The sequence below is a fragment of the Schistocerca cancellata genome, chromosome 4, assembly GCF_023864275.1.
Source record: "Schistocerca cancellata isolate TAMUIC-IGC-003103 chromosome 4, iqSchCanc2.1, whole genome shotgun sequence".
In the NCBI taxonomy this organism is placed as follows: domain Eukaryota; kingdom Metazoa; phylum Arthropoda; class Insecta; order Orthoptera; family Acrididae; genus Schistocerca; species Schistocerca cancellata.
In genome coordinates, this window is record NC_064629.1 from 852,476,621 (window position 1) to 853,053,336 (window position 576,716).

Consider the following 576,716-nt stretch of genomic DNA (forward strand, 5'->3'; position numbering starts at 1 on the left):
CATCAAGTGCCATCGCTCTTTAGCGTTATAGTTTTGTGGGTTACATTACCCTCCCTGTCTTCTTTCATTTTAAAATGCATATCAGCTTTATGTGATTGAAACAAACGGAGTGATGAACCCTATCGCCATTCTACAGTTCGATACTATGAGTTGATAATATTTATGATTTTAAAACAACGATTAGTGACCCAGGGTTTTTGCTCTTTTATGGCTCCCTTACGTTCCTCAATAGTCGCATTCGGGAGGACGATGGTTCAATCCCGTCTCCGGCCATCCTGATTTAGGTTTTCCGTGATTTCCCTAAATCGCTTCAGGCAAATGCCGGGATGGTTCCTTTGAAAGGTCACGGCCGATTTCCTTCCCCATCCTTCCCTCACCCGAGCTAACGCTCCGTCTCTAATGACCTCGTTGTCGACGGGGCGTTAAATACTAATCTCCTCCTCCTCCTCAATAGTCTACGAACCCAAGAAAACATGTCAGCACACATAGCTGTGTCCAGTCAAGTATGTACATTGCGATGTGAACAGCAGGCTGCCTTCTGGTGGGGTGTATGAGCGTGGGTGTCCGTAGAAATTTATCCAGAGGGGGAGGGGGGGAATCTAAAATTGCCATTTTTTTTTCTAAATAATTTGGTCAGTTTTGAGACGTTTCAAGTCACGAGAAGTAAATTCAAAAGTTCAAATATCTCTAAGCACTACGGGACTTAACATCTGAGGTCATCAGTCCCCTAGACTTAGAACTACTTAAACCTAACTAATCTGAAGACATCACACACATCCACACCCGAGGCAGGATTCGAACCTGCGGCCGTAGCAGCAGCGCGGTTCCTGACTGAAGCGCCTAGGACCGCTCGGTCACAGCGGCCGGCTTAAATATAAAAGGTGACACAAAAAACTTACTCTATCGCAGAGAACTGATGGTTGGCCCAGGTTCCCGGAGGGGCAGGGAGGCAAGCGTATCCCATTGTAGACGCCCATGTGTACGATAGAAAGGGAGGTAGCTAAGAGGCTACACTAAAAAGTCAGCGTAATTTTAGACTCCCTTTCGGAGAAGGAACACAAACATACAAATAACAAAGGCTTCTTGAGATTAGTGAAAGCAACGAAGAAATTAATTCATTGAAGACATAGTAATACTAAAATGAACTGTTTCATTGTTAATTCTTGTAATTTGTTATATTGCGTTCAAGGAGTTGTAATTAGGCCTATTGCGTACAGTAGGCTGTACAGGTCAACACTCAAAGACTAGTTCGAATATGTGCTTCTCTTATTTCAGAAATACATTTCACGTGATTTATGTCTAAAAGGTGGTATTTGAAGGCGCTGCCTTAAAAGGTATTATGAATAGGCGTTAGCCACATTCCGCTACCCGCAACGTCTTATGGCGACGTTCACTGCAGCATTAGTATGCCAAGGCGGCGCATCATACATATTCTATTTCGCATCGCTTTGTGCTTCGTATTTGAGTCTCAGTGCTGAAAAGAATTTCAATGATCTTTCGGGACCACAGTCCGAACGAAGCCCAAGGTGCACAACAAGTGCGACATCTTCTTGCTGCTACATGTGGATCGCTGGTTCCCTTCCTGGACTTGTGTAAGTGATTTTTATTACAATTTCCTTATATACGTCAGTATTTCATTTGGAATACAAACGTACCTATATTCTGAAATCTGTTTAGGAAATGTCAACGAATCTGTTACAGTTAAGTACCAGTATATTGAACATAACAAAGGGCTGCATCAACTGTAGTCGAAGTTCTTCATGGTACTGCTATTTTAATCATGCGAAACACAAAATGTATTTCATATTTAAAATACTGCAATACCTCTAAAAATACTGAAATAAACTTACCGCACTATTTCTTTTCGTGAGATTTCCTACCGATGTAAGCTGCCAGAATTCTTCATGTGCTTGTAAGTTGTCCCCGATATTTACTCTGTTTAACATAAACTTTCAGCAGCTAGATACAGTAAATCAATCGTTGTTGAACTTTTCGTCAGTCAGGAAAGTGAATGCTACCACAGATACTACCGGTAGTTATTTAATCAGTGGTCAGATTTCACTCTGTTGGTAATTTCTTGAGTATCTTCCTGAGAATATGCACAGAACTTTATGTTAGTGCACCAAGTATATTTTACAGTGTACTAAAAAGACAGATTCATGCACACAGACATGTAGCAGCAAGTATAAACATCATCGATACTGAAAGGTAATAAGGGAATGGCGATAATCTGGTGTGTTTCTAGTTGCTTTATATCTTTACAAGATTAGTGGCAAACAGTAATCGTCACACTGTAGTGTACATTTCCTGTATAAATAAAATGTTGTCTATGCAAAAGCTGTCACATCTAGTCTCACAAGTTGCTGCTGGTCATGTCGATATGAGCTACTTATACAGTTCAATTTCATTTCGTTTCATTATTCACCTAGATACAACACAGTAATGTATTAACATCATTAAGTAAGTGAATTACAAAGATAAACCATAAAACAGAAACACAAAAGCTAATTTCACATATATGGAAATCCCTATTAAACAGGTTAGCCATAATACATAGTACTAAAACGCAACTTTTTTTCTCAAACTGTATGTTCATGATCTGAATTTTCACCATTAGCAGGATGTTAGTTCCTCCCATATTGGGAACTATTCAAAGAACGAAAAATATTAATGCTGTCAGGCAAAACAGCTACACATAATGTGTAGAGTAGCTTAATACGGTTTATGAATTCACAAATATATTTCGCTTCCTGGAAATTTCTAATGCCTGTCTCATAATGCTTATGCAGGACTGCACTGGAACCAAGATTCATATTACATTGTACATGTTTATTTTACTTAGGTTTGTTTCTGTCCAACAAAGCAGTTCAATTAATTTTCGAATTCATGTTGATTTCTCCTTTTGATCCATCTTCTTCATCCTAGTATATTTCCACTTTCTAAGAGTCCACATATTTGAATTTTGTGTCAGTTTTTCTGATAAATGTACAAACTGACAGGCAAAGTTGTCACTTGATAACTTGTTGAACAAACATATTTTTGTATTGCTGTACAACATGTCGGCCTAGTTAATGAAATGTCCTGGTATAATATCATCATAGAAGGCTTATCAAATTAGGGGCTGTGGAACTTGTGTGTGTGTGTGTGTGCATGTGTGTGTGTGTGTGTGTGTGTGTGTGTGTGTGTGTGTGTGTGTCTAAAGTACTTATCAACAACAGCCACCAACTACTTACAAATGTCTGTCTCATTTAGAGTTATCAGCACACATGATTACATTGGTCACGAACTATTGAAGGCACATTATTTACATACAGTGTGAGTACAAGTAGCCACAGAAATGATCCTTATGGTACACCATGCTTTACTAGTTTAGAAATCAGAGTAAACATTGGCATGTTTACTACTGACATTATGCTTTCCTACATGCACTGATCTCTGGCTTTAACACATTGTTTTACAGCATCAGCAACTTTATCGATTATTCCTTAGCAACAAAGTTTGTGGAATAGATGTATATGGCATATCATATGAGATACCTTAGATATAGCCAAACATTAACTACTAATTTTCCTGTATCCTCCTAATTTCTCTGCCATACTGGCTTCAGATTTGTTGTTACTGTGCTTGTGGTTTCCACTCTTTTGTGTAGAATCTATTGTTCCATTTTTGTTGCAGTTGTTATTTTAGCTATGATAGAAGAAATAATTTTAACAGAATAATTCCCAATATATTTCCAGCTACCACCTTTATTTATTTATAGATGTTACCGCACTCTCCTTAGGCAGTGAATAACAGGAATAGCCAATGCACTCGGCTACTGACAAGGATGATTTTTAATTATTCTAGCATATATATCATATATTTCCTCTGTGTGTACTCTTTTTACAACATTTTTTTATATTTCTGAGTCATTTGTTGCCAAGAAGAATATGCAGTTGTTGCACTGGGGACAGAGTTTGAGAAATACACTTTTAAACTACCAGTATCATGATTAATGATTTTATTTACTGCCTCAAGACAATGATGATTTCAAACAGTTATGACTTCCTTTTTACCTCTCAACAGTATTCCTTCGTTCTTCAATATTCTGTTTCCACATTCTTCCCAATTTGAGCCATTTCTGTTTGAATTTATATGGAACCACACTGTCTTATATAAATCAAAGTAACAGTTTCATTTCATTAAAAACTATTTAGTTTCTCTCATAAATCTGCTGTGCAGTCTCCTCTATTCCTTGTAATATAATCTTTAATTATTCATTACTTTATTAGAGAACTTTCACATAATATTTGAAGAGCCTTCCTTATTTTCAAGGCACATGATATGACTGATTTATTATTTCAACCTGTATGTATATTTTTTCATATGCATCGGCACACCTTTCTTGTGTAGTAGCTTAAACTGAGCACAAATATTTTCAACAGTATTTTCTAGCCTGCTTAAAACTGGCCAGTTTTCTTTCCCTTAATTTTCTAAAACTTTTTCCTGTCTTAATGAACTATGTAATGATTCTAGCATTTTAACAAATTGGTTATACAGATTTTTAAATCATAATTAGATTTATGACTTGTATATTGTATGTTGATATCTCAGGTTCTTTTGACAAGATTCTTGATGTTAGCAACAAATATCATGAATGAGTAATGCACAAATATGTGACCATAGATACATCCCATTCTTGAAGCAGTGGTAGTGGCCTGTAGGATGTCCATTTACTGACTTTATCCACCTCTTAAGCTGAGATAGCTAATGCATGATTATGCCTGTGTTTCTCTTGGACATAGCCAGTTCATATCCTGGTGGTGGAACTTGGAATGTCTTGGATTAACTCTAAGAGATGGTGAACCACCAGTTGCACCAAGTAAGCTGATGCAGTGATTTGCACACTGGACCCACATTTGAGAGGATGATGGCTTATATGTGGGCCCGACCATCAAGATTTAGGTTTACCATGATTTCCCTTTATCACTAAGGCAAATGCCAGAATGCTTCATTTTAAATGACACTGCTGATTTCCTTCCCCATTCCTGAAAAAATCCAAACTTGTGCTCCATTTCTAATGACCTCAATGTCGATGGGAAATTATACTCTAAACTTCCTTCCTCCCATCTGTCTGACAGGGATGTTAAGCTCAGTGTCCATCTGGCTACCGTTCAAGAAGGCTAGGCTGTGTGTTGACACTGAGTTTCACCCTTTCTCTCCCTTCACTCATTATCACACAACACAGAACTAACACCTCATTGCGTATGGATCCATTAGAAGTACCCTACATTCAACAGACACACCAGATTATTATTTATGAGGTGTTTATTTATCAACACAATAATGTTACACAGATGCTCAGTAAATTACAACAGTAGAATCAATACAAAAGGTATCATGTAGCATATGAGAATAGATATTCACATCTCCATATGTAATATTCAAAGCTTATACTTAGAAAGCTTATACTTCGAAAATTTAAAATGTGAAATGGATACATTGAACTTAAGATATAATGGGAATTAGTCAAGTGTGGCACCAGGACGAACAGTAGTTCTAGTAGAGTGAATACAGAGTTACAAATGCAGAATCAAATAGGGATAATCCAGGAGAAGGTCTAATAATGAATAAGAAAAACTGGTATTTGCGTAAGGTACTAAGAGCAGCATAGTGAAGTATTATTATAGCCAAGATAAACATGAAACTAACACTGACCACAGCACTAGACTACTAGTTGAGCAGATGATGAAGAGACTGAAACAAGATGTGATAAGATAAAAGAAATTATTGAGATAGTTAACAGAGACGAAAATTTAATTGTGATGGGAAACTTGGATTAGATAGTAGAAAATGGAAGAAAAGGAAAACTATTTGGAGAACATGAATGGGGGAAAGGAATTAAAGGTGAAGCTGCCTCATAGAATTTTGTACAGAGCATAATTCAGTCGCTGCTAATACTTGATTTAAGGATCATGAAAGATGTTTGTATATGTGGAAGAGACCTGGTTTCAGATATATTATACACTGCTGGAAAAAATGGCAACACTAAAATGTACTAAATGTACGGTAAAGAAATTTCGGGAATATATTTGTCTAGGTAATATACTTAAGTAACTAACATTGCAAGACCACAGGTCGCAAGATAAGCCATTGCAAATGTGAAATGCTGGTACATTAATAACCAGTGTAGCCGCCAGAATGTTGAATTTAAGCACACAAACGTGCATGCATTGTGTTGTACAGGTGCTGGATGTCAGTGTGTGAGATGGTGTTCCAGGGCTGTTGCAGTTGTTCACTCAACACAGGGACGGTTAATGCTGCTTTTGGATGATGCTGGACGTGTCGTCTAATGATGTCCCATATGCGATCGACTGGAGACAGATCTGGTGATCGAGCAGACCAAGGGTTACAACAGCAGTATGTGGGCGAGTGTTATCCTGTTGGAAAAACCCCACCACACGTCGAATCACCAGGCTTGCGTACAATTTTCCAGTCAGGGTGTGTGGGATAACCATGAGAGTGCTGCTGCTGTCATATTAAATCACACCCCAGATCATAACTCCAGGTGTAGGTCCAGTGTGTTTAGCACCCAGAGAGGTTGGTTGTAGGCTCTCAACTGGCCTCCTTCTACCCAGCACGTGGTCATCATTGGCACCGAGGCAGAACCAGTTTTGATCAAAAAACACAGCAGACCTGCACGCTGCCCTCCAATGAGCTCTCGCTTGACACCACTGGATTCACAAATGGTTAGCAGTCAGTGGCATGGAGGCTACAGGACGTCCGGATCGGGACTGTACTCAAAGTAACCAATTTCTAATACACTCCTGGAAATGGAAAAAAGAACACATTGACACTGGTGTGTCAGACCCTCCATACTTGCTCCGGACACTGCGAGAGGGCTGTACAAGCAATGATCACACGCACGGCACAGCGGACACACCAGGAACCGCGGTGTTGGCCGTCATCGAACCCATCGTTCTACCATTCCTAGACCGGCAAGGGAACTTGCTGTTCCAACAGGACAATGCACGTCCGCATGTATCCCGTGCCACCCAACGTGCTCTAGAAGGTGTAAGTCAACTACCCTGGCCAGCAAGATCTCCGGATCTGTCCCCCATTGAGCATGTTTGGGACTGGATGAAGCGTCATCTCACGCGGTCTGCACGTCCAGCACGAACGCTGGTCCAACTGAGGCGCCAGGTGGAAATGACATGGCAAGCCGTTCCACAGGACTACATCCAGCATCTCTACGATCGTCTCCCTGGGAGAATAGCAGCCTGCATTGCTGCAAAAGGTGGATATACACTGTACTAGTGCCGACATTGTGCATGCTCTGTTGCCTGTGTCTATGTGCCTGTGGTTCTGTCAGTGTGATCATGTGATGTATCTGACCCCAGGAATGTGTCAATACAGTTTCCCCTTCCGGGGCAATGAATTCACGGTGTTCTTATTTCAATTTCCAGGAGTGTAGTTCATTCTGTCACTGTGGTGTCAATTGGTACTCAAACTGTTGCTGCAGCTGCAGTACGATGCGCCAGAGCCATGCGGCGAACGCGATGGTCTTCCCTTTCGGTAGCGCTATGTGACCGTCTGGAGCCCAGTCTCCTTGCTACCGTACCGTCCCGTGACCACCGCTGCTAGCAGTCACGTATGTGGATACATTCCTACCAAGTCTTCCTGCAATTTCTAAGAAGGAACATCCTGCTCCTAGTAGCCCTAATACATGAACTCTTTCAAACTCAGTGAGGTGCTGACAGTGGCATCTTTGACCCCTTAGGGAATTCTTGACTAACTCCAATTCACCACGTCCAATCTCAAAAGTAACTAATGCTCACGATTAAGCAAACCTGATCTGCCTTCTGTTAGTAACGCTAGTAACACCACTCGTATGTGACTGGAGCAAAACTCGAATTGACACCATCTTTCAGATGTAGAAACAACCCTACCAACTTTCATTTATGTTGCTCAACTCATCTTTGATATTTTTTTCCATGAGTGTATATTGGTAAGACATATTTCGAGATCAGATTTAAACTGCAAAACATTTCCAGGGGCAGACGTGGAATCTGACGGCCATCATTTATTGGTAACGAAATGCAGTTTACACAGAGAAAAACTCCAGAAAATTAGAAAATGGATAAGTCGAAAGAACCGGACCATTTGAAAGTTTCAGAGGTAGCATTGTACAATGGCTGATTGAAACAGGTGAAAAGAAAACAACGGAAGTTTAATGGGTAACTTTGAGTGTTGTTAGTACTTTTTTTTAAAAGTAACAATTCATCCATAGAATAATTATTCCTCATGTAAAGCCGGATTAAATATGGTGTTGTTAATTTTGATATCTTGTGTATGGTACTTTTTATACATATTTCCAAACACCCATATTATTTATCAAAACAACTTTTTTACGCTATTCATTTGTATAACATCACTGGATCACTGGTCACTGCTCACACTACACCCACACAAACACACACCACACTACACTGCACTGCACACACACACACACACACACACACACACACACACACACACACACACACTGTCTCTCTCCCTCTCTCCCTCTCTTCCCCCCCCCCTTCCCCCTCTCTTCCCACTGTCTTTAGGATCCTGTAAATACTTTTGCCATTCTATTGAATTCTTCATGTTGACCTCTCTTTATCTGTCTGAAAATGCTTGCTCAACATCTCTCCACAATGAATTACAAGTTGAGCTCACAAATATGGAAAGAGGATAGAATTATCCATCACATATTGGGGGTATAGGATTATACAGTAAATTTCATTAAAGTATGACAGTTCACTGTAGAATGACAATTGTTTATTAGTAAATATAGTTAACTTTTTACCATTCTCTACTGTATGTTTCTGCACAGCATGTTGAGTTGCATGGGCAGTGTGTGGGCGAGCGTTATCCTCTTGGAACAACACATCACTGCCGGCCGGGTGGCCGAGCGGTTCTAGGCGCTACAGTCTGGAACCGCACGACCGCTACGGTCGCAGGTTCGAATTCTGCCTCGGGCATGGATGTGTGTGATGTCCTTAGGTTAATTAGGTTTAAGTAGTTCTAAATTCTAGGGGACTGATGACTTTAGAAGTTAAGTCCCATAGTGCTCAGAGCCATTTGAACCATTTGAACCAACACATCACTTCCCTTTTGCAAGAATGGAAAAATAACGGGTCTAACAACATTCTGCACGTACCGAGAGCTGTTTAGCGTCCCCTCCAGAAACATCAAAGGTGAACGAGAGTTATAGCTTATTACACCCCAGGCCATACGGTCTGGGCTGGGGCTAGTGTGCACTCTACGAGACAGCAGTCACCAGGTCTACATCGAGTGTGCAAACCAACTTCACTCCCATGCAGGCAGAATCTCCTTTCATCGCTGAAGACCACGGCATGCCATTTCATCTTCCATGTGATCCTTCGACAGCGCCAGTCGAGCAGTGAACGTTGATGTTGCGGCGTGAATGAAAGACAGGCTAGAGGTGTGTGTGTCCGTAGTTCCACTGCTAGTAACGGGTTCGCAACAGTTCGTGTTGCCACATCTGAGCTCACAGGCCCTCTTATGTGTGCTGCGATTTGCCACTGCTGCCCTTAAAATACACTCCTGGAAATGGAAAAAAGAATACATTGACACCGGTGTGTCAGACCCACCATGCTTGCTCCGGACACTGCGAGAGGGCTCTACAAGCAATGATCACACGCACGGCACAGCGGACACACCAGGAACCGCGGTGTTGGCCGTCGAATGGCGCTAGCTGCGCAGCATTTGTGCACCGCCGCCGTCAGTGTCAGCCAGTTTGCCGTGGCATACGGAGCTCCATCGCAGTCTTTAACACTGGTAGCATGCCGCGACAGCGTGGACGTGAACCGTATGTGCAGTTGACGGACTTTGAGCGAGGGCGTATAGTGGGCATGCGGGAGGCCGAGTGGACGTACCGCCGAATTGCTCAACACGTGGGGCGTGAGGTCTCCACAGTACATCGATGTTGTCGCCAGTGGTCGGCGGAAGGTGCACGTGCCCGTCGACCTGGGACCGGACCACAGCGACGCACGGATGCACGCCAAGACCGTATGATCCTACGCAGTGCCGTAGGGGACCGCACCGCCACTTCCCAGCAAATTAGGGACACTGTTGCTCCTGGGGTATCGGCGAGGACTATTCGCAACCGTCCCCATGAAGCTGGGCTACGGTCCCGCACACCGTTAGGCCGTCTTCCGCTCACGCCCCAACATCGTGCAGCCCGCCTCCAGTGGTGTCGCGACAGGCGTGAATGGAGGGACGAATGGAGACGTGTCGTCTTCAGCGATGAGAGTCGCTTCTGCCTTGGTGCCAATGATGGTCGTATGCGTGTTTGGCGCCGTGCAGGTGAGCGCCACAATCAGGACTGCATACGACCGAGGCACACAGGGCCAACATCCGGCATCATGGTGTGGGGGGCGATCTCCTACACTGGCCGTACACCACTGGTCATCGTCGAGGGGACACTGAATAGTGCACGGTACATCCAAACCGTCATCGAACCCATCGTTCTACCATTCCTAGACCGGCAAGGGAACTTGCTGTTCCAACAGGACAATGCACGTCCGCATATATCCCGTGCCATCCAACGTGCTCTAGAAGGTGTAAGTCAACTACCCTGGCCAGCAAGATCTCCGGATCTGTCCCCCATTGAGCATGTTTGGGACTGGATGAAGCGTCGTCTCACGCGGTCTGCACGTCCAGCACGAACGCTGGTCCAACTGAGGCGCCAGGTGGAAATGGCATGGCAAGCCGTTCCACAGGACTACATCCAGCATCTCTACGATCGTCTCCATGGGAGAATAGCAGCCTGCATTGCTGCGAAAGGTGGATATACACTGTACTAGTGCCGACATTGTGCATGCTCTGTTGCCTGTGTCTATGTGCCTGTGGTTCTGTCAGTGTGATCATGTGATGTATCTGACCCCAGGAATGTGTCAATAAAGTTTCCCCTTCCTGGGACAATGAATTCACGGTGTTCTTATTTCAATTTCCAGGAGTGTATAACGATCCTGGCGGGCGTCTGTGCTGCATGGATAACCAGAACCTCGTCTACAGGTGTGCGAATGTTCACGAGGCCACTGATAAAAGCATCACTGCACAACTGACGCAACACGTCCAACTTGTGTGACTATCCTCCTAAAGGACCATCCTGTGACTCGTAATGCCACAATTTGACACCTTTCAATCTCACTCACTTGGCTGTAGCAAGCACGAGTGCATCTTCATGGCGTGGTTGCCTGCTTGCTTCCCGCGCTTGCACCACACATAGCCTTCTGGCCTCGAGCATTCCCTATTAAAAGGTAGACACAGGTGGCGCCCTGGTAGCTATGCTACTACGCTATCTGTCGGTGGACGACATTGAAAGCGTAATCAGTACATCTGCTATCCCTAGGTGGCATACATCATTACCGGATCAAAATCGACGTCGTCTTTCCAGATGTACTAATTTTTTTCTAGCAGTGTATTTGGATTTTAGTTATCTCTTTAAATTCCATGAAAAATTTATTGTACAGTTTTATCCCCTCATGGAAAATGCTGCTTTGTGTTTTTTGTTTAATCTTGGTAACTGTCATGTTGACTGTTGTTACATGATAGTGAATGCAGCTGTTTGTGAGATAATTGCTGATGTTCTTTTTGATGTGCATAACAGACAGGCAGATGTACTGCGCAATTAGAATCACGAGCTGTTTTAAAAAAAAGTCTTTACAGTGTTACTGTTGTTAGTGGTGATTCTAAGGGCTCTTTCTACGTTTTGAAGTCTGTGTCCATCTTTTGTGTATCGGGCCCCAAAAAATGATTTTGTAGCTAACGATGGAATGCTTATAGGAAGATTATGTTATTTTTAGGCATCTTTTGTAACATAGTGATCATAGGGCTCTTAAGGGCATAACAAGCTAATGACATTTTCTTTGCTAGTGTATTTGCGTGTTCATTCCGCTTCAGGTATATACTCAATATTAATCCCTAAAAATTTGGGATTTGCTCCACAATTTATGACATTCTCATCCATGTTTAATTTTACAGGATTATTTTCCCTCTTTAAACAGAAATTCATGCTCTTTATTTTCGTTACGGTTCAGTGTAAGTTTATTGCACTACGACCAGTTATATACATCCTTTAGGATTACATTTTGCTTTCTCCAGTAGAAGTTCTGGCTTTATATATGAACACAATGTTGTTGTCAGGAAAAATAATGTTCCCCATGTCTAACATTGTCTGGAAAGTCACTGATTCATATAAATACAGTATTGGTCCTAAGAAATTACAATGAAGGACGCTGTAACGGTTTAGGCACGGTATCGGTTACTTCATTAAGTAATCCAGTCAGGTATCGAACCTTGCATCACATTTTACTGGGTACTGAAAGTTTCATTTGAAGTTTTCGCAATCTGTTTGCAGCGAATATGTTTGTAATTGGAATGTCAAACTTCGAAATACTGTTTAAAATACCCATAGTTATTCAAGGTCACAATATTCGTCGAATGTTCTTATATTTAGTAAAGAGTACAAAGTTTGTTGACAATTCATAATTACAACAACGTTTGGAATACACAATTATCCAAAACCAATATATTACGAAAAAATCTAAATAAGAATAGTACTCAGTCTAGTTTAACAACGACCGCTTAGTTTGTGAGAAACAAAAAAGCCGTCTTAGGTACTACAGTGTATCAAAGAAACATAAATTAATGATATATGTAATTTGCAAATATGCTCATTTGAAAAAAGTAAATACCTTTCCAAAAAATATAACCCACCAGGAAGCTTAGGAGACGGAGAATCCAGAATGCATTTCATTCCTTTCCAAACTTGCTGGACTGAAGTTTTGTTGAAATCTAGGACATTTAAACTGCTTCGTAATTCACAATTTAATTCACAACTTCAAAATGCATCTGATTCGTGCTAACACCAGAATTCTATTTAGATTTTTACACCGTTAATTTAGTAAACAACACTGAAAAACTCATGTTTTTAAGATAACTAACTTTAAAATGCGCATTTTTCGAGCGTGTTTTCAAAACAAGTTTCTGCTCAAATTACCAGTACTGTTACATGCAAACAGTATAAATCCCAATTCCATAAATAGCGCCCACTATAGAAATATGGAATTCGGCCCTGAAAATCATTATCGTCTGATACGTTTTTATCATAAATTTTGTGCTCTGTTAATTTCCAGCTAAGGAGGTCAAAATGTAATCGTTTGTTTGAAATTTGAGGTAGGCGGTAAGTCAGTCATATTTAGGCGCCGAGACACCGACTAGCACTTCAGTAGGTGTATTTTTTTATGTGCTCTTCTATGACATGTGTGACGGCATTACGTCACCCACTGTGCAATGTTTTGTTACTTTGAATTGGTGTTACTCTGTTTGCGAACAATTGGAAGTCATTAACTGAAACTAACGGCCACTTGTTTTATTTGTATTGAAAATTTCACAAGAACCTATGAAAACAAAATACCTAACGAAAATATTTATTCGGATGTACAGCGAAGAACAATTCTTTGAAAGCACCTTAATTTAATCACAAATTTGATTTATGTTGTGCTAATATTAGACAGTCAGAGAGAGAGAAAATCTCGGCATAATCACAGTTTTACTTACGGGCAGCATATAATTGTGAGTTTAAAAAATGGAGACGGCCTGGAATAAAAGGAAGTGTGACTTGTTGTGAAATGCCTTCTTGTTTTGTTGTCATGATTTAAGATAAAAGTACAACAAAACATGACGTCGTTTATCGTTTCGTGATTACGTAGCAGATAAATGTGCTATTGTGTAGGTTTTACTCGCTATTGCAAGTGAAGTTATCTTTGTGAAAATTTTCTAAATTTCTAAGGCTGCCATCAGGCTCACACAGTCGATATTTATGGTAAATATTTGATCTTTCTGGATTCGTTTCCTAGTTCGTAAGGAGTAGTACTACCACGAGTTACTACCATAAACAGCTTTATTTAAATCTACACGTTTCGATTTTTCATCAGCATCAGGCTTCTTCTTGTCAGTACATTTGTTGTTCTGTGCGCTTTGACATTTCGTCAAAGTTCTCGTATTGGCAAACAGTACTTGTGTCCTGTTTGGCGTTTCTATCAGGAACCAGCGTGTTTCAGTCATGATACAGCACTTCACTTCTTGTTGAAAGGCACAGTTAGTAATCCACAAGTTACCAATATCATAAATGCGAAAGCAGTTGCGCAGGCAAGGGCTACATCAAATTGCAGAGTACGAAACTGAAGACTTTAAAAAGATTTACACAAAAGTCTCTGAAAGCACATGCTTAGGATTTTCGGTTCACCCACAATAATTTTTGTCTTTTGATTGCAACTGGCGCAGCGAATCCGAAAGACATAAAAATGGTGACTGTGGATGAAAAATCAAAGATGTTCTCGCGGAATTTTTTGTAGATATATTTAAGATCTATGCTGAAGTATGACCTCAAATTATGTACTACATATTGATTAGGCAGCGTGTTGCTGCCGGCAAACTTTTTACTTTATGTTGCAGATTACCTTTTAGCGGCTGAACAAAATTACATCAAACATATGTCATGACAGTTCTGACTAGCCTTCAAATAAATATAAAAATCTGCATTAAAATCGATGCATTCGTGTCGGAAGTGTGATACCATAGACATACAAAGACTTAATAACACTTGACTTTGTACGACGGGGAAGCGGAGGGGGAAGGCGCACATCGCCAGCTGTGCTTGTCCGATACTTCCTCATCACAACAGTACCGGTACGTCAATACTACTGATACGCTAACGAAGCCGCGGGTAGAAGTTAATTGAATATATAAATAAATAGACACTACTACTAATTGGTGGAGAGCTTTCGGAAATGCTTACAGGTAGCACTCTCTTTGCGTAGCAGTGCACAGCTATGCCTTGAACAGACCTCATTAAGGCTCCCCACAACTCAGATGCAAAGTATCGAACATCTACAAAAACTGCTGTAGCAAAACTTTTGTGATAGAGAAGTGTTTGTTGAATCGTACGAAGACGATATCCCTTGTTTTGTAGCTTTAAAGGAAGAGCTATAAATTTGGCAACAAATGGACGAAAATAAGGAAAAGTCTCCCGTAGGGATGTATTAAAAAAAAGACAATGGTGCTGCCAAATATTAGAGACTTGTGTCAGTTGTACACATTTCCTGTAACAACCAGAGCTACGGAGATATGTTTCTCGACCTTGCGCCGTCTGAAGACGTATCTAATCAGCAGGATGACATACGATCGTTTAAATGGATTGACACTGAAGCATGTCCTCAAAGGTATTGCATCAACAATGAAAGCAGAGGAAGTGTTGGATGTCTACTGCAGGAAACACAAGAGGAAACTTTCATTGCATCACATTACTGTGATAAAATTATGCCTCTAATAAAATTAAATTTTTAATATGTGTATCATACATGATACTGACTGTAATAAAATTAATTTCTCATATGCACGGTGGACCATTTTAATCCAAACTGAGGTAGCCGCGCGGTGTAGTCGTGCGGCCTAAGGCGCCTTGCCACGGTTCGCGCGGCTCCCTCGTCGGAGGCTCGAATCCTCTCTCGGGCATGGGTGTGTGTGTTGTCCTTAGCGTAAGTTTGTTTCAGTTAGGTTAAGTAGTGTGTAAGCCTAGGGATCGTCGACCTCTGCAGTTTGGTCTCATAGGGACTTACCACAAATTTCCATAATGGGGAAAAAATCGGTATGGAGATGAAACACAGCAATATGTTTTCGATAAAAGTTGTAGGTGGCAAAGATGATCACACCCTGCTACCAGTGTCCATGACCTTGAACATGATTTACAAGGTGATTTGAAGGCTAAAGTTATTTTTTTTTAAATGGAGACCCTAATATTTCACTCAATATTTGAAAAGAGCTGCAAATTTTACGTATGAAATGATGCATTATTCAAGATGATGGCAACGTTCAGTTGAGAACAAATAATCAAATATATTTTCAGTGCCAGTAGAGATTAACTCGGAATATAGGAGGCATGCAGCAAAATATAATGTTAGATTCAGATTGGAAGGGGCATAAGTGGCCACATATCGTTACCAGTACCCATGATTTGTCGAATCATTCAAAGGTTGAGATTTGTTTCGTGGAAACTTATATTTGTGGCGTCGGATTTGGAAAGAGCAAGCAGTGATTTGAACTTTAAGTTTTAATTAACGTGTTTATTGGAAAAAATAATACATCACAGCGTATAAACGTTATTGTGGAATTTGCAAAACAGAACAAACATAAATAACAGTTAGCTCATTGATTTACAAGTCGTTGAATTAGCTCCCTCGCCTCTCATTCCTCGGGATGCTCCTTCCAATTTGTACCCAGCATTGTATTGTGCTGTATTCCTCCTCTATTCTAAGTTAATCCCTGCTAGAACTAAAAATATATTTGCTTTTTTGACCGCCATTGAGCTAGACATGACCTTGAATAATGTATCATTTTATACGTAAAATTTGTCGCTCTTTAAAAATCTTGAATCAAATAATAGTGTTCCCATTTCAAAAACTCACTTTAACCACTAAATAACATTGAAAAACATGTTCAGGGTCACAGCCATTGGTTGCAATGCGTCACCCTCTTTGCTACCCACAACTTTTATCAAAGCATTTTGCTGTATCTCATCTCTATCCCGAGCTAGTACCCGTTATGGATTAAAATGGTCCATCATATATATATATATATATATATATATATATATATATATATATATTTATTTATTTAAACGTCCCCTTAGAACAATTATACACGACTGTGCTGATAAACCTCTTACACTATTTGCTTTTCAAACAGCTGAGCAAAACTGAACGTACTCAAACATTCACTAAAGTGACACAATATTTTTAGCGCAACGCAATCTGACTATTCAAAGATCCCTGCAAAAGAATGGCCCTGAGTAACATTAAACTATACCTTTCAGAACCCACTTACCTCACAAAAATCTTTATTACTCGAACTACTGCAATACAGCGAGCGCCACTACTGCCAGCTAAATAAAAGATTCAAACTACGGAAGGCACTAACTACTGATAGGGGTAGTTAGCAAATAAAAGATATTAATAGAGAACAAACAATGTATTTACCTTAATAGTCGTAATATATATAGCAGTTCATGACAAATTTTTACAAATTTCAAAACTCCGCCATTTCTCTCCTCACATCCACCACTGCTGGCGGCTCACCTCTAACTGCGCAACGCTACGCGCTGTTCACATCCAGCTGCCGCTGCCCAACACTACAATGGCAGACAACAATGCAAACTAGCCACAGACTGCACACAGCACAGCCAGTGATTTTCATACAGAGCGCTACGTGGCATTACCAATATAAAAATCTAAACAGTCTACTTACAATATATATATATATATATATATATATATATATATATATATATATATATATATATATATATACTGACGACACAAGAGACCAACACCAAGAAGGAGCTGTGCGACATAAATGAAAGATGATTTCTGTTCCAGTTTCCGCGCCAGTCACATAAGAGTGGTTCTACTAGCGTTACTATGAGAATGCAAATTAGTTTTGCTTCAAATACACATTGTAGCAGTCGTGAGCGTTAGTTATCTTTGAGATTGGACGTGGTGAGTTGCAGGTAGTCAAGAACGCCTTTAAGGGGTGAAAGACGCTATTATCAATACGCCAATGAGTTTGCATGAGTTCATGTAATAGGACTACTAGGAGCAGGATGTTCCTTCTGTGATACTGCATAAAGACTTGTCACGAACGTAGCCACTGTACATGATTGCTGGCAGCGGTGGGCGCTACCGAAAGGGAAGACCATCGTGTTTGCCGTATGGCTCTGGCGCATCGTACTGCATCTGCAGCAGCAATTTAAGCAGCAGTTGGATCCACTGTGCCACAACGAACTGTTACAAATCAGTTACTTCAAGGTCAGACCCGATCCAGACGCCCTGTTGACTACATTCCACTGACCGCAAACAATTTGCGCCTTCAGTGGTGTCAAAAGGTAGCTCGTTGGAAGTTTGTTGTGTTTTCTAATGAAGGCTGGTTCTGTCTCGGTGCCAACGAGGACCTTGTGTTGGTTAGAAGGAGGCCAGTTGAGGGCCTGCAGTCAACCTGTCTGCGTGATGGACACACTACCTCTACACCTAGAGTTAGCGTCTGGGGTGCGATTTCGTGTGACAGCAGGAAGACTCTCGTGGTTATTTTACGCACTCTGACTGCAAGTATGTGCGTCAGTCTGGTGATTCGACCTGTTGTGCTGCCATTTGTGAACAGCCACGAGGAGGTGTTTTCCAACACGATAACACTCGCCCACATACCGCTGTGGGAATCCAGTAAGCAGAGTGCCGTCAGGTTGCCTTGGTCTGCTCGATCGCCAGATCTATGTCCAGTCGATCAAATGTGGGACGTCATCAGACGACACCTCCATCATTATCCAGAAACAGCTTTAAACGTCCCTGTATTGAGCGACCAAGTGCAACAGCCTGGAGCTCCAGCACCTGTACAACACAATGCATGCACGCGTGCATGCTTACATTCAACGTTCTGGCACACTTACACCGGTTACTGATGTACACAGCATGACACATTTGCAATGGTATATCTCTCACCTAAATTAACCACTGGTCTTGCAATGTGAATCACATACATTTGTTATCTACACAAATGTATTCCCGAAATTTCATTACTCCACGTCAATCATTTTTTGGTGCTGCGATTAGGCTCAAAAAGCCTATAAGAACGTGTTTACTCTTCTAACCCTTGTGACCCCTCCTCCCCCCCCCCCCCCAGAAAACAATCCCGTATCTGTCCCTGACGTAATGCTTGATAGTAACCATGGATTCAGCCGAGAACTGTGACATTCCATGACCTGTGTTAATGTACTTGGAACCTGATAAATTTTACACTAAAACTTTTGGTTTACCGGAAGCCTGTGCTACTCAACTCTTTGCACCATATTTCTGGGTATAATTGGAACCAGTGTTTGACAACTCACTCTTATTTCTAGTTATTGTAGATCTTTAGTATAATTTTATGGTCAGTGGGAACGAAGGTTTGCGGCAGGTCTAAAAATATAACTGTGACACGACCATCCTCGTCTAGTGCATCAAATGCAACTTTTGTAAACTCTTCTGTGACTTATTCTGTACTTCTACTATTATTATTAGTCTGTGTTTTACAACAGACTGTATTATTTTTGAGAATGATGACAGCAGAGAAATAGGATTGTCAGTTTTCATTAGCTGAAATACAGCTATTGGTTATTTAAAATTATTTGAAAAGTTACCTCAGCTGAAAGAGTCATATATAATATCACTTAATGGGGCTTATATACCGACATTCTGTTGTTTAAGTACACACATAGATTGGCATTTCATCTACATCTGCTGACTTCTTATTTTTTTAATTTTTGCATCGGTACTATTTTCCTCGCGCCATACTCTGTGGTCTGTAACGACAGCATTGTACTTACTACATAACGTTTTAATAGAATAACATTTGACTTTGAGGATTTTTGTTCTAATTTCTCTCCTATAGACAACCTCAAAAATATTCATTTACAAAATTTGTTAATTTCTGCGTATCATTTATCGATCTACCCCTGTCCATTTCCTGCAAGTTATTGTGGTTCTGTTGCTGTTTTCCTGATTCTTGTTTTACGACTTCCCAGACTTCTTTTCTTTTACTTTCAGCGTTAGCTATTGTTTCATCATTTGCTGACTTTTTAAACCCAAGCAACACCATCCTGTAAGCAGACCACAACAATAACCCTCAGCTGTACATCTTGTGATGTTTCTGGAGTATGATAACAACACATACGGAAATATATACTATGGCAAAAAATACATATCTTAATTTGTGTAGCAGGTTATTTATACTACGTTCATTCCATCTCAACTGAACATTCGATCACTGTCTACAAGCTTTGCATGTGAAGATTTATCGAAGTTTTGTCAATTTATCTAAATTTTAGACACTTGTACGTTATTGTTTACTGTATGGAACTTCACACTATTATTTTTAAATGAGTGTCAAGCTATCTTCTATTGCATGTTCTACTGTTAAGTTGGAAAAGTAAATTATGATGCTTCTAGTATTATCATATATCTTTATATCTTTTCAATTAAAATTAGTGGTAAAGAGCACAATAAATGAATTCAAGCAACGACCGATGTGATGTATTGATTGTATAGATGAAAAACCAACAACACACACAAAGGCTGTGGAGAATTACAGAGTTCCAACCAACAAAGCAATTATTCTAGCTCAGATGAGCAAGATACTGATACACCTTCTGGAGCTATGTAGTTTCCAAGGGATCCTCTTCAGAGATCTTATCAGTCTCCCGAAATGTGGCTATCCTGACCCCTCAAATGGGCACACATACCCTGAAGTTTACAGTACTTCCCTTCTGCGAGACCAGCCGCTGTGGTCGACCGGTTCTAGGCACTTCAGTCCGGAACCACGCGGCTGCTACAGTCGCAGGTTTCAATCCTGCCTCGGGCATGGATGTGTGTGATGTCCTTAGGTTGGTTAGGTTTAAGTAGTTCTAAGTCTAGGGGACTGATGACCTCAGATGTTAAGTCCCATAGTGCTTAGAGCCATTTGAACCTTCTGCGAGATGGAGTAGGAAGTAATGCTGGAGGCACCTGTTTATCTAGCCGGACTGACACTATAGGTAGGAACCTGTTGGCTCACGCGCTCTAGCATGAGATTGTCATCAGAATGGCTGCATTCAGAGGTGACCAGGTTTATCAGACCTTGAATGACCAGTGGTAGTGTGGGATGTCTGCCAGACTGAGGTTATTCTTCGATGTGCATCTGTATGTGCTCCAGAATACTCAGAGTTATATCAGTATCTGATGAAATTCCATAACAAGTTCGATTATTTGACTTTCGAACATTTGAAACAAACATTTTGGCTCCCTCTTCTTTTGAGAATGAAAGTGATGTAAGAGACTTCATTTTGTTTACAAAAAGTTCAAAACCAGTGAAAACAAATTGAACTTCATTATCTGAAACAATTCTTGTGGTAATACTTCTATAAGGAAAATTTTGCGTAACTTTTTGACAGTAACGTTGCAGTTTTAGATTGATAACACAAAAACTTCGGGTATCGCACCAATGATACCTAAATACATCAACGTTACATAGCTGCGCAGCCAACAGAAGAGCTAGTATGATACTGAAGAGTGTCCAAACACAAAGGCTCTGGAGAGTGAAGTTCGTCGTATAGAGTTCTTACCAAGAGAGCAACGAATAGAGCACAGATGAACAAGCTAACGTTGCACCCTCTGGAGCTATGTACTTTCCAAGGACACCTACTTATAGATATTATCTGTTTCCAGAAATATAGCCGCCCTAACACCTCAAATAGGCACCCATACCCTGAATTTTACAGGATTTCTCTTCTGCGAAATGGAGGAAGGAAGCGATACTGGAGGCACACGTTCACCTAGCTGGTCTGACATAGTAGGAGGGAACCCGTTGGCTCACTCACTCTAGCTTCAGGTTTCCATCAGCAGGGTTGCATTCAGAGATGAGATGGTTCATCAGACCTCCGATGGCCAGTGAAATCTAACACCCTCATCATCCCATAAACAGTTTGACGGGACATTTATTAACTCTAGTTGCAGTGGGCATATCTAGTGAGAGCTGCAAGTGTAACTCAAGACAGCAGAGTCAAGTAAGGTATGGGATGGCTGTCAACAATGGTAAAGATAATGAAGTTGATGATGCACATCGAGGGCACAAGAGTAGTGGCAAGGTCGGCGATATTAATGATGGAGGTGGCAGCATTTACGAGGATAATGGCACTGATTATGGTGGTAGTGATGGCAGATGTTGGATCTGGCCACAGAGAGTGCAGCCACTTCTGGTGGTGAGATAAAGTGTCTTATCTGATGGCCAATAAATAGAATAGCCTAGCTGTCCAACACTGAGATCCATCAAAAGTTCCAGCCCAGTAGTACCAGGTTGGAACTCATGATATGGTGGTGTTAATGGGACCAGGAGAGTCAGAAGCATCCACAGTTGATGATAGTGCAGGATGTCTGCCACACTGCTCTTATTCATCGATGTGCTTCTGTATGTGCTCCAGATTAAAGTCAGAGTTTTACCAGTATCTGATGAAATTCTGTAATAAGTTTGGTCATGTGAGCTATGCGCATTTGAACAAACCCTCTGGCTCCCTCTTCTTTTGAGAATGAAAGTGATGTAAGAGACACTACTTTGTTTACAAACCTTTCAAAACTGGTGAAAGAAAATTTGCAATCCATTAACCAAAATAAGTCATATGGTAATATTTCCATAGAGAAAATTTTGCTTAACTTTTTGACACTGATGTTAGGCTTTATATTGATGCCATAAATCTTAGGATATTGGATAGATGATGAGTAAATACATAAACGTTATTATGGGCCAGCATAGCCTGCTTATAGTCATCCTCACTGGTGTGCTGGTGTAGGCGATAAGGTCAAAAACTAACTGCAGAACTGAATGATTTTCAGTGTAAAGCTGAAACGAGTGTGTTATCTTTTAAATGCCTTCGATTACCTTGGAAAGTGTAAATGTCAGAGAGTTAGACTTTTGTCTGTGTTATTCCCAGAACACCTATTGCAAAAGTGAGGGAACCTGAGAACTTAGTAACTGTGACAATTACCTGGTGTGCCCATGTACTTATGATAACAACCTCTTTTATTGTTAATAGTTTATACTGTTCAGAAAAGAGGGCGTCTATGGCGATTTCATTTTGAATGTACTTCTATCCCTTTTGTATGATGCGAATGTTGTCAGTAATGGGCTGCATGGTGTGACTTCGACAACGGCTTGCACTATGAGTGGAAAGCATATACACTGAGGTGACAAAAGACTTGGGATAGCGATATGCACATATACAGGTGGCGGTAGTATTGCATACACAAGGTATAAAAGGACAGTGCGTTGGCGGAGCAGTCATTTCTACTTAGGTGATTTGTGTGAAAAGTTTTCCGACGTGTTTATCATCGCACAATGGGAATTAGCAGACTTTGAACGCGGAATAATAGTTGGAGCTAGATGCATGGGACATTCCATTTCGGAAATCGTTAGGGAATTCAATATTTCGAGATACACAGTGTCAAGAGTGTGCCGAGAAGTCCAAATTTTAGGCATTATCAAAATGGTTCGAATGGCTCTGAGCACTATGGGACTTAACATCTGAGGTCATCAGTTCCCTAGAACTTAGAACTACTTAAACCTAACTAACCTAGGGACATCACACACATCCATGCCTGAGGCAGGATTCGAACCTGCGACCGTAGCGGAAGCGCGGTTCCAGACTGAGGCGCCTAGAACCGCTAGGTCAACAACTGCCTGCTTAGGCATTATCCCTCACCACAGACAAGGCATTGGCCGACGGCCTTCACTTAACGATCGAGAGCGGTGCCGTTTGCGTACAGTTGTCACTGCTAACAGATAAACAACACTACGTGAAATAATCGCAGAAATCATTGTATGTTGTATGACGAACGTATCCGTTAGGACAATGAGGAGAAATTTGGCGTTAATAGGCTATGGCAGCAGACGACCGATGCGAGTTCCTTTGCTAACAGCACGACGTCGCCTGCAGCGTCTCTCCTGGGCTCCTGACCATATCGGTTGGACCGCAGACAACTAGAAAACCGTGGCCTCGTTAGATGAGTCCAGATTTCAGTTGGTAAGAGCTGGTAGTATGGTTCGAGTGTGGCGTAGATCCCACAAAGCCATTGACCCAAGTTGTCCTCAAGGCACTGTGAGAGCTGGTGGTGGCTCCACTCATGGACTTCATGTTCCCAAACAACGATGAAATTTTTTATGGATGACAGTGCCCCAATAGCAAGCGCACTCGCTATAGTAAAAATTAAACGCTTATACACATACCGTATACGTATAGACAAGATAGCGACGAATGAGTGACGCGCGTTGGTTTGGCTCTCAAGTTTACCATAATTTTGGAGCTGTTATTAAACAGTCACGCCGTTTTATACACTACTGGCCATTAAAATTGCTACACCAAGAAGAAATGCAGATGATAAACGGGTATTCATTGGACAAATATATTATACTAGAACTGACATGTGATTACATTTTCACGCAGTTTGGGTGCATAGATACTGAGAACTCAGTACCCAGAACAACCACCTCTGGCCGTAATAACGGGCTTGATACACCTGGGCATTGAGTCAAACACAGCTTGGATGGCGTGAACAGGTACAGCTGCCCATGCAGCTTCAACACGATACTACAGTTCATCAAGAGTAGTGACTGGCGTATTGTGACGAGCCACTTGCTCGGCCACCATTGACCAGACGTTTTCAATTGGTGAGAGATCTGGAGAATGTGATGGCCAGGGCAGCAGACAAACATTTTCTGTATCCAGAAATGCCCGTACTGGACCTGCAACATGCGGTCGTGCATTATCCTGCTGAAATGTAGGGTTTCGCATGGATCGAATGAAGGGTAGAGCCACGGGTCGTAACATATCTGAAATGTAACGTCCACTGTTCAAAGTGCTGTCAATGCGAACAAGAGGTGACCGAGACGTGTAACCAATGGCACCCAGTACCATCACGCTGGGTGATACGCCAGTATGGCGATGACGAATACATACTTCCAATGTTCGTTCACCGCGGTGTCGCCAAACACGGATGCGGGCATCATCATGCTTCAAACAGAACCTGGATTCATCCGAAAAAATGACGTTTTGCCATTCGTGCACCCAGGTTCGTTGTTGAGTACACCATCGCAGGCGCTCCTGTCTGTGATGCAGCGTCAAGAGTAACCGCAGCCATGGTCTCCGAGCTGATTGTCCATGCTGCTGCAAACGTCGTCGAGCTGTTCGTGCAGATGGTCGTTGTCTTGCAAACGTCCCCATCTGTTGACTCAGGGATCGAGACGTCACTGCACGGTCCGTTACAGTCATGCGGATAAGATGCTTGTCATCTCAGCTGCCAGTGATACGAGGCCGTTGGGATCCAGCACGGCGTTCCGTATTACCCTCCTGAGTCCACCGATTCCATATTCTGCTAACACTCATTGGATCTCGACCAACGCGAGCAGCAATGTCGCGATACGATAAACCGCAATCGCAATAGGCTACAATCCGACCTTTATCAAATTCGGAAACGTGATGGTACGCATTTCTCCTCTTTACACGAGGCATCACAACAACGTTTTACCAGGCAACGCCGGTCAACTGCTGTTTGTGTATGAGAAATCGTTTGGAAACTTTCCTCATGTCAGCACGTTGTAGGTGTCGCCACCGGCGCAAATCTTGTGTGAATGCTCTGAAAAGCTAATCATTTGCATATCACAGCATCTTGTTCCTGACGGTTAAATTTTGCGTATGTAGCACGTCATCTTCGTGGTGTAGCAGTTTTAATGGCCAGTAGTGTAGATTTATTTCCGTAAGGATGAAAATGATACTTGGATCTTGACACACAATATTAGAGTGGCAGACTGTACAAAAATCACGAACATGAATAACATTTGCTGTTGGTTTGCTAACAATACACTCCTCTGTTCCTAATTTGACTACAGAAAACGTGCTGTGGACGCTACTGTGAGTGGAGGACCGTTAAAACTAACGTGGAATTTACCTAACTCAGAAAGGTGATTGACCACACATAGAAAAGACGTGCATGCAAACAGAGAAGCGCTGACTGCGGCTACTGCACGTGGCAACAAGGCAGCAAGTGGTGGTAATGTAGCTTCGAACTCTCTGTTTGACACGGTATCAAAACCACAGACCGACAGGTGTATACTGACGATTCGAAACTGCAAGAGTTGTCAGCTACGCATCGTCCCGTCTGCTGTACTCCGGGAAGGAACACGATTAATTTGCGGTCACGTGAAAAGTTAATTTTCGTCCGGGTGTCCGGAATAGCACAACTCTGCGCGAGTCTCTCCGTGGATACGAAAGAGATAAAGCGACTTTACTCTTCGACCATTCAGAAGTAAGTCCCTTGACCTCTCTCTTTTGCACTGCAACACGAAAACTGCCAATCCTCGTATAGCAATGAAACCGACACCAATCATGACCTCGAAACAGGCGCTCTCTGCACCCACCACAACAACAGAAAAACCCCTTGCACCAATCTCAAAGCGTCCGGCCAAACCTAAAAGGCTACTTTGAACGCGGCAGACGTACACAGTACGCCCACCAATCACAGGCGCTGCCAAGTCAGCGCGCGGGACAACTCATGCATGGGGTGCAATGACCGGACATGTAAATTTGCTGGTGTACATGCGGTGCCTCTACGGTGGGCGTTTGTGAATGCCGGAGCCCAGCATTCTGCCATATGGTCACAAAACAAGTTTTCTAGCAACGCAGAGAGCGAGCAGAGGAGCGATTTGGCCGGCGCAACCTGGATGCAGCTTAAAAGATTGACTGTGAGGCCCTATACAGCTTTCACGTGTTGTCCTCGCTTCCTTCCGGGAAGATCGCCAGCTTGCCACACTGACGCAACCCCTTGCCACCCTGCCTCGACCGAATGCAGCCCCCGATTACAGCGGGCGAAAGGTAATATTAAAAAAAGATATCCATCGCCCCACTGATGAAATTCCCCAGACATGCAGATACTGTCGGCTCAATCGCCGATTCGTGCCTCGTATTCCATAACAGAAATAAAATGACCCATGTAAATTATGTCATATTCGCATTTTAGATTATTAAGAAAAAAAAGCAAATGAATGGGAAAGGACATGATGGACCTTATAACGAGAGTTTAGGGGCCAGAAGTGCCTGTCACCTTTCAATTTTCCTTAGAACAGTTTCCTGTTATTATCATTTGTTCACTTATGTATACATTTAGTACTAATTGTAGACTTTCTGTTCAATGTTCATACTTTCCATACCTATATAGTTCCTTATTTCACTCTTACTTCATTATTCTGACAGGGGCTTTGATTCAGACGATTAATTTACTGTCTAGTTATCATTTTATACTTTCGTAGCATAATCTTAGATATACTGCTTCTCTGCTGGTCTTACTGTTTTCTTTTTTACACTATTATTTGATTCCTGTTTCAGTATAATCTTGTTTTCTGTTGTTCTTACTGTTTCCTTCCACATTATTATTTTCAGTATGATTACGCTTTTATTAAATTATCTCATAGTTTTATACACAGCTCACTTTGTCGCTGTGTTTTATCAATCACTGGAAAACTCAAGCAGCTTCGGTTTTCACTTACTGTGTCGGGAAAGTGTACCTACATCTACATCTACATTTATACTCCGCAAGCTACCCAACGGTGTGTGGCGGAGGGCACTTTACGTGCCACTGTCATTACCTCCCTTTTCTGTTCCAGTCGCGTATGGTTCGCGGGAAGAACGACTCCCGGAAAGCCTCCGTGCGCGCTCGAACCTCTCTAATTTTACATTCGTGATCTCCTCGGGAGGTATAAGTAGGGGGAAGCAATATATTCGATACCTCATCCAGAAACGCACCCTCTCGAAACCTGGACAGCAAGCTACACCGCGATGCAGAGCGCCTCTCTTGCAGAGTCTGCCACTTGAGTTTGTTAAACATCTCCGTAACGCTATCACGGTTACCAAATAACCCTGTGACGAAACGCGCCGCTCTTCTTTGGATCTTCTCTATCTCCTCCGTCAACCCGATCTGTTACGGATCCCACACTGATGAGCAATACTCAAGTATAGGTCGAACGAGTGTTTTGTAAGCCACCTCCCTTGTTGATGGACTACATTTTCTAAGGACTCTCCCAATGCATCTCAACCTGGTACCCGCCTTACCAACAATTAATTTTATATGATCATTCCACTTCTAATCGTTCCGCACGCATACTCCCAGATATTTTACAGAAGTAACTGCTACCAGTGTTTGTTCCGCTATCATATAATCATACAATAAGGGATCCTTCTTTCTATGTATTCGCAATACATTACATTTGTCTATGTTAAGGGTCAGTAGCCACTCCCTGCATCAAGTGCCTATCCGCTGCAGATCTTCCTGCATTTCGCTACAATTTTCTAATGCTGCAACTTCTCTGTATACTACAGCATCATCCGCGAAAAGCCGCATGGAACTTCCGACACTGTCTACTAGGTCATTTATATATGTTGTGAAAAGCAATGGTCCCATAACACTCCCATGTGGCTCGCCAGAGGTTACTTTAACGTTTGTAGACGTCTCTCCATTGAGAACAACATGCTGTGTTCTGTTTGCTAAAAACTCTTCTACCCAGCCACAGAGCTGGTCTGATATTCCGTAGGCTCGTACTTTGTTTATCAGGCGACAGTGCGGAACTGTATCGAACGCCTTCCGGAAGTCAAGGAAAATAGCATATACCTGGGAGCCTGTATCTAATATTTTCTGGGTCTCATGAACAAATAAAGCGAGTTGGGTGTCACACGATCGCTGTTTCCGGAATCCATGTTGATTCCTACAGAGTAGATTCTGGGTTTCCAGAAACGACATGATACGCGAGCAAAAAACATGTTGTAAATTTCTACAACAGATCGACGTCAGAGTTATAGGTCTATAGTTTTGCGCATCTGCTTAACGACCCTTCTTGAAGACTGGAACTACCTGTGCTCTTTTCCAATCATTTGGAACCTTCCGTTCCTCTAGATACTTACGGTACACGTCTGTTAGAAGGGGGGCAAGTTCTTTCGCGTACTCTGTGTAGAATCGAATTGGTATCCCGTCAGGTCCAGTGGACTTTCCTCTGTTGAGTGATTCCAGTTGCTTTTCTATTCCTTGGACACTTGATTCGATGTCAGCCATTTTTTTCGTTTGTGCGAGGATTTAGAGAAGGAACTGTAGTGCGGTCTTCCTCTGTGAAACAGCTTTGGAAAAGGGTGTTTAGTATTTCAGCTTTACGCGTGTCATCATCATCCCGGAGTGTCTGGATATGCTGTTTCGAGCCACTTTCTGATTTAACGTAAGACCAGAACCTGGGTTCTGGGTCATGCCTTTCAGGGGTACAGCTGGCCGTTCTACCTGCCAGATTATAGCGGAAATGACTCGTGACAGCTCCACCCTGCAGCTCACGCAAATGTTCAGTCCTTGCCTGCCCACCTTACTCAGATCTGCTGCATATTTCAGTAGCTCAGTTTTCGTGTCATACTCCTGTCCGAGACATGGCTGAAGCTGAATATCTCTTCCACTTCTGTATGTCTTGATGGTTACATTTTTCTGAGACGTGAGAGATGTAATTGAAGAGGGGACGGTGTGTCAACATATATACGCGCAAATTTGTTCCCCAAAGTCGTGCTCATGTCCAAGACCGAAGACAAACAGCACGAATACATGTCCATTGAAATTAAACCTTTCAGCAGAAAGTGTCTCACCTGTGTAGTATACAATCCACCCCTCTAGCTTTAAATCTGTACTCTCGAGTAGTGAATCTTTATATGAACACATAGTTGTAGCCAGAGAAATGAATAAAAATTTTCTAAACAATATTTCTTCTGTAGCAAAATTCACATGCGTGCATTCCACTTGGGCCTACTCACCATACAGCTCACTCTCATATGTTTGTCGGTGTTTTCATAAGCATATCTCAAAATAGAGTAATTCGCGCAGGTAAGATCTCTCCACCTGGCTTGTCCACCCATGACGTAACATTCATAACATACTCGTTTCGATTCCCAAAGAACAAACAAGGGTGAGTTCTAGAGATTTTCAACGCATAAACATGTCTGAACTTAACAGGTGATGCCTACGATATTTTTTGCGGACAATGGCAAGAAATAACTTCGGCATAAATAATGAAATATTTAATTTTACCGAGAGCCTTAATAATTTATACGATAAACACGCTCATCTAAAAACATTAAGAGTAAGAAGAAAAACCTTCACCATGGCTTACAGACATCTGAATCACCTTATGTGTGTCAGAGACGCAATACACAGGACATTCAAACGGCACCCGACCTTTGATAAGCATCTCAGCTACAAGCAACTACGCAACCGAATTATTCAATCTGTGAGCAATGCAAAACTTAGGTATTTCCACTCGCCATCCCGTGGTAAAATCTACGAGGTCTAGGAATAGGCAAACCTAAATCTGCAGCTGAACCAATGGTTCCTGTTGAGGATGTAAATGATTATTTCACAACTCCAATATCTATACCTGAAGAGCCCATAAGGCCACAAACCATCGACTCCCATAAAGTATCAGTGGTTGGAAGAAACGAAATTTATTTTCTGCAACCCATAAGCCCTAACACGGTCAGGAAGCCCGTTGTGCTTACTCGTTCGGCAGCCGCAGTATATAATAATACAACAGTACAAATGATAAATATTCTCGTCGAGCCTCTACGGCCCAAAATGACTGACAATCAGCATAAAATTGGCTTGGCTCTGAGCACTATGGGACTTAACATCTATGGTCATCAGTCCCCTAGAACTCAGAACTACTTAAACCTAACTAACCTAAGGACAGCACACAACACCCAGCCATCACGAGGCAGAGAAAAATCCCTGACCCCGCCGGGAATCGAACCCGGGCGTGGGAAGCGAGAACGCTACCACACGACCACGAGATGCGTGCTCAGCATAAAATTCATAAAACAGTTACCCAAGAGGAAGTCTTCCAAATGACCTTCCGACTACAGGCCCGTTTTCATTCTACCTGCATTATCCTTGGCTTTAGAATACATAGTCTACGAACGTCTTACCAATTATTTAACATCAGATAATCTTTTACATGCATGTAAGTCGGGTTCCTGGCAAAATCGCAGAACGACGACAGCTCTTGTAAAAGTGACTGACGAACTGAAACAAGCTGTGGACAAATAACATGTGACTATTATGTGCTTTTTGGATTTCGGCAAAGCTTTTGGCGCTTTTGACATTATATTCTACTTGCTAAACTCATGTTTCAAAATTTGTCGTCAAGTGCTGTACAATGTTTTCTCTTATACCTTACATCCCACCAACAGTGTGTAATGATTAGAACCAAAAGGTCACAACGGATTGATGTAGTATCAGGGAGTAGCATAGCTGGGCCAGCTCGTGGACAGAGACACTGATGACGTCATGGATAATGTAATCGATGAGTCGTGGGATTCACCCACTGCCCCCCTCCCCTCCCCAGTCTGACAAAGGCCTATTGCCCTATGTATAAAACGGTAAAACGGGAATTCAAATTTTGGTGTGAAATTAAAAAATACCCCAATTGCGTTTGTGTGTTTCCTATGGAAGTAAGGTTGTGGTCCTAAGAATGTAATGCTGGGAAATTCAGAATTATGCATCATCATGTTGGGTGACTTGGATTAGTGAGATAGGCTCTGCAACATCACAATCCAGTTCAGACCTGTTGGGCTATTTGCAGCAGTGTAGAATTCTGGTATACTGCCCCACAACTGGAGTACTGACACTGGCTCTGTGACATCACAGTCCTGCTCTGACCTGTTGGGCTATTTTTAGCACTGTGGTATTCTGACCTATTGGCCCAGACTTGAGATACTAGAATGGGTTCTATGATGTCACAATCCAAGTTTCAGAATACTGGCACTACGACGTCTGTTTCCTTGCCAACTGTTCACACAGAGGTGTATTGTCACTGCTTCTCATAACTCTAAGTTTGAGTCTCTCTACAAGTGCCTTTATTTAAACGAACACCAGGAGCGACAGACCTTCTGGGTACACCACCTCTTGACTTATTTCCCTAAGTTAAAGTTCAAACTGTACACCATACAGAGGAAGCACTTTCATCTTTATTTAAACAAATGCCTTTATAGGGGTAGCTCCCTTTCCACAGTCAAGAAGTCCTCCACTCCGCACCACTAACACTCCCAGAAGGTAGGCAGAACTGTCAACCACTGGGCTCACTAAGACATAAGAGTCTGGCTGCTGACAGTTAGCACACCGTCTGTCAGTGACAGCTCCACTCAGAGAGGTACACCTTACACATATTACCAATTCGATAACCTAACGGCAAATGAAATATAGAAGGTCCGATTTCAAACGCTATGGTAGACACTTATGTGATGGCTCTAAAGCCAAAAAGGATTCTAAGAAGCTAAGCTTGTAAAATTTGCCAAAAAAAGAATTTGTATGTTGAATGGATGGTGGCTATTTACCATCAGTAACATACTCAACATGATAGAGCCATTCTTTTTCTCCATTACTGATATTTCATACCCCCTCACCCTATATGAATGGGTGAGGGAGGTGGGGGGAGGATGTCATCGGTTCAGTCAACCTGTTCTTCAGCCAACTGACAAGAAAATTTAAATCAGATGAAATAATAATAAACAGAAAGGAGAGATATTAACAATGAATTTAAAACTTTTTAAAGGTGGAAATAAAACAGAAGTTTTTATATATGAGATATGACTTCTTTCATTTTTAGTTAAAAAAAGTTGTAATAATAGGTAAAAAAAGGACATTTAAAAAATCTTGATGCAGAACACTGATGTTAAAAAGAAGCATTTTACTGAAACTAAGGCTGTTGAAGGGGGTAGGTTGATCGTTGAGGAGGGTGGAAGGTAAATGTTGTATGGATGTAGGACTGGTGTGTATGTATAAGTCGGGTAGGAGTGGCTTTTGGGATACAAGAGGGGTTCTACATCTACATCCATACTCCGCAAGCCACCTGACGGTGTGTGGCGGAGGGTGAGGCTAAAATTTGAGGAGGAAAAGCAGTTAGGGATAGAAGCGTGCAAGGGGAAAAGGGGGTGAAGAAAGTATGGAGAGGGGAAGGATAGGGAGCCTGGATGAGATGGAATAGGTGAAGAGGGTGTTAAGTTGATAGGAGGGGTGAATATCAGGATGCAGTTCATGATCTGGGAGGGGAGAAGGTTGAAGTTCCTTTGGAAGAGTGTGTGGAGTGTGCATAGGTGTAGGTCTAGTGGAATGTGTTGGTAGAGGCACAGCAACTCACTGGGGTCGGAAAGTAGAGGGGGGACTACAGAATTATTGGAGTCGAGTTTGTGGATGATGTAGGTTGTTCAGAGGTGTTCAGAGTGAGAGAGAAGAGGTGCTATAGTGATGAGTTGGTAAAGGATCCACGTGGTGGAAGGTTGTCGAAAGCAGAAGGCAAAGTGGACTGCATGCATTCAAGGATTTGGGTGGACTTATAGAACTTACGCATTTGCAAAGTAAGGGATGGGTTGGATCAAGGTTTTGTAAATGTGGAAGATAGTGGAGGTATGCAATACCCAAGTTCGGCCAGTTAGTAGTTTGAGTCTATTGTGGACCTTTTGTTGGATGGTTAATACACTCCTGGAAATTGAAATAAGAACACCGTGAATTCATTGTCCCAGGAAGGGGAAACTTTATTGACACATTCCTGGGGTCAGATACATCACATGATCACACTGACAGAACCACAGGCGCATAGACACAGGCAACAGAGTATGCACAATGTCGGCACTAGTACAGTGTATATCCACCTTTCGCAGCAATGCAGGCTGCTATTCTCCCATGGAGACGATCGTAGAGATGCTGGATGTAGTCCTGTGGAACGGCTTGCCATGCCATTTCCACCTGGCGCCTCAGTTGGACCAGCGTTCGTGCTAGACGTGCAGACCGCGTGAGACGACGCTTCATCCAGTCCCAAACATGCTCAATGGGGGACAGATCCGGAGATCTTGCTGGCCAGGGTAGTTGACTTACACCTTCTAGAGCACGTTGGGCGGCACGGGATACATGCGGACGTGCATTGTCCTGTTGGAACAGCAAGTTCCCTTGCCGGTCTAGGAATGGTAGAACGATGGGTTCGATGACGGTTTGGATGTACCGTGCACTATTCAGTGTCCCCTCGACGATCACCAGTGGTGTACGGCCAGTGTAGGAGATCGCTCCCCACACCATGATGCCTGTGTGCCTCGGTCGTATGCAGTCCTGATTGTGGCGCTCACCTGCACGGCGCCAAACACGCATACGACCATCATTGGCACCAAGGCAGAAGCGACTCTCATCGCTGAAGACGACACGTCTCCATTCGTCCCTCCATTCACGCCTGTCGCGACACCACTGGAGGCGAGCTGCACGATGTTGGGGCGTGAGCGGAAGACGGCCTAACGGTGTGCGGGACTGTAGCCCAGCTTCATGGAGACGGTTGCGAATGGTCCTCGCCGATACCCCAGGAGCAATAGTGTCCCTAATTTGCTGGGAAGTGGCGGTGCGGTCCCCTACGGCACTGCGTAGGATCCTACGGTCTTGGCGTGCATCCGTGCGTCGCTGCGGTCCGGTCCCAGGTTGACGGGCATGTGTACCTTCCGCCGACCACTGGCGACAACATCGATGTACTGTGGAGACCTCACGCCCCACGTGTTGAGCAATTCGGCGGTACGTCCACCCGGCCTCCCGCATGCCCACTATACGCCCTCGCTCAAAGTCCGTCAACTGCACATACGGTTCACGTCCACGCTGTCGCGGCATGCTACCAGTGTTAAAGACTGCGATGGAGCTCCGTATGCCACGGCAAACTGGCTGACACTGACGGCGGCGGTGCACAAATGCTGCGCAGCTAGCGCCATTCGACGGCCAACAGCGCGGTTCCTGGTGTGTCCGCTGTGCCGTGCGTGTGATCATTGCTTGTACAGCCCTCTCGCAGTGTCCGGAGCAAGTATGGTGGGTCTGACACACCGGTGTCAATGTGTTCTTTTTTCCATTTCCAGGAGTGTAGATAAGGGTTACACATTAGCTGCCAGTCATTGATTAGTCCAAGATTTTAGTGTGTTAATTAACTGCGTATTACAGTTGTAAATGGTGAGGTAGAAGTCATGGAGATGTAAGGTGTGGGTGGGGTGTCCTAAAATTATTACCTGAGTTTTGGAAGGGTTGGTCTTCAAGAGCCATTGGGGTTACACCAGGAGGTAAACTGATTGAGGTAGGTTCGGAGGGTTCATTGAGATTTCTGGAGTGTAGAATAAAGGGCGAGGAAAGCAGAATCATCAGCACACTGAAGGACTGGTGGAGGTGGTTTGAGCATATCAACGGTGTAAAGGAGAGGAGAGAGAACAGCTCATTGAGGCACACCTGCAGTGGACTGGAACATATGGGAACTGGCTTTGTTAACTGTGACAAAGAATGAGTGATTAGAGTGAAAAGATGCAGTAAGGGAACGTAATTAATTGAAAATGCGTAGGTCTCGAGTTTGAAGAGAAGACTACAATGCCGTACACAGTTATAGGCTGTTTCCAGGTCGAGGAAGACGAGGAAGACAGGTGTTGAGATGATGGTACAAGAGATGGATGAGGTGCAGGAGCTGGTCATTAGAGGAGAAGTTGGTGCAGAAGCCACACTGGTTAAAGTGAAGGAGGCAGTGTTGATTCAGGTGTCGATGGATATCTTGGGAGAGAATAGATTTGAAGACCTTGCTGAATACTGAGATGAGGGAGTTAGGGTAGTAGGAGGAGGGATCAGTAGGGAGCTTATGCAGTTTGAGGAAAAGTAGGATTTTGGAGGTTTTCCACAGTTCAGGATAGTGGAGAGGATAGAGGTATAAAGGGTTGCGAAGCTGGCTAAAAGAGAAAGGGGTTAAGGTGTCGATAGGTTATGTGGTCATGACCAGAGGATGTGTGGCATTTTCTGTGAAGTACTTGTTTTATGTCATATGCTGTAATTGGGTTGTTTAATTCCATTAGAGGTATGTTGTCCAAGTACTGGTAGCAGGGACTTAGGGGTGGGACAGTGGTATTTGTGCATACATGGATGGTAGGGAAGAGGGAGTAATCAAAATGAGGGTCGTCCGAGATTGAGAAGATTTCAGAGAGATAGGATGTAAAGCGGCCAGTTTTGCCCTGGTTGTCAGGTAATGGATGGTTGTAGTGAAGGAGCAGGTAATGAGGGATGGAATGGTTGTAGTGAGTCAGTGGAATGCTCTCCAGCACTTGGAAGAATTAATGGTGATTGTAGTGTTGAGTCTGGTGCATGTCTGACGCCACTCTCAGAGTTTTTTAGCATTGTGTAAATTTCTGATGTGTCTCTGTATTTGCCAGTGGCATGTAAGTGTATCCTGGACTGCAGTCCTTAGGAAGCCTGATATAAGCGACAACACGCTCAGAGAAGGAGTGGGGCTTGTGGGAGGAGAGTAGGATTATGTGGATATCTACATCTACATACATACTCCGCAATCCAACATACGGTGCGTGGCGGAAGGTACCTCGTACCACAACTAGCATCTTCTCTCCCTGTTCCGCTCCCATACAAAACGAGGGAAAAATAACTGCCTATATGCCTCTGTACGAGCCCTAATCTTTCTTATCTTATCTTTGTGGTCTATTCTGCGAAATGTAAGTTGGCGGCAGTAAAATTGTACTGCAGTCAGCCTCAAATTCTGGTTCTCCAAATTTCCTCAGTAGTGATTCACGAAAAGAACGCCTCCTTTCCTCTAGAGACTCCCACCCGAGTTCCTGAACCATTTCCGTAATACTCGCGTGATGATCAAACCTACCAGTAACAAATCTAGCAGCCCGGCCCTGAATTGCTTCTATGTCCTCCCTCAATCCGACCTGATAGGGATCCCAAACGCTCGAGCAATACTCAAGAATAGGTCGTATTAGTGTTTTATAAGCGGTCTCCTTTGCAGATGAACCACATCTTCCCAAAATTCTACCAATGAACCGAAGACGACTATCCGCCTTCCCCACAACTTCCATTACATGTTTTTCCCACTTCATATCGCTCTGCAACGCCCAAATATTTAATCGACGTGACTGTATCAAGCGCTACACTACTAATGGAATATTCAAACATTACAGGATTCTTTTTCCTATTCATCTGCATTAATTTACATTTATCTATATTTAGAGTTAGCTGCCATTATGTACACCAATCATAAATACTGTCTAAGTCATCTTGTATCCTTCTACAGTCGCTCTACGACGACACCTTCCCGTACGCCATGGCATCATCAGCAAACAGCCGCATATTGCTATCCATCCTATCCAAAAGATCATTTATGCAGATAGAAAACAGCAGTGGACCTACCACACTTCCCTGGGGCACTCCAGATGATACCCTCACCTCCGATGAACACTCACCATCGAGGACAACATACTGGGTTCTATTATTTAAGAAGTCTTCGAGCCACTCACATACTTGGGAACCAATCCTATATGCTCGTACCTTAGTTAGGAGTCTGCAGTGGGACACCGAGTCAAACGCTTTCCGTAAGTCAAGGAATATGGCATCCGTCTGATACCCTTCATCCATGGTTCGCAAGATATCATGTGAAAAAAGGGCGAGTTGCGTTTCGCAGGAGCGATGCTTTCTAAAGCCATGCTGATGCGTGGGCAGCAGCTTCTCTGTCTCAAGGAAATTCATTATACTCTAACTGAGAATATTTTCGAGAATCCTGCAACAAACCGATGTTAAGGATATTGGTCTGTAATTTTGAGGATCCGTCCTTCTACCCTTCTTATATACAGGCATCACCTGCGCTTTTTTCCAGTCGCTCGGGACTTGACGTTGGGCAAGAGATTCGCGATAAATACAAGCTAAGTAAGGAGTCAATGCAGTACAGTACTCCCTGTAAAACCGAAATGGACTCCCATCAGGACCTGGCGATTTATTTATTTTCAACTCATTCAGCTGCTTCACAACCCCAAGGATGTCTATCACTATGTCCTCCATACGAGAATCTGTACGAGACTCAAACAGCGGTATGTTTGTACGATCCTCCTGCGTGAAAGATTTCTCAAATGCTAAATTTAAAACTTCAGCTTTCGTTTTGCTGTCTTCCGTTGCCAGGCCACACTGATCAGTGAGTGACTGGATGAAAGCCTTCGACCCGCTTACCGATTTTACGAGCGATTCTAGGCGCTACAGTCTGGAACCGCGCGACCGCTACGGTCGCAGGTTCGAGTCCCGCCTCGGGTATGGATGTGTGTGATGTCCTTAGGTTAGTTAGGTTTAAGTAGTTCTAAGTTCTATGGGACTGATGACCTCAGAAGATAAGTCCCATAGTGCTCAGAGCCATTTGACCCATTTTGAACCTCTTTTACGTAAGACGAGAATTTCCTTGGGTTTTCAGCAAGATCTTTTGCTAAGGTATGACGGTGGTAGTGGTTGAATGCTTCGCGTATCGCTCTTTTTTGCAGCAGCACAAATCTCTACTAACTTTTGCCTGTCCTCATTCTCCCGATCTTTCTTGTACCGCAAGTGCAACTGCCTTTGCTTCCTGAGCATTCTCCGAATTTCGCTGTTAAACCACGGTGGGTCTTTTCCGTCCGTAACCCACTTTTTCGGCACATACTTCTCCAATGCGTGATTTAAAATGTGTTTAAAATTTTCCCATAATTCTTCCACGTCCATCGTACCGGAAGTAAATGAAGTCGATCCATTTACTAACCGGGATGCTAACAACAGCTTATCTGCTCTTTCTAGTAAGAATGCTCTCCTAGCCTTCTTGACCGACTTTTTAACTTTTGTAACCATAGTCGTAATGACAACATTATGCTCACTAATCCCTGTCTCAACACTGACACCGTCGATGAGGTCTGGTCTGTTCGTGGCTACCAGACCTAAAATATTTCCATTACACATTGACTGTCGATTTAGCTGCTCAAGACAGTTTTCGGATAATGTGTTCAAAAGTAATTCACACGACGGCTTGTCTTTACCACATGTAATGAATCCATAGACATCCCAGTCTATACTAGGTAGGTTGAAGTCTTGGTAGGGATGTGGGTATTATAGCATCCAACAATGTCTGCTGATATCTGCTGCAGGAAGATAATGGCATAGGGGACTTCTTCAGATTTCTGGAAGGTGATGGTGCGGCTTTCAGTGTGGGTACCTAATGGATTCCCAGTAGGCATTCCAGTTGACATGGAAGTAATCATGGACAGCATTTGGAGGAGGCTGGGATGGGGTACATGGGGATGAGGTAGTGTGTAGAAGATGGTGAGGAGAACAGGTAGGTGCTTGCTTCTAATTGGATCGAGGATATCTGCAATGAGGCATCCAAGGAGGATGGAGGATGCTAGGATGACATCTGGGGTGGTAGTGCTTCCAGGATGGGTATGGTGTGGGGTGGGGACATTGTGACCTTGGAGGGAGTCTGTAAATTGATGCCACCAATTGAGTTCTGCAGATGATCTACTATGGATGTTGACGTCAGTGACAATAATATTGGTGGAAAAGGTATGGTGTATGTGCCTGAAAAAATCTCTGTTGAGGGGATGATTAGGTCATGTACTGTACTGCATTAGGTAGCAGAGGTGACAATCAGGATTTTGTAGAAGAATCTAAGGATAAGGTGCTCAGTGGGATTATCAAGCAAGAGTTGTGGTGACCAATTGCAATTCCACCTCAGGCCAGGGGAAGGGGATTATCTGTCTGGTAGAGAATATAGGGAGAGATTCGGATGGTGTGACAGGTTTGAAGGAACATTAAGGTACAGACATCGTATTGGGACAGAGTGTGCATTAAGAGGGGCTTGTTTTTTGGTAGGAAGAGGATGCTTTGGTATAGGACGCTATATTGCTGTCAAGCCCTGATGAGAGCCTGGAGGGTGGGTGAGTGAGTGAAGAAGCTTAAATGAGAGTGCCGAGATGGGTAAAGAAGAAGTGGATTTGGTTTCGGGAGTAGGTTGCTTGGGAATTGAGGTGGAAGACTGAGTGGGCAGTGAGGCATATTTGTTGTAGTACATGGAGTTGTTGGAAGCGGTGAATATTTTTGAGGATGATGGTGAAGAATTTGGTGATGTCTTCGTCAGTAGGAGTTTGGTGGAGGGAGTTATTGGCATGGATAAGATAACCAGTAGGATCGAAGTGTTCCGTTAATTCCAATTTGACGGTTGGGAGTTTAGCTTTGCACTTAGTGAAGTAGGTATGGTGGGAATCATTTCAGGTGTTGCAGGTGGGAGGGGAAGTGAGGTTGGGACATTGTTGAAGAAAGTGGGAGTCATCACAGCGAGAACAGGTGAGAAGATTTTAACAGTCAGGAATGAGGAGGTCATTGTAAATGAGGCTTTTTGGCAATGGTAGGACTGTTGAAAGATTTGGAAGGTTCAATTTGATGCCAGCTGTTACACATCAGGGCTCCCTCACTAAGGAGGTGATTAGAGGTGGGGGCAGACTCTCTGAAGACTTGCACGAAGAAGGTGGAATCTGCGTTTTTGTAGATACAACTGACTGTGTCGATCTCTAAAGCAAGATAGGAACTGAGTTCAGAGACCACCTCCTCTGCCCTGATATCAGGGCCAATCTTTGTCATCACAGCAGTGAATCTGGGAAGGGGGGGGGGAGGCTGGTGTCGCTTGGATGTACTGGTAATGCTGAAAGAAGTGAGGGAGACATGAGGGTCAAAGGTAATATGAAGGATTTTGAGGAGGAAATCGAAGTGGAAGTTGGGATTCGTGGATTTGATGAGGACAGAATCTTTGTGGGGATGATTTGAGCGATGAGAAATTGATGAATTTGGGGTCAGTATGGGGAAGAATGAAAGTGGAAACAGCCATAGGAGAAGGTGCAGGGGAGGGAGCAGTGTCCATGTGTTTGCTAGGATCGAGAGTTGTTTGTAGTTTTTTGATTATAGTACTAGTAGTGGGGTCTGCATTAGGGCGCTTCTGTGGTTTTTTGTCGTTGTGGGATGGGATTGGGATTGATGATATGGGGACATGTCGCTGAGCAGATCCTTCCATTGGGCAGGAGTTGTTACAGCGGCTTGTTGACTGTATGGTAGCCTCAGGGGTTGCCATGGCAGCACGATGAGATGTCATTTCTGCAGGTGCTGCAGGGGAGGTGAAGAAGGTCACAGAATATGGGGATGAGACTGTGAGAGGAGGAGGGTGGACATAGGACAGTTGCTGAGAGGAAGCGCTCCATGTAGTGGTAATGGGAGTAGAGGAAGAGGTGGTGTCAATGATGGAGGTGGCACAAGTGTCCATTGTGGGTCAAGGAAACAGGAAACAGAAAGTAGATGATAATTGCTGGTGGTAGAGCGCCACTGGGATGTTGGGAGATGATGGCAGCGACGTCCTGTGTGATGTGCTGATGACAACAGATCAGGATGGTTGCAGTGGCATCAAAGAAGGAGGTGGTGGTGGCAATGTTGGTGACAGTGACAGCAACATAGATGAGGTGGGGAGACAATTGTAGTGACACCAGCTGTGACAATGGGAAGATGACTGAATTGTTAGCAGCTGCAGTGAAGATGAAGTGATAGTAGGCAACGGTGGCGACAGCAACAGCGACGATGATGGTAGTGTGCAGTAAGACAAAGGCGGCCACAATAGAATGATGATACACAAGGAGATGATAATGAACACCCACATGCACACACAGAAGAAAGTCTCAATGACACAAGAAAACAACACAGACACACAGATATGGATGTGGAGCATAGGAGAGTGGCGCCTAGCAGTCTACACAACAACAACAGTAGCAATAACTGAAATAGTGCTAGACATTTCCTTTCACTTAGTGCTGATGGGCACAGAGTCATCTTTTCTTTCTTTACTGTGATTTCATTCCCCTGCTCCACATGGGCAGGGGAAGGCTGGCAGTGCCACAACCTGCCACTCTTCAGCCGAGTGGCATTACAAAAAAGAAAAAGAGGATATTTACACATAAAAAAGGGCGGAAACAGGGGGATATAAACGAAGAATAAAAACTGCCAGGAGGGACATGCTGAGGGACAGGAGGCCTGAGAGGAGGGAAAAAGAGGGGAGAGGAAGGTGCAGTGGGGGTGGGGGCTGGAGGGGGTGGGAGGAAAAGAACAAAGATGGGTCAGGGGTGCACCAAGAGGCAGCAGACCGCTGGGGCAGGAGATGGAAGGCAAGTCAGGAGGGAGCACAGAGACACAGTAGGTGGAACAGGAAAGGGAGGGGAGTGTAAGAGGGTGGAAAACAGCTCAGAGGAAGGGAAGAGGAGAGGGAGGGAGTTCTGAGGAGTAGGAGGGGGAAGGTGGGGTTAGACTTGGTAGGAGGGGTAGAGATCAGGGCGAAGCCCATCATGCGGGAGGGGTAGGTGCTGGAAGTCGCATTGGGAAAGGAGGTGCAGTGTGTGGAGATGGAGGGGGGGGGGGCACAACGGTAAAGGTGTTGTAACAGACTGGGGGTAGAGAGGACAGAAGACACCAGGGGGGTTGGGGAGCTCAAGTCGGCAGACGGAAACAGGGGGATATAAACGAAGAATAAAAACTGCCAGGAGGGACATGCTGAGGGACAGGAGGCCTGAGAGGAGGGAAAAAGAGGAGAGAGGAAGGTGCAGTGGGGGTGGGGGCTGGAGGGGGTGGGAGGAAAAGAACAAAGATGGGTCAGGGGTGCACCAAGAGGCAGTAGACCGCTGGGGCAGGAGATGGAAGGCAAGTCAGGACGGAGCACAGAGAAACAGTAGGTGGAACAGGAAAGGGAGGGGAGTGTAAGAGGGTGGAAAACAGCTCAGAGGAAGGGAAGAGGAGAGGGAGGGAGTTCTGAGGAGTAGGAGGGGGAAGGTGGGGTTAGACTTGGTAGGAGGGGTAGAGATCAGGGCGAAGCCCATCATGCGGGAGGGGTAGGTGCTGGAAGTCGCATTGGGAAAGGAGGTGCAGTGTGTGGAGATGGAGGGGGGGGGTCACAACGGTAAAGGTGTTGTAACAGACTGGGGGTAGAGAGGACAGAAGACACCAGGGGGGTTGGGGAGCTCAAGTCGACAGACGATGTACAGGGTACAGATGTGTTCGAGGAAAAGGAGAAGATGTGGGAAGGAGATGGGGTCATAGAGGATCTGCATAGTGGACCGAAGGCAGATATGGAGGGTGAGGCGGAAGGTATGGCGTTCAAGGATTTGGAGGGCCTTATAAAATTTGGGAGGAGCAGAAATTCAAGTGGCACTGCCATAACAAAGGATGGCGCAGATCAAGGATCTGTAGGTGTGAAGGATGGTGGAAGGATGCAGTCCCCATGTCTGGATGGACAGGAGTTTCAGGAGTAGGAGTCGATTGTGGGCTTTCTGTTGGATTGTAAGGAGATGGGGAGTCCAGGTGAGGTGATGGTCGGAGGTGAGGCCCAGGTATTTAAAGGTAGGAGTGAGGTGGATAGGATGACCATAAATGGTGAGGTAATACCGTGGAGCCGGAAGGAGAAGGGGGTATGACCTATGAAGATTGCCTGGGCTTTGGAAGGGTTGATGCGAAGGAGCCACTGGTTGCACCAGGCGGTGGACTGGTCGAGGTGGTTTGAAGGGTACACTGGGAACGTTTAAGGGTAGGATAAAGGGCTGGGAAGACAGTGTCATCAGAAAATTGGAGGAGATGAACAGGCAGGGGAGGTTTGGGCATATCGGCTGTATACAGGTGATAGAGGTGAGGGGAAAGACAGAGCCTTTGGGCATGCCGGCATTGGGATAGAAAGTACAGGAGCTGGTATTGTGTATAATGATATAGGAGGTATGATGGGAGAGGAAGGCAGCAACGAGATGGACGAAATTGAAGGGGAGAGCATAGGTCTGGATTTTAAAGAGGATCTCACGATGCCAGACACAGTCGTACGTATTCTGGAGGTCTAGAGAGAAACAAAGATAGCAGAGCAACAGAAGTTAAGTGGGAGGGAAAGGAAATTGGCAAGGTTGAGGAGCTGATCGTCAGTTGAGAAGGAGGGTCAGAAGCCACACAGGGTAAGGGGAAGGAGATTGTGCTGGTTAATGTGATGATGAATATGGCGGGAGAGGATGGACTCGAAGACCTTACTAAACACGGAGGTGAGGCAGGGGTTTGGGAGAGGTGTCAGAAGGGGTTTGTTGGGTTTAGGGAACAGAAGGACATGGGAAATCTTCCTCAGGTCAGGGTAAAAGCTTGTGGAGAGAAGGATGTTGTACAGGGTACCAAGGGCACCCAGGAAGGAGGGGGGGGCGGATTCCTTGAGGGGGCAGTAGGTGACACCGTCGTGACTATGGGTGCTGTTGCGATTGGATCGGAGGACGAGTTTAATGTCATGCACGGTGATAGGAGTGTTTATGTCTGAGGGGGGGGGGGGGTAACTGATCTAAGTACGGAAAACTAGGAGTGACTGTCGTGAAAGAGGTATTAGTGTGTTCAGTGACAGTGGGGAAGAGATAGTAATCAAAATGAGTATCCTCAGGAATGTAGAAGACCTTGAAGAGGCGGGAATCAAATGGTTAGCTTTACTGATGTTGTCAGGGAAGGGGCAGTTATCGTGGAGAGGAGGGTTATGCAGGATGAGAGACCAGTACTTGGAGGAGTTGACAGGGAGGACAGTCTGGCTTTGTCCTGTTCTTGCTAGTTTTTGCTATGTTAAGGATTCGCCTTGTGAGGCTGTTCTTTTTCATCCTGCTGATGTGTCCATAAAATTTCATACTTCTCGTTGTAAAGGTGCCCATTATTATTTCTATCTCTACATAGATCTGTCTTGTTAGCCTCTTTATCCTATTTCCCTCACGAAATACTGGCCCATATATTTTCCTCGGAATTTTTCCTTCTTGTTTTTCAATCTCTCTAATTTTGGTATGACCAAGAATCACTTTAGTTTCTGTAACCATTGCGTTGTAATGCTTTAGTTTTGCATTGACAGAAATAGATGTTTTATTGTAGTGATTCCAAGCGAGCTTATGTGCTTTCTGTAAGTCGGAAATTCTTTCTTGATTGGCTGTGGAGTTCAGTTCTGATGGTTGGATTAGGTCTCCTAGATATCTGAAGTGCGCGTCTCATGCCACTTTTCTGTTCTGAGTTGTAATGGGGAGATTATATGCATGCTTGCTTTCGATCTATTGAATCTTGTAGGAGATTTGTAGGCTAGTATTCTGTGAAGTATTCTGTGAGATTTCGTGAAGCTTCTCCAGAGCAAGTTTGGCTTCTTCTCTACTGTTGGTCAGAATGGCAAGATCGTCCGAGAAAAGCCAGATACTTCACATTGATTCTCTGCTATTGTTTAAACCTGAGTTGAATTCCCTATGTTTCCTTTTCCCATGTCCTCACAACTTTTCCCTGGACCACGTTAAATAGAAGGGGGAGAGGCCATCTCTTTGGCGAACACCATTATGAATATGAAATATTTCTGACGTTAGTGCCATAAATTTAACTTCGGAGGTTGTAACTGTTAATGTCTGTTGGATAACTGATCTTGTTTTCGTGTCAATCTAAAATTCCTCGAAAGTTTGGAATAAAGTTTGCTTATCTACTGAATCATGGCTGACAGTGTAAATTGCGAGTGTGTAATCTCTACAAATACAAACGCAAATTGAGCGAAAAATGTACGACATATGTAAAAAGCAGTGATTACTGCAATCGTAAATGCATTTTGCGTACCGGTACCTTGATGTGATAATTCAATGGATAGTATTACTATATGTCAGAACCTGTTCTGTTAGTTCGAAGTTATAGTAGAAATTTAAAATGTATTATGCAAAGTATCATTAGGGTTGATGCACACAACCAAAGGTCTGTATCGCTAGTCGGAAGCTCATTTTCGAAAATGTCTTATGCCCTTTCTGGCGTCAGATTAACAACATGTATTATATAAAAATTAATGGTGTGGAACCCAGCCCACGCTATTTGGCCACGAGGCCCAGAAGGTCATAGATTGGCCTACACAAGTGCAGTACTGCTCTATTGATTTTACTTCAACATAGTTTTGGAGAAGTTCTGTTAGCTCAATGTTCTAACCATTTGCTTGACAGCCTTTGTTTGTGTGTGTGTGTGTGTGTGTGTGTGAGAGAGAGAGAGAGAGAGAGAGAGAGAGAGAGAGAGACAAAAATCAAATGCTCCAAGCACTATGGGACTTAATATCTGAGGTCATCAGTCCTCTAGACTTAGAACTACTTAAACCTAACTAACCTAAGGACATCACACACATCCATGGCTGAGGCAGGATTCGAACCTGCGACCGTAGCATCAGCGCGGTTCTGGACTAAAGTGCCTAGAGCCGCTCGGCCAAAAGAAGGATATTGTTGTGTTTACAACGTTAGTGAAGGGTACTGTTTAAGTTCGGACAAAAAATGCCGAGATTTCCAGAGAACTGGAAGGTGTGTCAACAGCTAAACATGTAAACATCATGTACTTGAGAGATGTAACGGCAAGCATGTAAAATTGCGTGAAACATAACCTTTCACAGTTAGAGTTAGTCGTTGTTCTATGGCGTCGTAAAGTACCGGAGAAGTAGACGAATGATTGAGATTTTGTGGAAACAACGATAAGCCGTTATATCACTAGCATCAGTATTTGTCATAAATTGTGTGGAACTCTCAGTCTCCCAGTTGTCGGTACTGGATTCATTATTTCAAGGCGAAATTCATTGTTTTAGGTACAATATTCGTTGTAAAGCACAAGACTACATCTGGAAGGCGCCTTTCTCTTCTTGTGTAACACAGAATCGACGCTGTAATATATACCGATATGCTATTCAACAGCCGTTCCCATTTTCCAAGGACTGTCAGTAAATATGAAATATTTTCTGATTACTGTAGAATCGATATCGCTTTGCTCACGGTATTTCGCCGTCTGACTAAGAAATTCAGAGAAAAAAGTCTGATGTCATTCATTATACACCGCATAAAACACATCAGTCCATGTAGTAACGATACTTCAGCGGCGTCCTTACATGAAATCTGTATCATTCTCGTACATGTCTCAGCTGTGAATTCTGTAAAATTTAGCATTAATGTTTCGCGAAATAAAAGTCCACATGCTATTCTTAATTCATACTTAACTGGAAGAATGCAGAAAGTTGAAATAAGTGGTTCATGTAATGTTAAAACAACAGCTGATTCCTCAAACTGGCAAACTGGGGGGGGGGGGGGCGGGGGGGGGGGGCTATGAAGTACGGGATCCCACAGGGTTCGGTCTTAGGTCCTGTTCTGTTCTTGATATACACTCCTGGAAATTGAAATAAGAACACCGTGAATTCATTGTCCCAGGAAGCAGGAAGGGGAAACTATATTGACACATTCCTGGGGTCAGATACATCACATGATCACACTGACAGAACCACAGGCACATAGACACAGGCAACAGAGCATGCACAATGTCGGCACTAGTACAGTGTATATCCACCTTTCGCAGCAATGCAGGCTGCTATTCTCCCATGGAGACGATCGTAGAGATGCTGGATGTAGTCCTGTGGAACGGCTTGCCATGCCATTTCCACCTGGTGCCTCAGTTGGACCAGCGTTCGTGCTGGACGTGCAGACCGCGTGAGACGACGCTTCATCCAGTCCCAAACATGCTCAATGTGGGACAGATCCGGAGATCTTGCTGGCCAGGGTAGTTGACTTACACCTTCTAGAGCACGTTGGGTGGCACGGGATACATGCGGACGTGCATTGTCCTGTTGGAACAGCAAGTTCCCTTGCCGGTCTAGGAATGGTAGAACGATGGGTTCGATGACGGTTTGGATGTACTGTGCACTATTCAGTGTCCCCTCGACGATCACCAGTGGTGTACGGCCAGTGTAGGAGATCGCTCCCCACACCAAGATGACGGGTGTTGGCCCTGTGTGCCTCGGTCGTATGCAGTCCTGATTGTGGCGCTCACCTTCACGGCGCCAAACACGCATACGACCATCATTGGCACCAAGGCAGAAGCGACTCTCATCGCTGAAGACGACACGTCTCCATTCGTCCCTCCATTCACGCCTGTCGCGACACCACTGGAGGCGGGCTGCACGATGTTGGGGCATGAGCGGAAGACGACCTAACAGTGTGCGGGACCGTAGCCCAGCTTCATGGAGACGGTTGCGAATGGTCCTCGCCGATACCCCAGGAGCAACAGTGTCCCTAATTTGCTGGGAAGTGGCGGTGCGGTCCCCTACGGCACTGCGTAGGATCCTACGGTCTTGGCGTGCATCCGTGCGTCGCTGCGGTCTGGTCCCAGGTCGACAGGCACGTGCACCTTCCGCCGACCACTGGCGACAACATCGATGTACTGTGGAGACCTCACGCCCCACGCGTTGAGCAATTCGGCGGTATGTCCACCCGGCCTCCCGCATGCCCACTATACGCCCTCGCTCAAAGTCCGTCAACTGCACATACGGTTCACGTCCATGCTGTCGCGGCATGCTACCAGTGTTAAAGACTGCGATGGAGCTCCGTATGCCACGGCAAACTGGCTGACACTGATGGCGGTGGTGCACAAATGCTGCGCAGCTAGCGCCATTCGACGGCGAACACCGCGGTTCCTGGTGTGTCCGCTGTGCCGTGCGTGTGATCATTGCTTGTACAGCCCTCTCGCAGTGTCCGGAGCAAGTATGGTGGGTCTGACACACCGGCGTCAATGTGTTCTTTTTTCCATTTCCAGGAGTGTACATTAATGACTTACCATTCCACATTGATGAAGATGCAAAATTAGTTCTTTTTGCTGATGATACAAGTATAGTAATAACATCTAAAAACCAAGAACTAAGTGATGTAATTGTAAATGATGCTTTTCACAAAATTATTAAGTGGTTCTCAGGAAACGGACTCTCTTTTAATTTTGATAAAGCACAGTATATACAGTTCCGTACAGTAAATGGTACAACTCCAGTAATAAATACATACTTCGAACATAAGTCTGTAGCTAAGGTAGAATTTTCAAAATTTTTAGGTGTGTCCATTGATGAGAGGTTAAACTGGAAGCAACACATTGATGGTCTGCTGAAACGTCTGAGTTCAGCTACGTATGCTATTAGGGTTATTGCAAATTTTGGTGATAAGAATCTCAGTAAATTAGCTTACTATGCCTACGTTCATTCACTGCCTTCGTATGGCATCATATTCTGGGGTAATTCATCATTGAGTAGAAAAGTATTCATTGCTCAAAAACGTGTAATCAGAATAATTGCTGGAGCCCACCCATGGTCATCCTGCAGACATCTATTTAAGGATCTAGGGATCCTCACAGTAACCTCACAGTATATATATTCACTTATGAAATTTGTTGTTAATAATCCAACCCGGTTCAAAAGTAATAGCAGTGTGGATAGCTATAACACCAGGAGAAACGATTATCTTCACTTTGCAAGGTTAAATCTGACTTTGGCACAGAAAGGGGTAAATTATGCTGCCACAAAAGTCTTTGGTCACCTACCAAACAGCATCAAAAGCCTGACAGATAGCTAACTAACCTTTAAAAATAAATTAAAAGAATTTCTAGATGACAACGCCTTCTACTCATTGGCTGAATTTTTAGATATAAATTAAGGGGGAAAAAACCACTTAAACATTAGTGTCATGCAATATTTTGTGTAATGTAATATCTTGTACAGACATCTTTTATTAACCTGACACGTTCCACATCATTATGAAGTGTCTTATTCATGATCTATGGAACAATTATTAATCTAATCTAATCTGAATTGCCTTGTAATCGGTGGAATCGATGTGCTACATTCTCGCATTGTCATGTCCGAACTGATATAAAATTAGGATCGTGCATATTTGTCAAACAACCCTGAAAATTTTACATATGCATCTGTCATATAAATCCTTCAAAAATAGTACATGTCATCAAACATAAGTGCAAACCATTATGATCACGGAAACCTGGCAAAGTTCTCAGATTTCGTGAAGTACAGCTCTTATTGTAAAATAATATGCATTACAGGATGGATTCTAAATTTTGCATGACAAATCCGAAATGTGTTAAAGCCATCAGCAACACAGCAACATTCTGTTCTTGTGTAGCACCAAATCGCCGCTGCAGTAGTACACACTGAGGTGACAAATGTCATGGGGTATCTTCATATATTGTGTCGGACTTCCTTTTGCCCAGCTTGGTGCAACAACTTGACATGGCGTGGATTCGACAGGTTGTCACGAGCATGCAGGTACACACATACCACACAACTCACAGATGCTCTGCTATGTTGTACTGGCTGAACACACATCTGGGATTGCATTGCGGTAGGTGTACTAGGGTGGAGTGTGGGTTGTGTTTGATGTGGTGGGTAGGGGAGAGAGATATGGGAGACAGGATGAGAGGTTCAGGATGGGTACCTGGCAGCTTGGAAGGTGGCAGTAGGTTTGCTGGTTAGGAATGTGGGAGTTTGGTGTGGCAAGTGCATGGGCCAGGTACGTGAAACACAGGGACTAGAGCTGGTCAGAGTGTCATTCAGGATGAACAGTGAAGCTGGTGCAGAGATGTGGATTGGGAGGGGATGACAGGAAAGAGGAAGGGGAAACGGTTGGGTAGAGGATGTAGGTTAGTGAACTTTGAGGCCAGGAGGGTTCAGGAGTGCCAGATATGTTGCAAGGATACCTCCCATCTGCATACTTCAGAAAAGATAGTGGCAGAGGGAAGTATCCAAATGGTCTGAGTTGTGAGACAGCCATTGAACTCAAGTATGTTGTGCTCAGCTGCATGTTGTACAACTGAATGGACAATTTTCTTCCTGGCCACAGTTTCATGGACTGGAGTAGGAAGTACTGGGTGGTTGGATTGGACAGGTCTTCCACAGGGATGTGATCCCTGTGGCAAGGGTGTGGGAGTAGGAGTGCCATAGGAATGGACGAGGATGTAGTGTAGGTTGCATGGATGACAGATACCACTATAGGAGAGATGCGAAGTAACTTGGGCCAGGTATGTGACACACAGGTACCAGAGCTGGTCGGAGTGTCATTCAGGATGAACAGTGAAGCTGATGCAGAGACGTGGATTGGGAGAGGATTACAGGAAAGAGGAAGTGAAAACGGTTAGGTCCAGTATACTGTGCCTCATTTCCAGGCAGGTTGTACGGGTGACAGAATACCACTTTAGGACGGGTGGGAAGGAACTTGGCTAGGACATCCCCCATTTCCAGCCATGATGATGGATAATCAAAGCCCTAATGAAGGATATGGTTCAACTGTTCCAGTCCTTGTTGGTGCTGGGTAATGAGATAGCGAAGGTGCTCCTGTGTAGCTGGTTCTTGGGTGTAGTGAGAGGATTAGAAGTGTGTGAGGATATGGCATGGAAAATCTGCTTGTGGACTAGGTTTGGAGTAGTACCTGTCTCTGAAGGCCCTTGTGAGACCTTCAGCTCACAGGGCAATGGAGTCTGCAGCCATCCACTGGTGGCTGGGTTGTATGGGAGTGATTTTTTGGTGCACAACAGGTGACAGCTGTTGAAATGTAGGTACTGTTGGCAGTTACTGGGTTTAATATGGACAGAGATACAGATGGAGTCATCAGAGAGGTGATGGCACAGTAGGACCAGGTGAGAGACAATATGGCAGACAAGATGTTGAGGTTTCGGAGGAATGAGGATGATGAAGATGTCATCAGTGAACCTGAAACAGACAAGGGGTTTAGGGTTTTTGGAAGCTAGGAAGGTTTCCTCTAGAAGGCCCATAAAATGGTTGGGATAGGAAGACGCTTTACAGCTGTTCATGATGGTGTCGCAGGAATCTGAAGGATGTTGCAGGAGGTAGTGTTCGAAAGCAACTAGGCCATGGGCATGAGGGATGTTCATGTATGGGGAGATGGCATCAACAGTGATGAGTAGAAATCCAGGAGGTAAAGGGGTGGGCATGATGGAGAGTCTATGAATGAAGTTAGTAACTTTGATATGAGATGCTGGGTTTCGGATAACTCGTTGGAGATATTGGTCAACCAGAATAGAAATTCTTTTTGTAGGGGCTCAGTAACCACCTACAATGCAGCATCCAAAGCTGTGGGTTTTGTGCAGCATGTAGAGAGCGGAGGTGCACGGTATCATTGAAGTGAGGAGGAAGATGGTATCACAGGATAGGCTCTGGGATGGGTGTAAGGATTTCAGTAGGGATTGGACACTATGTTGTACTTCTGGGATAGGATCACTATGACAGATATGTAGGTGGAGAAGTCAGAGAGTTGGCAGAGATCCTGGGTACAGTATAGAGTGTGACCTGGTAAAGATTGCGTCGGCATCGAGACACACCAATGTTGAGTTTGTATCTGTCCTGAGACGCCATGACCGGCCTCATTTGAACTCTTCTGTTGGGAGAGTTAATTTGGAGTTGGAACGGCTGCTTGGGTCGGGTGTGGGGGCTCATATTGGTGTGGTTCCTGTTGATTCTCTCAGTAGGTGGGGCTATACCAGGCATGGCCTACATCTCAACAGGAAAGGGAAGGGGAAACTGGCTGGGGTAATAGCAGGAAATTTAAGGGGGGAGGCACTGCCATGAATGGTAAAATACCAGTGGTTACAGGTGTTGGAGCAGCACCTTTTTTAGGATAGGTAAGACAGAAAGATGTCAAGTTCTACGGGAGGTCAGGATTGAAACAAATCTTCAGTTTAGGAAAGAAATTAAACAGCACAATTCTAGCACATTGGATCACCAATCACAGCTGTCAATTATAAATTTTCACCAATCACCAGAAATTTTATCTCCACCAAGTTGTATCTCAGTCCTAGGTAATTGCATTGTTGAATTAAAGTCACCCAACCCAGTTGACATAATCTGCCTCTCTGAACACCATGTGACCACTGGTATAGCAGCTAGGCCTAAGCACAATGAGAAACTCAGACAGGAGAGTACTGCAAATGTTAGAATAAGGAAAGGTTCTCATAGAAGTATAATTAAAAATAATATAAGTATATTTCATCAAAATATTGGGAGTTTAAAGAATAAAATAGATGAGCTTCTGGTTTGTTTAGAAGATTTAGAAGCTGAGGATGAAATAGATATACTATGCCTGTCTGAGCATCACATTGTTACTGATGTGGATAAGGTAAATGTAGGTGGATATAAGCTCTCTGCACATGTAATGAGAGAAAATATGGAGAAAGGAGGAGTTGCCATATATGTCAAAAGTTATCATCGTTCAAGAAGTATAGAAACAAAAAAGTTTTGTGTAGAGAAACATATAGAAGCATGTGCCTGTGAGCTTAAATTAAATAAAGGCACATTTATAATTGTAACTGTATATAGGTCCCCATCAGGAAATTTTCATCTATTTCTGAAAAATTTGGACTCATTGTTGTGCTATCTGTCAGACAGGGGGAAGCAAATTATTATTTGTGGGGACTTCAATGTAGATTCTCTGAAAGAGGGTAATAGGAAAAATGACCTTGAAGTATTACTCGGTTCTTTCAATTTGACACCCGTTATTGATTTTCCTACTCGGGTGGTAAAGGATAGCAGCTCACTGATAGATAACTTCTTTATAGACCAAGATAAGTTTAACCAGATAAATGCTCAGCCTGTTGAGAATGGTCTTTCTGATCATGGTGCACAGCTAATTACAATATATGACATAGCTCCATTCAGCAATACTAAACAGTCCTCCAAAGTAGTACGTTCAGTCAACGATTTAACAATTGCAAATTTCAAGGAAAGCCTACAGCAGTTAGACTGGGATGAGGTGTACCATGAACCTGATGCCAATTTAAAATATAATTTATTTCATGACATTTTTGTAAATGCATTTGAAAACTGCTTCCCCAAGAAAATAGTTAAATATACTCGTAAGAAACCTTGTAACAAACCATGGCTTACTAAGGGTATAAAAATATCTTGTAACCTGAAAACCTGACAGCAAGAAAGAGTAGTGACCCAAAAACTATCAAACATTATAAAAACTACTGTGTTATATTAAGAAAAGTTATTAAAAAATCCAGAAGTATGTGTATCATGTCTGAAATCAGCAACTCTGATAATAAAATTAAAACAATTTGGAATATTATTAAAAGAGAAACAGGTCAACCAAGAGCACAGGAAGACAGTATTAGCATCAAATTGAATGAAAACTTTACGAACAAAAAGTCAGAAGTTGAAAATATTTTTAATAATCATTTTCTAAATGTTGTGGATATAGTAGGATCCAGGTGTTCACTAGAAGATGCTAGGCTGTTAATGGAAGAGGCCATACCTATGCAATTTGATACAATTGAAATCTCACACACTTCTCCCTCTGAAATTAGCAAAATAATAAACTTGCTTAAAAGCAAAAACTCACATGGAATTGACGGCATTTCCAGCAAAATACTAAAAGCTTGTTCTCAACAGATAAGTAAGATTCTCAGCCACCTGTGTAATAGCTCTCTGGAACAGGGCATTTTCCCTGATAGACTGAAATATGCTATTGTTATACCTTTGCATAAAAAAGGGGATAGATCTGATGTCAACAATTACCGTCCAATCTCCCTTCTAACAGCTTTATCCAAAATTTTTGAGAAAGTAATGTATTCAAGAGTAGCTTCACATATCTGTAACAATGAAGTACTAACAAAATGTCAGTTTGGTTTCCAGAAAGATTTTTCAACAGAAAATGCCATATATGCTTTCACCAATCAAATTTTGAATGATCTGAATAACCGAACACCACCCATTGGGATTTTTTGTGATCTCTCAAAGGCTTTTGATTGTGTAAATCATGAAATTCTGCTAGACAAGCTCAAGTATTGTGGCATGAGTGGGACAGTGCACAAATGGTTTAATTCGTACCTAACTGGAAGAGTGCAGAAAGTTGAAATAAGTAGTTCTCATAATATGCAAAGATCAGCACATTCCTCAAACTGGGGAACTATCAAGAATGGGGTTCCACAAGGGTCAGTCTTGGGTCCTTTGTTGTTCTTAATATATATTAATGACTTGCCATTCTTTATTCATGAAGAGGCAAAGTTAGTTCTCTTTGCTGATGATACAAGTATAGTAATCACACCTGACAAGCAAGACTTAACTGATGAAATTGTCAATACTGTCTTTCAGAAAATTACTAAGTGGTTCCTTGTAAATGGACTCTCACTGAATTTTGATAAGACACAGTACATACAGTTCCGTACAGTGAATGGTATGACGCCATTAATAAATATAGACCTTAATCAGAAGCATATAGCTAAGGTAGAATATTCAAAATTTTTAGGTGTGTCCATTGATGAGAGATTAAATTGGAAGAAACACATTGTTGATCTGCTGAAACGTTTGAGTTCAGCTACTTATGCAATAAGGGTCATTGCAAATTTTGGTGATAAACATCTTAGTAAATTAGCTTACTACGCCTATTTTCACTCGTTGCTTTCATATGGCATCATATTTTGGGGTAATTCATCACTGAGGAATAAAGTATTTATTGCACAAAAGCGTGTAATCAGAATAATAGCTGGAGTCCACCCAAGATCATCCTGCAGACATTTATTTAAGGATCTAGGGATATTCACAGTGGCTTCTCAGTATATATACTCTCTTATGAAATTTGTTGTTAACAATCAAACCCAATTCAAAAGTAATAGCAGTGTGCATAGCTACAATACTAGGAGAAAGGATGATCTTCACTATTCAAGATTAAATCTAACTTTGGCACAGAAAGGGGTGAATTATACTGGCACTAAAGTCTTTGGTCACTTACCAAATAGTATCAAAAGCCTGACAGATAACCAACAAGTATTTAAGAAGAAATTAAAAGAGTTTCTGAATGACAACTCCTTCTACTCCATAGAGGAATTTTTAGATATAAATTAAAAAACAAAAAAAAAATATTAATAAAAACTAAAAAAAATTAAAAATAAAAATAAAAGAACACAAAAAATGAAAAAGTTGTTATATTAACTTAAGTATGTTGTTAAATTAATTTAATTATGTCATGTATTGGAAAATTTGACTCGTTCCACATCATTACGAAATATCGTATTCATGATCCATGGAACTAGTATTAATCTAATCTAATCTAATCTAATCTAATCTGTCAGTAGTCACTGATTCATGACAGTGGTGTCTGCAGGAAGGATGATTAGGTCAGGATATGATTTGAGGTTGCTGATGACTGTCCATTCTTCATTTCACTCATTTTTGATGAATATCTGTTTTAAGTTGCTACATTGTCACAGAAGATCAATCCATGAGGTAACAAGCATAAACAAAATGACACTAGTGTTCAAGCCAGTCCAATAGGAGCTAATTCTAAGTGCACATTATGCTTGGACTTCTTGATTACTGCCTATGTGGTGACTCTATCAAGCAGCTGTAAACCACATGAACAATGGTGTATATTTTGGTATCATCAGGTCATTTGTAATTGATACTGCGCAGCATGAGTCATTGGGAGATTAGTAATTTAGTGGCTTGCTGTGAACTTGTTGGAGGTATCTGAGTTGTTGCTGATGTGGGTGTGACTGAGCATGTTTATATCATTAGTAAGTATTAAAAATTGTGAACTATCCATTAAAGTGATGTTCGAGGGAGTAATTTCATATATGTTTTCCAATTTTGAAATTAAAAAAAAAAGATCTGTGCTGTCTCATTTTCATAATAACAAAAATGCATTCTGTTTTTCAGATACAAAAAAATTGGACTGTTAGTTGTTTTTCATCATATTTTTTTATGGGTTGGCGATGTGCACTAGAAATTCATGAACTGACCATAACAAGTGATATGGAAATGTAATGGATAGTAATGAAAAACATTTAACAGTTGACTTCTGAAACTAGCAAGTTTTATAACGCTCCAGGGTAAGTTATTCGCATATTTCATAGAACACTGCACATACTGACCACTTATATGAGTGACTTTGGTTGTAGGGCAGACTGGAACACAGTGGGTCATGGGGCATAGTGAAAAATTGTTAATATAAAATATAGGACTGCTAGGATGCCATCATAGTTTTGCAAATTTATCCTATACTCTCTCAGCATTGTGAAAACTTGATGAATTGTGGCATGTATGTTTTACCATTCTCCTCTGTAAATTTTGCCATCTCTTCTTCATTTTGTAGAAACCAAATATTGAAAACGTAAGTAGTTATCATAGGTATTGTCTCTTCATACCATATAAAGTACAGAATTATAACATCTGTGTATGACAGAATAAATATATTTAATTGTATTGATGGGGTACGGGGCAGAGTGAACAATGTTTCCTGGGCAGTGTCAGCATATATGCGGAAAACAGAGATGGTTTGCTAAAGAGAAATAAAAACTACTCTTGGTCTAACACCTGCTGAAGAAATGGAGAAAACTGAGCAGTGTAATTCAAGATGGTGTGAAAGTTCTGGCCACTGTAAAATGACGTAAAATCCCTAGACAGACTCTAAAAAGGTTAGTTATCTTGGCAATATGATGTTAAAAAAGGTGCAGTAGTTGGAAGTGTACCAGAAAATACTGATAATGATACAAATATGGCAGATATAACAGACAACAACACCATAAGCACTATCCAGCTGTAAGCCTCCTGGTGACTAGTACCTCTTTAAACAGTTCAAGACACTTGATATCACCAAAGGAAACACAACCTTTTTGAAAAGCATTCACTTGTAAGACAGCAGCCCAGCATGGAAGAAAAAGAGGAAGGACAAGAATTCTTACTTATATCCTGGAAAAGTAGGAGCTTCTAGAGTGTGGAAATGGGAAGAAAAAAAATTGGCCAAACTATCAAAATCAAGCAACCAATAACTCCATTTGTAAAAATGTCAGAAGGCAACTTCAGCCAGATAGCAGCTAATACAGCTCTGCTATTCTTCAGATGAATGACAGTCATGATAATTCAAGTCTTCATAACTTGGGAGAATTCAGCATAGAAGTTGAGCTCAAAGAGAATGACTATGTTATTGAGAAAGTGTCAGCCTAAAGAAAAGAAATTCCATTTCACCATTTCATAGCACATATCAATTCAATTAAAAAAAATTAAAGGACTTCAACTATGACTTATCTCCAGAAGTTGTTGTAAATTTGAGTGACATATTTTGCTTGCTGCAGATGCAGAATCACATAAAATTAGCTTCACAGATGTCATTTGTAGACTACCAAAGATTTCCACAGTCGACTGCACAAAACAAACTTTAGCAATGTCACTTCTTATTGACATGGGTACTTTACGGTATTCAGTGATTTTATTATGTATCAGGTTAACATATCACACAATGTTTACTAAGAAAAATAAATGTGTACAGTCTGTCTTCTGTTGTTATTTTTTAACTCACTGTGCCCCATGCCTGTGCCCACTGTGCAGCATGATGGGGGTAAAGTGGACATTTCCACATCATTTTGCTGTCAAATATTCTGTATGTAAAAGTTTTATTAGAACAAACATATAACGTGAGATAGAAACTAGATGGCATAGGCTTCCTACATGACATGAAATAATCCATAAGAATTATCTAATTTTACCAGAGAATATTCTAAAACAGAAAATGTGACATCCATGCTTCAGTCTGCCCTAATTATATTAAGTAACCTTGTATTTGAATTATTAACTGCAGTTGACACATATATACAGTTCTGTACAGATCTACAAAACAAAAATGACACCTATTTTAAAAAAAACAGTTTCTGTTGTCTATCAGCAATTTTTATTCACTGGTGAAACAGTTAAGTACTTAAATTGTGAATAGTGTGAGGGAATATGGAATAGTTGTAGGTAAACAACTAGAATTCTCTCAGATACATATTTATTCACACTTAGCTTCTACACAGATACAAGTCCAGGGGCTAACTGCCGTTAGTGTCCAACATCCTGCCCAAAGCCCCTTCCTCAAAGAAAGCACACTTACGCACTGAACAAACATCGATATTTTATGGCGCTCTATGCCACATAGCCACCCCCCCCCCCCCTGCACAGTATGGAGTACGTCCCTGTGAATGGGGGGGTGAGAAGTTAGGAAGGTAACGTACAGTTCTTCTGCGTCAGGCAGAAGCGGTCGACTGGTAGGAGACTGGGGGGTGAAACCAGATACGTCGACGGCGAAGTCAGCAAGTGACGCCGGCAGCTGAAGATGACGTCCCATCCTGGAGTGGAGGCGTAGCACTTCGTCAGCCAGCAGGTGGAGAATCACCTTGCCAGAAGGCCTAACAAAGGCACGCAAATTGCCACACACAGCACTTCTGCTCAACTTAAAGTGGCACACCACACGAGATTCTGCACTTCCTCCCTCAACATTGTCACACGCGAGTACCACACACACCGTATCGCCATCTACGACAACAGATAATTTATGTATGTCATCAGGGTGTACATGTGTTCTTGGGTGGCACCTGTACGAGTAATGGTAGGGAGGCAGGGAGGTGTGGGAAAGCCATGGCAGGGGGAAGCATCTGCTAAGAGGGGGGTGGCAGGTGCACTGGACTGCGCAGGAGACAACCTCGGGCGATCAGCTGACAGACGAGGGAGCGTGACCGAAGGCAACGAGGAGCCAGCGTGGCTTGAACGGCGTGACAAAGAGCTGTCACACGAAGATGGTAACACAGTGGTAGAATCCGAGTGGTTGGCAGTTCGACTGCGAGAGCTGTGAGGAGTGAAGCCCTGAAAAGATTGGCCACTCGAATTAGATAAACGCGGAGAAGGAGCAGTGCTCGGCAGAGAAGCACGCTGTGGAGAATCAATACCCGAATGCATGGTATGGGAAGATGGATGGCCGCTCGAAGCAGGAGTGGGAGAAATAGGGTCAGAATCAGGGAGGTTCACCTGAGGCTCAATGAAAGCTGGTTTCACTCGGTTGAGTGAGACTGTGGTTACAGAGTCTTTTATGAGGAGATCCATGTTATTCTCAGAGCGTTTAACGACCTTGTAAGGACCTTTGTAGGGCGACTGAAGCGGGGCTTTGACTGAGTCATCTCTGAGAAACACGTACTCACAAGAGTCTAGCATGCGTGGTACGTACACGCGCGGAGGTGTATGAGCAGCCGGAGGTGGCGGCTGAATTTTGCTGCAGTGCAAGGGCACCCGCTCGGAAATGAAGGGAGTTCAGAGGGCCGTGGAAGTGGGGTGGGAGTGACTAATTCTCCAGGCAAAACCAGAGGTTGGCCATACACAAACTCAGCTACGGAACCCTTGAGGTCTTCCTTGAAAGTCGCACGAAGGCCAAGAAGCACAAAGGGCAGTGTCTCTGTCCATAGTGAGTCATGGCAACGCAGGGCAGACTTTAAGGTGCAATGCCATCGCTCAACAAGCCCATTGCTTTGGGGGTGGTATGCATAAGTATGAATTTTGACAATACTACACATTTTACATATGTCAGAGAAAACTGAAGACTCGAATTGTCGCCCCTGGTCAGTGGTGAGGTAAAAAGGTGAGCCAAGTCTAGAGATCCACGAATCTAAGAATGCTTGACTTACTGTCTTAGAGGTAATGTTCAGAATAGGCACAGCCTCAGCCCACTGAGTCATCCTGTCAAAAGCTGTAAACAAGTAACGGAAACCCTCGGAGGGGGGTAAAGGGCCTACGAGGTCGACATGAACATGGTGAAACCGGCCTGGCGGTTGGGCAAAACAGCCAAGGCGTGCGGAAGTGTGCCTGGAAACTTTGTTCTGTTGACACAACATGCATGCCCTTACCCAAGACTGACAGTCGCGGCGCATGTCTCTCCAGACAAACCGTTCAGCTACCAGACGGGTGGAAGCTTTGACACCGGGGTGTGCTAATGTGTGTAGTTTGTCAAAGACCTGGCATTGAAGGGGCTTAGGAATGAATGGCCGCAACATACCAGTCGATTCATCACACCACACTAAGTCAGATATGCCAGGGAAAGTAGAGCGTACCGGTTGGAGAGAGGAGCTGTGGTCCGAAATTAACTGCATGGTATCGGGGTCTGCCGATTGCAACCGAGGTAGGTCCGTTAGGTCAGTTAAGGTTGTGACAGCACCAACACGTGAGAGAAAAATCAGCAACCACACTGTCCGCTCCTCGGATGTAGCGAATGTCATTTGTAAATTGCAAGATGTAATCGATGTGACGAAAGCGTCGTGGGAGCGGATCAGCCGCAGGATTTTTTATGGCAGGAACCAACGGCTTGTGATCAGTGAGCACATAGAAATCTCGTCCCTCAACATCAGTTCTGAAGTGTCTTATGGCCTCGTAAACTGCAAGTAATTCTCTGTCGAATGCTGAGTATTTCTTCTGCGTGTTGTTTAGCTGCTTTGAGAAAAACTGCAGGGGGGTCGTAACATCGTTGTATGTCTGACTCAGTACTGTGCCGATAGCATTGTCACTAGCGTCAGTAGTGATAAACATTGTGGCGTCCGCACGTGGGTCAGCAATACTGACAGCGGAGGCCAACAGCTGTTTGAGTTCGTTAAATGCCTTGTCCATGTCTGGTGTCCATGGTACCTGGCAGGTGCCAGAAGTTTGTGGGCCAGTGAGAGCATCTGTGAGAGGAGCCTGCACTGCAGAAGCGGCTGGCAAATGTTTTTGGTAATAATTAACTGTTCTGATGAACCTGCGTAATTCCCTATAGGTCTGAGGGCGTAGCATCTTGAGAACAGGCTTGATCTTGTCCTGCAGTGGTGTCAGACCATCCGATGACACAACATAACTTAGGAATGTGACGGATGACTGGTGCAATTGAGTCTTTTTATTGTTCAGTTCAATACCAGTGGCTGCTAAAATATCTGTCACGACTTGAACATGCTCCTCACTCTGTTCCAAAGTAGAAGCAAAAACCAATATGTCGTCCATGTATACGAAACAAAAGTCTAGATGAGATAAAGTTTGATTGATGAAACGCTGCCACGTTTGGGGTGCGTTTTTCAACCCAAACGGCATAAATTTGTATTGGAACAGCCCAAAGGGAGTGGTTATGGCAGTCTTTTCAATATCCTCCGGAGCCATAGGAATCTGATGAAATGCGTGCTTACAGTCCAAAACAGAGAAGTACTTTGCACCTGCGAGCACATGATTGAAGTCTGCAATGTGTGGGACCGGATATTTATCAATGATAGCGCGGGCATTTAAACGCCTATAGTCTCTGACCATACGCCAAGTACCGTCTTTCTTTTGGTCAAACAGAATAGGACTAGCCCAGCAACTGGAAGAAGGTTCAATTGTTCCCATTTGTAATAGATCATCCAATTGTTCTTTTGCAATTTTCATAAATTCCGGCTTGAGGCGGTGTGGGCGTTGCGATATGGGTGGCCCATCGGTTAGACGTAACCGATGAACTGTGCCATTAGTGACCACTGCAATATGTGGCGCGGCACAACAGTCAGATGTCCGTGAAGCGGAACAGGCAGTCGCGGACGGGCAAAGCTGTGGCTCTGAGGGCACGGAAGTACAGGTGTGCCAACCGCTCGTAGGCTGCGTAAAGGCCGCACGCGTGTTAACATGGGCGAGGTTGGTACACTGGTTCTTGGTAGCGGGCCATGCCGCTACGAGCGCTGTAGGCACGAGTGGGCGTGGCCGAACAGCAGATGGCCGTAGTTCATTGCCACGAGCTTGGCAAGTTAATTGTCCATTCGGAACACAAGGAGCATGAGCACTCGGGCATACACTATCATTACAAAAGGGGGTGCTGACACAGTTTACAGAGTTCACAACATTGTCGTTAACGTGCGCGGGCACGGGAACACCAGATTGGCACGGACTGACCTTGTCTGTAGCTGACGAGTCGTCTGCTTGTTGTGCCGCGAGGCGTTGTTGTGTGGAGGCCAACTCGTGGTGTATGTTGCGGAGATGCAGCAGCATTTCCGTACATTCCATCCACAACTTTGAAGACTTGGCACACTCCACTAGCCACTTGTTTGTCCAAGATTGCAGCTCCAGGGATAGGTTTACACACTTCTTAGCACAACACACATGTTTGGTGTTAGCCGAACTGTCACTCGGCGGAGTGAAAGGAATATGTTTGTTAAGGGAGGGGTAAAACACAGTATTTTGCACAAAATCTAGTGACACACTCGACGCCACGAACTGGATTGAATTGTGTGTTCGACACAGGAGTAGGAATGTTCTGACCAACACTCTGTGGAGAACACATGGGAAGGTCTAGGCTAACAAAGCCAGAGTCCACGACCGTTGGCGGTTGGAAGAAACTGATGGCACTCGATGAATTCCACTGTATGTTGTGGCTGAAGGATTCCGAAGATTCTTGCGTCATGTCCACTATGACGGCAGGAGTGCTGGAGAGACGTTGCTGAAATCCGGGCGGCGGTGAGTGCTGAAAGGCCATTGTCTGGAGCTGAACAAAGGCCCTCGCGATCGCGGAGAAACCCGACGCGGTAGGCGCGTAAATAACCTTCGGGCAGTAACTCGGATGCGTATTACACAAAAAACGGGGTCACCAGTGAGGGAATATGGAATAGTTGTAGGTAAACAACTATAATTCTCTCAGATACAGATTTATTCACACTTATCTTCTACACAGATACAAGTCCGGAGGCTAACTGCCGTTAGCATCCAACATCCTGCCCAAAGCCCCCTCCTCAAAGATAGCACACTTACGCACTGAACAAATATCGATATTTTATGGCGCTCTATGCCACAAGTGGAAATTATTATTATTGCTAGCGCTATAGTTGTCAGTGCTTCTCTCAGTTAGTAAACTGCAAACAACAAGCTTTCTATGAAACAAAATTTACTATAACTTTGTTGCTTGGATAAATTAGTGTTTAGAAGTTAGCTATACATTGCATAAATACCCTACGAGATGTCACGCTCATCTAGCTGCACTTTAATAATTCTGTTTGTCTTGACCATTGTATTAATTCACTTTACTATCCCTTATGCATTTTGGCATTACACCATTTTCAAAGCTTCTACAAAAAATTGGTATCAATGAGAGACATTTGATAACAACCAAAATAATATGTAGACCATGAAAAATGAATAAAATTTAACAGTCACCTAAAACATAACAACGTTACGAATAACAAAAAGCAGAATGAATCCATCCAATATAGGCACAGTATGTCGTCAACTTATTGTCATGACATGTAAGTGTAGCCTTATAAAACTGCGATACGAAAGCCTTAAGCAAAACAGACCACCAGGTGGCACTTCGTGAATGGCGGTGGTGACTTATCACATTTCACCTGGGTGAATTTTTGATGTTCACAAAATGCAAATTACAGTTATACAGCTGCCAAAATTTAGTATGTCATAACCAACATGCATGAAGTGCCATCTCACAGCGTGTTTTGCTTGAGGTATTATCTACATTAGAAGATACAGTGTTATTCACAAACACATGAAGACATGAAATACAAAATTTGCAGATATTTTGTGTACATAGATTACAGCAGTGCAATAAGTCTTTTACGACATACTGATACCTGCATTTGAAATGTTTCACTGTTGAAAACCTTAATTAACAAGTGATAAGTTTTTGGAATTGATCACAGTCCTCAGTTTGAGGCCTGGTGGTGATCAAACTAAAGACACAGATGATTTTGCAATGACTTGAATATGGATTTTCATCCTCCATTACTGGGTGGAGAACTCTAGGACTCTTCTTCATAAGACATAGGAAGTGCCCACTAACAATATCTGTATGGTACTACTACTATGACCAACTCAGGTAGGGGAATCTAGATTGATACAAATAAAATGGCAAAAGGATCTGTAGACCACTTTTCCTGTCAGATTCTTTCCAGTAATTTACAGTAAAATCACCACAAATTAATAACCCCTTCCTTCTGTCTGACAGAGAGCACAATAATTCATCAAAATTTTTCATGAAAATTTCTGTCAACCAGTGGAGACCTGTATACTGTAACAATCAAAAATGTTACTTTTCCCACTAGCAACTCATAAGTGGACACTTCCACATCCTGATCTATGCAGAATTTACTTAGTTCTACATTTCTGTTTTTATATCCCTTTTTTATGAATGTGACTACTCCTACTTTATTCAGGCTGGATACTTCAATATGCAGCTTACTTATAATCTCTATACCTATGGTTATATGGTGTTAAGACAGAAAAATCACATAAATTTCTTTCCTACTACTAAGGCCAGTAAATAAATTGATGACTCTGCCCCCTAATATTCTGATGAAACAAGTTGATTTCACTTTCCCCTCTATTATAATTTTTTTAATGCTGTCTCTTGAATTCTGAATTTGACCTAATGCAGGTGTCTCACTTGACCTCAGTAACTGCAGGAATTTTCCTTTGTGTACTGATGGCCTCCCTTATGTTTTCTGCTAGTAGATCTCCTAATTTCTCCTTACATTTCCTATTCAAGTGTAGGCCATGAGACGTATTTCCCCATCTTCCAATAGCAACTAGTGGAACAGAACCAGTATGATATTTTGCATCCATCTGAAGAAACCCTGTCAGATTTACTTCCTTTACAGCAGAGTTAATCCATGGCCATTCATGATGCCACAGAACCTCCACAGAACCCAAATTTGTGAGCTTGGTAGCTGCTCCTATTTTGTACATATCACCCATAATGCCATAATTTTTTATTTTTAGCCAGTCTGTTTCCAGTTCACCCTATTATCAAAACCTAACCTTTTTTGTTAAAATCCTTGCACATTTGTTCTAGGTTTTCAGATACCTGGCTAAAGGCATCAACTTAGTTTCATAAAACTTGTGACCTGGTACTCCGCACATAATTTTTCCTGTAGCTGCTGGCGTACACCATTCCATGTCTGCTGCCTAGCAGGAGAGCTCTTCTTTCCCTGCTCTGATTTTCATCCAACTTATTATTATGTTTCTGTTTTGCTGCTCCTTACATTTCTTTACATCTGTATGAGGCTCTGCCTGCTCTGATTCTGATAGCAAATTAAATCTACTGCTGAAATTAATTTCAAATTTGCTAATTAACTTTGCCTCTGTTCACCCATTACTTGCCACCTTTTCTCAGCACCCCTTCTCTCTTTTCCCTTTTAGGTGTCAAAATTCAAATTTTGCATTTACAAATGAAAAAGAAATTTATGTTATTCTGTTTGTATAATTCTCGTGCATAATATTAGACCTAGATTTATGATTGTAAGAGCAATAAGAAAAATACACTTTTTAACAGTTTTTACCTTATTTCACATGACGCTAACTCTTACATTAACATAATTACATTTACGTTATATTTATAAGAATAAGAAATATGTAAAGCAGCTTCAAATTTGTAATTTATGTATTTATTTATGTCAGCAGAATTTAAATTTTGGTACATCCATGTGTCTAGTACTGTATTTCCTATCAGTCAGGTGTAGGGGAAATTATTTAATTCTGTTTTAAATGCTGTAAAATTTCACTTGCAGAAAATGAATGCTTGATGATATTTTGCATGTTTAATTTATAGCAAGTATTTTCAGTGAAAAAGCCCTGATGGGATCCCGATTTTGGCAGAACTAGACTTTCTTTTTTATAGATACTTTCACATGTTTTACAGTACAATTTATTCTGCAACTTTCAATAATGGTTTTAGTTTTCACATTCAGCAATTTTCATTTTATAGAGGGGCTAACAACAGTACAGGCATGGAAAAATTTCTTGTTAAAGTGATTATTATAAAAATTATATAAGTGTCATATTTTTCATATTGTGGCTAAAATACTGTTAACGCTATGTAAATTTTATATTAAAATAGTCGTTTTTTTGTACTAGGAAATGGTGCAAGTGCATCAATTACACTAAATTAGTTGTGTGTTTGTGAGGTGAATTAAAAACAATTTTCTGCATTATGTTAAGAAATTCATTAATCAAAATGGGTATTATCAGTTCCTGTTGTAACTGAATCATGCTGTTGTTTGCTTTCCTGAAATCATTTTTATCTTATCCCATAACAATTTACTCTCATTCTTAAAATTATTCATCTTGAATACAGTACAAAATTATTTGATAATCCAGAATCAGGTTTCACTTTGCAGTGGAGTGTGCACTGGTTTGAAATTTCCTTGTACGTTAAATAGATTTATTCTAGCAGGAAGTTTCAGATCAGTGCACACTCTACTGCAGAGTGAAAATTCACTCTGAAAATAGTCCATCAGGCTGTGGCTAAGCCATATCTCCACTATATCCTTTCCTCCAGGAGTGCTAGTCCTGAAAGGTATGCAGGAGTACCGTAGAAGGTTGGGAGGTAGGAGAGGATGTTAAGGTGGAAGTGAAGATGTAAGTGTGGGTTTTGGGTCATGATGGATAGTTCATTTGGTAGATCACTTGCCTGTGAAAGGCTAAGGTCCCACTTTTAAGTCCCCATCTGGCATACACTTTTACCCTGGCATTCCTTAAATGTTCTCAGCATATACATATTGTTTGACTTTTATAAGCACAGATTAAAAGGATGAGTAGAGGACAATGATACAAGCAAATAATTCTAATAAGCAATGGTCTGGAAGCCAATGGTTTCCTTGGTGTGATGCATTATGGTTCAAATGGCTCTGAGCACTATGGGACTTAACATCTGTGGTCATCAGTCCCCTAGAACTTAGAACTACTTAAACCTAACTAACCTAAGGACATCACACACATCCATGCCCGAGGCAGGATTTGAACCTGCGACCGTAGCAGTCACACGATTCCAGACTGAAGTGCCGAGAACTGGTCGGCCACCATGACCAGCGTGATGCATTATGACTGAGTACATGAACACCTTATACCAGAATCAGTGATGGTCCAAACTGCAGATATACACTTGAGGAAAATAAAGTACAAGTGTTCCACATGGTCACTGCTCATTGGAGGACACCCTTCAGCATGTCTCCTCATCGATGCCATTACACATTAAAAAACCACAAGCATGTTCTGAATCCCCGATGTTATTCAATTTGTGCATTGAGCCAGCAGTAAAGGAAACAAAAGAAAAATTCAGAGTAGGAATTAAAATCCATGGAGAAGAAAAAACTTTGGGGTTTGCCGATGACATTGTAATTCTGTCAGAGACAGCAAAGGACCTGGAAGAGCAGCTGAACGAAATGGACAGTGTGTTGAAAGGGGGATATAAGATGAACACCAACAAAAGCTAAAACGAGGATAATGGAATGTAGTCAAATTAAATCGGGTGATGCTGAGGGAATTAGATTAGGAAATGAGACGCTTAAAGTAGTAAATGAGTTTTTCTATTTGGGGAGCAAATTAACTGATGGTCGAAGTAGAGAGGATATAAAATGTAGACTGGCAATGGCAAGGAAAGCGTTTCTGAAGAAGAGAAATTTGTTAACATCAAGTATAGATTTAAGTGTCAGGAAGTCGTTTCTGAAAGTATTTGTATGGAGTGTAGCCATGTATGGAAGTGAAACATGGACGGTAAATAGTTTAGACAAGAAGAGAATAGAAGCTTTCGAAATGTGGTGCCGTGCCACAGAAGAATGCTGAAGATTAGATGGGTAGATCACATAACTAATGAGGAGGTATTGAATAGAATTGGGGCGAAGAGAAATTTGTGGCACAACTTGACTAGAAGAAGGGATCACTTCGTAGGACATATTCTGAGACATCAAGGGATCACCAATTTAGTATTGGAGGGCAGCATGGAGGTTAAAGATCGTAGAGGGAGACCAAGAGATGAATACACTAAACAGATTGAGAAGGATGTAGATTGCAGTAGGTACTGGGAGATGAAGAAACTTGCACAGGATAGAGTAGCATGGAGAGCTGCATCAAACCAGTCTCTGGACTGAAGACCACAACAGCAACAAGGTACCACTCTGTAATTCATGACTTACTTGCAGCATTTTGAAATAGATGTAGCAGTAGGTATAAACAGGGCTGTAACATCAAGTGCTGTGTCAGTTCCATTAGTCTGCATTAATTAGCTGATCAGTTAAAATATTTAAGAATAGCCTGTTTGCAGGGAAGGACAGCAATCATTTTGGAACTATTTAATATTTGCAAAGTTAATGATTGTGTTGGTCCTTATTCTGATATGATCCTTCTCTGAAAATAGAATGAGCTCAAATGTGTTTACTTTGTCCTGAATACATAAATAGGTCTGTTTCTCTTCATAACATGGCATGTTGTAGTACTGGCCTCAGTATCAAAGAAACTGTGCAATTAATTGAGAAATCATCATTTTTAAATTCATTTAAAAAACTAATTGTACAGTTAGTAGATTTTGCTTCACAAAAAAGACAGAAATTTTGCTATTGAGTTAGGAAACAAGAAATAATGGGGAAGAACTAAGCAAAACAAAGGAAGTAAATAAATCTAGTTTCATATTATCTTTACAGTTTTTGCCTCCAACTGACATGATTTCTGTTTTCTCTCCTTTTCCTTTTGGTTTACCTTCTGATATTTACAAATTTTAAGATACAAGTAATACTTGTTTAGACTGTAGCTCAGATGGGCATCTCATGTCCAAATATCCTTATAATATTCTATTTTTCTCTTAAAATTGGCTATGAGTACAAACTTTTACAATGAAACATATCTAATTTAAGAATAGACATAACTTCCCCTCCCAAGATCTAATTTAATGTTATGTCTTTTCTTTTGCCATCTATTACATTCTGATTATCTGTTTTCTTAATGGTACATAGCCACATGTAATATCAGACATTGCTGTAGAATTATGCCACTGTTCCTCCTTGCTTTCATGAGAACTATTCTTTATAAAATAGTTAACTTCTACTCTGAGGCCAATGACATTACATGTTTTTACACTTTAGACATAATGACCATTATAGATATCATGATCGATTATATATAAATATTCTCAGGCAATGTAATATAATCTAATGATGAGTTTGAGATCTCAACTAATAGCACACTAAAGACATCAACTTCACAACTGTTGGTGTATTTTCCAACATGCCTTTCACTAAATATAATAATTACAAAATTATTAGCTCAAGAAGAGAATTCATGTATTTTATAGGCTAATTAGACTAACTGACCTGAGCAGTAAGTGGTTGGTAACAAATGTTAAAGGAATGGATTTATTAATGCCATATGTTTGTTTAAAGCTTTGCCAAGTCTTTTTGCTTTTGTTCCAGGCAATGAGTTATGCAGTCACTGTTATATTTACAGTGTTGGTTCTAAATTGCTTGGGCTATATCTCAACAGAAGAGACTTCACTTATGAGATCAAAATCTACAGGTACTCATTACAAGCTGCATACATTGCATTCTCTGGCCAGCCAGTACCTGAAACATGCTTCAAAATTCAGCACAACTGTAGACTTTACTGTCCCACTTTTCTCATTTAAGTTTCCTCTTGGTGATCAAAACAGTAGTACAGCTATCATTCAGCAAAATTTGATTGGGCAATTGATTTATTTTTTTATTACTGCAATTTCATTTATTGCATCAATTTCTGTACCCTATGTTATTAACAAAGTGAAACAAAATGAAGATACACCAAAATTACAACTAGAAATAGATTACTGTAATAAAAAGTATCATAACCACTATCTGTGGCAATTATTATGTGAAATCAATGAAAATGTGGTAAAGCACAACAGAATTCCAACAGCATGGCCAGAAACCTAAACACAAACAGAGTACACTTTCAGAATCTAACTGTGCTGATTTTGAATTTGTGGTACTTTAATGAAAAAGGAGGTTACTGATGATTTATAGCTGCATTTCTGAAATAATGAAATGAACCAGTTCTTGAATAGTATATCTGTGGCTTTGACATTGGAATTGGTGACCCCTTTTAAAAATTGTACATATTGTATTGTATCAGTAAAATAATTGCCTTAAAACATGCAGTAAATTTGTTTGCAACCTGTTTTCAAGTGCATGTATACTAAAGCCACAGAAAAAAACCTGTATGTATAAATTAAGAAATTACCCTGTATATTCTCGAATTATTTGCTACAGATATGACTGACATGTTAAAGTGCTCTGAACGATGTTCTATCATGGGAAAAAGAATTGGTTTTAATTGAGAAATAGCTGACTCTATTATTTTCAATTGTTTATAAAGGGGACACTTAAATTTTAATGATATCATCATAAATAAAAATTGTGGGCATTTCTAAGAAAACTTTGACTATTTACAGTCAGTAAGTTTTCTTTTATGAAGTTAAAACATTCCAGGAATGCAAGAAGAAAATTTCTCAACCCGGCACAGACATGGCTCTGATATCAATTAAAATTTCTTTATGTTATTTTGTTACATGTTGCTCAATATTTTAAATCTGTGGTAAAGATTTTTACTATAGTGCTTTAAGTAGTTGAGTTGTGTGTGATTAAACATGTATACTGTTATGTCTTTAAAACAAATTTCATTTTTGGAAAGTGTATCACAAAAGTAAATTCATCCAGAATTGGTGAAAATTTAGGAGGCTGGTTCTTAATTTTCAACAGTTGAGAAATGAGGAGCTGAATCTGAATGTAGTCTACTTCTCCTGAGGATTGTCAATTACAGATACATGAAATAGTTCATGTCATAGACATTACAGAATAGATATTACAGAAGGAAGAATGTGGCAGGTTTTACTTGATAAATTATCCACATTACATAAGATACGGGCTGCATTTGTAGAATGCTGACAAAAAGAAATTGGGAAAGTGAATTTTTTAGTGACTGGGTTCGTCCCCTAATTTGTTATCATGGATGGATATAGATCCTCCTCTACTTCATGTGAAAAGTGAAGTAGTATCAATTGCATCATGAACTAAAAACACGCAAAATGAAAACTATGCAGCAAACATTTACAGACATAGTTTTCTAGATTACAAAAGAGATTCCTTTCATTGAACACCCTAAAAATTATAAAACAAACACTGGCAGACAATATAAAAGTATTCTGAGTCAACAGTAAGTAAATATGTAAGAAGAGTCCTATACTGAAATAGAAGGAAAAAATGTTTAATGAAAGTCATTTTTGTATATCACCATGAGATTCTAATAAGCAAATTTTTATTAGCTTTTAGTTTCTATCTGTTTGATCATCATCTGGTAAAATAAAAGTATAAAACATGAAACAAATCTGAAAATCTCACAAATGGTCTCAGAAAATAAACAAAACAAGATTTACAAACACAATACCTACTGTGGCCTGCAAAGTAATCACCATCAGCTACAACACATTTCTGGCATTGGTTGTAAAGCTGTTTGAAACTGTCAACAAATGGCATCTTGCAGAATTGCTCGAAGCATCATGGTCACGTTCTGTTAGACTGTTCACTAACACTTTCTTTATCCTCTATATTTGATGCCAGTAGACTTCTGTTTGCTTCTCTACCTTAAACTAGCCCTGAAACCCTTATGCTCTTGTGCAATGTCTCTAAAGCATAAACCTTTCAGGGCTAATTTTAGTCGGGAAAACAAAAAGAAGTCTGCTGGTGCCAAATGGAGAATAAGGAGAGTGTTGAAAAATAGTTACCTTCCATGGGTGACATAGGTAAGCATGCAGATAGCTAACAATTGGTAAACCGAGCAAGGTGGCGCAGTGGTTAGCACACTGGACTCTCATTCGGGAGGACGACGGTTCAATCCCGCGTCTGGCCATCCTGATTTAGGTTTTCCGTGATTTCCCTAAATCGCTCCAGGCAAATGCTGGGATGGTTCCTTTCAAAGGGCACGGCCGACTTCCTTCCCTGTCCTTCCCTAATCCGATGAGACCGATGACCTCGCTGTGTGGTCTCCTTCCCCAAACCAACCAACCAACCTAACAATTGGTAACAAAAAATGAAATGAGCGTGTGACATTGATGGCTGGGAGCGCCATTTGGGAAAGTTTGGCAGTTGGGTGCAATTTGAGGTGACACCACACTGAGTGCCTTGCGCATCGGTGGTGATGAAGACACCACAATACCCAGTCCACAAGCAGAGAAAATCTCCAATCTGGCCAGGAATCAAACCTGAGCCCACTGCATGATAGGCAAGCCATTACCACTCAGCTAAGTGGGCAGACACATTTGGTAACAGTTTCCAACGATATTAAAACTGATGTCAGAAGTGTGTTGTAGCTAATGGTGATTACTTTGAAGGTCAGTAAAGGTATTTTGTTTGAAACTCTTGTTTCCTTTATTTTCTGAGATCATTAGTTGTTCACTTTGGACATTCCTTGCATATTTTAAAAAATTATGTTTCAGTAGAGCATTATTCCTGCCCACAGAGGTGTTTTGGCAATGGGAAGCTTGAGGAAATTGTAGTATTGGTTGTTGGAAGAGCCAGATAAGATATTATCCCACTTTCACTTATATCTGCAACAATAGAAATAGAGGGCTAGAGCTTGTTTTCATTCTAATGAAAAGGCTCTGGCAGCTTGAAATTTACATGTTGCAAACTTTTCAGAATTTTATATATCCTTTGTATGTAACACCAACAATAGCGTGAAGAGAACTTGAACCGATGTTGATGATAATGTTAATCACTTAAAGAAAAACATTAAACTATAATTTGACTTTCACTCGGCTTATAGCTTAAGTTTTCCTACAAAAGTGAAAATCATAGCAGCAGAATCTGTCATTTACATATACATTAAATTCATTGGCAAACATTTTTCTGTAGTTGAGTTCATGTTAAGAGAGAAATGCTGGTTTTATTTAAATTTATGAAAAATATTGTTTTGATGAAACAAAAATAATTTTCAGTGATAATGTATAAATCATTTCCCATAATATGATTTTATGTAATTGCTTGTGGTGATGTGACATACAAAATTATGGTATGATGACTATTAACAAAATAGATTTGGTGAAGCCAATGATAACTTCTTGAGTATTCTGCCCACCTATTGTACTTCATTACTGTTTATGTAAGTTAAAAGTATAACCTTACATAGAGAACTGATATATACAGCATAATAACAGTTATAGACAGGATTAATTGTATCATAACTATAAAGTGAGCAAATTGGTGCTGTGGTGGAAAGATGGTGATTCAAATACTCGTTACACCATCCTCATTTAGCTTTTTTGGTCATTTCATGATCTAAAAAGTACACATGATACAAAAATATATTATGTGAAAGAAGATGTATCATCCTTCACAACTTACTTATCAGATGTTGCAAAAGCTAATCAGTGCAGCAAAACACTTCCAGTTTCTCAGCAACACTCACTGCTGCATGGAACAGAAGAATGTCAGAGTTACGGGTGTCTTTGCTAGGAACTGTTAACTTTAAAATGTTATATCTTGAAACATACGGATCTGATTTTAATGAGTTTTTTTTGTTTAAGTTACAGGCACATATATTGCTAGTGTAAGTCACACGTTACAGAGTTTTCCAATTGCAAGTAGAAACATTCTTACCATTTTTCTAAACAGACTTTTTCTCAGCCCAGGATAAACATATAGCAGAAATCTTGGATTAGATTTGAAGTTCTCTTTTGTGGTTATCAAAAAGTGCAAACCATTGTGACTGTACAGTGTGATACTGATTTTATAAAGAATATTATCAAAGAGTAGTTCTATGCATACTGAAACATGCAATTAGCCAACAGTGGCTGAAGCCTGCAGTGGTCGTATGGTTGAGAGAGCCATCTGCCAGCCATGTGCACAATAGTCTCACCCCTTTAGCCAGTCGGGGAGGCTGTATGCTTGGCTCTATCAACCACATAAGGGTTAATATATTAATACAAGCCCTGAATAGTATTTCTAAACCTTCAAGGAAAATACTCATTTTTGGCAATTTAAAAATCAACACAGTGAATACATGCAGAATCTGAGACAAATTCTTGATATTCCATACAGTTATAGAATATCACTAAAAACTTACTGTCACAAAAATAATCAATTTTTCAGCATCAATTATAGATCATGTAAGTGGTATCAGGTAGGGCATCTGGACACCAACTGTCACTAACATCTGTGAAAACCCATTAAAAAATGCAAAATCCGTAGAGAAATGGGAACAGCCAGAGTAGAAGAAGAACAAGCATCATTGACCATATGAAGACAAATTTGCACCTTTGCACCTACGTGTAAGATGCATGATGCATTCTATACAGACAGAGCAAGTGAATACTTGTACTGTGTCACCAGAGGTATCTCTGCCTCTGCCCCACACCACAACACCCAGCTATTTTCTCTTCTGACAGCTTTAAATGTTGGGGTATGTGCCGTAGGTGGGACTGGAATACACTGCTCCCACTTTTGACACTCTTTTTAAAAAACTGTATAAAGGGAACATTGGAACAGAACTGTTACATTCTGTTAACATAATATTTGTTTGATTCGCTTTATATCAGCCTTAATGAACACACTAATGGGAAAAGAGTCAGCACTATAAGTAAACAAAAAAATCATCATTAACTTATCAACACACACTGGACAGTGCAGGCTACAGATAGAAATACGAAATTGTCTCTATTGGCTGGCACATCACCCCACAAGCCACCTTTTTACATGCACAGCACTTGCAACTGAAATAGAAGAAGACAACTATGATGTTGTAGATAACCTTGATCATTCAGATTAGTCCAGTCAGATTCTAAAATTAAACAAAACCTGCAGAAAATACAACTAAAATACACAACCACAGCTAGGTTTCCTACAACTTAGAAAATTTTGAATTTACCAAACTGTTGATGAAAACTGAGATGCTGTGTGCTTAAGTAACTAGTTTCAATTGTGAGTTTTCCAACTCTTTCCCACTGCTTTGATTTGAATGTGAAGAACTACTTCTAAATGTGTTATTTACATTAAATCACAAAACGAAAACAACTGGCTGGTGGAAGGGTTATGAAATCCTCACAGTTTGAGTATTCCTGCATGTCTAAACTGCTACAACATGTCCAGTGTAATAGCAAAATAGTAGGATTACAGGAGTTGCAGAAAACAAAATTGGAGGCAAAAAAAGTTAACACAAAGATTAGGCACAATGAAGTCACAATGCACACTAAAACAAAGCTATCAAATTTTGTAAAACAATACTTCAGCAACACAGCAACTAAGCTATAACAGATGTTTAAGGAAACACAACTCATTGAAACATCAGACTACATACTGATGTGAATATTACTGTATCCACTACTGTGGAGACTGTCAAAAATGTCATGCATAACCTAAAAAATAAAACCTTTATAGTATTAGATGAAGAGTCAATGTGCTTTTTGAAGAACTGTATAGAACATATAAAATATTGCTGAAACCACCTCATAAAAGAATATTTAACCACAAGTTGCTTCCCAAAGTTAATATAACATTCAAAAGTTCTGCCTGCTCCTAACAGAGGTGACCTAGAAAATATGAATACTACACACTAGAATGTAAAGTTTACAATGGAAAAAGAACAAGAAAATACACTAAACAGTCTAGACATAACTATATGCAGAAACCCAACAACAGCAGACACAGTGATAAATGCAACCTCGAATCACCCGCAGGGTCACAAACAAGCTGCAGTCAGATACACACTCAATAAGATTCCCTAAACACTTCTGATTACCACAAAGAGCAAATGGCATACAATGACCTACCACAAGAAATTCACATACAAAATAGGTAATTTTTTTTTTATAGGCCATAAACATTATATCCAGAACAAATAGCTCAATACATAAACACATCCCTGAAATAAGATCAAATTGAAACAGATACCAACAATCTGGCATCTGCTAGCTCAAATACAGTATGAATGATTCAATATTAACAGTTCACCTTAAACAGGAATACCACTGAACAAGCACTAGAGAAAAACTTATGAATATCAAAAAAATCAGTAAAGACAGATATCTCCTTCCTTTCCAAGGAAACTTCCATATATACAAAGCATTATCACAGAATAAACAGTTACTCAATAACTAAATAAATAATGTAAACCAGACAATGTATAAAATAATTTAAAAAATCACATAACGGAAAAAACTTTTCCTTTCCCATCTTTCACTCCTTTCCACCTCCCACCCCCGCCACCCCCCCCCCCTCTCATTTCATTACATCTCTTGCTCCTCACCATTTTTCTCCAGCTCACTCTCCATCCCACTTCTTTGCACTCACTGTTCATTCATTTTTGTCCCCTCCCTCTCCCCCACATACTCACCATTTAGATTTTAATTCCATCACTCTTCCTTCATTACTCTTACATGTTAAATATATACATTGGAGGATAATTAAATGGAATAACATTTCATGACTTCCTTGCAGATAGAAATCAACAAACACATTACTCTTAATGGAACAAAGTCAACAGATATATAGGTAATTTTGGGAAGTTGCTGAGGAAGTGTGATAGGACCATTACTGTTTACATTGTATATAAATGCATTGGAAGCTCTTTCAGATCATTCACTGATGATATGGCTGTCTATAAGAAGGTAGCAACGACAGAAGATGGCAACAATTTGTCAACGGGACTACAGAGGATTGAGGAATGGTGCAGGGACAGGCAGTGAATACGTAAATAAATGTAACATATTGCAAATACATAGGAAAAGAAATCCACTACTCTACAACTACACTATTGATGATAAATTGCTGGTAACAGTAACTACTGCAGAATATCTAGAAGTATCTATCCAGAGTGACAGTAAGTCGAAGAGCTGTTTGTTTCATCACGGGATCATTTAGTCCAGTGGGAGACACTATAAGAGAGTTGTTAAGCATCACAGGAAGAGTTACTATTGAAATTTCGAGAGAATACTTTCTAGGAAGTCAGGCAACTTACTACTTCCTCCCACATACTTCTTGCTAAATGATCACAACGAGAAATTAGAGGTAATATAGAGGCTTAGAGACAATCATTATTCCCACGCACCATTTGCGAATGGAACAGGAAAGGGGGAACCAATTAGTGGTACCAGAAGTACCCTCCGCCACACACTGCCAGGTGGCTTGAGGAGTACTGATGGAGACACAGATGTAGAACACATATATGGTAACCGCAGGAAAAAAAAGAGTTTCCAGAATGAGATTTTCACTATGCAGCGGAGTGTGCACTGATATGAAACTTCCTGGCAGATTAAAACTGTGTGCCAGACCGAGACTTGAACTTGGGACCTTTGGAAAGTAGGAGACAAGATACTGGCAGAAGTAAAGTTGCGAGGATGGGGCGTAAGTTGTGCTTGGGTAGCTCAGTTGGTAGAGCACTTGCCCGCAAAAGGCAAAGGTCCCGAGTTCGAGTCTCGGTCTGGCACACAGTTTTAATCTGCCAGGAAGTTTCGAAAAAAGAGTTGTAGATCAAAGAAAAACTAATGGCAAAGTTGGTAACATTATACAAAACACACAATAAGCATTTATCCCAAAAGATACTAATTACCAGTAGGTAGTGGGGCTACATTGTGTTGTGTTTTACGTTAAAAAATGAATAGTTCTGCAAGGCGATGTGGGACTATGTGAGAATCAATACTGCCAAACAGAGGAATAGCCCAAAAATGTGCAAGCAGATGGCATTTGCTGATGTGAGTGGAAAACTAGGCATGAAATACCATCAGAAAAAATCAACATCTTGTAAAGCAAACTGTTTTCCAACTCAGGAAGGAAACCAAATTGTAAATATATTTAATTACGGACTGCTAATTATTTTTAAGTTGCAAAGGAAATGCACCGTATACAGCAACAAAACACAGTGCTCATACAAGCGTCTGCCAACAGCAAAATGTGTCAAAGGCTTTTGGAAGACTATTCAATGCTTCATAACAACAAATTGCCTCCAATGAGCGTGATGTGACAACTGTTTAAATTATATTCCTTTGAGTAGTTGCGCGCGGGCTCTTGTGCATGCGTAGTTGAGTCGCGTATGTGTAGTACCTTCTCCCGCTTCTTGTTAGAGAAGTGTGGCTTGGCGCCACTACCTAATGTTCGGAAATATAGTAAATCCGGGCCTGATGCACAGAGCAGTCTGAGTTGTGGTTGGGAGGTGGGTCGTCTCCACGTGACCTGTGTTTAAGTTCAGTGATTTTGTTGTTTCCTCTTCGTTTATTGCTGTCACATTAAATGATAAAACAGATTTTTGTGACCGGGAGATATCAAATGAATTAAAATACGTTCGCATAATTACAGATGGCTAAAATATGTCATTAGTTTTAGATTTTATTTCCACCTTTCTGACAGTCAAGCATCAATCGCCTTGCGGAACAATGAAGTTATCTTTGTCGATTTGCTAAAGAGATTTGGCTTTTATTAATCTTTTCTGCTGAGGCAGTCAGTTTATTTGAAACAAACTGTTTAATTTCACACTGTTGGCTGGTGTCAACTGTTCGCTGATTTCAAGTGCACATGTGACATTATGCCATAATAAAGAACCAAACATGAGATAATACAATACTGGTACTCCAAGAAAATTTACATCCAAATCTGGACATACGAATGTGCACTTTAAGCCGAATTATGCATTTTAGTATGGTTCACGAAATTCGAATGCTCTTGAAGTATTCTTTGATGTCTTATTTCTTTTATGACATGATGTAAGATCTTTTAATGTTTTACACGTACGAACATATGGCCTTCCTGCGTCATCGTGCGGTGATGACTGTTATCTGGCACTCTCTTGCAACTGTTGAAACGAACCTATTAATAACAGGTAGCGGGAAAATATTGCGAACAGTGGTTTGAAAAGCGTCACATACATTAAAAGCAAATTTTCTGTTACGCAAGGTGAACTATGTGCGAGAATGTGTGATGAATTTCTTAAATAACGAAGCGCTTGACTCTCATTTAAAAATCAACTCTTTGAGGACGGCCATTTAGAAGAATTTCGACCTCAGAAGATCACACATTTACGTCATTATTAAAAATTTTACTGGCACATTTGTTTGATGTATCTTAAAGTGTATCACATGCAGAAAAGGTCAACATTACATGTGGAAGCTTAGCTTCTCCTCCAGCTTATTAATCTTGGAGACCAATATTATATGTGAATCCTATGTATATTAATTTAAATCATTAACTTCTCTTATTTGTGTTTTCACGCTGCTTAAGAGTGATCTTGCTATTGGCTGACTACATCACGTGTTCTATACTGACATCACCTGGCGAGATCACGTGTCATGAGTGATGAGTGGCTTACAAAAGTGCATCGCAATCTCGATTTCAATGCTTCGGAAAGTAACATGCGGTATTTGGTGGAATTTAATTTATACCTTCGTAATACGATAATATGCAGCGTACATATTGCTGCACATCAAAGGTGTTTCAAAACGTGTTTTCTCCCCCCTGAGTTTCGTTTTCTAAAGTGGCGGGAAATTCTACGTCGGTATATAAAGGATTCATGAGTATTCAAAGGATTGATGAGTTTTACAGTGCCAAGGTACAGTATATGGTCACTTAACATGGAAAAAGTGTATTGTTGCCCAGGAGAAAGTGTATTTTTAACCGGGAAATACGGGAATTTTTTTTTTCCTTGTCCACGTCGACACCCTGCTCTGTGGATAGTGTGGCAGCAATACCACAGAAATGTGTGCCTGGCCTAACTACAGTTACAGCCAGCACAAAGCATGCAACACATGGCATCTACTGATGAGAAGATTTACCTATAGGCCAAAATTCAGATAATGGTGTGGCACACTTGAGAGCAAAGGGAACAAAGCAGTGCAAGCTGGATAACCGTATTGTGCAGATGCATATTCCGAAGGCTGAGTCTGCAAGCAGCAGCCCACATGGATTGAGCTTACCGTGAGCTCCCCACCAATGTATATGGAAATTCTTCTGCACTGTATGTTTGCTATGCTCCCATTTCATCATATCCATAAAGTACACAGCGTCCCACAGGTTGCGAAGAAAGTTCGCTTCATTCTGAACACACATCCATTGTTCTTCTGCGATTACATGATTGGATGACTCTCTCTTATCACTGAGGAGCGTATATCATTTGGTGTTCCAGCAGATCTACTGTGCAGACACCATTTAGCACAACTGCCAGTTAACGGACATTACAAACAGACATCATTTGTCCTCTTCTTTGAACATAATATGTAAGTGCAGCTGTAAAGCTGGCTCACTGGATGAGTGACATGTAAGTGATGGTATCCACATGTTCCTGCTTCAAACGGAACTAGGATACAAGCAGCATATCACTTCTAAGAACCTTCTATTCAGCAGACAGCTTGATTCCAAATAGAAGTAAGTCAGCTGTACTTCAGACATCCATCAGTGTTTTCTGGAAACACTGTGCAGGACCCACCTAAATGGCTGAAAGGATTTGACTGAGCCATGTAATACAACAGATGGGATGACATGGCACATTTAGCAAATGAGATAGTTTGAGAACAATAGCTGGGACAAATTTCAGGCTGGTGGTAATCAACAAGCAGAAGAACAACTGAAGAACAGGTGCCAACATCATGGTAAAACAACAGTCATATAACAGAATGAATTGGCGCTGTGCAGTATTCTGAATCTGAATATAGCAGAAACAGACAAAATGTCACATTTAATGAAAGGATTCACAGAAGACATGAACCAAGCTTTTCAGGTACAGGATGTCACAATAACAAAAGAGTTCATCAAGTGGTGTGAGCACATTGCACAAAAAAGAAGGAAAAAAGAAAAAGAGAGAGAGAGAGAGAGTTGGAGTTTTGGAGTTGGATGAAAGACATATGATCAGCTATGGCAGTTGTGGAAGATCACCATGACCTCACTTCTTTCATGTGCCATGTTGTATGAGAGGAGATGCAGAAATATATGACAGCCAGAACTGTCACACCAATTTAACAAGTGACAGCAGCCATGAACATTAATCTTACACATCATGAGGTAACAGAGAATGTTGAAGAGTTGTATTGATCTTTAGCACTGTTCTCCATCACCAGTTGAACTCACCATGAAGGGTGGACTCATACTTACACTGCTGTCATCAAACAACAACCCAGCATCTGGCCAATGTGGGTTTATTTATTTATTTAGCATCCAATGGATCACACATGTGATACAGGATTTGTCATTTGATTACACATAAGACATAACAACACATACACTTAATAAATGGACAAACGTATACAAACAGCAAAACAAATTACATACACATAGAACATAAGTAGTGTACAAGAACTTATTACACAAAAACAAAAGTACATGCTCATGATAAACAATTATAGATCATGAACTACGCCTTATACACAAAATGTATTACGCATATTTAACAGATTTTTCATAAGTACCATAATTATGAAATTGAAAACATAATTAAATCAGTTTAAATTTTTAAAAAAAATAAGTACAGGTTTCAATCCACAGTCTGAGACAGGTATTCATTTACACTGTAGTAGCATTTTTCCATCAAGTATTTTTTTTTACTTCACACTTGAAATTATTTTTGTCTTTCAATTCTTTAATTTGAGATGGAAGTGCATTTAAAAGCTTTATTCCTAAGTGGCTAACATGTTTCTGACTTCTAGTTTTCACTATGTAGGGAATGTGGAAGTCTTTACAATGCCTTGTATTGTGATCATGGTAGCTTGAGTTGGTTTGGAGATCGCAGTTATTTTTACTGATCATTTCCAGGCATTTAAAAATATATATTGATGGTATTGTCAGTATCTTAAGTTGTCTGAATAAGGGTCTTCAGTGAGTTTGTGGTGGGCTGTGTGTCATGATACGAATAGCTCTTTTTAGCATAATAAAAATGTCATTTAGTCTTGACCTGGTTTTTACCCAAAAACTTATGCCATAACTTGCAACTGATTGGAAATAACTAAAGTACACTCCTCTAATATATTCCTTGCTACATACCTTGGATATTATTCTTAAGGCAAAACATGCTGAGCTAAGTTTCTGAGTGAGATATACACTACAATCTACTCCTCCACCAAGTAAAACAGCCTGCAAAAGAACAGACATTTGGACTACAGAGGACAACATGCCAGTCTGTTTTCATTGTGGATATCCTGGACACATTGTGTGCTGGTGCAGAGAAAGAAGGTGAGTGTTTGATAACTATTATGCTGCTAGGTGTTAACCATCACAACAGTACTACTCACACCAAACAGCTACAGATGATTATAGTCAATCTGCAGGTTGATGTTCATCACGGTACCCTGGATGAGGTACCAACATGCAATGGCCATTCCCCATTGCTGTAGAGAGGTACTAGCCACTCACCTAACTGATAAATTTGTGAAAAATAAGTGGTTAGCACAGATGAAAATCATCCATGAACAACAGATATCAAGATGTTGCACGTATGCAGACTGAAGGGAAAAATGAAAATTTGTACTAAGGCCAGGGTTGGAACCATGGTCTCCCACTTAGGAGGCAGATGCACTAACCACTAAACCATCCTGGCACAGTGGCTTTGTACAACTGCACTGACTGTCCTAGCAGGCCTCCCTCCTCAATCCAAATTCGCATTCATGCCTCCGCCCACTGGCGTTCCCCCTAAACTTGAACAGCATTGCAGAGGCTCTGCAAGTCTATTGGAAAAGCAGCTCAGCATTCAACAAAATGGGGGATCCTGCCTGAAATACATACATAGGTGCTTTCATCAGATGAAATTTACATGGTTCCAGAGACATTTTCAGGTCTCAAGTATTTATGACATACATATGTAGACCGTAGCGAAGAATGAAAGTTTGTAGCAAGGTTGGGATTTGAACCCTGATCTCCAGCTCATTATGCAAATGTGCTAACCACTGAGCCAACCTGGCACAGTGGCTCTGCACAACTGTACAGATTACTGTAACACACCTCTGTCCTCAAGATGACAGGAAGCCTAATTGTCTTTATCATTGTGGCCAACTAGTCTGGACACTGATCAACTCAGGGCCTTCTTTTTGTGTAATTACAAATTCTTACTGTCACACGCTAAAGAAGACTGCGTTCCATAACACAAAAGTGATTATGCTAAAAGTCATATGTGGGAAATGTGTTCACCAGACAGGAACATATTTTGCAAGAGTAACTGTCAATGACAGAACACAGCTATTTGAATTTGTCATTTTATTCTAGGATGGGACTTCTTGCAGGCCTCACAAGCAATCACAGACTCTGGAAGATCAGACCTCCTGACTGACAAAACTACTCCAACAAGCCCACATAACCAAGATCACTCTGGGCAGTTATATGCTGCGGAACAGGTTTATTATCCAACCATCATCAGTGAGAGAAGTTTCAGACATCAATCAAAATGCACAGTTAAACTGTGAAGTTTTTTTTTATCACAAACAGCTATGTAGGGTCTGAGGTGTGGGGTTGATCTGTTATTCTGTGCAACAGATTAATCTGAGATGTACCCTTTACCCTGTGGCTCCTGCAAGATGCAATTTCCACCCCCACACTACTACAGAAGTCAGACAGATGCTCCTAACGTTCTAAAGAGAAATGCCTGAAATACTTTCAGCAATAAATATCTTCTGGAGTCGTCCGCTGTAAGGAAATGACACAAAAATTCACAAAATTTCTTACATAACTAGTGAGATACTTGGGTACTGGAGTAGTGCTATTTAATGTAAGAAAAACATGACACAAAAACAAGGACCCTGTCTACCTGCCAAAAATCCTCTGGACGAAAACACACGGACGAAATCTAAGTCATCATTGCATTAAGTAACATTTTTGCTGAAAAGAGAGAAGGTCCAGCATTGCTGAAAACTATAGAAGCCTTCAATAATGAGGAACTGACAAAAGGAAGATTCCAGTCAACAGAAAAAAACATTGTACAAGAGGAACTATTATCTCATGGTGCAAAAATGATTGCTCATCATCTCATCCAGTCTTCCTTAATTATTTCCATGACACACCAATATCTGGTCATCTGGGATTTGTGAAGACCCTAGACTGAATCAGACATAGGTATCACTGGCCAAGTCTCTACCAAACTGTTAGACACTATGTCAGGCACTGTAAGGAACGCCAATGATGGAAGCACATGCCACAATTACCTCTGAGACAACAAGCCCCAGTCCTACCTGCAGCAGCACCATTCCACCAAACTGGAATCAAACCCTTAGGGACGATATGAAATGGGAATCGATGGATAATAGTCTGTACTACCCAACCCACTATGATATCACCAGAACTGTGCAATTTCAGAAGCTCTGGAAATTGCAAAGTTCCTTGTTCCAGACATTATTCTGAAGCACAGAACATCCCTTGTGATCAGAACTAATCGTGGAAAAGTTTCCCAGTCAAGACTAGTATCAAAGGTAGTTTCATGTTGTGACATCACCCACAGTATTGCGCCTGCCTGCTGTCCACAGGCAAACAGCCTCACAGATGGCTTTAATAAGATGTTGGTAGATATGCTCTCAAAGTACTTTGATGTCAAACAGAGAGAATGGGATACAATACTGAATGTCGGGACATTCGTATACAACACAGTGAAGCAAGACGCTACAGGCTTCACAAAGTTCTATGAAGTAATGAAGTCAAAACAGAAATGGATACACTGTTCTCATTGCAACTGGATGATACTCAAGATGACTATGTGAAACACCTCATCACTAGGACTAATAAAGTAAGGCAAATGACTTACATAGGGACCCTGCATGCCCAGGAGAATGACCAAGAGTACTACAAAGGAAAGTTTTGGCTAGTGAGATACCGTCTGGGAGGATTGGTACAGATTTTTATACCTATGTGGAATGTGGTACAACTGGGAAATATTAATAAACTGCTGCTTTGAGTCCATTGTATCCCTCATCACATATGAAGTCAAGGATTATGAACCTTGATCAAGAGGACTAAAGCGACCTGCCAGGTTTGCCGAGACCGCTAATGCGCTGCTTCCTGGACTCGAGTAGGTGCACCGGCCCCGGATCGGATCTGCCCGCCAGATTAAAGACGAGGGCCGGTGTGCCGGCCAGCCTGGATGTGGTTTTTAGGCGGTTTTCCACATCCCTCTAGGTGAATACCAGGCTGGTCCCCACGTCCCAACTCAGTTACACGACTCACAGACATTTGAAACACATCTGCACTTTTCCATGATTTACACTGGATGCAGACAGATGGGGTACTCTGATTCCGTCAAGGTGGGTATGTGGTGGCAGCAGAAAGGGCATCTGGCCACCCCTTCACAATAACATGCCAAATCCGATTTAACCACGCCAACCCCGCACAGCACACTGGACAAAGGCGCAAGCGATAGCGATAGCCATCAAGAGGACTAAAGCGAAGAGATGTCGTTCATATCCTCCATATGAAGCCCTACTACAGCCCAGATATGCAGATTGATGGCGGGAGGTTCAAAGAAACTGAAAACCAATTTTATGACCACAATACTTCAACAGGAGTGTCTACCTTAGATGCCCATCATAATGAAGATGATGTAACAACATGACCAGAATGAGAGGATTCACCAGTGCCGCCATACAGAGAACAATTGAAAAGATCTAGAGCCAAGGTACTGTAGTCGGTTACAATCAAGACTTCTGAAATAACAGCTTCCTGTCTCTCCAGGAGAGGGATTAATACCACTAGCTCTGTTCGGGCTGTACATAGATGTCAGTAATAAATGTGCTTCCAATTCTAAGTGTTGTACTTCACTGATGACTATGCCTTCAGATCTGGGCTTGGTTGTGGTCGTAGTGTGACAGCTGGCCACGGTGGTCTAGCGGTTCTAGGCGCACAGTCCGGACCGCGCGACTGGTACGGTCGCAGGTTCGAATCCTGCCTCGGGCATGGATGTGTGTGATGTCCTTAGGTTAGTTAGGTTTAAGTAGTTCTAAGTTCTAGGGGACTGATGACCACAGATGTTAAGTCCCATAGTGCTCAGAGCCATTGTTGTAGTGTGACAACAGACTATTTTTTTAGAAGCATTCTTAATGGAGATTGTGTAACAAACATCTTCCTTGTCTTGACGAAAGGCACTGACACAGCAGATCACAATATACTGCTAATATAATAACAATAATATTTTATTGAACATCGAATGATTAGTTGGAGCCTCTACAAATTGCAAAGAAATAAGATGTGTACATGTCATGTGACTGGGGCCTCTCATCGGGTAGACCGTATCCTCCAATTCTGCAGGGCATGTACTAAAACTGCAGACAACATGTCTCCATAATTCTGTCTATAGCAGTAAATAATATAATAGACTCAGGCACCTTTCCAGACAGACAAAAAATAGTCTAAGTAACACTGTTCTTTAAAAAGGGCGACCAATACAAAATTGATAACTACAGAATAATCTCCGTACTTCCTGTTTTATCCAAAATAGATGAAAAAGTAATACACAATTTACGACAGCATAATGAAAAGTAATGCCTCCGAATTTGTTAAGTGAAAATTCATAAAATTGTTTAAATAAAACGTTCTTCATACTTTATGTCTGCATACTCATTTCCCAAAATGGTCACCCTGTCGACAAATGCATTTCTCTCAACGAAAGGCCAGGTTGCTGATACCAATACTGTAGAATGTTTTACTTTGTTGATGGAGTCACAACCTCACCTCTGCTTGCTCTGCTTCAGTACTATCAACGTTGTTAAAGTTGGAAATAAAAATTGTGAAGTTCGTCATATCAGTGATGCTTTATATCTTTGGCATGTAAGACAAGTTGAATGTGTTCTGTGTAAAAGCTGTGTTTTTCATCTCAGTCTTTTATATGTTGGTGTTCGAGTATGAAATGAAACTGTTAGCTAGTCGGAAATAAATAATCTTTTCAGGTTATGGGTCCAGACTATGCATGAAAAGCCGTGAAGTGTTTTTCTCTTGCTCGTGACTTTATAACAAATAACATGAATTTGCCCGTTATTTTTGTGTATCTTCAACGGAAATGGCAGTCAGTGTTGGTGACTGTAAAATACATGTGAACAAGCCCTATGCACCAGAAGACGATGCTGTTGGGAGCATATGCACTGGAAGGCATCGTCACAGTGTCCTGAAGCAGGAGGAGATGCGACCGCGGGAAAAAGGGCGGTACATCATCAGTGCATGAAAGACGATGCAAAAGCAGCTAGTTTATTAGCAAGTGTACTAGGGAAGTCGGTAGCCGAACTTGTTTTAACATGCACTCATGCATGTGAAATTTGGGACAAATTACGTGCGCGGTTCTAGCGTAGCAGTACGCAACGACTGCACATGTTGATAGAGTCATTTTATCGTATTCAACGTGACGACAAAGAGGGTATTAGCACTCACGTTGAGAAACTGCAGAAACTCTGAGTGGACTTGAACGACGAACTGCAGAAGCACGAAGAAAATGTTTTGTCTCAAAGAATCTTAAATGGCCGAATTTTATCCACGCTAGGCAAAGAATACGACAACTTTAAAGGCTTATGGGACACAATTCCGTCTGAAAATCTGAGTGTGAATCTTGTGATTAAAAAATTGTGCACTATTGACTTCTGTGATCAAAGTAAAGTTGATGCAGTTGCATTTGTTGTACGCAGTAGTCGTAAGAAGAAAATTCAGCGAATTAAATGCAACGATAGTGAAAAATCGAAAAAGAATTTGGGACATGCAAAACGAAAATTTCCATGTCATAAATGTGGGTAGGTAGGACATTGGGCAGCAGAGTGTTTAGTGAAAAAGTCAGATAACATTTGCATCAATCAGTCTGAAAAGAATTTTTGGCACACTTTTTGGTGCCTCAGTCAAAAACAGTTTTGAAGTCGACAGTTGGTATTGCGATAGTGGTGCCACAAACCACATCACTGCAAATAAACAATATTTTGTGTCTTTTACAAAATTTGCTGTTCCTGAATAAATTTCAATTGGAAAAAGAGTTGTAAGCACGTTGGCTCATGGACAGGCAACTGAAAATTCAGTTTCATAATTCCACAAAGAATACTGAACTGAGAGAAGTGCTTTATGTTCCTGAAGCAAGTACTCGCTTGTTCTCTGTAAAATCAGCTGCTCGAAAAGGTTTCTGCACAAGACTTGATGACAAAAGTGTCCGCATTGAAGACAAAGTGACTGGTGAAACAATGATGACTGGCCATGTCAATCATGATCTGTATGTTCTTCCACTACGAATGTTTAAACAATTCCAACCAGTTCAAGTGAACTTAGTGACATCGTCAGATACACTGCAAATTTATCACGAGAGATTTGGCCACCAACACAAACAACATGTGAAAAGTGTTTTGAAGAGATCAACATCAATGTGGAAGGGTGCAAAAAAGAATTTTGTGATGGGTGTGCAGTTGGTAAAATGCATAGATTGCCATTCAGGACTCGAATGAATTGACCAGTGGTTACTGGTGAACAAATCAATGCTGATGTAAATGGATCTATGACTATAGAATCTCTTGTAAAAGCTCGTTTCTGTGTGTGTTTTAAAGATGACTTTAGCAAATTTCAAAATATTTTCTTCCTGAAGCAGAAGAGTGAAGTCAGCACTGTCTTGGAACAGTTCTTGAATGAAGCGGAGACGAATGGTCATATTGTTAAACAGTTAAGGTGTGATGGAGGAAAAGAATTTGACAACAAGAAGGTATCAGAATTGCTGGCAGAGGCATCGAGCACTGCATCGCCCCACCTTACACACCACAGCAAAATGGTGTTGCCGAAATAGAAAACCGAACTACTGTGTAATGTGCACATTCTATGTTGAACCCCAGTAAACTGCCAAAAGAACTATGGACAGAAGCATGCAATACTGCTACATACCTTTTGAATTACACTGGGAAGTCCTCTATTAAAAACAAACCTCCATATTAACTGTGGTATGGACGACCAGTAGGCAACCTGAGTCATCTGAGAATCTTTGGAACAGAGTGTTTCGTCCATGTAAACAAGAATTTTTGCACATAGTTTGACGACAAGGCCGTGCATGGACATCTGGTTGGATATGTGAATGACAGAGATGGCTTCAGGGTCTGGATTCCAGCTCAAGGGAAGGTTGTGCTAAGTCATGATGTGAAATTCAAGGTTGAAGTTGTACGGAATGTGCAGACAAATGTTACTGAATTTAGAGTTGCTCAGCATGAGACCAATAGACAAAGTGAACCTAATGAGACTTCTGATGAGGAAAAGGAATCAGAAAATGTCAGTCATAACAAAAGGACACATGGATTAAGTGAGGAGGAAGAAGATTTAGACACAACATCAAGTTCCAGAGGAAGTAAAGGTTTAAGAGAGAAACGAAGAAGCAAACGTGAGAAGAGAAAACCAGAATGGATGACCAGTGGAGATTATGTGTACATGGCTGAAAGCTCTACAATCAGGGATAAGGATCCAAGCTCTTATACTGAAGCTTTGCAGTCTAGCAATAAAATTTAGTGCCTGGAGGCTATTCATGAAGAACTGAAGTCCCTCAAAGAGAATAATACTTGGATACTAGCTGAGTGCTCAAGTGGGGCACAGGTTTTGCAGAATCGTTGAGTCTTGCATAAGAAAACTGCAGAAAATGGGAATGTACGTTTCAAGAGCCGACTTTTGGCCAAAGGACATGTACAAAGGCAGGAAACTGACTATGAAGAAACAATCAGTCCTGTTGCACGCTACCTTGTTGGCAGTAGCTGCTGCACAGAAAATGAAACTCGACCAGTTTGACATCAAAACAGCTTTTTTCGATGGTGTACTAGAAGAAGATGTATATGTGAAACAACCTGAAGTTTTTGAAGATGATACTGAATGTGTATGTTTACTGGAAAAAAGTCTGTATGGTCTCAAGCAGGCACAACATTGTTGGAACAAGCGTTTCCTAGACTTCATGAACAAAGCTGGATTTGAAAACAGTAGGGCTGATCCGAGTCTCTTCTAGTGTCAGAGCAACAAATATTGTTTATATGTTGCAAGCTATGTTGATGACGGTTTAGTTGTGGACAGCAATAATCATATATTGAAGAGTTCATGGAAATGTTGAAACTGGAGTTTCATACAATTAGAGGATCTCTCAACAACGTTTTAGGTACGAAGATACATCAAAATGAAGAGGGGTCAATAGCAATTAATCAAGAGGACTATACAATGGAAATTCTGAAGAGATTTGGAATGGATGAAGCTAATGGAGTTTCTACTCCAGTTGGACGTGTAGAAAGTGATGTCAACAAGAAGATCACAGCCAAAGTTCCTTATTGTGAAGCAGTGGGATGTCTCATGTATTTGACTACAGTCTCCCATCCGGATGTTGCTTTTGCAGTGAACAAAGCGGCTAGAGCCATAGAAGATCCTACACTTGAAGACTGGAATCGAGTGAAAAGAATTTTTAGATACCTGAAGAATACGATGACTTATGGAATTATTTACAGGAACCATGCAGTTTGTTTAAAAGTCCACAGTGATGCTGACCATGCTGGTGACATGGACACAAGGCGTTCAACAACAGGTGTTGTCGCAACACTCTCTCATGGGGCTGTATCATGGGCCAGTCAATTACAAAAGACAGTCGCAACATTCACTACGGAAGTAGAAATAATATCAGCCAGTGAAGAAGCAAAGAAATTGCTCTGGCTGAAAAGGTTGCTGCTGTATGAACTGATTGGAACATCCAAAAAAGTGACACCTCCCACACACTGTGTTGACAATGCAAGTACAATGAAATTGTCTAAAAATCCAACGTATCATCGAAAGTCGAAGCACATTGAAGTCCGCCACTTTTACATTAGAGAGAGATTTTTGAATGGGGATCTTGTATTAGACCACATTGACGGAACACATCAGCTAACTGACCTACTAACCAAGCTAATGGAAAGGGTCCGATTCGAGATGCTACATGAAGGAATAGGAGTGCAGAAGATTAAATCTGTGTGACATTTAGTGTTTCTTTCATACTTTTTATTTGGAGGAAGTGTTAAAATTGGAAATAAAAATTACGAAGTTCGTCATATCTGTGATGCTTTCAGAGCTATGTTGAAAGTTTCAGGTCTCCACCTCATTGGGAAGATGGTTTCATTTCTATTGATAAATTAGTTCCTAATAGACAGACAGAAAAATAAAGTATCCTCCACCACACATCAGACAATAATGCTAGTTAACATTGCATTGTGATCTAGGTCTGAGTTATGCTGACAGTAGTGAGTCCCCACCTCATCAGGATGTTAGCTTGAAACCAACTGCAAAATTTGTACTGAGGACATGAACTTAAAAAAAAAGTAGAATCTGCTTCATGCTAGACATGAAAGAGAATTAGTATTGAACAGTCATTTAGTTCTGAACAATGGTGAAAGTTTCAAGACTCTAGCTTAGCGAGAAGTTGGTGTCTATTGTCAATTCACACATTCGTACCGAATGGGCAGACAGAAAAATAATACTCTGAGCCATACATCTGACAGTAATGTGACTTACTATTGCATCCTCATCCACTTCTGGCCTATGTTGAAATTTTCAAGTCTCTATCTCAGAAGGAAGTTAGCTTGAAATCTATTGCAAAACTTGTTCTGAACAGACATACATGCAAAGTACGCTACACCACACACTAGGCAAAAAATTGAGTTAATATTGTATTGACTTGCAATTCTGAGCTCTGCTGAAAGTTTCAAGTCATATCCTTCATGAAATTAGTTTCAAACGAATTGCAAATTTCTAACGAACAGACAGCTGTACACAGAAATTAGATAGCCTCTGCCTCACAGCAGACAAAAAAGCTAGTTAATATTGGATTCTCATCCAGTGATGAGATATGTTCTAAGTCTAATGTCTCTATCTCACCGGGAATTTTTTTTTTTAAACAAATGTAAAATTATTACGCAACAAACAAGCACACAGTAAAAGAAGGTCCCCACCACATCACACCTGACACGAAAGTGAGTTAAAATTGTAATGTTATCTAGTTCTGACCTATTCTGAAATTTTAAAGTCTATAGCTTATTGGGAAATTAGTTTGAAATTAATTTCAAAATTGGTACCCAACAGGTAAAGAAACAGAAAAACAATGCACCTTGCAGCACACGTGAGAGATTAATGCGATTTAATACTGCACTTGTTGAAAGTTGTAAGTCTCTAGCTCATTAGGAAATTAGTTTGAAATGAATTTTAATTTTTTCTCCGAACAGACAAGCAGGCAGAAAAACAAAGTATACTGTGATACACACCAGAAGATAACACATGTTAATAATGCATTGCCATCCAGTTCTGAGCAATAGGCCTAATGAATATTTCAAGTCTGTAGCTCACTGGGAAGAGCACCCAGGCCAACTGACAAACCTACTGAAATGTGTTCAAGCTGTAGGTCTCTGTCTGAATCAGAAAAGCACACCTTCGTCGCACAAGCTATAATAATCTTGGGGCACCTAAGGTGTGATGATGGATTTCATCCCGATCTAAAGAAAATAAGAGGACTCACAGATTTTTTGACTCCTTGGCACATATATGTGGAAGGCTTCTCAGAATAGCTTGTACTACTGGCGATTGAGGACGCTTGTGAGTACCAATGCAGAGAGATGCAAAACTTTCCTGGACTGAGCTGCAAGAAAGTATTTCCTTGTCCTTAAGAAAGTGCTAACATCTTCGCCAGTACTGGCATTCTTTTATTTTATTTACACGTCGAGTTCCATAGGACCAAATTGAGGAGCAAATCTCCAAAGTCTTGGAATGTGTCAGTACATGAAATTACAACATAAAAGTAATAACAGACAGAAATAAATGTTCATTAACACATAACACATCAATCCAAAGTTTAAGTAAACACAATCAACAATACAATAAGAATCAGCTAAATTTTTCAAGGAACTCCAAGACAGAATACAAGGAGTGACCCATGAGTTTCGGTTTGAAAGCTGTGGATTACTGCTAAGATTTTTGAATTCGAGTGGTAGGGTATTGAAAATGGATGCAGCAGTATACTGCATACCTTTTTGCACAAGAGTTAAGGAAGTCCGATCCAAATGCAGGTTTGATTTATGCCGAGTATTAACCGAGTGAAAGCTGCTTATTCTTGTGAATAAGTTAATATTGTTAACAAGAAATGACAATAAGGAATATATACATATATCGTGAGGCCAGTGTCAAAATACCCAGACTCGTGAACAGGGGTCAACAAGAGGTTCATGAACTTACACTACTTATTACCTGGACCACCCGTTTCTGAGCCAAAAATATCCTTTTACAATGGGAAGTGTTACCCCAAAATATAATAACATATGACATAAAAGAATGAAAATCAGCAAAGTAGACTAATTTTCGTGTCGAATGGTCACACACTTCTGATACCGTTCGAATAGTAAAAATGGCAGTATTAAGTCTTTGAACAAGATCCTGAACGTGGGCTTTCCATGACAGCTTACTATCTATTTGAACACCTAGAAATTTTAACAGTTCAGTTTCACTAATCATATGCCCGTTCTGTGACATTAAAACGTCAGGTTTTGTTGGATTTTGTGTTAGAAACTGTAAAAACTGAGTCTCACAGTGATTTAACTTTAGTTTATTTTCTACAAGACATGAACTTATGTCATGTACTACACTATTTGTAACCGATCCAATGTTGCACACAACATCCTTTACTACCAAGCTAGAGTCAACAGCAAACAGAAATCTTTTAGAGTTACCCGTAATACTAGAGGGCATATCATTCATATAAATAAGGAAAGGGAGTGTCTCCATCATTGATCCCTGGGGCACCTCTCCCCCCCCCCCCCCCCACTTGACAGTACCCCCTCAGACCCCACATCACATCCGTTACCAACACTGTGAATAATGACCTTCTGCTGCCTGTTGCTAAACTAAGGGGTGAACCAATTGTGAGCTACTCTCTGTATTCCGTAATGGTCCAACTTCTGGAGCAATATTTTGTGATCAACACAATCAAATACCTTAGTTAAATCAAAAAAATGTGCCAAGCGTTAGAAACCTTTTGTTTAGCCCATCCAGAACCTCACAGACAAAAGAGAAAATAGCATTTTCAGTTGTCAAACGACTTCTAAAGCTGAACTGTACATTTGATAGCAAATCGTGTGATATAAAATGATCAATTACCCTTACATACACAGCCTTTTCAATAACTTTTGCAAACACTGATGGCATAAAAATAGGTCTAAAATTACCTATATTATTCCTTTCTTCCTTTTTATAAAGCGGCTTTACTAATGAGTATTTTAATCGCTCAGCAAACTGACCATTCCTCAAGGAAAAATTACAAATATGGCTAAATACAGGGTTGACATGTGCAGCACAGTACTTTAATATTCTGCTAGACACTCCATTATAACCATGAGAATACTCAGTCTTTAGTTATTTAATTATTGACCCAATCTCCCTCTTGTCTGTATCACAGAGGAGTATTTCAGACATCAATCTCGGAAAAGTATTTGCCAAGAAAGTTATATGATTTCCTGCAACAACTAAACTTTTGTTTAATTCACCAGCAATCCTCAGAAAATATTTGTTAACTACTGTACATATATCTGATTTATCAGTAACAGAAATATTTTTACTACGAATTGACTTTATATCGTTGACCTTGAGCTGCTGACCAGACTCTTCTTTCACAACTGACCATATGGTTTTAATTTTATCCTGTGAGTTAGCTATTCTATTTGCGTACCAAATACTCTATGCCTTGCAATACTGTTTATAATGGGCTACTGTAGCTTGATTGTGACTGTTGTGGGTTGGCAGGAGAGCCAACACCAGTTATGAGAGGAAGCCAAAAGGCACGCGTTTTAGCTCACGCACGCTGGCGTGAGGTCTGGAACAGGTCAAGGAAATTAGACTTTAGCAAAAAACGTACGTAGCTGCTGGAATACTTAACTTTAATCCATAAATGGTGAACATCGCTCTTGACGGTACATTATTCATAATCTCAATAGTAACTGGTAATGGCGCCTTGCTAGGTAGCTGAAGGCTATGCTAACTATTGTCTCGGCAAATGAGAGCGTATTTTGTCAGTGAACCATCGCTATCAAAGTCGGTTGTACCACTGGGGCGAGTGCTAGGAAGTCTCTCTAGACCTGCCGTGTGGCGGCGCTCGGTCTGCAATCACTGATAGTGGGGACACGCGGGTCCGACATATACTAACGGACCGCGGGCGATTTAAAGGCTACCACCTAGCAAGTGTGGTGTTTGGCGGTGACACCACAGTGACTACTTCTAACATTTTGATATAATTACCGCTTTGTTCTACAAGATATCCTTATCCCACTAGTCAGCCACCCAGGCTGCCTATTACTGCTAGTAACCCGATTAGAACGTTCTAATGAAAAGCAGCCCTCTAAGAGCATGAGAAATGTGTCATGGAAGGCATTTCATTTATCATAGATGTTATTGGCACTATGAACATCCTGCCACTCTTGTTCCTTGACAAGGCTTAAAAACCTCTCTATTGCTGTTGGATTAACTTTCGTACATAGTTTGTAATTAAGTATGACATTGGCTTGAGTACAAAAAATTTTTAGTATTAAAATTTGTGCATCGTGGTCTAAAAGGCCATTCACGTTTTTACTAACAGAATGCCCATCTAGTAATGAAGAATGAATAAAAACATTGTCTATGGCTGTGCTACTGTTCCCCTGCACCCTAGTTGGAAAAAACACAGACTGGATCAGATCATATGAATATAGGAAATCTACCAACGTCTCTTGTCTTGAACCATCCTATACAAAATTTATATTTATGTCTCCACATATTACTAATTTCTGGTATTTCCTACAAAGTGAATCAAGAACCCTCTCTAGCTTGAGTAGAAATGCGCTGAATTCGGAGTTAGGGGATCTATAAACAACAACAATTAGAAGTTTAGTTTCACTAAATTCAACTGCCCCTGCACAACATTCAAATATCTCTTTAGTGCAGTGTCGTGATACGTCTATGGACTCAAACGGAATACTGTTTTTTATATACATAGCCATTCCCCCACCCCTCAAGGAACTCCTTGAAAAACAGCCAGCTAATCTGTATCCTGGTAAAGGATGTCTTTGAATTGTCAAATTATTTAAGTGGTGCTCAGATATACAAATAACTTCAGAATCAACATCTATAAGCAGTTCACTAACTTTATCTCTAATACCTCTTACAATTTGATGAAATATGCTAATTCCTTCTCTACTTGGAAACATTACAGGTATATTTATCAGCAGACTTCAATCTAAAAAAAAAAAGGTGCAGCTCTAACACCAACTACTACAGGAATTTTTCCATGAGTGGCCCCACCACCACCACCTCCACCCACTACACTGTCACCTGTAAGCTTAGCCGCCGGCCGGGGTGGTCGAGCAGTTCTAGGCGCTACAGCCTGGAACCGCGCGACCGCTACGGTCACATGTTCGAATCCTGCTTCGAGCATGGATGTGTGTGATGTCCTTAGATTAGTTAGGTTTAATTAGTTCTAAGTTCTAGGGGACTGATGGCCTTAGAAGTTAAGTCCCATAGTGCTCAGAGCCATTTCAATCATTTTTGTAAGCTTAGGCAGCCTCCCCTTCCCATACCTATTGAGGTGCAGGCCATGTGTAGTGAAATCCGATCTACTGATAGACTGAACTGGAACCACTGAGACGTGACCCATGCCCTCTGCCGTCAGCGCCCTCCCCAGCCCCATATAAACGAGACCAACAGCCGCATTAAGGTGAGGCCGATCATGACGCTGAAACAGTTGCACGAAATGCACATTAGTGCCACCAGTTTGAGTAGCTATATTTGCCAGATTACCCCCTGCATCATATTCCCCATTCCTATCAAGACTGTTCCTTGCTCCATCCACTATCACCACCTGATCCTCCGTAAACTTCCTACTTATCTCCCCTATTCTGTCAGTCAATTGAGTCAACCCTGCACTAGGCTTCACAATGCTGGTGACCTGGTACTGACTCCCCAACAAAGCCTGCAATTGCTGGCCCACACCTCTACTGTGGGAACTACCTAGCAGCAGAACCTTCTTCTTCCTAATAGATTTTGTATGCTAAGAATACCAAGACAGAACCCCACATTAATGGTATCAATTTTGAGATAGGGCAGTTCTAGTATAAATTAGTAAAGATGCAGAAAATTTGAAACATTACGCTACCAGAGTACTCTATAAGTCTGAGACAGACCACTGTAAAACTGAGAAAGAGTGCCATGCAGTTTTTTGGTACGACAAACAGTTCCAGCTATATTTATTTGGCAAACCGTTCACCATTGAGGTGGATCACCATTCTCTGTGCTCACTGACAAGCCTGAAGTATCCATCAGGTCATCTGCTGAGAAGGGCACTGTGGCCTCAGGAGTATGATGACACAGTGTTATACAAAAGCAGCCACAAAAACATGAACTCTGTCTGCCTTCCAAGAAATCCTCTGGAGGAACACACATGGATGAAATCTCAGTCATCATTGCATTAAGTGATATTTCTGCTGAAAAGAGAGAAAGTCCAGCATTACTGAAAACTATAGAAGCCTTGAATAATAAGGAACTGACAAAAGGAAAATTCCAGTTAACAGAAAAAAAACATTGTACAAGAGGAACTATTATCTGATGGTGCAGAAATGATTGCTCATCATCTCAGCCAGTCATCCTTTGTTATTTACATGACACTCCAATATCTGGTCACCTGGGATTTGTGAAGACTCTAGACTGAATGAGACACAGGTATCACTGGGCTGGTCTCTCTATCAAACTGTTAGACACTATGTAAGGCACTGTAAGGAACGCCAACGATGGAAGCACATGCCGCAGTTGCCTCTGGGGCAACTGGCCCCAGTCCTACCTGCAACAGCACCATTCCACTGACCTGGAATCAAATCGTTAGGGACGATCTGAAATGGGAATCGGTGTAACTCCACAAGCTCTGGAAATTGCGAAGTTCCCTGTACCACACATCATTCTGAAGCACAGAACATCCCTCATGATCAGGTCTGATCGTGGAAAAGTTTTCCAGCCAAGACTAGTATCAAAGATAATTTCATGTTGTGACATCACCCACAGTATTACGCCTACCTGCTATCCACGGCAAATAGCCTCACAGATGGCTTTAATAAAATGTTGGTAGATATGCTCTCATTGTACTTCGATGTCAAACAGAGAGAACGGGATACAATATTGCTTGTCGGGGCACATCACAGTGAAGCAAGACGTTACAGGCTTCATAAAGTTCTATGAAGTCAAAACAGAAATGGATATGGCTCTTAGCACTATGAGACTTAAACATCTGAGGTCATCAGTCCCCTATAACTTAGAACTCCTTAAACCTAACTAACCTAAAGACATCACACACATCCATGCCCGAGGCAGGATTCGAACCTGCAACTGTAGCGGTCGCGCGTTTCCAGACTGAAGCGCCCAGAACTGCTCGGCCACCTCGGCCGGCCAGAAATGGATACACTGTTCTCACTGCAACTAGAGGATACTCAGGATAACTATGTGAATCACCTCATCACTAGGACTAACGAAGTAAGACAAGTGACTTACATAGGGACCCTGGATGCCCAGTAGAATGTCAAGAGTACTACAAAGCAAAGCTTTGGCTAGCGAAATACCTTCTGGGAGGATTGGTACAGATTTTTATACCTATGTGGAATGTGATACTATTGGGAAAAATTACTAAACTACTGCTTTGAGATATGTTGTATCCCCTGTCACATATGAGGTCAAGGATTATGACCGTTCATCAAGAGGTACGAAAGCGAAAAGACCTCGTTCATATCCAGCCCTACTACAGCCCAGATATGTAGATTGATGATGTAAGGTTCAAAGAAACTGAAAACCAATTTGATGACCATGAAATTTCAAACAGAGGGTCTACGTTAGATGCTCATCAAAATGAAAATGACGTAAATGTAAGTTGAGTCTAGCTCTTGTTGCATGGACATGGACAGAGCGGTTTGTGCCATAATACCAATGTTATTTTTGATGTGTACAACTGACTGGTAAATGTATGCACATGGAGCAGTTACAATCCCCAGTGTTTTGAGCTGGTCTTTACAATGAGCTCGATTAGTATTTTTGGTTATTATTCTTATGGCTCTTTTCTGGAGTTTGAAAATTGAGTTCATATTTTGTGTGTTTGTTCCCCAAAAAAGAATGGCATAGCTAAGAATTGAGTGTACATATGAATAATATGTAACTATAAGACACTAAATGCTACACACTGATGATAGGATTCTAAGGGCATAACATGTTGATGACATTCTGTGTGCAAGTACCATTGCGTGTTCACTCCACTTCAACTGAGACTCAATATTCACTCTTAGAAATTTTGCATTTGTTACACAGCCTATAGAGGTTCCATCTACATTTAATTTAACATTGTCATTTTTCCTCTTCAAACTGAAATTCAGGGCATTAGTTTTCTTTATGATCAATGTCATTTTATTGCTTATTGACCAATCATAAACTTCCTTGAGAGTTTCCTTTGCTTTCTGTGCAAGGAGTTCTATTGTTTTCTCAGTGACTATAATATTGCTCTCATCAGTGAAGAGAATTTTATCACCATGAGTAACACTACTGGGAAACTCACTGATGTATATCAGGAATAGTATTGGTCCTAATATGCTACCTTGTGGAATCCCTATATTAATGTATTTTGGTTCTGACAAGTGTTTTACTAAATGTTTAGATCTATTTGAATTATGTGTTGTTTATACTCTTTTTACCCTATCTGCTAGGTATGATCAAAACCAGCCATTAGCTGCCCCTCTTATTCTTGATTACTCTAATTTATTTAATAGAATCTTCTGGTCGACTGTATCAAAGGCCATAGAAAGATCCAAAAATATGCCTGTGACATGCTCATCTTTATTAAGAGCATCAAGTACAACTTTCGTGAATTCTACTATGGCTGACTCCATATTTTTACTCACTTAGGAAACCATACTGTGATTCGCTTAACAGACTGTATTTATTCAGGTAATTCATGAGTCTGTCTTTCATAACTGCTTCTATTATTTTTGAGAATGGTGACTCAGAGAAATGGGCCAGTAATTTTCTATGTCTTCTGCATTACCTTTCTTAAGCAAAGGTACCACTCTTGCCTGCTTTAACTGCTCTGGGAATGTCCCTGATGTGAAGGATTCATTTAGTATATTTGTTAAAGAGCCTTGTATAATCCCTCTGCATTGTTTCAGTCACACATTGGTACTTCATCTAAGCCCACTGACTTTTTATTTTTTAGTTTTTCAACAGTTTTATTGATTTCATTCTCTGTGGTTGGAAGTAACAATACTGCATTTAGTGCAACATTGTTTACAGGTGTTATATTTCTTTTGGGGGATTTTTGCTGTAACTTCTCTGCAATACTTGAAAAATGCTCGTTTACATAGTTTGTAAGTGTTGTGGATCATTTATTACCTTATCCCCCTTCCTTGGCAGTATGTTATTCTGCGTTTGCTTGTCTCTCCTTGTTTCCTTTTTTATATTATCTCAGACTGCTTTGCTTTTTTCTCTGCATTGTATATTATTTTGTCATTAAATGACTTTTTGCAGCAATCAGCACCTTCCTATGGATCTTTTAGTATCTATGATAGAAATTTAACAACTTTATAGATATTGCACAAAAGTTAAAAGGGGAAACGAATCATCAGTGGATGAAGCATGCTTAAACACTTGGCCAACCATCCCACACAATGTTCCTGGAACCAGTGACAAAAACAGAACTCATGATGAAGTACAAATTGTGTTTGACACAATCATGCATACTATACTTATTGAAAAACTTGAAAGCTATGATATTCGTGGGCATGCAGCCAAGTGGATAAAATCATACATCAGCAACAGAAAGCAGTATGTGGAAACAGAAACTGGATGCAGATCTGAAACCAGAAATATTATGTATTGAGTGCCTGAAGGATCTGTACTTGGAGCAATTATGTTCAACATATTTGTAAACAATATTGATGTCAATGAGAAAGATAAAAAATACTGTATTCAGATGACATGACAGTAATGAATGTACAAAAAGATCTGGAAACGCCGGAAAGAAGTGTGTTTGTGTCAATAAATAACAAAATGACTTAAATTTAAATCTAAAAAGGGCAATGTTCATGGCATTCACAAGCCGAGAAAAGAAAGAACACACAGATATATTCATAGATGAAACAAGACTGGAAGAAATTACCACTACTAAATTTTTGGGGTTACAGTTGATAGTAAGCTCCAGTGGAGTCGACACATAGGTATTGTCTGCTGTAAATAAGCACTGCAATATTTATTATGAAACAGCTTGCACATTATGCCAACAAGGAGCTTCTATGTACAGTGTACCATGTTCTATTTGAACCATACGTACAATATGAAATTACTGCTTGAGGAAATTCCAGCAGCAAAAATACAAAAAGAATATTTACATTGCAAAAGAAAGCTGTTAGGGCTATCTTGAACAAGCAACAAAGAGACTCATGACACAACTGTTTTCAATAGTCTAAAAAAAATTTACATCTCTATACATTCACAAAACAATAATATTAGCAAAAGGAATTGCAATACTAGAAAGAAATGCAGACGTTCATACATATGAAACAAGAAATAAAGGCCAGCTGAAAAGTATACAACAATGAAAAAGGTCATCGATACTCAGGTGTCAAACTCATAAAGTGCCTTCCAAAGAGTTTACAGAACAGTGTGAGCAAAAAGACATTCCAAAAACTTTTAGAGGATTATTTAATGGAAAAAGAATTTTATAGTGTAGAAGAGTATGTGTACCAGTGAATGAAAAATGCTACTATTACTGTTACAGTCATACTGTAACTAACTGAACATATGTAAACAACTTGAGAACATGAATACTGAGTGAAAAAAGTAAATATGAGTATAATGTAGTAGGTAAATAATTTTGAAGACCTAAAAAATGGGTGAAAAATGCATGGAACGTTACTGTAAGTATTGCCGCTTTAATGTATTGAATTGTAATATATAGGTTCAATATTGCAAGAAAATAGGTTTAAGTTGACTTGTCCTATATTACAAGTACACAGTTTGTACAAAATGTAATGAAATGGGACCAATAAAAACCAAAACAAATAAAATCAAACCAGCAAAATGCCACCACATTGACGCACAAGTTCCATAACTAAATTAAAAATGTCTTGCACTCTAAAGTTAACATTAATTTAACTGTGAGATGTGCTTTCCCACTGTTACAAGGAAGGATAGCATCATTCAACGAAATTAAACTCTAAGTAAAAATTGTCGTTTTAAGCAGTTTCACGCAGGTTATTCAGTAGTTCAGTTGTTATAAGCAGATGTACATAGTTTACTGGTTCGGATCCAGAGCAAAAGAATTTTTTAACTTTTTTGTAAAAGACTGTGATTTGTTTTTCATTTGAAAGGTTTCAAATGAAAACCAAATCATATTTGCAAAACTTCACCACACCGATGAGAAACAGAGTATTATTGATTTCCTTGCCATTAACTTACATTTGCAATCGCTGTCCACTCATGTCATGTTCAAAAGATGTGTTCTAGTTAATGTGATCACACACTTTTTACTTCATTAGAAACAATTTTTTCACACACTTTTACATTTTTTTTTAAATCTTCGGATGGCCCAACTAGGATCCTTAAACTTTAAAGTTTTGAAGTTTCCATCACCTTACATAAAGGTGAAGGAGGTCTGCTTCAGACACTGACGTTCGTTTACACTCAGAAACATCATACCCTTGCATTTGTGTTACCTGTATGTTGTACATGCTTCATATCTCTCCATGTACGAAACCCCATCGTCCAAAGCCTCGTTGTTCTATGGGTGTCTGGTGAAATCTTCACTACTAGCGATGCATTCCGAAAAGGTGAATTGTTTATACACAAAGTAAATGCATTTATCCTCAGTTTCCATTTCTCAGACTAAGATTAATGTTAAGCTATATATAACACACCGTACCATCGAAACAACTGTTACAGTTAGTCCTTGCTAACGCTTTCATTATTCAAAAATCATCATAAGAACTTCAAATATGTTACAGCTATGGAGATGGGTGACATTGTCGCCTAGCTGTATTACCGTAAAATATTTGAACATTGTATAGGCTGTGAGAATCTGAGGTCTCACATCAGGAGATCTTTGTTAGAGGAATTGTTATAAAGTGATGTATGTGTGAGAATTATTTCATTTCATCAAATTAAAGTCACAACTGATGGAAGTCAACTGTAATCTAACATCAAACACTGCCTAGATTTATTTTCCTCTGGTATTCACCTTTGTAAGAATTATCTGCAGCCGGCCGAGGTGGCCGAGCGGTTCTAGGCGCTACAGTCTGGAGCTGCGCGACCGCTACGGTCGCAGGTTCGAATCCTGCCTCGGGTATGGATGTGTGTGATGTCCTTAGGTTAGTTATGTTTAAGTAGTTCTAAGTTCTAGGGGACTGATGACTTCAGAAGTTAAGTCCCATAGTGCTCAGAGCCATTTGAACCAATTATCTGAAACAGTTAAGCTGTCGATAAGAATTGCCTCTTATTCAAAAAATTAATGTTACATGACTTTTTTTGTATGGTTTATATGCTTCAGATTTGTTTGTGTCGCTCTGAATATTGGCACTATGCTGCGCTACGCACAGCCGATCGTGCACCACACAGGAAGGGCTGTACAAACCGCTTTCATAAGCTGTTCTTCATGCGCCAAAAACGAGTAACTGAAACAATTTTTTGAAAATGTTTTCAGTGCATCGTAGCAGCTAAAATTTTGATGGTTCATTTCTTTCATTGTTTTCTTACGCTCCCCCTCCCCCCCCCCCAAAAAAAAAATGTGGGTCTTTTTAAAATTGTGGGTGAGATCATTCGCAGAAAACCAGCCAATGATACTGTTAAGAAGTTTGTTTACCATTTCTTCTGTTTCTGTATGTGTGCTTGGATTGATTACAGTGCTAGTGTCATCTGCAAATGAACTAGGCCTAATTCTGCTTTTGTGTGCTGGATGGAAGATCGTTTACATGTATGAGGATTGGTTAGCACACTGGACTCGCATTCGGGAGGACGACGGTTCAATCCCGTCTCCAACCATCCTGATTTAGGTTTTCCGTGATTTCCCTAAATCGTTTCAGGCAAATGCCGGGATGGTTCCTTTGAAAGGGCACGGCCGATTTCCTTCCCAATCCTTCCCTAACCCGAGCTTGGGCTCCGTCTCTAATGACCTCGTTGTCGACGGGACGTTAAACACTAACCACCTACCACATGTATGAGGAAAAGTAATGGACCTACGATTGCACCCTGTGGAACGCCACACATGATTTCTCCCTAGTGAGAATTATGTCTGTGGACTATAATGCTTGAATTACTAAGTACATCTTCCTCATTCTTTTCGTTAGATATGACATTATACACCGTCAATGCTGTAAAATGTTAATTTATCTAGGAGAATACTGTGGTTCACACAGTCAAATGCCTTAGAGGGCTCGCAGAAAATACCAACCGGTGCTATTTTATTGTTTAATACTTGTAAAAACTTGGTTCGTTGATTTGGGGGAGGGGACTAAACAGCGAGGTCATTGGTCCCATTGGAGTAGGGAAGGAAATTGGCCGTGCCCTGAACCATCTCGCCATTTGCTTGAAGTGATTTAGGGAAATCACGGAAAACTTATATCAGGATGGCTGAAACTACACCAGCTTTCTGAGACTGCAGATATGTGTGTAAGTTGCGCTTGCATGAGTGTGTCTGTACGTGTGTGTCTGTGTGTCTGTTGCTGACAAAGGCTTTAATGACGGAAAGCTATGATTGTGTGAATCTTTTTATTGTACCTATCGCAGCTCAGTATCTCCACTATATGGTGAGTATCAACTTTCCTTCTCTCATTGGAATATAAGTTTGAAATCAATTACGAAATTTTACTGAACAGACAAAAAACTCATGCATCATCCCCCACATGCCATACAACAAAGTGAGTTAACAGTGCATTGTGTCAACTATGCTGATAGTTTCAGGTCTCTAGCTCACCAAGAAGTTGGTTTAAAATTAATTCCAAACATGAACCAAATAGACAGACAGAAAAAAGTAGCCTGTGCCACACAACAGACATTATTGTGAGTTAATATTACATTATCATGTAGCACTGAACTATGATGAAATTTTCAAGTCTCTAGCACATCAGGAATTTAGTTTGAAATCTGTTGCAGTATTTGTACTAAACAATCAAGCAGACAGATATCCAAAGTACCATCTGTCATACACCAGGCAAATAACCAAGTTAACATAGCGTTGTCATCCAGTTCTGAGCTATGTTTAATGTTTCAAGTCTCCAGCCCATCGGGAAGTTACTTTAAACTCAGTTACAAAAATTGTACCAAACAGTGAGACAGACAGAAAAACAAAGTACCCTCTGCCACACAGGGGACAAGATAGTGCATTAATATAGCCATTGTCATCTATTTCTGAGCTATGTTGAACTTTTCAAGTAAATTTTAAATGAACCCGCAAAATTTGTATCGAACAAAAAACAAAAATACCCTTCACCTCACACTGGACATGAAAGAAAGTTAATATAGCATTGTCATCCAGTTCTGAGCTATGTTGAAATTTTCAAGTCTGTAGATCATATAGAAGTTTGTTTTTAAATCAACTGCAATATTTTACTGTACAGGCAAGTAGACCAAGAAAAATCATGGCCAATGACTCTCTCTCAATTGTACTATAATTTTGCTCTGCATTGTTCAGTGTTCTGCATGCATTTGAACTGGAAGGTCTTTAGCTCCCTCCCCTTGGCTAAGAACAGTGCCATTCACATCCTGGCTAGTGTCAGTCATAATTATAAACATTTTAGAAAAATCTGGATGCTGTAATACATGGGGATTGTGTAGCTTCTCTTTTAGCACTTGGAATATCTTCTCCTGCTTGGCACCATATTCATACTTAACACCTTTTTTTAGTAACTCATGTAGTTGTTTTGCCACTTTACTAAAGTCACAAAGAAAGTGTCTATAGTACCAGATTAATCTGAGAAAACTCTGTTATGCTCTCTTTTATTGGGCTGGGGATATTCTGCTACCGATTTTAGCTTGTTTGCTTCTGGCTTGAACCCATCTTCAGTTAAGACATGTCCCAGACATGTGACTACTTTCCTTAAAAATTCACATTTATCCATGTGCAACTTCAATTTGTCCTGCCTTAGCCTCTTGAAACCCATGCCCTATGGAGCATTGTTTTTTACCAGAGATAGACCAAAAATTACTATGACCCCTAAATAAAGAAACATTTTTTTCACCTTGTAAACCCATTAGGACTGAATTCATTAATTTTTAGAATGTGGAGGATGCAGAATGGAATCCCTTTTGCATTCTTTTATACATGTAATTGGGATATGCTGTACTAAAATCTGTAAGTTCTCTGTCTTTTTCATCTAATAATATCTCATAATACCCTTTAGCCAAGTCAAGCGTCAAAAAAATATTTTGCCTTGCCTAACCCATCCAAAATTTCATTGATATGCAAGAGGCGAAAGACTGCTGATAGTGATGTCATTTAGTTTCCTGTAATCGGCTACTACTTACTGTTTCTTTTTGCCAGATGCATCAGTCTTTTTGGAAAGCATTATTAACAAAAAATTCCAGCGGCTACTTGAAGGCACTATTATGTTATCCTTAAAAATCTGATTCATCTCCTGTTGTAATGCTTCCTTCTGCACTTATGGTATTCTGTGAGGATGAGAGCAAATTACTTGTCCCTCAGTTTTGGGAATCAGTTTTATTTTATATTGAATTGTATCTGAATATGTCAACATATCTCCTGGTGTATGAAATATATCATTATACATGGAACACACACCTGCTTCCCTATGGCCTTTAAATGATCGACTGAATGTCAGCTTTTTTCTCGATCAAGACCTTTTCTATCTTACGTACAGCCTGCTTCAGACTTGTGCTAAATTGTGGGACTTCTTCCTGTTTAATTTGAAGCATGTCAATAAAAACCACCTCCTCTCATGTAACTTACTAATTAAACAAGGGCTTTTTTTGTACTCTCGGCAGTGCCGCTAGGTACACACCTTCCTGTAACTCTTGTTTGTTCAACAAACTGCAACTTCTATCCTCAAAATCCTCTCCTCAGGAGGATCTAACTTTCTTTTAGCCAACTGACCTGCCTCAGGCTCTGTAGCATCCACTTTCTGTTGGAGACATGTTGCCTATCAGTATCTTCAGTGTACCTTTGTTCGCTGGCTCCTGAGACCCTGAAGTGAGAGCTAACAGAATTAGCTATCAGTAGTAGCACTGTAGAGTACAAATATTGAGAGCAGTACTCCAAGCAAAAAAAAAAAAAAAAAATTAAAAAAATTAAAAAAAACTGGGTTTTAAAGGATTGTGGTAGTGCACTATTTCTCCCTATCTATAGTCTGCCTGCCAATAAACAGGCATTTTACAGATATCAGACAATTTGACACACAGCTGTATACGTCCCTGACGTCTCTGGCCAGACACATTCAGATGTCACGCCTTCTCCTACTTTGCAGGTGGGAATCTTCCTAGCTTTTACATGAACAAACTCCAAGTTTGGTAGCAACTACATTCAGCTGAAAACTAAATATTACTGCACTTCCTATTATGGCTAGCAATAACAGTGTTTTATGTCACTTGGTCCCACCCCGAGAGCTCTAGTTTACCTCTGGCAACCTAAACTGACATGTCACAAAAGCCGCCAAGTGCCGGCGCCACATGGCAACACACTGCCCCTTGGGTTGGTTGTCAGCTCAGCCCCTGCGACTACATGACTTTCTGACTCCATCATTCACAGTGCAACATGCAGAGAGCTTTTGCATACACTGGACCACAGTAAAGATGGTGTGTAAATCAGCAAGAGAAGTCATTCATACCATGAACCTATCGCTGCACCTGCCAATGTCCCAAGCAGCCAATCACGAAGAAGTGTAACTCTGCCATGTGGGTATTTAGGACTGTGTCCATGATGATCATGGCAGTTACAATGCAGCCAGCCAAGAGAGGGAGTTTGCTCCAGATCCAACACTGCTGATTGCATGCCACTGTCACCGCCCAGGGGCCTTGCAACTGAACTCGGGCTCGTTTACTACCTATTTTTCACGTGGCTCATCTGTAAAGGGGGTTGGCAGTAAACGGTTGCATTATCGCCCCTATTATTGAGCCTGATATTGGCTGGCTTTTGAAGAGCAGTGAATTGAACTATACACGTTCAGATTGAAACTTATTTATTCAAAAGAAACACTTTAACGTTGTGGCCATGCATTTTTAAGTTCACAAATAATAATCGGTGCAATTCGTACACTGTTTGTCTCACACCCACACACTTTCACTTTGTTCCTTCGCATACCCTGGCGTCCATGCTTGCACTCGCGGCACTTTGCCCAACTCACTACCACAACGGCCCACGACAAAAGACCACGATTTTCCCGCTCATATCCACAGTCCTGAGTCGGGTCACATGACACCACAGTAGTCAAAATAATCGCTAAACATGGCCACAATTCGTTTACAATATTTTATAATATTTAAATACTTAAATCTAAATACATTATATAATTTTACAAATTATCACCACACTTATATAAGTCGTTGCAATTAAAAGAAAACCAAAACACTATCCAACGGAACTACAACGTCCATCAAAACACAAAACAAGTATTTTCCGGTCTATTTTGCCCAGCATATTATCTCTGCTGCTGTGCTTTAAATTTTAAAATACTTGAAAGAGTGCCATATTATCCCCTGTTACCTTACATACTTGAAAGAGTTACATATTATCCCGTTACCTTACAGCCTCACAACCGGCTCATGGCCTATTGGTGTTCTGTCACTCTCTTGGCAAGACTGTCGAAACTGTGAAGTTGTACAGACTGTAACTTAACTATTAATCTGTTCTAATGTGCTCTGCTCAAGGAGGGTGAGGACTTACACATTTTATAGTCAACTGGTAGAAAACGAAATCTGACTGTGAAAGCCTTCCTTTTGTTGTTCCAAGTACTTGAATTTAGTTGTGAACTTATTTCCCTGTTAGGAAAGGGTTGCAAAATTGGTTTTCTGTTTTGTAATAGGATGACTGGAGTGGGTGACGTGGTCGGGGTTGTAGGGTGTGGTTGGCTAGCAGAAGGTGACTGATTTGAGCAATCTTGCTCTTTATTGTTGGTTCTTCCTATACATTTTCCAGTAGCTCAGCCCCGTCGTTTGTGTTGTGGTGGAGACGTGCTGATGCACGCAGCCTGGAGAATGTGATGCTGTGCTCAGTCAGTGGCTGAGCAGGCAGTAGGAGGTTAGCAGCACGAGGCCCGGACCAGCCCGCCTCCTGCAGACGATGCAGCTCGTGACGATGCCGGGAGTCGCCGGTGCAGTAGCGGGCAAAGCCCTCCGCCGGCCGCTCCTCAGGGACAGCGTAACTGATGATGACGACGTAACAGCGACCGAAAACCCAATCGGTCGAACCGAATTCCGACGCCCACCTCTGAAGCCCTTAAATAGTGCAGACAGCTGCTGAATCTGCTGGTTATGCGGCGCCGTGTTTATTAGAACATTCTCGATGAGTTGGCTAACGCACCACACGCAGCCCGTGCCTGCGTAATTCTGCTAATGCTGCATTCTGGCTGTTGATGGCTACCGCGCATGTACACACATACTGACGCTTACTACAAAACTGTGTTACCTGCATAACGCGCCGGCTAGTCTTCGTCCGCCGTCTGCTGTGAGGCTGGCACATCGCACACTGAAACACACTAAATCACAATTTCACACCATATTTCCTAAAAATAACCCCTTGTCTGCTACAATTCCCCCCTCGTACGAAAAGAATTCGTCCCTGAATTCAACGAAAAAGTCGAAACAACTACAGTTCACTTCACAAACACCACAAAATGCGATTGATTCACCATTTACACTGTGTTCATTCACTTCTATCCTCAGTCTAATCTTTGTTCATAAACATTACTCAGGGTTCTGCTGCAGTGCCTTACAACTGTTCAGTGATTTTGTCTGGACCCTTAGGTTAAAGTTTGGAAGGGGCGGGATTTGAGCTACCTTCCTCTTGAGCCGATAGTACACTAATCCTACGACAAAGATAAAAATGCAGGCGGCGGTGGTTGATGATCCAATAACTAGTAAGCGTTGCTTATGCTCATTACAGTACTCATGCACTCATTGAAAAGAATGTTCCATAGTTATACGACCATCCTGAGCTGCTAGCATCTCGTCCAAAGAGGCGAGCAAAGTCGGGTCTAATGTGCTATTCAAAAGAGTGAGATTTTCTTTCCTGACGAATTGCACCAGTTGGTTGGGTACATAGATCAATGTGCGTGTTATGTTCATGATTGTAGCTCCAGTAATCACGGCTGGTAAACGGAAAGTTGGTCCTGAAATGTCATACTGTGTGCCGTTAATTAAGAGTCCCTGCCCCTGCAATTCTATTCTTTGCGTACTCCCTTGCTTACCCTGCTCGTAACAAACGCAAATAACGACTGTGTTTCCCACTACTGAAAATACCCAATGTGGACCCACTTGCTGAAAAACTGCACTGTGGCTGCTATAATTTCCTTAGAGCACTCTGCGACTGGTTCTTGGGAGAGGAAAAGAGAATACTCACAAGATTTGGGAACAGTGTGTAACAATTTCGCGGGGCAGATGGTAACTGGACCTGTTCGACAACGCACCAAGTCCTGTGCAGTGAGGAACGCATGAGCTTGTCTGTTACGTGCCACTAACAGTATTTCCCGTACGGTTAATTGTACGAATTTCTGCAAAATTTCCCACTTCACTGGATACATATGCAAGGTTTAATATTCAAATTTACAATCCTTACATGTTAATGGTATTATGATATGAATTCTCAGCAGGATACTCGTCCGTGTACTGGTAACAGTGACCATTTTGTAGTACAGAGATAAGTGTTCGTCTGTTAATGTCGTCAGTAGCTCCAGGGATGCGGGCAATTCCGATTGAACTTTCCGTAATCCTTCCCGAAGTTGTTCTGATGGTAACAGTACCGCGGTTAGGTGCCTACGCATTGCTTCTATGCGTGCTTCCGTAATACTATCAGCAAAAAAACGGAGCAGCTTAGCGATTATCAGCTGTGAATCCATGTTATCCAACTGATATTTGATTATACCCAAGTCGTGATTGGTTGTGTCGGCTGTGGCCTTAATGTGGGACATCAAGGTGTGGCCGAAGCTCACAATTGACGCGTATTATTAACTACATCTTTCTCCAAACTCTCTAATTGGGTTGTGTGAAGATCTAGCATTCTGTGGTTGCTATTCACATTATCCTGTACCTGCTGTAGCGCTTCATTAACACTTTTAATATCATCCGTGTCAGCGGTCCCAAAAACAGTTTTTAGGATACGGCCACCTGCGTCTAACCATCCTCTTTTCCATCGGACGTGCGATATTAACCCTGCAGTTTGCCGCAACTGAGCTTGTAAGCGTGCAAAAGCTGATCGTAGTAGCTGACATTCCCCCTGTGTGTCATTAAACCTTGACTGATTAGCCACCGTGGAATGAAGTTCATTAAATGTATCCTCTAATTTACAGATTTCGTCTTCCACCGCCCAAATATTACAGTCCACCCTTAAGGTCCGTTGATGTTCAGACATAATTACGTCCGCTTGTCGCAAGAACAACACACCACTTGATATAGGGCGTACCTTCAAGCCTTCAGCTAAGTTGCAACAGCAAAACAGAATAACCATGCTGAGAGAGTGCACCCCTTCCCTCTTCACTCTTCAGCGCAACCCATGACGCTGGAACTGCTGGTCTTACCAGAACGTCACAAAAGAAAAACAACTCACATTAGCTCTTCCTTTTTGCGCGTGGCCTAAGAGTATAATAGCAAGTCTGATCGCTTCCACAATTAACTTGGTTCCCTTGTATATCTACTCCTTTCTCATTCTTTTTCTTAGATGCATCTTTCTATTCACTAAAAGTTACTGCAGACAATGAAGGAAGCTCCTCAAAATTCCCCTTGAAAGGCCTAATTCGGCTCACATGCACAATAGTAGGGCGAGTTGGAAGCTGTAATTTTACATTCACCAGCGATGTCATCTCGATCACCTGGAAAGGACCTTGATAACGGGATACAAATTTTTTCGTTTTACCTTTTGGCACATACGGATTAGTCATCATCACCCATTGTCCTACATGATATTTGAGTTAAGCCGCCTTTCTATTGTGAACTTTGTCCTGTCTCTCTAACACATTAGTGTTCATTTTTTTCACCTGCCGCCAGATTGTTTTCAACTTTGTGGGTAAATCCTTAACAGCCGAAATATATTTTCCTGGTGGGGTCTTGAGCAATTCAAATGGAGATGGCATCTTCCGACTGAACAGTACTTCATACAGAGACAATCCTGTACTTTCATGCACTTTTGAGTTATACACCGTGGTTACAAATGCGAATAGGGTATCCTAATTGTTGTGTTGCAAATTTACTTAATAATTTAACATCTTAGCTATTGTACGATGAACTCTCTCGGCCCGACCATTAGCCTGCGGGTGTAACACTCTCGTTCTCAATTTCTTTACATGCAACAACTTGCATAACTGTTTCATCAAATCGGACATAAAGTTTGTCCCTTGATCTGTAATTATAGTTCCAGGTGGTCCGAATCTCAATATCCATTGATGTACCTTGGCGTGAGCCACTGTTTCAGCTCGCTTGTCTGGAATAGCTGTCATAGACACATAGCGCGAAAAATGATGTATTATTGTTAAAACATAGCGATTACCCGCTGGTGTTTGTGCAGACGGTCCCAAGACGTCTACGCCAAGTAATTGGAGAGGTCTATCCGCTTCCGCTAGTCATTGCAACACAATTTTCTGATGAGTCAATTCCGCCCGTTGAGCACACGGAATGCAATTCTTTACGTACTGATCGACATCTTGCCTACGCGTTGACCACCAGTAACTCTGTGCTACCACCCTTTCCGTTGCTCTTCGACCCGAATGACCAGAAAACATTGAATCATGTGCTTGCCTTAAAATTTTGTTTCGCAATTTTTCTGGTACGACTATGCATGGACCGTTCCTAGTTTTACGGTCCAATATCCCGTCTTCCACGACGAATTGTCGCTGCGAAGTAAATCGTTGATAATCTGTGTCGGCGGTTTTTGCTTCCACCCATTCGTTCTTATTTATTCCTGTGCATTCCATGGCGCATACTTTATGAGTCAGACCATCCGTGTTTCCGTGCGATTTACCCGGTCGATGAATCACTTCAAAATCGTACTCACTAAGACGCAAAGCCCACTTAGTTAATCTACTCGTTGAGTCTTGTAAGCCCTAACAACCACTTAAGTGCTGCATGGTAAGTAATCACCTTGAAACGTCGTACATACAAATAACACCAGAAATAGGTTATTACGAAAATAAATGCCAATAGCTCCTTCTTGGTTGAAGAGTAATTTTTTTCTGCATTGATTACCTGTCTGGAAGCATATGCTATCGGGTGTTCCTGTCCATCTATTTCCTGAGATAATACAATGTCCAAAGCAAAATTGCTAGAATCACGAGATAATACAAACTGTTGACTAAAATCTGGAAAAGCCAAAACCGGACTAGATGTTAACAAATTTATTACTTTTTAAAAGCCTCTTCACATTCTGCTGACCAGTGAAATTTTGCTCCCTTCTTCAACAACTGCGTGAAGGGCCTTGCAATTTCCGCAAATTTTGGAATATACCTCCTGTAAAAATTGGCGAGACCTAAATAAGACTGCAACTCATTTACTTTTGTAGGTGTCGGATAATTCGTTACCGTCTCTACAAGTTTTGGATCCGGGAGGACACCCTCCTGTCCTATAATATGACCTAAATAACGGACTTCTCGCAACAAAAAATGACATTTTTCCATATGAAGAGTTAACCGCGCTGCTTTCAGATGATCGAAAACTTCGTGCAAACGGCGCACATGTTCTTGCACGTTGTAACAGAAGCGACTATTACAACATCCTTTCAGAAAACAGTTATGTCGTCCAAATATACCATACACTGATTAGGTTTCAGCCCTCGTAACACGCTATCTAGTAACCGTTGGAAGGTTGCCGGAGCATTTTTGAGCCCGAACGGCATTCGTCGATACTGAAAATGACCTGTAGGTGTTGAAAAAGCTGTCTTCGGTCGGTCTTCCGGGACGACCTCCAACTGTTGGTACCAGCTTCGAAGATCCAAGGTCGTGAAGTACCAATACTGACCCAAATTATCCAGAGTTTCAGTGATATTAGGCATTGGGTATGCATCCGCTACAGTTTTTTGATTCAGGAAACGATAATCACAACAAAAACGATATGCCTTGCCCCCATCAGGTGATTTGCTTACCCACTATTACGACAGGAGCGGACCAGGGACTACTAATGGTTATATTATCCCATCCCTAAGCTGTTGATTAATAAATTCTTCCATGACAGGCTGTAGACTTTTTGGAACACGATATGGACGTTCATACACCGGTACTTCATTTCTAGTGGGAATGTAATGCTGAACTAACGGTGTGTCGAGCAGTGGACCATGAGAATTAAATAACTCTTTATATTCCGTCAAAAGGTTCTCCATGACTTCTTTGTCTTGCCCTTCTAAATGTGCTACTTTACCCCTCAGTGTGGACCAGCTGACAGACTCTCCCGGCATTGTGTAATCTGCTGCGAAATCCTTATCCAGTTCATCTTCCCCTCTTATCTCCAGATTCGCTATTACGGTACCCCGTGCTAACTGCACCTCTTCAAGGTTAAAATTATCAATACTGACAAGCACAACTTTTTTCCTTCTATCTCCCGCACGTAGGACACGCTACGGCGCGTAAAACACTTAATTTTATCCAGCGGCTCATTCTCAGACAAAGGTTCAACGACACACAACGAATTTACCGGCAGGCTAGCTCCAACATCGGCCCAGATTATTTTCCCTGTATCCTTTGGTATAGTATCCCGCGAGTTAACCCTAAGGGACCTTGTACGCAGTTTAGGTGGCCCACCCGACGCCTGGGCGGTTCCTTGCGACAGTAATGGTTTTTCGGCCGCAGAACCTAGGCGAAATTGTATTCCGTCCAGTTCTACCGTACGCCGTTCCGGGTTAACTTTTGTGTGATGCGCAACCAGAAAATCCAATCCGAGTATGAAATCATAGCCGCTGCCAACAACTGGAAGAACTTCTACCTTCACCTGGAAGTTCCTCATTTCCACTCGGAAGTTTAACACCGCTGATCCGAGTGACTTCACCTGTCCCCCACCCACGCCACTTAACGCCCAGCGTGGTGGTTTTAATTCTACTTTACCGAGTACATTTCTACTCGCCACGGATACCTGAGACCCGGTTCAAAATGGCTCAAATGGCTCTGAGCACTATGGGACTTAACATCTGTGGTCATCAGTCCCCTAGAACTTAGAACTACTTAAACCTAACTAACCTAAGGACATCACACACATCCATGCCCGAGGCAGGATTCGAACCTGCGACCGTAGCGGCAACGCGGTTCCAGACTGAAGCGCCTAGAACCGCACGGCCACACCGGCCGGCCCTGAGGCCCGGTATCCAATAAAAATTTGCACGGTCTGCCCCTCACCAAGCAGGTCAGAAAAAAGTCTGCCACTGATTCTGCACTAGCATTAATCCTTACCGGGGGTGTTGCACAGTGGACACACCATCCCCTGCCCCGTTTAAGTGAGGGGGGTGAGGCCCACCTTGCAGTTTCCTATCGTGTTTCTGCCAGGACCCATTGCATTTACGCTCCCGATGACCACAACGTTTGCATTTGCAGCACTGCACTTCCTTGCAATCGCGTCTAATGTGTCCCATCCGACCACATCTGAAACATTTTATTTCTGCATTAAACACTGTTTTCCTGTCCCGCGTCTTTGTTACTGCTTCAACTTCCTCAACGCCACAGCGATTCCGACTGCCTCATTGAGAGTCTTAGGGAATTCCATCCTAATCTTGCGGGAGGTTCCCCACAAAAATGCGTCTAGTGCCCTCTGCTTAGCTTCCTGCAGAATGGCTTCATTAACCCTATCGGAATCCGTTAGCTCATAGGTACTAACATTAATTTTTTGAATTCGATCTACAAAATCTTCTATTGATTCCCCATTCCTTTGACACATTCTATTCAATTGTTCCCCATAATATCTAGACGTATTTTTCCTCCGATACCTTTCCAGCAACCCTTTTTTGAATACTTCAAATGTCCGAGCATCCCTTAATTCTTCATGGAATGTAACGTACGGTCTGGCATCCCCAGTTACTTTCAACTTAGCCACATGCAAAAGTGTTTCTGCACCACAATTTCCCAATTTAGCGGCCGTGCTAAGGTTCTCAAAAAAAATCATAATATCCTCCCCAGCTTTTCCCGAGAAAGGGGTGACCAAAGACGCAGCGTTAGTGTCAAGAATTACTGCATTAACAGGAAACCGTTAGACCGAGCAAGCTCTATCTCTAATTCCGACACTCACTCAATTAGTTGCTGAATAGCCACCTCGGCTGACACAGACTGCACCATCACTACCAGCTACCGAATCAAGACTACAGTAAACCCAGAAAGAAGAACAGGAAGGGAAGACGGACTATTCTGTAGCTTCAAACAAACCACCAAACGAAAAATTGGCACTTACTTGTCATATTGCAGGAGTTGCTGATCCATTGTTGCCCTTCTCAAGTGCCACATATCCCCGTCGATTACCAGCCACAATTTCCTCCAAATCCAGGGAGAAGACCACTACTGTCACCAATTGTAACAGGAGTGTGTGGTGCCCAGGTTGCCCGACTGACACCACTTGTAATAGGATGACCGGAGCAGGTGACGTGGTCGGGGTTGTAGGGCATGGCTGGGTGGAAGAAGGTGGTTGTTTTCAGCAATCTTCCTCTTTATTGTTGGTTCTTCCAATACATTTTCCGGTAGCTCAGCCTCACCATTTGTGTCGGGGTGGAGACTTGCTGATGCACGCAGCCCGGGGAATGCGACGCCATGCTCGGTCAGTGTCGCGCTGGCGGTAGGAGGTTATCAGCATGAGGCCTGACCCATCCCGCCTCCTGCAGACAGTGCAGCTCATGACAATGCCGGTAGTCGCCGGTGTAGCAGCAGGCAACGCCCACGGCCAGCCGGTCCTCAGGGAGAGCATCACTGATGACGACGTAACAGCGACCGAATGCCCAATCGGTCGAACCGAATGCCGACGCCCACCTCAAGTAGTGCAGACCGCTGCTGAATCCGCCGGTTACGCGGCGCCATGTTTATTAGAACATTCTCGATGAGTTGGCTAACGCAACCGCTCCACACGTGGCCCGTGCCTGCGTAATTCTGATAATGTTGCATTCTGGCTGTTGATGGCTGCCGCACATGTACACACATACCAACGCTCATTGCAAAACTGTGTCACCTGCATAACGCGCTGGCCAGCCTTCGTCTGCTGTCTGCCGTGAGGCTGGCGCATCATGCACTGAAACACACTAAATCACAATTTCGCACCATATTTCCTAAAAATAACCCCTTGTCCTCTAAAGTTTATTCTGATGGTCAAAGAAGACCATTTGTGTTGAATTCATTGCGGTCTTAAATATAGAGGCTGAACTACATGCTCGGGTATTTATTGTAGAAGTTTTCAGAGTTCAGGGCACTTCATTGACACTAACACCTTTGCCTGCTCTCTGAATTGTGTCTCTATTTCCTATCGTGGCCTTAAACTTAACAATGTGTAAGTCAATAATTGGTCAATACGTGACAAAGGGCGACAAGTGGGCATGTGACTTCAATTTTGGTGTATCCATACTGCAGTACACTAATATCAAAAGCCACAATGATCCCGTTTTCCTTATTTTTGCCTTGAGATATTCCATTTATCCATGTTTTAATCACTTCACTAATACTCAGCACTTGCACTTTCATGACACATAAAACAGAACAACTTCTATTTTGGGAAATATGACTCTGTAAGCGCTGCATGTATTAAATTATATTGTTTCAAGTAACTGTTTATGTTTTGGCCTAGTACCTTATTTGACTATTGTGAATTTGTCATAATTGTTTGTTACAAGTTATTGTTTTTCTGGTGACTTGTGCTTCTACAGTCCTTAGGTATGTTAACCTTCAAACTGCAATTGTACACAAATATAGAAGTTAACAGATAAGTGGCATTGATGGGCCACAGCAAAAAAATATGTCTGTATTTTTTAATGATTTTTATTTGGTTTTAGTCATTTGAGTTAGTGAATTTCTCTTGTCATTATGAGTAAAAGCAGTGAATTCATCTGTAATGTAACTCAGCAAAATTTTTTCTGTAAAAAGTCATTGGTATGATAGGTGTTGGCCATTCAAAACATATGGTAGGAAGCATTGTTGGAGTGCAATCATTATTGGAATTCAGTCAACAGAAGGTCTTCAAAGAACACTAAAGTTAGATTTTCCATGAACAGCTGCATCAAAATACAGTTATTACCTCCCATTGGCAACCTGTCAACACAGACAGCTGAACGCAATAAGCCTTGCAAACAACAGGAAATGGAATATAAACTCACACTGTTGGCAACATTTTTTATACAAGTGGGTCTACAGATATGTATCAGTGGTGTGCCTCTCACGAAAACACACCAGCAGTGTACAAACACAATGCTTGTACCAACATAACAGAACAATGAGATTGAGCTATTACGTTCTCCAATGAACTATGGTTTTGTATGCTAACTGTCACTTGACATATCTAAATTGAAAGTGAATATGGACAAACCCCACATTTGTGCAAGAAAATTAAAAATTATGGTGACAGACTGAAGATGTTGCTGGAACTACCTAGCAGTCATGTTCAAGTCTTTCTGCAATTCCTTACTATCATCCAATGGCAATGTTTTTCTGTGCACAGCAGCATCATCAGCAAACAATTTTTGGTTCTACTGATCTTATTTGATAAGTTGTTTATGTATATTAAGAACATTAGAAGGTATAAAATCTTTCCTTGGGGTACACCAAATGTTACTTTAGTTTTTGTGGAACACTCATAATGTGGAATGACATACTGAGTTCTGTTTAGATTAGGATATGCTCTGGGATACTTTAACATGTGAATGTCAGTGATACAGGTTTGTAATTTTGTGCATCCAATGTAGTACTCTTTTTGTAAACTGGAATGACCTTTTTCAGTCACTCAGGACTATTCCTTACACAAGAGAGTCTTGATAAGTATGAACTAAGAAGGGTGTTAATTCTGTGGGGTATCCAATATAAAATCTAACTGGATTTCTGTCACAGCCTTGTGCCTTGTTTGTTTTAAGTAGTCTTAATTTTTTTCAGTACCAAGTGTGCTAATATCAAAATCACTCATTTGTGAATCTGTGCAGTAGTCAAACAGTGGTATGGCAGTATCCTCATGTGTGAAAACATTTTTAAATGTAGAATTTAATGTAGGCCAGTGTAAAAGATTGAAGGCTCCAAATAACTGTTTCACATAACGTGGAGGGGCACACAACTGCCAGTGCTAATTGTAGCCACATCCTTAGTCTATCATCATAATATTTTTAATATTCTTGCACAAATGTTTAATTGGTCCATATTAACTTTCAATTTAGATATGTCTAATGAGAATTAGCGTACCAAATCAGAGTTCTTTGAGGAACAAAATATCTCAATTTAATGTACTCCGTCCATTATGTTGCTACAGCCCTTGTGACTGTGCACTATTGGTGTGTTTTCATGAGAGAAACACCACTGATCCATATTGTAGAACCACTTTCAAAGAAAAATCTTGCCAACAGTGTGAGTTTATATTCCATGTCCTGTTGTTTGCAAGGCTTACTGCATTCAGCTTCCTATGCTGACAGGTTGTCAGCAAGAGGGAATGGCTGTATTTTGATGCAGCTGTTCATGGAAAATCTAACTGTAGTGTTCTTTGAAGACCTTCTGCTGACTGAATTCCAATAATGATTGAACTCCAATGTTTCCCACCATACATTTTGACTGACCAATGTCTGTCATACCAGTGGCTTTTCACACAACATTCCACAGAAATTCATTGCTTTTACTCACAATGACAAGAAAAATACCCTAGCTCAAATTATGAGGGTTACTCCAAAAGAAATGCACACTATTTTTTTTAATGCTTCTTTTATTCTACATGTCTGAAAGTTTTAAAGTGTGTAGATACATTCTTTAGGAACAAATTTTCATTTCTCCACATAATTTCCATCCCTCTCAACTGCCTTACACCATCTTGGAACCAGCACCTGTATACCCGCACAGTAAAATTCTGGACCAACCTGTTGGAGCCACTGTTTGGCAGTGTGCACAAGGGAGTCATCATCTTCAAACCTTGTTCCACGAAGAGAGTCTTCCAATTTCCCAAAGAGATGATAGTCACATGGAGCCAGGTCAGGACTGTAAGGCGGGTGTTTCAGTGTTAGCCATCCGAGTTTTTCTTGTTTCTTTGTGAGCCACTGTCAACATCCTGGGAACCCACCTGGCACAAACATTTTTTAATGCCAACACTTTCAGTATTCTGAAAACACTTCCTTCTCCTATCCCAATGTAGCGTGACAATTCGTTCACTGTGGTGTGTCTATCAGCAGTCACCAATTCGTTAATTTCTCAAAAATCCATGGAGACAAAATATATTAACTTTGGTTTTATGAGGATAGGACAGATGGTCAGCCATGGTCTTGATGAAGAAACCATCCTGATATTTGCCTGGAATGATTTAGGAGAACAGCAAAAATCTTAAATCAGGATGGCCAGACAGAGCAAACTCCATACTCCCAAAAATGAGGTCAGTGTATTACAATACCACTGCTTCATTTGGTTGGTCCCTATTGCATAATTTTCTTTGATTTATGCAGAGTTTGCTCTAGTACAATATGAAAGAGTGCTCCAGGATAATATAAAAAAATATTTTGCATTTCATATGTGCACACACTAAGGGCACCCACTGGTGACTACTGGACCACAAACATGCTGCTACACCCCTTGAACTAACTCCAGTCTGTTCTGAAAACTGAGTGCAGGCTTCTAAACATGCAAGTATTCCCCATGCATGTCTTCATGTCCTCCCCTCAGTTCCCCTGCAAAACTATGTCATCCTCCATCCATGATGAGTGAGATGTTGAGCTCAGGAGGATGACAAGGCATTATTGTTACACATTATACATCTTGACACATAATTTCCTTGTAAAAGAATTGCAATGTAATCATGTATTTTAATGTGACACAGTTTGCAGTTACCCCCTTTCATTATTAATCACTGTTTTGTTTTGCACATATCAAGGCAGCCATCATAAATGTATTAACTATAATATTGTTACTGCTCTGTACTGAATTACAGTATTCCTAAAATTATTCTTATAATATTGCACAACATTAAAAATATTCTTAAGCCACTCAGTGGCTGAGTGAGAGAGTCTGTGTATGTCCTTTAGTTCACCCTCATATCCATGCACTTTGCATGCAAGTAATATAAATTCATTGGATTTCAAAATGGTCCACAATTTCCTAAGGAGGGTGAGTCCTTCAATCTTAATGTTGGGACTGTCCAGCGTATTTTATTTCTTATGTCCACTTGCAGCTCATCGTTTTTTCTGAGGTGTCTTCGAGTTGAGGCCTTGCAGTTCTTCACTGATTTTCTATAAGGTGTCCTGGATGTAAGTCTGTTTGTAGTTACTAGGTCTTGGTCTATAGAGATTTCTGGGTTATCTATTGTTTTTCTGTATGCTCTTGTGTCTAGCTGTGATTGCCTAATTTCAGGGGGAGCCGGGCACATGGGGCTGCCCTAGGTGTTACAAGGACTATCTGCATTGTCTCCTTCAGTCCTCAAGTAGTTTTTAATGGTGTAGTATGCATACTTAGTTATGAAGTATGTTTTATGTGACTTTTTAAACAGATGTATTGTACAATCTTTTTTATTGTATTCAGCAATTTATTATACAATTTTATTCCCAGAATAGGTTAGTGCATAAATTCATAGCATTTTTGTTTTGCGTGGTGGTATTCCAGTTTCTACAGGTTTATTTACTGATTGACATTTTCTATTTGTAGTTTACTGTTGCTATTTGAGTCTGTATGTTGTCATTTGGAGATAGTGGGTGGAGCTGTGGATGCTAGAAAATGAAGTGCCAACTTCAGAAATCAGAACATTTCTGACATGTTCGTCTGTCTGAGTTCAGTAGAGGGGTGACAGCAGCAGAGCCAGCCAGAAACATTTGGACCATGCATGAGATAGTGCACTGAACAGAGTGTGGCAAGAAAATGATTTTCTTGTTTTAAGGAGGATTGTATTGAAATTAGTAACTCTCCACGTTCAGGTAGACCTTTGGGATTTGGTGAAGAGCATTGAAACACATTAATCCACAATGAGCCAAATCAATGTACACAAGAATGGGCAAATGTGATCATTCTGCCATTGTGCAACATTTTCATGCAATGGGGAAGGTTCAAAAATTTGGTGTATGGGTATGCATGCTCTAAGCCAAAATCAGAAAAATCTGTGGGTGGCTATATGAACATCTCTCTTTGCTTGTCATCAATTGGACTCAACAACACTGACCATTTCTATCCTGTATCAAGAAAACTGAGGAATGACTTAGCCCAAACAATGCAGCAATTCCCCATACAAAAACCTGCCCACACCCACAAAAGATAATGTCATGCACCTGAAGAAACAGCAATGGAGGGTGTACTATGAATTGCTTCACTGAGGTGTAGCCATCACTGTGACATTCACTGTCAACAACTGCGACTTCTTGCAGATGCATTCTGAGAATAACAACCAGGAAGACTGCATGAAATAATGCTGCTCCTCAATAATGCCCATCTGCATTCTGCTAGATTGGCAAATAACACTGTACAAGGCCTGTGTTGGCAAATCATTCCATACCCACCTTATTCACCTGATCTTACACACTCAGATTTTCACTTTTTCTGTAATGCACCCTGAACTTGGGTTGATGAGTTTTTGCCTCAAAACCACATGATTTCTACAGTCACAGAATAATAAAGTTACCCCAGCATTGGCAGACTGCTGTAAGTAGTGAAGGATAATATATTATTGATGACTTAAATCTCTGTTATGTGTATTTGTTGTGTTTATTAATCTTATGGAAAAGCACTATGAACTTATGCACCAACCAGATACTTAGTAGTGTTTTCCCTTATTTGCACAATGGATTGGCAGATCTGTTCAGTAAGGATAAACGGTTTTGAAAGTAGTCCTTTACAGTGAGCTTGACTACTACTTCTAGTTATTATTCCTACAACCCTTTTCTCCAGCATAAAACTCTGTGTCTGTTTTGCACCTTAGATGCCCAAAAAATAATACCAAAGTTAAGAACTGTCTGTATGTGGGTACTATATGCTACCACAAGACACTGATTATTACCAACTGATGATAGAACCCTCGAAGCATAACATGCTTATTACATTCTTTTTGCAAGTCTCTTTATGTGTTCGTTCCATGTTAACAGAGAATCTATATTTATCCTTAAAGACTTTGTGTTTGTCACATAACCTATAGAGTTATCATCTGTGCTTAATGTGACAGAGTTATTTCCCTCTTTATGCTAAAGTGATATTGTTTGTTTACTTTATGTTCAATTTTAATTTGTTACATACTGTCCAACTGCATACATTCTTGAGATTTCATTTGCTTTCTCTAATAGGAGTTCTGGTGTTTCATTTGTGACTATGATGCTGTCATCAGCAAAGATAAGTTTTTCTCCATGTCTTATACTGTCTGGAAAGTCATTGATGTATATTAGGAATGCATCTAGACCTTATGCACTACCCTTAGGAACACCTTTGTACATAATGCTTCTTGTCTGACAATGTTTTTACTAAAAATTTATCATCAGCAGACATATACATTATCTCTATCTTTAGCATCCTGTTTTCCATGTAAGACTGGAACCACTCATTTTCTGTCCTTCAAGCACTTAGTGCTTTTAGCTAGTTCAATAGCATTCTACAGTCAAGAATGTCAAATGACATGGAAAAGTCTAAGAATATGCCTGTAACACAGTCATTCTTGTCAAGAGCTTCCAATATCACTTTTGCAAACTCTGTAGTGGCTGCTATTGTACTCATCTCACTTCAGAAACCAAATTGTGCTCTGTTAAAAATATTATATTTATTCATTTAGCTCATCTGTCTATCTTTCATGATTGATTCAATTGTTTCAGAAAATGTAGACAGCAGTGTAACTGGCATGTGGTTTTCAATATCCTCTGCATTCCCTTTCTTTAGTAAGGGCGCAGATTGTGCTTGGATTAGGCACTCTAGAAAAATACCTGAACTCAAGGACTCATTTACTATGTTTCTTAATGGAACTTATACACTGCCCACAAGTGCCTTGAAAAAAGAGACTGCAATGTCATATATGCCTACTGACTTTGTATTTTTTTTTATTTCCGTATTGTCTTTCTGACTTCAGGCTCTGTTGTAGGAAACAACATCATTGTGCTCGCTGTGTATGTTGTTGTGGACACTACATGTGTCGTAGGAAGATTTTGTTGCAGCTTCTTTGCAGTAACTGAGAAATACTCATCAATAAATTTTGTCAATTCCGTGAGGATTTTTTATTATTTAACCCTTATATTTGATTTGTATTTATTATATTTGTGTCTGTATTTTTCAGTTTCATGTTTATGACATCTCTTATGACTTTTTTTATTTTTTTTATTTTCTGTATGTTAAATTGTTTTCTCATTGAATGATCTTTTTTCAGCAAACAGAACCCTCTTGAATATTTTTTATATATGTAACTGTAATCTAAAAACTGTGGACCTGTACAGTGTTTTTGTAAAGAACTCATAAATTGAAGTGTCTTGAAAGGCTTTCTAACACCCGCATTTGTCCATCTATTTTCCTTAGCTGTTGCTGTTGAAGCAGCTACATTTGGAGGTATCCTCTCAAAAATTAATTTAAACAATGTACAGAATTTGGAGAACTTAGCATTTACAGTGCTTTATATATACACATCCCAGGTCTGATTTGCCAGTAACCTAGAAAAAGTATGTTTTACATTCTGAGAAAATCCTTTTGTAGGCATGCAGTTTTGTGGGTTATTTATTACCAACCCTGTCTTTACCTTTATTATCCAAAACTAATGATCAGAAATTACAATATCTCCAATAAATAATTTAGATTTTCCCTGTCAATATCTGTTATTACATGGTCAAAGATTGATGCTTAATTTTTTGATAGCCTAGTAGCAGCATGTACCATTTGTGCCAAACCAAAAGTGTTGAAAATGCTTAGGAAGTTATTATTAAATTCAGCCTCAACTCCTCTGTTAATGTTCATGTCTTCATATATTATTGTATCAGATTTTTGGGACTGAGGCTTTTTCCTGGACATCATTTAATTTGTCAAAGAAAGTCCCCACATTACTGTAAGATGAGCAGTACATGCACACAATGATTAACTTCTTATGTATGTCTAACTTTGTTACTTCAAGGCTACCAGTTCAAAATGTTTATCTACATTAAATGTGATCAGATCTTCTCTAGATTTAAAATGTGTGACACCTCTGTCATGCAGGGTCCCCATAATTAGAATTCCAGTTTCAGAACAGTGTACAAAGAGAACCACTGCTCAGAATGATTTCACATTTGAACAGCATATTAGTCTCACTGGGGAAGTGTCATGGAACAAAAGAAAATGAAAATTTGACCAATAGATGGTGCTGTAAGCTTAACAATATGCACACCAACAGATGCATGGCACACAGTTGACCCTCAGTTTGAGTTCAAGATGCCCACCTTGATTGTCTCCAGGAATGATTACATGCTGCTGGTAGAGCACTTTTACATGAATGGTGACTGTGTGCCAATATCCCTGCAGAAATTATGAACATCAAGGATATGAAGACACTGGGCTAATGTCTGCTAAGGGTCTGGAGAAAATGATTACAAAGTTCGAAAAGACAGGTTTCTTTTTGAAGTGCATTGTGGCACACATAGGAAAGAAGTTGTTCCCAGTTGATCTGACATACGTCAAAAATGTAGCCACAACACTGCAGGAGGGGTTGAGTAGTGGTGTGCAAATATGCAGTGTATGGGGAATTGCCCAAATGTCGGACACGCCTGCGAGCACGGAGCATAAAATTGTACAAAACGTCCTGCATTGCTATCCATACAAAATCAAACATCTTCAGGAGTTGCTACCTACTGACCTGCCAATAAGACAAATGTTCACTCTGGCATTTCTTGCTCACATGGAACTGGACAATTAATGACTAGGGAACATTCTGTGGACAGACAAAGCTCATTTCCATCTCCAAGGACATGTCAATATGTACAACTGCAAAATATGGCCAATGGAAAATCTGCACGCACATCAACTGGTGTCACTTTATTCTGTAAAGGCAAATGTGTGGTGCAAATAGATGGCATTGTTTGCCATAGAACCATATTTCTTTGAGGAGATGAGTCGTGCAGGTCCAATTACCTGTACCATTACTGGTAAACGCTGTGAGAGTCTTTTGTGCAACAACATCACATCAAACCTTCCACAGTGTGCATATGTGGGTAGGATGATTTTTATGTAAGATGGCACTCTTCTGCACACTGCAAAGGCAGTGAAGTGGCTGCTGCTGAGGCATTTTGGACAATCTGGAATCATCGGCCATCATTTCCCTACAGCATGGCTATCCAGATCACCTGAACTAAATCTGTGTGACTCCTGGCAGTGGGGTTATCTGACTGATGTTGTGTTCAGTGCTCCAGTTATGAATGTAGCTGAATTTAAGGCATGCATTATGCATGCATTCTGAGCCATGACCCCTGAGACACTTCGATCTGTTTATTTACACATATCAAAAAAAGTGTTGCATCACCTCGGTTCCGAGAGTTCCAGAACCTGTACAGAAAATTGGAATAGAGATCAACATTAACATCATTTCTGCCCTTTTTACTGCTCATGAAAACCACACATTGCATATTGTACCACCATACAGCGAGAACTTCAGGGGTGGAATTCCAGATTGCTGTACACACTGGTACCTCTAATATCCAGTAGCACGTCCTCTTGCATTGATGCATGCCTGGATTCGTTGTGGCATACTATCCACAAGTTCATCATAGCACTGTTGGTCCAGATTGTCTCACTCCTCAACGACGATTCAGCATAGATCCCTCAGAGTGGTTGGTGGGTCACATCACCCATAAACAGCCCTTTTCAATCTATCCCAGGCATGTTCGATAAGATTCATGTCTGGAGAACATGCTGGCCACTCTAGTCAATCAATGTTGTCATCCTGAAGGAAGTCATTCACAAGATGTGCATGATGGGGGTGCGAATTGTCATCCATGAAGACGAATGCCTCGCCAATATGCTGCCGATATCGTTGCACTATCGGTCGGAGGATGGAATTCACATATTGTACAACCGTTATGGTGCCTTACCTGACCACCAGCGGTGTACATCGGCCCAACATAATGCCACCCCAAAATAGCATTGAATCTCCACCTTGCTGCACTCAGTGGACAGTGTGTCTAAGGTGTTCAGCCGGACCGGGTTGCCTCCAAACACATCTCCCACAAATGTTTGGTTGAAGGCATATGTGACACTCATCAGTGAAGAGAACATGCTGCCAATCATGAGTGGTCCATTCAGCATGTTGTTACGCGTCTGTACTGCGCAGCATGGTGTTGTGGTTGTGAAGATGGACCTCGCCATGGACGTCGGGAGTGAAGTTGCGCTTCACGCAGTCTATTGCGCACAGTTTGAGTCATAACACGATGTCCTGTGGCTGCAAAAAAAGCATTATTCAACGTGGTGGCATTGCTGTCAGTGTTCCTCTGAGCCATAATCGGTAGGTAGCGGTCATCCACTGCAGTAGTAGCCCTTCGGCAGCCTGAGCGAGAAACGTCGTCGACAGCTCCTGTCTCTCTGTATCTCTCACATGTCTGAACAACATCGCTTTGGTTCACTACATGACACCTGGACACTTCCCTTGTTGAGAGCCCTTCCTGGCACAAAGTAACAATGTGGATATGACCGAACTGCAGTATTGACCATCTAGGCATGGTTGAACTACAGACAACACCAGCCATGTACCTCCTTCCTGGTGGAATGACTGGAACTGATAGGCTGTTGGACCCCGTCCTTCTAATAGGTGCTGCTCATGGATGGTTGTTTACATCTTCGAGCAGGTTAAGTGACATCTCTGAACAGTGAAAGAGACTGTGTCTGTGATACAATATCCACAGTCCACGTCTATCTTCAGGAGTTTTTTGAGCCGGGGTGATGCAAAACTTTTTTTGATATGTGTGTTATTATTTATTTACATGTTTAGTTCCCTGGGACCAAATTAAGGAGCAAATCTCCAAGGTCATGGAATGTGTCAGCTCATGAAATTACAACATAGAAGTAATAACTGATAAAAAATAAAATGTTGATGAACCCAAAAAAAGTCAAGCGAAAAGCTTAATTAAAGGCAATCAACAATATAACATAAGAATCAGCTTGATTTTCCAAGGAACCCCTCAACAGAATAGAAGGAGTGACCCATGAGAAAACTCTTTAGTTTCAATTTGAAAATGTGTGGATTACTGTTAAAATTTTTGGTATACTGCACACCTTTCTGCACAAGAGTTAAGGAAGTGCGATCCAAATGCAGATTGGATTTCTGCTGAGTATTAACCAAGTGAAAGCTGCTAATTCTTGGGAATAAATGATGGTAAAGAACATATATATTGAGAGGCCAATGTCAACATACCCAGACTAGTGAACAGGGGTCGACAAGAGGTTTACAAACTGACACCACTTATTGCCTGAACTTCCTGTTTCTGAGCGAAAAATATCCTTTTAGAATGGAAAGAGGTACCCCAAAATATAATACCATATGACATAAGCAAATGAAAGTAAGCAAAGTAGACTAATTTTCATGTCAAATGATCACTTACTTCAGATACCATTCGAATAGTAAAAATGGCAGCCTTAAGGCTTTGAACAAGCTCCTAAACATGAGCTTCCCACGACAGTTTACTACCTATCTAAAAACCTAGAAATTTAAACTGTTCAGTTTTACTAATCATATGCCCCTTCTGTGAAATTAAAACGTTTAGTTCATTGAATTGTGTGTTAGAAACTGTAAAAACGGAGTCTTACTGTGATTTAACATTAGTCTATTTTCTACAAGCCATACACTTATGTCATGAACTGTACTATTTGAAACCAAGCCAGTGTTACACACAACATCCTTTACTACCAAACTAGTGCAATCAGCAAACAGAAATGTTTTAGAATTACCTGTAAAACTAGAAGGCATATCATTTATATAAATAAGGAACAGGAGTGGCTGCAACACTGATCCCTGGGGCACCCCCCCCCCCCCCCCCCAAACACACACACACACCATTTTCCGCAACTCATTCAGAGCCCACATCACAGCCATTCTCAACACAGTGAATAATGACCTTTTGCTGTCTGTTGTTAAAGAAAGTAAGAGATGAACCAATTGTGAGCTACTCTCAGTATTCCGTAATATACACAGCATTTTCAATAACTTAAGCAAATACTGATGGCATAGAAATAGGTCTAAAATTGTCTACATTATCCCTTTCACTCTCTTTATAAAGTGGCTTTACTACTGAGTACTTAAATTGTTCAGGAACCTGACCATTCTTAAAGGAAAAATTACAAATATGGCTAAGTACAGGGCTAACATGTGCAGCACAGGACTTTAATAGTCTGCTAGGCACTCCATCATATCCATGAGAGTCCTTAGTCTTCAGTGGTTTAATTGTTCACTCAATCTCCCCCTTGGCAGTATCACTGAGGAGTATTTCAGACATCAGTCTTGAAAAGGCATTTGCCAAGAGAGTTATATGATTCCATGTAGAAACTAAATTTTTATTTAAGTCACCAGCAATGCTCAGAAAATGATTTTTAAATACTGTACATATGTCTGACTTACCAGTAACAGAAATATTTTTACAGCAAACTGTCTTTATATCGTTGACCTTGTGCTGCTGACCAAACACTTCCTTCACAACTGACCATACGGTTTTAATTTTATCATGTGAATTAGCTATTCTATTTGCATACCTCTAACATTTTGATATAATTCCATTTTGTTCTACATGATATCCTTATCCCACTAGTCAGCCACCCAGGCTGCCTTTTACTGCTAGTACCCCATTTAGAACATTCTAATGAAAAGCAACTCTCAAAGAGCATGAGAAATGTGTTAAGGAAAGCATTGTAATTATCATCTATGTTATCGGCACAATAAACATCCTGCCACTCTTGTTCCTTAATGAGATTTAAAGAATTCTCTATTGCCACTGGATTAGCTTTCCTGCATGGTTTGTAATTATATGTGACATTTGTTTGAGTAAAAAAGCTGTTTAGTGTTAAAATTTGTGCATCATGGTCGGAAAGGCCTTTCACCCTTTAACTAACAGAATGCCCATCTAGTAATGAAGAATGAATAAAAACATTGTCTATGGCTGTGCTACTGTTCCCCTGCACCCTAGTTGGAAAAACACAGTCTGCATCAGATCATATGAGTTTAGAAGATCTACCAACATCCTTTTTCTTGCACAATCATATACTATAAAGTGAACCAAGAACCTTCTCTAGCTTGAGTAGAAATGCTCTGAAGTCAGAGCTATGGGACCTTTGAACAACAACAATTAGAAGTTTAGCTTCACTAAATTTAACTGCCCCTGCACAACATTCAAATATCTGTTCAGTGCAGTGCTGTGATAACATCTATGGACTCAAACAGAATACTGTTTTTTAGGTACATGGCCACTTCCCCACTCTGCAAGGAACTCACTGAAAAATAGCCAGCTAATCTGTATCCTAGTAAAGGAAGCCTCTGAATTGTTGAATAATTTAAGTGGTGCTCTGGTATACCAATAATTTTGAAGTCAATATCTATAAACAGTTCACTAACTTTATCTCTAATACCTCTTATATTTTGATGAAATATGGTAATTCCTTCTTTACTTGGAAACCTGACATTCCCTGAAGGTGATTCCTTAATTAGAGGGACTTCCTTTAGGCAGGTATATGTATCAGCTGACTTCAATCTAAAAAGGGTGCAGCTCTAACACCAACTACTACAGGAATTTTTCCATGAGTGAAACCACCACCACCCACTACAATGTCACCTATAAGCTTTGCCAGCCTCCCCTTCCCATAGCTATTGAGGTGAGGCCATACTTAATGAAACCTGATCCACTGATAGACACAACTAGCACCACTGCAATGTGACCCATGCCCTCTACCATCAGTGTCTTCTCCAGCCCCATGTTAACACACCTAACAGCTGCATTAAGATGAGGCCGATTATGACGCTGAAACAGTTGCATGAACTGTACATTAGTGCCACCAGTTTGAGTAGCTATCTTTACCAGGTCACCACCTACATTATATTTCCCGTACTTATCAAGACTATTCCATGCTCCATCCACTATCACTACTTGATCCTCTTTTATAAAATTCCTACATAACTCCCCGTGCTGTCAGTCACCTGAGCCAACCCTGCACTTGGCTTCACAATGCTGATGACATGGTACTCACTCCCCCGCACTTCCTGCAATTGCTGGCCCACACCTCTACTGTGTGAACTAGCTAGCAGCAGAACCTTCTTCTTTCTGTTATACTTTGCAACTGACTTAGGCATTCTAACTGCTGATGACTGCTGCATGTTTCCTACACTTACAGCTACAAGAGGCTCCTCTCGACTCAACTCTGACAGTTGGTCGAACCTATTGCATAAACGCAAAGCACAACTGTCTGAATACCTCCTCCTCCTAGCTGCCTTCTTGCCAATTGCCAGTTCCCATTCCCCGGCACCCCTCTCCCTCCTCAACCAATCAAGTTCCTCCTTTACATATAGTAACTGCATCTGAAGGGCACAGATCTTATGCTCCTGCTCTCCATCAACCTATTTCTACTACAGATTCTGTTGTGGAACATGCTGTTACTTTGTTTCAACTTACGGCAGAAAATGGTGGACAGTATTTTGAACATGTCTTGTGCCAGTCTCATGACAATTGGAACTAATATAATTTTTTTTTTTGTGCAGTTTTTGACCCCAGGAAAATTCAAACCTAATGTTATTTTTCTTTTTACATGGTTTTTAGTCTAAGGAGAGTTAAAAATTGATTTTTCCAATCTGATGTGGTACAATCTAGCTGTGGTGGATCAGCTTACGTAACTAGCAGTGCCACAACTGTTGACTCCTGAAATAGTGCAATCATACACATTGAACAGCACAGATGGTATAATGTGCAACTCAAATCATAGCTGTCGTATTGTGATTCATCTGTTTTTTGTAGCTGACCCATTTATGTTGAGATGCTTACAGGACCATCTATTGGTAAAATTATTGTTAATTTTTTTTTGTTCCGTGATGTTTCCCCCCCTTTGGTCAATAATATGCTGTTCAAATTTTCCATCATTCTGAGCAGGGTTTCTCTTTCTACAGTGTTTTGAAACTGACATTTTAATTACTGACACACTGCAAATATGTGATCCCCAACATTTAACCCTTTCACTATTATTGGGACATATGTGTCCCATGATATGTTATCAGAGAATCAGTGGGAATTTGGTGCATGTTATTGCTATGCATCAATGATCCACTGGTAAAGCAAAGCCTGATAATGGTTTTGCAGGATTTTTATAATTGAAGACTGCACCTGAATCTTATGCTGTATTGAAGTTTCATTGTGCACCTGAAGCTTGTGTTGTATTCAAGTTTCATTGTTAACCCTCTGCCCCGTATTGTCACATTGAGTTAGTTTGTGTCTACAGATATATGACCCAGAGAACAGGTTTGCAAAGCAGACTTCTGTTACACCTTCTCAGACAATTCATGTCAATGAATTGCATGCATGTACCGAGGCACCTATGAAGAACCATGTGTGTCCCACTTCTGTCCATATTAGAAAACTAAATCGTGGGAAATATTTTCTCAAATTTTACTACTGACAACAATATTAATTAAAACAAGCATAAATTAAAGTTCTTCAATTCAAAGAACTTTTTAGTAAAAGGGCCCGTGTAGTCTTCAGTGGTAACTTGCACATTCATATGGAAATGCTGTATTTTACACCATGCTGTTCAAAGACTGTGATTTAGCTTCAAGTTGATGTACTTTATTTAATAAACTACAAGTTTTGATGAAGAACAAGTAATTCTGAGCAAATTTCTGTGATGCTTGTGCATTGTGGTGTGGTACATTCTAGCTTTCATGTAATACTGCAGAAATATCTAAACTGGTTGAGATACTTCTAAGGGAGGGGGTGCTGTTATCATGATTTATCCTAGGAAAGGCCTAGACCTCCTTTCCATGACAACAAGTATTTGACCATGTATTGCTCCACACTCACCTGCTATACTCTCACTACTTAACTCCACCATCCTTCCTTTCCCAGTCCTGTTGAGCATGCCAAATTCAGAAGAACGCAAAATCCCCAAGACTGGCTAAGTTTCACAGAAGCTCGAAATTTAGTGCGGACATCAATGCGAAATGCTTTTAATAGTTTCCACAATGAAATATTGTCTCAAAATATGGTAGAAAACCCAAAGAGATTCTGGTCGTATGTAAAGTACATCATTGGCAAAAAACAGTCAAAACCGTCACTGCACGATAGCGATGGAAATGTTACCGATAATGGTGCCACTAGAGCAGAGTTACTAAATACAGTCTTTCGAAATTCCTTCATGAAAGAAGATGAAGTAAATATTCAAGAATTTGAAACCAGAACAGCTGTTAGCATGAGAGACATAAAACTAGATATCTCAGGTGTTGCGAAAAAACTCAAATTACTTAAGAGATGCAAGTCTCCCGGCCCAGATGGTATACCAATCAGGTTCCTTTCAGATTATGCAGACACAATAGCACCTTTCTTAGCAATCATATACAACTGCTCAATTGACAAAAGGTCTGTTCCTAAAGACTGGAAACTAGCACAGGTCACATCAATATTCAAGAAAGGAAATAGGAGTAACCCATCGAATTACAGACTCATATCACTGACCTCAATTTGCAGTAGGAATTTGGAGCATATACTGTACTCAAACATTACGAATCACCTTGAAGAAAATGACTTATTGATTTATAACCAACACGGATTCAGAAAATATCATTCTTGTGCAACACAGCTAGATCTTTATTCCCATGAAGTAATGAGTGCTGTCGACAAAGGATCTCAGATCAATTCCATATTCTTAGGTTTCCAGAAGGCTTTTGATACCGTTCCTCACAAGCAACTATTAATCAAATTGCATGCATACGGAGTATCATCTCAGTTGTGTGACTAGATTCGCGATTTCCTCTCAGAGAGGTCACAGTTCGTAATGATAGTCGGTAAATCATCAAGTAGAACAGAAGTGATATCTGCCATTCTGCAAGGTAGTGTCATAGGCCCTCTGCTGTTCCTTATTTACATAAATGATCTAGGTGATGATCTGAGCAGACCCTTTAGATTGATTACAGATGACGCTTTAATTTACCGTCTAGTAAAATCATCAGACGATCAATTCCAATTACAAAATGATCTAGAGAGAATTTCTGCATGGTGCAAAAAGTGGCAATTGGCACTAAACAAAGAAAAGTGAGAGGTCATCCACATGGGTACTAAAAGAAATCTGATAAATTTAGGGTATATGATAAATCGCACAAATCTAAGGGCTGTCAATTCGACTAAATACCTAGGAATTACAATTACAAGCAAATTAAATTGGAAAGACCACTCAGATAATATTGTGGGGAAGGTGAAACAAAGACTGCACTTTGTTGGCAGGACGCTTAGAAAATATGACAAACCCACTAAAGAGACAGTCTAAATTACACTTGTCCATCCTCTGCTGGAATATTGCTGCACGGTGTGGGATCCTTACCAGGTAATATTGACGGAGGACATCAAAAAAGTGTCCCTGATATGACATGCAAGTTGGGGAGGCAGTCACTGAAACAAAGGCGGTTTTCTTTGCAGCGAGATCTATTTATGGAATTTCAATTGCCAACTTTCTCTTCCAAATGTGAAAATATTTTGTTGAGACCCACGTACATAGGGAGAAATGATCATCATAATAAAATAAGAGAAATCAGAGCTCAAATGGAAAGATTTAGGTGTTCCTTTTTCCCATGCACCATTCGATAGTGGAATGGTAGAGAAGTAGTATGAAAATGGTTCGATGAACCCTCTACCAGGCACTTAAGTGTGAATTGCAGAGTAACCATGTAGATGTAGATGTAGATGTAGACAATGCAAATGGTAGCTCCATCACCTGATAGTCCCCACCATCACCAATGCAATGTGTGCCCTATCAGCAGTCATTTGCACTATCTCCAGTTCTATATTGACTTTCCATAGAGCTCTGGCAAGATGAGGCCAATCATGCTGCCAGAACAGCTCAACCATGTTGACATTGGTGCTACTATTTAGGGAGGCTATTTTACTCAGGTCACCACCTATGTTTATGCCCTATCCCTAATTAGGTTGTTGCCTGCCCCACTCATTATCACTGCCCTATCATCTTTCATGATATAGTCTAAACCCTCGATCACCTGATTCAGCCCAGCACTTGGCTCGAAAAGGCTGGTGACCCGATGCTCTGCTCCTGGCTTACCATGTAATTGAGGGTCTACACCACTGCCGTGACTGCTACCTAACAGTAACATTCTCTTCTTCCTAACATTAGTGTTATTCCCAGCCTTCCTACTCACAGGCTGTCTGCTGCACTTTTTCTAGTCCTGCGGCATCTTGAGGGTCCTCTCCCCTCAATACTGGCAACTGGAATCTGTTACTGGTAGACCTAACAAAACTTTCAGATGGCACTCTCCTCCTGCCAGTTGCCAACCACCCTCCTCACATTTGCCTTCCTTCATCTGTGCTATCTCTCCCTTAGCTCCATGTAAATGTGCCGGAAGGGCACAGATATTCATTTTCTGTTCCTCTATTAACCTAATCCTGCTGGATATTTTGCAGTTCCAAGAGAGAAGTTCTCCCCATTAGAACACACCCCTCCCATTACCAGTGAAGATTACCCCCCTCCCCCTCCTCCCTCACCCACCCATCCTCCTACCAGTGAAACCATTAGCTACAGCTCCTGCCATGATTCCCACAACTTACTTTCCTACAGTAACTCCTATAGTTCCTACTCATGCTCAAATAAAATATCTATAACAAAGGAAAAAAAACTAAATACATTAAACTAAAAGAATGTTCTGAGATGTATTATATTTATTTCACTATCAAACAATGTAAATATTAATAATGTGCTTAGTTCACCATGGGTGTAATTTCAGGAACATCAGATGTAACAAAAAAAGAAGAAGAAGAAGTTAGACAGCCTCTCCGGGACACCACCTTGACGAAGCACTGTCCGTGCAGGTGGAGAGGCTTGCGTATCTGTGGGAAGCTGAGGGCTATGCTGAAGGTAGAGGACCTACTGCTGGAAAGGCCTCAACTGATGGATCAGACTAAGAGTGTCCCACAACGTCCCATCTTCCCTATCCACTCCTAGTCCTACCCTTTTCCCTGACCCAACCCAAGGTGTGATGCAATCCATGCCAAGGGGTGCATGGCACATGGGAAGATGTGTCGCAAACAGAGCCTCAGGGATACTGGGTGACGTCCCTGAGTAATTAGCCTTACACCACGCGAGGTATTCGTGGTGTGAACCTTCAACATCCCCAAATCTCGTGGGACCAATATGGACATTATTATAGAAAATAAAGAAACACAAACTGAGGGGCAAATTGAGACCTCAGATACCGAAACATTGGGGACAGAACCAATGAAAGGCATCCCCATTACTCAATCAGGGTCTAGACCTGAGCCAGAAGTGGGAACTGTAACCGAGAAGCTACACCAGATGAAGATCAAAGGCTTGTCTGGGTCCAGAGGAGGCAGCTACTCAGGGAACAGAGGAAAAAGGAAGGGAAAGAATGGCTTCCTAAAGACAAGTGGAGGGAATTAAAGGGACTTGAACCTAAGACCCCCAGGAAGAAACTGTCTCAGGTTGAAGGGGACACGCAGACCCCCACAGCGTCAAAGACAGGTAGTAAGAGGATAAGGGAGGAATCAGAGACTCTCTCTTCCCTGGATATGCGAGCCCAGAAAAAAACTGAGGCAAGAAATAGGGAAACAGGCCTATAGTACTGCAGTCTCAGTTTTTAGGATGGCAGTTATCCAGGAAGGTTATCCACTGGTGGCCATCACCTTGCAGGAGGAGGAACTTTTTATTTATTTATTTATTTACATTTTCTTTGCATGGAGCCATCGTAATGGTGGCTTTTACAAACGTAAGACTTAATACTATGGTTATATTTACACTTATGAAATACACTATATTTTGTAGCTGTTGCTTCTTATGTCTATTTTTTACAATTATCACAATACAACTGATTTGCTAAAGCCTCATGTTACAATCACTATCTTAAAATTTGTTGAAAAAATATAAACATTTTTCTATTAGAAAATATTTTAATTTTGTTTTAAAAACATTTCCTGTGTACATTCTTAGAGCATTTGATAGTTTGTTATACCAAATCAAATCACTGATATATGGACTTCTATCAGTCATTTTTAACATTGTTCTGTTATGGAAATAGTTACACTTTGTTCTAGTGTTGTGATCATGTACATCACTGCCCTTGACAGCTTCTGTTGGTTGACTTATAGGAAATACAACTATTTTGAATATGTACAGAGAATATATTGTCAGATATTTGTGCTGCACAAGCACTTGACAACATGAATCTCTATGTCCCATCCCATGTATATGTCTTATTGCTCTTTTCTGTAGTAGTAGTATTCTTTTTAAATGTACATCAGCTGCACAGTCCCATAGTTCAATTCCATAATTGAGAAAGGGGTAAAGTGTTCCATAATATATTTATTTCAGTGCTTGGCTAGGAACTATCTTTGCGAGCTGGCTGAGGAGATATATGGCACTACTGACTTTTCCACATACAAAATTAATGTAGTATGTCCACCGCAAGTTTTCATCAACATACACACCCAGGAATTTACAGTTACCATTTTCTGTTGCAGAGATATTACACACACTGTTCATATTGATGTGGTGAGAACTGTCTGTTTTAAATGTCAGTAGTTGAGATTTGGTGACATTCACCTTGAGTCCCTGATCATTGAAGTATTTTGTTACTTCTGTTAACCACTAGTAGCAAGAGATTTTAGCTCATTAGATTCACTCCCATAGAATAAGATTGTCGTGTCATTTGCATAGCTTACAATATGGGAGTTAAAGGGTTGTGCAACGTCGTTAATATACATAAGGAAGAGAAAGGGTCCAAGGATTGAGCCCTGTGGTACACCTTGTAATACAGCTTCACTGGTGGACTGGGAGTTCCTGATTTTATTATCTAGTTTGTATGACAATTTGGTGCTCTGCTTAGGATTCAGCAGGTATGTGGTTAGAAGATCCATGGCTTGATCTCCAATACTATAAGATTTTAGCTTTTTAAGATGTACCCTATGGTTTACCGTATCAAATTCTCTTGTCTGTTCCAAAAATATACCTGCAGTCTGTATCTTCTGGTCCAATAGACAGTAAACTTAATGGATGAACTGTGTAACTGCTGTGGTTGTACTTAGCTCTTTTCTGAAGCCATGCTGCAAATCCACAAGCAGTTTATGTTTTGTAAAGAAGGCACTTAGCTGAGAAAGGATAATGCTTTCAAAAATCTTAATAAAAGTGGGAATTAATGATATTGATCTATAGTTGGAGACATCTTCCTTACTTCCCTTTTTATACACTGGTTTCACTACACTCATTTTTAGAACCATTGAATACGTGTTTTCTCTAATGCTGCAAATAATCAGGTGAGTAAGAGGTTTAGAGATTTCTTTTAAGCATGCTTTAGTAATAGCACTGGATACACCATCCCATCCAGATGAAAATTTTTTCTTTAGCATGTATACTGCCCTGCGAACCTCCTGCTCATTCACTTCCATGAATTCAAATTCGATACACTGGGTGAGATGGCATTGGGTCTCTACCTGTGAATCTATAATATGGGTTGATTGTTCGCCAGAAATGTACTAGTTATTAAAAATATTACATATGATTGGATTGAAGAGTTCCTAGATAACAGAACACAGCATGTCATTCTCAATGGAGAGAAGTCTTCCGAAGTAAGAGTGATTTCAGGTGTGCCGCAGGGCAGTGTCATAGGACTGTTACTATTCACAAAAAAATGGTTCAAATGGTTCTGAGCACTATGCAACTTAACTTCTGAGGTCATCAGTCGCCTAGAACTTAGAACTACTTAAATCTAACTAACCTAAGGACATCACACACATCCATGCCCGAGGCAGGATTCGAACCTGCGACCGTAGCGGTCACGCGGTTCCAGACTGAAGCGCCTTTAACCGCACGACCACAGCGGCCGGCTTACTATTCACAGTGTATATAAATGACCTTGTGGATAACATCAGAAGTTCACTGAGGCTTTTTGCGGATGATGCTGTAGTATATCAAGAGATTGTAACAATGGAAAATTGTACTGAAATGCAGGAGGATCTGCAATGAATTGACACATGGTGCAGGGAGTGGCAACAGAATCTCAATGTAGACAAGTGTAATGTGCCCGGAATACATAGACAGAAAGATCCATTAACATTTAGCTACAATATAGCAGGTCAGCAACTGGAAGCAGTTAATTCCATAAATTATCTGGGAGTATGCATTAGAAGTGATTTAAAATGGAATGACCATATAAAATTAATTGTTGGTATAGCAGATGCCAGACTGAGATTCATTGGAAGAATCCAAAGGAAATGCAGTCTGAAAACAAAGGAAGTAGGTTACAGTACACTTGTTCACCCACTGCTTGAATACTGCTCACCGGTGTGGGATCCGTACCAGATAGGATTGATAGAAGAGATAGAGAAGATCCAACAGAGAGCAGCACGCTTTGTTACAGGATCATTTAGTAGTTGCAAAAGCATTATGGAGATGATAGATAAACTCCAGTGGAAAACTCTGCAAGAGAGACACTCAGTAGCTCGGTACGGGCTTTTGTTGAAGTTTCGAGAACATACCTTCACTGAGGAGTTGAGCAGTATATTGCTCCCCCCTACATATATCTCGCGAAGAGACCATGAGGATAAAATCAGAGAGATTAGAGCCCACACAGAGGCATACCAACAATCTTTCTTTCCACGAACAATACAAGACTGGAATAGAAGGGAGAACTGATAGAGGTACTTAGGGTACCGTCTGCCACACACCGTCAGGTGGCTTGCAGAGTATGTATGTAGATGTAGTATCTGGGTTTTTTATAATGTTACCATCATGTCTTATACTGAGAGGTTCCATGTTCATCTTATTGGGACCTTTTCGGTATTTGTCAATCTGATTCCAAGAAACTTTGCTTATGTTATCAGACTGCTCTATTGTTTTGCGGTTAATCTGCTTCCTCAGGTTAACAATTTCAGTTTTAAAAGTTTGCTTGGCCGTATTGTATTTTTTCTTGAAAACTTGCATAGTAGTAGCTTTATAAAGCTGGTTTAGATCATGTACTTGCTGCCTGAGCCTAATCAGATTTTGTGGGAGTTTAGTCTAGGATTACTTCCATTTTGACAGTGTTTAACTACCTTCTGGATTTCTCTGACTGGGCAACTATATTCACAATGATGCAGTAGGGTTGAGTAGAATTCATTCCATTTCTCAACCGACCCTTTTACCTGGTACACAGAATCCCATTTCTTCATTCTCTAGTTTCTCTTTAAGAGCATTAATATTTGAGGTATTCAGAATTCGTTCCTGTAGCACAATTTTTGTTATTTTAGACACAACTGAATTTGCATATTCTATCACCTGACAGAAGTGGTCAGAATAAAGAAAATCTAATTTACTGTAATTTACCTTATCTGTAACATCTTTGTTGATTATAGCATAAACTATTCTAGTGGAACATGTGTCTGTTACTTTGGTGTCAGAGTTCACTATATTTACAAGATTGTATGAGGTCAGTACATCACTGAGTTTCAAGTTTACTATACTATTTGAGTTTTCATCTATATTAAAGTCTCCTAATATAGTAAGGTCATTAGAACAAGCCTGATCAACAACACTACTAAGTTTATCCATAAACACCATTACATCAGCATTTGGTGGCCTATATACTGCAATCACTTTATGCTTTGGTAACTTAAGATCATTACTCTGGAGTACAATGCCTGTCATTTCAATTGATCCTTCTTTGGTGTGGTGTTCAAGAAAGGAAATTTTTTTAGCTTCTATATCCTTATTAACATAAACTGCCACACCACCACCTTTATGGTTTTGCCTACAATAACTATTTGCTAGTATGTAACCTTCTAATCTATAATAGATTATTTCACTGCATTTTAGCCCATGTTCCATTATTACTAGTACATGTGGCAAGTGTTCCTCCATGAATATTTGTAGTATGCCTAGTTTGTCTTTGAGAGCATTAATATTTGAGGTATTCAGCATTTGTTTCTGTAGCACAATTTTTGTTATTTTAGCCACAACTGGTACAGATGGCCCTCTTTGAAAAGATTGGGGGGGGGGGGGGGGGGCGCTGACCCAGAACACAACTTCAGGAGGGTCTATCTAGATTGTGGTGCACTCATTTTTGTCTGTGAGGGGGTGCACATGGTGGAATGGCTTAAGGACAAGGTGCCCATGATATCCCCATGAGAAGATGCGAAGCTGCTGGTTAAGACGGCAGCAGAGCTTCTTAAGACTGCAAATATATCATTATGGGTACCTAAGGTCCTTTAGGAAGTCTCTCCCAAGACTCTGTTCGGGAAAACAGGGGCCCAGAACCCAAAAGTCTTGACAAAAGACTGGAGAGTGATTAACCAGAAGGTTGCTCCGGTAGGACGAACCCTGGTGGTGGAGGTCGCTGAGAAGTCCCTGAAGGCAATGCGGGAGCAGGACCTACAGTCGAACCAACACGCATACCAACCAGGTAAATCATGTGAGACAGCTCTCCACCAACTCGTTGGGATGGTGGAAAAAGCACTTCACTTCAAGAAAAAGCCCTCTGCATCTTCCTGGATATCAAGGGGGCCTTTAGTAACACAACCTCCGATTCCATGGTACGGGCAGCAGAGGTGCATGACCTGGGGACCACTATATGTAGGTGGGCCAGGGCCATGCTTAGTGGAAGGAAGGTAGAGGCTACCATGATGAATGAAAAGATGGTAATTAAGACCACTAGAGGCTGCCCACAAGGAGGAGTTTTGTCTGCTCTATTGTGGAATCTAGTGGTGAATGAACTCATTGAGGAATTAAGTTCTAGACAATGCTTCTGCCAAGGATATGCAGATGACCTTGTCATAGTAATACTTGGCAAATTCACTGACACAGTTAGGAATATGGCACAAGGAGGATTGGACATTGTGCAAAAATGGTGCATTAAACAGGATCTGAGAGTTAATCCTAAGAAGACTGTTGTGGTGCCATTTATGAAGAGACATATTCAAGACTCAAGTTGGAATCTAAAGCTCTTCGATGAAACTACCTGTGATGGGGATAGTGAAATATCTAGGGGTAACCTTGGATGAGAAGCTAACTTGGACCCCTCACATTAAGAGCATCTGCTCCAAGGCAAAAAGTACTCTAGTGAGTACTAGGAGGGCTTGTGGCAAAAGGTGGGGCCTAAGCTCCAGGGGTACGCATTGGATATACACCACAGTGGTTAGACCTAGGATTTCCTACAGGGCCGTAGTGTGGTGGAAGAAGGTAGAACAGCGGGTTGCTTCTAAGGAGCTTGCTAAAGTGCAGAGATTGGCCTGCTTAGCCACAACAGGCGGAATTAGCACTACACCAAATTCTGGAATGGAAGTCATGCTGGATATGTCTCCACTTCACCTTTGGGTCAAGATAGAGTGAGCAGCTGGGGCACACAGACTAAAAACTGGGTCTCAATCGGATATCCAGAATCACACACTAACATAGTGAGTGAGGTAAATATAGGAATGGCTGGGAAAATGCCTGCCAACTATATAATAACTCCCAACTGCTTCGACAAGCCTTACAACATAATAATTGGAAGTAGGGAGCAGTGGGAAAAAACAGTTCAACACCGTACAGGGGACATTGTTTCATTCACCGATGGGTCGAAAACAGACCAAGGCATTGGGGCAGGGGTGTACGGGGTTCAGCTAAGAATGGAGTGGATCATCTTGCTAGGAAAATTGGCCTCTGTATTCCAAGCTGAAATTACTGCAATCAGGGCATTTGTGGAGGAGAATATGCATAGGTGCTACAATGACCATAGCATCTACATCTGTTCAGACAACCAGGCAGCCCTGAAATCATTGGCAGCTCCTGCATCAATATCTAAGATTGTTGCAGATTGCCACAGGGCTCTGGTGGAGCTAGTGGGAAGCAATAGGGTAAACCTAGTGTGGGTCCCTGGTCACTCAGGGATCTGTGGCAGTGAACAAGCCGATAGATTGGCTAGGATGGGGGCAACAACTCCATTTGTTGGACCGGAACTTGTCCTGACAATCACCAAGGCTATGATCAAATTAGAACTACGGAACTGGCTTAGGAAACAGCATGTAGGATATTGGACCAAGGTCCATAAAGAAAAACATGGTAAGGTAATGATGCCCAAGCCATGTTTTAAAGGAAGCTCTGTAATCCTAGGATTGAACAGTAAATGTAGGATCTGTGATGAGAGTGAAGAAACTGCATCACACTTAATCTTTGAATGTAGGGCATTGGAAAGTAAAAGATACAGAATCTTTGGGACAACTAGACCAGAAGAAATTGTGTCTAACAAAAAAACTGGTAGAGGGGCTCCTTGCACTTTTTAAGGCCACTGGTTGGATTTAGTAGATATACAGAGAGCGATACCGCACAATAAATCCAGTTTCAGTGTGGGCAGTGGCAGGTCAGACCTAAGCTGTTTTAGCTTCCCTGATAAAAATCTATCAATCAAGTTAGACAGAGTTTGTACTTAACAGAAATTCAAAACTACATGAGGTATTTCCTAAATGCAAAACTGAGATGGCAAACCTTCACTTGTATGACAAGAGAAAAGACACTAGTGCAGCTACTCACAGCAAAAGGTATGTATAAAATATGCATGGACGTGCATAGTTTGTTAAGAGTGTGAGTTCAGTATGGAAACGTAAGTCAGACCTTGAAAACAACTACCGTAAATTCAGTGAGTATGTAAACTCTCAACATAATAATAACTGCATGTATTGAAAAGGTGTTCACACTGTGAAACAGATAAAAAAGAACAAAAATACAATCAAAGAATATGATCAAAACTTATGTTCTCTCATCTGGTGAACACTACCACCAGACCTGTCTGGCATTGGGGATATTTGTGGTACGACATGACGACTTCTGGCCCAGCCTTTGTTACCAGACACTTCCCTTGGCCAATTGTGAAAGTAGGTGGAAGTAATGTGGAGAAAAATCATGATGACAAGATACTGAAATTGTTGGCCATGACAGTCTGTACGTACATTATAGTCTGAATTATGATTTTGAATCGATAGTCTTGAATTCTGCATGTAATACACTTTAACTGAGACAATTACACACACATCAAAGACTGATACAAAATGTCAGATGTCACTATTTCCTTGCTTCTCTTCCGAACTCCACAGCATTTCCCTTTCTAACAATATAGTGAAAAAGGAGATGATGGAAAGAATATCTCTTCTGCAGCCTCACTGTTATTACTGAAAATATTTCCATTTGTTGGAGAAAAGCACAACATAATAGCCCACAGAAGGCTAGTATCTGCAATGAGCTTTCTTTCTGTTATGAGCGTTAATCTGTCAACCTAGGAAATACTCAGCTTACAGAAAAATAAGTCATTTTGTGTTATAACCTCAATGGAACATTTCAGTCACATGCAGCACTGAAATTTACATTCTCTCTTACCAGAAACTAAACACATACCTCTGGTTTCTGTGGGTACTGCTCTGTTACTGTACATACATACATGTCTTGTGTCTCAAGTAACAGCTACTGTCTCTAATAGTTCACTTCTCCCATTATGTTCCCACAGGTTTTCTTCAACAACTTATGTGGAACTGACTTCTGATAGAAAGCATATGACTTGATCACTGCCAGCTGCTAGGAAGGGTACATTATTTCAGCAGGGGTGCTCTATAACAAATTATGTGGAGCTGATCTCCTTATAGAAAACATATGAGTTGATCACAGCCAAATAATAGGAAGGAATACTTTATTTAAGCAGCAATTTATTCATGGGTATGAACATTCTTGGTAGATGTAATTGTATACTGGAGCAAAATTTTAAACTGGATCTTTAGTATGCTGTTAAAGGTCCCTGGCACTGATCTATCACAATCTGTCTCTTTAGCTGACCATCATTTAAAAATGTTTCTGTTACTTTAGTAGTTTTAAACATTAGTTTTACTACCAAGACAAAAATAGACAAACTGACAGTACTTCTTTCTGTAAAATATACTTGATATAGGAATCAGCTCCAGAGATGCAAAAAATTAAGCTCAAGTCTCATGTATTCAGAATGAGAATCAGAATTTTATTGTCTCATAACGTACAAGTTAAATCATTGATTTTATGTACAGGAGACTTGTCAGCTTATAACTATGATAAATTATACATGGAATACAATATTTTTAATATAATCACAATAAAATCTGAATATTATTTATTATTATTGTTCTTATTCTGCTCAGATGGTCAGATCACTAAGAATATTATTAAGTAAAAATATTTCTGCATGAGGGTGCTATACAATTCTCTTTTTACTTCTGCAGTTTGGACCTTTCCTAAATTTGTGTCTTTCAGTTTATTGTATACTTTCATTCCCATATATTGTGGAGTCAAAAAGATTAGGCCTGTTTGTAGGCAGCATGAAGCTTTCTTTGTTTCTCATTTCGTAACTATGCTGGAAATTATTTGACAAAAGACTTTAGGGTTAGTGCTTGTGAAAAGAATTGTTTCATACAGATACAATGAGGGAACGCTTAGTATCTTAAGAGCTCTTAATAATGGCCAACACGATTCACTTGGCTTTGCACTGCATATTTTTCTGATAATTTTTTTCTGCAGTTAATATTTTTGTCATGTTGCTAGCATTCCCCCAGAAGACAATATCATATCTCACAACTGACTTAAAGAAACCATGATATACTACTTTTTTTGTGTCTATACTAGTGACATTGGCTAAGATTGTCATAGCAAATGCCAGGCTGTTTAGTTTATTTTTTAGATAATCTATGTGTGAGGACCATAATAGATTTCTGTGCAATTGCATTCCTACGAATTTAACATGCTCTGCTTTATTTAGCTCCTGGCTTCTGTGCATAATGTGAATATCATTTATTCGAGACTGTTTTGTCTTAAATTGCATCAGCTGTGTTTTTTAAATATTTAGCTTTAGGCCATTTAGATGGAACCAAACATCTAGGTTTTCTAGAACTTCTATGACATTTTCAGGAATTTCTTCTGTGTTTTTATTTTCTACCAGTACTGATGTGTCATCAGCAAATAAAACTGAATGATAATTTAGATTTATGGGTAATTCATTTACATAAAAAAGAAACAGCATTGGACCCAGAATTGAGCCTTGTGGTATTTCCTGTGAGATGGTTCGTGGAGTATTTCCCTTTGCTTGATGTTATGACAACTCTTTGCTTTCTCCCTATTAGATATGACTTACACCACTGTAAGGCGCTACCCATAATTCCATGTTTTTTTCATTTTATATAATAGTAAGGAGTGATTCACGCAATCAAATGCTTTGGATAAGTCACAGAAGAACAGAAGATTCCCACAGCTTTTTGTGACTTGTCCAAAGTGGAAATAACTTTAGTCACAACTTCATTGATTGCATGAATTGTTCTTTTGCCTTTCTGGAATCTAAATTGATTTTTTGAGATTACATTGTACTTGTAGCAGAAATTTTTAATTTGAATTGCAACAATCATATCAAATATTGCAGAAAACACAGGAAGAAGGGAAACTGGATGGTAATTTTCCACATCATCTTTGGAGCCTTTCTTAAATACTGGTTTGACTTCTGCATATTTTAGAAATTCTGGAAAGTACCCTTCTTCAAGTGATTGATTAATTATTTGCCTGTAAATTAATGAAAATAGCAACAACAAAAATTAAGTGTTGTAAAAAGACTGCCAAATCAAACAACAATGAACATTGTACATTAATTTTAAGACCTTTCACTTGTCTGTTACTTGGTTTAAATAACATAGTTCTTTAAATGTGATGCTAATATTGATGGCAGTAAGCTCTTTGTCATCTTCTGACCTGAAACTGTCTTGCACAGGAAGTTACCAGGGAATCAAAACTACATTGTACCTTGACATTTTACATGAAAAATTTTCTCCAGAAAATGTCAAAAAATTTTGCAAATTAGTCTGAAAATCTGTGGGTTTGTGGTCTGCCACATACTCATTCAAGCAATAAGACCCACATTAAAACAGCAGATTATGGAAAAGATAAAACAAATTAAAATTAGAGTTTGGCCCTTTAAAGAAAATAATACTTACCTTTAATATTCTTGTTCTTCTATCTTCCCAAAACTACTTCATCCTATCAGTACAAGTGTGTTGTCTTTCCAGTGTCCTCTATTCCTTATGATTTTTTTTGAGTTTCTGACTTTTTTCTGTTAGTTTTTTGAGCATGAACTTAAGAGAGTTGATGTTCTGTCTGGATGTCATCCATGTAGTTGCCTCTGAATCAACAGTGGCTTCCTTGACATCCCTTAGGTTTTTTAATGTTTTTGTGATGCTTTCGGTTGATATTTTCTTTATTTGATGTAAAATTGAACAATTTCAGCATTAGGAAAGTTTCAAGTATTGTATGGATCATTATTTAATGATATATTACATGTATGTACATCTTTGCTCTTATGTCTGCATGTCATTGTCATAAAATACATTAGAAATAGTTTTTGTTATTTTAGGAGCAATGATTTGTAACAACTGTTCAAAAATAGTGTGCACATAAAATAACAAAAACCTAGTTACAATTTATTTTATCATAATTATATGCAGTCATAGGAGCAAAGGCATACATGGCATAATATACAATTAAAGAATCATATATAAAATATTTGAAAATAGCCAAAATTGTACGATTATACATCAAATAAAGAGAATGTCAGCTGGAGGTATCCTGAAATCATTTTAAAAAATTCATCACAGCTGCAGATCCTACTGCAATGAAGAGTATAGAATCTTTAGTGTGTTTGCTAGCCATTATATACTGGCTGTCCTCACAGGTTTACTTCCACCAGTACCTCATGTCCTACCTTCCAGACTTGACAGAAGCTCTCCCGTGGAACTTGTAAGACTAGTACTCCTGGAAGAAAGGATATTGCAGAGAGATGGCTTAGCTAGAGCCTGAGACATGTTTCTAGAATGAAATTTTCACTTTGCAAATATCTCGAGTTTGAATATCAGTCCAGCACACAGTTTTAATCTGCCAGGAAGTTTCATATCAGCACACATTCCACAGCAGAGTGAAAATTTCATTATGGAAACATCCACCAGGCTGTAGCTAAGCCATGTGTCTGCAGTATCCTTTTTCCAGGAATGCTAGTCTTGCAAATTTTCTGTGAAGTTTGGAAGGTAGGAGATGAGGTACTGGTGGAAATAAAGCTGTGACGTTCGAGTCTTGGTCTGCCACACTGTTTTAATCAGCCGGGAGGTTTCAATTGGTATCATAATTGTGTTTGTTATATCTTTTAGATTTTTGTGTAATAGGAAAAAATGTAACATGTTACTGGGGTAGTGATTAATTCAGCATTTTTATTCAGTAATATCTACCATGATGTCCCCCATCATCACCAGAAAGAAACCGCAAATGAACTAAGAGAAAAACATAAGTTGAAACAGGTATGAAATGTCCTACGTATGATTAATGATGATACTAATAAATTACTAGAGTTTCAGAATAACATGGACACTTTACTGGTAATAAGAGGTATTACACATATTGGTATGTAATGAAAGTGGCATAAGTTGAGTTTTTATGGTATCAGCTGCATTTGTCCTTTGATCAGAGGGGACAGGTGGGTGAGTTCTCAGCTGATTGTGTTATGCAAAGGGGTTGGACAAAAGTATGAAAACACTGCAAGAAATGCATGCTTGAACATCAATGCAGATGTTAGCCAAGCCTGCAGGGTGTGCTGTTGTATTTGACCACAGATGCATTTGTGCAATGTCTTCATGTGTATGTGATCAGAACAGTGTTCTGTGTAGTTGTGAATGCATTATGTTGGAGCTAAGTGAATTTCAATGTGGGCAAATTGTTGGTGCCCATATGGTGGGTGCTTCCATAACCAAGGTAGCTGAAATGTTTGGTGTTTCAAGAAGCCTCATATCAAAGACCTATACTGAATACAGGGCAAGCAGAAACACAAAGTCACAACGTTGATGACAGTGTGCATCAAGTGATTGTGACAGATGCTCATTCAAGAGGATGGTGACAAACAATAAGAGGACGACAGCTGCAAGTCATTATATAACTGCATGTCACACACATGAACAATAAGAGGACGACAGCTGCAAGTCATTATATAACTAGGGTGACCATTTTTGGTGATCAGTTTCATTCAATGGTACCATGTTTTGTTGCCCATTGTTGAAGCTGTGTTCCGAGATGGTATGGCCTCTGTTGAGAGACCTTGCATCATCCAGGAAAGGTTTGGTGAACACGAGGATGATTGTCACATTTCCCCTTGTCACCACAGTCACCAGCTCTCAATATTATTTAGGCTTTGTGGTCCACTTTGGAGAGGAGCCTGCATGACCACTATCCACCTCCATCATTGTTGCCACTATTTTGGAGGTATAATGGCATGAGATTCCCTTGAAGTACACAGAGAACCTGTATTTATCCATTCCAAGATTACTGGTAGCTGTTTTAAATTGCAACATTTTTCCTACACTGCATTATGCATGGTAATGCATTGTATTTTTGGTGTTTTCATATTTTTGTCCACCACCTGGACATGCCCTATCACCAGTATGTCTGGTATATGTATTACAAAAAAGAAGGGGAAGAGACTGGACGCTAGGGAACAGATATGGTCAGATGTTGTCTCCTGGAATATGATGCAGAACAAAGGATAAGAGGCAGAAGTTCTTTGGCACAGCTTCTGCTGTCACAGGAAGTGCAGAATTCTGAGTAGCTGGGACTGTTGATGACATCCAGTTATGCTGTACATTACACCTGCGGCTATATCCTGCTATATTCTGTGTATATAAAGCACAATCAAATGGTGTCCAGACATATAAACATTCATTACAGAATGGTAAATACTTTTTTCTCCTCCTTTTTCTGATTATCATTTTATGCTATGGATGTGTATGTATTGGTATGGCACTCTTAACATGTATCTGTACTGTTATTCATTAGATACAATAGAAAGTTAATGTTTATCTATCAAAGAGTGTACATAGGACATAACTAGAAGTTGACATCTTTCATAAAGCTCAATGAGGTCAGTCGTATTTTGTAATTCTGAAATATACTGGAAGAATGTCAATGTCAGCTGAAAAGCATACTGTAATAATGACCATGGCTTAATCAACAATCTGTTTCAAGTTTCCACCATGTATATTAAATTACATGCCATAATATTGGAAAATAACAGAGATATTAACAAGATCAAGAATTGTTCCTTTGTGTTTTTACCATGTTTAACACTACTTTCATAAGATGACCACCAGAAGCAACATCAATGTTAACATTTGTCACAAATTAGGTTTTCATCCTAAGTTCAATTATTTAAACCAGATGTGAAACCTGTGGTTTGATATACAATCATCAGGCCTATAAGTTCGCCAATGTGGACTTCATCAGACAGGTTACTTTCATTCTACACAGTGACATCTAAAACATCTTCTGAGTATGATGTTTATGTGTAAGAAATAGAGGCACTCTTTTTTTCTGGATGATTTACACAAACTATTACAGGATCAGATGTGAGTTTTACTTCCTTAACTATGTGCTAATTGAAAAGTGTAATACTAATGCTACTTTTGAACAGACAAACAGTTTTCTTTAACTATTTTAATGTCTTTTTATTAAACACACTGCAATATACTGCCACTACAGCTCTGCATGGACAAGTTCTTAACATGTAGTAAAAAAGTCACATTAAAAATCAGTACCATGTACAGAATTTTAGGGTATGAACCCCATCTGAGAACATATTTATTAATTCACATAATTAGAAATATGTGTAACTAAGCATAAAACATCATAAGCTTCTCTTGGAAAGTCTGATCTTCATTTTAAATACCCGTATTAGATAGTTGAACATGTTTACTCTTAAGTTTTTTAATGGAAACTTTTAAAATATCAGACCATGCCAATTTTAGCAATCTGTCCATTAAAAAACTAAGTAGAACAAATTCAACAGTAATTCTAGAAATTGTATTTCCATAGAAACTTCTGAAATCACAAAAAGGCCTCTCTACACATCTACTTCTCAATTAAAAAATATCTTCAAACTTATTTATATGCAGTAAATATCCTTTTTTTTCATTCACAACACTTTTTATATCCACTATGAAAATAATATCAGTGTTCTTGTTAATACATTAGTGTCAAACACATAATGCAAGAAAACTTTAAAAATGTATTCTGCAATTTCATTTCTTCTTCTATAAATTAACAAGAAGCAGTTTTCAATAAATATTACATGAACCACATGATGCAAGTAATGGAAAGAATGTTTCTTACACTACCTAACAGTAATGCCAGCATAACTACTAAAGCTCACATGGTATGAAATGCGAATGACAGTGTCCAAAATGACAATAGTCTACTGCCTACTTCCACGCCTGGAAACAAAAAATTACTCATGTAACTCTGACATACAGAAACAATAAATTACACACTTTTACTATTACACAGTTATTAGTATTTCCACATGTACATTTCTTTAATATTCTTTTTGTCAGCTCAGACAGTTTCACACAAAATATTATGAGTAAGCATTAATGCAAAATGTGTGGTGAAACTGACACACCAACAGTAACATCCTTATCATCATCATGACTTACAAAAAGATATTCTTCACTTAAATTCTAATGAAGGACATGGTAATATGTATCATCAGAATGCTATGAAAATGTAAAACAAAAACTGCTGCTACTTCAGCACAACAAATCACTGACTTTATTTATACTTCCCATTTTCCTCATTTTCTTCTTGTATTATTTCAGTTGGTTCCTCTTATTTGAGAAACATTTAAAATTGGAAAATACACAACTGATGAATAAATTTAACAGCACTATTTGTCGCAATTCTTCATTCTTGCAACAATGAGACAATAAACAACGCAGATGAGGTGAGAGAGAGTGAAGAGATTGGGGAGAACTGGGAAAAGGAGGGGGGGGGGGGGGGGGGCAGCACAAATTTGTTGGAGCAGTAGAGTGAAAAATGAAGGAAGTTTAGAGTTTAAAGAGCAGTCAACAATGAGATCATTAGAGACAGAGTACAAGCTCATAAATGACAGGAAAAGAATAAGACATTCCCTTTTTGAAGGACCCTTTCTGATATTTTCTGTAAGAAATTTAGGGAACTCATGGCTGTCCAGATGAATGTCTGACTTCTGTTCCTTCCAGATGTGAGTCCAGTGCGTTAACATTACACTGTCTTGCTCAGTAGTGGCAGAGGAAGATGAGGAAATAATTTCATCTTTGCTTCACATATACATATTTCTTACCAACAAAGATGCTATAGAATTTTTCCAAGCAAATTTGGAGACTTATAGTACGGCCCACTAGTAATCATGGATTAGCTCTATTGAATGTAAATAAGTGTAAAACTCAAAACAAAATTGTAAAAGTCTTTGTGAGAACATCATTGACAACAATTTTTAAAGTTATTTCAAACTGTGAAAGAACAATGTTATATTGCACATGAAGGAGCGTAACTTTATGTTGGACACCACAACATGGGAAATTTTAGCATTCACACACAACTGTCAATGACAAGTAATTTTTAGTTGTTTCTATTACATGACAACAGTTTACTGTTTTTATAGAGATGAAATAGGGATCATTTCTGAACAACAACATGGACACTAACGGTGTGTACAGTTCTGCCAATGCTGGAATAATGACTGCTTTTTCTTTAAATTAAAAACAAAGCTCACTGGAAATATTTTCCATATTTTCATACACTTTTAAACAAAGGCAGAAAATACATGTAAAAAGGTTACTTTTAGGGAAACAATATAATTTCAAAGTTGTAATAGGATAAAATTAATAACAAAAGTTAAACAATATGTTGTATCCCTGATATCCCTTAGAAAGTTGGTGCTTAATGATAAGTGTTTACATTAAACTGCAACTAATGCTGAAAACAATTCCTGAACATTTTGGCAGAAATATAACAAAAACCAAAATTCTGCCTGAATCTTAAGATATCCAGAAAATTTGAAGAGTGTGTAAAGCAACAGCTGTGACCCAGAAAATGTGTTAACATAATGAGGATACACGGTGTCACATAGAGTGATAGTTTGTGTATCGTATATGCACATATTCTTTCAGCCAAAGAAACAACAAGTAGTATAAAAAGTACATGAAGTGAACATTTCTTAGAGGCTGATAGTATACAACAGTACAGCATATAACTGTACAAGGAATCTACCACATTTATAACAGCAGCAGTGTGCAGTTATCTCATTTGGCCACTATACATAACTGAATGTATGAGAGATCTTATAATATAAATAATTAAAAACTTGTCAATATGGCCACATTGGAATAAATTTCTAGATAGTGTCAAAACAGTTGACCCTTTCATTTATTACACTTGTGTAAGCAAATATGTACAATGGATGTGGGTTTATGAGTATGCGTTTGTGTGTCAGCTTAAAATATATACATATAATAAAGGAAGCAAGTTTGACAAAATGCTATTATGATTTCATATCATTTATAGATATGTGAGAGAATATTGTCTGTGTAACCTTTGGTGTGAATAACATCAAGATGAGACAGAGTCATCATTTTCTGTAAATAACATCAAGATGAGAGAGAGTCATCATTTCTTGTAAAATACCTTTTGAAATAATTGCAAGATTTATTTCTAGAATACTGAACCAGTGTTTAGAAACAAAGTAGTACCTGAGTGAGTGAGTGGCTAACAAAATGACACACATATACTTAAAAAGGTAACATTTTTTTTACAGTAAAGAATATTTTGTTTAAAAAAAGGCACTATATAAAAGAATAGGGCAGAGAAAGATGGGTGCAGAGTGGGGAGGGTGGGTTGGGGCAGCAGGGACATCTTGACAACTTTGATAATAAAGGAAACAAGTTAAAACTAATTAAAATTAAGACATAATTGTTCTTATTACTGTCTATGATGGTATCGTAAAACTTGCTTTCATGCTTTTGTATAAGTAGGTCCATAAATTTACATGTCAGTAAATTTGTTATCTGTGACATTTCAGTATCACATATGGAGGCTGCTTCTCATAAGACTGAATTTCTCAGTGTATTTATGACTGCAAATATTTCAGTCAGTTGCCATGGGCAAGCACCACCTTGATGTAAAAGTGCCACTAAATAAGGAGAATATTAAACTAGGTGGCAAATACTATACATAAAAACAATGACATCAAATGCAGAATTGTTGCGGACCTATAATACACCCATTTTTCTTCAAAATCTGAATGAAAATGCAAATAAAAAGTAAAATTTCATAATAAATTCGGAAAGAATATAATCTTTATTCACATTTGTAGATGGAGAACAACTTTTCAAAATGGTTCATAATGAATGATTTTACCTTCACTGCGCATGTGTGAAACCATAGATTAACTCACTTTTGAATCTCATTTGTCCTCAGGAATGATAATTCCTGTTTTAGATTATAGGATTCCAAATGTAAATGACTGAGAGTGTAGGCAATAACTGCCCATAAGAGTAAAGTGACCAGTGGCCGACAGACACTTAAAATGAAGTGATGACTACTAGGTTTTTGGAAATTGATTCTCGAGAAACAGGAAAATTTTAAAAATGCAGATTATACAAAAACGTCTGTGCATAATTTCCTCTCTGTTGTCACAATGAACAAATGAAAGGGCCAGTTGAAGAAAGTGCAAACCCTCCTATTTAGTATGGATTAATCTGCTTACTTATCTGTTGTGTTTTCAAATTTACCACATGCAGGTAGTAGTAGTTCGATATGCATGGTTAGAATATACTGTCTACTGTATAAATTGCTTTGTCTAATTACATGTATGTCCTCACATTTGAATTTAACCAAATGTATAACATGCAATAATGCGAAATATGCTCTTGTGTGTTAGCAGTTTCTACCACCGAACCCTTCAAATGTTCGAAAGCTCAATAGCCATCATTAACTGTTGCAGGGCTCAATAGCCATCATTAACTGTTGTAAGTCAATGTGCCACTCCATCTCTAAGGTGGGTGATGCCTTATCACGAAGTCTTTGTTTACATGCAGTTCAGTTCATAGCATTCCACTGTCATAGTGAATTTGAAAAGTTATCTTGAGATGGAAGACAACAATGTCTGTCACTCAAATATGCACTCAGATGGTGTGCAAGTTGGGATACAACAAAGTGGATTAATAAATGAATGTTAATTACCAGGTGTCACGAGCTGTCTACGGAAGCTTCCTCCACAGCATGTTTTCATTTTGAATATCACCAAACTTACACAGTTGACACTAGAACAGTCAGTACACAGTTATTTATTATTTTAATAGCAATATGAACTTAAGAGCCTGCAGTTTTATTAGTGTTTGAATCATGGATTATGAAACTGAAGCAGAACAAATTTAAATAACCTTTTAGCTACAGAATGAAACAGGAGAGAAGACCTCTATTTAAGATATTTTGTAGGAAGCAGAAGTTCAGCAATATGTAGTGAAATGAAGACAGTTGTAAATCACTTCAGAAATGTGGTAGCAATAATAAGTGTCTGCCGTACTGAGAGAAGTTTTAGGTGCACAAGCACTCTTTCAAATCTAATTTACCATGTGAAATAACATATCTTGTTGGAAAAGTGAATGTACACATTTTTCATGTGTGATGATAAATGTGTTAGCAATGGAATGCTGTGCAGCTTTTGTGAATGTATCAGTGGCAGAAATAATAAAATATGTAACACACCACATATAACACGTGTAAGAAAACCTGTAATTTTAGGAAGATACATTCAACCAAAGGCAAGATTACCCTGCACAATGTAAATGATCCTACAAGAAAATAAAAACCATAGATATGTAATTCTTTCATAAGATAGCAGAAGAACACCACAAAACTGTTTTTATGGTAAACTAACACAAAAGGCAAGTCGCTATCTCATAATGTTTCACATACACACACACTATGACATATTTGTGTTTCTAAAACATACTATTATCATTGATAAGGGCATGCATTTAAGGTTTGTTTCTGATCTGCCAGCTAAAACTGTAAACTCAACTGCGAGCACACTACATGTGTTTCATGAAGTCACTCACTGTAACTCAGATACCATCTGTTATAAATGTTCTCTCACTTTCCTTTCTTATTGTACCCCTGTGTAATTAGGTGTAATATTTGTGCATTACAAGCATCTCATCAGACCTCTTTCACAGCACAAATTTAAATGGCCATCGTAAGCACTGGTTAATCATCTTCTCAATGATGGAGGTCAGAGAACAGTGTATATTTCACACAATGCTTCTGTGGACTAAATAAGTGAGACAAAATGAGTGTCTCAGTGACATAACATAATGAAAGAACATAAAGTTGTGTTGTGGAGTAAGTAGAACAAACAAGCTAACAATTTTAACACAAAAACTTCTAGTACTATATATGAAATAGGAGAACAAATTTCCATTACATGGTATTGAGCATTCACTTGAGCACATCTTCCCTAAACCACAAAAATCAAACTGATCACTGCAACTGTTTTCGTCAAATGCCATCAAGTGCCTGAAAAGGTTCTGTAATGACACAGATATGATATCCCTTCATTTATTATGAAACTTAAAACTATGTTTCACTGCCCACCATAGATTAGATGCTTTCTATTGCCATATTTCATTGTTCTCCTTAAGAATGAATACAAGTACTAACAAGCAGTGTATTTTAATTATGAAATCTGTTAAAAGTGAAATGTGGAACATTCTAAAAGACTGGACCTGTTATGACACTTCCAAAAAACTTTCTTTGAAATATCATCCCCTAATTCATACTGTTAACATTTTTTGATGAGTCCTATACACTTAACCTGACACTCCTCCTTTATTGTGACCATAGAATTGAAACTGAAGAATTACTGGAACTTTACAAAATCAAGGTAACTGTTATTTATTGTATTCTTTCGTAAAATGACTGGCTTAAAAGCAAAAAATATAACAAAAACATAAACAGACAAAAAAGGAATAAGAAAACTTAAAAGTGCTCAAAAAATGCACCATATATAAGTATCCTTAATATTTATCATGAGCAAATTTTTTCTGTCACTTGTACAGTCTTTTCATAGAACATAAATCGATCACAGATGATTCTTAGTCACTTAAGTTTAATATGAAAATCGGTAACAAACAATAAATGGAAAAAAACAATCACAATAACAATGCTACACAAGAAATACAGAATTAAGTTACAATATTGTGCAATAATTTTGTAAATAGTTTCAAAAGCTGACTAACAGCTGTGGGTTTGGCTTTCTTCTGTAACACCAACTACCATACTACCCGTGGACATCTACAATTGCTTCAAGCACAGAAGTAAACGAACCAACATGTCACAGAGTGTAAATGAATTTTGAACATGTCAACATTATCCACTAAAATTCATGTTGATACTTTCTGTCATTTTGCTACTATAAATGAAGATATTTAGTAATATTTCAATCTGCTATTGAACACTGAATTACATTTTAAGTAATAATACTCAGAGATAACTCCATAACTTTGGAGTTTCTTGCCAGCATATTTAAACCACATCTACATCAATGTCTCCAGACACAGATCATGTTGCACACTGGATGGATATTGTGACACTCCAATTATGGCACTAGGAAACAGAAAACACGTAGACTGCAGAACACTTTGTGAATGATACAAACATCAAATGTTTCATATCCTTCTTGACTCTACAAATTCTGTGCTTAAGTTACAAAATATTAAGTCAGACTACTAAGTCTCCTCACATAAGGATCATATAACAACTATGTTAGCATCCTAAATCTCATTTACCAAGTTTACACTTACTGTTATTTTTAATACTTTGTTTCACAGGTGACAGCATGGTAAAAACTGCAGTGACTCAAATTAATCTCCTTGATATGGTTTCACTTTGTGCTGTACCTTCCTTAAATTATGGAGTATGAGAAGCTAATTTCAATATCAAGACGTACTAATATGCAACAATGAAATTCAAAATTATCAAAGATACAATAAAAACAAAAGAATCTTGGAATCAAAGTAACTATATATGCTTTAAAAAAATGTGCAAAATACTAGCACTGCATTTGTGCAGCCAGTAAACCCAAATCCTGATTTTAAATGCTTTATTAAGTTTTAAGGGAGCATAAAGATAAGATATGGCAAGGCTTACGTACATAAATCTAATTTCTTGCAAGTATATGTTACATATTCTGCAGCATTAAGAGCTGAAAACAGTTTCATACCACATAACAGAGTAACTTTGGTTATAGCCTGCCAACAAAAAAAGCTTCTCAAATTATGTACATGACAGTGACAGTCCCCATTATAATACATGAAGAGTAGTCTTGTAATGCACCAGTCATATTTAACTTCTATACATTCTAAATTTTAAATTATCAATTTACACTCACATTTCTAACAGAACAGTTCTTAACAGCAATTTCTCATTTATACTTAGCAACCTCAATTCATGTACTCACTGCATCATAAGTAAGGATGTTACAGGTTACAAAAATATCACTTATGGGTTCACAACCCCATTTGCATAGTGAAATCCAAACACCAAAACGGATGGTTTCCTTCACTAACATCTGTACAAAATTCCATCTTCATGCAATATTTGACCACCATTCTCATGATTTCAGCTTGTGGCTATCACGATGTATATATTTTAGAAAATTATTTTCTTCCCATAAAACCATACTATGATGATGTTGTTTCCTTACGAGCTGAGAAAGAAACTATTGAGCGAATTCCTTTCACAGATGTCTGCAACATTAAAATACACATTATGCATAAAACAGAATATGTAAATACAGCAGAGTACATTTTACAGAAATAAGCAAAATTGTAAGGAACAATAACTGTATGCAAATAGCAATCATTTATGTCTGCACAGTTACATCCACCATTATATCCTCTAAGCCACCAAGCAATTAGTGAGAGTGAAGTTCTTCTTTGCTTCTTTTACCGTTTCATTCATAGGAGGAAGAAAAGCAAAGAAATCCTCTGCCCAAGCACAATGAATGAAAGCCATTTTTGTACATGAAGGAAAGTAAACTTGGCTGCATGGAGGATAAATATGTCTTCAAAGTTTATAGGGAAGTATGCTGCTACTTGTTTCTTTTCTTAAGAATGAAACTAATTTTATTCAAAATCACAATCCATAATTTTTTTGAGAGCTTTCACTCTCATGCAGAAGAATAAAAATATTGCAAGAAGTTTAACATTACTACCTATACACATTTTGTTTATCAAGATAAACTGTAAATTGTGTTATGGTAGACTATTGTCATTAGATTCAGTCACAACAATTTTTATGACAGTATCTGATGATGGCAGTCTGCTAAAATGCATAATTTAAAGTCAAGATGGATAGATTAATACAATGTAAACAATTCTTACTTTGTGTAACTGAACCATGATTGCAGACCTCCGTCAAGAATTTTGAAAATGGTAACTAATAAGAATGTGATTTTACACAGTAGAAAGGAAATTAAATATTTACACTTCATGTAGGAGTAATAAAGGCATTAAATTTTTGTTTATCTTTACTTTATTCCTAAATTATCCATTACACTCAATATTTCTCATACTATTGTAGGAACTCTAATTTCCTGCCTCTCAAGCCTTATGGAAACTGACTTAGGGAGCAGTGGCAATAGTATCTGTGTAGTAGACAGTTCTCCACCTGCAGCGGCTGCAACTAGAGAGGTCATATTAAACATGTCATATAGGGATGGTTGTTGATACGGTACAGTAAATTAATACCTTGCCCTGTGACTGGAGCAACAAATCATATTTTGCTGATATCCAAATACAGCTGCCATCTTGTCTTTCTGGACTATGATTTTGGAACTATGTGTGTGGTGATGTCTCAGACAATTCTGGGTTTGTTCACTGGTACTTGTTTGAGCTCACATTACTCTCAATCATGAGATTTGCTCTCTACTGTGTGCCAGTCTTGGTATATCCACACTACCTGGTTCATGGTGGTTACCTGCCTAGTTTGAGTCAGATTATGACAAAAAAGTAGTGATGAGCAACCCAAGTGCTTGTGTGTTATTAGTGCATCATGGACACAAAGGTTATTGAATTGTGGCAACAGCAGCTGATGCCACAACACAACAAGAATGGAAACAACACATGTAAATTCAAATACAGTTTGACACACTATGGAAACAAAATAAATGCTTAGCAGAACAGCACAATGTTCCATCAACAACATCAGCACCAATGGTATCTCTGCCAGCATTGTCAAGACCTACATTGAAAGGAAATTTGGAATACCTATCTCCACTGGTTTCTGCTATTTTGCGAGCCTAGTAACATTTATGACACTTATGTTCAGTCTGCTTAGATACTATCTTCTGGCAGCCACAGTTGTGAGCTGGTTCACAAATTACAACCATTTGGACAACCTAGTGTCCAGCTCCATAGCTGAGAAGTCAGTGAAGATGGCTGCCATGTGGAGAAGCCAGGTTCTATTCCCAGTACTGCCAAGGCTGTTTCCTTGGTAGGATGACTGGTACAGGGTTCACTTGCCTTGTGATGATAACTTAGGCGTTACTTCACCAAGTAGTAGCGACTCCACAGTCTGCAAAATGGCCAGGAGAGTGGTGTGCTGACCGCATGTCCCTCCATACTGCATCCACATGATGCCACAAGGCAGAGGATGACACTTGGCTGACAAACATTCCTTGGGCCTTCATGGCCTGGTGAGGAGTTTGTACACAACCTAGTAGCTTGTTGTTCAACGTCTTGAGTAGTTTATTGTCCAGCCATTCCAAGATGCAAATTCATGTAGTGGCTGCTAGCCTAAATTTCAACTAGAGTCAGAAGAAAGTGAACCAGTCATACAAATCCTAGTTGGTTGACCCATAGAAGCTTGGTCAAAAGTGTAATTTTCTATGCTCACAGTGAAACACACTTATAACAAACCTTTAAATTAAGACATGGTTGCATGTCTAGCTCCTGGCCAGAAAGTTCATGCTATCAGCCATAGAAAGTCTGTTCCTTATTTAAGGAAGGTTCTTCACATAGCTCAGTCAACTGAATTTGCATCAATAGCAAAATATGCTTCTGATGTTGACTTTGACATGGCAAAGGTGCAACCTAGACTACATCATTCCCTAAAGTCAACTGATTGTGGGACGATGTCATCATCTGTATATTCTGCGGCACTATCACACACAGATACAATTTAATTAGGAGTTTGGTTAGAATTTCCACCTCCTTATCATTCAAGAAAAACAGTGACATTGTGCAGAAAGAAACTGTAACAGCAGTAATAGTTGTCATAGTGATGGTTTGTATGTGTAGCAAAACAAGAATGCAGTCACAATTGGTGTAACTGTTGACAGTGCAACACTATGTTTTTTACTTGCAACAAATGTGGGTACGAGACCAGTATCTGTCAGAGCCATCCGTGGCCAGTGCCACAGTGTAGTACTGTACTGTACAACGTCATCCCAGTAGTATTAGTAGAAACCAAACTCTACTCAACGTGATGACCTCATTACTCATCAACATCAGGGCTATGGATTTTCAACTGGATACTGGAGCTTCCATATCCCAATTTAAAGCTGAAACCTACTGTCATATTAGCGCACAAACTATGTCTTTTGGTAACACACAGTAATATTACTTTTGCTTCAAAGGGCCTAGTAACAGTCAATGTTATGTATCAACATTTATGTAGACCAGAAACAGGGTCTTCACAAGTAGCAACTAACATTTTTGGTTTAGTTGCCTTTGCCAGGTTTGGTTTTCAAATAAAAGAATCAGTGAACTTCATATCTAATTGTATTGCATTTAGTGATCTGCAAAATTTATTTATGAAATCTCTGATTTAATTACATCTAATCTGGGTTGAGCACAACACTTCGATATGCACATATCATTACAGCCTAATGCTACTTCTTGTTTATCTGTGTTGGGCCTGTGCGTTTTGATATGAAGGAGAAACTAAATTGTTTAGAGGCATCACATTTTGTGATACCAGTCACATTTAGCCAATGGATAATGTCCATGGCTATAATTAAAAAACGTAATGACACAATTCATATTTGTGATGACTGAAAAGCATCTATCAATGCTCAGTCTAATATGGCAAAGTGGTCGATTGCCGAAATATTGTGTCCTATCTACATCTACATCTACATCCATACTCTGCAAGCCACCTGACGGTGTGAGGCAGAGGGTACCCTAAGTACCTCTATCGGTTCTCCCTTCTATTCCAGTCTCGTACTGCTCCTGGAAAGAAGGATTGTCAGTATGCCCATGTGTGGACTCTAATCTCTCTGATTTTATCCTCATGGTCTCTTCACGAGATATACGTAGGAGGGAGCAATATACTGCTTGACTCCTCGGTGAATGTATGTTCTCGAAACTTCAACAAAAGCCCATACCGAGCTACTGAGTGTCTCTCCTGCAGAGTCTTCCACTGGAGTTTATCTATCATCTCCGTAATGCTTTTGCAATTACTAAATTATTCTGTAACGAAGCGCGCTGCTCTCCGTTGGATCTTCTCTATATCTTCTATCAACCCTATCTGGTACGGATCCCACACTGCTGAGCAGTATTAAGCAGTAGGTGAACAAGCATACTGTAACCTACTTCCTTTGTTTTTGGATTGTATTTCCTTAGGATTCTTCCAATGAATCTCAGTCTGGCATCTGTTTTAACAACGATCAACTTTATATGATCATTCCATTTTAAATCACTCCTAATGCATACTTCCAGATAATTTATGGAATTAACTGCTTCCAGTTGCCGTCCTGCTATATTGTAGCTAAATGATAAGGGATCTTTCTTGCTATGTATTTGCAGCACATTACACTTGTCTACATTGAGATGCAACTGCCATTCCCTGCATCATGCGTCAAGTTGCTGCAGATCCTCCTGCATTTCAGTACAATTTTCCATTGTTACAACCTCTCAATAAACCACAGCATCATCCACAAAAAGCCTCAGTGAACTTCTGATGTCATCCACAAGGTCATTTATGTATATTGTGAACAGCAATGGTCCCAAGACACTACCTTGCGGCACACCTGAAATCACTCTTACTTCGGAAGACTTCTCTTCATTGAGAATGACATGCTGTGTTCTGTTATCTAGGAACTCTTCAATCCAATCACACAATTGGTCTGATAGTCCACATGCTCTTACTTTGTTCATTAAACGAGTGTGGGGAACTGTATCGAATGTCTTGTGGAAGTCAAGAAACACGGCATCTACCTGGGAACCCATGTCTATGGCCCTCTGAGTCTCGTGGATGAATAGCACGAGCTGGGTTTCACACGATCGTCTTTTTCGAAACCCCCTGCTGATTCCTACAGAGTAGATTTCTAGTCTCCAGAAAAGTCATTATACTCGAACATAATACGTGTTCCAAAATTCTACAACTGATAGACGTTAGAGATATAGGTCTATAGTTCTGCAAATCTGTTCGACGTCCCTTCTTGAAAAAGGGGATGACCTGTGCCCTTTTCCAATCCTTTGGAACGCTACGCTCTTCTAGAGACCTACGGTACACCGCTGCAAGAAGGGGGGCAAGTTCCTTCGCGTACTCTGTGTAAAATCGAACTGGTATCCCATCAGGTCCAGCGGTCTTTCCTCTTTTGAGCGATTTTAATTGTTTCTCTATCCCTCTGTCGTCTATTTCGATATCTACCATTTTGTCATCTGTGCGACAATCTAGAGAAGGAACTACACTGCAGTCTTCCTCTGTGAAACAGCTTTGGAAAAAGACGTTTAGTATTTTGGCCTTCAGTCTGTCATCATCTGTTTCAGTACCATTTTGGTCATAGAGTGTCTGGATATTTTGTTTTGATCCACCTACCGCTTTGACATAAGACCAAAATTTCTTAGGATTTTCCGCCAAGTCAGTATATAGAACTTTACTTTTGAATTCATTGAACACCTCTCGCCTAGCCCTCCTCACACTACATTTCGCTTCGCATAATTTTTGTTTGTCTGCAAGGCTTTGGCTATGTTTATGTTTACTGTGAAGTTCCCTTTGCTTCTGCAGCAGTTTTCTAACTCAGTTGTTGTACCACGGTGGCTCTTTTCCATCTCTTACGATCTTGCTTGGCACATACTCATCTAACACATATTGTACGATGGTTTTGAACTTTGTCCACTGATCCTCAACACTATCTGTAGTTGAGACAAAACTTTTGTGTTAAGCCATCAGGTACTCTGAAATCTGCTTTTTGTCACTTTTGCTAAACAGAAAAATCTTCCTACCTTTTTTAATATTTCTATTTATGGCTGAAATCATCGATGCGGTAACTGCTTTATGATCGCTGATTCCCTGTTCTGCGTTAACTGTTTGAAATAGTTTGGGTCTGTTTGTCACCAGAAGGTCTAATATGTTATCGCCATGAGTCGGTTCTCTGTTTAATTGCTCAAGGTAGTTTTCAGATAAAGCACTTAAAAAAATTTCACTGGATTCTTTGTCCCTGCTACCCGTTATGAATGTTTGAGTCTCCCAGTCTATATCCGGCAAATTAAATTCTCCACCCAGAACTATCACATGGTGGGGAAATATACTCGAAATATTTTCCAAATTATACTTCAGGTGCTCAGCCACAACAGCTGCTGAGCCAGGGGGCCTATAGAGACATCCAATTACCATGTCTGAGCCTGCTTTAACCGTGACCTTCACCCAAATTATTTCACATTTCGGATCTCCATCAATTTCCTTTGATACTATTGCACTTCTTATCACTATAAACACGCCTCCCCCTTCACTGTCCAGCCTGTCTCTGCAGTATACATTCCCATCTGAGATTAGAATTTCATTGCTGTTTACATCTGCTATCAGCCAACTTTCTGATCCTAGTACTATGTGGGCATTGTGACCGTTTATTAATGAGAGCAGTTCTGGGACCTTTCTATAGACGCTCCTGCAGTTTATTATTAGCAGATTAATATTGTTATAGTGACCTTAGGTGGCCTATGCACACTCATACCAGGCTATTCACCCCAGATTTTTTTCGTCAGTCTAATATAGTTGTTTGTTCAGTTCCATATGTAGAAGAACTACTAACTAAGCGACAAGGGGGGCAGTTCTATTCTACAATTGAATTAGGTGACACTTAACTGTAATTACAATTATATGCCAAATAAAAGTGTTTTATAATAAACAATGAGCCTTTCAGGACATATCAATACAAATGATCACCTCCTGGCATTGAAAATGTTCCCATGATATTTCAAAAATACTAAGTACAGCTTACATAGATACTATCAATAGTTGCAAACTATTTAGGTAATGTTATAGTTATTGGGTCCATCTAGAAGCAACACCTCTACAGTTTAAAACAACTGAGTCAGTCAGTTTAAGCAAAATCTCTACAATTTAAAACAAATGAGTCAGTTAGCTTAACTCCAAATTAAATAAGTGATCTTTTTTCTGACTGAGTGTTCAGTACCTCAGCCACATATTGAGAAATCCTGGTCTCTGACTCACATCTGTCCACATACAAATGATTGATCATCTCCCTGTGCACTAACACTTGAAGGAACTCAAGTCATTCTTTGGTAAACTTAATTACTAATACAAATTTACAATAAATGTCAGTGATTTACCACTGTCAGACAGATTTCATGAAGATAAAATGGTGTTCGATGTTTGCTCCCTGCCTGACCACATGTACACCTAGAAAATGTTTAGTCCTGGTTACAGATACTTTCCAATTTGTGATTGGTGCATTTGTCACACAAGCCCCTGATGGCATGCAACAGTCAGTTGTTTGTGCATCTAAAATACTAACAGCAGCACAAGTGAATAAAAGTCAAATAGAAAAGATGAAACTGACTGTTACTTACACCACCAAAGATTTATATTTTCTACAGATAAGAGAACTACACCTGGTTACAGACCACAAACTCATTGTTTACAGAATGATAAAAAGATTGAAGACACAATGGATAATTTCCCTGTCACTGCCTGGGAGGTGGCTAGACTCACAGATTAAAATCCATCACTCAGCAAAGTCGTACATTTGACAACTTTTGATTGTCTGGAGGACCTCCTTAAAGCTACACATCCAGCACCAATGACCTATTTTTTGATGTGCCATTAACTTAATGTCAGGAGGACCTCCTCAAAGCTATACATCCAGCACTAATGACCCATTTTTTGACGTGCCATTAACTTAATGTCAATCAGGGCTACTTCTGCTGATCACAGAAGAGTCCAAGTGCAGGGAGATGATCCCAGCCTCTCATCCTTGAGGTATCACTTTAGGCACACTGTGGAATGATGAAGATGAAGGCTTTGGCTAGGTGTCACGTAGATTGGCCAAGTATTGACATCAACATCAAATGTATGGCCTGAGCCTGACAAACATAAGTAGGACTCCAGTCAGGTTGGACATTACATTTTTCCCCATGGCCTACTCTCTATAGCCATGGGACTCTGTGTATATCAACTTCACAGGTCCATGCAAGTGGGCTAGATGGGTATTTGTGTTGGATGCTCTCTCTAACATAACATATGGTGCCGTTGACACAGAGGGAGCAGGCCACGCTATTGTATCCAATAATTGACGACACCACAGGAAAGGAATAACACATCTGACCACCACTCCTCTGAGTGGTTGGTCACAATGTTCAAGGCCCAAATGCACAAGATGATGATGACGATAACACTCCTCGTTATGTATAAATTCACCCTCACACACAGTCATAGTCCAGCTGAAATGTTGCACAGTCACATCTATTGAATAGTACAGCCCGACCCAGTCTTCACAGTGATTCCCATATTAGCATAAGGGATCTTTAGTCTAGGCTCACAAATATGGCCATACAAAAGAGTGGACACAAAGGGTCATCACCAGTCATAGAGGGTGTCAACTCTAAAGTAACAGCCATGCAAGATCACCTTGTGGTGCATTGAAATCAGCTCCAGCCATGATATTTAAATGATGTTAGGCCCTTGATCCTATCTTCTCGGTGCCCAACTACTCACCTGAGGCTATCAACACTGCTGGATATGCCTTGAGCCAGTCCAAGTCCAAAGTGTCACCTCCCAGACACTACCCACCACATCTCCTTTCCTTATTCTCTGGTGAGGCATAGGTACAACCTCTGTCCACCCACAGGCCAAATATGCTGAGGTGAGCACAGGCAATAAACCGTGAGGAGACTATAGAGGTTGAACTGATGCCCCATGTTGTCAAAGTCATATCACTGACAGAGTGACAAGTCCATCAGTCTCTGGCTTTCCTAAGATGCTATGTCACTGGTCCCTCTTTCATCCTGGGCCACTTAAAGGGGGGAATGGATCCACCATTCCACCACTCTATCAATATGGAAATCAAATAAGAGTTGCAGCAATAGTAACTGCATAGTAGAGGTTACCACACACACTCCATGTGGGGATGCTTTGTGAATAAAACTGTCTAGATCACATTTCTTACATTGTTTTAGCTAGTGTCATCATCAGATCAAAACTCAGAACTTCTAAAACAACATTTACCATCAATAACAACTCAGTGATACTGAGATTGAAGTTATTGTACAAGTTCTAAGTTTTGATCTGATGATGGCAGTAGTCAAAATGACACAATAAATAAAAATTATTGCACGATCTAGATGACTTTATTCACCAGACAGCACATGGCCTGCTACAGGAAACAAATACGCAGCCCAGCATCAGGATCACTAGTTCATATTTTGACATTTATGCCTAAGGTACTGTGGCATCCAAATACAGCTGTCACCTTGTCTTACTGGACTTGAACTTTGATTTTGAAACACCAATTGTCTGTCTCATTTTTTGAGATGATTAAAGCTTTCTTCATTGGTACTGATTTGAACACAAGTTATAAGCAACCATAATGCTCAGTTTCTGCTTGCTTTTCAGCAAGCAACTTTGTGTCAATCTCCGTATCCATACGCTAACTTTCAATTTATTGCTCATAACACGTAATTTTACATGCATCTGCATTTTTAACTAAGTATAAAGTTTTTACAGTTACAATTTTTTAGTTTACATTACTTCTTATTACATTACAATTCATGATAAATTCAAGTTATAAGGGCATTTCTGGATAAGACACTGTTTGACTTGCTTTTTAAAAGTATTCCCTGTCAATACCTTAACTTCATTTGGTAACAAGTTATTAAAAACAGCTCCTTTGACATAGGGGCTTTTCGCTATTAGAGTTAATCTTCTGTTAACCATATGAAAGTCTTTTCTATGCCTAGTTTGATAGCTGTGAATATCGATGTTTCTCTTTGTGATCTTAGTGTCTTCTTTCACTAACATTATAGTTTCTAATATATACATGGCATAAACTGTGAGTATATTGTGTCTAATGAATAGGAGTTTGCAAGAAGTTCATAGTTTTACCTTTGCTATGAGCCTCAAGGCTCACTTCTGCAGCATGAAAACCCTTTTCATATTAGTTTGGCAACCCCCCCCCCCCCCCATCCTCCCGCCACCACCACCAACCCACCCACCCACCATACTACTCCATAATACAAAAAAGGGTAATCCATAATATACAGTCCTTAGGGTTTCAGAATAAGATATGGTGATAATGTCCTTAATAGATATAGACTGGGTGCTATTTTTTTACAGGCATAATCAGCTTGCTACTTTGATTAAAGTCGATCATCTATGCATAAACCCAAGAATTTCCAATCTGTACAGGTTTTTGGTAGAATTTCATCAATCACAGTATTTTGTCTGTTTGGGCCACTTGGTTTAAAATGAATAATATTAGTTTTTTCTATGTTTACTTTTAGGTTGTCTCTTTCAACGTGAGCTCTTTCCTTTTCAATAAAGTTATGTATCTCTTCAACTGGGCTGGGCTCCCTGTCTGTATAGCAGACACCAGATGTATCATCTGCATACATAGTGATTAACTGCTTATTGTCAAGAGGACTCGGGAAATCATTTACATAGCATATGAATAGGACTTGAACTAAAATGGAGCCCTGAGGAACACCAAAATGTATATTTCTTATACTTGACCTTCTCCTCTCCAGTATTTCTCCATTAGAATATGTAACCTCCATGCACTGCTGTCTATCCTTTAAATATGTTTTTAGCAATTGCATTAGTTTTCCAGTGACACCACTCTTTGCAATTTTTGATAAGCGGATGTCATGGTGTACTCTATCAAAACCCTTGAGAGGTCCAGGAATACTCCTGCTGCTTGGGATTCTTCATTTATTTTTTCAAGTACTTGATGGACAAATTGTACTGCCGCTGATGTGATACTTCGAACTCTTCTGAAACCTTGCTGGAAGTCACTTAATATGTCAGCATTGTTGCAATGTTCCAGGACTTTTTTAAAATATTATTTTTTTTATAAGTTTGCTGAAGTTGAGATTAGGGCAATGGGTCTGTAGTTCTGTACATGCTGTATTTCCCCCTTTTTGTGTACTGGTTTAACTACAGCCCATTTCAACTTGTCAGGGAACACACCTCCTTCGAGAACACAGTTTATTAGATGAACTAATGGTTTCATTAGTTCATGTTTGTATTTCTTCAATAGATGTGGAGAACTTTCATCTAATCCTGCAGATTTTTTTGTTTTTGAGACTATCAATAAGCTGCAGAATGTCATACATGCTTACTGCTGGTAGTGTACTGCAGTTCTGTTTGTTACTGGACTCAAATGTGTGCTGTAATCCTGTTTCATAGAGACATCATTTTCAACAGTATCTATGAAGTAATTATTACAAATATTTCTGACTAGAAGGGGATCAGAGATATCTTCATTATCCACAGTTAATTGTACAATATTAATTTCAGTTTCTTTTTCATTGTTTCTGATTTTATTTACAACTGACCAGCAAGTCTTGGAAACATTATTGAACCTTGTATCTATTGGTTGATTCTTTCCAATTTTAATCTCCTGACTTCTTTGTGGTACTTACATTTGTACTGCTTGAAGAGTTTTTTATGTAACTCTGAGTTAGTCAATCAGTGCAAGCTATACATGTTTTCCATTTTTTCTTTTGTTTTAAAATCTAATGGCAGAGGTTTTGATTTTCAAGGTTGATTTTTCTGGATACTCACTTATTTAAGTGGCATGGCTCTATTTAAGTACTCAGTCAGAATTTCTGTGAACATGTTACATTTATTGTTGACCCCAATGGTAGTCATAACTTATTCCCATGATTCCTGGCTTAAACTATGTCTTAGTGTAGCAATGTTGTTTGCAGATAGTATTCGCCTGTGCTCATACATTTTTCTTGGTTTGAATTTGGTATTATATTTTAGCACTAGTGTTTGACTTAAATGATCTGACAGGTGGCTATTTATTATGTCTGTTGAGATGATGTGGTCGTAATTTGTGATAACATGATCAATTGAACTACTATGTGTGTTTACTGTTCTGGTGCGTACTAGTCAAAGAAGATCTTTAGCCCCATAAGACAGGATACAATGTGTAAAACATTTGCTTTCCTGACCATCATGTAAAGTGTTTTTGTTCAGATCTCCCAGTATGACAAGATTTACACTTCTACAACCTGACATTAATTAACTTAAAACTCCATCAAGTGATTTGACACAGAAAGGAACAGTGCAAAATGTGACTTTAATAACTGCAATTTCAAAATCTTTGTCAACACAGAAATTGTTCCCCCACAGCACTTTTTCTGTGGTGGTTATGAACTTACATTTTCTTGAGTAGATTGCAACACCACCACCTTTATTATGTGTTCTGCAGTAGAACATAGGTAGGTTGTAGCCTTCTAATTTGCAATAGTGAATGTTGTCTACTGTTTGCTGGTGTTCTGTAATTATTACTACATGTGGAGATAGTCCTGTGATAAATGATTCAAAAGCATCTATTTTGTAACCTAAATCCTGTACATTATAATGTAAACGTAATAAAATATTCTCACATGGACTGAAGTCTGTTTGAGGCACATATGAAATACATACACTTGTATCTGGAGTTGCACTGGTAGAAGGTTTTATTGTCCTAAAAAAAAATATCGCATGGTTCATGATAGTGACCAGCATAGTTTGTGTCAGGCTGTGATACTAGAGGAAGAATCTTTTATCAAACTTAACACTGAGTAATTTGTCAAATAAAGAGACAAACAAATCATGATGAATAACTGGTGATCTTTAAACTAAAGGTAAATGTGTAGGATCCATTGAAGGCTCTTATATTTCAACAATACTTCATCCTGAAATGTAACTGTAGTTTATATATGAGTAAATCTATATACGGATATTTATAAGCAAATATATATGAATGTAAAAATATATAAAACTTACCTTTTTCTTTGAGCCATTTAAGAATTCTTTATACATTTCAGACCTTAAATACCGCGAATAGCTATCACTTTTCATCAAGTGATAAACATGTGCCTGAAAAAGAAAATAATGCTTGGCTATTTTGGCAATACAGTGCTACTGAATAATATTCAGTCCGAAAACAAGCATCAGGAAAATCATACAACAGGCTTTATATTAGTCTTAAGCAATTTTTTCCTTTTCCTCTGAATACACACACACACACACACACACACACACACACATATATATATATATATATATATATATACAGGGTGTATCATAATTAATGGTGTAAATGGATACAGTTGAAAGTACATGATACTAGAAGCAAAAGCGTCTCAGTAAACATAGGGTCGAAAGTACATACCTTAAGAGCTACAAGCAATTTTTCATCTTTGATATTGTGAAGCAAATCTCTTCTACTGCAAGCTCTTTGCTTTCCATATTTTGGGAAGTGATAATCAGCAAAGAGCATGCAGTAGAAGACATTTGCTTCACAGTATCGATGATGAAAAATTGCTCATAGGTCTTAAGGTATGCATGTTTGATCCTAATATCTGCTTCTAGTATTGCGTACTTTCAACTGTATGTGTTTACGCCATTAATTATGATATGTGTGTGTGTGTGTGTGTGTTTTACAAAAGAAAATGTTCATAGCAATTATGAAGGTATCACAAACTTTTAATCTCAAAAGAAAAAGAATCAAATACAATGACATGTGTGATACACTGATCTAAATGTAGTTACATTGTTGTAGTTCTTACATTTTAAAAAGTAAGAACACAAAGAGAGTTTATTTACAGCACAAAGCAACTGACAAAACAATATAAAATATCTGAAAAACTTGTAAACGCTAATGTTTACATCACAATTCAAATACGGTTTCAGCTGTATTGGACAATATATCACCATCTGTTTCCTTCATCTGCTTTTAACGAAACTGCTGAAATTTGGTGTTAGCCAAGAGGTTGTATCAATGGTATTATGGAAGCAAAAAATACAGAAGAGCAGCCTTTCCACATAACAAAATTAAAAATTAAAATGGGTGATCTAGATTAACTGTCAAGATTCCAAATAAAATCAATAGTTTTGTAGAATCTGCTTAACAATCTAAAATGTAGGCAGTTTTTTTGAAATGGGCTCTAGGTGACTGTTAAAGTAGATCATTTACAGCACAGTGTCTTATATGATCTTGGCAAAATTTCCTTCTTCAACAATAAATCAAAACATAGCTAACTAAATCGAATTGCAGCAATTCAAAATTGCTGGAGAAATTTCATGCTGCTGCCAGTTTGAAGAAAATGGTGGTAGCCAGGTTTTAGAATGGTGAAAAGTAATCTTCTGTCAGCACACAGATGATATCACCAACATTAGTGCTGTGTCCCATGAAGGTATTTGAAAAATACAGCTCCTCCTTGCATGACAAGGGTAATTCTACATTTTTTCTTATATGGAAATGACATTCCTCCTCTCATCTGTATCAACAAAGTCACAGTGAACAACATGGTACAGAGCAATGAACAACTTGTACATCCCACAAGCTGACAATATTGAAATGTAAGGCAATTAATTTTAATGTAACATAACAAAATGTACTCACTGCAGCTACATCAAAGCTCCACCGATCGGGACTTTCCATGTTCTTTTTGGTGATTTCATAGGAACGGGAATCAACATTTATTGGACAGCTAGCATCAGGTGCCAAATACTCAGCCCAAATCTCATTTACTTTGTCCTGGACATCCTTCTGAGGCAAAGCTTTTACTTCTTGTACAGCTTCCCAAAATCTGTAAAAAAAAAGTAGTTAAATATTGCTTTAATTGCAATCTCTGTCAATAAACTGCAGAACATCATTATGCAACAAGCAAGAATCTATAATATTACCTATATATTGCCTAAATATTAAACAAAAATAAACTTTCAGACATCTAGATTAATATATAAGGAGCAGTCAAATGAAAATGAGACAGATGGGAAAAAAGTAAGTACACTGCTTACTATTTCAAAGTAAGCACCATAACTGTTAATACATTTCAATGATTAACCACATGGAAAAATGTTTGCTGTTGCCTACTGAACCATGATTGTATCCAGGCATGCACCTATTCATCCAAAGCGAATAGATGGCCATGGATGTTTTTCTTCAGGGCCTTAAAAATATGGACATTGCATGGGGAGGGATCAAGACTGTATGGACGATGTGCAAGGCACTCCCAGAAAAACTTCTGCAGCATAGTGGAAACACCCTAGGTAACATGTAGGCAGGAGCCATGAAGAAAGACATTCGTGGTCCTCAATTTGCTTTGGATGAAGAGGTGCATGCCTGGGTACAATCATAATTCCACAGGCAACTACAAACATTTTTTGATCAAGGTGTTGACCACCTTGTCTCACAGTGGGATAAATGTATTAACAGTTATGGCAATTACTTTTGAAATAATAAACAGTTAGTGTCATAACTCACACACACAGTCCTCCCACCACCCCCAAGAATCAGCAACAAAGGAGTGCTCCCTTCATCACCCAGTATCAGCCCGGACTGGAACAACTGAACCGCTTCCTTTGTCAGGTCTCTGACTATCTATAATCATGCCCTGAAATGAGGAACATACTACCCAAGATCCTTCCTACCCCACCTAAAGTGGCGTTCTGTCACCCACTCAACTTACACACCATCCTAGTCCATTCCTACACCACGCCCACTCCCAACTCCTTGCCACAGGGATCATATCCCAGTGGCAGACCAAGGTGCAAGACCTGCCGAATGATGTTCTACTTCAGTCCTGTCACAGGCCAATCCTGCCTCGTCAGAGCCCGGACGACCTGTGAAAGCAGCCACATCATACAACAACTCTGCTGCAAACACTGAACACATTTTCCTGTCAGTATGACTACTATTCAGTTGTCCAGCAGGATAAATGGCCACTGTCAAACTGTTGCCAAGAATAAAGTTGACCATCCCAGTAGCACAACATGCAGCTCAGCCTAACATGCTGAATTTCAATGGCTACTTCACAACCTGGGCCTTCTCTCTATCTCAACCAAGCAGACGGGATTATCCTTGCAACACATCCTTCAGTCTCAAAATCATCCGGGCCTCAATCACTGATAACCCACTGTCTGCACTCCCTCCACCCAACAGTGTCCCCTACCTCCATCCTGTCATCCTCTCCCAATTCACATCCTCCCATCACCTTCAGTGTGTGCCACTCCCCACGGGTTCCAACAACTGTGCATCACATGGATCATGCATCCACCCAGCGTCACATAGGGGCATGTGTGCATATATTTGTGTGTGTGTGTGTGTGTGTGTGTGTGTGTGTGTGGGCGCGCGCACGCGTGCATGTGTGCACACCTTTTGGTGAGAGGTCTCCTTTACTCTGATATTCTTGCTAATGCCTTCATAGGCAGGCACTACCCCCAAATATAGCCAGCAGACACACACCACATTCTCACGCCCCAAAGCACCAGCAGCATACAAGTCGACTCCTTATCATGCAATATCATCGTAGACTGGGAAAACTCAACCATATCCTTTGCCAAAACTTAAGAGTATTTTCCATCATGTCCAGAGATGATGAACAATTAACCCACGACTTTCCTTACTCATTCCAATACTGTATTGTGCTGTCCACCCAATCCAGGCAGTACCTGAGTGCATGCTTATATCACATACCCAACGCAACTTCTTGCCATGTGGGTCACATCTCCGAAGAAGACTCAAGAGCATGACTTGTCTCATACACCCACCCAGCACATCCTACTCTAGCCGCATCAATCACTGGCTTATCCTTTCTTATCAATGGCTGACTTGTGAAATTAGTATTGTTATTTACCAGCTCTGCTGCAATTTCTGCACAGCGTTTCATGCGGGCTGTGCACCCAATTTACTAGCCATTGCCAATCTGTGGTCATGAACAGAGTTTACCACCCAGTGGCAGAACACATTGGTGAGCACTTGCTCAATTTCAATGGTTGCTTAACAAATTGTGCATCCTTACCCCCCCCCCCCCCTTTCCAGCACCAGTTTCTCTGAATTAAATAGATGGGAGCTGTCATTGCAGCACATCCTTTGGTCCTGTAATCTGTATGGCCTCAATCTCTGCTAGCCTCCTGCTCCACATCCACCTCAACCTCTTACCCTGCATTTGCCTCCCTGCAGTCTCCTCTGCTTCTGTTTTTTCTCCCCCACTCAATCCACTCCTCTATATCTTCATGACATGCACGAGCTGATCATTATAGGTGCTCATGATGCATTCCAATCCTGTGCACCTGCTCCCTCTCTCCCTCACATTCCTGTGCCATGTATCTGCTGCCTCTCATTTCCAGCCATCAACCAGTGTCCCTCAACACTCCCTGCCTCTGTTCTCCCATTGCCCACTCCACCGACACAATCCCTCATTCCAGCTGTACTGCCGAGTTACAGTGCCTGCACCAAGTAGTCAGCTGATAACAATGTAGTTGTACAAAAGTGTGTGTGTGTGTGTGTGTGTGTGTGTGTGTCTTGTATTCTATAGCTTAAGAAAGGATTCATCCAAAAGCTAGTAAAGTGTATAATTTTTTGACAGTCAAAAAGTCCCAACTTTAGTCAACTAATGGGAAATTAGTTTTTGAGAGTGTCCAGCAGCACATGGCTATTCCTCAGTTTGCATCTGAGGTGCTCAGCATGACTGTCTCCATGAAGGATGATGAGCTGCTGGTAAACCTCTTTTTATAAGAATGGTGATTGTGTGCCAGTAGCTCTGAAGAAGTTCTGGTCACTCAAGGATATGAAAAAAGGCATTGGTCCAACATCTGATATGGGTCTGGAGAAAATGATTACAAATTTTCAGAAGGCAGGTTCTTTTGAAGTGTCATGTGGCAACAGAGGAAAGTGGTTAATCTGACATCTGGCAAAGAAGTGACCGCAGCATTGCAGGAGGGGTCAAGTGGTGTGTACAAATATGCAGTGCGTGGGGAACTGCCTGAATGTTGGACATGCCTGAGAGCACAGTGCATAAAATCCTATGAAACATCCTGCATTGCTATCCATACAAAATCATCCATATTCAGGACTTGCTTCCTGCTGACCTGCCAGGAACACAAACACGTGCTCACATGGATGCTGACAATGAATGTCCACAGAATATTCTGAAAATAGATGAAGGACATGTCAATTTGTGTAAGTGCGGAATATGGGCAACAGAAAATCCACATACAGATCAACCAGTATCACTTCATTCTGCACAGTGACTGTATGGTGCAGGTTGACAGCATTGTTTACCATAGGGCATATTTTTTTCAAGAATATGGGTTGTGTAGGTCCTGTACCTGTACCACTAGTAAACACTATGAGACTGTTTTGTGAGCTGACATCATTCCAATCCTTCAACAGTATGGACGTGAGGGTAGAATCATTTTTGTGCGAGATGATGCTCCTCTACACAGCATGCAGCCAGTGATGTGTCTGCTGCAGAGGCATCTCAGAAATGCTAAAACTAGCAGCCATCATTTCCCTGCAGCACAGCTGTCCAGATAACCTTATCTTAATCCCTGTGACTTCTGGCTGTGGCATTATCTGAAAGATGCTGTTTTCAGTGCTCCACTTATGAATATAGCTGAACTGAAGACATGCATTGTGCAATGAATTTGGAACATGATCTACGAGACAATCCAATCTGTTGTGAAACATGCTGTTTCTCAATTTCAGCTTGTAACAGAAAATGATGGACAGCATACTGAACATCTTTAACCAGTCGAACGACAATTATAAACCAAAGTTGTTTTACTTTTAATGCAGTTTTTGGCTTCAGGACAATTCAAAACTGATTTATCCCATCTTGTGTGGTACAACCTTGCCATGGTGGAAGGGTGATGGTGATGATGATGATGATGATGATGATGATGATGATGATGATAATGTTTGGTTCGTGGGGTGCTCAACTGCGCGGTTATCAGCCCCCATACAAATTCCCAACCTTTGCACAGTCCAGTCCCGCCTCTTTCATGAATGATGGTGAAATGATGAGGACAACACAAACACCCAGTCACTCGAGGCAGGAGGAAATTCCTGACCCCGCTGGAAATCGAACCCGGGACCCCGTGCTCGGGAAGTGAGAATGTGACTGCGACACCACGAGCTGCGGACTTGTACAGGCATGCACATTGTACAGTATGCACTGTGTAATGTGCAACTCAAACCATAGCCATCATATTGCGACTCATCTTTCATTTGTAGCCAACCCCATTTATATTAAGAGGCTTACAGCACCACCTAGTGGAAAAATTTTTGTTAGATATTTTTTATTCCATGAAGTTTCCCCCTGCATCATTAATATGCTGTTCAAATTTGACATCATTCTGAGCAGCGGTTCTCTTTCTACAGCATTTTGAAACTGGAACTTTAATTATGGACAGCCCGTTCTTAAGCGGTTTAATGTTGTATAAAATACTATTATGTCACAATTTTACATTCAAACAGAAACTTCTCATTGGGCAAAAAGAGTTGCATCCTTAAGCTTTCTTAATGCACTAGAAATAAAAAGGCTTCCACTACCTATGACTTAGAACTCCCTGGTAGCTGCAAGCATTAGCATGCAGCTTCTGGGATTCAGAGGTATGTACTGGCCCCACATTGAATCTGCCCAGCAAATTAATGATGAGAGCCAGTGTGCCAGAAAGTGTGAATGTAGTTTTTAGGCAGTTCCCCACATCCAAACAGGTGAATACTGAGCTGTTACCCAGGTCCTGCCTCAATTACTCAATTCCCAAACATTTAGAAAACACCCTTTCACATTGGATAACACTAGACACAGACAATTGGACTACATAAGATTCACTCTAGAGGCGTACAGGATGGTGACAGGAAGAGCAACAAGCCATCCTCTACTACTAACATTCCCAAATCCAAAAATTTACGTGTTGACACAGTGAAGATGACGGATAAAGGCCAGGAAAAAGAAGAAGACTACCCATAACTTACAGATTATGGCACAGAAAAGGACAAATTACACAGCCACAAAAACTATTCAACTGCCTCATTAATGAATTAAGTGTGCTACTCAGATAATATGAATACATTTACCACAGCTATGGTCAAGTAAACATCATGCTGAAGTTCTCTCCAAAAGAAAATGTCTTACTTTTGCGAGCAGTATATGAATATTGACTAATGGAATACACAGTTAAAGAACTAAACTATAGCAGTTTAAAATAGTTACTGCAAGTGATGTTTGGTGAGTCCTATGCCAAAGGAAGTGGCAGTCTACCAGAGCAATTGCCCCCGCAGATGACATGCTGATGTTATCAACAGTAGCCAAGGCAGATGCGCAAGCTGCTAGAAACGTGAATAACTTAAAAGATCCACAAGTGAGCTTATACATGGAATTAAACTATAGTAACTGAGATACAAATATTGGCACAAAATGTGTGGTAGGGTTACAAGAGAAATGTGCACCTGATAAATGAATGGCATTAAGTGACGATGTGAAAGATCAGGAAATGGAAGACAGGATGCATGCAAACCAATCAGACATAACTGAGCTAGACAAAACGGTGGGCAGTGGTGTGGAATAGAGGCCAATTATACAGAACCCTACTCTGAGTAATGATAACAAAATCCAGCTTCATAGAATAACAGATCCAGGTTGTTATGTTGTATTCATCAAAGAGAAAACCAGCACTGTAGGAAAGCTCCATCCTATGGCCACTGACAAATTGTTTCACAAACATATGCCAGAAATCAGAGAGCTGATTTGAAATATTACAGTAGCAGGAAGAAATAGATTAAAGACAGATGTGGGAATGTTCAGTGCAGCAAAAATATAGTGAAGTCTCAGTCATTGGTCAGTCATCAGTTAGAACTGTACATACCAAACTGCATACACTATAAACAAGGAGAGATATATGGAGTGGATTCAGAACTTGACACAGATGGGATAATGCAAGAAATAAAAATCATCAGTGGAAGTACTGGAGGTTAAGAGAACGAATAAAACAATCTTAAAAAATAAAACTTGAACAGTTCTGAAACATGAAACATTTGATGTAACTTTGATGGTCAGAGACTACACCTACATGTGTACATTTATGCGACATCATGTGTGTGCATATGCTATCATGGCTTGTGTCCTGGGCACTTCGAAAGACAATGCCACAGCAAGCCCAGCTGTGATATATGTAGTGCTGGTCACAGAACATCAGACTGTGGATTGGATACAGTCATTTGTGTCAACTGTAAAGATGCATACCATGCAACAGACAAAGCATGCCCTAAGTCCATCTAAAGGAGACAAGCCCACCAACTTGCTGCACAATGTAACATTTCAAGTAAAGAAGTGATGGACATACTGAAAAACAGATTACATGCTGAAATCATTACATTTCAGCAGAACAGCTCACTATCATTTACAAACAAATCATATGTAGTCCTGGATGCAGCCCTGAAAGCGTTTCCTTCCCTGCCACAGGAAAATAAATCCACTGTTAACAAACCGAACATGCTAAATGAGTCAATACATCAGATGCCATTACGTACACCACCTCATTCATGCAGACAGGAAGTGACCTTTAATGGCGCGCAAATGCCATGTGAGGGTAGTACAGGCATAAGGAAAAAACCTCTGCTACATCACAACTCAATGGAGTATGATGTATAACATGAGCACATGTGTGACGCCCAGGGGCTAACCAGGACTGCAGTTGGAATCAACTTATAACATCCTCAGCAAGCAATAAGCAATGACTATGAGGGAACAAACATCTTTGTAGAAGAACTAGTAGAACTTCTAACATGAATAGTGAAATGTATAAATACAGATGATAGCATTGATCCAATAAACAGCTGGAAGCTATTTGAGGAGGAGATAATCTTGCAGTTGTATACCAGAATAGATGCAAACAACTAAATATGCAATGAATATACTGCAGTGGAATGCTCGGTCTATGAGAAGCAATGCAATGGTTCTGCTAACCTGGTGCAAATTAATAACATTAAATTGTGTTTCACCAGCAAAATGTCACTACTTTGTGCTCCCAGTGAATCAAGTTGTATGAGTTGACACAGAGGACAGAGGCAGTGGAACAGCAATCTCGAATCATGACGATGTAAATTACAAATAGGTCAAAATAAATAACATGATCAGGAGAATCGAGACATTTGCTATTGAAGTAACCATTGCAAATAAAACTATGTCAACTCTTTCAGTATACAGAGCTCCCAATGTACAGATAAACAAGGAGATTATTTTTAATATATTACAGCAAGTGAATGGCTCTAAGGTGTCTTTGGTAGATCTCAATGCACACCACTTGGCACGAGGTTGTAGACAGAGGAGAATATGATTCTGGAAATAGTCAATGAAGAGGATTTTGTAATCCTGATCAATGGCACAGCAATGAAAGTCAGCAGTTGAATTAATTGTTGTATCAGTTGAAGTGGCTCCTACCATGGTGCATTGCATACTACGAGACCCACTAGCATCAGATCACCAACCACTTGTAATAACCTTCCACAGCCAGGAATGGGCTACCAAATTTGTTATAATATGTTAGGGTTGCCACAAGTTTCCTGAAGCGAAATTCCCCGATTTCCACACAAGTTTTAGCATTCTTCCCTGCCAAGTTTTGAGATCTCAAGGGTATGTAAAGACGTCAGTTGACAAAAAAAAGTAAGGACTTCCATATTTCTCCCCCATTTTGTTTTGTTTTGTTTTAGGGCACAAAAATAACTTGGGTCATACATGCCCATGTCAAAACTGTGAAACACGAAGACAAAGAGAGGAATTAAAAACAACTTCATGTCAATCCCCAACACTGGAAGAGAAGGCAGGTAAAAACTGGGAAGTATAGAAAGGTCTATAGAATACGCAACAGAGAAAAAGAGGTCCAGAACTAAAAATTAAATGGTCTTCGCCATATTGCTAAAATTTGATAAAAAGTAAAACGTGGTCAAGAGCCTATGCATCATTAGCTAAAATGGCTGATAACTCAGACAGAAAAACCAAATGGAGATGTAAATGGTCAAAAAAAGGCATTCTGGTTGGAAATGGTGGACAGTTAAAAGTTGGCCGCAATGTGCACAAAGTTGTGGAGGAGCGCCACTTAACAAATGGCAATGGCTAAAAAGGTAGTGCCCAATATGCAACCTAGTTAAAATGAGCTCCTCGTGGCAGGAGGGCCAAGAGGAGGTCTTCCAAGCCACTGTGAGAGGCTTAATAACCCAGAGCTTACTCCCACGAAGGGAGGACTAGCAGCGATGCCAAACTGATACCACCTCCTGACAGGCGGCAACACAGAGATCATCAGAGACAATGTAAGAACCAGTGGGCTGAATGAAGTTAATTTTCCAGAGCAAGAGCCAAAAGCAAACTCCAGGAGGTAACAGAGAATAGTGATGTGCCCCATACTGGCAATCAAAGGGGCATGCATATCTGCTGTGGAGAAAGTCACGGCAGTAGGACAGCGGTAGTTCAGCAGCTTCTGCATAAGGACTCTCAACCGGGCTAGTGTAAAAGGCACCAGTGGCCAAACAGATGCAACAACAGTGGACAGTATTAAGACAGCAGATGCATAAACAAAGCACCCATAGTCTTAGTTTCGAATGGACTAGGGACCAGTACAAATGAAGCAGAGTGGTTCGATCTGCACGCCAGGAAGTACCATTGAGGACGTGTAGGACACTGAGGGACCGTGTACGTGGGCTGTCAGGTAAGACCTGTGGGAGGGCCAAGAGCATTTTCTATCAAGCAAGATCCCCAGGAATTTCATAGTTTCAACGAATGGAAGAGCAGCAGGCCCTAGATATAAAGATAGTGGGAGAAACCAATTGGACCACCAGAAATTCATACAAAATATTTCATCAGTGGAAAAAACGAAAGCCATTGTCGATGCTCCAAGAGTAAATACGATCAAGACACTCCTGAAGATGCTGCTCAATGAGACAGGTTCATGAAGAACTACAATAAATGCCAAAATCATCAACAAAAAGGGAGCCGAAGATGCCAGGTGGGAGACAGGCCATTATAGGGTTAGCAGTGATAGGACAAAGCTCTGGACAGAACCCTGAGGTACACCGTTTCTGTGGATAAAGGTGTCCGACAAGGCAGAACCCACACGTACCTTTTCAAAATTCCTCAAGGAAACGGAGCAGGTGGCCATGGAAGCCCCACATGTAGAGAGTACGGAGGATACCAGTCCTCCAGCAGGTGTCGTAGGCTTTCTCCAAATCGAAAAACAAGGCCACAGTCTGGGATTTCTGCAGAAAACCATTCATGACATGGGTGGACAAAGTGACAAGATGGTGAATTGCAGAAAGGCATGCTCAAAATCCACACTGAGCAGTGGTTAGTAAATTGCGAGACTCGAGCCACCATACCAGCCAGGCATGAATCATATGTTCCATCACCTTGCGAACACAGCTGGTGAGGGAGATGGGGCAGTAGCTAGAAGGAAGGTGTTTTTCCTTACTGAGCTTAGGTATGAGTATGACAGTGGCTTCATGCCAGCATCTGGGAAATGTGCCCTCTGCCCAGATGCAGTTGAACATATGAAGGAGAAAGTGCTTGTCCACAGGAGAAAGGTGCTGCATCATCTGAATGTGAACACTGTCTGGCCCTGGGGCAGAGGATTGGGATGAAATGAGAGCATGATCTAGCTCCCTCATAGTAAACATGGCATTGTAACACTCATGATTCTGAGAAGGGAAAGGTATTGCCTGAGCCTTCTCAACTCGTTTCCAATGGAGGAAGGCAGGTTGATAGTGGGAGGAGCTGAAAATTTCTGCAAAATGGCGGCCCAAGGTGTTGGGGATATCAATAGGGTTCACGATAACATCATCTGCTACTGTCAGGCCAGAAATTGGGAAATGGATCTTGGTCCCAGAGAGCTGTCGGAGGTTGGCCCACATGACAGAAGAGGGGATGAAACAGTTAAAAGATCTAGTGAATGAAATCCAGCTAGCTTCTCTGTTATCCTAAAGAATGTGATAACACTGAGCAAGCATCTGTTTATAATTAATGCAGTTTGCCATCGTAAGATGACAAGTAAAACTGCAGAGAGCATGTCTCTGCATGCGAATTGCATTGCAGCACACCTCAGTCAGCCAAGGGACCAGGACACGGCATGGTAAAGAGGAAGTGCGGGGAATGGAATGTTCTGTGGCAGTAAGGATAATGTTTGTAAGGTATTGCACCTGGACCTGGATATCACAACTGGGGAAATCATGTTTGTCGAAGGTTGTCAGGGAGGAGTAAAGTCTCCAGTCAGCCTTAGCAAGCTGCCATTTGGGTGCGCATGTAGGTGAGGTAGGAGTCAGCAAACAGATAGCACACGGGAAATGGTCCCTTGAGGAGGTGTCAGAAAGAACATACCACTCGAGACGATGGGCAACATGAACAGTGCAGAAGGATAGGCCCAAATGGGAATAGGTCTGGCCTGAAAGGAACGTGAGTGTTCCTGTGTTAAGGCAGAAAAGGTTAAGTTGATTAAAAAGGTCAGCCAAGAGGACATCTCTCGGACAGGTTCTGGGAGATCCCCAAATGGGATGGTGTGCATTAAAGTCACCAAACAGCAGAAATTGGTGATATATCTACCCAATAAGCTGGAGGAAGTCAGCCCTGGTGACATTGAATGAGAAAGGGAAGTAAATGGTACAAAGGGGAAAGGTCAAGTGAGGAAGTAAAAGGCGAACTGCAACAGCTTGAAGACCGGTAGTCAGGGAGATGGGTTGGCTATGAACATCATCCCATATGAGCAGCATGACTCCCCCATGAGATGGAATGCTGACCTCTTGTGGAAGGTCAAAATTGACCAGGAAAAAAAATGCAAAAGCTCAAAGTGATCGTGAGTATGCAGTTTTGTTTCCTGAAGGCAGAGTACAAGTGGAGGCTGAGATCTTAAAAGCAGCCATAAATCATCTTTGTCATATCGAAGACCACGAACGTTCCATTGGAGGAGAGTCGTGATGAGGAAAAAATGAAGGGGTGTCACCTTGGTGGCTACCAAGTGCCAGCCTGCGAAGACTCACTACTACAGGGCACACAGGCAGGAGGATCCTGCTCCATGAGGTCCACAGAAACATCTACTTTCTTTTGCTGTTGGCCGGCAGAGTCCAATGCAGGAAAATGGTTGGTGGTGGGCACCGACATCATGGAGGCTGGTCAGGCAAAGGTATAACACGGCAACACCGTTGAAGAGGATCTTCGAGTTGGCAAAGGAGAAGACCATTTGCCTTTGTTGGACTTCTTCAAGCCTTTCCGGTTAGCAGAGGAAGACTCAAGGGTTGTTTGGCTGGAGGGACGTAGGAAGTCTTAAGGGGAGTATTCTTTCTGTCCTTTCCAGCCTGCCGGTTGTGTAGCTGGTCACTTTGCACCATGAGGGCGAGAGTTTGATGGCTTGTTGCACAGTTGGATGAGGGGACTGCAATGACAATGACGCTGGGCTATTTCACAGCCTCAGAGCTGAATTTGAGGTTGTGTGCCTGCATAGTCATGTCCTTCATGGAGTGAGAGGTAGCAAGAACAGTATTGTAAGTGCCAGACAGTAGAATGCAGGGTTTGCAACTGGCCAATAACTTGTGAGAGACCAAGTGAGGAACCTTTTCCTTCCCTCGAATCTCCTGGACAGCCCGCTCAATGAGATACATGGGACAATCTCGAGAGGAGGTGGCATGGTTGCCATTGCAGTTGATGCAGCAGGGAGAAGGAGGCGGACAATCACCCTCATGTGCATCCCTACCACAGGTTACACATTTGGCCAGTTGTCAACAAGACATTCTAGTGTGGTTGAAACAATGACACTGCTAGCAGCACATTGGGTTCAGAATGTACGGTCGGACTGTGAGAACCTCATGGCCTGCTTTGATCTTGGATGAAGCACCAGCCTATCAAAGGTGAGAAAAAGAGTGTGTGTGGGCACTAAGGAGGCATACACCTTTTTCGCCACCCAATGGACGGCAATGACACCCTGATCAGAGAGGTAAGTTTGGATTTTGGTCTCAGCCAGACAGTCATGCAGCCTAGTATAAATAACACCACAGGAAGAATTCAGAGTTCTATGGGTCTCAACACAATCAGGGTAGCTGTGGAGAAGCAAAGCAGCAAGCAGTTGTTGTGCTTGAGAATCAGAAGTAGTCTCCAAAAGCAAAGTACCGAGCGAGGTGGCGCAGTGGTTAGCACACTGGACTCGCATTCGGGAGGACGACGGTTCAATCCCGTCTCCGGCCATCCTGATTTAGGTTTTCCATGATTTCCCTAAATCGCTTCAGGCAAATGCCGGGATGGTTCCTTTCAAAGGGCACGGCCGATTTCCTTCCCCATCCTTCCCTAACCCGAGCTTGCGCTCCGTCTCTAATGACCTCGTTGTCGACGGGACGTTAAACACTAATCTCCTCCTCCTCCTCGAAAAGCAAAGTGCCATTATGTAAATGAAAGCAGCATTTCACAGAGCCGGCAATTGCATCAACACCTTTATGAATCAGAAATGGATTTACTGTTTCAAAGGACTGACTGTCTTCAGTACGTGAAACCATGAGGAACTGTGGTGCAGCTGGGAGGATCTTTGAATTGTTAGCCTCATTTTGTTTATGTTCTGTAGACATTGATTGTGAAGATGATTGGCTCATTGTGAGAAAATCCCCTCCCCCCCCCCCCCCCCCCCATGATTGTCATTGTCTCCGATGGCACGCTCCTTCCAACAGGGGGCCCCTTTCACAAGGGGGCACACCCACCTTAGGTGACTGTTCACACCTCAGGTCACACCTCACAAACACTTGACAGAGGGACCAGTCGGCAATTTGGGACAGTAGCAGCTCAGACAATCACCCCACTCTGGGCCTGGTCTGTACCAGTAGGTACATGCGAGCCCTACCTGTAGACCCAGGGCTGGGAATTATGCAGTCACCTGTTACATGTCAGATGTGTGGGCCAGCCTTCAGGAGTGCACAGGGAGGAAAAAGAAAAAAGAGGAGCCTCAAACCCCAAAGGGGAGAACGTGAAAGAAAAAAGAAAAGAGTAACGAAAAACAGTAGTGAGACTGTTCTTATATCAGCTACAGACAGTGCAGAACATTCCCAGACATGTTCCCTAAGGGACAGGAAAAAGAATAGCAAGAGGATAGACATGCAGCATGGAAGGGAAAAGATGCTGGTAAGGCTGGGGCCCTGTGGTAGATTTCTCCACCATGTGAGCAAAAATCTTAAGTACTAACATCACCTTTTTTTTCAATGAACTGTTTTTAGATGGAGAAAGCCAGGCAGATCATACATGTGTTTCATTAATACCACTTTTGTTATTTTATTTCAATAAAGGGAAACACATTTGTGACAAAAATATGCATTTCCTTCGAGTCGCAAGACAGATTTAAAATATCTTCACTGATTTCAGAAATAAACTCAGAAAAAAGTAGGTGTCTTCAAAGAAGTGTATACGGCAGGGAAGTGTTGTGCAAACTAACACTATAGGTGGCTATCACTAAAATGTTGGTTCTACTATGTTCTTATTGTTGCTTATTACTCACTGTGTTACGTCTATTATTTTACAGGTATTGCATGATTTTTCTTTTGAGAGATATGTGAGTACATAGCATACAAACCGCCAGCAACTGCCACAAGTTTCTTCTTATTAGCTATACTTTCTAATATGGGGTTGGGTTGTTTGGGGAAGGAGACCAGACAGTGAGGTCATCGGTCTCATCGGATTAGGGGAGGATGGGAAAGGAAGTCGGCCGTGCCCTTTCAAAGGAACCATCCCGGCATTTCTAATATGTAAATTATTTTTGAAGTGCCAAAATGTATTACAATAAATAAAATGTCTATAAAACGCTGTACTGTACAATGTACTTGCAGTGAGACAGTCGTAATTCGTGAAATCCATTGATCGTGGCCTCTGGCCTGCCGAGGAGCACTCCAGTCCTGGGTCCTTGGATAAACTATGAAAATCTGCCGCATTATGCCACACACAAACAGACTCAGACTGCAGGCAGATTGGTGGGACTAGATCCGATGGGAAGGGCTTGCACATTAGTGGGAAATAATGGGCTTCAGACCAGCAGGCCCAATCCGTTACAGATACCCATAGAAATTGCCTGTGATCTCAGTCTGTCATGGAAGTCCACTCCTGTGGCCAGCTATTTACATGTCACAGACACCATGTTGATGAAATGAGATCACATTGAGCAATCCATGCAACAGATAACTTGTGCAAATGCTCTGAGAATCAGTACTAATGAGGATAGGTAGTGACTCACCATAAAGATGATCACTGAGTCACTGAGAGGCACACAGAACAGACAATCACACTCTGACAAATAAATTTTGAGTCATAACCTTTATCAGAGAACAAGAGCATACACACATTCACACGATCCCTCAGACACAACTCATGCATACATGGTCACCATCTCCGGCTGCTGCATCAACAACCTCTGAAAATCAGATCCAAACAAACCACTCCTCCTCATCGGCAGCAGCTAGGCTAGTAGCAAGAAGTGGTGGCAGCAGTGACTGCAAGGTCAGGAGAGTGATAGGAAGTGGAGAAGCAGTAAGAATGAGGGAGTAGAGAAGTGGTGCATGTATTCAGCTGCACCCAGCCAGTGACAATGCATGACATCTCTGCAAACAAACCATTTCATCTACCGAGACAAAAACAAGATTTTTTCAGTGTTTCTTTTTTTTAATTTCTCTGATTTCCCTGACATGTTTGAAATTCCCTGATTTCCAGAACTTCTGGAAGCCCTGTATATACATGTGGGATACATGAAAAAGTGACTGGGTGGCACACAAGTAATACTTGTAAGAAAATACGGAAGTAACTGCGGATACACATGATGTTGTGGCAGCCTATATAACAAAAGCAAACATTTTATGTGCCAAGAAGAGCGCCAAGGCCATGGGGCGGGGAGGGGAGGGGGGGAGATGTGGAATGCCAGTACACAAAAACAATACAAGTAGAGGAATTAAGACAATACAAGGAACGAGCCACATTAGAAAATGATCTTGCCTTTAAATGTGTGATAGTGAAAGACAAATATACTTTTGAAACAAATGTGATGAAATAGTTGGGAAGACTTCTGTTTGACTTTCACTAAACCAACACCACTCACAGGGAGCACCAAGCAACAGGAAGCTCCTCCATCAGAGGATGTGATAGAGGGAATACTGCAGAAACTGCCTCCCACTAGAACAGATTCTACATCTCAACAAAGATGTGAGCATACAGTGTATGAGATTTTGAGGCTGTATAGTGCAGCAGAAATGGAAAAAGCACTATTATATGTGAAATGTACAGCACCAGGCCACGACAGTATTAGGTATGAAATGCTTTGGCACATCCCATGATTGAGAATACAGCACATAATTAATGTCATGAACAGAGTATGGGATCAATATATCATTAATCCATCCACAAAATTAGCAAGAATAGTGACAGTTAAAAAATATGGCAAGCACAGAAATAAGGTCGAATTTTAAAGAGCTAGTTTACAAATAGTTGGGAAGACTTCTGTTTGACTTTCACTAAACCAACACCACTCACAGGGAGCACCAAGCAACAGGAAGCTCCTCCATCAGAGGATGTGATAGAGGGAATACTGCAGAAACTGCCTCCCACTAGAACAGATTCTACATCTCAACAAAGATGTGAGCATACAGTGTATGAGATTTTGAGGCTGTATAGTGCAGCAGAAATGGAAAAAGCACTATTATATGTGAAATGTACAGCACCAGGCCACGACAGTATTAGGTATGAAATGCTTTGGCACATCCCATGATTGAGAATACAGCACATAATTAATGTCATGAACAGAGTATGGGATCAATATATCATTAATCCATCCACAAAATTAGCAAGAATAGTGACAGTTAAAAAATATGGCAAGCACAGAAATAAGGTCGAATTTTAAAGAGCTATAATGTTGCTAACATTCGTACACTTGCCGCGCGGGGTAGCCACGTGGTCTGGGGGCATCCTGTCACGGTTCGCGTGGCTCCCCCCGTCAGAGGTTCGAGCCCTCCCTCAGGCATGGATGTGTGTGTTGTCCTTAGTGTAAGTCAGTTTAAGTAAGATTAAATAGTGTCTAAGCTAAGGGACCGATGACCTCAGCAGTTTGGTCCCATAAGATCTTAGCGCTAGTTTACAAATTTATTTGTACACAAAACATTAGAAATAATGATTAAATATACACTATGTGATCAAAAGTATCTGGACACCTGGCTGAAAATGACTCACAAGTTTGTGGTGCCCCCATCGGTAATGTTGGAATTCTATATGGTGTTGGCCCACCATTAGCCTTGATGGCAGCTTCCACTCTCGCAGGCATACATTCAATCAGGTGCTGAAAGGTTTCTTGGGGAATGGCATCCCATTCTTCATGGAGTGCTGCACTGAGGAGAGGTATTGATGTCAGCTGGTGAGGCCTGGCATGAAGTCGGCATTCCAAAACATCCCAAAGGTGTTCTACAGGATTCAGATCAAGACTCTGAGCAAGCCAGTCCATTACAGGGATGTTATTGTCGTGTAACCACTCCGTCCCAGGCTGTGCATTATGAATAGCTGCTCAATCATGTTGAAAGATGCAGTCATCATCCCCGAATTGCTATTCAACAGTGGGAAGCAAGCAGGTGCTTAAAACATCAATGTAGGCCTGTGCTGTGATAGTGCCATGCAAAACAACAGGGGGTGCAAGCCCCTCCATGAAAAACATGACGACACCATAACACCATCATCTCCAAATTTTACTGTTGGCTCTACACACACACTGGCAGATGACGTTCGCCGGGCATTCCAATGCCCACACCCTGCCACTGGATTGCCACATTGTGTACCGTGATTTGTCACTCCACACAACATTTTTCCACTGTTCAATCGTCCAAAGTTTACACTCCTTACACCAAGCGAGGCGGCATTTGGCATTTACTGGCATGATTTGTGGCTTAGGAGCAGCCGCTCAACCATGAAATCAAAGTTTTCTCACCTCCCGCCTAACTGTCATAGTAGTTGCAGTGGATCCTGACATAGTTTAAAATTCCTGTGTGATGGTCTGGATAAGTGTCTGCCTATTACACATTACAATCCTCTTCAAATGTTGGCAGTCTCTGTCAGTCAACAGACGACATTGGTGTGTATGTTTTTGTGCTGTACATGTCCCTTCATGTTTCCACTTCACTATCACATGGGAAACAGTGGACATAGGGATGTTTAGGAGTGTGGAAATCTCATATACAGACATATGACACAAGTGACACCCAATCACCTGACAAATTTCAAAGTCCACGAGTTCCGTGGAGCACCCCATTCTGCTCTCTCACATTGTCTAATGACTAGTGAGGTCACTGATATGGAGTACCTGGCAGTAGGTGACAGCACAATGCACGTAATATGAAAAATGTATATTTTTGTGGATGTCCGGATACTTTTGATTACATAGTGTAGATTGGAGCAGTGGACATAAAAGACAGGCATTCTGTTGCCATAACAATTTGAGTTAGGAAGGGGAATAGGCTCAAACAAAGTTCTATTACTTTTAACAACTAATTTTCACAGATATCTAAGCAAAACTAAATACTTATTGGTAATTTTCACAGATTTAACAAATGCCTACAAGAATATATCAATATTGTTAATACTTTCATGACCACTTGTTGACAAATTGCCTATTTGCTTCTGTCTCGGGTTCTTTGACCGACATTCATCTAATGATTTTACTGACATTTCACCAGCACGAGTGGCTGGCATTGTCAAACCTGCACCCACCATTGCAGGTGGTGAACTGGAGCCAAGCTCGTGGCCGCAGACTATAGGTACCTGGCACATCAACATCTGAGGGTTTCTCCGTGGTCATTTCCGATGTGGTTTTCCTCTTGCTACCTGTGACGGTCATTCGCTGCAGTACGGGAAGACAGGATATGTTGATCTTCAGGCTTTCTTCTTTTTTGTTGAAGCTATTCCCGTGTTTGTGTATTTCTACAGTGTTTTGTCAGTTTGTATGTTGGTGAACCAGGAGCGCTAACAATCAGTCTTAGTGGATCATTGTTCTTATGGGTCTTAAGTAATCCATACTGCCGAGGTGGTAGGGCTTCTGTGTTGTGCAGGTTTCTCTGTATGTCCGCCAGCAGAGAAGATGCCTTAATTAACCTATTTGTATTCCATGTGATACGCTGCGTCAGATCTGCACTTAGATTTCGGTATGTCATCAGATCTAATAGGTCTCGGATCTTTTGCTCATAATCTTCGGTCTTCATTAGGACGGTCGATTTCCCCTTATCGGCAGGCAGTACCAATATACTCTTGTTGGTGTTAAAATTCTTAATAGCTTGTAGCTCTTCTTTCTTCAGATTGCAAGCTGGTGGTTTAGCTCGGCACAGTATGCTGGCTGTTTCAGTGCGTATTTCCTCTGCCCTTTCACAAGGGAAGGAACAAATGGCCGCTTCGGTGTTAACAATGATGTCCTCCTTAGGTACAGTTCTCGGGATGATAGCAAAATTCCCTCCTTTTCGAAGAACAGACACTTCCTCTTCAGTCAATTGTCATTCAGTGTGGCTGACCACTGTGTGTGACACATCAGGAATCGCCTTGTCAGTCTGCTTCTGCCATCTTTCAAACTTTTTCTTCTGTCATTCAGTGCAGCGCTCGAGATCATTCTGCATGCTCCTGTGAGTGATGCTGTTGATCTTGTTCCAGTAATCTCTCTGGTACCGAGCGTCACAGGTTTCAAATCCACACCAGACAGCTTGGAGCTCAATGATCACTAGAGGTTGCTGCAGCAGTCACACCGTACGCCGTGGATGCGCACACTCCTGGCCCCAAGTCTAACGTGAGGGTGCTACTGTGGAGCACTTGGTCCCAGCGGCCAATAGTGACATACCCTGTCATGTATTTAGGTGACTGAATCTCATTCAGTGAGGCAGTATGGTATTCACGTTGATTCAGTTGACATCTCGCTTACAACCATCATGTTTACGTTGAGTGTGCTTACTTCCCGTTTACAAGTGGGCATTGTTTTGGATTCATCAGGTTGTCTCTTGTGACCCTCTGTTGCCTAGTACTTTGTTGTTGATCTTGTTGTCTTGCTTGGTTGTCAGTCGTCGTGCTTGTCCTTGCACTCCCGTTCGTCTGTCTTGTTTGTTCTCGGGTCGCTCCTGTCGGTCCCACTGCGTTTTCGTTGGCAGCAACCCTGCAGCAGTCCCTGCCGCGGTTACAACAGTCTCGATGCTCTGTTACATATCTAATATAATTTGTGGAGTACCCATTGCTCCTCAGAATACTTTCCAGGTGTTGCATTTCATGTTTGAGGTGCTGCGTCTCACATATTCATCCTCATTGCGTTACAAGCATATGAATCATGCCTCTTTTCTGGCTCAGGTGGTGGTTTGATAGTTTGTGCAGGTATCGGTCCATGTGTGTCAGTTTTCAGTACACGCTATGTCCCAGGTTTTCGCCATTCGAGACAGAAGCAAACAGGCAGTTTGTCAACAAGTGGCCACAAAAGCCTTAACAATTTTGTCTTATGCCTCTATGGGGAGGAGATTTGCAGATTGTACCGAAACCTTGACCAACGATGGAAGAAGAAAGCGAGATTGATGTCCTCTCTCACCTTCCTTTCGCGGTGCAGAAATGAAGTTGTTACACCAAAGTTCTTGAAATGTAAGCACCTATTCACCACTGTCCAAGCACATCGTATCTACAACAGAATGGAATGAGCTTTTCTTCGTGAGAGAATTCATACAACATGGAGAGACTTGGCAAGAACGGATCAGGAACTTTTGGACATGTTCTATCTACTAAGTAGCAGAATGCATCAAGACGACTGGGACAAGATCAACACCATCACTCACATGAGCATGCAGAATGAACTTGAGTATGGCACTGAGTGACAGAAGAAAAAGTTTGAAAGTTGCCGGAGGCAGACTGACAAGGTGATTCCCGACATATCACACACAGTAGTCAACCTCACTGAATGACAATTGACCAAAGAGGAAGTGTCTGTTCTTCAAAAAGGAGGGAATTTCGCTATCATCTCGAGAACTATAACTATGGGTGACATCATTGCTAACACCGAAGCGGCCATTCGGACCATTCCTTGTGAAAGGGCAGAGGAATTATGCACTGAAACAGCCAGCATACTGCGCCGACCTAAACCACCAGCTTTCAATCTGAAGAAAGAAGAGCTACAAGCTATTAAGAATCTTAACGCCGACAAGAGTATATTGGTACTGCCTGCCGATAAGGGGAAAACGACCATCATAATGAAGACCGAAGATTATGAGCAAAAGATCTGAGACCTATTAGATCTGACAACATACTGAAAACTAAGCACAGATCCGAGACAGCATATCACATGGAATACAAATAGGTTAATTAAGGCACCTTCTCTGCTGGTGGACATACAGAGAAACCTGCACAACACAGAAGCCCTACCACCTTGGCTGTATGGATTACCTAAGATCCATAAGAACAACGTTCCACTAAGACCGATTGTTAGCACTCCTGTCTCACCGAGTTTTAAACTGGCGAAACACTTGGCCTCTCTGCTCCAACTGCATGTGGGGAAGACTGACACACACTTAAAGGACTCAAGACATTTAGTTGAGAGTCTGAAGAAACTAAAACTTGCACCAAATGACATCCTGGTCAGCTCTGATATTGTTTCTTTCTTAAGGAAGTGACACTCAGTGATGCTCTGGAGCACATTGGTTCCATTTACCCACAAGAAATCACAAAGCTCTTCCATGCATGTTTCACCATGAGCTGTTTCATAAGGAATTGCAATTTCTACGAACAGCTGGACGGCAATGCCATGGGTAGTCCTCTTAGTCCAGTGGTGGCCAACTTCATCATGGAACATTTCCAAGCACAGGCACTGGACTCGGTGACTTGTAAACCTAAGGTGTTGTACAGATACGTCGATGATACTTTCGTTGTGTGGAGCCATGGTGAAGAACAGCTCAGTGACTTCCTAAGACACTTGAACAGCCTCCACTCAACAAAAAATTTACCATGGAAGTAGAAAAGGACAAAAAACTACCATTTCTAGACGTGCTGGTCACAAGGGGATGCTGTAGTATATCAAGAGGTTGTAACAATGGAACATTGTACTGAAATGCAGAAGGATCTGCAACGAATTCACGCATGGTGCAGGGAATGGCAACTGAATCTCAATTTAGACAAGTGTAATGTGCTGAGAATACATAGAAAGAAAGATCCTTTATCATTTAGCTACAATATAGCGGGATTAAAGCAGAGCTCACCATCTGCAGCATTGTCGGCAGGGGTGACTGCGGATCTTTGGTACAGAGCCGAGTGGAGGGTCTGAATCAGAGGCTGAGACAGTTCTGCGACCATGTGGGCTGCAGATTCCTCAACTTGCGCCATAGGGTGGTGGGGTTTTGGGTTCTGCTGGATATGTCAGGAGTCCACTACACGCAGCAAGCGGCTACACGGGTAGCACGGGGTTGTGTGGCATGGACTGGACGGTTTTTTAGGTTAGATGGCCTCGGGCAAGTACAGAAAGGGCAACAGCCTCAAAGGGTGTGGGGCAAAGTCAGGACATGCGGGGACCAAGCAGCAATTGGTATTGTAATTGTAAACTGTCGAAGCTGCATTGGTAAAGTACCAGAACTTCAAGCACTGATAGAAAGCACTGAAGTTGAAATCGTTATAGGTACAGAAAGCTGGCTGAAGCCAGAGATAAATTCAGCCGAAATTTTTACAAAGGCACAGACGGTGTTTAGAAAGAATAGATTGCATGCAACCGGTGGTGGCGTGTTTGTCGCTGTTAGTAGTAGTTTATCCTGTAGTGAAGCAGAAGTGGACAGTTCCTGTGAATTATTATGGGTGGAGGTTACACGCAACAACCGAGCTAGGTTAATAATTGGCTCCTTTTACCAACCTCCCGACTCAGCAGCATTAGTAGCAGAACAACTGAGAGAAAATTTGGAATACATTTCACATAAATTTTCTCAGCACGTTAGGTGGAGATTTCAATTCACCAGATATAGACTGGGACACTCAGATGTTTAGGACGGGTGGTAGGGACAGAGCATCGAGTGACATTATACTGAGTGCCCTATCCGAAAATTACCTCGAGCAATTAAACAGAGAACCGACTCATGGAGATAACATCTTGGACCTACTGATAACAAACAGACCTGACCTTTTCGACTCTGTAAGTGCAGAACAGGGAATCAGTGATCATAAGGCTGTTGCAGCATCCCTGAATATGGAAGTTAATAGGAATATAAAAAAAGGGAGGAAGGTTTATCTGTTTAGCAAGAGGAATAGAAGGCAGACTTCAGACTACCTAACAGATCAAAACGAAAATTTCTGTTCCGACACTGGCAATGTTGAGTGTTTATGGAAAAAGTTTAAGGCAATCGTAAAATGCGTTTTAGACAGGTACGTGCTGAGTAAAACTGTGAGGGACGGGAAAAACCCACCGTGGTTCATCAACAAAGTTAGGAAACTACTGCGAAAGCAAAGAGAGCTTCACTCCAAGTTTTAACGCAGCCAAAACCTCTCAGACAAACAGAAGCTAAGCGATGTCAAAGTTAGCATAAGGAGGGCTATGTGTGAAGCGTTCAGTGAATTCGAAAGTAAAATTCTATGTACCGACTTGACAGAAAATCCTAGGAAGTTCTGGTCTTACGTTAAATCAGTAAGTGGCTCGAAACATCATATCCAGACACTCCGGGATGATGATGGCATTGAAACAGAGGATGACACGCGTAAAGCTGAAATACTAAACACCTTTTTCCAAAGCTGTTTCACAGAGGAAGACCGCACTGCAGTTCCTTCTCTAAATCCTCGCACAAACGAAAAAATGGCTGACATCAAAATAAGTGTGCACGGAATAGAAAAGCAACTGGAATCACTCAACAGAGGAAAGTCCACTGGACCTGATGGGATACCAATTTGATTCTACACAGAGTACACGAAAGAACTTGCCCCCCGTCTAACAGCCGTGTACTGCAAGTCTCTAGAGGAACGGAAGGTTCCAAATGATTGGAAAAGAGCACAGGTAGTCCCAGTCTTCAAGAAGGGTCGTCGAGCAGATGCGCAAAACTATAGACCTATATCTCTGACGTCGATCTGTTGTAGAATTTTAGAACATGTTCTTTGCTCGAGTATCATGTAGTTTTTGGAAACCCAGATTCTACTCTGTAGGAATCAACATGGATTCCGGAAACAGTGATCGTGTGAGACCCAACTCGCTTTATTTGTTCATGAGACCCAGAAAATATTAGATACAGGCTCCCAGGTATATGCTATTTTCCTTGACTTCCAGAAGGCGTTCGATACAGTTCCGAACTGTCGCCTGATAAACAAAGTAAGACCAGCTGTGTGGCTGGATTGAAGAGTTTTTAGCAAACAGAACACAGCATGTTGTTATCAATGGAAAGATGTCTACAGACGTTAAAGTAACCTCTGGTGTGCCACAGGGGAGTGTTATGGGACCATTGCTTTTCACAATATATATAAATGACCTAGTAGATAGTGTCGGAAGTTCCATGCGGCTTTTCGCAGATGATGCTGTAGTATACAGAGAAGTTGCAGCATTAGAAAATTGTAGTGAAATGCAGGAAGATCTGCAGCGGATAGGCACTTGGTGCAGGGAGTGGCAACTGACTCTCAACATAGCAAATGTAATGTATTGCGAGTACATAGAAAGAAGGATCCTTTATTGTATGACTATATGATAGTGCAACAAACACTGGTAGCCGTCACTTCTGTAAAATATCTGGGAGTATGCGTGCGGAATGATTTGAAGTGGAATGATAATATAAAATTAATTGTTGGTAAGGCGGGTACCAGGTTGAGATTCATTGGGAGAGTCCTTAGAAAATGTAGTCCATTAACAAAGGAGGTGGCTTACAAAACACTTGTTCGACCTATACTTGAGTACTGCTCATCAGCGTGGGATCCGTACCAGATCGGGTTGACGAAGGAGATAGAGAAGATCCAAAGAAGAGTGGCGCGTTTTGTCACAGGGTTATTTGGGAACCGTGATAGCGTTATGGAGATGTTTAGCAAACTCAAGTGGCAGACTGTGCAAGAGAGGCGCTCTGCATCGCGGTGTAGCTTGCTGTCCAGGTTTCGAGAGGGTGTATTTCTGGATGAGGTATCAAATATATTGCTTCCCCCTACTTATACCTCCCGAGGAGATCACAAATGTAAAATTAGAGAGCTTTGAGCGCGCACGGAGGCTTTCAGACAGTCATTCTTCCCGCAAACCATACGCGACTAGAACAGAAAAGGGAGGTAATGACAGTAGCACGTAAAGTGCCCTCCGCCACACACCGTGGGGTGGCTTGCGGAGTGTAAATGTAGATGTAGATGTCAGTAACTGGAAGCAGTTAATTCCATAAATTATCTGGGAGTAGGCATTAGGAGTGATTTAAAATGGAATGACCATATAAAATAAATCATCAGTAAAGCAGATGTCAGACTGAGATTCGTTGGAAGAATCCTAAGTAAATGCAGTCTAAAAACAAAGAAGTAGGTTACAGTACACTTGTTCACCCACTGCTTGAATACTGCTCACCAGATAGGGTTGATAGAAGAGATAGAGAAGATCCAATGGAGAGCAGCACGCTTCGTTACAGAATCATTTAGTAAACGTGAAAGCATCCTGCCACTTGCCTGAAGTAAATTAGGGAAATCAAGGAAAACCTAACTCACGATGGCCACACGTGGCTTTGAATCATCGTCCTCCTGAATGTGAGTCCAGTGTGCTAACCACTGCTCCACCTCGCTTGGTGACTTAAAAGGGACAATGCGATTGAGGTGGGATGAGGAAAGGAGCAGACAAACCAGTGGCAAAGGGTTCAAATGGTTCAAATGGCTCTAAGTACTATGGGACTTAACGTCTGAGGTCATCAGTCCCCTAGACTTAGAACTACTTAAACCTAACTAACCTAAGGACATCACACACACCCATGCCCGAGGCAGGATTCGAACCTGCGACTTTAGCGGTCACGCGGTTCCAGACTGTAGCGCCTAGAACTGCTCGGCCACCCCGGCCGGCAAAAGGAAACATTATAAGCAATAACCCTGTGACCCCATCAATGCAATGGTAAATGAAGCACATGGTGTAAAGGCGACCTTATACAACCATTGTCAAATGAATTTCGAATGTGGTCACTTTAAAAAAAAAAACACCCACTTACATCACTTGGGGCTCACTGACGACCATCTTTGTACTTGTAGAGAAGAAAAAGACATGAACCATATAATTTTGGAATGTTCTGCAATGACAGACAGGATAGTTCTTACACTAAGTCAAGTGACTGGTATAGGGGGACAAAGACCTCCATTGCATTACCACTCTTTTGGTAACAACAGGCGTTAGGGTGGATAAACTCATATACATAGTTCTCAAGGAATTATGAATGTCTGTATACAGGGAAGAGCCAATGAAACTGGTACACCTGTCTAATATCGAGTAGGGCCCCCGTGAGCAAGCAGAAGTGCCGCAACACAACGTGGCATGGACTCGACTAACATCTGAAGTAGTGCTGGACAGACCTCACACCATGAATCCTGCAGGGCTATCCATAAAGCCATAAGAGTATGAGGGGGTGGAATCTCTACTGAACAGTACCTTGCAAGGCATCCCAAATATGCTCAATAATGTTCATGCCTAGGGGAGTTTGGTGGCCAGTGGAAGTGTTTTTTCACTCAGAAAAGTGTTCCTGGAGCCATTCTGCAGCAATTTGGGATGTGGGGTGTTGCATTGTCCTGCTGGAACTGCTCAAGTCCGTCAAAATGCACAATGGACATGAATGAATGCAAGTGATCAGACAGGATGCTTATGTATGTGCTACCAGTCAGAGTCATAACTAGATGTATCAGGGGTCCCATACCACTCCAACTGCACATTCCCCATAACCGTTAAAGAGTGTCCACCAGCTTGAACAGTCCCCTGCTGACATGCAGGGACCATGGATTTATGAGTTTGTCTCCATACCCATACACATCCATCTGCTCAGTACAATTTGAAACAAGACTTGTTCAATCGGGCAACATGTTTCCACTCATCAACAGTCCAATGTCGATGTTGACAGGCCCAGGTAAGGCATAAAGATTTATGTTGTGCAGTCATCAAGGGTACACAAGTGGGCCATCGACTCCAAAAACCCATATCGATGATGTTTCATTGAATGGTTCACATGCCGACACTTGTTGATGGCCCAGAATTGAAATGCGCAGCAATTTGCAGAAGGGTTGTACTTCTGTCACATCTCTTCAGTCTTAATTGGTCCCATTCTTACAGGATCTTTTTCTGGCCGCAGCAATGTTGGAGATTTGATGTTTTACTGGATTCCTGATATTCACAGTACACTCGTGAAATGGTCATATGGGAAAATCCCCACTTCATCACTACCTGAGAGGTACTGTGTCCTATCGCTCATGCGCTGACTATAACACCATGTTCAAGCACACTTGAATATTGATAACCTGCCATTGTAGCATAACCAGTCTAACAACTGCAGCAGACACTTGTTGTCTTATATAGGCATTTCTGACCACAGTGCCATATTCTGACTGTTTATACATCTCTATATTTGAATACACATTCCTATACCAGTTTCTTTGGTGCTTCAGTGTATAATCAGCTACATCAAAATCTAGATCATGTGAATATGGCAGGAAGGAAGAGGAAACTAGCAGCATGGTACCATATGTGAGAGTGGCCACTCTAAGGGGACACAGCAGAAACAAAGAATTGCGTTGCCTGGAGGTGGGACCCTACTTATCCAATACATCAGGAGACAAATCAGATACATAAAGTAAAGTTAAGTGTGCTTGTACAAATCTTTTAGTTAAAAATAATGCATCTTTTATTGCAACTGATTTTCATTTAAATTTTGTACACAGAGAAGTATAGTGTATACATACCAATTTTATAAAAATTATACCTGTTTTGCTATAAATGGATTTAAATTTGTACATATATAATAGTCAAAAGTGACAGTTGTTACTGGTATGTATAAACTATGGTTGGCTGCATGGTCATGAAACCAAAAGTTAATAAATAAATTTAAAAAAATACATCTAACACAACTGAAGTAAATTTTGCTTCACCCGATTACAACTGTGTTTATTTTACCTAATTATCCAATGTGAACAGTCAGCGTATAGCCATATTTTAACTGAGAAAATGGATTATTTTTGTACCCCTGTTGCTGCAGCGCTGGTGAAATACCATGAACATGATCCTTGGAGGATTACAAAAATCTAACGGAGTATGGTGGATGTTTGATTTTCCCCCCTGTCATCAATAAGGCTACTTCAATCAAGTATTTCAGTTCAGAAGTTTTTAACTGAAACTGAAGGATAAGAAATTAAAAATGCAGATCATCTTTTCAGATAATTCCTTTTGAATTTGAATAATGATCTATGCAAGTAGAGGAGAAGCAGATTAGTGTTTAACGTCCCGTTGACAACGAGGTCATTAGAGATGGAGTACAAGCTTGGATTAGGGAAGGATTAGGAAGGAAATTGGCTGTGTCCTTTCAAAGGAACCATCCCAGCATCTGCGTGAAATTATTTAGGGAAGTCACGAAAAACCTAAATCAGGATGGCTGGAGACGGGTTTGAACCATCATCCTCCCGAATGCGAGTCCAGTGTGCTAACCACAGCGCCACCTTGCTCGGTCTATGCAAGTATAAATTACTATTATATTGTGTCATAAGTAAAAAATTTTGCTATTACACACTGATGGAAAAAATATCACAACACCAAGAAGGAAATGTGTGACAAACGAAAGTTGGTACGTGTGTATCTACATCTGACAGATGGTGTCTATTCAAGTATCATGCGAATCGCGTAAGAGTGCCACTAGTAGCATCACTATGATGATGCAAATCAGGCTTGCTTTAAATACATACTGCAATGGTCGTGAGCGTTAGTTCCTTTTGAGACTAGACGTGGCGAGTTTATTTTAGTCAACAATGCCTTTAAGGCAACATAGACGCTATTATCAGCACGTCACTGAATTTCAATTGCATCATTTACTAGGGCTGCAAGAAGCTGGATGTTCCTTCTTCAATATTGCAGAAATACTTGGCAGAATATAGCCACTGTACATGATTTCTGACAGTGGTAATTACGAGAATGAACAACCACAAGAAGACTAGGCTCAGGACGGCCACATGGCACTACTGAGAGAAAAGACCATTATGTTTGGTGTATGGTTCACGTGTATTTACAGTAGCAATTTGAGCAACAGTAGTTGGCACCACAGTGATATAATGAACTGTAAACATTGTTTACTTCATGGACAGCTTTATAATTTATGGACCTTTTTTACTTATCTTTCTTTGGTTCAGTGCATTTCTATTTATGAATCTAAAACTTACTTGAGATTTTCCCCACTGAATTCTTTATCAAGAAATTTGGTGAAATGTTCCTTCCCTACAGGATCTTGCAGTAGCTCCTGAAGGCTGAATGCCCAGCGTTTTACTCGCCGAGCAGAAATTTCTTTCCTGCAAGTATATGAGAATATGCATTATTCTGTCATCTACCTAACATAAAAATAATGTGTCTAATGTTTATAAAATAAAAGTGATATTTTATCACTCTAGACAAAATGTCTCTCAGTAGATCTGCAATAATTGTTAGCACTGAATGCTAGTACTCTTGTCTTGGTCACTTATATATGTTCTTATTTACCATCTCATTACTTGTTTCAGGATAAACCCATCATCAGATATGTCAAAATCAATATATGAGGTGTCATCAAAAAGTAATTGGAACTTTTTAATTTTGCATGCTTTATACATCCTGGTTTCAAATAGTTTTTTTTTATCTTGTCGGTGCACATGTTCCTGATATGTTTTTGCATTTTCAGCCATTTTGAATATTAAGTTTATCGTTCACAGTCATAAAGGTCATAGATGTTTTCATGTGCTCAGCATATTTTTAATGTGAGTGGTATGAACATTTCAAAGAGGGTTGAGAAGACAATGAAGATGATGACCACCCTGGACAACAGCACATCAGTTATTGATGACAATGTGGAAAAAGTAAAGAAAATGGTCCTGAAAAGTTGCTGAATCACCCTCTGTGAGGTTACTAACAATGTCAGCATATAATTTGGCTCATTCCAAGCAATTTTTTTGGGTGTTTTTGGCATGGAATGAGTAGCAGCAAAGTCTGTTCCGCAACTGTTGAATTTTGACCAAAAATGATGTCACATAGAAATGGTTCAGGAATTGCTGAATGACATCGACAATGTGCCAGAACTTCTAAAGAAGGTTGCAACAGGTGACAAAACATGGGTATACAGGTATGATGTCAAAACCAAGGCCTAATTGTCTCAGTGCAAATTATCTGAAGAGCCAAGACCAAAAAAAATTCAACCCGTTCAATCATATGTGAAGGTTCTTCTCACAGTTTTCTTTGATTACAGTGGGGTAGTGCATCATGAGTTCTTGCCTTATGGCCATACTACATTCCTTACTACCTGGAAGTTATGCACTGTTTGTGTGAAGCAATCTGAAGAAAATGACCAGAATTGTGGCAAAAGCATTCCATGGAAGTTGCGTCATGATAACGCCCCTGATCACATTCAGTGCCTGTTAATGATTTTTTGGTAAACAACAAAACCATTAACAAAACCATTATGTTGCCTCAGCCACCATGTTTGCTGGACATGGTCTCCTGTACTTCTCTCTATTCCTAAGGCTAAAAAGAATTATGAAAGGACTTTGTTTTGTCACCATTGATGAGATAAAAACAGAATGGCTGAAGGAGCTGAACAAGATAATAAAAAATAAGTTCCAGAAGTTCTTCCAAGACTGGAAAAAGCACTGGCACAACTTAATTATACCTGAGAGGCATTACTTTGAAGGGGAATAGATGATGATGAATAAATAAAGATTCTTCGATTACAACAAAAATTCCCATAACTTTTTGATCATGCCTTGTAACATAGCCTGTCAGCCACTGTTTCATCCCATTAACACCCAATGCCCCTGAATTTATGGAATGGACTAGGAGATGACATGATACTTTGTATTGATTTTGACAGATCTGATGATGAGTTTATCCCAAAAAGCGTTTTGTGATGATAAAAAATTATATTGGTGACCAAGAGAAGTGTATTATAATTCAGTGATGTTTTACACAGTAATATGTAACATGTTGTATGAAGTAATTGTCTCTTATCACATGTAATCACCTGCTACATATACAGGGTGGCCCATTGATAGTGACCGGGCCAAATATCTCACGAAATAAGCATCAAACGAAAAAACTACAAAGAACGAAACTCATCTACCTTGATGGGGGAAACCAGATGACGCTATGGTTGGCCCACTAGAGGTGCCATAGGTCAAATGGATATCAACTGCATTTTTTAAAATAGGAACCCCTATTTTTATTACATATTCGTGTAGTACGTAAAGAAATATGAATGTTTTAGTTGGACCACTTTTTTCGCATTGTGATAGATGGTGCTGTAATACTCACAAACGTATAAGTATGTGGTATCATGTAACATTCTGCCAGTACAGACAGTATTTGCTTCGTGATACATTACCCATGTTAAAACAGACCATTTACCAACTGCGGAAAAGGTCAATATCGTGTTTATGTATGGCTATTGTGATCAAAATGCCCAACGGGCATGTGCTATGTATGCTGCTCGGTATCCTGGACGACATCATCCAAGTGTCCGCACCATTTGCCAGATAGTTACGATATTTAAGGAAACAGGAAGTGTTCAGCCACATGTGAAACATCAACCATGACCCGCAACAAATGATGATGCCCAGGTAGGTGTTTTACCTGGTGTCACAGCTAATTCGCACATCAGTTGCAGACAAATTGCGAGAGAATCGGGAATCTCAAAAACGTCGGTGTTGAGAATGCTACATCAACATTGATTGCACCCGTACCATATTTCTGTGCAACAGGAATTGCATAGCAATGACTTTGAACGTCATGTACAGTTCTGCCACTGAGCACAAGAGAAATTACGGGACGATGACAGATTATTTGCACGTGTTCTATTTAGTGATAAAGCATCATTCACCAACAACAGTAACGTAAATCGGCATAATATGGACTATTGGGCAATGGAAAATCCACGATGGCTGCGACAAGTGGAACATCAGTGACCTTGGTGGGTTAATGTATGGTGTGGCATTATGGGAGGAAGGATAATTGGCCCCCATTTTATCAATGGCAATATAAATGGTGCAATGTATGCTGATTTCCTACTTAATGTTCTACCGATGTTACTACAAGATGTTTCACTACATGACAGAATGACGATGTACTTCCAACATGATGGATGTCTGGCTCATAGCTCATAGCATGTGCGATCATTATGAAAGGCGAACTACTTGCTGTTAAGAAGAATGTCATTACATGTATTGCCAAATGCATTGAGGTTGACAGATAGCATTTTGAGCATTTATTGCATTAATGTGGTATTTTCAGATAATCATGCTGTAGCAGCATGCGTTCTCAGAAATGATAAGTTCAAAAAGGTACATGTATCACATTGGAACAACCAAAATAAAATGTTCAAACGTACCTATGTTCTGTATTTTAATTTAAAAAACCTACCTGTTACCAACTGTTTGTCTAAAATTGTGAGCCATATCTTTGTGACTATTACAGTGACATCTATCACAAAACGAAAAAAGTGGTCCAACTAAAACAGTCATATTTCTTTATGCACTGCACGAATATGTAATAAAAAATGGGGGTTCCTATTTTTAAAAAAACGCAGTTGATATCCATCTGACCTATGGCAGCACCATCTAGCGGGCCAACCATCTAGCGCCATCTTGTTTCCCCCTTCAAGCTAGACAAGTTTCGTTCTTTGTAGTTTTTTTGTTTGACGCTTATTTCACGAGATATTTGGCCCGGTCACGATCTACATCTTGTATATTAACTTTGAAGTTTTCTTATAGTTTTGCAGATGGTTAATACGACCGGACAGTTTAAAAATAATTCATTCCTGCTTTAAAAAATATTCAAATATTTAAAGAAGACGCAAAATGGATGAGAACAGAGGTATCACTGAGTTGAACCTTTGAGTTTAACCTTTGAGTTTAACCTTTTTATTTTTGCCATTTGGCTTTTGTCAAATTTAGAAGTTAGTTGCAATGTGATTGATTCTCATGTCCAGTTTGGACTACAGACTAATATAATCAGGTTACATAAAAGTTGCACATTTAATGAGCCTCTATAGAAACTGTGTCTCTCTTAAACAATTCTTGTTAGTGCTATAAAGCTGAATGAACATACATGTGAGCAACACGATATTTACAGCCATGTCTTTAAAGTACCACAGGCAATAATTTTTAGTAATTAAATAATCTTTCATTTCAAAACTAATTTCTTGAATATTGTATTCATGCTTTCCATTTCTGTTTCATTCCAGTTCCAAAAATAATTAGCACAACTCACGCTGTTTTTTCCTGCTCCCATAATTCAGTACTATCTGAAATCCATGGATTAGTAAGCTCAGGTGGAGTGAAAAATGGATCATATTCAATATACTGTTCAAAGTAGCTGATGCACCTGAAACAACAATTCAGTTTTAGTCATTAGGTATTAGATTTGCAGTTATATTCTTTTATGAGTAAAATATAAACAATATCAAACTATAATTATTTTAGTCTGGCACCTACCAGGAACTCTTACACAGAGCGACAACAACAAATCTCAGTTCTATTAGAAAGCAATGGAAGTGTTTCAATGGTATTTCCTTTTGCAAAAGCACTGCACATGCACCAAGCATGTCAGACAGTGCTTACTATGTTTTTTGATGTCTGATTTAACTCCCTCAACAACATTTAACGATTGGAAAAAAAAGTCCCTTTAGATAAGTGCTCAAAACAATCTACACAATTTCATGCAACATCAAGATATATGTGAGTTACATACATGCAGCAATGTTCTTAAATTACATTAGTACTGCAATTCTTATCACTGCAGTCAGCAGAAAAGAAAGAACTGCACAAAGTAAAGCAAGAGTAGCAGCAGTACAGTGTATGCAGTGGTAGAATGCTTATAGTGCATATTCCAATTCTTCTGCACCACTTCATTAAACACTAGTACAATTATAATGACAGCCAAGTCATTTGGATCTGTCTACACAATACTATTGGGTACAAAGATGTGATCAGGGTGAGCTGCAGAGGAACAAAGTTAGAAGATTGTGACAATCATACTCTCTTTGTAGGGTCACTGTCTTTAACTTGAACAAAAACTGAAAGAATGTACAACACAGGAGTAAAGTGCCTGCCAGATCAAAGGATGAGACTGGAATGATATGTATAATCATTTTTTAATATGACGTTTTTACAATGAGCAGGTAAAATGTTCACTTCTAAGTACTACAAAACAGTGACAACAATACAAAGCTAACATAAGTTATCTTTTCCACTACAAGAAAAAAAATGTACATGTTCATTCAGATCCAGTCTCTAGTCATCAGAGTGATTAAATCATGCATTAGAAATGATAATATGGAGATTTCAGTAGATGCAATCAGTTGTAAATAGATGTATGAGGGCTGGAATTGAGTTTTCAAGATATGAAACCTCTTCTGTGGGAAAATGCAACTGTCAGAAACCTCCAGAGTTGGGTAAAATATTTAATAATATTGGAAGCAAAATTCTATCAAGAAAACTATAAAATTATGAGACGGAACCGAGAAATGTAAGTATTACCAATAGAAACATTTAAAAGCACATACACTATCCTAGGTTTCAGAACAAATAGTTCCTCTCTGGAGACGAGTGAGAGATTGACTGGAAGGTTAAAAAGTAAGAACAGGTCACTCATAACCCAGGATGACAGTGACCCATTTGTTACAGCATCTCTATGCATTCACAAAGAATAATGTTAGAGCAGTAAAGGGCTATCAGAATTGTGTGCAGTTTCAGTTCACAAAGTATGTGCAAAGTACTGTTCAAGAACCTCGGTATCTTACCACAGTCAAACAAGCAAACACATTCCATTATGTGAATTTTACATACTTATGAACTGATTCAAAACACCAGCATTCACTGAACATCAAACAAAAATTATTTGCACTCGGATAACACCATTACAACCATTGCACACTTAGGTGTATACTGTTGTTCAGTTTACTATTTTCAGTGGGCTTCTAACAGAAATGCAAAATGTGAAGAATAAACCTCACATTTTCAAACTGAAGTTGGAATGCTTGTCAGTTGCACATTTCTCCTCATACTAGTTGCATTCATTAGTTTAGAAACTTAGTTGCAATGCTGTATTCATATGTATGTAAATTTGTAAACCTTTTATTTTTCCTATGCTTTTTATTGGCACTCTGTTAACTATTTACACAATTGTTTTGGCTGAAATAGATAAATAAAGAGAGAGAGAGGTAGATAAAAATAGAGAATCAATTCAGTCATGAGTCAAGCATCCTACATAGGCTTCCTTATGAGATTAATACAGACATCTACGTACATACATGTTCTGTAATTTGTGCTTACAAAAATACAGTATTGAATGGTATTTTTGTACAAAAAGTGCCACAATATGTATACAAGGCTTTTTGTGTGTAGTGAATGTGAAATAATAATAAAAACTATGATTCCAGTAACAACAAGTATGTTAGATGCTTAACAACAGATATGGTAACTGCAAGCAGTGCAATGACATACCGTATGTATTAACATTAAAGTGTTGTGCACATTTTGGGTGTGAATTAGCAAGAAAAGAAGACATTATAAAGATTGTTCACAAAGACAATGTGGAATTGTTAGGAAAAACAAAATCCTTAGAAAATTGTATTAGGGAGCTGCAGAGAAACATTAAGGAAACCAAAAATGTTCAAATATCAAAAACTTTTTACAGTCTTCAATGCAGCAGCATTAAAATATCTGACAAACAAGATGCAAAAACAAACAGGGAAAGTGAAATGATGACAAAAAAGAGTGAAGTGACAATGACCAAGAGCTTGTCTATTACAAATATGTCTGTCCAGAGTGAAATGGTCGGAAATGAGACACACCAGAAAAACAAGATACAGTACTTATTTTAGTGGACAGCCAGGAAAGAGGGTGTGGATCACTTCTACAGGAGAAGTTAGACTCTTCTTACCAGGTGGAGACATAATGAAACCAGGTGCACCTTTAAAGAAAATCACAAGAAATGCAATTGCCACAAAAACTTCCACAACAGACAATACATAAGTGGTAATAGGAGGAACGAATGAGATTGATAGCCCCATTCAAATGGTTAAACAAAACATACAGCACTGACATGGAAGAAAGCTGGAAAACTTTCATTTCAACCTCAAGTCACCACATAAACACAGCTTGTTCAAAGGTCAGCAGAAAGATAAGTGTATGACATAGTAATAAATGGATCACCAGAGAAATCTGAAACGCCAGATAAGACTTAATTTTTTTTTTAATAAAAGATAAGGAATGTAATAGTCCTGCAGACATAAGAGACATACAGACATAAGAAGAATGAATATAGCAAAATGATAAGGCAACCAAAATCTGAACAATATTAACATTGGATTGGAATTCATCAAATATTTCTAATACCATCAGATTGTGGCGTCGCAACTACTGCGCGATCGCCCATTTGTCTATTAAAAGCTTTACTTCAGAATGTATGTGGGCTGCAATGGAAGCCGGTAGAGTATTATACGGTCAGTAACGGACGAGTTGTGTCCTGCAGACTGACATCACGGCCATCTGTTGCGGCTGCGCATGTGAAAGCAGTGGAGTAGCACTGGCAGACCACTTACATTATACGAAACTAAAAATATTAATAACTAATAAAGGAATAACCTCAGGAACATCATATTTGATGTAAATCCTTCTGTTGTGAAAACAAACAACATGTCAAAGTCTGAGATCAAAAATAGTTGTATTTTGGAAGTTAGTACGAAAAAAAAAAAAAAAAAAAAAAACTTAATTTTCCGACAGTCAAGAATTTAAATAAATACAGTGACATAATAGTTCACCTTCAGTGACTATGTACGATGATCTGATAACACTTTCAGTGTTCATATATAAATTTGGAAAGTTTTTAGTTTCAGAAAACCTCTGTAACTTTTCTATAATAATAATTTCAAGCATTCTAAGTAAATATGTGTATTGTGTGTTAGGGTGCATGTGAATGAGAATGTGTGTGTGACAGTATGTGGGACATTCGGCATTATTAAAAATCATTCATGTAATTCTCTGCAAGAACTGGCAAGTGTTCCAACTCTGTAACGTGGGAACGAATCCACTAGTGGTTCCCCTACTAGTGAATGTCGGATGTCCAAGTCTGTATGCTTATGTATAAGACAGCCAGAACATTCGCGACTACATAATAAATTTCCAGATGTAGAGTAAAGCTTATAGTTCATTTTGATTTGTTTATTTAATTAGAGTGTTTTGTGTTACTTAATTTGATGACGTCAATGAGCCTAGAGAAGTGGTTGGTGCTTGCTAGATTTTGGCGCGAGCCGCGCCCTAGAAGTGAATTCTCATTGGTCGTAAGTGCTGGCAGCCAACGAGAAGTGAGATGGTTGGCTGCCTAGTGAGGAGATATAGTTTTTGAGTGTGGGAGAGCAAGAAAGGGGTCGCGAGCTAGCTTTGATTGGAGGCGGTTATGCTGGATGTGACTTTTCGCATTATGTGTAAGATGAAGTCTTGGGATGACTTCCGCGTCATGGTCCAGTGTTAATGGTATCTGGTAGTGACCAGAAACTGTTTTTGAAAACTTTAGAGTGTTGTGATAATTCGTTCCGACGAAAATAGTGAGCAAACTTTGAATTATATAGCGTGGCGGTACTGAGTATATTCTTACTGAGTGTTTTATGGCGAGCATAAACTTTTACTAAAGACAACCACTGAATATCATGTGCAGGAGTAATTGACTGATCATTGACTGTGTTACAAGTAATTGGTTTCGGAATTTGGGAAGGTAAAAGTTCTGGCTGTTTTAGGTATGGTGATAACTGTGAGCAGAAACTTTAGTAATTTTCGTAAATGTGGGCTGATGATCTTGCTTAACGGCAATAAAGATCTATTGAAGGTTTAAATTTGAACTTCATGTTTAAAGTACGAGTGACATCCCCTTTCCGAATCATTTCTTTAAAGTACATAGACAATTTTCTGCAAATTTTACTTATAGCGGCCTCCGGTGTGTAGCTATGAGGTTGCAGTTTCCTCAACACTGCTTTTCTGTGATCTCGTAAGTAGCTGCAGTCAGGAGTTTTACGTGCGAAGATCTACCGCTGTAAAGAGGTAGGTGAACAAAAAATTATAAAAGAAATTGCATTGCAGCAGTAGCAACGTGTAATCCGTCGCAGTTGGTGCATCACACGCACGCACGTAAAAAATCTGTCACAAGATCACTAAATACAAACAGGAATGAATCAAATAAGATAGAAAGTGAGAACATAGTACTTGCAGCATAAGGGAAAAAACTGACTGATCCATGTGAAGTGTATTCCACTTTAAATTAGAATTGTGTCAATATAGTCCTGAAGCTAATCAAACAAAATAAATCTTAACTAAAAAGAGAATAGTTTCACCAGAAATAACAGAATGCCAGTCCTCTTTCCAGCAGATGAAACAAATGTTACAAATATAATCAGATCACTGAAAAACAAAGATACTGAGGGCATAGTTCTACATCTATATCTACATACACACTCTGCAGTCCGCCATACGGTGCGTGGCATACCACAACTAGTATCTTCTCTCCCTGTTCCACTCCCAAACAGAACGAGGGAAAAATGACTGCCTATATACCTCTGTACAAGCCCTAATCTCTCTTTTCTTATCTTTGTGGTCTTTCCGTGAAATATAAGTTGGTGGCAGTAAAATTGTACTGCAGTCAGTGTCAAATGCTGGTTCTCTAAATTTCCTCAGTAGCGGTTCACGAAAATAACGCCTCCTTTCCTCCAGAGACTCCCACCTGAGTTCCTGAAGCATTTCCGTAACACTCGCGTGATGATCAAACCTACCAGTAACAAATCTAGCAGTCCGCCTCTGAATTGCTTCTATGTCCTCCGTCAATCTGACCTGATAGGGATCCCAAATGCTCGAGCAGTACTCAAGAATAGGTCATATTAGTGTTTTATAGGCAGTCTCCTTTGCAGATGAACCACATCTTCCCAAAATTCTACCAATGAACTGAAGACAACTATATGTCTTCCCCACAACTGCCATTACATGCTTGTCCCACTTCATATCGCTCTGCAATGTTACGCCCAAATATTTAATCGACGTGACTGTGTGAAGTGCTACACTACTAATGGAGTATTCAAACATTACAGGATTCTTTTTCCTATTCATCTGCATTAATTTACATTTATCTATATTTAGAGTTAGCTGCCATTCTTTGCACCAATCACAAATCCTGTCCAAGTCATCTTGTATCCTCCTACAGTCACTCAACGATGACTCCTTCCTGTACACCACAGCATCATCAGCAAACAGCCGCACATCGCTATCCACCCTATCCAAAAGATCATTTATAAAGATAGAAAACAACAGCGGACCTACCACACTTCCCTGGGGCACTCCAGATGATACCCTCACCTCCGATGAACACTCACCATCGAGGACAATGTACTGGGTTCTATTACTTAAGAAGTCTTCGAGCCACTCACATATTTGGGAACCAATCCCATATGCTCGTACCTTAGTTAGGAGTCTGCAGTGGGGCCGGCTGGAAGTCAAGGAATATGGCATCCGTCTGATACCCTTCATCCATGGTTCGCAAGATATCATATGAAAAAAGGGCGAGTTGTGTTTCGCAGGAGCGATGCTTTCTAAAGGCCGTGCTGACGCATGGACAGCAACTTCTCTGTCTCAAGGAAATTCATTATATTCGAACTGAGAATATGTTCAAGAATCCTGCAACAAACCGATGTTAAGGATATTGGTCTGTAATTTTGAGGATCCACCCTTCTACCCTTCTTATATACAGGTGTCACCTGCACTCTTTTCTAGTTGCTCGGGACATTATTTTGGGCAAGAGATTTGCGATAAATGCAAGCTAAGTAAGGAGCCAATGTAGTAGAGTACTCTCTGTAAAACCGAATTGGAATCCCATCAGGACCTGGCGATTTATTTATTTTCAATCCATTCAGCTGCTTCACAACTCCAGGTATGTCTATCACTATGTCCTCCATACGGGAATCTGTACGAGACTCAAAGGGCGATATGTTTGTACGATCCTCCTGCGTGAAAGATTTCTCAAATGCTAAATTTAAAATTTCAGCTTTCGTTTTGCTGTCTTCCGTTGCCAGGGCAGACTGATCAATGAGTGACTGGATGGAAGCCTTCGACCCACTTACCGATTTTACGTAAGACCAAAATTTCCTTGGGTTTTCAGCAAGATCTTTTGTTAAGGTATGATGGTGGTAGTGGTTGTATGCTTCGCGCATCGCTCATTTTACAGCAGCACGAATCTCTACTAACTTTTGCCTGTCCTCATTCTCCCGATCTTTCTTGTACCACACATGCAACTGTCTTTGCTTCCTGAGCATTCTCCGAATTTCTCTGTTAAACCACGGTGGGTCTTTTCCATCTGTAACCCACTTTTTAGGCACATACTTGTCCAATGTGTGATTTACAATGTGTTTAAAATTTGCCCATAATTCTTCCACGTCCATCGTACCGGAAGTAAATGAAGTCGATCCATTTATTAAGCGGGATGCTAACAACAGCTTATCTGCTCTTTCTAGTAAGAATACTCTCCTAGCCTTCTTGACCGACTTTTTAACTTTTGTAACCATATTCGTAATGACAACATCATGATCACTAATCCCTGTCTCAACACTGACACCGTCGATGAGGTCTGGTCTGTTCATGGCTATCAGATCTAAAATATTTCCATTATGCGTTGGCTGTCGATTTACCTGCTCAAGACAGCTTTCGGATAATGTGTTCAAAAGTAATTCACACGATGGCTTGTCTGTACCATTTGTAATGAATCCAAAGACATCCCAGTCTATACTAGGTAGGTTGAAATTGCCTCTGACTAATATATCATGATCCGGGTACTTCTGCGATACAGAGTGTAGACTCCCTTTGAATGATTCTAGAACTGTCACGGTGAAACCTGGTGGCTGGTAATAACACCCAAAAATTAACTTTATTTCTCCTAGCCCTGTTAAGCGGGTCCAGATAACTTCACAACCACACTCTACTTTGACCTCAGTAGACACTATATTTTTGTCAACTGCAATGAAGACACCACCTCCTACGGTGTCTAATCTGTCTTTCCTATACAAGTTCCAACCCTCACCAAATATTTCAGAACTTCCTATCTCAGGGTTCAGCCAGGTCTCAGTCCCAAGAATAATTTGCACGCCACACGTTTCCTGGGGGGCTGTAAATTCAGGAACTTTATTCCGAACACTGTGGCATATCTGCAAAAATAATCAAACACTGCTTACAGTATACAGTAAAGCCTCTGACATTCCTAGTAAACTTGGTAATGGAAAAAGGTCTGTCCCCAACAAGTCCAAAAAAGAGTAAAGTAGTCCCAATTTATAAAAGTGATGGCAAGAGGGATTGTGGAAATTATAGCCCTATAACAATTACATCCACCTTATCAAAAATGGTAGAAACAGCCTTTAAAAAGAGAGTTATAAAGTACACAGAAAAACAAAATATCCTGGATGAAGCACAGAACTGCTTTAGGAATGGGAAGTCTACAAAAATGGTAGTGGCATGTTTCATGACACACATAATCAGAGCTATAGAAGAATAGAAGAAACTCTGTAGTATATCGCTGGATCTCTTAAATGCCTCTGGCTGTGTATGGCATACTACTCTGTTAGATAAACTGCATGGATGTGAGATCATAGGGAATGGAACCAGTCTAATAAAATCATTTTCAGAAAACAGAGAACAAAGTTTGAAATTAAAATAAACTTGATATTTGGTTCACTAATGTTTATAATGTATGTGAATGACATGACAGCATCAGTAAAAGAAAATGTAATCATGTGTGCAGAGGATAGGTCAAGAAATGATTTTGAAATGGGAGCTATCATGGGCATAGAATGGACAAATTAATATTTAAGTGAAACCAGTCTGTTTGTACAAGGAAAGAAAAAAACCTACCTGGAAACACTTGCAAAGAGAACAACAAATGCAGAGAAATAAAATATAAAACTTGCAGGCACATTGAGAGTAGATGTTGACACAAGCAAGTTCCTGAGATTGACAATAGAGAGATTTATGTCTTGGAAAAATCACATAGAAAAGATGTGTTCAAAAATAGGCAACAATGTATTTTTAATGAAGAAAATGACCTACACAGTTGATGTAGATATATTATTAAAGATGTACTAACTAATTCATCCACATTTATCATTCTGTATAATAATATGAGGTTGTTGTTGTTGTTGTTGTTGTTGTTGTGGTCTTCAGTCCTGAGACTGGTTTGATGCAGCTCTCCATGCTACTCTATCCTGTGCAAGCTTCTTCATCTCCCAGTACCTACAACAACCTACATCCTTCCGAATCTGCTTAGTGTATTCATCTCTTGGTCTCCCTCTACGATTTTTACCCTCCACGCTGCCCTCCAATACTAAACTGGTGATCCCTTGATGCCTCAGAACATGTACTACCAACCGATCCCTTCTTCTGGTCAAGTTGTGCCACAAACTTCCCTTCTCCCCAATCCTATTCAATACTTCCTCATTAGTTATGTGATCTACCCATCTAATCTTCAGCATTCTTCTGTAGCAGCACATTTCGAAAGCCTCTGTTCTCTTCTTGTCCAAACTATTTATTGTCCATGTTTCACTTCCATACATGGCTACACTCCATACAAATACTTTCAGCAATGACTTCCTGACACTTAAGTCTATACTCAATGTTAACAAATTTCTCTTCTTCAGAAACGCTTTCCTTGCCATTGCCTGTCTACATTTTATATCCTCTCTATTTTGACCATCATCAGTTATTTTGCTCCCCAAATAGCAAAACTCCTTTACTACTTTAAGTGTCTCATTTCCTAATCTAATTCCCTCAGCATCACCCGACTTAATTCGACTACATTCCATTATCCTCGTTTTGCTTTTGTTGATGTTCATCTTATATCCTTCTTTCAAGACACTGTCCATTCCATTCAACTGCTCTTCCAAGTCCTTTGCTGTCTCTGACAGAATTACAATGTCATCGGCGAACCTCAAAGTTTTTATTTCCTCTATATGAGGTACGGCAGCAAATGTGCATGTGAACAGATTGGAAGAAAAGAAAGAAAGAAAGAAGAAGTATTCAAAGATACTGGAAGGATACTGATAATGAGAGAGTACTATAAAATCAAATTCAAATAATATAAAATTTTGACTAAGAGAATACTTAAAATGAATATGTTTGTACAGTGTCATGGATTATTTTGAGACTAGCCCAAAAGAACTAGAAAGAATTTGCAGTACTAAAGCACTATGCTGAGAAATAAGCTACATATACTGTGTTAATGAAAAATAAACACAAAATTGTTCTTACACTTCATCAACACTCTTAGCACTGCAGCAGAAATTGAAATTGGGTGGCTATATCTTATAAATTAAATTAGTAAAAAAGCTTTTGTTTTTCCTGTGTTTTCACTAAGTATTATACATACAGGGTGATTCAGCTGCCGCTACCTATGGGCTTTCTGCAACCCACAATACCCTCAAGAACTGCACATGAGATTTTCATATTCTCTCACTCCCTACATTTAAACTGTTAGTCCTACAGTAAACACAAGCAGGAACTTTTTGCAGGAAATTTAATGTAGTACTGGGATATGTTTTCACTGGGGGGGGGGGGGGGGGGCGCACAGTTTTTGAGTTATTGAAGAATAACACATTTGACTGTCACTTTGTACTTTTTTTAAATAATTCAGAAACTATGGCCTCCAGTCCTGTAAGACTAATAGTTTGCATGTATCGAGCAAGTGGATATGAAGATCACGTGTGTGGTATTCGAAAAGATGTGTGTTGCATAAAACCCATAGGTAGGGTGAATTACCCTGTATATGTGCAAGTAAGTCTATTGTAAAATATTATAAATGTGCTCGAATTGTAATTTAACCTGTACATGTAATTGTAAATGTATACTGACATACGCAGCATCACTCTAAACAGTGATCAAAGGATGGATGAATGAATGAATGAATAAATAAATACTGACAGTGTTCGCCAAAAACAATGAGGACCTTTTTCAAAGAGACTGTAAGATGTGACATACACAGCCATGACACCAAACATCACTGAAAATCAACAACCTATGTATGTTCAGAAGCAAGGAATACTTCTTTTGACGTATTTTCTAGAAATCAATTGAATGCTTCCTTTGTAAGTTTTTTCATATCAATTTCCATGACCAGAAGGAAAACAAAGTTTTTTGTATGTAGAACACAAAAGGGGACCATACAAATAACAACTCATGATACTACTAATTTTATGCAGACTTATGTTACAGCTTTTTTCTGTATTTAATGAAAAAGAGGCTGCATAAGAACTTTATAGTCCCTGCAACTGCATATTTCACAAGTAAATAATAATGCCTTAGAATGAAATGCAGACAATATTAAAGCATCTGTCCACTGCATCATAATGTATTTTTTAAAACACATAGTTCAACAACACTTCTCAACAAATTTTCAAAATGTCCCAAGCACACTTAAAATACTTCTTTGGTATATATCTGAATTGGAAAGATAATGATGCATTGTTAAAACATATAACAGGCTTAACTGAAGTCACAGCCAAATTACAGGTCCCTATATCCATAGATGTGCTTAATGTTTTGAAAATATTAATATATATAATCTATTTCCAGTGAAACGACTGCTGCGCAAATCAGTTTGCTCAGCTGGATGGACAACTACATAATGTTCAATCAATATTTGCAGTCAAAACAACTTTTAATAAAAAAGCTTCAGCTTTCATTCTAAAGTAGCCTGAAAATAAGTAAAATATTTAAAACTAATGTTACTGTGAAACAGCAGAAGAAGACAATGCAATACTCCTGATTTGTTTCAAAACTGGTTGAGGGGCACTCAACAGACATTAAGGTTTTGTGTTGCTCTCAGATCACCTGACCTCAATACTGAAAACCTCAGATTCGACTCCAAGCAATCTCAGCAAGTTGTGAGCAGCAACTCAGCAGTTAGATTAGGATGGCCTCTCACTGCTTCATATGTCTCACAGAGTCTATGTCATACCGCACCTCTGTTTTTAACAGAGTGAAAGGTGTTACATGCTTCTAAATAGCTATTTCTGATTCAGATGCTTGTGAGTGTACATTTGTGTGAGTCTTATATGGAATTTAAATTTTGTAACAATTTTTCTTGGGTTATCCTCCAGTTTGGTTTCACTGCTTGTAAAACTGAGCAGTGTGAAATTTGGGCTCAGTCAGATAAGGAGAAGGAGAGTCCCAGGACTGTCCATGCATGACAACTTCATTCAGTATTTAATGCAGACAGATTATTTACCATAGTCTCCTTAACTGAATACTTTTTTATTTCACAGATCCTATTGGTCATGTGATGCAATGGGTCAGTGACACCTAGACAGGTAAAGAGAGGGCAGAGTGAGCTGATCCATTCCATTTTACAATCCAACCCAGATCACCCTATTTGTCTTTTAGTTTTGAGAGAGGGTATGAGTCAGAGCACATGCACCATCTTAGCCTTCAATGTGTTCCTGAGAGGTAATTTATTTGACTGGGTATTACTCAGATGAAGTAGCTGGAAGCAGACTACCATCTGTCAAATATGTTAATTGTTGATAGTTCTCTTTTACAATTTGAGAGTGTGTAAATTGGGACTGAGCATGAATACTGACACAGGGGTTGAGAAACTGTATACAGAAATTAGAAGCTTTGAAGCAGTTTTTGGACAAGTTGTCCAGCTGTAGATATTTCATGCTACTCTTGCAAATCCATGGTGGCTTGCTAGTCTGAAAATAAAGGAAAAGACCACTGCTCATCTCGTGCTGGTAATTTGATGCCTATTTTGGTTGTTTAGCTTACTATGAAAAAAAATTGAAAAAAAAAAACACAGGAAAACATTGCCTATGAAACTCTTCCTGAATTGAGTTTTCAGTCCTATTCCGGCATTAGCATTCGACACAGCAGCAATAATAACTTTTAGAATTCACTGAAACTTTTCTTGTTGAAGCACCATCTCATGGAGCATCTTTCCATGGTCCAGGGGGTACACATCATGCAGTGTGGACGTAGAAAGTTACTTACAGCAGAAAATTGTTTATGTTCCATAATGAATTTGAGTAATCCCTTGACAGAGAGAACACAATTTGTTATGTTTATACAGGGTGAGGCAGCTACGTCATAACACCCCTTGTATCTCTCCAACCTTGAAAGATACAAAGATGTTGTTTGGACAGTGAATTGCAGCTACTTTAATACATCACATTTCATGTTTGTGCTATTTTTTATTACAGAGATATGAGGCCAAATTTTTTTTTTAAATGGGACCCTATGTTAATTTTTAGCGTAACACGATGGGCTTAAAAAGACGGTTTCAAATATGTGTATATCATAATATTTAGGCGAATAGTTTTTTAGACACGGATATGTTCCCATATCGTATTCGTCCTTCGAAACGGCTTTGTCCAATGGGACCTTTCCTTTGACCACTGAGGAACTTAACAGGAAAGGCATTGTTTTTCTGCTTTTTGATAACGCCGCAAGGTGACGCACGAGGTAGCTGGAGAGAAGGATATAAATGTGCTGCTGGGTAATGAGAGATCGCATTTCCATCACAGTTTCTTGGAGCAGACATGTACACCAATGAAGAAAAGTTAGATACGGTTCTAGTGTATGGTGAAAGCAGAAGAAATGCTGTTAGAGCAATAAAGCAATATGGAGAGCTGTATCCCAATCGTGAGTGTCCTACGCGCAGCTTCTTGCACGTATTTGCAAGAAACTACTTGAATCAGGATCATGGAATGCCATGCAGAGGACAAGGCAGAAAACTGCAACTGGCGAGCTACATGAAGAGGGCGTTCTAGCGTTGGCACATAACGACCCAACTGTTTTGTCGCATTGTATCATCTCAGAATGTGGCATAAGTCAGAGAAGTATTATACACATATTGCACCAGCATAAATTTCACCCATTTCACCTCTCATTACATCAAGCACTCTCCAGTGTGGATTTCAATCGGCACCAGAAATTTTGCCGGTTTGCACTGCAGCACCCACAAGATGATCCAACGTTTTTTCAATGGGTGCTTTTTACTGATGAAGCGACATTCACCAACCACAGTAATGTGAATTTGCATAATATGCATTAGTGGTCAATAGAGAACCCTCAGTGGCTTCGACAGGTACAGCATCAGCAACCCTGGAGTGTTAACGGGTGGTGCGGCATCATCAGAAATGTCATTGTGGGGCTGTACGTCATTCCGGGTATACTAAATGGCAATAACTATGCACAGTTCCTGCGAAACATTCTGCCCATTTTGCTGGAGGAGGTACCCTAACTACGCATCAGTGCATGTGGTTCCAACATGATGGCTGTCCTGCTCACTCTTCCCATGTGGCTGCAGAGCTGTTAAATGAAAAGTTCCTGGATTGTTGGATAGGACAACGTGCTGAAGTGAAGTGGCCAGCCTGGTCTCCTGATTTGACCCCTCTTGATTTTTTTTCTGTGGGGAGCAAGCAAACATAAAGTGTATGCTCAAATACCAACTACGCCAGATGATATGAAGCAACATATCATCGAAGCATGTGCTGATATCTCACGCGACTACAAATGTGCAATGCAGCAGAGGGGAAGCATTTTGAGCACATGCTTCAGTAAAGTTTTGTATCATGTACAGTATGCATTTTGCATCTTTGTGTGTATTTGCTTTGTATTGTGATCTGTAGTAAATATTTTCAAATAAAAAACAAATACATATCAAATAATTGTGACCAATAAGGGCCTACTCATATACATTTGTATTTCTGTTACTTAAAATGTGTTAACATCTTATAGTATTTTAATACTGTATGTTGTCTACTATTTTGGTATCACAGTTGCCAAATAACTGAATAATATTTGCACAACATCATCAGTTAATTTCTGCGCAAAATATTGCAGTATGTATTACTATTGTCAGGTAAATGGGCATGTTTGTGTAAGGACGGACTCGCAACGTTTACCATGTACCCTACACAACAGGAAAGGTCATACTGGACAACGCCGCTTCGAAGGACAAACATGATACGAGAACATATCTGTGTCTCAAAAACTATTAGCCTAAATATTATGATATACACATATTTGCAACTGTCTTTTTAAGCCCATCATGTTATGCTAAAATTTAACATAAGGTTCCATTTAAAAAAAACAAAGATGGCCTCATATCTCTGTAATAAAAAATAGCAAAAACATGAAATGTGATGTATTCAAGTAGCCCCTGTCCCTGCAATTCACTGTCCACACAGCATCTTCGTATCTATTACAGTTGGGGAGATACAAGGTGTGTTATGACTTAGCGGCCTCACCCTGTATGTTCCTTATCATTGTGTATGTCGAAGCATGATTCCGTGTCCCTTCTGAAAACAAAGCACCATATCTGAATTTCAGTATTATTTTAAAACTTTATTAATGTAACATTGTCAATAGTGATATCTCTCATGCAGTTTTAGAACAAAATGAAACATCACTTATGGTATCTGTTCCCAATTCTGTCATCATGGCCATCTTCAATCCTAATTTGTCTTTTGAAACAAAAATCAAATTAGCCAATGCACAGAATCATCAAGTGAACCAGAAAGAAGTATTTAATCATTTAAATAGGAATCAATTAAATCTCATAAATTACAATAACAATATCAGAAAGTTCATTCCAAATGACATAAGAATATTATTTACCCGAGTACACTAGTGTGCTAAGTTCCTTAGGACAGATCCTTCACAATGGAATGAAAATACATATTTCATCAATGCTCTACACCCAGATATTAAACGCTGTAAATGATCCAGCTGAGAGAGGTTATAAGCTCTTGGAGGACCACAATAAATAATTTGCATAAAATGAGAAACAGAAGCACCATATTCTTTGGGCTGTATCTGGGTATTGCCGTTGGTTTCCAGGCCATAAAAAACTTTATTACAGAATAAGATTTTTAAAAGAAAATGTGTTTTTCTTTTAATATTTTCCTCACAATTGTTGAACATTGTAGGTTTATAAATGATATTATTAAAGTTAGTACAATAATACTGATAATTAAACTGCACTTTATTGGATAATCAACTATTTGTGTAAAATATTTTTTGAGATCAAAATAAACAAGATTTTTATCTGATTTTTCATCTGCCTCTACCCCCAGATGTAGGTGGCTTAGGGGCACACTTTTCCCCTTAACATGCAAGTCATTTTTTTGTGGAATGGAACCAAGCTTATAGATAGCAAAAGGAAAAATACAAATTTCAAAAACAAAAGTCACCCTTTTGTACATCAGTGACCTGACTGACAAAACTTGTGGCTCTATGAGGTTATTCACAGGTGGTACAGTTGTACACCAGAAGGCAACCTCATTCAAAAATTTTTATTAAATACAAGGAGATTACATCTGCAGATGATCAGAGCTTGCTGTAAAGACCAATAACTGACCCAAAACAGAAATAAATGTAATGTACAATGTATAACTAGGGAAAAGACCCAATATTGTTTGATACATGAGCAGTGATCAGTTACTAGAATTAGTCATAACCATCAAGTATCTAGGAGTATCTGCACACGGCGATTTACAGTGATAGACATAAATCTGTCCATGGGGAATGCAGATGCAGACAAAGATTTATAACAAGAATCATAAGGAAGTGTCTTTCAGCAAATTCATGACTACTGATGTAAGTCTGAGACCCTTTACACACTAGCAGGATGCAGTAGGTCAACAAAAGGAAACAAATTTTCAGTTAGTAAGTTGCTATACCATTTGCCAGTGACAGACAATGACAGATCTGCCATGGGCCTAATTTCATCCTTTGTAAACTTCCCTCATCACCATCCTCTCCTGAATGTTGCCCTCTTGGCAAGGAGCTTATCAACACTACTGCACCCTTTCATCAGATGCACTAACATGTAACATGGCTGACCAGATCACATGAGCTTTTTCTAAGCTTTGATCACCCAATGGCTGTACCTGCACCAGTTCCAATCCCCTGTGACATGTGACATGAGGAAAGCAGAAATACACATCTGAGGTGATGGCTTCTGTACTCCACAGTGAGAAGGTGGTTCTAGAGGAATGGCTGTTTGCTAGTTGTTGCTGTCCATCACTGAATTGGTGACTGATTTGCTGTGCTGTAGCCCATCTTTTCACTGTTACACTCTACAATATTCAATGGAAATCCAATCAATACACTGTTGCTCATGACTTCTCTTGTGGCAGAAGTTTTTGACAAATTGAGGTACACCCTTGATATTATGGCACATGGTAAGCTTAGTACATGCATGGGCTCTGAAGTGAAGTGTGCCACGCAATGGGCACCTGTGATTTTATGATGATCAAATGTACTTATATAGCTCACTCTGTCCATTCCACATTTGACTGTCATGCCAATGTGAACTACAAGTTCTGATGACATCCCAGTCATCGGACACACCAAGCTATTCCACTCATCATGGCGATAGAAGTGACCTTCCTCTCACTCTCAAACATAGTAGCTATCTATAATTCAACTGCTGAATAGTAGATATTATGATAAGTAATGGCCTCATAACTCTCTCTTGAGGTATACTGGATGGTGCATTTGCTTCTGACTATACAGGGTGTATCATAATTAATGACATAAATGCACACAGTTGAAAGTACACAGAACTACAAGCGAAAAAGATTCATGAAATGTGGGCTCTAAAATGCATACCTTAAGAGAATACTTCTTCATCTTTAGTCTGTAAACAAATCTTGTCTACTGCAATCTCTCTCATTTCCATATTTTATAGGTAATAATGTGGACCAAAATAAGACAAAATTGTCCAGTAAATGGGCTCTAAGGCACATACCTTAAAAGCTATGAGGACTTCTTCATTGTCATGACTATGCAACACATCTCTTCCACTGAGTGAGTGCTCATAGCTCTTAAGGTGTATGTTTTATAGCCCATGTTTACAGAGACTTTCTTGCTTCCAGTACCATGTACTTTCAACTGTATGCATTTATGCCACTGATTATGATATACTCTGTATTTCGGGATCTGTTATCATCCAAATGCATCTGGAATTTTTTATAGTGAAATATGTGAAAGTATAATAAGTGGATTTTATTTAACTGTCTGTTTTCTTACAGTGTGAGTTTTAAAATAAGTATATCATGTTGTGCAAATGACTGATATAGTGATTGTCCGAAAGTGCACAAGATACAAAGGCTTTTCAATATTTCGTAGTGAAGACTTTGAAAGAATGTACTTAAATCAACAAGTTATATGACATTAAAATTGAGTTTGCAGTAGTCTAGCTGTAGTACATATAGTTGTAATTAAATGTAGTATCACATAACTTCAGAGCTTGGAAAATTATTAGAGAAAGTAATATTAAATCAAATTGAGGGACATTTCATCAAACATAATCTATTTAAGAATTTACAACATGGTTTTAGAAAAGGAAGATCTATTGTAACAGCAGTAGCAATTTTTATACATGAAATGTTAAAGAAGCTAGATGAAAAAGATACAAGGTAACAGGCACCTTCCTGGATATGAGTAAGGCTTTTGATACTATGAATCATCAATTCTATTGCATAAATTAGAAGCATATGGGATGAGAGAGGCAGCCTTACAACTACTTACCTCCTATTTAAAAGACAGGAAACAGTGTGTCAAGCTCACTTATAAAAGCAATGAACAGTTGGTAACAACCAAATCAACCCACAAGATACTTCAAGGTAATGTGCCCCAAGGAAGTATATTGGGGCCTTTTCTGTTTCCTGTGTACGTTGATGATTTAACTGAACCTCAAAACTCCAAGGTTGTAAGCTATGCTGATGACACATCTTTTGTCAGATGGGGCCATGGTGTGCAAAATATTACAAACAGTAGTGAAATCAATTATAATTTTCTGTCAAGTTATCTTACTGCAAATAAGTTACTTGTAAATAAATAGAAGACAGTGACAATGCAATTTATGCTTAGCTATAGTCAGAACATAAACAGCCAAACAAACAAACACAAATTTTTGGCCATAATTATTGACAAACACCTGTCATGGAAAGAACATATAGACCAAATATGTAAGAAAATCAGTACAAATATATAACTGCTGAAAAGGGTCTCAGCCTTCCTGGAACATGATAGCCTGAGACTAATATACTTCGGAGTGATAAATACTAACCATGTACTCTATGTACATCCTGCAGGCAATAATGTTTGCAAAACAAAATCCAGAATATAATGTAACAAATCTGTGATAGGTGCAGTCGGTAGGTCTGAGAGGGTGGGGAGGCCGAAGGGAAGGTGAGAGGTGAGTGGAAAATGAGAAGTAGATGAGGGGGAAAAAGAAAGACTAATGGGTCTGTTGGTGAAATAGAAGGCTGTATAATGCTGGATTGGGAGCAGGGAAGGGGATAGGTGGGTAAAGGACAGGGACTGGCAAAGGCTGAGGTGAAGGGGTTTATAGGAATGTAAGAATACTACAAGGAAAGTTATCACTTGCACAATGCAGGAAAGCTGTTGTTTGTAGGAAGGATCCAGATCATACAGACTGTGAAACAGACATTGGAGTGAAGCCTGTTGTGTTGGGAAGCATGTCAGCAACTTGGTGGTCCAGCTGTCTCTATGCCACAGTTTGTCAGTGGACATTCATGCAGATAGACAGCTTATAGGTTGCCAAACCCACATAGAATGCAGCACAGTGGTTGCAGCTTACTTTGTAGGTCACATAACTGCTTTCACAGGTAGCCATGCCTTTAATGGGATAGTTGATGCTTGTGACTGGAGTGCAGCAGGTGGTAGTGTGAGGATGTATGGGACAGGTCTTGCGTCTAGGTCTATTACAGGGATATGAGACATGAAGCAAGGGAGTGGGAGCAGGGATGGAGTAGGGATGGACAAGGATACTGTGTAGGTTTGGTGGGCGGTGGAATACCACTGTGGAAGGTGAGGGAAGGATAGTGGGTAGGATATTCCTCATTTCAGGGCATGAAGAGAGGTAGTCAGAACATTGGCGGAAAATGTGACTCAGTTGCTCCAGTCCTGGGTGGTACTGGGTCATGAGGGGAGTGCATCTTTAGGCCGGATTGTGGTAAAGTGGGAGTTGGTACGTGACTGGAGAGACAAATCACAAGAAATCTGTTTCTGTACAGGATTGGGAGGGTAATTTTGGTCCGTGAAAGCCTCAGTGACACACTTGGTATATTTGGAGAAGGACTGCTTGTCACTACAGATGCAATGGCTACGGGTAGCTAGGTTTTATGGATGTGACTTCTTGGTATGGAATGGGTGACAGCTGTCAAAATGAAGGTATTGCTGGTGGTTGGTAGGTTTGATATGTACGGAGGTACTGATGTAGCAATCTCTGAGGGGAGGTCAACATCAAGGAAGGTAGCTTGCTGGGTTGAGGAGGCCCAGGTGAAGCACATGGGGAAGAAAGTGTTGCAGTCCTGGAGGTATGTGGATAGGGTGTTCTCACCCTCAGTCCAGATAATGAATATATTGCCAATAAATCTGAACCAGGTGAGGGATTTAGTTTTATAGGTGGCTAGGATGGATTCCTCTAGATGGTTCATGAATAGGTTGGTGCCATGTGGGTGCCCATTGATGTATGACGAATGTGTTTGCACGTGATGTCTTCAAAGGAGCAGTGGGCCCTGTGGTAAAGGAGTCGATGGAGGAAATGGCTGGTGTCTTTGATGGGGTGTGCTGGTTGGAGAGCTTTTTGAAGTGGCATTATGCATTCTGCTCCAACCTGTTCACCTCCTACAGCCCCTTAAAGTACACCTCTACAAAAGCCTCTAAACATCCCTTCATGGCTGGCAAACCCTGTCTTGCAGATCTAGTGCATTTAGCACAATCTGAGAAACTCCCTCCCACCACCATACAGAATCCAGAACCTAAAAAGACCTGAAATGCAATGTTGAACTTTTTCTCCAAAAGCCTTAGTCCCACAGAAGTATCAGTCCTTTCCTTAGCTTTAGCCCTGCTCTCAACTTCAGTCATGCTGGACTTGTTAAACACCTTCTCTCCTTCTCCTGTTCCTTAGTTAGCTAAGTAGTTACTTTCATGTTCCACACTTTTTTGCCCCCAACCCTACCAATCAAACTCAACCTAGCCTGAATCTGTTCACTCCTCCATTCAACAATGATTCACCCTCACTGTCCCAAATCAGCCCCTATTAACATTTCAGAATTTCTTAACCTCAAACCTTGCCTCACCATAATACCCCAAATCCCTCAACATCGAAGCTAACCTTGCATCTGTATAAACAACTGCAACCCACAACCTAACAATTGATCCTGACCTTATAATCCTACCTGCCAACAATGGATGGCTCCATCACTGTGGTTTTGAACCACACGGATTACCTGGTAGAAGAAGTCTGCTAGCTGTCAGCTTCATCCACCTACAAACCCAGTCAGAGTGACCCCATTCCAGAAATACAACAGGATCTCCAGTCTCTCCACAAAACATTAGACCCATTAGAGAATCTCTCCCATGAATCTGTCTCTATCCTCAACCCTACTACTCCCCACACTCCTACCTTCTACATGCTTCCTAAACGTCCATGAACCTATCATTCAGGACATCCCATTGTTGCCATTTACTGTGTCCCCACTGAGAGAATCTCTTCTCTCATTGACCAATCCTCCTATAGCAAAGACACCATCCATTTCATCCACCGACTATCCACAGTTCCTGTTCCTTTACAAAATGGTGCTCTGCTTGTCACTGTTAATACCACCTCCCTCTAGACTAAAATCCCTAATGCTCACAGCTTTGCCACTACTAAACACTAATTTTTGCAGCACCCAACGGGTTTCAACCATGCAACCTCCTTCATGGTAACCATGGCAATTAGCCACAATTACTACACATTTGAAGGCATAATCTAAAAACAAATATGTGCTACAGCAGTGTGCACCCACATCACACCAGCCAATGCCAATCTATTCATGGGCCATCTACAGGAATCCTTCCTAACATCCCACAATCCCAAACTCCTCACCTGGTTCAGATTCATGATGATTTATTTGTGGTTTGGACTGAGGATGGGGACAAATTATCTGCTTTCCTCCTGAACCTCAATACCTTCTCCTCCTTTCACTTCATCTAGTTCTCCTCAACTCAACAGGAAACCTTCTTCGACGTTGACCTCCGCCTCAAAAATGGCTACATCAGCACCTCTGTCCACATCAGACCTACCCACCACCAATAGCACTTCCACTTCAACAGCTGCCACCCACTCCATACCAAGAAGTCCCTTCAGTACTGTTGTGACTCGCCGATTATTCAAAGTGCCGCCGCGCAATTACGCACGTCCTCTACGTGCGGCGCTGTCTGCCAGCCAGGCAGCAGCTGTGCCACCTAAGCGGCCAGCCGAGCAGCGGCCGCTAGACGGAGACTCAGTGTTTAATCGAATGCCGACTTGTACACAGGTCAACTTACTCAGTGACTTACATGTGTTGTTGTGTTGTCCGAAATATGTGTTAAATTTGAAGTTATAAAAAGTACATCCTAGTTATCCATTGCTGCTGCATCTGTAATGATGAGCAGTCTCTCTCCAAATATACCAAGGGTATCACTGAGGTCTTCACAGGCCAAAATTACCCTTCCTACCTTGTACAAAAACAGATCTCCCACACATTGTCTCTCTGTTCACCTACCACCTCCCACTTTCTCACCATCTGGCTATCAAGAAGCACTCCGCTCATGACTCAGTACCACCCAGGACTAGACCAACTGAATCACATTCTCCACCAGGGTTTTGACTACCTCTCGCCATGCCCTGAAATGAGGAATATCCCACCCACTATCCTTCCCACACCTCCCGCAGTGATTTCCACTACCCACTGAACTTACATAATATCTTTCTCTATCCTTATTCCATCTCTGCTCTCAACTCATTGCTTCATGGATCATAGCCCCATAATAGACCTAGATGCAAGACGTACCCCATACATCCTCCCATAACCACTTACTCCACTCCGGTCACCTACCCCTCCAATGTCAGGACTACCTGTGAAAGCAGTCATGTGATAAAATAACGAACTGCAAGCACTGTGTTGTGTTCTATGTGGGCATGACAACCAACAAGCTGTCTGTTCACATTAATGTCCACTGACACACTGTGGCCTAGAGACAGCTGGACCACCCAGTTGCTGAACATACTTCATTTGAATGTCTGTGCCATCTGGACCCTTCGTACAAACACCAGTTTTTCTGAATTTCAAAGATGGTAACTTTCCCTGCAATATATCTTAAGGTTCCACAACCCTAGCCTCTACCTATGCTAATCCCTGTCATGCACCCACCTATCCTGTTCCCTGCTCCCACTCCAGCACTACACTACTACATTCCACCAACACACCCACTAAAGTCTCCTTTTTCCCCCTCCTCTACGTCTCTCCTTTTCCAATAACCTTCCCCCCTGCACCCCTACCTCCTCAACCTCCCTGCTTGCACCTATCATGCCTACCCTGTCCCCACCAATTCCCTGCATGCTCCCACAAGCAGCACTACACTCTCCCAAACCCATAGCCTGCTATCCCTGCCCCTCCCTTCCTTGGCCTCCTCCTTACCCCCAGCACTCAGATTGCTTCTCCCATCAGATGCAGTAGCTCACAGTCTGGCCTCAGTAGCTGGAGACAATGGTCAAATGTGTAAGTTTTAATTACATGAATGTGTGTGTCTTTTCTACTTTAGAAGAAGGCCTTTTGTCTGAAAACTTGTATTCAGTCTGCGACTCAACATTTCCTCAATATAAAGAGTATCAATCTACCCTTTTTATAATACTGTCGTTGAACAATTAAAGTCTTTAATAATGTCTGCATATGGTGTAATATGTTGGATCCAAAGTTATCATCCTCATTGTTCATAACAATGGTGTGAGCAGAAAGCCTTTTTAACATGCAGTGCATGCTTTCCTGGCTACTATTTACTTTCCTGGCATTAGGATTTATAATTTTTCACTTCAAATAAAACCCTGCAGGCCTGTATTGTACATTCCCTCGATTCTTCAAAAAATACATTTTTTATGTTTGATATTGTTCATATGTTGAAATTCATCAAGAATAAGTGGAAAACAAAGCAAAATGTTAACAAGACAGATCATTTTCATGACATTAATAACCATCCAGTGATGTTGCCAGCACAATATAGCCATCCCGAACTGCTTTTTGAGAATAAAAAAAACTTATTACTTAAGTATTGGTCCCACACTTTCACTGAAGGCCCTGTATTATTCTTCTACATAAAAGCAGAGCATAAAATTAGCTTTAAGACTTTCCAATGAAAATAATGTAGTTGTATTCAAACACACAATAAAACATATGTTTGACCTATCTAGGTAGATAACTCAGACTGGGGTCCTCCTTCATGCAGTTGTGAAATGGTGGAAAATAGTTTGTGTTTAAAAGCGAAACATTCAGTGAACCACACAAAGAAGCTGTTAGAACCACCATTGATAACCTAGTGCAGTTTTTAAGAGATGTGTTTCACTGGCTGACTGTACACGTCTGTCCCTTAAAGTATTCAAAGAACTGTGACGGACACCCAAACAACAGGGAACAAACATGCATCAGTTTTAAAAAATAGTGCATTGATAATGGCTAGGCACTAGCCAAAATCTGGATTTGCACAAAAAGAGAGAGAGAGATAGAGAGAGAGAGAGAGAGAGAGAGAGAGAGAGAGAGAGAGAAGGCGCCTGACTGCTGTGCTCTATCATTTATAAATGTCCCCTAAAGATTGCTTTATGATTGCAAACATTTCAGTCTTTAGTTTTAACTACACAAACCTTTCTTCACGTTATTCTATATTTATCTGATATATTGACTGGACTTCGCTCTACCAGGTTACTCATAAGATCAGTAGTAGAAGATTAGTGAACTCTAAGGTCACTGATGCTAAGTGAAAATGTTTGCTGTGTAACACCTTGTCATATACAAACATTGGAAAATCCAGGATGGAATGTAACAGTATTATGAAAAGGATAGATGCTACTCACCATAAATGGAGATGCTCAGTTGCAGATAGGCACAACAAAAGGACTATCAAAACATGAGCTTTCAGCCAATTAGGCCTTTGTCAGAAGCCAGAGACCGTGGTCATGTGTGTGCGAGTTGCGTTTGCGTGAGTGTGTATGTGTTTGTTGTCTTCTTCTGACAAAGGCCTAGTTGGCTGCAAGCCGGCTTTCTGACCATCTTTTAGTTGTGTTTATCTGTGACTCTGCATCTCCGTTATGTGGAAAGTAGCAACTATCCTCTTCATAGTATTGTTACCTTGTTATATACACTAGATAATACTTCTGTACATACTTACCAAAATTCTTCTAAATAATATTGAGAAAATTTATTATGATGAAAGCATAGCTTTTACTGATAGCTCAAGAAAAATTTTAAAATTTAAATGTGTTCCACCCACAGAGATAAAATATTGTGTAACATATACATGTATCTCACCGCCATCTTCAATAAATTTGTACTTATATTGAATCCAATGTGCAACTTTTCCTTTAGTGATGTACTTTAATGTGTGTGTGTGTGTGTGTGTGTGTGTGTGTGTGTGTGTGTGTGTGTGTGTCAGATAGAGTTGCAACTGCATGGTAAATACAATTATTAATGTGCTCACTGTAAACTTGTGCCCTGGAGACTTACAATAAATGAAAAACATCTCGCACCAACCTATACATTCCTTTATTGGTGAAAATTTCCATTCTGAATAGAGTGCTTTAGAATAACCTCTAATGCAATAATATATAATAGAATAATCTCTTATGCGAAACATCTCGTATGGCAAACACACATGCAAAAATCATACGTAATACTCAGATAAATATTTGTTCTTGAAAATGAGATTAAATTTTCAAAATGTGTTGCACTAAGCATGAAAACAATATGTAACTGGTGCAATGTTTCATTGTTTAAATAATTACGTGATTATATGTTGTGCATCAGCAGGTGGTTTCTTTATCATGGTCCCAGTTTGTTTCTGGAATGAAGAGGCACTGCCTCAGTTTATTTTGTACTTGTGTGTGTGTGTGTGTGTGTGTGTGTGTGTGTGTGTGTGTATGTTACCTTCTTTCATCCCAGTAGCTCCAGCCCTATGTATCTGAAGTTGTGAGTGAAGAGTGCATTTACTTCTGTACTGACTGATTTTTTATGATTGTTTGCTTCCCTGTTGATTTATAAATCAAGTTCATGCAGAGATTGGATTGAGGAATGTACCTCCACTTGCTATTTACTTCATGTAGACAATTTTTAATGTAATGGACGAATGAATAAGTTCTTTGTCAGAACCATTTTAATTATGAGCACAAATTTTAATTTCTGTCATGATTTTGTGTACAGGACAATAGATAAAATTCAGAAATAGAAATAGATAAAATTCAAAAACAGAAATAGATAAAATTCAGAAATCTATACTTCTAACTTGTTATTCTCACCTGCAGTAGGTATGATAAAAAATACACATTCCAAAATTATTACTGTCTTTCAAGAGATACTATATCATCTGTTAAATAATGGATGTTTAGCAGAAGAGACTCTTTCAGAAATAATAAGTGTTCAATAGAAGAGACTCTTTCAGATTGAAAATTACACAAACTTGTTTATACCATCTATTTTAGGAGTAAAGGAGACCAGTCACTGAAAAGCAGAAGCGTTGAGTCATCAACAGGGGAACACACACAAAAAAAAAGAAAGAAAATTTGCTAGCTTTTGGAAAAAAGCCTTTTGTGAGCCAAAGTAGACACACACACACACACACACACACACACACACACACATGACACACACACACACACACACACACACACACAAGCATCTGTGTTCTTGCATATAGCCAGCAGTATGTACAGTACCACTCTAAAGTATTTCGTAGTTGTGGTGTTATGTTATCAGTACTGCTTGCATGCAGTCACAACAAAGCAACCTACACAACTGTGTCACTCCATCTAGAGCTTCACACCACTGTGGTTACATATCTAGTAAACCAGCGCAGTTATGCAAGAACAATGATATTCCTTTAGCTGAAAAGTATTTTGTAATTTGCTTTGATGGTACGATATTCATTAACTATTGTTACTTAGGCTTTGAGACAATGTTTGTTTGTTTGTAGAGACAACTAGAAGCATGACAAAACACAAAAACTACTTGGCCGATGTGAGACAAGCTGTTTAGCATGCTTTGAAGAAGGGAAAGTCACCATCTAGAACTGCTAGAGACTATGGCATATCACAACAACCAATAAGTCTGTGGAGTCAATGGCAAAAACAGAAGGGAACAGTAGCCAACAAGCCACGGTCACGACATCCTCAAAAAGCAAGGTGGGAGGACAGAATGATTTGTAAGCAGTCAGCTGCTGATCTAAGAAAAATGATTCAACAAATTAGGGATGATCTAGAGCAGCAGTATGGACTGAACCTGCATGTGTCTACTGTAAAATATCACCTACTAGCATGTGAATTAAATGGTACAGGACCACATTTAAACCACACATAAATTTAAAAAATAGGAATGCCAGGATAGAGTTTGCAAAGAAACATCAAACATGAAATACTGCAGATTGATCCAAGGTTTAATGGAGTGACAAAAGTAAATTTAATATATTTTCTTCCAATGGTGTGCATTGTATACGTCAACCAAAAAACCAAAGGTATAACAAAAAGTAACAGATACCACCCATCAAACATGATGGTGGCAGAATCATGCTGTGGGGATGTTTTTCTAGACATGGGGTTGGTCCTCTAGCCCAAACAAAAGCAAAATAGATCATTTCCTGTACAGTGACATTTTAGAAAAGAATATGGTTCAAGAAGGGAGACAGAATATGCCACAGTATTGGGTATTTCAGCAGGACAATAATTGAAAACACATCTCTGGCCATTTAAAAAAATTCTTTTCACATAGAAAAAATCAAACTTCTGGTGTCCAAGCCAGATCCCAGATCTAAATCCAAATGAACACCTTTGGGATGCATTGGATTGATATGTTCATCATTGAAGCTACTCAAACAGGGATCAATTTGCTGCTGCCTTATTGGACGAATGGTCAGAACGCCCACCTAACATATTACAAAAACTTGTGGATTCAGTGCCAAATAGATGTGCAGCTGTGATCAAAGCCTATGGGTATGCAATGAAATACTGATTTATTCTTCAGATTCCAAAGTAGTTTTGTTTTATTTTTACATACTTAGATCTACAAATTACTTTTGAGCCTAAAGAATTGTTATTTCTGTTTTGATGTATGCTAACTTTGTTTAAAGTAAATGTAGTTTTGTAATAAATGGGTTATAATTACATACTTTTCAGTTATTCACTGGCAGTTTACACACTTATCTTTCTGTAATTGTAACTAATGCTGTCTGCAAAATACGTTTAGCACTGCTGTAGGGACACAGGCATGTGTGCAAATGCATGCCTGTGTGTGTGTGTGTGTGTGTGTGTGTGTGTGTGTGTGTACTTTTACTCTAGATAGAGAAAGGATATATTCCAAACCCAGCAAGTTTTATTCCTTTTTTGTGTGCCCATGTCAACAGCCCAATGCTTCTGCTTCTCAGTGGGTGCTCTCCTTTACTCCTAAAGTATTTCAATTCTACTTGAATTTTCCTTCTGTGTTTATGTCATCCATTGTTGAGTATAAATCTTAAATTACAGTATAATGTAAGTTTGTGTCTTTTGTTGTGGCACTAATAATCAATAAGACTCTAAAAATTGTGCAGTTGAGTAAAAGATGTGATTCACATCCCAACTATAAAATGTTAATAGGTGCTAGACTATGTGAGCAAGCTAGCAAGGACTATCCATGTCATCTAACAGTCAGCTTGTGTCACATATGTTGGGACCATTTTTCTTAGCAGCCTCAAATTGATGACTTTCCAGAAATAGAGAAATATGTCATCAATCTGCTACCAACAATCTTGAAAATGCACAGATATGGTTGGGTTTCACTCTACTGGTGCTTGAAGAGTTCATATTCGTTCCTAGAAATGAGTTGTCACACAGGCAAGGATATTGGGAAAAATAAACTACTGTGGGTGATGGGGGAAGAACAGTTGCTACTCTCCAGTTGCTACTCTCCTTTGTTTTTGAAAAGTTTCATTTGCTCTGGAGATGACTCAAATGAAGTAGAAAATTTGTTTGTGTGGCAAGGTAGTTAGATATTTCAGAAAGTAAAGCCTATGTTAAATGTTGTGTATTCGAATACTACTTCATCTTTCAAACACATTTGTTGAGCACAGTCTTAGATTGTAAGGAACTGAACATTCTCAAAAATCTCACCCTTGGGAAACTATATTCATGCACTACCTCTAAACTTTTTTTGTTATAAGCTAATTAAAACATAATTTCAAAAATAGAAAGTAAGTTATTTCATAAAACAAAGGAGGAACACTCACCATAGTGAGGTACCTCACAAAAAATCAACTGAGAACTACAAAATATACTCACGCCTCTGCTACTTTAGAAACTTTAATATTCCGTCTATCTAAACGCTTCCTTAGCATAGCTATATGTCTCTTTAAATGTTCCACAGGCGTAGCAAGATCAGTTTCCAATGTTGAGGGTGAAATGCGACCTCCAGCCACACCCAACTGTAGATGCTTACTACTTTTCAATGGTTTATTCATTCTGCAGGCTTTCTTTATATCAATTTCAGTAGTATTTACACACCCTGGCTGTAACAGAATGAGTTAGTGTTTCATTATAATGTTTTATCCACTTTCTAAATAGGCATAATACATCATGAATGTGGCCACAATATTTTTCAGTAGGGATAATCATAGAAAATGCAGTACAGTTTCAGTACTTGCAATTGGCAATTATTTCAAGTTTGTTCGAGACAATTAACATAAAGTAAACAAAAACTGAGGTGTAATTTTTAAAGAGAGGAGTGCAGGGCTGCAGATGTCACTTACTGAAAAGCCACTTCCAAATTACCCATTCCGTTACAATAATTTAAATGGTTATATATGAGTGGTGTTTACAATTATGCAGCTGAGTAGTATTTTCAAAGTAACAACACATCTCACAGTAAGCTGGTCAGTTACATGTTACATAGACTGTACTCACATTTGACATTAGGAAACAGAATAATATAAGATTTTAGACTTGTGTGCATGTGATTTAAATTCATAAACAGATGGTTATCAAAATAATGGCTACATTTTGACAAACATTATTCATATGGTATTGAGTCACATTCTACCTGTTGGAAAATGCAATAGATGCAGAGAGATGCTTAAGGATTTCCTTAGAAATTCCATATTAATGTGTTAAGTAATACAGAATTTCTAAGGAAATCCTTCACCACCTGTCTGCATCTATTGCATTTTCCAACAGGTTAAATGTGGCCCAATACCATGTGAATAATGTTTGTCAGAGTGACTAATGCAGCACTTAATTTCATGAGTAATTATGGAAAAGGAAATTACACTGGGTTTGCTATTCTGGAACTAACCACATCCTCTGTGATGTTTATCTGGGTGACTGGGTGAGCCATATGGGGTGAGGAAATTAATTCACCAGCAGTATACCTGCAAGGCAGTGCCCTTGTATCAGAAAAAAAAATCATATGATATATGCAGTTACCTAAAAGTCCCATAATATTTGGGTACACTTTGTCATTACCAAGTAACAACAATGCCAATTAACATAATTAAACTGCAGTTGCCATAAGAGAACAACCTCCACATTTAAATATAGAAGGTGGGATGTGTAAGGTTCCTTGGGTACCTGCCACAAATAAACCAAAACCATTGCAGTTGAAAAGTCACTCATTGGCAATACTTCCATCACTTATAAATGTTGTTACCAGAATACAGATCGGCAATAATTGCTCATTTACTGCAGTTCACAAAAGCATTGTGGTTTATACAAACAAGTTGCTCTAGATGCTGAGAGAGAGCTCTTTACTTTTCCTACTCTATATTTTTCCTGTTTTTTGTGACTGCAATTGTTGAGGGGAAGAAGGGCTGGGGTTATTCACTGTTTTCCAACATCCAAATGAGGATCAATAGCAAGTTAAGGAAAACTGCTTTGGGCTAGCAAGAACTTGGAATTCATAACACCAATTATCTGTTGCTTCTTGTGTTTTATGTGAACTATAAAATCTCATATTAAATGTCATCTGTCAAATCATATCAAAATTACATACATGGATTCATACTCAAAGCTCCAGAAAATCATGTTGTATTAGACCATGATGCATCAATATGACAAGAGAAATGTGTCTAATCACCAGACTGGACAGAAATATTGATAGTTTCTGTACTGTTGACTGATGGTTTCTGTCACTGTAGACATTTTCCAGAAGGACACATGACACTTTTTAACTTCCGAATGAATCTACTATATCATTTAAAACATAGTGCAATAAAAAGTATCATCTGGCTTCTCTTACTGGTTTTGATCTGGCTCATGATTTTCACAGCATGTTTACCAACTTATGAGTGCAAGCTGAAAAGTAATGCCACTGAATTTTTTATGTGAAAACTCTTAAAGCTTTTTGAATAAAACAAATGTTATTAACATTCTATACCTTTATTCTTCAATTCTACATGTTTGCAACCGTCTGCCACTAAAGAGCTCCTAACTGTAGTGTGTAACATGGAGGTGTCTAACTTAACTATACTAGTGCATGAGAAACAGCATGCTACATTCTAGTTTTGAATCTGAAGAATTCGTCCACACATGGAGCACCTTCTCCTTCAGCATCACAATGCCATACCACACACACACATTGTGAAATCTGCAGCAATCTGATGCCTTGGATTCACAGTCATCATTCACCTTCCACGCAGTCCTGACTGAGCCCCATCCAATTTTCATGTATTTCCAAAACTTAAAGAAAATCTTCACGGACTTCAATTTCATAGTGACAAAGTGGTGCAAGCAGAGGTGAGGTTGTGGCCCTGCCAACAAAGTCAGTTATGGTATCAACAAACTGGTCCCTCATTTGGAGAGCACATTCATTGCCAGGGAGGCTATGTTGAGAAATAAATATGTACACATGAAGAATAAACAAGCAGAGGGTTAATAACATTTGGTTGATGTAAAAAGCTTTAAGAATTTTCACATAAAAATTCAGAGGCATTAGTTTTCTGGATGCCATCATATAATAACTCAGTGATTACAGTGTTTTGTGTAGGGTAGCTCCAACAACCATGTACATTCCTATTGTGCAAATAAAATTATCACTTTCTCCAAGACCATAATTCAGTCACTAAGAAAGAATTTCTCCTAAAAATCAAATGGAAGTTTCAGGCTGAAATAAGGAACAAGTGATGGCAACAAGAAGTCAGCAACTTCAAAGGCTGTCTGATGCCATGGACATAAATAACTTCTATGCAGTAATTCATGAGCTCCTTGGTCTAACTAGCTTTTCAACAGGTTCACTAAATTTACTGACAATTTCACAATCCTCACAGTAAGTCTTGAAGTTTAGACTGATGAGCCAAAACATTACGAGTAGCTGCTTAATACCTTGCTTGTCTGTCTTTGGAACAAAATACATCACTGATTCTGCATATCTAGGATTTGCCAGTTTGTTGGTAGGTTTGTGGAGGTATGTGACATTAATTGTCAATGCACAGGTCATATAATTTGCATAAATAATGGGCCGCTGATTTGTGTATGTGGTGGTGGCGCCCGATAGTGACCCAGAATTTGATCACCAAGACATCAACGTGAACTCATTATAATGCTTCTCGAACCACTGTAGCTCGGTTCCCACTCTACAACAGAGACAATTATACTGCTGAAAGATGATACAGTCATCAGGAAAAACATCAAGCATGAAGTAATGCAGGTGGTTTGCAGCTGTCAGCGTATCTTTGATTAGTACCACAGGTTCCATGCAAGTGCAGGAGAATGTCTCCCATAGCATAATATGCTCCCACCAGCCTGCATCTGTGGAACACTGCATGTTTTGATTCACTGTTCACCTCAATGATGGTGTGGAGATGGCCCTCGATTTAGTGTAGTAAAAATGTGATTCACCTGAAGAGCCAACATGTTTCCATTGATCAATGGTTGAATCCTGATGGTCCACTGCAGTCATAACTAACAATGTAATTTGGTCAACATGTGAACACTTATGGATGGTCCACTGCAGAGCTCCATGTTCAACAATATACAATGAAAGGCATGCTCTGAAACACTTGTGCACACACCAGCATTATGCTCTTTTGGCAGAGATGCCACAGATCACCATCTATTCTACTTTACAGAGCAGACAAGCCTCCAAATCTCATTTTCTGTGAAGAGTCATTAAAGTCCACCCATGTCGTGCCTGGCAGTAGCTTCAGTTTCGTTCTACCTCTTTCCATACATGCTCATGACAATAGCACATGAAGTATGACCAGCTTCACCATTTTTGAGATATTCATTCACAGGCTCTGCATAATAATAATCTGCCCTTTGCCAAAGTCACTCATCTCAATGGATTTCCCTATTTGCTGCCCATACATTCACTATGGTTATCCCCCATCTGTGTTTGCCCACTTACATTCTTTTGTTACTCTGTCACATGCCCGCAACAATACCCAGGTGGCATTCAACATTGCAGTGGGCAGTGGTCATAATGTTTTGACTTGCCCATGTAGAATGATGTAAGGAATACCTATTATAATTATAAACAGAAGCTCTACCACTTCAAAAGGCTTCCTTTACAATGTCCATCCATTAGCAGAAAAATTAAAGATGACAGATCCACTGACATAAAAAGAATTCAGAGAAGTTCTAAAATGACTGCAACCTACGAAGGTTGAAACATTATTTGCAGTAGTTTTATTATAAATATTTACACTACTGGCCATTAAAATTGCTACACCACGTGCTACAGATGCAAAATTTAACTGACAGGAAGAGGATGCTGTGATATGCAAATGATTAGCTTTTCAGAGCATTCACACAAGGTCGGCACTGGTGGCGACACCTACAACATGCTGACATGAGGAAAGTTTCCAACCGATTTCTCATACACAAACAGCATTGCCTGGTGAAACGTTGTTGTGATGCCTTGTGTAAGGAGGAGAAATGCATACCATCACGTTTCTGACTTTGATAAAGGTCAGATTGTAGCCTATTGCAATTGCGGTTTATCATATTGCGACATTGCTGCTCGCACTGGTCGAGATCCAATGACTGTTAGCAGAATATGGAATCTGTGGGTTCAGGAGGGTAATGCGGAATGCCGTGCTGGATCCCAACAGCCTCGTATCACTAGTAGTTGAGATGACAGGCATCTTATCCACATGGCTGTAACGGATCGTGCAGCCACATCATGATCCTTGAGTCAACAGATGGGGACGCTTGCAAGACAACAACCATCTGCACAAACAGTTTGACAACGTTTGCAGCAGCATGGACTATCAGCTTGGAGACCATGGCTGCAGTTACCCTTGACGCTGCATCACAGACAGGAGCACCTGCGATGGTGTACTCAATGACTGACCTGGGTGCACCAACGGCAAAACGTCATTTTTTCGGATGAATCCAGGTTCTGTTTACAGCATCATGATGGTCGCATCCGTGTTTGGCGAAATCGCAGTGTACGCACATTGGAAGCATATATTCGTCATCACCATACTGGTGTATCACCCGGCGTGATGGTATGGGGTGCCATTGGTTACACATCTCGGTCGCCTCTTGTTCGCATTGACAGCACTTTGAACAGTGGACGTTACATTTCAAATGTGTTACGACCCCGTGGCTCTACCCTTCATTCGATCCTTGTGAAACCCTACATTTCAGCAGGATAATGCACGACCACATGTTGCAGGTCCTATACGGGCCTTTCTGGATACAGAAAATGTTCAACTGCTGCCCTGACCAGCACATTCTCCAGATCTCTCACCAATTGAAAACGTCTGGTAAATGGTGGCCGAGCAACTGGCTTATCACAATACACCAGTCACTACTCTTGATGAACTGTGGTATCGTGTTGAAGCTGCATGGGCAGCTGTACCTGTACACGTCATCCAAGCTCTGTTTGACTCAATGTCCAGGCGTATCAAGGCCGTTATTACGGCTAGAGGTGGTTGTTCTGGGTACCGATTCCTCAGGATCTATGCACCCAAATTGCGTGAAAATGTAATCACATGTCAGTTCTAGTATAATATATTTGGGCAATGAATACCCGTTAATTATCTGCATTTCTTCTTGGTGTAGCAATTGTAATGGCCAGTAGTGTATTTATCCCTCTAGATAAGATTTCATACTTATCAGATTAACCTCTAAAACCTGAGTAGTACCTGCCGAACTTTTCAAATGCAACCACTGTCATGATATTCAAGAAAGATGATGGAGTCACAACAGCAATTCCCATGGTATATCACTGCTGCCTTTTACAGGTTGGGTTTTCACTGGACTCTTAACTCCACTGACAGCAAGCTGTTTCCAAAAATGTACTTTGGGAGGCGCATGTTAGTTTCTGGATATGCATAAGGTTGTCACTGTTAAGGTTCCTTTTGTGTACAACAGGCAGCTCTATATAGAAAGAGAGGGGCTGTCATAATCTATAATTCTTTGAAATAAGGCCTACATGATACGTTATTTTCGGTAATGCCAGAATAGCTCTCGATGACTTTCTTCTGACAAATAAAAATTTTGCTGGTTCTTGGAGAGTTATCCCACAGAAAAATGCAATGAAAGAAGGCATTATAGGAGTTAATCACCAATTTTTCAGTAACAGATGTGCATAATTTTTTTAGCCGATAGATAACTCATGAAAGCTTTCAAGATATATAGTCTATGTGACTCTTCCAAGTTAATGCTGTATCTATGTATATGCCAAGGAGTTTGGTAGAAGTGGATTCAATATCAACACTGGATAAGATGAAAAAAATATTAACAGTCTTCAATCACATATTGGATAATCTGAGAAAATCTTTACTCTGCTCCTACAGTTTATTTAGGTTCCTCCCAGAACAGATGGAAGTTGTACCATCTGTATAAAGCACAGATTTGCACTGCATATTGTTGAGCAGGTCATTTATAAATATTATAAACAGTGCCGGCCCAAGCACTGATCCTTAGGGAACACCTATAGTAACATAAGAAACTGCAACTTTTGGTCATTGTAGCTCACAATTTGTTTCCTGTTACTGATACAAGATTTAATGAGGGAGAATTTTAGGTACCTAATGCCGTAACTCTCTGTGGTTTACAGAATCAAATGCCTTGCTTGAGTTCACCCATGGGGCTTCAGCACATAATATGGATTCAAAAGAGGAGTGCACAATAGAAACAACATTTACAGCAGCTTTAACTGTTGACAATATGAATGTAAAACCACTTTGACACTTATCAATATATTGTTTTTTTGACAAATGCATGCAAATTTTCTTTTTTATACAATATTCAATTATTTTTGAGAAAATACATAGTAGAAAAATTGGATGATAATTATTAGTGTGGGATTTATAACACTTTTGTGTAGTGGAATGACTACTCTCTTTTTTAGACATTCTGGAAAAATACTGGTAACAAACATTCATTTTATAAGTGGGCACAAGGGGAATGATATTAAGTCCATTATTTTTTTAATCACAAAATTTGAAAGCCATAAATATCTCCTTATTTTCAGCTACATAATTTTGCTACTGATTTAGTTACATCACATCTTTTCTCCAATTGCAAGTTGGTGACGTAAAAAAAAAAACTGGTTTACATAAGCAGATTGTGAAATAGCTTTCACTGCAGGTTTCAAACTCTTCTTATGAGGAGGTGAGGAATTAAGGTCTGCAGCATTGATCAAAAAAGAGGTTCAATTCATTTGGAGGGACTTTAACCTCATTTGTACCATTTACACACTGCCTGCCTGTACCTAATTCTGACTTAATGGCCCTCACACTGCCTTACATTTGTTATTGGAATTTTCAATGAAGTTATCATTTGTTCTACATTTGGCTAATATGATTTGTAGTCTGTAGTGTCTCTTGAGGCTAATGTATGCTGCTTTATCATCACTACCACATTTTACCTTATTATGGCAGATCAAAACCATTAATCTTAGCTTCTACAAATGTGGTGTGAACCACTTACGTAGAGTTGTTTGACCAGGCTTGCTTGCTTCAGTTTTGTTTTGTTTGATAACCACTAGACAGGAGGTATTGAAAATTTCAGACAGAGTGCTAATAGTCAACAGTAAATGGCTCAGTTCAAAATCATCTTTATGTACATTTGTAATAAAATTGTCACAACAAGAGAGTTGTCTTGTGGGATTGTAATTTGCACAGAAGAGATTATGAGATCTTAGTGTGTTAAACAAATTAGCATTTCTGGGTGTTTTATTTCTTACATCAAACTTTAAATCACCAAAAATTAATTTATTGTGTTTGGCATATTTTTCTGTATGGGTAATACGTTTATCTAAGCACTCTACAAATTTATCATCATCACTATCAGGAGAGTAGTATATTGAATTAACTGTCAGTTTTAGTGTTGGTAGGAGCATGACAGCTGCTTCAAGAATACTTTTAACATGTTAAGTCCCTGGCATCAAGCAGAGTATACCTCAATACTAGCTTATTATGTATCTATATTGAGGAATCCCCATAGTCTTGATTGGGTTGCACTAGCTTGCAATTAAATTAAAACATAGTGGTACATACAGTTTTATCTCTTGTTTTAAGCAGTGTTCATTAATACATAATATTATTCTCTGTATGCATTCAGCATAACACGAAGCTCATCAGCTTTATATTTCGGAGACCTAATATTTATGTGCACACATAAAACAGATTTTTCATTGCAAGAAAGAAGATGCACGGTGTCCTGGGGCAAAATGGAAGCACACACAGTGGTTTTCCCTGCACTGGTCTTTGTGTGGTGTGGTGGTGGAGTTCCATTTTGGAAGCACATGAACTTTCTTGAGGCAGGCCATGAAACTCATTATTTCTCTGTGGTATTTTTTGGTCCTGTTTGAGACTTGGATGGCAGACTCCCTTATTTCACTTCCTGCATAATTTATATGTCATTGGTGATTTAATAAACTTGATAACACTTTAGCTTGGGATGGGTGATTTGATGCACTTGATAAAGGAGATGAAACAGTATTTAATGAGGCTGCTATCTTCTTCTGCACTGATAAAAGTGCATTTTTCTTGTTCATTTCTCAAGGTTCTTGTTTGCTTCACATGCAGCATAATTTATCTGGCCAGGCTCACTGGAGGCACTTAATAATACTTTGGCATACGATGAATGTGCTGATTCACTACTCACAGTGGTTACCTTCATCTCTTCTGCCAACGATACTCAGCAGTGCTGACTGCATTCTCATTCCTGCTGTTGCTATTGATATTTTGATATTTTATCAATCATTGATGTTCCTGTTGCTTCAGATGTGGTTTTGTCTGTTCTGTTTCGTTTGCCCTCAGATTTCGCTATATATGCTTGATGCCCTGGGGGTCATTAATTTTCTGGCATTTTTGTAGTTACCAGTGAACTTCTGACGACATTCAATAAATTAACACAAAGCTCAGCTTTTCCTTTATTTTGCATGTTAAACACATCTCTTCCACTGAAATCACTTTGTTTACATTATTGTTTACATTATTTTTACGGGCCCGGGTTCGATTCCTGGCTGGGTCAGGGATTTTCTCTGCTCAGGGACTGGGTGTTGTGTTGTCTTCATCATCATTTCATCCCCATCTGGTGCACAGGTCACCCAATGTGGTGTCGAATGTAATAAGACCTGCACCAAGGCGGCCAGACCTGCACTGCAAGGGGACTCCCGGTCAATGATGCCAAATGCTCATTATTATTATTAGAAGAGGTAGTATGGACCAAACAAGAAAAAAACCCAGTAAACATAGGCTTTAAAATGCATATCTTAAGAGATGTGTTTCACAGTAGCAAAGATGAACAAGTTCTCATAGCTCTTAAGGTATGTGCATTAGAGCCAATGTTTGCTGGACATTTTTTCTTGTCTCGGTCCACAATACCACCCCTCAAAATACGAAAAGCAAAGAGCTTTCATTACAAGAGATATGTCTCTCAGAAGTAAAGATGAACTAGTGCCTGTAGCTCTTAACCCTTTCAGACCTGATTTTTTTATTTACTTATTAAAGAAATATCTGACATGATTTTTACATTCAGGTCAGTCTCCTGATAACATTTTTCTAAGAAAAAATTTCATATGATCTCTAATTTTTTTAGATATTTAATGTACACAATTGTGTTCATCAGGTCTCGAGCTTCATGTCATACATTATGGAAGTTAAAACTATGGATCAAGTATGCCACTCTTTATTTCACTTTAAAACAGAAGAAACAATAAAAATAATTCCAAATTACAGTTCTTATTTAAACAACAATGGTCAAAACACTGATTTTAAAGTTTCGCATGAAACTGCAAAAAAAATTTCTGTCCTTTTGGAGACATAAATGTACTTTACATTTTCTGCACTGAATTCTAGAACGCCCTGTACATTTTGGAAATATGCTCCTACATCATGCAAAGGCAAATGGTCAATGGAATCAAACTGTATCTCTGTAGCTGGTCATAATTCTCCTCTTCTTTTTGGTATGACTCATGTCTGAAGCCAGTTCTTCATCAGACAGACGCTACCTCTTCTTTTCAGTCATGTTCTTCTGGCACAGTATCAATCCATCTGCTACCCTGATATGAAAGGAAAGAAGGTCCATTTGCTTCTTCTTTTGGATAGACAGGTTGTCTGCATATTGTCTGTATGCCAACCAACTTTGCACAATGGCAAAGTCAACACCATGAAAAATCACACGGAAAGCCCATTTTCGAGATCCGATGAAAACTCTGTAGTAGCTTATCAATTGATCAAATAGTTCCACACCATCCATTGCATGATTATATCTTCTCACTATTTCAGGTCTTTTTACTTTCACATATTTATGGTGTTTTTGTCCCAATACTCAACTTTATCCATTGAGCCTTTACCAACAAAGTTTGAACACAATACAACTGGCCTATGGTCTAACCACTTACACATGCTAATGTCATCAGCACTAGTGATTTCTTCTCAGTAACCTCTGGTTTGTTTCATTACTGTTTTATCATCTGAAAAAGTCAAGTTCGTTCCAGGTCTGTTTTGATGGGCAGTACCTGCTGCATTGATGCCTTGAGATTTCACAACTTAAAACAGAAGATAAGGTAAAAAGAAGTTGTAAAAGTATAATTTATGACCTTTACCTTTTGAGAGTGGAACAGAAAATTCTAAACCAACAGCAGGACCTAATCCAAATTTTTTACAGTATGCTGTATTTAGTCCAGTTGTAGCACCTTGATACAAAAGGAAATAATACACTATTCCACTCTTTTCACATGAAGACTTTGATCCCCCATGGACTTGGTTTCCCCTTGACATACCGCTTTGCAGAAAACTTCCCAGTGAAAGGAATAATTCCTTCACTGACACAAACATTCTCTTCTATAGGAAGTTCACTGCAGCATTTTCGAATGGCTGAGTAAATTGGCCTGACTTTGTAAAATTTATCTTTATTTTCAGATGGCTTTTCCAGATTGTTCACCAAATGTAAATTTGTTCATAATTCTAAAAATCTGTCTCGTGACATGTTTTCCCAAAACACAATTACCTTCAGGTAATACATTCATAATCTGGGAAATGTCAAGATGCCAGTCAATATATGCAAACCAAATAACATTTCTTGTGCTTGAGGAGTTGTCTGCTTGAATGAGGATTTGCCTCGTTGTAATGCATAAATATGAGTATGTGCTGCCATGCTAGTGAACAAATCATCTGGTATATATCTTTTGAAGTATTGCATTGGAGAACACAAGAGAGATTATTCAAAATTTGGAGCGTTGTATGTTTCTGCAATGGTACTTAGTGGCTTGCGTTTCCATTTTATGGATTCTTTAGGTGTCACCATCATGTTGTCACACAGGTTATTCAATTCTCGGTTGTTTTCATTGCATAAAAAGTTCATTTCAGCATCTACCACCTCCCCATCATCCTCATCTTCAGATTTGTGGAGCTTGCCTTTCAAAACGTGGCACACTGTCATCCTCATCTCCTCTCAAACTAATGTCAGAAACGCCACCATTTTCAATTATGTCCATAATCAAGTCCCAATTTTTCCTCACAGAAAGATAATCCATATTTCTAAGTCAAAAGCCAGCAATATAAAATAAAATCATATGTACAGCTCCGTTATTCTCCTTTCTTGCTGCTGGTACTGAAATTAATGGAAAAATTGCCATACATAACTACCATAGCCATGCAAATATAGCAGACACACATTTTAGGTTATTTTTTCCTATTTTACACCATTAAGGACCTGTTGTACACAAATGTGTACATTAATCTTGCCTGATACATAACACAAATATGAACTGTTTAAAATTAATGAAAATTCCACTGAAAGAATGTCTAATGTTTCCAAAAGAAGGAAACCACACAAAACATTCATAAACAAAACCCACAACGTGACTATTACAGCAATAAAGTCAACATGTAATGGCTTCCCACAGAGAAACAACACCAGAGAGCATATTTTGCTCTGTGGTTCATAGACTGCTCACAAGAGAGCAGCAGCAGCTGGTGCATGGCTAAAAGAAACATACACAAATGTGCAAAGTGAGTTTGGATGCACCTCACATTTCTTGTTAGCGAAATATTAGTGAACAAACTTTATGAACACAATTGTGACCACCAGGTCTGAAAGGGTTAAGGTATGAATTTTAGAGACAATATTTACTGGACTTTTATATTGTTTCTGCCCATACTACTACTTCTGAAAGTTTGTCAATGGAGTTCTGGTCCATCCTGCACATGTAGGAGTTCAAAAAGTAAGTTAACATAGCACTAAGAATTTGATGCTTACACAATAGTAATTCACATCTAGGTCCTGTAGGCAGTATAGGACAACTGACTGAATCTGGTTGTTGTCCATAAATTGGAGACCACTCTAATTGCCTTTCAGCATCCACAACATAGAAAAATAAAAACAGAGTGAAGTTGCACCTAACATGTGAAATTGTAACACAATCCCTATGTTGAGAATAGCTTGTGAGTTGCTGCATTGTCATGCAAGAGGACATTGGCTAACTTCCTACATATTTTTGGTTTTTCACAGTTGAAGCAACATCAACAGCTGCCCCTTTCTGCACAACTTTCACATAGTTAACGAAAATGAAAACTGTGACTTTAGCCATGGATGGGACAAATTTTTAATTTAATTTTCAGAGTCAATGATGTGTGCTGCCATATCATCAAAACTTCCTTCACTTCTGATCTGAAACAATGGTGCAGTGTCAGACACGTCTACAAGTATATTTTCAGAAGTTGTTTCTGTTCAAAGCATAAGGTTCCAGGAAATTGATGGAAGCCACAAACATTCATTTTTTTAAGTCAGAGGTCAATGTGGGAGTAACACATCAGGGACAAAATGTACCATAATCCAGTTGGTCATGAACAGAACAACACTGCCAAATGTATTCCCATCTCTTCAGCAATGGGTGTGATGATCACTTTCTGATTAAAAGAGATCATGTCTTTCAGCCACTGCACCATGTTTCGCGCTTTCACTGTTGGTGGTATTCCTAGCCTTTCCTGATATGCCACATGTGAGTGGTTGCTATTAACTGCTGGCACCATTTTACTATAGCAGCGAATGGATTTCTAAGGACTCCTTTTGAAACTATGAAGGATGTGTCCGATGTCTGTGTCAGACACTCAGGGACAGCCTGGTGATTTGCCTTTACACAAACAACCTGTTTCTTGGAATTGTTCATGCCATTATCTAATGCTCTTGTGCTGTAGGAAGATCCACACTATACCTAGTACAAAATACATGATGAACAGGTAATAATGGCCCACACTGCACAAAACATAGAACACAAAACACTTTTTGTTGTCCTGACACCATTTTTAATAGAACTGAAGGGGGCGCACACTGCTAACTATCTTGCGGGAACCACATTAAACTTGAGCATTTGCTCTTTCCAACAGTATGTTGTTCATGCACATATCTCAAATAACATAACAGTTATGATTTTTTTAAAGTTAGATGATTCTTTTTGATACATCCTGTATTGTCATACTGAATTATCTTGTCACCAAGGAAAGCACACAGGTGAGAAAAAAGAAGAAGATGATTAAAATCAGCACAGGTGAGGTTTGAAGCTGATGAGGGCATAAGAAATATTTGCAAACTCATGGTTTTAATGAGTTGAAAGGATGCAGCTGCTTGTGAAGATGAGCAAAAAGGTGAATGGCCTTTCAGATCATGATGCACAAATTTTAACTCTAAGAGATTTTTGTGCTGCAACACGGGTTAAATATAGTCATCAGCTGTTTAGGAAAGCTGATCCAGTTGCTGTAGAGACCTTTGTAAACCTTATCAAGGTACAAGAATGGCAAGATGTTTATAGCGCCGATACAGTAGACGATAAATATAATGCTTTTCTCAAGACTTTTCTCGTGCTCTTTGAAAGTTGCTTTCCGTTAGAACGTTCAAAACAGGGTACTAGCACAATCAGGCAGCCTGGGTGGCTGACTAGAGGGATAAGAATATCTTGTAGAACAAAGCGGCAATTATATCAAAACGTTAGAAACAGTCAAAATCTAAATGCAACAGCCCATTACAAACAGTATTGTAAGGTGCTTAAAAATGTTATTAGGAAGGCAAAAAGTATGTGGTATGTGGTATGCAGATAGAATAGCTAAGTCTCAGGATGAAATTAAAACCATATGGTCAGTCGTAAAGGAAGTGGCTGATCTGCAGAGACAGGTCGAGGATATAGAATCAGTGCGTAGTGGGAATGTCCGTGTTACTGATAAATCGCATATATGTACAGTATTTAATAATCACTTTCTGAATATAGCAGGCGAACTAAATAGAAACCTAGCCCCATATAGCGCTCTTAGAAAAAAGTGTTCCGATACTGTTACCTGAAATGCTCCTCCATGATACTGACAAGAGGGAGAGTGAGTTAATAATTAAATCACTAAAGACCAAGAACTCTCATGGATATGATGGGGTATCTAGCAGAATACTGAAGTATTGTTCTATGTATGTTAGCCCAGTACTTAGCCATATCTGTAACTTTTCCTTTAGGAGTGGTCAGTTTCCTGACCGATTAAAGTACTCGGTAGTGAAGCCACTTTATAAAAAGGGAGACATTGATAATGTTGACAATTTTAGACCTATTTCTATACCATCGGTGTTTGCTAAAGTTATCGAGAAGGTTGTATATACAAGGTTACTGGAGCATTTAAATTCACATAATTTGCTGCCAAATGTACAGTTTGGTTTTAGAAAACAACTGAAAATGCTATATTTTCTTTTCTCTGTGAGGTTTAGGACGTATTAAATAAAAGGTTGCGAACGCTAGGTGTTTTCTTTGATTTAATGAAGGCTTTTGACTGTGTTGACTACAAAATATTACTGCAGAAGTTGGACCATTATGGAGTAAGGGGAGTAGCTTACAATTGGTTCGCCTCTTACTTTAAGAACAGAAAGCAGAAGGTAATTCTCCGCAATATTGAGAGTGGTAGTGATGTTCAGTCCCAATGGGGCACTCTTAAGTGGGGCGTTCCCCAAGGGTCGGTGCTGGGGCCGCTGCTGTTTCTTATTTATATAAATGATATGCCTTCCAGTATTACAGGTGATTCAAAAATATTTCTGTTTGCTGATGACACTATCTTGGTAGTGACGGATCTTGCGTGTAATATTGAAACAGTATCAAATAATGTAGTTCATGAAATAAGTTTGTGGCTTGTGGAAAATAATTTGATGCTAAATCACAGTAAGACTCAGTTTTTACAGTTTCTAACTCACAATTCAACAATAACCGATATTTTGATCAGACAGAATGGGCATATTATAAGCGAGATGGAACAGTTCAAGTTCCTAGGCGTTCGGATAGATAGTAAGCTGTTGTGGAAAGCCCGTGTCCAAGACATTGTTCAGAAACTAAATGCTGCTTTATTTACCATTAGAACAGTATCTGAAATAAGTGACACTTCAACACGAAAAGTAGTCTACTTCGCATATTTTCATTCGCTTATGTCGTATGGTATTATTTTTTGGGGTAATTCTTCTGATTCAAAAAGGGTATTTTTGGCTCAAAAATGGGCTGTTCGAGCTATATGTGGTGTAAGTTCGAGAACCTCTTGTCAACCCCTATTCAATAGTCTGGGAATTCTGACATTGCCCTCACAGTATATATTTTCTTTAATGTCGTTTGTTGTTAGCAATATTAGCCTATTCCCAAGAGTTAGCAGCTTTCACTCAGTTAATACTAGGCAGAAATCCAATCTGCATGTGGAATGCACTTCCTTGACTCTCGTGCAGAAAGGAGTGCACTATTCTGCTGCATCCATTTTCAATAAGCTACCACAAGAACTCAAAAATCTTAGCAGTAGCCCAAACTCTTTTAAGTCTAAACTGAAGAGTTTCCTCATGGCTCACTCCTTCTATTCTGTCGAGGAGCTCCTGGAAGAGCTACAAAATTAAGCAAATTCCATTGTTACATTGTTGATTTTCTTTATTTAAACTAACGACTTGTCAACTGAATATGTTTTTTTTTTTTTATATTTCATTTTATCTGTTTCTAATATCGTGCTATAATTTCATGTATTGACTCGTTCCATGACCATGGAGACTTCTCCTTAATTTGGTCCCACGGAACAATAAATAAATAAATAAATAAATAAAGTATTGTGATGGATGAAAACACCATGCCTCAACACACCACTCTGTTTGTTTGGGATTGTGTGACACAGTTTGTGTAAAGTATCACAACAGATGTTGTCAACTGTTTCACCATGTGTCACAATATCGCTCTGCAACATACCTTGTCTGTTCCAGAATGCCACACTAGAGTCTGTCTGGTTTTTTCAACATAAATGATGGAGATGTGGCATTCCTTGTCTCCAGTCATGAGATTAAAAAATTAATTACCTTATTCAAAGGACTGTAAAAAACAAGAACGTGCTTCCCATTCCCTGCTTTGTAGTTTTTTGTTAACAAACATGGGTTTCAGCGCATACACAGTCAATGGCTGTGCCAAGGTGGATACACTGGTTCCCGTCACTCTCCAAAGATAAGCACCATAGGGTATTGCGAGCACTTCGATGGGCCACCATCTGGGTATGCCACATGCTGTTGACTATTTCTCCGTTGCCTTTACAGCAGAGGGGACTGGAGGGGTGGTGGTATAAAGTCGCTGATCATAAGTCTTTGCACCAATGTACTGGATTCAATTCCAAATCTCTAGGCAGTGTCTCATGAAGTGAAGGCATGCAACACTGTTGATAGTGATCCATCTGTTGGAGGGGGACACAAAAACTTGGCAACCCCCTTCAACAGGATTGGCTAAATGCATGCACCAGCTTTCACCCTCTACCTTCTATCATCATCTCCAACAAAAACATGATGCAACACTACACACACTCGTTACAGTCATCTACACTTATCAGATACACTGTACACAGCTCCCACACTTCATGAACGAAAGGTGCTTGCAGGTGCAAAGGATAGGGAAAAGTTTTCCAATTAGGTGGCTGAACATGCCCTTTGGGGACTCCCAGCCAGTTACACCATACTACTTTACTTTACTAGAGGGTACAGAAGTTGGTGAAACAAACACAATTTCACACACCTGTAACAAGGAAATTTGTAGAAAAAGATGAGACAAAGTTTTCATGAGGATTTTTTGGATCTCTTCTGACTAATTACAGATTTTTCTGTCATCAGACATAAAACTCTCTGGTTCCTCATACTATACAATGTTTCATCCTTCACTGAACTGTCACACTCATCTCTGAAACACTGATGCCTCACATGCCTTCACCACCATTTCCACAAATTTAATTTTGTCAGTGACCAACAGATTCTATGCAACCAGAAACTATATGATTTTGTGCTCTTCAAACCAGGTGGGTGTCATATGTTTTTGAAAAATATTGTAATTAACCATCAAATATTTGCAAGGCTGTCATCTACAATCACAACATATTTGTCCTACTGTTGGGTCCCACTAGTTATTGGACATGTACACCCTTGAAACTGCAGTATAGCTGCACCATAAATTAAAAACAGACTTTACTTTCTCACTGCCATTTGTACTTTTCTTTTCCTATTCATTGCTTCTTAGGTTTTAATTATAGTATTTATTTACAAAAATCTTCATCAACAAAATTAATAACCATCTGCCCTTGTTCCTTTCGTATCAGATTAATTATAATCATCCCAGATCACTATTCAATTTCTATACCTTGTGCACCTGTCTATTAGCTATGACAAAGAGGTAGTGTTTTAGACACTAAAATCTCACAAAAATCTTTGAGAAAACTGCATAAATAACCATGTCACAAGTACAATAAAAGCCCTGTTATCTGTTTAGCTTGAAAACAGCCCATCATAACAAACAAGTTTCTTGTAGATATCAGATCTACACTGTGTTCCACAGAACTCACTAAAGAAGCGTAAGCCAAAATAAGCATTGTACATTTTGCGTCTTTGTAGAGTGTATGTGTGTGTGTGTGTGTGTGTTTGTGTGTATGTGTGTGTGAATTATGTAAATTTTGCAACTCCATTATTGCAAAACTTAACCCAAACAATGGAAAGTTGTGTCTCACCATGGGCCGATGCACATCCCAAAAGGCACGTTCTTGACTGTCAAGTACTTTTCTTTCCAGTTTGTCACGTTTCTTGTCTACTTTGCTTTGGGCTTCAGCTTGCATGAATATAAACTCCCACTTCCTGGAAAACATTTTTTGTAATCGTGCCAGGTTTTCTGCCTCATAATCAGCTAGCTCCAGTCGTGTCTTGTTTTGCATAGTCCGCTTGCAGAGGTAAACCGCTGTTAACAGGAATTAAAAGTAATTTTACAAACTACAAAATGTTAATCATTAAGTAACTATACAGAAACATTACTTACATTGAAGAGTTCCTTACACTGAATAATGATTTATGCACTCTGAAACCGTTAACAATTTGATTTAAAATACTATAAAAAGAAAATGCAAACCTAAAATCAGATAATGTTTTCTTCAAAAGAAAGTTTTTTGTAAGTGATGCACTTTTTGACAACACAGCAAAATCTCTATGTATGTCACTTTCATTTAATTATTAATGAATATCAAGAGAAACATGGACATTTACATCTGGTATCAAAGAGCAGAGAAGGCAATTTACCGATGGGCAAATGACAAGCCATGAATAAACATCTATATTCGAGAGGTCACTATAAAGTAGGAAAGGTTCTTGAAAGGGGGCTGATATGAAGCATTTGATGTTTTTAATAGATTATGCTTCTGCATGCATACATATTCAAATAAATCCCATGATCAATAACAAATTGTAACTTTCAAAGAGATAAATTTTAGAACAGTTCAAAGATATTATCCAGAGTCAGAAGTGGCATTCTTTTTCAATATAAAACTATAAAAGATTGTGTTCAATGACTGGCAATCTTCTTTAAGCAACTGCCTGCTTTCAGTGACAGCAATGGCCAAGCAAAAATTGCAAAGCATCAACAGAGAACATAAAATTTTGTTTGAGAGACAAAATGATATCAATGATGCTCTTCACAGCATGAATGATACATTGTCTAAAACACCGTAATAAATAAAATATTACAACTGTGCCTGAAGAAAAGATGAGTCTCCCAGTCAGGGAGGCCCACAGTCCTGCAGCAGAATATATTAAGTATGTAAGCAGTCACACAAAAAGAGAGAGAGAGAGAGAGAGAGAGAGAGAGAGAGAGAGAGAACACAAGAAAAAGGAGTAATAGAAAGGAACAGACAGTGTGGGAAGCATTTGGAAAACTGTGAGTATTAACTGAAATTTAGAAGAGAAACAGCACTGAGCTGTGTTTGGTCATTTGATATTAAATCAGAACTGTGGGCCAGATGTTTATTGACTACCAGGGCTTCCAACAGGATGAGCTTTTGGCCTTTGTTTGCTAAATGGGGGACATGGGGCTATGGCTGGTAGCTGTGGCTATCACTCAGTACATGCTCAGCTAATGTGGAGTCATAATTCAGCAACCTCCAGTTGCTTTCATGTTCAGCCAACATAGTTGATATTCTCTGCTTACAACTACTTTTGTCACTTCAAGACATTCCTTAGTACTATGGTCAAGTTAACTTAATTTAAATTGTTATGCAGGTATCGGTTTTTTCAAGTTTAGTGTTAATGTTTTTCATGGTTTTCTCCCATGACATTTCTCTCCTGCTCAGTTTTTAGCTTTTTAACTGCATTACCACTGCACTGCCAAAGTTAGCATTTACTGTGTGCTTGTGCATCAGTGGAATTTCTTTGACAACAATAATTAAAATCTGACGATGGCCTTATAAGTTGGAAACCATTTATCTAAATATATTAATCCTGTAGAACAAACACAACATTGTGTTTTTCATTTATAGTCACTGTCATTGTCATCAGCAGTGTGAAACTCCAATTTTCTCAATATAGTGCACACAGATTTGACATCTATGCCCTCTCTAAAACATTTGTTGTTCCTGAGGCATTCCCCCTCCAGTTCCATCTCCATAATTTCTGGCTACATCATTTAGTCTATTTTGAGATTTTTTGATTTAATTTCTCTCTAGAAGTATTTATTTCTATTTTTTCTGTCCTAGTGGTCTTCATTTTCATTTTACAAATGTATAAGTTAATTGTATGAGGATGTGTGTCAATGGAACAACTTCTTTCATTCATATTGAATGCCTGATTTTATCCTTCTTGGCTCATCATTCAAGTGAATGTCACTTCTGCAGCTTGGATTTTTTCCTGTTTATAAGCATTCAGCACAGACTGACACAAAATGTCTTTTCAATGTAATTTACACTCCTGGAAATGGAAAAAAGAACACATTGACACCGGTGTGTCAGACCCACCATACTTGCTCCGGACACTGCGAGAGGGCTGTACAAGCAATGATCACACGCACGGCACAGCGGACACACCAGGAACCGCGGTGTTGGCCGTCGAATGGCGCTAGCTGCGCAGCATTTGTGCACCGCCGCCGTCAGTGTCAGCCAGTTTGCCGTGGCATACGGAGCTCCATCGCAGTCTTTAACACTGGTAGCATGCCGCGACAGCGTGGACGTGAACTGTATGTGCAGTTGACGGACTTTGAGCGAGGGCGTATAGTGGGCATGCGGGACGCCGGGTGGACGTACCGCCGAATTGCTCAACACGTGGGGCGTGAGGTCTCCACAGTACATCGATGTTGTCGCCAGTGGTCGGCGGAAGGTGCACGTGCCCGTCGACCTGGGACCGGACCGCAGCGACGCACGGATGCACGCCAAGACCGTAGGATCCTACGCAGTGCCGTAGGGGACCGCACCGCCACTTCCCAGCAAATTAGGGACACTGTTGCTCCTGGGGTATCGGCGAGGACCATTCGCAACCATCTCCATGAAGCTGGGCTACGGTCCCGCACACCGTTAGGCCGTCTTCCGCTCACGCCCCAACATCATGCAGTCCGCCTCCAGTGGTGTCGCGACAGGCGTGAATGGAGGGACGAATGGAGACGTGTCGTCTTCAGCGATGAGAGTCGCTTCTGCCTTGGTGCCAATGATGGTCGTATGCGTGTTTGGCGCCGTGCAGGTGAGCGCCACAATCAGGACTGCATACGACCGAGGCACACAGGGCCAACACCCGGGATCATGGTGTGGGGAGCGATCTCCTACACTGGCCGTACACCACTGGTGATCGTCGAGGGGACACTGAATAGTGCACGGTACATCCAAACCGTCATCGAACCCATCGTTCTACCATTCCTAGACCGGCAAGGGAACTTGCTGTTCCAACAGGACAATGCACGTCCGCATGTATCCCGTGCCACCCAACGTGCTCTAGAAGGTGTAAGTCAACTACCCTGGCCAGCAAGATCTCCGGATCTGTCCCCCATTGAGCATGTTTGGGACTGGATGAAGCGTCGTCTCACGCGGTCTGCACATCCAGCACGAACGCTGGTCCAACTGAGGCGCCAGGTGGAAATGGCATGGCAAGCCGTTCCACAGGACTACATCCAGCATCTCTACGATCGTCTCCATGGGAGAATAGCAGCCTGCATTGCTGCGAAAGGTGGATATACTCTGTACTAGTGCTGACATTGTGCATGCTCTGTTGCCTGTGTCTATGTGCCTGTGGTTCTGTCAGTGTGATCATGTGATGTATCTGACCCCAGGAATGTGTCAATAAAGTTTCCCCTTCCTGGGACAATGAATTCACGGTGTTCTTATTTCAATTTCCAGGAGTGTATTTTGCCTTTTGTGGTATTTTGCAGTCCAGTCAGAATTTTTTCAGTGTACTGCATATTGGAGTCTAGTGGTTCCTTCAACCAACAATTGTTTGTTTCTTTTTCATATCTTCCCCAACACCACTCTCTGGCATTTTAAAAGGCTCAGCTGCCATTACTGTTAGCAGAATAGAAGCAAGCAATGGCCAGGAGTTATAGGTAAACACAGCATATCTTCCTTCATACATTTCCCTATCCATTCCTGGCATCATTTCTGGCTTGCTTCTTGTAACAGAATTTCGCTGTAAGGAGGAAAAACAGGTACCATTTGTTTCAAGGCTTTCACCTTTCTTCTTGAAATTATTGCCATACTTGATATCTTGATGGTTTCTCTTATTAATGGATGTGGTATTTTTTCTCTACAGAGAGCACTTGTAATGTTACTGAATTTTACTATGTGACCTGAGTCACTCGATGCTTGCTCAGACTGTGGTTTCTAGAAATGCAGCTATTTTCTCATTCACAAATGCTTTCTTGGAGTTCTTAAACAATAATGTGGTTGCCTGTTGGTGTCTTCTGCGATATCTTCAAAACATTTGACTACACAAGATTAATATTATATTGTTAGGTAAGTCCTGTTATTATGGAATCACAGGCCCTTTGGGTAACTGGTTAAAATGTACCTCGAAAGATAGAAATAAGATAGTTTCAGATGTACATCCATGAGGAAAGCTATGTGTGTGTGGTCAACAGCAATTTCCACACTAAGCTCCTGACAAAAGATATATCAGAAAATCCAAGAAAGTTCTGCTCCTAAGCAAAGTCAAACCATTCATACTGGCCTTCAAGGATTAGGATGGAGCTGAAGTTGAACATAACAGGCAGGAAACCTAAGATTTAACTATGACATTTAAAAATGTATTTACAGACAACTGATTTTGGTCATCACACAACTCACAAATGGGTTATACTGAAAAAGTATACCCATATTTAAAATTAGGAAAAGTAAATGATTGATGTCTACCAGCCAGCTGGATGTGCATTATGTAAGAAATGAAAATGCTGTTGTATTCAAAACAATCTTCGACGAGGGTACCTGATATATATAAAATGTAGCATCTATCAACATATGTACAGAAACAAATGCTTGGTTAAATATGGATCATTTTACTTGTGTCAAGAATGGTCAGTACTCAGTGTTGTAGGATATCTTCCTGTTGAAATTCATTGGTCACTTCATATTGCTTGTGTTCATCTAGCACTTAGTCCTCTGGCTTTTATGCTGTCGTCAGACATAGCACCTGCAATTGGACTTTTATGCTGTTGTCAGGCATAGCACCTGCAACTGTCTCTTACATTAGGTATTATATATGGATTGTTTTTTGAGATCTGTCTTGCATCAGGACAATATTTGTGAGTCTGTGGAGTATGGAGTGTGAACAAGCAGAAAGATGTATATGTTCAGTAAACTAGATATAAAATCAGTAATGTCATAACTCAATGAGAAAATTAAAACTTTCAGCACAGGGCAGGAGCATGTAGAGGAACTCTGCCTCAAGTTTAAAGAATAGTTTACCATACATTGGATAGATATGTACCCAGTAGAACAGTTCATAATGGGAGGGAACCTACATGGTTTACAGTCACTGTAAACAAACTTCTAAAGAAACAGAGATTACTGCATATGAAGGTATCAAACAAACTGTAGCACTATAGATAAATGCTGAATGAAACACGTTTGGCTGTCAAGAGAGCAATGTGTGATGGCTTCAATGACTACCACAGCCGAATATTGTCAAATGGCATTTCACAGAATCCAGTGAAATTCTGATCATGTGTAAGGGCTGTTAGTGGCACCAAAGTTTATGTGCTGTCCCTAGTGAATGAGACAGGAACTGAAATTGAGGGTAGCAAAGCAAAAGGTGAAAAGTTTAATTCCATTTTCAAATGTTCCTTTACAAAGGAAAACCCAAGAGAACTGCCCCAATTTAATCCTCGTACCACTGAAAAGACAATGAAATAAGCATCAGTATCAGTGGTGTTGAGAAACAACTTAAATCATTAAAACTCAGCAAACCTCCATGGCCCGAAGGAATCCCTGTCAGGTTCTATACTGAATTTGCAGATCAGTTAGCCCCTCTTCTCCTATAATCTATCATAGATCCACTGAACAAAAAACCATGCCCAGTTCACAGAAAAAGGCACAGGTCACACCCATGTGGAAGATGGGTAGTAGAAGTGATTCACAAAACTACCATCCAATATCCTTGATATCAATTTGTAGTAGAATCTTATAACATATTCTGATCACAAACATAATGGGGTATCTTGAACAGAATTACCTTCTCAATGCCAACCAGCATGGTTTTCGAAAACATTGATCATCTGAAACCCAACTTGCACTTTTCTCATGTTGTTGTTGTGGTCTTCAGTCCTGAGACTGGTTTGATGCAGCTCTCCATGCTACTCTATCCTGTGCAAGCTTCTTCATCTCCCAGTACCTACTGCAACCTACATCCTTCTGAATCTGCTTAGTATACTGATCTCTTGGTCTCCCTCTACGATTTTTACCCTCCACGCTGCCCTCCAATGCTAAATTTGTGATCCCTCGATGCCTCAGAACATGTCCTACCAACCGATCCCTTCTTCTAGTCAAGTTGTGCCACAAACTTCTCTTCTCCCCAATCCTATACAATACCTCCTCATTAGTTATGTGATCTACCCACCTTATCTTCAGCATTCTTCTGTAGGACCACATCTCAAAAGCTTCTATTCTCTTCTTGTCCAAACTAGTTATCGTTCATGTCTCACTTCCATACATGGCTACACTCCATACAAATACTTTCAGAAATGACTTCCTGACACCTAAATCTATATTCGATGTTAACAAATTTCTCTTCTTGAGAAACGCTTTCCTTGCCATTGCCAGTCTACATTTTATATCCTCTCTACTTCGACCATCATCGGTTATTTTACTCCCTAAATAGCAAAACTCCTTTACTACTTTTAGTGTCTCATTTCCTAATCTAATTCCCTCAGCATCACCCGACTTAATTTGACTACATTCCATTATCCTCGTTTTGCTTTTGTTGATGTTCATCTTATATCCTCCTTTCAAGACACTGTCCATTCCGTTCAACTGCTCTTCCAAGTCCTTTGCTGTCTCTGACAGAATTACAATGTCATCGGCGAACCTCAAAGTTTTTACTTCTTCTCCATGAATTTTAATACCTACTCCGAATTTTTCCTTTGTTTCCCTCACTGCTTGCTCAATATACAGATTGAATAACATCGGGGAGAGGCTACAACCCTGTCTTACTCCTTTCCCAACCACTGCTTCCCTTTCATGCCCCTCGACTCTTATAACTGCCATCTGGTTTCTGTACAAACTGTAAATAGCCTTTCGCTCCCTGTATTTTACCCCTTCCACCTTCAGAATTTGAAAGGGAGTATTCCAGTTAACATTGTCAAAAGCTTTCTCTAAGTCTACAAATGCTAGAAACGTAGGTTTGCCTTTTCTTAATCTTTCTTCTAAGATAAGTCGTAAGGTCAGTATTGCCTCACGTGTTCCAACATTTCTACGGAATCCAAACTGATCTTCCCCGAGGTCGGCTTCTACCAGTTTTTCCATTCGTCTGTAAAGAATTCGCGTTAGTATTTTGCAGCTGTGACTTATTAAACTGATAGTTCGGTAACTTTCACATCTGTCAACACCTGCTTTCTTTGGGATTGGAATTATTATATTCTTCATAAAGTCTGAGGGTATTTCGCCTGTCTCATACATCGTGCTCACCAGATGGTAGAGTTTTGTCATGACAGGCTCTCCCAAGGCCATCAGTAGTTCTAATGGAATGTTGTCTACTCCCGGGGCCTTGTTTTGACTCAGGTCTTTCAGTGCTCTGTCAAACTCTTCACACAGTATCTTATCTCCCATTTCATCTTCATCTACATCCTCTTCCATTTCATGTGTGTAATGGCATATACCATTATTACTGCATTTTGAACCAAAAAAAGAAAAATGATAAAATGCATCACTCCTTGTGACATTTATTAGTTACTGCATGACTGTTGTTATTATTATAATGTTGTAAATGGTGTAACCATTGTCATTATTTATATGTATTGACTCATTCTACACTTGAGCCACTGGCATACAGTTACAGAGCTAGGGAATGTGTATTCAATAAATTACTAAGTACCTGTGCATGATTACCTAGATTTGTAACTGTATTTATTTACAACTTGCAGAACAACTGCTCTCCTGTGTGTTTATAGTAGGTTCTACAGTACATTCAATACACTGAATATCATTGACATATGTTGTTTAAGTTATTTACCACAATAAAGCAATTTATAGCAGTTTATATAATATAACTTAACAATAGGTAAACATTAAAAGTCCTCATTCATTGAGAATAAATTGATATGGAAGTAACTATTTAACAAAACAAAAATTAAAATCAAAGTGATATCTACTTCTAAAGTTTTCACCTATGTGGAAACCTTTTGATACCCATCAGTTTGCTGCTAACTTGCTATGACTTACATCAAGTGGAAAAATATTCTATGCCTACAATCACATGCACATTTTCTATACATACTGAGTACTTAAAAAGGAGTCCCACACCATCGAATTCCTTTGATATCTTCCTTTAATCTGACCTCGTGCAGATCCCAAACATTTGAACAGTATACAAGAATGGGTTGTACTAGTGTCCTATATGTGGTTTTCTTTACAGATGAACTACATGTTCTAAAAATTCTCCCAGTAAGCCAAAGTCAACTATTTGCCTTCCCTACTACAATTCTTACATGCTTCTTTTATGTCACAGAGTACAATCTGTACAGCAAATTGGATTGGGATTCCATTTGGACATGGTTGTTTGTTTGTTTCCAATTCTTTCTTTCATTTCTCTAAACTAGGGATGTCTATTACTATTTCCTACTTAGGGAAGTCTGTGTTATGGTCAAATAATGGTATGTTTGTATGATTCTCCTGTGCAAATAACTTGTTGAATGTGAAATTTAAAACTTTGGCTTTCCTTTTGTTATATTCTATTGCCACACCAGATTGGTCAATGAATGACTGAACAGAAGCCTTGGATCCATTTAGTGATTTTACATATGGCTATCCATCCACTGCATTCCAGCCCCCTTCCAATGGTACAGCAGAACATCTGGTACATATGTATAAAGACACATACGTCCCGGACTGTACAGGAAAAGAACTGAAAAAACACCCATCAACAGAAAGAACCAAGCACAACTGCTTCATGGAAGAAAACCAAGGAAGTGTTTAACCTCTTTGAGCCCTATAAACACTAGCCATCATCACAAGCCCAGCATACCTTCAGAGAACAAGAGCCAGTCCTCACTGCTGTGTATGGGCATCAACTTTGTCGACTCCTCAGCGTCATCAATCTCCATGGTACAGAAATGGCTGCAGCAAAAACCCAAGTGGGAATGGTTTACGTCTACATACATGCTACACAAGCCACCACACACTGCATGGCAGAGGGTACCTTGTACCATGACTAGTTATTCCCTTTCCTGCTCCACTCTCACATGAAGCAAGGAAAAACGATGTCTATATGCCTCCATACAAGCCCTAATATCTCTTATCTTGTCTTTGTGGTCCATAAGAAATGTACATTGGCAGCAGCAGAATCATTCTTCAGTCAGCCACAAATGCTGGTTCTCTAAGTTTTCTCAACAGAGTTTTACAAAAAGAATATTTTCTTCCCTCCAGGGATTCCCATTTGATTTCATGAGGTATCTCTGTAATACTTCAGTATCGTCCTTTAATCTGACATCATGAGGATCCCAAACACTTAACCCGCACTCAAGAATGGGTCGTAGCAGAGTTCTATATGGGGTCTCTTCTACAAAGGAGCTACATTTTCCTAGAATCCTCCCAATAAACTAAAGTGCATCATTTGTTTTCCCTACTATCGACCTTCCATTTCATCTCACATTGCTGTTTTACACCTACATATTTAATTGATGTTACTGTGTCAATCAAAATGTTACTAATACTGTATTTGAAAATTACAGGATGTTTTCCTTACCCAACAACATTAACTTATGTTTTATATATTTAGAGCAAGCTGCCATTCATCATGCCAAATAAATTGTCTAAGTTATACTGTGTCCTCCTACAATCACTCAGTAACAACACTTTCCCATTCACTGCAGTGTCATCAGCAAACAGTTACAGATTACTGCTCACACTGCCTGTCAGATCATTTATGTTCATAGTGAAAAACAGCATCCTATCACACTTCCCTGGGGCACTCTTGATGGTAAAATTGTCTTGTTCATGTGCAAAATTCACAGTGCTTCTCCTCAGTTTCTCAAATCTTTTTTGTATATGCACTCTAAGACAAAAAATGACACACTACAAAGGCATAATCTGAATGCAACAGGACTCAGTAGGTGTGATATACATGTATAGAAAAACAAATAATTATAATTTCAGAAAAATTGAATGATTTATCTGATAGAACAAGCTTCACAAATTCAGCAACTCAGTAATCATTGGTCCTCCTCTGGCCCTTACATAAGCAGTTATTTAGCTTGGAATTGATTGACAGAGTTGTTGGATGTATTCCTAAGGGATATTGTGCCAAAGTCTGTCAATTGGCATGTTAGATCACCAAAATACTGAGATGGTTGGAGTGACCTGTCCATAACTGCTCCAGACATTCTCAATTCAGGAGATATCTGGCAATCTTGCTGGCGAAGGCAGGGTTTGGCAAGCATGAGGACAAGCAGTAGAAGCTCTCATTGTGTGTAGGCAGACATTATCTTGTTGAAATGTAAGCCCAGGTTGGCTTGCCATGAAGGGTTACAAAATGGGGTGTATAATATCACTAATGTACCATTGTGTTGTGAGGGTGCCACAGATGACAACCATAGGGGTACTGCTATGAAAAGCAACATCACCCCAGACCATCACTCCTGGCTGTTGGGCCGCATGGTGGGCAACAGTCAGGCTGGTTTCCCATCACTGTTTGACGTATCTCCAGACACATCTTAGGCCTGAAATTTTATTGACTGGAGTAGAATTGTCTTCAGTGATGAGTCCTGCTTTGAATTCAGTCCCGTTGACCAGTGAAGAAATGTCTGAAAGCATTCCACCCCTTACAACAGTGGATACCAATCTGATTGTCACCCACCATATCGCCCAATCAATCAGGGAAGCCATCAAGCATGAAGGGAATAACGTGACCCGCAACAATGTTCTTGAAGTCCAGAGCTGTCATAGTGTCTTCAATTACCACCGGTCCCATAGATACCCAGATGAATAGCCTGCATAGCATATTACTGCCTCCACTGGTCTGTGTCTGGGGTGCAGTGCATATTGTGTGGAGATGTTCACTTGGATGACAGTGCACCTGAACAGTCACTGAGCTGGATTAACAAAAAACATGATTCACAAGATCATGCAACATATTTTTATTGATACATGACCCAGTGTCAATTATCCTGTGCCCCTGCAATCGTAATTGACAATATCACTGGGTCAGCATAGGAACAGATAGGCACCCATGACAGTACCATGCCAGCAGCCAACTGGCTTTACCATTTCAGAGATGCTCATTCCCAAATACCAATCTGTCCTTTCAAAAAGTCACTTATGTAAGTGTATTTCCACATTTTTGGCTTGCATCATTGCTAGAATGTTTCCCTATTTGTCTCTACTCCACTTAAGCACTTTTCTATGATGGCACTTGTTTACAACAGTACCAGGTGGCATTCACAGTGTCAGAGAGAGAGAGAGTGTGTTATAATCCACTTGCATTATCAGGTTCACATCTCCACAGTAACAGCATTTTCATTACTTAATTGTTATTTTGCGGTGGTATAAGTACAGTATGATTGAGAATGAGAAATGCTACCTTGACACTTAGTAGTCACATGTATCAAGAAGTGTGCAAGTTTCCCATTCCTCAGTTATGGTTCCTGGACAAGTCTGACACAGATACCAAGTTATTCTATAGTTTCCTACCTCTCAATCTTAAATAGTGTGTTATGCATAGTGTTGATAGTGTTGATGTGCAGCAATATAATGTGGATATGTTTGTCTTGTATGGATATAGCACTTAGATGATTAATGACCTGTCTCAATTGCAGAGGGTTTTCATATCTCTGGGGAGGTCACTGCAATTTAGCAAAATGTGATCTACTACCGGGGGCAGCAGGACAGTAAATCTCTCTCTCTCTCTCTCTCTCTCTCTCTCTCTCTCTCTCTCTCTCTCTCCCCCACCCCCTTCTATGGGCAATACGTATGATAGAATTAATAGAATCCTCCAGCCTGCTCAGCATAATGCTGCATTCTGTATCTGTACAACTGGCTCAGAGTCTTCAATGAAGCACATGTAATTTTCTTAGGATTTTGCATTTGAAAGAAGGAGAGTTCATTGTACTGCTTGTTGTGCTTGAAGGATTTGCTAGTTGCAGATTCCAGTTTGTTTTCCATTTGTTTGAAGACTGTTGCTACATGTGCTGGAGGTACCTGGTACTTATAATCCAATGACTGGCTTACTAACAGCAGAATCAACACCAGAAATGCTGGAACCATCACAGTTGTCCATGTGTCAGTTTATACTGTTGGTACTTCCCTACTTCACATAAAAGTGTAATCACTTGAAGAATGCTGTAGTGTCACTGATCTGCATGCCAGTGGCAGAGAGGCTTCTATTTCATGATGATATCACCATACAAAGAGCTAACTATCTTTGCCATGTCATGTCACCACGATAGTCTTACTGCAACCAAGATTAGAACATTTTTGTAGTATTTATATCAAAATCTTGATTCATCTTACAAATCCAAAATACTATACATACAAATATCTCCAGAGCTATTCTCTTATTAATGTCATGTGTGTAATTTGACAGGAGAAAAATAGAAAATAACCAGATTTTGAAGCCACTGGAGCACCCTAATAGATAGCACATCATTATGAATTTTGAAAGTTTAAATATTTTTCCTCTGTGAGTTCTTATGATTACATTATAATAATTATTACTGGTATTTTAAAAAAGTAATTTTAAGTGAAATTCAATAAATTTTAATACATAATTAAAAGATAATCCTTTTTCTTTCTCACAGAACACCATTACAGCTGTAACTAAGACTGAATACAAACAGCAGCAAGAAATCAACAATCTCTGTCGTACACGAATATATAAATTTCAAGATTGTTAACAACTGAGTAATTTCATGACTGTGACTGCGGCTTACCATAGTCTGTGTTTTCTGGTTCCCAGCAATTTGATGGCCAGAAGTATGGTGTCTGAAAGCATATTTGAAAATTCTGTTTTAGATTTGTGACAGTATTTTTGTAAGAAAAACAGTCAGTAATATGTTATCATGCATACCTGAAATCTGTAGAAAGTATTGTCATTTTTGACAGTTAACATATGGTCATCAATAGGAAAAAAGTACCCATGTGCCGCCATCAAGTGAGCAAGATGTAGGGCTTCCACTAAAACAGAATAACAGTTCACAATACACAATGCCTTGTTACACATACCCCAATTACAATGGAACAGTTTTAGTCATTAAATGTACTATTGATGACAAGAGTATTTTTACTTAAAAATTATTACAATTTAATTCTACTTCTTTATCTCCATTCTTACAAACTAATACAAACACAGTTTGTTTCAAAATGCTCTGTTGCTTTGTAGAATTAGATTAGATTCAGTTTTCGTTCCACAGACCCAAAAAAATGAGATGATTCTCATGGGTGTGGAACATGTCAGAAAGTATAACATAAAAAACATAAAACATTTGAATATAATACTCACTAACCTGATCATTTGTAAGGAGATTGTCAAAGTAGATGAATACAATACAGTAAACTAGAACAGTTAATATTTACAGAATTAATACGCTAGCTAATATTTACAAAATTAATACACTGTTAGAATGAAACATTGTTATGCACTATTAATAAATTTATTGTACATAAATACCTAATCTTGACAGTTGTGACCAAGTGCTGTCAAAACTGAAATCTAACAGACATTTTTACTGAAGCTGGCCTTACAGCCTCTGTTAAGATATTCATCTATAGAGTAGAAGGAGTTGGCTATCAAAAAGTCTTTCAATCTCTGTTTAAACCATGCTTTATCTGAAACCAAGTTTTAATGGTTGCTGACAATTTATTGAAAATGTGTGTTCCTGAATATTGGACCCCTTTTTGGACCAAGGTAAATGATTTTAGGTCTTTATGTAGATTGTACTTATTCCTAGTATTGATATTATGTATTGAGCTATTGCTTGGAAATAGAGATATATTACTAGCAACAAATTTCATTAAGGAATAAATATACTCAGAAGCAGTACTTAGAATACAAAGTTCCTTGAACAAGTTTCTACATGATGTTCTTGAATTTACACCACAAATGATTCTTATTACATGCTTTTGCATGCTAAAACCTTTTATTCAGTTTCTACATTTACATCTACATCTACATTTATACTACACAAGCCAACCAACGGTGTGTGGCGGAGGGCACTTTACATGCCACTGTCATTACCTCCCTTTTCTGTTCCAGTCGCGTATGGTTCACAGGAAGATCGACTGTCTGAAAGCTTCCGTGCGCGCTCGAATCTCTCTAATTTTACATTCGTGATCTCCTCGGGAGGTATAAGTAGGGGGAAGCAATATATTCGTTACCTCATCCAGAAACGCACCCTCTCGAAACCTGGCGAGCAAGCTACACCGCGATACAGAGCGCCTCTCTTGCAGAGTCTGCCACTTGAGTTTGCTAAACATCTCTGTAACGCTATCACGGTTACCAAATAACTCTGTGACGAAATGCGCCGCTCTTCTTTGGATCTTCTCTATCTCCTCCGTCAACCCGATCTGGTACGGATCCCACACTGATGAGCAATACTCAAGTATAGGTCGAACGAGTGTTTTGTAAGCCACCTCCTTTGTTGATGGACTACATTTTCTAAGGACTCTCCCAATGAATCTCAACCAGGTACCCGCCTTACCAACAATTAATTTTATATGACCATTCCACTTCAAATCGTTCTGCACGCATACTCCCAGATATTTTACAGAAGTAACTGCTACCAGTGTTTGTTCCGCTATCATATAATCATACAATAAAGGATCCTTCTTTCTATGTATTCGCAATACATTACATTTGTCTATGTTAAGGGTCAGTTGCCACTCCCTGCACCAAGTGCCTATCCGCTGTAGATCTTCCTGCATTTTGCTACAATTTTCTAATGCTGCAACTTCTCTGTATACTACAGCATCATCCACGAAAAGCTGCATGGAACTTCCGACACTATCTACTAGGTCATTTATATACACTCCTGGAAATTGAAATAAGAACACCGTGAATTCATTGTCCCAGGAAGGGGAAACTTTATTGACACATTCCTGGGGTCAGATACATCACATGATCACACTGACAGAACCACAGGCACATAGACACAGGCAACAGAGCATGCACAATGTCGGCACTAGTACAGTGTATATCCACCTTTCGCAGCAATGCAGGCTGCTATTCTCCCATGGAGACGATCGTAGAGATGCTGGATGTAGTCCTGTGGAACGGCTTTCCATGCCATTTCCACCTGGCACCTCAGTTGGACCAGCGTTCGTGCTGGACGTGCAGACCACGTGAGACGACGCTTCATCCAGTCCCAATCATGCTCAATGGGGGACAGATCCGGAGATCTTGCTGGCCAGGGTAGTTGACTTACACCTTCTAGAGCACGTTGGGTGGCACGGGATACATGCGGACGTGCATTGTCCTGTTGGAACAGCAAGTTCCCTTGCCGGTCTAGGAATGGTAGAACGATGGGTTCGATGACGGTTTGGATGTACCGTGCACTATTCAGTGTCCCCTCGACGATCACCAGTGGTGTACGGCCAGTGTAGGAGATCGCTCCCCACACCATGATGCCGGGTGTTGGCCCTGTGTGCAGTCCTGATTGTGGCGCTCACCTGCACGGCGCCAAACACGCATACGACCATCATTGGCACCAAGGCAGAAGCGACTCTCATCGCTGAAGACGACACGTCTCCATTCGTCCCTCCATTCACGCCTGTCGCGACACCACTGGAGGCAGACTGCACGATGTTGGGGCGTGAGCGGAAGACGGCCTAACGGTGTGCGGGACCGTAGCCCAGCTTCATGGAGACGGTTGCGAATGGTCCTCGCCGATACCCCAGGAGCAACAGTGTCCCTAATTTGCTTGGAAGTGGCGGTGCGGTCCCCTACGGCACTGCGTAGGATCCTACGGTCTTGGCGTGCATCCGTGCGCCGCTGCGGTCCGGTCCCAGGTCGACGGGCACGTGCACCTTCCGCCGACCACTGGCGACAACATCGATGTACTGTGGAGACCTCACGCCCCACGTGTTGAGCAATTCGGCGGTACGTCCACCCGGCGTCCCGCATGCCCACTATACGCCCTCGCTCAAAGTCCGTCAACTGCACATACAGTTCACGTCCACGCTGTCGCGGCATGCTACCAGTGTTAAAGACTGCGATGGAGCTCTGTATGCCATGGCAAACTGGCTGACACTGACGGCGGCGGTGCACAAATGCTGCGCAGCTAGCGCCATTCAACGGCCAACACCGCGGTTCCTGGTGTGTCCGCTGTGCCGTGCGTGTGATCATTGCTTGTACAGCCCTCTCGCAGTGTCCGGAGCAAGTATGGTGGGTCTGACACACCGGTGTCAATGTGTTCTTTTTTCCATTTCCAGGAGTGTATATTGTGAAAAGCAATGGTCCCATAACACTCCCCTGAGTCACCCCAAAATACGATCCCGTATGGCATAATACAATGGGTGTTCCAATGACCAATCAATTATATCTTAAATTTAAAAATATTATAGAGCATAGACCAAGCAGATATTGTAAGATTATCAAAAAATTTTAAATATGTCATTTTGATTGAGTTTCCAGTCTTTGTCAGTCTCTGCTTCAGTATATAGACATTTAGCTTGGCTCCAGTGTTGTGTGATGTATGTTCTTTCTGGTGTCAGATTAACTTAAGTTACATTTTGACATAAACTAATGCTGTAAAGATATACAGGTTCACAACAGTCGGTATCTTAAACTTACTAAAGAGGAGATGGCAGTTTCCCTTTGGATTCAATTTGCTCATTACTCTGATTACTTTTTTTAATTTGCAGAATTTCATGGTATAACATGAATATCCCTATATCAGAATGGCACAGGAGACATGTGACTGGAATAGGTTAAAGTGTGCCACATTCAGACATTAATTAGAGAGTGTATCTATCAATATCCACATGAGATACAACATTCAAGATATTCACTAGCAGACATGACTAACATAAAATTAACAGTTTAATTTGGAACCAATGAGAAAGCCTCATAGTTTTATTGATTTACTTTTCATATCTTTCATTAATCCTAGATTTTTTCCTGCATTTTATAAGGAATACTGAGAAGTTTGTTGCAAGAAAACCACATCGTTGTTAGGTAACCAATTCATCGCTAGTTCTTGTTTTTCCTTATGTTAATGAGCATGATTATTTTTCCTGAGATTCCTGATGGAATTTGATTGTGTCATGGTGTATATGCAGAAGTGTTGTGTCATCTGAATAACATACCAGTGAATTAGTCCCTACACTGGAAGGCAAATCATTAACTGCAACAACGAAAAGAAATGCACCAAGGGCTGAGCCCTATGGCACATCAGTCCAGAACTCCGTGAGCAAAAAGCATCTATTTTTAACCAAGAGAAACTGTCTCCAGTTGCTTAAATAGGACTTGATTACAGCTTAAGAAGAGTTGTGTATGACATAAAATTCCAGTTTCGTAAGCAAAATGTTACAAGGGCATATCAACACAGACAGTAATGTGATCACAAATCACAACAGAATCAGATCTTTATTTTCAAATGCTGTTAGCATTTGGCAAACAGATTTGGTGACCACAGTAGTAGTATTTTTAGAATGTTAGAATCCAAACTGTCAGTTGGAGAGGAATCAGATTTTTCAAAATACTCACATTTATTAAGGTGGTTGTACTTGAAAACTTTGGAGAATAGTACTCACTGCATCAGGGAAAGCTACAGATTTTAAACATTTATTGAATATGAAAGTAAGTGGTTGACACAGATGACTTTTTTCACTATATACTTTGAGAACCAATTACAGTCCATACTTCTGGAGTTAGAGAACTTTCACAACACCTTGTGAGTGACTTCTAACTGGCTGAGCACCAAACAGGCTTAATGCACATACAGTAGTGTTCGAAGGTATTTGGTAGTTGTGGTGTTATGTTGTCAGTACTCCTTGCATGCTGTCACAACAGAACAACCCACACCACTGTGTCACTGTATCTACAGCTTCATGAGACTGTGGTTACATACCTAGTGAACAAGCAAGGTCATACAATAACAATGTAAGTATGCATTCCTTTAGCTCCAAAGTATTTTGTAATGTGGTTTGGTGGTATGGAATTCATTGACTGTTGTTATGTCTATTGTTACTTAGGTTTTCAGACAATGTTTGTTTATTTGTAGAGACAACTAGAAGTGTGCCCAAACACTAAGAATACTCAGTTTGTGGGAGACAAGCTGTTTTGCATGCTCTGAAGAAGGGAAAGTCACAGTCTAGTGTTGCTAGAGACTATGGCATATCACAACAACTAATAAGTATGTGGTGTCAATGGCAAAAACAGGAAGGAACAATAGCCAATAAGCCAAGGTCAGGTCATCCTTGAAAAACAAGGAGGGAGGACAGAATGGTTTGTAAGCAGTTGGCTGCTGATCCAAGAAAATCACCTCAATAAATTAGGGTGATCTGAAGCAGCATCATGGACTGAACCTACATGTCTCTAGGGTAAAATATTATCTAGTATCAGGTGATTTAAACAGTAGACAACCATCATGTAAACCAGTTATAAATTCAAAAACAGGAATGCCAGGATAGAGTTTGTAAAGAAACATCAATCCTGGAACGCTACAGGTTGGTCTAAGGTTTTATGAAGTGATGAAAGTAAATTTAACATATTTTCTTCTGATGGTGTGCTGTATATATATCCACCAAAATGCCAAAGTGACAACAAAAAGTACCAGTTACCAACCATTGAGCAAGGTGGTGGCAGCATCATGGTGTGGGGATGCTTTTCTAGCTGTGGTGTTGATTCTCTAGTCCAAGTAGTTGTTTTGTGTGCAGTAACATTTTAGAAAAGAATATGGTTGCACACAGAGGAAAGGAATATGCAATGTAATTGAATATTTCAACATGATAATAATTCAAAACACAACTCCAGACATTTAAAAAAAGTTATTTTCAGAAAAATTTAAACTTTTGGAGTGGCTAAACCAGAGCCCAGATCTAAATCCAACTGAACATCTCTGGGATGCATTGGAGGAATGTGTTCATGGCAGAAGCTACTCAGAGAAGAATCAATATGCTGCTGCCTTATTGGACGAATGGTCAAAACGCCCAAAGTTTGTGGATTCAATGCCAAACAGCTGTACAGATGTGATCAAAGCCCATGGGTATGTGGTGAAATACTGATTTGCTCTTCAGATTCCAAAATAGTTTTGTTTTATTGTTACATACTTAGATCCATAAATTACTTTTGAGCCAGACGAATTGTTATTTCTATTTTGTCGTGAGATAACTTTGTTTGAACTAAATGTAGTTTTGTACTAAACGAATTATAATTACATAGTTTTCAATTAACCACTGACAGTTTTTTTCTATTGCACACTTATCTTTGTGTAATTGTAACTAATGCTTCCTACAAAATACTCTTGAGCACTACTGTTCTTTCCTCAATCCTTACATAGCATATATGCAACATCCAACTTTTCTTTTATTTATTTATTTATTTATTATAGCTCAGGGAACAAATTAAACTCACTGTGCCCAATTGTAGCATATCTTCACATCATATGCTTTCTGTGCATCATTTGTTTTCATTTCTGCACATTCCCAGTAGGTGGCAGCATTTGCTTGAGGCAATCTGTTTATCACAGTGTCAGCACGTTTTAAAGAAAAGTTAATTTCTGTTTGCATTTAGTAATTTTGGACTACAATGTGTTTAGAATATGCTGTAATATGACAACATACCTTACTCTATCACATAAGTGACCGTTTATTTCATCACAACAAATGAGTGATATATATATTTTTTATGTAGCACTTCGTCTACATTCGGCAACAACCTATACTTTCACCCAATGGCACTGTTTCCAAAAATTTTAGGTGTTTGACATTTAGTTTTCAGACTACTGCACATGTTTCATTTATTTTCTAACATAAATAGTATTCACTTTGAACATGCCCAAAAATTCTGGTGAATTACACCAATTATTTAAATGTATGAGAAGGGTAGATTGCTGCTCAGCACGTAGAACAGGCATTGAGTGGCAGTCAGACATATTGAAAAAATACTGTTAGTTATTACTGGGTTAAGTTCTTCATCAGATGGAGACAAAACAAAACAGATAGCCGCCATTCATCACACTAAATAGAAATTCAGTCTAAGTCGTCCTGTATCCTTCAACAGTCACCCAATGATGGTACTTTCCCATGTACCACAGTGTCATCAGAAAACAGTTGTACAATGATGCTCACACTCTCCATCAGATTATTTACTTATATGGAGAACAAGAGCCACCCTATCATACGTCCCTGGGGCACTCCTGACGATACCCTTGCCTCTGACGAACACTTGCCATCAAGGACAGCATGCTGCATTCTATTTCTTAAGACATCTTTGAGCCACTTGCATATCTGGGAACCTATTCCATATGCTTGGACCTTCATTAACGATCTGCAGTGGGGCACCATGCTGGAAATTTAGGAATCTGTCCTTCATCTGTGATTTCTAAATCCATGCTGATTTGTGGACAGAACCTTTTCTGTCTCAAGGAAATTTGTTATACTGTGATTCAAAATATGTTCAAAAATTCTCCAGTATACTGATTTTAAGTATAGAAGTCTGTAATTTTACAGTTATATTCTTTTATCCTTCCTATATGCAGGAGTCACCTGAGCGTTTTTCCAGTCACTTGGGACTTTGCACTGAGCGAGAGATTTATGATAAATGCAAGTCAAGTAAGGTTCAGTGCCATGCAGTGCTCTCTGTAAATCAGCACTGGGATTCCATCCAACTCTTTCAGTTGCTTCTCAATGTCAGTGATGCCCGTTTCTATGTCCTCCATCAGTGAGTTTGTGCGATGGTCAAATGATAATATGTCAATATCTCCTGTGTGAATGATTTTTTTAAACTCCAAATTTAAAACTTTACCTTACATTTTGCTGTTTTCTGCTGCCACACCTGACTGGTTGACAAGTGACTGGACACAACTCTTTGACATGCTTGCTTATTTTACATATTACCAGAATTTGCTCCCATTCTCAGCAAGATTCTTTGCTACGGTATGATGGTGGAGGTTGTTGTATGCTTCACACACTGATATTCTATAGGCATACATGTTTCTATTTAATTTTGCCTGTCAACATTTCCATGTTATTATTTCACCCAAAAGTGCAATGATCTCTGCTACTTCTGCACTTTCCAAATTTTACCATGAAACCACAGTGGGTCTTTTCCATCTTTAACCCATTTACTCAGCACCTACTTCTCTGGAGCACAAATTGCAATCAGCTTAAATTTCGCCCGTAATTCCTCTATATTTATCATATTGGAACTAAATGATATCTATTCACTGTCTAAGTAGGATGCTAACAATTGTTTATCTGCACTTTCTAGCACAGACACTCTCCTAGCCTTCTCGATGGATTTATTAACTTAAGTAGCAACTGTTGCTGTGATGACATCATGATCACTAATGTCTGTCTCTATACTGACACTATTGATACAGTGATGTCTGTTTTAGCTACAATGTCTAAAATATTTCCACTGCTTGTGGGCTGCTGAGCAAGCTGCTCACAACAATGTTTAGAAAACATGTTCAAAAGTATTTCACAAGACTGTCTATCTGTATCACTTGCAATCAATCCATAAATGTTCCAGTCTACAGTCAATAGGTTAAAGTCATCTCCAAACAATAGTGTATTATTGGGATATTTCTGTTCTACTGAGTAGACTTTCTTTGACTGATTCTGCAACTGTTACAGCATAACCAGGTGGTCAGTAAGAACATCCACTGATTAACTTACGTTCACCTAGGCTGGTTACTTGTCACCAGATTATTTCATAGTTAGATTCAATCTCAACCTCAAGAGACAAAATTTGTGTAGACTGCAATAAACACTCCCCCTCTTATGGTGTCTAACCTGTATTTCCAATACACAATCAATCCCTTGTTAAATATTTCAGAGCTTTCTACTTCATGTTTCATCCAGCTTTCAGGTCTGTACAATAACTGTAGAGCACAATAACTTTCCTGGATGGCAGTAATCTCAGGAACTTTGTTTGGTTATTTACTGTTAAAATTTTTACATTAAAAGTCTCTTTAATTTGTATGTGATCTGATTTTGCTCTCTGTGTATTGTCTGACTAGTATTCATCAGAAGACCACAAGCTATGATCATCATTGGTCTGTAAGAAAACATATTTACAATGTGGTTTGCTTGGTGACAAAAATTAACACTTTATTGCAGTTTCTCAGACAGATTTTAAATATCTTGAATAACCCTCAATAGTTGTTGACATCTGATTTGCCCCCTTTCTTGTGAAGTGGGTAAACTATTGCACTCTTTCATTCTCTAGTGATTTTCTCAGTTTGCAGGCATGCAAAAGTATTTTATGGAGAATTTTGGCCAGTTTTTCAGCACATATTTTGAATATGTCTGCTATTATTCCATCCTCTCCTGGTGCCTGATGATTTGCTTGATTTCTTCCAGTGTAGGCTGTGCTGTTGAGTTCAGATTTGGAATAGTTTCTCAGACTTACACAATTCAATAAGTTTTCAAAGAACACTGCATGGAGTTTGCAGTTTTCTTTGTTCTTTGTTTACAGTATTTTATCAGGATATCTGAAGCTTAATCTGAGGGTTTGATAATTTTGTAGTTGTTCTTAAAATTTATTCCAAAAATATCTGGTATTATTTCTTGTGACATTTTTGCCAATTTCCATTATTTTGCATAAAATCTCCCATTACCTTGGTAGTGGTAATTGAAATATTTACATTGAATAAGCAGTAGAAACAATATAGGAATCCCATACTGTTAACCTTTACGAGAACTATAGGAGTAGATAGTTTGACATTGTCCTCCTTCAACCTCAGAAGGATGTCCCAAATAAGCAACTGCATTGAGTGGAGATTGGTTATGAATGCTCATAGCTTCCTTCATATACAAAATATTCATGACGCCAGAGAATTACACATCTCTATCAACAGCTGGAGAATGATCAACAGGATCTAATGCCTTACCCACTCCACAGATTTAGAATTTAATGAAAGGCATTATCACATAATACGGTGGTTAAGAATTGTATATAATAATCTCTTCTCGTACTTCTAGCCAAATTTTGAACCATCTCCTATGATAATTATTCTGCACCATCTATATGCATTTATAAGAAAAGGGTAGATGATACACAGTGTCAATTTGTGAACTTCATACAGGCCATTGTTCAAGTATCTAAGAATACACCACACGTTTGTAGCATCAATCAGAGAGGTGAGTCACTCAAAGAGTTTAATAGATTTTTTCTATAACTAAATTACTTAAAGGAACAATGTTTAAAAAGTCAAAAACACAGATACACTGAAGCAATAGTCTGTAGAAAATAAATAGCAATATTATTAAGAGAAGAACATTAACTTACCTTGATCTTCAACATCCAAGTTCTTTAGCATCCACATTATCAAATCTGATCCTGAAACAAGACACCAAAAATATCTGGCTCAGTGGCATTCCTCAAACCAATCTATGTTGCAAATCCCTATGGCAAAATTCAACAAACACGAGTGTGCTTTTAATATGTCATTTAAACATTATGTGATTCATATTCCTTACATCACATTTTAAAATCAGCCATTCTAGTTTTCATTAACTGTTTCTTTGAGAAATGCATACCAATAATGAAGTCACTAATGATTACACAGCAGCAAAACCTTTCTCCGTATTTTTCAATGTTCATTTAATATTCATATTTTAGATTTACTACAAGTTTCACTTGTAACTATAATTGCATAGAGACTATTTACACCTGATTTCTCACTTGACTTATACATACATACTGACTATTTCTATGACAGGCGTTTATTTATATTTAATTGACACACACAGATCCATGCACAGAGAGAGAGAGAGAGAGAGAGAGAGAGAGAGAGAGAGACAGAGACAGAGAGAGAGAGAGTGGCGGGGGGAAGGGGGGGGGGCAGGGGGAGATGGGATGAACGATAGGGAAGGGACGATTAGAAGGAGTGAGTGCAGCAACTATAATTAAACTGAAATGAATGAGAAGTAAAGGTATTTGAAATAATGGTGCTTAACATCTCATCTTCATTTATCTCCTTAGACACAAAAAAGTTCAACCAGAATTTTGACTTTTGTCTAAAATGATTTACAGAAACTACAGAAAACCTAAATATGGATGGCTAGTCAGTTATCTAAACCAAATTCTTACTGAATGAGAATCCACCCCCATAATGATAGTGACACTTCATTCAGTTTTTGTGGAATATACAGAAATATATTATTTCTTCCAAGGAAAGTCTGTTTCCTTGCTGCTGTATTTTTATTTTATTTTGATGTTTATTTCATACATGTACTGTTTAAACTCCAAGACAATACTGCCTCATCTTCAGATACCAACGCAACTTAAAGTACAGATGTGATCATCTAAAATACATACATTGTACAAATACAGATTTGGTCACGAATATATCAGTTAACATAAACACAGGGAAACATGGCATAATAGTCTAATAAAATAATAATAGTTAACAAAAGTTGAGGGATTTATATTAAGTACTATTAATTGTATAAAATTTTACTTATGGTGTGAAGATATCTCAGTTTCAATGCAGAGAATAGAGAGTGTTTGATATAAATTTTCCCACCGAGTTGTAGACACCTTGATGGAAAGACATCACAGGACTTACAGGATTTGATCTGTGAATTCGAAAGACAGATTAAAGGCCACAGGAGGGGGAGTGTTCGCTGCAGCTGACAAAAATATTGTCTCTATTGAGGTGAAAGTTGGGTGTGACATTGAAGTTATGAGGTCATGTGTAGCAGGTGTAGAAGGTAAAACAAAGTGTTTTGGATGTTTTTATCGGCCATCCAAAAACCGCAGTGACAGTTCTAGAGTAACTGAAAGAAAGTCTGTGGTTAGTAGCATGTAAATACACAGATCATGCAATACTAGTTGGAGGCAACTTTAGCCTACTGAGTATAGACTAGGATATCTATTGATTCATTGCAGGGGGTACAGAAAAATACTTTTGAACACACTTTCTGAAAACTGTTTTGTGCTGCTAGCTCAGCAACTGACACACAATGGAAATATCTTAGACCTCGTAGCTCAAAATATGCCAGACCTTATTGACAAGTCAGTAGATAAATAGGGATTAGCGATCATGAAGTCATTATAGCAACTATGATTATAATGGCGCTGATGACCTCGATGTTGAGCGCCCACAAACCCCAACACACACACACACACACACACACATGATTATAAAAGTTAATAAATAAGTCAAGAAGGCTAGGAGATTGTTACTGCTGGATAGAGCAGACAAGCAATGGTTAGCAATTCGCTTAGACAGTGAACTGACATCACTTAGTTCCAGTAAGGTGGATGTAAGGGAACTATGGACAAAGTTTAAGCAGATTGTGAATCGTGGTCTGGAGGGTTATGTGCCTAGTAAGTGGATAAAAGATGTAAAAGATCCACCGTGGTTTAATAACAAAATTCAGAAGATGCTGAGGAAGCAGAGGCTGATGCACTGTTGGTTCCAAAAAGAGCACACAAACGATGACAAGCAAAGATTAGTAGAGACTGAAGTGTCAATGGAAAGATCTATGCACGAAGCATACAACAACTACCACCATCACACCTTAGCAAGAGATTTGGCAGAGAACACGAGAAAATTCTGGTCCTACATAAAATCACTCATCATGTTTAAAGCTTCCATTCAGTCCCTTGTTGACCAGTTTGGTTTGGTAGTTGAAGATAGCGAAACAAAAGCCCACATTTTAAATTTCACATTCAAGAAATTGTTCACACAAGAGAATGATGTAAACATACCGTCATTTGACAATTGGACAGATTACCATATGAATTACATAGTAATGAGTATCCTTAGCGTAGAGAAACAAGTGAAAGATTTGAAAGCAAATAAATTGCCAGGTCCAGATAGAATCCCAATTCGGTTTTACAAAGAGTGCTCAAGGGCATTGGCCCCTTATATGGCCTGCAATTGTTGGGAACCTCTCACTCATCACAAAGTCACAAGGAACTGGAAAAAAAGCGCAGGTGACTCCAGTATATAAGATGGGTAAAAAAATGGACCCACAAAATTACAGCTCAATATCCCTAACTTCTGTTTGCTGCAGAATCCTTGAACATATTCTCAGTTTGAATATATTAAACATTCCTGAGACTGTGAAGCTTATGTCCATGAATTAGCATGGGTTTAGAAAGCACTGCTCCTGTGAAACTTAACTTGCCCTATTCTCACATGATATACTGCAAACGATGAATGGAGGCAACAAGCAGATTCCATATTTCTGGATTTCCAGAAAGCATTTGACATGGGCCCCACTGCAGGCTCTTAATAAAGGTACACACATATGGAATAAATTCACAGATATGACAGTGGCTTGAAGACTTCTTAAATAATAGAATCCAGTATGTTGTCCTCGATGGTGAGTGTTCATCAGGGACAAGGATATTGTGAGGAGTGCCTCAGGGAAGTGTGATAGGACCGTTGTTGAGGATGGACAGCAATCAGCAGTTGTTTGCTGATGATACTGTGGTGTACGGTAAGGTGTTGAAGTTGAGTGAATGTAAGAAGATATAAGACAACTTAGACAAAATTTCTAGTTGGTGTGATTAATGGCATCTACTTCTAAATGTGAAAAAATGTAAGTTAATCTGGATGAGTAGGAAGAACAAGCCTGTAGTGCTCAGCCACAGTATTACTAGTGTCCTGCCTGACACAGTCAAGTCATTAAAATATCTGGGTGTACCGTTGCAAAGCCATATGAAATGGAACGAGCATGTGAGAACTGTGGTAGGGAAGGAGAATGGTCAACTTAGGCTAATTGGGAGAATTTTAGGAAAGAGTGGTTCACCTGTAAAGGAGACAGCATATAGGATGCTGGCATGACCTAGTCTTGAGTACTGATTGAGTGTTTGGTATCTGTAACAAGTTGGTTTGAAGGAAGACATCAAAGCAATTCAGAGATGGGCTGCTAGATTTGTTACCAGTAGGTTCAAAACACACATAAGTGTTACTGAAACACTTCAGGAACTTTAATGGGAATCTTTGGAGGGAAGGCGACGTTCTTTTCTAGTAACACTGTTGAGAAAATTTAGAGAACTGGTAATTGTAGCTAACTATAAAATGATTCTGCTGCCACCAACACACATTGCATGTAAGGAGCACAAAAATATGATTCGAGAAATTAGTTTTTAATTGTTGCTGGCAATTTATTGGAAATGTGTGTTCCCGAATACTGGACCCCTTTTTGGACAAAAGTAAGTGATTTCAGGTGTTTATGTAGATTGTTCCTATTCCTATTTTGATACTATGTATTGAGCTATTAGTTGGAAACTGAGGTGTATTACTTGCTACAGATTTCATTAAGGAATACATATACTGAGAAGCAGTGGTTAGAATACAAAGTTCCTTGAACAGGTTTCTACATGATGTTCTAGAATTTACACCACAAATGAGTCTTATTATATGCTTTTGCATGCTAAAAACTTTTGCTTGGTTTGATGAGTGACTCCAGAAAGTAAACAAAGAGGGTAACTTTTTTATAGTTATATCTTCTACATCTGACACTGTTCTTACTTCAAATACAGACTTGTTTATGCGTTTCAGCAATTCAGTGGTATGCCCTTCCCAACTGAATTTATTATTGAGTTGTAATCCCACAAATTTAACACTGTCAGCCTCTTCAATCTGCATGTCTTCATATGTTATACACATTCTGGAAGGAAATCTCTAGAGGAACACCACACATAATTAATTCCCAGTGAGATGTGGCTGACTGCTTACTGCACAGGTATTTCGCAACAACACCCTGTGTTTCCTGTTAGTTAGGTAAGACTCGAACCGTTTTGCAGCACTGCCGGTGACACCAATATATTCTAATTTACTTAAGAAAATTCTGTGATTCACACAGTCAAAGGCTTTTGACAGGTCACAAAAAATACCAGCAGCATGTTACCTAATGAATTAAGTAAATACTTACTGTAAATGTAAATAGCTTTCTCTATATTGGAACCCTTCAGAAACCCAAACTGATATTTGGACGATATATTATTTGCCATCAGATGCTTAAGAAAACATCTGAACACAACTTTCTCACATATCTCTGAAAAAGCCAGCAAAAGTGAAATTGGTCAATAGTTTGATGGTACCTCTTTATCCCCCTTCCTACAAAAATGATTAACTTCAGCATATTTTAGCCTGTCTAGAAACATTCCATTCATAAGAGATTGATTACATAAGTAACTTAAGATAAACGCAACTCACATGAGCACTCTTTGATTAACTTCATTGATATGTTATCACAACCATTAAAATACTTATATTTTAAGGATTTTATGATGGATGCTACTCCTTTGGGAGACATGAGTGTCATTTCCATTTTACTGAAGTGATTTGTAAAGACTGGTGACAGATACTCCATTGCACTGTATACCGAACCTGATAACCCCAAGCTGTCAGTAACAGGAACAAGGTACTTGTTTATGAGGTTTGCAACACTAGATGCATTTGTTACCAATGTCTCGTTTATTTTTAGAGCGATCTGTTCCTCTTCCTCTTTGGCTCCACCTGTCTCTGTCTTCACTATATTCCATATAGTTTTTATTTTGTTGCCTGATGTAATTATCTTTCTCTCATAAGAAAGCTTCTTAGATTTCTGTTTAATTGTGTTTATCTTAATTGAAAGAGACTTGACCATTAGCTGTAGTTACATGACAAATGTACTGTGGATGAACACATGTGTGCTTTGTATTGCACAGGTACTTGAGGACAATAAAACACTGTAGTGAAATTGATAGTAGAATTATGAGATAAACATTGAAATAAAATAAAAACACAGCTGCAAGGAGATCGATTTCCATTAGAATAAATATGATTCAGGTGCCGACTAAAAATGGTACCAATGAATATGTGATAGAATGGTGAAGGAAGTCATAAAAAACTCAGGGTTAGGAAAGAGATAAAATGCAGACATAATAGACAAAAGTTTGTTTTAAACACAGTGAGTAAGCAATCACACAGTCATCAGCAGTAATGACAAAAGTTACCATTTGTTTAAGCTCTGTAATCATGAGATTAATTTTCAGGTAATAAGTTTACGAGTGATATGCTCAAAACATACCTGTGAACACGGATGGTATTTTAGACATGAAACTTTTGACTGTTTTGACAGGTACTCCAGTTGTTTCATCCTGCATTTTTTCAACAATCTGCTCCATCTGGAAAGAAATGTTGTGTTTTACAATTTTTAAATGAAAAGTTGGTTTCTTGGAGGGCAACACTATCTGACAAGGTGTGGACAGAAAACATATCTATATGGAACATATATAATAGCTTTTTAAGATTTATGAAGCAGTTTTGTTCAAAAAAAGAAAGAAAAAACATTCTGTGCCTCACACACAAATGCTTTGTTTCATATAATTTCACATATAAACATATATAAATGACAAAAAAGCAGATATGTCCTGGGCAGAGTTGGGGATGTAAAAGACAGGGACTAGCATGGAAATCCACTCATTCATGAGTCACAGTCATGCAGATAAGATGTATGTCATCTCAACTGATAGTGATACGAGGCCGTTGGGATCCAGCACGGCATTTCGTATTACCCTCCTGAACCCACTGATTCCGTATTCTGCTAACAGTCATTGGATCTCGACCAACGCGAACAGCAATGTCGCAATAAGATAAACCGCAAACGCGATAGGCTACAATCCGACCTTTATCAAAGTCGGAAACGTGATGGTACATATTTCTCCTCCTTACACGAGGCCTCACAACAACGTTTCACCAGGTAACGCCGGTCAACTGCTGTTTGTGTATGAGAAATCGGTTGGAAACTTTCCTCATGTCTGCTCGTTGTAGATGTCGCCACCGGCTCCAGCCTTGTGTGAATGCTCTGAAAAGTTAATCATTTGCATACCACAGCATCTTCTTCCTGTCGGTTAAATTTCGCGTCTGTAGCACGTCATCTTCGTGGTGTAGCAATTTTAATGGCCAGTAATGTATTTTTCCAGCTTTTTTTCCAAATTTCCCTGATACATTTGAAATTCCGTGATACTCCCTGCTTTCCAGAACTTGTGCCAACCCTGACTGTGCATTCCGACGGACTTGGGCAATTCCAGCAGGACAATGCGACACCCCACACATCCAGAATTGCTACAGAGTGGCTCCAGGAACATTCTTCGGAGTGTAAACACTTCCGCTGGCCACCAAACTCCCCAGATATGAACATTATTGAGCATATCTGGGATGCCTTCCAACGTGCTGCTCAGAAGAGATCACCACCCCCTTGTACTCTTACGGATTTATGGACAGCCCTGCAGGATTCATTGTGTCAATTCCCTCCAGCACCACTTCAGACGTAAGTGGAGTACATACCACGTCGTGTTGCGGCACTTCTGCGTGCTCGAAGGGGCCCTACACGATACTAGGCAGGTGTACCAGTTTCTTTGGCTCTCCAGTGTAATTAGAAGCACCACAGCACAAAAAATGCAGGACCAAGATGCTAGCTAAACGGATAACAAGAAGTAATCACCCACCTCTCGAAACGAAGAATTTTTTTTTCATCTTACAATTATAGATGAAAAAAGAGGTAAGTGCTCAAGCAAGACTCAATAAAATCCCTAGTTCAAACTTCAAATTGCTCCACCAGAATATTCAGTCACTTTCCAACACGCTGAATGAAATAGAAATCTTGTTAAACGATTTAAGTGATATTTTTGTTTCATGTTTCACTGACCACTTGTTGAACAGAGACATGTTAGATGTAACACACCTATATCTGCTCAAATTAGCAGGCACATTTTGTAGAAAACTATTCAGGCATGGTGGTAGCTGCATATATGTCTGAGAAAATATAGAGTTCAAAAATATAACCAAGTCTGACAGCTTATCCACAGAAAGAGATGTGAAACTGTCAATAGTAGAACTGCCAAATCAAAATACAGTTATCATCTGTATATGTAGTAGAGATGGGCAAACTCGTTCAAAAAAAAAAAAAAAAGGTTCAAATGGCTCTGAGCACTATGGGACTTAACAGCTATGGTCATCAGTCCCCTAGAACTTAGAACTACTTAAACCTAACTAACCTACGGACATCACACAACACCCACTCATCACGAGGCAGAGAAAATCCCTGACCCCGCCGGGAATCGAACCCGGGCGCGGGAAGCGAGAACGCTACGGCACGACCACGAGCTGCGGACAAACTCGTTCATCCTTGGGAACTAGTTCACTGGTGATTGCTCTTTTTGGGGAACCGTTTATTTTTACTCGTTAACCGTTATTTGTGCATGGTATCTGGTTCTTACGAAAAATTGAAAATTAGCAGGATGGGTGACTGAAGATGGAAGGCGCATCCCCTCTGGAGTACTGAGTTTTTATTCATTACACAATTATCACACACTTGTAGAAGTAATTTTCGTGATTCTGCAAAACCTCTTGTTTAGCCAACTGTAGCGTTATATGGCTGAAATAATATAAGGTGGCGCAAGAAAAACCGGACCTGAGTACAGACTGCTCGCCAGTTACGCACGATTTGTTGACCACTACGAGCAGAATAGATAAACATGTAATAAATAGGCAGTGAAGAAATAACAAATAAGCTAATGCAAACAACAACTTAGAAACAATAGATGACGATTTGTGGGCGACAATGAGCAGTCTAGCACTCGGGGCCGATTTTTCCTGCGCCACCCAGTACCACTGAAATAATATTGTAGAAGTTACGGTATTCTTTACACAAAAAGTGACAACAGACACTCGACTATGGAGCACGGGCTTCATTCGGTTGTAAGTCAGTCTGCCTTCCATAACAATGATCATGCTGTTTTACTTTGGATAAAAAAAAAAAAGGACGGAAAATGGCCACTCGTATGTGTCGTGCCGACTTCCATCGCATGCGTAATAATAAAAAAAAAAAAAAAAAAGAAAAAAAAAAGACTTGTTGTTTTATAAGTATGTCTTCTGCTGTTTATCGGAATAATGAAGATACTGAAGTAAGCTGATATGCCCTTTTGTTACCTGAAAAGATGTATGTATTACATACCACGTAATTTTTATATAATTTACGTAGTTATCAAATACATTTTAAACGCCGGTCATGGACACTGAGTAGAATACGAAAAGAACCAAAGCCCATAATTCAAAAAAGGTTTGAAACAGATCTAGAATAGGCGTGCGTAGCGAACGAAACAAACAACTCGACTGAACTAACTAGGAGCAGTCGGCAGTGGAACTGCGACGAGTGGCCATGCGAAGAAGGGCGAGTCCAGCCGAGGGAGACCGAGACCGAGGGGTACGGGACCAAGGCTGGGTGCCTATTGTGTATCTTTCCGCCATTGTGCCGATCGTTTCGGTACTCAATAGCACCGAACGGTCTAGTAATCGAATTAGAGTCCCTGCGTTATTCAGTATGCATTGCGGCAGCGATACCGTTCTGGTCTAGAGAACCGAAGCGCTGTTGTCGGTTCGTGTCGCGCAAGCCAATCAAAAGCACGCGGCCACAGATCCACGCATGCGCACTGCAAGCGCACAGTGCCACGAACACAAAGCGTCTAGCAGACGACACAGGCGCGCTATTCTTTCAAGAACCGAAAATTGCGTTTACGTTGCCATAACGCATGACGCCGCATTCCATCGAGCTGACGTGCCCGCCTTCATCGCCCTTGCCTCCTCCTTAATAGTATCAGGCGCAGTATATCCATTTCCATTATTCTCAGCTGAAATGCATAAAAAATTTTACAGTTTCTCTGACTGCATGTTTCCATGCATGCATAATAACGATAGCGTATTTGACTCTATTCTGCAAATTGTCGTAAATGCTGCATTATGTCATCTTATTCTCATTCACACTGACTTCGTGTTTTGGATTTTACGTTTCGGAAAATGATTTAGGAATAGTGTGTAGTACCATACTGTACTAATACATCTAAAAACCACCCGAAAAATTGATTCTGAGAGTTTCAAAGAATAAGAAGACAAACAGAATGTGGTTATAACACGCTCCTAGAGATCCAAATGATTAAGTAGCCCAATTCCCTATATGATGCCTCAACGATTTGGGTCTTAGAAACAAAACTGAAAGAAAAAACGCATTTTCGAGAGCGCCTGCAGTTCGTCTAAGTTTATAACATGAATCTCATGAATGAAAATGTTTCGTATATAGTGCTACAGTCTAAAAATATTACAGTGGAGATCTTTCATCTCTGTCCACTGTGAATGAGGATTCGATCGCAGATAAATACTCGTGACAAGCAAGATTATGAAGATGACTGCTCCTAGTTACATTCCCAGTTATTTAAGTTGTGCTCTTAGATTCCTATCTAACCGCATACTCGGAAATCGCTACATATTCGGAAAAAATGGTGAATTATTTCTGACAAGAAAAAATACTAAAGTCAGTGTCGGTTGTTTCACTCACAGCAATTTCATATTTCGTATTTTAAACACACAGAAATCATTACTGACGAAGTGCGCTCTTACATGTAAGTAATAACGAATATTGCAGAAAAATCTTAATTTACAATGTCTCAGAACGTGTTGCATTCCCGCGCGCTAACTACACTCCTGGAAATGGAAAAAAGAACACATTGACACCGGTGTGTCAGACCCACCATACTTGCTCCGGACACTGCAAGAGGGCTGTACAAGCAATGATCACACGCACGGCACAGCGGACACACCAGGAACCGCGGTGTTGGCCGTCGAATGGCGCTAGCTGCGCAGCATTTGTGCACCGCCGCCGTCAGTGTCAGCCAGTTTGCCGTGGCATACAGAGCTCCATCGCAGTCTTTAACACTGGTAGCATGCCGCGACAGCGTGGACGTGAACCGTATGTGCAGTTGACGGACTTTGAGCGAGGGCGTATAGTGGGCATGCGGGAGGCCTGGTGGACGTACCGCCGAATTGCTCAACACGTGGGGCGTGAGGTCTCCACAGTACATCGATGTTGTCGCCAGTGGTCGGCGGAAGGTGCACGTGCCCGTCGACCTGGGACCGGACCGCAGCGGCGCACGGATGCACGCCAAGACCGTAGGATCCTACGCAGTGCCGTAGGGGACCGCACCGCCACTTCCCAGCAAATTAGGGACACTGTTGCTCCTGGGGTATCGGCGAGGACCATTCGCAACCGTCTCCATGAAGCTGGGCTACGGTCCCGCACACCGTTAGGCCGTCTTCCGCTCACGCCCCAACATCGTGCAGTCCGCCTCCAGTGGTGTCGCGACAGGCGTGAATGGAGGGACGAATGGAGACGTGTCGTCTTCAGCGATGAGAGTCGCTTCTGCCTTGGTGCCAATGATGGTCGTATGCGTGTTTGGCGCCGTGCAGGTGAGCGCCACAATCAGGACTGCATACGACCGAGGCACACAGGGCCAACACCCGGCATCATGGTGTGGGGAGCGATCTCCTACACTGGCCGTACACCACTGGTGATCGTCGAGGGGACACTGAATAGTGCACGGTACATCCAAACCGTCATCGAACCCATCGTTCTACCATTCCTAGACCGGCAAGGGAACTTGCTGTTCCAACAGGACAATGCACGTCCGCATGTATCCCGTGCCACCCAACGTGCTCTAGAAGGTGTAAGTCAACTACCCTGGCCAGCAAGATCTCCGGATCTGTCCCCCATTGAGCATGTTTGGGACTGGATGAAGCGTCGTCTCACACGGTCTGCACGTCCAGCACGAACGCTGGTCCAGCTGAGGCGCCAGGTGGAAATGGCATGGCAAGCCGTTCCACAGGACTACATCCAGCATCTCTACGATCGTCTCCATGGGAGAGTAGCAGCCTGCATTGCTGCGAAAGGTGGATATACACTGTACTAGTGCCGACATTGTGCATGCTCTGTTGCCTGTGTCTATGTGCCTGTGGTTCTGTCAGTGTGATCATGTGATGTATCTGACCCCAGGAATGTGTCAATAAAGTTTCCCCTTCCTGGGACAATGAATTCACGGTGTTCTTATTTCAATTTCCAGGAGTGTACTTGGCCACGCCAAACAACAGACAGGTTATGCTCAATTCTTGTAGTATTGTGTAGAGTAATGTAGGCTGACTTCGTTGCCAAACGGCGCTGCGTAAGTCATAAATGTGTGATAGTTTGGAAGGTTTCCAATATCAGGCTTCACATAATTGCTTTCCATTGTTACTTGAAAGTTGTAAACACGTTTCGATAATTAATAACTAACCCATTTGTGGGAAAAAGTACACAAAGCCACTAGTAACGCAGTTCACAGTTATGTAATATACGTAAGCAGAGCCGATGTCTTGATATTTAATGATGTTTAAACTCTTATTTGCATACAAAGATCACGTATTTTGAGAGAATATTGACCGAAAATGTGTTTTGGATTAATCATTCACAGTAACAATCTAACCTAACCATATTTCTAACAAAGGCAAATAGTCTATTACAAACTTACTTTCCAACCAGATGCGTCCTCTGGTGATTCTTTAGTAACACAATCACTAAATCCAAAGCTAAAACCGCTAAATATATTTAAAACAACAAATTATAGGTGTACATAAAACACAGCTCACCGATCGACAGGGCCAGACCGATATCCAAAACCCTCGGTCGTAAAATCGGAGGGAGGACTGTTCCGTAACAAGTCTCAGAAGCTTACTGAATAGGATATATCGATAAGGAACCGAAAATGACGTCACTACCGAGACTAACCTACTACACCAATCAGTATGAATTATACAGAATAGGGCCCCTGGAACGAGACCGACCGATGTGCCGTTGCGGGAATGAGACCGATCATTTCCCGTTCCCAGGAACCACAAGTAGAAAGCTGCGACCAAACTGAACTATGGATAAAAAGTTTTGTATAATAATATGGAAGGGCTGTTAGAGAATGTTAACACAATCAAGAAAAAAATTTCATGTAAGGAGATTTCAATGTTGATTTCTCCAAACCCAATAAATTTAAAGATGAAATTAAAGTTCTAGTGAAGTCCTTTAACTTGAAACCAACTATAACTAACCCAACTGGTATAACTAGTACTTTTGCAACACACATTGATCAGGTTTTTCTAAGTACAGATAAACATACCTACAAGACACAAATTATAAACACTAGTTTTAGTGATCAGTAAGCACAAATAACAACAATAGTTATTCCAGGAGACATAAATTCTTAAAAAGCTAAAGCTAATGTCAGAAAATTCAATGATGAAAATATAGATTACTTTAGCTCTCTCTTGAGAAGAGCAAACTGAAATGATGTTTACAGCTCAAACAACACAGATGACAAGTTTGATAAATTTATGGCCACATTCAAACATTTTCTTTTAAATAGCTGTTCCTAAATAAAAATCAGTAATAAATTCCACACAATCTAAATAAATGAATCCCAACAGGAATAAAAATATTGTGCAAGAATAAAAGAAAATTATATGAAGACTTGAATAAAACTATAAATCCTGTTTTATTAATTATTTTAAAGAACATAAAAGAATTCTTAGACAAGTTATATCAAAAGCAAAGATGGAAAATGACAAACGGAGAGAAAATTCCAGGAATAAGACTATTTGAAGTGGCTAATAAATTTAACAGTTACTCTTCAAATATAACACAACACCTGATAACTAATCATTACATAACTAATCATTACAGCCCACAAACAGACAGCAATACACTACATTTAGATTCAAATATTTATTGAAGAACTCTTTCTGTCTCTGATAAAACCTAAGGAATTATTTATGATTATAGAAAGATTACGAACTCTCTTTCTGTCTCTGATAAAACCTAAGGAATTATTTATGATTATAGAAAGATTACCCAATAAACATTCAGCAGGTGCTGCTGAAATACCAGATATTATCATCAAAGCAAGTGCAGTATTTGTCATACAAACATTAATAGATATTTTAAACTCATCATCCATGAGTGGTATATTCCCGACAAATCTAAAAACAGCAAAAGTAACACCAGTGTACAAGAAAGGAGACAAATATGAGGCTGCAAACTACAGGCCTGTATCAGTGTTGGCAGGCTTTGGCAAAATTGTTGAAAAACTGTTTCTTAGGAGACTAGCAGCCTTCCTAAATAAAGAAATGATAATACATGATTCACAACATGGATTCAGAACTGGCAGATCAACAGAGTCAGCTATTTTTATCTTCCTAGATGAAATTCTAACTGCAGTAGATAATGAGCAACATGTTTCTGGCATATTCCTTGACCTTAGTGAAGCTTTTGATGTAACTGATCATGACATCCTATTGCAGAAGCTACGAAATTATGGAATACAAGGTGTGCCAAACAGGTGGATCCACTCTTACCTGCAAGATCGTCAACACATCACGAAAATAAAATATAAAGATATAAAAATGCACAAAATTTCAAATTTTTATAGTAATGCACAAAAAATTAGCTATGGAGTCCCTCAAGAGTCAGTCCTTGAGTCCATTCTTTTCATTCTTTACGTTAATGATGTAGCAGAAAAATTAACTAAAGGGACAGCAGTACTTTCCACAGATGACACAGATATTCTTACTAAGTAATGTGATGAAGACAGCCTACAAAAAACAGCTGCAGATACAATACAAGATTTAACACAATGGTTCAGAACAAATACGCTAATAATAAATTCTGAAAAAAAATGTGACAGTCAGTTTTCACACTTCACAGAAACTCCACCTGGAAACAACAGTTATTAACATTGACAGAAAAGCTTTCTCATCTGTGAATGTAACTACATTTTTAGTTATACATATCTACGTTAAATACATTTACATATGCCGTAAGAATCCTCTCACAAACTACAAGTTAGGCATCAGTGGTCTCAATGTGCCATGGCAGTATCCATTCACTACTGATGTCTGGAATTATTTTTTTGGGGGAACTCCATGCGTAGCAGAAAAACATACAGGCTACCAAAAAAGATTGTTAGAATATACCACATACTAAATACAGACTCATGTGGACCATTATTTAAGAGTCTCAGTATACTGCTCATTCCTTGTTTATATATTGTTTACATATTGATGAAGTACTTATCTTCATACAAGTAAGCATATTAAAAGGAGGAAATATCTTCAAGCATAATTGTGATTTCCACTCTCATGATACGAGACAGAAGCATTACCTGCATGTCAATTCAGAAAATACAAACATTTGTAGGGGAGGAGTGTATCATATTAGCATTAGGTTATATAATTACATGCCATCCTTTCTGAACCAGTTACAAAAGTTACATAAATTTAAAGTTAAACTAAAAGAGTGCTTGTTTGACCACTGCTTCTCTTCTGTTTCTGAGTTTTTGAAGCACCAAGAAAATATAGTGCAATTGATCACAAAATGATTCTTAATATACTATTCTTTCAAGCATCTTTTTGTTTTATAGGTTACCAGTATTCAATATGTATTGACCGCTGTTTTCTAAATCACAATATTTATAAACCTGTATGTTCTATGTCAAAACTGGCTTATCCTATATCGTTTGTACAAACTATGTACGTAATCACAATGTACAGGATGTATAAAGAAATACAATTTTTTTAAAAGTTTTAAATTATTTTATTGTTTCATTTTTATTTTTGTGTTATAGTTACATACATTTTATCCATACACATATGAGACTGCATATACAAACATATGAAAAATAACCATAAATATTTAATACAGCACACGAAATAACAGTAAACATAAAAAATAGGATAGCAAACAAAATATAAAATATTGTGCGAAGTTTATGATGATAATGTATGTGCATAGTTTATATTATGTAGATAAAATTACAGCCGTCCAGAGTGGCCAAGCGGTTCTAGGCGCTACAGTCCGGAACCGCGCGACCGCTACAGTCGCAGGTTCGAATCCTGCCTCGGGCATGGATGTGTGTGATGTCCTTAGGTTAGGTAGGTTTAAGTAGTTCTAAGTTCTAGGGGACTTATGATCACAGCAGTTGAGTCCCATAGTGCTCAGAGCCATTTGAACCATTTTTGATAAAATTACAATATGACCGTTTTACATCGACAAACTTACTTAAATGCTTACTAATCGCAAGCTGAATGATTCGTCTGACTAAAAGTACACTGCAAATTTGTTAAGGCTTATGTGGCCACTTGTTGAAAAACTGCCTGTTTGCTTATGTTTCGGGTTCTTGGGCAGACATTCATCTGATGATTTTTCTGACATTTTGCCAGCAGGAGTGGCTGGCATTGTTGAACTTTCACCCTCCATTGATGGTGGTGAATTGGAGCCAAGCTTGCGTCCGCAGACAATATGTACCTGGTGTGCCAAAATCCAAGGGCTTATCCGCAGTCATTTCCGATGCGGTTCTCCTCTTGCTACCTGCAACCGTCGTTTGCTGCAGCACGGGAAGCCAGGATCCGTCTACCTTGAGGCTTTCTTCTTTCTGTTTGAAGCTATTCTCATGTTACTGTACTTCTATAGCTTCTTTGAACAAGCAGGTGTGATAGCTCTTCTCTACAGCCAGAACATCCGTGTCGGCGAATTTTACTAAGTGGTCGGTCTCACAGTGCGTGCTCTGCCACGGCTGATTTCTCCACCAGCCCCAACTTGCAATGTCGCTTATGTTCTGTGACCCTGGTGTCGACCGATCGTCCACTCATTCCAACATAAATTTTTCCGCATGTGCATGGCATGTGGTATATTCCCCACATTGCAAAGCGGATCCCTTTTCTCCTTTGCCGGTCTGACATACTCTATGATCTTCTTTGTCAATTTTTAAGTAGTCCTTATGCCCTGTTTGCGCAATATATGGCCGATTCTGTCCGTCACTCTGGGAATGTGTGGCAGACAGACTGTACCCGACAAATCACCTAGTAGATCCATCAACGTACCGAAAACTAAGTGCAGATCCAACGCAGTGTATCACATGGAATACAAATCGGTTAATCAAGGCGTCGTCTCTGCCAACTGACATACGCAGGAACCTGAGCAACACAGAAGCCCTTCCACCTCGGCTGTGTGGATTACCAAAGATCCTTAGGAATAACGTTCCACTAACACCGATTGTTAGCGCTCCTGGCTCACCGATGTATAAACTGCCAAAACACTTGGATTCTCTGCTCCAGCCACAAGTGGGGGAGACCGGCATATACATAAAGGACTCAGGACATTTTATTGAGAAGCTGAAAAAACTAAAACTTGCACCAAACAACATTCTGGTCAGCTTTGATGTTGTTTCTTTGTTAACGAAGTGCCACTCTGCGATTCTCTGGAACACAGCCGCGCAGGTTAGCTGCTCGGTCTTAGGCGCCTTGTCACAGTCCGCGCCGCTCATACCCGTCGGAGGTTCGAGACCTCTCTCGGGCATGGGTATGTGTTGTCCTTAGCGTAAGTTAGTTTAAGTTACATTAAGCTGTGTATGCTTAGGGACCGATGACGTCAGCTGTTTGGTCCCATAAGACCTTACCACAAATTTTTCTGGGGCACATTGGTTCCATTTTCCCACAAGACATTACCAAGCTATCTGATGCATGTATCACCAAGAGCTATTTCACGTGGAATGGCAGCTTCTACGAACAGCTGGAAGGTGTTCCCGTGGGTAGTCCTCTTAGTCCAATGGTGGTCAACTTGTTCATGGAACATTTTGAAGCACAGGCACTGGACTTGGCACCTTGTAAATCTAAGGTGTGGTACAGATACATCAATGTTACCTACGTTATGTGGAGTCATGATGAATAACAGCTTGGTGACCTCCTAAGACACTTGAACAGACTCCATGCCAACATAAAATTTACATGGAACTAGAAAAGGACGAAAAACTACCATTTCTAGATGTGCTGGTCACGAGGAATGATGGAAACCTGGTACACAACATGTATCGAAAACAGACACACATGGACTGATAGCTGCACAAACTGAATCACCGCCCGAGCCACAAAAGAGGTATGATTAATACGCTCGTAACGCAAGCAATACGAATATGTGATCCGCAGCACCTCAGACGGGAAATGCAACACCTAGAAAGTGTTCTGAGGACCAATTGGTACTCTACAAGTTATATTACAAGTCTGACACTCGGCAAAGTGACACATCCGAAAAAGAAATTTCGGGTACAGCCTTTCTGACACACTTTCCCAAAGTGACGGACAGAATTGGCCGTATATTGCGCAAACACGGCGTAAAGACTATTTACAAATTGACAAAGAAGATCATAGAGTGTCTAGGATCGGCAAAGGAGAAAAGGGACCCGCTTGCAATGTCGCGAATATGCCGCATACCATGCTGAAAAGTTTATGTTGGAATGACTGGACGATCAATAAACACCAACGTCACAGAACATAAGCGACATTGCAGGTTGGGGCAGGCGGAGAACTCACCCGTGGCAGAGCACGTGCTTTCTGAGACCGACCACTTAGTAAAATTCGCCGACACTTAAGTTCTGGCTGTAGAGAAGAACTGTCACACCTGCTTGTTCAAAGAAGCTGTAGAAACACAGAAACAACAAGAAAGAAGAGAGCCTCAAGGTAAATGGATTCTGGCTTCCCGTGCTGCAGCGAAAAAAAGTTGCAGGTAGCAAGAGGATTATTACTCCGGAAATGACCGCAGAGAAGCCCTTGAACACTGGCGCACCAGGTACATATAGTCCGCGGCCGCAAGCTTGGCTCCAGTTCACCACAAGCAATGGAGGGCGAAACTTTCAGCCACTCGTGCTGGCGAAACGTCAGAAAAATCGTCAGAAGAATGTTGGCCCAAGAACCCGGAACAAAGGCAACAGGCTGTTTGTCAAACACTAAACTGTTGAAAAGCATACTTCTAGTTGTTATCGCTTATCTTCAAATTCTTGTCATTGTTTATTCAAAGTCTTCAATAGTAAAAATTGAAAATTAAGAAGCCGCAGCTAGAAAACTCAGGTGAATAATTTAATCTGAATTAAGTATAGGTATGATTGGTTGACATAAGCAGAACTACTGCGAAACAATGAATGCACGACGAAATATTATCAACTTTTCAGTCCTATACCAAAATTGGGGAACTCAATCATGTTCTAAAAATGGCTCTGAGCACTACGAGTCTTAATATCTGATGAGTCACCTAGAACTTAGAACTACTTAAACCTAGCTAACCTGAGGACATCACACATATCCATGCCCGAGGCAGGATACGAACCTGCGACCGTAGCAGTCGTGCGGTTCGGACTGAAGCGCCTAGAAGCGCTCGGCCACAGCGGCCGGCACAATCAATCATGTTCAGTCCGTGAATAAATTTCTACAAAATAGCATAGTAATTTTTTAAGATAACGCAGTAAAAGATTTTCAATTTGTTGGAAATCAGGTGACCTATATTCTGACAGTTGCTTACACATTAATTTTCGAGTTACTTTAATCAACTGCGTGGTCATCGATAAAGCTTTAAGTGTCAAATAATAGGCCTAGATCATTTTGTGCAAGGCTGGGCATAATTCTCGTTTGTTACATTCATTATTTTGCGCATGCAAAGATTTTTCCATGATTTTAAGCCACTGATGAATAAAATCTTCAACGTATAAACAAGGAAACAAAAATCAACTGCAATATTCGTTTTAAAAAAAAAGTATCCAAATGCAGCGCTTAAAATGCTACGATTTCCACGAAGCACAGTTTCATATGCAAACGCATGCTTTTTCGCATATAATACCTGACCGATGAAAGATTTTTGTAAATGCTTCTTATAATTACCGTAAGAATCTATATTTTTTGTTATCATGTGTGTCACTTTAAACAGTGTCGACACATACGATTCGCGCAAAACCGCATTTTAAGTGCATATTATGTGCAACTTTAGACGGTTTTATCCTGGCACCGGACTAAGTTTTCCCAAAATAACAGAACGACCAATTAATTACATGTATTTTTTTTACCTTCTTCCAAAATCTGAACCTATTTGCGTAAGTCTGAAACATAGAGGTAGCGCGGTAAAAGAACTTACCAAAAAGGTTTTTTAGCGTAAAATCCGAATGAAGCTAGATTTTTGAAAACGAGTTTTCAATTTTTCGTAAGAATGATTATGTTTCAGTTTAAACCGCTTCCGCGCATTCAGTTGAAGTAAGAACGAATTTTACATGCTACATTTAGCTCGATTTTAAACCACAATATCTCGACAACGGATAAAGACCATTGCATAAAAAAATTGTTTTAATTTCACCCATTTATTTACCTTCGTGCAAATTTTGAATCGATTCGTACAAGATTACGGTATAAAGATTGTGCACTTCAAAATCGTCCGAGAAATACGTGTTTTTTCCACGCCAAATCCACATGAAGCAAGATTTTTTCAGATGGTTAAAACTTATCTTAGACCACGATCCGATACACCAGTGGACCACATCTGAACCATCAGTCTCACTAGAGTCCAGAGTTATTTAAATGTGACTGTTTTTGCATGTAAAATTCAAACGACGGTTACTGTTTTTTTGCTTGTAAACTACGAACGGTGTACATACAAATGCTGCCATTAGTTGAGCATTAATTTCAGTCTAATTAAAATCTTTTGCAAAAGGAATTAACCACTTTGTACAATTTGCTTAGGCGCCAGCTCCTGTTTGACATTCAAACCTTGCTTAATATACTGTAACACAGTTACAGTAAGACAGATGTTCTAATGGCTGTACAAATGGCCGCTTGTCTGGGCTAAACCAAAAACCTTTTAGCCCATGTTCCTAGCTCAAATAGAAACCAAACACAAAGACCCTCTCAAACAGTGATTCTGCATGTGGCCTTTTCATACATATGTGTGATAGCATTTCTGCGCTGTAATGATACCATGGCCCGACATCTAGCCTTTCATGAAGGCACCTAGCTGCAATTCCCTTATAAGAACACAGTTAGTGAAAAAGTTTAAAATGGCATAATGCATACTGATTGCAACAAAAATAAATAATACTCATTCTGAGTGAATGAAATGTGATCTGTGGCACACACTGTCTGAAATGATTGCTACTCAATCCCGGACTGAGTCCTGAGAGGGTGGTCTGACTTACTTAGAATTTGATGTGCAGGAAGCCACCCATTTATAGCGAATTAGGACAATTTATTAATTTTTTAAAATTTGTTTCTTTGGTTAAGCCTGCTGCTTGTTGGAAGACCACTCTTAATGGGCCGTGAACCATTCTAGCATGTGATACTAGGTTGAGCATAGCTCACATCTTAAGGGTTGCTGAGAGATGCCTTAGGGAAAGTCAAATGCAACCCTCAACCAATGGAAGCACGGACACGAGTAGCAGAGCGCTGGTCGAGACATGTCTCCTTCTCTGCTACTTGCTCCTGACCTATCCTCAGCCCTATGATGTATTCCACACTTTGGCCATAACAGCCCCTCCAAATGTCTGGTGTCTCCCGCAGGCATGCCAATGTATCCACCAACAGATAATAAATCGGACAACATGTTTTGCCAATTATTTTATTATTATTGAAAGACTACCCATCCTGGATGTCAACTCCCTGGTCTGACCTGCTTCCATCCAGCACAGCTGATATTAAAAAAGCAAGATAGAGCCCACCAGTTGAATTCAGACATAATTATATTTTCATGGCTGGGTGTCGACATGAGTGTGTTTGTTTGCAGTGAAGAGCCACTATTTTTTATGCAGCCCTGCAGCTGCAGCTGCCTTATGTTAGCCAGGACTGTAGTGTGTGGACTTTGACTGTGCCACCAGGTGCAATCCACTGGTGTCAATCATAAGGCATACCCATGCATGCTGGGCACGAGCACCAACCACGTGGGGTGCTGCCTATGGCCCATGCCATGTCCCAGCCAACAGTGGGTCTTCACACTGCTGTCCTACAGTTTCTCCTCAGCTGCCCATTATAGTCCAGGCATCAACTCATTGCCTCACCATCGCAGTCGCTGCTCCGCCACACATCCAGAACTCATGGGTCCTACACCCCATTACGCTTCAGTGCACCATGCCACCATCTCTACATGTCACAACTAATGGGAGTACCGCTAGCCTTTGCCTTTTGTCTCATATCGCCAATCTGCTGACAAATGTCTATTTGAGCTAGCAGTACGGATGATCAGAGAACTGTGTCCTCTGCAGACATTTTTTATCATCTTTGCTTTGAATGTACTATTGTTACTAACTAATTTTTTTTTAACTATGCCTCTGATGCGCTCCCAGCAAGAAAGCTGCCAACAAAATCAAAACAATTGTACAGTTTGGGGTAGATAAAAGTGGCCCAGACGAGTGGATATGACTGGAGGTGAATGTATGTGTACAACTACACCATATGCACACACCACATGTACGCCCACCATGTGATCCACACCAGTTCAGAGCATAGTGTGGGCTGTGTCAGTGAGAGTGGATATGTGCAATGGGGACGATTATATTCACAGTGGAGCAGTGGGTGTTTGTTGTGAACTGTTATGTGACAACACAGCCATGGAAACAGTGTGGTCAGCTGTTTGATGAGAAGTTTAATAGTTTCAAAGTGGCAGAAAAGGGAGCCATGCAATGCTTTGTCCGAAAATGGTGTCGGGGAGGATCTGTTTTGAACAAGTCAAAAAACATTTCAAAATGTGCCCGCACACCAGAAAATGTGGCACCTGTTCACCAGGAAATGCTTCAGAGTATTACCAAATTAACCCAATACCTGTCACAAGAGACCAACATATCACGTTGGTCATAAGCATAAACTTTCCTTGATCATCGGGAAAAGTAAACCATGGCTGGGGTGGCTCTCAGACTTACAGGGGAATGGGCAATCTAATCAGGAAAACGTACAGGGGGCAGGTGCAGCTACCATTTCCCACCCCCAGAAAGAACTGTTAACCCAGTTAATTTTCTCAGGTTGCAAGAGGTGGCAAGTGTGATTTTATTGGGAAAATGTAAGGGAGAAAATTGTGAACTTTGATCGACTGGAGCATTTTTATCCTCTGGTGATAAAGAGGCCTTAAAGCCGCCTCAGTGTTATATTGGTGGTTTAGGTCTGAACTAATAAAACCTGCAGGAACATGTTTTGTCAAATCAGACAATGATGGGTGATCATACGAGTTTGACATTGAAGCGTTAATGAAAGAAGCGTGGGATTTTGATGTCATTATGGGGAATGACTTTATACGCCATAATCAGGGTGTGATTGGCCACAAGTAACATACTGTCCAATTTGGTGAGGCAATTCATTATTTTGGCAGTGACAGCATCACACAGCTGCGAGAAACCTAAGAAGAGAGGATTATCTCTTAAGTCCCTAATGAACCACATAGTTTGGTGTGAAAAAGCTAATGATTTCTCTTTCTTACTCTTCTGAAATTACTTTCCTCCAGTCAGAGGTAACGCATCATCAAATATCTCCTGTATACTGGCCAATATAGTTCCTCGTGGTATTACATCATCTCTCACTCAAAAATGTACTGAATAAGTTGTTTTCCGTCTTTGATTGAGTACTATGGAATTCCTCATACAGTTCGAAACGTTGTATGTCGCTATTTTCCGCTTCTCGAGGTATTGTACCTAAATCATTACAATGCTTGAGAAGGTCCTCTTTGGATAAAGATTTCAAATAAGTAATATCGTAAATAAAACCGAATCGTTCAAAATATTCGCTGAGTGCTTTGAATCGATATTCAGTGTCGACTATTATAGCACCTATTATTGTCTTAAAAAAAGTTAACTCTATTCTGCATTTCAACAGGTTGTATAGGTTCATGAATTTCGTAACTACTTTTTTCTACGGACAATCGAGCTTCTGCAACGCTTGTTTCAAATCCCGTATGACGGAATTCTTGAATCCAGCAACGAAATGAACTTAAATATCAATAGCGACTGTCAGGTTCAGTTTGGACCGATGCCATAGTTTAGGCTGCGTTCACAGTGACACCGACAACGGTCATCTGACACCGTCGCCAGAGTGCGCCCGATAACATCGGCCGACAGCGTGGTCGTAGTGCGTCCGATGTCCTTCGTCAGTTTTTGGCAGGGCCAAGGAGGTTAGTTAGAATCTATTCTGTGTATGAAGTAGTTTATATTTTAATCTCTTAGGGTAGGGTGGATACTACGACGCCTCTGTGCCTGGATACGAGTACTGCATAGCGGCTTCTGCTATTAAAATGCGAGCTTTCTGTCTCGTAAAGAACGTGGCGAGTACTATACACTCTGTCCACAGTTATCTGAAAAATCAGACGAGTTTTACAAATATATGAGATGACCGGGGGAACGTTCTGTTACATACTCGAGATCATTCGTGGTAACCCTCAAAAGCAAATTATAAACACTCTGTTTCACTGTATTTATTTCAAGTTGTCCAGACGTACGTCAATTAACCTTCAATGAATGTCATGTAGCGCACGAGTGAAGGCAAACATAAAGTGTAGCCATAAGATACTCTGAAAACCAAAGCACTTAAAAGGGGAAGTACATACTGTACACCACATTTGCGAAACACTTCATATTAACAGAATCATACCTTATTGGCACTAAACGCCAGTAAGCAGTAACAATAATTTGTAGACAACTAATAACAACTACAATAGTCCACAAGGTTTCGGGATTGCAGCCGGATCTCGTCGAATTCTTTCCACGATATTTCGGCTGACAACCTTACAGCCATCTTCAAGCGAGTGTTTGACACTGGAGATTGCTAGTGCAAGTCGCTCTATTTATACGTAAAAGTGCCGCAAGACGCGCATGCGCAAGTTACCGTTGCATGCGCGCCACCTGTCGATTCCAAGGCCCTCTACAATATTACTGCATCTATGGAGCACAAACGAATGCGTGATACAAGTAAAACATGCACGCAGACGTGTCCAAAACAATAAAATGCATGCATGTTTTACTTGTATCACGCATTCGTTTGTGCTCCATAGATGCAGTAATATTGTAGAGGGCCTTGGAATCGACAGGTGGCGCGCATGCAATGGTAACTTGCGCATGCGCGTCTTGCGGCACTTTTACGTATAAATACAGCGACTTGCACTAGCAATCTGATCTCATTCCTTTCCCCCATCTGCTCCTATTCCTCGAACATATCCGCATCCTCTACACCTCCCGCCGTCTTGAACCCCCTCACCCCCTGGTTGCTCCTCTCCTCTCCCATCCCCGCCCCCTGCCACATCTTCACCGTTGTGTCCCCCCTACCCTCCATCTCTACACCCTACATCTCCTTTCCCAAGGTGGCTTCCATCAGCTCCCTCTCCCGGATGATGTCCTCTCTCCCTCCATTTATCCTTCCTATCAACTCTGATCCTCAACCCCCCCCTCCTTTCCTCCGTCCTTTCCCTGGGCTCCCTCTTCCTCCCCCCTTCCATCCCGTGTTTTCTCCCTGCCTATCATCTCCTTTCTCTCCCCCTCCCCCCCCCCCGAGTCCTTTTGTACTCCCCTCCTCTGCCTTCCCCAATCCCTGGCCCATCTGCTCAGCACCCCCCACCCCTCTTCTGGATCCTCCTCTTCCATTGGCTCATTTCCCCCCTCCCCCTTCACTTTTCCTCTCCTTCCCCCCCCCCTTTTTACCGTCATCTGACCAGTTTACCCCACCTGCTCTCGGGTGTGGTATGTCGTATTTGTGCCAACTTTTAGCGCAGTGTTTAAGTGAGTGTTCGGTGTTGTGTGTCCTTCCACAGTGTTGCGAACAGAAATCATGCTGTCGCTGGGTGTGCTTTTTATATCTCTTGCGAACAGAACCCAGACTGTCGCCGTGTTTTTTTTAATTGTCTGTCTATTGTTTTTCTGCTTCCTGTGTGTTTTATTAGCTTCATCGACCCTGTGTTTTATGTTTTACGCTCCAGAATTCTCTTCCATTTTTACCTTTAAGTCACCGATTTTATCGCCAACTGTTATTATTTTTTATTATCTTCATCTTTTTAAAAAATTCTGTAGGCTGAAGAGCGGCGTAATAAGCTGCTGCCAGCCCGCCCCCTTTACGGGGGAATCGAAACCCAATAAAGGAAACTAGCAATCTCCAGTGTCAAACACTCGCCTGAAGATGGCTGTAAGGTTGTCAGCCGAAATATCGTGGAAAGAAGTCGACGAGATCCGGCTGTAATCCCGAAATCTTGTGGAATATTCGATACGCCGGGAAAACTTCAAGAGTCAACTACAGTAGTTTTAAGCATATAAGATACGCCACCCTTTTCGCTCGAACGAATTATTTTTTGATGTTATAATCTATGCCTAAAATTTCCAATACATATTTTGCGAATTTGAGGTTTCAAATAAGCTTGCGATTTCAGTCCACAGATTCCGAACTATACTATGTGATCAAAAGTATCCGGACACCTGGCTGAAAATGACTTACAAGTTCGTGGCGCCCTCCATGGGTAATGCTGGAATTCAATGTGGTGTTGGCTCACCCTTAGCCTTGAAAAAAGCTTCCACTCTCGCAGGCATACGTTCTATCAGATGCTGGAAGGCTTCTTGGGGAATGCCAGCCCATTCTTCATGGAGTGCTGCACTGAGGAGAGGTATCGATGTCGGTCGGTGAGGCGTGGCACGAATTCGGCGTTCCAAAATATCCCAAAGGTGTTCTATAGGATTCACATCAGGACTCTGTGCAGGCCAGTCCATTACACTGATGTTATTCTCGTGTAACCTCTCAGCCACAGGCTGTGCATTATGAACAGGTGCTTGATCGTGTTGAAAGATGCAATCGCCATCCCCGAATTGCGCTTCGACAGTGGGAAGCAAGAAGGTACTTAAAACATCAGTGTAGGCCTGTACTGTAATAGTGCCACGCAAAACGACAATGGGTGCAAGCCCCTTCCATGAAAAACACGACCACACTATAGCAGATCGCCTCCGAATTTTACTTTTGGCACTGCACATGCTGACAGATGACGTTCACCAGGCATTCGCCATACCCACACCCTGCCATCGGATCGCCACATTGTGTACTGTAATTCGTCACTCGACACAACTTTTTTCCACCGTTCAATCGTTCAATGTTTACTCTCCTTACACTAAGCGAGGCGTCGTTTGACATTTACCAGAGGTCGGCCTGTACGTTTTTGTGCTTTACTTGTCCCTCCACTTCTCCACTTCACTATCACGTCGAAAACAATGGACCTAGGGATATTTACGAGTGTGGAAATCTCGTCTACAGAAGTATGACACATATGACACCCAATCAGCTGACCACGTTCGAAGTCCGTGAGTTCTGCGGAGCGCCCCATTCTGCACGTAACATGAAAAACGTATTTTTTTGGGGGGTGTCCGGATACTTTTGATTACCTAGTGTATATCCCCATTACGTTTTTTTCATTTACAGGATGCCACAAACTCACTCTTTCTTAGACTAAAATTATCAGTTTCTCACGCTCCATATTTCGTGTGCGAGACGTCGGTCGATTTGACCGAATAAAACAAACTGATCCTGATTTCACCGATTGTCGTCCGAAGTCTGTACATTCGGAAGATAAGATCGGCTATAGTGTGACCACGCCTATAGTAGCGTACTGATTTGAAAAGGTGGGTCGTCTCCGGTTGATGTCGGCACCGGTGAAATCCATCGATATCGGAGCCACTGTGACCGCAACCTTACTTATATTGTTCACACGTAGTAAAATCTCGTATCACACGTGCATTGCAACAATAAACTCAAATTTTATTCTGGAAATAAACTCAAAAGTTAACATTTGGTTGAAGACTGCTTCACAGTCGCTAAGAGTTTTGGAATCATCAGCTTTATTTTTCAACTCATTCACGCTTTCGATGGCATCAGTAAACTGCAAAAATATTGCTTTTACTGCTGCGATTCTACTTTCCCATCGTGTTTCAGACAGACGTTTTAATGTCAATTTTAATTTAGTTTTTATAAGACTCCAACACTTGCTTGGCTTTGTCAAGAAAACTTAAACTTTATTGATAAAGCTGAAAAATATCTTAGATGTTTTAGAAATGTTAGCTGCATCTATCAAATGTAAATTTCAACAATGGCATCCGCACGCCGAGAAATGTGCTCGTGGATTACTATTGAGTATTCTTGTTCTGACACCTTTATTAATGCCAACCATACTGGCGCCGACATCATATCCTATCCTAGACAATTTTGAGTATTTAGGCCATTATTTTCTAGTTCCTTTAAAGGGAACTTGTTAAATACTCTCCCATTGTTTCTGCAAAGGCAATAAACCCAATGAAATGTTCCTCTCTATCTATCCAGTTGAGGAACTGCAAAATCGTAATATTATTCACGTTTGTTCTACACGGCTCACATCCCTGGTACAATCGAGCATGAAGACATAGTATGTTACTTGTTTGACTTCGTGCATACTTTCGTTAATAACAGAATTGGGTAGTAATGTAATTAATTCACTTTAGATTTCATGGCTCACATAATGTTGACAAAGCTGCTTTTCATTAATACGTTGCAAGTGCTCTCTTAGTGTTAGATCATATTTGGATAACAATTTAAATAGATCTATAAAATTTCCATGGTTTCCGCCACAGTTCAGGTTAAGGGATTCTCAATAAGCTCTAAATTCCATATTGTGCGTTGGGGACCGTCAAGACGCTGTGAATCTGTTACTGGAAATACGCACTTCCCCGGATCTAATTCTATAACTGATTCTCTTAAATGAACAGTCTGCTCTTGTTTTTCTGAGTTGCATATGTTTTCACTTTTTAACCCATCATTCGGCTCAGAATGAAAAGAAATGTAGCCAGAAGTTTTGTACCGACGAGTCTGTGAGTTTCTTGCATTATTACCGTCCACTGCGTAAGCGCAGATTCACAACAGGTATATCCTGCGTGTCTCGTGTAATCGGTCTACCTGAATCAGTCTAGTTCCAAACATGTACGATATGGGCGCTGCTGCATAGGTATACACCTTAGGTGCATCATGTAATAGGGGCTTAAATTTCATAATGTTGCCAGGCGACCCTAGGTAAATACTACTACAATCGTACGGAAATAAACACGGATAACTAAATAGCTAAAAGTTTAACAACTTGAACAACATTTTTGCGAGACCCCATAGGTGCAAGGCCAACCGTGGTCGCCGACGTCAAACGCCGCCACTGGCCTTCAAGATGAGCTAACTCGGCTGACAAACTTTCACAGTCTCAGATGATGGGCCAAATGAACCAAGGTACGAAGTAACCCCTTTCACTGAGCCAGATGGTGACAACTATCAACCTGTAGATATAAATCAGCATGTCCTGACTTTCTACAAGCGGCATCCCCCAATGTACCATCAACCTTCCGCCCAGCACATCAAGGAAGGGAAAGCGGCCATTGTTTCCACTTCCACTATGGAGAGAATATTCAGATGGATTGACCTCAAAAGGCTTCCCTCTTGCTTCACAGCTCCCCCCCCCCCCCCCCCCTCCCTATTCACTTGATTTGAGTTATTGTCATTTTTTCCCTTTCCCGAAATTGAAAAACTCTTAAAAGCACGTCATTTTGGGACTCTGGAGAATATTCAAAGGAATATGACCAAAATATTAAAGGTACTATCAGTTGAAGCCTTTCGTGCTGCTTACAAGACTGGGAACGATGATTCCTTCAGAGCGTAGCTGCCGAAAAGAACGACTTTGAAGGAACTAATACACTGAAGCGCCAAATAAACTAGTATAGGCATACGTATTCAAATACAGGGAGGTGTTGCGGACCATCGATGGTCGAACCAGGGACTCCAGTTGGCAGAGCTGAAGCCGGGACCCACCGCGCCGTTTCTCGTCAGAAGGCCGAGCAAGTTCAATAGCGTCAAGGGGCAGTGCAGAGTGATACAGTAGTATTTGGAAGTATTCCTTTATTCAGCTAGTTTACAGAAGCGTAATTTCTGCGCGCTGTTTCGCGAGTCCAGCCATCTCAGCACTGCTGGACTGCCGACACCGCTGCTGCGGTCATCAAGGCCGCCCCACGATGGAAGTCAGCGGTGCTAGCCCGGTCGCCGCCCGCCGAGGCGTAGCGACACACGCCGCTCCACTGCCTGCGATTCCGGAGACTGTTACAGTCCCTGGTCCCCGCCGCCCTCCGCCCCGTTTGGCTGCTCTGCCCGACCATGGGACGAAGGTGGCTGTACTGGTCACCCATGGCCCTCAGCTGCTGCTGCTGCTCCCAGGACAGGACCGGACTCGAACCCACGCCCTCCTGAACGCCGGTATGCCAGGTGGAAAGCGAGCGTGGCCCGTCCTGCACCTGCTGCAGACCACTGTCACTGCCCTCCTTCAGGCAGACCGTGCAATCTCCAAGTACTCGGCTGCCGTTCCATTCCTCCCCGGTGTTTTGTCCCCAGAGGCGGAATACAGCCCGAACAAGTACACAGAAACAAAGTACAGGTTTACACAGAATATTTACAACATTGCTGCCAGACTGGCGCCTATAAGTGTAGCCCAGCACAGGTCCGATCCGAATTTCGACTGACCTCGCACACACCTCTCAAGCTAAAAGCGCCTGACTATTTACACTGCTTTTCCCCTCGCTTCTGACGTAGTGTCAGAGAGAGACAGAAACTATAGCAGGGGTAAATTCCCATACGTCAGCCACTTACACATCGCCACTCCCGGCTCTGGTCTACTGCCTCGCCTCATACATCACAATAACTTAAAAGCAGCGCTACAGTTCCCTGCCTCGCTGTTGCTCCACACCAAACAAATCATACGTGCAATACGCCGTCGCAGCTCCGTGCCCGCGAGTGTCATGTTGACATTGCCTGGCTTGCTGGCTGTCGACTGTTACCACACTCTGCCAGCGGCCCCAGATTCCATCGTCCAACCGCGCCTTCACTGAATTTTAACAAAATTCCCCTTTCCTACAACTAAGACTAATACTACCGCAGCACAACTCCCTCCTTTCAACAAGATTCGTCACAAATCGAAACAGCCGTGGCCTGTGGCTGTGTAAACATACTTTGTTCACAAAACTTATATGCTACAGACTAAAACCAACGAGAACATAAAAAAATTAACGTTACCCTTGTACACTGTTTACACTGGCTATCCATGCCGTAGGCAAATGGTGTGTCGGCACCTCTACTTGTGCATGTTTCCGCACTCTTCACATAGCTATACTGAAGAAAAATTGAAAAACGGTACATCCTGTGGCTGAAACGCTCACTGTCATTATTCTGTCGGTGCAATGCTGTTGTAATGTTGGAACGTGTTCCAATACTTTATTAACCATGATAGATCCTTCCTGTGCATTAATAAAGGAATGCAATGTTTCCAAAAACTCTGGATTTAACATGAAGTTTAAATATGTCAGATTCTGCATTGGTAATATCTCCAGAACCCCTTCCCACTACAAGTCATTACAACATAGTACGACATCCTCAAAAATTCCCAATAGTTCACTCTGCCCCTATCGAATTCCCTGGATAAAAAGTCTCCCACATACAATGACAAAAAAAAACTAAAACAACAAACAAGAAAAACGTAACTATTACCTGACCCACCAAAACACAAAAAAAGCGCAAAGTATCCCTTGATACAAAAATACGAAATGTTAACATGCCATACAATATTATGCATATCATAATTTACTCCCTCCGTGACCGTAACGCATACGGAACGTTCTGCGTCCGCTGTTGTCCCTCCGCCGTGACCTCCTCCTTCCGTTTGCTTTGCCTAGCCTCTGCAATTGGATCACTTCCTTGTTATCCATCCACCATTTTTTTAAAAGGCTTTACTCTACTTACGTGGATAACGGATGTTTTTGTTGGCAGCTGCACTTTAACATTTACAGGCGAAGTCATCTTCACGACCTGGAATGGTCCGTGGTAATTCTTCAAGAATTTTTTCGTCTTTCCCTTAGGTGTATATGGATTCGTGATCAGTAGCCATTGACCTACCCTTTACTGTGGTAAAGATCCCAACCGCTTATTCTGTTCTTCCTGCCTTTCCAACGCTTTCGTATTGGCCTTCTGAACCCTCTTCCAGACTTCCCGTATTTTCTGTGCCAATTTCCTCACTGCGTCCCCTTTAGCTCCCAATTTTGGTCATAGAACGTCAAATGGTGATGGCATCTTTCTTCCATAGGCCACCTCGAACAATGACATTCCGACCTCCGAATGTAGTTTGGTGTTATAACTCGATACCACATACGGAAGGTAAACGTTCCAGTTATCATGGTTTCCGTTCACTTAATAACTTATCATTTTTGAAATTGTCTTATGTAGTCGTTCCATTCTCCCATTCGCCTATGAATGAAATGGACTGGTCCGTAATTTTTTAATTCTCCATAACCGACACAACTGTGTCATTAATTCGTTCATGAAGTTCGTTCCCTGATTCGTAATTTTGGCATCAGGCACCCCAAACTTCAATAACCAGTTACTGACTAAAGCTTTTGCTATCGTACTTGCCTGTTGGTCTGGTATTGCGACCATGGCTAGGAACCGTGAAAAGTGATAAATTATAATTAACACATAACGATTCCCTGCCGGTGTTTTGTTATATAGCCCGCAGATATCTAGCCCGATAAACTCGAAAGGTTTCGAAGCCTCTGGCAACCGTTGCAATGGAATTCTTGCGTGCGTCACATCCGCTCACTGCACACACGGTACACAATTTGCTACATATTGTTCCACATCCCTTCTCCGAGTGCGCCACCAAAATCGTTCTGCTACTTGTCTTTCCGTTGCTCGACGACCCCTATGCCCTGAAAGCATATGATAATGGGCCTGCTTTAAGACTTCCCCTCTCAAACTCTGTGGTACCACTACACCTGGTAACTCTGCACAAGAAGTTTCCCTCCACAATGAAATGTGGTTGAGTTCTAAAACCCTGGCACTCCTCGTCCTCTGCTTGTGCCCTTTGCCATTCCGCAACACTCTTACTCATTACTTCTAATGCGTCCAACTTGCGATTTAATGCATCTGCATTCCTGTGTTTCTTCCCCAACTTATGAATTACTTCAAGTCAAACTCAATTTTAGAGCCCACCGTGTTAACCGACCAGAAGGATCCTTGAGTCCCAGTAACCATCTCAACGCTGCATGATCTGTCACGACCTTAAACTTCCTATCATAAAGGTAACAACGAAAATACGTTACTCCATATATTACAGTCAAAATCTCCTTTTCCGTTGTGGAATAATTTCGCTCTGCCCTATTTAACTGTCTGGAAGCATACGCCACCGGATGCTCCTGTCCCTTTACCATTTGTCCCAAACACATCCTACTGCGCCATTTGAAGCGTCACATGATAAGATGAAGTCTTCTACAAAATTCGGAAACACCAACACCGGACCAGAAAATAATCTCATTTTTAATTCATCGAAAGCTTGCTGGCATTCCTCCGTCCATTGCAGTTCAACCCCTTTCTTTAAAAGCTTTGTTAACAGCTCGGCTATTTTAGCAAAATCCTTTACAAATTTACGATAATATGAACATAACCCAATAAACGATTGTCATTGCTTCGTTGTATGTGGTGCCGGAAAATTTTGAATTGCCTCTGTTAAGCGAGGATCTGTTTAAACCCCTTGTTCACTGATTACATGACCTAAATATTTGACCTGCGTCTGCGCAAAATTACATTTTTCTAAACTTAATGTTAACAGTGCCGACCGCATTCTTCTAAGGACTTCGCTTAAACGCGATACATGTTCTGGTATATCCTTCGAAAATACTATAATATCATCTAGGACAGGTAAACCATACATGTCTTTCGTTTCAATCCCCTTAAAATCCCATCTAATAATCGCTGAAAAGTGGTTGGTGCATTCTTCAACCCGAATGGCATACGTATATACTGATAGTGTCCCTCAGGAACAGTAAAAGCTGTCTTTGCCCTATCCTCTGGCGCTACTTCCAACTGGTGCTATCCACTCCATAAATCCATCGTCGTAAAATAATTACATTGTCCCAGATTATCCAATGTGTCCGTGATATTCGGAATCGGATATGCATCGGACATGGTTTTCGCATTCAGACATCTATAATCACAACAAAACATATATTTCCTTGTACCATCCACCGATTTCTTAGGTGCGAGAACTATATTGCTTGAATACGGACTATCGCTATGCTCTATGATTCCATCTCATAGTTGTTGTTCTATAAACTTCTCTAGTAGCGGTTGCATATGACGTACTATCCTGTATGGTTTCCTAAACACTCGTGTATTATCCTCCGTTGGTATGTGATGTTTCATAATCGGTGTTGCCAGCAACCTACCCTTCAATCCGAATAAATCGCTAAATGTTAATAACAATTCCTCCAACGCGGCCCTGTCTTCTCCCAGCAAATGCTGTAATTAATTTTCTCCTCAATTGCGCTGCATCGACGTTTTGCTTATAGCTCGCCTCTAAATCCTCCCTATCGAGGTCATCTTCATCAAAAAACCCAAATGTGGCCAATAACAACCCTTTCTACAATCTAAAATCCGCTCTGCTGAAGTTATCTATACTTACAGGAACCCTATAACCTCCTTCCACATAACTTGCGCGAGTTAAACTCCTCCGCAGAAAACAGTGCGCATTATCCAACTCCTCATTACTCCAGAGTGGCTCCATCATGTACAACGTCTCCTTTGGTAAGTCTGTATTTATCGAAACCCAGACTACCTTCCCTGTACCTGCCGGTATGTTATCCTGCTGCTCGACCTCTAATGAATCCGTTCGCAGTTCAGCCTTGCGACATTCGTCCATTTGCAACCGCTTCCCCCATGCAGAAAGTTGTCCCACTGAGTTCCACTGTTTATTGCCAAAGATCTATCTTCGGACAATGTTTGTCAAGGAAGGCCAGTCCGAGAATCACCGAATATCCCTCACCCACACATGGTAACATGTCTACCTGCTCACTAAACTTAGTCACTGCGATCACAAATTGAAGTACCGTCGTACCCAATGACTCCACTTTATTATCCCCCACCTCATGTAACCTATAACGTTGTGTTTCAAGCCTTCTCCTGCTAACCAGGTCTAGACAAATAACAGACACGTGTGCCCCCGTGTCAACCAGAAAACTCTGTTCCCTTCCGTTCACCAAGTCTAATAAGCAGCATTCCGTCTGTGCACCTACAAGCGCATAACCTAATTTCACTGGGACCGCCCTCCGACAGTTGAAGCAGTCCCATTCTCGTTTAACGGCTGCTGTCTCCGAGGTTCCCACCTACTTTTACTCCTGCAGTTCCCTGCCCGGTGACCAATTTTCCCACATGAGTAACACCGCAACTGACGCTGACACTGCCTCCTAATATGCCCTACCTGGCCACATCCAAAACACTTTCCGCTGGCAGAACTTTATCCTCCACCCTTTGCTTCGTCGCATAATCTACCTCCTCTAAGTATGTGGCAATCCTTAGAGCCGCCGCAACATCACTGGGATTCTCCATTCTCACCCGACATGACATTTCCGGCGGTACTCCCCGCTAACACATATCTAACGCCCTGTTCTCAGCCTCTTGTAACAGTACCCTATTCGTCTCCCCATTCAGTGACAGTTCGAACGTTTGTGCATTCAGCTTTCGAATCCTGTCTGAGAAAACCTCCACAGTCTCATTTCTACTCATAACTAACGCACTGAATTTTTCCCGAAAAAGCCTGGTACTATACTGTTTTTGGTACCTCTGGCGTAACCCAGCCCCAAGCTCTGCAAACGTTCCCACATTGTCCAGCGTTTCATGGTACAGTACGTATGACTTGGCATCTCCCCCTATCAAGCGTAACTTCGCCACGCTCAACATTACAACATCTGACCACCCATTGGCCTCAGCCATTGTAATAATGTCATTAAGGAATACCGACACATCCTCTGTTGTTTTACCCGAAAAGGGGTTAATCAATGCCGCGATTGCCAGGTCAATGGTCTATGACACTCCCCGACCTGCAATTTACTTTCACCCGACGTCCCTTCCCCTACTTGCAATGCCTCAAATCTCCCTGCTAATTCTTCATAATTGTCTTTGTCCCTTATCCTTGACACCGACAATACCCGAAATTCCTCAGTTAGAGCGGCTACAGCTTCCGCTGTAGTCACTGCGACAGCCTCCACTGCTTGCCATGTTTCCACAATTCTTGCTTATAGCTCTACTGTTACGATTAATTCCACGCTGCTACTCTTAAAACTTAGTTCTTGCGGCGAATCATCGTCCATCTACATTCTGAACAATTGCGCTCCAAATGTCCAAATCTGTTACAAATAAAACAACTCTTTGACACCCACTTTGTCCACTGTAATCCGTCACCTGACAGGTTACAAAAATTACATCGCTTAGGCGCTATGTTGTCATGTCCCCCATTTCCCCTGTATTCAGATAAATCTACAGGCTTCTCTGCCCTTACAAAAGACACCTTCAAAAAGTCCACCCTAATTAACACTTAACGCCTTAAAACACAAAAGAATGACACACAAATAATAAATCAAATGTCACTCACCAATCCCCATCGTGCTCGTGTGCAGGTGACAGTCCTGCTTTCCTCCCTATACTGGTATGGACGAACACTTCCCGAACGACAAGACATAACAAGAAGTGTACGACCACCCGTCACGAACGCAATCAAACACCTCAACTACCCCTCTACACAGGCACACCTCAACGCTACTTGCTCGACATAAGATGTGGGAGAGGAAATCCGGTACCAGCGTTGTAACCGCCTCCACTTCTGACACCACTGTTGCGGACCGTCTATGGTAGAATTCGGGACTCCAGTTGGGAGAGCTGAAGAGGGGACCACCACGCTGTTTCTCGTCAGGAGGCTGAGCAAGTTAAATAGCGTCAAGGTAGGGGCAGAGTGATAGAGCAGTATTCGGAAGTATTCCTTTATTCAGCTAGTTTACAGAAGCATAATGTCGACGCGCTGCCCGCGCGCAGTTCTGCGAGTCCGGCCATCTCAGCACTCCTGGACTGCCGACACCGCTGCTGCGGTCATCAAGGCCGCCCGACGATGAAAGTCAGCCGCGCTAGCCCGCCCGCCGAGGCGTAGCGACATGCGCCACTCTACTGCCCGCGATTCCGGAGACTGTTACAGTCCCTGGTCCCCACCGCCCTCCGTCCCGTTTGGCCTGCTCTGTCCGACCATGAAACGAAGGTGGTTGTACTGGTCACCCATGGCCCTCAGCCGCTGCTGCTCCCAGGACAGGACCGGACTCGAACCCACGTCCTCCTGGACGCCGTGCCGCAACTTGGCGCTATTGGTGCTTGCCGGATGGCAACACCTGCCGCAGTCCATAACGCTGTTCAGCGCTGCTGCGCCTTCTGCAGTGTATGCCTCGCCCGGACTCCGGTACGCCAGGTGGGAAGCGAACATGACCCCTCCTGGACCCACTGCAGACCGCTGTCACTGTCCTCCTCCAGGCAGACCGTGCCATCTCCAAGTACCCGGCTGCCGTTCCATCCCTCCCCGGTGTTCTGTTCCCGGAGGTGGAATACAGCTCGAACAAATACATAGAAACAAAGTACAGGTTTACACAGAATATTTACAACATTGCTGCCAGACTGGCCCCTATAAGCGTAGACCAGCACAGGTCCGACCCGACTCTCGACTGACCTGGCACACATCTCTCAAGCTAAAAGTGCCTGACTATTTATACTGCTTTTCCCCTCGCTTCTGACGTAGTGTCAGAGAGAGACAGAAATTGCCGGCCTGAGTGGCCGTGCGGTTCTAGGCGCTACAGTCTGGAACCGAGCGACCGCTACGGTCGCAGGTTCGAATCCTGCCTCGGACATGGATGTGTGTGATGTCCTTAGGTTAGTTAGGTTTAATTAGTTCCAAGTTCTAGGCGACTGATGACCTCAGAAGTTAAGTCGCATAGTGCTCAGAGCCATTTGAACCATTTTTGAGACAGAAACTATAGCAGGGGTAAATTCCCGTAAGTCAGTCACTTACAGATCGCCACTCCCGGCTCTGGTCTACTGCCTCGCCTCATACAACGCAATAACTTAAAGCAACGCTGCAGTTCCCTGCCTCGCTGTTGCTCCACTCCAAACAAATCGTACGTGCAATACGTCGTCGCAGCTCCGCGCCCGCGAGTGTCATGTTTACATTGCCTGGCTTGCTGGCTGTCGGCTGTTACCACAATCTGCCAGCAGCCCCGGTTTCCATCGTCCAACCACGCTTTTACTGAATTTTAACAAAATTCCCCTTTCCTACGACTAATTCTAGCGTAGCAGAGGTACGTAAACAGGCAGAATACGGTGCTGCGGTCGGCGACGCCAATATGACAACAAGTGTCTGGCGTAGTTGTTAGATTGGTTACTGCTGCTAAAATGACAGGTTATCAAGATTTACTGGAGTTTGAACGTGATGTTATAGTTGGCACTCGAGCGATAGGACACAGCATCTCCAAGGTAGCGATGACGTAGAGATTTTCCCCTACGACCATTTCACGAGTGTACTGTGAATATCAGGAATCTGGTAAAACATAAGATCTCAAACATTGCTGCGGTCGGAAAAAGATCCTGCAAGGACGGGACCAACGGCGGCTGAAGATAATTGTTCAGAGTGACAGAAGTGCAATTCTTTCATAAACTGCTGCAGATTTCAGTGCTGGACCATCAAAAAATGTCAGCGTGCGAACCATTCAACGAAACATCATCGATATGGGCTTTCGGAGCTGATGGCCCACTCGTGTACCCTTGATGACTGCACGACACAAAGCTTTACGCCTCGCCTAGGTCCGCCAGCACCGACATTGGACTGCTGATCACTAGAAACATGTTGCCTGCTCGGACGAGGTTCGTTTCAAATTGTATCTAGCGGATGGACGTGTACACGTATGGAGACAACCTCATGAATCCATGGACCCTGCATGTCAGCAGAGGGCTGTCCAAGCTTGTGGAGACTCTGTAATGGTGTGGGGCGCGTGAAGTGGGAGTGATATGAGACCCCTGATACATCTAAGTACGACTCTGACAGGCGACATATACCTTAACATCCTGTCTGATCCACTGCGTCCATTCATGCCATTGTGCATTCCGACGGACTTGGCCAATTCCAGTAGCATAATGCGACACCCCAAACGTCCATAATTGCTACAGAGTGGCTCCTGGAACACTCTTCTGAGTTTCAACACTTCCGCTGGCCACCAAACTTCCCAGACATGAACGTTATTGAGCATATCTGGGATGTCTTGCAATGTGCTGTTCAGAAGAGATCTCCACCCTCTCATAGTCTTACGGATTTATTAACAGCCCTGCAGAATTCATGGTGCCAATTCCCTCCAGCGCATTCTACTATTGTATTCTGTATTACTAGAGTTTACTAAATGCACTTGCATTCAGTGCGGAGGAAATACATTCACATTATATCACACAATCCCATTTACAAATATACAGTTTTGTATAGAATATGTTTGTTGCACAATAGTACCTGACACAATAACTGTGTACTCTGTCACTAATACTACAAAGCCTACACTGTGGAAAAGAGCAACACTGTTCAAAGCAGAAATACATATCCATTCCTTGAGAAAATGTAATAAAGTTGAATATCAATTCTGTCAAAAGCTGCTAACATGGAGTCCTCCACTAAATGCGAGAAAGTACAATAACGGATGCGAATAAAGTAAAATACAAGCAATATACTTAAAACGCATTTAAATCGAGCAGTTCACACATGGCTTTGTAGGTAGGAACAAACGTCCACAGAACACTATGTGAAGAAACCAGCTTCTGTTTATTACAAAACGGAAACAAGTATGGAAGGCTTTGAATCACCCAATAAGAAACTGAGACGATGGACCGACAAACTTGCAGTGCTCCAAATGGCCTGGCAACTAGGCGAGTACATGTAACTGCAAGTCCCTACATGGGTTTCACCCCCCTGCTGCCAACATAAATTTGAGAATGGCAGAGTAACTACTTAACTCGAAATATCATCCAAAGGTACCAGACTATTATAAGCTTCACAACAGAATCCTTTTCAGGAGAAGGAGTAAACAAGCAGATGAATGAAGCCTGTTTTCTGTATCTGCTTGCTGAAACACTCACTGATTTCATTCACCACACTTACGAACATTATGGTGCATGCAATCATGTGTTAAAATCCAGGGAAGAACACACTTTTTCAATGATTTTTGAAGAAGGGTGAGGAACTAAGTGACAGTTTGCGATTACGTACCAAACAGCAAAGGCAACGAATGTACTAATACAGGAATTAATGTGGTCGACAGAGCCAACGGCCTCAAGGAACCTGTTTATCTGTCCAGACTACAGCCTATTTCTAGAGGCACATGTTCCTATATTTTTGTAGTCCTTGACGCCTTTCAAAAGTTTGTCAAATTATCCCTGATTAAAAAAACACTGGCCATAGTTGCGATGCACAAACTGGTAAAGGAATACTTCTCCATAGTATGGTAACCTAAGGCTATGGAGCTCAATTTACAGTTGAACATTTTGAGAGTGGCTTGGACATCTATCAAATAAGACAGTGAAAAAGTTCCCATGTTTCATTCATGGCAACCCATTGAAAGAGCTATAATGGAGTTAAACAGATTTCACTGAACATAATGTTACAGAACGCACACATCCTAGGCTAGATTTAGAACATGATTTGGCATTGGCATGTGAGGTAGAAACTGCTCAATTCATGTGACAAAACTTGGACATGCACAACAATTCTGCATGAAAAAGGCAGTTGTAAAAGTGAGGTGAAGCTCTGTGAACAGAGGTAAAATGAGTATTGATGGCAGAAAAGTGTTGCTGCTGGCTGTGTGTGTGTGTGTGTGTGTGTGTGTGTGTGTATAGAAACCAACACACAAAATGTCTGGTAGTTTTGTTCCATGTATCAATCCCAAAACAACGATGGCCTTGTGTCTTTTATGGTCATCGTGTACAACACAGTTCAACTGAAACTGATTTTCATTGTAACCAACCAAAAGTATTATGGAGTAAATGCACTGGCAAGTGACTGTAAGAATTCTGAGACCCCTAAAAACGTTTCTCCAAGATGTGGGATTATCTACTTCTCGCAGTGTTCTTACTGCTCACTTCTACTGAATAAATACCATACGTAGTTTAGGCGCACTGCCCCAGACGATAATTCCGTAAGTCAACAGAGAGAAAAATATGCAAAACACACAAAGAAACTTGTCTTTCGGTCAACACAAAAAGAGATGCTTCCAAGGCCAAAACATACTGGACTGAGCTTCTTGATTAGTTTATCTATATCTTCCAGAATGAGATTTTCACTCTGCAGCGGAGTGTGCGCTGATATGAAACTTCCTGGCAGATTAAAACTGTGTGCCCAACCGAGACTCGAACTCGGGACCTTTGCCTTTCGCGGGCAAGCGCTCTACCAACTGAGCTACCGAAGCACGACTCACGTCCGGTACTCACAGCCTTACTTCTGCCAGTACCTCGTCTCCTACCTTCCAAACTTTACAGAAGCTCTCCTGCGAAACTTGCAGAACTAGCACTCCTGAAAGAAAGGATATTGCGGAGACATGGCTTAGCCACAGCCTGGGGGATGTTTCCAGAATGAGATTTTCACTCTGCAGCGGAGTGTGCGCTGATATGAAACTTCCTGGCAGATTAAAACTGTGTGCCCGACCGAGACTCGAACTCGGGACCTTTGCCTTTCGCGGGCAAGCGCTCTACCAACTGAGCTACCGAAGCACGACTCACGTCCGGTACTCACAGCCTTACTTCTGCCAGTACCTCGTCTCCTACCTTCCAAACTTTACAGAAGCTCTCCTGCGAAACTTGCAGAACTAGCACTCTTGAAAGAAAGGATATTGCGGAGACATGGCTTAGCCACAGCCTGGGGGATGTTTCCAGAATGAGATTTTCACTCTGCAGCGGAGTGTGCGCTGATATGAAACTTCCTGGCAGATTAAAACTGTTTTAATCTGCCAGGAAGTTTCATATCAGCGCACACTCCGCTGCAGAGTGAAAATCTCATTCTGGAAACATCCCCCAGGCTGTGGCTAAGCCATGTCTCCGCAATATCCTTTCTTTCAGGAGTGCTAGTTCTGCAAGTTTCGCAGGAGAGCTTCTGTAAAGTTTGGAAGGTAGGAGACGAGGTACTGGCAGAAGTAAGGCTGTGAGTACCGGACGTGAGTCGTGCTTCGGTAGCTCAGTTGGTAGAGCGCTTGTCCGCGAAAGGCAAAGGTCCCGAGTTCGAGTCTCGGTCGGGCACACAGTTTTAATCTGCCAGGAAGTTTCATATCAGCGCACACTCCGCTGCAGAGTGAAAATCTCATTCTGGAAACATCCCCCAGGCTGTGGCTAAGCCATGTCTCCGCAATATCCTTTCTTTCAGGAGTGCTAGTTCTGCAAGTTTCGCAGGAGAGCTTCTGTAAAGTTTGGAAGGTAGGCGACGAGGTACTGGCAGAAGTAAGGCTGTGAGTACCGGACGTGAGTCGTGCTTCGGTAGCTCAGTTGGTAGAGCGCTTGCCCGCGAAAGGCAAAGGTCCCGAGTTCGAGTCTCGGTCGGGCACACAGTTTTAATCTGCCAGGAAGTTTCATATCAGCGCACACTCCGCTGCAGAGTGAAAATCTCATTCTGGAAACATCCCCCAGGCTGTGGCTAAGCCATGTCTCCGCAATATCCTTTCTTTCAGGAGTGCTAGTTCTGCAAGTTTCTCAGGAGAGCTTCTGTAAAGTTTGGAAGGTAGGAGACGAGGTACTGGCAGAAGTAAGGCTGTGAGTACCGGACGTGAGTCGTGCTTCGGTAGCTCAGTTGGTAGAGCGCTTGCCCGCGAAAGGCAAAGGTCCCGAGTTCGAGTCTCGGTCGGGCACACAGTTTTAATCTGCCAGGAAGTTTCATATCAGCGCACACTCCGCTGCAGAGTGAAAATCTCATTCTGGAAACATCCCCCAGGCTGTGGCTAAGCCATGTCTCCGCAATATCCTTTCTTTCAGGAGTGCTAGTTCTGCAAGTTTCGCAGGAGAGCTTCTGTAAAGTTTGGAAGGTAGGAGACGAGGTACTGGCAGAAGTAAGGCTGTGAGTACCGGACGTGAGTCGTGCTTCGGTAGCTCAGTTGGTAGAGCGCTTGCCCGCGAAAGGCAAAGGTCCCGAGTTCGAGTCTCGGTCGGGCACACAGTTTTAATCTGCCAGGAAGTTTCATATCAGCGCACACTCCGCTGCAGAGTGAAAATCTCATTCTGGAAACATCCCCCAGGCTGTGGCTAAGCCATGTCTCCGCAATATCCTTTCTTTCAGGAGTGCTAGTTCTGCAAGTTTCGCAGGAGAGCTTCTGTAAAGTTTGGAAGGTAGGAGACGAGGTACTGGCAGAAGTAAGGCTGTGAGTACCGGACGTGAGTCGTGCTTCGGTAGCTCAGTTGGTAGAGCGCTTGCCCGCGAAAGGCAAAGGTCCCGAGTTCGAGTCTCGGTCGGGCACACAGTTTTAATCTGCCAGGAAGTTTCATATCAGCGCACACTCCGCTGCAGAGTGAAAATCTCATTCTGGAAACATCCCCCAGGCTGTGGCTAAGCCATGTCTCCGCAATATCCTTTCTTTCAGGAGTGCTAGTTCTGCAAGTTTCGCAGGAGAGCTTCTGTAAAGTTTGGAAGGTAGGAGACGAGGTACTGGCAGAAGTAAGGCTGTGAGTACCGGACGTGAGTCGTGCTTCGGTAGCTCAGTTGGTAGAGCGCTTGTCCGCGAAAGGCAAAGGTCCCGAGTTCGAGTCTCGGTCGGGCACACAGTTTTAATCTGCCAGGAAGTTTCTTATCCTATATCTTGACTCCATTTTTAACTTATTATCCAAATGGAATCCAAGCAGTATTACGTAGAGCGTTTCCTGCTGTATCCGGAATGTGCGGTGCAACAAAGACCGGAGGCGTGAGTGGCAAAATAAGTTTAATCTCTCAGTTGGAGTTCACACAAGATCTGAATACAAACACTGTCAGACGGAATTGTACACTGAGTCCCTATTAAAATCACACAACACTGTCTCTTCAAGTCTGTATATGTCCGTAGTTGCAAGCGGTGAGTCCAAACACTTCGCGAGACTGCAGCCTGACTTCGCACTGCCGTCCGTGGCGGGACGTGCGCTTGTAAGTTTTAACTAACCCGGGCGCGCAGGAGTACCCAGGCCGCTGGTGAGCCCGCGGTGTCGTGGCATTGCGTGATTGGCCCGTAGTAGGTAGGTTGCTATTTTCCGTATGTACGCCGGCCGGCGTTGCTGGGGTTACCGCGGAAGGGATGGTTGCGCCTAGGCTGTTTAGCGGCGATGTTGCCGCCGCCTATCGGGCGTGAGCTGGCGCGTCTGGTTCCTAGCCATGAAACGCTGTGCGCCACAGTGCGGTCATTGATGGTGCCGCATTTCATTTAGCGTATGACATGTCTACCGCTGGAGCTAATCGCCATTATTGCTTGTTTGAAATTGCATAATGTGAAGCCTAGTGAGATTAAGACTTAAACTCTTAGGTCCACCTAACTTCTAAACCAGTTCAACTACAAAATGAGCTCTCTCTCCTAAAGCGGAATTTGGATCCTTGATTTGTCTTGCATCCCGCTCAAACTGTCACCCAGGCTCCGACTCTGATATTAATATGAAGACTGAACAATTGCTTACCTACGCTGCAGTCAGCACTAGACGGCTCTCACAAGACATCGTGGCCCACGCCAGGAGGCACTCGTAACATGTGTAGAGGTATCGTCAGTTACTTTGCGTGGCCTGTGTTTAGCGGCCCGGACCGGCTATTTCACTTCAATTTCTATTGATTAGCAACACTGTGTCATCATCTGAATGATCAGGAAGACCTGCCGTACTATGAGGCTAATTCGGAAAGTTAGGTTGCAAGAATTTTTTGAAGTACAGTAAATGAATTTATTTTAATAAAATTTACATGCATTGTAGTACAGGTCTTCCATTATTTTTCCATTTATATCAATACATTTTGTCATCTGTGGGACGAGTTTTTTTATTCTTGTGTCATAGATAATCTCCCGCCACCTTTTTCAGCCAGTTCTTCACTTCGATTTTCACCTCGTTGTCGTCGGAGAGGTGTTTTTCACGAAGATATTCCTTCAATACTGTGGGACCAAACTGCTGAGGTCATCGGTCCCTAGGCTTACACACTACTTAATCTACTTGTGTGCTTTGGTAAGCATCTTGGGCACCCATCGCGTACACAGCTTGCGATAATTTAGTCAATCAGTTACGATTTCATGAACAACAATTCGTGAAATGTTTGGACAAACTGCACGCAGGTCGTCAATTGTCAAACGGCGGTCAGAGAGAAGGTGTTTTTCAATTTTCTGCACCACATCGCCAGTCACAACAGACGGCCTTCCGCTTCTGTCTTCATCGTGAATTTCCGTCCTTTCAGAATTGAAATTCCGCACTCTTTTCGTCACATGCTGTCTTGACATTACGTCCTCTCCATAAACTGAAACAATTTCGCGATGAATCGCAGCGGCGTTCATGTCCTTAGCATTTAGGTAGCGAATTACAGCGCGCACTTCGCGCTTGACGGGAGCCGGAATGAGAACGCTCATTTCTAACAAGTCACCACAACACTAATCGACGAGCTACTGATTGTTGGGAATGCTCGTTCCGTCCTCCGGCTTCCCGCTACACGGCAGTGGTACGACCTTCCCGCACGGACATTTCATGCTAAAGCGACGTGCCTTGTAACCTTAGTTTCCGTATAACTCTAGGATTAGGCTTGGATTCTGCTGGACTGCTACTTTGGAAGACTTCGTAAATTGCATACAATGACATGGCTATGGATTTCCGGACTTTCTGGTTAAACTCTCTTGTTCCGTTTTGGCTCTAATGCACTTCGATTCAGCACAGATAGATTATAATCTATTTTACTTATTGCACTGTTTTTCTGTTGTGAATTTATCAGAGTACTCATCGAGTCAGTGTTGAATTCATCAGTTAGCTTGCTTGTGTTATCGACAAACATTCCAGTTTTTGAAGAGCCTATAAAGTCATTGGAAGATAATTTATGCTGGTTAAGAACAACAGAGTGTCTAGTGCCGCTCCTTGTGGGACCGCACGTTATATTCTCCAGTTTGAAATCAGTGTCATACCTGCGACAACGTTTTTCATTGAGGCCCTATGCTTTTTGTCAGAAAGATAAGAATTCCACCACGACATAACACTTTAGTTTGCCATGTAGAATTTCGTAATCTATATAGTCAAAGGCTTTAGCTAGGTCACAGAATGTACCAACAGTATCATTTTTCTAACAATTTCCATGATTTTCAATAGAGTCAATAAATCCATCATGAAGGCTACGAGAATTTTTGTGCTATGCAACGTAGATAAGCAGTTGTTAACATCCTAATCAAAAAATGGACATCATTTAATTTGAATGTGATGTGTGCACATCACCTGTAGATTGTGTATCAAGCACAAAGTTTTTAGAGATCAAGAGTGATAGTCAACTAACATGGAATGAACACACAGAGACTGGCAAAAAGTATGCCATTAGCCTGTTATGCTCTTAGGGTTTTATCACCAGTTACGTAGCCAACGTCTTGTAGTGACATACTGTGCCTACGTATACTCAATTCTTAGCTATGGGATTCTTTTCTGGGGATTGAAGTCACAAAACTTGGACACCATTTTAAACTGCAAAAAACGGCCATAAGAATAATAATTGGAATGGTACTCAGGTTCAATGCACAGAGCTACTGACAATAGTTGGGGGTTATTACTGCACCAAATGGTGCGTATCAGGGAAAACATTACTAAGTATTCCCTTACTAGTTCTGTACATAACCATGGAACAAGAGCCAATTTGGACTTACATTTACAAACAAAAACTCAAAATAGCATATTATATCAGGGAATAAAATTATATTAATAATTGCCAAAAGAAATGAAAAAGATTACTAAAATACATCTGTTTAAAATGACAACTACAGAGTTCTTCATAAGTAACGCATAGTACACAATTAAATATTACTTAGGGAATCAGAGTAGTGGGTAGTAGTGAAAGAGGATACGTTCAACACCCTGTTGCATTTCAATACATAATCAGAGTTTACTTCTTTCACAAGGAAACGTGTCAAAATCTAAAATGCATGATAATAACGTCTTTTCATTCTCCTGATTTCAACATCTCACTAATCACAGAGGGATGACGACTCAGTTTTCCAGATGGGCTTTAAGCATAGTTGAATACATGTGGGAATGGGTCAGCTATGGGCACAGCAGCGTCTGCACAGTCGAGTAGTCACAGCAAATGCCTTAGTGTATGTGGTGATGAAGAATGAAACTATGTTTTATATTATGAGTTACCTGAAACAAATTGCGTGTAAATCAACGAACGTTGTACTATAGGCACGAAACAAATGAGTCAGTGCAGCTGTTTAGACACTGACCTCATATTTGGGAGGGTGGCGCTGCTGTCTCCAGTTTTCCTGAATCACTGAGGCAAATGCCAGAATGGTTCTTTAATCAAGGCCATGGCCAGTCATCCGTCCCGTCCTCATAGACCACTTGTCCTATTTTCATAAAGCATGTTCTGTATTGTATATTCTGAGCTATTGATGTGCATTGAATTACCTTGACAATTTCTACATCATTGTGAGATGATCCTTGAATGAATAAAGATAGATAAATAAATAAAATAACTCACATTTAATGTAAGTTTCTCACATAGCAAATAGTCTCAAACAGCTGGGAAAAAACTTCAGGTTACTCACATATATAAAAATGGCATAAGAATGGTTGAGCAAAATTATAGACCAAATCGTAAATGTCAGTTTACTGCAAGGATCCTGAGCATATTTCAAGTCCGAACATACTGAATTTCCTAGAGAGAGAAAAGCTTCTGTCCATAATCTAGGATTGATTTATAAAGTATCGGTTGTGCAAAACACTACTTGGTTTTTGACAAACAATATCTTGTGACCCACGGCTGCAGAGCAACAGGCAAATTCTATATTTCTTCCAGATAGTGTCCAGTATTGTACTCAGCTGTGGATTTTCGATGTAGGTCCAAGTATATAGAATAGGCTCTCAAAACACACTACTGTCTTACAGATTTTTAGTGTGACAGAACTCAGTATGTTGTCCAAGATGGTGTGTCATCAGAAAAGAGGTGCCATTAGGACTGCAATGAGAGGTGTGATAGGCTTGCCCCTGTTCTCTACATACATAAACACTCTGTTGGACTGGGTGGCAGCAATCTGATACTGTTTGCTGATACTGCTGTTGCATACAGGAAAGTGTCACCATTGTGTGACTATAGGGGCTTTCACGAAGATTTGGACACAATTTTTGTTTGGTGCAGTGAATGGCAAGTTGCTTTAAATGTGGATAACTCTAAGTTAACGCAGGCTGGAAGGAGGAACGTTCCTGTGATGTTCAAATAAAATGTTAATGGTATGGTGCTTGATTTAGTCATGTTGATTAAATTTGTAGAGGTAATACTGAAAAACGTTATCAAGTGGAATGGGCACATAAAAGGAAAATGAATGGCTAACTACAGTTCGCTGAGAGAGTCCTGGGAAAGTGCAGTGCACCTGTACAGGACACCACATACAGAACACTTGTACAGGCCATTCTTGAGTACTGTTTGAGTGTTTGTGATCTCCACCAGGTCAAATTAAAGGAATACATCAAATCAATTCAGAGGGATTCTGTTCTACACAGATGAGCCAAAACATTATAATCACCTGCTTAGATATACTGTCTGTCTATCTTTGGAATGAAGTACATCACCGATTGTATCAGAGATCTGACAGTTTGCTGGCATTAGATGTCTACCAACTGGCCATGTAATTCACATAAATAACGGGCCGCTGATTTGCGCATGTAGTGACGGCGCCGTTAGTGACACAGATGGGTACCACAGGTCTCATGTAAGCGCAGGAGAACGTCTCCCATAATATAATATTGCTCCCACCACCCTGTGTCCAGGGCACTATGCACGTTTACAGCCGCCATTCACCTCGATGACGGCGTTTGTGGAGACGACCATCGACTTAGTGTAGAAAAAATGTGGTTCACCCGAAGAGCCGACACGTTTCCATTGATCGACAGTCGAATGCCGTTGGTCCCGTACCCACTGCAATCGTAATTGACGATGCCATTGGATCAACATGTGAACACATAGAGGTGGTCTGCTGCGGAACTCTATGTTCAACAATGTACGATGAATGGTGTGCTCCGAAACACCTGTGGATGCACCCGCACTGTGCTCTTTCGGCACATGTCACCATCTATCCTACTTTACAGAGCAGAAAAGCCTCTGAGCTGCATGTTCTGTGAAGAGTCATGGACGTCCAACTACACTCCTGGAAATGGAAAAAAGAACACGTTGACACCGGTGTGTCAGACCCACCATACTTGCTCCGGACACTGCGAGAGGGCTGTACAAGCAATGATCACACGCACGGCACAGCGGACACACCAGGAACCGCGGTGTTGGCCGTCGAATGGCGCTAGCTGCGCAGCATTTGTGCACCGCCGCCGTCAGTGTCAGCCAGTTTGCCGTGGCATACGGAGCTCCATCGCAGTCTTTAACACTGGTAGCATGCCGCGACAGCGTGGACGTGAACCGTATGTGCAGTTGACGGACTTTGAGCGAGGGCGTATAGTGGGCATGCGGGAAGCCGGGTGGACGTACCGCCGAATTGCTCAACACGTGGGGCGTGAGGTCTCCACAGTAGATCGATGTTGTCGCCAGTGGTCGGCGGAAGGTGCACGTGCCCAGTGGTCGGCGGAAGGTGCACGTGCCCGTCGACCTGGGACCGGACCGCAGCGACGCACGGATGCACGCCAAGACCGTAGGATCCTACGCAGTGCCGTAGGGGACCGCACCGCCACTTCCCAGCAAATTAGGGACACTGTTGCTCCTGGGGTATCGGCGAGGACCATTCGCAACCGTCTCCATGAAGCTGGGCTACGGTCCCGCACACCGTTAGGCCGTCTTCCGCTCACGCCCCAACATCGTGCAGCCCGCCTCCAGTGGTGTCGCGACAGGCGTGAATGGAGGGACGAATGGAGATGTGTCGTCTTCAGCGATGAGAGTCGCTTCTGCCTTGGTGCCAATGATGGTCGTATGCGTGTTTGGCGCCGTGCAGGTGAGCGCCACAATCAGGACTGCATACGACCGAGACACACAGGGCCAACACCCGGCATCATGGTGTGGGGAGCGATCTCCTACACTGGCCGTACACCACTGGTGATCGTCGAGGGGACACTGAATAGTGCACGGTACATCCAAACCGTCATCGAACCCATCGTTCTACCATTCCTAGACCGGCAAGGGAACTTGCTGTTCCAACAGGACAATGCACGTCCGCATGTATCCCGTGCCACCCAACGTGCTCTAGAAGGTGTAAGTCAACTACCCTGGCCAGCAAGATCTCCGGATCTGTCCCCCATTGAGCATGTTTGGGACTGGATGAAGCGTCGTCTCACGCGGTCTGCACGTCCAGCACGAACGCTGGTCCAACTGAGGCGCCAGGTGGAAATGGCATGGCAAGCCGTTCCACAGGACTACATCCAGCATCTCTACGATCGTCTCCATGGGAGAATAGCAGCCTGCATTGCTGCGAAAGGTGGATATACACTGTACTAGTGCCGACATTGTGCATGCTCTGTTGCCTGTGTCTATGTGCCTGTGGTTCTGTCAGTGTGATCATGTGATGTATCTGACGCCAGGAATGTGTCAATAAAGTTTCCCCTTCCTGGGACAATGAATTCACGGTGTTCTTATTTCAATTTCCAGGAGTTTATTTAGCGCCTAGTGGTAATTTCACTGTCCTATCTCTTCCCGTAGATTCTCACGACAGTAGTACGTGAACATTCGACCAGCTTCGCCGTTTTTGGAATAATCGTTCACAGGCTCTGCGAGATAATAATCAGTCCTTTGTCAAAGTCGCTTATCTCAATGGATTTCCCCATTTGTAGCCCATATCTTTGCAAGGGTGATCCCCCGCCCGTGCTGCACCGCTACATACTTTCGTTACCGCGTTACGTGCCGCAACGCCACCAGGGGGGATAAAACGTCGCGGTGGGCAGTGGTCATAATGTTTTGGCTTATCAGTGTGTTCGTTACCAGTCAGATGGATCAGTGCAAGTTAGAGAAATGATCCATAAGTTTAACTGGGAATCACTGGAGAACAGAAGGTTAACATTTTCGAGTCAACAGGAATTATTCGCAAAACAAAATCAATTTTCGACTGTGTGTGCCAGTCATTTTGTCAATAGCGTACAATTTTTTGTGACGTTATAGATAGAAATTTTGAAAATTTTCTTTAAAAAATGGGGTTTGGATGAAATAAGAATACTTTAAATTAAGTTTGTTTCATTTTTCACAGGTGTCTTTGTTTACAATAGAGGAGTGGTTTTTTTTCTTCAAAACTTGATAAACACAAAAATATATTTTTGAGGAAACATATTTTTTAAAAATAACATACGGAAATACTGACATAAACCACATCATTTAACATTTACACAGCTTTTGAAGGCATGATTTCGATTGTGTGTTTTCTAAAATTTCCAGTGTTTATTTCAGAATAGAGGAACAAAATATCCATGTTCTTTTAAAAGTCGATAACACAAGATGTAAGTTAAAAGTTTTGTTACTAAACACATTCTACTACTACTACTACTACTACTACTACTACTACTCCTTGGCGCTACAGCCCTTGTAGGGCCTTGGCCTCCTGGACAACCTCCGCCCACTCTTCTCTGCTGGCTGCCTTGGCTCTCCATCTTCTCACTCTCATCCTTCTCAAGTCCTCTTCCACGTCGTCTAGACATCTGGTCCTTGGTCTGCCCCTTATACAACGTCCACCGGGTTTTCCTTTGAAAACTCTTGACTGTGCCGTTCTCCACCATTCTTTCTACATGTCCCAAACAACGTAGTCTATTACTCTTTATTTCAGTCACGATATCTGGTTAGTTGTACAAATCTCTGATCTTATTATTTCTGATTCTCCGAAAATCCGTATCATTCACTGGCCCGTAGCTTTTCCTGAGTATCTTCCTTTTCCATCTCAGTAACAACTCATTGTTTTTAGTCCAGGTCTCCGAACCATACATCAGCACAAGTCTAACTACTGTACGATACACCGTCAGCTTCAGATTCCGACTAAGGCTCCTTACTTTAAACACTTTAACCAGTGCAAAGTAGCTCCTGTTACCAGCTGCAATCCTTCCATGTATTTCTCCTCTCGTATCATTATTCTCACTTACCAGTGACGCAAGATATTTAAAGTTCACACAGCATTCATATTCTTTTCCGTTCAAAGTCATGCTTCTTTCTCCTTCATTATATCTTTTCCTATATGTTAAATACTTGGTCTTTGACTGATTAATGGTCAGTCCAATTTCCGCGCCATGTCTTTCTACTTTTTCAAGCTTTTCTTCCAGGTCCTGTTTCCTCCTGGACAACAAATCAATATCATCCGCATATGCAAGCTCATGAGTCACACTATTAAAAAGTGTTCCCCCAGGGTTGTTGCTTTGTATCTTTCGCAGTACACTCTCCAAGGCGATAATAACAGAATAGTGGAGAGCACATCACCTTGCTACAGTCCTTGGTTAACTTCAAATGCCTTTGATAAAGTGCCCTCGATCTTTACTTTGCAGATTGTTCTTCTCAAAGTCATTTGAACCAATCTTATCAGTTTGTTAGGGACTTCAGTCTCTTGCATTGCCTTCCAAAGTTGGTCCCTTTTGATACTATCATAAGCTTGTTTGAAGTCAATGAACAGCTGGTGTACATCGATGTTGTACTCATAACATTTTTCAGGGATCTGTCTGATAGTGAAAATCTGGTCTGTAGTGGATTTATTAGTTCTGGAAGCATACTGGTAGCCTCCGAGATACTCTTCTACGTATGTTCTTGACCGCCCAGTCATGATTTTTCCTAATACATTATATACTATACAGAGTAATGCAATTCCTCTATAATTTCCGCAGTCAGCTTTGTCTTGTTTCTTATGTATAGGGCAGAGTATTGCTGCACACTGCTTCGGCATATTTTCTTTACGCCATATTTCCAATATAATCTCATGCAAAACCTTTCCTTGTTTTTCTCCACCATATTTTATCATTTCTGCTGTAATATTGTCTTCTCCCGGAGCTTTATTGTTTTTAAGAGTATTGATGCTAACTTTAACTTCTTCCAGTGTGGATTCTGCAACTGATCCCTAGTGCTCTTCATCTCTGTTTATTTCCTGCTCCACCTCTTCTGCCATACCGGCATCTATCCCACCTTCATTTTCCGATTCTTCATGCAGTAGTTCACTAAAATACTCCACCCACCTGTCTAAAATCTGCTCTCTTCCTCCAATCAGATTTCCCTCCTTATCTTTACAGAAAACAGCTCTGGATTGGAATCCTTTCCTTATATCTTTAACCCTCATATAGAATTTCCTTGTTTCTTGAGCAGTACCTCTCTCTTCTAACTCATCAATCCACCGTTTTTCAAATTCTCTCTTTTTCCTCCTACATTCCTTATCTGTTTCCCTTCTCTTCTCCTGGCATTCTTCAACTGTACCTCTAGTTATGCTCTGCAGCATTCTTTTTCTTGCCACATTTCTTTCTACTATCTTCTTCCTACAGTCTTCATCAAACCAACTCTGGGTTCTCGATTGCTTCTTTCTGCCCAGTACAGTTTCAGCTGTCTCACGTATTATTCCTTTAACCGTTTCCCACCTTTCTTCAATATTCTCTCCTGCCCGCTCTTCGTCTTCATTATGTCCATTTGTCAAGATAATTTTATACTTTTGTACAGTATTTTCATCATTTTTTAACTTGGTATCATCAAACCTTGGCGTGATAGCTTTCTTGGTCTGTCTATAATTGGCTGTCCTCTGTCTGTATTTGATTCTTGCCAAATAATGATCACTATCTCCATCTGCACCACGACAGCTATCCACCTCTAATATATCTGAAGCATGTCGTCTATCTGTGCGGTCTTCCTCTGTGAAACTGCTTTGGAAAAAGGTGTTTAGTATTTCAGCTTTACGCGTGTCATCCTCTGTTTCAATGCCATCAGCATCCCGGAGTGTCTGGATATGCTGTTTCGAGCCACTTACTGATTTAACGTAAGACCAGAACTTCCTAGGATTTTCTGTCAAGTCGGTACATAGAATTTTACTTTCGAATTCACTGAACGCTTCACGCATAGCCCTCCTTACGCTAACTTTGACATCGTTTAACTTCTGTTTGTCTGAGAGGTTCTAGCTGCGTTTAAATTTGCAGTGAAGCTCTCTTTGCTTTCGTAGTAGTTTCCTAACTTTGTTGTTGAACCACGGTGGTTTTTTCCCGTCCCTCACAGTTTTACCCGGCACGTACCTGTCTAAAACGCATTTTACAATTGTCTTGAACTTTTTCCATAAACACTCAACATTGTCAGTGTCGGAACAGAAATTTTCGTTTTGATCTGTTAGGTAGTCTGAAATCTGCCTCCTATTACTCTTGCTAAACAGATAAACCTTCCTTCCTTTTTTTTATATTCCTATTTACTTCCATATTCAGGGATGCTGCAACAGCCTTATGATCACTGATCCCTGTTCTGCGCTTACAGAGTCGAAAAGTTCGGGTCTGTTTGTTATCAGTAGGTCCAAGATGTTATTTCCACGAGTCGGTTCTCTGTTTAACTGCTCGAGGATACTGGCGTATCACCCGGCGTGATGGTATGGGGTGCCATTGGTTACACGTCTCAGTCACCTCTCGTTCGCACTGACGGCACTTTGAACAGTGGGCGTTACATTTCAGATGTGTTACGATCCGTGGCTCTACCCTTCATTCGATCCCTGCGAAACCCTACATTTCAGCAGGATAACGCACGACCGCATGTTGCAGGTCCTGTACGTGCCTTTATGGATACAGAAAATGTTCGACTGCCGCCTTGGTCAGCACATTCTTCAGATCTCTCACCAATTGAAAACGTCTGGTCAATGGTTGCCGAGCAACTGGCTCGTCACAATACGCCAGTCACTACTCTTAATGAACTGTGGTATCGTGTTGAAGCTGCATGGGCAGCTGTACCTGTACACTCCATCCAAGCTCTGTTTGACTCAATGCCCAGGCGTATCAAGGCCGTTATTACGGCCATAGGTGGTTGTTCTGGGTACTGATTTCTCAGGATCTATGCATCCAAATTGCGTGAAAATGTAATCACATGTCAGTTCTAGTACAATATATTTGTCCAATGAATATCCGTTTATCATCAGCATTTCTTCTTGGTGTAGCAATTTTAATGGCCAGTAGTGTAGTATCCTGAACGAAGCCACATTGTTCCAAAACTTTGTAGTATCCAGTCGGTGAAAGAATCTCTTCCTTTTTCCGGTATTCTTTATCTACCCTATCAAAGACTCTGTCAGGATTACAGCTGCAAGCACGAATACGGAAATAGTATAACAGCTTATCAAATTTTCTGCTTTCTTCCATGAAGGCCATTAGAGTGTACATCATTACTAATTTTTTTTATTTTGACTGGTACAGGAGTCAGAAAATAAGTGAATTTCTTTTCGACCATTTTCTGTATGGGACGTCTCAAGGTTACTAGAAAATTGATTTAAGCAAAAGCTACTTGGCTGCATCCTTTTGGTCCTTCTTATTCAAGCCAAATATAAAGAGCAATCCTATCCTTCGTCTGCGTTCAGGAAGGAATCATAATGCACAAACTGTACAGCTAAACCTATCTTGAATAGAATGCTTCACCTATAGAGAGCTTTGGTATTAGCTAATTCTATAGTATGCCTAAACATACACTGATGAGCAAAAACATTATGACGACCTGCTTAATAGCTTGTTTGTCCGTCTTTGGAACGAAATACAACGCTGATTCTGCGTATCAGGCATCCGACAGGTAGTTGATATGATTGTGGAGATATGTGGCATTAGGACATTAATTCGCGTAAATAACGGACCGTTCATTTGCGCGCGCAGTGATGGCGCCCAGTATCGAATTTGGTAGCCGAGAGATCAGTTCACTACAATGCTCCTCAAACCACGGCAGTAGCATGGTTCTGGCTCCGAGACATGGAAAATTATACTGCTGATAGATGACATCGGAGTCGCGGAAGACGTCAAGCATGAAGGGATGCAGGTGGTTCGCAGCTGTCAGCGTGTCTTCGATTACTACCATACGTCCCATGCAAGCGCAGGACAATGTCTCCCATAGCACAATACTGCTCTCACCACCTGCGTCCGTGGCACGCTGCACGTTTCGAGCCACCGTTCACGTCGATGATGGTGTTTGTGGAGACGGCCATCGACTTAGTGTAGCAAAAATGTGATTCAGTGTACTTCAACCACATTTGGATTTTCCTCCTTCATAACTGCATAAAACTTTTTTGCACGAAGTTTTTGAAACCTGCGGTTTTTACTATTTGATTCTTTTTCTTCGGATCTTGTTCCTTTTGAGTGTCTCTTGTCATCCATGGCACTGCTTGAAATGTTGTGGCACATAAAGGTACTGTCTGGCCATTCTTCCCCTTACGTTGCACTTTATTGAACCGATATTTTTCCGTTATGCTTCTTAATTAATGTTTCTTCTTCCTGACAAAGCTGGCTTTAACTGAACAATAATCAAGAGATATTGCTATTATAATGATTGTCAATGACGTCCTACATTGTTATGCTCCTCCAGATCCGTCAGAAGCAAAGCACAGTTTGCATTTATCGACTTTTGTTTTAATTAGCTGAGCGCAAATACTGACTTTTGCAAACACTCGTAGTTTCAACACCCTATTACAACAGCAAATATCAGCTTATGAACAATCGTTTCAAATAGTCATGCATGGCAACAAGCTTGATTTGTAGCTTCAAAAATCTACATTTTGAACAATTCGGCACTTTCTGACTTTTGAAAAGAAACGCTACTCAATTACTGACCTACTCATCAAAATAAAAGTTAATTCTTCTTATTTGTACATTACCAAACTCTCACATACATAGCATTTACATTTTTTTATTAACAACACTGAACTCTATGACACTTCATGTAGATCTATCTCACTGCAATGCTGATCCTGTTATGCAGTGTACCACTTATAGAAATTAATGAAATTTCAGTTTCCTAATGAAGTTGATAGTGTAGATTAACCCTCGAAAAATCACAGAAAATCTTTTCTAATGTAACCTCTCCTGGATATGAATCTAATGTTTCCTCATCTTTAATTTAATCAATATCTGTGATCTTTAGCACAACAGGTACTAGCTGGAACAAGATAGTGCACACACTGACAATAGGCTACTATTTTACAGGTGTATCTCAACAATACTACATTTATGACCTGGTTCTGGTAACTTTTGCACAGTCTTGGTTTCCTCTACCCTGCTATACCTTCAATGTCTGGGTTTCTTTCTACACACTGAATTTTACTACGTCAAACTTTCAGGAACACTAATAATAAGTTTATAGTAACGAACACATTTGTACAAAACTAGAACACTACCAACAAACCTAATGTTAGAAATGAACCTCTCTGTGTACTGTATTTGGATCGTATACATTGTCTAGAGTTAAATACTGAGGGCACTGTATATGTGCTAAACTCAACCCTCTTAGATAAAAGAGTTAAACAAAGGTAAACACAGTAAACTGAATAAACAGATGTTAGCCAACATTAAAATTTTCATCTTTCCAATACTCTCATAGGCTCTAGGTAAATGTGTGTTTCAGTTTTCCATTTTACCAATTACACTAATACGACGTGTGACCAGGAGGAAACGGGAATTTTTGTTTTTGTTAAACTATATATATTTATTAATTAAAATCAACTTTGTCCCCTTAAAGTAACCTCCCTGAGATATAAAACCCTTGTGCCAGTGCTTTTTCCAATCTTGGAAGCACTTCTGGAACTTAAAAACCTTTATGGTGTTCAGCTCCTTCAGCAATTCTGTTTTATCTCATCAATGGTGGGAAAACGACGTCCTTTCATGGTTCTCTTCAGCCTCGGAAACAGAAATAAGTCGCAGAGAGTCAAATCCGGTGAATACAGTGGTTTATGCAACATAACGGTTTTCTGGTGTTTTTTTGTTTTTGTTTTTTTTGCCAAAAAATCACACACAAGTATTGAGGTGTGAGCGGACGCATGATCGTGATGCAGTTTCCACGAGTGGTTTTTCCAGAGTTCTAGTCGTTTTCTTCGGACTGTTTCACGCAAACGGAGCATAACGTCTAGGTAGTATTCCTTATTGACCGTACGACCATTACGCAGAAACTCATGATGAACTATCCAACTGTAATCGAAGTAAACGGTGAGTAGAAGCTGAACATGTCAGAGCCGGATCTAGGGGAGGGGGGGGGGGGGCAAAGGGGGCAGCTGTCCCTGCCCCAGGCGGCAGAATTTGGGGGGCGGCAAATTTTGTGACTTTTTTTTCTTTTCCTTAGGAAGAAATTCTTAAGAAGCTTACAATGTTGCATTCATACATTCATATTATTGTCTCTATCTAGCAAACAGCTCTTTGGAATGAAATGTTCAGATTAAGATGCAATACATACACTACTAGCGCCTTTTGAGTTCTATTACAAGTCTACGTTATTAAAATGCCAATTTGTTGAAAAACCGCCCCATAATCAAATACTGGTTGCGCTTATGAAGTGCGACATATTCGAGAAACCACTGTTGTCGCGCTGCAGCCTTATTGCACCAGACATCACGCAGTTGGCAGCAACAATCAGAATACTGACTCAAGCAGTGTATTAAGCTATCTGTTCTTACGGTCCATTCAAAATATTAATACCATTATTAACTTATTGGAACTTCTTGCTTGAACGTAAATATTTTAATAACAATGTGCATCAAGTAAGTTAAATTAAATTATTCAATTGTATTTGCAGCAATATAAGTTAACTGCCAGACTTTCGGCTGTCGACTAACAAAAACTATTTCCGGCTTTGTATTCCTTAAGTCGGCGAGCATCAGCCGAAAATCGGCTAAGATGTCAACACCGGCTGGCAGGGGATAGTTTCACACTAAAGCTCTTAAAGCTCTCACTCATGCGCGCACAGCCTACCCTCTCCCGTCGTCCTTTATTGTTGGGGCGCGACGGCGTTACATGGCGTATCATTGTTTTCTGTTGTATTGATCTCTATTGTTGTTCTGTTGTATATTTAAATTTGTTTAGTAACTTGTATAGTAATAGATGGTCGAAAACGGAAGAGTGGGACGACGTATAGAAAAATAGCAGAAGAGAAGGAGAAAAAAAAGTGAGGTGTTATCTCAGACACGAAAATTGGATTCCTTTCTCACAAAGCCTGCAGTCAGTAAAGAAAACAAAACATCAGGTAAGATTATATAATATAAATTGAATTTAGGGTATTTTGTGTAATGGACAAACTCTTCAAACTAACATCCTGGTACAAGGCCGAAGAGGTTTCCTGATTGGTTGGTTGGTTTAAAAGAGGGGGGAAGGGCTCAAACAGCTAGGCCATCGGTCCCTTATTCCGAATAAAACAATGCCACAAGTTGAGAATAAAACAAGCAAGATTGACAACACAAAGCGGAGAGAAAAGAAAAGCCATAAGAACGACGGAAGGGCAACAAACACTCCAATGGACAAAAGGGGGGGAACAAAACCACAGAAACGCAAGAAACAGGTAGAAGAGATTAAAACCACAAAACACATTACCACGGCTGACTGACCATGAGACTGAAAAGGAGACGCCAGCCACTCTGCAACACGTTAAAACCTCCACCCTAAAAGCACCAGGGTGGAGGACACAGAGGGTCAAAGGACATGCGCTAAAATTTAGATCAAATGATAAAACCCACCCTCACGAATAAAACGTGATACAAATTCAGCTGATGAGGCGTTGTCAGATAAAGTTACCGGCAACGAGTCCGGCAACCGAAGATTTCGTCGCACGGCATTCAAAGTGGGGCAGTGCACCAGAATATGGGCCACTGTCAACCCGGCGCCGCATCGACACTGAGGCGGGTCTTCACGGCGCAGGAGGTAGCCGTGGGTCGCCCAAGCGTGGCCGATGCGGAGTCGGTAGAGAACCACAGAGTCTCTGCGAGAGGCCCGCATGGAGGACTGCCACACATTCGCAGTTTGTTCTGCGTATTGAGACTGTGTCATTCTGTCTCCTAAGGCCGAAAAATCTGGCGACGTAAAAACGAACCAGGTCAGTTATTGGAATGCCGATCTCCATAAGCGGTTTCCGTGTTGCCTGTTTGGCCAGCATGTCAGCAAGTTCGTTGCCTGGGATTCCGACGTGTCCTGGGGTCCACACAAACATCAATGAACGACCGGACCGTTCCAGGGCATAGATGGTCTCCTGGATGGTCGCTGCCAAAGGATGACGAGGGTAGCACTGGTCGATAGCTTGTAGGCTGCTCAAGGAGTCAGTACACAGAAGAAACGACTGGTCAGGGCATGAACTGATGTGCTCAAGAGCACGAGATATAGCCACCAGGTCTGCAGTGAAAACACTGCAGCCATCGGGCAAGGGATGCTGTTCAGTATGTCCTCCACGGACATACGCGAAGCCGACGTGACCATCAGCCGTCGAGCCGTCGGTGTAAATCACTTCGTGGCCTCGGTACATGTCAAGAATCGAGATGAAGTGACAGCGGAGAGCCGCGGGGTGAACTGAGTCCTTTGGACCATGTGAAAGGTCCAGGAGAAGCAGCGGCCCAGAGGTACACCATGGAGGTGTACGCGATTGGACCTCGGGTATAGGTGGTAAAGGCAATGACTCCAGTTCAGATAGAAGGGCTCGGACGCAAACTGAAATTGTAAGCCCTGATCTTTTGGCCCAGGTTTCCTGACTGTGAAAGACGTAACATTATTAAATAAAAATGAGAGCAGAAAACGAACGTGATCCTCACATCAGTAAAAGCTACAGAGAAGGTCGCAATTTAAGTAAAGATTGGTTTCTAAAGCAGTTAAAAATGGGACAAAAGTTAAAAGATCATGGCTAGGTTACAGTGAGAGCAAAAACGCTTTATATTGTATTTCCTGCAGATTATCTTGTCACTCAGGCTCAGATTCTGAGACAAAATTATTCTTACAAGGGAACCTCCCCATCGCACCCCCCTCAGATTTAGTTATAAGTTGGCACAGTGGATAGGCCTTGAAAAACTGAACACACATCAATCGAGAAAACCGGAAGAAGTTGTGTGCAACTATGAAAAAAAAAATAAGCAAAATATACAAACTGAGTAGTCCATGTGAAAGATAGGCGACATCAAGGATAAAACGCGCAGAGGAGTGCCGTGGTCCCGTGGTTAGCGTGAGCAGCTGCGGAGCGAGAGGTCCTTGGTTCAAGTCTTCCCTCGAGTGTAAATTTTATTTTCGCAAAGGTATGATCTGTCGTTCGTTCATTGACGTCTCTGTTCACTGTAATAAGTTTAGTGTCTGTGTTTTGCGACCACACCGAAAAACCGTGCGATTAGTAAACGAAAGGACGTGCCTTTCCAATGGGAATCGAAAACATTTGATCGCAAGGTCATAGGTCAACCGATTCCTCCACAGGAAAACACGTCTGATATATTCTATACGACACTGGTGACGGCATGTGCGTCACATGACAGGAATATGTTGTCGACCCATCTAACTTGTACACTTGGCGAATGGGTAAAAAGATTCTTCTACCTTGCCCTATTTAGGTTTTCTCGTGGATGTGATAATCACTCCCAAAAAAGTGATGAAAACATAAGAGTTTGTCACATAAACTGCAACAAATGAATGCAACAGTTTCACAGTGGCACAGTTTTCTCTGTGCTCTGTCAAAACATGTTTTTAACGTTTTCAAATTTTTCCGTGTGTAGATCGCCAAATCCTGCATATGTCCAAGCAAATCTGAACATGTCCTGGAATTTTGGAGAGCGAAGTTGATTATGTGTGAGTGCTTGAACCTTGATAATTGTCTGAAAAAAATAAATAAATAAACTTTTCACTCGATGGAAGTCTTGAACCACGGACCTCTCGTTCCACAGTTGCACACGCTAACAAGGGGACCACGGTGCTCCTCAGCTCAGACTAACCTTGATGTTGCATATCTGGCGCATGGACTACTCAGCTTGTGTATTTTGCTTATTTTTTCATAGTTCCACACAACTTCTTCCTGTTTTCTCGATCGATGTGTGTTCAGTTTTTCGAGGCCTATCCACTGTGCCAACTTATAACTAAATCTGAGGGGGGTGCGATGGGAAGGTTCCCTTGTTAGCTAAGATGGAAGGGAGTGTTAATTGGAAAAAGCTTAGTGAAAAATTGCCTGCCCATGAAAAGTCATCAGACCATACAGATTGTTTTTGCTCTTGGAAGGCTCTAGAGTCTTCTTTCGGAAGCGGAGGCATTGATAGAGAGCTGCAAGACCAGATAAAAGAAGAGGAATCTCACTGCAGAGCAGTGTTGCACTGTATTATTGATGCTGTCGTTTTTCTAGCAAATCATGGAAGTCCGTATAGATGAATAAAAGAAGTTGGTGATCCACAGAGTGGGAAATTTCTAAATACCGTTGATCTTATATCACACTATAGTGTCCCCTTCGTCTCCAAAAAAAAATGGCTCTGAGCACTATGGGACTTAACTACTGAGGTCATCAGTCCCCTAGAACTTAGAACTACTTAAACCTAACTAACCTAAGGACATCACACACATCCATGCCCGAGGCAGGATTCGAACCTGCGACCGTAGCGGTCACGCGGTTCCAAACTGACGCGCTTAGAACCGCACGGCCACACCGGCCGGCCCCTTCCTCTCCATATTGAATGCCAAAAGAAAGGGCAGATTAGCTAGTTTTCCAAACATATACAAGATGAGTTCCTTGACATGATTGTCGACAAAATAAGACAAGACATAATTAAACATATTTTAGATGCTACATACTTTTCATTGATGTTTGACTGCACTCCAGATATCAGCCACAATGAGCAGATGACTCAAGTACTTCGCTATGTCAAGGCAAATGACTCAGAGGTTGTGGAAAGTTTTTTTGACTTTTTTATAGTTACAGACAAAACAGGAGAAGATCTTAGTCAAGAAATACTGAAAAAATAGAGTAAGATTGGTTGAACATTAAATACTGCAGAAGTCAGTCTTATGGCAATGGGGCAAACATGGCTGGAAAGTAAAAAGGTGTCCAGTCAATAATACTGAAGAAGAATAACATGGCTTATTTCGTACCATCTGCTGCTCACTCTTTAAATTTAATAGAAGCACATGCAGCCGACACATCCCCTGAAGCCCAAACGTTTTTTGGAACTGTCCACCATTTGTATCTACACTCCTGGAAATTGAAATAAGAACACCGTGAATTCATTGTCCCAGGAAGGGGAAACTTTATTGACACATTCCTGGGGTCAGATACATCACATGATCACACTGACAGAACCACAGGCACATAGACACAGGCAACAGAGCATGCACAATGTCGGCACTAGTACAGTGTATATCCACCTTTCGCAGCAATGCAGGCTGCTATTCTCCCATGGAGACGATCGTAGAAATGCTGGATGTAGTCCTGTGGAACGGCTTGCCATGCCATTTCCACCTGGCGCCTCAGTTGGACCAGCGTTCGTGCTGGACGTGCAGACCGCGTGAGACGACGCTTCTTCCAGTCCCAAACATGCTCAATGGGGGACAGATCCGGAGATCTTGCTGGCCAGGGTAGTTGACTTACACCTTCTAGAGCACGTTGGGTGGCACGGGATACATGCGGACGTGCATTGTCCTGTTGGAACAGCAAGTTCCCTTGCCGGTCTAGGAATGGTAGAACGATGGGTTCGATGACGGTTTGGATGTACCGTGCACTATTCAGTGTCCCCTCGACGATCACCAGTGGTGTACGGCCAGTGTAGGAGATCGCTCCCCACACCATGATGCCGGGTGTGGGCCCTGTGTGCCTCGGTCGTATGCAGTCCTGATTGTGGCGCTCACCTGCACGGCGCCAAACACGCATACGACCATCATTGGCACCAAGGCAGAAGCGACTCTCATCGCTGAAGACGACACGTCTCCATTCGTCCCTCCATTCACGCCTGTCGCGACACCACTGGAGGCGGGCTGCACGATGTTGGGGCGTGAGCGGAAGACGGCCTAACGGTGTGCGGGACCGTAGCCCAGCTTCATGGAGACGGTTGCGAATGGTCCTCGCCGATACCCCAGGAGCAACAGTGTCCCTAATTTGCTGGGAAGTGGCGGTGCGGTCCCCTACGGCACTGCGTAGGATCCTACGGTCTTGGCGTACATCCGTGCGTCACTGCGGTCCGGTCCCAGGTCGACGGGCACGTGCACCTTCCGCCGACCACTGGCGACAACATCGATCTACTGTGGAGACCTCACGCCCCACGTGTTGAGCAATTCGGCGGTACGTCCACCCGGCCTCCCGCATGCCCACTATACGCCCTCGCTCAAAGTCCGTCAACTGCACATACGGTTCACGTCCACGCTGTCGTGGCATGCTACCAGTGTTAAAGACTGCGATGGAGCTCCGTATGCCACGGCAAACTGGCTGACACTGACGGCGGCGGTGCACAAATGCTGCGCAGCTAGCGCCATTCGACGGCCAACACCGCGGTTCCTGGTGTGTCCGCTGTGCCGTGCGTGTGATCATTGCTTGTACAGCCCTCTCGCAGTGTCCGGAGCAAGTATGGTGGGTCTGACACACCGGTGTCAATGTGTTCTTTTTTCCATTTCCAGGAGTGTATTCTTTGTGGGTTCCACATCAAGATGAGAAATCTTACAAAAACATATACCCACAACATTAAAACCCCACAGCAAGACTACGTGGTCTGCAGGTGTAGAGGCAGTTGAAGCAGTTTATAAGCATTTTCACAAAGTTTTAAAGGCTCTGGAAGAAATTGAAACTTATAAATTCTCAACACCAGAAACAAACACAGAGACAAATTCTATTTTTAAAAATATGAGAAAACTCAAATTTATTGCAATATTGAAAAAAAATATATCAAGTTAATCAGTTTCTGCAAAGAGAAGACCTTACAACTGATAAAGCTGTGGACCTCTGAAGCTATTTCTGAGGCCAAAGTGCTAGCAGAAGATAATGAGGTATCAACGGTATCCTCAGAAAAAAAGGATCAGAAGAAAGAAAAAATGACCGATGAGCTTTGTGAGGATGAAGTATCCAAACATTCACAGGAAGATTTGTTCAGGATGTCTCTGTTAGAAATAACTGACAGAGTGACAATGGAGCTGAGTACCCAGTTTACTGCACTGCAGAACATTAGCGCAAAATTTAGTTTTCTGTGTGGTGTCCAAATTTAAGGAATTGAAGTGGAGGACTTAAAGGCCAAAGCAGCAGAACTGTCTGATATCTACGCAGACGATCTAAACAAGGAAGAATTTCTTTTTGAAATTGAAATTTTCAAAACCATGCCCCGGTAATAGAGAGAGACTTGCAAAATGCCACTGCATCATCCACATTAAATTTGATTTATAAAAATAAATTGGTAGAGGGTTATCCCAACATTACTACAGCATTAAGTCCGCCCCCGGTAGCTGCATGGCCAGCGTGACGGATTGTCAATCCTCTGGGCCCGGGTTCGATTCCGGGCTGGGTCGGGGAATTTTCTCCGCCCAGGGACTGGGTGCTGTGCTGTCATCATCATATCATTCTCATCGACTGCAGGTCGCCGAAGTGGCGTCAAATTGAAAGACCGGCACCCAGCGAACCGTCTGCCCGACGGGGGGGACCTAGCCATACGATTAAAAAAAAAAAAAATACAGCCTTAAGAATATACCTTATCATACTAGTTTCTGTTTCTTCTGGAGAAAGAAATTTCTACAAGCTGAAGCTAATTAAAAATCATTTGAGGAGCGTGAATGCCCAACAAAGATTAACTAATCTCAGTATAATCTCCATAGAACACAAACGAGCTGCTTCCATAAACTATCATAATATCATAAACGTTTTTGCAGCCAAAAAAGCTCGGAAAGCGAAGTTTTAAATTATTGTATGAGATTCATGGTATATTCTTGTATGATTTAAAATTGTTTATGTTTGTTTTCTATGACATTGATTCATTTAATAAAATAAGTTAATGTTGTCAGATTCTGACATTTATTTCGAAATATATTACGCAAATTACTCTCAAAAATTTTTGAGTCTTAAGAGTGTGAGTGAAAGAAGGAGCGGCAAATTTAAGCTTAACACTCCCCCCTTTCGTAAAACTCCTACATCCGGCCCCTGCACAACAGCACGTGTGATCAAACTAGTCGAATTTTTTACGGCCTTGGCTCTTCAGGCAGTGTCTATTGGGACGACTGGGTCTTGGTTTCGACGTAATACGCTCATACTCACGTTTCATCCGTTATAACCTTTAGAAGTTATGGATCGTTGTCGACTTAATTCAGCAATTACTGAGAGAAGTATACGCAACGTCGTTTTTAGTTGAAATTCAAGTTTTGCAACAAACTTTGCTGTTACACGTTTCACGACCGAAACATCGGAAAAAAATGGCATAGCGTGAGACAAAGGATATGCTGATGGCGATTTTTCAGAACCATTTTCGTTACTTCTTCCACAGAGTCGTCAGTAACTGATGTGCCAGTGTCCAGGGCGGTCGTCGTCTTCAATGTCTTCTCGATCCTCTTTGAAGCGTTTATACCACTCGTCCACTCTTGTTTTACTCCTACTACATTCGCCAAAAGCCGCTGTAAACATTTCGAATGCGGTGCTGCACTTTATTCCATTTTTCAGGCAAAATTTAAAGCAAATTCTTTGATCCATCTTTATCGTAAGTAAAAATTCGCCGAGGACTCGAAAACACGTATAACAGTTTCGACTGTCAAAAACAAACTAAATATTCAAAACACATGAAAATGCAAGCATAGATCAGGAACAAGTGTAATAACATGAAGTTTTGAAAATCGGACGTATAAAGCTCGGGAAATTAGAAAATTCATGTTCCTTTTTGATTACACCTTGTATGTAAACCATGACCGTGTCACATATTTCAGGTAAAAATAGAAGCTATCTACTGTCTCAATTATTTACTCTATTGATAAATGTATTAATAGAGTTAACATTAATTACTAAAGATGGTTCTTTGTAGGAATTGGCTTTTTTATTATTTAGAGTGAGTACACCTGACACATTTACACAATGACTGAAAAAATCGTAGCACCAAAAAATAATTACTGTAAAGTAATGAAAAATTGGGAATACATTAGGCTAGGTAACATGTTTAAGCGATAAACATGGCAAGTTCATAGGTTAATGTAAGCGTGAGATAAGTTATTGCAAATGTGAACTGCTGGTACATTAATAACCAGTGTAACCGCTAGGATGTTGAATGCAAGCATGCAAACGTGCATGCATTGTGTTGCACAGATGCCGGATGTCAGTTTGTACGATGATGATCTATGCCAGTGGCACTTGATCGGTCAATGCAGGGGCGGTTAATGCTGTTTGTGGATGACGCGGGAGTTGTCGCCCGATGATGCCCCATATGTGAGTGGACAGGCCAAGGCAACATGTCGAGATTCTGTAGATCACGCTGGGTTATAACAGCGGTATGTGGGCGGGCGTTATCCCCCTGGAACGCCGTTGATGAATGGCAGCACGACAGGTCGAATCACCAGACTGACGTACAAATTTGCAGTCAGAGTGCGTGGGATAGCCACGAGAGTGCTCCTGCTGTAATATGAAATTGCACTCCAGAATGTAGGTCTAGTGTATCCTGCAAGCACACAGATTGGTTGCGGGCCCTCGACTGGCCACCTCCTAACCAACACATGCCCATCACTGGCACCGAGGCAGAATCAGCTTTCATCAGAAAACACAACAGACCTCCGCACTGCCCTCCAATGAGCTCTCGCTTGACACAGCCGAAGTCGCAAATGGCGGTTGTTTGGTGTCGCTGGGATGGGCTCCTGGCTCATAGTGACGCTACTACCGCCACTGTTATGCGAATCGCGTTAAATTTGAATAGACATCATCTTCCAGATGAAGAGACACAGCTACCAACTACCATTTGTCACACAATTTCTTCTTGGTGTTGCGATTTTTTCCCTGTCAGCGTATTTTTTTACAAACAGATAGAGATTACTCTTATCTACTTGTGTAGATATTGTTTTATACTTGCAGCACTGTGCACAATCTGTGCATGCACAGATCGTAGGTGCACTTTATTGTGAGACTTGAAAACAATACGTAAATTGAGTTTCTGAAGTGTAATCGAAATTATGTGAGGCATGAGAGGATGGAGACGACAACAACAAAGAAGAAGAAGGGCCGTTAGGCAGGTATCCACCCTGATGTGATTGTGTACTACGAATTCATTGTGCATAGTTTATTTGAAGGACATTAAACTTGCATAGCTGCACAAAAGTAAAGGATGACATTCGCTCTATGCATACAAAATGTGCCACAAAGAACACCAAAACTTCAGGTGCATTTGTAATGGAACATATCTTGTTCATTTTTTTTATCTTTTCCAACACAACTGATGGTGGCAGCTAATAGCACAAAAACTGCTGCATAAATTAAGGGATAAATTTCCACAGTGAATCATCAGCTTCCCATCACCAAGTACAACTCTGATAAAATTATATATAATCCACAACATAATGAATGTCACCTGTATAATGCATATTTCCATGATGCTGCTATCCATCAAGTTGATTATAATGTACAAACTTAGGAGTTGTCTTGATCATACCAATATGTGAGAGAAAACTGCACATTACTCAAAAAGATGGAGCACTTCTTGCACATCAATTGTTTACTCATATACACATATCTATTTTTTCATGACAAAGTCCAGTGAGTTCGTGATTACGACCTCGAGTGCTGGCATTCAATATGATTGTGGGAAAATATTTCTGTTTCTTCCCCTGCACATATCAGCTAAACACCCCTTATAGTATTAATACTGTAAATGATTCCAATGCTTCACCTTTCACTTTCGTTAGTATGATTAGCCACTGAAAACTGACTGATTTTGGACTAAGAGATAATATCTGCACTGTGCATTACAGATAAGGGCTATGCCATGTACCTGATGTGACATTGGTGGCATTAGATTACCAAAATATGCCATACTCAGTGTTAACATGTCCCAAGCAAAAAATATACAATATTTTATATCCACATTAAATAATACAGTCAGTCATGTCTCACGAACAGTTTCAATTCAGCTCATTCATTCTCTGTGATGTTCAAAAGCTGGGCATTTCTGAAGACCACTGAGGGACATGGTGTACTAGTAAGACATTGGAATTGTATTCAAAAGGACTAGTTCAAATCCCCATCTGGCCATCAAGATTAAGTTTTTGTGAGGTTCCCCAAACCACTTAAGGGAAATTCCAGAATGGTTGCTTTGAAATGCACATGGTGAATTCCCTTCCCCAGTCTGGACTTGTGCTCCATTTCCATTGACATCTTCATCTGCAGCCAGGTTAACAAATCAGACCATAATTCTCTTGCAAATGTGGATGGAGGAACAGTCTTCCTGAAATTAGATACTAATGGGTAATGAAAACCATACCATCACTGTAAATTGTATGACACACTATGATATGAAGATACTGATGCATAAAGTACTGTCAATACAATGAAAAATGTTAAATCCTCTGGATATCATCTGCTCACAAAAGATCACTCTGCAGAAGTGTAGATACATAATGTGGATTAAACCAGCATCTCCAAACTCTACCCACACAGTGTGGACCAGACTATCTTCATTTACAGTGTTCATTAGATATCACAAAAATCTGATGATGTGTATGTTCCTCAGAAACACTGTCTTTCAAAGAAGCTTTTTATGTAAACAATCTGGCTTCCTTCCATCGTGACTAGCACCACATGACCTAGGGAAACGTGTGCAATCTGATATACAGGTAGCAGTTAGATGTGGGCTGTTGCAAGATGCTTCATGCATAAGAAGTAAAACTAGCATCAAGCATATCTCAAGGAACTGTGATGAATCTGTGAACCTGTTGCTATTCATGATATGTATAAATGAGGTGGCATATAAAATCAGTGGTGTTCTGATCAGTTCTCAAGTATTACTTGTCAACATAAAACCCATTCAAAATTGGATTAGCAGGAGAAGAAATGTATGATGTGTTCAGGGGTATCTTCAGTCAGTAGAAAGGCTTAATATTCTGAGAGTAGGCACTCATATCAAATCAAGTAAAATATTTCATCCCAAATAAATTTATTGAGTGACAGTGGTTAAATGAAGTTAGAAACATATGGGTTTGAATGGAAGAAATAATGTTGTATGGTTTATGGAGCAGTAAAGCAATAAGTTTTCAAGATACAAAGGAATTAAGACATGCAGCAGCTAGTGGGCACCGATTTACATCAATGGGGAAAGTTGAAAATTTGTGCTGAAATGGTATTCAAACTCAGGTCTCCTACTTACTAGGCAGATGCTCTGACCACTGAGTTATGCAGACACATTGATCATTGCCACTGCACGGACTACCCTTGCACACCTAGCGTCACACCCAAATTCTCAATTTAACCGCTCACTACTGATGTAGTGCTGTGCCCATTACCCTCATTACTTGCAGCACTTCACCGATTACCATAAGAGTTCAGGAGTGGTGTGCATCTGCACTTGAAAGGATCATTAGCTAGTCTCACTTTAATTACATATGCAATGTCTGTTTCATTTCTGTGGGTGTGGTCTGTAATTCAACTACATTCACAGTGTCACCAGACATCCAAAAAATACCAGAAATGTTCTATTTTAATGTTCTGTCTGATGTACAGGTTTGAATTTAAGAAAAAAATTACAGGCAATTTTATCATCATCATCATCACCACCACCACCACCACCACCACCACCACCACCACAACTGTTGTTCTTAATATTTTTGGAATCCTTGAAAAAAATTTTTAATTGTAAAAAATTACAACGGTGATATATACCAATTTTGACATATTAGAACATTGTGGGATACATACAGTTACCAGCAGTAATGTAGGTCTCATTGCTGAAAGTCCACAAACATTGTGACAAAGCAAGGCTCATAGTGGAATAGTAACAAAAGTTGAAGTCTCCTTGAAATGTCATTTTGCTGATCATTTTTCATAATTCTGAGACATCTCATTCTTTGACATACATGCTAAATTGTTGAAGACAATTTTTAAAGCAGGTAACAACAAACATGAAGCACAATGTCAAATTTCTCCAGCAGTGACATATGTTCCTATAGTACGGATAGATACCTTTTAAGTGGATGGTTTATCAGAGTATTATTCTTTTCAGTTCAAGATTATTTAGTATAAATCTGGGCCATATCACTGACCTTCACTCCCCATGTAACATATAATTCCCTTAAGACTTCAAATGCTAGTGGTTCATACATATGAGCAGCAGCAGGAATATTAACTGAGACTTCTTTTCCTTGGACTTCCAGTGGTGCTCAAACAGCAGAATCATCCATCTAGAATCTGGGAGCTCACAAGTAGTTGTTATTGCCCCCCCCCCCCTCCATTATTGAGTGTGGGATACCTATCCACTTTGCTTCAGTCATACAGTCAGCTGTACAACTATGCTGAACCTCTACTTATCGTGCACCAAGAAGGGCTCCCAACAGTCCTAGCTACACTGCCTTTGATGTGCGATCATTGTTATTTGCAAGTACAGATAAACAAGGTTGCACTGATTTTCATTTTTTTAATTTTTGATATAAAAATTAGCTACACAAAGATTAAAATTGGTTATGTTTAGTCTACAAACTCCACAAAATGATTGTGTGAGAGGATCTCGTACTATGTTTTTACACAATTTCTTTTTACACAGTTTACTTATCCCATATACAAGAATCTGTAGTCAGTTATAGTAACTGGATAGAAATAACCACATCTTGACAACAAAAAACTGATTACATGTGGATAACAACAAATTCACTTCTCACTGGAACAGACCTTTCAACAAGTTTGTGGGACCCAGCAAGTGTAATGCTAGTCACTCAACTGAATGTCTGATTAAACCAATGCCTGATAAAAGGACTTCTATTATAATTTACTTTCAGCTTGATCACATTAAATCCACAGTTTTAAAAAACAGGCAAGATTATAACATGCAGCTACCCCCACAAAAGCAAAACTGACACTTGCAAAATTTCTCCAGAACTGGCGTTACGAGTTGACATAGTGGAGCAAGCAGCGAACTGCTAAAGTTTCTATTACTGACATAAACGTTAACTGCACTGAATACCCTTTCTCTTAAGGGTATTTGTGCACCACCATAATCACCTGTTCCCTTCAAGTGTTAGCCTGCAGCGTCTTGGTGAAAGTCTCTAAAATTTCAGGTCATAAAATTATGTAGGCGACTCATGGGATCATTTGTAATGTTTTTTAGGGTTCACTGTCTCAATTTCTAAATCGTCTTAAATATACATTCCTTTTCGTCAAAGGAGCCTGGGTCACTTAAGAACAAGTCCACCGCACAACAGACTTAGATTTTTCAATGAACTGCAGGTAGTTCTCCTTGAGTTCCATGATCTGCGGACCAAGCTACTGTTTCACCCTTTCCAGCCACCACCCAACTTGTCACTGTAGTGCAACTACGTAACTGCTAACTCCGGAACTACACTATGTGATCAAATGTATCCGGACACCCCCAGAAACATACGTTTGTCATATTAGGAGCATTGTGCTGCCACCTACTGACAAGTACTACAAATCAGCAACCTCAGTAGTTATTAGACACTGTGAGAGCAGAATGGGGCACTCCACGGAACTCACGGACTTCGAACGTGGTCACTTAACTGGGTGTCACTTGTGTCATACGCCTATACACATTTCCACACTCTTAAACATCCCCAGGTCCACTGTTTCTGATGTGACAGTGAAGTGGAAACGTGAAGGAACACGTACAGCACAAGAGCGTACAGGCCGACCTCGTCTGTTGACTGACAGAGACCACCAACAGTAGAAGAGGGTCGTAATGTGTAATAGGCAGACACCTATCCAGGCCATCACACAGGAATTCCAAACTGCATCAGGATCCACTGCAAGTACTACGACAGTTAGGTGGGAGGTGAGAAAACTTTGATTTCATGGTTGACTGGCTGCTCATAAGCCACACATCACATCGGTAAATGCCAAACAACGTCTTGCTTGGTGTAAGGGGTGTAAACATTGGATGATTGAACAATGGAAAAATGTTGTGTGGAGTGACGAATCACAGTACACAATGTGGCAATCTGAAGGCAGGGTGTGGGTATGGCAAATGCCCACTGAACGTCTTCTGCCAGCGTGTGTAGTGGCAAAAGTAAAATTCGGAGGCGGTCTCTTATGGTGTGGTCGTGTTTTACATGGAAGGGGCTTGCACCCCTTGTTGTTTTGTGTGGCACCATTACAGCACAGGCCTACACTGATGTTTTCAGTACCTTCTTGCTTCCCACTGTCGAAGAGCAATTCAGGGATGGTGATTGCATCTTTCAATACGAGCAAGCACCTGTTCATAATACACAGCCTGTGGCAGAGTGGTTACACGACAATAACAACCGTGTAATGGGCTGGCCTGCACAGAGTCCTGACCTGAATCCCATAGAACACCTTTGGGATATTTTGGAATGCCGAATTCATGCCAGGCCTCACCGACCGACATCAATACCTCTCCTCACTGCAGCACTCTGTAAAGAATGGGCTGGCATTCCTCAAGAAGCCTTCCAGCACCTAACTGAACGTATGCCTACGAGCGTGGAAGCTGTTTTCAAGGCTAAGGTAGAGCCAACACCACACTGAATTCCACCATTACTGATGGAGGGTGCGACAAACTTTTAAGTCATTTTCAGCCAGGAGTCCGGATACTTTTAATCACATAGTGTACTTGTGCCTGGCTGCCTATTCTCTCATGGTCTCGACTCCCTGGACTCCAACATTATAGCTTGACACCAGAATGCACCCCGTATTAGTATATCATGTTGCCATACGTCAATCCGTACCTTATATTTGTGTGTCTATTACCTAATTAATCTTACCATTCTATTACTTCACACCATTCTCTGCTGAGTACAGAATGGCAATCATTCCCCTCCTCCAGAATACTGGGCTCCCCAACTAACAGAGTTCATCAGAGGTCATTGCTATTGTCCATTCACTACCTGCTTCAGCTTCTAAAATTTGTCAGTTCTGTATGAAAATGGCCAACACCAAAACCCAGCATTTACACCATCATTAAAATTTATTTTGTTCAACTAACATTATTATTGCATCATATCTATGCAGTAGACGTGATGCTTGGATGTGATTCGTGGCTCTGGAATTGCAAGACACGCATTTTATGTCAAGGCAAAGAACGAAGAAATTATACACCAAGTACTTGCATTGTGTTCTATTATCAAGTATACAGTGTCTACAAGGGCTTTATTGTTTTCTTTCTTGCAGAGGTGATAGTCTCCCAGAAAGTTCTTCCCCATTTTAATTCAGCATTTTAATTCCAAAGTTGGAAGTTTATATACCACACTGAAGAGCCAAAGAATCTGGTACACCTGCCTAATATTGTGTGCAGCCCCTGCAAGCACACAGAAGTGATGCAGGACAATGTGGCATGGACTCGACTAATGTCTGAAGTAGTGTTGGAGGGAATTGACACCATGAATCCTGCAGGACTGTCTATAAATCCATTAAGAGTGCGAAGGGTGGAGACCTCTTCTGAACAGCACATTGCAAGGCATCCCAAATACGCTCAATAATGTTCATGTCTGGGGAATTTGGTGGCCAGCAGAAGTGTTTAAACTCAGAAGTGTGTTCCTGGAGCCACTCTGTAGTAATTCTGGGCATTGAGGGGGGGGGGGGGGGGGGGGAAGGGGGTGATCGGCCAGGATGCTTACGTATGTGTCGCCTGTCAGAGTCGTATCTAGTAAGGGGACCCATATCACTCCTGCTTCACATGCCATACACCATTACAAAGTCTCCAGCGGCTCGAACAGCCCCCTGCTGACATGTAAGGTCCAAGGATTTATGAGGTTGTGTCTATACCTGTACATGTCCATCAGCTCGACACAATTTGAAACGAGACTCGTCTGACCAGGAAACATGTTTCCAGTCACCAACAGCCCAATGTCGGTGTTGACGGGCCCAGGCAAGGCGTAAAGCTTTATGTTGTGTAGTCATCCAGGGCACACAAGTGGGCCTTCGGCTCCAAAAGCCCATATCGATAATGCTTCATTGAGTGGTTCACACACTGACACTTGTTGATGGTCCAGCACTGAAATCTGCAGCAATTTGTGTAAGGGTTGCACTTCTGTCACATTGAATGATTCTCTTCAATCATCGTTGGTCCCGTTCATGCAGGGTCTTTTTCCGGCAGCAGCAATGTCATTGATTTGATGTTTTACTGGATTCCTGATATTCACGGTACACTCATGAAATGGTTGTAGAGGAAAATCCCCACTTCATTGCTACCTTGGCGATGCTGTGTCCCATTGCTCGTGTGCTGACTGTAACGCCACGTTCAAATTCTCTTAAATCTTGATAACCTGCCATTGCAGCAGCAGTAACTGATCTAACAACTGCACCATACACTTGTTGTCTCATATAAGCATCGCTGACCGCAGCAGCATATTCTGCCTGTTTACATATCTCTGTATTTGAATGCGCACACCTATACCAGTTTCTCTGGCGCTTCAGTGTAGATCAGCTAAGGACAAAAGAATCATAATGATACTAGTCTTGACAGATATGCTGGAGTGTCTTGATATTTCTTTAAAAAAGTGTTATCAAACAACTTGGTGCAAGAACACATTTAATGAATTAAATGCCTCTGTCAACATTAATCTAGTAGGTGTTGGTTGCCTAGAATATATCCTCCAAATGGTATTCAGAATGAGTCAGACAGTTTAAATACTGATTTGAGATGTACTCTTCGAAAGTTTCATGACCACTTTTTGATAGAGACAGTAAGCGCAGAGAACTAAAAGACTACTGTGATTTTGTAACTATACTGAGAACAAGCTCTTTTGACATAAAGCATATTTATTCTGTTAACACTGTTTGGTATCACATACTTACTGAAGATAGTAAAAGAAAACTCTGTTGCTGGAATGACTTTTATACTGAATAGGGTGTGTTCCCTTTTAAGAAATAGATGTTGAGTTCTTATTTCTACAAATACAATGATAATATTGTTTTCTTCTAGAGAGGATTGGTCCTGAAGGACATAGCTAATTCTTTGAAGATGATGTCTCAGTGTCTGATTGTCTGGATTATTTAGTCCTGGAGCGCATCATTTTCAGATTTAAAATATTCTGAACTGATAAATTTAAATTTAAAAGTGTGTATACATATGTTCTGAGCTGTCTACAATTTCTGACTAAGAACAGTATTATGACTATTGGTGTCGGTGTTGGGACCCATCCTAGCTTTTTAAATAAATTTTTGTAACAAGATCTAACATCCTTTTGAAATGTAAATGGTAATGATAAATGGACTAGATGTATCAGCAACAATAAGCACAAAGATTTGACCTCAAACTGTGGAAACAGATTACCTTTTTGCTATTTCAGTGTGTAATGCAAATCTTGACTGTGTGGTGGTTTCACATTACTTTCTTGCTATTTCAGTGTATAATGGAGATGATAATGGTGAACGTGAGATTGTGTCATTAATATCAGCCCAGTGGATAAATGAAGAACATGATGAAAATATGTACTTAGCGAACGGCAATATACACCGAAGTGCCAAAGAAATTGGTACAGGCATCCATATTCAAGTACAGAGAAATGTAAACAGGCAGAATACGGCACTGTGATCTGCACCACCTATATAAGACAATAAGTTTCTGGCGCAGTTGTTAGATCAGTAACTGCTTCTAAAATGTCAGGTTATCAAGATTTAAGTGAGTTTGAACGTGTAATTATACTTGGTGCACAAGCAATGGGACACAGCATCTACAAGGTAGCGATGAAGAGGGATTTTCCAGTACAACCATTTCACGAATGTACCGTGAATATAAGGAATCCAGAAAAACATCAAACTTCCGACATTGCTGTGGCTGTAAAAAGTTCCTGCATGAACAGGACCAAAGACAACTGAAGAGAATCGTTCAATATGACAGAAGTGCAACCCTTCTGCAAATTGCTGCAGATTTCAATACTGGACCATCAACAAGTGTCAGTGTGTGAACCATTCAATGAAACATGATTGATATGGGCTTTCGGAGCCAAAGGTCCATTTGTGTACCCTTGATGACTGCACGACACAAAGCTTTATGTCTCGCCTGTGTCCATCAACAATGACATTGGACTGTTGAGGACTGGAAACATGTTGCCTGGTTGGACGAGTCTTGTTTCAAACTGTATCCAGCGGATGGACATGTACGGGTATGGAGACAACCTCATGAATCCATGGACCCTGCATGTCAGCAGGGGTCTGTTCAAGCTGGTGGAGGCTCTGTAATGGTGCAGGACATGTGCAGTTGGAGCGATATGGGATCTCTGATACGTCTAGATACGACTTTGACAGGTGACATGTACAGTACGTAAGCATCCTGTCTGACACCTGCATCCATTCATGTCCATTGTGCATTATGATAGTCTTGGGCAATTCCAGCAGGACAATGTGACACCCCACACATGTAGAATTGCTACAGAGTGGCTCCAGGAACATTCTTCTGAGTTCAAACACTTTCACTGGCCACCAAACTCCCCAGACATGACCACTGAGCATATCTGGGATTTCTTGTAACGTGCTGTTCAAAAGAGATCTCCACCCCTCGTACTCTTACGGATTTATGGACAGCCCTGCAGGATTCATGGTGTCAATTCCCTCCAGCACTACTTCAGACATTAGTCGAGTCCATGCCACGTCGTGCTGTGGCTCTTCTGCATTCTCGTGGCAGTTGTACACAACATTAGGCAGATGTACCAGCTTCTTTGGCTCTTCAGTGTATTACTTAAATATGACCTCAAGAATGTAAGCTACTCACAGTTACTTCAAATGAAGGAGAGATAAGGCTAGTTCCAGAGAAAAATCTAACTAAACCTCCATAGAAATTATTAATATCTCTGTGTAAAGCATATAAAGTAGTTATGTATTAAAGCATCCAGGCAGATTAAAACTGTGTGCCAGACCGAGACACGAACTCGGGACCTTTGCCTTTCATGGGCAAGTGCTCCACCAACTGAGCTACCCAAGCACAACTCACGACCCATCCTCACAGCTTCAATTCTGACAGTATCTCGTCTCCTACCTTCCAAACTTCATTCTGGAAACATCCCCCAGGCTATGGCTAAGCCATGTCTCCGCAATATCCTTTCTTCCAGGAATGCTAGTTCTGCAAGGTTCGCAGGAGAGCTTCTCTGAAGTTTGGAAGGTAGGAGACGAGGTACTGGCAGAATTGAAGCTGTGAGGACAGGTCGAAAGGCAAAGGTCCCGAGTTCGAGTCTCGGTCTGGCGCACAGTTTTAATCTGGCAGGAAGTTTCATATCAGCGCACACTTCGCTGCACAGTGAAAATCTCATTCTGGCATGTATTAAAGCAATTCCATATTTTAGCTTTCAACATTTGAATTCTGGTGTATCAGACTGTTCTCCAGTATATCTTGCATGTTGAACTTTTGTCTTGCACATTTCGTTACGACAATCTGATAAACCTACACACTCATACCTATGCATTTCTCTGTTGTGTTTTTAATGGGAGAGCACAAGGTCTTAAAGAGAGGGAGGAAATTTTGGATTCCTTCATGAATTGTGACTACGTTGATTAAAGTGCACAACTAAGCCTAATGTGTAGTTTATGGGCTTCAGTCTCATTCAATACTTCTGCTCAACTCCTTTTCTGAATTTATATCCTGACAAAAGTGTTTTCAACTAATCTCAGATTTATGTCACTTTTGAAACTGAAGTAATTTTTTGGCTGGATCACTCAAATAACATACTCAATGGCTGTGAATGTGCAGGATTTCATCCACTTATCTTCTTTAATTGTTCCCAAAGGGGAAGAGAAACCTGATAATCTGATACTACTTAATACTCTTTTTGTTCTTGAAGATGTCCCAGTATGTAAAGGGAACTGTTGCATTGAGTTTCTGTTTCCTGAAATAATTTGTGTTGCAACACCTATAACAAACCTCCAATTATGCAAAATTATTTTTAGGTTACAGCTGTCTTCTCCACATTTAGGAGAAAATCACTGAGAAGTTCTATATCATCTAAAGACATGTACTTCATTTCCCCATCCATACCCTTCATCACTTACATACACTGGCTTGTGCACAACAAATATACATTGTCCAGTCACATTAATGTGACCACTTGTCAAAAGCCTGAATAACCACCTCTTGCAGTGCAGGCCACTGCAAGATGTGCAGGAAGAATGTCTGAAGTTCTGAAAGGTATTGACAGGGATAAGGAGTCATGCCGACTCCAGTGATGTGGCCAGCTGCACTAGGTTTCTCAGTTGAGGATCCATGTTGTGAACAAACTGGTTGAGGTGATCCAACAGATTCTCAACTGGGTTTAAATCTGGGGAGCTCTGTCGCGAGGGGAGTACAGTAAACTCATCCCGGTGCTCTCCGAACCATGGACATACACTGCGAGCTGTGTGATATGTTGCATTGTCCTGCTGTTATATACCATTGTCCTAAGGAAAAACAAACCATATGTTGGGGGTGGACATGGTCCCCAAGGATAGATGCATATTTATGTTGACCCACAGTGCCTTCCAGAATGTTGTGATCACCCAAGAAATGTTCTCTAGCCTGGACCCTTCCAACAATTGTTGCAGTGTGTTTGCTTTCAGATGTTTCATGCCAAAGGCCATCTGTGTGATGGAGCATAAAGTATGATTCACTGAAGAGGCCACTTGTCGGCACTCTGTGGAAGTCAAGTTGCAGTACTGGTATGCAAATTCCAGCCTTCATCGCAGATGAGCAGCAGTCAGCATGGGTGCAGGAACCATATGCCTGCTATGGAGTCCGACATGCAGCAACGTTCACTGAATGCTTATTGAGAACACACCATTGGTAGCCCTTCAGTTCATCTGGGCAGTAAATTGCTCAACAGTTGTTCATGTATTTGCATGTACCCATCTCCACAGCCATCATTTACCTTTGTCATCTACGGCCCGTGGTGCACCACAGCTGCCTCAGAGCCATTTTTGGGTAGCGCCATTTTGTCATAAACAGTATACTTTAGTCTTGGCGGCATATGAACAGTTTACAAACTTAGCCATTTCAGAAATGTTTCCACCCTTTGCCCGAAATCCAATGATTATGCCCTTTTGAACATCCGATAAATTGCTCCATTTCTGCTACGAAAATGACTGCACTCTTTTCCATGTCCCCCTGATATGCTTTATGTAACCTCCACTGCTAGTGCTGCCATCTGCCGTCTATGTGTCATTAGTGTATGCTAACCTCAAACATAAGCGGTGATCACATTAATGAGACTGGATCATGAAGATTTAGACTTTTTTTTCCTTTGTACATCCATAGTTGAAATGGAGGACAGTGGGACGTCAGCTGGTATAAATTTATATTAAAAAATGAAGAAATTCGTCCAGCTGTGTTTAAGGTGTCGATTTTATTTTGACAACTAGTTTCAACTTTGTAACAATGTCATCTTCAGGTCCATATACTTGTTGACGTCAACTGCGTGCGGCTGATACTAGAAGTCAGTGGTGAGATACGGACGTGCTCCATGTGGATGCTGCTTTCTCAGTGTTGTGAATATGAGTTACGGATGTGGGGAAAATAGCTATAGCTTGTTGTTTTCAATAATTTACAACTATAAATGCTGCAATGCTGTAGAAACTTCTACGATAGCTTCCTAAATTAAGTTTTCACATAAGACTAGACTGTTAGCTTATGATTCTGTTACAGCATCATTCTTTATGTCATAATCTGCCTGAAAATATTCACACATAAAATAAACTACACAATTTTGCACACTAACCACTGGAAAATACACTGAGATGACATAAATCATATGATACTTATATGCACATATACACATGGTGGTAGTATCGCATACATAAAGTATAAAAGGGCAGTGCATTGGCAAAATTGTCATTTGTACCCATGTCATCCATGTGAAATGTTTCCGATGTGATTACAGCCACACAACGGGAATTAACAGACACTGAATGTGGAATGGTAGTTGGAACTAGACACCTGGTAATTCCATTTCAGAAATCTTTAGGGACTACAATATTCCAAGATCCACATTGTCAAGAGTGTGCTGAAAATGTCAGTTTTCACCCCATTACCTCTCACCATGGACAACACAACAGCCGACAGCCTTCACTTAATGACAGTGAGCAACAACATTTGCACAAAGTTGTCAGTGCTAACAGACAAGCATCATGGCATGAAATAACTGCCGAAATCAATGTGGGACATACGACAAACATATTTTTTAGGACAGTGTGCCAAAATTTGATGTTAATGGGCAATGGCAGCAGACATAGGCCCAATGTCAGTTGCTAAGAGCTGATGGTAGGGTTCGAGTGTGGCGCAGACCTAAAAAAAAAAACACTGACCCAAGTTGTCAACAAGGTATTGTGCAAGCTGAAGGTGGCTCACTAATGGCGTTGGCAACGTTTATATGGAATGGACTGGGTCCTCTAGTCCAACTGAACTGATAATTGACAGGAAATGGTTATGTTGGGCTACTTGAAGACCATTTGCAGCCATTCATGGACTTCATGTTCCCAAACAATGATGGAATTTTTACAGATGACAATGCACCATGTCACTGGGCCACAATTGTTCGTGATTGGTTTGAAAAACATTCTGGACAATTGGTGAATTATTTGGCCACCCAAATCACCCAATATGATCCCATTGAACACTTATGGGACATGAACGATAGGTCAGTTCATGCATAAAACCCTGCATTAGCAACACTTACACAATTATGGATGGCTACAGAGGCAGAATAGTTTAACATTTCTGCAGGGGATTTTCAATGACTTGTTGAATTCATGCCACATTGAGTTGCTGCACTACATTGGGCAAAAGGGGCCCGACACAATACTAGGAGGTATCCCATGCCTTTTGTCACCTCAGTGTACTGTGAGCTGCACAATAATTATTCAACTTCTGCCAATCATGTGAATACTAACTCCAGCAGACAACATAGTAGGTCACACATTAAGCAGTTCCCTGAGTAAGTGCTACAAACAAGTAACTTCTCAAAATAGCCCTTGCCTTATCCAAAATTATTCATCCAATTTTTAAATTTATTTGATGCAGCTCTCCACGCCAGCCTGTCTTGTGCAAGCATCGTCATGCATACTGCAACCTTCATGCCTCTCTGGACCTGCTCACTGTATTCAAACCTTCATCTCCCTTCACAATTTCTACCCCCTACACTTCTCTCCATTGTTAAATATCTGCATCTACATGACTAATCTGTAATTCCCTTATTTTGATGCCTCAAAATGTGTCCCATTACTCAATCCTTTCTTTTATTCAAGATAGGCCACAATTTTCCTTTTTCCTCAACTCAATTCAGAACCATCTCATTTGTTATTTATTCTACCCATCTGATGATCTGCATTCTTCTTTCGTTCCACACTTGTCTGGACTACTTATCAGCCAATTCCATACAAAGCTACACTCCAGACAAATACCTTGCGATAGACACTTTCTAGCACTTCAATTGATATCAATTTTTTAACAACCTTATCTTTTTTCAGAAATGCTTTTCTTTCCATTGCCAGTCTGCAGTTTAAGCCCTCTCTACATCCACGACTAGCAGCAATTATATTGCTAGCCAAATATTAAAACTCATCTACTACTTCTAGTGTCTCACGACCTACTCTAATTCCCTCAGCATCATCTGACTTAACTTGACTACATTTCAGTACCTTTGTTTTACTGCTGTTGTTGCTGCTGCTGTTCATAACATAATGTCTTTTCAAGACACTATCCATCCCGTCCACCTGTTCTTCGAAACCCTTGCTGTCGGTGTCAGATTGAACAACACTGTGCATAGGCTACAACCCAGTCTCTCTCCCTTATCAGCAAATGCTTTCCTTTCATGTCCTTCAACTCTTATAATGAAGTATTGTTTCTGAACAAGCTGCAGATAATCTTTCTCACCCTGTATTTCATCCTTGCTATCCTCACAATTTGAAAGCATGTCTTTCAGTCATTTCACTTGTATTGAACAATTACATAACATACAAATAATTATCTGCACTAATTCATTTATTTATATGCCTACTTCAAAAATATGGTACCATGGAGTGCACTTTCAGTTATAACAATTCTCTCCATTTCCATACTCATGAAACAATAAGGTTTTTCTTACTGTTTGTGACCCAAAGTAATTAATATAATTCTTATAGGCATTAATGAACTAGGAATTTTTATGTTAAATTTGTTATTTGAAATGATTTCTTATACTTCATTTTCACCTCCTGCTGAAACTGCAAAACACTGCTTTCTTTATTAAATGAATACACAACACTGCACATATTGCACAATGATCTTGGGCTATACTGTTAAATACACACACTGCAACACATGCATATCAGACACACACACTTTGATGGGATGTGTAATGTAACACACTTTAGAGAGGGATAATATCTAATATGCTTAATGTTTTCTTTGGTTAAAAGACATCTTCTCTAATTTTAACAGCCTGTGGATGTAGCGCGAATAGAACTCTTTAGGTGGCAGTTAGTGAAGCAGATAGATGATGCCACTGTCTTCCTAGTGCTGGAAGTAAAAATCAGCAGTTAACACTGTGATTCCTTCCCCCTATTGATAGCCAGGTAGACTGTACAAGACAGGGTTTCTCCTTTGTCCTACCATCCGCCCCTGGTAGCTGAGTGGTCAGCGCGACAGAATGTCAATCCTAAGGGCCCGGGTTCGATTGCCGGCTGGATTGGAGATTTTCTCCGCTCAGGGACTGGGTGTTGTGTTGTCCTTATCATCATCATTTCATCCCCATCGATGCACAAGTCGCCGAAGTGGCGTTAAATCGAAATACTTGCACCTGGCGAACGGTCTACCCGTGCTATTTGAGACATGATAAACACAACACAACAAAAAGCTGCATTACACGAGAATAAATGCAACATTCAGAACAGCAACACACGTGGTAAATCTGCATCTGATTTTGAATTTTGATGCTAGGAGACTGTAGTTACTAATTTACAATCTTCTGTGACAAGCCAGAGGGGTCAGATTGCTGCTGCCCCCTCCCGCCCTCCTTTGCAAGCACATAATCTACGCAACACCTACAGAATCTTAGGGACTTAACCTAATCTTCGAAAAGACGTACCACCATCAACAGAAGGTTTAACTGAGGACACAATCACAATCTGTAGTGATGGTTTATGCTCCTACCTTAACAGTGAAATACTGGACATGAATGTTTCTTTTACAAGTAGTAGTCAGGTATAGTGAGACTGGTCAGAGCAAGGTCCACAACATACATACTCCTATTGACTGTGTAGTAGAGGACATAGTAGGGTCAGGCAACTACCATCAAAACCATGGAGTGTTCTTTTAATTATCAATGATTCGGAGTGAAGTGGTGGTACAGTGTCTTGCTGAATATGCAGGTCCGCGAGGGGTGCAACAGGCAAACACTCAGTCCCTGTACTGCATAGACATCACACATACCAAGAAACCCAATTCATCCTACAAACTTCCACATACAAAGAAATCGGCAAATCCTAACACCTTTCTGTTGGATGTGGCCCATCACTCCATGAATTTTTCGATGCACTTTTACTGTCATTTGCTCATACTATTACGACAAAATTCTTCTTGGGATGATCTCTGTATCCCACACAGCAAAAGTATTTCTGGATGCTGTGACTACTCCCATTCTGCTACTGTATAACACTGTGTTCCAATCCAAACTAAACTGATTCCAATCATCTAAACATCAGTTGCTTACAGTACCAGTGGCAATTTTATCTGGAATGAAGTACTCACAATAAATCCTTGAAAACACTGTTCACTAGAGCACCTGCACAAGTCTGGGGACAATGCAACTTGTACCTGGCAAAGAAAGTTTGTCATCAAATGCACAGACACATTTGGTCACATACATCTTGCACACCACTGCTGACATCACAGTCATACCTTTACTTTAAATACACCATCAGCTGAGGCAACAGAAGTACTCCTGTGTCAATATGGAAGCTATAAAAAAATCAATTTCCAGTACTCATACATCATCTCTACAAATGATTTCTAATGATTATAATGATATGATATTCAATGCACTTTCTTTTGCATGGCACATATTTAGTCTATCATAAACCTGACCAGCTTCTCCACTTTTAGTTAAATCTTTCTTTACCAGTTAATAACCCACCCTTCGAGCAGTGAAAGGATATTTTTTCCAACCATACAAACCTGCAATATCAGAATAAAAAGTACATTCTACAAATTACATTTAAAGATCAATTTATACGTGGGCATCCTTATATTGTGAAAAAGTTGAAATGTCACACTGTATGCTGTTATTATTGCCACCAAGACTAATTATAAAATTTAATAAATTATGAGCCAAAGAACGGAACTTTTTTCCACTTTGCAACTGCTACAGAGTAACTGATAATGTGTACAATTTCCACAAGGTTACAAACTTTCACATTCAAAGGTAAATCCTTGGATCCTTGGGGAGGGGTGGCAGGAGAGTGGAGGGAGGAGGAAGGAGGAAGGATGTGACGAGATGGGATTCAGACTGGACACACCAACAATAAACTAAGAACTACTATGTGTTTGGAGGATCCAATTAAATCTGATAATGTTGACTTATTAAATTTTGTATTACAAAGTTCTTACACTGAAGAAGACTACACTACAGTTCCTCCAATTGATCAATTCTATATTGTTCTAAAAAGAACTGCAACTCTTTTAGTAGCAGTTAATCATGGATGTCTGTAGTACCACATAGTGGTTTATGGAGAGGAAAGGAAAATATACCTGTGTGCCCTACAGACAATGCTGTTGCAGTATTTTAAGGCCCCTGAAATTTGCCAGTTACAATTATAAATAACTTGGAAAAAATTCTGTAAGCATTACACCATTCTGTGCACTATATTTACAAAGGTGTTGCTCAATGGCTTTACTCGTGTTTTTTACTGAGACAGATAACTGGTACAAAAACAACATAGAAAAACAATAATCAACAGCCACAATGACAGTGCTACTTTCCTAACCAATTATACATAAATTTAAATTTGTTCTCTTTTTCAAACAATGGGCATAAGGACACCGTTTGCAGAGGTAAGAAATTAAAAAAACTATTGCAATTGCATATCAGCAAAATGAACATGAAAACACATTGGAAAGGAAATGTCAGTAATAACAAACTGTTGTTTAGGAATTAATGTTTTATTAAATACAACACAATTATTTATACATATTATTCAACTTTGCTAGTTTGAAACGCTTGCCATTCTTTTTATTTTTTTCTTCCCCATAACAAGATGATTACAAAGCCATGTCTTTTCTCCACTAGCAAGACATTAATTTCTTCATGTTGCTCCATTTCACTTGTATCCTGTCACCATCTTCCTGTCACTTCTCTCACTACATACCAAGTCACACCTGAAACTGAACAAAAGCAAATTTTTAAAAAAATCAAGACGTCATTGTGAGGTCATCAGATTTCAAAAAAATAGATGAAAGCACCATCCTATCACTCTTCCCCAGCGCTCTCTCTCTCTCTCTCTCTCTCTCTCTCTCTCTCTCTCTCTCTCTCTCTCTCTCTCTCTCTCTCGTTTTGAGGAAAAAATGAAACATGTTTTCATTTTTACACATTAATCCATAGAGATGTCCTAAAACCAAAAGCTGTGTAAATCTGAAGAAATTTTATACAAACTGGAATAATAAGCTTGTCACACAAGCAGCCCAATACTTGACAAAATAAATCTTTTTTTTTTCCAATTATGGATTATATTTGCACCAAGTGTCCACACATGGTGTTGAAGATCAAATGGCATGAGGCCAAATATATAACAATTTCAACTGCAGCAGTTTAAGACAGTCATATAAAGTAAGTATGAGAACATAAATGTCTGACTACAGTGTCATTGGGAACATTTATAATGAAACTATTACAGTCAAACTCTCTGCACTGCAATATAATGGTGTGGGCTATAATTATTACAGTCTCCAAATGAACTACCACAATTACATTGGTGCAAGAAAAGAAAATGAAATGAAATGATCGTGTGGCATTGATGGCTGGGAGGCTCCGTCTGGGGAAGTTTGGTCGCTGAGTTGCAAGTCTTATTCAGTCTGTGCCACATGGGCGACTTGCACGCCAGTGATGATGATGATTAAAATGATGACAACTCAACACCCAATCCACGAGCAGACAAAATCTCCAACCTGGCTAGAAATCGAGCCTGGGTCCGCTGCATGTTAGGTAAACACATTACCATTCAGCTAAGCAGGCAAAAGAGCGGACAAAATCTGTACTCTCAAATGCTATACCTACCAAGAAATAAACATATGCAGTGATAATAACTATTCCCTCCTTGGTAACACAGAAAAATGATGTAGCTACAGACAGAAACAACTAAGTCCCAAAAGGCATTTGCGGACTGCATTCTGTGTGTCAAGAATGCAAAGTCATTTTCACATGAAAATCTGAAGACCAAATATACAATAGTAAGAAATTTGTTCTTTTCCTGTAACTTAAGGTTTGATATCTTTGTTAGCACGGTAACATCAAGTCTGTTACAATGAATAACTGACTCTAGATCTGTTTCCCAAGCACTATCTTGGCAATTTATTAGAATGAACTGGTGAAATATGAATAACTGACAAGAATTTATACAACCATTTCCTGATTTTATACACAGTAATTTAGTGCCGTGACCATTTGGTTTCCAACCAAGCCAATCTTTTTGAAAGCAGCTCTATCTTGTTTGCATAATTTTACCATCCCTTCCAAAGTACCAGAACGAAGAACTGTCTGCTGTAAATTTAAAATACTTTTTTAATAAAGATCACGTCCCATACAAGACAAGTAACGAAAAAGTAGGTCACAATAAAAATTACCAGTGTAGGCATCAATAATTGGTCAAAACTAACAATTAAAAGAAAATAATTATTTGTTATGAGCAGGTGTCACTGCATCCAATATACACAACAGGACACATACAACTAACAGGCGTACTGCAAGGTGTACCAAGTAATCAACGATCAGAAAAAATATATGTTTAGACTAAAGTCACTTTCTTTTTATTTCATCTTCTGGCTACCAGATTCCAGTAAACAGAATAATAATGTAAGAGAAATTTACAAAATGTTTTTTCTACAATAGCAGACATACGGTATACAGTGCAACCTTAAAATGTGTAGGTGGCCCCTCGCCCCCGTCTAGCATTCGTCACGCATCCTTCCCAAGTAGGTGTCAAATACTAAAAGTCAATATTGTGTTTTCAACAGATGCAAATTGCATCCAGCAGTGGTGAGTGTTCCCTATGTACAGAGCTTCATTTTTATTGCTTAAAGTATCAATGTAAAAGATAATTAAAACATAAAATTAGCACGAAATATGAAATTAGTCCTTTAACTGCTGTGCATGAATTAACTTTTCACACTCCGACACTCCTCACATGCTGAGGACACGTTCAAACACAGCCCCTGGATTTTCCTGAAGTGCTAATGACATGTTTATGTGCCCATTCCACTAACATCACACTGCTGTGGACAAGTCACTTCCATATCTCAGTGAATAAAAAAGTTTAGAGCATTTATCACACAGAATATGTGCCTCTTTACATGCTATCATTTGCAAAAAACCTCCTTTCGCTATCTTGAATCGTCTATGAAATTTGATGATTGTTACGACCACATGATTCCTGACGTGCAGGGACAGAAATGCGCTCATTGCATGACCACCAAATACACACTGAGGTGACAAAAGTCATGGGATACCTCCGAATATTGTGTCGGACCTCCTTTTGCCCAGCGTAGTGCAGCAACTTGACGTGGTATGGATTCGACAAGTTGTTGGTAGTCCTGTGGAAAAATATTAGGCTCTGCTACCTCTACAGGCATCCCTAATGGCGGAACTGTTGCCAGTGCAAGATTTTGTACACGAAATGAACTTCTGATAATGTCCCATAAATATTCCACGGGATTCATGTTGGGCGATATGCGTGGCCAAATCATTTACTCGAATTGTGCAAAATGTTCTTCAAACCAATTATAAACAATTGTGGCCCAGTGTCATAGTGCATTTTCATCTATAAAAATTCCACTGTTGTTTGGGAACATGAAGTCCAAAATTGGCTGTAAATGGTCTCTAAGTAGCCCAACATAACCATTTACAATCATTGACCAATGCAGTTGGACCACAGGACCCAGACCATTCCATGTATACACATCCTACACTATTACAGAGCCACCATTAGCTTGCACAGTGCCTTGGAGACAACTCAGATTGTGGCTTCGTGGGGTCTTTGATAGCCACACACTTACCCTGAAATCGGGCTTCTTTTAGCCTGGCCACAGTTTTCCAGTTATCTAAGGTCCAATTGGTACAATCACAAGCCCAGGAGTGGCATTGCAAGCAATGTTGTGGTGTTAGCAAAGGCACTCGTGTCAATTGCCTGCTGCCACAACTCATTAATGCCAAATTTCACTGTACTGTCCTAACAGATATGTTTGTCGTACATCGTATATTAATTTCTGCTGCCATTTAATATGATGTTGCTTGTCTGTTAGCACTGACAACTCTACACAAACATGTATCTTTTGGTTGTTAAGTGAAGTGACGGCTGTCAGCCTCTGCTTTATCCATGGTGAGAGGTAACGGGTGAAATTTGGTATTCTCGGCACGCTCTTGACACTGTGGATCTCTGAATATTGAATTCTCCAACAAATTTCAAAATGGAATCTCTCATGTGTCTATCTCCAACTACTATTCTGCATTCAAAGTCTGTTAATTGCCATTGTGCAGCCATAATCAGCTCAAAACCTTTACACATGAATCGTGTGGGTGCAAATGACAGTTCCACCAATGCACTGCCCTTTTATACTTTAAGTGTGTGATACCACTACCAGCCGTATATGTGCATGTCGCTATCCCAAGGCTTTGGTCACCTCAGTGTACAAACGAATACTGCAAGAATGAGATATTTTTCCTTCTAAATTTTAATAAAATTTCAATAACTTATCTACATTTCATACACAACACATGTGAGCTAAAATCAGCTATACGCAAAGTTTACACAAGGCTATAATGAAAAAGACAGCTTCAGCAAAGTGATAAATCTTTATTTATGATCCAACTAGTTTCGTGGCGTTAAAAGCCAAACCTTCAGAGATACATATTTCATAATTTATTTCAAAAGATAATCAGTCTATGATCCAACATTCTCTGTCTAATAAATGTTTTATCACATTTGTATGAAGACACTTGGATCACTTGCTGGTTCTCTGATGAATTATTCTCGGCTTATCAGCCAAGTGGTGGCGTCGTCTTGTCGCAATGTTTCAGTGAGTTTCGTACCCATCATCATCTGGCGAAGTGATTCGCCAGAAGATGATGGGTACAAAACTCATTGAAACGTTGCGACAAGACGACGCCACTCGGCTGATAACCCGAGAAGAATTCATCAGTGGAATATGCCGAGAACATATTCAGGTTATCGTTTGAAATAAATTATGAAATAAGTGGCTCTAATACCGCAAAACTAGTTTGATCATACAGATTCATCATTCAGCTGAAGAGGTCTTTTTCATCATGGTACAATTCTACAGCTGTTGATGCCCAACATACAAAATTTGCTATTCACACATTGCATTTTTCCCCTGCAAATTCTTTAAAATTTTGCACAATGTTTTACTTAATTTGATGCAGCACAGTACCTATAATGTGCAATGAAAAGCAATTCAGTCCTTTATCAAGTGAAGATATCAATCAGACTAAAATATGCAAAAAATCACATTTTTTCAGCATGTAATAATCTGATAAGTATTTTGTAATAATCAGGTAAGTATTTCACAGCAGCTGTGGTGGGGCTACTCCTCTTAGCACTGGTAGCAGCATCTGGTGAGCAGCACAGCGAAAACAAAGCCGCACTCAGCACAGACTGCAGAGAGCATGTCTCTAGCAGTTAAGAAGTTACATAATGAAACAATGAATAAAACAGTCCCCACTGTAAGAAAACATGAAAAGCAATATAGTAAATACATGTAGCCCTCTTTACATTTACATTTACTGTTAGTATACAATTTATATCACTATAAAACAACAATCTGATCATGAGTCTTTTAGAACACCCAGCGTTAGCTTTACTGAAAAGAAATCTAGCATGCAGAGGCAAGAGTGGTCCAATGTGGCCACATATTACTTGGCAACCACCAGTTGGCAATCTTTTGTCACATTTCCAGTTTCATGTTTATCCACGCAGTGTTCATGTGCATGCTGAGGCTCTCGATGGCACTGCATCGCACCTTTTCCACGCCATGTCACAGTTCAAAGACCATCAACGGCCATGAAAACCACTCCTTGTACATAACATGCAGCTGTGAAAGGCTACATCGATGGGATCCAATATTAGGAGACCACAAAGGAACAACACAACTAATTATTACAAACTTGCTGTGCTGTGAATATTATCTTATTGTGGCACTTTAATCCAGTTATTATAATCTGAACCTGATGGAGCTGTACACCTATAGGTGATGAGCCCATTTTACATCAATTGTTCCCTTCTGCATCTGCAACTTAAAACAGTATGTCAAGTGCATTTAAAACAGCACGGTGCTAGGGCCCCTATAATCTTAAAATCAATCTTTATGTCGATCAATTAGAACATAGTAAACAGTGGGCTATATTGGACTAAATACCATACTTTTGTATATAATAATAGTGTATAGGTTACGTTACGGGGAGTGGGAGGGGAGGAAAGGGAGAGGATGAAAAGATTCATGGTCAGAACGATGTTCTGTAGGGATATACGTACACCATATAAAACAGTAAATGTAAACATGGCTACATAGATTTGCTATTTTGACTTTAATGTTTTATTACAGTGGGGACTGTTTTATTCTTTGTTTTATTATGTTATTTCTTAATTTCGTATTTTACACTATTTTTATCTTTCACATTGATACTTTTTTTAAGAAGTAAAAATGAAGCTCCATACATTGGGAGCACTCATCACTGCTGGCCACAACTTGCATCTATCTGAAGCACAACAATGACTTTTACTTTTAATATTTGATACACATACTCGGGCAATGAGCAAGATGACTGCATGGCACGGGTAAATTTGAACTCTATACCATACATTTGCTATCACAGAGAAGACACATTTTGTAAATTTCTCTTGCATTACTATTTTAACTATCTTCTGAAAACTTTTGACCATGTGATGGCCTGTCTATCAAAACCAGTACCCAGTAGGCAAAATAAAAAGTTGCAACTACAGACAAAAAACACATTTTTTTCTGATTGTGTTGGTCGTTATTCCAACCAACAATATGTTAAGAATATGTGATCAATGACTGACAAGTACTTCGAAATATGTACTGAATTCAATCTTCAAAATGTGACATAAAAACAAATACTGTATTGTGTGGAGCCATGATGACTGCCTCTGTCTCAAGCAGCCACATTTGTTGTGTGTAAGCTACTATTAATAAAGTACAACAAGAATGACTACACAGTCTGATATCAAACAGTTGCCCTAACTGTGGAAGAAAGTCAAGACTTGACAGTAAACGCAAGTGTCATGTTTGAAGCAGCTGATTACTCAAAACAATAGTCAACCTAATTACCACATGACATATCCTTTCAAGTGCCATATGACCAAACATAGAATGTCTTCACAGATAAATAATGGTAGCAAAGAGTAAGTACTGAATTTACTCAAGGGGATTTGGTTATCTGTAAGAGCAAGATAGAATACAGAAAGGATTCAGATGAATGTTCTATGTAAGAACGATTGAGGTAGTAAATTCAGCAATACAGTTTCACCACGTGTGCCCCATGATGATAATGGACAGAAGCTCTACTGGAGTAATATAACATTCACGTTTAACATAAGCTGTATGCAGCCACTAGAAAATTATCATGTTACTGCAACAGGTATCAGAATAAAACAGTTGACAGCTTTGTTGGATGGAAATGATTTTATTTACGAATATCAGACTACTACTTTATCATCATCATCCTCATCCACCCTTTATCACATTTCCACCTCTTCACCAGGGTGTATACGCAGACATGGAAAAAAAATTCCCGGATTTTTCCCGGTTAAAAACACACTTTCTCCCGAGTGAAAATACACTTTTTCCATGTTAAGTGACAGTATACTTTTCCTTGGAACTGTAAAACTTATCAATCATTCGAATGCTTATGGTTTTATGCACGGGAGTAGAATTTCTCAGCCCTTTAGGAAACGAAACTCAGAAAAAAAGGCCATGTACACTACATATATACGTATTACGAAAGTATAAATTCGAATTCCACCAAACACTGCATGTTACTTTCCGAAGCATTGAAATCGAGATGGCGATGCGCTTTTGTAAGTCAGTCACAGCTCATGTCATGTGATCTCGCCAGCCGATACAGCAGATATTCATAGCTTAGGACATGTGATGTAGTCAGCCAATAACATTATCACTGTTAAGTAGCACATAAACACAAACAGGGAAAGTTAATGTTGTATATTAATATACATGGTGTTGCTACAAGAAAAGCAGAGCTTTCATATATAATACTAGTCTAGACGATTAATAAGCTGCAAGAGAAGCTAAACTTTCACGTATAATGTTGATATTTGCGTGTGTTACACTTTAAGACACAATACACAAATCTGCCAGTAAAATTTTTAATACCGACATAAATGTCTGATCTTCCAGGATCGAATTTTTTTCTAAATGGTCGTCCTCAAATAGTTGATTTTTCAATGAGAGTCAGACGCTCTGTGATTTAAGAAATTCATCGCACATTCTCGCACTTGGTTCACCTTGCACAAAAGGAAATTTACTTTGAAAGTAATGCTTTTCGATCAATCATTCACAATATTTTCCCGCAACCTGTTAGAAAGAAGTTTATTTCAGCACTTGCCAGAGAGCGCCAGATATCAGGCGTCACCGCACTTCCACAGCTATGATGACGCAGAAAGTCCGTATGTTCGTACTTGCAAAACATTAAAAGATCTTACATTATGTCAGAAATGAAACAAGACATCAGAGGAACTTTGTGAAACATTGTATGTATTGTATTGTATGTTAATGGGGACCTAGAAATGACAGAGAGGCTTCGTACCTGCCGCAACCGCAGTGGTCCACAACCCCCATGATGACTACCGCAGTCCACTTCATCCCTCCGGCGCCCCATACCGAACCCAGGCTTATTGTGCGGTTCGGCCCCCGGAGGACCCCCCCAGGGAACGTCTCACACCAGACAAGTGTAACCCCTATGTAATGGTGGTTTACGCGTACATGGAGAACTTGTTTGTGCAGCAATCGCCCACATAGTGTAACTGAGGCGGAATAAGGGAAACCAGCCCGCATTTGCTGAGGCAGATGGAAAACCGCCTAAAAACCATCCGGTTCACCGGACCACCACACAAATCCGCCAGACAGATTTGTGCCGGGGACCAGGCACTCCTTTCCACACAGAAAGCCGTGCGTTAGACCGCACAGCCAACCGGGCAGGCTCGTGAACCATACTAAAATGCATAATTCGGCTTAAAGTGCACATTCGTATGTCCAGATTCGTATGTCCAGATTCGTATGTCCAGATTCGTATGTCCAGATTCGTATGTCCAGATTCGTATGTCCAGATTCGTATGTCCAGATTCGTATGTCCAGATTCGTATGTCCAGATTCGTATGTCCAGATTCGTATGTCCAGATTCGTATGTCCAGATTCGTATGTCCAGATTCGTATGTCCAGATTCGTATGTCCAGATTCGTATGTCCAGATTCGTATGTCCAGATTCGTATGTCCAGATTCGTATGTCCAGATTCGTATGTCCAGATTCGTATGTCCAGATTCGTATGTCCAGATTCGTATGTCCAGATTCGTATGTCCAGATTCGTATGTCCAGATTCGTATGTCCAGATTCGTATGTCCAGATTCGTATGTCCAGATTCGTATGTCCAGATTCGTATGTCCAGATTCGTATGTCCAGATTCGTATGTCCAGATTCGTATGTCCAGATTCGTATGTCCAGATTCGTATGTCCAGATTCGTATGTCCAGATTCGTATGTCCAGATTCGTATGTCCAGATTCGTATGTCCAGATTCGTATGTCCAGATTCGTATGTCCAGATTCGTATGTCCAGATTCGTATGTCCAGATTCGTATGTCCAGATTCGTATGTCCAGATTCGTATGTCCAGATTCGTATGTCCAGATTCGTATGTCCAGATTCGTATGTCCAGATTCGTATGTCCAGATTCGTATGTCCAGATTCGTATGTCCAGATTCGTATGTCCAGATTCGTATGTCCAGATTCGTATGTCCAGATTCGTATGTCCAGATTCGTATGTCCAGATTCGTATGTCCAGATTCGTATGTCCAGATTCGTATGTCCAGATTCGTATGTCCAGATTCGTATGTCCAGATTCGTATGTCCAGATTCGTATGTCCAGATTCGTATGTCCAGATTCGTATGTCCAGATTCGTATGTCCAGATTCGTATGTCCAGATTCGTATGTCCAGATTCGTATGTCCAGATTCGTATGTCCAGATTCGTATGTCCAGATTCGTATGTCCAGATTCGTATGTCCAGATTCGTATGTCCAGATTCGTATGTCCAGATTCGTATGTCCAGATTCGTATGTCCAGATTCGTATGTCCAGATTCGTATGTCCAGATTCGTATGTCCAGATTCGTATGTCCAGATTCGTATGTCCAGATTCGGTTGTAAATTTTCTTGGAGTATCAGTACTGTATTATCTTATATTTGGTTCTTTATTATGGCATTATGCCATATGTGCTAGAAGTTTAGAGCATGCTCTTTTGAATGCAGTGAACAGTTGAAACTAGCCAATAGTGTGGAATTAAACACTTTGTTTCAAATAAATTGACTGCTTCAGTGGAAAAGATTAATAAATCCATATTTGTTTAGCAAACCGACAAAAAAACTTCATTGTTCTGCAAGGCGATTAATGTTTGACTGAAATTGCCACCCGGGGCAGATACCTCGGTTTGCTCCCAGAGAATATGGCAGCTTGCGCGCACCAGTAAAATTTATCTGGGTAGCATGTTGCTACTTGCTTCTACCGCTAACAAAAAACTGGTGCAAATGGCTCTGAGCACTATGGGACTTAACTACTCAGGACATTAGTCCCCTAGAACTTAGAACTACTTAAACCTAACTAACCTAAGGACATCATACACATCCACGCCTGAGGCAGGATTCGAACCTGTGACTGTAGCAGTTGTGCGGCTCCAGACTGAAGTGCCTATAACCGCTCGGCCACACTGGCCAGCCATACAGCTAACAGCCACACTTTTGTAGCCAGAAGCTGGAGAAAGTACATGTGCGACTCAACTGCGCACGCGCATGGGCCCGCTCGCAACTGCTCACACGAATCTAATGTAAACAGTTGTGACGTCATGCTCATCGGAGACAGTTTGTTGTTATGAAGCATTGCACAGTCTTCCTAAAGACTTTGACACATTTTGCTATTGGCAGACGCTTGTATGAGCACTGTTTTGTTGTGTACATGGCGCATTTCCTTCAAAACTTAGGTTTTATTTTAGTTTTTTCCTCTCGTTCGTGTTTTATTGCTGTAGTATTATTCTGCAGTAGCGGGATGCAGTAATATCCTTTGTTACAGTATTATTTCTTACCAGTCAAAATTACAAAAAATTAACAGAAAACTAAAAAAAAATATCCCAGAATTCTAAAATATTCCCAGGTTTTTCCCGGTTTTCTCCCGGATGAAAAAATTCCTGGGTTTTTCCCGGATCTCCCGGGTCGTATACACCCTGTTCACATATCTATAGCCACATCCATTTTTCTGTACTTATTTTTGCTTCACTTTACATCTGATTTATACTTCAGTTTTTCTGTCTTTTATTTGTAATTGTAATTACACGATTCATTTTTCTTTCCAGAAATAGATTTTGTCTTTTTTCTCCATAAGCTTTTATTTTTTTGTAATGAATTTATCTCTATATTATTCATAGATATATTCACGACCTGTTCTGCACAAACACTTGTTCAGTCAGCAGCTTCTTATAACAGAATAACACTGACATTTCTCACATATAAAGCCTCATTTTTTCAGGATAAATAGTTCAATTTTTTCAGGAATTTAAAAGATTCGAAATGGTCCTTTTCTGACTCCATTCATTTACTCAGAACAGGGTACAGTCTGATACTGTTGCACCTTTGCTTCAAGGCTGGCTAAAAAGCTGAGCGAAATTCATACCATGAGAGCACACTTACCATGTCTTAGACAGCAGAGTAATTATTCCTGAAGAATAACTATGTAACCCTCATCTATATTTAATGGCTGTACTTGCCACTCTTGTGCTAAAGCAATTCTGTTCAGCAGCATCTATTTATATGTATTCATGCCCTATCCTGAAACAGAGATCATTTTTCACACAAACTTCCACATCGTAACAACCAGAACCACCACCACCACCACCACCACCACCACCCATATTCCAATCAGTTCTGTTAGAAGATTTTCCTTTAATTTTATGGTTCAACTTTGTGTTAGGTCTTCATGCAATGAGTTATTTACACACACAACACTGAACCAAATCACTTTACTTCCACAATGTATGCCCACATTACTATGGAATGTAAAGAAACCCCAAAAGCCACATCAATATGCAATGAAATATTCTTTCAGAGTTCTTTCATTCAAACTGTGCCACACAATGACAATTTACAAAGTGTCATGTTGCAGAAGCCACAATACTAAATAATAAGAAATCATAATATGCTGAATGTGATCAAACTGTGCCACTATAAAACATTAGTCAGCACATGATATGTGTTGCATCTTGGAGGATTTAGTGGCAGAGTGATCTATGGTAATCTATTGCACAAAATTTGGATCCTGCCTATCCTTGACATTTAAGTAATTTTAATTCTGACAAAGTTTACTGTATACTAAGTTGTGTCAATTACTAATCACATCCCGTAACACTATGATGTGCCATAGCACTCAGCACTCAATTGTAAACAGCTGCATTACACAAAATTACATTGCACACATTCTATTACTGTTGAACTGAAATAAACCTACGATTCCTCAACATGTGTCACATTACAACTCTTTTGTAAGTTCCTATATGCAAAAAGGAAATAGAATATTGTTTGCATCAGAGATGCTCTATCGTTGAAGGCATCATGATTTCCAATCCAGTACACCATTCTGAATGAAGTATTTTTTCTGGTTTGTTTCAGTCATGTACAGTTTGTTACAGTGTACAATGCTCCTTTGCATAACTGACAGAACTACTTATATCTCTAGCAGTGAGAAAACAAATCATTTCAAAAATGTCTTATGAGACACACACTGAACCATTATTTTACCACAAAGCCAAAAAAGTGACCAACATTTAGTTTCAATAGTTCCAGTGTGAAAGAAGAGAGCAATTGTAATACAATTCTTGGAAAATGATTTATAGGCACCCAAATAATAAGTGTTCTGTAAACCAAGAGTAAATCTCATTTCCTGGATACTTTTACATTGCAAAAAGTCAATTCTGCCAACATCAAGGCCCTTTGGAAATTCTGTGTACCATAAGGTTTGAAGACCTGAGTCCCATCCCATGTATCACTATTAAAAAGCACTAATGCATTTGCCATTCAACTTCACACTGTAATAGCTAGCATCATGTGGCACCTTTTACTTGGGAACTAGAACAATGCAAGGAAAATGCCTGATTAATGTGCATACAGCTACACAACAAGCTTGTTGTTAATTATGCAATTATTTGATTGCCAAAAGTCACACTAAACAACAAATTAATTCAATAGACTTCAAACACCAGTCAGTAACTACAAGTGAAATGCCCATTGTAAGAAAAAAATTGACACTCATATAGGTGTGATGGGCTGGGGGAAGAGTAACAGGGAGCACGAGGTGGGCTGGGGGGAGAGGGATAGATAGAGGGTGTGGGGGTGGGAAGGAGACAAGGGAGAGGGAGAGGGAGACGAGGGAGAGGGAGAGGGAGACAAGGGAGAGGGAGACAAGGGAGAGGGAGACAAGGGAGAGGGAGACAAGGGAGAGGGAGACAAGGGAGAGGGAGACAAGAGAGAGGGAGACAAGAGAGAGGGAGACAAGGGAGAGGGAGACAAGGGAGAGGGAGACAAGGGAGAGAGGGGGAGGGAGAGAGAGGGGGGAGAAGGAGAGTGGGAGAGATAGTGGGAGAGAGAGTGGGAGAGAGAGGGAGGGGGGTGGGAGTTGGAGAGAGTGGGAGTGGGAGAGAGAGAGGGGGGTAGTGGGAGAGAGAGAGAGAGAGAGAGAGAGAGAGAGAGAGAGAGAGAGAGAGAGAGTGGGAGAGAGGGTGGGAGAGAGAGTGGGAGGGAGAGAGAGAGTGGGAGAGAGAGAGAGAGAGAGAGAGAGAGAGAGAGTGGGAGAGAGAGAGAGAGAGAGTGGGAGAGAGAGAGAGAGAGAGAGAGAGAGAGTGGGAGAGAGAGAGTGGGAGGGAGAGAGAGAGAGAGAGAGAGAGAGAGAGAGAGAGAGAGAGAGAGAGAGAGAGAGTGGGCGAGTGGGCGAGTGGGCGAGTGGGAGAGAAGGAGAGCGGGAGAGAAGGAGAGCGGGAGAGAAGGAGAGCGGGAGAGAAGGAGAGCGGGAGAGAAGGAGAGCGGGAGAGAAGGAGAGCGGGAGAGAAGGAGAGCGGGAGAGAAGGAGAGCGGGAGAGAAGGAGAGCGGGAGAGAAGGAGAGCGGGAGAGAAGGAGAGCGGGAGAGAAGGAGAGCGGGAGAGAAGGAGAGCGGGAGAGAAGGAGAGCGGGAGAGAAGGAGAGCGGGAGAGAAGGAGAGCGGGAGAGAAGGAGAGCGGGAGAGAAGGAGAGCGGGAGAGAAGGAGAGCGGGAGAGAAGGAGAGCGGGAGAGAAGGAGAGCGGGAGAGAAGGAGAGCGGGAGAGAAGGAGAGCGGGAGAGAAGGAGAGCGGGAGAGAAGGAGAGCGGGAGAGAAGGAGAGCGGGAGAGAAGGAGAGCGGGAGAGAAGGAGAGCGGGAGAGAAGGAGAGCGGGAGAGAAGGAGAGCGGGAGAGAAGGAGAGCGGGAGAGAAGGAGAGCGGGAGAGAAGGAGAGCGGGAGAGAAGGAGAGCGGGAGAGAAGGAGAGCGGGAGAGAAGGAGAGCGGGAGAGAAGGAGAGCGGGAGAGAAGGAGAGCGGGAGAGAAGGAGAGCGGGAGAGAAGGAGAGCGGGAGAGAAGGAGAGCGGGAGAGAAGGAGAGCGGGAGAGAAGGAGAGTGGGAGAGAGAAGGGAGAGGAGAGTGGGGGAGAGAGTGGGAGAGAGAGGGGAGAGGGGGCAGTGTGGGATGGGAGGGGGAGAGGGGATGGGGAGAGGGGGAGGAGTGAGGTGGGATGGGGGGGCGAGGTGAGACGGTAGAGGTGAGAGGGGAGAGAGAGCTGTTATTTGGCCAAGCTACTGTGGTTCCAACATACCTTAAACCTGAGGTACTCTCATGAGGAGGCATAAGCATGGCAATAACAATATAAAACTCTCACATTCTTGCTTTTTATTTCATTGGTCCATCTGCAACATCAATACAACAATTAAATCATGAAAGATAATGAGTAAAATCAAAAGAATACTGCAATAATTAATCTGTACTTACACTGAATTTTACTCTCGCTTATGGTTTGTTACGGTCTCCTCAAGGACATCTTTCCTTTAAAGCTGGGATCACTCTTGTAATGACAACTTTTAAAATAAGTACAGGAAATAACACCTTAAGGGCATTCACTTCATAGAATTGGTTAAGTATTTTGTAATTATAAAATTACACCTAACATACACCAGCTGCTCACCAAGATAACTGAAGGAGTTAATTTCAGAAGACATAATTAGTTACAACTCCATAGTAACTTAACAGCAGCATAACACGGAGGTCTTAAATATCCTCAATTACTTTCATAAAAATTCAGTGGCTCTTTCAAATTGTTTATTTATGAGACTAGTTTTAGCTTATTATTTCATAAATAAACTGCTTCTGCTATCAATGTCAAATTTAGAGAGATGCACATCAAAAATTCAAATCATGTACCTAAATCTACAAAGGCTATATATACAAAACTGCAGATTAAATTTCAGACCCTTATTAAAGAGGTTTCTCACGTTTCTATTCAAGTACAGCCAAAGACAAAAACCAACTGCATGAATCCCTACAAACCATAAGCTACTGTCTGCCACAAATGCAGCTCACAGAATTATTTACAGAATTTTCATATTTAGTTTTTCTAAATTTATTAAACAGTCTCTGATGAAAAATAAACTTCCTTCCCATGAAACACATGCAAGTTGCAAGAGCTGCTTCATATCCGTGTGTTCTGTCTACAAGTCCACCATGGTTTTGAATACTTCCAGAAGCCAGAATATTCTATTCGCAATCCGTAAAACCAATTTCATTTGTATGTTATATTTTTTCATCTATAAGAATGGCATGGCTTTAAAGATGTACAAACATTATTTATAATTCAGTGTTATCCTATGTTTCCCTATACTGTATTGCATATATGCATATTTAATAATATGTTGTTGTCATCAGCGTAAATACTGGTTTGATGCAGTGCCCTATGCTAGTCTATCCCATGCACATATATTCGCCTCTGCATAACTACTGCAAGCTACATCCCATTTGAACCTGATTCCTGTATTGAAGCCTTGGTCTCCTTGCACAATTTAACAACCCTCCCTCCTGCCCAGTTTTGCAAATTAGCTATTCCTTGATGCCTCAGGGTGTGTCCTATCAACATGTCACTTCTTTTATTCACATTGTGCCATAAATATCTTTTCTCCTCTATTCAATGCAGTACCTTGTCTTCCACATTCTTCTGTAGCACCACATTTAAAAGCTTCTATACGCTTCTTATCTGTAGTGCTAACTGTCCACAATTCACAACAGTCAAGGCTTACTCCAAACAGGTACTTTCAGAAAGACTTAACTCGTTTACTAGTTTCAGTATTTCATTACCTAGTAAAAGGCTCTCACCATCATCTGATTTAATTCGATTACATTCCATTACCCATGTTTTCTTTTGTCTTTCGAATACACTATTCATTATATGTAACTGACCTTCACCTACATTTACATATAATCTTCGCAAGCCACCAACAGTGTGCAGTGAGGGGTACCCTGTACCACAACTAGTCATTTATCGTTCTGTTCCACCCACAAATAGAGTGAGGGAAAATGGCTGTCTATATGCCTCTGTAAGAGCTTGAATTTCTAGTATCTTATCTATGTGGCCCTTATGTGATAAGTATTTTGGTGGCAACTGAATCGTTCTGTAGTCAGCTTCAAATCCCAGTTATCTGAATTTTCACAATAGTGGTACTTGAAAAGAATGTCGCCTTCCCACAAGGGATTCCCATTTAGAGTTCCTGTAGCACCTCCATATTACTCACAATCTGGCTTCTGCACAAGTTGTAGATAGCCTTTTACTCCCTGTATTTCATCCCTGCAACCTTCAGAATTGCAGAGATTGTATTCCAGTCAGCAATATTAAAAGCTTTCTCTTAAGTTTCAAATGCTATGATTGTAGGTTCATCTTTTGCAATATATCTTCTTTGAAACTGATTTTCCCCTAGGTGGCATCTACTAGCTCTTCCACTTACAGGAGATAATTAGAGTTTCTACTTTGCAAACATTACTTTTTAAACTGATGGTTTGGTAGTATCCACTACTGCCAGCATCTGCTTTCTTTGAAATTGAAAATTTCACATGCCTCTTGAAGTCTGAGAGTATTAAATGTCTCACATCTTCCGTACCCTATGGAATAATTTTGTCATGGCTGGCTCCCCCCAAATATCTAAATTCTGAAGGATCATCATCTACTCAACCTGTCTTGTGTACAAGTTAGGTCTTTCAGTGTTCTGTCAAATTATTCTTATAGTATCATGTTTCCTATCTCATTCCCACCTACTTCCATTTTGGCGTAAAGTTTCTTTCTTTTGTGTAGCCCTTCTACATACTAACTTCACCTTTCAGCCTTTCCTACTTTTCTGAGCTCTTTAAATTCTCACATCTGCTTCTCATTTCTCCAAAGCTTTCTTTAATTTTTTCTAAATGTGCAGGATCTCTTTTTCCCACAGTCATTCTTGTTTCTACAGTTTTGCACTTTTCTTCTAGTCATCCCTGCTTTGACATTTTGCACTTTTTGTCAATCATATTCCCTTCTGTAAGCTCCATTTTCGGCACATTTATATCTTCTCCTTCACAGACTGAATTCTGTATCTTGTATTAGACATGGATTTACATGGGCCTTATCGATTGCCTATTTGCTGCTGCCTTCAATATTTCAGCTCTCAAAGCTGCACATTTGGCTTCTACTGCATTCCTGCCCCCTGTAACACTAAAAAAATTTGACACTTAGGTGGTTTTTGTTTTTTCCCTATATTTAAACCAAAAATGCTTTTAATAATAAATTAAAATGACACGCTGTCCCAATTATGTAAAAAAATCTTTGTCACAAATTATATCAGTAACATTTTCTTTACGGCAATGCAACGGAAGACAATATATCTGCTACCATGAACACTTAACCTTAAGCCATGACATCAGTCACTAAAAGTGGATATTTTGCATAACTGATTCTTTAAGTCCTTGCAGTTATTCAAAAAAAGCCCCCTTTTTATAGCATCCAGACCAAAGTAAAGTTAAAGTGACGCTCACCTTGATAGATTGTGAATAAATTGGCTTTCATAAAAAACAATAAATCCCAATTAGTTTTCTGTGATACCCTACAGCTCAAATATTTATGAAATGTTATACTTATATATCAAGAGGTGCTGACAAGACAAACCTTTACTGTATTGCATACAATTGTCTAGTAAACATTTTACTGGAGGCAGTGATGCAGGTTAACTTTTTATAATTTTATTTATATTAGGGATGTCACAGTAGGTGTGATGCCATACAGGCTGCTATAACTATGTTACATTGCGTGGTGGTGGTGGTGGTGGTGGTGGTGGTGGCTTTGATCGAACCAGTTGCTAATACAGGTTTGTTTTATCAGTAGCCCCTTGTGTTGCATAAAAATAACTAACACTCTTTAAAAAATCTTAAGTGAAGTCAGTTTCAAGTAAATACTTGTCCAACTTTGAACTGGCACATTTCACACAATAATTAAAATATTGCATATCACTTACTGTGCATTTACTAAATTAAAAACACTTCAATTTTTACCAAAAGATTAATTTCCATTTTCAGAAGTCCGACAAGTAACTTCCAACATTTTTAACTCTTCTACAATACTAAACTTAACTATTACAATCATCTTTGTGTTATTCTACACTGAGGTGACAAAAGTCATGGAGTACCTCCTAATATTGCATTGGACATCCTACCGCCTGGCATAGTGCAGCCGTTTGATATGGCATGGACTCAACAAATTGTTGGAATTCCCCTGCAAAAATATTGAGCCATACTGCCTCTATAGCTATCCATAACTGTGAAAGCATTCCTGGTGTAGAAGTTTGTGTCCAAACTGGCCTCTTGATTATGTCCCATAAATGTTTGATGGGATTCATGTCGGGTGATCTGGGTGGTCAAATCATTTGTTTGAACTGTCCAGAATGTCCTTCAAACCAACTGTGAACAACTGTGGCCTAGTGACATGGCGAATTGTCATCCATAAAAATTCCATCGTTGTTTGGGAACATGAAGTCCATGAATGGCTGCAAATGGTCTTCAGGCAGGCCAACATAACCTCTTCCAGTCAATGATCAGTTCACTTGTACCACACAATCCAGTCAATTCCATGTAAACACAACTCACACCATTATAGAGCCACCATGAGATTGCTTCTTGTTAAAATGCTTGTTGTCAAAGGGGACCACGGCTTCGTGGGGTCTGTGCCACACTCTAACCCAACCATCAACTCTTACCAACTGAAATCTGGACTCATCTGACCAGGCCACAGTTTTCCAGCCCTGTAGGCTCCTACCAATACGGTCACCAGCCCACGAGAGGCACTACAGGCAATGTTGTGCTGTTAGCAAAGGTACTCTCATCTATTGTTTGTTGCCATAGTCCAGTAACATCAAATTTTGCTGCACTGTACTAATGGATATGTTCACTGTACATCTCACATTGATTTCTGCAGTTATCATGCAGTGTTGATTGTCTGCTAGCACCGACAACTCTACAGAAATGCCGCTTCTCTCAGTTGTTAAGTGAAGGCTGTCGGCCACTACGTTGTTTTCAGTCAGAAGTAATGCATCAAATCTGGTATTTTCAGCACACTTGTGACACTGTGGATCTCTGAACATTGAATTCCCTAACAATTTCCGAAATGAAACGTCCCATTCATCTAGCTTCAATTACCATTGCGTCATTCAGTCTGGTAATTCCCACAGTGTAGCCACAATCATGTGTCAAATCTTTTCATGTGAAACACCTGAGCACAAATGACAGCTCCGCCATCACACCACTTTTTATATCTTGTGTATGTGACGCTACCACCATCTGTAGAAGCACATGTCACTATCTCATGATTTTTGTCACCTCAGTGTATGTGTACAGCCAGCAATAAATTTGAGCCTTGTGTTTACTGTCTTCATTAAAGTTAACAGCATCTATTCTCACAAAGTAGTATAATAAAGGATAACTTATAGAAATACTTATAGTTAATGAACAGTCACTGCAACCAATTAATGCACTAATTTTAACTTCCACAGATCACAATCAGAATATCCAACTACATAGTGGATGATGTCACTTTATAAAAACAACATTTTCTCAGCAAATACAAGGTTACCAGCTAACCCATTACTAGAGATGATGTGTACTTACATTAAACAGAAGCTCTCTTAAATTTATTATTACAAATCCTATGCCACAATGAGGTTAGGTTACAAACAGTGAAAGACAATTTTATTCCTGCCGCTAACATTATTGTCAAACAGATTGGACATCAGTGGAAAAAATACCCAGACAAAGCATCTATTGTAAGGCTAGTGTTAGTATATAAGTATATGGTCCAATTCATGGTGCCATAGTACTTAGTTCGTCAAACTGAACGCCAATGCTTAGAAGCATAAATGCTAATGAATACGAGACATAATATAAAAACTGTGGCTGATGAACACTGTATGGAGACACTACTAAATACTTTTTAGGTTATTCTACGACTGAGGTTTCATTTGACAATACATGGAAGTACAGCAACTGGCTCTGACAATCACATTGTGTTCTTGCTCCTGTTCCAGTGAATGTGCTTGAAAATGGACATGATGCCTGAAACATGTCATACTTTATGAAATATTAAAGGAGCAGTAAACAGCCATCCTGGAGTTATTTGTTTTACACAGTAACGTATCACTTTGGTTAAATATTTATACAGAACGGAGAGTTTGTGCCACAATGTATCCTTATTACAGTTTTTTGCACTGAAATTTTTGTCTGACAAATTGCCGTTTTCAATTATTTTTCCCAAATTTCACATAAAATTAATTAATGTAACTGCTGCAAGTAGTCTACCTTGGTAACATTTTCATTTTCAAAATCAGTAGGGGAGATGAGATGGTAAAGTTCAGCCCTCTAGAAGAGCTTTAGTGTAGGTATCAACATGCACAACCAAAAATTGTTTAGCTTTCTACATTATAATTCACCTCTTCCCATTTTCCCTATGGTCTACAGTCACACACAAAGCTAAATCTTGCCTTGTAAATAAACGTATACACTATTTTCTTGTAAACCAATCAATCATTTTAGCAATATTATCAACTTAGTGGTATTATCAAATCTTCTAGTAATGCATCTATGGTAGATTTTATTATGATTCTTGCACTATAATTTTTGCTTTGACAATATGTAGGGCGGCCATTCCAATATATCAAGAGTAGGAACAGACCCACCGTTAAAACACATTTAATATCAGTAACAGTTTGTATCCACTATTCCAATAAGCAAACTCACGAAGGTGCTTAACATGGCCCTTTGCTTCCATTTACACTAAGGACAATTTCTAAAAAATAAGGTCCCCACATCTGTTACTGCTTTTCAGTGTTGTACCCACACGAAATTTCTGATAGGAGGGCACTGACAAGTAGTCTGATAGCATTCTTGTGTTTTCTGCAGGACAACACAAAGAGACTATCAAACAATTAATCAATGAGATTTGGTGCTGTCAACAGTGAATTATCATTGTAATTATGTAAACAATGAACATATTCTTTAGTGCATTTCTTTGTGATATATTGGTATATCACAAATTTAAAAAGCTCATGAATCACTCATTTGTTTATTTATGTACCCCATCACATTTCTAAATATTTCAGTTAGTTCTAAAATATCACTCATACAAACTCCTGTTGACACAGTCTGCTCATTCCAGTTTCAATGTAAAAAAAATGTGACTATGTCACTGCCTCATGACCCTTCAGGCTCAGTTTGCAGTTTTTCTTTTGTTAAAACACGTGTTCATCATAAGCAAACTGTATGCTCTGGTCACTCCAGCAATGGATGTAGGAGAGCTTTTGTGTACTTTTAAAAAAGCAGGAGAGAGGTACTGCAAGATTTAAGTTATGAGGGCACATTGCGAGTCATGGCCAGATAGCTCAGTAACAGTAGTGCTTGTGAAAGGCAATATTCAAGTTCTGGCCCAACATCCAGGAAATTTCTGAATCCAAATAGTTGAGTGCACTACAAGTAAAACACAAGTCCAGCACCAAAAACCATCACAGCAGCTGGGGACAGTTTGTAACCCTAAACAAAGAGAGGACGAAGGCAATTTCATATGTCAGAAAGGTTATGAACAATGTCTTCTGGGATGCCAAATGGATTGTTTTTACTGTGTGTCTTGCAAATAATACAAAAATAACTTGGTGAAAACTATTGCAAAAGGGGAAAAATCATCACCAGGTTAATGCAATACACCAGTCAACAAAAATGCTATGTTACCAAGACAACTCCAGTATCTTAAGTATGACTGCCTGTAACATTCAATCCATTTGTAGCCTCTGACTCCTAGTTGTGGCCAAATCTGAAAAAATTGTGGCTAGAAAATGTTTTAGTTCAATGAAGAGGTTACAGCAGCTATACATGGGTAGGTATTTTGCAACCATTCAAGAATCTCACTTCAGGAATGAAGTTTACTAACACGAAAAATGTGAGGCAAGGTGCATAACCCTGTAATTGTACTATGTGGAAAAGTAAGTATTGTATTTTTCAAAGCACAATCAACAGAAACATCTAAACTATGTTATCCATACCACAAATTTCATTTTTCCATCATTCCCAACATATCATAGTCACGAACAGAAGACAAGAAATAGTTCGTAAATTTCATTCAACAAGCATTTAATACGTCAGAACATGTAATAACTGCCATATATATCAATTAAAAATTGCATCAGCAAAACAAAAAAGAAAACAAGCATTGATTCATAACTACCATGCAGATGTTGACACACATTAAACACTTTCTTTTTACCTTTTGTTTGTATAAAAATTATGATCTTGAAATTAAAGCAAGATTCTCCATAGGTCTACAGTACGTCATGTCAGTTCAGTTGTTCTTACAACCAGTTCAACATATTTTAAAGTTTCTTACACAGCAAAGATATTTCAAATACTATTCAGAAAAATATGGATTTCAAACATTTACTTACTTTTTTGTAAACAAGATGATTTGGAGTATCTTCTGTACCACCAGGCACAGGTCCTGCTGCCTGAGCACCATTGTTTGAATCTGCTTTGCGTCGGACAACCGACTTATCGGAGCTCATAGTGACCATATCACAAAGCTAGAAAGAGCATCGTGCCCTTCTGTAAAAATACATAAATAAATAAATAAATTAATTAATTAATCAATTAATTAAAATAATAAATTAACACACAAGACACTATATGTCAAGCAGGTGGAAAGAAAGTGTTTCTGTAAGTCATCAATATTTTCAATAGCAAAGATATTTTACCAAAGTTTTTTCCCAGAAACAACAATAGATATAATGTTACCTCCAATTTTGTCTATTCAGCAGCAATAATGTACACAAGTACATGGTGAGGTGCCTAATGTTTTCAACTCACCTTGAGCTTAAAATATATTTACCATTACCTTCATGTAGTTATAACAGTGACTAGAACTCACGAAATGTAGGAAAATGTGTTTTTGTAACTGTATTTATCAATGAAATACGGGAATGAACTTTGTTTTTTCAACAGAAGTATCCTACTGGTTGGGCCCTGAACAGCAGACCTATGAGGGAAAGTATCAGTAATACAGCCCTTTTGTAGATGCTAGAAGGTACTTATGAATACAATTCACAGAAAAGAGGGATGTATGTTTTCTTGTCACCTTTTGAATGACATGCCTCTCATAAGTTTGTCCCACTCTCCATAGAAACTTTCACACCACAGAAAGACACAAAAGAAGTTTCTGCTATTCTTGGCAGAAACTTTTGCCACGAGGATATATTTTGTATATTGCCCTTCAAAGAATCTGACTGTAGAGAAATGGAACCACTGGCTATGATGCAGTTTATGAGGAACACTGTAATTCATTTATGTAAATATCACATTATCCCACACTTCAGCAGCACAAGGTTACCATGAAAGAAGAAAATTTAGAGTAAGAATGTTTCTTCCAAGATTTCAGTCACAGAATCATGGCAGGAAGAGGTACACCACCAAGAACAAGATGGAGCAAGCACTATCGCAAATTTAAGGAGCAGTCACATGAAAATGAAACAAATGGAAAAAAGTAAGTACATTGTTCATTATTTCAAAAGTAATCACCATTACTGTTAATATGTTTACCCCACTGTGAGACAAGACTGTCAATTCATTCATGGAAAAATGCTTGCGGTTGCCTATGAAACCATGATTGTATCCAGGCAGGGCACCGCTTCATCCAAAGCACATCGACGGCCATAAATTGTCTTTCTTTAGAGCTCCAAAAATATGGAAATCACATGGGGAGGGATCGAGACTGTATGAAGGATGTGTGAGAGCTCCACACCAAAAAACTTCCGCAACATGGTCAAAACAACGTTGGCAATATGTGGGAGTCAGGAGAAGTCTCATTTGCACCTAGATCATAAAAAAGCGGATGTTGTGTTAGTAATCGCTTCTCTAACCAGATGGTCAGTCGGTTTATTCACTGAAATACCCACTTCACTTGGGACCCAGAAAAAGACAACTGAATAGGCAGTACGACTAAGGTCAGAGGGGTCGTGAATAGCAGATATCACAGGAGACAAGAGTAACATCGAGGAACGCCCTAGAGACTGCTCACTGAATAAATACAAATTTAAGCACGGTCGAAGAAATACTGTTTAATAAAACAATGGGTCTGTTAGAGGCTATCAGCTCCACCATAAAAAGCACTTTATGTTCCCAGCAACACTTGTTGTTCCTGACCCATCCCCCCCACCCCAAGGGAGATGTAAATCACACCTTGTCCTACCTATGGGTTTAGACCTGTCAGTATAAGTGATGGCAGCATCCTGATACTCCTGAAGAACTGAGAGAAGCAGAGGGTGAAAGGTCATGGGAGCTAAAAACTTGAGGTTCTTGAAACACATCAGCCCTAATTCATGGTCTGTGTACTAACCAAGGTGGATGGGGGAAGGGATGTGGAAAAACATGAAGAGCACATCCTTAAGGCATTGGCAGATGTCACAGCAGAGGGCCTGAAGGTACGTTCCAACTGGTAATTCCACCTGAGAGAGAATGTCAGGCAGCTGAAGCCACTTGTATGCAAAAGGAATTTGGTAAATTGGGACTGTGTAACAAAGTCCAAGTGCTATGTACCCATAGAAAACCACAACTAAGTGTTTTAATGAGAGAGAACAGACATCCACACAGCTGTGGGAGGAAGAGTAGCTGGCAGTGAGACGCAATAAGCTGCAGCTGGTGAAGGTAACTATCCGGCTGTGGTGTTCCTCATGCCAGTCACTCAGGCGGGCTGAAGTGACCACAAACAGTCTCTGAATTTCTCTCTCTCTCTCTCTCTCTCTCTCTCTCTCTACAAAAATCATGGACAATATTGAACTCAGTACTCATAGGAAAAAGAAAGAAAAGCAGGGAAGGATTAAAATAATGAAAAGGTATGTGACTGGTTGATAACTGGAATAAATAATATGAGCCAATCACTCTATGAGACACTAAAATCTGCAGGTTCTTGTCCCTTGCTACCAGCCACTCCTCCCAAAATTTTATGGATCTCTGACACAACTCTGAAATGATAGCCTGCAGGAGAATGGCACAGAATTTCATGGCTTGTTCCCTGCAAGCTTGCTTTGCAGCTTAGCTAGCTTGTACACGTCCCTAAATTTCAATACGCTCCAGAAAGAAGAAGAATGATACCTACTTCCCTAGCTGTTGACGGAAGTACAGTTGGTCATGTATAAGATAAACCGTTTTCTCTGCTGGATACATGTGCTGCAAATATTGTAGGACACTAACGTAATTGGAGAAGATAAACTGTTAGCCACGAAGACGCCTCAGCTGCTCCAGTGCACCCACGATCACATAGAGATCCACAATTAATCTATACTAACATATGAAAGGGAAATGTTGTTACTAAAAACCTCGAAAGTTCTTGATCAATTTACTTCAAATTTTGACATGATACTCTAAAAAACATTTGGATACACAAACGCCACATGTTTTTTTAAACGAAATGTACAGATTTTCTGTTACAACTGACAGTTTGAAAGAAAATGTGCTGTTCTGTGAAAATGTGTGGTTTCATTTCCTTTCTCACAATCAGTTTTAACTACGATAGTTTACACTGCATGGATCATAAGTTGGGATCACTGTTACTCGGTGTATAAGAGAGACCTCTCCAGGTGCTGTATCTGTCAGGACATAATTTCAACAACATGAATTCATATAATTTTAATCTGCGAACAAGTGACATTACAAAGTTTCAGATGACTCAGACTGTGCAGCTGTATTTTAAACATAAGCTGATAAGCCATAAATACAGCTTTCCTGATATACTGGTTTTCTGTTAAAATCAATTGTGAGGAAGGCAATGGAACCATACAGTTTCAAAGCACAGCACAGCACAGCACAGCACAGCATTTTCTTTCCCAGTCGGTTTTAACAAAAAACCTGTACATTGCTGTTTAAAAAAATATGTACCGAATTCAAAAGTCATTGACATACAGCATGCAGGTTACCAGCAGAGGCTCGACAGAGGTATCAGTGAGGAAGAGTGTAACACTCAGCAAGGAGTCCTGCAGTACACTGTTCTCTTGGACCAATAAAGAGACAAGTGAAGTACCATCTCTAACCCTGAATAACCAGTGGGATAAAAACTGGTGAATAAAAATTGGTAAGAAGCCTTGAAAGCCCTAGTCATTGATGATAACTAAAACATGACAGTGCTGGGCGATGTCGTATGCCTTATGTAGGTGAAAAAAGATTGCAATGAGGCATTGGTGTGTAGAAAAAGCCTGTTGGACTGCTGCTTCCAAACTATCCAGATGGTTGGTTGGTTTTTACCCCTCTGGATATTGCACTGATATGGATACAAGAGGCCCCAAGATTCTAGAACCCCACATAGTTGATGGCCGAACATACATTCAAGCAGTTGGTGAAGCTATCAGTCGGTAACTGTCAACGGATGTTGGGTTTTTGCCCAATGTAAGGATTGGAGCAATGATAATATAATGCCACTACGAAGGAAGGACACCACTGAGCCAAATACTACTGATGAAGACCCTAACGAGATGATGCCACTGAGTAACAGATGTTGTATCACCAAACAGTGAATGGAATTACAAGATAAGGCAAGAGCCTGAAGCAATTCCCTGTCAGTGAATGGTTCATCATATATTTTGGCATGCAAAGGGGATGAAGGAGAGGCATAAAGCTTCAATTTGTCACTTACAGAAAGAAGCTGCATATGAAGAGGATGCTGATGCTGTCACAAAGTGAGTCACAAGATGTTCAGTAAAAGCCAACGCGTCAGTACCGAGAGCATCCTGGAAGAGGATACGCAGCCGTAGCTGTGGATCTTTGGCAGCCCGGAAGACTATGAAGCTTGGCTCACACCTGGGATGAGTTGACATGTGTTTCCAGTAAGGAGACGCAGTGCTCCCAGCACTCTTTTTACTGTGTTTAATTAGATAACGAGTCTCAGGAAGAAATCACTTAAAAGTGATAAAGCTGGTCAATGGAGGATGTCACTTGACTTGTCGCAGGGACCTTTAGCATTCCTGAACTACTACTGTAATGTCTTAGGTATACCATGGCCCTGGCAGGCAATGGAGGGGACCTGGAGTGTGGGTGATCATATCAGAGAAGTCTTGGAAAGGTATCATTGGCAGTACAGAAGAGCTTACAATATATCCCGTCACAGTTGTCTGGTAACACGGTGGCCATATGAACTGCAGCCACATCTACTACATTACTCGCCATTATATCCTAGCAATATTTGTGGTGATACATTTCTGGGCCACAGCTGCTTACAGGGGAGGGGGGGGAGTATTGCCAAAAAATGGATGAACGTGAGCTACTAGAAGTGAATGAGGCTCAAATGCATTTACTTCACATAAGAAATCAAGTTAGACAGAACAAGAGAAATCGAGTTTTGTGGACGTGTTCTTTCTGAAGTATGTGGAATACTTCAGCAAATTTAACTAGTGAACTTACGCTGGATACATACCCGTTACAGAATTTTACCAGAATATCAAAACACATTTTCGAATATCTCATACAAGCAATTGGTCCATGGATTGCTAAAACCAATACAAATATGAGAAAATGTATACCAGTCACTACCCAACTCATGATCACCGTTCAGCTTTTAGCTACTGGTGATTCATACAGAAGTTTAAGTTATCATACCTCTTTATATTTTACTATTCATCATTAAGCCTTATGGGATCAGATGTGTGCAACATTTTGTGAGAAGAACTGAAAGATTTCATTAAGGGGAGTTTCAAATAAGAATACAAATTTTATTTTATTTTTGTTCACCTGCACACGCCATGCTTCAGATAGGTCTTGGGACAGTATGAAACTCAGGGCTTCACAAGTAAACCATGTGGATGAGGAGCCACCTGGGCTTCCACTCTTCCAATGCAACCTTTTGCCTCACATCTGATACAGGTTTGAAGACATCAGAATTTTTTTGTATGCTTCGACAGACTTGATTCCAAACTCATCGGCAACAGCTTGCCAACAGTGTACATTATTTTAATGCCCCTTAGCTCTGGTCATAGTTGAATTACATTCAGGAAATTCATAGTTTTCTCATTTGTGCACTTTTCCACTGCTGTACACAACAAACTACACAACACGTGGCTATGTGTACCTGTATGCGAGCAAATTTTTGAACAAAACTGAAACAATATCTTTTTGCTCAGACACGTGGCTGCAGCACTGTCAATGAGAGAAGTAAGAAACAAAGGTGACAGCAAGAGGGAAGCACTTTCAGACACAGACATATGTATCTTACTAGTGAACTTCAATACACAATGTTTTGCAGCCTTGGAGGCCAACACCAGCAACCCTCAGCAATACATTGTCAGGTACCTGCAGCATCAGCAATGTCACCCTGGCATACCACAAAATTCCAAATTACTGCAGCAATTTGACAGCTGCACAATTCCATCCAAATATTTCCATAAAATATGGCCCATCTAAATGCAACCATTCCAATACATCATATTATTCCCCACTCTTTGGGCAACAAAGTCTTATTTTTCAACAATCTCTCTTCAATGCGAAGACCTTACACCAGCTTACTGGGAGGGCCTGTATGCACACACAATACCATTCTACTGATCAACATCAGAGCCAACATCTTGCTGCACTGATAACATCCCCATCATTCATGTACTGCTTCCCACAGAGTACATCCTCTATTCGACCAAACAGATGGAATTCTGAAGGTGCTAGATCCGGGCTGTTGGATGGATGAGGAAAAACAGTCCAATGAAGTTTTTTGAGCTCCTCTCAGGTGCACAGACTTTTGAGAGTTTTGTGTTGTCATGGAAAAAAAGAAGTTTGTTTGCACTGAAGGAGTCACAGCTGTGTGTGGTCAGCTGCCATGTGGGAGGTCAGACCAGGTTTGCGTCATCTCACTGTGATGACAGGCACCTCACCAAATGATTTACCATGCTTTGTTCACTGCCAGGTCTCCATAGACATTCTGTGAAAGTGCCTATGAATACCTGTGATGCTCTAGTTTTCCACCAAAAGAAACTCAATAACAGCTCTCTGCTCGGAAAGCACCTCCATTACAGACACCAATTTGAAGGCTACTTACAGCACTGTCACCAAACAGAACTTCATGGCAATACAGGGGCTGACACAGGAATGTTCCACAATATCCCACAACAAAAAAAATGGTTCAAATGGCTCTGAGCACTATGCGACTCAACATCTGTGGTCATCAGTCGCCTAGTACTTAGAACTAATTAAACCTAACTAACCTAAGGACATCACACACATCCATGCCCGAGGCAGGATTCGAACCTGCGACCGTAGTGGTCGTTCGGTTCCAGACTGTAGCGCCTAGAACCGCACGGCCACTCCAGCCAGCTATCCCACAACAAATTCAGTTGTTTTTCAACTAAAATTGACTAAGAAAAAAGTGTTGCATTACTTACTGAATGTCGCTTTTAGTGCTTCCTCACAGAGGGTGGTGTCCACTGAATTTCACAAGTACGAGAAATGTGGGGGAAAGTTATTGGATTACGGTGAACTCAGTGTAAGTGGCCTATCACAAGGTAAATAAACATTGCAGATGGCGACTGCTGAGGTCGTTTGCACCCGCATCACTGTTGCTTCAAAAATGGTACAAAGAGGAACCCACTCACTGACAATGTCTTTGTGAACCAATGTACATACCTCTCCAGATGCCCTCTTGGGGCCACATGCTTCTGGCAGAATGCAAGATAACCAGAGGGCATAGAGGAATCAGTGAAGCACATTTTGTGTAGGGCAACACTAATTGCAGAACAGGAGGAAATAAAGTGGTGTAATTCAGACACATGACAGTAAATCCATTACAGCTCCACTGCATGATCACATTACAGGTGTTTCGGTTAGGCATGAAGGGGCCAGGAGGACCTGTCATGCCCCAAAATCACTGCCTGTCACCAATGGGGATGGAAATTACATCAATGAGCATTGGTTCAGAACTGACCGCTTGAGAGGATCTAGTGCCTTCGTGGTCACTGGAGTAGCCTTGTCCCAAACATTCTTCTTCCACTCCTTCACAGCCTTTGCTCGCCAAGGTTCATGCAATGGCCTATTGGTGATAATGGTGGGGACAGATGATGAGAAGGCAGTCCTGGTACCTGCAGGCCTCTGATCTGTTGGTTTCTTGGTACAGGGGTCTTGAGAAGGAGTCCTTCACTAGTAGATGCTGCACGAGCAAGTTGTTTCTCTGGCCAGGTGCAGTAAGCAGTTTGTGAAGATGGGGCAATGGGAGAAGTGGTTTGAAAAAAAATGAGGTAGTGGGGGTGATGACTGTGACTTTTGCATAAATAGTCATCATATCAATAGGATGTATTTTTTTTGGGGGGGGGGGGGGGTGGCTTAGCATATGATAGTGGTCAACAGATTTATATTCCTGTATTTTCTTTTATTTCTTGAAGACTGGACAAACGCGAATGTGGAGGATGGTGTTCAATGCAATTTGACACACAAAGGCAGTTAACACATTTTGGGTCTCCTGTGAAGTGGGATGACGTATGACCAAAGCATAAGCATCAGAAGCACCCCATGGGTGCTAGGACATAAGTTTTCACGTCACACCTGTACATCATGAAACTTTTTCCGGGAGTGTATTACTTCAAAGGCTCAAACAAAGGTGCCTGTATCTGTTCAATTATCCTTGGAACCTTTTTGGACATGATGGAGAAAATGTATGCCTCCTTGCTCTAGATTAGGCCACAGCTCCTCATCTGTTTGGAGTGTAAGGTCTGTAGAAGATGATTCCTAGGTCATATTCAAAGTTTTGTGTGTGGCAATGGTCACCGGTGTGTCACCCAGATGATCACATACCTAACATGCCGTAGACTGTGCTAACAGATGTGGTTTAAATCATTATCGATGCACTGCGCATTTTTCCAAAAGGCTCGAGGTCCCCAAATTTATTTTCAATGTTCCACAAGAAATAATAGCTTTGTCACAGTGAAAGTATACCCATCAAATCGAGTACATACTAAGAACTGGATAAACTGCTCTACTTCCAGATGTTTGGCTTATCCTTCTTGCCATGCCATGAGGTAACCAGGGCAGGAAAAGCAGTAGGATTGTAACTACTTAAATTTCTATAACTATCTGATGAGATGTCCAGATCAGAATGGTCATTGCCTTAATTTGTAATGTCACATACTCTGATCAAGGGCTCTCCTCACAGGTGCCACTCAGCCGCAGCAAAGGCCATATGGCATGATTGCAATTTACCGGGAGTCCTGATGCCTATGAAGACTAGCATCTACTCCCTCGCAGGCATGAGGAGCTAACAGTCGTCAGCAGTGTGATCCCTGTGGCGTCAGTGCTCTACTGCAAGGATACACAATGACCCCACCACGTACACACTGAAGAAGAAGAAGAAGAAGAAGAAGAAGAAGAAGAAGAAGAAGAAACGGAAATGAAGGTATAATCCAGAAGCAGAACAAAAATTACTTCAACCAAATAGTGATGTAAAGTAAATGAATGAATATTTATGAGAAAGAGAAGCAGAATCTAATGAATACCTGGGTCAGCATCAAAGGTAGCTATCATGAGCATGAGAGTAAAAGGAAGGACGGATAGTCAGAGACAAGAGATTGCAGCACAGGAAAGGAAGTAGGTGCTGCTTTAACTTTGGGTCATATTCTCACAGATTACATATGAAATATTCATGTGGCCCCTACAGGATTTGTGGTGATCAGGAACTGCTGTCATGGTCTCTTCTTGTTCTCTGTAATAATCTGGCAGCATTTCATCCCCACTACCCAAAACGCTGCGAGGTTCTCTGCAGTTGGCTGCCAATCAAATCTATGCAGAATCGCCTACATGGTCCCGATTGTAGAGCGGCATTTACATCTCTGTCTCCATCAAGGGACAGGCTGCCTTTTCAACTGGCCTGAAGACTGTGGAATGCATGCTTCACTGGCATGATTGATCATTTGGGTAATGTGATCACTGACACCTGGATATTGTCAGTGTTGAAACACACCAAATTGGCTGTAAAGCAAAGCGCGTGCACTGTAGAGCATACTGAGTGACTCATAGCAGTTGGTTGGTTTAAAAGAAGGGGGGAGGGACCAAACTACTGGGTCATCGGCCAGCAAAGGACAACTGATTCCCTGCAAGACGGCCACATGAAAGACTTCCACAAATTCGTAGTCTCCTTAATGACACATAGTTTGTTGTGTGTATTGTTATGCCATTCCGTCTCCCAAAGCCAAAAAACCCTGCGGCATAAGACAGAACGCAGGTCAGTTTTGGAAATGCCCATCTTCAGAAGTGGTTCCCACATAGCCTGTTTGACCAGCCTGTTGGCAAGTCCATTGCCTGGGATTCGGACGTGTCCTGGGGTCCACATAAACACAACTGAATGACAGGACTATTCCAGGGCATATATGGACTCCTGGACGGACACTATCAAAGGATGGCGAGGGTGGCACTGGTCGATAGCTTGCAGGCTGCTCAAGGAGTCAGTACACAGGAGAAATGAATTTCCAGGGCATGAGCGGATGTGCTGAGAGCACGAGACTTGGCCACCAGCTCTGCAGTGAAAACACTGCAGCCACCTAGCAAGGAATACTGTTCAATATGTCCTCCATGAACATACGCATAGCCTATGTGACCATCAGCCATCCAGCCATTGGTGTAAACCATGTCATGGCTCCGGTACATGTTGAGAATTGAGAGGAAGTAATAGCGGAGAGCCGCAGCATTAACGAAGTCCTCAGGGCCATGCGAAAGGTCCAGAAGAATCTACGGCCTAGTTGTACACCATGGAGGTGTACGTGAATGGACCTAGAGGAGAGGTGGTAACGGGAAGGACTCCAGTTCAAACAGAAGGGACCGGATGCGAACCGTAGTCTTAAGCCCTGACCTGGGATGCCGATGCAGGAGATCAAACACTGTGGTTGGGAAAAGGAGACGGTAATACGGATGCACAGGAGAACTACGAACATGTGCAGTGTAACTGGTGAGCAGTTGTGCATGCCTAACCTTCGATGGAGGGACTCTGGCCTCCACCAGGGCACTGGTCACCAGACTCATTCTAAAATTTCCTGTCTCTAGGCAAACACCACAGTAGTGCACTGGGTCGAGTAAACGCAACATTGAGGGTGCCACCAAATCGTAAACCAGACTCCCATAGTCAAGGTGAGATTGAACACGGGCTCTGTAGAGCAGCAGCAGCAGCACAGAGCTATCTGCACCCCAGTTGGTGTTGCTCAGGCAGCGGAGGGCATTGAGGTGCTGTCAGCACTTCCACTTAAGCTGATGAAGGTCAGGTAGCCAAGTCAATCGGATGTTGAAAACCAGTCCTAAGAATCGATATGTCTCCACTACAGTGAGTGGATCATCATTAAGGTAAAGTTCTCGTACTGGATGAACGCTGCGATGCCGACAGAAGTGCACGACACACGACTTCGCGGCTGAAAACTGGAAGCCATGGGCTACAGCCCATGGACTGCGCCTTGTGAATGGCTCCCTGTAGATACCGCTCAGCAACACCAGTACTGGAGGAGCAGTACGAAATGCAGAAGTCACCTGCATACAGAGAAGGTAAGACCGATGGCCCTACAGCCGCTGCTAGACCATTAATAGCCACTAAAACTAGACACACGATACGGAGCCCTGCAGAATGCCATTCTCCTGAATACAGGGGGAACTATGGGAGGCACCAACTTGGACACAGAAGATACTGAAAGACAGAGACCCTAACTCATACAATGTGGCAAGGATATGATGTCACCAGGTTGTGTTTTACACTTTATGTAAGTCGAAAAACACGGCAACCACATATTGGCATCTGGAAAAGGCTGTTCTGATGGCAAACTCAAGGGACACGACATCATCAGTGGTAGAGTGACCCTGGCAGAAACCGCCCTGACATGGAGCCAGTAGGCTACACGACTCCGGGACCCAACCCAAAAGCCAACACACCATACATTCCAGAAGCTTACAAAGAACATTGGTGAAGCTGAGGAGCTGATAGCTATCCACATCAAGCAGGTTATGACTGGGTTTCAGCACCGGAATGATAGTGCTCTCCCGCCATTGTGATGAAAAGATGCCATCGCATCAGATCCAGTTGATGATGAGGAGATGTCGCTTGTAGTCAGACGAGAGATGTTTAATCATCTGACTGTGGATCGGATCCAGCCCAGGAGCTGTGTCTGGGCAATGTGCAAGGATGCTGAGGAGCTCCCACTCTGTAAATGGGGAGTTACAGGGTTCACTGTGGCATGTAGTGAATGAGAGGATTTTCCTTTCCATCCGCCGTTTGAGGATGCGAAAGGCTGAGTAGTAGTTCTCAGACACAAACACTCGAGCATAGTGCTCAGCAAAGTGCTCGGCAACCATGATTGCGTCGGTAGATAACACGCCATTGATGTAAATGCCACAGACACCTGTTGGGGTCTGGTACCCAGAAACACATCTGATCTTCGTCCAGACTTGGGAAAGTGACGTATAGCACCCAGTGGTCAACACATACCTCTCCCAAGACTCCTGTTTCCATCATTTTATAAGCTGGCGAACGCGGGCATGGAGCTGCTTAAAGGCTATTAGGTGCTCTAGGGAAGGGTGCTGCTTATGTCACTACAGAGCTTGCCAACGCTCTTTAACTGCCTCAGCGAGTTCCGGCGACCACCAAGGGACTGTCTTTCACTGGGGCATCCTAAAGAACGAGGGACCGCGTTTTCCATCGCAGAAACGATCGTTGTAGTGACCTGTTCAACGACAACTTTGATGGCACCATGTGGGGGAGATTCAGCAGTGACAGCACAAGTGAAGGCTTCCCAATCTGTCTTGTTTAAAGCCCATCTGGGTAAGTGTCTGTGGTTGTGACACTGGGGGAGTGACAGGAAGATGGTGAAGTGGTCACTACCACACAGGTCGTCATGTGCTCTCCAGTGGATAGATGGGAGAAGGCCAGGACTACAAACCGAGAGATCAATGGCCAAATACACGACATGGCCACACTGAAATTTTTGGGGGCGCCTGTATTTAAGAGACAGAGGTCGAGTTGTGATAGTAAATTTTTGGCCTCCCTACCTTGGTCAGTAAGCATGGTGCCACCCCACAAGGGGTTGTGCACGTTAAAATCTCCCAAAAGTAGGTAAGGTTTAGGGAGTTGATCAATCAGTGCAGCCAATGCGTTCAGGGGTATTGCACCATCTGGAGGAAGATATAGATTGCAGACAGTTATTTCCTGTGTCGTCCTTATCCTGACAGCCACAGCTTCAAGAGGGGTTCACTGGGCCACACGTTCACTACATACAGAGTTCAGGACATAGACGCAAACTCCACCTGACACTTGATTATAGTCGCTATGGTTCCTGTAATATCCCTTATAGACATGGAGGCCAAGGGGTCCGCATTGCCGGGAACCATGTTTCCTGGAGGGCAATGATTTTCGGTCATACTTCTCAGCATTGAAGTTATACCATGATCACTTAGAGACTGCTGGTCTTTGACCACCGGCAAGAGATGACGTACAACGCTTCATGGCGTGTCATCCGCCCTGATGCCACCCATCCGACCAGGGGCCCTCCCCACTGGCACCACCCAGCCGCAGCAAAGGCCACCTGGCAGGATGGCCCCATTGCCGGGAGTCCCAATGCCTGCGGGTATTCTGGACTTACATGGGGAGTTAACGGCGCAGGCATCAGCAGAGCGATCCCTGTGTGGTCAGGGGACTACAACCAACAGGGTACATGGCGGCCCCACCACAATGGACTGGCTATTGTGCAGGACATCAGGCACAAATGAGCTAAGAAGTCCACTACCATCGACAGCGAAGAAAGCGATACTGCACAGAGGATGGAGGAAAACGCACCAAGAAGGTGACCTCGCCTGAGAATGAGCAGAAGTGCAGAGCCACCTCAATGAAGGATGCGAGAGGTCTCAGTGCACGATGGACACTATGCACCATGTAATGTGCCCTTTCCCAATTGGCTCGCTCTTTCGGAAAATTTTGAAAAATGGAGGTCAAACCCTACAGGGCCAAAATGTGAGCGACTCCTTTTAGTCGCCTCTTATGACAGGCAGGAATACCTCAGGCCTATTTTAAACCCCGGACCCGCAGGGGGGTCGATAGCAGTGAACAGCGCTGTTGCAGTGTTGAACTGCATGCTCTGCCTTATGTTCAAGAAACACGCACATGAGGACATTGAGAAGGATCTCTATATCTCTACCCCTGGAGAAGGTTGTTGCAGAGCCCTAAAGCACATTGTATGCAATATCACCACCACAGAGGATGACAAGATGAGGGAGCTGGAAAAGGCGGTCATGGAGAGCCTCTTTGTATACCACCTCATGTGTAGGCACGTAGAGTGATCGTACTTATTGTCAACTGATGATGCAAATGCACCGATACAAAAACTGCTTCCAGGCTGGTTGTGAGTGAGCAAAGGGAGGAGTTTTAGCATTGTTTATGAAAACTGTCACCCCCCCCCCTCTCTCTCTCTCTCTCTCTCTCTCTCTCTCTCCTCCCCCCCCCCCCTCCCGCCCCCTCTTCCCTCTCCACTTGGCCTTTTTCTGGAGAATGTAGCCATGTCCCACAGAGGCAACATACAGTTCAAAATGTGTCTCCTGAAGACACACACATATTGGTCTATCCCATACTAATAAATGTAGTTTCTCCACACATTCTCAACTCATTCAAGTTCCACTGAGAAATGGAAGACAACATAGTGGTGAAGTTTTCCTCTGTCCTCCCCCAAACCCCCCCATCATTACTTCATGGTTGCAAGACAACAGCTGATTTTGGGAGAAGCAGGGAAGTGAGGGGGGGGAGGGGGGAGACCATTACTTGAAGGTTTTTATGGTTCCCTCAGGCAGGTGATATGACACCATCAGCAGTATTTTCATCATTTAATCTATCAGACAGTACCAAGGTTACAAGGTCTGATGGATTCAGAACTCATCACTTTGGTGAGTTAGTTTTCATCCTTTTTGGCCTGTTAGTTTACAACAGCAGCTTAAATTTTGGGAATGCTGCTCCTCTTCTTTAGTCTGCCATGAGGGTCTGGTCATTTCCAACGTTATTTTCTGCAGCTTCCATTATTTCAGTGGTAAGCAAGCTTGGATTTGGGACTAAAGGTGCAAGATTGTAGCTACGTTTATAGGTGCAGGTTGCTCAGCTCTCAAAATCTGGGTGCCAACACTGGTCTCCTGAACATGCTACTTCATTGCTGACAAACTACTTCACAAAATAGAGCAGCTGTGCAGTCCCAAACACCTACTCTGCGTCAGGGTAAGAGAGGCACTGGGTGACTTTATCTACCATCTTCTTCTCCTCTGAAAACACAGTCTTTGCTCCAAACGGAATGGGGTTGGGAGCAATTGACAGACACGTGCAGGGAAGTACAGTATATTGACCATCAGCATCATGTAAAGCAGAGCCACAACTTTTAGATTATTTACCACAGGATTTGGTGCATTAATATTAACAGAAGCACTGATATTCAGACATTACAAATGGACTAGCCACACGAGGTCTCTTACGAGCTTGGGTGTTAATACTGCCCAACAGATCACCCAAACCACTGGGCATACAGGAAAGATATATAGGCTTCAGGGAAGTCCCATAAGCAGCTAGCAAAGAAAGTGCCCACTCAGTTGCCCGCTAATGACTGTTCCGCCTCAACAGCCATGCATTCGATTAGCATGCAGTGCATTTTGAGATACAGAGTTTTCTCTATACAGGTTTTTACCATTCTTACGATGTGGATGGTTAAATCAAGATACCTGTTTCCCTGTGACACACAATGTTCCACCACCACACAACACGGGGGTCACTGAAGCACGCCCAAAGCAACGTTACTGAGTACTGGCGGCATTCAGCAGCCCCAGGTCAGGAAACCTGGGTTTGCCGAGCCCGTACTCAGCAAACAAATACTGAGGTCCCTGAGCAGCTCATCATTTACAACAAGCAAGGAGGCACATGTGACTTTACTGAAAATACCATGGACGTGGTGAACATCACCGCCATTACACCTCCCCCTCTAACTCTCCCACCAGGAAAGCATGCTGACAGGTAGACAACAGATTCAAGAACCTAGCATAATCATCAGGCTATCATCCTTTCAAACAGTTTTCAGAGCATGCTGGTGTGGTTAATCAACCAGCAGCTGTTAAAGGAAGTTAGGTTTTTGCCTGGTTTACGGAATGGATGATGATACTACACTGCTATTGCAAACAGAAAGCACCTTCTATAGCCAAACACAGCTCAAGACACTGTGTAGTTAGAATCTTCAAGGAACATTCAGATGCTGGACCATATGATTACGAATCAAAACAGACCCTGCAGCTCTGTATTACGTGACGAGTCAAGTATAATTAGGTGGGGGGGGGGGGGGGGGGTGAGAGCAGCAAAGAATAGGTGGATACCACCAACTTATCTTTGATGTGTTCGAAAATAGCCAAATAAGAAGAGGACACCAAAGCTGTTGCGAAGTGGGTCACAAGGCATTCGGCACAAAGTGAAGTATGGGCAGATATACCACCATGACGGAGAAAACCAAGAGATCTGGGACTGCTGTTGAGCTTTGGCAGCCCATTTGACATGGAATTTGGATCGTATGTGGGATGAAGCAACATACTTTGTCAAAGAGGAGACTTAGCCCTCCCACCATTCCTTCTTATTGTTTTTAAATAGATGGCGAGCCTTACATCTACATACTCCAAAAGCCACCTTGAGGTGCATGATGGAAGGTACCCTGCATCATAACTAGTCATTCCCTTTCCTGTTCCACTCACAACTGGAGCGAGGGAAAAACTACTACTTATATGCCTCTGCAGAAGTCCTAATTTATATTATCTTGCCTTCATGGTCTTAAGCAAAATATACACTAGCAGTAGTTGAATTGTTCTGCAGTCAGCTGCAAGTGCTGTTCTCTAAATTTTTTAAGTTTTGTGCAAAAAGAACATCTTCCCTCCAGGGATTCCATTTGGCTTCACAAAGCTTCTCCATTAACCCTCTTGTGTTGAGTGAACATGCCGGTAAACAGATCTAGCAGCATTCCTCTGAACTGCTTCGATGTCTTCCTTTAATCTGATCTGGTGGAAATACCAAACACTCAACCAGTACTAAAGAATGGGTCACACAAGTGTTCTATACATGGGCTACTTTTCATGTGAGCAATACTTTCCTAAAACTTTCCCAACAAAGTGAAGGCTACCATTCACCTTCCCTTCTATTGTCATTACATGCTCATGCTCATTCCATTCCGTATCACTTTGCAACATGATGCCTACCGCATTTTATGGACTATAAAATGCTACGGACTACAATTAAAAAAAAAAATAATAATATTTTTTACCATTTTTATGATTAGACTTATAAGTCCAACTAAAAAAATTCTTAGTTTATGAAACTGAATTGACCTTTAAAATCCCCGAAAATCGTCATCTGAACTTTCTTCTTCTTGTTCTTCTTCATTGTCATAATTGTCCTCTTCATATATAAGATGGTTTTCACTGCCATCAAGAGTGTTACTTATGCTGCACTTCTTGAAAGATTTAATAATAATGTCTTCTCTCACTCTAGACCACAACTGCTTTATCCACTGACACACTTGTTTCATTGTAGGTTGTTTTCAAGCTCGCTCCATTTTGAATTCATGATAGGTTTCATTCATGACCCATTTGTTCCATTTCTCTCTCTTACACACTTTAAATGGTTTATTTAAGGAAGACGTCAAGAGGTTGCAGTTGCGAAGTAAGTCCTCCCAGAATAACAGCAAACTCCTTTTTTCCCTGTCTCAATTTCTCTTTCACAGAATTTTTCAGATGACTACAAATCTGATCTAGCGCCAGAAGATAACTCTTCTTCAATAAAGCACCTTTCCTTCTCTCCCACACACCGTTAATACATTATTTCGTATCGGCCTCATCCATCCAACCCTTGTCCCGTATGTGAACACCACCACCTGGCAGTATTTCAGAAGGTTTTGGCAATGTTTTGCGCTTGAAAACGATCACTGGATTACGTTTAGTACCACAGGACAACACAAAAGGCCAACACTGTAGTGCATTTTTCCGTGTCCACTTTGTAGTTACAGTTTTAGCACCTTTCATGGCAACAGTTCTGCTACTCGTCACATCATGTGTCACAGGAATTTCATCCTTATTCGCTATTTAGATTAGTTCCACACTGGTTTCCTTTTGACATTGAATAATAAAGTGATTGAAAGATAATATTTTCTCTGTGGCATTTTCTGACATTTTCTAGTTCTAGTTCGCATGCGAAGTCCATTATGCTTCTTAAACCTGGGGCACCAACCAACTTCATCCTTACAGCATTAGTTAAGTTCCACTGTTGCGCTAGCTAACAAGCTTGTACTTGAATTACGTTTTTATTAATACCAATCCCATTTTGACGGAGTCCTTGAATCCATTTCAATGTGTCTTCTAGTTTTGGCCATTTTGCATTCAGTCTTCTTTCTGCTTATTTAGTCTTCATTTTTTTTCAGTTCTTCTTCACTAACCCGCCAACTGCAATGTTTTTTTCTATTGTTGGAGGGCCAAAATTCCACTCAGCTGCTCTGTTTCCATGTTATTCTGCATTTGCTATTACTTTCAATTTATAGCTCACATCATATGAATACCTTTTATTTCTTCCATTACAAGACTAGCTATAACATAACAAAAATATCGTACTGCTTCCAATAACACAAATCACTTTCAATTCAAGTTCACTGGCATAATTGATTACAATGACGCTTCACAAGCTAGACAGTGTACTGGGTTTGTGATGGCGGGGCGGGAGGGAGACAGTGTTAGTAAGCTTGTGAATCCCCGCAACTCGTGCTCATTGCATCAGCGCACTGCTGCTGCCAGTTGAATCCAGCGTTGCCAGATAGAGAGAGGTTTCCTCTGGCATCAGATATATGGCCATTTTTAAGACTGACGGGAATTATAAGTCAAATACTGGACATTTTAATAGTTATTTGAAGTGTAAGACGCACCTGAATATTGGAGGCAATTTTTTGAAGGACAAAAGTGCATCTTATAGTTTGTGAAATATGGTAGTTATTTAATCGATGTAACTGTGTGAAGCAGCACACCACTAATACTTTATTCGAATATTACAGAATTGTTTTTCCTACTTATCTGCATTAACTTACACATTTTCTTCATTTAGAGAATGCTGCCACTCATCACACCAAATAGAAATTCTGTACATCATCCTGTACCCTTCTACAGACACTCAATGTGTTACTTTCCCATAAACTACAGCATCAGCAGCAAATTGCTGCAGACTGCTGCTCATCCTATCTGTCAGATCCTTTACATATGCAGAGAACACGTGTGGCCCTATCACACTTCATACTTTCCAGGGGTACTGTTGAGAACATCCTTGTCTCCAACAAACACTCACTTTGAGGACCATGTACTGAGCTCTATTACTTAGGAGGTCTTTGAGCCACTCCCTTTCTCTACAAACTTAAAATGTACGCTCGGCCCTTCATTAACAATCTGCAGTGGGGTACCATGTCAGATACTTTCCAGGAATCTAGGAACATGGAATCTGCTTGTTGCCCTTCATCCATGGTTCACACGGTATTGGGCGAGAACAGAGCAAGCTGAGTTTTGCACGAGCAAATGCTTTCTAAAACCGCACTAATACATGGACAGGAGTTTTTCGGTCTCAAGAAAAAGCATTATAGTGGAACTTTGAATACCTCAAGAATTCCATAGCAAATAGACATTAAGGATATTCGTCAGTAATTCTGCGGGTCGATTCTTTTACTCTTCTTACATACACGAGTCACCTGTGTTTTTTCCAGTTGCTTCGGACTTCGCCCTGGGATTCGCCACAAATCAAAGCTAATAAGGGGCCAATGACAGAGTGCTCTCTGTAAAACCAAATTAGGTTTCTGTCCAGATGTGGCAACTTATTTGTTTTTAACTCTTTCCGCTGCCTCTTTATGCTAGGGATGCCTATTACTATGTCCTCCACACAAGATTGTGTGTGATGGTTAAATGATCAAATGCCTGTACTATCTTCCAGCATGAATGATTTTTTTTAAAGCCTCAAATTTAAAACTTAATCTTTCATTTCACTGTCTTCTATTGCCACACCAGCCTGGTAGACAAGTGACTGGACAGAAGCCTTCAACACACTTAGCACAAATTTCTACCAACTTTTGTCAGTCAACATTCCACATTCTTTTTTGATTCGAGAGTTGAACGTCTCTGCTTCCTTAGCATTTTCCAAATTTTGTTATTAATCATGGTTGGTCTTTTCCCCACTGTTAATCCACTTACTTGGCACGTACTCCACCAAATTTTAGTTACAACCAGTTTAAACTTTGCCCATAATTCCTCTACATCCGTTCTGTTGTAACTAAATGAACCCCGTTCACTGTAAAAGTAGTATGCTAACAACTACTTATCTGATCTTTTCAACATAACGACACTCTCCTGCCCTTCTTGATGGGGTTATTAACTTTAGTAACCAACTTCATCACTCCAACTTCGTCACTATGATGACATAATCAGTAATCTCTGTCTCTATACTGACACTATCAATAAGGTCAGCTCTGCTTGTCGCTATAAGGTCCGAAATATTTCCATTGCATGTGAGTTGTTCAACTAGCTGCTCAAAACAGTTTTTGGAAAATTGTGTTCACAACTACTTTCTGCCCGTACCACCTGCAATGGATCCACAGATGCCCCAGGCTGTACTCGTAGGTTAAAGTCTCCTAACATTGCATGATCAGATTTTTTCGATAATACTGAGCGTAGACATTCTTTGAATGATTTTACAACTTGTGGTGGAATCAAGGGGCCAGTAAAGACATCTGATAGTTAACTTCATTTCACTTAGGTTGATTACTTGTCCAGATAACTTACCAGACTATTTCAACATAAATAGAGATAATACTTCCATCAACTGCAATGAACACTCCCCCTCCTATTGCACCTAACCTGTCTTTCCAATGTATATTCGATGCCTTGTTAGATATTTCAGAGCTTTCTAGTTCAGGTTTCATCTCCCTCCCAGTTCCAAGAATAATTAGACAACTTTCCTGGATGGCAGTAAATCCAGGAAATTTATTATGTATGCTACTGCAGTTTACTATCATGGCAGGGAGCCACTTCAAAGAGATAAGGGTAGTTCATGTAGGTTGTCACTCTAGACGCTGCCAGAATCTTCAGTGATCCTGAATAGCTGTTAAAATGTAAGCTCCTGGCAGATTAAACCGATGGGTCGAACTGAGACACGAACTTGGGACCTCCACCTTTCTCAGGAGAGCTCCTATGAAGTTTGGAAGGTAGGAGATGAGGTACTGATGAAAGCAGATTTGCGAGGAGGGGTCATGAGCCGTGCTTTGGTAGCTCCGCCGGTAAAGCATTTGCCAGCAAAAGGCATAGGTCCTGAGTTTGAGTCTCTGTCTGGCACACAGCTTTAATCTGCCAGGAATTTTCATATCAGTGCACTCTCTGCTGCAGAGTGAAAATTTCATCCCAGCTGTTCCAGTGTCCTCAGTCGCCAAAGGCACTGACCAATGGTGGAGCAGGGCACCTAGAAAGGGGGATTGTAGTTCCAGTGGCACAGGTGAGTGCATTGGAGATGACCTGCACAAACTCGTTGATGCATTCTGACAGAAGTGGCAAGGTGATGGTAGAGGCATACAACTGTCAGTTAACTCTTTGCAGAATGTCGCAAACTCGTTGATGCATTCTGACAGAAGTGGCAAGGTGATGGTAGAGGCATACAACTGTCAGTTAACTCTTTGCAGAATGTCGTGTGGTAGGTAGTCTGTCAGGCAGCGGCAAGGAAGTGACAGGATTACCAGAAAGAGCTCACTGTCAAAGATCATGGACAGCACTAAATGATGAGGATGTTTTGGTGTGTGGGGCACTCAACTGTGTGTTTATCAGCACCCGTACAAATTCCCAACCTTTGCTCAGTCCAATCTCGCCACTTTCATGAATGACGATGAAATGATTAGGACAACACAAACACCCAGTCATCTCAAGGCAGGTGAAAATCCCTGACCCCACCAGGAATCGAACCTGGGACCCCATGCCCAGGAAGCGAGAACACGAGCTGCGGACGACAGCACTAAAGTGGGTAGGAGCACCATCACTGATAAGACACAAATTGGGAAGGAGTTTGTCAATCAGAAGACCCCTATCAGACAAAGTCATACTTTTCCACAAGGGATGGTGAGTGCTGGAATAAGCAAGCAAGAGAAAAGGTGGAGACAGTTATTGGATTAAGGTGTTGTCTCCATGTAGGTACTTGCCCTGCCTTGAGGTAAATGAACATTGCAAATGGTGATCCGCTGGGGTTGTTTGAACTACCACTGCTATTAGTTCCAATGTGGTATGGAGGGAAATTTACTCAATGATGACATCTGTGTGATCCAATGCACAGACCTTTCCAGATGCTATCTTGTAGCCATTACTGATCTGAACACTATATTATACATATTACTGTTCCAACAGAATGCTCAGTCGCCTCAAAAGATGAACAGTAGTTATCAATGAAGTGTGTGTATTGGAGATCAACACAGATTACAGAACAAGAGGAAAGCAACAGTCATGTCAATTGCAATGTTATAACTTAACCCAGTGCATAGATATTCATATTTTTGCTAACATCTCTAAACTGAAACATCGTTGTGCACTCACAAACGAAAATGGCCACCATTCAGTAAAGTTGAAAGGTAATTTTTTTTTTAAACTGTTCTGAGCTTCTCAATTACTAAATAATCACATAAAAAAGCAACATTGACAGTGTCCTGGTTAGGTGTCAAGGTGTTGGAGGACAAGTAACACCCCACGAGCAGTGCACCACCGATGGGGATAGAACAACATCAACAAACGTAAGTTCAGGGTCCAATGGTTTGGGGTGATCTGGCACCTCTGGGGTCATTGGAATAGCCTTCTCTCAAGATTTCCTTTTTCTCTCTTTCCTAACTTTTGACAGTCATGAATCTTGTGAGGGCTTATGCATTATGGGTGTCTGAGCGGGTAGACCTGGGACCCACAGTCCATGGCGGCTTCAGCCACTGGCTGGTGTCTGGTTGCTGGTCTGTAGATTTCTGGTGAAAGGTTCCCTGAAAGGAAGCCCTGTAACTGGTAGGTGCCGGAGCAGGATGCTGCTTCTCTAGCTAGGTGCAAGGAGTGGTCCCTAAAGACAATGCTGCAAAGATCATATTAGTTCCAAGTTTCAAAATATGAGGAGGATCAATGAAATTCAGTTCCTGGATTTGGTGTTCCTTGATTAGAGTAAGGGTCAATCCAAATGAAGTGGTCCAATAAAAATTAAGTTGGCTGCTTGACCATTTTTAAATATTTTAATTTTTTTATGTGATTATCCAATAATTGAGAAGCTCAAAACAGTTTTTTAAAAAAACTTTTACCTTTCAACTTTACTGAATGGCGGCCATTTTTGTTTGTAAGCCCGCAATGATGTTTCAGTTTAGACGTTAGCAAAAATATGAATATCTCTGCACTGGGTTAAGTTACAACATTGCAACTGACATTACTGTTTTTAGAAAAGTGTCCTCTACAACACTGTCTATTACACAAAATACCCTAAATTCAAAAATAACCAGTCAAAGTTACCTCCAAAGTTTGGTATCCAATTTTCAAAAATCCACATCTTAGGCCCAAAAATAATAAACAAGAAGTGATTTATGAGAGTATTTTTTTCCTATAGTTAGATATCATACACTACTAGCCTCGTATAGAGCAAGAACACTTGTAAGTGTTTCCTTAATTTTTTATGAATTTTTGAAATTTGAAAATTTTCTTTTTTTTTTAAAGTTTGGCGTTAGTTATCTCAGGTGGGACTGAATATAAAAATATGAATTTTGCACAGTACACCCATATGACAGCAACATACTGTAAAAATTTCAACATTAATATCTGACTGTGAACAAAGATGTGAATTTTTGAAAATGAGGAGAAAATTCACATTGTTCTACAACTGATCTTATGGCTGTTGCCTATTCATGTGTGATACTGGCAGGATATAATCAATTATTATTGAAGTAAGGTGCTGAATTACATACAAAAAGTGGAAACATCACTGAAATTAACATTTATATTATTTTGACATACTTAAAATAAATAGTTTCAATTAACATCCTTCGAGATGCGACTGTTCCAAAACCTGGTGGTGAATGTTAAGAACACTTATTTTTTCAGACTGCTTCTGTGATATAGAATAAGACCTCCCAGTTGCTGTGGTCAAGTTTCCTTAAAACATTTTTCATTGGTATCCAAATTTTGTCACTAGTAGATTTCTTGAATGATGTTCTTGGGCCAGCAGGGTGGTAAAAATGCAGAAAAACATCATTGTTTTCCAAACTTATTCTTTCAACTTCTGCAAGCCACCACTGTCCATCATACACACATGCCACTATGTCATTCAACATTAAAGACAGAGATGTAATTTTACTGACACAATGATCCTCATAAATTTTGGTTTCTGATGTTACATAACATTGAACTAAGTTTTCTGCAATGCCCTGGAATTTGTGGAAATGTCTTGTTCCTTTTATTGCTATGCAGTTTTCAAATCTAGTTTGAAGTATTTTCATATGCAGAACCACTTCTTTCTTGATCAGAAAATAGGTAATACCTTTAATATTATCCTTGCAAAAGACATACATGCCCTGTACTGTGAGAATTTGCTCTGTGGTTGGTCTTTGTAGGCTGGCTTTACTTACTTCATGTTTTGTTGTACCTCCTACTCCATCACATGCATTTTTACTATGGCAAGATTCATAAAAGTGCCATTCAGCCTCCAGCCCAAAGTCTACTTTGTGGTTGCAGAGATTTGAAAAATTCTTTTTGTTCTTATACTGACTACCACTTCAATCTGAAAAGTATATCAGCTTCTCAATCTAGGGAAAATTTTCTTTTATTACATACTTTTGAAACACATGCACAGCCAAAGTGTTGTGCTCTAAGTAGTCACTTAGAAAGCAAACTGAAGAACTGCAAACTTAATCTTTCTCTTTTTTAAAGTAGAGAATAAATGGATGCACTGTTGCCTGGTCATTGTCCAGCGGTACCCTGTATGCATCCACAAATGTAAAATTTTCTGCAAAATCAGCTGGCACTATGCATTCAGTTTCATGAAGTTGTGCTTTTTTGTCCTTCAAAAACTTACTTTAGATTTCAGAAACATAGTGATGACTCTTGAGTTTTTGCAAGCCAAGTACTCTTCCTGAGATTTAACCACTGTTATCATTTCTGCCCTGTCAGTTGTGACCTACTGTTTGAAGGTAATACTGTCTGGCATTTCCTCACCATATTAGTGAAACAATTCAATAAGTTTCCTTATCAGGGCATGTATTACACAAACTCATCATGTAGTCATAACTGTTAGTGTCAGAGACCATTAAATCTAGTAACTCTTTGTAGTTAAGATCACTGAGTTTTGCACCTGCAATCATCAGTTTGACATTTTGATGATATAAACAAACACATACGGAGTGTGTCCCTGAGGATCCAGCCAAAATACACCACTTAGGGTGGAGGTCACAAAATTTTGCCCTTCCAGTTTTGCATTCAGAATGATAATTTTTGAAAGCTACGTAAAGTTCATTTAAATTTGACAGGACTAGTCATTTCTGTTTTGTTACTTTAACTATCTTTCCAACCTGGGCACATTCTACTGATTTCATCATCTTCAAAAAACTGATGGATCTTTTTCATTGTTTCTTCACTTATACCTACTCCTTTCTTCTCTCCTAAAAATGGAAGAATGCATTGCTCTTTCACTAATTTTTGGGTTAGTTTAACCAAACAACGAGAAACATTGAATTTATGAATTATTTTTTTCTCTTGACCATGAGTTAGGGAGTAAACTTAAAATTTTAACTTTTTCCTCTTTAGATGTCACTGAACATTTAACTTTTAATTTCTCTATAGAGCTCAAATATACAGTGTCAGATGATGCTGGTGATAGGTTCTCTTCTTCTTTAGAAATAATGTTGGTATCTGTATTATTAAAGCATGATTCCAAGTCTTTTCTAATTTTGTCTGAAATTTGTCGTACCTTATTTTCTCAACAGCTGCTTTTCTTTTTCTGCTACTTAATTTTATTATTTTCGAAGCAGGAGATATGTCTAACTTAGAAAAAGCAAAACCCAATATGCTAACAGCTTCCTCATTAGGAATATAAATGTCATTAACAAGGTTACACTATTCTGGTTCTGGATTCACAACAATTTGGGCACTCGGAATTTCCAGGAATCACATTACATTTCACTTGGGAAGCTGTTTCACTCTCACATAACAAGGACAAATGTTCAAGTTTTATTTCCCTCAAACCTTTAGTAATAGGCTGTTAATGAACTGTAAGTGGATCACAGCACTTTCTTCCAAAAATGTGGTTTTACTTCAAAATATATTTCTTCTCATGAAATACTCACACACTGATGTTACAAAAGAAGTTACTCGAAATTTAAACAAAATTTGTCTAACTTCATCAAAGTCATTAACATTTTTCAAGTTTTCTGAAACTGAACTGTAGACTGTATTATGACACACTTCACTTGCTATCTGTCCAACAGAGCAGTCATCCATGTTATTGCATTCCAGTTAATCTCTCAAAATTAATTACAAATTACACATAGAACAAAGCACATAACACATTCTCCACTCTCGAAGTATGTACATCCACTCTAACAGAGGTTTCCGAACAGACTGCCTACAACAATGCCCCACCCAGCAATAAACCTAAATGTAAATGGGCATTTTTTTTACCTAGAAAAAAGCGAAAGCTCCAATTGCTTAATGTAGCATTATCAAAAATAAATAAACTAAATGAATATTGGGTGATAATGTCAAATTATTATATGTCACAAATTTTATGACGTTGAAACAATAAACCATTTAAATAGGCAACAGCCATAAGATCAGCTGTAGAGTAATGTGAATTATTTCCTCATTTTCAAAAATTCATATCTTTGTTCACAGTCAGATATCAATGTTGAAATTTTTAGAGTACATTGCTATCATATAGGTGCACAAACTGTGCAAAAATCATTTTTATATTCAGTCCCACCTGAGATAACTAATCCCAAACTTTACAAAAAATGAAAATTTTTAAATTTCAAAAATTCATAAAAAATTAAGGAAACATTTGTAAGTGTTTTTACTCTGTGAGGCTAGTAGCACATGATATCTTACTAAACGAAAAAAATTGACTCATAAATCACTCCTCTTTTGTTATTTTTGGGCCTAAGAAGCGGATTTTTGAAAATTTGGATACCAAACTTGGGAGGTCATTTTGACTGGTTATTTTTTAATTTAGGGTATTTTGTGTAATAGATAATATTGTTGAGAACACTTTTCTAAAAACAATCATGTTAATTGCAATGTTGTAACTTAACCCAGTGCAGAGATATTCAAATCTTCGCTAATGTCTACAGACTGAAAAATCGTCACGCACCTACAAATAAAAATGGGCACCATCCAGTAAAGGTGCAAGATAAATTATTTAAAAAAACCTGTTTTGAACTTCTCAAATATAGGGCAATCACATAAAAAAATTAAAATATTTAAAAACGGTCAAGCAATGATCACTGGGTCACTTCATATGGATTGACCCGTAAAACATTTTGGGACTTGGAGAGGATGGTCATTCCCAGAATTGACAGACAGGTTGTAACACACATGGTGAATTTTCATGAAGTGGATTGCCAGTCTCCACAAATCGGGTCTTATGTACACTGGGAAGAAGTGCCAAAAGAGCTGGCATTTAAAGCACCATATCAAAAGTGGGCAACACAGCTTCAATTCATAACAGTAAACCATAATTCAACCTCCTAAAATAGCAAATCCCCCCCAAAAGTAAGGTCACACATGCCATTGTCAACCTCGTTACCTGGGAGGGCTCGACATGTGTTCGTGTAGTTCAACTGTCTGCAGTGTTAGGTTCCAGTGAAAAATTAATTTCTGTACCATGTTGAGAGGTTCTTATGGACGTTAGGGTAACAGGTACATCAAGTTGTATACAGGAGAGTAACACCCAGGACTGGGTAGGATTTGCAGTCTTAAGATGGAACCACTTCACAAATTGCTAATGGAAGAGATTTCACCAAGTACATCTCAAATAACCCCCAAAAATACATTGGTTTAGTAGAGGAAGACGGACTATCTATCTGTTTGTGTGGAAGCCAGGAAATTAGGGGAATAACTGTCTGCAAATTGTTGGATTTTGTTTTCCTCCCATGGTGTGGCCAAGCAGGGAAAGCTCCTAGGATCATTAACACTCTGCACTGAATTGCCGTTAGTCTAAAGGGACTGCTGGGGCCTCACAGCCACCACCTAATAACTTTGGTCATTTCGTGATGTCAAATATCTGCCATAATACTGGTTAGTTTGAAGGGGGCTCTCCCCACAGGCATCACCCAGCCAGAGCAAAGAGCACCTGGCATGGTGGCCAGTGTCTGGAGTCTCGGTGCCTCCAAACAGACAATCATTTACTCCTAGACATGTGTAAGGAGATGCCAGTTGAGACATCAATACTGTGTTCCTTGTGTGGTAAGGGGGTATCACCATAAGCGTACCTGGTGAGTACAAACATGGACTGACTACCCCTGGTACTGGGGTACTTTAACCCACACATTCTGTAAAATGTTAATGAAAAGGTGGAGGCCAAACCCAGATATGAGGGACCGACCAAAGGTTAATTGAAACATGTGGTGTAAAACAAAGAGGAAAAGTAGGAAAATCCATAACTGACATCCTACAAGAAAGCTAGGTTCCAGCAGGAGGAAAGTGGTCTGCTAATGGTCTTAATGGTCTCTGGTGTACACACAATGTCGGGAAAAATCTCAGACGTTAAGCACTTACACCTCATAAGCTATACAGATTAACTACAGTTCACAAAGAAAGCATTTCATTGTGACATAGTGTCAGTGTTTCCATTTCCCCCCCGCCCCTTACAGGCCCACCAAATACCAGCGTGGATGCAGTCTCTCTGTAAACGTAAGTTCCAGTGACAGTTAGTACAGCATTTTCCTCCTGAAACAATGAAGTTGTTCCGGCATGTTATGATGATCACCTATTTCTTGTATGGCAGTAAATTTTATGAAATGACAGACAGAATGGCTATGAGTTCTCCATTGTCCCCAACACTGGCCAACTTTTTTACGGAACATTTCAACCAACATGCATTAAATCTGGCTCCATTTCACCCGTGTTCATTTTATCATGTCAACTGACATTTTTATAGTCTGGCTACATAGTGGCTAAACTCTTTAGCAGTTCCTTTAACATGTTAGCAGCATGCACCCATAAACTATCAAGACAGAGAGAAGGAAAGTTGTAATTTTTAAATGTTCTGGGCAGGCAACGAATGTCAGATGAGCGTCTCAGCCCTTCCATGTACCACAAGCCGACATATACCAATTTATACCTCAGCAAGCACAGTTTCGACCACACAGGCCAGAAGATAGCTGCTTTAAATACACTGACATAAAGGGCTATAATTGTTTCTGGGGAGGACTACTTGGATTCCAAAATTAAACATCTGAAACATGTATTCCAAAAGAATAAGTACGGTTCACACAATTATTGTGAAAGCAACTGCACTGGTCCATCCATATGTACCATCTCCGACCACTTTGCAGAGTATCAAAGGCACACCAAAAATCATAAACTTCAGAAACTGGAAAGTGTAGGACACAGCCTCACAAATAAGCACAAAATACTGTTTGATGAAACAGGTTTTTACAACCTGGGATTCTGTTATTAAAAAGGTGGTATAAATAAGAACGTGAGAGAACAGCTTGAACAGGGACAGTGGATATAATCTTAGTAGCACATGAAAGCAAGTTCTCAATGCCAAGAAAAAAATTCACCACATCCTTTATGTTCCTAAGAGAGTGGTGGCACCAACAGTGCAGCTGCTGACACCATCTAATATATGGTGTATGAATATTTCATAAAGCAAGCCCTTTTGTATCCAAACTGCAGCCTGCCTTTTCTTTACCTATAACTGAGCCTATGTGACACACCCATTTCTTATTCCTACATATTGCTACCCCAAATAATTTATGTAAAATTACTTACTGAAATTAGGTCTCATTAAATTTCAGCTTAGACTAGAATCACATACTTGTCAAGTTTCCATTCTTTGCATCAAGTTGGTATTCGATTTGAAAGCGACTGGCTCTTACTAAAAATTTTGTAAGATATGGGCAATTCCAAGTAGATTGATTACAATTATACCTGAGTTGCCAAGTGCACTAAAATGTTTCATTTGCATGTGCTCATAAGATATTTTCTCCACTCTGGACAGTCTGCTTGCATACAGAAACAGTCTACTGTCACTATGCACAGTTTGCTGTCATGATAGATACAATATTCAAAAGCCCTGACTTTATGGCATCATGTTGCTCTGTCAAACAATTTACATCCATACTCCATAAGTCACCCAACAGTAGGTGACAGTATGTGGTTCGTGTGCCACTGTCACTTCCCCCCTTTTATGTTCCAGTCACAAATGGTTCATGGGAAGAGTGACTGTTTGTAAGCCACCTCAAAACCCTGACTCAAATTTTCCATTCAGGGTCTTTTTCTTGAAATATACATAGGAGGAATCAATATATTGTTACTTCTTCCAGGAATGCACACTCTTGAAATTTATGGCAGTAAACCAAACTGTGATGCACAACACCTATCTTATAGCGTCTACCACTGCAGTTAGTTGGGCACCTCTGTAACACTTTTTTGCTCATTAAAGGAAACACACAGCTCTTCTGTGGATCTTCTCAATTTCCTCTACCAGTTCTATCTGGTATGGATTCCAGACTGCAGAGCAATAGTCAGATATCGACTGAATCAAGGGTTTGCAAGCTATCTGAGGATTCTACCAATGAGTCCCAGCCTGTCATCTGTCTTACCTGTAATTACTTTTATGTGGTTGTTCCACTTTAAATCACTCTGTATACATAAAGCCAGATAGTTAATGGATGTGACTACTTCCAGTGATTGTTCCGCAATAACGAGTCTTTCTCCCTGTATTTAATATGTTGTATCTGTTTATGTCAGGAGTCAACTGCCAATCCCTGCACCAAACACCTATCCTCTGACGGTCTTCCTGCATTTCCTTACAGGTTTTTAGCAGTGCAGCTTCTCTGTATACAACATCACCATCCACAAAAATCCTTTGGTACTTCCATTGCTATCCACCGGGTCATTTGAATGTATTATGAAATGTAATGGCCCTACAACACATCCCTGAGATATGCCCAAAGTTATGTTTACACACAAAGATTTGTGTCCACTGTGAATGACGTGCTATGTTCTGTTTTTAGAAACACTTCAACCGCACAACTGGTTTGATATACCATACACTTGTATTCTGTTCATCAGTGGCAGCACACAGTTGTACCTGAGGCCTTCCGGGCGTCAAAAATGCACAAACCTGGGCACTACTGACTTTTGAGATTTATTGACTAACAGAGCCAGTTTGGTTTCACATACTCATCCATTTTCTGAATCCACGTTGGTTTCTATAAACGAGATTTTCGGTCTCCAGAAATGTCATAATATGCGAGCGTAAAACACATTCCAAAATTCTACACTGCTCTGGAGATTCATCTGCTGCCATTTGATAGCACCTGGTGGAAATGGCTTCATACTGCTTGTTTGGTCACATGCAAAGTAACCCACTTGTTCATGTAAGTAAATAGCAAAGGATTGCATTGTGCACCATATACATATGATCACTGCTGTTCATGACTCACAGCATGTTCGAAGAGAGAGAAAGTCTTGCAAAGTCAATGTTTACGAGGATTACTCCTCTAAGGCACACCAACAAGGAGAACCAACCCTTTCAATGCCAAATGTTTCCTCCTCCCACCTCAGCTTGGTGACTGCCACTACATTTGTTTTCATCATGGTAAAGCTAACAGTGAGGGAACATTGACATTGAGCAATAATGAAAAACTGCATTAAGTATGTAAACAGGAAAAAAATGGAAGCTGTGCACTTCAAAATGGACAAACAAACTAGTCTCCCAATTACGGATTTACATAAAAAATGAAAAAAACCTACTCCAGAATGAATATTTCACACTTCAGTGGAGAGTGCGCTATCTTTAAACTTTCCGGCTGATTAAAGCTGTGTTGAGTCATGGCTGGCTATCTCCGTCGGTAAGAGCATTTGCCCACAAAAAACAAAGTTGTGACTTCAAGTCCTAGTCCCACATACAGTTTTATCTGCCAGCAAGCCCCAACTAAACTACAATCAAAACTGGTTTCTTCTCGGTGGGCACCACAGCCTCAATAAATGCAAAGAAAGACACAATTTCCAACAAGCTGTTGTTTTTCTTTTAATTAAGTATTTTATCATTACTGACCATCTAGCTCATTTTTGAGTTCTACGCTTTTCAACATACACTAGTTAACACATTGTTCGACTGCAAACAGTTTTGTATTTGTAATTTCTGACTATTTTGAGTTTGTGTCCACTGACAACCATGCCATGCGTAAATTTGCATGGGGGAGGGAGGTAGGGAGGGCAAAGACTGTCCTCACATGCAGAGTAGTTTATAAGTTTATAATGCATTAAAGTCTGCTTCCACTCCCGAACACTTCACGCATGAGGCTTGACAGTTACCCAATGGTGAGCTTACTAGAACCCATAAAAATTATACTGGAGGAGTGACACAAAATTGAAAACCTTAGAGAAGAATTAAAGTCATTAACATTTAATGATTACTGAAATTCAGTGCTTAACTAAAAACGATTTAAAATAATTTGAAGTATTTTGAAAACATAAGTAAATTTTGTTGTTGCAAAGCGAATGTGTATACAACATGACTTTTGTAAATAATCTGAAACAAAAAAAAGGAAATTTTGTAAAACACGCAGTCTGAAGTGAGCATTATATATTTTAGTTTAGTAAGTCCAATTCTGGAAATCCATTATAATTTAGAAAATAGTCGAGATATTATTATAATTATTACAAATTTGTTTGCAAAAATTCTTTAGTCGCATCTCTAGACATCTGACATGAGCAGATAGCTTCATACACACTGTAAGTCATGGTTCTAGCATGACAGATGTACGCTTATGATCGAGCAAGCCTGTTTGTTCCAAGTAGTATGTGCTGTGACCAAAATTTGTCAGCATCATACAGACTATGAAATCCTGAGCCATCAAAACAACATACTTTGGAAATGAAATTGTATCTTCTGTGAATATTTCTTCTTTTATTAATAATTGCTGATTTAATATACTTAATTATTAATGTGAATGCAAATTAATATAATAAATGAATATTGTTATGCCTGTTAACTGAGTAAATGATAGCGTGGGCATAGCATCTGTACGGAGACTGAATCATATGCTCAGGGGAAATTTGTAAAGTTTATGTCGCCGATTTATATACTGAGAAACATGAACCTTTTTACAATAACTCAGTTATTTAAAAAGGGCATTAGTTTGATATTTGTGGATTTTCTAAATTTCATTTAATAAATTGTTCATAAACGTTATTAAGTTGTGATTGGTGCAATGCAAGAGACACGGGATAGTGCAGACTTATACTGACAGACCATTGGCTGTAATGTTTCTCAGCCAATGAGAAGAGAGTATGATCGTGCATATTACATGGGCTAAAGAACTGGCTTTGTGCAGTCTCTATTCAGTTCATACCTCAACCCTCATCATGTTTGGAGGTGTGTATTAGGAACTCTGAATCAATATGATAATGTTGCATAATTTTGAGTTTAACTTCAGCATGGAGTGCCGCAAAGTGAACACGAATGAGTAAGAAAGATGAACGCAGAATTCCGGATTTTATATGTGAACTGTGACTTGAAAATTAACTAAAATTCGTGTGGCGTATTGTGTAAGTCGGGACCAAGAACGTAACATTCAAAGGGATTGAGTTGGGGAATATACGAGCAAGCAATCTGTCATAGATTATCCTTTTTATAATCTTCCTGGTAAAAAGTTCCGTTAGGTACCATAAGCTGGCTATTACAAGTGACAGAGTGAGTGTGTGTGTGTGTGTGTGTGTGTGTGTGTGTGTGTGTGTGTGTGTCGAAACTGTAACTTAAGATTAGCACTGGATTTGCAGTGTTTTGTATCAAGCAAGTAACAACAAATTGAAGTTTTCACTCACAAATTACTGACTATTCATCCTTTAATAGCTCAGTTAACCTGAAACTAAAATACTTAGTGCAACCAGTAGACACATGTAGTCCTGCTGGTTCTACTATAACTTCTCCAGTAGAGAAACATTATCCATTTTCTAACAGGACTGGCATGTGCATTGGACATCAGAAGGTATCACTGCAAGGTGAGTGGCCATTTTCTGTACACAGACAACTAAACCACGCTGTCACACTAGGATTGTGAATGCGAATACAAGGTGAGTAACTGCTTCTCTAGCCAAATAGTCTGCCAGTCAATTACCTGGGATACCCACATGACTTGGGACCCAGAGGAAGACGGCCAAGCAGACAGTATGATTAAGTATCTGGAAAAGGTCATGAATCGCAGGTATTACAGTGTGACAAGAATAACATCCGTAAACAGCTCAGAAACTGCTCATTGAGCCACCACATATTGTAATGTGGTGCCTGTTTACTAAAACGAGGGCTCTGTTAATGGCCAACATTTCTCTCATAGAAGCACTACCTGTTCCTGACAAAGAAGGGTATTCCTGACTGGCGGGAGATGTAAAAGCATAACCCATCCTATCCATAGTTTTAGAGCTGTCAGTATAAAATGCAGTAGCACCCTGACGCTACTGAAGAACTGAAAGGAACAAATGCCAAAAGATAGTGAGGTGACAAGCATTAGGTCTCTGACATAGATCCATCCTAATTAGTGGAGAGGGTACCAACCACGTGGAAGTTCTGGCAGAAGGCTACACAGCGCATTCCAACTGGTAATCCCACATGAGGTGGAGTACTGGGATCCATGTATCCGAACAAATAGGATATGTCGGATGATCACGAAATTGTCGATTGGCAGTTTCATAGGTGAGCATGAGTTGATACTGCCGCAACTAAAGGCAAGCAAGATCCTCACTTCGGCAGGGACTGTTTAGGGGACTAGTCCGGAAGGTGCCAGTGACCAGCCAAACTCCACAATAATGGGCTAGGTCTAATAATTTCAAAGCTGAAGGCACCGCCAAGCCATAACCGTGCCAACTACAGTATAATCCAGACCGGACCAGAGCCCAGCAGATATTAGGGAGAGTAGTGCAATCTGTATCCCAAGAGGTGTGGGCAAGGAAGCACAGAACATTAAGCTTTCACATGCAGTTAATCTTCAATTGATGAATATGAGGTAGCCAAGTCAAGTTCTTGTCAAAGAGAAGTCCCACAAATTGGGACTTTGAAAGAACGTCTGAGCACTATGTACTCAAGTAGAGTTATGGGTCATTACAGACCATGGTACGATGACAGAAATGCACAACCTGCGTCTTGGCACGAGAGAAATGGAAACAATGGGAAAGGGCCCAAGCAGAAGTCTGTTGGATGGCACCTTGGAGCTGGCATTCACAGTGAGATCTGTACCAAATAAAAAAGTCATCGACAAATACTGCAGGGTTGACCAATGGCCTGACAGAGGTCAGTAGCTGAGGGATGGTAATGAGGAATAGAGTTACATTCAGCATGGAGCCCAGCATGATGTCACTCTCTTAGAGCTATTGAAAGCTGATTGAAGTGCCAATTCCAAGCCAGAAGAGGAGGGGGGGGGGGGGGGGGGGTAAAAACCGACAAAAATTTGTAGGTAGTGGTGTCAAACGCCTTGAAGTAGGACAATAAAAGTCAGCAATGAGGTGACAGTGTTCAGAAAAAAGCTGTTAAACTGCTGTTCACAACCTAACCAGATCACTGATTGTGGATTGTCCCTTCCTGAAACCACAGTGACATGGGGACAAAAGTCCCCGAGAATTGACAACCCAGCATGACTCGCAGGCAACCATCCTTACAAGCAGCTTGCAAAGCGTATTGGTTAGGCTAATGGGCTGGCAACTGTCAATGGATTTGTGGGGTTTTGCCCAGCCAAACTGTTGGAACTGTGCTACTATCTCGCCATCGCGAAGGGAAATCAACATTGAGGCAGGTATAGAGTAAGACCCTGAGCACATGATGCCCTTGAGTAACAATCAAATATTGTAACACCCAACAATGAATGGAATAATGAGATGAAGCAAGAGCCTGAAGCAACTCCCTGTCAGTGAATATATTTTGTCATGCTGTGGGTGAAACATGGGGGCAAGTCTTCCATTTGTCACTTATGCATCCGGAAGGCAGCCGCATAAGAGGAGGAAGTTGATGCAAAGTGGGTCACAAGGTACGCAGCAAGAGTTGACAGAGCAGAACAGAGACCATCCCAAAGGAAGAGACCCATTACAGTTCGGGATCTTTGCTGGCCAGAAGACTAGGGAGCCTGGCCATACACCTGTGATGAAGATGCGTAAGTTCCCAGGAAGGAGACACAGCCCTCCTAGCATTTCTTCTTACTGCATTTATTTAGATATGAAACCTTAGCACCAAGTCACTTGAAAGTGATAAGATTGGTCTGCGAAAAAAGTCACTTGAAACTTTGCAAGGTTCTTCGCAATCCTGAACAGCTACTGCTGTATCGATGGTACCCCATTGCACAGGCAGGGGATGGAGAGAACCTGTAGAAATGCGAATAGCAGTTCCAGCAGTATTGGTGTTTGTATCGGAGACATCTTGACAACATTGTCTATGCAATCTGACAGGGGTCAATAGCTGAAAAGGTGCTATGGGCAGCACTGACGTGGACAGGAGTACCATCACTGAGGAGAGACATGTCATGGTTGGTAAGAAGCTGGTCAATTAGAAGGCTCCACCAGACTAAGAGGCACTCCCCCACAGGGAGTGGTGGGCACTGATGTCCCCAAGTACGAGAAAAATGAAGGAAAGTTGTTGGATTAATGTGGTCTACTCAATGTATGTAAGTGGCCTGTCTGGAGGTAAATGAACAATGCAAATAGTGATCACTGAATTCATCTGAATCCGCTTCGACCAATCTGGTTAGGAGGAGACTCTACTTACTGACAACATCTGTGTGAACCAATGTACAGTGTTTCCAACCCCACCCCTTGCCTCCCTGATGGGGCAGCACAGATCCTACAGAACGCATGATAACCATGGAGTGGTGGGCAATCAGTGAAGCGTGTTTCTTATAAAGCAATGCTAATTTCAGAAGGGGAGGAAATAAGGTGGTGTAGTTCTGGCAGGTGACAGTAATATCCATTATGATTACACAGAATTACCACATCATGGGTGTCCAGGTTATGCTTGAGAGGGCCACGAGGACTGGTCATGCACCAGGACCACTGTTTGTCACAAAAGGGTATGGAGCCACATCAATCAGAATTGGTTCAGAATCTGATCACAAGGGGGATTGGGTCCCTTCAGGCCACCAGAGTATCTTTGTCCCAATTATTATTCTTCTTGCGCTCCAATGCAGCCCTTGGTGGCCAAGATTCTTGCAAGGACCTATCCACAATAAGCTTGGATCCCCTCCCCCCCCCCCGCCTGATAAAGAGCAGGTAGCCCCCAAGACCCACAGGCAGCAGTTCCTTCAGCCATTGGTTGTGTTGGGCCTTTGAAACGTGGGCTTCTGGGGAGGAGTCCCGAGCGCAAGGCCTGCCGCTGGTAGATGCCAGTGGAGAATGCTGCTTCTTCAGGTGTGTGTGGAAAGTTGTTCCTGCAGATTGTGGTGTGAGAACCCCAAGAGAGGAAGGCAGTAGGAGAACTGGTTTGGAAATGATTGGGGTAATAGGGTTGATAGTTGTGACTTTTGCATAAATGATCATCATGTCAACAAGCTGTAGGCATTCATTTTTTTCTTGCCTCAGTGTATGACAGACGGTCAACAGATTTATATTCCTGTATTTATAAGATTGGGCAAGCAGGTGAACATTGAGGATGGTGATCCATGCAATTGACACACAAAGATGGTTGGTTCATGGAGTGGTTGTCCACAGTTAACGCATTTTGGAATACGCCATGCAGTGGCATGACCAAAGGGTATGCACTAGACGCACCTCACGGGTGCTGGGACGTAGGGTTTCACGTCACGCCTGTATACCATGACAAATTTTTCCTGGAGTAGATTCTCTTCAAAGGCTAAGATAACGGCACACTTTATTATTATTATTATTATTATTAAGATTACTTTTGGGAACTTTTTGGGTGCATCTGATAAAATGTATGCCTCACCGCTCTTGATTAGCATATAGCTCCTCGCCTGAAGCATAATGTCTCTGTGCCCCTTGGACGATATTCAGAGTTTTGTGTGGGGTAATGGTAACTGTTATGTCACACAGATGAACACATGTCTGAAGACATTGTATGGAATAGTAGGTTTTAATCACTCACAATCCTCTGTGCATTCTTCCCAAAGACTCAAATTTTCCACATGATCTTTAACACTGCATTCAGTATGTGGCATATAAGATGTTCTTCCACAGTTTGTCGACACAACAGAAAAACAAAAATGGGTCAAACCCAAAAGGTGACCAAAACTTACTTCAGCCAATAGGTGATGTAAAGCAAACGAACGAGTATTCTAAGAAAGGAAAGCAGAACCTAGGAAATGGTACAATGAGAGACTGCAGCACAGAAAACGACATAGGTGTTGCAACAGCCTGGGGCCTCGTACTCACCATGCACGAACTTACGAAAGAGTGTGGGCCCCATAAGGGGACAAGTCATTTGGCTTCCATATCTACTGCAGAGTACCTTCACTTTGGTATCACAACATGAATGACGTAAGTTGTTACGCAGAATTGTGAGAAAGGCTAAGAGTAGGACTGTGTGTTTTGTCAATATGACACATGACTCTCAAAATAAAATTAAAGCAATATAGGCAACACAAATCTCAGTACAACAATAGCAAAGAATAATAAGTAAAACTCCCAATTTAAAGAGGATCTTTCTTGTTCAATCATTACTTCTTGTCAAGTTTGCATTACCTGAATTATAATTCATCTTACACGTTTCACGAAAGTTTTTGAAACAAAATGCTTATTTTAGCAGCTGTCCCTACTTAAAAAACAAAATCTGGCATAAATTATAATGTTAAACAAGCCAGGAAAGTTTTCATTCTTGTTACTGTGATATGAAGTAGAACACTTATATTGTTAAGTAACAGGAAATGGCTTTGCGTCTGTCAATGTTACAAGCATATTGTTACAGTATGTGGCCAGGATTAGTGTAATAAAGTAATAGGAAATCAGTCTGTCACTATAAATAATGCGCAGACTTAGCTGCAATGAAACGTTATGTTTGGCTTCCCAATAGTACTTCTGCTGGATGACATTCCACTTCCTTTTGAAGATGGATGGCATCATTGGTGAAGTGGAGAAGGTTGAGGCATTTCTGAAAAGAATATTCACAACCTCCACCTGAAGCTGAATTCACCTAGATTTAAAATATTTTTAGTGCTATCTTCAGCACTTGTAATACACTTGAGCTGGTTTATTGTGCATATTTCCTTTCCACGATGTCTTGTGGGATTATGAATTTGAGCAATACAGTTCAGGGAAAGAGAATCATTAGTCCAAAGATGATGCCATCCAGGCATACAACTGGTTCACAGCAAACAGTTTAAACTTTAATCCTGCAAAGACGTATATTACATATGATTGCTAACAAATAAAAATGACAAGTCACATAACTAGACATCAATCTGCATACACTGGATGACACTCCATGAGCAATTCATCCAAATAGATAATAAACAGAGGCATCATCAGCATGTGTATAAATGAACCGCAAAGGTCAGTTCTGTCTATGCTGTACATAAAAGCCTGTCACTGTGTTGACCTTTAGATGGGATTAGTAGCATACTACGCATACATTCACTCGGTAGTGTCCTATAGCATAATAATCTCGGCCAAAGCAGATAAGGTCAAAAATAAATTTATTCCACAGAGGTGTGCAGTACAAATGAAAAATGAGGGTCTAATATCCTGCTAACAAAGAGTTTCTATTGGGGATGGGCAATGAAAATGACCATGTGTTTTTCAATAGTTTTTGAACACTTTGAGAAAATTACACTGTATGTAACAACTGATATATAATAAGCATGTGAAACTTTCTTTTTAACAGCTACATCAGTTACATACTTTTTTTGAACTCTCTTCACATAAAGAAAGCTATTTAATTGCTTCACTACGCAGTCCATGTGATCAGTCCTTGAGAAGTTTTTGTGTGTCCCCTTCAGCCCAGATTCACACAAATGTGTAGGTCAGATTGTAAAATTATTTTCTTGGGTTTGTTTTCATTTCTCTGACTCGTATTGACTTGGATCAGTCATGCGTGTCTATTCGTCTGGCTATGACTGCAGTTTGGATTCCAATTGTTGGCAGCATACTGCTCTACAAAGAAAATTAAGTGGGTCAGAAAGAGTTGTTGCAACAGCTAAGCCAGATATTTTATAATTTTTTCATATATTGTTTCAATGAACAATGATGATAATGATTTCCTATCAAACGAGGTGTTATAACTGCAACATTTTTGTATACAAATAAATAGTGAACAGTGATGTACAAAATTATACTGTGTTAAAACGTCAAAAAGGCATAGTTCTGCAAATCAGCATAAAATGAAGACCACAATTATCAATGCCTAATGAAGAAAGAAGCCAAAAACGTGCTAGCAGATGGCATTCTCTGATGTAGATGAAAAACCAAGCAGAAATTACCAACACTGATCATGCTTCATTCAATAAAGCTAAATGTGTCTGGGGGAAAAAAAAACCTCATTTTCTTGTACTTTTAACAATGGAACAGAACTTCTCTCAGCAACTACAGACAATACGGCCATACAAATGAAGAATTTATTTACAACAAAATTCATAAGGAAGCAGCAGTTAGAATGCCCAACTCCTTAAAAAGGTGTCTACACGATGATCAGGGGTGAGCACCACTTATTACTCTTACAGCATGATTTTGAGCATCTTTTGTGCACAGTACCTCGCCCTTTCCTAAATCCATACAGACAGTTCAGAATGTTTTTTTGTTATACTTTCCTAACTGATTACACACTGTTCACTCAATTCAGACTGTTCAGAAAGCAGATGATAGACTCATTATTTGGCAGAACTGATGTATCTTATGACATCCTGCTTTTATTACCTTTGTTGGAATTTCATCCCAGTTCACAATTTTAACATTTTTAAGAACTGTATAAGTCCAGGTACTTCACAGCAGGATGAAAGAGTAAATCTAAATTCTCCAGATCTGTGTTGCATTGTACTGTGATTTATGTGAGGGAAAGTCATTCGTTTTGTCTCAAGTCATAAAACACCTGTTAAATTCTTCATAGATCTGGCAAAACTTTGTATGTTCATCAGTTTCTAATTTAGGGATAAAATGTATAGGTTTCTCAGTACCTACAACAATCTTGACAATCTGACATAGCTCTTTTGATTTGTTTATTGCATTTAAGATGAATTTACTGTTTGATTTGTCTGTTTAACAACACTGTCAAAAATTCTTTTGTATTTGTTCACATGAGAAATTTCACATTACAGTAGTTCTTTGCTTCCATGTGCAGTTTCCTCTTTCTAATGCTTAGGATCTTTTTGCCGTCAGTTACCCATGATTTTGTTTTATTGTGCATGTCAGTACCAACATGAAGGAGAAACTTTCACTGAAAATCCTCAAGAATTCTAGTACAAAAGCATGGCAGTTAGTGTTTACTAAACAGTGGTTACTGAATTACCAAAGTTTTTCATTCAAATCTGAGGCAAATATAACTTATTCACATTTCATTGACTTAAGTTACAAGCACTTTTTCACTGTATAGGTTTTATCTCAATCTGGCAATGAGATAAAAAAGGTGGAATGTCAGATATTTTGAAGTCAAAAATGAAGTTTCCTGGAGCACTACAATTGATATTGCTTACAATATTATCCATATATGTTGCAGCAGTAAAGGAAACAAAAGAAAAATTCGGAGTAGGTATTAAAATCCATGGAGAAGAAATAAAAACTTTGAGGTTCGCCGATGACATTGTAATTCTGTCAGAGAGAGCAAAGGACTTGGAAGAGCAGTTGAACGGAATGGATGGTATCTTGAAGGGAGGATATAAGATGAACATCAACAAAAGCAAAACGAGGATCATGGAATGTAGTCTAATTAAGTCGGGTGATGCTGAGGGAATTAGATTAGGAAATGAGGCACTTAAAGTAGTAAAGGAGTTTTGCTATTTGGGGAGCAAAATAACTGATGATGGTCGAAGTAGAGAGGATATAAAATGTAGACTGGCAATGGCAAGGAAAGTGTTTCTGAAGAAAAAAAATTTGTTAACATCGAGTATGGATTTAAGTATCAGGAAGTCATTTCTGAAAGTATTTGTATGGAGTGTAGCCATGTATGGAAGTGAAACATGGACGGTAAATAGTTTGGACAAGAAGAGAATAGAAGCTTTCGAAATGTGGTGCTACAGAAGAATGCTGAAGATTAGATGGGTAGATCACATAACTAATGAGGAAGTATTGAATAGGATTGGGGAGAAGAGAAGTTTGTGGCACAACTTGACCAGAAGAAGAGATCGGTTGGTAGGACATGTTCTGAGGCATCAAGGGATCACCAATTTAGTATTGGAGGGCAGTGTGGAGGGTAAAAATCGTAGGGGGAGACCAAGAGATGAATACACTAAGCAGATTCTGAAGGATGTAGGTTGCAGTAGGTACTGGGAGATGAAGAAGCTTGCACAGGATAGAATAGCATGGAGAGCTGCATCAAACCAGTCTCAGGACTGAAGACCACAACAACAACAACAACATGTTGCAGCAGATACTGCTACTTTACTATATTCACTAAAATTTAGTATTAATTCTCAAGAGAAATGGCAAACCTGTCGTCAATTCATATCTACGTTGAAGTCAGCACAAATAATGACTTTTCTTACATAACTTGTCTGCCTGCAACCTACTCAGCAAAGTATTAAATCTATCTAGAAATGCACACGTGACTGAATAGCCAGTGATATGGCATATGCTAATAATAAATGCCACATTCCTAAAATTCTATGCAGTAACTTTCAAATAATTGTTCCTCATTCAAGTACCTAAAAGTCTGTCTAAATTCAAAGATTAGTGACTGTACTACTAGAAAGCATGAATTTCCAAACCCATTCTTTTCTACAGAAACTTGCTGCTAAATTGCAGCTGGTGAGTGAATTAATCAAGCCGATATTGTCACTTTTAAGCCAGTGTTCATTTAAGCATTTAACTTCTATAGACTCCATGTTCTCCAGGAATACTTCCATTTCATTTAGCTGGTTCAACATTCCTACTGACAGGCTGCCTATTTTTAGGTGCATAATGACATTACTTTTAGGAACTAAACTTATCTCAGAATAATTAAATTGGTAATCTTTACTGGTGCCTGTGTGGGTATGTATTTCTGCATTGCATCCCTCCAGTATTTTGTCATTTTATTAGTATTCCAGTAGAGGAGCACCCAGCATAACAACAGATTTATTTATGCTTTTGATGGCCAGATGAAAAGTTGAACTGTTGTCCTCCTGAATGGGCGTTCAGTGTCTTACCAGCACACTATATCATTCAGTTAGTAGGTCCAGGAAGAATATCGTGGTAAGTTGAAAACCAAACACATTGCCTCTTCAGTTACCTAAGGGTTCTTATGCTTACATGCTAATACATTTACTCCTTAACAGTAATATAAAATAAAATTTTTGACTAAAATCTGTAGGTCATCAAACGTCAAGACACCCTCAGGAATCACTACTGGATTTCGCTTTATCAACAATGTTATCGCTATCCAAACAGGTTACTTCGATTGCGTTTCCCTGGTAAATTGCCAGACAACAACTGATGTTAAGAAAGCACTTCCCAACTCTTATGACAGTGGTAGCAACAATGTTACCCACAAAATTACAAAGGCCCCTACAACGAACGCTACTATCAAGGATATATGCAATGATTAGAGAAAGAACAACATGTGGAAATAGGCTAACCTCTTTCAAAGCGGTAAAGTTGCTTCATTTTTATTCCATAACTTCCCACACTCATTATCTCACAGAAATTACTCAAAAGTGTAATATGATAGTTTTATCGCATTCTAGCATGGCAAAGCTGGAATGTAGGCATCAATTAGTTTCAAAACAAGAATGTTGTACCAACAACCAGAACAGCTGCCTTCGCGTCTATGTTGCACTGATTTACTGCTCTTAATAATCTTGTACAAGACGACCGAAGTATACGGATATTATGAGTATCATATCACTTAGTTCACTGACAGCAAGTACCAATTTTCCATACAATTTATAAGGAAAACAACCCTCGCTCAACTTACCTCGAACGAAAGGAAATACCGAATCCCTCAAGGGACCGACGAAATGTTTAATTAAACTCCATGCACTAATTAACTTTGTTCTAAATTACCGTCAACACAAAACATCTCAAAATCATGTCACTTTATTTTCACTGTAACGAAAATACAAAAACTTCAACACAGTACACATCAAACTAACACTACCCCGCTTAACCTATGCGATCAATCCGCCACTACATATAGCGCCATCTTTCGGCGAATACATGAACTGAACCAAGTTAATTACACTAGATTGTGGTTTCCCCTGGTAAGAGATTTTAGTATCGATTACCTCAACGATGCTGTAAAGCAAGACAGTATAAGAACAGCATTCACGGCATGGTAATGTAATATTTTTTGTAAGTTCAACTATAAGAAGGCAGCTATAATCCTCAGTGCAAATGTTTCGCAGCCCTGAGAGAAGAAATATGATGTAAAACTGATACGCAGATGTAAGCTTTTACATCCATTCAGCAAGTGACTACAGATTAATTCAAGCCCGAATATTGTCACTGCTTTCATAAAGGTTGGTAAGATATGCGGAAATACCACAGCTAACGGTGGAGGAGGCTTTGGAATTACTGAGGGAGGGTTCTACTCCTTTCCTCAGCGTAGGTGTCGAGGGTGTCTATGCTGTGATCTACAGCCATACTCCGCAAGCCATAATGGAGTGCATGGTAGTGCGTACTTTCTGTTATTCAATATATTGATGTTCCTTCACGCTCCATTCACGTATAGAGCGCGGAAACCGTTACAGCTTAAATGCTTCTGTGCGCATTGTAATTAGTCTCTTGTCGTCACGGTTCCTACAGGGTCAATACAATTGGGAACTGTAGTATATTCTTAGATTCCTCACTTAACACTGGTTCCTAAAATTTCATTACAAGTTTGCACAAGGTAACTGCAGTCGATCTTCAAGCAATTCTGGTTTCTCAAGATTTTTATGATGTTCTCCACTGGATCAAATAAATTTGTGACCATTCATGTTGACCTACTTTGTACACTTTAAAGAGTCCCTGTCAGATGTATTTGTTTTGGATCTCATACATTTGCGCAGTATTCTCCAATGAATCGCAGATGTAGTATGTAAGCAAATTCCTTCGTAGATTTGACTACAGTTTCCCAGTATTTTACCAATGAACCACCTGCTTTACCTACAGCTGAGCCTTTGTTTTAATTCCATTTAATATTACCACAAACCGTTACATCCCACGTAATTTTCATGATTTGACTGAGTCCAACTATAACACATAGTAGGCCAAATCATATTATACTAAATTTTTGAGATTTGTGAAGAGCACAGTTCTACATTTTTGAACATTTAAAGCAAGGGGAAATGAGGAAATAAGCAGGAACATTAGCATGAAAACTATATAGCAACGAGTGAAAAGGCTTACATTACCAGTATGCTGTGATCCAAGGGACATTCATTGTCTTGCCATAACATTTACTTCAGTTCACTCTAACACAAGAACACACTATTTTTTATTCAAGTCAGAAACGTATACAACACATGATAATTACCATTACAAATAAATGAAAGAAATAATTATCAGGCTGCACTGCTGTTGACCAAAACCTTGAAACCTCAACTGCACTCAGTGTCACAAGTATTAGATCTTCTGTGTAAAATGCAGGGCTGTGTTTCTCAGTCATAGTTGGTGGTAGTGCCATTTTTGGATGTTCTTCCTCGGTCTTGCGACTCCAGAATGAAGACGATTGAGTTATCTCCAAACAGTCCCATTCTATTCATGACCAAGTGTAAAGGTTTCTGAAGGGAGAGGCAGGTAAAGTAATTCTCTTTGTTGAAATAGCCACAGTTGTTTTCTTGATGTAGCTGCAGGTGTTTGTGGGGAAACGTCTTGAGGACTTCAGCCTTTGGGCTGATGGAATGCGCCCATTCAGTGAATGGTTTTCCTAAAGACGCCAATTTGTTCTCTACACATTGGCAGCTCCCTCATGACGAATATCTGGAGGCGCTATGGCATCGAGTTGGTAGAGTTTTACAAGTGGCGTCTGTTTCAAACATTCTTTAATATACACATATATCACGTCAGCCTCAGTTTGCAAATAGAAACCAGTCTTTACCTAGGTTTCAGGCAAAATAATTTGGCCTTCTTCAGAAGCTATTGACACTAAAATATTGCATGCCAAATTTTGGCCATGTTAAGTATAAAACTGTAGCACTGTAGTACCTAGTTATAAATCTACATTACTTAGCTGAGGAGAAACAGCAGGCCCCACTGTTTGGACGTGGTCGGTAAGCCGCGAGAGCTGCGCTGGAACTAATCGCAGCAAGCGGTTATGTACCGAGCACCGCCGATGGTCACGCACATGCACACTTGGAAATATTGATGCATAAACAGTAGCTACCTTTACGTTAGGAATTGGATGAATATGACCATTAAAACTCTTAATGGCGTAATCTATAACCGAACTTACTTCTGAGAAGAACGAGAACCCTATAAACGGATTCGGAGCCTGTAAGAAGGACTAGCTATTACTCGGCAAAATTATTCCTCAATTTTGAATACATTACTATTCGACTAAAGAAAGTGGAGTCAGGCGCCGGCGACTACAAAGGCACCGTAACATCAGGGCCGGTGAAGCAAAGGTTCAAAACCTTAGAAAAAGTTCTTATTTCTCAATTGTAGCTTGTCATTAAGTAGGTTTTCTTCATCAAGCAACAGGTGTTTAAATATTTGCAACTCCTCAAGGATGTCAAGCCTAGTGTCTTTAACCTCACAATTTAATAGCTCTGTGTTAGTTGGTGGGTTGGGAGCATGGGCCAATTGAACAACGTGCTTGGCAAAAGTCGAGCCACACGTGCCATCACCACTTTTTGTGGGTATATGTTATTCATATCTAGCTGAGAGGGTTCTCCCTGTCTGGCCGATGTAATAACTCGGGCAGTCATTACAGCTATGTACCGGCGGTTCTCGGTACATAGCTCCTTGCTGCAATTAGTTCCGGGGCAGCTCTCCCAGCCTACCGACCTCATCCACACAGTGGGGCCTGCTGTTTCTCTTCAGCTAAGTAAAATAGATTTATGAGTGGGTACTAAGGTGCTATAGTTTTATACTTGACATGACCAAACTTTGGCATGCAATAGTTTAGTGGCAATAGCTTCTGAAGAAGGCCAAATTATTTTGGTTGAAACCTAGGTAAAGATTGGTTTCTATTTGCAACTGAGGCTGACATGATATATGTTTAATTATCACAGTTGCTGATGGGGCTGCACAATGTTAAAAATTCTTTAACCTTTAATATTTCTTCATGTTTCATTTAGTGTCTTGTCCACTGTGTTTGCAAGTGTAGATTTGTACAAGACCAGGTATGCATACTCTGTAGCACTGTAACATGTTGTTAGTGCTGTCATTCTCAGGGTTCATGGTCGAGAGCCCCACGAGCCCCACATGCTACCAGTGATCTAGAGACAGGTATTATTTCTGGCTACCACCTTCACTCTTGTATTCTCTCAATGCTGTTTGTACAAAAATGGTTCAAATGGCTCTGAGTACAATGGTACTTAACAGCTGTGGTCATCAGTCCCCTAAAACTTAGAACTACTTAAACCTAACTAACCTAAGGACATCACACACATCCATGCCCGAGGCAGGATTCGAACCTGGGACTGTAGCAGTCGCATGGTTCCGGACTGAACGCCTAGAACTGCTCAGCCACCACGGCCGGCGCTGTTTGTAGATCAGACTATAATCCAAAGTGACTCTCAGATATTTTTGATGGGTCACATTTACTGACTGAATCCCTTGCCATGTGGTGTCAAGTTTGTGATTTGACTCATTGTGCTTGTTGAGTGCAGATGAAATAATCTTCAAACTAACCTCAATAGTATAATCATCTCACTGAACTGCAGACTCCACCCAGGGTGGGACAGCCTCATTCACTCAAGGAATGACTAAAGGCAAATTCTCACTGCCTGTCATATCATGTCACATCATGTGAAAACATTCTGCAATGCATTTCAAACGATGGCATGCACGCAGACCGTCACATAACGTCATGTCATGTCATAGCACCATCAACGTTTCTTGGGAAAAAAGTTTTGATGGCTGACAGAATCCATCTACTGTTTGTAGTGTTTCATAAAGAATTGAACTGAAACTGTCAGTCACTACAACAGTGGCAAAATGCTTTTTTGTGAAGCATACATAAAATAATGCATTAGAGTAGTTTGTTTAAGTATGTGTTTATGATGGTCTTATTCATTGTTGAGTAGCTCTCGGGATTGTGTGTAAAACAGTTTTGCAAGCATCAGTGGTCAATATTGTGTGGTTTCTTAACTAACCTCAGTACAAATACGACACTTGAACTATTAAAAGACAAATGCAAGATGTAAAGAAAACCTATAAATACTGAAGGGAAAGTTATTGAGGGAGATGTGACTATTGCACAAAAATTGTCTGTGGACTGGTAACTTAACTTAACCTTAAACAAACCAGTTTTTCAAGGGATGTGATGGCAGTTCATAATGCTGTGTTCCTTTTAGTAATTCTGGGTGCAGTATGTCGTAATAGATGAAAAAACGGGTGCTTCGACTTTCTAAGATATAAAACGCAGATTCCTCTTCCTTGAGCTTCTTGTACAGTGTGTGAAATTTGCCTTGTCTACCACGTAATGACTTTTTCTAACTCACACTCTTTTTTTCTTGCGCTTCTGTGTCTCTTCTCTAACATACAAGCTACGCCTGCAAGTTGCAAACCATTTAAGTTCAATAAATGTCATTCTCGTACAAATGTGGAATCCAGCACTATATCCATTATGTATGTGCACTTCAGACTTAAAAATGGTTGAGAATAATCTTGCAAAGATCCCAATTCGCACGAAAAAACCGTTTGAGAACAGCCATACAAATTGAAATTAAATGACTTGAATTGATTTGACGTACCATTATGTGATAGACACCTTGACGTGATAGTGCTGTGATGTGAGGGTGCCATGATCTGCTGGTGCCGTGACAGCCAGTGTGAAGTGGCCTTAACCTGGCTGCTCTCAGGAACATTTCCATATTTATATAAAGCTTCCTCAATTGCATCATTTAAATTATCAATGGAATTGTGTTTTTCATTGTTACCATTTCATGAATTGTGACATAGTCACAGCAAAAATTTATAGTGATCCAAGAAAATACCTCTATATTTATTCTAATCGCAGAACAAAATATCGTATACCAGGTTATTAATTTTAGTCTATGATGACCATCTTCAGATCTGAGTACTAACAGTTTCCCAAACACATAGTTCCATTTACATATGTTGGCTTGATTTGTTTGGAAAATTGCTTTTACTCAGGTCTGAAGATGGTCGTCAAAGACCAAAATAACAACCTGGTATAAAATGTAGTGGTCCTTAAATGTAATAAGTATTTAAAAAGTTACTGTTTCAGTCACCTTTATCACTCATCATTCATGTCATCACTGTTGCTGTTGTCACTCATTAATTCATTCATTCACTAACCTGTAGACTGTTTCCATTATGAAGATGCAGTCAGGATATATTTCAATTATATTTATACATATAACATGACATAGACTTGTTTTAATTTAGTCAAAAATTAATTTAATCCCCATTAGATGGATACCCAGCACAAACACAAGATTTCTATAACATAAACTGGAAAAGACAAAAACATGATTTATCATACTTTGATATGCACATGAATTCACAAATTCAACATTTTCACAGTTACATACTTCCACTATTTCACTTTTTCAATGGGCAACATTCACTCACAAATCTTCACTAGCTTACACTATGACAGCCTTGCTTTGTAACAATGTGTCTGTACAAGGCACCTGGAACGAATGAAAAAGGAACAAGCAGTACCGGGATCATTGTTAAGTAATGAGGAAGTGCGTACATAACATATTTATAATTTCTGGTTTATAGACACAAAGATATCTTAATAATTGCCTGTTTGAAGGCTATCCTCGCTACTGTACAGCTTCTTGGTATTGTTATAGGTTATATGTAGATGAAGAGACTAAATAACCTCTTGATTTATTTCTGAATACAATTTTCTTTTCAATTGATTTTATTTTGAGTGGTAATTTATTGTACAAAATGTACCAAACAGTTATAGGATCTCCTTCAGTTAAATTGACACACTTTGTATGTACATAACAATGGCCCTTATCTTTTCTTTTGCAATAGTGTATATCTTTGTTTAACTAAGCAATAGTATTTGCTTCATTGCAGATATGTAAGGGGCAGTTGGATGAAGATGAGGCAGATGGAAAATAACTATATTGTTACTTATTTCAAAAGAAATAGCTGTAGTTGTTAATACAATTATCCCACTGAGAGGCAAGTGATCAGTGCCTTCAAGGAAAAAATTTTGCTGTTAATTACTGTAAAGATCCTCCTTTTACTACTTATACTGGAATTATTAAAAGTTGATGTCGTTGCATGTGAGTGATAATCACTTTGGTAACAATGATTTTTACTAAAGTTCAAGAGAGGAGCCTTCACATATATTTTTAACTATTTCTTAACTGGCAGATGCCTTCAGTGTCCAGCGGGGGTCTTCATAACTGTATAGCATAAATGTATTTCAATAGGTCCTGGGATTCGTAAATGACAAACATAAAGCATAACCACTTCTTTTCTCAATCTGATACCATTTAGCATTATTCATTTCACAGTCACCAAAACTCTCCAAAATCACAAGGAAAATGTAAACTCAGAATGCACATAAAAGATAAGAAGCAATCGACTGTCTTTTTAACCACACAAATCAAAAACCTTCAACATCATGTTCACTCTCTCAGATGCAGAATAAGCACTGGAGTGAGAAAGCCAGTGGCACTAAGACAGATAATATACATGAATTGCGAATTGTTCTGGAAGCTTCCAGAAAGATCCATAGGTCAAAGTGCTATCTAGGTAACTTCGACTTTTTGTTATTGAGACAGTTTCAACTTAATAGCTGTAATTCAGAAATGTAAGTTATTTTAGATAACAATGATAATGACAAAGATTGACAGGAATATCAAAATAAGGTGAATATTTCTATACTTACTGACTTTATGTTTAATTATAAATTTGATCTGACATCAATTGTTAAATTAATAAAAATATAAATAGAACAAGTTTCTTGAACCCTATGAAAACGATTTTGTAAAATGCTAATAAGTGATAATATTTTCTTTTACAAGCTGTTACTACTATTTATTGGAAAACTAATTTTCGTGGTATAATATTGTTGCATGAAACTTCCTGGCAGATTAAAATTGTGTGCTAGACCAAGACTCGAACTCGAACTCGGGACCTTTGCCTTTTGCGGGCAAGTGCTCTACCATCTTAGCTATCGATACATAAACGGAAAAAATCCGTATGAGGAAAAGTTTTATCCAAGTACTAGAACACTTTATAAATATACAAAATGATGAATTAAATACTTTATAAATAAAAAGAAGTTCAAACACAGCCAAAAACCAGTAGGCATCACAGATTTGTATTGGGCTGGACAAACTACAGCAGGGCTTGATTTATTACACTACAAATCTACGATCATGCCCAAGCATCTAACTCTTCATCTGAAGCAAACTCACGAATGCCCTTCTTCAGGGTTCCAAAAATAGAGAAATCTCATAGGGAGAGATCGAGACTGTATGGGGCCTGTAAGGGCTTCCTGTGGAACGTCTACAGTATATTCAAAACGAACTTGATACCATGTGTGTTATTATTATCATGCAGCAGATACTCTGCCTCGTGATGACTGGGTGTTGTGTGATGTCCTTAGGTTAGTTATGTTTAAGTAGTTCTAAGTTCTAGGGGACTGATGACCATAGATGTTAAGTCCCATAGTGCTCAGAGCCATTTGAACCATTTGTTGCAGCAGATAGATGTTTTTCGTCAACATTCGTAGGCATTTGAGCTCGATGGTGCACTTCAGTTTTTGCAGAGTGTCCATGTATTGCTGAGTGTTAATTGTGGTGCTGTATTTTAGAAAGTGAATGAGCAGGAGTCTATGCAATCAACGAAAAGGTCATCATGGTTTTCCAAGTGCTGGTGTGCACAGATCTGAATGTTTGCTGTGGGAATGAATCCTTGTACTTCAGTTGTTGGTTCAGGCATTTCCTCTCCAGCTGAAAATGATACCACTATGTTTCATCTCCCACGACAATATAGGACAAGAAACGATATTTTTCATTCCAGGTGTTGCAGAGGCGTCAATATTCTGATCTCTTTCTGTTCATCCATCAGGCTACAGGAGACCCACTGCACACAGATTTTCTAGAATTTCAGGTGCTGTGTCATGATGGCTGGAACGATATTGTGACAAATGCCCAACGCGAACTGAATGTTTTTCAGCATCCGCTGTCAGTCATTTCTGGTGGCAGAATCCATTGCAGCAATGACAGAGGAGGTAATGACATGATGAGCCTGTCCTGGCCTAGCTTTAAATTACATGTAATCTCCTCATGCAGTATGTCATGCACTTGACATACTGTGTTTGTGAAATGCAGCAGACATTATGCCATGAATTTATTTTCTTGACATTCCTTCCTTAGTCAAAAACCGCACTACACCTCGCTGTTCCCCTTTTTCAACCTGCATAGTTAAGCTGGATGCACACACAGCCAGCTGACTGCACATGAAGGATGTGTAACAGACAAGTGGCACATTGGTGAAAGTTCAAGCTGTTCCTTCTTGATACCCAATAGAGGGCATTTCCATACACACATCCGCCTCCATTACAAACGTCCTTGGCATGCTTATTATATAGTTTGTCTCGTTTTCATTTGACTGGCCCTTATATATACTGAAGAGACAGTCATGCAGTTATGATATTCAGTTGTCTGAATTTATTCCTGTAGGTTTGTCTTGGGATCAGATTTGCAATGCATCTAACAGCCTTCTCCTGAAACGTCAGTAACCTGTGTGTATACATATGTCGTGCATTTCTGCAGTTTGTTTTGTAGGATGATAAGTGGGTATAAACTAGGCCATTGTACATTGTTAACAGTGTGTCTGTATTTACATTGTCTCTTCATTATGAATATACTAGTGCTTATTTTTGAGTATGTTCTTTGTGAAATGTTTATCAGTGGTGATATCCAAGGATTTGTGATTCTCCACTTCTTAAGAATTGAATTACCCAGTTCAAGGCAGCGGTGACCACCTTCACCATCATCATTTCTTGTCCATGTCACTGTCATTGTTGTCCTCCTATTAGCCACCACCGCCATCATATCATCTGTCACCTACATTGCCAGTGTCATCACAAGCAGTCTTCACATGCTACTCTTCATCTGATTTTCTGCACCTACTTCTAACAGTCTTTTATTTATTTATTTCATTAGCAAGTATTTTTGTTGCCAGTAGTACTTGTCAACAAATACTTTTTACAAAGATTATTTTAAATATTATTGCAGGAGACATGGGATTTAAGAAATACAATGTCAAGAACTGGTCAGTCAACAACTCTACTATACAAAAGATAATTAACACAAAGCTAGTTAAATAATGAATGCAACATGAACAAATAAGACAGGTTAACAGACATTTAAAATAAAATAGAGGCTTTGTAGAAATAAAGAACAATCCAAAGGCAGGAAAACCCAATTGTAAAATGTTCTACTTAATAGCATTAGATTATGTTGCGTTAAATACCTATGTGGGTAACAGACGAAGCCGTGCTTGCCTAAGGAAGTCGCCACTTAGCTCTCCCAAGCCAGGGAACAGAGTCCACAAGGATTATACATACTGCAAACGGTGCAGAGCTGTAGGTTTAACAATTCATACGAATTATCCCTGTTGGTTTAGATATTTATTTACAGTATTTATGGATTTTTTTTATTAGGAATTGCTTATCAAGATGTTAAAATTTCGACAGTTCATTAATGGCAGATTTAATTTGAATAGAAAGAGCATTGAACTCTTTTGTGCTAGCACTCTTTATTTGTGTTGTATTTTGTATTGTATGTAGTTGTTAATTGGTCTGTTTGATATCCACAGAAACTGGTTCCCACAAATAAAACACATCAGTCAGTCTATATACAGGGTGTCCCAGCTATCTTGTCCACCCAAAATATCTCTGGAACAATAACAGCTATTGGAAAACGACTTTCACCGGTATCAATGTAGGGCTGGGGCCCATGAATGTACATATTTGGAAACATTCTAAAACGAAAGCATATGTGTTTTTTAACACAAACTTATGTTTTTTTTAAATGGACCTCCTATATTTTTTCTTCAGCAATCCATAGCATGACAAAGCACATACACAATGGAGTTGATTGCATCGCAATATTCCCATTACATCCCGAGATATTGAGACGCGAAGTTGACGCTTGAAACACCCGACATGCGCTGCTAGCGCACGTCCTGAGGCTCAGGCGTGAACCCTATGCTGCCCGTAATCGCAATGTGATTGACACGCGTAATCACACTTCCATACTTATCAAGAGGTCCGAAAAGAATAATACGGTCTGCTGCCATCCTGCATTAACGTCGTACATTCCAGCAGGTATTTATCCCATAGGCTAGGGGTGATGCGGTTCTGTAACATATCTGTGTACTGCAACGTTAGTCACAAAATTAACTTTGCTTATCGTTAATCCGTTACTAAAAAGGTAATGCCGTTCAATGTTAAAACTTTACTTTACTGTAGATCTAGCGCAAGTGACAGTTAATCATTCACTCATGATAGTAAAATTCATGTTGACGGTTTTAGTGAAACGAGCAAGTGGACTAAAGGTTTTACCGTTGTTTAGGTAAATATGTTTTGATTTGGGAAGTTCAGGTAGGACATATTTAACCAATTAGATTTATTATCACATAATTATCAATGTTATGTTTATCTAATGCATTGAATGACAAATTGTTGCAAACAAATGTTTCTTAACATCACTGGGTAAAATGGCCCTTTGTAGAAACTTCCACTGTGATACCAGCACTACATACTAAACATAGCGTTCGCATCTCATGCTCGAAGTGATGCCCATTGGCTTGCATACATAGGGTCACTCTGCGGATGAAGGATGCCCTACTTTGTGCTACTGTTTCCTCTTTGATGGCTGTACAAGCATCAATAATGCGTTGCTTCATGTCCTCTGGTGTTGTTGGTTCATGTTGGTAAACAGCATCCTTCACTGCTCCCCAAAGAAGATAATCCAGCGGTGTAAGGTCCGGAGATCGGGCAGGCCACCTAACTGGGCTACCTCTTCCAATCCACCTACCAGGGAACTTACGGTTCAGAAGTCGTCGTGCTCGTAAGGCGTTATGTGTAGGGCATCCATCATGCTGATACCACATTACCATTCTCCGGCTCAGAGGTACGGTGTCCAAGAGAACAGGAAGATTGTGTTGTATAAATCTGGAGTATTGTCTGCCATTTTGGATGCCATTTATAAAGAAAGGTCTGATAATGGTATCTACAATAATCCCACACCAAACATTAACTTTCCACGGACGTTGATGCTCTACCTGACGGAGCCATTTTGGATTGTCTGCGGACCAATAATGCATATTCCTCATATTGACAATTCCTTTGTTGAAGAATGATGCCACGTCGGTAAAGAGAACATCTGCAAAAAAATTTGGATTAGTCAGAAGTTTTTGCTGAGCCCACCGACAAAATGTTACCCTATTGCGGAAGTCATTTCCATGAAGATCCTGGTGTAAATGAACATGGTAAGGATGAAATTTATGACGTTTAAGAATACGCTGTGCACTTTATTTCGACACACCAACTTCACGTTCAATTTGATGTGTGCTGATTTGAGGATTCACAGCTATGGTAGCGAGCACAGCAACTTCAGTATGTTCATCTGTGCGTGTTCTAGGACGATGTCGAGGTCTTGGATTTAAGCTTACCATTTCACATAGACGAGATGTGAGACGACCAAACATCCGGCGCTAAGGCGATGGCTTGTCAGGGAATCGTCTTCTGTACAGTCGTTCTGCTTGAACAGCATTTCGTCCACCTACAACAGGACACAGTACAGGTAAGTAGAGTAGGGTAGAAAACAGACATATTAACTTAATAATCATAATGATCGCTAAATGTATCATCAACAAACAAGCAATCTCATAACGGATTTCCGTCAACGTACATTCTCCATAGATCAGCAGCATTTCTACCATATCTTCATGTGTGTACATTATACTGTACAGTATAAGTTCCACAACACAACGTTTATTCACAATGTGTACTACCTCCGTGCCGTCACTAGATTACTCTGATGCACGACTACACTGGCAAGTGGTGTACTGCACGCCAAAGCAACAACAAATGGGATGCTCGGAGGGTGGTGGAGTACAGGAGTTCGCATGGGTCGCAAATCATAAACAAGGCGAAGTGATAACTGTGGCAGTAGTGGGAACTGCATTGGACACTTGACTAGGTAGAGCCAGGCCCTGCGCGACAGGCGCAATGGGTCATATAAAGCATTAGATAAACCTTATTTTAGGTTTGCAGGATAAATAAGACAACCTGACGGGTGTACACCGATCGGTACTGGTTCATATTGTGTACGTAGATACGTAAAACGTACAAGAGGGGATCCATTATGTGCTTATGAGAGTTGATGGCAGCAGACCGTATTATTCTTTGCGGACCTCTTGATAAGTATGGAGGTGTGATTACACATGCCATTCACATCGCGATTACGGGCAGCATGGGGTTCACGCCTGAGCCTCAGGACGTGCGCTAGCAGCGCATGTCGGGTATTTCAAGCGTCAACTTCGCGTCTCAATATCTCGAGATGTAATGGGAATATTGCGATGCAATCAACTCCATTGTGTATGTGCTTTGTCATGCTATGGATTGCTGAAGAAAAAATATAGGAGGTCCATTTAAAAAAAAAACATGTTGTTGTTGTTGTTGTCTTCAGTCCTGAGATTGGTTGTTGCAGCTCTCCATGCTACTCTATCCTGTGCAAGCTTCTTCATCTCCCAGTACCTACTGCAACCTACATCCTTCAGAATCTGCTTAGTATATTCATCTCTTGGTCTCCCCCTGCGATTTTTACCCTCCACGCTGCCTTCCAATGCTAAATTGGTGATCCCTTGATGCCTCAGAACATGTCCTACCAACCGATCCCTTCTTCTGGTCAAGTTGTGCCACAAACTTCTCTTCTCCCCAATCCTATTCAATACTTCCTCATTAGTTATGTGATCTACCCATCTAATCTTCAGCATTCTTCTGTAGCACCACATTTCAAAAGCTTCTATTCTCTTCTTGTCCAAACTATTTACCGTCCATGTTTCACTTCCATACATGGCTACACTCCATACAAATACTTTCAGAAATGACTTCCTGACACTTAAATCTATACTCGATGTTAACAAATTTCTCTTCTTCAGAAACGCTTTCCTTGCCATTGCCAGTCTACATTTTATATCCTCTCTACTTCGACCATCATCAGTTATTTTGCTCCCCAAATAGCAAAACTCCTTTACTACTTTAAGTGTCTCATTTCCTAATCTAATACCCTCAACATCACCCGACTTAATTCGACTACATTCCATTATCCTCGTTTTGCTTTTGTTGATGTTCATCTTATATCCTCCCTTCAAGACACCATCCATTCCGTTCAACTGCTCTTCCAAGTCCTTTGCTGTCTCTGACAGAATTACAATGTCATCGGCGAACCTCAAAGTTTTTATTTCTTCTCCATGGATTTTAATACCTACTCCAAATTTTTCTTTTGTTTCCTTTACTGCTTGCTCAATATACAGATTGAATAACATTGGGGAGAGGCTACAACCCTGTCTTACTCCCTTCCCAACCGCTGCTTCCCTCTCATGCCCCTCGACTCTTATAATTGCCATCTGGTTTCTGTACAAATTGTAAATAGCCTTTCGCTCCCTGTATTTTACCCCTGCCACCTTCAGAATTTGAAAGAGAGTATTCCAGTCAACATTGTCAAAAGCTTTCTCTAAGTCTACAAATGCTAGAAACGTAGGTTTGCCTTTCCTTAATCTTTCTTCTAAGATAAGTCGTAAGGTCAGTATTGCCTCACGTGTTCCAGTATTTCTACGGAATCCAAACTGATCTTCCCCGAGGTCGGCTTCTGCTAGTTTTTCCATTCGTCTGTAAAGAATTCGTGTTAGTATTTTGCAGCTGTGGCTTATTAAACTGATTGTTCGGTAATTTTCACATCTGTCAACACCTGCTTTCTTTGGGATTGGAATTATTACATTCTTCTTGAAGTCTGAGGGTATTTCGCCTGTTTCATACATCTTGCTCACCAGATGGTAGAGTTTTGTCAGGACTGGCTCTCCCAAGGCCGTCAGTAGTTCCAATGGAATGTTGTCTACTCCGGGGGCCTTGTTTCGACTCAGGTCTTTCAGTGCTCTGTCAAACTCTTCACGCAGTATCGTATCTCCCATTTCATCTTCATCTACATCCTCTTCCATTTCCATAATATTGTCCTCAAGTACATCGCCCTTGTATAGACCCTCTATATACTCCTTCCACCTTTCTGCTTTCCCTTCTTTGCTTAGAACTGGGTTTCCATCTGAGCTCTTGATGTTCATACAAGTAGTTCTCTTATCTCCAAAGGTCTCTTTAATTTTCCTGTAGGCAGTATCTATCTTACCCCTAGTGAGATAAGCCTCTACATCCTTACATTTGTCCTCTAGCCATCCCTGCTTAGCCATTCTGCACTTCCTGTCGATCTCATTTTTGAGACGTTTGTATTCCTTTTTGCCTGCTTCATTTACTGCATTTTTATATTTTCTCCTTTCAACAATTAAATTCAATATTTCTTCTGTTACCCAAGGATTTCTACTAGCCCTCGTCTTTTTACCTACTTGATCCTCTGCTGCCTTCACTATTTCATCCCTTAAAGCTACCCATTCTTCTTCTACTGTATTTCTTTCCCCCATTCCTATCAATTGTTCCCTTATGCTCTCCCTGAAACTCTGTACAACCTCTGGTTCTTTCAGTTTATCCAGGTCCCATCTCCTTAAATTCCCACCTTTTTGCAGTTTCTTCAGTTTTAATCTACAGGTCACAACCAGTAGATTGTGGTCAGAGTCCACATCTGCCCCTGGAAATGTCTTACAATTTAAAACCTGGTTCCTAAATCTCTGTCTTACCATTATATAATCTATCTGATACCTTTTAGTATCTCCAGGGTTCTTCCATGTATACAACCTTCTATCATGATTCTTAAACCAAGTGTTAGCTATGATTAAGTTGTGCTCTGTGCAAAATTCTACCAGGCGGCTTCCTCTCTCATTTCTTAGCCCCAATCCATATTCACCTACTGCGTTTCCTTCTCTCCCTTTTCCTACACTCGAATTCCAGTCACCCATGATTATTAAATTTTCGTCTCCCTTCACTATCTGAATAATTTATTTTATTTCATCATACATTTCTTCAATTTCTTCGTCATCTGCAGAGCTAGTTGGCATATAAACTTGTACTACTGTAGTAGGTGTGGGCTTCGTATCTATCTTGGCCACAATAGTGCGTTCACTATGCTGTTTGTAGTAGCTTACCCGCATTCCTATTTTCCTATTCATTATTAAACCTACTCCTGCATTACCCCTATTTGACTTTGTGTTTATAACCCTGTAGTCACCTGACCAGAAGTCTTGTTCCTCCTGCCACCGAACTTCACTAATTCCCACTATATCTAACTTTAACCTATCCATTTCCCTTTTTAAATTTTCTAACTTACCTGCCCGATTAAGGGATCTGACATTCCACGCTCCGATCCGTAGAACGCCAGTTTTCTTTCTCCTGATAACGACATCCTCTTGAGTAGTCCCCGCCCGGAGATCCGAATGGGGGACTATTTTACCTCCGGAATATTTTACCCAAGAAGACGCCATCATCATTTAATCATACAGTAAAGCTGCATGCGCTCGGGAAAAATTACGGCCGTAGTTTCCCCTTGCTTTCAGCCGTTCGCAGTACCAGCACAGCAAGGCCGTTTTGGTTATTGTTACAAGGCCAGATCAGTCAATCATCCAGACTGTTGAAAAAAAACATAAGTTTGTGTTAAAAAACACATATGCTTTCGTTTTAGAATGTTTCGAAATATGTACATTCATGGGCCCCAGCCCTACATTGATACCGGTGAAAGTCGTTTTTCAATAGCTGATATTGTTCCAGAGATATTTTGGGTGGACAAGATAAAATGGTTCAAATGGCTCTGAGCACTATGGGACTTAACATCTATGGTCATCAGTCCCCTAGAACTTAGACCTACTTAAACCTAACTGACCTAAGGACAGCACACAACACCCAGTCATCACGAGGCAGAGAAAATCCCTGACCCCGCCGGGAATCGAACCCGGGTACGGGAAGCGAGAACGCTACCTTGTGGACAAGATAGCTGGGAACCCTATATATATATATATATATATATATATATATATACACTGATGTGTATTGAATGAAAGTGTAATGAATCTATATGTATATGTGTGTGTGTGTGTGTGTGTGTGTGTGTGTGTGTGTGTGTGTGTACTCATTTTCTGTGAATATCAAATGTATTTTGGAAAGAGCTAGTGTGGACCAAAAGAAAAAAAAATGTCCAATTGAAAGGGTACAGTACCGCCCGACATTGAAAATAGGTACAACATACTTCATTATTTTTGTTAGAACAACACATTTTTTTTGTAAAATAACTCAATTTCAATTACTACAGTGAAGCCGGATACCAGTGTGGGAAAGAATGACAATTTATTTATTTAATTGAGCACATGTGCACTCCCACAAAGTAAATCCCTACATCCAGTTTGGTGAGATCTGTGAAATGAATGAATGTATGGTCGTCTGCTAACCGCAGATAGTGAATGTGAATATATGATCATCTTTGAGACGATCCTTTGGTGGGACCAAAGAGATGAAACTTACCTGAGCTTTGAGCGCCTGAAATGTGGCTGACCAATACGGTAGCAAGGTGCTCCCCCACTTCAGCAGAGGTTCGAGAGGATCTTGTGCTGTGATGACCTGTTTTAGTTGTGCTCCGTAATGACAAAAGAGTGAAGACATGGTATGCATTTGGAATATTTAAGAGTAGTTTGAAATAATAATTTCTCTATTTCAGGAACTTTTGTGGGGATAATTAAATGTCAGGCAGGTAATATTAATGGGATTGTAGTAATCTTCGGAAGTGACCAACGGTCACAATGAAACCACATGTAGCAATAAGTTGAAATACTTCCGTGTGCTTATGTTAAGCTGAATTACTAGCGTGTGTAGAATAAGTTGAAATATTTAAGAAATAGCGTGTGTACCATAAGTTGAAATATTTAAGAAATGGCGTGTGCAGGACTTGAAATTAGAGACGAGTACTTCCATGTGGTGAGTACTGTGTGAGTCTCAAACTGTGTATGAGACAAAGGATAAAGAGAAGTACTCGTCCATGGTATCAGTTGAGGACTCGCATGTGTGATGAATACGTTCTTAATATTACTTTGCGTGATATGATTCTGTGTGACGCTAGATTCAAACTCTGAGAGAGAAACAAGGTGAGTCGGCCGTCTATCCAGCAACGCCACTTGGCTTGCATTGCACAGGAAGATGTGCATATATCTCCAGAGTTCATAGTAGGAAAGTAGAATTACGAAGTGGGGCAGTGTCGTGTGAAACTGGGATAAATATTAATTGAAGTGGGAAAGCTGAAAGTGATAATGTTGTGCCTATTACCTGTGCAGTATTTCATATTGTAGTGTGGTGTATGTCATGTAATTTGGGTATATGTGGTTTGCATGGGAGAGTAGCGAGGTAGTTTCAAAAGATTAGTGGGTTATGCTTGTTCCTTCTGTACCGCTCGGTCTGGAGGAAAGTTTCGTGATGATGATTGTGAGAGTCGAAGTGTGAGAAATAATAAAAGATCCACCATCCTATCCAGAAAGTGCACTGTAGCGTTAAATAATTACGAGACCATAATATAGAGATTCACCAATGTAAAGCCATGCTCACTGGGCGGAATTTCTCATGTGTTATTGTTGTAGGTTATAGAATTTGTGTGTTTAGGTTATAGAATTTATCGGAATAAATAAGATAGTGAAAAGAAAAAGATTGGTGGACTTTTCCTTGGAATTGTATGTTGTCATGATGTCCCGAATTTATAATGTGTGCGCCATTCATGTTCAGTGCGGTGGCCACGTGTTGATAAAAGCCGTTAAATAAAAGACATAAAGAAAATGTGGTATTGCCAGTGCGTAGTGAACAGTCTGAGTTCTGTAAATCACTGATAGTCAGATGTGCGTTTCCGTTGCGTATTATTCATACAGGATAATAATTTGTAACTTAATTGTGAGTATGAGAGTTCATGTTACTCGATAAATAAGAATGAATTCACTCGCTTGGCAGACCACTCATCTTGTAGGTCTGACTGCTTGATGCCACAGTATGAGCAAGGCATGTGGGTGCCTCTCACAATAAACACAGGCTTTATAGTGCATACCTTAAGAACTATGAGCCCTTGTTTATGGTCACTAATGTGAAACACATCTCATATAGATACATACTAACTGACATGTTGTATTTTTAAGAATAGTAATGATAACGAAGTGTTCGTAGCTCTTCTAGTATGCACTTTAGAGCCTATGTTTGCTGGACTGTTTTTCTTATTATGGCCCATACTACCTCCTTCTAAGATGTGGAAAACAAAGAGTTTGCAGTAGAAGAGTTTTGTTTCACAGTATCAGAGATGAAGATGTGTTCATAGCTCTTAAGGCAGGCATTTTAGAGCCTATGTTTACAAGACATTTTTGCATCAAAACATTATTCCTGTTTGTTTGATCCCTGAATATGACTTCTGTTCTATGGGCCAAGTCTATTGAATCACTGTTGTAGGTTCTGTCCTATGGGATAATATTTTTGAATCATGTTGTTTTATATATATATATATATATATATATATATATATATATATATATATATATATATATGTCTGTGTGTGTGTGTGTGTGTGTGTGTGGGAACAGAGACTTTTGCCAGCATTTCAAATTTTAGAAACAGGTTTCTACATTAATGTCTAGGGTGGGCACTACATGTGACTCTAATTACTCTCTCTTGAGTGCTAGAACTTTTTGTTGCCTATGGCTGTTTCTCCATAATATAATGGCATAAAGTAGTAGTGAGTAGAAGTAGTTGAGGTAAGCAGCTTTGTAAGCATCAACATTACAAATAGAAGTAATAATATGGTCGGTCTATGAGACTGAGCTAAGCTTTTTTGAAGCTGAAGAATACGATCAACCCATTTAACTTCCTTATCAGTAAGTGCACTGATGGACTTAAAAGATTCCTCACTCAATAGATACTGATGTTAACCTCACCCTGAAATTTTTTACTTGCATGGAAATGGATGAACTGTATTTTGTCTGCATTTAGACACAATCTATTTAAATCTAATGTCTTCAAACTCTTCAGCAAATACAGTATTTGCTGTATGCTCAAGATTATTCACAGCTGTTTTGTTAATCATAATGATTGTATCATCAAAAAAAGTGTAAACTACATCTCAGAGTTGGTAGAACTGGAGGGCTGTTAATATAGACGAAGAAAGAAGGTGAACCAAGTACATAGCCATGCCCCCCTTGAATGATATAGATGATACATCTGTGCAATTTTTTTAAAAACCTTCAGTTTTGTGTCATTTGGGTGATTTTAATCCATTTCCTGGCTGGCCCAGTTAAAACCCATAAACCTGTACCCTCCTTAGGTATATCACAAAACTTTCCAAAGGCTGAAGTTCTGTTATCTAATTTTAAGATTTTGTTGGTAAATGAGTAAAAATCCAGTTCGCCTGATACATACTATTGGAAGCTACAACAGTTTATGGTCATGAACTTGTAGCTGTTAATGTGGCTAACTAGCCTTCTAGAAACAAGTTCTCCTACAATTTTTGAGACGCCGAATAGGAAGGAACTTCTATAGTAGTTAGTTACTTCCATTCTATCACCCATGTTATATAGATATTGTAATGTCGCAGAATGGGAGAGTATACAATGAACAGCATGATACCATGCATTTAGGAGACTGTGATACCATTACGCACAGTTTACACGAAGTCATATGCATGCTGAACTTTCAAAGAAATGGTTCAAATGGCTCTGAGCACTATGGGACTCAACTGCTGTGGTCATAAGTCCCCTAGAACTTAGAACTACTTAAACCTAACTAACCTAAGGACAGCACACAACACCCAGCCATCACGAGGCAGAGAAAATCCCTGACCCCGCCGGGAATCGAACCCGGGAACCCGGGCGTGGGAAGCGAGAACGCTACCGCACGACCACGAGATGCGGGCGCTGAACTTTCAGTTGTATTGTCTTACACTTACTATATCTGTGAAAACTAATTATCTTATGATGAAATTAGGTGAATAATATACAAATCCAATTGATTTATGAATGATTTGCACTGCAAACTGAAAAAATATTAGACCAAATATAAAAACATGTACTGCGAATATTATTTGGAAGAACAAACTTCAATAAAACAGTTCTAATAATGACAGAACTCAATGTAAAGACTCTGAAATCATGTTAGCAGCAAAAGTCATGGTGTAATTGGGAACGTAATTAAAGGATGGTCTGTTGTTATCAGTGAATATTTTATGAAATTTAGATGTAACAACCAATTTATTTCAATATACTTATTATATAAAACTAGTTGCTATCATTCATTAAACTAAAGTCTGTAATCAGTCATGTGAAAGCGGATGGATTTCAATAGTAAGTTTAATAATGTACAGTGCAAACAATACCGAGAAAGGTTTTGTGGTTGTTGCAAGAATCATCTATGGCAGTAGCCATATTATGTCGGTTCTGGATGACATTGAGTGATGAGAAATTTGTGTTTGTCTTGTAGAAATAAGTAGATAAAAGATAAATTTAATGTGTGGACTATGTAATTTAATAATCACTATGGCTCCTACCACAAAAGATGTCTAGATAATGCTGTATGTGCCTACATGGCATATTTCAAAACTGAAGGGATATTTATTTGTTGAAGAACTTTCCCACGTATTTATCGAAACGCATATACGAAATTTGGGTGTGTAGGACTATTCTCAGAAGCGTCGAAACATTATAATATGGTGGAGTCGAGGCGGGATGTCCCAGAAACATCAAGACTGTCAAACTAATAAATTTCTCTGTTCCAGGTCTACGCTCAAAAAACAAATACATCTTTTCACAAGCAGATCCAAAACAAAGTTTTATGGAACGATTTGGACACAACAGCTGCATTACTGGCCTAGAATTACTGCATTTAGATGCGGCACATCTTCCGAGAGACAAAAACCGTTTTTCACTGCCGTGTTTACATTTTAAGGTCTGGAGCGATTTTGCTAGCCCAGTTAAATAAGGCGCCTGGAAAGCAGCTGTTACAGTTTTTGATTTAGTGAGCACAGTCACTATTTCTCTTCAATTAGATGAGTCATAAACGGCTCCAGTGTAATATTTCTACTTGTTCTTCACTGTACAAAAAGTCAATCCGTCCATTACAGCTGAAAATTTTTAAAAACAAGACGAAACCACAGAGTCCATCACGTTTTAAAACCAGTTGCGTTTATATGAGAGTGAAAACCGATTGTGGAACTCGAAAACTGGCAACTAGAAGCGGATTACCAGAATCGATTTTGAAGTGTTTACATGACCACCCAGAAGCGGTATTTGGAAATTGTTTTATGAACTCCAGTTTTTGGAGCCCCATGTAAACATGGTGAATGTGATGTACAAGAAATCAAAACGAAGTGAATGCCTGGAATTATCAAGTGGCAGTTCGTCACAGTGTACATGACGGAAGAGTAGTACTATGATTTTCATATTTTTCAGTATGGTAGTGAAAAACAGTGGTTGTCATATGAACCATTTTTTAGCAGTTTTAATTTGCACATTTTAAAAATGGAAAATCGGGAAAAGGTAGTTAAAAACCAACCAATTTTAAATGGCAGTCTGGAACCTGACAGAGGTCTTAGCACGGCACTAACAGTTTTGAATTATAATGTCGAAATTAATCAAAGTGGTGATGACGGAGCAGTCAGTGGAAATGTTAGAAGTGTCAGCAGTCCATTTCGAGGTCGTAATAACAGAGAACTTTTAGGACCCAATATCGATGTTTTGGACAGCAATTTAGCAATCAGATTAAAGAAATATCCAAAATGGTGGAATTGGGGTCGCAAAAGTGAGCTAAGGAATATTTTGGAGCAGTCACTGGGTAGCAGGACTGATGCCAGAAATAACCAATTGAAAGAGCTGAAAACGAAATTTTAAATACTAATGTTCAAGTAACTTAAATAAGAGAGGATTCAGTAAATACAAATTAACTTGAAAGTCAATGCACAAACAAATTGATGTACAGGGTGGTACAATGGTAAGGGAAGTAATTGAATTTAAATCAAGTTTCACTGATACAGTTGAGAAAATCAGTAATAGTTTTTAAATAATGCACAGTGTTAAAGCAAGAGAGTCATGTATTAAGATCCAAATGAGTCAGCATAACCAAGACCTTGATCACAAGTTCAATAATTTAGAGACTAAAACAGATAATCAAATTTCAATGATTAATAGTAAAATTGTCGAAGTAAAAGTAGAAGTAGCTATGTGGATGCATGTAACAGTAATGCAGGTAACATTTTGTAGAAAATAAGCAGAATTAAAAAAAATTCTACTCAAAGTTGCAGTACTAACTGTAGTGGGATGTGGATCAAATTTTTCCAGGAGATAATGAATTTCATCCAGGTAATTTTCTACAACACTGTCATGATAATTTTATTAATGGTGTAACTGATTCGCTTTTGATAAAGTTTGTAAAAACGTTTTGATAGGGGAATCACTCTCCTTGGCTAATAAGTATGCTAGTGCTGACTTGACTTACTGTAATTTTTAATAAAATTTTAGTGGGTTAATTCTGGTCAGAAACTGAACAAGCTAGGATCAAAAGCAAATTCTTAAATGGATCACATCACAGAGAAGAAAATGGCTGTATGAAAGTGTTTGTGAGAAACAACTGAGACGATTGATCTGCTTATACAATTCATTTGATGACTTACACAAAGAGATATGTTAAAGAGGTGATTACCGGATTAAATGCAATGGGCTAGATCGTTATTATGAACAATTTTTGAAATGTGTAAATAAAGTACACAGAGCACTGAAGAGAAATGAAATTCACATTTTTGTTTTCAAAAATTGACATGGTAGGATTCAGTATGCAGGTAAAATCAAAACTACAATAACATAGTAAAGGAGAGAAGGAGGAAATTATAGAAACAGATATCAGGGAAGATGTGATAGGAGAGAATCACAATGGAATGGCAGAAATAGGAATCCCAAGGATCTGAAAATAAGAGTAGATCAAGGGAAGGAAATAACAGACCATTGAACAACAATAGATATGAGAATAGGGGTAATGAGGGATCAACCTATTGGGAGCCTGCCAGTTAGGGGCAAGAAAAAAAGACAAAATCAGGCTAATTATCACAAAAAGCATCCTCTCACAATCTTTTTTGTAATAATTTTATGTATATTAAATATAATAAAGCATCTCTTTCTCTCATAAAGAGAAACTTTGGATTCTACAGGCAAAGTAGTAGAGACAGATATAAAATGAATAGATTATGCTTTGACAGTAGATTATGGGAGGCAATGAACACTGATATGTCTGGAGAAAAGTAGGAAACAGCTACTCGCTATGTGGAAGTGAAAATGGATGCAGAATCATTAATAAATTATTACAGTGTATCAAGTAACGAAGTTTTAGGAAGGCCTAATAAAATTTTTGGTGAATGTGGGTTACATGAGTGATGTTGCAGATGGAAAAGGTGAATTTTCTGTTTCTAATGCTTAAGCTGCCGAACTTGGCATTCATGTACCTAGGGTTGAAGACGTTATGTTGTAAAGTAGTCGCAAGAAGAGTGAAGAAGGTGTCTTAGATAACTGAAGGGAAATTAGTGAAGAAGATGTGACTATCACTAGTAGTGAGAATAGTGAAACTCAATAGTAGTGACAATAGTGAAGACTGTCAGGAAAGATAATAAAGAGAAGACAGTAAATGAGATTGACTTTTATGAACAATTACATGGTATGATTTATATGGAGGTTAAAAATAAAGTATGTGCAGCTGGGTTCATATTGGGCAAATTTCCTGGCCAAGGTAACAAAGGAATGTTTGCTTGCTGCTGATCATACTGTGAGGTACACAGCTCTGTCCTGCATAAATACAAAGGGTTCTTCTTCAGGGAACCATTTTTTATATGAGGTAGTAGCTCCCTCCTTAACACTTCCTTGTACTGATCTTACCAAACTGTTCTGTCAACCAAGTACAGTCACCCAGTGCCTTTGCCACTGACAACAGATAATATCATGACTTTGGTGGAATCTTTCACAGTTTGTGTAGTACAGATGGGTTGATACTTTTCACCATGGCGTCTTTGTACAAATTCAGGTTTATTTACCAAAATTACAAATTTGGGTAAATCTACGTCTCAATGCTTGTGCTACCTGGCCCATGTGAGATAGTTGGACACCATGGAAGCGGTTAACTTCGGTTTTGAAGCAGGCCTAATACCCTTAAGTTCCTCTGTGAAAGTTTGTGTCTTACAGGTCTGTCAAATGCAATAACCCAACTGAATTCCAGTTCAATTTTAATTTTTTTTAAAGGAACCATTTCTCACAGCATATCTTTTTCAAGGAGTGTTGTTCTTCCCTTGAGGGACAAATTTCTCACCAAAAAATTTTTTTTTTATTTACATGCCTTAGATATGATTATGATTTTCCCAATCTTCGAGAAATCTCCTGCTTAGAAGATATATTGGTGCCAGTCAGTGCTTTTACCGCCACAATCTTCCGATGCATCAAATCACATATTTTTTCTACTGTTTTCGTATTGCACTGTACTTAAAATTACTCATTAATCAGCTAGCTTTACAAGTAGAGGCTACAGTTGTGAAATACACCAGGAAACCAACAATACTAGATGTTAATAATGCACTCACACTTCAAAACCATCAGGTCTTACTGTTCTCAAAACTGTAAGTGGCGACTGTTCATCAGCAGTCAACTCTCACAAGAACAACACAACAATTGAGATCATTTCAGTCAATAATAGCTTCAACCTATTAAACAGTGATAGATGAACCATTTTCTAAAACCAAACTCCAGAAATAAATTAACTATTAAAAAAATCGGGTTCGTCTAATAATGAGGCCAGAGGCTGTATGTGAAAGATTGCTTCCAGAGTGGTGGGAAGAGACAAGGGATGCTTTAGAGAACTAAGAAGAGATTGATATGCCTGTGATGGTGTGCAACTGAAAGTATAATCACATATAAACTGATATGAGATAAAAAATGTTTTCCAAAGAAACTTAGAAAAATCTTTTGTAAGAAATAAGAAACAAAGATGATTGTGACATGCAGGGAAAGACATATATTAATACTGAAACTGATAGCTGGGAATGTAACTGTCTAACACAGGAAGTCAAATTTGTGGAGTATATGAAAAATTAAAGGATAGAATTAAACACATCCAGATTTTGTTATGTTACCAATAATAGGGATTAAGATTAAAGGAGCTATTGGAAGACATAGTAAAATTAACAAACAAATATATTGCTTTCATTTAGAATTAACAACATACCAATAGTTCATGGTTGCTTTGTGATTCCCGAGTTAAGCAAGGACACTATTTTGGGCAGAGATTCGATTGTAAAAGCTATAGTAAGATTCTGTTGAACAAATAAAGGAGTAAGTTTTCCTGAACCAAGAAGAGGAATTTCTTCTCAAACAAAATTGATAAATGTAAATAGCATAAAGAACACTTATCAGGTCAAGGGATGGAATGTGAACATGGCAGAGGACTGCTTAAGGAAGAGGAGGATTATCTCAGAGAGATGGAAGATTTAGAATATTATAACAGTTCAGCTGAAGTCGAAGTAGAGGGTGCTGTGAGACTTTGAGAGATTGCAGGGCACTCTCACTTCTGATTAGTTGTAGGGAATACGATCTATGGCGATTTGACTTCTTACATTGTGATGAAATGGTGGGCAGCAGTTTATGGTATTGTTTGCATGTTCTAGGGAAAGAAATACGGTAAACTTTACCTGTGTTCAAAGGAACAGGGTGCCGACTTAAACGACTGCAGTAAAAGCATGGCATTGGTGGAGCGACAAAGCGCGTTTTTTTTCTGGAGAATGATGAAGAGACATTTCCAGACGGCCCCGTGCTGCGGTCGTATGGTGCAGAAACACATTAAGCTTGGCGCCACAGACAGGGGCAGACATCCAGGTATACGGCCTAGCGTCGAAAAGTCGCTGACAGCGCATTGTAGGCCTTGTTAGCGAGCAAGCCGCCAAAAGAAATGTAAACGTTCAGCAAATGTCCGTGGGACAGGAAAACTGGCGCCCAGACGTGCAGACTCTGTTTCAAAACATGTTTTGTCAATGCGATTTTATGGCCGTTCCCTGCAAAATTTGAAATGGATGCAACAGGGGAGATAACAAGCTGTTTATGGAGGGCTGTGCTTCCACCCTGTATTGTGGTAGCAAAAGACATGGCAAACATGTGGGAAAGAGGCCGTGAAGCTGAATTTTTTTCCATTTTCTGCCAATTAACTTTAAGTCTCTGATTGGTCAAATCGATTTGCAGTGCAAAGACCATTCACCGAGCTCAGAATGCAGGGCTCCAGCTCGTGATTGGCTTGTGCGAAATTGGGGGAAGTCAAAAAAAGAGAAATGTGCTTTTGGAACCGAGCTGAGGACGCAACTCAGAGAAAGGGAGATCGACTCTCTTGTACAAGTGTCTTGTACTGGCGCTTCGCTAGTAAAGAACTGCAGGTCTCTACCTAAACGGTGAGACTTGTGTCCTTTGCTAGGGTGTGACTTAGAGCCTGTGCCAGTCACCTTCTGAACCTTCAGAGGAATTGCTTATATCATCACGGTCACAACGAGTGATGCGTGGGTGTACTTATTTGTCTTGAGTCTGCCATCTAAACATTCCTGAACACTGGAATCCGTCGGGGTTTCAGGGGCTCCTAGGGAAGTACCTGCATTCTGAATTAACCGAATGCGAGACCGCTTACTTGCATTTTTCGGGAACGCGTATTTAATAACAGATTTCCGCCGTCCATGACTTCAGTCGCCGAACGCATCGTAGTGTGCCGCCTTGACCAGTTGGATGGTAACGTATTAGCTGCTGCAACGTAGGGCTATAATATCTATTTCTCAGCACCCTGTTCTTTCGAACCATATTTTTCCTTTTTTTTTGTGTGGTAGAATATAGATGCTTGGTGGTGGCGTAGTTTGATGCCATAACCTGGATTCAAGTGTATGAAGTGAGATACAGCGAGTAGTGTTCTGGTTAGTGTCATGTGTCGATCCCCAGCAGATCACTTTGTCCACCATAGATACCATTTTAGTAAGGCTTTTGTTAAATAAATATTTTTTGTATGATGTTTCTTTAATAATTTTGTTGTCTTGTCTTGTTTAAGATCAATAAATCGATTGTGAATTGGACTACAACTTCTCCCAGAGTTCTGATTAACAGTTCCTTCGCAATTTTATGGCAGTTTAGATCAGAAACGTAAGGAGTAGCTTTTTCATTTAGTGTCCACTGTGTGCATCTGTTACTTAATTAACAGTAATCGTCTTTCAACTTAACCACAGTCGAAAGGAGCATTCAGGAAATCTGTAGGGTATTATTGTCGTATATTTAATGAGAAATCAGGGAGATAAAGAACTATCAATGGAATCATAAGCTAAGATCTCATGAATTATTTTTTAGTAAGTCTTATATTAAACCTCTCTCAAGAAGGAAGGCTCTACAAAAGATGGAAAGCTGGGGACTTACAGAAAGGAGTTGTAGCAATACAATAATCCAGTCGTAGTGGTATGTAAAAGAAATGGAGGAGTAAGACTTGTATAAGATTCGAGACTTTTAACAAAATACATTGAAGATCCAAAGACACTGATACACGTGCCCAGTATCGTTTAGGGCCCCTGTGAGCATGTAGAAGTGTTGCAACATGACATGGCATGGACTCGACTAAAATTTGAAGTAGTGCTGGAGGAAACTGACACCATGAATCCTGCAGAGCTTTTCGTAAGCCTGTTAGAGCAGTGGGGGTTGAGACCTCTTCTCAATAGCATGTTGCAAGTCTTCCCAGATATGTTCAATAATGTTAATGTCTGGGGAGTTTGGTGACCAGCGGAAGTGTTTAAACTCTGTAGCTATTTTCCACTTGAGGGTTGTCGCATTGTCCTGCTGGAATTGTGCAAGTCCGTCGGAACGCAGAATGGACGTGAATGAATGTAGATGATCAGACAGGATGCTTACATATGTGTCACCTGTTATAGGGGGGAGGGGGGGTTGTGGGATGGAGGTGGTATGTAATGTAACAGAATGGAGAATGGAACTGTATAAAACAAACAGAACGATGCCATGCATTGCAGAGATTGCAGAACAATTTACATGATCTTTACATGTAGTTACATACATCCTAAACATTCTATTGAATTGTCTTACACTTCCTATCTCCATGGAAACTTAGCTTATGAATAAATTAGGTGAATAATATTCAAATCTAATTGATTTAGGGAAGAAATGTGCTGCAAACTCAAAAAATTTCGATGTAAAAACCAATTTATTCTACAATACAAATTATACCAAACTTGTTGCTATCATTTATCAAACTAAATTCTCTAATTGGTCTTATGGAAGCAGATAAATTTCAGTGCAAGTTTAATTATACACAGTACAAACAATACATAGGAAGGTTTTGTAGTTTTTGTGAGTTATATAACCACCTGTGGCAGTAGCCATCTTATATCACTTCTGGATTACATATTGTGGTGTAAAATTTGTGTTTGTCTTGTGGAAATAGATGAAAGATAAATTGCATTGTCTTGACTACATCTTTAATAATTACTGTACCAGAAAAAGTGTCTTGATAATGCTGTATGTCTCCCCTCATCTCCTCCTCTCCCCCTCTCTCCTCCCCTCCACCATCTGGAAATTGGTAGGAAAAGGACACAGTCTGTGCTGAGCTGTTGGATAAGATGGACGTAAGTTTTTATTTTGTGTGTGATGCCGCTCTCTCTTCCCCTACCCCAGGTATGCATTGTTCATTTAAACAATTTGAGTTGTGTTCACCATGAGGTTCAGAGATCAGCTGACCTAGTTCACAACACTGCCACCAGAGGGCGCTGTCATCCCTCTGTCTCATCCTTCCTGTGACATAATCCAAGATGGCGGTCTACGAAAAAATGGCGGGAAAAGGACTTATCTGTGTCTAACTGCTGGACTGGGAGGATGGACGTAATTGTTTACAGATGAGATGTCTCAGGAGGAGGAGTATATTAGCATCTGAGAACTGTGTCGATAGCATTGATATTTGTTGAAGACGAATACGCTTTATGCAATAATGAATGTGCTTTGCAACTCATATTGATTAATGCGTGTGCTGTAAATGTAGATCATTTGATAAAAGTCCAGTCAGTGAGTCTTCGTAAGTGCAAGAGGCTAGACCTTCACTAATTCCAGGGCAGTCATCCATTTGTAGACTTGTGGAAATTCTGGTGAGGAGAATGGATGAGTTTAATACGTGTACTACATGCAAGGACACAGCCAGGGACTGTAACCATAGCCTCCTACACAATGAGTGGAAAGAAAAGATAATGTACGAGTGTGTGGTGAATGTTTTTTGACAAATAATGGAAATGCAGCAGGATGGCGTGAATATACATTTCAGTACTCGTGGAAATAGATGCTTGTGCTGGAACTGCCTACCTTTTTCTAAAATTGCCTAACTCCCCACATGAACTCCGCCCTATTTGACATGAACCATAGGTGTTCACCTTAAGTGTTGGTCTAATTCGCAACACTGCCCTCTCCCATGACGTAGTCCAAGATGGCGGTCCAGAAAAAAAAGGGTGGGAACCCATAGGAACCCTAAATCCAGTCACATGTTAGGCTTCAGCCAGTAGAATGGCAGTATCTGATCATCAGAGGTGGTATGGGCAGCTCTGTGACCTCAGACTCGCTCAATCAGCCAGCAGTAGCAAAAGAAGGAGAGGAAGAAGAAGAACCATGAAGTGTCAACAGCAGCTACGGTCCAGTACAGTCCTGAAGAACAAGAATAAATGGAAAAGTAAGTATCCCATATCATATCCTTGTCTGTAGTTAGCATCAGTATTGTTATTGGTTGTTTTTGCTACTTGGTCCATATGTAATGCTTCCTCCTCTTTACTCAGAAATATCCTTTGACACGTCCAAGCCTTTAGGGGCGAGCGCCAACCTGTCGACCTCCGTCGCGTCCGGACCTGTAGCAACCTCAGCTGCTATCATGTCAAGACCTGCACCGACCTCTGGACCTGTGGCAGCAAAAACCTCCAGCATGTCTGAACCTGTATCAGCAGCGTAGGATCCTGTAGCTCACATAGCCCACTTGCTGGAGCACGATACATAACTGTTATTGTCTGTCCCACTCACCGATATGTGTGATGAGGACATGTAGTCTGCTCCCAACATACCAAACGCTAGTGGTCCTAAACAATATCGAGCTGGAGAACAGCATTGGTCACCAACATGTGACCCACCCCAGCAGATCATCCTTGTGCTGTTACAGGCGCAGAGTGCAGATGCTGTGGATGAGAAAGTATCAAGCGTACCCATGCTTTTCAGTTCTACATACAATTTTGCTCCATGTGGAAATACGTGTAAATGTGGGTGTATAATCACATCATGACTGGGGCTTGTATGTGAGACTAGAAATTGAAAATGCATCAAAAGGTGTTAAAGTGCCTATTTCTGAGTTCGACTGGTATTAAATATGTCGTGCGGAGCGCTACATCAATCAGCAGATGACTACAGAGCATTATCCAACTCGTACCCCCCAGACATTCCCTTTATTGGTGTGACACTTTTGCAATAGTGTATGACGACTCTGGACTATGTGTGAAATCGGGTGACAAGTGTGTTTATCCACAGCAGGCCTCAGATATGAACTTATACAATGTGAATACTGCGCTACGTCTTGCATTGGAGAGACTGAGTCATTGGTTGTCGAGCATAGAGTCTGCATACAGTGATGTTGTAAGCTTTCCACATGTGAGTTGTGTACATGTTGATAATTTGGAGCAGTACCTTTGTTTGCACATTAATGCAGAACCAAAAGAAAAACAGGATAAATGTGTGTGTGAAAAACCCAAGTATAGTGAGGTATCCATTTCCATGTTGGAGATATTCTTTGAATTTATAGCATATAAAAAAGCTTTGTTTGGGAAATACTGTACGGGTCCAAAGAAGAAGATGAAGAAAGAGTCTCATGATTTTTTTGAATTACTGCATCAGATGTGTGATATTTAAATAAATAATATATATATATATATATATATATATATATATATAATCTCAAACTGTATTTGTGTTTTATTTCATGCAATCTGTCTTCAGGCCACAAGTAGCCCATCGGGACCATCTGACCGCCTCGTCATCCTCAGAGTAGGATGCAGATAGGAGGGGCGTGTGGTCAACACACGGCTCTCCTGGTCGTTATGATGGTTTTCTTAGACCACAGCCGCTACTGTTCGGACGAGTAGCTCCTCATTTGGCATCATGAGGCTGAGTGCATCCAGAAAAATGGCAACAGCGCATGACGGCCCAGACGGTCACACATCCAAGTGCCGGCAGCACCCGACAGTGCTTAACTTTGGTGAGCTGACGGAACTGGTGCATCCATTGTGGCAAAGCTGTTGCCATTTTATTTCATACCTCTCTCATTATAGTCCAAGTATTACACTTATTAATACGGGGTGTTAAAAAGTCTCTTCGTAGTGCCATATGATTGTTAGCCGCATGTCCCATATGCTGCTGTGAGTATGCCAAAATGAAACTCAGTGAAATACAAGTTATTAATTTATTGAATATTCATTTTTACTTACAAATTTTCACATTAAATGTTGAAAGTGTCCCCCCTGTTGTTGAATACTTAATTCTATTCGTCTAATCATGTTTCCAAACACAAGCTGTAACATTGATTCTGTAACAGAAGCACTGAAAGTGAATATTGCAGTTTTCAATTCATCGGTGCATTTTGGACGGATTTTATAGACAGTTTCTTTCGCTGCACCCCAGAAGAAAAAGTCAGGTGATGTTAGGTCAGGCGATCGTGGAGGCCAAAGTCCCTGTGAAATAATGCGATCACCAAAAACATCAGCAAGCAGTGACATTAAAACGCGAGCTGTATGAGCGGTTGCACCATCACATTGAAAATAACCTTTCAATATTTCACTTAACACAAGGTCTCCTATGAATGGGTACAGAATATCACTGCAGCATCGTTGTGCGTTTATTGTTTCGTTGAAAAATATGGGACCCACAATGTGACATCTAGAAATTGCAATCCTAACTCCTATTTTCACAGAATGAAGTGGTTCCTCATGAATACATAATGGATCTGCAGTACTTCACGTACGAGGATTTTGCGAGTTCACGTACCCAGATGAATGAAACCACGCCTCATCAGTGAAAAAGTTTCATTAAGAATATCCCTTCCATTTTGTTGAACGAAATTTTTGAATCATTGCCAATAATGCAGTCTCTTGCCATCATCAGTATTTTTCAGTTCTTGCACGACTGTCACTTTGTATGGGAAAAGTTCTAATTTTTTCCTTACAGCTTGCAAAACGCTAGGACGACCACTTCTCAGTGCATCTGTCACTGAAACCGTACTTCGAAATTTGTTAATCAAATTTCGCACAGTATCGCGATGAGAAAGTGTTGTCTCCGTGAAAACTGAATTAAATGTTTGAAGAACTGAAACTGTGTATTTACCGCCAGCTTTGAACACTTGTTCGACTAAAAACACACGTTCTTCAATGGTTAACATTTTAACAGTGACAAAAACGAAACAAACGAACAAAGGAACTAAACTTAAACGTTCACATCAACACGTAACGACACACACCAACAATATTACTGACGCTGTCTGAGATAAACGAAACAGTGGAATGTTGGGAGAGTCCACTTGAAGGGAAGTAACCCAACCAGGTGAACAATCATATGGCAAGCGTGGCTAACAATCATACGGCACTGCAGAGAGACTTTTTGAACACTCCAAAAATTATTTTCAATGTTGCACCTATCATCATACAGAAGCCGACAATTGCCTCAAACATTTCCTCACCAATCAATGAAAAAATTAATTATGAAATTACTCTTCATGGGTAAAATATATACCAGAATTCTCTGTGTAGCCAATATAGCTTAGTTGGATGGAGGTATAGTGTCTACACATACCATTACCATCCTTACGAGTGTATCTTTCTACATATGGCAACCACTTGTCAGTACCTAATGTAGTCGGTATCATCATAGGGCATGTGAAACATCTTCATCACATGGACTTTGTTGTTAGTGACTGATCCCACGAAGATGCAAAAGAAGACCTGAAGAAGAAGAAGAATGGAATACACCTTCCTAATAATATACAAGCTATTATTGTAGGTCCATTCAACTGTGACAAAACTAATATCGTCATGGCGCTGTTAACATACGTAGATGGAGTCCAATTTGAAATGTTCGTGCATTCTCAAAAACAGTGTTGCATCCCAAGTATCAGCTATTGCAGGAGATATTGTGCGGTGTAAAAGGCGTTACATACACGAAATTCGCAGAAAGTGATGATATCCCCACACTTGAAAAAGCAAAGCCGAAGACTATCTTCATATTTTACGATGTTTTTGCTGTGGAAAATCAAGACCAAATTCGAAAATATTTCTGTTTCGGTTGTCATATTGATGCTGATGTATTTTATCTAAGTCAAACATATTCCAGAATACTGAAACAGTTGGTTAGGCGTAATGTAAACCTCATTATAACCTTCAAACAAGACAATCTGAGTTTAAAACACATTTAGCATGCACATATAGGAAATGACATGTCGTTCAGTGACTTTGTAAAGATATCCTCCGATTGCTAGAATCATTCACAGTATAAGTTTCTCGTTGTTGATAAAGCAAGAAAACTGAATGATGGCCGATACAGGGGAAACTTCCAAGAGTTTCTATATATATAGCCCTATAAGGGAGGTGAGAACATCAGTATACGCTACATCATGGACAAATTCGTGGGCCTGTCTAGATCTCAATCCGAGAGAATGGGGTGTACATAGACACAACATTCGCTTGTACATGGATGTAAAAATTCAAGCTATCGTGCATAAGTTGGAGGTATGCGCAGGGAGCTGGAGACATATTACCAAGACTCTTCTGAGAATGACCAATGCATTAAATTAGTCAGTTAATGAAATTGGCAAGAAAGTAACCGACTTAACTGAAAAGCTCGAGGCTATTGAGGGGAAAATAGGTGCAGAGGCCCTTGTTGTCGAGAGGTGGGAGCAGGCTCATAATAAGAGAAAGAAGGGTCGTATATGTAGGGCCTCACCGAGATGTCAACGAAGCAAAATGTCATTCAGGTGAGGAAAGCAGTTAGAGAAAAATTACGGTTGATAACGTTAGGGGCATATGGATCGACGGCAAACACTGGAAGAGACCTTTAAGCTGCTTACAGAATCTCTCAGGCAGCTCTCAGCATAAAGAAACCACACGATAACGATGGTGCTGCTATTGACGAATTCATTATCCATAACGCCCATGGCCAGATATGTAGGACATTCAGCGGCAGCAGGGTAACACCGTACATGCTGGGTATGCAGCCTATAAATGTCACTGATGGCACAATACAGATTGATGAGAACGCCATGCTTAGTGAATCTTATTATCCTAAGATCCGCGAAAAAACCCACAAAGTATTCAGTTAATGATAGGAAAATGTACCATGACATACTGCATTTGACTGACGCACATAGGTCGCAAAAAGCCGGAGCAACAAGAAATATAAAACCATTATAAAACTAATGTTTGAGGGTGAAAATAACAGCAGCAGCAGCAACGGCGGTGATGGTATTGACATAGAGCATAAAGCAGTGAACAATTGAATCCCGCAGTATATATATTATGACGACTGCAATGAGCTAATAGATTGATTACGTCTGGTCATGACATCAACTGTAACACAGCTCATTCGAATGGGGCTGTTTGAATAATCTCTGAGTTCAGAGAGAGAGGTATCATCGAGTAAGTATGGAGACAGTAGTTAGAGAACTGCACAAACCAGCACGTAAAACATACCCTCATAGGCATGTTATGAAGGTTTGGATGACCTATGGCAGGCTGATATGAGGGAATATTCTCATGGGAATAATGGATTCAAATATAGTTTAGTGGTTATTGATACACATTCCAAATTTGACTGGGCATTACCTGTTAAAACCAATGCAGGCAGAAATGTTGCGGCTGTTCGAGCGTTTGCTGCAGACAGGGACGAGTCGATGCCTGGAGAACCTCCAGACCGATCACGAGGGGGGGGGGGGGAGTTTTACAATAGGTATTTCCAAACCATGATGCAGCGGTGTGGAATACATCACTACTCAACGTTCAGCCAGCTGAAGCCGAGTATTGTGGAACGTATGAACAGAACTATAAAAGGTCAAATGTGGATGTGTTTTAATCTTCACGGATCATACAGATGGCTGGATATCCTCCCAGAAATAATTGCTCAGTATAATCAAACCAAACATAGATTTAAGATTTGGATGACTTATGGCAGGCTGGAATGTCAGATCCCTTAATCGGGCAGGTAGGTTAGAAAATTTAAAAAGGGAAATGGATAGGTTAAAGTTAGATATAGTGGGAATTAGTGAAGTTCGGTGGCAGGAGGAACAAGACTTTTGGTCAGGTGATTACAGGGTTATAAATACAAAATCAAATAGGGGTAATGCAGGAGTAGGTTTAATAATGAATAAAAAAATAGGAGTGCGGGTTAGCTACTACAAACAGCATAGTGAACGTATTATTGTGGCCAAGATAGACACAAAGCCCATGCCTACTACAGTAGTACAAGTTTATATGCCAACTACCTCTGCAGATGATGAAGAAATAGATGAAATGTATGACGAGATAAAAGAAATTATTCAGGTAGTGAAAGGAGACGAAAATTTAATAGTCATGGGTGACTGGAATTCGTCAGTAGGAAAAGGGAGAGAAGGAAACATACACTCCTGGAAATTGAAATAAGAACACCGTGAATTCATTGTCAGAGGAAGGGGAAACTTTATTGACACATTCCTGGGGTCAGATACATCACATGATCACACTGACAGAACCACAGGCACATAGACACAGGCAACAGAGCATGCACAATGTCGGCACTAGTACAGTGTATATCCACCTTTCGCAGCAATGCAGGCTGCTATTCTCCCATGGAGACGATCGTAGAGATGCTGGATGTAGTCCTGTGGAACGGCTTGCCATGCCATTTCCACCTGGCGCCTCAGTTGGACCAGTGTTCGTGCTGGACGTGCAGACCGCGTGAGACGACGCTTCATCCAGTCCCAAACATGCTCAATGGGGGACAGATCCAGAGATCAAGCTCGCCAGGGTAGTTGACTTACACCTTCTAGAGCACGTTGGGTGGCACGGGATACATGCGGACGTGCACTGTCCTGTTGGAACAGCAAGTTCCCTTGCCGGTCTAGGAATGGTAGAACGATGGGTTCGATGACGGTTTGGATGTACCGTGCACTATTCAGTGTCCCCTCGACGATCACCAGTGGTGTACGGCCAGTGTAGGAGATCGCTCCCCACACCATGATGCCGGGTGTTGGCCCTGTGTGCCTCGGTCGTATGCAGTCCTGATTGTGGCGCTCACCTGCACGGCGCCAAACACGCATACGACCATCATTGGCACCAAGGCAGAAGCGACTCTCATCGCTGAAGACGACACGTCTCCATTCGTCCCTCCATTCACGCCTGTCGCGACACCACTGGAGGCGGGCTGCACGATGTTGGGGCGTGAGCGGAAGACGGCCTAACGGTGTGCGGGACCGTAGCCCAGCTTCATGGAGACGGTTGCGAATGGTCCTCGCCGATACCCCAGGAGCAACAGTGTCCCTAATTTGCTGGGAAGTGGCGGTGCGGTCCCCTACGGCACTGCGTAGGATCCTACGGTCTTGGCGTGCATCCGTGCGTCGCTGCGGTCCGGTCCCAGGTCGACGGGCATGTGCACCTTCCGCCGACCACTGGCGACAACATCGATGTACTGTGGAGACCTCACGCCCCACGTGTTGAGCAATTCGGCGGTACGTCCACCCGGCCTCCCGCATGCCCACTATACGCCCTCGCTCAAAGTCCGTCAACTGCACATACGGTTCACGTCCACGCTGTCGCGGCATGCTACCAGTGTTAAAGACTGCGATGGAGCTCCGTATGCCACGGCAAACTGGCTGACACTGACGGCGGCGGTGCACAAATGCTGCGCAGCTAGCGCCATTCGACGGCCAACACCGCGGTTCCTGGTGTGTCCGCTGTGCCGTGCGTGTGATCATTGCTTGTACAGCCCTCTCGCAGTGTCCGGAGCAAGTATGGTGGGTCTGACACACCGGTGTCAATGTGTTCTTTTTTTCATTTCCAGGAGTGTAGTAGGTGAATATGGATTGGGGGGGAAGGAATGAAAGAGGAAGCCGCCTGGTAGAATTTTGCACAGAGCATAACTTAATCATAGCCAACACTTGGTTCAAGAATCATAAAAGAAGGTTGTATACCTGGAAGAATCCTAGAGATACTAAAAAGTATCAGATAGATTATATAATGGTAAGACAGAGATTTAGGAACCAGGTTTTAAATTGTAAGACATTTCCTGGGGCAGATGTGGATTCTGACCACAATCTATTGGTTATGAACTGCAGATTGAAACTGAAGAAACTGCAAAAAGGTGGGAATTTAAGGAGATGGGACCTGGATAAACTGAAAGAACCAGAGGTTGTACAGAGTTTCAGGGAGAGCATAAGGGAACAATTGACAGGAATGGGGGAAAGAAATACAGTAGAAGAAGAATGGGTAGCTCTGAGGGATGAAGTAGTGAAGGCAGCAGAGGATCAAGTAGGTAAAAAGACGAGGGCTAATAGAAATCCTTGGGTAACAGAAGAAATATTGAATTTAATTGATGAAAGGAGAAAATACAAAAATGCAGTAAATGAAGCCGATGACATTGTAATTCTGTCAGAGACAGCAAAGGACTTGGAAGAGCAGTTGAACGGAATGGACAGTGTCTTGAAAGGAGGATATAAGATGAACATCAACAAAAGCAAAACGAGGATAATGGAATGTAGCCAAATTAAGTCGGGTGATGCTGAGGGAATTAGATTAGGAAATGAGACACTTAAAGTAGTAAAGGAGTTTTGCTATTTAGGGAGTAAAATAACCGATGATGGTCGAAGTAGAGAGGATATAAAATGTAGACTGGCAATGGCAAGGAAAGCGTTTCTCAAGAAGAGGAATTTGTTAACATCGAGTATAGATTTAAGTGTCAGGAAGTCGTTTCTGAAAGTATTTGTATGGAGTGTAGCCATGTATGGAAGTGAAACATGGACGATAACTAGTTTGGACAAGAAGAGAATAGAAGCTTTCGAAATGTGGTGCTACAGAAGAATGCTGAAGATAAGGTGGGTAGATCACGTAACTAATGAGGAGGTATTGAATAGGATTGGGGAGAAGAGAAGTTTGTGGCACAACTTGACTAGAAGAAGGGATCGGTTGGTAGGACATGTTTTGAGGCATCAAGGGATCACAAATTTAGCATTGGAGGGCAGTGTGGAGGGTAAAAATCGTAGAGGGAGACCAAGAGATGAATACACTAAGCAGATTCAGAAGGATGTAGGTTGCAGTAGATACTGGGAGATGAAGAAGCTTGCACAGGATAGAGTAGCATGGAGAGCTGCATCAAACCAGTCTCAGGACTGAAGACCACAACAACAACAACAACATGGCAGGCTGATCTTGTAGATATGAGAGAATATTCACACAATAATAATTGATTCAAATATATTTTAATGGTCATTGATACATACTCCTAATTTGCCTAGGTATTACCTGTTAAAACAAAAATGGGTAGAAATGTTATGGATGTGTTTGAGCGTTTGCTACAGACAGGGACGAATCGATGCCATGACAACCTCCAAACCAATTACGGTGACGAGTTTTACAGTAAGTATTTCAAGACCATGATGCAGCAGTATGGAATATATCACTACTCAACATTCACCCACCTAAAGTCGAGTACGATTGAACATCTGAACATAACAATAAAAGATCAAATGTGAATGAATTTTAATCTTTGCAGCTCATACAAATGGACAGGTACTCTCCCAGAAATAATTGTACAGTATAATCGAACCAAACATAGCACAATAAAAATGAGATCAATCGATGTTTGTGATAATGAACTCTGGATATAGTGTACCATATTATTAAAATACTGGATCCACGTATACAGCAATTTAATGTGAGTGATTTGGTACACATCACAGAACACAAGATGGTGTTTGACAAGTCACACCTCTCAAACTGGTCTAGTGAGATAGTCACAGTTTCCAAGTGCAAAAGAACAAATCCCAGAACTTACATCTTACAGGATAGCAGTGGCACTGAAATTTCAGGATGCTTTTACATCGAAGAAACGCAGAGGAACTCAAAACGACACGTTTCTCATACAGCATCTCATAAGAAGTCGAGGGTTTAGAGCACTAGTTAAATGGCTTTGTTTTCCTGCAACGAAAAACAGCTGGCTGACACTGACGATTTGCACAGAGCACAACCAACACAGTGGCATAACATGCGTGACAGGAGATACATTATAGGAGGTGTTGGTATTCTCGACAAACTACCTGTCAAATTGCACATACCAGGATACACTTACTGCATACCTGGTACAAAGATTCAAAGACATTTGGCCTATGGTGATAAGAGAATTAACCTGCTTGACAAGGAATGTTTGGAACACGATATTGCATACACAAAACATAAAGATCTCCCAGAACGTCATACTGCAGATCGAATTTTAGGTGATGAAGCCAAGGCAATAGGTGTGTGAAAGGATATCAATATAGGACAACGGATTGCAGCATTTGTAGTTTATAAAACTATGTGTGGTAAAATTAAGGTGGGTTTTGGTGTGAGTTTCAAGCAAGTTATGAACGCTGCACATCGTGCACTGAAGAAGGAGAAAAAGGAGAAGAAGGTGACAATGATGAAGAAGAAGAAGCCAGGGGAGGGGTGTTTGAAAAATTGTGTCCTGACTGCAATGTATGTGGTTAAAAGTGCCCTGAAGCATAAAGGACTGGTTAAAACACCCAGGATTCTGCTGATACCCAGGTGGAATTAGCCCCTTCCTCATTCTAGCCTTCACAGGTCTCTCAGCGATGGATTCACTGGCTGCTGGTGCTTTAGCTATTGCAAGAACAGTAAAGAAAGCACAGAAGTCCCAGGAGCAGCTAGAGGAAGCAAGAAGACATAACCACATGTGGAAGCAACAGCCATTGGTAAAGAACTATACCTGAAACTACACAAGAAAAGATTATGTCTCTTCACAAAAAAAAGCCCATTAGCTGTCATACCGGATAGACCACTTAAAAGTACAAATCTGCTGAAGCTTGTTAGGAAAAACCTCAGCATTCCAATATTACATGGTGTGTTTGTGCCAAATAGATTACCAAAGACTATGCGGAAATCTGGAGAATGAGTAATTGTGAATTTAGATGTTGTTGAGGGATCCTGAACCCACAAGGTGGAGTATGTTAAGAAAAATACAAATGACGTCTACTGTTTCGACTCATATGGAGACCTGCAGCAGCCAGAATAGTTACAACGATACTTCATCGGCAGAAAAAGCGTGTTCTACAATTTTCATCGTTTCCAAGTCTTTAATACCTACTTACGTGGACATTTGTGCATCATGTTCCTTCTAACGTTAAAGAAGAAGGATATATGTATAAGGTGGTGCATTAAAGCATCCACCTGTCAGTTGAGGTTCAGATGCAATGCTGTATACTCTGACTTTAAAAGATCGGTCGTCAGTATTACACCCGAATTTCTTCCCACCGATCGATTTAAGCATCAATGAGTGGAGTATTGCGCTGACTGGACTGGAAGCATACAATAGCCTTCCGAATATCATAGTGGCTAACAATAAACTTCATCTGCAAATTAATGGTGGAAAAGAAATTCTGGAAATAGAAGCTGGTGCATATGATATCGATGATTTAAATGAAGTTTTATAATGGTCAGGAAAAGGGACTGTGGTATGTTCAAACATCTTTTTCTTCTTCTTCTTCAGTACTACAGCCCTTGGTGGGCCTTAGCCGCCTCAACAAGCTTCCACCATATGTCTCTGTTCTCAGCTTTTTTCTTCCATTCATGGATGCCCATCTTGGCAAGGTCAGCCAGCACATTGTCCATCCATCTAGCTCTTGGTCTGGCCTTCCTTCTGGTGGAATACAGTCTGGCATTCATGATTTGTTTGGGCATCCTGTCTTCTGTCATCCTCTCCACATGTCCTGACCAATATATTCTTTGAGATTTGATACATTTTCCCTTGTATAAGCTCCTGTATTTCATGGTTGTATCTCACTCTCCAACTTTCTGCCTCTCAAACAGGCCCATAGATTTTCTCTTCAAATGCCCTTAGGCTGTTACTGTCTGCTTCCGTCACTGTCCACGTTTCTGATCCATATGTGACAACAGGTCAGACAAGGGAATAATATATTCTCAATTTAGTTGTTCTTGCAATTAGAGAGATCTTGAATATCTTTAGGTTTTCATAATAGACTTTGTTTCCTACTTCTATCCTTTCTTTAATACATTTCCTCATACTATAATCATTGATTAGGAGGACACCTAAATAATGGAAGCATCTAACAGCTTTGAAGCATTTATCAGAGATCTTCAGGACTTGTGGTTTTGTTCTAGCTTCAGAATCGGACATAGCCATATATTTTGTCTTGCTTTAATTTACAGTAAGTCCAAGTCGTGTTCCTTCTGATTCCATTTGTCCATATATTTCTTTAAGCCGTGTTATATCCCTTGCTACGACGGCAATATCATCTGTGTATGTGTATATCTGGCTGGACTTCATCATTATTACTCCTCTTTCATCTACTCTTTGTATGACACTATTCAGTGTTAAGTTAAACAAGATTGCAGAGAGGCCATCGTCTTGTTTTATTCCATCCTCAAAGTCAAACTGCCTGGTCATTCTGTTATTCACTTTTACTTTTGCTTTTGTATCCTTCATTGTTAGCTCGATTAACCGTCTCAGTTTACCACAGATGCCAAATTTTTTCAGCCCTGTATACAATGCTGGTCTATCAATACTATCAAAAGCTTGTTTAAAGTCAACGAACAGGAATTAGAGATCTATATCATATTCATAAAATTTTTCCATTACTTATCTAACAACAAACAACTGGTCCGATGTACCTCTGTTCGGTCGAAATGTACATTGGTATTCTCCGAGTATCTTTTCAGCGCAATTTTTTATTCTTTCGTTCAGAAAGCCATAGAAAATCTTATATACTGTATTCAGCAGGATTATGCCTCTATAGCATTTATTCTTTCTTATATATTGGGAATGTTATTCCAGTATTCCACTCCTCCGGCATGCTTTCATTTACCCATATGTTCTTTATTAGTTTAAATATTTCTCGTCTTAGAGCTTGCACCCCTGATATTATTAATTCTGACACGATCCCATCTTCACCGGGTGCATGGTTATTTTTTAGTTTATCACTGTTTCCACTTCCAGCATTGTTGGGTTTTGTGCCTCATCCCTTTCTATTTCTCTTGCCTCTGTGTTCTCTTCCTATTCCTGTGCACCTCTCTCGGTCTGATCGGAGTTTTTGTTGAGCATATCTTCAAAGTGTTCTGCCCACCTCTGCGATATTTCTTGTTAATCTCTGATTATCTCACCGTTTTTGTTTTTGCATGCATTTTGTCTGGGTTGAAAATTTTTTCTCGTCTTTCCCACGGCATGATAGAATTTCTTCGTTTCATTCTGTTCCTTTAATTCTCCTATCTCTTTAAACTTAGATTTCAGCCATTCCTTTTTCTTTTTCTTGCATATTGTTTGGGCACTGGATCTTAATTCTTTGTGCACCTCCATGTTTCTTCTTGTTTCTCTCACTATCATTCTTAGTCTTGCTGCATTTTCACGTTCTGTTACTAGTCTGCATTCATCATCAAACCACTCATTTCTTGCATAGCTTCTCATCCCAACTATGTCTTCTGCTGCCTCTTTCAGCGCTTTCTGGATCTTAGTCCATCTCTCTTGGATTCCCATTGTTTCCTCGCTGGGAGTCAGGGCATCTCTAACTTTTGCTTGTTATGCTTTCACAGCTTCTGGGTGATTAAGTTTTTCCGTGTCCCAGTTTGTATTTTTCTACATTCCAGGTTTAGGTGTTACAGATAGTTTCTCTCTCACTACAGCTTTCACAGCATAGTGGTCTGAGTCACAGTTAGGGCCCCTGCAGCTCCTCTCATCGACAACTGACGTGGCATGTCGTGCCTTTACTAACACATGGTCTATTTGATTGACTACTCGACTTATATTTGATTTCCATGTTCCGAGATGTATTCTTTTATGTGGGAAACATGTGCTCCTGATGATTAGATTATTTCTAGCAGCAAACTGACATAACATTTCTCCATTCTCGTTACTTTCTTTATGTAATATGTATCTCCCAGATACTCTTCCATATTCGCTTCGCAAAACCTGTGGATTAAAATCTCCCATAACTAAGAACATATCATACTTTCGTACTTTACTGCATGCCCTTCCTAGATCTTCGTAAAATCTTTCCTTCGTTTCTTCTTCTTCCTCTGTTGTTGCGTAGGCTGTTATTATCGTTATATTTCTGTATTTCCCTTTCACTCTCAGTCTGGCAAGTCTTTCATTTATGGGTTCAAATTCCAAAAGACGTTTACCAACCTCCTTTGTTATTATGAATCCCGTTCCGGCTTGTCCTGTTCTTCTGTCTGGTCCACTATGCATCAGAGAATACTGGGGCATATCTATCTGTCCTTGTCCTTGCCATCTTATTTCCTGTAGCGCTACAATGTTGTACTTAAACTTCATGATCTCATCAGCTATTTCTTTCATTTTTCCAGGTTTTTAGATTATCAAAGACTATGTGGAAATCTGGAGAATGTGGAATTGTGAATTTAGATGTTGTTGGGGGATCCTGAACCGACCGGGTGGCGTATGTTAAGAAAAATACAAATGAAGTCTACTGTTTCGACTCGTATGGAGACGTGCAGCCGCCAGAATAGTTACAATGATACTTCACCGGTGGAAGACGTGTGTTCTACAGTTTTCATCGCTTCCAAGATTTTAATACCTATTAACGTGGACATCTTTGCATCATGTTCCTCCTAACGTTTATGAAGGATATATATACACTCCTGGAAATTGAAATAAGAACACCGTGAATTCATTGTCCCAGGAAGGGGAAACTTTATTGACACATTCCTGGGGTCAGATACATCACATGATCACACTGACAGAACCACAGGCACATAGACACAGGCAACAGAGCATGCACAATGTCGGCACTAGTACAGTGTATATCCACCTTTCGCAGCAATGCAGGCTGCTATTCTCCCATGGAGACGATCGTAGAGATGCTGGATGTAGTCCTGTGGAACGGCTTGCCATGCCATTTCCACCTGGCGCCTCAGTTGGACCAGCGTTCGTGCTGGACGTGCAGACCGCGTGAGACGACGCTTCATCCAGTCCCAAACATGCTCAATGGGGGACAGATCCGGAGATCTTGCTGGCCAGGGTAGTTGACTTACACCTTCTAGAGCACGTTGGGTGGCACGGGATACATGCGGACGTGCATTGTCCTGTTGGAACAGCAAGTTCCCTTGCCGGTCTAGGAATGGTAGAACGATGGGTTCGATGACGGTTTGGATGTACCGTGCACTTTTCAGTGTCCCCTCGACGATCACCAGTGGTGTAAGGCCAGTGTAGGAGATCGCTCCCCACACCATGATGCCGGGTGTTGGCCCTGTGTGCCTCGGTCGTATGCAGTCCTGATTGTGGCGCTCACCTTCACGGCGCCAAACACGCATACGACCATCATTGGCACCAAGGCAGAAGCGACTCTCATCGCTGAAGACGACACGTCTCCATTCGTCCCTCCATTCACGCCTGTCGCGACACCACTGGAGGCGGGCTGCACGATGTTGGGGCGTGAGCGGAAGACGGCCTAACGGTGTGCGGGACCGTAGCCCAGCTTCATGGAGACGGTTGCGAATGGTCCTCGCCGATACCCCAAGAGCAACAGTGTCCCTAATTTGCTGGGAAGTGGCGGTGCGGTCCCCTACGGCACTGCGTATGATCCTACGGTCTTGGCGTGCATCCGTGCGTCGCTGCGGTCCGGTCCCAGGTCGACGGGCACGTGCACCTTCCGCCGACCACTGGCGACAACATCGATGTACTGTGGAGATCTCACGCCCCACGTGTTGAGCAATTCGGCGGTACGTCCACCCGGCCTCCCGCATGCCCACTATACGCCCTCGCTCAAAGTCCGTCAACTGCACATACGGTTCACGTCCACGCTGTCGCGGCATGCTACCAGTGTTAAAGACTGCGATGGAGCTCCGTATGCCACGGCAAACTGGCTGACACTGACGGCGGCGATGCACAAATGCTGCGCAGCTAGCGCCATTCGACGGCCAACACCGCGGTTCCTGGTGTGTCCGCTGTGCCGTGCGTGTGATCATTGCTTGTACAGCCCTCTCGCAGTGTCCGGAGCGAGTATGGTGGGTCTGACACACCGGTGTCAATGTATTCTTTTTCCATTTCCAGGAGTTTATATCGGTAAAAAGCAGATTATCGCACTCGATGGAAATGACAGTCGAATCACTGAAAAGGAGGCGGTTTTGAAGTTCATCAGAGACTTTTATAGCAATTTGTATAGCAATCCAGGGGAAAATTTGAGTGTATCTAAATTAAATGATGTACCTAGTGTTCCAGATATACTCCCATCGGAAGTCAAGTGTGCTCTAGATAGCATGAAGAAGGGAACAGTGCCGGGTGACGATGAGCTCAGCGTTGACATCCTCAAACTAACAGGAGAGGTAACAATAAATCACTTGGCAAAAGTATTTACTTCCTGCCTGCAGTATGCTTCAATTCCATTATCGTGGAAAAAGGCTAAGATTATTTTGATACACAAGAAAGGAAGTATTCACAATATTAAAAACTACCGTCCTATCAGCTTGCTCTCAATTTTGTACAAAATTTTCACAAAGATCTTGTTAAACCGAATTAGTTCCACCCTAGACTCAGCTCAACCTATAGAACAAGCAGGATTCCGAAGCAATTTTAGCAGTATTGACCACATTCTGACCGTTAGTGAAGTGATAAGCAGAGCGAATGAATACCAACTGCCTCTCTGCATTGCCTTTGTTGACTTTGAAAAGGCATTTGACTCCGTTAGCCATGTAGCTGTCCTCCAAGCTTTGAGTGAACAAGGAGTGGGAGCAGCATACATTGAAGTGCTCAGCAAAATCTACGAGAATTCTTCAGCTTATGTTAACATCGGCGAATCAACTCAAGAATTCCGCATCATGAGGGGTGTCAAGCAAGGCGATCCCATCTCCCCAAACTGTTCTCTGCTGTATTGGAAATGGCTACGTCAAAGCTGAGCTGGGAAGGTAAAGGAATTGGAATTAATGGAAGAAGGCTTACCAACTTGAGATTTGCTGATGATATTGCCTTACTGCCCAAAGACTTCGCAGAGCTCCAAAACTTAGTTATAGATCTTGCATCGGAATGTCAGCTGGTTGGCTTGAACATGAACCTTTCCAAAACAAAAGTAATATCCAACAAATGGGTCCCAGCTGGAGATGTGAAAGTCAAGGACAGTCTACTAGAAGAGGTCAGTGAATATGTCTACCTTGGCCAGATTATAAATATGAAGGGAGACATAAGGCCAGAAATCTATCGGCGCATCAAGCATGGCTGGCAAGCATTTGGGAAGAATTCAAAAGTTTTCTGATCAAAAATGCCAGTAAATCTGAAGAAAGCAGTATTTGATCAATGCATTCTTCCTGTGATGACGTATGGCTGCGAGACATGGACACTGAACTCATTTACAAAAGGGAAACTTAGGACAGCACAGAGAGCCATGGAGAGATCAATGCTGGGCTATACAAGAAAGGACAGGAAAAGGGCAGATGACATCCGGTCTGTGACGAAGGTTAATGACATCTTAGAGAGAGTAGGTTCCTTGAAATGGCAGTGGGCTGGCCACGTCGCAAGAAGAAAAGACAACAGATGGACGAAGCTAGTACTGGAGTGGAGTCCGAGAGAGCATCGTACGGCTAGAGGAAGTCCACCAGACAGATGGGACAAAGATATCAAGAAGATCGCTGGTAACACCTGGCAGAGAACTGCCCAATACCGTCCCACTTGGAGAAGACTTCTGAAAGCCTACCTGAATCCACGACTTGAAGAGGCCACATCATCTAATGATTGAATTGGCTGATGATTATATATATATATATATATATATATACAGGGTGAGTCACCTAACGTTACCGCTGGATATATTTCGTAAACCACATCATATACTGACGAACCGATTCCACAGACCGAACGTGAGGAGAGGGGCTAGTGTAATTGTTTAATACAAACCGTACAAAAATGCACGGAAGTATGTTTTTTAACACAAACCTACGTTTTTTTAAAGGGAACCACGTTAGTTTCGTTAGCACCTCTGAACATATAAAAAAATACGTAATCAGTGCCGTTTGTTGCATTGTAAAATGTTAATTACATCCGGAGATATTGTAACCTAAAGTTGACGCTTGAGTATACATTCCTTACGAATGGACATTGGAATATTAACAGCACTATATTCCATACGACTGATAGGTCGGAAGTGCAGGCGATTTAACATTATAGCCAGTTTTAAGTGCAGAGTGTTGTAGGCTTAGGAGTGTGAGTGTTTATGGTCTCTCTTTCCAATGCCTCCGAGGTACCGATCCTAGACTCTAGAACAATACTTTAGTGTTGATAGCTTGGTTGATTTACGTAAAAATGTGTCTAACTCCATCCGTCTGGAGCTCCATTGGGTATAAAAATCATTCTTTTCTTGTTCTTCTTAACCGTCTGCTGTTACATCACGATACTTTGAAATCTGTTACTATACATCGATAAGGAGTGGTAAACTCCTCGACATGGGCGCATCTCGAAAAATCTTGTGCACTTGGATGGACGAGGACTCAGTAAGCTCCACTGATTTGCAAGACGTGGAATGTAGCGGCCTATTTCTGGTTGGACGCAGATTAAATAGGTAGTGGTGTTGTAGGGTGGGCTGGTCAGTGACAGTGCGAGAGAGTCTTTCACCATCTAATATTACCCTAAGACAGCGAGAGTGTTCTGTGAATCTCATCAGCATAAATTATGCACTATCCTCAGGGGTGTTAGAAATATGTGGAGCGCTGTCTGTTATATTATGATTATTTTTGTGTTCGAAAATTAACACTGAATGGATGTACTGCACAGTCATCTATCCACGTTCACAATGATACACACAAAGTGGAGAAAGGGTGGTTTAGCTATGATACTGAAATTGGAGAAACATGCCATCACATCATTGGCCGGTGTTGAAGTTACTGTAAAATTGCTAAACTTGTGATGCTTATTATTACAGTACATCGGCGGTGTCTTTTCCACCCCATCCATGCATTGGCGCGCTGTTGGTTACCACATAATGATTGACTGACGTTGCTTGTTGGAGTTGGGGAGAGAGTGTTGTGGATGGTTGACCCCTTCTGGGGGTTGCTAGAGCGAAACAGTGATTGCATACATGAATGCAATATGAGGAATCAGTCTAATGGAATGTAGAGCCATTATCTATTCTGCCACTGTGACAGATGAGTTTAAATGTAGGGGTCGTCAATCGCTTTCGGACATCAGTTTGGAAACTCTTGACAATGCAGCCAGACTGCTGTAGTTTCCTTATGTTGTAACTATCTTTTATTTAAAATCATCCACCGTGTGTCGCGCGTTATTGTAGCTGCAGTAACAAAATTATTTACACTGTGCAATGGCTAGTTTTCTGTGAGAGGCCGTGGATCAGAGCGTCTTAATGTCAGTTTAGAACCTGGCACAGGCCTCGAAGTCGTGGCAGAAAAACGAAATGTTTGGCATTTTACAAAAGGATGTTAGAAACTAGTGTTTCAAACAACTAAACAGGACCAGAGGGAGCTTCTTTTGCGATCATTCGCCTAGAGTATAGGTGATCAAACTTTAAAGTGGCCTCTCAGTGCCTGTATAATTAGTAGGCTCGTGCCACACAGGCAGCAGTAGCAGCAGCAGTCCGAGGTGTAAATTCAGTGAGGGACGGGGTATACTGTTAGGAATGCTTGGAGGGCTGCATGCTGCGCACTTCTGGGAAGCATGACGAAATCTCGCTCTCTGTGATGGAGCCCCACCGTAGCTTTGCGTCATCACGCGAGCAATGGTGCCTAGGTGAGTTCTGTATCGGATGAGGTTAGGGAGCTTCTATAGTTCTTAATTTTTCTCTGTTTGGGGGTAGAGAATAACGATGATAGCATGTTGGGCTGATAGATTTGAATGGACACGGATCTGTAGTACTTGTGCGCGCATTTCCACCGAATGGTCAAACCATGCTCCTGTCACCCTAAGTCAGGTCTCCCTGTTTCTGCACGGGTTGCAGAAGGTGGTGGATATGGTTTTCTCCGACTTCTGCTCAGTTCCGACTTAAAATGGAACGATCACATGCACAAAGCTGTAGAAATGGGAGCACTTGCAAGATGCGTAGGGATTGACTAAAACAAAGTTGTAATTTTACTGTAGCAGACAGGTTCGAGGAAGGTGACTCGCTGCGAGATATGAGAGTGCCAGAAATATGATTCACTTGTGGCTGTGATCCAGCGCAGGTATGTGGTTGAATGGGAGGACTTGATTCCCAATCGCAGACAGCATTTCTGGCGGATAGTATAACACTAGAGATCTGAAAAGCCACTGTACATTTCTTACGACCTCAATAAGCATACGATTTACTAGTGTTTGTGGTAATTCTCAATCAGTCTTCGCCTATAACTCAGTGGATATACAGGGTGTTACAAAAAGGTACGGCCAAACTTTCAGGAAACATTCCTCACACACAAAAAAAGAAAAGATGTTATGTGGACATGTGTCCGGAAACGCTTAATTTCCATGTTAGAGCTCATTTTAGTTTCGTCAGTATGTACTGTACTTCCTCGATTCACCGCCAGTTGGCCCAATTGAAGGAAGGTAATGGTGACTTCGGTGCTTGTGTTCGTAGCATCAACAGGTTAGTGTTCATCACGAACGTGGTTTTGCAGTCAGTGCAATGTTTACAAATGCGGAGTTGGCAGATGCCCATTTGATGTATGGATTAGCACGGGGCAATAGCCGTGGCGCGGTACGTTTGTATCGAGACAGATTTCCAGAACGAAGGTGTCCCGACAGGAAGACGTTCGAAGCAATTGATCGGCGTCTTGGGGAGAACGTAACATTCCAGCCTATGAGTCGCGACTGGAGAAGACCTAGAACGACGAGGACACCTGCAATGGACGAGGCAATTCTTCGTGCAGTTGACGATAACCCTAATGTCAGCGTCAGAGAAGTTGCTGCTGTACAAGGTAACGTTGACCACGTCACTGTGTGGAAAGTGCTACGGTAGAACTAGTTGTTTCCGTACCATGTACAGCGTGTGCAGGCACCATCAGCAGCTGATTGTCCTCCACGGGTACACTTCTGCGAATGGTTCATCCAACAATGTGTAATCCTCATTTCAGTGCAAATGTTCTCCTTACGGATGAGGCTTCATTCCAACGTGATCAAATTGTAAATTTTCACAATCACCATGTGTGGGCTGACGAGAATCCGCACGCAATTGTGCAATCACGTCACCAACACAGATTTTCTGTGAGCGTTTGGGCAGGCATTGTTGGTGATGTCTTGATTGGGCCCCATGTTCTTCCACCTACACTCAATGGAGCACGTTATCATGATTTCATACGGGATACTCTACCTGTGCTGCTAGAACATGTGCTGTTACAAGTACGACACAACATGTGGTTCATGCACGATGGAGCCCCTACACATTTCAGTCGAAGTGTTCGTACGCTTCTCAACAACAGATTCGGTGACCGATGGATTGGTAGAGGCGGACCAGTTCCATGGCCTCAACGTTCTCCTGATATCAACCCTCTTGACTTTCATTTATGGGGGCATATGAAAGCTCTTGTCTACGCAACCCCGGTACCAAATGTAGAGACTCTTCGTGCTCGTATTGTGGACGGCTGTGATACAATACGCCATTCTCCAGGGCTGCATCAGCGCATCAGGGATTCCATGCGACGGAGGACATTTTGAACATTTTCTGTAACAAAGTGTTTGAAGTCACGATGGTACGTTCTGTTGTTGTGTGTTTCCATTCCATGATTAATGTGATTTGAAGAGAAGTAATAAAATGAGCTCTAACATGGAAAGTAAGCGTTTCCGGACACATGTCCACATAACATATTTTCTTTCTTTGTGTGTGAGGAATGTTTCCTGAAAGTTTGGCCGTACCTTTTTGTAACACCCTGTATAGCAGAACTTCTGACATGATATCGAGACAGAATACGTTACACATACTGGATAAATATCTAGTGGCATGAGGGCGTCGCAAATACCTATTTCATACCACGTTCGTTAGCCGAAAAACTTTCAAAATTCAGAGATTTTATCACGAGGTTGCGTCGGGGGCAACGAGTAAGCGCGCTGCTGGTCTGATAATAGACACTCCAGCGATCACCATCTCGGCATCTGTCCTGATAGAAAACCACCTTATTCAGAGGTAATGTCGTACCTCGATTTATAAAGCCAGTATAGCTTTTAACATGGAAACTGTACATGCACTTGTAGAACAATGACCGCTTGTGACAGTAACATACGGTAGTTGTTGGGATCGAGTTTTTTTAACAATTGGCCGATTACGTCTCTCTTTCTAGGACACGCAAGAAAAACTTACGAGACATATGCACCCATGGTTGATTTTCTCTCCGTATTATTTCGTATCACCAGCGATCACTTATTGAGGAAGTACAATACTTAATAGTAATGGCTGTGTGATATGTTCGCGTTGAGCATCAGGCTTATAAAGCATGAGTTTGTGTTCCGACATGTGCAAAGGAAATGACTATGTCCAGTCATAAAGAATGCATCAGTTTCACGTGGAGTACCGTGATAGTATGGGAAGAGTATGTCACGTCGTAAGAATGGTCCTAATATTTCTATATCCAGAGCCACAGCCGTCTACAGAGTGTATTTCCGATACTTCGCTCATTGTCGAATGTCGTTCAACTGAGACTGCGATCAATACATTTACACTCCTGGAAATTGAAATAAGAACATCGTGAATTCATTGTCCCAGGAAGGGGAAACTTTATTGACACATTCCTGGGGTCAGATACATCACATGATCACACTGACAGAACCACAGGCACATAGACACAAGCAACAGAGCATGCACAATGTCGGCACTAGTACAGTGTATATCCACCTTTCGCAGCAATGCAGGCTGCTATTCTCCCATGGAGACGATCGTAGAGATGCTGGATGTAGTCCTGTGGAACGGCTTGCCATGCCATTTCCACCTGGCGCCTCAGTTGGACCAGCGTTCGTGCTGGACGTGCAGACCGCGTGAGACGACGCTTCATCCAGTCCCAAACATGCTCAATGGGGGACAGATCCGGAGATCTTGCTGGCCAGGGTAGTTGACTTACACCTTCTAGAGCACGTTGGGTGGCACGGGATACATGCGGACGTGCATTGTCCTGTTGGAACAGCAAGTTCCCTTGCCGGTCTAGGAATGGTAGAACGATGGGTTCGATGACGGTTTGGATGTACCGTGCACTACTCAGTGTCCCTCGACGATCACCAGTGGTGTACGGCCAGTGTAGGAGATCGCTCCCCACACCATGATGCCGGGTGTTGGCCCTGTGTGCCTCGGTCGTATGCAGTCCTGATTGTGGCGCTCACCTGCACGGCGCCAAACACGCATACGACCATCATTGGCACCAAGGCAGAAGCGACTCTCATCGCTGAAGACGACACGTCTCCATTCGTCCCTCCATTCACGCCTGTCGCGACACCACTGGAGGCGGGCTGCACGATGTTGGGGCGTGAGCGGAAGACGGCCTAACGGTGTGCGGGACCGTAGCCCAGCTTCATGGAGACGGTTGCGAATGGTCCTCGCCGATACCCCAGGAGCAACAGTGTCCCTAATTTGCTGGGAAGTGGCGGTGCGGTCCCCTACGGCACTGCGTAGAATCCTACGGTCTTGGCGTGCATCCGTGCGTCGCTGCGGTCCGGTCCCAGGTCGACGGGCACGTGCACCTTCCGCCGACCACTGGCGATAACATCGATGTACTGTGGAGACCTCACGCCCCACGTGTTGAGCAATTCGGCGGTACGTCCACCCGGCCTCCCGCATGCCCACTATACGCCCTCGCTCAAAGTCCGTCAACTGCACATACGGTTCACGTCCACGCTGTCGCGGCATGCTACCAGTGTTAAAGACTGCGATGGAGCTCCGTAAACCACGGCAAACTGGGTGACACTGACGGCGGCGGTGTACAAATGCTGCGCAGCTAGCGCCATTTGACGACCAACACCGCGGTTCCTGGTGTGTCCGCTGTGCCGTGCGTGTGATCATTGCTTGTACAGCCCTCTCGCAGTGTCCGGAGCAAGTATGGTGGGTCTGACACACCGGTGTCAATGTGTTCTTTTTTCCATTTCCAGGAGTGTAGTTGTAAGTACAGGGATAAAGCCGCGCGGGATTAGCCGAGCGGTCTAAAGCTGCAGTCATGGACTGTGAGGCTGATTCCAGTGGAGGTTCGAGTCCTCCTTTGGGCATGGGTGTGTGTTTGTCCTTTGGATAATTTAGGTTAAGTAGTGTGTAAGCTTAGGGACTGATGACCTTAGCAGTTAAGTCCCATACGATTTCACACACATTTGAACATTTGAACAGGGATAGAATATATATGTGACTGATTTCTTAGGATAAACATTCTACCTGTGCGTGCTTGGCCTACAGCGCTGGTGACCAGTGTGGAGGTGATTCAGGTTTCCTGTTAATGGTAGGAGCTGTCAGACTAGAGATGCCTGTTGCAGTGTAGGAATGTAGATGAATTAACCGTATTGTCCTCTAGATGACCAAATAGCGAACTAATACTTAGTATGTGTTGGATAGCTTTCGTGATTGCGTGGAAATTTGAGAAGATTGACTATGGAGGTGCGTTTGCATTGAATCGTTATTCCCTCCCATGCAAATTGTTTGGTTGACTGCTTTTGCACATTTCGCACCTCTATGTAGTTGAGGGAAGATTGATTGTGGTGTGTTCACCTAGCCTGTGGAAGACACGTTTGCCAGTTCTCTAGCCATGAGAAACACATTAGTTGACCTTGTAAATTATAGGGATGATTTGGAATCTACTACATCACCGACATCGGTATTCGACAGTGAAAATATCAGTTTCCTCTATTTGTTTCGAGTTACCACGTAAATGTCTTCGAAAACGTGACAAGTTTCTAGTTAATCAGTGGTTTACAGCACACCCCACATTGCTAAAGTTTCGAGTTTGTAGAGAAATAATTTCCAGTCTATATCTTGAGAATTACGTTGCGCTAGCGATTAGCAGGATGCTAATAGGGATGATTTGGAATCTACTACATCACCGACATCGGTATTCGACAGTGAAAATATCAGTTTCCTCTATTTGTTTCGAGTTACCACGTAAATGTCTTCGAAAACGTGACAAGTTTCTAGTTAATCAGTGGTTTACAGCACACCCCACATTGCTAAAGTTTCGAGTTTGTAGAGAAATAATTTCCAGTCTATATCTTGAGAATTACGTTGCGCTAGCGATTAGCAGGATGCTGCCTAGTGCTTGATATCGAGATGTACCGCGAAAAGTGTATGATATTATGGTGAACCATGCAAAAATACACGTGTTTTTGTAATCCCCAAGTCTGGATGCGTGTGTAGAAAAGCAAGCAAGAAAGGAAGCAGGTTCAGAGCAGAAACAGTAACGTCTTTGTGCCGAGTGGAAACGAGCCCGAATTTTTAGAACAGTTCTGAGAGCGACTTCAGTCCACTGAGGGTGCTCTGGTCGCATGTTCGGGGTGGATGACTTGTGATCGTCGGATGCAGGAAAATATCTGTCCGTCTTCGTCATATATGTATGAATGATGTAAAAGGGACGTTTTTGTTTGGCGCAGGATACGAATTGTATGTTTAGTACATCGACACGGTACACAGTGATATATTGCCGGGTTGGAGATTGGTTTCTCACACTAATATTCAGGCTCCTGTCCTTGGTGGGAGAGCAGTGTAAATGAGTAAGAGTCTTTCCGTATTTGATGATATGTATCTTAGTTTGTAAGATTTAATTGCCAGTGCAATATGGTGGCTGTGTAATATAAAAAATGGTTCAAATGGCACTGAGCACTATGGGACTTAACATCTGTGGTCATCAGTCCCCTAGAACTTAGAACTACTTAAACCGAACTAACCTAAGGTCATCACACACATCCATGCCCGAGGCAGGATTCGAACCTGCGACCGTAGCAGTCGCGCGGTTCTGGACTGAGCGCTTAGAACCGCTAGACCACCGTGGCCAGCTGTGTAAAATAACTGCTGAAAGTCTCGTCTGCAGAAGGAAAAGAGGCGGATGGTGCTTTGATACTGGTGGCAACAGTAATTCAGCGGGTAAATTCGATAAGAGCCAATCATAATGCTCGAGTCATTCACATCCTTTGTGTTGGGATACAGGGGCCTTTACATAGTGGAGGGAACGTTTGTGTTTGTTGAAATCAGGAAGGGTAACACATGATGGACTGGGTAGCACATTAGGTCTGCGAGAAAGACTGCATTCGACATTATTCTGAGTTATTTTCGTAAACAGGTTCTGTTAGGGCAAGAATTTTCGTGCATACAAGCTGAGACATCAAGAAAGCAAGCGTTAACTATTTCTGGGACATTATACAATTTCCGCGAGGTCGACTTGGTTTTTTTTTTTTTTTACATAGTCATATGACAGCAGTATAAGATTGAGAACCTTGTTAGATGCACTTGTGAAGGTCTGAAGCTACACACATGCACTTCGTGTTGTTGCGTCAGTCACGCTGGGCACTTAAGCAGGGTTAGATGCGTCTTTCATGTCACACTAAGAACAATGTGTCCATAAAGGCACGTGCTGCCCAGAGGCAGTCTCGCATATGAGACTGGCGTGAGCGTGCCTTGGAGTTCTGTAGTGTCACTATAACATTGACAGTATACTTGAAAATAGGAACAACTTTCACCTGTGCGCAGTGGTGGCTCATGGCTGTGATGAGTCACGTGCCTCTGGAGCATCTGCGCCCCCGCCTGGTCGCGTCAGCAATGGTACCTAGATGAACACGTATTTCGAGAGCAATTTCTCAGGTGTCATGTGTGAAAGTGATGGTTCCGCCTCATGCGTGCAGGCCCTTAATGGACGTCTGTGTGTGGTTTGACAGCTGACGGTCACTTTGTGGGGGCTGCCGCTAACCTCCTGTGTGGTCACAGAACAGATGACAGCACCCTCTGGTGGGGTCCTGTGTGCTAGGTCAGTTGGGCTCTGGACCTCATGGCGAACACACTGAATTGCGATAATGACTCAAATTGTTTAAATACTGATGCGTGATTTCGACAGTTGGCGATTAGCAAGCATGTTTGCAGAGTCTTTTAGTGGTTCACATGTATGTAGGCTGTGTGACGTGACCCCAAGCATGTCAGCGCGTGTGTTTTGTATCAGTGTAATAAATGTACTCCATCCCTAAATAAATTGTTCCAAAATAAATAAAGTACCCTCCTTCCTCTCTCCAGCAGCCCAGCACAGGCTGCCGGCCGGAGTGGCCGTGCGGTTCTAGGCGCTACAGTCTGGAAACGAGCGACCGCTATGGTCGCAGGTTCGAATCCTGCCTCGGGCATGGATGTGTGTGATGTCCTTAGGTTTAAGTAGTTCTAAGTTCTAGGCGACTGATGACCTCAGAAGTTAAGTCGCATAGTGCTCAGAGCCATTTGAACCATTTAGAGCCAGCACAGGCTGAGTCCTTTTCCCGGCAATTCCTATGAAGAGATGGCGGGCAGATGACTTAGGTTAGTGGAGGTAACACAAGTGACCTTTTTTCCCGCAATTTTCTTAGGTAGAGTTGTGATGCATGGTCCTGTTGGAATTTTAACTTAAACCCCATTTTTCTGGTGGTGGGGAGAGGAGGGGTGTTAGGTTAGTGGAGGTAGCCCAACTGCCCTATCTTCCCAAGATTTTCTTAGGTTAGTAGAGATAACCATGGTATGATGCATTATACTGTTGGAATTTGAACTTCCCGCCTTTTTCTGGGGGAAATGAGGGGAGGGGGGTTAGGTTAGTGGACGTAGCCCAATTGACCTATCTCCCCGCCAAAATCCGCCATCATGGATGACGTTACGGCCGCCATCTTGGATGACGACATTGCCGCCATCTTGGATAACGGTACTTGAGGTGACACAAACTTAGCTCTACTACTTTCGTCATAGGCCAAAAATGAGTTTAAAATTCTAGTTCTGTGATGCAGGATGTAAGAGATATTAAACAACTATACATTTTGCGTGAGAAATTCGAGGTATTGGTCAACAACATCCCTGTCTCTGATTCGGTAAAGTGGATTTCTTAAACTGGGGGAAGCATATATCAGGGTGGAATTGCAATTAGAACTATATACATCCAAGCCATGTCTTTTTGTCTCGCAGTGTGCCACAGATGTCGGCACGAGTTGACATGAAGCTTCGGAAGTCACGGCTTAGCTTAGGCTTTAGGCGGATTTTATAGACAGTTTCTTTCGCTGCACCCCAGAAGAAAAAGTCAGGTGATGTTAGGTCAGGCGATCGTGGAGGCCAAAGTCCCTGTGAAATAATGCGATCACCAAAAACATCAGCAAGTAGTGACATTAAAACGCGAGCTGTATGCGCGGTTGCACCATCTCATTGAAAATAACCTTTCAATATTTCACTTAACACAAGGTCTCCTATGAATGGGTACAGAATATCACTGCAGTATCGTTGTGCGTTTATTGTTTCGTTGAAAAATATGGGACCCACAATGTGACATCTAGAAATTGCAATCCTAACTCCTATTTTCACAGAATGAAGTGGTTCCTCATGAATACATAATGGATCTGCAGTACTCCACGTACGAGGATTTTGCGAGTTCACGTACCCAGATGAATGAAACCACGCCTCATCAGTGAAAAAGTTTCATTAAGAATATCACTTCCATTTTGTTGAACGAAATTTTTGAATCATTGCCAATAATGCAGTCTCTTGCCATCATCAGTATTTTTCAGTTCTTGCACGACTGTCACTTTGTATGGGAAAAGTTCTAATTTTTTCCTTACAGCTTGCAAAACGCTAGGACGACCACTTCTCAGTGCATCTGTCACTGAACCCGTACTTCGAAATTTGTTAATCAAATTTCGCACAGTATCGCGATGAGAAAGTGTTGTCTCCGTGAAAACTGAATTAAATGTTTGAAGAACTGAAACTGTGTATTTACCGGCAGCTTTGAACACTTGTTCGACTAAAAACACACGTTCTTCAATGGTTAGCATTTTAACAGTGACAAAAACGAAACAAACGATCAAAGGAACTAAACTTAAACGTTCACATCAACACGTAACGACACACACCAACAATATTACTGACGCTGTCTGAGATAAACGAAACAGTGGAATGTTGGGAGAGACCACTTGAAGGGAAGTAACCCAACCAGGTGAACAATCATATGGCAAGCGTGGCTAACAATCATACGGCACTGCGGAGAGACTTTTTGAACACCCCAAAAATTATTTTCAATGTTGCACCTATTATCATACAGAAGCCGACAATTGCCTCAAACATTTCCTCACCAGTCAATGAAAAAATTAATTATGAAATTACTCTTCATGGGTAAAATATATACCAGAATTCTCTGTGTAGCCAATATAGCTTAGTTGGATGGAGGTATAGTGTCTACACATACCATTACCATCCTTACAAGTGTATCTTTCTACATATGCCGAACAGTTGTCAGTACCTAACGTAGTCGGTATCATCATAGGGCATGTGAAATATCTTCATCACATGGACTTTGTTGTTGGTGACTGATCCTGCGAAGATGCAAAAGAAGACCTGAAGAAGAAGAAGAATGGAATACACCTTCCTAATAATATACAAGCTATTATAGTAGGTCCATTCAACTGAGACAAAACTAATATCGTCATGGCGCTGTTAACATACGTAGATGGAGTCCAATTTGAAATGTTTGTGCATTCTCAAAAACAGTGTTGCATCCCAAGTATCAGCTATTGCAGGAGATATTGTGCGGTGTAAAAGGCGTTACATACACGAAATTCGCAGAAAGTGATGATATCCCCACACTTGAAAAAGCAAAGCCGAAGACTATCTTCATATTTTACGATGTTGCTGTGGAAAACCAAGACCAAATTCGAAAATATTTCTGTTTCGGTTGTCATATTGATGCTGAGGTATTTTATCTAAGTCAAACATATTCCAGAATACTGAAACAGTTGGTCAGGCGTAATGTAAACCTCATTATAACCTTCAAACAAGACAATCTGAGTTTAAAACACATTTAGCATGCACATATAGGAAATGACATGTCGTTCAGTGACTTTGTAAAGATATCCTCCGATTACTAGAATCATTCACAGTATAAGTTTCTCGTCGTTGATAAAGCAAGAAAACTGAATGATGGCCGGTACAGGGGAAACTTCCAAGACTTTCTATATATATAGCCCTATAAGGGGGGTGAGAACATCAGTATACGCTGCATCATGGACAAATTCATGGGCCTGTCTAGATCTCAATCCGAGAGAATGGGGTGTACATAGACACAACATTCGCTTGTACATGGATGTAAAAATTCAAGCTATCGTGCATAAAGTTGGAGGTATGCGCAGGGAGCTGGAGACATATTACCCAGACTCTTCTGAGAATGACCAATGCATTAAATTAGTCAGTTAATGAAATTGGCAAGAAAGTAACCGACTTAACTGAAAAGCTCGAGGCTATTGAGGGGAAAATAGGTGCAAAGGCCCTTGTTGTCGAGAGGTGGGAGCAGGCTCATAATAAGAGAAAGAAGGGCGTATATGTAGGGCCTCACGCTGCAGAGACATCTGATTAGTATACACCGAGATGTCAACGAAGCAAAATGTCATTCAGGTGAGGAAAGCAGTTAGAGAAAAATTACGGTTGATAACGTTAGGGGCATATGAATCGACGGCAAACACTGGAAGAGACCTTCAAGCTGTTTACAGAATCTCTCAGGCAGCTCTCAGCATAAACAAAACCACACGATAACGATGGTGCTGCTACTGACGAATTCATTATCCGTCAAGCCCATGGCCAGATATGTAGGACATTCAGCGGCAGCAGGGGAACACCGTACATGCTGGGTATGCAGCCTATAAATGTCACTGATGGCACAATACAGATTGATGAGAACGCCATGCTTAGTGAATCTTATTATCCTAAGATCCGCGAAAAAACCCACAAATTATTCAGTTAATGATAGGAAAATGTACCATGATATACTGCATTTGACTGACGCACATAGGTCGCAAAAAGCCGGAGCAACAAGAAATATAAAACCATAATAAAACTAATGTTTGAGGGTGAAAACAACAGCAGCAGCAGCGGCGGTGATGGTATTGACATAGAGCATAAAGCAGTGAACAATCGAATCCCGCAGTATATATATTATGACGACTGCAATGAGCTAATAGATTGATTACGTCTGGTCATGACATCAACTGTTGTGGGTAACACAGCTCATTCGAATGAGGCTGTTTGAATAATCTCTGAGTTCAGAGAGAGAGGTATCATCGAGTAAGTATGGAGACAGTAGTTAGAGAACTGCACAAACCAGCACGTAAAACATACCCTCATAGGCATGTTATGAAGGTTTGGATGACCTATGGCAGGCTGATATGAGGGAATATTCGCATGGGAATAATGGATTCAAATATATTTTAGTGGTTATTGATACACATTCCAAATTTGACTGGGCATTATCTGTTAAAACCAATGCAGGCGGAAATGTTGCGGCTGTTCGAGCGTTTGCTGCAGGCAGGGACGAGTCGATGCCTGTAGAACCTCCAAACCGATCACGGGGGGGAGTTTTACAATAGGTATTTCCAGACCATGATGCAGCGGTGTGGAATACATCACTACTCAACGTTCAGCCAGCTGAAGCCGAGTATTGTGGAACGTATGAACAGAACTATAAAAGGTCAAATGTGGATGTGTTTTAATCTTCACGGATCATACAAATGGCTGGATATCCTCCCAGAAATAATTGCTCAGTATAATCAAACCAAACATAGATTAAAGATTTGGATGACTTATGGCAGGCTGATCTTGTAGATATGAGAGAATATTCACACAATAGTAATTGATTCAAATATATTTTAATGGTCATTGATACATACTCCTAATTTGCCTAGGTATTACCTGTTAAAACAAAAATGGATAGAAATGTTATGGATGTGTTTGAGCCTTTGCTACAGACAGGGACGAATCGATGCCATGACAACCTCCAAACCAATTACGGTGACGAGTTTTACAGTAAGTATTTCAAGACCATGATGCAGCAGTATGGAATATATCACTACTCAACATTCACCCACCTAAAGTCGAGTACGGTTGAACATCTGAACGTAACAATAAAAGATCAAATGTGGATGAATGTTAATGTTTGCAGCTCATACAAATGGGCAGGTAACCTCCCAGAAATAATTGTACAGTATAATCGAACCAAACATAGCACAATAAAAATGAGATCAATCGATGTTTGTGATAATGAACTCTGGATATAGTGTACCATTTTATTAAAATACTGGATCCCCATATACAGCAATTTAATGTGAGTGATTTGGTACACATCACAGAACACAAGATGGTATTTGACAAGTCACACTTCTCAAACTGGTCTAGTGAGATAGTCACAGTTTCCAAGTGCAAAAGAACAAATCCCGGAACTTACATCTAACAGGATAGCAGTGGCAATGAAATTTCAGGATGCTTTTACATCGAGGAAACGCTGAGGAACTCAAAACGACACGTTTCTCATACAGCATCTCATAAGAAGTCGAGGGTTTAGAGCACTAGTTAAATGGCTTTGTTTTCCTGCAACACAAAACAGCTGGCTGACATTGACGATTTGCACAGAGCACAACCAACACAGTGGCATAACATGCGTGACAGGAGATACATTATAGGAGGTGTTGGTATTCTCGACAAACTACCTGTCAAACTGCACATACCAGGACACACTTACTGCAGACCTGGTACAAAGACATTTGGCCTATGGTGATAAGAGAATTAACCTGCTTGACAAGGAATGTTTGGAACACGATATTGCATACACAAAACATAAAGATCTCCCAGAACGTCATACTGCAGATCGAATTTTGGGTGATGAAGCCAAGGCAATAGGTGTGAGAAAGGATATCGATATAGGACAACGGATTGCAGCATTTGTAGTTTATAAAACTATGTGTGGTAAAATTAAGGTGGGTTTTGGTGTGAGTTTCAAGCAAGTTATGAACGCTGCACATCGTGCACTGAAGAAGGAGAAAAAGGAGAAGAAGGTGACAATGATGAAGAAGAAGAAGCCAGGGGAGGGGTGTTTGAAAAATTGTGTCCTGACTGCGATGTATGTGGTTAAAAGTGCCCTGAAGCATAAAGGACTGGTTAAAACACCCAGGATTCTGCTGATACCCAGGTGGAATTAGCCCCTTCCTCATTCCAGCCTTCACAGGTCTCTCAGCGATGGATTCACTGGCTGCTGGTGCTTTAGCTATTGCAAGAACAGTAAAGAAAGCACAGAAGTCCCAGGAGCAGCTAGAGGAAGCAAGAAGACATAACCACATGTGGAAGCAACAGCCATTGGAAAAGAACTATACCTGAAACTACACAAGAAAAGATTATGTCTCTTCACAAAAAAGCCCATTAGCTGTCATACCGGATAGACCACTTAAAAGCACAAATCTGCTGAAGTTTGTTAGGAAAAACCTCAGCATTCCAATATTACATGGTGTGTTTGTGCCGAATAGATTACCAAAGACTATGCGGAAATCTGGAGAATGAGTAATTGTGAATTTAGATGTTGTTGAGGGATCCTGAACCCACCAGGTGGAGTATGTTAAGAAAAATACAAATGACGTCTACTGTTTCGACTCATATGGAGACCTGCAGCAGCCAGAATAGTTACAACGATACTTCATCGACAGAAAACGCGTGTTCTACAATTTTCATCGCTTCCAAGTCTTTAATACCTACTTACGTGGACATCTGTGCATCATGTTCCTTCTAATGTTAAAGAAGAAGGATATATGTATAAGGTGGTGCATTAAAGCAGCCACCCGTCAGTTGAGGTTCAGATGCAATGCTGTATACTCTGACTTTAAAAGATCGGTCGTCAGTATTACACCCGAATTTCTTCCCACCGATTGATTTAAGCATCAATGAGTGGAGTATTGCGCTGACTGGACTGGAAGCATACAATAGCCTTCCGAATATCATAGTGGCTAACAATAAACTTCATCTGCAAATTAATGGTGGAAAAGAAATTCTGGAAATAGAAGCTGGTGCATATGATATCGATGATTTAAATGAAGTTTTATAATGGTCAGGAAAAGGGACTGTGGTATGTTCAAACATCTTTTTCTTCTTCTTCTTCAGTACTACAGCCCTTGGTGGGCCTTAGCCGCCTCAACAAGCTTCCACCATATGTCTCTGTTCTCAGCTTTTTTCTTCCATTCACGGATCCCCATCTTGGCAAGGTCAGCCAGCACATTGTCCATCCATCTAGCTCTTGGTCTGGCCTTCCTTCTGGTGGAATACAGTCTGGCATTCATGATTTGTTTGGGCATCCTGTCTTCTGTCATCCTCTCCACATGTCCTGACCAATATATTCTTTGAGATTTGATACATTTTCCCTTGTATAAGCTCCTGTATTTCATGGTTGTATCTCACTCTCTAACTTTCTGCCTCTCTCACAGGCCCATAGATTTTCTTTTCAAATGCCCTTAGGCTGTTACTGTCTGCTTCCGTCACTGTACACGTTTCTGATCCATATGTGGCAACAGGTCAGACAAGGGAATAATATATTCTCAAATTTAGTAGTTCTTGTAATTAGAGAGATCTTGAATATCTTTAGGTTTTCATAATAGACTTTGTTTCCTGCTTCTATCCTTTCTTTAATACATTTCCTCATACTATAATCATTGGTTAGGAGGACACCTAAATAATGGAAGCATCTAACAGCTTTGAAGCATTTATCAGAGATCTTCAGGCCTTGTGGTTTTGTTCTAGCTTCAGAATCGGACATAGCCATATATTTTGTCTTGCTTTCATTTACAGTAAGTCCAAGTCGTGTTCCTTCTGATTCCATTTGTCCATATATTTCTTTAAGCCGTGTTATATCCCTTGCCACGACGGCAATATCATCTGTGTATGTGCATATCTGGCTGGACTTCATCATTATTACTCCTCTTTTATCTACTCTTTGTATGACACTATTCAGTGTTAAGTTAAACAAGGTTGCAGAGAGGCCATCGTCTTGTTTTATTCCATCCTCAAAGTCAAACTGCCTGGTCATTCTGTTACTCACTTTTACTTTTGCTTTTGTATCCTTCATTGTTAGCTCGATTAACCGTCTCAGTTTACCACAGATGCCAAATTTTTTCAGCCCTGTATACAATGCTGGTCTATCAATACTATCAAAAGCTTGTTTAAAGTCAACGAACAGGAATTAGAGATCTATATCATATTCATAAAATTTTTCCATTACTTATCTAACAACAAACAATTGGTCCGATGTACCTCTGTTCGGTCGAAATGTACATTGGTATTCTCCGAGTATCTTTTCGGCGCACTTTTTTATTCTTTCGTTCAGAAAGCCATAGAAAATCTTATGTACTGTATTCAGCAGGATTATGCCTCTATAGTTTTCACAATTGAGCATTTCTTCTTTCTTATATATTGGGAATATTATTCCAGTATTCCACTCCTCTGGCATGCTTTCATTTACCCATATGTTCTTTATTAGTTTAAATATTTCTCGTCTTAGAGCTTGCACCCCTGATTTTATTAATTATGACACGATCCCATCTTCACCGGGTGCATGGTTATTTTTTAGTTTATCACTGTTTCCACTTCCAGCATTGTTGGGTTTTGTGCCTCATCCCTTTCTATTTCTCTTGCCTCTGTGTTCTCTTCCTATTCCTGTGCACCTCTCTCGGTCTGATCGGAGTTTTTGTTGAGCATATCTTCAAAGTGTTCTGCCCACCTCTGCGATATTTCTTGTTAATCTCTGATTATCTCACCGTTTTTGTTTTTGCATGCATTTTGTCTGGGTTGAAAATTTTTTCTCGTCTTTCCCACGGCATGATAGAATTTCTTCGTTTCATTCTGTTCCTTTAATTCTCCTATCTCTTTAAACTACGATTTCAGCCATTCCTTTTTCTTTTTCTTGCATATTCTTTGGGCACTGGATCTTAATTCTTTGTGCACCTCCATGTTTCTTCTTGTTTCTCTCAGTATCATTCTCAGTCTTGCTGCATTTTCACGTTCTGTTACTAGTCTGCATTCATCATCAAACCACTCATTTCGTGCATAGCTTCTCATCCCAACTATGTCTTCTGCTGCCTCTTTCAGCGCTTTCTGGATCTTAGTCCATCTCTCTTGGATTCCCATTGTTTCCTCGCTGGGAGTCAGGGCATCTCTAACTTTTGCTTGTTATGCTTTCACAGCTTCTGGGTGATTAAGTTTTTCCGTGTCCCAGTTTGTATTTTTCTACATTCCAGGTTTAGGTGTTACAGATAGTTTCTCTCTCACTACAGCTTTTACAGCATAGTGGTCTAAGTCACAGTTAGGGCCCCTGCAGCTCCTCTCATCGATAACTGACGTGGCATGTCGTGCCTTTACTAACACATGGTCTATTTGATTGACTACTCGACTTATATTTGATTTCCATGTTCCGAGATGTATTCTTCTATGTGGGAAACATGTGCTCCTGATGATTAGATTATTTCTAGCAGCAAACTGACATAACATTTCTCCATTCTCGTTACTTTCTTTATGTAATATGTATCTCCCAGATACTCTTCCATATTCGCTTCGCAAAACCTGTGGATTAAAATCTCCCATAACTAAGAACATATCATACTTTTGTACTTTACTGCATGCCCTTCCTAGATCTTCATAAAATCTTTCCTTTGTTTCTTCTTCTTCCTCTGTTGTTGCGTAGGCTGTTATTATCGTTATATTTCTGTATATCTCTTTCACTCTCAGTCTGGCAAGTCTTTCATTTATGGGTTCAAATTCCAAAAGACTTTTACCAACCTCCTTTGTTATTATGAATCCCGTTCCGGCTTGTCCTGTTCTTCTGTCTGGTCCACTATGCATCAGAGAATACTGGGGCATATCTATCTGTCCTTGTCCTTGCCATCTTATTTCCTGTAGCGCTACAATGTTGTACTTAAACTTCATGATCTCATCAGCTATTTCTTTCATTTTTCCAGGTTTTTAGATTATCAAAGACTATGTGGAAATCTGGAGAATGTGGAATTGTGAATTTAGATGTTGTTGGGGGATCCTGAACCGACCGGGTGGCGTATGTTAAGAAAAATACAAATGAAGTCTACTGTTTCGACTCGTATGGAGACGTGCAGCCGCCAGAATAGTTACAATGATACTTCACCGGTGGAAGACGTGTGTTCTACAGTTTTCATCGCTTCCAAGATTTTAATACCTATTAACGTGGACATCTTTGCATCATGTTCCTCCTAACGTTTATGAAGGATATATATATATATCGGTAAAAAGCAGATTATCGCACTCGATGGAAATGACAGTCGAATCACTGAAAAGGAGGCGGTTTTGAAGTTCATCAGAGACTTTTATAGCAATTTGTATAGCAATCCAGGGGAAAATGTGAGTGTATCTAAATTAAATGATGTACCTAGTGTTCCAGATATACTCCCATCGGAAGTCAAGTGTGCTCTAGATAGCATGAAGAAGGGAACAGTGCCGGGTGATGATGAGCTCAGCGTTGACATCTTCAAACTAACAGGAGAGGTAACAATAAATCACTTGGCAAAAGTATTTATTTCCTGCCTGCAGTATGCTTCAATTCCATTATCGTGGAAAAAGGCTAAGATTATTTTGATACACAAGAAAGGAAGTATTCACAATATTAAAAACTACCGTCCTATCAGCTTGCTCTCAATTTTGTACAAAATTTTCACAAAGATCTTGTTAAACCGAATTAGTTCCACCCTAGACTCAGCCTAACCTATAGAACAAGCAGGATTCCGAAGCAATTTTAGCAGTATTGACCACATTCTGACCGTTAGTGAAGTGATAAGCAGAGCGAATGAATACCAACTGCCTCTCTGCATTGCCTTTGTTGACTTTGAAAAGGCATTTGACTCCGTTAGCCATGTAGCTGTCCTCCAAGCTTTGAGTGAACAAGGAGTGGGAGCAGCATACATTGAAGTGCTCAGCAAAATCTACGAGAATTCTTCAGCTTATGTTAACATCGGCGAATCAACTCAAGAATTCCGCATCATGAGGGGTGTCAAGCAAGGCGATCCCATCTCCCCAAAACTGTTCTCTGCTGTATTGGAAATGGCTACGTCAAAGCTGAGCTGGGAAGGTAAAGGAATTGGAATTAATGGAAGAAGGCTTACCAACTTGAGATATTGGAATTAATGGAAGAAGGCTTACCAACTTGAGATTTGCTGATGATATTGCCTTACTGGCCAAAGACTTCGCAGAGCTCCAAAACTTAGTTACAGATCTTGCATCGGAATGTCAGCTGGTTGGCTTGAACATGAACCTTTCCAAAACAAAAGTAATATCCAACAAATGGGTCCCAGCTGGAGATGTGAAAGTCATGGACAGTCTACTAGAAGAGGTCAGTGAATATGTCTACCTTGGCCAGATTATCAATATGAAGGCAGACATAAGGCCAGAAATCTATCGGCGCATCAAGCTTGGCTGGCAAGCATTTGGGAAGAATTCAAAAGTATTCAGATCAAAAATGCCAGTAAATCTGAAGAAAGCAGTATTTGATCAATGCATTCTTCCTGTGATGACGTATGGCTGCGAGACATGGACACTGAACTCAGTTACAAAAGGGAAACTTAGGACAGCACAGAGAGCCATGGAGAGATCAATGCTGGGCTATACAAGAAAGGACAGGAAAAGGGCAGATGACATCTGGTCTGTGACGAAGGTTAATGACGTCTTAGAGAGAGTAGGTTCCTTGAAATGGCAGTGGGCTGGCCACGTCGCAAGAAGAAAAGACAACAGATGGACGAAGCTAGTACTGGAGTGGAGTCCGAGAGAGCATCGTAGGCCTAGAGGAAGACCACCAGACAGATGGGACAAAGATATCAAGAAGATCGCTGGTAACACCTGGCAGAGAACTGCCCAAGACCGTCCCACTTGGAGAAGACTTCTGAAAGCCTACCTGAATCCACGACTTGAAGAGGCCACATCATCTAATGATTGAATTGGCTGATGATTTTATATATATATATATAGGGTGAGTCACCTAACGTTACCGCTGGATATATTTCGTAAACCACATCAAATACTGACGAACCGATTCCACAGACCGAACGTGAGGAGAGGGGCTAGTGTAATTGTTTAATACAAACCGTACAAAAATGTACGGAAGTATGTTTTTTAACACAAACCTACGTTTTTTTAAAGGGAACCACGTTAGTTTTGTTAGCACATCTGAACATATAAAAAAATACGTAATCAGTGCCGTTTGTTGCATTGTAAAATGTTAATTACATTCGGAGATATTGTAACCTAAAGTTGACGCTTGAGTATACATTCCTTACGAATGGACATTGGAATATTAACAGCACTATATTCCATACGACAACAGATGGTCGGAAGTGCAGGCGATTTAACATTATAGCCAGTTTTAAGCGCAGAGTGTTGTAGGCTTAGGAGTGTGAGTGTTTATGGTCTCTCTTTCCAATGCCTCCGAGGTACCGATCCTAGACTCTAGAACAATACTTTAGTGTTGATAGCTTAGTTGATTTACGTAAAAATGTGTCTAACTCCATCCGTCTGGAGCTCCATTGGGTATAAAAATCATTCTTTTCTTGTTCTTCTTAACCGTCTGCTATTACATCACGATACTTTGAAATCTGTTACTATACACCGATAAGGAGTGGTAAACTCCTCGACATGGGCGCATCTCGAAAAGTCTTGTGCACTTGGATGGACGAGGACTCAGTAAGCTCCATTGATTTGCAAGACGTGGAATGTAGCGGCCTATTTCTGGTTGGATGCAGATTAAATAGGTAGTGGTGCTGTAGGGTGGGCTGGTCAGTGACAGTGCGAGAGAGTCTTTCACCATCTAATATTACCCTAAGACAGCGAGAATGTTCTGTGAATCTCATCAGCATAAATTATGCACTATCCTCAGGGGTGTTAGAAATATGTGGAGCGCTGTCTGTTATACTATGATTATTTTTGTGTTCGAGAATTAACACTGAATGGATGTACTGCACAGTCATCTATCCACGTTCACAATGATACTCACAAAGTGGAGAAAGGGTGGTTTAGCTATGATACTGAAATTGGAGAAACATGCCATCACATCATTGGCCGGTGTTGAAGTTACTGTAAAATTGCTAAACTTGTGATGCTTATTACTACAGTACATCGGCGGTGTCTTTTCCACCCCATCCATGCATTGGCGCGCTGTTGGTTACCACATAATGATTGACTGACGTTGCTTGTTGGAGTTGAGGAGAGAGTGTTGTGGATGGTTGACCCCTTCTGGGGGTTGCTAGCAGCGAAACAGTGATTGCATACATGAGTGCAATATGAGGAATCAGTCTAATGGAATGTAGAGCCATTATCTATTCTGCCACTGTGACAGATGAGTTTAAATGTAGGGATCGTCAATCGCTTTCGGACATCAGTTTGGAAACTCTTGACAATGCAGCCAGACTGCTGTAGTTTCCTTATGTTGTAACTGTCTTTTATTTAAAATCATCCACCGTGTGTCGCGCGTTATTGTAGCTGCAGTAACAAAATTATTTACACTGTGCAATGGCTAGTTTTCTGTGAGAGGCCGTGGATCAGAGCGTCTTAATGTCAGTTTAGAACCTGGCACAGGCCTCGAAGTCGTGGCAGAAAAACGAAATGTTTGGCATTTTACAAAAGGATGTTAGAAACTAGTGTTTCAAACAACTAAACAGGACCAGAGGGAGCTTCTTTTGCGATCATTCGCCTAGAGTATAGGTGATCAAACTTTAAAGTGGCCTCTCAGTGCCTGTATAATTAGTAGGCTCGTGCCACACAGGCAGCAGTAGCAGCAGCAGTCCGAGGTGTAAATTCAGTGAGGGACGGGGTATACTGTTAGGAATGCTTGGAGGGCTGCATGCTGCGCACTTCTGGGAAGCATGACGAAATCTCGCTCTCTGTGATGGAGCCCCACCGTAGCTTTGCGTCATCACGCGAGCAATGGTGCCTAGGTGAGTTCTGTATCGGATGAGGTTAGGGAGCTTCTATAGTTCTTAATTTTTCTCTGTTTGGGGGTAGAGAATAACGATGATAGCATGTTGGGCTGATAGATTTGAATGGACACGGATCTGTAGTACTTGTGCGCGCATTTCCACCGAATGGTCAAACCATGCTCCTGTCACCCTAAGTCAGGTCTCCCTGTTTCTGCACGGGTTGCAGAAGGTGGTGGATATGGTTTTCTCCGACTTCTGCTCAGTTCCGACTTAAAATGGAACGATCACATGCACAAAGCTGTAGAAATGGGAGCACTTGCAAGATGCGTAGGGATTGACTAAAACAAAGTTGTAATTATACCGTAGCAGACAGGTTCGAGGAAGGTGACTCGCTGCGAGATATGAGAGTGCCAGAAATATGATTCACTTGTGGCTGTGATCCAGCGCGGGTATGTGGTTGAATGGGAGGACTTGATTCCCAATCGCAGACAGCATTTCTGGTGGATAGTATAACACTAGAGATCTGAAAAGCCACTGTACATTTCATACGACCTCAATAAGCATACGATTTACTAGTGTTTGTGGTAATTCTCAATCAGTCATCGCCTATAACTCAGTGGATATACAGGGTGTTACAAAAAGGTACGGCCAAACTTTCAGGAAACATTCCTCACACACAAAGAAAGAAAAGATGTTATGTGGACATGTGTCCGGAAACGCTTAATTTCCATGTTAGAGCTCATTTTAGTTTCGTCAGTATGTACTGTACTTCCTCGATTCACCGCCAGTTGGCCCAATTGAAGGAAGGTAATGGTGACTTCGGTGCTTATGTTGACATGCGACTCATTGCTCTGCAGTACTAGCATCAAGCACATCAGTACGTAGCATCAACAGGTTAGTGTTCATCACGAACGTGGTTTTGCAGTCAGTGCAATGTTTACAAATGCGGAGTTGGCAGATGCCCATTTGATGTATGGATTAGCACGGGGCAATAGCCGTGGCGCGGTACGTTTGTATCGAGACAGATTTCCAGAACGAAGGTGTCCCGACAGGAAGACGTTCGAAGCAATTGATCGGCGTCTTGGGGAGAACGGAACATTCCAGCCTATGAGTCGCGACTGTAGAAGACCTAGAACGACGAGGGCACCTGCAATGGACGAGGCAATTCTTCGTGCAGTTGACGATAACCCTAATGTCAGCGTCAGAGTAGTTGCTGCTGTACAAGGTAACGTTGACCACGTCACTGTGTGGAAAGTGCTACGGTAGAACTAGTTGTTTCCGTACCATGTACAGCGTGTGCAGGCACCATCAGCAGCTGAGTGTCCTCCACGGGTACACTTCTGCGAATGGTTCATCCAACAATGTGTAATCCTCATTTCAGTGCAAATGTTCTCCTTACGGATGAGGCTTCATTCCAACGTGATCAAATTGTAAATTTTCACAATCAACATGTGTGGGCTGACGAGAATCCGCACGCAATTGTGCAATCACGTCACCAACACAGATTTTCTGTGAGCGTTTGGGCAGGCATTGTTGGTGATGTCTTGATTGGGCCCCATGTTCTTCCACCTACACTCAATGGAGCACGTTATCATGATTTCATACGGGATACTCTACCTGTGCTGCTAGAACATGTGCTTTTACAAGTACGACACAACATGTGGTTCATGCACGATGGAGCTCCTGCACATTTCAGTCGAAGTGTTCGTACGCTTCTCAACAACAGATTCGGTGACCGATAGATTGGTAGAGGCGGACCAGTTCCATGGCCTCAACGCTCTCCTGACCTCAACCCTCTGACTTTCATTTATGGGGGCATTTGAAAGCTCTTGTCTACGCAACCACGGTACCAAATGTAGAGACTCTTCGTGCTCGTATTGTGGACGGCTGTGATACAATACGCCATTCTCCAGGGCTGCATCAGCGCATCAGGGATTCCATGCGACGGAGGACATTTTGAACATTTTCTGTAACAAAGTGTTTGAAGTCACGATGGTACGTTCTGTTGTTGTGTGTTTCCATTCCATGATTAATGTGATTTGAAGAGAAGTAATAAAATGAGCTCTAACATGGAAAGTAAGCGTTTCCGGACACATGTCCACATAACATATTTTCTTTCTTTGTGTGTGAGGAATGTTTCCTGAAAGTTTGGCCGTACCTTTTTGTAACACCCTGTATAGCAGAACTTCTGACATGATATCGAGACAGAATACGTTACACATACTGGATAAATATCTAGTGGCATGAGGGCGTCGCAAATACCTATTTCATACCACGTTCGTTAGCCGAAAAACTTTCAAAATTCAGAGATTTTATCACGAGGTTGCGTCGGGGGCAACGAGTAAGCGCGCTGCTGGTCTGATAATAGACACTCCAGCGATCACCATCTCGGCATCTGTCCTGATAGAAAAACCACCTTATTCAGAGGTAATGTCGTACCTCGATTTATAAAGCCAGTATGGCTTTTAACATGGAAACTGTACATGCACTTGTAGAACAATGACCGCTTGTGACAGTAACATACGGTAGATGTTGGGATCGAGTTTTTTTATCAATTGGCCGATTACGTCTCTCTTTCTAGGACACGCAAGAAAAACTTACGAGACATATGCACCCATGGTTGATTTTCTCTCCGTATTATTTCGTATCACCAGCGATCACTTATTGATGAAGTACTATACTTAGTAGTAAGGGCTGTGTGATATGTTCGCGTTGAGCATCAGGCTTATAAATCATGAGTTTGTGTTCCGACATGTGCAAAGGAAATGACTATGTCCAGTCATAAAGAATGCATGAATTTCACGTGGAGTACCGTGATAGCATGGGAAGAGTATGTCACGTCGTAAGAATGGTCCTAATATTTCTATATCCAGAGCCACAGCCGTCTACAGAGTTTATTTCCGATACTTCGCTCATTGTCGAATGTCGTTCAACTGAGACTGCGATCAATACATTTAGTTGTAAGTACAGGGATAGCTGCATCAAACCAGTCTCAAGGACTGAAGACCACAACAACAACAACAACAACAACAGGGATAAAGCCGCGCGGGATTAGCTGAGCGGTCTAAAGCTGCAGTCATGAACTGTGAGGCTGATCCCGGCGGAGGTTCGAGTCCTCCTTCGGGCATGGGTGTGTGTTTGTCCTTTGGATAATTTAGGTTAAGTAGTGTGTAAGCTTAGGGACTGGTGACCTTAGCAGTTAAGTCCCATAAGATTTCACACACATTTGAACATTTGAACAGGGATAGAATATATATGTGACTGATTTCTTAGGATAAACATTCTACCTGTGCGTGCTCGGCCTACAGTGCTGGTGACCAGTGTGGAGGTGATTCAGGTTTCTTGTTAATGGTAGGAGCTGTCAGACTAGAGATGCCTGTTGCAGTGTAGGAATGTAGATGAATTAACCGTGTTGTCCTCTAGATGACCAAATAGCGAACTAATACTTAGTATGTGTTGGATAGCTTTCGTGATTGCGTGGAAATTTGAGAAGATTGACTATGGAGGTGCGTTTTCATTGAATCGTTATTCCCTCCCATGTAAATTGTTCGGTTGACTGCTTTTGCACATTTCGCACCTTTATGTAGTTGAGGGAAGATTGATTGTGGTGTGTTCACCTAGCCTGTGGAAGACACGTTTGCCAGTTCTCTAGCCATGAGAAACACATTAGTTGACCTTGTAAATTATAGGGATGATTTGGAATCTACTACATCACCGACATCGGTATTCGACAGTGAAAATATCAGTTTCCTCTATTTGTTTCGAGTTACCAAGTAAATGTCTTCGCAAACGTGACAAGTTTCTAGTTAATCAGTGGTTTACAGCACACCCCACATTGCTAAAGTTTCGAGTTTGCAGAGAAATAATTTCCAGTCTATATCTTGAGAATTACGTTGCGCTAGCGATTAGCAGGATGCTGCCTAGTGCTTGATATCGAGATGTACCGCGAAAAGTGTATGATATTATGGTGAACCATGCAAAAATACACGTGTTTTAGTAATCCCCAAGTCTGGATGCGTGTGTAGAAAAGCGAGCAAGAAAGGAAGCAGGTTCAGAGCAGAAACAGTACCGTGTTTGTACCGAGTGGAAACGAGCCCGAATTTTTAGAACAGTTCTGAGAGCGACTTCAGTGCACTGAGGGTGCTCTGGTCGCATGTTCGGGGTGGATGACTTGTGATCGTCGGATGCAGGAAAATATCTAGTGCTGTGAGGAGTATATACGGTACTGTCCGTCTTCGTCATATATGTATGAATGATGTAAAAGGGACGTTTTTGTTTGGCGCAGGATACGAATTGTATGTTTAGTACATCGACACGGTACACAGTGATATATTGCCGGGTTGGAGATTGGTTTCTCACACTAATATTCAGGCTCCTGTCCTCGGTGGGAGAGCAGTGTAAATGAGTAAGAGTCTTTCCGTATTTGACGATATGTATCTTAGTTTGTAAGATTTAATTGCCAGTGCAATATGGTGGCTGTGTAAAATAAAAAATGGTTCAAATGGCACTGAGCACTATGGGACTTAACATCTGTGGTCATCAGTCCCCTAGAACTTAGAACTACTTAAACCGAACTAACCTAAGGTCATCACACACATCCATGCCCGAGGCAGGATTCGAACCTGCGACCGTAGCAGTCGCGCGGTTCCGACTGAGCGCCTAGAACCGCTAGACCACCGCGGCCAGCTGTGTAAAATAACTGCTGAAAGTCTCGTCTGCAGAAGGAAAAAAGGCGGTTGGTGCTTTGATACTGGTGGCAACAGTAATTCGGCGGGTAAATTCGATAAGAGCCAATCATAATGCTCGAGTCATTCACATCCTTTGTGTTGGGATACAGGAGCCTCTACACAGCGGAGGGAACGTTTGTGTGTGTTGAAATCAGGAAGGGTAACACATGATGGACTGGGTTACACATTAGGTCTGCGAGAAAGACTACATTCGACATTATTCTGAGTTATTTTCGTAAACAGGTTCTGTAAGGGCAAGAATTTTCGTGCATACAAGCTGAGACATCAAGAAAGCAAGCGTTAACTATTTCTGGGACATTATACAATTTCCGCGAGGTCGACTCGGTTCTTTTTTTTTTACATAGTCATGTGACAGCAGTATAAGATTGAGAACCTTGTTAGATGCACTTGTGAAGGTTTGAAGCTACACGCATGCACTTCGTGTTGTTGCGTCAGTCACACTGGGCACTTAAGCAGGGTTAGATGCGTCTTTCATGTCACGCTAGGAACTATGTGTCCATAAAGGCACGTGCTGCCCAGAGGCGTCTCGCATATGAGACTGGCGTGAGCATGCCTTGGAGTTCTGTAGTGTCACTATAACATTGACAGTATACTTGAAAATAGGAACAACTTTCACCTGTGCGCGGTGGTGGCTCATGGCTGTGACGAGTCACGTGCCCCTGGAGCCTCTGCGCCCCCGCCTGGTCGCGTCAGCAATGGTACCTAGATGAACACGTATTTCGAGAGGAATTTCTCAGGTGTCATGTGTGAAAGTGATGGTGCCGCCTCATGCGTGCAGGCCCTTAACAGACGTCTGGGTGTGGTTTGACAGCTGACGGTCACTTTGTGGGGGCTGCCGCTAACCTCCTGTGTGGTCACAGAACAGACGACAGCACCCTCTGGTGGGGTCCTGCGTGCTAGGTCAATTGGGCTCTGGACCTCATGGCGAACACACTGAATTGCGATAATGGCTCAAATTGTTTAAATACTGATGCATGATTTCGACAGTTGGCGATTAGCAAGCATGTTTGCAGAGTCTTTTAGTGGTTCACATGTCTGTAGGCTGTGTGACGTGACCCCAAGCATGTCCGAGCGTGTGTTTTGTACCAGTGTAATAAATATACTCCATCCCTAAATAAATTGTTCCAAAATAAATAAAGTACCCTCCCTCCTCTCTCCAGCAGCCCAGCACAGGCTGAGTCCTTTTCCTGGCAATTCCTATGAAGAGATGGCGGGCGGATGACTTAGGATAGTGGAGGTAACACAAGTGACCTTTTTTCCCGCAATTTTCTTAGGTTAGTAGAGTTGTGATGCATGATCCTGTTGGAATTTGAACATAAACCCCATTTTTCTGGTGGTGGGGAGAGGAGGGGTGTTAGGTTAGTGGAGGTAGCCCAACTGCCCTATCTTCCCAAGATTTTCTTAGGTTAGTAGAGATAACGATGATATGATGCATTATACCGTTGGAATTTGAACTTCCCGCCTTTTTCTGGGGGTGATGAGGGGAGGGGGGTTAGGTTAGTGGACGTAGCCCAATTGACCTATCTCCCCGCCAAAATCCGCCATCATGGATGACGCTACGGCCACCATCTTGGATGACGACATCGCCGCCATCTTGGATAACGGTACTTGAGGTGACACAAACTTAGCTCTACTACTTTCGCGCCGGCCGAAGTGGCCGTGCGGTTAAAGGCGCTGCAGTCTGGAACCGCAAGACCGCTACGGTCGCAGGTTCGAATCCTGCCTCGGGCATGGATGTTTGTGATGTCCTTAGGTTAGTTAGGTTTAACTAGTTCTAAGTTCTAGGGGACTAATGACCTCAGCAGTTGAGTCCCATAGTGCTCAGAGCCATTTGAACCATTTTACTACTTTCGTCATAAACAAAAATGAGTTTAAAATTAAATTAAAACAACTATACATTTTGCGTGAGAAATTCGAGGTATTGGTCAACAACATCCCTGTCTCTGATTGGGTAAAGTGGATTTCTTAAACTGGGGGAAGTATATACCAGGGTGGAATTGCAATTAGAACTATATACATCCAAGCCATGTCTTTTTGTCTCGCAGTGTGCCACAGATGTCGGCACGAGTTGACATGAAGCTTCGGAAGTCGCTGCTTAGCTTAGGCTTTGACGGACAGTTCGCTAAAAAGAATGCTCCAGCCTGTCGGCTCTTGCCCTCGGCTGCAGGGACAGGTCCCAGAGGTGGCGCTCTCTGGATGACTTAACTAGCGAAGAAGATTCAATATGGCGGGTGTTCGTGCTGGACGATTATTCCACCCACGTAAATTGATTGGCTGACTGTTTGGTGAAAGTCTCTATAACTTGTAAGTGTTTGGCGGGGTCGGCTTGTGGATGCCAGGGGATGGCCGTACAGCTGCCGCTGTGACCGATGTGTGTGGAGGTCTCTCCCAACCAGCCCACACATGGCGACATGAAACAACGCGATGTGACGCGATGTAACAATGAGGCACGGCCGTGGCTCCCGAGAGTAGGCGGACGGTGCGCTCTTCACGATCGCGAGTATGTGTGATCGGTAGGATTTTTTCACCAGATATCTTTAACGGAGATGTTGTGGTGGAGGAGGCTGCCTGTGGTGTCAAACGCCGGCTCATACAAGACCTCAGACATATTTGGTACTACGATATATTTGTGTCAGAAATTTAATTACTTGATTTGAAAAATGTTTGTGTGTGATTCGCGAATGTTTATATATGTTACATTACAAAGAAGAATTATCGTAAGGTGGTGGTGAGTGTTTTAAATGTTCTGTTTGGCTCATGTAAATTGTTAAACAATTAATTTGATAGAGCTTGTGTGGAGTTGTTAGTCTCCCATCAGGTGCCTCCACAGGTGGTGTACAGGGGAATGCCCACCAGACATGGTGGCTTCTGGGAAAATAAAATACCTAAGATGGAACAAAACTAGGGGCTGCTGCCTTGTAGCATGATATTGGCTTATCAAAGGCTAAAGGAAGAAAGCCTTGAGAAAAAATTACCTAATACCCCAGGTTAGAGGTTGTACAACGGGTCAGCACCTTAAAAAATTAAAATGCTAAATAACCTAATAACATGCCCCAGAAAAACTGGAATCTTGGGTGACGAATTGCTGAAGAAAAAGGAAAAATACACACATCAAAAAAAGCTTTGCATCACCCTGGTTCTCAGAACTCCCGAAAATAGTCGTTGATTGTGGATATTGCATCACAGACACAGTCCCTTTGACTGTTCAGAGATGTCGCTAAACCCACCCAAAGATGTAAACAACCACGCATGAGCAGCGCCTAATAGACGGAGGGGTCTGACAGCCGATCAGTTCCAGTCATTCCACCAGAAAGGAGGTACATAGCTCAGGTTGTCTATAGTTCAACCACGCCTAGACGGTTAATAACGAGGTTCTAGAGTGTCCGCATTGTTACTTTGTGCCAGGAAGGGCTCTCAACAAGGGAAGTGTCCACGCGTCACAGAGTGAACCAAAGCGATGTTGTTCGGAGATGGAGGAGATACAGAGAAACAGGAACTGTCCATGTCATTCCTCGCTCAGACCGCCCAAGGGCTACCACTGCAGTGGAGGAGCGCTACCTATGGGTTATGGCTCGGAGGAACCCTGACAGCAACGCCACCATGTTGAATAATGCGTTTTTTGCAGCCACAGAACATCTTGTTACGACTCAAACTGTGCGCAATAGGCTGCATGATGTGCAACTTCACTCCCGACGTAAATTGCGAGGTCTATCTTTGCAACCACGACACCATGCACCGCGTTACAGATGGGCCCAACATCATGCTGAATGGACCACTCAGGATTGGTATCACGTTCTCTTCACCAGTGAGTGTTGCATATGCCTTCAATAGGACAATCGTCAGAGATGTGTTTGGAGGCAGCTTGGTCAGGCGGAACACTTTAGACAGACAGTCCAGCGAGTGCAGCAAGGTGGAGGTTTCCGTGGCATTATGTGGGGCCGACTTACACCACTGGTGGTCATGGAAGGGACCATAATGGCTGTACGATACGTGACTTCCATCCTCCGACCGAAAGTGCAACCATATCGGCAGCATGTTGGGGAAGCATTCGTCTTCATTGACGACAATTCGCGCCCCCAACGTGCACTTCTTATGAATGACTTCCTTCAGGATAACGACATCGCTCGACTAGAGTTGCCAGCATGTTTTCCACACATGAGCCCTTTCAGACATGCCTGGGATAGATTGTAAGGGGCTGTTTATGTACAACGTGACCCACCAACCACTCTGAGGGATCTAGGCCCAATCGCTGTTGAGGAGTGGAACAATCTGGACCAACAGTGCTTGATGAACTTTTGGGTAGTATGCCATGACGAATACAGGCATGTATCTATGCAATAGGACGTGCTACTGGGCATTATATGTACTGGTGTGTATAGCAATCTGGACCACCATCTCTGAAGGTCTCGCTGTATGGTGGTACAGCATGCAATGTGTGGTTTTCATGAGCAAGAAAAAGGACGGAAATGATGTTTATATTGATCTCTATTCCAGTTGTCTGTACAGGTTCTGGAACTCTCGGAACTGATACGATGCCAAACTTTTTTTGATGTGTGTAACATTTTGGTGCTGCTCCACAAAACTGAATATACACTGAAGCGCCAGAGAGACTGGTATAGGCATGAGTATTCAAATACAAGACATGAAAGTCTAAACCAATCTTCAACTGATAACACCAAAGGAATGGGAAGAATATTTCTCGAAATTATTAAACGTGTATCGAGAAGAGTAATCTGGAGGAAGGAACAATGTAAGTAAGGAACGGAACAGGAGGAAAGGGGATCCAAATTTTATAAATTGAGGTGGGTAAGGTATTAAGAACAGATAAGAATGGTAAATCACCCGGATCAGGCAGTATCAATCTGCAGTTCTCAAAATGTGGTGGTGACAAAATTGCGAAACTGATGACATAGGTATTCAATAAAATGTTACATGGAAATTCATTACCCAAGGAAATTAAGCTGGTGTATATTAATACCATATTTAAGGAGGGGGATCACAAAGGCTGCTTGAATTATCAAGGAATCTATGTTATAAACACATTAATGTGAAGTTTTGGGCCAGCCGGTGTGGCCGAGCGGTTCTAGGCGCTACAGTCTGGAACCACGCGACCGCTACGGACGCAGGTTCGAATCCTGCCTCGGGCATGGATGTGTGTGATGTCCTTAGGTTAGTTAGGTTTAAGTAGTTCTAAGTTCTAGGGGACTGATGACCTCAGCAGTTACGTCCCATAGTGCTCAGAGCCATTTGAGCCATTTGAAGTTTTGGGAAAATAAATAAAAATAAGCTAGAAATAAAGTTTATAACCGAGGAAGGACCATGTGGCTCCACAGCTGGTAGTTTATGCATAGACAATATTTTCACATTATGACATAGGGAAAAATCAAAAGCATAGGATTAATTTTCATAGATTTAGAAAAAGCATATGATACTGTCCAGAGAAAACTACTTTGGACAACATTACATATGGCGAACATGAAGGGTCCTTTAATTAAAATAGTACAAGAAGTATATAAAGATAATGTCAAGTGAAAATTAGTAATACACTTTCACAGAAATTTAGAACAAGTAAGGGTCTTTTACAAGGGTGCCCCATGTCACCAACATTTTTAAAATCTACATAGACGTAAGTCTTAAGACATGGTGACATAAATGCAATGGGAGTGGGCTAGAAATTAAAGATGAAGTTTATTTACATCACTTACTATTTGCTGGTGACCAAGTAGTTACAGCACAAAGACGAGGAGGATGCAAATTATATTTGTAATCAATTAGCAATGGAATATAGAACCTGGGGACTGAAGGTAAATTGTCAGAAAACAGAATGTCTCACTAATTATACAGATGACTTGTACATAGAGGGGAGAGGGAATGAAGAAGGTCAATACTATCTGTTATTTGGGATCCATTCTAGAGATGGAGGGAAAATCAGAGGAAGAAATTAATAAAAGAATTTGCAGTGGAATAAAGGTCGTTGGGACGCTCAACTCAATCACATGGAGCAGAAATGTAATAAACTGAACAAAAAGAATCATATATAAGTTGATACTAGAGAGCATAGTTACGTATAGAGATGAGACAGACTACTAATCTGAAACACATAAAAAACTGCAAGCAGTAGAAATAGTCTTCTGGAGAAGATCAGCGAAGATTTCTAGAAAAGAGAAAATAAGAAATGACGATATAATAAAGAGAATGGAAGTAAAAAAAGTTACATCGTTTTAGATTGTGAGGGGAATGCAGCACTGGGATGCGTGTGGACGGTGTGTGTGTGTGTGTGTGTGTGTGTGTGTGTGTGTGTGTGTGAACTCGCTCTCGGCTATTCTGATAACAGACGTGAAGGTGGAGATGTGTCGCAAATAGGCCGGCAAGCAATGGAATGCGGCCTTAACATGTGTGTTGGACAGCACTGAGTTAGGACGGTGACAGACGACGCGCGCGGCCTGGCTTGGATAGTCATGTTCGGCGTCTAGGTGATACGAATTTCTCAGGTGTTAGGTGTGAATATGGCTGTCATCAAGTCATGTTTGAGGGTTCGAACAGAGACCTTTGAGTGAATTGAGAGCTGTCGGACGTGTGACTTAGTGTGGGACAGGTTCAATGCGCGCATCTGTTGAGTTATTTTCCTATGCGTTATTGGGGCAGATTACGAGTAGTGATGATGTTTACTGTTATGTGTACTGCATTATGTAGGAGCAGTTTGATATTGTGCACTGAAATTAGGTGTTGTTTGCGTGTCTGTCGACTGTGCAACATGACACCAGGTCCGTTAGGGTGAGTGTTTTTTGTTTGAGAGTGATAGATATACTCGATGCCTAAATAAAATGTAGCTTAAGTACGAGGGCAGTTCAATAAGTAATGCAACACATTTTGTTTCTCAGCCAATTTTGGTTGAAAAAACCGGAAATTTCTTGTGGAATATTTTCAAACATTCCCGCTTCGTCTCGTATAGTTTCATTGACTTCCGACAGGTGGCAGCGCTGTACGGAGCTGTTAAAATGGCGTCTGTAACGGATGTGCGTTGCAAACAACGGGCAGTGATCGAGTTTCTTTTGGCGGAAAACCAGGGCATCTCAGATATTCATAGGCGCTTGAAGAATGTCTACGGTGATCTAGCAGTGGACAAAAGCACGGTGAGTCGTTGGGCAAAGCGTGTGTCATCATCGCCGCAAGGTCAAGCAAGACTGTCTGATCTCCCGCGTGCGGGCCGGCCGTGCACAGCTGTGACTCCTGCAATGGCGGAGCGTGCGAACACACTCGTTCGAGATGATCGACGAATCACCATCAAACAACTCAGTGCTCAACTTGACATCTCTGTTGGTAGTGCTGTCACAATTGTTCACCAGTTGGGATATTCAAAGGTTTGTTCCCGCTGGGTCCCTCGTTGTCTAACCGAACACCATAAAGAGCAAAGGAGAACCATCTGTGCGGAATTGCTTGCTCGTCATGTGGCTGAGGGTGACAATTTCTTGTCAAAGATTGTTACAGGCGATGAAACATGGGTTCATCACTTCGAACCTGAAACAAAACGGCAATCAATGGAGTGGCGCCACACCCACTCCCCTACCCAGAAAAAGTTTAAAGCCATACCCTCAGCCGGTAAAGTCATGGTTACAGTCTTCTGGGACGCTGAAGGGGTTATTCTGTTCGATGTCCTTCCCCATGGTCAAACGATCAACTCTGAAGTGTATTGTGCTACTCTTCAGAAATTGAAGAAACGACTTCAGCGTGTTCGTAGGCACAAAAATCTGAACGAACTTCTCCTTCTTCATGACAACGCAAGACCTCACACAAGTTTTCGCACCCGAGAGGAGCTCAAAAAACTTCAGTGGACTGTTCTTCCTCATGCACCCTACAGCCCCGATCTCGCACCGTCGGATTTCCATATGTTTGGCCCAATGAAGGACGCAATCCGTGGGAGGCACTACGCGGATGATGAAGAAGTTATTGATGCAGTACGACGTTGGCTCCGACATCGACCAGTGGAATGGTACCGTGCAGGCATACAGGCCCTCATTTCAAGGTGGCGTAAGGCCGTAGCATTGAATGGAGATTAGGTTGAAAAATAGTGTTGTGTAGCTAAAAGATTGGGGAATAACCTGGTGTATTTCAATGCTGAATAAAACAACCCCTGTTTCAGAAAAAAAATGTGTTGCATTACTTATTGAACTGCCCGTAGAATATGAGAGAGTTGGTTATTATTTTTTCTGCTTGGAGGTTTTGTTAGATCGAATTGCTGAGGCAAGTAGCTACGAGAGCGCGAGGTATGTGATTGCAGCATATCTCCGTCTCTCAGCGGTTAACTACATGTGGGGCGCCGGCCGCGGTGGTCTAGCGGTTCTAGGCGCTCAGTCCGGAACCGCGCGACTGCTACGGTCGCAGGTTCGAATCCTGCCTCGGGCATGGATGTGTGTGATGTCCTTAGGTTAGTTAGGTTTAAGTAGTTCTAAGTTCTAGGGGACTGATGACCACAGATGTTAAGCCCATAGTGCTCAGAGCCATTTGAACCATTTTTGAACAGGTGGAGCGAGCGATGTTCTCGGCTTAGGTACTGGGGGTGTGCTCTGGCTATGTCCTAGACCGTGTGGATTGAACAACAGTATTCGGGTCATAGTTTAGCTAGAATATTAACAGAGGAGTATGTCCGACGCGAGTATAAAGGTCCAGGCTGTGACGTGGGCGGTCTCGCGCTCGTGGTGTGTGAGAGAGGCAAAGCAGACGATTTTGAATCATCACAAGTAACTTAAGTTAGTGGCTTCGTTTGCCACAATTTTCTTGTGTTGGTAGCGAAACGCGAACTGACCATCAGAATTCAAACTTGGCTTATTTGTATAGAAAAAATGTGATGTACGTTAATGTAGGTTGGTGCACGTTAGTAAACAGCAGTACACATTAGTACATGTTAGCCGACGAACATGGGTCGGTAAGGGGCCGTGGTGGTCGGTAGGAAATTTAACTATTTCATTCCGAGTACAGGTGGGCGTGGCACTGGTGGAAAATTGATTCCCGGTCTAGGTGGACGTGACAGTTTTCCGCATCAGAAAGGTTAATTAATTGATCAATTTAATTAAGTAGTCATGGGAACTTTGTTACATTCACTTGCGGAGGTACTAAGCTCGGCGCGCGCAAAGACTCACGTGTACGGGCGTGTGTTTTCGTGACGATCTTCGATTAGGTAAGTGCAGAATGTGGATTGAATAATGAGAGTTGGTTGATCAATTAACTTAGCGAGGGACGTCGTGGCGAGCACATGTGCTGGACCACCTGTGTGACGTCATGGCGGATTCCACTCTCGAGCAAACTTTGGCGTCAATCGTGCGGCAGGGCATTCTTTGTCAACCAGATGCTGGACCAACCGACGACCGTTATGAAATCGGCAGGTTCCAACCTGTCCAGCGAACAGCTTTGGCGCCAACTGGTCGGTGGGGGTGGGCTCCACTGTCCACGAAAACATGTTAACACCGCTGGACCAGCGCAGGTCTGTGACGCGAGTCGGCGGCAGTAGGCTGTGACTTGGGCGGGCCGCTGGACGGGCAGCGGGCGCGGACGCAGCTGACGGCCGTCCATATGAACTAATTCAGTTGGACTGGGAGGCTCGTGGCGGTTGGGCTGCGATCTAAGATGTGTACTAACTATATTGGAGAACAAGTGATGACGGTACTGTTTGAAATAAAGACTTCAGTCCTTTTCCCACGAATTCACAAGAGGTGACTTACGTTAGTAAAAGTGCACTTTATTACTATTTGACGCGATTTTCATAGCTTTGGAGTGAAAAAATAAGTGAGGGCGAAAAATTCAGACTTCGTAGGATGAGGTGGACTTAGGTTAGTGCACATGGCCCCAATTGATCTCTTTTTTTTCGTAGGTGTGACAAATTATCGTGCTTGAATTTGCATTTGTGAGAGATTTTTTGTTACGGATGTAAGGGAATTGACTTTCTTGCCGCAAAAATTGATCATCTTGAATAAATAATAATACATCATAGTAAATGCTAATAAATAATAGTAAATGATAATAATAATAAATAGAAGTACGGTTTTCCAGAGGTTATGGTGCGCGAATTGCCCTTTCTAGGCGGCTGTCACGAGCGAGCGCGGAAGCAAATTGGGTGGAGGCTCTGGAACCCTCTCTCCCGCCTGCCTTGGAGCGTAATCTAAGCTGCATAGGCGATATCAATTTCCCCGGTGTTAGGCGTGTATGCGACTGTGTTGTGGTCATGTTTGGGGGGGACCGAGCAGAGACTTTTGGTCGGTTTGGCAACTGGGGGTGTTTGGGCGCGTCTGTTGCACTATTCTGCGAGCAGTGTCTGTGCACTGTGCTGTGCTTTATTTGGATAGTTTAAGATTACAGAGCTCGTCTACGGATATTGTGTACTGCATTATTTAAGAGCTGTTTGCTATTGTGTGGTGAAATTGGGAGTTGTTTATGTATTTGTGGCCTGTGTCAGATGACCACAGTCGGATCAGTGCAGGTGTTTTGTGACAAATATACTCCACGACTAAATAAAAGGGCTTGAAATAAATAGAGTGCAGTCCTTCCTTACTTCCCCGAGCAGTCTGAGCGGTTTTTGCGCAATAACGGCAATCTGGTCAGACTGTGAGTGAGTCGACAAGTAACCGGACAAATTTATCTTTATAGGAGTTACAGGTCTGGATTGGAATGAATATCTTGGTGGGTGTGGTTGTGTTGCCAAGTGTAGTGCACTACTGGAGTTCAGAACATGCCTTAGGTCAGCCATACATATCGAAACCTATGAGAAGCAAAAGTTTCAAAAAGATATGCCCCAAATAAATAAAGTACACTCATTCCTCCTTCCATCAGCCTATGGACTGAAATTATTTCCGAAAATTAGCAGTTGTTTGGCTATTTGGACGTAAATGTTTTGTATTATTTACGAGCGGTTCGCATGTCTGTAGGCTGTGTTATGAGTTATTTTTAACTGTTTACAATTAGCAAGCGTGTATCTAGAGCATTATAAATGAGTTATGTAGGAATGTTTTGCAGGTCTGTATGATGTGGGACATGGTGTGATACACATACTCCATTCCTAAATAAAGTAAATTCGTTTCTCCATCCATGGACCTAGTGCAGGGTGAGTCCTTTTACCAGAAACATGTAGGAAGAGGTTGAGTGCTGGTGACTTCGTTTGCAACAATTTTCTTAGGTTGGTGGCGGGAGCGCAAGTGAGCTTTGTTTACTGGGAGATTTTAAACTTGGCGCTGGTTCCTAGGAGGGAGTGGCGGTCGGGCGGCTGAGGTTCGTGCAAGTGCCCTTTCTTTCCAACAATTTTGTTAGGTTGGTGGAGAAAGCAGAAGTGACCTTTCTTCACTGCCAGAATTCAAGCTCGGCGCTGGTTCCTAGGGAGAGGTCCTCGAAAAGTAGTTGAAATTAGGTAGTTGAACACCTTTGCATACGTATATGAAATTGTAAATTGAATGATTTAAAATGATTAAAAATGAAATGGAATTAAGTACTTAGGTATTTACTGAAGACTATGTCCATCGCGTGTATGGAGGGTGTATGATGTAAGCGGGGCGGCGGCACAGCGATTGTACAGTTATTATGCGCAGGCGAGAGAGAGTCAATTAGCGAGCGTTCTAGTGTGGACCAAACGTACTGTTATATAGTCATGGCGGATTTCACTGTCGAGCAAACTTTGCTGCCAAAAGTGTAGCACTGTGTTCTCGCTTGCATAAGGACTCGTGGTGGACGGTGAGCGGTTGACATCGACAGGTTTGAACGTGGCCCAGGATAACAACTTTGGCGCCAAAAGTGTGGCAGGGAACGGCCGACCGTTGTGTGATTCAGCTCCGAGGCAAACAATTTTGGCGGGAAATGTGCGGAGGCGACGAACACACGTGGTGAGCAGACAAGGGACTGCTGTCACGTCAAACTCGGCAAGTTCCAGCGTGTCCAGCGAAAACATGTTTACGACGTGGGAGCGATCGCTGGGCTCGCCCACAGCGTACCGGCAGTCCACTGTGAGTGGCCGGCCACCTCACGTGACAGGCGTCGACAGTGTCTCCGCGCGCTGTCCAGGGGGTGGTGAGATTTTGAACTAATTCAGTTGGAGTGCGGACGTTGTGGCGACTGCACTGCGATATCAAAGATGTGTGTGCTGACTGTGTTGGAGAACAAGTGATGACCGTACTGCTTGAAATAAAGTCTTCAGTCCCTTCCCCCCTACAAAATCAAAGGATGTGACTTACGTTACTATAAGTGCAGTTTATTATTTGACGCGATTATGATAAGCTACCAGTGAAAAAAGATAAGTGACGGAGAAAGTTCGTACGTGTGATCAATTATGGTGTTGAGATTTGAACTTGTGGTAGATTTTTGTTATGGATGTAAGGAAAATGGCTTTCTCGCCGAGAAAATCAGACATCTTGAATAAATAATAAATATTAATAATAAATAGAAGTACAGCTTTCGACACATTATCGTGTTGGAATTTGAATTTGACGCAATTTTCTAGTGGAGGTAGGCCTATAACAATAAATAATAATAATAATAATAATAAATGATAATGAATGATAATAAATGATAATGAATGACAATGAATGATAATGAATGTTAATAAATAATAATGAATAATATTGAATAATAATAAACAAAAGTAAGGTTTTGCAGCCATTATCGTGTTGGAATTTGAATTTGGAGGGAATTTTCTAGTGGAGGCAGGTCAATAATAATAAATAATAATAAATGATAATAAATAATAATAAATGATAATGAATGTTAAAAAATGATAATCAATAATAATGAAAAATAAAAATAAAGACAAGTACGGTTTTTGCATGCATTATCCTGTTGGAATTCGAACTTCCCGCCATTTTTTTCTTCTGGAGGCTTAGGTTAGTGGACGTAGCACAATTGGTCTATTTTCACGACAAAATTCAAACTGCCCACCATTTTTTCTGGAGGTTGGGTTAGTGGACATAGCACAATTGGCCTATTTTCCCGCCAAAATCCGCCATCTTGGATGACGTCATAGGATGTTGCCAAGTCTACATACCACCATCTAGGGTGACGTCATCGCCGCCACCTTGAATAAATTTGGCAACAATGCAGAGTGCGCTGACACGAAGGTTCTCCCACTAATTACTATATCACACTCCATTCCATTCCTTGGTGCTTACAGTAATTACATCATGGCAAGAGGGGTGGGGTGAGTTTTGCCTAAGTGAGTAGAGCTGATTAAATAAAGAATAAGCACTAATATATTATTGACATTGATTTGAATTTCCTGTAGTGAGATCCTTCCTCACCAGCACAGGCTGAGTTTTGTTTCACCAATTTTTTCTGACTGATGTGGCGACAGAGGGGGTTGAGGTGTGGAGGTGAAACATCCTCTGGTGGTGGCATTGTGCACTAGCTCAGTCAATCCCTACACTTCAAGGTGAGAACAGACATGAAAATTTTCCAACAAGAAAACACCTCTAACCTGCAGCAGTGTAATTACGTAATTAGCACAAATGCTTGCTGGATGTGAACTTTTCCCACGAAACAAAGAGATCCAACCCCTGAAAAGTGAATTTTATAAATAAACCGTATATCCTCTGCTATGCAACTGACATTGACTTCAATTTTTCGTGCCATAAGATCCTTCCTCTCCAGCACAAACAGTCTTTTCTCACCAACTTCCAGATGGAGGTGGGGAGGGGGAAGTGGGGGAGGGAAGGGAAGGGCTGGGGTTTTCCCAGAGGGGGAGGAGATACTTAATTTATCAATTTAATTAATTAGTCAATTAACTTCATATAAAAAGTGTGCTTGCATCGGTGATGGGCAGGGGGAGGGGTTGGGCATTTCCCAGAGGGGTGGGGAAGGTGGTGAGAGAGGGGTTGGGGGTTTGTCAGAAGCACATACTATCCCCAGGGGGTCATAAATCAATTAGCATAACAGCATGTTAAGGGGATGGTTAGGGGGAGGGTATGGGGAGTTTCTCAGAAGGATGGATTATCCTCAGGGTGTCATAAGTCAATTAGCATAACAAGAGGTTAAGGGGAGGAGCAGAGGGAAGATTTACATGAAAAACCCCTAAGCAGAACAATAGGTTAATGTTATAAATCAATGAGCTGCCACAATTTAATTAACTTACATATCAATTTGATATCAATAGTGTGCCAGAACCACCATTATCCTACTACTCGCTTCACCTACACGCTGCGCCATTTCTTTGTGCATGCGCCTTAGGGGTATTCTCTGCTTAGTCATTACATTCATAAATACTTTGAATGGCAGCGCTTACCAAACACATTCACCTGACAGCCACTACTTATAATCACCTGTATCTGCCTAATATTGGGAGAGACACAATAGATAGCTGTGAAATCTATACTAATTTCGACAGAGAAACACGTAAGCCCATTAAGCCAATACATGGGAAAAACAGTAAACGAAACCAAGGAGAAATATGGAAAGAGTATTAAAGTACTGTAATGAGAACTAAAAACTTTTAGTGATGACATTGTAGTTACGTCAGAGACAACACAGGAGCATTTGAACGGAAGGGACAATGTCTTGAGAAGAGATTATAAAATGAACATCAACAAAAGGAAAACAATGGTAATGGGCTGTATTCGAATTAAATCATACGATGCTGAAAGTATTAGATTAGGAAATTACATACAAAGTAGCATATGAGCTTCACTACAATGGAAACAAAAAACTGGTGATGGCAGAAGTAGAGAGGAAATAAAATGGAGATTGGCAATAACAAGAAAATTGTGCATGGAGAAAGACAATTTTGTTAACATCAAATACAAATTTAAGTTTTAGGGTTTCTTTTACGGGCCAATGGCCTTGCCGCAGTGGTAACCCCAGTCTCTGTCAGATCAACTATGTTAAGCATTGTGGTGTCTGCGTAGCACTTCGATGGGTGACTGTCCAGGTCTGGTGAGCGCTGTTGGCAAGCGGGTTGCACCCACACTTGTCATGCCAATTGAGGAGCTGCTTGATTGAGAAGTAGCGGCTCTGGTCATGAAAGCTGGGAGAGCAGTGTGATGACCTGATGGCCCTCCATATCCGCATCCAGTGACGCCTAACAGCTGAGGATGAGTCGGCGGTCAGGCGGTACCGTTGCGGCTTCCGAGGCATGTTCGGACGGAGTTTGATTTTAGATGTTTTTCATGAATGTATTTGTGGCGATTGTAGCCTTGTACGTAATTGAAACTTGAATGATAAACAGAACTTAATTTACTATTTTTAGAACATGAAACAGAACTTTGAACATAGCGAACTGGGTCTTGCCGTCCTCTGTACACCTTGACTTAATGTGGCACACAATGAAGATTGTAGACTCGTATTTTGGGGGGGGGGGGCTACAGTCATATCCCCTTTCCTTCATTGTGATTTATTTCTGCTGTGGTTTCCTTAAATAATTTCAGACAGATACCATACAAATAACCACAGCAGATTTCTTCCTAAGTACTTGTCCAATCAGAACAAGTGCTCAGACTGTAATTGCGTCTACTTCTAGAACAACTTAATTGTTTCTAACGAAATAACCGGTTTCGACTGCTATAGACCGGATGATTAAATTATCTTAAAAACAATCGATCATTGTGCTCTACAGCTCGACAGGAATGTCGTTCATTCCTATTCTTGGTTCATTTAAGCTGCATAATAATCAAACGTCACAATGACCGATGTCCGGAGATCCTAAAAACCGGGTACGGAAAGAACAAACACGCGGTAATCACGATATATCGATCCTAACAATCACTGAACACCACGTGCGATGTGCATGTATTAATGTTACGATGTCATGCACTTGTCTCTCTTACAAAGGAGAAACAAGTTGTTTCTTAAAAACATTGCATAGCGATCACCTTCTATAGAAACAGCCTTAAAAATACCATTGAGGTCTTCTTCAAGAGATCAACAGTTGAAGGCAGTGAATCCACACCATATTGTCACACTGGAAGATGCAGAGATGATCATAATACAGTATCAAGTCTCTGTTTGCTATAATCAGTAGCTGTAAGTGTTGTGGACTGGCAAGACAGCCAGTCCACTAGGAGGAAGCCGAAGGCACGCGTTTAAGCTCACGCAGGCTGGCGTGAGGTCTGGAACTGGACAAGGAAGTTAGACTTTAGCAAAAAAGGTCGTAGCTGTTGGAATACTTAACTTTAATCCTTAATTGGTGAGCATAGCTCTTGACGGTACATGTTTTACAGCATCAATAATAACTGGTAATGGCGCCTTGCTAGGTCGTAGCAAATGACGTAGCTGAAGGCTATGCTAACTATCGTCTCGGCAAATGAGAGTGTATTTTGTCAGTGAACCATCGCTAGCAAAGTCGGCTGTACAACTGGGGCGAGTGCTAGGAAGTGTCTCTAGACCTGCCGTGTGGCGGCGCTCGGTCTGCAATCACTGATAGTGGCGACACGCGGGTCCGACGTATACTAACGGACCGCGGCCGATTTAAAGGCTACCACCTAGCAAGTGTGGTGTCTGGCGGTGACACCACAGTAAGCACTTATAAATGGCCTGCCGGTCTGGACGTTCTGTCTAGGCGCTTCAGTCTGGAGCCGCGTGACCGCTACGGTCGCAGGTTCGAATCCTGCCTCGGGCATGGATGTGTGCGATGTCCTTAGGTTGGTTAGGTTTAAGTAGTTCTAAGTTCTAGGGGACTGATGACCTCGAAGGTCCCATAGTGCTCAGAGCCATTTGAACCATTTTTGAACTTATAAATGTATTAAATAAAATATATATCACCTCCGTCCACAGGACGTTCAACAGAGAGTTAGCATATTCATTTTTCTATTTTTTTAAATGTAAACCGTAACACGACAATTCTTGCCGAGTTCTTTTGGTGTCTCGCGTTATTGTTGATTTTCACCACCTGTAACTACAGAATCCTGGGAAAAGGCCTCTTGGAATACACATAAGTAGTCACGATAAAGACTTGTAAAAAGGTTCAGGTTGTCTTGAATGGTGCGTGAGCTCCATTCGCAGCGAGCGGAAGCTGCCGCTTGCGTGTCAGCCTCGTGTTCGACCTCATTCATGGCTTCAAAAGATGTTTTGCCACTTCTTGCACGTACTACCAAACAGCCTGCGTCTACAAGCAGTTTCGTGGTGCTTTCTTTGCGCAGCAAGATGTTAGAACATTTCCGCATGTTAACCCGCACTAAAAGGAGCTCTCAACTCCACTTTTACATTGCTTGAGTAAAAGAGAGTTTTCTCGCGAAGATCACACACTCACCTTTCCAAAATGTTTAATTCGAGTGAAAAACGTTAGATGCGGTAACAGAACAAGGTAGTGCGGTGGTCATGGCACTGGTTTGCGCTTGGGAGCAGTGGGTTCAAATCCCCGTCAGGCATCCAGATTAAGTTTCCCTACCTTATGCTACTCACTTTAGGAAACGCCGGGACAATTTCTTTGAAGTGGCCGTGAATGATTTCTGACTCATTTTTCTTCATTTCGAGCATGTGTTATCTCCATAATGACGTTGTCGTTGAAATAATCAGAGGACCGACTTGTGAAGGTAATATTTTAAATCTCCAGGTCATGAACAGGCTTTTCGAGTCAGTTAACGTAGAATAGGGAATTAGTGGTCGAAAGGTCGTTACAGCATCATTGAATACAGCTGTAAATAGGAGTGTAGAGAACGACAGGAAGATATGTTTATCTAGGAAGTGCGACAAAAACATGTTTCAGACTACCTGAGCAGTCAATATGAAACATTGACCTCCAGAACTGAAAATATAAAGCAAAAATGAGTTAAGTTCAAGAGTATGTTACAATACTCCAGGGAAAGCTATGTACAAAGTTGTGAGGGATGGCAAAGACCCTCCGTGGTTTGACAGCCGTTAGAGAGATTAGAGCCCATACGGAGGCTTATCAAACGTCATTCTTCCCGTGGCCCATTCGCGAATGGAACAGGAAAAGTGGAAAATGACAATAGTACTCAAAGAGTACCCTCCGCCACACTCCATAAGGTGACTTGCGGAGTATAGATATTGTTGTGACTTGGCAAGACAGCCAAGCCACTATGATTGGTAGCCGAAAGGCATGCGTTAAGCTCACGCAGGCTGGCGTGAGGTCTGGAACAGGACAATGTAATTAATGTAGCCAATAAGGTACGTTGCTGCTGGAATACTTAACTTTAATCCATAATTGGTGTACATCGGTCTGACGGTACAGGCATCACAAGATAAACAGCAATTGATAATGGCGCCTTGCTAGGTCGTAGCAAATGACGTAGCTGAAGGCTATGCTAACTATTGTCTCGGCAAATGAGAGCGTAATTTGTCAGAGAACCATCTATAGCAAAGTCGACTGTACAACTGGGGCGAGTGCTAGGAAGTCTCTCTAGACCTGCCGTGTGGCGGCGCTCGGTCTGCAATCACGGACAGTGGCGACACGCGGGTCCGACGTATACTAGCGGACCGAGGCCGATTTAAAGGCTACCACCTAGCAAGTGTGGTGTCTGGCGGTGACACCACAGATGTAGCTGTAGAAATAGAACCCTTATTTTCCTTCCTTTGATCAGCTTCTTGTCACATACAGTATGAAAAACGACAGACAGCAATCCATTTAAACAACTACGAGTAGCATATCAAGAAATAGTCCGTGAATTATTTATTCTTAAAAGGAAACGCACGTGTTTTCTATGAAAATAACGGCGAGCTAAAGGCAATAATTAAGGACCTGCCTTTTCATTTTGTTGTCACTTTAATGTCACTGGGTGTATCACTAACTCTGAAATGGTGCCTAAGTTGAATGAATGTTGCTTTTTTCTGTTTCGGTTACTGTGTCACGAAAATGTTAAAGCATAAATTTTTACAAGAGTGGCAGGACTTGCAGTAATTATTTCTGCCCGTGGCAGTCATTGAAACGCAATAAATTAGCTATTGCGTCATATGTGCTGTAGTCTCTTCGTGACGTTCGCATATCATTTTATTTATTCTGCTTAGTACACATGTTCATAAAGTCTGATCAATTACGCGCTTAATCTTTAGAGACAGTTAATTCACGTATCTCTTGCCTAAATTAAAGTTATGTAGCTTCTGTCTGAAATATAACAGAACCACCTATTTGAGAAATCAAATAACTATGTGTAGTTTTGTCGCACTTTGTAACTATGAGGTCATTATTGTTACAGCTCTGTCAGAGATTCCGTCCTATCGCCCTCTGTATGTGGACATCCTCAAAAGCATAAGTTCATTTGTCGCAAACAAACCAGACACACAAGATGTCCCAAACATTTAGAGAAGACAACAGAGGATACTGAACTGAGTATTTTGAGATATTATTATTCTATTTTTTATTATTTATTTACTGCGTGAAGTTTATGGCTCGCCTTCTCGATAATATGATGGACCCTACATTCCATTAATTACACAGCTAATAATCACAGTTACAATAATGAAATGATATACAATTGTCTCATTCATTCAGAATTTGTGTATCTTGGAGCATTGTGCAACATCGAGACTCCCGGTGCGAATGCGGAGAGTTCATTAACGCACCATCCAGGTGTGGAAGTGTCACGAGTTGCTGTCTGAGAAAACGGCCAGAGGCCGACAAGACCGAATGGTCGACGGCAGAAAGCGTACACAAATCCGAAAGGACAAATCGAGACTAAATCAAAACGAAGAATCGTCAATAGTGTATAAGCAAAGCCAGTAGCAAGCCGAGAGAAAACGCTAGAGCAAGAGAGTAACTGTGTGCGCATGTAATGTCAGGGAGTGGAAGGCTTCTGGACGAAGGAAGCTCGCACGCTTTCCTGCTATCGCCAGGCATCGCTGACCTGCATAGAGAACACTTCGTGGAAACAGCCCTCGAAATCTTGCGTCTGAATCCAAAGGCGTGCTACAGATACGAGGACAACACATTCGTGGTTTGACCACAAGGTGAAGAAAAACTAAAGAATTTCCAAATCTTAAACATGGCTGCGAACTAGCAACTGTATAAATCTGAAGAGGTTGAGAGTGGGGATTTAGCAGTGGGCATTCATTCTGAAGTACGCTAAATATAATCTGGCTCCTATCTTAAGCCATGGGTTGTGATAATTCTTGTTGTTGTCAATTTGATATATGACAAGAGCCGGTCGGCTTCAGTCGGCTTCACACTATCATGTGATGTAACAAGGCCCTCTCCTTCTGAAGAAGATATTTTTAGGAATATCAAAACACAGGTCAAGGGCTAATAAATCTTTGTTTTGCAACTGGTTGGCTAATTTTTTCAACCTCTTCACAAGAATTTATGTGTCACCTTAACTGCATACTCGACAATTTCAGGTTCACCATGGAGCTGGAACGAAATGGATGCCTGCCGTATTCTATTAGTTAAATGACCTTCGAGTAAAAACTCAGTGTTCCGAATAGGATGGTTCAGAATGCCTCAAACTCCTTCCGTCCGCTGCACGAAAGGAATTAGGTGCTATAGATCACGCCGAAAGTTCGTTTCAGCCTTATGTAATTTTTACCAGCTTAAGATTCAATTTCTGTTGGTGTGTACGACAACCGTTCCCATGTCTACAATGTGGGTACATCTTTCAGAGACGTCTTCATGAGCCGCTTGCACTAGTATGGGATGTCTTTGCTTTCTGACATCATGCATCGTTGCTCGCTCTGGCGTTTCCAAGAGACATATGCATCTCGATGGGTATGTGTCTCCGACCTGAGTGTCTTCTCTGCTCGCAAACTTAGGGCACTTATCTCTGTGGATCTAGTATGCAGCAAAGTAATAATACGCCAAATGAGGAAACGAATGTGTGTGTGTGTGAAATATACCCTTTCTCTGTCACATGCGGTGTACTTGCACAGCGTTGAGGAATTTCTCGTAGCCCACATGCACGATTGTTTCACATTACATTAGGAGTTGGAATAACTAGTTTGGACTGCGTTCATATCTTCAAGTCTGCCACATTCTGATCTCATCGACGACGTCATGGATTAAAACTTACAACCACGCAGGTTAGTACCTCCAGGGTGACGTCATCGAAATACCGTTACCCTGCTCATTGGTTTACTGTGTTGGAAAGTCAGATACAAATAACATGTTAGAAGTTCGTAGTAGAGACTTCATTCTTCATGAGTGGTAAGCCAGGACTCTAAAGGTGAATAGTGGGTAGAAATCTGCTGGAAATCTTAGACCTTTTATCTACAACGTAAAACACTTATAATTTGTCTGAGAAATCACTTAAAAATGCAGTGTTGGCTGGACGTTAAATCGCATTATGTTCATAGGAAGGATGTTTGGCTTTCAGCATTCCTTCGGCATCGATATCAAATTCCCATCACATTAAGATATGTGTACAGCGAAAATCAGTATTAATTTTAAAAAAAATTATAGTGACACCCATCTGCTATGGTGCAGCTGGCTGAGAATCTTATAGTTAATTGGGGACCTATTGTACTCTGAATTTGTCATTGGGTCTGCTGTTTGAATCTCTTGAATCTGCTACTGCAAATGCTAGTATGGTACTATACCAACTGATCCACACACCTGTAAGAACTATTATAACAAATTTCCTGTACAAACGCGCTTAAAATTCATCTGAAGTGAGAGGTGCGATGTGTGGTTTCTGGTGCATGTTGTAGGTGGTGTTAAAGACTTTGATGCTGTCTTGCTCCAGTATATTCTTGATAGGGAGTAAGTCTGCATACAACACAGTGTGGAGAGTATTTTGTATCAGTGCTAGTCGGTCCATCTTTCTATTCTACTTGCATATGGAGGAATGGGAGAATGCACACGCACCACTGACAGGTAACTGTAAGCGTCCAATTGTGGTGAACCTGTGGGACTTGTAATTTACGACATGGATCGCTATGAAGAGACTGTCTATGGTGGACACATCGTAACTGCTCTTCGATTACGTTGTCATATGAACTATTATAACACTTTTTCCTGTGCAGTCCCAGTACTCCAGACTTTGGATTCTGACTTCATAGAACCCATCCAAGTATCTCAAGTCTGGGTCAGTATGCCAGAATTCTACGCTGTTATAAACAGCCCAACATGTGTGAGCTGGATTGTGACTTCATAGAGCCAGAGCCATTATCCTCAAGTCTTGGAGTCTCGCTTCAAGTCAACCCCTTTTGCTATTCCCCATGCTCATGTAGCAAATGGAGAAGGAATTGTGCCTCTGTCAAGTAACTTTAACCATTCTATTGCATGCAGCCTGTGTGACATGTGTTCTGCAATTTGGATCGGTATGGGGAGACTACCTACGATGGACATAACTTAAATGTTCTTCGATATGTTATCAAGTATTTCTTGGAACGCAAAGTTTGCATTCCTGACTTCAGGTCATTGTTAAATACATGGTGTACTGTAGCCTGATGACTGTATTTCGTGTTAAAAAGTCATGCATAAGAAGAGAACAGACTATTACTCTCGTAAGGCCTCGCTATTTCGTCACATACGTATACCATCGCTGACCATCATTATATAGCGAATTATGTAAACATACCACAATTCCCAGACTCTAATTGGATAATAATTTCCTAAACGGTTACTGTTATACACCTTCTGGAACCTGTAAACGGATTGTCTTAGACAGGATCAATGTTGTATTGTGTGTCCAAGGTAGCAGTTTCACCTTCTTAAAGTTTGTGATCGTAGTTTGTGGAATTTGCTAGCTGGATATACACTAAAATTGCTACATCATTAAGATGACGTGCTACAGACGCGAAATTTAACCGACAGGAAGAAGATGCTGTGATATGCAAATGATTAGCTTTTCAGAGCATTCACATAAGGTTGGCGACGGTGGCGACACCTATAACGTGCTGACATGAGGAAGGTTTCCAACCGATTTCTCATACACTAACAGCAGTTGACCGGCGTTTCCTGGTGAAACGTTGTTGTGGTGCCTCGTGTAAGGAGGACAAATGCGTACCATCACGTTTCCGACTTTGATAAAAGTCGGATTGTAGCCTATCGCGATTACGGTTTATCGTATCGCGACATTACTGCTCGCGTTGGTCGAGATCCAATGACTGTTAGCAGAATATGGAATCGGTGGGTTCAGGAGGGTAATACGGAACGCCGTGCTGGATCCCAACGGCCTCGTATCACTAGCAGTCGAGATGACAGGCATCTTACCCGCAAGGTCGTAACGGATCGTGCAGCCACGTCTCGATCCCTGAGTCAACAGATGGGGACGTTTGCAAGACAACAACCATCTGCACGAAACAGTTCGACGACGTTTGCAACAGCATGGGCTATAAGCTCGGAGATCATGGCTGCATTTACCCTTGACGCTGCATCACAGACAGGACGCTTGCGATGGTGTACTCAATGACGAACCTGGATGCACGAATGGCAAAACGTCATTTTTTTCTGATGAATCCAGGTTCTGTTTACAGCATCATAATGGTGGCATCCGTGTTTGGCGACATCGCGGTGAATGCACACTGGAAGCGTGTATTCGTCATCGCCATACTGGCGTATCACCCGGCGTGATGGTATGGTTACACGTCTCGGTCACCTCTTGTTCGTATTGGCGGCACTTTGAACAGTGGACGTTACATTTCAGATGTGCGAAATCCTACATGCACGACCTCATGTTGCAGGCCCTGTACGGGCCTTTCTGGATACAGAAAATGTTCGATTGCTGCCCTGGCCAGTACATTCTCCAGATCTCTCACCAACTGAAAACGTCTGGTCAATGGTGGCCGAGCAACTGGCTCATCACAATACGCCAGTCACTACTCTTGATGAACTGTGGTATCGTGTTGAAGCTGCATGAACAGCTGTATATGTACACGCCATCCAAGTTCTATTTGACTCAATGCCCAGGGGTATCAAGGCCGTTATTACGGCCAGAGGTGGTTGTTCTGGGTACTGATTTCTCAGGATCTATGCAGCAAAATTGCGTGAAAATTTAATCACATGTCAGTTCTAGTATAGTATATTTGCCCAATGAATACCCGTTTATCATCTGCATTCCTACTTGGTGCAGCAATTTTAATGGCCACTTGTGTATGTTTAAGGGCTGGTGAATGATGTTAAATCACCATCCGCATTTTCGAATTATGCGTGTTCTGCTCCACCACCTTGGGTGTATAGGTCCAATTCTAAAGAAAGACGAAAAAATGATCGTCTGGTTCAAAAATTGCTCTGCTCGTCAGAAATATGTATGGAACGTTCAGCTTCCAGGTTGTGTGGTTTCGGGTCTGCGGTAGAAATGCGAATACCTCAACACGATAATTCAATGGATGGTGCTAGTTTATGACAGAATTACGAGATTTGAGGCTTACCAGCATCGAATTCGATACATTATTTGATTTCACGGTAAAATTGACGTGAAAATTCAGGAACTTGTATGTAGACTGGGATGACAAAAGCTATGGGATACCTCCCAGTATCATGTTGGACCTGCTTTTTGTCGGTGTAGAGCAACAGCTCGATGTGGCATGGACTCAAAAAGTCGCTGGAAGTCCCATGTAGAAATATTCAGTCATGCTGCCTCTATAACTGTCACAATTGCGAAAGTGTTGCCAGTGCGGGTTCTTGTACACGAACTAATCTCTCGAATATGTCCCGTATATATGTTCGATGGGATGCTTGTCGGGCGATCTGGGTGGCAAAATCATACGCTCGAATGTTCTTCTAACAAATCACGAGGAATTGTGGCCTGGTGGCATGCCGCATCATCGTCCATAGAAATTCCACCATTCTTTGAGAACAAGAAGTCCATGAATGGTTGCAAATAGTCTCCAAGTAGCCCAGCATAACCATTTCCAGTCAATGATCGGTTCAGTTGGACTAGAGGACCCATTCCATGCCATGTAAACACAGCCCATGCCATATAGAGGCCGGCCGTTGTGGCCAAAAGGTTCTAGGCGCTTCAGTCTGGAAACGCTCGACCGCTACGGTCGCAGGTTCAAATCCTGCCTCGGGCATGGATGTGTGTGATGTCCTTAGGTTAGTTAGGTTTAAGTAGTTCTAAGTTCTAGGGGACTGATGACCTCAGATGTTAAGTCCCATAGTGCTCAGAACCATTTGAACCATTTGAGCCATTTGGAGCCACCACCAGCCTGCACAGTAGCCTGTTGACAACATGGGAACATGGCTTCATCGGGGTATTTCCGATACTTCGCTCACTGTCGAATGTCATGAGATTGGGGTTACAATCGTAATATTTAATTGTAAGTACAGTGATAAAATATATGAAGCTGGTTTCCTAGGACGATTCTGTCTGGGGATGCAGTGCGCGTGGCGGCAGTGGCCTGTCGGCGGAATGATTGACGTTTCCGGCGGGAGCCGTCCGGACTGGAAAAGTCAGCTGGGGTACAGGAATGTAGCTGACCTAACCCTATCGCCCTCCAGACGGCTGAATAGCGAACTAATACTCAATATTTGTTGGGCAGCCTTCATGATTGCATGTGTTCTCTGTGGAAGTTTGACAAGATTAAATACGGACGTGTGTTTGAACTGGACGGTCATTCCCTCCCATGCAAATTGTCTGGTTGATTCTACATACTTCTGTCTTTATTTTTATTGATTGTGGTGTGCTGTGTGCATCTAGATGGTGAAGGACAGCTGGAAGAGACGTCTGCTGTTTCTCTAGACATGACCTTAGTTGACTTTGTAAATTAGAAGGATGATTTGGAATCTGTAGTATCATTGACATCGGTATTCGTTAGTTTCCTCTATTTTTTCGAGTTTTCAGGTAAAGATCTTCGCAGGCGAGATAAGTTTCTAGTTATTCAGTGGTTTGCAGCACGTTCCAACTCGCTGCACCTCGCTTAAGTTTCTGATTGCTAGAGATATAATTTCCACTCTTTATGTTGGGAATTATACTATTCAAGATATCGGTAGCATACTGCTGTGTGATAGATATCGAGAACTGTTGCGTAAATAGTATGATTCCGGCAAAACTATGTGAAAATACATATGTTCTTGTAATTCCAGAGTCTGGAGATGGGTGTAGAAGGCAAGCATCGGGTTGGGGCCAGAAACAGTCAAGTCTTTGTGCTGAGGAGAACCAGCCCAGCCTTTGTACAACAGTTCGGTTTCACACTGAAAAATTCAAGCTTTCCTCGACAGTAGCAGTGCAGTGTAATTGAGGAAGTGTCTTTCCGTATTTCATGATCTATGGGCCACTTTTGCAGGGTTTAACTGTTTTTTTTTTATCAGGATTTGAAAATTTTTGGTAAGTTCCTATTAGACCAAACTGCTGAGGTCATCGGTCCCTAGGCTTACACACTGCTTAATCTAACCTAAACTAACTTACGATAAGGACAACATACACACCCATGCCCGAGAGAGAACTCGAACTTCTGACGGGGGAGCCACGCGAACCGTGGCAAGGTGCCTAAGACCGTGCGGCTATCCCACATGATGGGTTTAACTATTAGATCAATATGGCTATCTGTACAAAATAGTTTTGCCACTGAAAGTATCGTCTGCAGGAAAAAATGGCGAACAGTGCTCCCACACCGGCAGCAGCAGCAGTTTGGCGGGTAAATTCAGTAAGAACCAGTCAGAATGCTCCATTCACAAGGCATTCTTTGTGTGGGGGCATAGGAGCCTGTACAGAGTGGTTCGAACAAGATGGGGATAAGGTATCCATAGGGTGACCAGATGCAATTGTTTAAGAAGGGGGACAAACAGCTTCAAAAGGAGGACAAAGGAAGAAAAAAGGGGACACATCAAATGAGTCAACTGCAGATGAGGATACCACCCGTCAGCTTTGGACAAGTCACGTGACTGCCGGGAATTACCGGTAAAACTAGTAGTTAATTGTTACTGGTGGTCAAGTGGTGATTCCCAGAGCAATATTTTTTTTTATTTTAAATTAAAAACATTGATTGTGGTGACAGTGTGGCATCAATTGTTTTTATATTTAGGCGTAGTTTTAAGATTTAACAAAGACGGCTGCCTAAACGCCACTCCTGATTGGCTACTTCCATGTGACTTGTCCAAAGCTGACGGGTGGTATCCTCATCTGCAGTATTCCCCATCAAACATACACTCAATTTCATAAATGAGTTTATTATTTATAGACATTACATACATTCCTTAATAATTATTGATACTTCTCGGAGAAAACAATTTTTGCAGAAGTTTAGGTTTACTTAACAGACAAGTGTAAAATGACACACATGAAAATTATTTTAAATTATATTGGACCATCAACAGACCTTTCACTGATTCAAGGTTTGATCTGTTACTCTCATCAGTCCTCTGTGTGGTAATTAGAGAAAATATTCTCGATTCTGGTGCCACCTACTAACACCGCCTTTGTGCGTGTTTATCACGAAGGCTGTGCTAATAGTTAAAGTATTTAAGAAAAGAGCAATAGAACGGGACGAACTGTGAATTTAACTGTATTACGGTCAACTTTGCGAAAGAGCCGGACACTGTAAAAATCCGCCCGGACCCCGGACAAAGAGCTAAAACGGAGGATATGTCTGGATTAATCCGGACGTCTGGTCACCCTAGGTATCCACTGTAAGTTCCATGATGTCTGAGAGTAACATGATGTCTTCTTTGTTAGAGTATTCAGAGAGACATCAAAGCGGACCATCCTCCTCTGGCGAGATGATGTTCCTCACCCACCATTGTGGCTTTAGAGTATCTCCGGACCATCAGCTGTAGGGCACCGAAAATTCACTGAAAATTTCAGAAATTTTTCTCGTCTGTTGGACAGTCCTTCGAATTCTGTTTTCGTAATTGCTCTGATTTTCCTGTGTGTGCTAAGACAACAGTGTGTGCTTCGAGAAGTGAGGAATAAATAACACCCCTAACTTCAACAGCAGCAAATATAAACTAAGCCCACTCACCATTTCAGAAAAGCGATGAGCACCACAGGAGCTGTAGGACTTAGATAGTTACCTCTCACTCTGGCAGCGCCTAGAAAGATTTCTCCCTCTCTGGCAGTGCCTTCAAACATGCAGCTAAAACTCGAAAAACGGTGAGCGTCCTGTTTAGAGTTACAGAAATATTTATTTCAACTTCCAGATATCATCGTTTTGGTGTGTAAATCAGATACTGGAGCTGATATCGGTTTTGTGATCTGTTTCCTACAAAACCGTCTGAAGCGTCTCAGGGACGGTTTCACAAGAGGGCAGCGATCGGTTTTTAGAGTATGTTTTCAAGTGTGGCAGTATACATCACAAAATTAAAGGAAACTACTATGCATCGATCTTTTTGGAAGTGTATTTACATACATATTCAATTGGATGTAGTAATCCCTGAAGCAGTTCATGTTCAACGACAAAAGGTATCCGGGGATGGGAAGGGAGGGAGACCACGGGTATTTCCAATGTGACAGGAAGTGCTTAGGGGCTGCCACGTGACCATGTCATAAGCCGACGTGCTCGCAGGGAGCCTGGTCGGGGCCCATTGGTAGAGGCCGTCCCAGCATGGGGCAACGTCTTGCCTCTTGTGCTTCAGCTGAACTTTTATTGAATGATCTACATTTACAGCACACACATTTATCAGCAAGAGTTGCGAAACATAACTTAGCCCCTACTCTTCTTCATCAAATATCAATGCTAGCGACACAGTCCTCAGATAATAATGTACTACTCCTCCAGCACAGACATCTCGTCCACTAAACACAGTAAACAATTACGTCTCTCCTCCCAGTTCAGCAGCTGGACACAGTCTGAGTCCTTTTCCTGCCATTTTTCCCCAAACCGCCATTTTGGATTACGTCATGGGAGGTGAGAGGGGGAGGAACGACAGTGCCCCCTGGTGGTGGTGTTGTGAAAGAGGTCAGTTGGACTCTGTGCCTCATGGTGAACATACTGGATGAAGCCAATGCCTATAAAAACTCAAACTGTTTAAATAAACAACGCATGCAAAATAAAGACCTACATCCATCCTATACAGCAGCCCAGCACAGACTGAGTCCTTTTCTCACCAATTCCCTGACGGGAGAGGGGAGTGGAGCAATGCGTACAAAGTAAAGTCTTACATCTGTCTTATCTGGCAACTCGGCAATAACTGAGTCCTTTTCCTACCAACTTTTAGATGGGGGAGGAGAGGGAAGGGGGGAGGTGAGGGGGTTAGGTTAGTGGAGGTAGCCCAATTGACCTATTTTCCCATCAAAATTTGAACTTCCCTCCATGACATCATTGCAACGTTGCCACATGTATGGCCACCATCTTGGATCGGCCATCTTGAATAAATTTGGCAACAATGCAATGTGAGGTGGCGCTCCTTTGTCCACTAATATCAGTGACATGCCGCCTGGTGGGTGTAAGTGATAGCTAGGGCACCATGGATATGATTCTTCACTTGGTGTTTTTTCATTGTAGCAGTATCTTTTAATGATATTTCAATCACCCACTTATACAGGGAGAGATTGGATTGGATTGTTTGGGGGGGGGGGGGGGAGACCAGACAGCGAGCTCATCGGTCTCATCGGATTAGGGAAGGAAGCTGGCCGTGCCCTTTCAAAGGAACCATCCCGGCATTTGCCTGGAGCGATTTAGGGAAATCACAGAAAACCTAAATCAGGATGGCCGGACGCGGGATTGAACCGTCGTCCTCCCGAATGCGAGTCCAGTGTGCTAGCCACTGCGCCACCTCGCTCGGTTACAGGGAGAGAGAACCATCGTAATAAAATTATGTGTGTTACCGAATTCATGACATCATACATAGTACAAAATTGTTAAGGCTTTCGTGGCCACTTGTTGACAAACTGCCTATTGGCTTCTGTTTCGGGTTCTTCGGCCGACGTTCATCTAATGATTTTTCTGACGTTTCGCCAGCACGAGTGGCTGGCATTGTCAAAGCTTCAGCCTCCATTGCAAGGAGGACAATGCCAATAGGCAGTTCACCACCGGCAATGGAGGGTGAAGCTTTGACAATGCCAGCCACTCGTGCTGACGAAACGTCAGAAAAATCATTAGATGAACGTCGGCCGAAGAACCCGAGACAGAAGCCAATAGGCAGTTTGTCATCATACATAGTATTAAACTTACATCTACAACTTCTCTGTGCTGTTACCTCAAGAGACCTCGTATATGGGGAGACATTTGTTTACCTTAAGAGAGAGTCCGAAAGTGAGGAGGCACTCTGTTACACTGGTAGATCTTAGCACTCGGTGATGAACCAAAAATGAGTTTAATATTCTAGTCCTGTGATGCACGACGTGACAAATAAAGAAAGATATTTATCTACTTGATTAAGTATTACGTAGAGGGAAATAGTCTCATATTTTCACGACAAATAACGATACTTTAGCGACGTGAATACGCGTGCATTGTCCGATTTCTTCTCTCTTAGAAAATAGCTCGCATAAACTGTGTTGTTGTTGTGGTCTTCAGTCCTGAGACTGGTTTGATGCAGCTCTCCATGCTATTCTATCCTGTGCAAGATTCTTCATCTCCCAGTACCTACTGCAACCTACATCCTTCTGAATCTGCTTAGTGTATTCATCTCTTGGTCTCCCCCTACGATTTTTACCCTCCACGCTGCCCTCCAATACTAAATTGGTGATCCCTTGATGCCTCAGAACATGTCCTACCAACCGATCCCTTCTTCTGGTCAAGTTGTGCCACAAACTTCTCTTCTCCCCAATCCTATTCAATACTTCCTCATTAGTTATGTGGTTATGTGGTCTACCCATCTAACTGTAGGAATCTATATTTCGCTCGAGAAATTCTAGGTGTATGGTCAGCAACATCGCTGCCTCGAATTGGGTAAAACAAATTTTTTAAACTGGCTGGTCTACGTAGGGGTGGAATTTTTTTAGCACTACTGTATATGTCCAAGCAGCAGCTGCCTGACCGGCCGTGATGGCCCAGCGGTTCTAGGCGCTAAAGTCTGGAACCGCGCGACCGCAACGGTCGCAGGTTCGAAACCTGCCTCGGGCATGGATATGTGTGATGTCCTTAGGTTAGTTAGGTTGGTTGGTTGGTTGGTTTTGGGGAAGGAGACCAGACAGCGAGGTCATCGGTCTCATCGGGTTAGGGAAGGACAGGGAAGGAAGTCGGCCGTGCCCTTTGAAAGGAACCATCACGGCATTTGCCTGGAGCGATTTAGGGAAATCACGGAAAACCTAAAGCAGGATGGCCGGACGCAGGATTGAACCGTCGTCCTCCCGGGTTAGTTAGGTTTAAGAAGTTCTAAGTCCGATAGGGCTCAGAGCCATTTGAACCATTTAGCAGCAGCCTGTTTTGCAGTGCACCGCGGCTGCCTGCAAGGGTGGTCACGGTAAGTCGGCCACTGGAAGTAACGGAGTAGCTCAGCCTTTGACGTGTACAAAGAATGCGCCACCTGCCTGATCTTGCCGGCGGCAGCGAGGGTTGACAAAGTACACTACTGGCCATTAAAATTAATACACCACGAAGATGACGTGCTGCAGACGCGAAATTTAACCTACAGGAAGAAGATGCTGTGATATGCAAATGATTAGCTTTTCAGAGCATTCACACAAGGTTGGCGACGGTGGCGACACCTACAACGTGCTGACATGAGGGAAGCTTCCAACCGATTTCTCATACACTAACAGCAGTTGACCGGCGTTGCCTGGTGAAACGTTGTTGTGATGCCTCGTGTAATGAGGACAAATGCGTACCATCACGTTTCCGACTTTGATAAACGTCGGATTGTAGCAGATCGCGATTGCGGTTTCTCGTATCGCGACATTGCTGCTCGAGTTGGTCGAGATCCAATGACTGTTAGCAGAATATGGACTCGGTGGGTTCAGGAGGGTAATACAGCACGCCGTGCTGGATCCCAAAGACCACGTATCACTAGCAGTCGAGATGACAGGCATCTTATCCGCATGGCTGTAATGGATCGTGCAGCTACGTCTCGATCCCTGAGTCAACAGATGGGGACGTTTGCAAGACAACAACCATCTGCACGAACAGTTCGATGACGTTAGCAGCAGCATGGACTATCAGCTAGGAGACCGTGGCTGCGGTTACCCTTGACGCTGCATCACAGACAGGAGCAGCTGCGATGGTGTACTCAACGACGAACCTGGGTGCATGAATGGCGAAACGTCATTTTTTCCGATGATTCCAGGTTCTGTTTACAGCATCATAATGGTCGCATACGTGTTTGGCGACATCGCGGTGAAACGCACATTGGAAGCGTGTATTCGTCATCGTCATACTGGCGTATCACATGGCGTGATGGTATGGGGTGCCATTAGTTACACGTATCAGTCACCTCTTGTTCACATTGACGGCACTTTGAACAGTGGACGTTACATTTCAGATGTGTTACGAGCCGTGGCCCTACCCTTCATTCGATCCCTGCGAAACCCTACACTTCAGCAGGATAATTCACGACCGCATGTTGCAGGTCCTGTACGGGCCTTTCTGGATACAGAAAATGTTCGACAGCAGCCCTGGCCAGCACATTCTCCAGATCTCTCACCAACTGAAAACGTCTGGTCAATGGTGGCCGAGCAACTGGCTCGTCACAATACCCCAGTCACTACTCTTGATGAACTGTGGTATCGTGTTGAAGCTGCATGGGCAACTGTACCTGTACACGCCATCCAAGCTCTGTTTAACTGAATGCCCTGGCGTATCAAGGCCATTATTATGGACAGAGGTGGTTGTTCTGGGTACTGATTTCTCAGGATTTACGCACCCAAATTGCGTGAAAATTTAATCGCATGTCAGTTCTAGTATAATATATTTGTCCAATGAATACCCGTTTATCGTCTGCATTTCTTCTTGGTGTAGCAATTTTAATGACCAGTAGTGTATTTAGCGTTACGATCTATTTCATTACTCGATTTGCATAATGTATGTGCATGATACTCAAACTTTGAAAATATATTTTATTATGAAGAAGGATCATCGTAAATTGGAAGTGAGTGTTTTAAGTGATCTATTTGACTTCTGTAAATTGTTAAACAATTAATTTGAGAGGGTAATGAATTATTTCACTCTATTTTTGATATCGAAATTTCGTCAGCTTTCCGTTTGTCGCCAGCATTAGCTAATAGGAATACAGTATTCTGAGGAGAGATGAAAACCTACCTCCATCTTCGTCTTTGGAGACGGTTCACAAAGGCAAGCAGGGAGTGGCTTCTTGGGAACAACAGAGACAGGAAGCGAGTCTGAAATTTGGTAGTCAAGAGAATGCAGCCAGTTGATGCTTTGTTTGAGGGCCACAAGGTCAAAGGAGGCCGATATCCGGCCTGTGGTCGGTAGTATTTAGTAACGTGATCTGTAATTAGGACATTAGTCTGTTTTGACCTTCGTGGTGGCGCCCTGACGATCGACAGACACACGGGAGGGTCCAAACGGTGGCTACTATGTTGCACTTCATACCATTGCTTTGTGATTGAAGTTATTATGTTATGGGGAACAAGGACGCGAGGGGGGGGGGGGGGGTTGCAGTCAGTCACGATGTCTGCCCAAGTAGTGGGGGAACTCCGTCTCCTACAAAGTGATTAAATAAAGAATATTCCTTAGTATATTATTGGCTTTGATTAGAATTTCGGGTCGTGAAATCATTCTTCTCCAGCACAGAGTGAGTCTTTTTCCTGCCAATTTTTTTTCTGGGAGGGTGTTGAGGGAGGGGGGGATCGGTAGGGAGGGTGGAATGTCCTCTGGTGGTGACATTGTGCACTAGCTCAGTCGATCCCTGCATGTCAAGCTGGGTGCACACAAGAAAATTTTCAAATAAGACGACAACTTTAATCTGCTGCAATGTAATTACGAAATTAGGACATGTAGTTGCTGGATGTGAGCTTTTTGCACCAAATAAAAGTGAGATCCAGCCCCTGCGAGTTGAATTTTATAAATAAACGGTATATCCTATCCTATATAATTGATTTTATTGTTGTTGGATCCTTTCTCTCCAGCACAGACGACAGATTAGAGCCCATGGCGTAATCCATTCTCAGTCAGGAGTTTGCCTTGGAAGGAAGACGTCTCACATGCGTCAGTATTCCATATGGTGTTTACCAGTTATACACTGCTTTGTTTGCACTTTGGCCCAATCGTCACCGACGGCATGTGCAGGCGCGGCAGGACACGGGGAGAAACAGAAAAAGAGCATTTGTTTCGACAGGAATTTCTAAGGTGTCAATTATAAAAAGGATGCCACCACCTGATGCTTTTGTTAGAGGTTTAGTGTCACATCTAGTCTGTCAGTCGTGGGGGTGCGAGCGGGTAACCCACATGTGGCGGCCACTTCTCAGGCTCTCATCAGTGGAACGCGACTTCTGGCAGCACGTGCAGTGGTTTCCTCTGCTGTCCCGTCGACAGGGGACGGCGGACAGTGCATTCTTCGCTATTGAAAGATTTTTAACGGTGTAATTACATATGATTGGTGTTTGGTTATGGTATTCCTTATGTGACCAGAATGAAAAAAAAAGCGATCGATTTAATTACTTCTTACAAGACCTGCATCTTCCCAAACAGCAGAGAATGATGAGCAAGAGAAATCGAACGTCTCCAAACAGAATTTTTCATAAATAAACAATATTCCCCTGAATTTCCTGTGATGAGATCCTTCCTCTCCACCACAGAACCGCCAATTTCCAGGCAGAGGAGGGAGAGAGGGGGGCTTGGAGGTTTACCAGAAGGCGATGAGTTAATTAATTGAAAAGTTTAATTAGGTAGTCAATCAGATTGATAAGCGGTAGCCATTTGAATAACTCAGGTCTGAAAGTGTACTTGTATCAGCGAGGCCTGGGAGAGGGTTCTAGGTTTCGTGAGGGGTTGGGAGGAGGAGGGGGAGGGGGGCAGTAGCGGAACAGTACGTTACAGACCTGTCAATTAAAGTGGGGATTATCCCCAGGAGGTCATGATCCACTTAGCAGAACAATAGGTTAATGACCTGCCAATCAAAAGAGAATGATAGGTTTGCCCCTGAGTGTATTCTTGCCCCTGATGTAGGCAACCCACACAAACAAATTGCATCAATGCTAGCCTTTTGCCCCTACTCTCCTTTCCTTTGTTATAGTCATCCATTGCCTAATGCTTCTTTTGAGACTCTCAACAACATCTGGTTCTTTCAGTTTATCCTGGTCCCATCTCCTTTATTTCCTACCTCTTTTCAGTTTCTTAAGTTTTAATCTGCAGTTCACAACCAATGAATTGTGGTCTGCTCCTGGAAATGTCTTACAATTTAGAATCCAGTTCCATAATCTCTATCTAACCATTACATAATCAGTCTGAAACCTTCCAATGTCTCCTGGTCTCTTCCATGTATACAACCTTCTTTTATGTTCCTTAAACCAAGTGTTAACGATGATTAAATTGCGCTCTGTGCAAAATTATATCTGGTGGTTTCCTGTTTCATTCCTTTCCCCCAGTCCATATTCACCTACTATTTTTCTTTCTCTTCCATTTCCTACTATCAAATTCCAGTTCTCAGTCACAATTCAATTTTCATCTCCTATACCTATCTAAATAATTTCTTTTATATCATCATACATTTCTTCAATGTCGTCATCATCTGCACTCCTAGTTGGCACGTTAACTTGTACTACTGTGGTAGACATGGGCTTCATGTCTATCTTAGCTACAATAATGCGTTCCCTATGCTGTTCATAGTAGCTTACCCAGATTCCTATTTTCTTATTCATTATTAAACCCACTCCAGCATTACCCCTATTTGAGTCTGTATTTATAGCTCTGAAGAAAAAAGAAGGCAAGTTATAACTTGCTAGTATGGCACTCTGAGTTCCTATTGGTCCTCTGTAAAATAGAGGGTAAAGTCTGAAGCTATATAAAGCCCAACCCCCACCACAATCATCATCAGTCTTTGAGAGTGCCTAGTTGTGTCAGTGTGATTCCTGAAATATGAAACGGTCAGCCAGCAGTGATGCCAGAAGTAGTGGTGATGGGAAATGGCCAAACTTGGGTGAATTACCACATAAGTGTTCATAAAAAAATTATGAGTTCAAATTGCGACAGTTACAAAATGTCATAGCAAAGTATTCAAATTTTTTGAGATTGTAATACATTTTCGTAACAAGTAGTTATAAAACTTCTTTTTTCTGGTTATTACAGTATTCATTCCCGAAATGTTGATAGAACTAGAACACCAGCTGAAAGCTGAAAGTCTTCAGCAAGCGAAAGAGGTTGTGCTACCATCATGTAAGTACATCTCAAAATTCTGTGTGTGATAGTTTATATGTTCAGAAGGCATCTCTTAAAATATTCAAATCGTAACAGAAGCTTATAACATTTCTGCTGTTGTTCCAGTATTAGAGCAGCAGCAGCTGGAAGCTGAAAGTCCCCATCAAGTGGAAGAGCTTGTGCTACCATCATGTAAGTACATCTCCCAATTCTGTATGATAGTTTACATGTTCAGAAAACAGCTCTTGATGTATTCATATCGTAACAAGTGTTCATAAAACTTTTGATCTCGCTGTTGCAGCATTAGAGCACCACCTGAGGGACATTGAGCTCCTACTGGAGTCTGAAATGCAGCAAGAAAGTAAGTACGGTTTTAATATATTGCCATTAGACTTTTTTATCATACATAGTTGTGTGAGGTATATATTATTCATTGTTGTAGATGTTGCTACAGTGTTGGCTGGTCCTGGCGGACGTTCGAGTCCTCCCTCAGGCATGGGTGTGTGTGTTTGTCCTTAGGATAATTTAGGTTAAGTAGTGTGTAAGCTTAGGGACTGATGACCTTAGCAGTTAAGTCCCATAAGATTTCACACACATTTGAACATTTTTTTTTCTTTTTTTGCTACAGATCAAGAGGAAAATGAGATTCTGGCCATGGTATGCGTCGAGAATGATGACCAGAAGTCATCACTTCCATCTGGTATGTACTTTTTACTTACTTATTTAATTTTTTCGTAGTTATGTATAATCAGTATCTCGCAGTAGTCAAATTCAGTACAAATTTTTTGTTGTTATTTCCAATAATCAATATCTTGTTGTAGACGACTTCCGTGAGATGGATCAATGGCTCCACAACAACAACAATTCCGGTGAGGGTGAGATGCTTGAATGGGAGCGTGAGATGGTGGCTGGTGAAAGGCAGTGCGATCTCTCCCTTGTGGAACAGGAGATGGAGATATTTGACTGGATGGGAGAACTACCAGAAAGATCGACTCAACTGCTCAATCTTGGGACCCAGAGTGTAAAAGGTGATTATAATGTGACCGTCATCAATACAGCATATAATTATTATTCAGGAATGCTGATGTACTTAATTGTCATTGTTTGTTTACAGCATACATTTTTAAAAATCTTGAGCATTGTGTTTAGTTTTTTTCCGTCATTCGTATGTTAACAGAAGTGTCACCAACACTGTCATGACAAAAGCTTGCTGTGGCAGGTGCACCTAGAACGGTGGTTGTGGGGAGGGTATCAACACAAACCCGACCGGCATGCACTGTGGTGCAAAGCGCCACTCGTTGCTGTGCGAGAGAGGGCCGTGGCTGCTGCAATGCCTGTCCCCAAACCACTGAATACCCTCTGGCGTCCATGGGTGGTTCAGTCAGAGCAACAATCTCCCACCCCACATACTGGCGATGGTGTAGGCTCCAATATGCCGTAGCATCAAGAAGCGCCCTCGCTGCACCATGGGTACTCCCACAGCAGCTCACCTCCATCACCTCCTCCTACTCAGTCTCCGGCAGCTCGCCTTCACTGTCAACGAAATGTATGTGTGCCTCAGCACATACCCCACCCCGTCGCATACCATCCCCCCCCCCAAAAAAAGGCGCCTACTCCCCAGTGCCCTCATCCACTGGGTAGATGCAGTCGTCTCCTAGCTGTAGTATTAATGACAATGAACCTGTGGCTAGCGGTAGTGCTCTGTCCCGTCCTGATAGTGAAGGACATCAGATTAGAAGCGTCATGACCCCTCTAGAATACTCAGTGGTTGCAAGGGCCTTTGAGGGGTGTATTTCATTTACTAGAATTGAGAATCTGACTGGGAGGGGTATCATGACCCAGTTATGTTTCTAGAAGCATGCCTCCCGTTGCTGGAAGCAGAGTTCCTCAAAGCCCTAGATGATCCAATATGTTGTTGTTGTGGTCTTCAGTCCTGAGACTGGTTTGATGCAGCTCTCCCTGCTACTCTATCCTTTGCAAGCTTCTTCATCTCCCAGTACCTACTGCAACCTACATCCTTCTGAATCTGCTTAGTGTATTCATCTCTTGATCTCCCCCTATGATTTTTACCCTCCACGCTGCCCTCCAATACTAAATTGGTGATCCCTTGATGCCTCAGAACATGTCCTACCAACCGATCCCTTCTTCTGGTCAAGTTGTGCCACAAACTTCTCTTCTCCTCAATCCTATTCAATACCTCCTCATTAGTTATGTGATCTACCCATCTAATCTTCAGCATTCTTCTGTAGCACCACATTTCAAAAACTTCTATTCTCTTCTTGTCCAAACTATTTACCGTCCATGTTTCACTTCCATACATGGCTACACTCCATACAAATACTTTCAGAAACGACTTCCTGACACTTAAATCTGTATTCGATGTTAACAAATTTCTCTTCTTCAGAAACGCTTTCCTTGCCATTGCCAGTCTACATTTTATATCCTCTCTACTTCGACCATCATCAGTTATTTTGCTCCCCAAATAGCAAAACTCCTTTACTACTTTAAGTGTCTCATTTCCTAATCTAATACCCTCAGCATCACCCGACTTTATTCGACTACATTCCATTATCCTCGTTTTGCTTGTGTTGATGTTCATCATATATCCTCCCTTCAAGACACCATCCATTCCGTTCAACTGCTCTTCCAAGTCCTTTGCTGTTTCTGACAGAATTACAATGTCATCGGCGAACCTCAAAGTTTTTATTCCTTCTCCATGGATTTTAATACCTACTCCAAATTTTTCTTTTGTTTCCTTTACTGCTTGCTCAATATACAGATTGAATAACATCGGGGAGGGGCTACAACCCTGTCTTACTCCCTTCCCAACCACTGCTTCCCTTTCATGTCCCTCGACTCTTATAACTGCCATCTGGTTTCTGTACAAATTGTAAATAGCCTTTCGCTCCCTGTATTTTACCCCTGCCACCTTTAGAATTTGAAAGAGGGTATTCTAGTCAACATTGTCAAAAACTTTGTCTAAGTCTACAAATGCTAGAAACGTAGGTTTGCCTTTCCTTAATCTTTCTTCTAAGATAAGTCGTAAGGTCAGTATTGCCTCACGTGTTCCAGTATTTCTACGGAATCCAAACTGATCTTCCCCGAGCTCGGCTTCCACAAGTTTTTCCATTCGTCTGTAAAGAATTCGTGTTAGTACTTTGCAGCTGTGGCTTATTAAATTGATTGTTCGGTAATTTTCCCATCTGTCAACACCTGCTTTCTTTGGGATTGGAATGATTATATTCTTCTTGAAGTCTGAGGGTATTTCGCCTGTTTCATACATCTTGCTCACCAGATGGTAGAGTTTTGTCAGGACTGGCTCTCCCAAGGCCGTCAGTAGTTCCAATGGAATGTTGTCTACTCCCGGGGCCTTGCTTCGACTCAGGTCTTTCAGTGCTCTGTCAAACTCTTCACGCAGTATCGTATCTCCCATTTCATCTTCATCTACATCCTCTTCCATTTCCATAATATTGTCCTCAAGTGCATCGCCCTTGTATAGATTCTCTATATACTCCTTCCACCTTCCTGCTTTCCCTTCTTTGCTTAGAACTGGGTTTCCATCTGAGCTCTTGATGTTCATACAAGTGGTTCTCTTATCTCCAAAGGTCTCTTTAATTTTCCTGTAGGCAGTATCTATCTTACTCCTAGTGAGATAAGCCTCTACATCCTTACATTTGTCCTCTAGCCATCCCTGCTTAGCCATTTTGCACTTCCTGTCGATCTCATTTTTGAGACGTTTGTATTCCTTTTTTCCTGCTTCATTTACTGCATTTTTATATTTTCTCCTTTCATCAATTAAATTCAATATTTCTTCTGTTACCCAATTCTTCTGTTACCCAATATATAATGCCATTAAATTTAATGCAGTGAGTTGACTCACCCACCCAAACAGCATGGTGCTGCTGAGGAGAAAACCTTACACTACATCTGCGGTGATAATGGCGTTATATCTCAGAGTTCATCAATCGCCGAGTGGTATCGTGAATCCGCCTTGGGTGCTATACTGCCCTAGTTTTCTGAGATGGAGGTAAGAGGGTCACCTAAAGCACTCGGCGAAATACCACACCTCAACATCCATATTCATGTCTACGATCTGTTAAATGGAGGGTCCAGTTATATCAAACTCCCTGAGGATATTAATAACAAGCAGGCCTGTATTAACGTTCAAAATGAAAAGGATAATGTTTGTTTTGCATAGTCAATCCTGACTTGTGAAAGAAAAATTAAACAGCATACAGAGTGCACATCTCAATACTGAATAGGACTTAACATTAGTGGATATGATAACTTTGACGGTATCGAGTTCCCCATAAAAATTCAGAACATACCAAAATTTGAGGCACAAAATCATGGAATATCGGTTCAAGTTTATAGCCTGAAGAAGAAGCAGGAAAGCAATCCAGATGAGCAGAACAAACATACTATAGTTGGACCACTCCATTTTTCGAAATATGCAGGTGAGCGTGATCTTCATGTAAACATGCTGCTCCCCTCTGAAGGTGATAATCAGCATTATGTATGGTTCAAAGACATGTTCCACTCCTTTACAGCCAATTGTGTGAACACGAACATAAAAAACACATTTGCTTCAGACGTCTAAATACCTTTTCAGAAGATAAGTATTTAAAAATGCATCTGGAGGACTGTGAATCCAAGGAACCAGTACGTGTTATTATGCCTACAGAAGAAAACAAGTTCATTAAATTCAAGAACGCTCACCTCCAGGTACGATGTCCATTTGTTGTACACACAGACTTCGAATGTCTCCTTGCCCCATTCACCCACTGTGAAGGGAATCCCTTAGCCTCACATACTACCTTCACGAACAAACACGTATCGTATGCGGCAGCAAACCAACTTGCATGTTCATATGATTCAAGTCTTAAGCGCTATGGACCTTATGTCGGGGATGATAATGCGGTATGGTTGCTCACTGAGCTTGAAAAATTCTCATTGGATGTTGAATGAATCGGAGGAGGATAAAAAATTATACAACGATGAGATTAACTGTCTTATTTGTGGACTGTCGTTAGATAGAAAAGCTGAAGCTCCCTGTGGAGATCATTGTCGTCTTAAGGGGAAGTTCCGCGGTGCAGTTCACAACGCATGCAATTTGAATTATCAGTTAGCACCACACATACCCGTTTTCTTCCACAATTTAAGTGGATACGACGCTCACTTTCTAGTTGAGCAATTGGTTAATTTCGGTTGGGAGAAAATTCAGGTCAGTAGTGTTCTGCCTGAGAGCGTTGAGAAGTATATTTCATTCTCCAAATGAATGAAACCAAAAATTACGCTCCACTACCTTGACACGCTATATTTTATGCAGGCGCCTCTCCAGAAACTCGTTGAAACTCTACTTTTGGAGGATATGCATATCACCCGATCTGTCAACCCCGACGAGGAAAAGTTTCACCTTGTCACTAGGATAGGAGTTTTCCTTTATGAGTATCTGGATAGTAAGGCGAAACTCGATGAAACCAGGCTACCCGACATTTCTGCATTTACCAGTACTCTCACAGGCGATGCCATAACTATTGCAGATTATGAGCATGCCGTGAATGTCTGACGGGAATTCAACATTCCAAATTTGGGTGAATCCGCAAGACTGTACATGGCCATCGACGTGCTCTTGCTTGTGGATGTTATGTATGGCCATATACTCACTGGACTCCGCCTTTTATTACACAGCATCTGGGTTGTCCTGAGACACAACACTCAAGAAAACGAGGAGCAGCATCGAACTTTTGACTGATGCCGATATGCTTCTTTTCTTTGAGTGCGGGATCCGCAGAGGACTTTGCCAGTGTCTCCATAGACACGCAAAGGCAAATAATCCACGTATGGGTGCAGGGTTCAATGCATCTCTCGATTCAAATTATATTCTATATTTGGATGTGAATAACTTATACGGGCACGCCATGATGCAGTCAGTGCTGGTTGGTGGGTTTCAGTGGGTGCCCAAAAACGAATTACAGGTATTAGGTGGAAAAATAATGGGCCTGGCGGCTGATTCTGATGTAGGGTATGCCCTGTTAGTTTGCATGAGACGACAAACGACTTGCCGTTATGTCCAGAGCTACAAGTTCCATAAGGAAGCACTGTCCCTAAACTGATGATCATTGTTGTACACAAGCAGAGGTATGTAACTAATTATCGTAATCTCCAGTAGTGTCTCAGCTTAGGGATAGAATTACCCGGGTTATCTCCTTCAATCAGTCCCCCTGGTTGAATGAGTATATTGAATCAAATACCGAAAAGAGGGCAGGTGCGATTAGGGAATTCGAAAAAGATTTTTACAAATTGATAAATAATTCCATTTTCGCTAAAACCATACAGAATGTGAGAAATGAACTTGATATTTTTATTAGGACCAAATGGGATAGGCTGTGGGGCGTAGGAAAGTGCATCGCCAGACCAAATTTTAAGCGTGTCACTAGTTTCAATGAGAACTTTGCCGCTGTGGGGATTTCGAAGGTTTCAGTAGAGTTTACGAAACCAATCTATTTGGGTGTGTGTATACTGGAAATCAAACTCTACATGAACCGCTTCCACTATGAGGTTGCTAAAACTTATTTCGTAGAACCAAAGTTACCTTTTATGATACAGATAGCTTCATCTGTTGGGTGAAGAACTGCGATGAAGTAATTAGCTGCCTCAGTAATGAATTCGACACATCAGAATATGCAGCTGATAATCCATATGGTATTGTTCCTCAGAACAAAAAAGTTATCGGTTTAAAGAAAGACGAGGCGGATGGACTGCCGATGTATGCATATCGAACAATAGATGGATCCATTCAGAGGCGGGCTAAGGGTGTGCGATGTCCTCACGCTCGAAGACTACTTGCAGTGGCTGTACTGTGGCGTTCACGGTTCTCCGCCGCAACTTCCGCGTTTGGTACAGCAAACTCGTATTCGATCGCGAGGTCATGAGGTGTACATTGTGCTGCAGTCTAAAGTCGGATTGTCACCGAAAGACGATAAAAGAGCCATTTGTGATGACGGGATCGGAACCCTCCCATACTCACACTATTTACTTGAAGAGTGGGAGGGGATGGGGGACACCGACAGTGTGAAAGAAAGAGATTGAGTGAGTGACTGGCTGAATGAGAGCTTGTATCTAATAGTATGGCTATTTTATCATAGTTTAAATATTGTATGCGTGATGTATGGTGTGCCTGCATGTGTAAGTGCTTATGAGTGTCTGTGTATACGCTTGCGAGTGTGTTTCAGTGTGGATGTCTGTGTAAATATGTATGCCTGTGCGTAAATACGTAGGTTGGAACTTAAATAGTGGCAACACTGCTGTGGAGACACTGTGCAATCGAATCTAATATTGTCGCTGATAGGACACGTTGTTGACATACCTACCTTACCTTAGAGAAAATGGACTCCGTCCCATGTCACCGGCAGAATCGAGGGAAACACAGTCACTTGTGAGCCAGTGGTCTGATGTAACGGTGTCACTATGTTCTCGAAACAGGAACAACGGAGTTGGACCAAGAGTGAAGTGCCAGAGGTCGTACAGCACAACTGTGGCAGAAGTGCATCGGGCAGTACGTCCTAGCGTCTCTGAAGAAGAAGTGCATGCTGTTGCCGCGTTAGTGGACAGTGATCGACGCCATACGATTCGTGAGCTCGCCCACGAAACCGGATTAGCGCATAAGACTGTGCTTCGCATACTGGAGGAACGCCTGAGCATGTAAAAAATTGCATCACAACGGGTTCCGCACGACTTGACGGAAATGCAGGAATGGATGCGTTACGACGCTGCTCAGACGCACTTGGAGCCTATGAGCGCGACGGAGAGGCTTTCTTACACAGTATCGTAATACTGGATGAGACATGAGCCACACAGTACGAGCCAAAACTGAAACACCAATCCAACGAACGGCGTCATTACAGGTCGCCGCGAAAGTTGAAAGTGCGTCAAAGCCCGAGTATGGTGAAAGTTATGGCGATTTTCGTGTACGACTGTGATGGTGTTATCCTAGCGCATTACGTTCCTCCACGGCAGTGCGTGAATGCACAGTATTACTGTTCGTTTCTGGAGCATCATCTACGACCAACTTTGCGAAAGAAGCAGCGACACTTTCTGCGCAACCCACCCATCATTTTGCACGACAATGCGCGGGCGCATACAGCGCAAGCTGTGGCTACTCTGTTCCGTCGATGGGACTAGGAAGTACTGTACCATCCACCATACTCCCCAGACTTAATTCCTTGAGACTTTGATTTGATTCCGAAGATGAAGGAACCACTTCGTGGTATTCGCTTCAGAATTGTTCCATAGATTCGACAGGCAGTAGACTGCTCCATTCGCACCATCAACAGAACAGTCTCTGCTAACGGTATATTACGCCTTCCATATCGCTGGCAACGGGTTCTACGCAACACAGGTGACTACTTTGAAGGACAGGTGCAAACATGTAACTCTTCTGTATCGGTTGTGAATAAATAGTTGCCAACGTTTAAGTTCCAATCCTCGTATATTCATTTTTTTTTCTAAACAAGTAGCATAATATCTAGGCACGAATATATAAGCAGTATGTGCTGGAAAAAATTATAAAAAGTATTTAAAACGATAAAAATGTGCAATATATACGAAAAAGACTTAAAAAATTGAACCAAAATCATCGAAACTGTTAAAAAATTTTAAATGAAGGGAAAAAAGTTGTTTTCCATGTTTCTCGCTTTTGCACTTCACGTGCATGTATGATTGTATGAGTGCATGTGTAAATAGATTAGTTTTTAACTTTCACCTACCGCTAGCTATCCACGTCATACTAGTTTTAAGTGTGAGTTCCATCCAGTTCATTTTAGTGCAGCTGTTTGGGATGGACATTTTAAGGCCACGTGCTTCATTGTATTATTAAATTATTTCAGCTGCTTGAGGTGGAAAATGATTAGAGCCACCCAGTTCAAAGTTTAGATTAAGTCTTCTGTTTGGGTGGAATTTCACTAGTAATAGTATTAGTGCAAGAGAAACTATACCTATGCAATAGCTGTAAACAGTACTGCAATGTAGAGTAAATTTTTTTTCTATCAGTACTATGATTTTTTAAACCAAAGAACTGTAAATAAAAATATTCCAAACAGTAAAAAGAACTGTGAATTTAAAAGCAGTATTACTTCGTGTATTGTGAAAAAAAAACAAGATTTGTGGACGTAAAACTGTATTACCATTGTGAGTATTTATGTCTGATTAAAAAATCGTTATCGTTACCATACGTATTTGTTGTTATTTCACAAAACCCTACCCTTACAAACGTATATAAAGGCTGTGCAAAATGCACAAGATATTAATTTAAGGGCTGAGGGAAGTAACTTTTAGGATAGAGGAAAATAAAATATATGTAATGATTGCATGGGATTTCGCGTATCGTGCTGCATGGCTAGGTTTTTGGGAACAGGCGGTGCGTGATCGTATCCACTTCCAAAGACATATATCAAACATAACTGAAATTATACAGGGCTATTACAAATGATTGAAGCGATTTCATAAATTCACTGTAGCTCCATTCATTGACATATGGTCACGACACACTACAGATACGTAGAAAAACTCATAAAGTTTTGTTCGGCTGAAGCCGCACTTCAGGTTTCTGCCTCCAGAGGCTCGAGAGCGCAGTGAGACAAAATGGCGACAGGAGCCGAGAAAGCGTATATCGTGCTTGAAATGCACTCACATCAGTCAGTCATAACAGTGCAACGACACTCCAGGACGAAGTTCAACAAAGATCCACCAACTGCTAACTCCATTCGGCGATGGTATGCGCAGTTTAAAGCTTCTGGATGCCTCTGTAAGGGGAAATCAACGGGTCGGCCTGCAGTGAGCGAAGAAACGGTTGAACGCCTGCGGGCAAGTTTCAGGCGTAACTCGCGGAAGTCGACGAATAAAACAAGCAGGGAGCTAAACGTATCATAGGATGGTGCTCCACCGCACTTCCATCATGATGTTCGGCATTTCTTAAACAGGAGATTGGAAAACCGATGGATCGGTCGTGATCAGCAATTCATGTCATGGCCTCCACGCTCTCCCGACTTAACCCCATGCGATTTCTTTCTGTGGGGTTACGTGAAAGATTCAGTGTTTAAACCTCCTCTACCAAGAAATGTGCCAGAACAGCGAACTCGCATCAACGATGCTTTCGAACTCATTGATGGGGACATGCTGCGCCGAGTGTGGGAGGAACTTGATTATCGGCCTGATGTCTGCCGAATCACTAAAGGGGCACATATCGAACATTTGTGAATGCCTAAAAAAACTTTTTGAGTTTTTGTATGTGTGTGCAAAGCATTGTGAAAATATCTCAAATAATAAAGTTATTGTAGAGCTGTGAAATCGCTTCAATCATTTGTAATAACCCTGTATCTCCTGCACTTGAACAAAGCCACAGATATAGGAACTGGGTAAAGCTACATACACTTTGTGATCAATAGTATCCGGACACCCACAAAAACATACGTTTTTCATATTAGGTGCATTGTGCTGCCACTTACTGCCATGTACTCCTTATCAGCGACCTCAGCAGTCATTAGACATCGCGAAATAGCAGAATGGGGCGCTCCGCAGAACTCACGGACGTCGAACGTGGTCAGGTGATTGGGTGTCACTTGTGTCATACGTCTGTACGAGAGAATTCCAAACTCCTAAACATCCCTAGGTACACTCTTTCCGCTATGATAGTGAAGTGGAAACGTGAAGGGACACGTACACCACAAAAGCTTGCAGACCGACCTCGTCTGTTGACTGACAGAGACCACCGACAGTTGAAGAGGGTCGTAATGTGTAATAGGTAGACATCTATCCACTACATCACACAGGAATTCCAAACTGCATCAGGATCCACTGAAAGTACTATGACAGTTAGGCGGGAGGCGAGAAAACTTGGATTTCATGATCGAGCGGCTGCTCATAAGCCACACATCATACCGGTAAACGCCAAACGACGCCTCGATTGGTGTAAAGAGCGTAAACATTGGATGATTGAACAGCGGAAAAACGTTTGTGGAGTGACGGATCATGGTACACAATGTGGCGATCCGATGGCAGGGTGTGGGTATGGCGAATGCCCGATGAACATCATCTGCCGGCGTGTGTAGTGCCAACAGTAAAATTCGGAGGCGGTGGTGTTATGGTGTGGTCGTGTTTTTCATGGAGGGGGCTTGCACCCCTTGTTGTTTTGCGTGGCACTATCACAGCACAGGCATACATTGATGTTTTAAGCACCTTCTTGCATCCCACTGTTGAAGAACAAATCGGGGATGGCGATTGCATCTTTCAACACAATCGGGCACCTGTTCATAATGCACGGCCTGTGGGGGAGTGGTTACACCACAGTAACATCCCTGTAATGGACTGGCCTGCACAGCGTCCTGATGTGAATCCTATAGAACACCTTTGGGATGTTTTGGAACGCTGAATTCGTGCCAGGCCTCAACGGGCGACATCCATACCTCTCCTCAGTGCAGCACTCCCTGAAGAATGGGCTACCATTCCCCAAAACACCTTCCAGCACCTGATTGGCCGTATGCCTGCGAGAGTGGAAGCTGTCATCAAGGCTGAGGGTGGGCCAACGCCATAATGAATTTGAGCATTACCGATGGAGGACGCTGCGAACTTGTAAGTTATTTTCAGCCAAGTGTCCTGATACTTTTGATCACATAGTGTAGCTCCATTACTTTTCATAATCACTGGGAGGTCAGCAACACTCTGAAAAGCTCGTAATGGTAAGTAGGAGCTAGGTAGAAAGAACGATAAACACAGAATGTGAGGTAAAAAATTCATTTATTTTCATTAATCCAACTTAAAAGTAATTTTACATTTCCAAAAGCAGACACAACACTACATTCACACATCCTCTTCTTCTTGGGCTTATGAATAGTAGGACACCCATAGAATTCCAGGTCTTGAATAGATGCAAACTTGAAGATTCGCTGCATCCATGTGATCTCCTCCTCGCCTTTGACGTAGATGATGCTCTCACGATGATCGAGTATTCGGAGTGACGTCATTATTTCTTTATAAGGTATACCAGGATCGTACCAGTGGAGTCCATGAAAGAAATGTATTAGCCACTTTGCCGCCTCCATATTTTAGCACAGTTCAGAACCTTGAAAGGCCTCGGTGATGCAATTCTTGCTGAGATTGTCTCTATTATACCTGTATCTTCTGTGAATCCTATGAGTGCAACATCTTTAAATATGAATTGTCTATACTCATCATCATATAAACCTTGAATGTCGGCAACGACGTTCACACTGCAAGCTCTGGGAACCAGGGTGATGCAAAACTTTTTTTGGCTGTGTGTATATACTGCGGGAGTCGATTGCTCACTCTTTTATGCTGAATGTCAATACCATCACCACTGCTATTTTTTTCACCATCCAAAATATGTTTTATAACGGATTTGTATTTGACATTGCTTCGGCTTTTTGCATTCTTATGCAGATCAGTTTAAAGCAATATTTCACGACACATTTCCAGATGTTTAAGCGAATAATTTACAGTTTCTGTGGGTCTTAGGAAAATAAGGTTCAGTAGACAGGGTATTCTTTGAAACTGTTTATCGTCGATCTGTATTGTTCTTTCATTTAAAGTTATAGGCTGTGTGAGCAAAAAGCATGGTTTCTCACCACTGACACCGAATACTTCGTCTATCCTAGCGTCGCTATGTCAATCAGCAATAGCATCCTCATCGTCGTTGCGGAATTTCGCTGAGAGTTCATCGAGAGATTCAGTAACTGGTTTAAAGTTTTCTCACAGTGTCTGCTCCCGCTTCAAATGCCCTAACCTCAGTAACCGTAACTTCTCGCGAACGGCCTTCCATGCCTCGATGACTTTATGCTTAGTCGACATCTCGGTGTATACTAATCGGATTTGTGCGCAGCGTGAGGTTATATAGCCGGCCGCTGTGACCGAGCGGTTCTAGGCGCTTTAGTCTGGAACCGCGCGACCGTTACGGTTGCAGGTTCGAATCCTGCCTCGGGCATGGATGTGTGTGATGTCCTTAGGTTATTTAGGTTTAAGTAGTTCTAAGTTCTAGGGGACTGATGACCGCAGATGTTAAGTCCCATCGTGCTCAGAGCCATATGAACCATTTTTTGAGGTTTTATATATCCGCTCTTCTTCTTCTAATGCTGCTCCCCCTTTTCGGTAGCAGCTACTTTCCTTTCAGTTAAGTCACCTATTTTCTTTTCAATGCGTTAACCCATTCGTACAATGTCCCGTTCTCAATAACAGCTACTCCCCTTTCAGTTTAGCCGTTTACTTTCTTCTCGATTGCATTACCCCCATCATTCAGTGTATTGTTCAGTCTCAGAATGGTTTGACAATACGTCTCTAGTTCCTTGCGTACGCTTCCAACTTTATATTCGAGAGTATGAATTTTCGCGTCGATGTATAAGCGAATGTTTTGTCTGTGCACACCCATCCGCCGGTCGCGGTGGTTGAGCGGTTCTAGGCGCTTCAGTCCGGAACCGCACGACTGTTACTGTCGCAGGTTCGAATCCTGCCTCGGGCATGGATGTGTGTGATGTCCTTAGGTTAGTTAGGTTTAAGTAGTTCTAAGTGATTGATTCCAGAGATCGCACATATCTTTACAAAATCATTGAACGACATGTTGGTTCATACATGAGCCTGGTAAATGTGTTTTAAATTCAGATTGTCCTGTTTGAACGCTATAATTAGGTTTGCATTATCCCTCACCAGCTGTTTTGGGATTCTGGATATGTCTGACTCAGATAAAATACATCAACAGCCATATGGCTACCGAAACAGATATATCGCCTAACTTGATCTTGGTTTTCCACAGCAACATCGTCAAATATGAACAATGTGTTTGGCTTTACATTTTCTGGTGGAAGGATATCACTGCTCTCACAGAATGTCGTGTATATCACACCATCTGCACCCTGCAGTATATCATGTAATAGTTGGTATTTGGGCTGAAACAGTGTTTTCGAAATGCACATACATGCTAAAAGTGGACTCCATGCATATGTGTTAGCAGCGGCATGAGAACATTTGTCTCGCTGCAGTTGGATGGACCTACAATTATTGCGCTCGTGTTGTCGGGAAGGAGTACGCCATTCTTCTTCCGGTCTTCTTGCACACCTTCACAGCTCCAGTCACTTACAACAAAGTCTTGACGCTTCATCCACCCTGCCATGATAGCTACTACGTTAAGTACTGGTGGGCAATGGGTTTTTATAAAAAATAATGAACACTATGCCCTTCCGTGGTACCGACCATGTCAGGTACTGGCGTGCAACGGGCTTTTACGGAGAATTTAGTTAAATGACATAATTTCTGTTGTTGCATGTTTGCAGTTAAAATACTGGGGCAATAGCTTTAGTACTTGCAATATAATAAGAAGTAAGAAATGAAAAACACATACATATATATACATTTTTTATTCAGTAATCATACACAGGATGCACAACATCAACTGTTTCTTTCGTTATTCTTTCGCCAGTACAGAATATAGAAAACAAAGCCTTGTTGTAAGCACAGAATTCAGCATGTATTTCTCTCAAACTTAGTGCCAGTACATTAGTTTCCGCTGGCAGCATACTGACCCACTGTTTGAAGTTGTCTACATGCACACTGTTCATACCTAGATACGCTGCAATGTCTCTATACACAGCTTTAACACAAGACAGCCATCTGTTCAGTCTTTCCAACACAATGGATAGCACCATATGTAGATCGAAAAAGTTTTTAACGGTGGAGTGCTGTAGATAAATGGATGTGCCGCGTGATTCACTGTACAGTGTTGTAATGGATAGAGTTAGAGCATAACAGTAAATGTCCGGAGGAGGACGGCTCGGGTGATGCTCGGCAGTCAACTGCTGCTTAATGTACGCTTCTGCATGAAACAGTTCATCCCCTTCCACCTCCGTAAACCGCACTTTAATGCTTTTGGATGCATTCTCGATTTCTATCACAATGCGCCACTCTCTGTCTGTGGTTGCTTCTATACCAATATGTAAACGTTTCGAGTCACTAGCGGTTAAATTATACACTGAAGAGAAGAGTAGTGGTGCACAGGATTTAATTGGTATCTTCTCACCCACTACATCCTCACTTTGTCCATGCAGTATTACTGGAATATTCTGTGATGGAGCATACGGTGGAGGCCAGTACCGACCTGCGTCATGCTGATTAGGACCCCCGGAGCACTTCAGTGAGTCAAGGGCTGGCTGGGTGTCTTCAACCGACAATAATAGCTGATTGTCCTGCTCCATCAAGCTGACCGGGTGCACGATAGGATACCTGGATGCTGCCACAACTGTGGGTCCTGACGCCTGGGACATGTCGCTGCTGCAAACCCCGACAGGCTGGAGGACGTCGCATCTGCTGATGAGCAAAGAAGAATAACCATTACAAGCGATGATAGAAGCACAAAGACCCTCACACGGCAGTAAACACAGACATTAAGCAGGGGATACTTACCCTTCTGCGGCTTCTTCCTATTCTGCTGCTGCTGCTGTGGATGGGTGGCGCTGAACGATCTCGTCTGGCACTTCATTCTGAGTGACTGACTGATTGACTGACTGCAACTAAGGCAGCAGAGTTGCTGGGCTCACATTATATCCCTTGTGTAACTAAGGCTGCAGAGTTTCTGGGCTCACCTTATATCCCTTTTCTGATCGGATGCTGCGTCCCTATTGGCTAATGCCAACTTCCGATGCCCTGATGGTCTAACTGTGAACTAGACGAGTTGTTTGGTCGTCTGGATCGGAGGCAGACGTCTATCGTGAGGTGGAAAACTAACTGTGAATTTCAAAAATTGCTGGCAGTTGTAAAAACAGCACTGATCCACTTGACTTATAGAATGCATCTTGATTCCATTCTGCTGCATAGCCATTATCTGCTGAACAGCGTTCCTCTTCTTCTTCAGCCACTCAACCAATGTAACTCCTTTTCATTTCTGCATGTAGGAGGCAGTCCTCGGCTATATGTTTACAGGCAACATGGCTATTAAACTCCTTCCGGTCAGACATCAAAAGCTCTTTGACCGAACACATTCCACACTGCTGCGAGGATGGGTTGGTGGAGGGGAAAATGGATAAGGGTGAGCAATTGAAGCTCTTCAATGGTATATATCACTTATACGAATATGCTTCCACTGAAGCAAATTAGCATCAACTGCTCGTATCTTCCATTTGGAAGAGTGAATACTTCATGTGGAATATCCTGACAGTTTGCACAAGCGCATTAGCGTGTATCGGTTACAACATGCATCTTGGCTCCGTCCCTCTGCATTGCCGCAGTCTGCTGAACTGAATTCTTATGATTCTTTCTCATACACTCTTCCATTATCACAGTCTTCCATTCCCCATGTAGTAAACTGTGGCTTAAGTCCTTCTTCGAATATGTACCTGTAATACAGCTATTAAAAGCTGCTCTATCCTTCACATTCGTCTCATTGATTAAAGACATCACAATGCTTCCACAATGACAGCTCATCATAGGCTGAATGTATCCCACCAATTTTGGTCTACATCTACATCTACATCCATACTCCGCAAGCCACCTGACGGTGTGTGGCGGAGGGTACCTTGAGTACCTCTATCGGTTCTCCCTTCTATTCCAGTCTCGTATTGTTCGTGGAAAGAAGGATTGTCGGTATGCCTCTGTGTGGGCTCTAATCTCTCTGATTTTATCCTCATGGTCTCTTCGCGAGATATACGTAGGAGGGAGCAATATACTGCTTGACTCTTCGGTGAAGGTATGTTCTCGAAACTTTAACAAAAGCCCGTACCGAGCTACTGAGCGTCTCTCCTGCAGAGTCTTCCACTGGAGATTATCTATCATCTCCGTAACGCTTTCGCGATTACTAAATGATCCTGTAACGAAGCGCGCTGCTCTCCGTTGGATCTTCTCTATATCTTCTATCAACCCTATCTGGTACGGATCCCACACTGCTGAGCAGTATTCAAGCAGCGGGCGAACAAGCGTACTGTAACCTACTTCCTTTGTTTTCGGATTGCATTTCCTTAGGATTCTTCCAATGAATCTCAGTCTGGCATCTGCTTTACCGACGATCAACATTATATGATCATTCCATTTTAAATCATTCCTAATGCGTACTCCCAGATAATTTATGGTATTAACTGCTTCCAGTTGCTGACCTGCTATTTTGTAGCTAAATGATAAAGGATCTATCTTTCTGTGCATTCGCAGCACATTACACTTGTCTACATTGAGATTCAATTGCCATTCCCTGCACCATGCGTCAATTCGCTGCAGATCCTCCTGCATTTCAGTACAATTTTCCGTTGTTACAACCTCTCGATACACCACAGCATCATCTGCAAAAAGCCTCAGTGAACTTCCAATGTCATCCACCAGGTCATTTATGTATATTGTGAATAGCAACGGTCCTATGACACTCCCCTGCGGCACACCTGAAATCACTTACTTCGGAAGACGTCTCTCCACTGAGAATGACATGACATGACATGAGAATCACGTGATTCAAGAAAAAAAATCCAACTCAGATTTTCATTTACCGCCAATTTCTGTGCGAGGGGGTTCAGATGGAACGGCATCACAGCCCAGGGACAAAGAAATTTCCACTAAAATTCGGATTTCCCGCCAAAATTCGAAATTCCAGCCAATTAGGTGGGTGGGGAGGGAGGGAGAGGGGGTGGAACTGAAGTCCATGTGCAGGTTGAGAAAAACACATGACATTATCCAGGGGGGCGTGGTTGGGGGTGGGGTGGTGCAGTCAGGGGAAGGGGGGAAAGTAATTGATGAATTTAATTAATTTGCATATCAATTTGATATCAAAAGTGACCTCATGCCGCCATCTCTCTACTACTTACATAGAAAACATCATGAACAAAACAATCAAACCAACTAAGTAAAATCATCTGTAATAAGTTTATGTACGACAATTGAACAAGAACTAACATAAAAAATTAAGACATAAATGGTGTTCTAGTTTGTGCAGACTAATGTGTGTGTAGGCTCTACTCTTCTGTTGCACGAGGACTGAACTGCTTCGTTTTTGTGACATGGGAACACTAAATTTTAAAAGGAGGAAAACGATTTTTTGACATGGTGGCAATGGAATGAATTCTAATGTGACATTACGTCACTACACAGATTGCTCCAGCGTTTTTGTCTGCGCACTCGCTCGACTCCAAGAGTAGTTAATGAACTAGCGTTCGAGTGCTTGCTGCATTCCGATAGTTCAGGATTGGTGGTTGCTCAAGAGTATATGGAGCTGGCATACTGTCTGCTACAAATACGTGGGGTTCTCGTAGCTATTGCTCTCGTCAGTGTGCTGGTGCGGAAGACAAGTAAGTGATGCCCAGGGCACTGTGTCAGGAGGAGATATGAGACTAGCGCTTCTGGAGTTGGAGACTATGTCAGAGAATGAAGCATAACGTGAATATGTATGCATTCAATAGTTTTCATCTGATTGTCTTTTTTTCTGAACTCTTTCTTATGTCAAACAGTCATTTTGACGAAAAAGAAGGGACCTGTTTCTTCTACAGCTAGATGTCTTCTTTTTTCTTGTACTCTACTTATCTTGTGCCTTAAGGTTTCTCTCCCGAATCCCTTTGATTCTTGTGTCTTCATCTACATCTACATCTACATGGATACTCTGCGAATCATATTTAAGTGCCTGGCAGAGGGTTCATCGAACAACCTTCACGATAATTCTCTATCATTCCAATCTCGTACAGCGCACGGAAAAGACGAACACCAGTACCTTTCTGTGCGAGCTCTCATTTCCCTTGTTTTATTCTGGTGATCGTTTCTCCCTATGTAGGTCGGCGTCAACAAAATATTTTCGCTTCGGAGGAGAAAGCTCGTGATTGAAATTTCGTGAGAAGATTCCGCCGCAGTGAAAAACGCCTTTGTTTTAATGATGTCCAGCCCAAATCCTGTATCATTTCAGTGACCCTCTCTCCCATATTTCGCAATAATATAAAACATGCTGCCCTTCTTTGAACTTTCTCGGTGTACTCTGCCAATCCTATCTGGTAAGCCACACTGCCCTCCAGTATTCTAAAAGAGGACGGACAAGCGTAGTGTAGGCAGTCTCTTTAGTAGAGCTGTTACATTTTCTAAGTATTGTACTAATAAAACGCAGTTTTGGGCTAGCCTTCCCCACAACATTTTCTACGTGTTCCTTCCAATTTAAGTTGTTCGTAATTGTAATTCCTAGGTATTTAGTTGAATTTACGGCGTTTTAATTCGACTGGTTTATTGTGTAACCGAAGTTTAACGGATTACAATTTTCCCACCATATAGATATGTTTTCTAAATAGTTTTGCAATTTGTTTTGATCTTCCGATGACTTGACTAGTCGATAAACGACAGCGTCATCTGCAAACAAGATGGCTGCTCAGATTGTCTCCTAAATCGTTTATATAGGTAAGGAGGATAAAAGAGTTTATAACACTACCTTGGGGAACACCAGAAATCACTTCTATTTTACACGATGGTTTCCTGTCAGTTACTACGAACTGTGACCTCTCTGACAGGAAATAAGGAATCCAGTCACGTAACTGCGATGATATTCCATTAGCACGCAATTTCACTACAAGCGGCTTGTGTTGTACAGTGTCAAAAGCCTTCCGGAAATTCAGAAATACGGAATCAGTCTGAAATCCCTTGTCAATAGCACTCAACACTTAGTGGGAGTAAAGAGCTAGTTCTGGTTCACAAGAGAGGCGTTTTCCAAATCCGTATTGACAGTGAGTCAATGGGTAATTCATAATGTTCGAACACAATATATGTTCCAAAATCCTGTAGCATATCGATGTTAACGATATGGGCCTATAATTTAGTGGATTACTCCTACTACCTTTCTTGAATATTAGCGTGACCTGTGCAACTTTCCAGTCTTTGGATACGGATCCTTCGTCTAGCGAACGGTTGTACACGATTGTTACGTATGGAGCTATTGCATCAGCATACTCTGAAAGGGGCCTCACTGGATCAGAAGACTTGCTTTTGTTAAGTGTTTTAAGTTGCTTCATTGCTCCGAGGATATCTACTTCTACTTTACTCATGGTGGCAGCTGTTCTTCATTCGAATTCTGGAATATTTACTTCGTCTTCTTTGGTGAAGGAATTTCGGAAGGCTGTGTTTAGTAGCTTTGGCAGCACTGTCGTCCATAGTACTTCCATTGCTATCGCGCAGAGAAGACATTGATTGTGTCTTTCCCCAAGCATACTTTACATACGACCAGAATCTCTTTGTATTTTTTGCCAGGTTTCAAGACAAAGTTTCTTTGTGGAAATTATTATAAACATCTCTCGTTGAAGTCTGCGCTAAATTTCGAGCTTCTGTAAAAGATTGCCAATGTTGGAGATTTTGCGTCCGTTTAAATTTGGCATGCTTTCGTTCTTTCTGCAACAGTGTCGTGACCCGTTTTGTGTACAAAGGAGGATCGGCTCCGCCTTTTGTTAATTTATTTGGTATAAATCTCTCAATTACTGCCGATACTATTTCTTTTAATTCAAGCCACATCTGATCTATACTTACATTGTTAAGTTGGAAGGAGTGGAGATCGTCTCTCAGGAATGCGTGAAGTGAATTTTTATCTGCTTTTTTTAATAGGTATATTTTTCGTTTATTTTTTAAGGAATTGCGTGTTACATTGTTCAGTCTCGCTAACGACAACCCTGTGTTCTCTAATCCCTGTATCCGTTTTGATGCTCGTTATTAGCTCAGGATTATTTGTTACTAAGATGTCAAGTGTGTTTTCACAACAGTTCACTATTCACGTGGGCTCATGAACTAAATGCTCGAAATAATTTTCAGAGAATGCATTTAGCACAATTTCGGATGATGTTTTATGCGTACCTCCAGAATTAAGCATGAATTTTCGCCAACATATCGAGGATTAATTTAAGTCAGTGTATGAGTAGGGTACGTTTTTGAAATCAAACACAAGTTTTCTTTCTTATGAAACCTTTTTACTTGTACTTTTCGTTTGTCATCTGATATTGTTTGGCAGGCCCCAAAACTGATTATCTGATGGTGCTACTCCTATCTGACAGTTGGAACAGATTATCACACCCCAAGTACAAACGTTTTTTTTAAGAATCATGTGTCGACAAGAGATAGAGTAGAAGAGTTCCACTGTCACGTCTTGAAAAGTGACTAGAACTACATAGTTTTGTTTCCGAGGATAGTAAGTGACATAAATAGTGCTCCTCGTGTTCAAACCCCCCCCCCCCCCCCCGCAGCGAACCTCTGCTGGCCCTTCACGTGGCGAAGCTTTCCCTCTGGCCCCTTTGATGTCCACCGCTGCATACCCGCTTTTAAAGCGCCGACACTGCGGCTGGTTGCTCGCCGGCCCACAGGAACTCTGGAGGCAGGCATGCTGTGAGTCTGCCCCACCACTTTCTCTCTCGTCCGTGCCCAACCCCTATTAGCCGTTGGCCCCCGAAGCAACAAGCCAGTGCTGCGCCCGCTTCCGTCCCCTCTCGGTTCAGTCACCTCACCCGATGTTTCCTCTGGTCTCCTGTGCTCTCCGTAGTGCTACGTGCACCCGACAATTTTCTGCACAAAAATATCTTAGCCCTACTGCGTATGACTAACTACAATGTGTAAATATGATTTTGCCCTGTTTAACTGTTTCTTTACATTCGTTCAAATATCGTCTGAAGAATTTAAAAAAAATGGTTCAAATGGTTCTGAGCACTATGGGACTTAACATCTGAGGTCATCAGTCCCCTAGAACTCAGAACTACTTAAACCTAACGAACCTAAGGACATCACACACATCCATGCCCGAGGCAGGATTCGAACCTTCGACCGTAGCGGTCGCGCGGTTCCAGACTGAAGCGCTTAGAACTGCTCGCCCACCTCGGCCGGCCGAAGAATTTTCAAATTTCCTTTTTAACTTACTATTGAATTAAACATAAGTTGAATAAAATATTGACTGAAATCAAATTAAACATGAGTTAATTCAGAATATTGTCCGAAGGACTCTAATATCCCTTTATACTTCAAAGCTTGTTATGAATCAGTAAGTTATCTTTGAAGGACTTAGCTTCAGAGAAGGATAGTGCTTAGTTAGTCAAACATGCTGTTAGTACGTTCGTACTCTTTCTACCAAAGTTAGTACTGAACAATTTTACTATGTCACGGCTAAGTTTAGTTTGTTATTAACTTAGCGTTCTTTCTAGCCCAGTTAGTAGTGAACAGTTTTACTTACAACGACTCCGCTAAGTTTAGTTAAAATGTTTTATACCTTCCTGTAAATTTGTTGAATCCCGTTGCCCATCTCAGAGACGTGGCTGCACCTGATCTTGCAGACAGGCTATGATCAACATCTGAGAGCATGTCACAATGTGCGGATCCGCATAGAGATGTTTATGGCCCAGATAAGACTTAATCCTAACTGTCCTTAAATATCGGATGTTAGTAATTAATGATGCAAAAGAGTAACGTACCTTGTTTGCTTTTTGATTTGCCTCGTTAGTAGATACCACCTTTTTTACTTTCCTTGTCATTTCCCATTATGAGTGAGTAACTTTCTGCTTTGTGCGTGTCATTGATTATCTGTTGAACATCGAATAATAATTAATGGTAGGAAACTCTTTAAATAAAACAATTTACGACAGTTCCTTTCTTCTTTCACCACTGCGTGCAGTGTATCATTCGATTCTGGTTTGTAACATCATTACAAAATTCTCACATTTATTTTGACTATCATCCTGTGTTCCTATACATAACTCCGCTCGCGCACTTTGCGTCAAGCTCCTCACAACCACAATGAACGCACCGGCGAGGAGCACCACAAAAGCTCACAATAAATGGCTTTCTATATGGATTTGACAGGGAGTCAAGTCACACCGACTTGATCAGGAAACACCAAACGCCTTTTAGTCATCCTTCAGTGGAAAATCATTTTCTTCTGTTGTCCAACAAAATACTCAGGATCTTTGTGCGTCCCGACCCCTGATGAAGTTCTCGTCACACCGAAGGTACCTTACAGTTCTTTGACTTCGACATGACATGCTGCTTCGCAGCTTCCTACCTAGAATTCACCGTTCAAACTATCGACATTTCAGACCACCAAAATTTTTGCTGGCAGTGTAAGTTCTGACTTTTCAAAATTATCAAATAAAAAACTACCTCGTGCCAATGTTTGGGTTACGCCTTTGCGGTGTTCCGGCATATTTTTCGAGATCTTCTGGCGCTTCAGATGAATACCTTGTTGGAAAATGTAGCTATTTTCTCTTGCTTCGAGTTGGTTACAATCTTTCAAATTACTTAATTTCTACGATCTGTTGTACCTCAGCCGGCCAGAGTGGCCGAGCGGTTCTGGGCGCTCCAGTCTGGAATCGCGCGACCGCTACGGTCGCAGGTTCAGATCCTGCCTCGGGCATGGATATGTGTGATGTCTTTAGGTTAGTTAGGTTTAAGTAGTTCTAAGTTCTAGGGGACTTATGACCACAGCAGTTGAGTCCCATAGTGCTCAGAGCCATTTTGTTGTATCTCACGTTTATTTACACATTCTAAATACTACGCTCTCAGTTCTTAAATTTCTACGATCTGTTGTACCTCAGCCGGCCAGAGTGGCCGAGCGGTTCTGGGCGCTGCAGTCTGGAACCGCACGACCGCTACGGTCGCAGGTTCGAATCCTGCCTCGGGCATGGATGTGTGTGATGTCTTTAGGTTAGTTAGGTTTAAGTAGTTCTAAGTTCTAGGGGACTTATTACCACAGCAGTTGAGTCCCATAGTGCTCAGAGCCATTTTGTTGTACCTCACGTTTATTTACACATTCTAAATACTACACTCTCAGTTCTTAAATAGCAGTTTGTTATTGTAATCCAATAATCTCATATGACTGCTTCCGATTCCAGTTGCGGGTTTTTTCGCAGTCTTTCCCGCTTCGGGTGCAAGTCAATTTTGTACGCCTTCCACCTCCCTCACTCGGCCTTGGTCCGGTGAACGGACCTCCAGGAGCACAACCCCCGGTTCAGCTTTGTTTGGCACGTTTACATTCCGCTGAAAATGTGATCCTCTACTCCTACGGTCCCCATCCCATTTTCTCCCATTGTTTCGAAAATGCTGATCGTTATTCTGTGGCCTGCTTCCATTACCATTCCGATTATCGGACTTCTTGGAATCCCCTTCATTATTATTAAGGCCCCGGGAGTAGAAAACATTCCATTGGAACTACTGATAGCCTTGGGATAGCCAGTCCTGACAAAACTCTACCATCTGGTGAGCAAGATATACCCTCAGACTTCAAGAAGAATATAATAATTTCAATCCCAAAGAAAGCAGGTGTTGACAGATGTGAAAATTATTGAACTATCAGTTTAATAAGCCACGTCTGCAAAATAATAACACGAATTTTTTACAGACGAATGGAAAAACTGGTAGTAGCCGTCCTCGGGGAAGATCAGGTTGGATTCCGTAGAAATATTAGAACACGTGAGGAAATACTGACCTTACGACTTATCTTAGAAGCTAGATTAAGGAAGGGCAAACCTACGTTTCTAGCATTTGTAGACTTAGAGAAAGCTTTTGACAATGTTGACTGGAATACTCTCTTTCAAATTCTGAAGGTGGCAGGAGTAAAATACAGAGAGCGAAAGGCTATTTACAATTTGTACAGAAACTAGATGGCAGTTATAAGAGTCGAGGGATATGAAAAGGAAGCAGTGGTTGGGAAGGGCGTGAGACAGGGTTGTAGCCCCTCCCCGATGTTATTCAATCTGTATATTGAGCAAGCAGTGAAGGAAAGAAAAGTTCGGAGTAGGAATTAAAATCCATGGAGAAGAAATAAAAACTTTGAGGTTCGCCGATGACATTGTAATTCTGTCAGAGACAGCAAAGGACTTGGAAAAGCAGTTTAACGGAATGGACAGTGTCTTGAAAGGACGGTATAAGATGAACATCAACAAAAGCAAAACGAGGATAATGGAATGTTGTCGAATTAAGTCGGGTGATGCTGGGGGAATCAGATTAGGAAATGAGACACTTAAAGTAGTAAAGGAGTTTTGCTATTAGGGGAGCAAAATAACTGATGATGGTCGAAGTAGAGAGGATATAAAATGTAGACTGGCAATGGCAAGGAATGCGTTTCTGAAGAAGAGAAATTTGTTAACATCGCGTATAGATTTAAGTGTCAGGAAGTCGTTTCTGAAAGTATTTGTATGGAGTGTAGCCATGTATGGAAGTGAAACATGGACGATAAATAGTTTGGACAAGAAGAGAATAGAAGCTTTCGAAATGTGGTGCTACAGAAGGATGCTGAAGATTAGATGGGTAGATCACATAACTAATGAGGAGGTATTGAATGGAATTGGGGAGAAGAGGAGTTTGTGGCACAACTTGACTAGAAGAAGGGATCGGTTGGTAGGACATGTTCTGAGGCATCAAGGGATCACCAATTTAGTACTGGAGGGCAGCATGGAGGGTAAAAATCGTAGAGAGAGACCAAGAGGTGAATACAGTAAGCAGATTGAGAAGGATGTAGGCTGCAGTAGGTACTGGGAGATGAAGAGGCTTGCACAGGATAGAGTAGCAGGGAGAGCTGCATCAAACCAATCTCAGGACTGAAGACCACAACAACAATAATGGACTGGCCTGCACAGAGTCCTGACGTGAATCCTTTAGAACACCTTTGGGATGTTTTGGAACGCAGACTTCGTGCCAGGCCTCACCGACCGACATCGATACCTCTCCTCAGTCAGCACTCCGCGAAGAATGGGCTGCCATTCCCTAAGAAACCTTCCAGCACGTGATTGAACGTATACCTGCGAGAGTGGAAGCTGTCATCAAGGCTAAGGGTGAGCCAATGCCATACTTGATTCCAGCATTACCGATGGAGGGCTCCGCTAACTTGTAAGTCATTTTAAGCCAGGTGTCCTAATGCTCTTGATCACATAGTGTATATGGGCATAGCACTCATTTTTGCTTACTTGGTCCGACATTTTTGCTGCCATAAAAATTGTCTTATCTCTTCTCTTATTACTTAGCATATGAGAGAGGTAAGGTCTGGGTGGTCTTCCACAACCACCATATGGGACGCATTCAGGAGTCAGTCATACTTCTTTCATCTGACTTTTTTTCTGCTGAATTTCTTCATTTCCTCGATGCTCTGGCACCACTTGGCGAATTCAACTGTTGCTGTGACCTCCTTTGCCAGAAGAGCTTGGTACATGTCTTTTGCGATTCCTTTCACCCAATGTGAGATCCAAAATTAATGCACATAACCTAGTTTCTAAAGAAAGAATGTAATTCAAGAAAATTCGAAGACGAAAATAAAATAATCTTCCATGAACACCATTATTTAACCAGTTGAAGCGTGGTATTTTATATCACAAATGAATTGTTGTGAAGTGGATCATCCTGTGTGAACAATTTATAAGTCGATAGTATTTACAAGCTGTAGTTTATTATGATTATTGTTACCACCAGCATTACGTGTTTGTTTTTTCTTTGTGGGCCCGAATTTCATAGTTCATTTTGTAAGGACACTGCTTAGTACTTGTCAAATCTCTTTCTTCATCATCTCAGTTCCTTCTTTTAATGAACTGGATATACCTTTAACTATATTATGCTCCAAGTTATTGACTTATTGCGCCATTTTTAAATTTTTTGTGACATTGCCTGGTGGTTGTTTTTTTCGATGTTTTATTTGTCAGCTCATTCTTTCTCAATATTTTTCGACGAATATGGTTAAAAAGTGTCCCATTTGACTATCTTTTACGATTTATTAACAGAGATATGTGCTCATTACATTAACTTTGTTTCTACTGAGGTTCAGCAGTTAGCTTTGACTTCAAGCGTTCGTTATCTTAAAATCTATTTATTAACTTTCCACCTAAGTTTCCTCCTGATACCTAGTAGTATCATCGGTCCACTACCGCACACACTCTTGCATTTCCTCATCCGACTGAAACAAATGTCCACGCATGTCCCTCTTCAGGTCATCACAGATGTGAAGGTCGTCTGCTGTGGCTAAGCGGTTCTAGGCGCTTCAGTCCGGAACCGCGCTGCTGCTACGGTCGCAGGTTCGAATCCTGCCTTGGGCATGGATGTGTGTGATGTCCTTAGGTTAGTTAGGTTTAAGTAGTTCTAAGTCTAGGGGACTGATGACCTCAGATGTTAAGTTCCATAGTGCTTAGAGCCATTTGAGCCATTCTGAACAGATATGAAACTCATGTAGTGAGGGATGCAGACTGTATGGAGAATGTTGCCGCGTTTCGCAACCCAACTGCTGCCACGTAGTCTTCACCCAACTGGCAGTGCGGGGGCGGCTGGCTTCTTCGGCATTACTTCTGTTTGTTTCTGTTACCAAGGATCAGATTCAAAATACTATTGCCTAATCAAATTTTCTATGAAGTAGTAATAGTTTCATTAGTTTAAGTTTGTTTCATAACTTAACTTCTCATCTTCTAAATAAAGTAACGTAATTAAATAAATAGTTCTACCGTATGTATTCGTAAAACAAGGGATGATAAAGTATATTTGAACATCTGGTCATCTGGTACTTTCCGCTACTGATGGAAACAATTACACAAATGCATATTTTCTGGTATGAGCTTGAGTATTGTATTTTGTATTGGAAAATTAAGTAACATAACCGGCCTCTTCTGCCATATTAAATGGTTTAATAAGTCCTACTAAAGTAATATGGTATCGTCTACTATTGGTGCACAGGCATGAATGGTGCCATATTTCAGTAGTTGGGTAATGGGATGTTCGGTGCAATTTTGATATGAAATTGATATTCCCCTCCCCTATGACCATGCCCACCCCCATCCACAGAAGACGTCACATCATGTGTTTTTCTCAATCTGAACGTGGCCCCAGGCCCCTCCCCCTCTCCATACTCCCCCTCCTCTCCACCCACTTCTGCCCCATCTTCCCTACTGGCGGGAATTTTGAATTTTGGTGGGAATTTCGGATTTTCGCGGGAATTTCTAATTTTGATGGGAATTTGTCCCAGAGCTGTGCTGACGTCCCACCCCACCCCCCCAACCAGGAAGTGGCGGGCAATTAAAAATGGTGGTACCCTTTCTGGGACTCGAACACTGGTTCTTCGGGACAGAAAGCCCTAGTGCACCCCCCAACATAATTATACCACCAGAGGCGCTTGGAATAGGTGGGAAATAAAAAATGGCAGTGTCCTTTCTGGGACTCAAACGTTGGTCCTTCTGGATGGAAAGACCATGTGCACCCCCAACACATGAAAACTGTCCAGATGCAGGAGAGGAAGGTTAAATTTGCTTATTTTATTTATTTTGTTTGGGAAACTGAGGTAAAGATCGGTATTAATTACGTAATTAATCACAAAGATCAGGCCTAATTACAACACTATATGCATAGCACTACACAAAGAGTTCTGAGAAAGGACGTGTTGAAAGACAAGTTGAAGCAGACCATCCATCTCTGGCGGGGATGCCGTCACTCATCCGCCACTGTGGCATTAGGACATCTCCAGACTAGTAGCTGTAGGACACTGAAAATTCCAGCCATTTTTTCTCTTCTGTAGGACAGTGCTTCGAATCCTGTTTGCGTAATTTTTCCGATTTTGCCGTCTGTGATTAGACAGTGCTATCTTTCCAAACAATAAGAAAGCTTTTATGAATAACGGTGTTTTCGCGAGAGTGCACGGACATGATGAGGGCTTTTGGTGGTGAGAATGTTTATTGTTTCTGAGACTTGTGTTGAAAGCAGGACGTCACGATTTCCAGGAAGGGAACACGTGTTGTCTCGTTAGGATCGTAAGGAAGAATGCATTCGATGTTAGTCTGGGCGATTTTCGTAAACAGGTCCTGTTACGGCAAGGATTTCCATGCAGATAAGCTGAGACATCACGAAAGCTCCTACAAAAGCGACGGTTAACTATTTCTACTGCACTTTACGAATTCCGGGAAGGGACTGATAAGTAATGGACGGGCTGTCCCGTTACATCTCTCTCAGTGCTGGACCCGAAGCTCTGCATCATCCCGCCAGCAACGGTGCCTAGGTGAACGCGTGCTTCGACAGCTACACTACTGGCCATTAAAATTGCTACACCACGAAGATGAGGTGCTACAGACGCGAAATTTCACCGACAGGAAGAAGATGCTGTGATATGCAAATGATTAGCATTCACACGAGGTTGGCGCCGGTGGCGACACCTACAAAGTGCTGACATGAGGAAAGTTTCCAACCGATTTCTCGTACACAAACAACAGTTGACCGGCGTTGCCTGGTGAAACGTTGTTGTGATACCTCGTGTAAGGGGGAGAAATGCGTACCATCACGTTTCCGACTTTGATAAACGTCGGATTGTAGCTTATCGCGATTACGGTTTATCGTATCGCGACAATGATGCTCGCGTTGGTCGAGATCCAATTACTGTTAGCAGAATATGGAATCGGTGGGTTCAGGAGGGTAATACGGAATGCCGTGCTGGATCCCAACGGCCTCGTATTACTAGCAGTCGAGATGACAGGCATCTTATCCGCATGGGTATAACGGATCGTGCAGCCACGTCTCGATCCCTGAGTCAACAGGTGGGGACGTTTGCAAGACAACAACCATGTGCACGAACAGTTCGACGACGTTTGGAGCAGCATGGACTATCAGCTCGGAGACCATGGCTGCGGTTACCCTTGACGCTGCATCACAGACAGGAGCACCTGCAATGGTGTACTCAACGACGAACCTGGGTGCACGAATGGCAAAACGTCATTTTTTCGGATGAATCCAAGTTCTGTTTACAGCATCATGATGGTCGCATCCGTGTTTGGCGAAATCGCGCTGAACGCACATTGGAAGCGTGTATTCGTCCTCGCCATACTGGCGTATCACCCGGCGTGATGGTATGGGGTGCCATTGCTTACACGTCTCGGTCACCTCTTGTTCGCATTGACGGCACTTTGAACAGTGAACGTTACATTTCAGATGTGTTACGACCCGTGCCTCTACCCTTCATCCGATCCCTGCGAAACCCTACATTTCAGCAGGATATTGCACGACCGCATGTTGCAGGTCCTGTACGGGCCTTTCTGGACACAGAAATTGTTCGACGGCTACCCTGGCCAGCACATTCTCCAGATCTCCCACCAATTGAAAATGTCTCGTCAATGGTGGCCGAGTATGTGACTCGTCGCAATACGCCAGTCACTACTTTTGATGAACTGTGGTATCGTGTTGAAGCTGCATGGGCAGCTGTACCTGTACACGCCATCCAAGCTCTGTTTGACTCAACGCCCAGGCGTATGAAGGCCGTTATTACGGCCAGAGGTGGTTGTTCTGGCTACTGATTTCTCAGGATCTATGCAGCCAAATTGCGTGAAAATTTAGTCACATTTCAGTTCTAGCATAATATATTTGTCCAATGAAAACCCGTTTATCATCTGCAATTCTTCTTGGTGTAGCAATTTTAATGGACAGTAGTGTATTTCTCAGGTGTCATGTATCAAAGGGATGCCACCGCCTCATGCTTGTGGGACCCAAACTGACACCTGCACGTCGTTCAGCAGCTGACTGCTGCGTCGTCACTTCGCGGGGGCCGCCGGTGCATCCCAACTCCTAGGAGCGTGTGCGGTAGCGTCCTGTGCGGTCCAGTGGACGGGGGACGGCGGGCGGTGCGTGCTTCGCCATCGAAAGATTTTTAACTGTGTGTAATTACATGTGATATGCGTTTCATGACGGTATTACTTGCGCAATTGGAATGAAAAGAAAAATACGATCGCTGTAATTACTTCTCACAAGACCTGCATATTTCCAATCAGCAGAGAATGATGAGCAAGTGAAATCCAAGCTCCGCAAACTGATTCTTTTTTTTATATATAAAATAACAATATACCCATGAATTTCCCTTCGTGGGATGCTTCCTCTCCACCACAGAGCCGCCAATTTCCAGGTAGAGGAGTGGTGGCGAAGAGGGGAGGGGGCGAGGGGGGCGGGGATGGGGTGATGGGGGTGGTGCTCGATTTCCTGAAAAATTCTTTAAATAAATAAATAAGCTATATTCCATACACTGCCTTGAATCCCCTAAATTGTTTAAATAAAGAATATATCACACATTGTCTAAAATTGGTTAAACGACATTCCATACACAGCAATCGATTTCTGCGCAAATTATTTAACTAAATAAATAAATTATATTCCAGACACTGCCATAAATAACTAAACAACATTATATACAGTGTACAAATTGTGTAAGCAATATCCCATGCACTACAATCGAATTCCCTCCAAATGACCAATCAACTGAGTCTTTTTCCCGCAAATTTCCGAGAGGGTGGGTGGGAAGGGAGGGCGTTTACCAGGAGGGGAGAGGTTAATTAATTGATCAAGTTAATTAAGTACTCAATCAAATTGATAAGAGTGAGAAGGACTATTCTAATAACTCAGACTTGAAAGTGTACTTGTAGCAGTGAGGGGGCAGGATTCCTGAGGGGTGTGGGGGGGGGGGGGCGGGGAAGCACTAGGTTAAGTGCCTGTCAATCAAAAGGAAGGATCCTTTTAGCAGAACAATAGGTTAAGTACCTGTCAATCAAAGGAGAACAATATGTTTGCCCCTGTGTGCATATCTGCCCCTGATGCAGGCAACCCGCACTAACAAAATGTGCTGAAATGTAGTTTGTTCTATTACTCTGATGTTTGCCCACCATGAGCGTTCGTAACCCTAGCGGCGGGCCTCGCCACAGTAGTCGCATAAATGCGTGTCGATTAAAAGGTTCAATGCGCAGATCTATGACAGGAGCTTGAGGTGCACTGCCATAATAGTCGACAGGACGATGTTTCGCAGAATATCGAACGCATAAGAGTTCCAGAAATGGGAATGAGCGTGCACGCAAATGAAGACCTCGGTTTAGACCAGAAACACTGCATATCTCTGCAAAAGTTCCGAAACTATCGGGAAAGTGGAACCACGCTACATCCCGAAGCCTGGATGACGAAATTGAGCATCCAACGTTGGATATATTGCGCAAAACTGCTCACGATGTGGGATATCTTCCTCAAAGGATTTCAAGGTGTTATGAATGAGGTATGCCATGGAAAACAATGATGTGTCTGTTATTATAGGTGGTGGTTGTTGGGAGGTTTAAGCGGGACTAAACAGCTGTTATTGTACTTAACAATCTCCAGCCTAAGGACCTGATACGAGAAATCGTTGTCTTCCCTCCAAGAACCCAAGAACAGCACAAGAAGGTAGAAGAGGATGCATTGTGCAAGATACAAATTGCAGGAAGGAGAAGGAAGGAACGCTCAGACAGCAAAGCCCAAAAGCAAGGATTTTTCATTGGACAAAAAGTTTTGCTTAAAGCGTTTCGCCTCTCCAACAAACAGAAGCAGCTGTGTCACAGATTCTTTACTGTCTGCACTGGACCAGTACACATCAAAAGAAATGCCCACCAAAATGCTGTTGAATTTGAAACATCAAAATCTAGAAAGGTGATCGGCGTCCGCTTTGTCAGCCACATAAAACATTTCATAGAATAAGGGAGAAGGTGAACGTTGGGATTTTTGTGCTTTTATGGTATACTGAATAGTTTTAAGATATGTTGTAGTGTAGATTTTCTTTAACAAGCTAGTATGGGATAAAAAAGAATTGAGGTTTGCCATTAGAGCATTATGGATAACGGTGTGTAAATGTGCCGTTAATAAATTGTGTATTTGTTCAATGCCCTAATTTCAGTACGGTAACTGTGAACTGTGCCTAACTACGTTGTCCACTGTGTATAGAGAAAAGAAACAGTTAGGTTGCAGAAATCAGAATAAGACGTCATTATTGTTACTTTTCTGGAGAGATGATTCAGAAAAGTGAGTTGGACCATTACACTCTACTCACATTGCGTTTTACATGAAAGAATTTGTTGCCCTGATCCACATTCCGTGTTCGAAACTGTTTAGGTTCTGTGACTCGGTCGTTTTTCCGCTGAGAGACAGCGTTGTGTTCCTTTCGTGTCGTTGCGTTAGGCTACACCACTGAGGCATTGTGCTTTAGGTTCTCATGGGTGTCTTCGCTTGCGTCTGAGCCAATGATGCGCTTATTATTCGAGAGAAGGGCAAAGGGCTAGACTTCGTCATGATAGCGTGGTTGGTATTCCGCTTTGTGGCAATGTGTTTGACCACGCCACTAAGGCGCCAAGCCTCCTTTTCTTTATGTTTTTCGTGGCTGTTTTGATGTGTCCACGCCATGGGAGCGCGTATTATTCGAGGTGGGCCTAAAACGCTCAGTCCTCGCAAGGATAGCGGTCCGACTCCGATTTTGCTGATGTGCGCGATGAACGCCCCAAGTATCAGTACGTGTGGAAGGTGATCGCATTGTCGTTGTCTTTCCCTCTCTCGGTATAGACGTCGTTCATCGCACACCGAGTGCAGGGTGGCATTAGTTCTGACTACACGAAACGGAGGACGGAAAAATGCGTCAACCAAGAGGAGGAATACGACAGTTTGGTTCCCACGGAAGGAGCAGCGTTTACTGTATTGCACAAATGAACTCCATTACGCATGTAATGACTCATCACTATATTTTACGTTATTGAATTAGAAATGAGTAGCATTTATTTAACGTAACTTTGTGAGTTTCAGAAACAAAAAAGGAGGCAGCCGTTATGAGGAAATCATCAACTTATATGCAAATGGGCACTTCAATGCTGTAGCCACAGGACAGTCAACGCAAGGCACGTGATACATCCACCTCAGTCGGTAACAATGCACTGAAGGATAAGAGGTAGGGGTAGAATATTGACCAGACCCTTCGTGGTGAATTATGACACGTAGATTTACAATTTTGTTCGCTTTGTGTGTGTGTGTGTGTGTTTGTGCTCTATCTTGTTTGCAGAGGGACCAAGGCAGTCATCTGGGCTGACCCAAGGAAGACAAAGGTGTCTTGGTGAACAGAGGGGAAACGTGCGCAATTGGGATCCTAGCTAGTATTACATTTACTTACACTACTGGCCATTAAAATTGCTACACCACGAAGCTGATGTGCTACAGACGCGAAATTTAACGGACAGGAATAAGATGCTATGATATGCAAATGATTAGCTTTTCAGAGCATTCACATAAGGTTGGCGCTGGTGGCGACACCTACAAAGTGCTGACATGAGGAAAGTTTCCAACCGATTTCTCATACACAAACAACAGTTGACCGGCATTGCCTGGTGAAACGTTGTTGTGATGCCTCGTGTAAGGGGGAGAAATGCGTACCATCACGTTTCCGACTTTGATAAACGTCGGATTGTAGCATATCGCGAATGGTGTTTATTGTATCGCGACAATGCTGCTCGCGTTGGTCGGCATCCAATGACTGTTAGCAGAATATGGAATCGGTCGGTTCAGGAGCGTAATACGGAACGCCGTGCTGGATCCCAACGGCCTCGTATCACTAGCAGTCGAGATGCCAGGCATCTTATCCGCATGGCTGTAACGGATCGTGCAGCCACGTCTTGCTCCCTGAGTCAACAGATGGGGACGTTTGCAAGACAACAACCATCTGCGCGAACAGTTCGACGACGTTTGCAGCAGCATGGAGTATCAGCTTGGAGACCAGGGCTGCGGTTACCCTTGATGCTGCATCACAGACAGGAGTGCCTGCGATGGTGTACTCAACGACGAACCTGGGTGCACGAATGGCAAAACGTCTTTTTTTCGGATGAATCCAGGTTCTGTTTACAGCATCATGATGGTCGCATCCGTGTTTGGCGACATCGCGCTGAACGCACATTGGAAGCGTGTATTCGTCCTCGCCATACTGGCGTATCACCCGGCGTGATGGTATGGGGTGCCATTGGTTACACGTCTCGGTCACCTCTTGTTCGCATTGACGGCACTTTGAACAGTGGATGTTACATTTCAGATGTGTTACCACCCGTGGCTCTACCCTTCATTCGATCCCTGCGAAACCCTACATTTCAGCAGGATAATTCACGACCGCATGTTGCAGGTCCTGTACGGACCTTTCTGGATACAGAAAATGTTCGACGGCTACCCTGGCCAGCACATTCTCCAGATCTCTCACCAACTGAAAATGTCTGGTCAATGGTGGCCGAGCAACTCAATGCCCAGGCGTATCAAGGCCGTTATCAGGGCCAGAGGTCGTTGTTCTGAGTACTAATTTCTCAGGTCCTGTGCACCCAAATTGCGTGAAAATGTAATATACTTATCCAATGAATACCCGTTTATCATCTGCATTTCTTCTTGGTGTAGCAATTTTAATGGCCAGTAGTGTATTTTGTGCATTTAGGTTACGTTTTCATGCTCTATGGTTAGAGGAACTACATTTTTTTTTTTTATTCATGGTGAAGGCAGTAATGCTTCGATGGTGATAGATAGGTTATTGCTCGCACGTGAGACTGGGATCATTTTGATCCATATTGGGCTAGCAGATAGTGTAGTTAGGACTAACTGAATATTGGACTCTGACACCACACACAGTTACTTCCACATTACATTTTACTTTTAATATTGCTTGCATCACAACAAGCTTTTACTTGTGCACCAGTGTAATACCATAATGTATAACTAAGAATAAGTTAAATCATGTAAGTATGTATTTGATTTTCCATTAAAGAGTCTATTTGTCAGTATTCGACTTTTAATCGGCCTGTTTCCTGGAGAGCAGAGTGAGGCAGACGTCCCAAAGGGTGCGGGCACGGTGGCACGCAGAGGCCCCAGCAACAAGCGGCCCCGCTGTAGGGCGGAAGGCCCCAGGACTACCTGGCCGGCCTACTGAGGGATGTCCACAGCCACATGCCAAACCGGCTCACCGGAAGATCCTTGACTGTGGCTATGACGAGGGGAGATGGACTGGCACATGCGATGGTGGTGAGACACACGTGACCCCTTTACCATGAGAGCAAGCGAGGGCAGTGACAAGGCAGGCTTCTATTGTAGACCCATTTCTCCACTAAAGGCCCACTGTAGGAACAGCAGCTCGACTGAGGTGAAGAGAGACAAAACATTACATCAAAAAATGGTTCAAATGGCTCTGAGCACTACGGGACTCAACTTCTAAGGTCATCAGTCCCCTAGAACTTAGAACTACTTAAACCTAACCAACCTAAGGACAGCACACACATCCATGCCCGAGGCAGGATTCGAACCTGCGACCGTAGCGGTCGCGCGGTTCCAGACTGTAGCGCCTAGAACCGCTCGGCCACCCTGACCGGCAACATTACATCCTTTCACCGAGAGTGTATCCTAGTGATCATTCAGCCAGTCTGTGGCTGTTACACAAATCTGTGCTAGGAGTAAAAGTCCCGTAGTATCCAATCGTCTCCTTGGGGGAACAATGCCTTGCTATGAGCCATAATGATGTTCTTTTTTATCACCACTTTCAACACGTCTATCAAGTTGTATGGTAGTATCCTGACACCTCAAGAACTATTCTAGCCACCCACTGCCTATCTGCTTGTACAAGAGACATTTCGTCTCACTGTCATCTGGCAGCTGAAAGTAACACCAATCTCCCAGACCAGGTCAGTGACATCACCATGAAATAACAAGCCCTTAGTCACACCATCATCAAAGAGTCCACACGCGGAGCCTTCTGTGCCGCCTCACAAATCATCGGCGTCGCTGCTTGCTGACGTCATGTGCAGCCGAGAGCCACACGGTCCAGTAGTGCCATCTCCCACGACTGAAGGAAGGATGTCCGACATCGCTTACGAATGTATCACAATCTGTGGTACAACTGCAGATAATCCTGCCACTGTCCGTGAAATCTGCACCCTCCTTTTGACACTGCATTCAGGCGCAACTTTTTTGGCAGTTGGAAGTAGTTGAGATACAAAAAAAAAAAAAAGGTGTCGTGTGAATGAGTGACGAAAACTTCGTGTGTATGTAAAATTTATTTCCATACCTAGGGCACTGATATGACAGCGATCGACGACTGTCAACCTTTCGGGTAGTTTGTATTAATTACGATGTAACTATGTTGTCTCTTATGTAAATCTTGTTCTTTATCTATTGCATCTACCTTCTCACATGCGACACAGTGACAGATGATGTTCACATGTAATATTAACTATTCTTTGCTCTGTTTGGTAACCTATTCTTCACTATTTTATTGCGAGTTATTTGTATGTGGACGAGTGTGGGGTGAATAGAG

At 41.1% G+C, this 576,716-nt stretch overlaps 1 protein-coding gene, 2 long non-coding RNA genes and 5 other non-coding genes across 15 annotated transcripts; 5 read left to right on the forward strand and 3 right to left on the reverse strand.

Annotated features, from left to right (window-relative positions):
• The first annotated feature begins 1,406 nt into the window (after window positions 1–1,406).
• LOC126184967 (uncharacterized) lies at window positions 1,407–71,776 on the forward strand. The gene is made up of 3 exons (XR_007536916.1): window positions 1,407–1,592; window positions 56,080–56,252; window positions 69,387–71,776. It is a non-coding gene; the product is annotated as an uncharacterized LOC126184967 (long non-coding RNA).
• LOC126184968 (uncharacterized) lies at window positions 71,446–73,281 on the reverse strand. The gene is made up of 2 exons (XR_007536917.1): window positions 72,014–73,281; window positions 71,446–71,762 (listed from the first exon to the last, which is right to left on the reverse strand). It is a non-coding gene; the product is annotated as an uncharacterized LOC126184968 (long non-coding RNA).
• A 77,190-nt stretch (window positions 73,282–150,471) lies between these two features.
• On the reverse strand, window positions 150,472–428,671 carry LOC126184970 (regulator of G-protein signaling 7). 8 transcript variants are annotated; one of them, XM_049927666.1, is made up of 13 exons: window positions 428,401–428,671; window positions 384,542–384,698; window positions 282,346–282,442; window positions 276,599–276,649; window positions 266,213–266,319; window positions 266,076–266,127; window positions 253,213–253,436; window positions 235,076–235,302; window positions 205,922–206,035; window positions 201,856–201,981; window positions 173,124–173,310; window positions 171,503–171,595; window positions 150,472–159,006 (listed from the first exon to the last, which is right to left on the reverse strand). In XM_049927666.1, exons 2-13 carry the CDS (start codon window positions 384,665–384,667, stop codon window positions 158,941–158,943), a joined length of 1,470 nt encoding a protein of 489 aa, XP_049783623.1. In that variant the 5' UTR covers window positions 384,668–384,698; window positions 428,401–428,671; the 3' UTR covers window positions 150,472–158,940. The 8 variants fall into 8 exon arrangements, 2 of the variants coding, with proteins under 2 accessions (XP_049783623.1, XP_049783624.1); XM_049927667.1 differs by lacking the exons at window positions 150,472–159,006; window positions 171,503–171,595 and adding an exon at window positions 172,563–172,998; XR_007536921.1 differs by lacking the exons at window positions 150,472–159,006; window positions 171,503–171,595; window positions 173,124–173,310; ... (6 more) ...; window positions 276,599–276,649; window positions 282,346–282,442 and adding exons at window positions 362,119–362,359; window positions 373,187–373,324; window positions 376,372–376,462; window positions 376,545–382,166.
• Trnas-cga (transfer RNA serine (anticodon CGA)) lies at window positions 317,545–317,619 on the reverse strand. The gene has a single exon. It is a non-coding gene; the product is annotated as a tRNA-Ser (tRNA).
• Window positions 318,368–318,442, forward strand: Trnas-cga (transfer RNA serine (anticodon CGA)). Its single transcript has one exon. It is a non-coding gene; the product is annotated as a tRNA-Ser (tRNA).
• Trnas-cga (transfer RNA serine (anticodon CGA)) lies at window positions 318,669–318,743 on the forward strand. Its single transcript has one exon. It is a non-coding gene; the product is annotated as a tRNA-Ser (tRNA).
• Window positions 318,970–319,044, forward strand: Trnas-cga (transfer RNA serine (anticodon CGA)). The gene has a single exon. It is a non-coding gene; the product is annotated as a tRNA-Ser (tRNA).
• On the forward strand, window positions 319,271–319,345 carry Trnas-cga (transfer RNA serine (anticodon CGA)). The gene has a single exon. It is a non-coding gene; the product is annotated as a tRNA-Ser (tRNA).
• Window positions 428,672–576,716: the final 148,045 nt, after the last annotated feature.

What these genes read in the sequence shown, in the direction of transcription:
- LOC126184970 (XM_049927666.1), bottom strand. Translation starts at nt 384,667, where the DNA reads ATGGTCACTATGAGCTCCGATAAGTCGGTTGTCCGACGCAAAGCAGAT. An exon ending in CTTGGATGTTGAAGATCAAG is followed by an intron (nt 266,320 to 276,598) that starts GTAAGTTAATGT and finishes ATTCTGTTTTAG; the next exon opens with TGGAAGCCCTACATCTTGCT. An exon ending in TGGGAGCAGGAAAAAACAGC is followed by an intron (nt 201,982 to 205,921) that starts GTGAGTTGTGCT and finishes ATATACTTGCAG; the next exon opens with GAAAGAAATTTCTGCTCGGC.